Here is a 464,137-nt window from a genome sequence, read left to right on the forward strand (position 1 = left end):
GCAAGGGTGGGAATATGACTTGGCCACGTTGTGTACATGAACTTCATCCCCTTATAGGATTCTTTTGGGGGTACATCAGGATGTTGTGCAGTGCCAACAGTGGCTTCCACTTTGTTAGAATTGGCTACAGTCAACCCTGAATTCCTTGTTGTGAGGACTGACACGAAATGGAATACATCTCACGTGTACACCCAGAATATTTTGTTTTTGAATCTCATCCTTTACATGAGTCATTGAAGTAGCCGCCACCAAATTACATACTACGTGGTCACAGCAAAAGTCTACGACATTGCAACAATGAACACTGGAGCCCAGGCAAGTAAAGACAGCTGAGAACTCGATATGTAGCAAAACTAACAATGCCGTTCTGGTAACTTGGAGCTGTGAGCCAAAGAACATGAAGTATTTCCATGGCTTTGAAGCTTGAAGTTTGGTGATGGCTACACCATTTTTCTTTCTGTTTTTGGGTGTAACACGACACAGTGAGACACTTAAAGCAACTTTCATGCTGAGTCACATAAGGAAAGAAGTCTTTCGTTGCTCCGCACTGAACTTCAAGAAGAACTTCACAGTTTTCACGAAACTTCGAACCGAGTGCGAGTTCGTACACGAGTTAACGCTTCATTCCGTGTTTAAGGGTTACTCTGTAAGCAGCGACTATTCGGAATTCTTAAATATTCTTTGGACCATCTTCGGATTAAAAGAGCTACGAATTTTTTTCTATTGCTGTAGAAATTGAACTATTTACCATAAATGCAGACAGTATTTGGAGCACAACAACAACAATGTTTAACAATTGCATACCAATCCTCACGATGACACAGGAAATTACAAATAAAAATTCAATAGCCAATTACAGATACAGCACGCGAGACGAACACAACAATCAAGATGAAAAGGTTACAAAGAAAGAGATTATCAAACAACACACGAGTGCATAGGACGTTAATGCACAAATAAAAATGTTTGTAATAATAATTTAAATAAATCAAATAAAATAGAATTTCGTAAAATGTGATTACGGGAAGCCATCTTCCTTACAAACACGTGCACGCCCCAGCAAACAACATCAGCAGTTGATGAGCGTCCAGCAAAGGGACTATTTTTAATCGAAGGGCTGCAACTGATTCAGATTCCGAGCAGGAATGCGGAGACCGGCAGCTTCCAGAAGGGAAGAACGGCATTTAAAACCGCGGTAAACTTTCGTAAGAGACAGCGCGTCACTGCAATAACCCTTCTCACAATTGTAAATGATAACCTGTACAAGTAATGAGCAATAATATTAAAAAGGAAACCCTTGGCTCACCTTTGTGAATAGCAGGAGACCTCGATGTCCACAGGCAGCAAAGGTTGAATCATAATTTAAATATTAATCGAGCGAGTGCGAGACACTGTCACAAAATCGTTACTAAATCGTAGAACGTAAATCCACGAGTTATTCCGAAAGTTATTTGCTAACTAAGGCAACAAACGTATCTAAAAGCACTTAATCCAAAACCTCTTCGCAGCACAATTCGAACCAGAGTGACGAAAGCCAACCAACCAACCAAAAAGCTAACTGAGGGCGGAGGCCTGCGCAAGCGCAAGCATCGTCCCTACCTAGGTGAAACCATTCCTGCGCACAAGGCGCATTGCTGGAAATGGTAAACGGTCTTAATATAAAAAAACGGAAATTTTGCTAACGCTAACGGGGTTTCGTCGTGGCGGGAGCCTCGACCATTCAAACTGGGATCCGTTGCTGCTGATGGGAGGTTATCCCGTCAGGCAAGTTGTCCAAAGGAATTTGGTTGGTTGGATCTCTGGGGTTTGAACCCAGAGAGGGAGGGGCCGTTTCGGCTGAAGGCCTCTGCGGCGTGGGGGGAAGATCATTTCAGCTGATGGCCTCCATGATCGGGGGGGGGAGGGTGGCGGGCCGTGCCCCTATTAAGTTATACCCTGGCATTCGCCTTACAACTGAGGAAAAGCACGGAAAACCTCAGTCAGGGTAGCCGAGTAGTCTAACCACTCTTTGTGCTGACTTGGCCGTCTTTTGGGGACGGCCTCGGCTGGCCTGCTGAACATCGGTCGCCCTCGGTTGCTCTTGGGCGACCTCTGGCAGCCCTCATTCGGCACGAGTCCCACTGGACACAACCAAAAAGCTAACTGAGGGCGGAGGCCTGCGCAAGCGCAAGCATCGTCCCTACCTCTCTCCAGGCTGTGCCGGGGGGCTCCGGAGCCGGAACGACTCCGACTCCACTCGAGTCCGGCTGTCCACTCTCACTCCAATCCCTCTCTTAGTGACGAAAGCCGATTGTTGCCTGGTATTTATACCAACATAACCTGTGAGGCAACAGTCAGTAGAGGGAGTGCAATACGGTTCACTCATGCGTGCATAAGGACAGAGAAATGAACCTTATGGCATGCCAGCCGAGATTGTTGCACGTGTTCGGATTTTATAAAAACACCCGCGTTTCATATTTACACATTCTTTGTAGTTAAAGAAATACAAATTGGATTACTCCAAGTTATAATTTGTAAGAAATCAAAAGTTAATATTAAATATTTTCTGTGTAAAAGGAAATTAATTTAGAAGTAATGAAACGAGGCTTGAAGTAAATTTTGCAGTTTAATTTGCACTTGTTTAAAAATAACTTCGTGTTTTTTATACTTTTTTGATTTTAAAGACGGTTTTTGAGGGACCCGGGCGCTGTTGAAACCATCGCCCCTGCGACAGGGAAAATGTTTCCTTCCTTCGAATCCCGATTATTCATTTTGACCAGTGAGAGAACGCAGGAAGGTAAGAACTCTGGAAGAAGTGTCCTGAGTTCGATTTCCGTCAAGGGCGGTTCCTTTGGCTCCGAAACTAAGCGACACAGAAGAAGGGATCAGAGTTTTTTGCTTCGAAGAGGAGATTTCGGAAACGAAGGCCTCGACACTGAGTTCGAGACCCGACAAAGATGGTTTCTGTTGACGGGAAAGCACCCACGACAAGAAATCGACGCCAAGGCAAAATTCTTTCGTTTCGGAGAGGAAATTACGGGGTCTAAGGTCACAGACACGAAAACAGTCCTCGGTTCGAGTCTCTGTTAGGATTTTGGTTTCTGGGGTAATTTTACGGGTGTATTAAAGGACGCACGTTTAATGATGAGGACCATAAGCTACCGGGTGTTTCCGAATTAATCTGCTGATTCTGTGTGGTTATAGTAGACCATGCATTTTTATTTATTCATAGATTATTTAACGACGCACTTTCAGAAGCTCCAAGCATTAAATCCATTGATAAATCCTATTTTATTATTTGGAAACACAAAACTAGCTTCGTTCTGTATTACTGTCGACTAACACGGATGCCACAAGATGTCTCAAAAGTAAAGTGCTGTAAAATTTGTGGGGTTACCCAAATATCGGAAAAGTTTTTGTGGTAATATAATTTACCGCATTCGACCGTCGGATGAATAAAGCACGTAGTTTGGTGGATAAGAATAAAAAGTGTATGAAAATGCGCCCCACTGACAAGTTCTTGTGCACTCGAATGTTTTTGAAGCACTGGACTGACTACCAACTCCCGACAATTGGATTTTAGCCTCAAAATCGAGAAATTAGGCTATTCTCTGGAGTGACGTCAGAGCCCTGAAGCTGCTGGTCCAGGCGGAGATGAGGCCTACAGAGGGAGGACTTCGAAGTTTCCACCCCCACGGCCTCCTTGACTGCGGACATTGGCCACGAGGGCTGAGATACACGTAGTTTGATGGGTAAACCAGTTAGAAGGCGTTCACCACGACTTATAAGGTAGTGTTTATTCTTGTACCTTCAACGCTCTATCAACTGATAATGTTGCGTATCCATTATTTAAATATGACAGGATGGTTATGAATGATGGATCGCGGGAGTACATTCTGTGCCTGCTTTAAAGTAACTGAGAAGAACCAGGAAGCTGGGGTTAGCCGGTGCCAACATGTTAGTCTACTGCGATTGGATGAAGCCGATATTTTGGGCGTGTTTTAAGAGGGGACAGGAATTGAATCTATTTTTCCTTTTAGAATATGGAGCCACAGATTTTCATTAATCTGACAGGCGGCTTCAAATGGCGGATGATAAGTTTGTTATGAATTGTGAATGGGACAGGGCGAATGTGTAAATTTATTTTAGGAACTGCTGAGGAATTTGCCTTCGACAAGTTGGGAATTGTGTCTTTGAACGAGATTCGAACTGAAAATCGCTTGAATAACCTCTCAGCTTTGTCTTGAGTACTTCCTGGTTTTACTTTCGTTAAGTTAGAGAATTTTCTGGCGTTGAATCCGATTCTGCCTCAGATAATTCGTTGATGCGATAATTGTTCCTGTGCTCAAGCGTCTTCACGCTGCGGCCTGCTTTACCCTCGGTGGTCACGGGATACGAGGCTAGGTGGGCCCCAGAAACAGACTGAACGCAGAGAGAGGGCGGGAACTTCGCCCCGCAGCCCACACAAAACCAGCATCACGATCGACTATGGCCGCCAGATACGGAGTGTTTCGAAAAAGCATTCGCGGACAGCCGACAAGGGGTGATTTTCCGACCTTTAAGTTGTCGCGGGGCTAACAATTGCCGACCGTGAGAATAATAAACTGTTCCGACGTTTTGTGCGTGGCCTCTGACTGGGACGGAATATTTGCAACGACCTAAGCTGTACTAAGCGCACTCAAAGATAAAATACAAATGACTTGTTCTTATGCTCATTTGATCTTTAACGCGATGCATGCAAAATAAGCATATGTCTGTGTTGGCTAATATATGATAGGTGGGTATTATATTTCTCATATATGCCTACAATTTGGACTTGACAATTTTATAGTTGTATTTTGTGTCTTATATTAATCCACAGTTCGTTCCAGAATCTCTTCTCTTTTTTTGTCAATTTTAATAAAGAGAGTATTGTGAATTAGTACGCCGAATTCCGCTGGACTGACACAAATCTAATTACTTTTTAAAAAGGCTTCCAGTGCACTCTGTTCATGGCAGATTTAATGAAGAAAAGTTGGCTGATTTGGTTACCGGATCAGAGGGACAGGTTCGTATGCAGCTCGTAAAAGTAATGGGTAAAATAAATTTCACTGCCTCATTTCATTCGTGATCTTAAAATCTGTGTTCCCTACAGCGTTCTTTCACGCAGGCGAAACCTTTCGACTAAAATCAATATTATTGTGCGGTAGCGGATGCACTCTATGGAGTACTCTTGGTACTATGAACAGAGGCGGGTTCATACTCGTTGTGCCATCTCTCGGGGAAATAAAGAAGTTCAACCGGTTTTGGTAGCTCTATCAATAAAGTCAATCAGCATTATGACTACTTTACCTACAGTTTCCGAAATTTGACATTTTAGACTACCAGATTCTTTTGACCGTATAATCAGTGAAGTTTTGCCTAGAATTAGGACGTTTAATCTTGAAACGATATTTAGGGATATTATGTGCACGCTGATACTCCAGAGACCAAAGCAAGTTGCTTGTGCTTCTAAATGTCGTACAAGGGAATGGTCCAGTTGGTCAAGTCAAAAGGCACTTGTAAGGCTGTGAAGGACTTGATAAATCACACACCCAATAAATACTAAATAGGAACCAAGAAGCATAGGACGTAGATAAACCTAAGATGTTCCGCACTTCTGTGACAGTTATAGTGCACAGATTTGTAGGTAGTTTTATCAAATGCATTTTGTGAGCTGTTTGAGTTCTGATATATGAGCCTGTGTGCGTCAGATGTTTCTGAAGCCTTTCCCAGTCTTACCAACGTCTGGCCCACAGACTTCATTGGAATCCACCAGGAAATACGACAGTGCTGCTGTCATGTGTGTGTATGGTGGAATAATTTTGTACTGCACATTCCAATTTTGGACACATTTTGTGCAAATTTGTACAGTGTATTGGCAGCTCATATTTACCCATCAAACTACGTGTATCTCAGCCCTCGTGGCTAATGTCCGCAAATGCCTCAAAACAGTGAAGGAAGCTTTGGGGGTAAAAACTTGCGTCGTTAAATAAACCATGAATAAATAAAAGTGCATGGTCTAGTATAACCACACAAAATCAGCAGATTAATTCGGAAACACCCGGTAGCTTATGGGCCTCATCATTAAACGTGCGTCGTTTAATACGCCCGTAAAATTACCCCAGAAACCAACATCCTAACAGAGACTCGAACCGAGGACTGTGTATTCGTGTCCGTGATCTTAGACCCCGTAATTTCCTCTCCGAAAAGAAAGAATTTTGCCTTGGCGTCGATTTCTTCTCGTGGGTGCTTTCCCGTCAACAGAAATCATCTTTGTCGGGTCTCGAACTCAGTGTCGAGGCCTTCGTTTCCGAAATCTCCTCTTCGAAGCGAAAAACTCTGATCCTTTCTTCTGTCTCGCTTAGTTTCGGAGCCAAAGGAACCGCCCTTGAAGGAAATCGAACTCAGGACACTTCTTCCAGAGTTCTTACCTTCCTGCGTTCTCTCACTATTCAAAATGAATAATCGGGATTCGAAGGAAGGAAACATTTTCCCTGTCGCAGGGGCGATGGTTTCAACAGCGCCCGGGCCCCTCAAAAACCGTCTTTAAAATTAAAAAAGTATAAAAGAACACGAAGTTATTTTTAAACAAGTGCAAATTAAACTGCAAAATTTACTTCAAGCCTCGTTTCATTATTTTTAAATTAATTTCCTTTTACACAGAAAATATTTAATATTAATTGTTGATTTCTTACAAATTATAACTTGGAGTAATTCAATTTGTATTTCATTAACTACAAAGATTGTGTAAATATGAAACGCAGGTGATCTTATAAAAGACGAACACGTGCAACAATCTCGGCTGGCGTGTCATAAGGTTCATTTCTCCGTCCTTATGCACGAATGAGTGAACCTTATTGCACTTCCTCTACTGACTGTTGCGTCACAGGTTATGTTGGTATAAATAGCAGGCAACAATCGGCTTTCGCTGACGTCACGTATTGCGCAACAGTGAGAAAAGGCGCTCAATTCGGTTCATTCAGGCGTGCATAAGAAATGAAAAATGAACCTTATGGCCTGCCAATCGAGACTGTTGCACGTCTGCGTCGCAGGTGTGCTTTACGAATTCCAATCTTTCTCGCGCAGGTTTTCGTATTTTATAAAAACGACTGCGTTTCGTAATTACACATTATTTGTAGTTAAAGAAATACAAATTTTAATTACTACAAGTTATAATTTGGTTACACTCCATCCTAAATATACGAAGCCAATAATTAATATTAAATACTTTCTGTGTAAAAGGAAATAAATTTAAAGGTGATGAAAAGAGGCTTGAAGTAAATTTTGTAATTTAATTTGAACTTGTTTAAAATTATCGTCGTATTTTATTTTTTATTATTATTTAGTGTTCTGTCTGACGACAGGTCCATATGAACAGGATCCGTCCATCCTTTTCTCGGACTGGGACCTGTTCATATACGTTCTTGGCAGATGATCCAGAAGTTGTTTGCCATTGCCTTCTTCTGTGTGTGAATGGAGTAATTGTTGGGATGCCACGGAGAAACTTGTTTAATTTTAAAAACGATTTTTGAGGGGCCCGGGCACTGTTGTACCCATCGCCCCTGGGCGAGGAAAAGTGTTTCCTTGCTTCGAATCCCGATTATTCATTTTGACCAATGAGAGATCACAGGAAGGTCAGAACTCTGGGGAAAAGTGTCCTGGGTTCGATTTCCTTCAAGGGCGGTTCCTGTAGCTCCGAAACTAAGCGAGACAGAAGAAGGGCGCCAGGATTAGAGTTTTTTGTTTCGAATAAGATATTACGGAAAGGAAGGCCTCGACACTGAGTTCGAGTTCCGACAGGATGGTTTCTGTTCACTGGAACGCAACCGCGATAAAAGAATGACGCCAAGGCAAAATTCTTTCGTTTCGGAAAGGAAATTTCGGGGTCTAAGGTCACTGACACGGATACACAGTCCTCGATTCAAGTCTCTGTTAGGATGTTGCTTTCTGGGGTAATTTTACGCGCGTATTAAACGACGCACCTTTAATGATGAGGCCCATTAGCTACCTGGTGTTTCCAAATTAATCTCTTGATTTTGTGTGGTTGTAGTAGTCCATGTATTTTTATTTATTCGTGGTTTATTTAACGACGCATTTTAAGTAGCTCAGAGTTGCACACGATCATTAAATCCATTGATAAATCCTATTTTATTATTTGGAATCACAAAACTAGCTTCATTTTGAATTACTCTTGACTAACACGGATGCTACCAGATGTATCAAAAGTAAAGTGCTGTTCAATATCAGAAACGTTTTTGTGGTAATGTAATTTACCGCATTCGACCGGCGGCTGAATAACGCACGTGGTTTGGTGGATAAAAATAAATGATGTATGTAAATGTGCCCCATTGATAAGTTCTTGTACACACGAATGTTTTTAAAGCACTAGACTGACTACCAACTGCCGACAATTGGTTTTCACCTCAAGCGTGAGGCCGTGACCTCTGGAGTGATGTCAGAGCCTTGAACCTGAGGCAGCTGCTGGCCCAGGCGGAGATAAGGACTTCAGAGGGAGGACTTCGAAGTTTTACCCCCACGGCCTCCTTCACTGTTCTGAGGTAATTGCGGACATTGGCCACGAGAGCTGAGGTGTACGTAGTTTGATGGGTAAAGCAGTTATAAGGCGTTCACCACGACTTATAAGGTAGTGTTTATTCTTGTTCCTTCAACGCTCTATCAACTGATAATGTTGCGTATCCATTATTTAAATATGAAAGGATGGTTATGAATGATAAATCGCGAGAGTACATTCTGTGCTTGCTTGAAGGTAACTGAGAAGAACCAGGAAACTGGGGGTAGCTGATACCAACATGTTAGTTTAATGCGATTGGATAAAGCCGATATTTTGGGCGTGTTTTAAGGGGGGGCAGGAATTGGATCGATTTTTTTTAGATTATGGTGCCACAGACTTTAATTAATCTGACAGGCGGCTTTAAATGGCGGATGCTAAGTTTGTTATGGATTGTGAATGGGACAGGGTGAATGTGTAAATGGATCTTAGGAACTGCTAAGGAATTTGCCTTCGACAAGGTGGGGATAGTGTCTTTGAACGAGATTCGAACTGAAAATCGCATGGATACGAAAACCTGCGCGAGAAAGATTGGAATTCGTAAAGCACACCTGTGACGCAGACGTGCAACAGTCTCGATTGGCAGGCCATAAGGTTCATTTTTCATTTCTTATGCACGCCTGAATGAACCGAATTGAGCGCCTTTTCTCACTGTTGCGCAATACGTGACGTCAGGGTTGTATGGGTATAAATAGCAGTTGCCAACCGCTAACTGCAGTGAGAAATAGGACGAGGACTGCAGAGAGGACTGGTACAAACACTGCAGTGAGGTCTGGGCGAGGACTGCACTGAGAAATGGGACGAGGACTGCAGAGAGGACTGGTACAAACACTGCAGTGGGATCTGGGCGAGGACTGCAGTGAGGACTGGTACAAACACTGCAGTGGGATCTGGGCGAGGACTGCAGTGAGAAATGGGACGAGGACTGCAGATAGGACTGGTACAAACACTGCAGTGGGATCTGGGCGAGGACTGCAGTGAGAAATGGGACGAGGACTGCAGAGAGGACTGGTACAAACACTGCAGTGGGATCTGGGCGAGGACTGCAGTGAGGACTGGTACAAACACTGCAGTGGGATCTGGGCGAGGACTGCAGTGAGAAATGGGACGAGGACTGCAGAGAGGACTGGTACAAACACTGCAGTGGGATCTGGGCGAGGACTGCAGTGAGAAATGGGACGAGGACTGCAGTGAGAAATGGGACGAGGACTGCAGAGAGGACTGGTACAAACACTGCAGTGGGATCTGGGCGAGGACTGCAGTGAGAAATGGGACGAGGACTGCAGAGAGGACTGGTACAAACACTGCAGTGGGATCTGGGCGAGGACTGCAGTGAGGACTGGTACAAACACTGCAGTGGGATCTGGGCGAGGACTGCAGTGAGAAATGGGACGAGGACTGCAGAGAGGACTGGTACAAACACTGCAGTGGGATCTGGGCGAGGACTGCAGTGAGGACTGGTACAAACACTGCAGTGGGATCTGGGCGAGGACTGCAGTGAGAAATGAGACGAGGACTGCAGTGAGAAATGGGACGAGGACTGCAGTGAGGACTGGTACAAACACTGCAGTGGGATCTGGGCGAGGACTGCAGTGAGAAATGGGACGAGGACTGCAGAGAGGACTGGTACAAACACTGCAGTGAGGTCTGGGCGAGGACTGCAGTGAGAAATGGGACGAGGACTGCAGAGAGGACTGGTACAAACACTGCAGTGGTATCTGGGCGAGGACTGCAGTGAGAAATGGGACGAGGACTGCAGTGAGAAATGGGACGAGGACTGCAGTGAGAACTGGGACAAACACTGCAGTGGGATCTGGGCGAGGACTGCAGTGAGAAATGGGACGAGGACTGCAGTGAGAAATGGGACGAGGACTGCAGAGAGGACTGGTACAAACACTGCAGTGGGATCTGGGCGAGGACTGCAGTGAGGACTGGTACAAACACTGCAGTGGGATCTGGGCGAGGACTGCAGTGAGAAATGGGACGAGGACTGCAGTGAGAAATGGGACGAGGACTGCAGAGAGGACTGGTACAAACACTGCAGTGGGATCTGGGCGAGGACTGCAGTGAGGACTGGTACAAACACTGCAGTGGGATCTGGGCGAGGACTGCAGTGAGAAATGGGACGAGGACTGCAGTGAGAAATGGGACGAGGACTGCAGAGTGGACTGGTACAAACACTGCAGTGGGATCTGGGCGAGGATTGCAGTGAGGACTGGTACAAACACTGCAGTGGGATCTGGGCGAGGACTGCAGTGAGAAATGGGACGAGGACTGCAGTGAGAAATGGGACGAGGACTGCAGTGAGGACTGGTACAAACACTGCAGTGGGATCTGGGCGAGGACTGCAGTGAGAAATGGGCGAGGACTGCAGTGAGAAATGGGACGAGGACTGCAGAGAGGACTGGTACAAACACTACAGTGGGATCTGGGTGAGGACTGCAGTGAGAAATGGGACGAGCACTGCAGTGAGGACTGGAACGAGGACTGCAGTGAGGACTGGTACAAACACTGCAGTGGGATCTGGGCGAGGACTGCAGTGAGAAATGGGACGAGGACTGGAACGAGGACTGCAGTGAGGACTGGTACAAACACTGCAGTGGGGTCTGGGACGAGGACTGCAGTGAGAACTGGAACGAGGACTGCAGTGAGAAATGGGACAAGCACTGCAGTGAGGACTGGTACAAACACAGCAGTGTGATCTGGGCGAGGACTGCATTGAGAAATGGGACGAGGACTGCAGTGAGAAATGGGACGAGGACTGCAGTGAGAAATGGGACAAGCACTGCAGTGAGGACTGGTACAAACACTGCAGTGTGATCTGGGCGAGGACTGCAGTGAGAAATGGGACGAGGACTGCAGTGAGAAATGGGACGAGGACTGCAGAGAGGACTGGTACAAACACTGCAGTGGGATCTGGGCGAGGACTGCAGTGAGAAATGGGACGAGGACTGCAGTGAGAAATGGGACGAGGACTGCAGAGAGGACTGGTACAAACACTGCAGTGGGATCTGGGCGAGGACTGCAGTGAGAAATGGGACGAGGACTGGAACGAGGACTGCAGTGAGGACTGGTACAATCACTGCAGTGGGGTCTGGGACGAGGACTGCAGTGAGAAGTGGAACGAGGACTGCAGTGAGAACTGGGACAAGCACTGCAGTGAGGACTGGTACAAACACTACAGTGGGGTCTGGGCGAGGACTGCAGTGAGAACTGGGACGAGCACTGCAGTGAGAACTGGGACGAGCACTGCAGTGAGGACTGGTACAAACACTGCAGTGGGATCTGGGACGAGGACTGCAGTGAGAACTGGAACGAGGACTGCAGTGAGAACTGGGACGAGGACTGCAGTGAGGACTGGTACAAACACTGCAGTGGGATCTGGGCGAGGACTGCAGTGAGGACTGGTACAAACACTGCAGTGGGATCTGGGCGAGGACTGCAGTGAGAAATGGGACGAGGACTGCAGTGAGAAATGGGACGAGGACTGCAGAGAGGACTGGTACAAACACTGCAGTGGGATCTGGGACGAGGACTGCAGTGAGAACTGGGACGAGCACTGCAGTGAGAACTGGGACGAGCACTGCAGTGAGGACTGGTACAAACACTGCAGTGGGATCTGGGACGAGGACTGCAGTGAGAACTGGGACGAGGACTGCAGTGAGAAATGGGACGAGGACTGCAGTGAGGACTGGTACAAACACTGCAGTGGGATCTGGGACGAGGACTGCAGTGAGAACTGGGACGAGCACTGCAGTGAGAACTGGGACGAGCACTGCAGTGAGGACTGGTACAAACACTGCAGTGGGATCTGGGACGAGGACTGCAGTGAGAACTGGAACGAGGACTGCAGTGAGAAATGGGACGAGGATTGCAGTGAGGACTGGTACAAACACTGCAGTGGGATCTGGGCGAGGACTGCAGTGAGGACTGGTACAAACACTGCAGTGGGATCTGGGCGAGGACTGCAGTGAGAAATGGGACGAGGACTGCAGTGAGAAATGGGACGAGGACTGCAGAGAGGACTGGTACAAACTCTGCAGTGGGATCTGGGCGAGGACTGCAGTGAGAAATGGGACGAGGACTGCAGTGAGAAATGGGACGAGGACTGCAGAGAGGACTGGTACAAACACTGCAGTGGGATCTGTGCGAGGACTGCAGTGAGAAATGGGACGAGGACTGCAGTGAGAAATGGGACGAGGACTGCAGAGAGGACTGGTACAAACACTGCAGTGGGATCTGGGCGAGGACTGCAGTGAGAAATGGGACGAGGACTGCAGTGAGAAATGGGACGAGGACTGCAGTGAGAAATGGGACGAGGACTGCAGAGAGGACTGGTACAAACACTGCAGTGGGATCTGGGCGAGGACTGCAGTGAGAAATGGGACGAGGACTGCAGTGAGAAATGGGACGAGGACTGCAGAGAGGACTGGTACAAACACTGCAGTGGGATCTGGGCGAGGACTGCAGTGAGAAATGGGACGAGGACTGCAGTGAGAAATGGGACGAGGACTGCAGAGAGGACTGTGTTATTATTATATTGTAGTATACAAATTGTTATTTTATATAGAATTTATTGGAAAGTGTTGTTATTAATGTTTTCTAAAGTACACAACACTGTAACAACTGTGGTACATAATATGACATCAGTACTGCAGTATAAGGCAGACAATAGAAAAAGAATATGAGTCCAGCTAGAACATTATCAGAAATGTACTTACATAGGAAAAGTTAATAAAAGTAGTTTCTGATAAATTCTATATAAAAACACTTAAAGTACAACATACTGTTAACAATAAAGAGGTTTCACCTGTTTGAAATAAAATAAACAGTGATGTATTACAGATTTTAATAGTTTTATTGGCTATAAAAATTAATACACATGTTGCAATTAATTTTAATTTCTAAGAAATGGGCATACAGAAAAGCACACATTCCATTATATGTGTGAAAATAAATATGGACAATTATTGGTTGAACATGGAAAATATGATTATACATGGTTTGCCAAACATGTAATATCATACAAAAAATTCCACTGCTGTTTAAAATACAAAACATGGTTTAGCTTTTGTTTATGTGTTGGAGGCTGGAACTGTAAGGACTGCTACCCAGTTGGACAGTAAGTGTAAAAGTTTCTGTATAATAGTGGTTTTATTTAATAATAAAGAACTTTCAGTTTTAAACGTCTTCATGTTGATAGCCTCTAATCCCCTTTTCCAACATATTCTGTCCTATATTTCTCCGAGGAATTGTGTTAGTCATCCCTCAGTTCGCTGCATATACCTATTTTCTACTACTGAATTGTAATTTCAAACAGATGTTGCAAGAAAACAAAGAAGTCTCCTTACAGACTTGTCTCTTTTATAAAATTTCACACTCAGTGAGAAGGTGCAGCATGTAGCATGACCACACATTGGAAAACATGCACTGAGATAGAAGGTGACAGTGCTGACAAATTATAAGAGTTACCTGCACAGTAAAGCAGTGCAAACATTTTGTAGAGAACCAGATGTCTTCATTTGAATTTCCTGACTCCATACTGAAATGTGCAAGAACTTACTCTAATATACAGGTCTGGCCATTACATTATTATAATCACTATCTATGCTAAATCTTTAACGAATATTCTCATTAATTGATTTCTTATTATAGTGGCGACTGAAGTCTGCAACTGGTACAAAATCTTCACTCATTGGATAACGTTCTGCCCCAAGCTCCAGTACATTCATGCGCTGGTATTTATGAAAATTCAGTTTGCCTTCTTCATAGTGACCCATCTTATGCACCAGCTCAAGTTCCTTCACAATCTTTATGAAGCTCAGGACACAGAACCACTGGGAGAAGAGAAATACTGCAAACAAATGAAGTAACATGTACTGTGGGCACATTATTTCCCACTTGGACAATGCATTGTCACTTCGGCTCTGAATATGGAGACAGTATGCTTCTCCGAAACACTGGTATCTATCAGCCAGTCCACATGTACTAGAACCAAAAAGAACATCATCCTCGCCACAATGTGAAAACCTCAAATCTCACTTTCAAACACTGTCTGTGAGTCTGGAAACTGTTACATCATAACACCCAGGCATCTGCATGAACATGAAAATGTTACTGTCTAAATTAGCTACTTGTTATAGTTACTTTCTGCCAAAATAATTCAAATTAGAAGGGGTTAGAAGGACAAGAGATTAATTTGCAGTTTTTAGTGTTCATTTTGTGAATATACCTTAAATTAGAGAAGGAAAGGAGAACAGGATTGAATTAAACAAAACAGCAGATTTTTGTGTTTACTTCCACCTTAAGATTGCATCGAAGTTTGGGGGAAGATAAGACGAAGGAAATTCTTTCTTTATGCCCTTTTCAAATCAGCAGATTAATTCGGAAACACGCGGTAGCTTATGAGCCTCATCATTAAACGTGCGTCCTTTAATACGCCCGTAAAATTACCCCCAGAAACCGACAACCTAACAGAGACTCGAACCTAGGACTGTGTATCCGTGTCTGTGACCTTAGACCCCGAAATTTCCTCTCCGAAACTAAAGAATTATGCCTTCGCGTCGATTTTTTCTCGCGGTTGCGTTCCCGTCAACAGAAACCATCTTTGTCGGGTCTCGAACTCTGTGTCGAGGCCTTCGTTTCCGAAATCTCCTCTTCGAAGCAAAAAACTCTTCTTTTGTCTCGCTTAGTTTCGGAGCTACAGAAACCGCCCTTGAAGGAAATCGAACCCAGGACACTTTTCCCCAGAGTACTGACCTTCCTGTGATCTCTCATTGGTCAAAATGAATAATCGGGATTCGAAGCAAGGAAACACTTTTCCTCGCCCAGGGGCGATGGGTACAACAGTGCCCGGGCCCCTCAAAAATCGTCTTTAAAATTAAACAAGTTTCTCCGTGGCATCCCAACAATTACTCCATTGACACACAGAAGAAGGCAATGGCAAACCACTTCTGGATCATCTGCCAAGAACGTATATGAACAGGTCCCAGTCCGAGAAAAGGATGGACGGATCCTGTTCATATGGACCTGTCGTCAGACAGAACACTAAATAATAATAAAAAATAAAATACGACGTTATTTTTAAACTAGGGCAAATTCAATTACAAAATTTACTTCAAGCCTCTTTTCATCACCTTTAAATTTATTTCATTTACACAGAAAGTATTTAATATTAATTATTGACTTCGTATATTTAGGATGGAAAGTAACCAAATTATAACTTGTAGTAATTAAAATTTGTATTTCTTTAACTACAAATAATGTGTAAATACGAAATGCAGTCGTTTTTATAAAATACGAAAACCTGCAAGAGAAAGATTGGAATTCGTAAAGCACACCTGTGACGCAGACGTGCAACAGTCTCGATTGGCAGGCCATAAGGTTCATTTTTCATTTCTTATGCACGCCTGGATAAACCGAATTGAGCGCCTTTTCTCACTGTTGCGCAATACGTGACGTCAGCGAAAGCCGATTGTTGCCTGCTATTTATACCAACACAACAAAGCAGACGTAATTTATGACGCAACAGTCAGTAGAGGGAGTGCAATACGGTTCATTCAGGCGTGCATAAGGACTGAGAAATGAACCTTATGTCATGCCAGCCGAGATTGTTGCACGTGTTCGTTTTTTATAAGATCACCTGCGTTTCATATTTACACATTCTTTGTAGTTAAAGAAATACAAATTGGATTACTCCAAGTTATATATTTGTAAGAAATCAAAAATTAATATTAAATATTTTCTATGTAAAAGGAAATTAATTTAAAAGTAATGAAACGAGGCTTGAAGCAAATTTTGCAATTTAATTTGCACCTGTTTAAATATAACGTCGTGTTCTTTTATACTTTTTTAATTTTAAAGACGATTTTTGAGGGGCCCGGGCAATGTTGAGCCCATCGCACTTGGGCGAGGGAAAATGTTTTTCCCTTCGACTCCCGATTATTCATTTTGACCAATAAGAGAACGCAGGAAGGCAAGAACTCTGGAAGAAGTGTCCTGAATTCGATTTCCTTCAAGGGCGGTTCCTTTGGCTCCGAAACTAAGCGAGACAGAAGAAGGGATCAGAGTTTTTTGCTTCGAAGAGGAGATTTCGGAAACGAAGGCCTCGACACTGAGTTCGAGTCCCGACAAGGATGGTTTCTGTTGACGGGAAAGCACCCACGAGAAGAAATCGACGCCAAGGCAAAATTCTTTCTTTCGGAGAGGAAATTACGGGGTCTAAGGTCACGGACACGAATACACAGTCCTCGGTTCGAGTCTCTGTTAGGATGTTGGTTTCTGGGGTAATTTTACGGGCGTATTAAACGACGCACGTTTAATGATGAGGCCCATAAGCTACCGGGTGTTTCCGAATTAATCTGCTGATTTTGTGTGGTTATACTAGACCATGCACTTTTATTTATTCATGGTTTATTTAACGACGCAAGTTTTTACCCCCAAGGCTTCCTTCACTGTTTTGAGGTATTTGCGGACATTAGCCACGAGGGCTGAGATACACGTAGTTTGATGGGTAAATATGAGCTGCCAATACACTGTACAAATTTACACAAAATGTGTCCAAAATTGGAATGTGCAGTTCAAAATTATTCTACCATACACACACATGACAGCAGCACTGTCGTATTTCCTGGTGGATTCCAATGAAGTCTGTGGGCCAGACGTTGGTAAGACTGGGAAAGGCTTCAGAAACATCTGACGCACACAGGCTCATATATCAGAACTCAAACAGCTCACAAAATGCATTTGATAAAACTACCTACAAATCTGTGCACTGTAACTGTCACAGAAGTGCGGAACATCTTAGGTTTATCTAAGTCCTATGCTTCTTGGTTCCTATTTAGTATTTATTGGGTGTGTGATTTATCAAGTCCTTCACAGCCTTACAAGTGCCTTTTGACTTGACCAACTGGACCATTCCCTTGTACGACATTTAGAAGCACAAGCAACTTGCTTTGGTCTCTGGAGTATCAGCGTGCACATAATATCCCTAAATATCGTTTCAAGATTAAACGTCCTAATTCTAGGCAAAACTTCACTGATTATACGGTCAAAAGAATCTGGTAGTCTAAAATGTCAAATTTCGGAAACTGTAGGTAATGTAGTCATAATGCTGATTGACTTTATTGATAGAGCTACCAAAACCGGTTGAACTTCTCTATTTCCCCGAGAGATGGCACAACGAGTATGAACCCTCCTCTGTTCATAGTACCAAGAGTACTCCATAGAGTGCATCCGCTACCGCTCAATAATATTGATTTTAGTCGAAAGGTTTCGCCTGCGTGAAAGAACGCTGTAGGGAACACAGATTTTAAGATCACGAATGAAATGAGGCAGTGAAATTTATTTTACCCATTACTTTTACGAGCTGCATACGAACCTGTCCCTCTGATCCGGTAACCAAATCAGCCAACTTTTCTTCATTAAATCTGCCATGAACAGAGTGCACTGGAAGCCTTTTTAAAAAGTAATTAGATTTGTGTCAGTCCAGCGGAATTCGGCGTACTAATTCACAATACTCTCTTTATTAAAATTGACAAAAAAAGAGAAGAGATTCTGGAACGAACTGTGGATTAATATAAGACACAAAATACAACTATAAAATTGTCAAGTCCAAATTGTAGGCATATATGAGAAATATAATACCCACCTATCATATATTAGCCAACACAGACATATGCTTATTTTGCATGCATCGCGTTAAAGATCAAATGAGCATAAGAACAAGTCATTTGTATTTTATCTTTGAGTGCGCTTAGTACAGCTTAGGTCGTTGCAAATATTCCGTCCCAGTCAGAGGCCACGCCCAACATTTCGGAACAATTTCTTATTCTCACGGTCGGCCATTGTCAGCACCGCGACAACCCAAAGGTCGGAGAATCACCCCTTGTCGGCTGTCCGCGAATGCTTATCCGAAACACTCCGTATCTGGCGGCCATAGTCGATCGTGATCCTGGTTTTTTTGTGGGCTGCGGGGCGAAGTTCCCGCCCTCTCTCTCTGCGATCAGTCTGTTTCTGGGGCCCACCTAGCCTCGTATCCCGTGACCACCGATGGTAAAGCAGGCCGCAGCGTGAAGACGCTTGAGCACAGGAACAATTATCGCATCAACGAATTATCTCAGACAGAATTGGATTCAACCCCAGAAAATTCTCTAACTTAACGAAAGTAAAACCACGAAGTACTCAAGACAAAGCTGAGAGGTTATTCAAGCGATTTTCAGTTCGAATCTCGTTCAAAGACACAATTCCCAACTTGTCGAAGGCAAATTCCTCAGCAGTTCCTAAAATAAATTTACACATTCGCCCTGTCCCATTCACAATTCATAACAAACTTATCATCCGCCATTTGAAGCCGCCTGTCAGATTAATGAAAATCTGTGGCTCCATATTCTAAAAGGAAAAATAGATTCAATTCCTGTCCCCTCTTAAAACACGCCCAAAATATCGGCTTCATCCAATCGCAGTAGACTAACATGTTGGCACCGGCTAACCCCAGCTTCCTGGTTCTTCTCAGTTACTTTATAGCAAGCACAGAATGTACTCCCGCGATCCATCATTCATAACCATCCTGTCATATTTAAATAATGGATACGCAACATTATCAGTTGATAGAGCGTTGAAGGAACAAGAATAAACACTACCTTATAAGTCGTGGTGAACGCCTTCTAACTGGTTTACCCATCAAACTACGTGTATCTCAGCCCTCGTGGCCAATGTCCGCAGTCAAGGAGGCCGTGGGGGTGGAAACTTCGAAGTCCTCCCTCTGTAGGCCTCATCTCCGCCTGGACCAGCAGCTTCAGGGCTCTGACGTCACCCCAGAGAATAGCCTAATTTCTCGATTTTGAGGCTAAAATCCAATTGTCGGGAGTTGGTAGTCAGTCCAGTGCTTCAAAAACATTCGAGTGCACAAGAACTTGTCAGTGGGGCGCATTTTCATACACCTTTTATTCTTATCCACCAAACTACGTGCTTTATTCATCCGCCGGTCGAATGCGGTAAATTATATTACCACAAAAACCTTTCCGATATTTGGGTAACCCTACAAATTGTACGGCACTTTACTTTTGAGACATCTGGTGGCATCCGTGTTAGTCGACAGAACGAAGCTAGTTTTGTGTTTCCAAACAATAAAATAGGATTTATCAATGGATTTAATGCTCGGAGCTTCTGAAAGTGCGTCGTTAAATAAACTATGAATAAATAAAAAATCATAGTTCTCTATAACCACACAGAGTCAGCAGATTAATTCGGAAACACCCGGTAGCTTATGGTCCTCAACATTAAACGTGCATCCTTTAATACACCCGTGAAATTACGGGAATACATGTACAGTTTATGTAAAGTAAAACTTACGGAAGCCGATCTTATGGAATGGACCAACATAGACTGCTTTACCCAGGCTCTGTGCCCCTCTGGGAATGGCTCCACCTAATGAAACATCTCATGTGCAATAATTCTGGAAGCATTGGCAGTAGTTACATAATAAAGTACATTAACAGGCTTAGGAAGACACTGCAAAACTTGCTGGGAGGTCAGAATTTCAGAGTAAACCTCTCAGTACATGAGCAGACAACTTGAAACTTCCGTCCCAGCAAATGCGACATTGCAAAACACTTACAAAGAGCACAGTTTGTATTTACACAGAAGACTTCATTTCATGAACCTTGTACATGCTCGCTTGATAATTGAAGGGTCTTTTAAACTGAGGTGCTCTCGTGTCTGCTTTGCCAGGCTTCAGTCTGCAATAAGCACGCTGTTCCATACCATTAAAGCTTGTGATTTGTACTACAGCACACCACGTGGGATGACATCAGGTCAAAGGCGGTACTTCTGCCGTACTTCCTGCTTCTCGATGACAACATTGTCGATGATGATGATGAAGACCCTCAGTTACTAGGCACTCAGCCTCACTTTCAAGGTCAGTACAAAAATTTGCAACATTTAATTTGTGTTGCATGGGAATAATGTTTAATTTTTGACGTTCTATTACTTTTAGAAAAGGTGCTGAACCTGAGGGCCATGTTGCCTTCAAGTAACATAATAATATAAATGTCGCTGTTTTGATTAGGCCTTCGCTGATATTTGTGCACTGTAACTCTGGTATGGTTCAACATTCACACTGCCTTATTCTTTAACTTGCTTAATGCATATAAATGGCAGGTATTAGCAAAATAATGGTCATGACTGTGAACTGCAGACTGATATCAGTAACATAATGGGTTGTTAACTTCTTGAAGTACAGTCTCTTCTAGAAGCTGAGCATTTACTCAGCTAGTCCAGACATTAGCCATTTGTAACATTTTTTAACATACGAGAACTTTTCCAGTGAGGCGCTTCTAGCACCCCACCTGCCCTCCAATATATTTGCAGCTGTTTGATGTCTGGACATCCTTTCATTCCGCAGGGGATGGGCCACTTAGCATGTTGAAAATGTTTAAACGTACCTTTTAAGAAGGTGGCTGTCCTGTCGGTTGTAATGCTGTCATATTGTAGAAGATTACAGACGTTTCAGAGGTGCATGCTACCTCCATTATCAGGGAGATTATGATGCAGGCAGCAAGCACCTCTGAAATGTGGTTAAACTTCTGCCACATGATGGCATGACAGCCCACAAGAAACACATCTTCATATTCATGACTGTGAGGACCTGAAATTATACGTTAATAAATTTATGTTGAGTGAGGTCTGATGATGGACACTGAGATAGGCTGTATTGAACATTCAGAGTCAGACACAACACAGAGAGTTGTTTAATTTTCGTGAGCTTGGTCTTTGTTTTACATTGAAGGTACAATTTTATCATCATGTTTTCAGAGACATAACATTTGTGTTGTCTTATAAACACTGCAGTAAGGATATTTCGGTACATTTTAATTTGCCTGCTTTGATGTGACTTCTGTAATATGTATTGCAGTTTGTCATTTGTTTCACCTCCTCTGGACGAAATCCACGAGCAGCGCCCAACCACAGTGATAACAACCTCCATTGGATTTTAAGCTTGTATCTGATATATGCAGTGTAAATTATAAAGTTAGGTAATGATGCTTTTTATTATTGCCTCACACAATCAGTGATATTTTATTACATATGTTTGAAAAATTGACAAGAAACCAACAAACTGCTTAGAAGATAAATGGCTACAGGCTTCAACCAGTTTTAGGCTCTACCAAAAATTATTATTATGGAATGGATTTTGTGTTGTCTGTCACAATAATATACATCAGTGAACAAAATTATGTGATGTTAAATGTAATACATTACAATAAAATCCTCTCGGGCTATCAGCCACGTCAAGTGGTTAACCAGTTGACGTGGCTGATAGCCCGAGAGGATTTTATTGTACACAGTCGCCGTGAAAGCTGAAGAACATGCATATATTACATTACATTTACAGATTGAGATTAAAGATACACTTAGGTCATATTTGGAACGTTGAATTTATTCCCAAAAGTATAATTCCATCATGGCAGGCTGTATTCATCAACTGACCTTAGAAAAAGTCCACAGCTCATGTGGTTAGTTGCCGAGTTCTCAATGTGGGAGCCCGGGTTGAAACCCAAGACAGTCCATGTAGGATTCATGGTGGGCAAAATGACACTGAAGACTCTCCTCAGATATTTCGTTCACTCAGACACTAGATTAATTGTGTCCGTTGCTTCGCATTATTTGTGGGCTGTAAGATCAGGTTTCTATGGGACGCATTTCCAGACAGGCAGTTGCTTCCCTTCACGATAATAACAGTAATGCAGAACGTTGCAGTATTATAATAAAAACGATACAGAATTAAAATCAATAATTTAAAATATGGGATGGGCTGTGGATTGTATAAAATCTATTGTTGCTGTGTGAAATGTGGTTCTGATGTTTCTCCCTTATAATGCTAAAAGTAAACTTGGGACCAGCTTTACATGGAGCATTAAACATTTATTATTATGGGGTGGCCATTTATTATTTCTTATTGTAATATATGTTTAGTGTTTGCTTGTATACTGTTGTTCCACTGGCCCAGTGTGTGTTGTGATCATGAGCGGTGTACCGATGTTCTATTTCTGTGTTGACTACAGTGGTATTCTGTGATAATGGGCCAGTTCCTGGTTTCCTGACTCGTGTTCTACCTTAATCCTATAAAATTGTTGCAGTAATCATTTGACAGTGCCCATAACAGAAATATTAACCAGCCATGTGGAGGGTCACACCAGTGCACTGATAAATGTAATTCTGCAAACCCTCCCTCACTGGGAGAGCTCGCAGTTCGAAAGCAGCCAGGAAGAAGTTGAGCAGTTTGCCCAAAGTCTTATTAAGTGTTGTCAAAAACTACAGTGAACTAAGGGAGTGAATAAAAGACCAGGGAACAGCTGTGTTGCCACGTATATTTTGTTAGATGCTTGTTTTCCATTTTCTTTCTTGAAAGTCAGTTGTGATTGGTGTTTAGTATCTGGAGCAATTGAAACTGAACCAAATCAGGTCACACCGGACTTAGATCTTCCTGGTATACCACTGAACCAACTCTTGGTTGCTGAGTTCATCATTAAATTATATTCCAGATCGCTGTTTACACTGTAGAACTCTGAATTCTTTATTTTTAAAGCAGATTGTGTTTGTAGGTGTCACTAGGTCTGTTCCGTTTATGTGTTAGAGAGTTGCGTAATGATACTTCAATTAACAAAGTTAACGTGCTTTGTGTGTGTTACCTACTCAGCTATGAGTATATGTTCTTCGATACTGGGAGTGCCGTGAATAAAACACGTTAAAGAGACCTCTATCTAACATTCGACGAGCCTTTTAAATGAGGTGAATTATGCAGTGACAGTGCGTATTAATTTGATTTTGAGTATTCAAATAACTTGTGTCTTTGATGTCAGCACGGAATAATTAGTCTGTAGTGCCATGATGATACTGTATGTGTAAGTGAAATATTTATTAGTGTCGTGATTTTAGATCTTGTGATTCAAAGTGGCAAGCCAGATAATCATTATTTTATTACTGTCATTAAAGAGGACTAATTGTTTATATTTATAAACATGCAAGCCGACTCCAGTGAGAAGTTAGCAGTTAGTAGTTAGAAGTGAGCTAAGTTTTCATACTTGTATGATAAAATAAAAAACAAAAATTGCTTGCATCATCACAACCTCAAATCCTACATAGAACGAAAGATAACTGGTAATAAGACAAATGCAGAGGAGTGCGTTGTTAAACTGTGGGCCAAATTAAACATGTCTTACATAAGCGAAAAGTGATTGAAATTTTGAGATTTTGGGTAGTTTTGGATCTCCAATAAGAACACGTATTCAGAGTTTCAGTCATGTAGTGCAAGTAGCAGCGATCATCTGTTATCTTGAGAATGTTGAAATAAAAAATGTTTCCTTACACCAGACTATTTTTGCTAAATATTTCAGTACACACACTCGTGTATTTGCGATACCCAGTTAAAGTATTCTGTCTTTTTTTATTTACATTTATTCAGCATGCCCCATTACAAGATTGCAATATTACATGCATTAATATAAAACACTTCAATAGAGTATACAACTCTAATATCATGATCCATTGCCACCGTTTGCACCTATGTTCCTGTGCTAAACTGCATTATAATCAATGGATTCAATGAATTTATTAAAATGACCTAAAAATTTCTGAACAATTTCTTCATGCAACACTGGCCACGTGCCACCATTCCTGACTATTGCATCTATTAAGTTCCGCCTTGGTTGTTGTAGTTTTTCGCAGTCATAGATGAGGTGATCCACTGTTTGTGCTGCTTTCAGGCATGAGCATGTTGGGTCGTCAATGATTCCAAACCTGTGTAGATATGATTTGTTTTTGCCATGTCCAGTCGTCATTGCTGCCAGTTCAGGACTTATTACAATATTTAGCTTCATTGTTTGTCGCACTGACGGGAAGAATTTCTTGCACGCTGCTCCTTTATTGGTGGCGCTCCACTCATTTTGCCATTTTATAATCCCTTCCTCCTTTGTTTCTTTAATAATTGTACTTTTAGGCTTCTTTGCATGTACTACATTTCCACCATCTTCTGCTGCTGCCTTCGCTAATCTGTCCGCTATTTCATTACCGAAAATTCTGATGTGTGCTTTGATCCACCCAAAATGAATAGTCCAATTTTGATCTTTGAGATTCCTTAATCTCTTTCTTATCTCAGATATTACAAAGCCATGTTTGAAGTTGTTTTTTAGTAGATCGAGAGAAACTTGACTATCTGTGTATGCCGCTACTATTCTTTCCTCAATGCTGATTTCCCTTAAAGTTGTTACTGCATCCAAGGCCTCTAGAATTCCGATCTGCTCAGCTTGATTGTTTGAGCAGTGATCGGGTAACTTGTTTTTAAGCTATGAATTAGTTCTCCATTTTTGAAGATAACAGCGGCAGCGCTCACCTTTCCCTGGTGTTTACTTCCATCTGTATAGATTTCCACAGTGTGTTAATTGAAGTCTTTCACTTCATCAAGAGTTATTCTTTCCGCTGGATGAGACCATTCCTTCTTGTTTAATGGTGCTCCGTACTCGGTAGAGTCATCTTTCAGTCTGTGTATAGTTTTATATATCTGCACTGCTTCTTCGATAGTAATGCAGATAGGATATTCTGTCTTCCTGGTCTTTTCGAAGTGTGCATTTGTCAGTAGTGAGCGACCAGCCCACTGCCTCTGCACTATTTCTACTCAATCCTTATCTTTGTCTGCTATAGCCAACTAGTAGGAATCAGGAGAGACTTGTGTGAGAAATGGCCAGGGAGTTTTGCTTAGGAAACATGTCGTTCATTGTTTTTTGTGCCATAAATCTACGGCATGGGACCGCCGGCTTTAATTCCCTTCCGCAGGAAGTTGTTCTATGGATTTTTATCACCCCTTAAAATTCCATCAAACTCAGCAGTGTTTGAACTCGCGTACCTTGGGTCCAGTGGCGACGACATTAACCACTAGTGCACTGAGGACGACAAGTTCGTTGAAATATTACTTTGCTAAAATAATAACAGGAAAGTTTATGAACATGTTTTTTATTTAATATTCTTAAATATATTAATTAGAAACAATTCAGAAAACATTAAATAATTTAACTATTTAACAAAAAATAAACAATTGAACTATTTTACAAAGAACTAAACTATTTCACTATTTAAATACTGAAGTATTTAACAAAAAAACTAAATAATTTATTTATTTAACAAATGTGAACAATTCAGATATTTAACAAAAAAATGAACAGTCTAACTATTTAAATACTAAACTATTTAACAAAAAATAAACAATTGAACTATTTTACAAAGAACTAAACTATTTTACTATTTAAATACTGAAGTATTTAACAAAAAAACTAAATAATTTATTTATTTAAAAAATTTAAACAATTGAGATATTTGAACAGTCAAAGTATTTTACTATTTAAATACTGAAGTATTTAACAAAAAAACTAAATAATTTATTTATTTAAAAAATTTAAACAATTGAGATATTTGAACAGTCAAAGTATTTAACATCCATTCCTTGGAGCCCAGTTGCTTTGCCGGAGTTCGATGACGTAGTCGATCTTAAACTTTATTCTGCTAGAGAGCACTGCCTTCTTATTTATTAGTTCCTTCATTGTATGAAGGAACTCAGACAGATCCTGCAAGAAAACAAAAATTTAAAGTCACATTTCATGGGCATAATTAACTTCTTACGCTTATAAGCCGACACATAAAACTAGAAAATTCTGCCACTACTCATGTAGTTCACATAGAACTTGCTGTGTGGGAAGGCGCGTGTAAACTTAAATTGAGAGCTGAAGGTTGCTGTCTCGAACAAAACGTAAGTATGTGTCTCATCTAAACTAAGGCATAAACCGAGATTTTCGGTGGCTGAGCCTAGACATGACCCTTCGATCAGATTCCTGCTTTGTCCTGTCAGGACTGAGTGAATTCTGACATGATTCAGCAGAGGTGATGAGAGGAAAAGTAAAAGTCTAACCCAATACTGAGCAAGATTCCCGTCGCACTAGACGGGGACAAGTTGAAGCCACGGCATGAGGCGTCTTCATATGAAACGTGTAAGAGTGCAGAAGAGTATAAGGAAATTCAGAAGAACATGTCACGGTGATCATTTATCACACAGAAACACTATTCAGAATATTGTCAGCGAGCTCAGAAAGGTATTTCATATCAGAATAGATGCAACATCCTCACGCGTTCTTTACAATGTGCACTTTCAAGCATCGAATCCACCTTCTGTGACAGTTCCCAATTTCGCCACCACATGGACTGGAAAGACAGATGGACGAGAAGGTGCGACCAGCCCATAATGCCTTCTCACTATGATTTTGTGCAAAGAATGTATAACAATTAAGAAGACTTGCATGTTACAAAATGGAAGCCAGAAAGTCAGTGAGATCAAAGGGACACACTTACTGCTTTTTGCATTGTACCTTCCGTATAAACCTGTGGTCATCATAGAGCCCAAAGGAAGGCAATAAATTACACGGTAGGAGAACTGCAAAATTAAAACTGAAAGTATTCCAAAATGAAAACAAATATACTTGGCTCTTGCTCTCGAAATCCTTTCCGGCCGTCATCAGTAGTGTGCAGAGGCACTCCAAGGAATGCTCGTCTTCTTGGGAAAGGAGACGTTTAATGCAATGCTGCATGGTGCTTGTGGCGAGCATTTCTGCTTTATGCAGCTCGCCAATAAACCTGTAACATAGTGAAGAATATATCACTTGGGTTGAGTTAAGACAATAGTAAAAGTCCAAAGAACAGAAGAGAAATGAGGTTCTTTGCCTCTACAAGGTACAGAAAGATTTGTGCCTTAAAATAATGAGAACTTTTGTTTAAATAGATGGAATTTAATCAGTGTCTTGTGTGTGATATATATTTTTGAGGTGAAATATAATATTTCTGTACGTGGTCCTGTAAAAATCTGTATCTGTTTATAAATATACAACAGCTGAGACCGAATATTGAAAATTTCAAATTAAATAATTATTTTTATGTAATTTGCATTTGATTCTGTATGGAGGTAAGCCATCAGTGCCATTTCACGATGCAAATACCAAGAAGAAGAAATACCGAGGAAGTGGAGACTTTATGATAGTGTGTGATCATGTAAGCAGCAGCATTATGAAGCACATTTAGAAATTGGTCCTGGATTTTGTGGAACACTTGCATACTGGAGGGCAAGAACCCATTAACATTTCAAATTTCCTCTCAGTCTCTTGTCCTAATTCACAACGCTTAAGTTCACTACTTTCAGAGTCACTGATGAATCAAATGTAGAGCTTCAAAATCACAAAGAAAAATGTAAGTTACCTGATGTTTCCTATGGATTTCATTCGTATCCTTCGCAGTTCCTGCTGTAGTTCGGTTTTCTTTGCCTGCAGAAAAAATAAGTAGAAAAGATTAGAAATCGCCTTTTTTGATGGTATCTTGTAAGAGCCCTTCTTTAATGCACAGCTTTCAACATATGTAAGTTTGCATTTTAAAGTTTGTGTCCACGATACTCAGCCGGTCAAGAAGCCCCCTGCCTTTATGCCTCCAAAAGAACGCCATGACCTAATGAGAAATGTCGAGTGCAGCCGGAGTCCATTATTATGAGAGTTTACAACATTTGGAAAAAAATGAGTACATTAAGTGCTCATTATAGGAAGTTAAACTAACCTAAGAAGTTAGGAAAATGTTTTTTCATCTTGAGGTACCATTTATATCATAATAATTTAAATTAAGTTTATGTGCGTTCTACAGTCAGTCTTTATCAATTATGTCTCTTTCTTGTCTTTCAAGAAGTCTTAAAACCTGAACAACATATTGAATAATAATTTTTCAAATGATAGATATTCATCTTCAAGCAAAAAGGGAGGAGACATCTATTCCATTCGATCAAGCAGACGGAGCTATTCCCAATCTGTGGACAGAAGCGTAATAACACACGACCGTAGACAAAGACATTAGAGAAGAACTTACTGGGTCTGCTGTTTCCTCAATCTCTTTCTGTGTGGCTTCTTGATTTATGCCTGATTCAGAATTCTTTTCAAATTCGGCCCGGCATCGACCTAGCAGCAACTTCCTGAAGGTCACCTCTGGTTCGCCATTGTTCCCACGCTCTGCCGGAACTTTTATGCTGGAGAGAACCTTGCACATTCGTGCATAAATCTCTGTGAACTTTGGTTCATCAACAGCCTGCACATAAAAACACACAACATTATCACTTTGCTCTCATGTTATATTTATGAAAAACAACTCTGTTGAGCATACGTTACATAAACTAAATTTATGAAATGATGGCCACCTAAATGAAGCTTCAACAAAAGTAAATCTTTATCCCTTAAACCTGAGAAACTCAAAATCTCAGTCAGATGCAAGACACATTTCATGACAGCCTTAATTTTCTTGCATAAGATAAACATTTTTAGATGAGAGCAGATAAATTCTAAGCTTGGAGGTGAATTTAAAGAGAGAACAATCAGCTTACTGCTTTTTAAGATTATTATCATAGTGAACAGTAACAATTATAATTTTCACTTGCCCCTAGCGTCTCCAATACTACACTGAGGATAACTTCAATATTTAAGAAATTGAGCTGCAAAGTTACAAAAGAAGGGAATTTCTATCAATATGACGTCTCTGTCTGAATGTATCAGCTGCTAAAGACCGGTGCCTCACCTTTTCAAATATGAGGTCGATGACGCCCTTCAGGCGATCGCTGCTGTCAATTGGCAGAGCCTGGACCTGGGAAACAAGTTTGTCGAACTTGTCAGGCGTGAGTTTGTTGAGCAAACTGCGAGCCTTCTTTAACAGCTCCTGCAACATCAAGTTCCCTCTCATCATCTGACAGAACGCAAACACAGAAATAAAGCGAAACATGTTTTACTTCCTTAAAGCCTTCATAGAGATGATTAAAACCTAGAGCCAGTTGCTCTGTATGCGCCGTCCAGCCGCGTTTTGTCTACACCGAAGAAGAAGTCTGTTGTCATGAGAAGCCAATGTCTATTGAGAAATATAATTACAATGCATACTCATTATATGCAATTAAACACTTGGAAAGGTAAACATTGCTTCTAAAATCAAAAAGTAGGCAAAAAGAAAGTTTATTTTTTAGTGTGGCAAAGTTCCAATAAGAAGTGATGAGGAAATTAGGAGGAGACGAATTCCGGAAATGCTTGCAGCTTCTCAGATGGAAATGTCTGATCTTTAAGAGCATCAAGATTAAAATATAGACCTACAATTTTGCCTGTTCCTTAATTTGGTGATGAACCTTCAGTTTCAATAAGCCACCTAGTTAGTTAGAGTAGACTTAGAGCAGGACTGTTCCTTTCAGCCATCTTGCATTGGGGAAGATACAGCATTATTGACTGTTTCCAGGATCCTGTCCTTAAATGAATGCCAGGAACATACCTGACTCTGGGCAGCCTGCTCGTTGTTGGTCGCCGGCTTCCTTCGCCCAGGTCGCCAGGCGTTTTCAGCTCTCGACAGTTTTACCTCAGTGAGCTTGATTTCAATGATGTTCTTTGTTTCAGTGGCTGGCCTTGCTGCAGGCTGCTGTGAATGACACCAAAGCAACACAACATTAACCAAAAGTGTTCACTCTTAAATGTTGTTTTGATCACAGTTTTACGTACAATTTTTCCATTTTTTGGCTTTAATCATGCATTTAATACATTACTCGATGCTTCCTACAGCTCAGATAATAAGAGACCTGTATGTATAAAGCCCTAAACAGTACATGACTGAAATTAGGCTCCAGGTGTTGTGTTCATCACCTCTCACAAAAAATACAACACTTCTTCTGCTGCAGTTGACATAGAACTGTTCACTTTATTATTTTCTATCACAGTTTATATGTTCACAACTGCATCATCAGTGAAAGATGATACATCCAAATTATGCTATTTCATCTGTGAAAGCCTTGGGTACCCTCTCTTTTGACAGAGAGTACTCGTGTCCGACCCCATCGACATCGCGAGTCACCGAGTAACTGCCTTAAGCTATACTTCGTCCTACAAACTACACTCTGACAGCTACAGATGAAATCCTTCTCCTCCTCTTCAACAAATGATTCAGTCGGAAATGGATTTGACTTCTCACTTTTATTTACACGCCTTAGAAAGCACTTACCTCTTCATTTTTCCAATATCTGACAATTTTCAGTTACTGTTTAGTATTTATGATTTCAAGGAATCGTTCATTAATGCACAGAATAACTCTGAGCCATGCCCCACAATGCAACAGAAAGTTTAAACGTACCTGATTTTTGTCATCCTTGATTGCCTTCAGCTTCTCAATTAGTTGTGTTGCAGCAAAGTCTGTAACAATCGATAATTATTTTAGATAGTAAAATTCCTCTTTTGACTATATGTTAACAAACAAGAAAGTTTGTCTTTCGAAACTGTTACGAATGTAAAGATGGAAAAAGACGAGAGGGTTTTCCGAAGACCAGAAACCCATGTCTCATGCAGCGTAAAGAGTAGTCGGAGACTGTATTTATAAACTCCATCCTGAAATATGTTCATTCAGAACATGAAAATTTAAAGTCCTTATGTGACATTAAAACTGGCAAGATCTCATTACCACAGCCAATACACATCCACAATTAAGAACAGTGTTGCCAGTTAAGACGTAATTCCAATAGGATTTTGTAGTGTTTAGGACTCGCAGACTGCGCATTGGGAGACTCTTGTCTAAGTAATAAATTCATGTCAATACGAAGCCAGCGTCTGCTTCGGTGTTCACACAGAAGTTGAGGAATCTAATTGTGGGTACAATCAAACAAAGTTGCTCCTCATCACTAATGTCCGAAATACAAAGAATTTTGTGGTTTTTGAAAAGGGGACATGACCGTACCAAATCAGAACCACGGTCTAAAAAATAATAAGAGAAGATTAATGTGAGGAATGTTTGTAACCAAACAATTCAGTCTGCTGCTTTGCCCTTTCATCTGCTATATATAATTAAGGTTAAGTGACACAGAAATAATTATGGCTCTTTTAATGTAGTGGCGTACAATTTGTCTCACATTTTAAGTGCAGAACGCAGACACACATTGTTTTAGAACAAGATTGTGCGGGCCTTAGGTGTAAAGAGTGGCAGCTGATAATGTTGAAAATTATCCCACATTTCGACTAACAATGGAGTTGCCTTCTTCAGGTTAGAGATTGCAACCGAAATGTTTTGTGAAATGGATAATTTCAAACTTTAATGCCTTTCACCTCCTAAGGCTCGAGGTCAAAATATGAGAGCAAACTCTCTTCTTCTTTGGGTACATAAATTAGTCTGCAACTCAGGGCGAAGACAAAATATTGAAGGTAACTAGAACAAAATGAATATCTGGATATCTCATGAGACATGCAGGAACATGGTAATGAACAGAATTTCATACTGAGGCAATTTGCAGCCTGTAATCTTTGACTTAGTACTTAAATAGAAAGAGAACAAACATACTTTCTGCTTGCAGCTCCTTGATCTGCTCAGCCTGCAGATTTCTTTCCTTCCTTAGCTTTTCCTTCTCCTCTCTGACGGCTCGGAGACTGACTTTGTGTTTCTCCCCTTGCCGGCGCTCGAACAAGATTTGGTTTTTGAGCTCCGTGTCTGTAACAATTCACGACTGCATCAAATGGTCTGTTAAATTCCTCATGTGACGTTATTTCAAGAAACAGCGTCAGGAGTTAAGTATTACTACGAAAAGAAAAGAGTTTGTTTAGTTAAAAAAAATGAACTGTAATAAGAGTTTGTAATTTTGAAATTGCATTTTTCTTGCCCGTGATCAAAGTCCTAATTCAGTTTAAGAGTCACTTCCAGCTGAGGGAACCATTTGTTGGAAAAACCAGTGTCTCTTACGCAATGCATTACTGATTGCTATTTGCAGTGTTTAAAACTGGGATTTGCATGCTGGTCACCGGAAAACATTCTTCTTAACGAAGACGTCGTTAAACAGCTGGCTCTCATTGAGTCTTCCCGAAAGAGGGATGGGTGTCTACCCTGGGGGACCATCAGGCAGACCTCATCCTCGTCACTTGTGACTGAGGCGCAAGGTACAAGATGGCTTCTGACACGTGGACACAAAATTAATCTTGGTCTCAACTCTCAGAGAGCAAAGTAAACGTACATAATTCACTAGAAAATGATTCTTTGAAGTCCAGCAAATTTAAAATGTCTGAGAATGACTATTAAAAAAGCAAAATTGCAATGCATGTAACATTTCTTGGTTTTCCTTCTGACAAAATCACTTAAAATAATGAAGAGTTGCTGGAAGTCTGGGGGGCATATCTGAACATCTAGAAAGACGTACATAAACATCATACTGACTGTACTCCACAACTTACTGCATGCACGGAATTAAACGACACTTACTCTCTGCTGCCAGCATCCTGATCCTGTTCATCAAGAAGCAAGTGATCCTCGTGTCTTCTGTTTCAGCAGGGTTTACCTGAGGACAGACAAAAAATGAGTCATTTTATAGTCCAAGAATTCTCTGCAACTTCATGAGGTTAATATTTATTATGAAATTGTTGTCCCAGTGACACACAAATCGCATGTGCCTTTGCTGTTTGTGCTGCACTGCTATCGATTTTCGTTTCTGCCAGAAAATATTAAGAAGACCTCACTTATAGAAAGAGAAATTAAGGCTGTGTCAGATAACGAGGGCTTCCTTTTAATGAATGATTTACCTTTAAAATTAGCATGTTAGGAAACGTTTCAAAGCTTTAATTGCAATATACAAGTCAGTTTATGATTAATCTGTAATACAAGACAACGATCCTGAGAAATTAAGCTGTTCACTCAACAATAACTTTCCTCTAGACGAAAAAATTAAGACTGAAAACAACCTTTAACAATGTCTGAATGTGACAAGTGACCCAGTCATAGGTCCCTATCAGCTGTTTAGCTTAGCCGGAATTCAAGTAACTTTGTTGATGATGGCCAACGTGTGTTGCTGCTAGCATTTGAATTCTTAAGAATGACATAAAATCCCTCAAGATAACGAAATAATAATATTAATAATAAGTAGGAAACCCTTGACTCACCCATTGTGAAGAGCTGGAGACCTCCATGTCGCAGGCAGCAAGATTTGAATAACAAATTAAACAGGTTGTAGGAAAGATTTTCACTGCTCACACCAAAATACGTTTCACACTGAGGAGAGCCAACCAACCACTGAGTAGAGTAGTGCCAACCAAACCAACCAAAGAAGCTAACTGAGGGCAGAGGCCTGCGCAAGCGCAAGCATCGTCCCTACCTAGGTGAAACCATTCCTGCGCACAAGACGCATTGCTGGAAATGGTAAACGGTCGTAATATAAGAACGGAAATTTTGCTAACGCTAACGGGGTTTCGTCGTGGCGGGAGCCTCGACCATTCAAACTGGGATTTGTTGCTGCTGATGGGAGGTTATCCTGTCAGGCAAGTTGTCGAAGGAATTTGGTTGGTTGGGTCTCTGGGGTATGAACCCAGAGAGGGAGGGGCCGTTTCGGCTGAAGGCCTCTGCGGCATGGGGGGAAGATCACTTCAGCTGATGGCCTCCATGATCGGGGGGAAGGGTGGCGGGCCGTGCCCCTATTAAGTTATACCCTGGCATTCGCCTTACAACTGAGGAAAGCACGGAAAACCTCAGTCAGGGTAGCCGAGTAGTCTAACCACTCGTTGTGCTGACTTGGCCGTCTTTTGGGGATGGCTTCGGCTGGCCTGCTGAACATCAGTCGCCCTCGGTTGCCCTTGGGTGAACTCTGGCAGCCCTCATTCGGCACGAGTGTCTTCCGAGTTGCCGAACTAAGGGGTTCCCCACACCAGCTAACCTCGAGTCAAACCTCTCAGTTAGTGCTCTGATGTGGTCGGCAAAGAAAGGGACCCCCAGATCCTCATGTATTTGCCTGTTACTAACGTACCAGGGCGCGTTAGTAACAATTCGAAGACACTTGGATTGCAGAACTTGCAGCTTCTGGACGTGGCTGTGGGCAGCTGACCTCCAGATCGGGCATGCGTAATCCATTATGGGACGGATGAGCTGCTTATAGAGTAGTACACCGTTCCTGATTGACAGGCCACTTCTCCTATTGATAAGCGGGCCTAGCACACCTAATCGTTGCGCTGCCTTCTTTCCCACTTGGTTGACGTGCGCCGACCAAGTAAGCCCGGCGTCAAGGGTGACCCCCAGATACTGTGCTGTTTTGACCCATTGGATCGGCTGTCCGAGGAACTGCACTGCTCGGGGCTGTTGGATGTGTCTTCTCGCGGAAATGAAGAGAACCGCGGTGCTCTTCGAGACGTTGATAGCAATCCTCCAGGCCCTGAGCCAGAGCTCAAGTCTACTGAGGTAGGTCTCCAGATACCTGACGAGAAGCGTTGGGCTACGGGACGTGACTACTAGAGCCGTGTCGTCCGCGTATTGTGCTAACTCGACGTGGCGGGACGGTGTGGGTATGTCGTTGACATACAGACTGAAGAGCACAGGGGAGAGAATTCCGCCCTGCACAACTCCAGCCCGCATGGTACGACGTGTGGACATGGCCGACTGGAAGGATGTCTGGAATGTCCGGTCAGCGAGGTAGGAAGAGATGGTTTTTACCAAGTACGACGGGAAGTTGAGGACGGTCAGTTTGTATAGGAGGCCTTGGACCCAGACTGTGTCGAAGGCTTTGGCCACGTCCAGGAAAACCGCGCCGGTTAGCCGCTTCTCATCAAGGTTTCTGTTGACCCTTTCGACGAGGCGAGCCAGCTGTAACGATGTGCTGTGTCTGGGTCGAAACCCAAACTGCTCGTCGCGCAGCAGCCCGCGTTCACTGACCTCGTGTAGGACCCTCGTTAGTAGGATTTTCTCGCAGAGTTTGCCGACCGTGTCGAGAAGACTGATGGGTCTATAGGAAGAAGGTAGCGTGGGGTCCTTCCCCGGCTTCAGTATGGACACCACTCGAGCGTGTTTCCATGCCGAGGGGAAGTGTTGCCTGCGAAGGACCGCGTTGAACACTTTCGTGAGAAAGGTTACCGCGCGTCGTGGGAGATGTTTCAGGACCCTGTTCGGTATACCGTTGGGGCCCGGAGCCTTGCCAAGCTTGAGTCCCTTGATGGCCTGGGCGACCTCCGATGGACTGGTTAATTTTGGTTCATTTACAGGGGCATACTCGTATGCTCGCATCGCCTCGTTAACCATGTCAATTGTAGTCAGGTCCGACGGGTAGTCTACCGGCTGGAACTGGACCTCAAGGCTGTCGGCTAGGGCTTCTGCCTTCTCGGGGTTCGAGAGAGCCAGTCCTCCCATCACTAAGAAGGGGGGCGACGGAGTGGGGACTCGCATCACACGCTTGGTCATTTTCCAAAGCGACTGGTCCTCGCAGTCCAAGGATTCGAGCGTGTCGCTCCACTGTTCGTTCCGCCACTCGTTGAGACGATAGGTCACCGACCTCTGGAGTCGATTGACCTGGGTCTTAAGAGCGGGGTCTCTTGTGACCTGCCATCGCCTCCTCAGCCGGTTCTTCAGGCGTATTTCATCTCGAATACTAGCGGGTAGAAGCGGTCGCCTGTCAATGCGGGGTCGAAGCTTGGGAGCGGACGCTGCTGTGGCTTCCAGGATAGCACTGGTCAGCTCCTCGACGCACTTGTCAATTTCTTCCTCGTCGTTTACCACGGGGTTCCCCGGTAGTCTGCTTTCGAGGCAAGCCTGGAATGCAGCCCAGTCCATTCTCGCGAAGTCCGGGCGATCAGGCAGGTTTTGAAAGGACGATCGGCACGTGGTGTCGACGAGGACGGGCAGGTGATCTGAGCTGAGTGCGGGGCAGACAGTCAGGTGCACCGGTAGGACGAAGTCCTTGATGAGGACAATATCAAGGACGTCAGGTGTGGCGTTGTGTGTGTAGGGAGCCGTGGTTGGAGAATCCGGCCCGTAGATGAAGCAGGAATTTCTGTTGGCGTAATCACGCAGGAGCGAGCCCCTAGTAGAGATAAGGCTAGAATTCCAGTCCGTGTGTTTCGCGTTGAGGTCACCAGCCAAGAGGACCGGGAAACCCCCGCTCAAGCACTCGGTCAGGTCCGACTCTATCCATGGCCGGGTGGGTGCGAGGTATGCCGCCACTAGCTTGACTTTCCTGGTTGCCAGTACCAGGTGAATGGCGGTTGCTTCTAGTTGTTGTAGACCCGATACCGGCACAGGGTAATGATCAATGCCCCTGCGGACAAGGATCGCTGTGCCACCCCCTAGCGTCGGGCGGTCCGTACGGTGGCAAACGTAGTTCGCGAACCTCAAGGCCCGACCCGACGTGAGGTGCGTCTCGTTCAGGAGGCAAACATCGACTCCGTAGTCACCGAGGAACTGCTCCAGCTCCAGCTTCCTGTCGCGGACACCGTCGGCGTTCCAGTAAGCCAGCCGCAAGGCCTTGCTACCGTGTCCTCTAGGCCGTGCAGTCATTGTCGGCCATGAAGAGGAGAACGGTTTTGAGGAGGGCTCGCGGACGAGACCCCCCGGGGGGGAGTGAATGGATCGCGGCGAGGAGACGTCGTGTCAACTCAATGCAGACCCGTGGTGAGAGGGTTTCCAGGATATCTGAGATGTCCTGGAGCGGTGATTGACCCTTGGGTGGGGTGGGGTCAGTCTTCTTGAGAGCAGGTGCTGTGGGATTTGCCACCGGCGCCACAGGACGAGCGGGCTTGGCACGGCCGCCCTTGGGGATAGTCTGCCGCTCAGTCTGTACAATGGCTCCAGTTGGCGTTGGGGCGGGGTTCTTCATAGCCGCAGCCTTGACGACGCGGCCACCACGGACCACGTGGTTCCACCCAGGGCCCAAGTTCTCCTGCTCGAGGGAAGGCTTAGCTAGCGCCGATTTGGGCGCTGGCAGGCGCGTGGAGACGTCGTCCTTTCGGCCGCGATCCCCTTTCGCACGCTGTGCAGCGGCCGTCTTGGCTTCCTTCCACTTACTGCAACCTCTATAGTTCGCAGTGTGGTTGCCTCCGCAGCTGCAGCACTTAAGTTGTTGCTTGGGGGTGGCACACGACCCGGATGGGTGAGCGTCCCCGCAGGCCACGCACCTGGGTGCATAACCGCAGTTCCGCTGCGTGTGCCCGAAGCGTTGGCACCGTTTACACTGCATGGGCCCCTTTGGTGCAACATATGTTTCTACCTTGACCCGCAGACCGCAGATCTCAGTAAGGGAACGCACTTTCGCCACGTCGGGGCCTCGTGCTATCGACACTATAAAGTGTGGCGTAAGGGGACGGTCACCGTCCTGGTCCATGGCCCGGCGCCTCGATCGCAGTTGCATGACCCCCTGCACAGCAATGTGCATGGCGGCCAGCTCCTCGCGTACCTCGGCCTCAGGCATGCGCACTCCCAGGTTTTTAATCAGCAGGCGCACGCACCGATCCTCAGGGAGGGAGAATGTGTGAAAACTCACACCCTCGCCCTCATCGAGGGACCGCAGGACCCTGACGGTGGCCCGGAACCCGTCGGCGGTCTCAGGCACAAGAGCCAGAAGGTCTCCCTTCATCTGCGCCACGATCCCGCAGGCCAACTCCGCGCGAATCCTATGCAGGAAGCTGCGTACGTCCTTCACCCCAGAGACGTACACCGGGGTTTTGTTACGGCGCTCCCCCGGAGCCGTTTTGTCCACTTGAGCGTTGGAAGAAGAAGCGGCGTCAGATGACACACCAGTGAGCGGCCCGGACAGGTCCCCAGTCACCTCCATCGAGGAAGAGGGTCCCGGCTGGGAGCCGGGTCCCTTGGCTGAGGGCTGCACTGTCCTGCTCATGGAAGCGGTGGATGATGTTGCTGCTACCGACGGTCCATCGGGCCGATGAACTTTTGCCGGTGCCGGCAGAGAAGGTGACTGGGCTCCGGACAGTGGCCCGGGCGTCGGGCGCCTGGATGCGGGTTCCAACGAACCGCTCGAATTGGACAAGTCCAACTCTTTGGCTTTCCTCTTGCCAGTGTTGGCTCGAGTAGGCCCTCCGACCACGGTCGTAGCTGCTGTATTTAATGCTGCTGCCACTGCTGCCCGCTGTCTTTGCTTTTCCGCCGCGATGGCGTCCAGGATCTGCTTCTGGACCTGTTGGAACACTTCAGGGAGGTGGGCCTTCAGAAAGGCCAGCTCACCTCCTTCCATGTCTCTCAAACTTTGTTCAATTGTAAGAGACCACGACGTCCACGTCACAGATTTCTCAAACTTTGTTCAATTGTAAGAGACCACGACGTCCACGTCACAGATTTCTTAATAATTCTTATATAAGATAAGCACTTTCTATTTTCTAAAACGTTTTACCAGCACAAAAGCTCAACTCCACTGCTTTTATATGAACTCCTGCGTTCTATCGCCAACACACTCCTGTTTCCAACAATCGGCTTTTATACAAATCAGTAGAGTAGTGGGGGTGTGGACTGCTATTTATACCTACATAACCTGTGACGCAACAGTGAGTAGAGGGAGTAAAATACGGTTCATTCAGGCGTGCATAAGAATGAGAAATGAACCTTATGACACGCCAGCCGAGATTGTTGCGCGTGTTCGTATTTTATATGAGCACCTGCGTTTCATATTTACACATTCTTTGTAGTTAAAGAAATACAAATTGAATTACTCCAAGTTATAATTTTTTGACATTCCATCATAAATGTAAGAAGTCGATTATTGATATTAAATATTTTCTGTGTAAAAGGAAATTAATTTAAAAGTAATGAAATTTTGCAGTTTAATTTGCACTTGTTTAAAAATAACTTCGTGTTTTTTTATACTTGTTCAATTTCAAATTCGATTTTTGAGGGGCCCGGGCAATGTTGAGCCCATCGCCCCTGGGCGAGGGAAAATGTTTTTCCCTTCGACTCCCGATTATTCATTTTGACCAATAAGAGAACGCAGGAAGGCAAGAACTCTGGAAGAAGTGTCCTGAGTTCGATTTCCTTCAAGGGCGGTTCCTTTGGCTCCGAAACTAAGCGAGACAGAAGAAGGGATCAGAGTTTTTTGCTTCGAAGAGGAGATTTCGGAAACGAAGGCCTCGACACTGAGTTCGAGACCCGACAAAGATGGTTTCTGTTGACGGGAAAGCACCCACGAGAAGAAATCGAAGCCAAGGCAAAATTCTTTCGTTTCGGAGAGGAAATTACGGGGTCTAAGGTCACGGGCACGAAAACTGTCCTCGGTTCGAGTCTCTGTTACGATGTTGGTTTCTGGGGTCATTTTTACGGGCGTATTAAACGACGCACGTTTAATGATGAGGCCCATAAGCTACCGGGTGTCTCCAAATTAATCTGCTGATTCTGTGTGGTTATAGTAGTTAATGATTTTTCATTTATTAAACAACGCATTTTCAGTAGGCGTAGCACAGGAGCATTAAATCCATTGATAAATCCTAGCTTAATTCTGTATTACTGTCGACTAACACGGATGCCACCAGATGTCTCAAAAGTAAAGCGCTGTACAATTTGTAGGGTTACCCAAATATCGGAAAGATTTTTGTGGTAATATAATTTACCGCATTCGACCGGCGGATGAATAAAGCACGTGGTTTGGTGGGCAAACCCGTTAGAAGGCGTTCACTGTGACCTGTAAGGTAGTGTTTATTCTTGTTTCTTCAACGCTCTATCAACTGATAATGTTGCGTATCCATTATTTAAATATGACAGGATGGTTATGAATGATAAAGTAACTGAGAAGAACCAGGAAGCTGGGGTTAGCCGGTGCCAACATGTTAGTCTACTGCGATTGGATGAAGCCGATATTTTGGGCGTGTTTTAAGAGGGGACAGGAATTGGATCTATTTTTTTTTAGATTATGGTACCACAGAGTTTCAATAATCTCACAGGCATCTTCAAATGGCGGATGCTAAGTTTGTTATGAATTGTGAATGGGCCAGGGTAAATGTGAAAATGGATCTTAGGAACTGCTAAGGAATTTGCCTTCCACAAGGTGGGGATTGTGTCTTTGAACGAGATTCGGACTGAATATCGCTTGGATAACCTGTCAGCTTTGTCTTGAGTACTTCGTGGTTTTACTTTCGTTAAGTTAGAGAATTTTCTGGCGTTGACTCCGATTCTGCGTCTTATATTAATCCACAGTTCGTTCCAGAATCTCTTCTCTTTTTTGTAAAGTTTAATAAAGAACATTGTGAATTAGTACGCCGAATTCCGCTGGGCTGACACAAATCCAATTACTTTTTAAAAAGGCTTCCAGTGCACTCTGTTCATGGCAGATTTAATGAATAAATATGGCTGATTTGGTTACTGGATCAGAGGGACAGGTTCGTATGCAGCTCGTAAAAGTAACGTAAATGGTTTCACTGCCTCATTTCATTCGTGGTCTTAAAATCTGTGTTCCATAGAGCGTTCTTTCACGCAGGCAAAACCTTTCCAACTAAAATCAATATTACTGTGCGGTAGCGAATGCACTCTATGGAGTACTCTTGGTACTATGAACAGAAGAGGGGGTCCTTACTCGTTGAGCCATCTCTCGGGGAAATAAAGAAGTTCAACCGGTTTTGGTAGCTCTATCAATAAAGTGAACTGGCACTATGATCTACTTTACTTACAGTTTCCGAAATTTGACATTTTAGACTACCAGATTCTTTTGACCGTATAATCAGTGAAGTTTTGCCTAGAATTAGGACGTTTAATCTTGAAACGATATTTAGGGATATTATGTGCACGCTGATACTCCAGAGACCAAAGCAAGTTGCTTGTGCTTCTAAATGTCGTACAAGGGAATGGTCCAGTTGGTCAAGTCAAAAGGCACTTGTAAGGCTGTGAAGGACTTGATAAATCACACACCCAATAAATACTAAATAGGAACCAAGAAGCATAGGACTTATATCAACCTAAGATGTTCCGCACTTCTGTGACAGTTACAGTGCACAGATTTGTAGGTAGTTTTATCAAATGCATTTTGTGAGCTGTTTGAGTTCTGATATATGAGCCTGTGTGTGTCAGACGTTTCTGAAGTCTTTCAGAGTCTTACCAGCGTCTGGCCCACAGACTTCATTGGAATCTACCAGGAAAAACGACAGTGCTGCTGTCATGTGTGTGTATGGTGGAATAATTTTGTACTGCACATTCCAATTTTGGACACATTTTGTGCAAATTTGTACAGTGTATTGGCAGCTCATATTTACCCATCAAACTACGTGTATCTCAGCCCTCGTGGCTAATGTCCGTAAATACCTCAAAACAGTGAAGGAAGCTTTGGGGGTAAAAACTTGCGTCGTTAAATAAACCATGAATAAATAAAAGTGCATGGTCTAGTATAACCACACAAAATCAGCAGATAAATTCGGAAACACCCGGTAGCTTATGGGCCTCATCATTAAACGTGCGTCGTTTAATACGCCCGTAAAATTACCCCAGAAACCAACATCCTAACAGAGACTCGAACCGAGGACTGTGTATTCGTGTCCGTGACCTTAGACCCCGTAATTTCCTCTCCGAAACGAAAGAATTTTGCCTTGGCTTCGATTTCTTCTCGTGGATGCTTTCCCGTCAACAGAAACCATCTTTGTCGGGTCTCGAACTCAGTGTCGAGGCCTTCGTTTCCGAAATCTCCTCTTCGAAGCAAAAAACTCTGATCCCCTCTTCTGTCTCGCTTAGTTTCGGAGCCAAAGGAACCTCCCTTGAAGGAAATCGAACTCAGGACACTTCTTCCAGAGTTCTTACCTTCCTGCGTTCTCTCACTATTCAAAATGAATAATCGGGATTCGAAGGAAGGAAACATTTTCCCTGTCGCAGGGGCGATGGGTTCAACAGCGCCCGGGCCCCTCAAAAGCCGTCTTTAAAATTAAACAAGTATAAAATAACACGACGTTATATTTAAACAGGTGCAAATTAAATTGCAAAATTTGCTTCAAGCCTCGTTTCATTACTTCTAAATTAATTTCCTTTTACACAGGAAATATTTAATATTAATTTTTGATTTCTTACAAATTATAACTTGGAGTAATCCAATTTGTATTTCTTTAACTACAAGGAATGTCTAAATATGAAACGCTGGTGATCTTATAAAAAACGAACACGTGCAACAATCTCGGCTGGCATGCCATAAGGTTCATTTCTCTGTCCTTATGCATGCCTGAATAAACCGTATTGCACTCCCTCTACTGACTGTTGCGTCATAGGTTACGTCTGCTTTGTTGTGTTGGTATAAATAGCAGGCAACAATCGGCTTTCGCTGCGCAACAGTGAGAAAAGGCGCTCAATTCGGTTCATTCAGGCGTGCATAAGAAATGAAAAATGAACCTTATGGCATGCCAATCGAGACTTTTGCACGTCTGCGTCACAGGTGTGCTTTACGAATTCCAATCTTTCTCGCGCAGGTTTTCGTATTTTATAAAAACGACTGCATTTCATATTTACACATTATTTGTAGTTAAAGAAATACAAATTTTAATTACTACAAGTTATAATTTGGTTACATTCCATTCTAAATATACGAAGTCAATTATTAATATTAAATACTTTCTGTGTAAAAGGAAATAAATTTAAAGGTGATGAAAAGAGGCTTGAAATAAATTTTGTAATTTAATTTGAACTTGTTTAAAATTATCGTCGTATTTTATTTTTTATTATTATTTAGTGTTCTGTCTGACGACAGGTCCATATGAACAGGATCCTTCCATCCTTTTCTCGGACTGGGACCTGTTCATATACGTTCTTGGCAGATGATCCAGAAGTGGTTTGCCATTGCCTTCTTCTGTGTGTGAATGGAGTAATTGTTGGGATGCCACGGAGAAACTTGTTTAATTTTAAAGACGATTTTTGAGGGGCCCGGGCACTGTTGTACCCATCGCCCCTGGGCGAGGAAAAGTGTTTCCTTGCTTCGAATCCCGACTATTCATTTTGACCAATGAGAGATCACAGGAAGGTCAGAACTCTGGGGAAAAGTGTCCTGGGTTCGATTTCCTTCAAGGGCGGTTCCTGTAGCTCCGAAACTAAGCGAGACAAAAGAAGAGTTTTTTGCTTCGAAGAGGAGATTTCGGAAACGAAGGCCTCGACACAGAGTTCGAGACCCGACAAAGATGGTTTCTGTTGACGGGAACGCAACCGCGAGAAGAAATCGACGCGAAGGCAAAATTCTTTAGTTTCGGAGAGGAAATTTCGGGGTCTAAGGTCACAGACACGGATACACAGTCCTCGGTTCGAGTCTCTGTTAGGTTGTCGGTTTCTGGGAGTAATTTTACGGGCGTATTAAAGGACGCACGTTTAATGATGAGGCTCATAAGCTACCGCGTGTTTCCGAATTAATCTGCTGATTTGAAAAGGGCATAAAGAAAGAATTTCCTTCGTCTTATCTTCCCCCAAACTTCGATGCAATCTTAAGGTGGAAGTAAACACAAAAATCTGCTGTTTTGTTTAATTCAATCCTGTTCTCCTTTCCTTCTCTAATTTAAGGTATATTCACAAAATGAACACTAAAAACTACAAATTAATCTCTTGTCCTTCTAACCCCTTCTAATTTGAATTATTTTGGCAGAAAGTAACTATAACAAGTAGCTTATTTAGACAGTAACATTTTCATGTTCATGCAGATGCCTGGGTGTTATGATGTAACAGTGTCCAGACTCACAGACAGTGTTTGAAAGTGAGATTTGAGGTTTTCACATTGTGGCGAGGATGATGTTCTTTTTGGTTCTGGTGCCATGTGGACTGGCTGATAGATACCAGTGTTTCGGAGAAGCATACTGTCTCCATATTCAGAGCCGAAGTGACAATGCATTGTCCAAGTGGGGAATAATGTGCCCACAGTACATGTTACTTCATTTGTTTGCAGTATTTCTCTTCTACCAGTGGTCTGTGTCCTGAGCTTCATACAGATTGTGAAGGAACTTGAGCTGGTGCATAAGATGGGTCACTATGAAGAAGGCAAACTGAATTTTCATAAATACCAGTGCATGAATGTACTGGAGCTTGGGGCAGAACGTTATCCAATGAGTGAAGATTTTGTACCAGTTGCAGACTTCAGTCGCCACTATAATAAGAAATCAATTAATGAGAATATTCGTTCAAGATTTAGCATAGATAGTGATTATAATAATGTAATGGCCAGACCTGTATATTAGAGTAAGTCCTTGCACATTTCAGTATGGAGTCAGGAAATTCAAATGAAGACATCTGGTTCTCTACAAAATGTTTGCACTGCTTTACTGTGCAGGTAACTCTTATAATTTGTCAGCACTGTCACCTTCTATCTCAGTGCATGTTATCCAATGTGTGGTCATGCTACATGCTGCACCTTCTCACTGAGTGTGAAATTTTATAAAAGAGACAAGTCTGTGAGGAGACTTCTTTGTTTTCTTGCAACATCTGTTTGAAATTACAATTCAGTAGTAGAAAATAGGTATATGCAGCGAACTGAGGGATGACTAACACAATTCCTCAGAGAACTATATAGGACAGAATATGTTGGAAAAGGGGATTAGAGGCTATCAACATGAAGATGTTTAAAACTGAAAGTTCTTTATTATTAAATAAAACCACTATTATACAGAAACTTTTACACTCACTGTCCAACTGGGTAGCAGTCCTTACAGTTCCAGCCTCCAACACATAAACAAAAGCTAAACCATGTTTTGTATTTTAAACAGCAGTGGAATTTTTTGTATGATATTACATGTTTGGCAAACCATGTATAATCATATTTTCCATGTTCAACCAATAATTGTCCATATTTATTTTCACACATATAATGGAATGTGTTCTTTTCTGTATGCCCATTTGTTAGAAATTAAAATATAATTGCAACATGTGTCATCTTTCTATTCTTAGTATTAATTTTTATAGCCAGTAAAACTATTAAAATCTGTAATACATCACTGTTTATTTTATTTCAAACAGGTGAAACCTCTTTATTGTTAACAGTATGTTGTACTTTAAGTGTTTTTATATAGAATTTATCAGAAACTACTTTTATTAACTTTTCCTATGTAAGTACATTTCTGATAATGTTCTAGCTGGACTCATATTCTTTTTCTAATGTCTGCCTTATACTGCAGTACTGATGTCATATTATGTACCACAGTTGTTACAGTGTTGTGTACTTTAGAAAACATTAATAACAACACTTTCCAATAAATTCTATACAAAATAACACTTTGTATACTACAATATATTAATAACACAGTTCTCACTGCAGTGCTCGCCACAGTTCTCACTGCAGTCCTCGTCAGAGACCCCACTACAGTGTTTCTACCATTCCTCACTGCAGTGCTAGTCCCAGTTCTCACTTCAGTCCTCGTTCCAGTCCTCACTGCAGTCCTCGTCAGAGACCCCACTACAGTGTTTCTACCATTCCTCACTGCAGTGCTAGTCCCAATTCTCACTGCAGTCCTCGTTCCAGACCTCACTGCAGTCCTCGTCCCAGACCCCACTGCAGTGTTTAAACCAGTACTCACTGCAGTGCTCGTCCCAGTTCTCACTGCAGTCCTCGTACCAGTTCTCACTGTAGTCCTCGTCCCAGACCCGACTGCAGTGTTTGTACCAGTCCTCACTGCAGTGCTCGTCCCAGTTCTCACTGCAGTGCTCGTCCCAGTTCTCACTGCAGTGCTCGTCCCAGTTCTCTCTGCAGTCCTCGTCCCAGATCCCACTGCAGTGTTTGTACCAGTCCTCACTGCAGTCCTCGTCCCATTTCTCACTGTAGTCCTCGTTCCAGTTCTCACTGCAGTCCTCGCCCAGACCCCACTGCAGTGTTTAAACCAGTACTCACTGCAGTGCTCGTCCCAGTTCTCACTGCAGTCCTCGTACCAGTTCTCACTGTAGTCCTCGTCCCAGACCCGACTGCAGTGTTTGTACCAGTCCTCACTGCAGTGCTCGTCCCAGTCCTCACTGCAGTGCTCGTCCCAGTTCTCACTGCAGTGCTCGTCCCCGTTCTCACTGCAGTGCTCGTCGCAGTTCTCTCTGCAGTCCTCGTCCCAGATCCCACTGCAGTGTTTGTACCAGTCCTCACTGCAGTCCTCGTCCCAGTCATCACTGCAGTCCTCGTCCCATTTCGCACTGCAGTCCTCGTCCCATTTCTCTCTGCAGTCCTCGTCCTATTTCTCACTGCAGTTAGCGGTTGGCAACTGCTATTTATACCCATACAACGCTGACGTCACGTATTGCGCAACAGTGAGAAAAGGCGTTCTATTCGGTTCATTCAGGCGTGCATAAGAAATGAAAAATGAACCTTATGGCATGCCAATCGAGACTGTTGCACGTCTGCGTCACAGGTGTGCTTTACGAATTCCAATCTTTCTCGCGCAGGTTTTCGTATTTTATAAAAACGACTGCATTTCGTATTTACACATTATTTGTAGTTAAAGAAATTCAAATTTTAATTACTACAAGTTATAATTTGGTTACTTTCCATTCTAAATATACGAAGTCAATAATTAATATTAAATACTTTCTGTGTAAAAGGAAATAAATTTAAAGGTGATGAAAGGAGGCTTGAAGTAAATTTTGTAATTGAATTTGCCCTTGTTTAAAAATAACTTCGTATTTTATTTTTTATTATTATTTAGTGTTCAGTCTGACGACAGGTCCATATGAACAGGATCCTTCCATCCTTTTCTCGGACTGGGACCTGTTCATATACGTTCTTGGCAGATGATCCAGAAGTTGTTTGCCATTGCCTTCTTCTGTGTGTCAATGGAGTAATTGTTGGGATGCCACGGAGAAACTTGTTTAATTTTAAAGACGATTTTTGAGGTGCCCGGCACTGTTGTACCCATCGCCCCTGGGCGAGTTAAAGTGTTTCCTTGCTTCGAATCCCGATTATTCATTTTTACTAATGAGAGAACGCCAGAAGGTCAGAACTCTGGGGAATCGTGTCCTGGGTTCGATTTCCTTCAAGGGCGGTTCCTGTAGCTCGGAAACTAAGCGAGACAGAAGAAGGGCGCCGGGATCAGAGTTTTTTGTTTCGAATAGGAGATTACGGAAAGGAAGGCCTCGACACTGAGTTCGAGTCCCGACAGGATGGTTTCTGTTCACTGGAACGCAACCGCGATAAAAGAATGACGTCAATGAAAAGTTCTTTAGTTTCGGAGAGGAAATTTCGGGGTCTAAGGTCACAGACACGGATTCACAGTCCTCGGTTCGAGTCTCTATTAGGTCGTTGGTTTCCTTGATTTTTTATTTATTCGTGGTTTATTTAACGACGCAAGTTTTTACCCCCAAGGCTTCCTTCACTGTTTTGAGGTGTTGGCGGACATTAGCCACGAGGGCTGAGGTGTACGTAGTTTGATGGGTAAATATGAGCTGCCAATACACTATACAAGGGTGCACAAAATGTGTCCAAAATTGGAATGTGAAGTTCAAATTCACACACATGACGCCAGCACTGCAGTATTTCCAAAGAAGTCTGTGGGCCAGACGCTGGTAAGAATGTGAAAGACTTCAGAAATATCTGACGCACACACACAAGCTCATAAATATATCAGAAATCAAACAGCTCACAAAACGCATCTGATAAAACTATCTACAAATCTGTGCACAATAACTGTCACAGAAATTAGAAACATCAATACCAAGCTTGTCTTGTTACGTTGATCTGCGTCTTATGCTTCTTGGTTCACATTTAATGTATATATCGGGTGTGTGATTTATCAAGTCCTTCACAGCCTTACAAGTGCCTTTTGACCTGACCAACTGGACCATTCCCTTGTACGACATTTAGAAGCACAAGTTGCTTTGGTCTCTGGAGTATCAGCGTGCTCATTCTATCCATAAATACCGTTTCAAGATTACACATCCTAATTCTAGGCATAGCTTGCACTGATTACACGGCCACAGGAATTCCTTAGCAGTTCCTAAGATCCATTTACACATTCACCCTGTCCCATTCACAATCCATAACAAACTTAGCATCCGCCATTTAAAGCCGCCTGTCAGATTAATTAAAGTCTGTGGCACCATAATCTAAAAAAAATCGATCCAATTCCTGCCCCCCCTTAAAACACGCCCAAAATATCGGCTTTATCCAATCGCATTAAACTAACATGTTGGTATCGGCTACCCCCAGTTTCCTGGTTCTTCTCAGTTACCTTAAAGCAAGCACAGAATGTACTCTCGCGATTTATCATTCATAACCATCCTGTCATATTTAAATAATGGATACGCAACATTATCAGTTGATAGAGTGTTGAATGAACAAGAATGAAACACCATCTTCTCAGTCATGGTGAACGCCTTCTAACAGTAGCTGGCCTAAAAGCTTCAAGGCTCTGACATCACTCCAGAGATCACGGCCACCTGACAGCCTAATTTCTCGATTTTGCATGTACAGTTCACGCTTGAGGTGAAATCCAATTGTCGGCAGTTGGTAGTCAGTCTAGTGCTTTAAAAACATTCGTGTGTACAAGAACTTATCAATGGGGCACATTTACATACATCATTTATTTTTATCCACCAAACCACGTGCTTTATTCAGCCGCCGGTCGAATGCGGTAAATTACATTACCACAAAAACGTTTCTGATCTTGAACAGCACTTTACTTTTGAGACATCTGGTAGCATCCGTGCTAGTCAAGAGTAATTCAAAATGAAGCTAGTTTTGTGCTTCCAAATAATAAAATAAGATTTATCAATGGATTTAATGATCGTGAGCTACTCTGAGCTACTTAAAATGCGTCGTTAAATAAACCACGAATAAATAAAAATACATGGACTACTACAACCACACAAAATCAAGAGATTAATTTGGAAAACACCCGGTAGCTAATGGGCCTCATCATTAAACGTGCGTCGTTTAATACACCCATAAAATTACCCCAGAAACCAACATCCTAACAGAGACTCGAACCGAGGACTGTGTATCCGTGTCTGTGACCTTAGACCCCGAAATTTCCTCTCCGAAACTAAAGAACTTTTCATTGACGTCATTCTTTTATCGCGGTTGCGTTCCAGTGAACAGAAACCATCCTGTCGGGACTCTAACTCAGTGTCGAGGCCTTCCTTTCCGTAATCTCCTATTCGAAACAAAAAACTCTGATCCTGGCGCCCTTCTTCTGTCTCGCTTAGTTTCCTAGCTACAGGAACCGCCCTTGAAGGAAATCGAACCCAGGACACGATTCCCCAGAGTTCTGACCTTCTGGCGTTCTCTCATTAGTAAAAATGAATAATCGGGATTCGAAGCAAGGAAACACTTTTCCTCGCCCAGGGGCGATGGGTACAACAGTGCCCGGGCCCCTCAAAAATCGTCTTTAAAATTAAACAAGTTTCTCTGTGGCATCCCAACAATTACTCCATTCACACACAGAAGAAGGCAATGGCAAACCACTTCTGGATCATCTGCCAAGAACGTATATGAACAGGTCTGAGAAAAGGATGGAAGGATCCTGTTCATATGGACCTGTCGTCAGACAGAACACTAAATAATAATAAAAAATAAAATACGACGATAATTTTAAACAAGTTCAAATTAAATTACAAAATTTATTTCAAGCCTCTTTTCATCACCTTTAAATTTATTTCCTTTTACACAGAAAGTATTTAATATTAATTATTGACTTCGTATATTTAGAATGGAATGTAACCAAATTATAACTTGTAGTAATTAAAATTTGTATTTCTTTAACTACAAATAATGTGTAAATACGAAATGCAGTCGTTTTTATAAAATACGAAAATCTGCGCGAGAAAGATTGGAATTCGTAAAGCACACCTGTGACGCAGACGTGCAACAGTCTCGATTGGCATGCCATAAGGTTCATTTTTCATTTCTTATGCACGCCTGAATGAACCGAATTGAGCGCCATTTCACACTGTTGCGCAATACGTGACGTCAGCGTTGTATGGGTATAAATAGCAGTTGCCAACAGCAGCAACAAATCCCAGTTTGAATGGTCGAGGCTCCCGCCACGACGAAACCCCGTTAGCGTTAGCAAAATTTCCGTTCTTATATTACGACCGTTTACCATTTCCAGCAATGCGTCTTGTGCGCAGGAATGGTTTCACCTAGGTAGGGACGATGCTTGCGCTTGCGCAGGCCTCTGCCCTCAGTTAGCTTCTTTGGTTGGTTTGGTTGGTTTCCAACAGTATTGGGTTCTATATTACGACCGTTTACCATTTCCAGCAATGCGTCTTGTGCGCAGGAATGGTTTCACCTAGGTAGGGACGATGCTTGCGCTTGCGCAGGCCTCTGCCCTCAGTTAGCTTCTTTGGTTGGTTGGTTAGAGACAGGATTGGCCGAGGAAGACTGAGTGAGGAGTGGAGGATTGGGAGTGGACGAGATCCCCACCGGCACAGCCTGGAAAGAGGTAGGGACGATGCTTGCGCTTGCGCAGGCCTCCGCCCTCAGTTAGCTTTTTGGTTGTGTCCAGTGGGACTCGTGTCGAACGAGGGCTGCCAGAGGTCGCCCAAGGGCAACCGAGGGCGACCGATGTTCAGCAGGCCAGCCGAGGCCGTCCCCAAAAGACGGCCAAGTCGGCACAACGAGTGGTTAGACTACTCGGCTACCCTGACTGAGGTTTTCCGTGCTTTTCCTCAGTTGTAAGGCGAATGCCAGGGTATAACTTAATAGGGGCACGGCCCGCCACCCCCACCCCGATCACGGAGGCCATCAGCTGAAGTGATCTTCCCCCCATGCCGCAGAGGCCTTCAGCCGAAACGGCCCCTCCCTCTCTGGGTTCAAACCCCGGAGATCCAACCAACCAAATTCCTTTGGACAACTTGCCTGACGGGATGACCTCCCATCAGCAGCAACGGATCCCAGTTTGAATGGTCGAGGCTCCCGCCACGACGTAACCCTGTTAGCGATAGCAAAATTTCCGTTTCTTATATTAAGACTGTTTACCATTTCCAGCAATGCGCCTTGTGTGCAGGAATGGTTTCACCTAGGTAGGGACGATGCTTGCGCTTGCGCAGGCCTCCGCCCTCAGTTAGCTTTTTGGTTGGTTGGTTCCAACAGTATTGAGAGTCCCCCACCGGCACAGCCTGGAGAGAGGTAGGGACGATGCTTGCGCTTGCGCAGGCCTCCGCCCTCAGTTAGCTTTTTGGTTGTGTCCAGTGGGACTCGTGTCGAACGAGGGCTGCCAGAGGTCGCCGAAGGCCAACCGAGGGCGACCGATGTTCAGCAGGCCAGCCGAGGCCGTCCCCAAAAGACGGCCAAGTCGGCACAACGAGTGGTTAGACTACTCGGCTACCCTGACTGAGGTTTTCCGTGCTTTTCCTCAGTTGTAAGGCGAATGCCAGGGTATAACTTAATAGGGGCACGGCCCGCCACCCTCCCCCCGATCATGGAGGCCATCAGCTGAAGTGATCTTCCCCCCATGCCGCAGAGGCCTTCAGCCGAAACGGCCCCTCCCTCTCTGGGTTCAAACCCCGGAGATCCAACCAACCAAATTCCTTTGGACAACTTGCCTGACGGGATGACCTCCCATCAGCAGCAACGGATCCCAGTTTGAATGGTCGAGGCTCCCGCCACGACGTAACCCTGTTAGCGATAGCAAAATTTCCGTTTCTTATATTAAGACTGTTTACCATTTCCAGCAATGCGCCTTGTGCGCAGGAATGGTTTCACCTAGGTAGGGACGATGCTTGCGCTTGCGCAGGCCTCCGCCCTCAGTTAGCTTTTTGGTTGGTTGGTTTTTTCCAACAGTATTGGGCGAGGAGACGGAGTGAGTGGATGCGGCGACAACGGACGAGACCCCACCGGCACAGCCTGGAGAGAGGTAGGGACGATGCTTGCGCTTGCGCAGGCCTCCGCCCTCAGTTAGCTTTTTGGTTGGTTGTTGGTTGGTCCGTATTTACAGTGGGATTTACATTGAGTGAGAGAGTGAGAAAGCTTTTGTGCTGGTAAAACGTTTTAGAAAATAGAATGTGCTTATCTTATATAAGAATTATTAAGAAATCTGTGACGTGGACGTCGTGGTCTCTTACAATTGAACAAAGTTTGAGAAATGTGTGACGTGGACGTCGTGGTCTCTTACAATTGAACAAAGTTTGAGAGACATGGAAGGAGGTGAGCTGGCCTTTCTGAAGGCCCACCTCCCTGAAGTGTTCCAACAGGTCCAGAAGCAGATCCTGGACGCCATCGCGGCGGAAAAGCAAAGACAGCGGGCAGCAGTGGCAGCAGCATTAAATACAGCAGCTACGACCGTGGTCGGAGGGCCTACTCGAGCCAACACTGGCAAGAGGAAAGCCAAAGAGTTGGACTTGTCCAATTCGAGCGGTTCGTTGGAACCCGCATCCAGGCGCCCGACGCCCAGGCCACTGTCCGGAGCCCAGTCACCTTCTCTGCCGGCACCGGCAAAAGTTCATCGGCCCGATGGCCCGTCGGTAGCAGCAACATCATCCACCGCTTCCATGAGCAGGACAGTGCAGCCCTCAGCCAAGGGACCCGGCTCCCAGCCGGGACCCTCTTCCTCGATGGAGGTGACTGGGGACCTGTCCGGGCCGCTCAATGGTGTGTCATCTGACGCCGCTTCTTCTTCCAACGCTCAAGTGGAAAAAACGGCTCCGGGGGAGCGCCGTAACAAAACCCCGGTGTACGTCTCTGGGGTGAAGGACGTACGCAGCTTCCTGCATAGGATTCGCGCGGAGTTGGCCTGCGGGATCGTGGCGCAGATGAAGGGAGACCTTCTGGCTCTTGTGCCTGAGACCGCCGACGGGTTCCGGGCCACCGTCAGGGTCCTACGGTCCCTCGATGAGGGCGAGGGTGTGAGTTTTCACACATTCTCCCTCCCTGAGGATCGGTGCGTGCGCCTGCTGATTAAAAACCTGGGCGTGCGCATGCCCGAGGCCGAGGTACGCGAGGAGCTGGCCGCCATGCACATTGCTGTGCAGGGGGTCATGCAACTGCGATCGAGGCGCCGGGCCATGGACCAGGACGGTGACCGTCCCCTTACGCCACACTTTATAGTGTCGGTAGCACGAGGCCCCGACGTGGCGAAAGTGCGTTCCCTTACTGAGATCTGCGGTCTGCGGGTCAAGGTAGAAACATATGTTGCACCGAAGGGGCCCATGCAGTGTAAACGGTGCCAACGCTTCGGACACACGCAGCGGAATTGCGGTTATGCATCCAGGTGCGTGGCCTGCGGGGACGCTCACCCATCCGGGTCGTGTGCCACCCCCAAGCAACAACTTAAGTGCTGCAGCTGCGGAGGCAACCACACTGCGAACTATAGAGGTTGCAGTAAGTGGAAGGAAGCCAAGACGGCCGCTGCACAGCGTGCGAAAGGGGATCGCGGCCGAAAGGACGACGTCTCCACGCGCCTGCCAGCGCCCAAATCGGCGCTAGCTAAGCCTTCCCTCGAGCAGGAGAACTTGGGCCCTGGGTGGAACCACGTGGTCCGTGGTGGCCGCGTCGTCAAGGCTGCGGCTATGAAGAACCCCGCCCCAACACCAACTGGAGCCATTGTACAGACTGAGCGGCAGACTATCCCCAAGGGCGGCCGTGCCAAGCCCGCTTGTCCTGTGGCGCCGGTGGCAAATCCCACAGCACCTGCTCTCAAGAAGACTGACCCCACCCCACCCAAGGGTCAATCACCGCTCCAGGACATCTCAGATATCCTGGAAACCCTCTCACCACGGGTCTGCATTGAGTTGACACGACGTCTCCTCGCCGCGATCCATTCACTCCCCCCGGGGGGTCTCGTCCGCGAGCCCTCCTCAAAACCGTTCTCCTCTTCATGGCCGACAATGACTGCACGGCCTAGAGGACACGGTAGCAAGGCCTTGCGGCTGGCTTACTGGAACGCCGACGGTGTCCGCGACAGGAAGCTGGAGCTGGAGCAGTTCCTCGGTGACTACGGAGTCGATGTTTGCCTCCTGAACGAGACGCACCTCACGTCGGGTCGGGCCTTGAGGTTCGCGAACTACGTTTGCCACCGTACGGACCGCCCGACGCTAGGGGGTGGCACAGCGATCCTTGTCCGCAGGGGCATTGATCATTACCCTGTGCCGGTATCGGGTCTACAACAACTAGAAGCAACCGCCATTCACCTGGTACTGGCAACCAGGAAAGTCAAGCTAGTGGCGGCATACCTCGCACCCACCCGGCCATGGATAGAGTCGGACCTGACCGAGTGCTTGAGCGGGGGTTTCCCGGTCCTCTTGGCTGGTGACCTCAACGCGAAACACACGGACTGGAATTCTAGCCTTATCTCTACTAGGGGCTCGCTCCTGCGTGATTACGCCAACAGAAATTCCTGCTTCATCTACGGGCCGGATTCTCCAACCACGGCTCCCTACACACACAACGCCACACCTGACGTCCTTGATATTGTCCTCATCAAGGACTTCGTCCTACCGGTGCACCTGACTGTCTGCCCCGCACTCAGCTCAGATCACCTGCCCGTCCTCGTCGACACCACGTGCCGATCGTCCTTTCAAAACCTGCCTGATCGCCCGGACTTCGCGAGAATGGACTGGTCTGCATTCCAGGCTTGCCTCGAAAGCAGACTACCGGGGAACCCCGTGGTAAACGACGAGGAAGAAATTGACAAGTGCGTCGAGGAGCTGACCAGTGCTATCCTGGAAGCCACAGCAGCGTCCGCTCCCAAGCTTCGACCCCGCATTGACAGGCGACCGCTTCTACCCGCTAGTATTCGAGATGAAATACGCCTGAAGAACCGGCTGAGGAGGCGATGGCAGGTCACAAGAGACCCCGCTCTTAAGACCCAGGTCAATCGACTCCAGAGATCGGTGACCTATCGTCTCAACGAGTGGCGGAACGAACAGTGGAGCGACACGCTCGAATCCTTGGACTGCGAGGACCAGTCGCTTTGGAAAATGACCAAGCGTGTGATGCGAGTCCCCACTCCGTCGCCCCCCTTCTTAGTGATGGGAGGACTGGCTCTCTCGAACCTCGAGAAGGCAGAAGCCCTAGCCGACAGCCTTGAGGTCCAGTTCCAGCCGGTAGACTACCCGTCGGACCTGACTACAATTGACATGGTTAACGAGGCGATGCGAGCATACGAGTATACCCCTGTAAATGAACCAAAATTAACCAGTCCATCGGAGGTCGCCCAGGCCATCAAGGGACTCAAGCTTGGCAAGGCTCCGGGCCCCAACGGTATACCGAACAGGGTCCTGAAACATCTTCCACGACGCGCGGTAACCTTTCTCACGAAAGTGTTCAACGCGGTCCTTCGCAGGCAACACTTCCCCTCGGCATGGAAACACGCTCGAGTGGTGTCCATACTGAAGCCGGGGAAGGACCCCACGCTACCTTCTTCCTATAGACCCATCAGTCTTCTCGACACGGTCGGCAAACTCTGCGAGAAAATCCTACTAACGAGGGTCCTACACGAGGTCAGTGAACGCGGGCTGCTGCGCGACGAGCAGTTTGGGTTTCGACCCAGACACAGCACATCGTTACAGCTGGCTCGCCTCGTCGAAAGGGTCAACAGAAACCTTGATGAGAAGCGGCTAACCGGCGCGGTTTTCCTGGACGTGGCCAAAGCCTTCGACACAGTCTGGGTCCAAGGCCTCCTATACAAACTGACCGTCCTCAACTTCCCGTCGTACTTGGTAAAAACCATCTCTTCCTACCTCGCTGACCGGACATTCCAGACATCCTTCCAGTCGGCCACGTCCACACGTCGTACCATGCGGGCTGGAGTTGTGCAGGGCGGAATTCTCTCCCCTGTGCTCTTCAGTCTGTATGTCAACGACATACCCACACCGTCCCGCCACGTCGAGTTAGCACAATACGCGGACGACACGGCTCTAGTAGCCACGTCCCGTAGCCCAACGCTTCTCGTCAGGTATCTGGAGACCTACCTCAGTAGACTTGAGCTCTGGCTCAGGGCCTGGAGGATTGCTATCAACGTCTCGAAGAGCACCGCGGTTCTCTTCATCTCCGCGAGAAGACACATCCAACAGCCCCGAGCAGTGCAGTTCCTCGGACAGCCGATCCAATGGGTCAAAACAGCGCAGTATCTGGGGGTCACCCTTGACGCCGGGCTTACTTGGTCGGCGCACGTCAACCAAGTGGGAAAGAAGGCAGCGCAACGATTAGGTGTGCTAGGCCCGCTTATCAATAGGAGAAGTGGCCTGTCAATCAGGAACGGTGTACTACTCTATAAGCAGCTCATCCGTCCCATAATGGATTACGCATGCCCGATCTGGAGGTCAGCTGCCCACAGCCACGTCCAGAAGCTGCAAGTTCTGCAATCCAAGTGTCTTCGAATTGTTACTAACGCGCCCTGGTACGTTAGTAACAGGCAAATACATGAGGATCTGGGGGTCCCTTTCTTTGCCGACCACATCAGAGCACTAACTGAGAGGTTTGACTCGAGGTTAGCTGGTGTGGGGAACCCCTTAGTTCGGCAACTCGGAAGACACTCGTGCCGAATGAGGATTGCCAGAGTTCACCCAAGGGCAACCGAGGGCGACTGATGTTCAGCAGGCCAGAAGAAGCCATCCCCAAAAGACGGCCAAGTCAGCACAACGAGTGGTTAGACTACTCGGCTACCCTGACTGAGGTTTTCCGTGCTTTCCTCAGTTGTAAGGCGAATGCCAGGGTATAACTTAATAGGGGCACGGCCCGCCACCCTTCCCCCCGATCATGGAGGCCATCAGCTGAAGTGATCTTCCCCCCATGCCGCAGAGGCCTTCAGCCGAAACGGCCCCTCCCCCTCTGGGTTCATACCCCAGAGACCCAACCAACCAAATTCCTTCGACAACTTGCCTGACAGGATAACCTCCCATCAGCAGCAACAAATCCCAGTTTGAATGGTCGAGGCTCCCGCCACGACGAAACCCCGTTAGCGTTAGCAAAATTTCCGTTCTTATATTACGACCGTTTACCATTTCCAGCAATGCGTCTTGTGCGCAGGAATGGTTTCACCTAGGTAGGGACGATGCTTGCGCTTGCGCAGGCCTCTGCCCTCAGTTAGCTTCTTTGGTTGGTTTGGTTGGCTAACTGCAGTGAGAGGCCACAGAATCGGCTTTGAGAAGAGGTTGAGAGCGGAGCGAGGATTGGGAGTGGACGAGACCCCCACCGGCACAGCCTGGAGAGAGGTAGGGACGATGCTTGCGCTTGCGCAGGCCTCCGCCCTCAGTTAGCTTTTTGGTTGTGTCCAGTGGGACTCGTGTCGAACGAGGGCTGCCAGAGGTCGCCCAAGGGCAACCGAGGGCGACCGATGTTCAGCAGGCCAGCCGAGGCCGTCCCCAAAAGACGGCCAAGTCGGCACAACGAGTGGTTAGACTACTCGGCTACCCTGACTGAGGTTTTCCGTGCTTTTCCTCAGTTGTAAGGCGAATGCCAGGGTATAACTTAATAGGGGCACGGCCCGCCACCCCCACCCCGATCACGGAGGCCATCAGCTGAAGTGATCTTCCCCCCATGCCGCAGAGGCCTTCAGCCGAAACGGCCCCTCCCTCTCTGGGTTCAAACCCCGGAGATCCAACCAACCAAATTCCTTTGGACAACTTGCCTGACGGGATGACCTCCCATCAGCAGCAACGGATCCCAGTTTGAATGGTCGAGGCTCCCGCCACGACGTAACCCTGTTAGCGATAGCAAAATTTCCGTTTCTTATATTAAGACTGTTTACCATTTCCAGCAATGCGCCTTGTGCGCAGGAATGGTTTCACCTAGGTAGGGACGATGCTTGCGCTTGCGCAGGCCTCCGCCCTCAGTTAGCTTTTTTGGTTGGTTTGGTTGGTAACTGCAGTGAGGGTAGGAGGCCAGTTGAGTGGAGGATTGGGAGTGGACGAGATCCCCACCGGCACAGCCTGGAGAGAGGTAGGGACGATGCTTGCGCTTGCGCAGGCCTCCGCCCTCAGTTAGCTTTTTGGTTGTGTCCAGTGGGACTCGTGTCGAACGAGGGCTGCCAGAGGTCGCCCAAGGGCAACCGAGGGCGACCGATGTTCAGCAGGCCAGCCGAGGCCGTCCCCAAAAGACGGCCAAGTCGGCACAACGAGTGGTTAGACTACTCGGCTACCCTGACTGAGGTTTTCCGTGCTTTTCCTCAGTTGTAAGGCGAATGCCAGGGTATAACTTAATAGGGGCACGGCCCGCCACCCCCACCCCGATCACGGAGGCCATCAGCTGAAGTGATCTTCCCCCCATGCCGCAGAGGCCTTCAGCCGAAACGGCCCCTCCCTCTCTGGGTTCAAACCCCGGAGATCCAACCAACCAAATTCCTTTGGACAACTTGCCTGACGGGATGACCTCCCATCAGCAGCAACGGATCCCAGTTTGAATGGTCGAGACTCCCGCCACGACGTAACCCTGTTAGCGATAGCAAAATTTCCGTTTCTTATATTAAGACTGTTTACCATTTCCAGCAATGCGCCTTGTGTGCAGGAATGGTTTCACCTAGGTAGGGACGATGCTTGCGCTTGCGCAGGCCTCCGCCCTCAGTTAGCTTTTTGGTTGGTTGGTTGGTTTTAACTGCAGTGAGAAATGGGACGAGGACTGCAGAGAGAAATGGGACGAGGACTGCAGTGCGAAATGGGACGAGGACTGCAGTGCGAAATGGGACGAGGACTGCAGTGAGGACTGGTACAAACACTGCAGTGGGGTCTGGGCGAGGACTGCAGTGAGAACTGGAACGAGGACTACAGTGAGAAATGGGACGAGGACTGCAGTGAGGACTGGTACAAACACTGCAGTGGGATCTGGGACGAGGACTGCAGAGAGAACTGGGACGAGCACTGCAGTGGGGTCTGGGACGAGGACTGCAGTGAGAACTGGAACGAGGACTACAGTGAGAAATGGGACGAGGACTGCAGTGAGGACTGGTAAAAACACTGCAGTGGGGTCTGGGACGAGGACTGCAGTGAGAAGTGGAACGAGCACTGCAGTGAGGACTGGTACAAACACTGCAGTGGGGTCTGGGACGAGGACTGCAGTGAGAACTGGAACGACTACTGCAGTGAGAAATGGGACGAGCACTGCAGTGAGGACTGGTACAAACACTGCAGTGGGGTCTGGGACGAGGACTGCAGTGAGAACTGGAACGAGGACTGCAGTGAGAAATAGGACGAGCACTGCAGTGAGGACTGGTACAAACACTGCAGTGGGGTCTGGGCGAGGACTGCAGTGAGAACTGGGACGAGGACTGCAGAGAGGACTGGTACAAACACTGCAGTTGGGTCTGGGCGAGGACTGCAGTGAGAACTGGGACGAGGACTGCAGTGAGGACTGGGACGAGGACTGCAGTGAGGACTGGTACAAACACTGCAGTGTGATCTGGGACGAGGACTGCAGTGAGAACTGGGACGAGCACTGCAGTGAGAACTGGGACGAGCACTGCAGTGAGAACTGGGACGAGCACTGCAGTGAGGACTGGTACAAACACTGCAGTCGGGTCTGGGACGAGGACTACAGTGAGAACTGGTACGAGGACTGCAGTGAGAACTGGGACGAGCACTGCAGTGAGGACTGGTACAAACACTGCAGTGGGGTCTGGGACGAGGACTGCAGTGAGAAATGGTACGAGGACTGCACTGAGGACTGGTACAAACACTGCAGTGGGGTCTGGGACGAGGACTGCAGTGAGAATTGGGACGAGCACTGCAGTGAGGACTGGTACAAACACTGCAGTGGGGTCTGGGACGAGGACTGCAGTGAGAACTGGAACGAGGACTGCAGTGAGAAATGGGACGAGGACTGCAGTGAGTACTGGTACAAACACTGCAGTGGGGTCTGGGATGAGGACTGCAGTGAGAACTGGGACGAGGACTGCAGTGAGAAATGGGATGAGGACTGCAGTGAGGACTGGGACGAGGACTGCAGTGAGAAATGGGACGAGCACTGCAGTGAGAACTGGGACTAGCACTGCAGTGAGGAATGGTGGAAACACTGTAGTGGAGTCTGGGACGAGGACTGCAGTGAGAACTGTGGCGAGCACTGCAGTGAGAACTGTGTTATTATTATATTGTAGTATACAAAGTGTTATTTTATGTAGAATTTATTGGAAAGTGTTGTTATTAATGTTTTCTAAAGTACACAACACTGTAACAACTGTGGTACATAATATATACTGCAGTATAAGGCAGACATTAGAAAAAGAATATGAGTCCAGCTAGAACATTATCAGAAATGTACTTACATAGGAAAAGTTAATAAAAGTAGTTTCTGATAAATTCTATATAAAAACACTTAAAGTACAACATACTGTTAACAATAAAGAGGTTTCACCTGTTTGAAATAAAATAAGCAGTGATGTATTACAGATTTTAATAGTTTTATTTGCTATAAAAATTAATACTAAGAATAGAAAGATGTCACATGTTGCAATTATATTTTAATTTCTAACAAATGGGCATACAGAAAAGAACACATTCCATTATATGTGTGAAAATAAATATGGACAATTATTGGTTGAACATGGAAAATATGATTATACATGGTTTGCCAAACATGTAATATCATACAAAAAATTCCACTGCTGTTTAAAATACAAAACATGGTTTAGCTTTTGTTTATGTGTTGGAGGCTGGAACTGTAAGGACTGCTACCCAGTTGGACAGTGAGTGTAAAAGTTTCTGTATAATAGTGGTTTTATTTAATAATAAAGAACTTTCAGTTTTAAACATCTTCATGTTGATAGCCTCTAATCCCCTTTTCCAACATATTCTGTCCTATATAGTTCTCTGAGGAATTGTGTTAGTCATCCCTCAGTTCGCTGCATATACCTATTTTCTACTACTGAATTGTAATTTCAAACAGATGTTGCAAGAAAACAAAGAAGTCTCCTCACAGACTTGTCTCTTTTATAAAATTTCACACTCAGTGAGAAGGTGCAGCATGTAGCATGACCACACATTGGATAACATGCACTGAGATAGAAGGTGACAGTGCTGACAAATTATAAGAGTTACCTGCACAGTAAAGCAGTGCAAACATTTTGTAGAGAACCAGATGTCTTCATTTGAATTTCCTGACTCCATACTGAAATGTGCAAGGACTTACTCTAATATACAGGTCTGGCCATTACATTATTATAATCACTATCTATGCTAAATCTTGAACGAATATTCTCATTAATTGATTTCTTATTATAGTGGCGACTGAAGTCTGCAACTGGTACAAAATCTTCACTCATTGGATAACGTTCTGCCCCAAGCTCCAGTACATTCATGCACTGGTATTTATGAAAATTCAGTTTGCCTTCTTCATAGTGACCCATCTTATGCACCAGCTCAAGTTCCTTCACAATCTGTATGAAGCTCAGGACACAGACCACTGGTAGAAGAGAAATACTGCAAACAAATGAAGTAACATGTACTGTGGGCACATTATTCCCCACTTGGACAATGCATTGTCACTTCGGCTCTGAATATGGAGACAGTATGCTTCTCCGAAACACTGGTATCTATCAGCCAGTCCACATGGCACCAGAACCAAAAAGAACATCATCCTCGCCACAATGTGAAAACCTCAAATCTCACTTTCAAACACTGTCTGTGAGTCTGGACACTTTTACATCATAACACCCAGGCATCTGCATGAACATGAAAATGTTGCTGTCTAAATTAGCTACTTGTTATAGTTACTATCTGCCAAAATAATTCAAATTAGAAGGGGTTAGAAGGACAAGAGATTAATTTGTAGTTTTTAGTGTTCATTTTGTGAATATACCTTAAATTAGAGAAGGAAAGGAGAACAGGATTGAATTAAACAAAACAGCAGATTTTTGTGTTTACTTCCACCTTAAGATTGCATCGAAGTTTGGGGGAAGACAAGATGAAGGAAATTCTTTCTTTATGCCCTTTTCATTCCTATGTTGAGCATAGGGGCCTCCTTTCAGAGATTTATTGATCTATTTAGACATTTGATAGAACTCCTTGGATGAGTGATCAGTCCACCTGTACACAGAACAGAACATCACAGAAAGACATGGACAAACATCTACGCCTTGAGTGGGATTCGAACCCATGGCCCCAGTGTCTGAGAGCACAAAGCCCACGCCCCAGACTGTGTGGCCACTGTAACCGGCAAGAAGGAAATTAGTAGATAATTAACATTTTATTTAATTCCATATTTTTATTGCCAGGAAACCTTAAGTCCCAAAAAATGTAATATTCCTAATTTCAAGGCTTTGAAAGGAGTAATGTCTTTCTGTACATAGCAGACTGACCTGAATATCTGAAAACAAGATATTAGGCAAGATCTGCAGGTAAAAACTTAGTAACATTGTGAAAAGAATTAGTGAAGTGAAATGGAGTATAATGTGGTGGAGATGTACAATATGCACAGATGACAGCAGCATTCTTTGAGAGCACAAAAAATTAAGACTGTGAATACATGACTGGTGTGAAAACAAACTGATGAAATTATACAGTAAGAGAAATGAAAACGTTTTTATGAAAAAACATGGAAGAATGGAGAATACTTTATCATACGATAATTGAACCACGTGTAAATGTCAATGAATGATGATAATTTGACAATACCTCCACATATAGGTTTCAAGTTTTAATGCAAGAATAATAAAGATTGTAGGATTTGAGGTTTTCACTGCAGTAAGTCTGAAGCTGATTGTTAATCATTTTCTTGGTATACTGGGTCTTTACATCATAGCTTTAAGTGAGAGGCATATCAAAGAATATAAGATAGATTTTTTTATAAATAGAAATGAAATGTAGATATAATATTTAAAGGACTCTGATACCTATTTATTTTTGATTTAAACTTTTTGTAATTAAAACACTGAACTAAAAATTATGAGCAATATCAACATCATAAGGAGCACATCACATTAACCTATTATAAAAAACTGTACAACCACACTATATTGAATGAAATTCTTGTACGATGGATTTCTAGAACTTACATAAGACAAAGCCTCCTAAACAGCAGCCGCCAATAAGTAAACCAAGGTCTGCAATGTTCTCCTTTACCAGTAACATGGCAATAACAAAGCTGGTGGTCAAGAAGACTAGCCGAGCAATTTCCAGCACAAGAAATGGGTACACACACCACAGGGACACCTGAGTGTTAGAATAAGGACATTTTTTTATAATTTTTATATACACACAGTAACACATGTATACTGATACAAGCACACACACGAGGCAAAGTATCTACCATTCAGCGCTCTAGTTTCACTGAATAGAAAATTGTTTGTTTCAATATAAAATAAAATGCCCTCACTTGTGGGCATATAATTTGACAGTCTGTTTATCATTTAATTCTCTATTTAAAATTGTCACCCCATTATTAGGTAACTTTATAATAATGTCATATCACATGATTCATAACCATATCTTTTAACCTATATGTATGTGCCAGACCACTCACATGCTGTTATTTTACATTCCTGCTACCGCTGGATGTATAACTACTTCTGAGCAGTATCTTGCTTTTGTCTAGTAGACAAGGCACTGGTACTCAGGTAAGGGAGCTTCAATTTTTTCACCAATATATGCTATTATTATGTATTCTTCTGTTTTATGGGAAAGGAGGTATGAGTATGGTATACTGTTGCATACCATACTGACAGGAAAAGAACCCTGCCTCTAAATAATGTTTGAAAATAAAAAATGAACAGTAATTTGACTCAGCATTTGACTCCAGTCAGTTAACTTACACAGTTCTCTGACAGTGCCAGCCCATCTCTGAGGACCATGTCCCACAGAAATTTCATGCATTGATGTAAAAAAATGAGTTTGATTCATTTCTAATTTGTCTGCAATTAGTATAGCAGGAAAAGTTTTTTCAGATTTGGTGGTTAAGTTTCAAAATGTTCATGAACAAATTGTAGCTTTAATGCAGTTTTGCACTTATTATGGTATTCAGTAAATGTGCTGTGTAGTCTGTTCTGTTCTTGGATCTAACAAGATGCCTGTTCCTCCCTGATTTGTTTGAATCCTCCTTCCCAATTAGTATAAATTGTTCAGCTTCTGAATTCATAAAGAATGGCTGTATCACAGTTTCCATAAGTTGATGTGACTGTTGCAGTTATATTTGTGTTATGGTTGAAAGTTCATTAAGAACCTTGATTTTGCATATTAGGCAATCAAAAAAAGTTACACTTTAGAAACCCAATACTTTTCATCCTTAAGCCAACAAGACAAGAATTAACATTTTTTAAACAGTAGTGTGAAAAACCTGTCATTGATAATGCATGAAGAAACAAGTATACTTTTGTTTCTTTCCTTGTGTATTTTCTGGTAGTGAATTTGTATGAACTAAAATTAATGTACAGGCTTTAAAATTATCAGAACAACAAAGAACATGCTTGTTCCACAACAAGATTACTGTGAACTTAAAAATAATTCACACAAAAACGAACAGTGTATACAGCCTCCATCTAGGAACACTCACGCGACTTACATTTACGCAAACGAATCTGCAGAAACAATAAATATTTTAGACGTCGGTTACAAGTGTTACTCCATTCTGACATTTGCTAATATGAACAAGTGTTGTAGGATCATAATCTCTTTAAACCCAGAGCGAAGTCTTGATTAATAATGTTCCATAAAGTTTACCAGAGAACGTTTGTTTCTTCAAGATGTTTGCAAATAGCTCGGAATTTTGTTCTGACGAGCCTAAGGAAATCAAAATTTTCTGTGAATGATACCTTTCTCTTTCTGATGACCGATGATTGACATTGTTCTTGAATGTTATCTGCGAAATGTTGTTAGTGGAAATCGAGCCCCTACTAAAGGTAAAGGGCCAGTGGAGGGCGATAAAAATAAGATGGAACCCATATTCAGAACTGATCTGCTTCTTCCTTTGATGTAAATGATATTTTAATTTTCTGTTGTGATAACGCTCTACTAAAATATTTCACGATCACTGTTGATAAATGACTAAAACATGGCGATACTTATTGTACCTTTTTTCTTTTACATTATCAAGCTGAAAATTAGAAATTACTAAAAATGCTGTAGACCGTACGCTCTTGAACAACATTTCTTTATGGTTGATTATTGATTAAACAGCATTCATTGAAGGACTGCGAGAATTAACTTGTGTTTTCAAGTTGCAAATTAATCAGATTGTTGCATGGAATTGGTGTGACTGGGTCAGTGACCCTCCAAAGGAGATTCAAAGCATAAACATTATAGGAGTATGTGTTTAACAAAAATAATTCTGATTATATACATGCTTATACTTGCACTTATACATTACACTCTGTCATGATTGCAAGGAACACAAGCATTGAACAAAAAAGACTAAACTCTAACAACATGGTTTGAGCATGGGTGGAGAATGGTCAAGTTCTCCATCACATCAGCTTGAATTTATGTAGTTTCTCCTGTTGGGACATAATAAGTCAACTGAAACGTTATATGTCACTGTGATCAGATTTTTTCAGCAGGAAGTAATAAGAAAAATTAACAAAAAAAATAGGAATACTCATGAAGACAGAATCAGAAATCATTAAAACCAAACAAAGAACATAAGCCAGAAACATTGATGATTTGAACACTCAAATTGGCATGATTAGATAATACCTGCTCGTCATTAGTACCCACCCACAGAACATACAGAACCTTAAATAACCCATCATGGCCTGTTGGACTGCCCTGTAACTTGCAAATCTATTTGCTGATTGATTGTTCTCATAACTAGGTTGGCTGATCGAATTGGTCATACACACCATGTGTGCCAATGTCTTGTGTTTAATTTTCCTGCTGTTAGTTTTGATCTGCAAAATCCTAGCTTTATCCTAACCTGTCCACTGATCTTCATAAATATGTTGGACCAGTTTTGATTATTTGAGATAGTGTGCATGTTTTGAGAATTATACTGCTGTCTACCTGATTCACCAACATATCATCTTTCATATTCATAAGGAATGTTGCAAGTGTAATGTGGCATCTGTCACTTGAGGATGGAAGCAGATCCACCATCTGAAACATTCTCTTTGGAATACTAGACCATGGAAAAAGTCTGGAAACCCAGTACTAATAGTAACATACCACTACCAGAACTCTTTAGAATTAATTATACTTAAAGTTATAATTTAAAAGTAAGTTACTTCAATACTAGATATTTATACAGACAATAAAATAAAGACCAAATTTAATTCCAAGTTATCTGTATCTTCACCAATCAATCGTGGGTGTCCACTATCCCCAACTTTGTTCAGTGTATACTTGAATGAAATACAACATGTTTGGGAAACAGAAAAAATAAAAGGATTTCCAATCTCAAGAATACAAGCTTAAAAACAATCCTTTTTGCTATTGACCAAGTACTAATCTCAACTTCAGGAAAAGATTTACAAATATCAATTTATAAGATGAATAAGTTAATAAATAAATACAGGGTGACGATCTCAACAGAAAAGACAAAGACAATGGCATTCTGTGGCTGAGAACCAACAAGAAGTAAAATAGTAATAGACAACAAAATTATTGTACAAATAAACACTTTTAATTACCTTGGTTGTTCCCTATCATATGAAGCAGAAAAAGACATAGATATCAAACTTTCAGAATTCCTGAAAGTTACTGGCTTTATCAGCATGATTTTTAAACCATCAGAAGTCCAAAAACGAACTAGAATAAAAATATATAATACTTTGGCACTACCAACAATTTTATATGGCATTGAAAACTGGACAATGAAAAAGAGGACAAAAACAGAATTACAGCTGCTGACATGAAATTTATGAGATGCACTGCAAAGTACACTTGGATGGCCTATAAAAGAAATGAAGACACACTTAAAGAGTTAAAAACAAAACCCATTTTAGACAAGATTTTGAAATATAAAAACAATTGGCTTCAACATGTTAACAGAATGCAGAGAGACAGACTTCCCAAATTATTAAAAACTACACACACTGTGGACAAAGAAACCCTGGAAGACCACAGAAGAGGCTTTTAGACTATGAGATCAGAACAGGTCAATAAGACCAAACTCCTTGACTGTTTGATGATGATGAAATAGGTTACTTATGCTTAAAATAAAAATAAATATTACAGAATTATTAAAATTGTGATTTTAAGCTAGTTTTATGACCATTCAGGTACCACTTTGTATGTGTGGCTCTTTCCTAGACTTGCTTGATCCTCACATAAAAATGAAATAATGTTATAGTAGCTATGGGCTTCATTATCTACACTTTGTGGCAAGGAAACTGTGATAATATTATAACTTATCTCACGTTGAAGGCTGAGCCTGTCGCAGAAGCTGCCTGCAGAAGTATTGACTGTCTTTCTTCTCTTTCAGTGCTTGGAGTTATTGGGGTAATGCATATATTTGGCAGAAGAGGGAACCTCTATTACACTGGTGGCATAAATTGCGAGGTGGATCTGTGAAATAACTGTTGATTGTGTAAGGAAATAAATAATTTTGTACATTCAGTGTTCACTCAACTTCTGTGTAGTGATCCATCTCTTTAACATCTGCTATCTGTAAGCTGTGTTCAGCTGAACTTCCACCAACTTTGTCACAGGTGTATGTTTAGTGTTTCAAATCTGAACATTTGCCCATAGGGTTGCATAATGTATTGTGTATGTCAGAAATGAAGTATTTACAACCTTATTTCAGCTAGATTCCTTGTCAGTGGCATAATGATCAATAATAATGATAACATTCTCAGTATTTCTAAAAATGTAAACATAAATGTCATGTAAGGGCCACATTTCTTGAAATAAGCATGCTGTGTGCTGTCTGACAGTTCATCTTTCAATCATCGTTTGTTTGGTAATTTTATATTTAAAAATGGCCCAGATATTGAATTTGAAAGAGTAAATAACTTAAGGTTAAGCCATGTAACTGCTTACACTTAAGAGAAACTACTGCCTACATCATCAGCTTTGACAACGGTGGGAGTAAATGCTTCTTAGGAACTTTTGAATCCTAACAAGTTCTCACAGCATTTTCTGGCATCAACATATTCAAAATGCTGTTAGAACCTGAAATTTCAAGTACTTAAACTCTGTTCTTCTAATTTCTGTACATCATTTCACCTCTGTAGTGTTGCATAAAAGAAAAAGGGGGCGAAAGAAGATGCAAATAATTGTCGTCCAATTACGCTTGTTCCAACCCTTTCAAAGGTTCTGGAAAAGATAGTAGCTATTCAGCTAACTTCTTTCTTAGATAAACACAATATCCTTAATAAATCTCAGTTTGGATTTAGGAAAAATAAATCATCAAATGATGCAATTGCTGCAATCATTGAAAATCTGAATAATAAAATAAAGTGCAATTGTGTACTATTATATTTATCAAAAGCATTTGATCGTATTGAACATAACATCCTCATGGATAAATTATACCAATATGGAGTTTGGCATACCACATAAGCTAATTAAATCCTATCTCACAAACAGAACACACAACAAGTAAAAGTCTCACATGTAGCAAACAATCAAATGAAAGAATACTTGTCAAGTAGACTTCCAGTTAGATATGGAGTTCCTCAAGGTTCTGTCCTTGGTCCATTACTATTTATTTTATATGTAAATGATATCCCACATCTAACACAAGGCAGAGCATTAATGTATGCTGATGACACATTAATATTGAATATGGGTCGGGACATGAATGAACTCCAAAAGGTAACCTTATTCAATACAGACAATAGGCCCCTTACTTTTTAATATATTCATTAATGACATCTGCGACTCCATACATAATTCACAGTGCCTTTTATTTGCTGATGACTTAAAGATGTATCGGAGTATTAGCGATGTTGATGACTGCAAACTGTTGCAGGACGACATCCATTCAGTGCAAAATTGGTGTCTTGTGAATGGGATGCAACTTAATTTAAGTAAAACGACTGTTATATCATTCACCCAGAAGACAAACAGTATTTATTTTAATTACAAATTGTGTAACAACCAGGTGGCACGCTCCCATTGTGTTAAAGATCTCGGTGTTCTACTGGACTGTAAGCTCTATTTTCACCAGCATATCAACTATATATTATCACAGAGCTTGAAAATGCTAGGTTTGATTTGGTACATTACTTCTTCCTTCTCCACTGTTGATAGCCTTTTGGTCTTGTACAGTACCTTAGTCCGTTCCAAAATTGAGTATGCTTCCGTTGTTTGGAACTCTATTACTAATACTGATTCCTTTAAATTGGAAAGGATTCAAAGGAAATTTGTAGCCCTATGTTACGCTAGATTCTTTAATGGCGTTTGTGCCTATAATTATGACGATATATTAGTTAGATTAAATTTCTTATTGTTACATTCAAGGAGGAGGCTTTTGGATGCTCTATTCCTCGTGAATATTTTTAAAGGCAAAATTAGTTGCTCATCTGTTGTTGATACAGTTAGTCTCTGCATACCTACTAGGTCTATCAGAGACTATTCTACCTTTACTGTACAACGTAATTTCAAGGCCAGTCCCTCTGCCAGATGTGTTTCTGCTGCCAATGCAGTCTGTAGGAGCATCGACATCTTTAACAAAGATCGTGTTTTGCTTGCTGAGGTCAGTCAGTTTTTTAAACAATAATCATGGTTTTTTATTGTTTACTTAGTATGACATTTTATTGTGAATGTTTTTTGTCCAATATTAAACTGTTTTTAGTATAATTATTATTTTACTTATCTATAACATTTAGTTTTTTACTTATGAGTTATTTTGCAATAAATCAATATTGTACAGTTATGTTTTCAGTTCTTTGTTTGTTTGCTTTTGTATTGTAATGTCTGCTCACTGCTGTGAGAACCTCATATATGCAATTAATTCACTCCTTCACACTTTTATAAGCTCCTGTACTTAATCCTCCATTAGCATATGAATGCCCAAGTACTGAATCAATTGCACTCAAGCCGTGAGAACCTTAGATTTCATCAGCATGATGTATATACTACCAAAGGTAATAGCATTTTACAGTCCGTGAAATGGTGTCTATCATCCCGAGGTTGGTAGGTCTCTGTGGTTGGTATTAGTAATTGCATCATAACGGAAAACCAGTTGAATTCGTGTTTTATAAAGCTTCTGCTTTGATTTAACGTCTTCCTACCTTGACTCCTTTGAAGTTCTTGTTTTAAGAAGGGTTTTATGAATGTTATGTGTAGAGTAGATTTTTATATTTAAACGCAACGTTTTATATGTGAAGGACGCGGCAATACTGCTAATTCTGAAGAAATGTATTACGGTGTAAATATACCTAGTGACACTGTCTTGGAATCTGATGGTAAGTAAAGTAAAATATAAAGATAAATGAATATGCATTCGAAAGTTAGTTTTAAGATTTTGAATTGTAGATATAGTTTATTTACATTCCACGGATAATAATATAAGTACAGAACTTATATATGAACTTATGAATTTTAAATACAAGAACTAAACTACATAGATCAACAACCCAGACGACAGAAATCTTCATTCTCACCGCTGTGAAACCTCAAATCTTGCAACGAAACCTTGTTTACATATAGATATACCTAACGGTTAAGAATTGTCAACAGAGGTAAAATCATCTACAGAGTAGGAGTAAGTTAAGAGGTAATGCAGACTTGATTACTTTTATATCATGATTTAAACTCTTAATTGTATGTGGAAGACTATTGAATGACTTGATACCTGTATAATATACTCCTTCTTGATATGTAGTGAGGTTAGGATTTGGCATTTGAAGGTCATATTTACATCTTATGTTTAGATTGTGTACATCTTTATTTATTTGAAATTTGTCCAGGTTTTTCACCATAAATGATAGTAAGGAGAGTATTTATTCACTTGCAAATGAAAGTGTAGAAAATTTTCAAACTAATTCTCTACAAGAGCCTCTGCTTTTAATACCTGTCATTATTTTAATTATCTTCTTTTGGATGTAAAATAGTTAATTACTGTCTGTTGAATTTCCATACAGTATCCACTCATTTCCATTGACAGATTTATGCAGCATTTGTATATATAAACATTTTTGCTTTATTTTTCAGACACTCTGCATGTCTATAATGACAAATCAGAAGCACTGAAAATTATGAAGAAATACAAGGAAGCGAGGTTAAAATCGTTTAAGACAAGACAGGAGGCTGTGGATTTTGCAGTTCAAGCTCCTGAAATTGTAGTTCCCTTATCTGTGTTAACAGAAAATTTAGAAACCAGCAGTCCTGTAATAGGCGAAAAACCAAGTCCTTTCAGAGCACCAAAATCACAGGATTTGGTTTGGCTGAGGAAAGTGATAGAATGTGGTGACACTGATACATTCACAAATACCATCTGGTGTAATCCTCGTTACCTAGTGAGTAGTGGAGATACTCCAGCCATTCTTCAGGTATGCAGGTTGCTTTCTTGTAAATAGTTTTGAAATGTGTGTGTTAGTATTCTACATAAATCAGACTGCCCTACCAAAACATTCTGTGCAATAAAATGGTTTCACAACATTAAGAGTCAGCATCAGAAGCAGGGGATTTTGAAGTTAGGTGTTTCTTTTATTTTTATATGTGTAGTTGGGAGCCATCTATGAATGACTAAATGAAATCCAGGCTCTTGTATGGGTGATTATATACAGAAACCAAAGTTTGTTAAAAAATTTTAAGTCCATGGGTTAAGAAAGGGTTATGACAACTGGCATGAGTAATGTTTTTTTCTTTTTCCTCTGTTATTTGTGTGTTCAAGATACAGGGTTGTTGTTTTGTATTTGGATAATTATGTAAAAACCAATTTAGCTTATGTATATATCACAGAGAACTTAAAACAAAAATTATCTGGTGTTGATATTTCTCCAAGGTTTCGTTAATACATTCAAAAGTATAGGTTAGAATTGCATAAGAAAATAAAGAGAAGAAAAACTTGATTATACTATTGCAAGATTAGAGCATTTGTCAAGAAATCACTGGTATATCAAGTCTAGCAATATGATGTTTCAGTCTTCTTGGCAAGAACTGCTATAAAATTAATGAAACTTCGCCTTTTTCTGTAACAACCACGAGACCCAGCTATAATAATACATTTTTGCAACTGGTTTATCCAGACAATGAATGAAGATTCACTGACCCACAAGTATTGTTTTTTACTGACAAAGCCTGGTTTTACTTAATTGGACACATGAACACACAAAATAACTGATTCTGGTGCTCAAAATACCGTGGAGTCATTCATGATATTCTACTTCAACATCCAGAAGTTGGTGTTTGGTGTGGAATCAGTGTATGGTGAATAATTGTCTCTGTTTTTGTTTTATGGGTAGTCTTCACTCAGGAAGGTATGTTAATTAGATTTTGAAAAGGATTTTCCTTAAGGTAACAGAAAAAAAGGAGGTGTATGGTTACTTTTAGCAGGATTCAGTAAAGGTGAACACAACCGATAACTCTGTGGCCACAATAACTGACATGTTTGGTGAAAAATGTATTAATGAAAGTTTATGACCAAGTTGTTTCCCAGACCTCACACTGTGTGATTTTTATTTATGGGGTAGCTTGAAAGACAAAGTGCATAAAATAAATCAAAGAAAATATTGAGGAAGCAATATTCAAGATTTTCCCAGCAAGCAGCAGTGTGTGAACTGGAGTGTGCTTTGCAGTGCATTTTTATTAAAATAAAATTCAATGTTGTTCTTTGACATTTATCTTGAGATCCAAATGTAAAACAGAAAAACATTCACGTTCTTCTTTGATTTCAACTCTTATGGGGATTTACCATTTTTTCTGGGTACTTTCAACCTTAATTCCACTGGGAACTACACTAAGATGTGTCACAGTCTTTAATTTATATATTATTTATTTATTTTACGTTACCTGTAATTTACTCTATAAACTTATAAATCATTATGCTTTGTTGTGCCTGACGGTAAAAGTGAATAATCTATTCATTATCAATAATTACCTGCAACTATAGAATATCGCTAGCAGAGAATTGTACATAATTGTCAGTTATTATTCATAAGTGATGTTTAATCACTATTACTGCACATTTACATGACAGATGATCAAATTTAAATAATTTATTTACTGTTTCTTTGTCTTTTCCGGGTTTAGGAAGGCTCACGGTATAACGCAATGCATGTAGCAGCCAAGGCTTGTAACGCACAAATATGTGATCTAATTCTACAGACAGTGAGCAATGTTGCATTTATTCAGTTGCTGTATGGAGATGATGATGCTGCCAACTGTCAGGACCGAGCTCGTATCTTGTTGGATCTTTACCTGAATACTCCTGATAAGGCCCTCAATGAGACTCCGATACATTTTGCAGTTAAATTGGGAGCTCTTTCAGTTGTAGATGTATTGGTGTCTTATCCACAATGTGATAGACATGCGAGGAATAAATATGGACAAACACCAAGAGATGCAAGTAACATGTATTTTCATTATCATATATACATCACAGTATTCTTCAGGCGTGAGTACTTGGTATAAAATATTTATGTTATTCTTTGTGCTTCAACTAAGAAGAATGTGATTGGTTGGGAATGTAGTATGATGGGAGAATCAAGAAATATGTACAAAGTTTTGTTTGGGAAACCGTAAGACAAGAGGTCAAGGCATAGGTGGAAGTTGGTCAGAAGTATTATTTGAAAAAGTGATGGTGCATCAAATTCCATGAAATGAGGGAATTTTTTTGACTATTTGAATGACAGAAATTTTTAAGGAAAATTCCTCTACCTTGGAGTTAGTTGGTCCAAAATATTTCTCAGTTTGTTAAAAAAGTGATAATATAACCCAGAAATTTATTTCACAGCCAGTGTTATTGATTTTCATAAAAAATTAAATTAAGTATATCATAAAGTATTTAGCACATTGACATTTTAAAATATTGTTTGTAAGAATTTGTGAAGGCCTTTCTTTTAGAGTTTTACCAAGGATCTCGTTTATGTACTTATAAACTTTTTTTACGATCTACACTTTGCATAAAGTGTTTAGAGATGTCAGTGATAATGAAATTATTATATATATATATATATATATATACAGTATATGATTCCATTTTAAAGTTTAGAAATTTGATATAATTGAATGTGATGTGACGATAATTATGAATTGTGAATAGATAGGAATCTGTCATGGCTTATGTCAGTTCCATGAAATTGCCAGGAGAGACTCACAAACAGAAAAATGACAGTCCAGATAGTCATTAGACTGGTCAAGATTCAAACTAGCTAACCTCCCTAATACAAATGTGGAGTGCTGCCAGAGGACCAGTCTGCTTGCTGAGATGTAGCATTTTACATAGCTGAAACAATTAAAATAGTGTGGCTACTTCCTGTAACCCGTTATATGTACATAACGTTATTTCTATCTTACTTACCATACTCATGATTTCTCCTTCTTCTTTTTTTCCAGGTTATCTGCAGTCGTGTTTCCTCTCCAGATGAAAGTCTAAGGCAAAAACTGTCAAATTTACTGGATGACATGTTTTATGTTCCTGTACTTAGATCAGAGGATAATTCTGTACAGCCTACTGTTGGTGATCCATTCTCTCCTGCTTGCCCTCTGGTTGGTAATAAATTGTTTTTACACATGTATTCACTATGCAGGGTCCTGTCGAGAAATTTAAATTAGTCAGAGAATTCTCTCATATCAGAGAACGTAGTTGACAAAGTGTCAATTTCAAAGTGAAGCTGAGACAATTCAGGGTGTTCACAGGATGTCTGGAGATTCATTTCTAGCAGGAATGTTGACAGTTACTTCTGTTACCATGTTTAGACCCCACACACTGCTTATTTGATGGATGCTAGGAGGTTTATATGTTCTGTCTCATGTATTGTGTGTGTACTTCATATGTAACCAAAACTATCAAATATAACAGTTTGTAAAATCTTTTACTTAACGTGAAATGTTTTGTCACAATTTTTTTTTTCGTCATCATATTGCCTCACACCGAAGAGTACAGATTAAATGTGTTCCTCTCAAAACACCTTGATTAAAGCTTTTTTGAATTTTTTTGTAGATGTTCTGTTTTTATGTGCTTAATAGCTGTTTTCCATTATTTAATTGTATCTTGACTTTATTATATTTTAAATGCCTTCTGAATTTATTTCTTGTTATTTTTATTTGTCTTTGTGTTTCAGTTTTCAGTTCTATAGGAAATAATCTAGGGACTGTGTCCTTTTAGGTAGGGTGATCACCATACACCACCTACTGTTATCCCCTTGGTCCATTCTTGATCAAGGAGACTGGGCCCCATGAGCTGACAGTGCATATATATCTATACTACACCCACCCAATCACCAATCAAATCAACCTGTCAGTCTCTGGTGTTGGAGGCATACACAGTCTGTGAAATGCAGAAAATTAACTTCATACAAACATGGCTCATCACCAGAGGAGACGTCATTCTATTAATTTACTGTTTGTTCTAAAATGTTTATTCATCAGGAATTAAAAGCTGATCCACTTAATGGAAGAATGGAAATCCGGGCTTATGCAGGACCAATGAATCATGAAAAAGCAATCGTGTTCCGGAAGAAGTGGAAGACTCCTCCTCGGATGCCTCGGACTCCAAACCAGAATGCCTGCAGACAGGCATATACAGGAAGTCTGAGTTGTCATGCATTTAGACTGCTGGATGTTGAGAAAGGATTAGAAAGAGTTGGCAGGTGGGAGATACGGACGACTTCAAGCTTATGTTTCTTTCACTTTGCTTTAGTGAGACACTGTTTGCCCAAATCTAAGTGGTTCTTGAAGTCAGAGCTTCAAATATAGAAATTATTTTACTCAACAAACAGTTATATTCTTATGTATTATAAGATAAATGCACCATGACCTGAGAAAGGGCAAGAGTATTTGGTGCCCCATATGAACCTTTAGCCTTGCACGTCCCAGTTAACCTCTAAAACCGAATATTGTGCATATGTAATTTGAAATGAAGTTTAGATTATGAAGCAAAATGATATGTTACTGTTACTGAATGTATACATTTTAAAATTTAGAACCTCACGAGGCAGTCTGTTTGACAGGAAAATGCTGACTCCACTACTCACACATCAGCCAATCATAAGTAATATCAAGCATTGTTGATGGTAAATTACAAAGCCATTTATTCTTTCCTTCCATTTTATCTTTCTGTATTTAGATGCGTGTTTTATTCTACTTTATGCTGTTTCTCTGCCTCTTATTATTCATTCAGTTTTGTTGACAGTGTTCGTCAGTTTTTCCATATAAAAATAATGGGATGCAAGAAAATGTTTTTACTATTTTCACATGAAATAATATTAGTATGTTTGCTTTAGTAGTAGAATGGTGTCCTGCTCAAACAGTTTCAGTTAGTAGCTTGATGTTATTGGCCAAAGAAAATGTTGACCATGAAGCATAATGCAAAGGAAGAAAATATCTGCTTTACTTTGCCCGAAAGTATAATATATTTTGTGCCTGTGATTTCTTACAGGGACCTGGCTGAGGAATTCATGGTTGGTTGGAATGAATATTGGCCATTTCTTGATACATTTACAAATTTGGCCTCTGAGGATGGGCTTCAGAAACTTGAGGCTTATCTCAAGAACAGATTTGAGGAGGCTGCACAGAAACCATATTCAACCAAGGAGTGTTATGATAGTTCAGAATGTGTAGTGAATGGTTGTGTATCATCTTTAACAGAGTATAGTGAAAATCAGTCAGTTGATGATGAGATTAGTCCAGTGTCAAATCTGTGCCTTGCTTTTAAAGCGTGCAGTCTGTCTGACACCAGTCCAGTTAAACCACTAGTAGAGAATGCGTTTAAGACCAAATCAAATGTGTACAGTCATCGAAAAGTGGATGCAAATGCTGGCATGGAAGATGAAACTCTGTTGAATCCAGGTCTTAGCCCATTCTTATGTGTAGAAAAATCTTGTTGTGTGTTCGCTAAACGAATGTTTGATGGACTCGCGGTTGTTGGTCGTAGTGTACGGGTTAGTGATTCAGTGCCTGACATGCTTCATCCAGAAATTAGGCATCTCCAAGATCTTGTCAGCAGTTTTAAAGATGACGCCAGATTCGCATCTGTCGATTTTAATCTCGTTCACTCTCGAATCGCCGTAATCGTAGCAGCAAAGCTTATTGAGCTTACTAGTGATGAACTGGAATTTGTCGTGTCTGGTCTTCAATCTACAGTTTCCCCATTGTCATGTTCTTATTCAGATGAAGAGGATGATGTGAGCATATGTTACCGTGATGCACTTGCATATGCTGAACACCAAAGAAAAACCAATTGTGAACGTAATCAGGTAAAATGTATTGCCGAGTATATTCTTTGCGCCTTAGAAATACAAGAAAATGATAAAGACACAGACAAAACCAGTGGTGCTAAGAAAGATATCCATGTCCGAACAGAAGAAGAATGTATGAGGATTTGGTCTGATGCTTCACAGTGCTTATGCTTCAGACAAAATCATAATTTTATGAGAAATGCTAGGAAAGGTTTGTCCTTCAAGAGAAATCATGTGCGGTATACATCTGACAAAGCTAACACCCAATCTTCATCAGATGGAATTACAAGACGACTTACATTTGTAGGAGATAATGGTGAGTTTTTGACACATGCATATTTGTTACGTTGTTTGCATAAAATAAATGTCATGGTGTGTTGGTCTGTAGAATTTAATTTTATTTATTATTTGTAGAAATTATATTAGTTTATGTAAGGTACCTTTATTCCACCTTAAAAATGTAGTGATACTCGGGGATTAACAAAGCACTGAAAATAAATATATATGCATCACCATTTCAGTTCCATCTAGTGATAATTCTTCATTATTTGAACCTCTGAACTAAAGTAAGTAAATGCTGAATGTGACGAAAAATTGTTTATGTATGTATTTATTTATTTGTGGTTTATTTAATGATACTGTCAGTAGTTCAGATTACTTAGCATCAAATGATGAGATGAGTAATGAATAATGAATTTGAAAGGATATGGAAGAAGGTGGACATGGTCTGATCCCAGAATTTGCAGGGAAGACCTGAGTAAAACCATGAAAAACCTTAGGATAACTAGTCTCCAGGCTAAGATTTAAATCATATGCCCCAAATATGAAGCAGGAGAATTACAGATTTTTTGTTGGAATCAGTTCGTGTGATGTAGGTTGAAGTCTTTGACACTCCCAAATGTAACTGAGCGACCTTTGTAACAAATCAAATTTTTATCCATTCACGCCTATACTCGTTGCATATACTGGTCTCTTTCTTGAAAACGTAAGTCCTCCAAGTGTTAGGGTTTCCAGTGAGTGGAGTTTGTAGAATCAATTTGTTCTTGAAAAATCATACAAGTTTAGAATGTCTAAAAAGATATGTTTAGCAGTACCAATATATTACTTCTGTAAATGGTGCTGTGAATGCTGTAAATACCATTCCATTCTATTCTTCTTCTGTGACACTCAGGGGATTTTAGACAATGTAATTACTGTTACAATTGATCTCCTTCCTCATGTTCATTATTGTTGATCCTATTAGCATATTGTACATTATAATAAGTAATGAAACTAATTAATTATGTACTTTCCACTAGATTCTGACCAGCAGTGTGATAGTACAAGAATTAGTGAGATGGAAGGTTCCATTCATGAAACACACTGTAATCTGAAAGTGAGCAGCTTTAAAAAGAGACAGACATATAATTCAGAAACTAATAAGTTACATAAAGTGACATACATATTATCAGGTGGTGAGTTTTCAGAAGGTAAGATTTCTGATCCGTATTTTTGTGTAAATGTCATTTTAAAATGGAAATTTATGCTGGAGACTGAATATTGTATATTGCAGTGTTTCTCACCCTGTGGTATGCGAACTAAGTAAGAAAAGCAGAAGATAATATTAACATAAATAAGATTTCACTGAACGAATTTGGTTAGTGGTACATTTAGTGTGTTAAATTAGAATTAGTGGTATTCCAGCGATAAAGGGTGAGAACCCCTGATATAGTGGAATACGGGGCTAGTCTAAATGATGTTCACGATATGAAAGAAATAATAAGTTCAATGAAATTCAGATGCACAAAATTGGTACCAATGGAAAGAGAAACTCCAAGTTTTGTTTCAGTACATCAGAGGTGTTCAATGCGAGCCCCCTTGGTAACTCGGCACACATCCAGCCTGTAGTCGAGTTCCTCCCAGACACGTTGCAGCATATCATGATCGAATGCTGCAATGGCTGCTGGCAAGGTCTGTGGTGAGGGTGGCACGAAGACTATGTTTGATGAACTCCTACAGAAAAAAATCACAGGGAGTCAGGTCCGGTGAATGTGGATATCCAGGACACAAAAGGCTCCTCTGCCTTCGATGGCAGTAATTTTCTGTCATATCGCCCCTGGCGGCGAACAGTGTTACTATGTGGCCGCTAATTATACCAACATAAACTTGGAGAGTTTCTCTTTCCAGCTTTACAAATTTTGTGCATCTGAATTTCATTAAATGTGAGTAACATGTGTTTCAAATCGGGAACATCATTTAGACTATCCCTGTTTAAAGACCTGAAGGGACTAGTTGTAATGTACAGAATGTAGGGGTTCTGACAAACACGTAAAATCGATCCCCTAAATTTGGGAGGGAATTAATAATAGAAATCATGCACAGATCAGAAACATGTTCCATTAATTTTTGGTTTCCTCTAAAGCATGAGGCTTTAATTATAGAGAAGATTCATTTCTGTATTTAATAATGGAAATGTTATAAATCCTGTGCTGTGTTCTATATTTTAAATTTTATACATTGCAGCCGTGTTACAGATAAGGATTTGAACACATGGACAACCAGGAAAATTATCTCCATCTACAAAATTTATGACCAGAAAATTCTGAAATTTATTTGGAATTATAGTAGTGCAGTATCCTGAAAATAAAGAATATTTTTCATTTGGCACTGTTGAGTGATAACAAGAAATATTGCAAATATTTAATATAATAATTTCATAAAATTTGCCATGTTTGTTGATGTAATATGAAACTCAGTTTACACCGGTTCCTGTCCATACAATTTCAGATATATGTGGTGTCAATATTCTCAGAAAATTTGTGGTGGTCATTTTATAATAGTACAGAGAAACTAAGTGTCATTATTTTTCTCCCTGTCTATGCCCATGTGATGTAAAGCATGGATTATCAACCTTTGAAGACCCTGGAACTACATTTATCCTTTCTTATTGACTTCGGGGCTACATATTGTAACTGACAACAATTTTAACTTTCATGTTAGTTTATTGAAAATTATACTAACACCAACAGTTCCACATATTAAATAATTGTATTTATAAATTTGTTGATGTTGGTTTTCTTAATCACTTAAAATTAGTGAGATTTTATTTTGATATGGCAGTGAGTATGAAGATGCCTGTCTTCTGGGTTGTTGCACCATATATAGTCTGGTAGAAGTTTACAGGCGTTTCAGAAGTATTTGCTACCTCCATCATCGCACCTCTGAAATGTTAGTAAACTTCAACCAGACTACATGGAGCAACAACCCAGAAGACAGGAATCTTCACACAGGAAAAATTAATTTATCATGATACATTATTAAAAAATGTGGGCAGGGCACAGATACCAGTTTGGGAAAACGTGTTGTAGATCATCCAGAGTTTCTTAATAGATAGAATAGATTAAGGGGTATGGTGCTGAAGCAAGAAAGGCTCCTCCTCTGTGGATTTGGCAGGGGAGGAATAAGGAAGGCAGTGTGCTACATAATTAAATACTGTAACTGGATACAGTTCGAAGCGCAAAGGAAGTTCCTTGAAGATGTTAAACTGATGTGTGTTATTCGACAGTTTCCTTCATCTGTAAATTTAAAACACCCATGTTTCAGAAGCTAGCTCTGCTTCCATCATTAGGTGAAACTGTTAGGTTGTATATATCAAATCTAAAACTTCTTGACGATGGATAATATCCAAGGAAATTTTTATTCAATTGTTAGGTTGTATAGTTTTATAATTTTTTTCTAATTTATAGATGAAAGATAACGTACACTGTTGTGTCAGTTTAATGATGCATCTTCATCAAAAACCTTTAGACTTCTCTTGAATGTATTTCCATGTATTTATGATGATGAGCATGATCTTGTGTATTTGGTAACCTACATTTTTCATGATATATCATGCTCATAGCACCTCATACTTCAGAGGCCTGGGTTCATTTCCAGGGCATTGTCGCAAAGTAACAGTGAGACATGTTTTTCTCTGAGTTCTTTGGTGTACTCTGGCAATTACCTCTGACCCAGGACTTTACTGGACTCAGAAGTGAAGACATTACACTTTTAACTGGTCAGAATATTTATTTATTATGTAGGATTGGCTGATGAATGTATTTCTATTACTAGTTTGCAAATTTGAAGTAACTTGTAAGATTTGAGGTTTTCACAGCTGTGAGTATGAATCTTTCTGCCATGTGGGTTGTTCTGCTGTGTAGTCTGGTCGATGGATACCAACATTTGAGGTGATACTGCCTCCATCATCAGGGGATGACGGAGGCAGTATGACCTCTGAAACGTTGGTTAACATCGACCAGACTACACAGCGCAACAAGCCAGAAGACATAAATCTTCTTGAAGTAACTTATTTGCACACCAACATATTCATTCATGTGTAATTTCAAATGCTATGTGTTGATAAATTCTGTTTTAATATTAGTTCTTTGTGTGAATTTGGAAGATGATTATAGACCATAGACCATATAATTTTATGAAATATATAGATGGTAGCCTGTAACAGATCATGTCTGATGCATGTGAGTTTTCTTTGTATTCCAGATGATGATGATGATGAATATTTCACACCACCATCAACACCTGAAAAGCTCAGCAGAAATGAAGTACATTCATACTGCGATGATGATGATGATGATGGCGATGACGCTGAAATGTTAACACCAGTCGAATGGCCAGATGTTTTTATACAAGGGTAAATACTGAATGTCACATGAAGCAAAGAGTAGAATAATTTGTCTACCCACTACTGCTGCTACATTTATTTAACCAAAATGTTGGGGAAAGTTTTTTTGCCAGCTGCATAGAATTCATATTTGCCTGGTCAGCAGTTCGTCATTCATGAAATCTTTATCTGACAGTGAAGTACCCAAACACACTAATTGTTACCTAATTTTTGTAGACAGTAAAATTTTAATCACTTAAAGTGGCAATGATTGCTAGAAGCTGTATTTTGTTGTTTCCTCATCTTGTAATTTTCAAACGCCTGTGCTGGCATGTAGTCTTATATGTGGTTAGCAACATTTAGATCTAATGATGAAAAATCTGTAACCACCTTAAAGAGTGCCCAGAATCACAACCCAGAATACTAAGTATATGAGCACAAAATAGTCTTATTGAAATATAATTTTTTTTTCTAGTGACTCACCTACCAAGTTGGATGCCACTGTAATGCAGGCATTGGATGGCTTAAATATAGACCCTATAGAATATCCTAACATTTATAGATGGCGACATTTGGTTTTGCTGTACTCTGAAAGTGTGAGAGCCATGTAAGTAATGTGTCTAATGTAAATAAAATTAGTCAGTAATAAATCAAAATTACATTTACGATAATTCCAACTTTTATGGTTCCCAGAAAATTTTTACATTCAATTTTTGTATGTACTGCATTTTCCATGGACAATCCATAGTACTCTATGTTGTATGAAGTGTACAAGTTTAATTTGTTGTCCATTGTTTGTATTTGTATTATCTTTGTACACAATATTAATTAAATTAAAAAAGAATTATGAACACGTTCCTAGCCATCCATAGTATTTCATCTGTTTTCACTTTCAGACTAAATAGTAAATATCTTGTTTGGAATGTTCAATGTTCATGTGGAAATGGATTGTTAAATTGTGTAATTATGCTTACAAGATAATGGTTTTAGCTTTAATAATATTTCTGTTATGTTCCACTTTGAAGTTTGTGATTGTTAAATTGATTTAAGATTTTTCATGTATTTCGATAAACACAGAATGTTTTGTAAAACTCCTTTTTGTCAGAGTAGAGTTTCTAATATGTGCATATGGATAATAACAAGAAGACATGTATAAAGTGAAGCTTTCATGATAGACTCTCAGGTTACAAGCCATGTCAGGTGGCTGAATGGTGAATGAACCATATTTTCTGCCAACATTGTGAGAGAAATCTCTGTTCTCATCCTCAGGGCTCAGATTTGTTACGCAGCAGCCTTGAGGATGAGAGCAGGGGTTGTTTTTGAAACGTTGGCAGAAGATATGGTCTATTCACCATTCAGCCACCTGACGCGGCTTGTAACCCGAGTCTTTCATCAACAAGAAGACATGTTTTTCAAATTTTAAACTAAATGTCTATGGAAAATAAAGTTGAATTACAAAGAAGTGGAAATGGTGGACAGAATTTGTCAATGGACATTAAGAAGGTAAAACATTTTAATTATATGTCTTGTAACTTTCAGATGGTCCAGTCCTCTTCCTTCGAGGCCTAAAGAAAGAACTAGAATGCTTCAGGCACCTGTCGCAGATTCTTCACAATACCAAAAAGGTATGCAGTCTTCCACTCCTCCACAGGCATGGCACAGAATTACAGGATCATATTCACCATTAAGTCATCAGCGGTTGGAAAGAAAAATACTTATGGAATTATAATAGTCTATATTTTATAATTAGAAATATGTTTATCTATGGAATCAATTACCTCCAGGCGTGCTAGCGTCTTTCCCCTGTAAATTAGGCACCTTTAGAAAGAGGGTGAGAAAAGTAATTACAAGCAAGGGGTTATTAAGTGGGGATTAGATGGTGATATGGGAAGTGAAGTTTCTTAGTCTCCAAGTGATGAAGGGCTGTAGTTCTTTGGGATAAAATTTTCATGTACTGAGAGTGGTCTTTATATTCTAATCTAAGTATTGTGATTACAGTGAAACCTCGATGCATCGTTTTCGGCGGGGGTGGGAAATAAAAACGATGAATGCGGGAAAACGATAGATGCGGGAAAGCATTAAAAGTTTTAAAAAAAACAATGTTTCTCTTTCAAAGTTACTTCTTTTTACCAAAAAAGTCTTTAATGGACAACTGGTTTGTCGAAACTTTACGTTTTAGACCAAACAGAGCACTTTCCACGTTCAAAATGTTTTCCTCGTCACGTTCACTAATATTAAGCGCATAAAAGAACGACTTCACTTTCGCCAATGCAGCGTGTGCTTCGGCAAAGCTTCGGGCTCGCATTCTTCCTCACCACTCCAACCCCCTTTGTGGACAATAACAGGAAGAATGGAAATACTATTACTGCCGAATTCAACGAAACGTAGCTGTAGAAGACCCTGAACCGCTGGAAACAAGATGAACCAGAAGAATGAAAAGTGCCGCCAGCCTTTCCTTTGTACTTGTAATAAAAGCATTTGTAAAGAAATTCACACTGCACATGCCATCTGGCATCGCTGGAACGAAATATGAGTGCACCCTAATTAAAATCGTAAAATTTCTGACAATGAGCACCGCCATTCACTCCAACTATCACCCCTGCACCGCTGACCCCTCATTCCAAAGAATGTGCTGGTTGGGCGACACAACAGGTTACCGCTACTGCGTATTCCAAAAACATTGTGCGTCTTTCCGTATTAATTTATCTCAAAACCCAGCATTTTAAGTTCTCAGAAACGATCATTGCGGGAAAATTGTGGGCCGGGACTAAGATTTTTGAACGATCGATGCGATAAAACGATAGTTCGAGGAACGATAGAAGCGGGAAAATGTAACATTATTTTATATGGGATGTATTCGGGACCGAACAAAACGGACGATGCATCCGGGAAAACGATAGTTCCGGGAACGATGGATAGAGGTTTCACTGTAATTAGTGGATGTGTGTTTTTGTATTATGTGTCAGTTGTTTTATTTTGAGTGTGGTGTGTTGTTTTGTTGTGTCTTATTGTTTTGTATCTTATTGTAGGTCACTGCCACCGGGTATAAACCCATTTGCAGTCAATAATAAATAATAATAATAATAATAAATCTAGATGTAGTAAATTCTGATGTTTGTACTTTTAAAGAATGGGATTGTTAAATTTGTATTATCAGATATTAGAACATTTTAATGCAATGGATAGTTTATTATGTAGGAAGCACATATGGGATATTTTCACATGATGTTAAAATTTTATGCAGGTAAGGAATAAAAGATGTAAAGATCATATACAGTAGGGCACCGCTTATACGGCAGGTTAGGGACCAGACCCCCGCCGTAAAGCGAAAATCGCCGAAAAGCAGATCTTTGCCTTATTTCACTTGCAAATGCATATCAAAGCCTAATAAGATGTTACACTATCATATAGTAAGTGCACAATAGCGCTAGGCCTAAGAAAACGATATGAAAGTAAAATGAATATCAGTAATACACAGCTTATAGTGATTGGTGAATATAAATTTGAAAATTGATATGCTTATAGTAGGAAGGATGAAGGAGATGGCGCATCTTCATCATGTGACTCTTCAACGAATCCTATTCGTTTTGGTGATGGTTCGGAAGCCATAGACATGCCTTGTTCACTAAGTTTAATCATCTCTAACTTGGCATTTAAAGTAAGAGGCTTACGACTCCTCTTTTTATCGCTACTACCCTTAGACACCATTGTAATTACACTATAGTATACAAATATTATATAAATACAAGTCACGGTGGTCTAGCGGTTAGAACGCTGGCCTTGTAATCCTGGGGTCTCGGGTTCGATTCCCGGCGGTGCCCGAATTTATAACTTGTGTTGGGCAAGGCCGTGGTCTAGGCAACACGGAGTTTTCCTCCGGGGGCTTCCCCGGTTTCTCCGTGGCATCCCAACAATTACTCCATTCACACACAGAAGAAGGCAATGGCAAACCACTTCTGGATCATCTGCCAAGAACGTGTATGAACAGGTCCCAGTCCGAGAAAAGGATGGAAGGATCCTGTTCATATGGACCTGTCGTCAGACAGAACACTAAATAAAATACAGTTTGTAATAACTGAAAAATTGCCAGAAATACAGAGAGACGCGGAGCGCACAAAAGCTGTAAACAGACTGAATCAGCGACGAGAAAATGGCGCCGGACACACTTCTCTGACAGCTGTTGAGCGCTGTATTAGCGGATTGCCGAAAAGTGGGGCCCTACTGTAATTTTTTTAATTTTGATCTTGCTGTAATAACATCATTATTTATCCAAGGATAAGGCTATTCCCCGCGGGTATATCAGAAATTCAAAATTCCCTCACTGATTTTTGAGTGCTTTACGGTACTACATCTGGAATAAAGATTTCCTTTATGGACGTTTTAAAAAGAATAAGTCTGATTATTTTTATAGTAAATTTTCCTTCTATCGCAAGCTAGTGAAGGCTACAATCAAGTCTGACAGACATATTTGGTTGAAGTCAATTGACGACAATTTAAAGTCGCAACCCAAGCAATTTTGGAAATACGTGGCGTCACGTAGAAAAAGAAATTCCACCTGTATTCAGCTTGAGGTTAACGACACTCATTTGGCTGAACCCCATTCTGTTGCCGATGCATTTGCTAAGCATTTTCAGTCGGTCTACAGTACCTCTTTAGGCGTATCCCCTTCCCCTGTGGAGTCCTCTGACTTCTTGTCTTTAGCCCCTATCTCCGAATTGGACATTTGTAAAGCAATTCGTCTTCTGTGACCTTCCAAATCTGTCGGACTTGATGACATTCCTAGCTTTGTTATAAAGGGTTGTTCGGAGATCTTTGTTCCTGTTCTCAAGCACATCTTTAATATAAGTTTAACGCAGAATTATTTCCCTATTTTATGGAAACAGGCAGCAGTAGTTCCTGTTTTTAAAAACGGTAACTCTGCCACTGTTAGTAACTACAGACCCATTTCTATACTTAATACTCTTTCCAAATTATTTGAACTTGTTATTTATGATCATATCTCACATTACGTAAAGTGTAAATTAAATGCTTGTCAGCATGGTTTTACTAAATCTAAATCTACAGTTACTAATCTCGTAACCTATCTTGATTTTATTAATCCAATAGTTGGCTCCCAGGGTCAAGCTGATGCTGTTTATTTTGATCTTAGCAGTGCATTTGATCTTGTCCCTCATAATCTATTACTCAACAAGCTCAGTGCTTTTGGACTCTCTGATGGTTATGTACACTGGTTTCGTAGTTACTTAACCAACAGACAATCCCAGGTTTGCGTTTCTGGAACTCTTTCGTCTCCTTTTGTGGTCCTCGCTGGTGTTCCACAGGGATCTGTTTTGGGTCCTCTACTTTTCAACTTGTTTATTGATGACATATGCCAAGTAATTAATCATTCTAAATGCCTTCTTTTCGCTGATGATATCAAAATTTTTCGTGCCATTAAATCTCCCAACAACTGCAATGAACTTCAAACTGACATTGACTCGGTACAAGGTTGGTGCACTGCTAACTTCATGAAACTCAATATTAGTAAAACTAAAGTAATTTCCTTCTCCAGGAAAACCACTACTTTTATCTTTGATTACAAACTTTTTCAGTCCTCCATAACATGTACCGACACTATTAAAGACCTGGGAATATTTTTTGACTCCAAGCTCCGATTTCACAACCATGTTGACCACATATTTTCACATTGTATTAAGTTGCTGGGTCTTGTTCGCACATTAACCTTTTCATTCTCTTCTCTCGATTGCCTGTGTATGTTATATGTAACCTTAGTTAGATCCAAGCTCTAGTACGCCTCGGTCGTTTGGAATTCTATTACGACTACTGATGCCAACAAACTGGAATGTATCCAGCAGAAGTTTGCAGCCCTTTGCTACTATCGTTTCCTCCACCAAGTGCATTACAGCTATGCTGATGCTTTAGAGTATTTAAAACTCCATACCCTGCGTAAGAGAAGGCATTGCAGTGATGCACTGCTCCTTGCGCAAGTTTACCGCGGTTTTAAACACTGTCCTTCCCTTCTGGAAGCTGTCGGTCTCCGCATCCCTGCTCGGAATCTGAGAGATTTTTCTATGTTCAGTGTTAGCCCTTTGATCAAAAACAGTCCTTCTGCTAGATGCGCATCAGCTGCTAATGTTGTCTGCAGGGATTTGGACATATTCGAGACGAAAATTGTCACACTTCTTCACATTCTATAATAGTATAATTTACTTAATTGATTTAAATTATTTTTACAAATATCCTAATATATTTAATTGCAATTTTCTTGTGTATATATGTCCTCCGTAACAATGTATATTATATACTGCTTGTTTTATCTTTTATGCTTTTATTGTGTTCATGAGCTCATCTTTGTGCTGTATCTGTAATTGGCCATCTGGCTGTTGATACAGCACACAAATAATAAAGAATTGAATTGAATTAAATTGAACATTTAAAGCACTTACAATATTTCTTCTAACTTTTGGACAGGCTATATTAAAATAATAGTTAAAAATACTAGAGAAAGAATCCCATTTTTCTCTACATCATTATTCCAGAACACTTCAGTCCAAGTTTCGTTTCGTATTAAAGAGCAAAGGCCTAGTACATTGGCTTCTGATACATTCCTGCCCTCTCTATAGCATCTAATTTGTTGTGGTCTAGTCATATTAATAGGTATACATTGAGCATAGTGATCTGAAAGTAGGCTGTTTATTACATCAGTGGAATAGCAGTGTGAAGGCATGTTAGTAATTATTTGGTCTAAAATTGTTGCCGTACTTTCAGTTACTCGAGTGGGTATATTTATTGTCATAGTCAGATTAAATGCATTTATAACATCTAGTAACTGTTTGTGGTCACACCCATCTTCTTGAGTATTTATGTTAAAATCACCTACTATTATAATATAACAATCTTTCTGTACTAATTGCTCAAGAATACCTGTTGACTGTATGAAAAATTCATGTAATACACCACTTGGTGATTGATATAATGCAATAATTTTTTTTGACGTAAATATGTCTATAAGGAAGGGTCATTCGGCAAAAAAGTGTAACGAAAAGGTGCAACAATGGTCAAATTCTCCGGAACCGTGGTTCCACTGACAACTTTTTCTTTCACAAATTAGTTCTATACCAGCAACCTCAAAAGTTTATTCTATACTTTTTCCTGTAATCCATTTCACTGTTTTATAATGTAATATATTCTTAGAGATATAAATAGCTATCCCACCCCCTTTATTTTTTTTTCTACAGAAGTATGAAGCTACAGTGTAACCTTCTAATGTACATTGAATTATTTCATCATCTTTAAGGCCATGTTCGGTAATGGCCAAGATATCTGGTGCAGTAGTTTGGAGGAATGCTGTAAATAGCTCAGTTTTATTTCTGAGATAATGTGCATTTTGATGTATAATTTTAAATTGTTGCCTGGATTGAGTTCTTTTATTTTGTAATGACTGGAGCCATTGTGGTACAGTCTTTTTTATTAGTTTCCATGACTTAAAAAACCTAAGGCTATCACTTCAGAGGTGATTTCTCTATTATTACCTATTATTTTACTTATTTCTTGAGTGACATACTCTTTACCTACTCTATTTAAATGCTGTCCATGCCATGTATGATAACCTCTACTTATATTCCTTAAGTATAGCAGTTTGACATTTCTAAATCTTTTCCATAGCTTGTTTATGTCCATATTTGCTTTCCTAATTTCCTTATTGACTACTGATTCTTTTATTAAATCATGCCTAATTGGTATATTAAAAATATTGATAATGTATAATGTAGATTGACATATCCTATATCAATGTATTTTTGATATACAGGGAATAAAGTATTATTATTATTATGGACTGCAAGCTTTATTTTCACCAACATATTGATTACATATGTTCACAAGCCCTTAGAATGCTAGGTTTTATTAGGTATATTATGTCTTTTTTTTCTACTTTAGATAGCTTATTGGTTTTGTACAATAGTCTTGTTTGGTCTAAATTGGAGTATGGATCTGTTACTTGGAATTCTATTACTTCCACTGATTCTACCAAAGTTGAAAGAATTCAAAGGAAATTTGCTGCTTTATGTCACGCCAGATTTTTTAATGGCCTAAGTGACTATAATTATGAAGACGTTTCAGTTAGGATAAATTTTCTTTGACTGCACCTGCGGAGGAGCCATCTTGATGCTCTCTTTCTCATTAATATATTTAAAGGTAAAATTTGCTGCCCATCCGTTTTGGATTCAGTTTCTTTGCGCGTGCCCTCCAGATCCATTAGAGACTACTTCACGTTTTTTTGTTTATCGTAGTCTTAAAGCTAGTTCCTTGTTTAGGTGAGCTTCTGCTGCGAATGCAGTCTGTCAGCGCATCAACATTTTTAACAAGGAGAATATTTTTCTTAGGCATTTTATTTAGCCAATTTCCTTTTCTTTTCTTTTTTTTTACTAAATTTTCATTTTGTATGTATTATTTATATTTAACTGTTTTTAATTTAATTATTACATACTTAGGCATATTATTCAGCTCATTTGCTTGTTGATTATTTTGTAACAAATTAATGAATTGATATATTATCATTATTATATTGTACATCTATATATTTAGTTTATTGTTTGTTTGTTTTTGTATTGTTATGTTTATTGTTAGTGCTTGGCTGTTATTGGCCTCTTTTGGATGTTGCCAAGCACTCTAATAAATGAAATGAAATGAATTGAATTATTATTATTATTATTATTATTTACCAACAAATCCATACAGCATTAAAACCAAAGACCAACAATGCTGCTCACTGCTGTGAGAACCTCATATATGCAATTAATTCACTCCTTCACACTTTTATAAGCTCCTGTACTTAATCTTCCATTAGCATATCAATGCCCAAGTACTGAACCAATTGCACTCAAGCCGTGAGAACCTTAGATTTCATCAGGCATGATGTATATACTACCACAGATAATACTTACATTTTACAGTCCGTGAAATGGCGTCTATCATCCCGAGGTTGGTAGGTCTCTGTGGTTGGTATTAGTAATTGCGTCATAACTGAAAAACAGTTGAATTCCAGTTTTATTAAGCTTCTACTTTGATTTAACGTCTACCTACCTCGACGCCTTTGAAGTTCTTGTTTTAAGAAGGGTTTTATGAAAGTTATATGTACAGTAGGTTCTTATATTTAAACGCAACATTTTATATGTGAAGGACGAAGCAATTATGAAACAAACATTTTGTGATCCTGGTAATTCTGAAGAAATGTATTATGGTGTAAATATACCTAGTGACGCTGTCTTAGAATCTGATGCACTGAAAATTATGAAGAAATACAAGAAAGCGAGGTTTAAATCGTTTAAGACAAGACAGAAGGCTGTGGAATTTGCAGTTCAACGACCTGAAATTGTAGTTCCCATATCTGTGTTAACAGAGAATTCAGAAACCAGCAATCCTGTAATAGGAGAAAAATCAAGTCCTTTCAGAGCACCTAAATCACAGGATTTGGTTTGGCTCAGGAAACTGATAGAATGTGGTGACGCTCATACATTCAGAACTACCATCTGGGATAATCCTCGGTACCTAGTGAGCAGTGGAGATACTCCAGCCATTCTTCAGGTATGCAGGTTGCTTTCTTGTAAGTAGTTTTGAAGTTTGTGTGTTAATATTCTACGTAGAATTCTTAACTCGGTCATCTCTGATTTTAATGCTCTTTCATACACAAAAAATAAATCAGACTGCCCTACCAAAACATTCTGTGCAATAAAATGGTTTCACAACATTAAGAGTCAGCATCAGAAGCAGGGATTTTGAAGTTAGGTGTTTCTTTTATTTTTATATGTGTAGTTGGGAGCCATCTATGAATGACTAAATGAAATCCAGGCTCTTGTATGGGTGATTATATACAGAAACCAACGCTTGTTAAAAAATTTCAATGGGTTAAGATAGGGTTATGAAAACTGGCATGAGTAATGTTTTTTTCTTTTTCCTCTGTTATTTGTGTGTTCAAGATACGGGGTTGTTATTTTGTATTTGGATAATTATGTAAAAAACCAATTTAGCTTATGTATATATCACTGAGAACTTAAAACAAAAATTATCTGGTGTTGATATTTCTCCAAGGTTTCGTTAATACATTCAAAAGTATGGGTTAGAATTGCATAAGAAAATAAAGAGAAGAAAAACTTGATTATACTATTGCAAGATTAGAGCATTTGTCAAGAAATCACTGGTATATCAAGTCTAGCAATATGATGTTTCAGTCTTCTTGGCAAGAACTGCTATAATATTAATGAAACTTCACCTTTTTCTATAACAACCACGAGACCCAGCTATAATAATACATTTTTGCAACTGGTTTATCCAGACAATGAATGAAGATTCACTGACCCACAAGTATTGTTTTTTACTGACAAAGTTTGGTTTTACTTAATTGGACATATGAACACACAAAATAACTGATTCTGGTGCTCAAAATACCCTGGAGGTCTTCATTATATTCTGCTTCAAAATGCAGAAGTTGGTGTTTGGTGTGGAATCAATGTATGGTGAATAATTGTCTCAGTTTTTCTTTTATGGATAGTCTTCACTCAGGAAGTTATGTTAATTAGATTTTGAAAAGGATTTTCCTTAAGTTAACAGAAAAAAAGAAAGTGTATGGTTACTTTCAGCAGGATTCAGTAAAGGTGAACACAACCGATAACTCTGTGGCCACAGTAACTGACATATTTGTTGAAAAATGTATTAATGAAAGTTTATGACCAACTTGATTCCCAGACCTCACACTGTGTGATTTTTATTTATGGGGTAGCTTGAAAGACAAAGTGCATAAAATAAATCAAAGAAAATATTGAGGAAGCAATATTCAAGATTTTCCCAGCAAGCAGCAGTGTGTGAACTGGACTGTGCTTTGCTGTGCATTTTTATTAAAATAAAAGTCAATGTTGTTCTTTGACATTTATCTTGAGATCCAAATGTAAAACAGAGAAGAACATCCATGTTCTTCTTTGATTTCAACTCTTATGGGGATTTACCATTTTTTCTGGGTACTTTCAAACTTAATTCCACCAGGAACTACACTAAGATGTGTTTCCTCTCCAGATGAAAGTCTAAGGCAAAAACTGTCAAATTTACTGAATGACATGTTTTATGTTCCTGTACTTAGATCAGAGGATAATTCTGTACAGCCTATTGTTGGTGATCCATTCTCTCCTGCTTTCCCTCTGGTTGGTAATAAATTGTTTTTACACATGTATTCACTATGCAGGGTCCTGTCAAGAAATTTAAATTAGTCAGAGAATTCTCTCATATCAGAGCACGTAGTTGACAAAGTGTCAATTTCAAAGTGAAGCTGAGACAATTCAGGGTGTTCACAGGATGTCTGGAGATTAATTTCTAGCAGGAATGTTGACGGTTACTTCTGTTACCATGTTTAGACCCCACACACTGCTTATTTGATGGATGCTAGGAGGTTTATATGTTCTGTCTCATGTATTGTGTGTGTACTTCATATGTAACCAAAACTATCAAATATAACAGTTTGTAAAACGTGAAATGTTTTGTCACAATTTTTTTTTTCGTCATCATATTGCCTCGCACCGAAGAGTACAGATTAAATGTGTTCCTCTCAAAACACCTTGATTAAAGCTTTTTTGAATATTTTTGTAGATGTTCTGTTTTTATGTGCTTAATAGCTGTTTTCCATTATTTAATTGTATCTTGACTTTATTATATTTTGAATGCCTTCTGAATTTATTTCTTGTTATTTTTATTTGTCTTTGTGTTTCAGTTTTCAGTTCTATAGGAAATAATCTAGGGACTGTGTCCTTTTAGGTAGGGTGATCACCATACACCACCTACTATTATCCCCTTGGTCCATTCTTGATCAAGGAGATTGGGCTCCATGAGCGGACAGTGCATATATATCTATACTACACCCACCCAATCACCAATCAAATCAACCTGTCAGTCTCTGGTGTTGGAGGCAGACACAGTCTGTGAAATGCAGAAAATTAACTTCACACAAACATGGCTCATCACCAGAGGAGACGTCATTCTATTAATTTACTGTTTGTTCTAAAATGTTTCTAAAATGTTTATTCATCAGGAATTAAAAGCTGATCCACTTAATGGAAGAATGGAAATCCAGGCTTATGCAGGACCAATGAATCATGAAAAAGCAATCGTGTTCCGGAAGAAGTGGAAGACTCCTCCTCGGATGCCTCGGACTCCAAACCAGAATGCCTGCAGACAGGCATATACAGGAAGTCTGAGTTGTCATGCATTTAGACTGCTGGATGTTGAGAAAGGATTAGAAAGAGTTGGCAGGTGGGAGATACGGACGACTTCAAGCTTATGTTTCTTTCACTTTGCTTTAGTGAGACACTGTTTGCCCAAATCTAAGTGGTTCTTGAAGTCAGAGCTTCAAATATAGAAATTATTTTACTCAACAAACAGTTATATTCTTATGTATTATAAGATAAATGCACCATGACCTGAGAAAGGGCAAGAGTATTTGGTGCCCCATATGAACCTTTAGCCTTGCACGTCCCAGTTAACCTCTAAAACCGAATATTGTGCATATGTAATTTGAAATGAAGTTTAGATTATGAAGCAAAATGATATGTTACTGTTACTGAATGTATACATTTTAAAATTTAGAACCTCATGAGGCAGTCTGTTTGACAGGAAAATGCTGACTCCACTACTCACACATCAGCCAATCATAAGTAATATCAAGCATTGTTGATGGTAAATTACAAAGCCATTTATTCTTTCCTTCCATTTTATCTTTCTGTATTTAGATGCGTGTTTTATTCTACTTTATGCTGTTTCTCTGCCTCTTATTATTCATTCAGTTTTGTTGACAGTGTTCGTCAGTTTTTCCATATAAAAATAATGGGATGCAAGAAAATGTTTTTACTATTTTCACATGAAATAATATTAGTATGTTTGCTTTAGTAGTAGAATGGTGTCCTGCTCAAACAGTTTCAGTTAGTAGCTTGATGTTATTGGCCTAAGAAAATTTTGACCATAAAGATTTCTGATCCGTGTTTTTGTGTTATGTCTTTTTAAAATGGAAATTTATGCTAATATAAGTGCTGGAGACTGAATATTGTATGGTGCAGCGTTTCTCTACCTGTGGTACACGTACCACTTGTGGTATGCGAACTAAGTAAGAAAAGCAGAAGATAATATTAACATAAATAAGATTTCCCTGAACGAATTTGGTTAGTGGTACATTTAGTGTGTTAAATTATAATTAGTGGTATTCCAGCGATAAAGGGTGAGAACCCCTGGTTTAGTGGAATACAGGGCTAGTCTAAATGATGTTCGCGTAATGAACGAAATAATACGTTCAATGAAATTCAGATGCACAAAATTGGTACCAATGGAAAGAGAAACTCCCCAAGTTTTGTTTCAGTACATGAGAGGTGTTCAATGCGAGCCCCCTTGGTAACTCGGCACACATCCAGCCTGTAGTCGAGTTCCTCCCAGACACGTTGCAGCATATCATGATCGAATGCTGCAATGGCTGCTGGCAAGGTCTGTGGTGAGGGTGGCACGAAGACTATGTTTGATGAACTCCTACAGAAAAAAATCACAGGGAGTCAGGTCCGGTGAATGTGGATATCCAGGACACAAAAGGCTCCTCTGCCTTCGATGGCAGTAATTTTCTGTCATATCGCCCCTGGCGGCGAAAAGTGTTACTATGCGGCCGCGAAGTATACCAACATAAACTTGGAGAGTTTCTCTTTCCATCGGTACCAATTTTGTGCATCTGAATTTCATTAAATGTGAGTAACATGTGTTTCAAATCGGGAACATCATTTAGACTATTCCTGTTTAAAGACCTGAAGGGACTAGTTGTAATGTACAGAATGTAGGGGTTCTGACAAACACGTAAAATCGATCCCCTAAATTTGGGAGGGAATTAATAATAGAAATCATGCACATATCAGAAACATGTTCCATTAATTTTTGGTTTCCTCTAAAGCATGAGGCTTTAATTATAGAGAAGATTCATTTCTGTATTTAATAATGGAAATGTTATAAATCCAGTGCTGTGTTCTATGTTTTAAATTTTATACATTGCAGCCGTGTTACAGATAAGGATTTGAACAAATGGATAACCAGGAAAATTATCTCCATCTACAAAATTTATGACCAGAAAATTCTGAAATTTATTTGGAATTATAGTAGTGCAGTATCCTGAAAATAAAGAATATTTTTCATTTGGCACTGTTGAGTGATAACAAGAAATATTGCAAATATTTAATATAATAATTTCATAAAATTTGCCATGTTTGTTGATGTAATATGAAACTCAGTTTACACCTGTTACTGTCCATACAATTTCAGATATATGTGGTGTCAATATTCTCAGAAAATTTGTGGTGGTCATTTTATAATATCTGACAGTGAAGTACCCAAACACACTAATTGTTACCTAATTTTTGTAGACAGTAAAATTTTAATCACTTAAAGTGGTAATGATTGCTAGAAGCTGTATTTTGTTGTTTCCTCATCTTGTAATTTTCAAACGCCTGTGCTGCCATGTAGTCTTATATGTGGTTAGCAACATTTAGATCTAATGATGAAAAATCAAATTGAACTAACAAAACTATACCTTAAACAAAATAATAAAATAAAACAATTAAAAAATAATAAGGAAGAAAACAAACACAATAACATATCACAATCAAATGAAACACCACACCCCTTCGCAATTCGTATTAAAAACTTATCAAATATTCAATTCACACAAAATGAATATAACCTACTAAACAAAGGTTTAAAATATAATTTACACCATAAACAAAAAACATGGATTAGGGATTTAGCATTTGAAGCTGAAACTGCTATAAATTTCATTCCCATACAAAAACAAGATCATATACGACACGTAATAGCAAATAAAATTGAACAATTAATCAAACAAAACAAAAACAACCAATACAATAAAACACACATAAATGAATGGAAGACAATAAAAAGAATAAAACAAAAGTTAGAACAAAATAAATTAACAATTACACAAGCAGACAAAGGGAAGACCATCATAATACTATCCGTTGAACAATACCAACAATACATTACCCAATTTATAAATAAAAATTCGTTCACACAATTAACACAAAACCCAACCCAAAAATATCAAAAAGAAATACAAAAAATAACCCATAAATGCAATAACATTTTCAATCCGCCTAAAACACAATACTATAATCATAGCGCATCTTCACCTACAATTACAGGACAAATAAAATTACACAAAAACCCGTACTCCATTAGACCTTTAATAAACTGGACATCAGTCCCTGCATATAAAATAGCAATAAAAATAGCTAATATTTTAAAAGAATACTGTAATTTACCAAACACATTTAACATAAAAAATTCAACCGAATTTATACAAGAAATTCAGAAATTGAACTTTAATAATAATAAGGATATAAAAATTTGCTCTTTTGATATAAACAATATGTACACTAACATTCCAACAAATATGTTACAAGACATCGTAAATAATATTTTAGATAGACATAATATAAATAAAAACTCAATCAACGAAATCATAATTACAATCAATACCATTATCAATCAAAATTACTTTAAATTTAATGATAATCATTGGAAACAAGACACAGGCTTACCAATGGGAGCACCAACATCCAGTATACTATCTGAAATATTTTTACAATGGATTGAACATAATCACATTATAGACATATTAAACAAAAATCAAATCAAATATTATGGTAGATATGTAGATGATGTATTTATAATGTACGACACAAAAAAGACCAATATAAAATACGTTCTAAATGAATTTAATAATATAAACCAAAACATACAATTCACTATGGAAACAGAACAAGAAAATAAATTAAATTACTTAGATTTAACCATAATACGAAATAATAATAATTTTGAATTTGAAATATACAGAAAACCTACTAGTACAAGTACAATAATACATGCATCCTCATGCCACCCAAACGAACACAAAAAAACAGCTATAAACTACCTAATAAACAGAAAAAATACATATCCTATAACCATTAAAAATAAACAAACTGAATGCAATATAATAAAACAAATTCTAAAAGAAAACGGTTACAATAATTATGAACAAAAACCAAAAACCAAAATAAAAAATGAAAATGACAATAATAACGAAAACGATAATACTCAAAATAAATGGGCCACATTCACATATATAGGTAAAGAAACAAAATACATATCAAAAATATTCAAAAATAATAATATAAAAGTTGCATATAGAACAAAAAATACAATAAAAAACATACTAAAACAAAAACAACAACATGACACAGAAAAGCAATACGAACAACCTGGCGTATATAGATTGAAATGCATGGAATGTCCTTTAACCTACATAGGCCAGACAGGACGCACATTTAAACAAAGGCACAAAGAACATATTACAGCTATCAAACAGAATAAGGATCACTCCGCCTACGCAAAACACATATTAAACACAGGACACACATATGGGGCAATAGAACAAACTTTAGATATTATAAAAATAGTACAAAATAAACGCCATAGGGAAACCATTGAAAAATACCATATACAACGGACACATAAACAAAATATTGCTTTAAACGACACTAACCTATATTTGAACAACCCGATTTTTAACACAGTACAAATCATTGACCCAAGCACATGACCCCATCTACCTATATATACCACCCGCTCCTATACACGAAACCAGTACTTGAACAGACAGTCAACCCTGCAGACGTGATAAACCACACAACACGACTTATGGTATGTTATTGAGTTCTTACTATTACAATATAATTCATATTCCAAACTTATTTGCATATATAAAAATAAAAATAAAAATGAATAACTCCCATTTTATCACATTTGTTTACAGCATAATTCAAAACAAACATAAGATGGAAAAACGAGAAGACCAACGAAAAATTATTGAAAGGCATGCATTATAATATGGAATAGTTTTAAATAAAAAACAACACCTGAAGATGATGTATTACATCGAAACATGTTGTGAAATGAATGAAAGCGCTCAAATGTAACATCCTTATAGTGATGAATAGCGCTAATTTAAAATTTTAACATTTAAATTTTAAAGTTTTAAATTTTAACACCCAAATATAGTTTTGTGTATTGACCTGTATTTTATTATATATTTTAATCCAAAACACAAACATGACGCATGTAAACCTTAAAGATGAAAAATCTGTAACCACCTTAAAGAGTGCCCAGAATCACAACCCAGAATACGAAGTATATGAGCACAAAATAGTCTTATTGAAATATAATTTTTTTTTCTAGTGACTCACCTACCAAGTTGGATGCCACTGAAATGCAGGCATTGGATGGCTTAAATATAGACCCTATAGAATATCCTAACATTTATAGATGGCGACATTTGGTTTTGCTGTACTCTGAAAGTGTGAGAGCCATGTAAGTAATGTGTCTAATGTAAATAAAATTAGTCTGTAATAAATCAAAATTACATTTATGATAATTCCAACTTTTATTTTCTGACCATGGTTCCCAGGAAATTTAACATTCAATTTTTGTATGTACTGCATTTTCCATGGACAATCCATAGTACTCTATGTTGTATGAAGTGTACAAGTTCAATTTGTTGTCCATTGTTTGTATTTGTATTATCTTTGTACACAATATTAATTAAATTAAAAAAGAATTATGAACACGTTCCTAGCCATCTGTTTTCACTTTCAAACTAAATAGTAAATATTTTGTTTTTAATGTTCAATGTTCATGTGGAAATGGATTGTTAAATTGTGTAATTATGCTTACAAGATAATGGTTTTAGCTTTAATAATATTTCTGTTATGTTCCACTTTGAAGTTTGTGATTGTTAAATTGATTTAAGATTTCTCTTGTATTTCGATAAACACAGAAAGTTTTGTAAAACTCCTTTTTGTCAGAGTAGAGTTTCTAATATGTGCATATGGATAATAACAAGAAGACATGTATAAAGTGAAGCTTTCATGATAGACTCTCAGGTTACAAGCCGTGTCAGGTGGCTGAATGGTGAATGAACCATATTTTCTGCCAACATTGTGAGAAAAATCTGTTTTCTCATCCTCAGGGCTTAGATTTGTTACCCAGCAGCCTTGAGGATGAGAGCAGGGTTTGTTTTTGAAACGTTGGCAGAAGATATGGTCCATTCACCATTCAGCCACCTGACGCGGCTTGTAACCCGAGTCTTTCATCAACAAGAAGACATGTTTTTCAAATTTTGAACTAAATGTCTATGGAAAATAAAGTTGAATTACAAAGAAGTGGAAATGGTGGACAGAATTTGTCAATGGACATTAAGAAGGTAAAACATTTTAATTATATGTCTTGTAACTTTCAGATGGTCCAGTCCTCTTCCTTCGAGGCCTAAAGAAAGAACTAGAATGCTTCAGGCACCTGTCGCAGATTCTTCACAATACCAAAAAGGTATGCAGTCTTCCACTCCTCCACAGGCATGGCACAAAATTACAGGATCATATTCACCATTAAGTCATCAGGGGTTGAAAAGAAAAATACTTATGAAATTCTAATAGTCTATATTTTATAATTAGAAATATGTTTATCTATATCTAGATGTAGTAAATTCTGATGTTTGTACTTATAAAGAATGGGATTGTTAAATTTGTATTATCAGATATTAGAACATTTTAATGCAATGGATAGTTTATTATGTAGGAAGCACATATGGGATATTTTCACATGATGTTAAAATTTTATGCAGGTAAGGAATAAAAGATTCTTAAAAGAATAAGAAGAAGAATTGAGCAGTAAAGGAAGTCAGCAATAAGAGTATTTCTTAAAAAAATTTCTCAAATAGAGATAATTCCATATGTTCACAAATTAAACTTTAGGCTTCTTGGACGTAGGACCCAGTGATTCATTCACCTTTTTTGTCTCAGTTTACTGTATAATTTTTCTTGTCATTATATTATTATCAATAATGACCTGCAATTATAGAATATTGCTAGCAGAGAATTGTACATAATTGTCAGTTATTATTCATAAGTGATATTTAATCACCATTACTGCACATTTACATGACAAATGATCAAATTTAAATAATTTATTTACTCATTTACGTGCATATAAACCTTTTTTTCTCTACACTTTGCATAAAGTGTTTATAGAGGTCAGTGACAATGATATTATAAATACTGTACAGTATATGGTTCCATTTTAAAGTTTAGAAATTTTATATAATTAGGCATAGGTGGAAGTTGGTCAAAAGTATTATATGAAAAAGTGATGGCCCATGAAATGAGGGAATTTTTTGACTATTTGAATGACTCCATGGTATTTTGAGCACCTGAATCAGTTATTTTGTGTGTTCATATGTCCAATTAAGTAAAACCAGGCATTGTCAGTAAAGAACAATACTTGTGGGTCAGTGAATCTTCATTCATTGTCTGGATAAACCAGTTGCAAAAAAGTATTATTTTAGCTGGGTCTCGTGGTTGTTACAGAAAAAGGTGAAGTTTCATTAATTTTATAGCAGTTCTTGCCGAGAAGACTGAAACATCATATTGCTAGATTAGATATACCAGTGATTTCTGGACAAATGCTCTATCTTGCAATTGTATCATCAAGTTTTTCTTCTCTTTATTTTCTTATGCAATTCTAACCTATACTTTTGAATGTATTAACGAAACCTTGGAGAAATATCAACACCAGATAATTTTTGTTTTAAGTTCTCAGTGATATATACATAAGCTAAATTGGTTTTTTACATAATTATCCAAATACAAAATAACAACCCCGTATCTTGAACACACAAATAACAGAGGAAAAAGAAAAAACATTACTCATGCCAGTTTTCATAACCCTATCTTAACCCATGGACTTAAAATTTTTAACAAACTTTGGTTTCTGTATATAATCACCCATACAAGAGCCTGGATTTCATTTAGTCATTCATAGATGGCTCCCAACTACACATATAAAAATAAAAGAAACACCTAACTTCAAAATCCCTGCTTCTGATGCTGACTCTTAATGTTGTGAAACCATTTTATTGCACAGAATGTTTTGGTAGGGCAGTCTGATTTATTTTTTGTGTATGAAAAAGCATTAAAATCAGAGATGACCGAGTTAAGAATTCTATATAGAATATTAACACACACATTTCAAAACTACTTACAGGAAAGCAACCTGCATACCTGAAGAATGGCTGGAGTATCTCCACTGCTCACTAGGTACCGAGGATTATCCCAGATGGTAGTTCTGAATGTATGAGCGTCACCACATTCTATCAGTTTCCTGAGCCAAACCAAATCCTGTGATTTAGGTGCTCTGAAAGGACTTGATTTTTCTCCTATTACAGGATTGCTGGTTTCTGAATTCTCTGATAACACAGATACGGGAACTACAATTTCAGGTCGTTGAACTGCAAATTCCACAGCCTCCTGTCTTGTCTTAAACGATTTAAACCTTGCTTCCTTGTATTTCTTCACAATTTTCAGTGCATCAGATTCTAAGACAGCGTCACTAGGTATATTTACACCATAATACATTTCTTCAGAATTACCAGGATCACAAAATGTTTGTTTCATAATTGCTTCGTCCTTCACATATAAAATGTTGCGTTTAAATATAAGAACCTACTGTACATATAACTTTCATAAAACCCTTCTTAAAACAAGAACTTCAAAGGCGTCGAGGTAGGTAGACGTTAAATCAAAGCAGAAGCTTAATAAAACTCGAATTGTACTGTTTCTCAGTTATGACGCAATCATTAATACCAACCACAGAAACATTTCAAAACACACCATCACTCTTGAGGAGACAAAAGAGGTCCTGCAAATTGCTGGATCAGCTGTTTTTAATTTGAAAGACAAGTCAAATAAGAAACTAGCTACAGATAAGTTCTCCAATATTGAAGACATACAGAGAACACAATTAGAAAGTAAATGGTAGGCGAAATCAATGTCTCTGTTTCACCCTTACACATCAGTGTGATCCTGGAATCTCCAGGCCAGGCAACTAGCTCAGAACAAACCATGTATGGTGAAGTGAGGCCTAGTGCTAAGATAAAAAGTGTATTGAAGAACTGTTTAAGAGACTGTTCATCATTAGGCTCTCAGTACCATGTAGTAATTGTGGGAGGTGCCAATGACATTGCTAGAAATGAGACAAAGAATTGTATAAATACTATAGAGAGAACACTTGCTGCACTGACCAGTACGAATGTTGTGGTAGATGAATGTAATGTAAAGTTATGTATTTTAATGTAATGTAATGAAATATAATGTAACGTTTCCTAGGTAACAATAATGCTGAGTAAACAGATGAAAGAATACTTGTCAAGTAGCCTTCCAGTTAGATATGGAGTTCCTCAAGGTTCTGTCCTTGGTCCATTACTTTTTATTTTATATGTAAATGATATCCCACATCTAACACAAGGCAGAGCATTAATGTATGCTGATGACACATCAATATTGAATATGGGTCGGGACATGAATGAACTCCAAAAGGTAACCTTATTCAATACAGACTTGGTAAAGCAGTATTTTGAGATAAATAATTTATTTATAAACCCAACTAAAACACCTTACATTTTTTCCGGACAAAACAATGTAGGGAGGAAAGTAATCAAAAAATTTTATGAGATAGTATAGCTGCTTCATATTGTGATATTAATTAAAATAATTATTTTATTTGTTTACCGTCAAATCACAATAAAATAGTAAGATAAGATAATTAAAATGATTAAAATTTCATCTTATGTTCCATATCGAGCATTTTGATTTACATCGGAACATTCACAACATGTTTCGGTTTATCAAACCGTCATCAGGTGTAAATTATAAACTTTTAAACTCAAATTACAATTATTTATAGTTTTTATAATTTTATCATCTTTCTCAGTATATTTTATGGAAGTTGTGTCTAGATATTATTAATATAACATTATTGTTGAGGTGGTGTTATTGATGTTTATACCAGTCATATATTAAATAGCAATCAGTTCAGATGTGTTCAGAGGAGAGATCCAGAAGTTTTACCATCTCGGAACAAGGTTCGTTATTATTATTCAGTCAATAACGAGGGCAGGGTGAGGGCCAGTGTCCAGCATAGTCAGACTATGATGGTGAAAGGTATTACCTCTCCCCATTACCTTAACCCCTTATTCTTCTTATTATTATTATCCCATCTCTTCACAACTTTATGGGGTTTTTACTTCCATGTACCCGAGACAGACCTTGTCCCTAAGGTACATAGGGCAGCTGCTATTTCCGGGATCCATATTGTTTTCAGCAAGTTCCACATGTATTATGAAATGTTTTACAATACATGTGACACCAAACTACTTCCTTCATTTCTTCTCTTGTCCAAGCCACTCTTGTTTTTCTTGATTGATTTTCTTGTGAGTCTTGGGCTTGATGGCTGTGCGTGTCCATGGTTGGCCTGCGTTGAGTTGCTTCGTTGCCGTAACCAACCTCAGCCCTTGGAGTACCTAGGCGACCTGTACTCCAAATCTTTGTCTTTCCATTCTTCGGTAGTAGCTGCACGGTTGTCCACACTTTGAACTAAAGGATTATTTATCGAGGTTTACTCCTCTAGATCCGCTGTGTTCTGTTATATAACAGGGTCACCTCTAGTCGGATGTGGCTCTTCACAACACACGGACGGTCTTGAGCAAGGAGAGGCTCTTGGATGCCTAGCATCTTTATTGCGCTTCACTTACTCCTGGCTGGGTGAGGACCAGTGTCCAGCATAGTCAGACTATGATGGTGAAAGGTACTACCTCTCCCCATTACCTTAACCCCTTATTATTATTATTATTATTATGATAGTGCTTTTTAAAGGAATGGCTGAGGAACTTTCTCCAGTTTACATACTCTCATTTTTGAAAGCAAGTTCCTCTGTAGTACTGGGGACCAGGTTTGTAAAGGTTTTATCAAAGGTTCTCATAGTAGTGAGTATGAAGTTGACCGTCTTCTGGGATATTTCACTGTGTAGTCTGGTAGAAGTGGGTGCTTACTGCCCCTCTTATCAGGGCATCACCCTAAAATGGCAGTCAATCTCTACCAGACTACATGGTGCAACATCCTAAAAGACATTATCAGGTTTACTGTGTGGGGCACAGAGGAAGAGAGGTTGAGCAAGCTTGATGAAGTAGGATTTTAGGTCTTCATGGTGATGAATCTAAAGTTGGCTGTCTACTGTGCTGTAGCTCCGTGAGTCTGATAGAAGCTTACCAACGTTTCAGAGGTCATAGCTGCCTCTATCACGGCGATCGGTAAGATGAAGGTTAACTTTGTTATCGACTGAGGTCTTGGTAGTGGCTGCTACCTTGAATTAATATTAACTGTCACCGCCAGATAATGTAATAGTTTCAATATCGCTGAAAATAGATACACCGTAATATCTACTTGACGTCATTTTCCGCTAGTGTCGCCAACTTATAACAGGTGAGTTACCGATCTTGATGTTGGTATTGATCAATGTTCAAAAGTCTCTCAATGGCGCATGTAGTTTTTGGTGTGTGTGACCTTGACCACTGCCAATTCCAGGGCTTATAACCGTGTGTTCTCACAGGTGTTCTGTAGGAGAACAGAGACTTTTGAATGTTCCTGTGCTTCTTTTCTCTCTATTTACGTGGCGGGAGGGACCTGGGAATATTTTGGTAGTAGAACTCTCACCTTTGGGAGTATTGGTACATCACTTCCGTAGCGGTATTCAGTAACAGGACCCGTTTCTTCTTTTTGCTTGAGCATTAGCAGCCAGTGGAATTGTTTCTGTTACGGTTAAGTTGATGTAAGTTAAATTCCAAGACCACAGTTGGTCTCCACGCACGAATTGAAGTTCTCACCGAAGTGTAAAAAAACGTTAGAATATTCTGAAGCGACCAGCCACGATTCAAGTTAGGTGCTCTAATTAGAAAGGGTTTACCATGTTCAAATCAACGGACACTCTGAGCTTCCTTAAAATATATTCAAGAGACTTTCAGTTATCAACCAACTGACAGTCAAGACATTCCCCGTCTTTTTATGGGAACCAAAGCTTCTGTATCCATCTCACGAGAGCCCGCCACCAGTCCCTGTCCTAAGCCAGACAAACCCACTCCACACCCTCACATCCCATTTCTCTGAGATCCATTTTTATATTATCCCATATATCTCTAGTCGTTCCGAGTGGTATCTTTCCTTAAGGTTATGTAACGAAAGTTTTGCACGGATGTCTGATCGTGCGTGCTTCAAATTCCGCCTGTCTCGATTTTGTCATTCTAGTACACCTCCAATCAATTGTCAAAATCTTAGTGACTTCTGAAGTAGTTTACTGAAAGCCCGAGCTCTGAGTTCCTGGATGATATTTTATATGAAGTAGCGTGCAGTAGCGTTTAGTCCCGCCACACGTCATGTAGTCAGTGACTGCCCTCTCCTAACCCCACTTTCCACACCGTCATAATGAACAACTGTGACGTAACAATAAATTAGCTGCCGTCACAATCTTTCTTAGCGTGGCCTTTTTTCTGCTTTATTTGTAGATTCGTTGTACTAAAAGGTGCTGCTTAAAGCCGAATCAGATAAAAGGAGAAGATTGTCTGTGAACTGGCAAAGAAGCGATCTTGACTAACCACAAGGTACTATCCCGGTATTTGCTGGAAGACCTGAGAAGAATCACGTAAAACGTAATTAGGATAGTCGATGATCTGGCCGTGATTCAAATCAGCTACCTGAATCTGCGGTGACATAATTTTGTCCTACTTGCAATTTAGTGTGTTCAGATGTTTGCCTGGGTCGCACACCTACGCTACAAATAAAGACATTTCCTGCTCGCCCATGTCAGTGGCCTTGCGCTCCATATTGCAAGCGTACGCCTAGAAATCTCTGGCTTGAAACCAATAATGTTGGGTGCGTTGGGAGAATAACGTTTAATTCTGGCTGGTGAAACCTGTGTAGCACGTCTCGGTAAGTGGGAGCATAATGTTTACAAGCATGTGTACAGCATAACGGGACGAGAACTTGGGCGCGAGGTCAGTAGGGCTGTAGTCCAGTGACCCGCGGTCAAGCCCCCTCGAAAACAGTTCCGTTCTTTAAGTAATGGTGACAAAATAAAAATTGTATAAATTTGAGATGTTGATGGTTTTCTTCACTGACTCTGTTAACTTCTTACTATTAGAATGCGGATGTAATGATTTAAATTGTACAAATTTTACAGAAGTTGTCTTCATAAACCTATCTTATTAACGAACGTAAATATGATACCTTAAATGTGTTTAAGCTTGGACGACTAACATTGCTTTTGGGACGTAATTAAACTCAGTTATTTACGCGTTAAGGGCAATTCTATAGCACGAACATTCTTTCACTGTCTTTGTTGATAAAATTGGCATTGTTCTTCATCAAGCCAACAAGTCATGACGATATGTCTTTGTGCTTAATTAAACATCACACCGTGAAGATGATGGAACTGGAGGAAAAGACTTTATCTCAGAGAGTGGTCAGCTTCGCGCCCCAGCCCCAAGTACCCATGGGACAATTGGGCTGGACGCGGTGGCGAAGATAAAAATCCCTGCAAGGAATCGAATCCAGACCGTCCAGCTCGTAGCCTACTCACTGCACCAAGTAGGCTGTCCCTACTCCAAGTTTCTGTATATAATGCAGCAGAATGTTAGCAGAGATTTGCGTCTTCCTGTCGAACGTCGCCGTCGCGTGACTCTGCTTTGTATTTGGCCCACTGTCCGGCCTCAGGTTCTGTGTAGCTCGAACCTCCCTACAGGCAAATACTGGGATATTTCCAGTGCCTTAAAGAAACTATTGCCACTTCTTCCTGCATCATCCACAACCATTCTCTCATGCGTCTCGAAGGTCCAATAATACCGTTTTCGTGAGAGTACACCACTGGTTCATATCCTAGATCAGGTGAATCCACTTCGTACCCTCACACCATAATAGATTCAGTTTCATATTTGTATGTTTCTTCCATCTGTGCCTAGGTCTTTTCATTTAAGGTTTTCCTATTCATTCGTGCCCAGTCCACGTATTTAGTTCTTCTTGATCTCGCCGCCCAATTTTTTTGACGTAAATACGTCTATGAGGAAGGGTCATTCGGCAAGAAAGTGGAACGAAAAAGTGTAACAAGTGTACATAGGGAACGTCATCTGTTTACTCGGCATTGTTGTTACCTATAAAACATTACATTACATTTCATTACATTCAGCTACCACAGAGCCATCTTAAGCGTAACTAATTCAAGTTAAATAAGCAATGTCTTAATCAAACTTTACGCAATTGTAAAGCATGTATAAAGGAAATATTTAGAATAAAGCCAATATATAAACTTCCTTTCCGTATAGACGTATTTACGTCAAATTCTCCGGAACCGTGGTTCCACTGACAACTTTTTTAATCTGCAATAATGATTTATGAAACACAACGGCGGAGTAGAAATCTTAAATGCTGCTTAATTCGTGAGATCAAGTGAAGAGACGACGTGGTCTCTTAGTATGTAAGTGATTTGTTACAAGAGTGTAAATTCTCGTATAAGCGATGGCTACGTTAGTATAAAAACTAAACCTTGGGCTGTAAGAACCGAGTTCTTTACCCGACAAGGACAAATGTATTTCTTTCTATACTGGCCCTAGAAAGGGCCACAGAGGCCTTGATGACGTCTGCCAACATCCATTTACCTAATTGACCCTGTGGTGTTGGGAGTTTAGTCTAAAAATGTGGTGTGAGTAGTGTGGCAGCATTTGCTGTTTGAGTGAATTCTTGTAGGTCCCTAGAGTTTGCAGTCAATTAGTGGAGTTATACACTGGAACATTCCACGACCGTAACCACTGTTCACGAATTATTAAGGTCCCTGATCAGGGTATTCCAAATTGCATGCTTCAAGGTCACAGAAAAATTGTGTAACGTTTGCAGCACGGACAGCGGAGACCGGGCGAGCGAAGACAGCTCAGAACCCTCAGCGTAGCAAAGCTGACAACGCCATGCTGGTGGCTTTGAGCCTCGCAGAAAGGGGCGGGGTGGAGTTCTTTGCGTGATCTTGAAGCATGTGATTTGGTGACGGCTACTATTGTCTTACAACTAATTTTTCTCTCTTTTGATCTGCGAAGTATTTGAATCTAAAACGTAGCAGAGATTTAATGCGGAAGAAATTTTCATAATGATGATCATAACGTGTACTCATTAAATATTATGAAGGAGATCGAGGTGGGTGTCGTAAGCAACAATCACAGAACAAATAAGAAATGCACATATACAAAACATTCAGTGGCATCTGCAAGTAAAACCCATTTAACAGCCTGTAACTGTGTATTTTACGCACAGAATAATTTTATGAGCTAAACAGCCATTATTTATCAAAACAGCTTTAAGTGGATGATTCTTGCAACAGTAAAGTGCTGTTTTCTTTGCGGTACGGACTGAATATTTAGATGTTACTCGTATTTATTTCCACCGTCTCTTTTAACAAGTTCTCACTAATTATCACCCTAACGTCTTAACTCGTAATTTATCCTTACCAGAATGACGAGCGGGCATTGCCTGGGAACCTATTTTTCTAACAAAATCACTCTTTTCCCCCGCAGAAGTAGTGTCTCTCACTTCCTTGCCCTTTTGATTTGTTTCCTTTGTTCTTCTGTTCTACTTTCCTTCCTATTCTCTCTCGTCTTCGACTTCAGAGGGCTAATTTCTGCTGTGATGGTTTTTCTCAATCCCAATCTGATCTTCGGTAAACGGAATTTGCTGTGAGTTTTATCACCTAATCGGCGAGACGGATAATTGCCTCTTCCAGAAATCCCATTTAGAAGTTTGAAATTGTTCGCGTGATATAAGGCGAGCTAATGCCAGTGCAGTGATTGACTACGGGCGACCGGGGTTTGATCCCCGACAGGAGTAGATGAATTTTTATTCTAGCCTCTGCCTGCAGACCGAATCTTGGGTCAACACAGCCTCCTGTCCAATACGTACCCGGGTCCTTTCCCGGGGGTAAAGCGCGGCCGGGGCGTGACGCTGACTACTTCCCCCATCTAGTGTCGAGGATAAGAATTAGGAGTTAATATCTCCTTTTTCGCCCAAAGCGCCGACATGGTTTATAGCGGGACGGCTTTACTAATTGTAAAGTATTATGTTTTCTTTGCGGTACGGACTGAATATTAAATCTGAAGATTAAATTGGTGCTTCGAAGGATTAAGACACATGGTTTAAGGATCATGGGAGATGAGTGAACGAACTTGGAAAATCCGAGAGAAATAAAGAGATTTTCCAGAATCAGAATGTGGCTCTTCAAAGACAGACACAAATTTTGTATAAGCTCCTTTAGCGTTCGCTAGCTGTTACGTAGTTACAATTAACTTGCGCCGAATTCACAGAAGTAAATACTGCACTCCGATATCGATTAAAGGTCAAATTGCACGTGCAATTATGCCATAATGGCCGCCGGGAGTGAGAGAGGTGGCAGATGAAACAATCTCACGAAATAAGTCTTTGGGATCCAAATAATTAAACAGATATTATAATCAGAAACAAAAACGGAACTTGCCTCTTAATTGATGTAGCAAGACCAACTGACAGGAACGTAATTAAGAAGAAAGTGCGGAAGATCTTGAAATAGAAGGACCTTCTCATAGAAATACAGAGAATGTCGAAGGTTCAAGCAAAAGTAATCCCAATAATTATAGGAGCGACTGGAACTGTCTCCAGGTTGCTCAGGAAATATTTGGCCAACATCCCGGGCGAACACGACGTCAGGGAACTTCAGAAAACTGCAATTTTGGGAACTTCATACATCATCCGAAAGACTCTTTCATAAAATAAAATTATATAATACATGTAATACATATTAAAAACAAAATGTATCCCGGAAATAGCTGCTGCCCTATGTACCTTAGGGACAAGGTCTGTCTCGGGTACATGGAAGTACATACCCCATTAAGTGGTGAAGAGATGGGATGATGATAACAGTAGGAGAAAGCAATCACCAATAATAAAAATCATAACAATCCACACAACTTCAACAAGATAGCAAGAATCCATCTGACAAATTCATGTACCAAACAGAATCAACGACATATATTTTAATATTATCCTTCAATCTAAGTCTACGTCTTCCAAGTGGTTTCAGATTTTCCGACTGAAGTTTTGTGTCCCTTTCTTAACGTTTGCGTGCTATGTGCTCCGCCAATCTGGGAAACAGTTCTTCTTTCGATCACTTTAATAATATTTAGTGAAGAGTAAGGCTTTTCAACAGTAGCAGCAGTAACAACTTTAAGAGACGGACATTCTGGATTATGGGTTTTTACGTAACACTTAACTTCAAGTGCATTTCCAGACTTGGCTGTGGTCAAAACAGTGTCGGGGTGACCAGAGATGTTACTTCTAGCCTATGTGGCCTTTTCAATGTGGTAATGAACCTTCTGTTTCCATAATGAGTGGCAAATATCTAAAACAACTGAGCCATTATTAGCTTTCCAAGAAGGACTGTGACATGGTTAGTACTCCTGTTTCATATTAGGAAGGTCTCGGCTTCAGAACTTGACCCAGAGACCGGCTACGCTGACATTATTTCCTCAGTGTCTCCAGACAAATGCCAAAGTAAGAATTTAAATTAAGCCAAAATCCCTTCCTTCCAAAACTTACATCCCACCCATAAGATTATCTGAATAATAATAATAATAATAATAAGGGGCACAAATCGGATCAGCAGCCTCCTCGTGGCGTGCCCTGGACAGACTTTGTACTGACAGATGCTGCCGTCTGTGTGCCGGGCCAACCACCCGGCACGCAGTCTAAACTGGTTCCCAAAAAGAATCATAGTAAAGCCACTTCCAGCCGGCCTGTTTCGGATGTGGGCACTAGAGGCGCTGGGAGTAGCACAAACCGTGGGGCCGTTCGCATGTTGTGGACGGACGATCTATGGCGTGGCCTTCTTGCGTGTCACGCCACCAGTGATCCTTCGCGGAGAGGATACATGGCACGGATGCATTCCCTTTGGTGCGAGATGCATCCTGAAGACTCCGGTCTCTCGCAACAAAACCTGCGAGACTATGTGAACCATCTGCGAAGGAAAGGCTTTGACTTCAAGCCGCAAGATCCAGTTGCAGCTACGCCGCATAAAGCGGAAGAAATTAAAAATATCGCACCATGTCCCCCAGCTGCGACTGTTGATACCGACATTAAAACGCGGTTCTACCAACTGTTGAACTCCTGTGAATATCTGAAGGACAGGCAGCGAACAGTTCACCACAAGATATCGCTGCGGGCCAAACATCTGGCCGAAATGAACGAAATCTTAGATGAATTCCTAAAAGATGATTCTGATCTGCTTACTATCAATCGCGCCGTTTACGCTGCAGCTAGGTTATTAGTAACCCCAGCCCCGTTTAGGGTGGCAGAAAAAGCTGAGCAGCAAACAAAACGTCTGGACGCGAAGTTAAAGTTGGAAAGGCAACTGGTATCCAGAATTCACTGCGTGATTGAGTATGTAAACTCTGGTCGGAGATTTACCATCAAGCTGAGGCTTATCGCCCGCTCTCTCAAGGCCAAGTATCACACACTGAACAAGAATACGCTGCTGACCATCAAGCAGCACTCTCTGGACAAAATACGGGCACTAACCGCGGACAGGAAGGAGTTAGTGAAACGTTACAGGGCCGTAAAGGAGAACACCATCTTTCGTGTATGCCCTTCCCGTCTCTTCAGCAAGAACACTCCAGTCGTTCATACCCCACCAACAGCAACGCAGGTCGAGTCATTCTGGAAGAAACTCTACGAAACTAGATTTCCGTTAAACTCAGATTCTCCGGCCATTGGCCTCTTTAGGCAGTTCTGCGATCGCCATTTAGAGGATGATGATGTGCCCCTAGTGGTCACCGAACAAGATGTGAAACGTGCCTTTACTGGCAAAAAGAATTTTTCTGCTCCTGGAATAGATGCCATCAATAATTTTTGGTGGAAAACTTTCACGAGCACACACAAACATCTATCTCGTATCTTTACATCTTTTTTGTGTGGTACAGAGCCCATTCCACCTTGGTTAACAGAAGGGCGCACCGTTCTTATTCCGAAGAAAGGAGATTTGTCTAATCCGGAAAACTACCGACCTATTACCTGTCTTAATACTGTATACAAGGCGTTCACCTCCATCTTGAACCATATCGACCCTATCAGGAAAGAGGTATATGAGCAGCGGGGTTCGAAACGTGGCATTGCAGGTTGCAAGGACAATCTGTTGATTGACAGATGCATCTGTCAAGATGCGGTCCATTATAAGCGCAACCTGTCAATGGCCTGGGTGGACTACAAAAAAGCTTTTGACACAACTTCTCATGAGCTAATTGTCATCTTGCTCAAAGTGCTGAAAGTCCAACCTGACATAGTGAAATGCATTGAAAATCTACTACCGCTCTGGAAAACGCGCTTCATTCTAACATCTGGGAAGCGTGTAGTGTCAACCGAGTTGGTATGCTACCACCGCGGAATGTTTCAAGGTGACAGCTTGAGCCCTCTTCTTTTCTGCATCACGCTACTTCCTCTTTCCGTTGTGCTAAGACGTGAGCGTGGCTACATGTGCGGTGCACCGTCCATCCGTAGGCACAAAGTCACACACCTTTTTTATATGGATGACTTAAAACTTTATGCTTCCAGCGACAGTGGCATTCAAAGTGCACTGAACACCGTGCAAGTATACACTCAGGATATCGGCATGGAATTTGGATTGGACAAGTGTGCAGTTCTGCATTTGAAAAGGGGAAGAACTAGGGATTTCGGCGAAGACGTGCAACTCGTGGACGGAAGCATCATACACCATCTTGATGCCGAAGAGTCCTATATATATCTTGGTGTGAGTGAGAGTCACGTCCAAGATGTCTCCAAGGTCAAAGAGGCTCTGTGCAGCAAGTATAGACACACCCTACGACAGATTTGGAGTTCCGAGCTCTCTGGTAGAAACAGTCACTGCCACCAACATGCTTGCTGTTCCGATCCTGCTCTATACTTTTGGAGCAATGAAGTGGACAGTTAACGAGTTGAAAAACCTGGACAGGGCCACCAGAAAAATGATGACCATGCACCGAAGTCTTCACCCTAAATCTTCTGTCCAACGCATATACCTCCCGCGTCATCTTGGAGGTAGAGGTCTCTTGGGTCTGGAGAATCTTCACAACAGGATAGTTCTGGGCACAGCTCATTCCATCATTAATAGCTCTGACCCCCTTTTGACATTCGTATGTTCGCATGAGTCTGCGGGTGTAGGGGCGTTTATATTTCAGGCGGCAAAGAGAGCAGCAAATGACCTCGGACTTGACTTCGACACCAGTCAGTTGTACAGCGAAGACAGTTGCCCCTCTTGACACTGACGTCAGATCAATTCAAGGGCACTGTTAAGAAGGCTGAGCAAACTTTGTTGCTCAAACAACATGCAGATAAACCCATGCATGGGGCCTTCTTCAAAAATGTAGAAAAAATGGGCTTGTCGAAAGACCTGACGTTCGCCTTTCTACGGTCGGCTGGACTAAAATCTGAAACCGAGGGTTTCATCTTAGCGTGCCAAGATGGTGTGGTAAACACACTTGTGTACCGCCGAATGGTGATGGGTGTGGGGGTAGTGGATACTGTCTGCAGGGCATGCCGAATGCAACCAGAGACGTTGATGCATCTTTTGTCGGCATGTAAACATTATGCCAGCTGCGCCTACATTCATCGACATAACGCTGCTTTACGTATACTCTACTATCACCTGAGACACTTTTACGGCATAGATAAGACACCCGTTTTGCCTTACGCTCCTGGGGACATTGAGTCCGTCGTTGAGAACGACAAATGTAAAATTTATTGGAACTATTCGTTCCCCACTACCAGGCAGTTAACAGCCACTAAACCTGACATCGTTCTCATCGATACCTCTGGATGCACCATGTATGTCATCGAGTTTTCGGCCCCGGCTGAAACCAACATAGTTGTGAAGGAGGCTGAAAAACGGACCAAGTATCAAGACCTTGTGTTTGAGCTAAGACAGCTGTACCCAGGATTCACTGTCAAATTAATCGTCCTTATAATTGGAGTTCTTGGAGGAGTCAAATCGTCACTGCTGGCTAACATCAAGCTTATTCCGGCATGCCAGCTTAACGCTGAAGCACTACTCAGCCGGATGCAAAAGGCCGTGCTTCTTGGGTCGCTCCGACTACTGCGTGCGCACGACCCCAACTCACTGTAGCCGCCTATCTCGTGGTTCGAGCCGTGACTACAGTTTCATCTGGCCTGCAGGCATCCGAGTTATGACGGCAACACGCCTGAAGTTTTTGGCTGCTTGTGGACCAATTAAACAATTCATATAATAATAATAATAATAAAATGGGGAGAGGTAGTACCTTTCACTATCATAGTCTGACTATCCTGGTCCTCACCCACCCAGGAGTAAGTGAAGCGCATTACAGATGCTAGGCATCCAAGAGCCTCTCCTTGCTCAAGACCGTCCGTGCGTGGTGAAGACCCACATCCGACTAGAGGTGACCCTGTTATATAACAGAACACGGCGGATCTAGAGGAGTAAACCTCGATAAATAATCCCGTGCAGCTACTACCGAAGAATGGAAAGACAAAGATCTGGAGTACAGGTCGCCTAGGTACTCCAAGGGCTGAGGTTGGTTACGGCAACGAAGCAACTCAACGCAGGCCAACCATGGACACGCACAGCCATCAAGCCCAAGACTCACAAGAAAATCAATCAAGAAAAACAAGAGTGGCTTGGACAAGAGAAGAAATGAAGGAAGTAGTTTGGTGTCACATGTATTGTACTAGCTGGCACTTGCTAAAAACAATATGGATCCCGGAAATAGCTGCTGCCCTATGTACCTTAGGGACAAGGTCTGTCTCAGGTACATGGAAGTACATACCCCATTAAGTGGTGAAGAGATGGGATGATGATAATAATTTATTTACATTCCATGGATCCATAAGACAGTCAGATGACGATAGGATGTGGAAAAAGTCATAATAATAATAATAATACATATTATAAAGTACAATTCATACTATTATATAAATTACACATAATAAAAAACAAAGGGTTCACCTAAAGAAATGATAAGCTACAAATAGATCCACCCATTACACACAGAAGAAAATGTATCACTTTTTTGTAAATAACATAAATTCATTGACAGAGTAAAAGGATTGTGTAATTAAGTATCTTTTTAATGCTGCTTTAAATTGCTCCTTCTTATTTACAAGACTTGTGAGATTTGATGGTAGACTGTTGAAAATTTTGATCCCTGCATAATACGCACTCTTCTGAAAGCATGAGAGGTTGGCAATTGGTCTATGAAGCTGATTTTTATTCCTTGTGTTGACAGGGTGTACAGCAGAATTATTTTGAAAGAGTTCTTGGTTATTTACAATAAAGTTCATTAATGAGAATATGTATTCACATGGAAGAGGTAAGATTTCTAATCTCTTAAATAGACTTCTATATGAATTCCTAGGTTTTACACCAGCCAATAATCTAAAAATTTTCTTTTGTAAAGTGAATATCTTTTTGATGTTTGATGAATTTCCCCAAAAAATTATTCCATATTTCATTAAAGAGTGAAAATAGGCAAAATATACTGATCTGAGTGTGTCAGTGTTGCTGACATGCAACAGAGATCTAACTGCGTAACATGCGCCACTTAACTTAGGTATCAATTTATCAATATGATTAGTCCAATTTAGGTGATTATCAATTTGCAAACCCAAGAATTTTGTGTTTATTGACTCTTGTATATACTTCCCATCATAACCAATACTTAAAGCACATTGTGGAGAGTTATTTGACATAAATTATATTATATTCGTTTTGTTTAGATTTAGGGCCAGCTTGTTAGCAGCTAACCATTTACTCATATGAGACAGAACTATGTTTGATGTTGAACAGAAATCATCAACATTTTTATTTGAAATTATGACGCTTGTGTCATCAGCAAATGTTATGGGTTCTGTTAAAGTATTTATTGTTTTTATTGTTGGAGGAAGGTCATTTATGTATATTATAAAAAGCAAGGGCCCTAAAATTGACCCTTGGGGAACTCCATGTTTTATTGTTCCCCAGTTTGAGAAAAAATTTGTTTGTTTTTAGGTGCTTTTACTTCGACCTTTTGTTTTCTATCTGTTATCGCCAGGCGATAAGAGTGGCAACAACGATGTGAGGGAAAGTGATTTGTCTGAAGTTCTGTTATGATTTGCATAGCAACAAGATTTATTAGCAGTGCCAAATGTTGCACTATACCAACTATAACGCTTTTACGGTCTTAAAACGTAATGATGTTGTGTTTGTGCTAAGGCCTTGGCTAGTATTTGCGTGTGTGAATGTGTATTGTTTTATTGTAACTGACATCTTTACATTCCCAAAAGACATTCCTTGCTCTTGACATCCCGTCACTTTTAGTTTGGGTGGGTGGGGTGGATTGAATTCATGTGCTGAGGATAGGGTCCAGTGGCTGACTTACGAACAGAATGAAGAATTTTCAGGTTTCATAAAAGCAAAGCATTTTTATTAGCTGATCTAATATTAGTTTCTCAGGAAGGAGACTGTTCCACGGAGTTAGTTCATTATGGGCCAAAATAGAAACAAATATAAGTGCATATATTATTACCAATTTAGATCACAAAAATTGGTTAATACAGAATGAACCAAAATGTTTCAGTGGTTTGTGTCTGTGAATATAGTAAACTAAAGAAAGAAAGAAATTAAATTTCAAAACTTTATTTGACTCCTGTAACAACAAACACTGCAGAGTTAAGTGGGAAATTTTAACATGGAGTAGCAGGACATTGAGATAAATGACTCGCAATCATCTGCAGTGAACTGAAGTAAGGTAACTCAAAGAATTTTGAGATGTAGGTCTGTAAGTCAATTGTTCACAGAGTGAAAGTTGCTTCTGAATCACAGCATCCCAAAGACGTAATTTCTGCTTGATGACTATCAGAATACAAAATGAGATGAACAGAGCATGTACAAAATTAATTTTCATTGCCTTAAAATTTTTTGGTACACAGTCCCATTATCATAATCTCTTAATTAAGACATCTGTTTTTATTTAACACAATGGCAGGTGTCCTTTCTTTGTTTCTTTCTTGTTTCCTTCATCCCATGCCTTATTCTACACCCTGATTTTTGAAGGAGACAGCCTTGTTGCAGTGTTATTAGAAAGGCTGACTGTCAGCTAGCTCTTAGTGTGTTAATGCATCAGTGGCAGCACTGTATCTACGTACTAAGCGCTTGAAAGAAGAGCAGCGTTACTTTACTGTTTACATTTTATCATCTTCTTTTAATAAGACATACTTTATTATCTTATCAACATCATACTAGGTAAGTTCCAGTACATTTGAATTTACTTGCTAATTTTTTAATTTTGTTATTGGTATTGCAGGCATGCTCTTACATCAATCCAGGCTTGAAGGCTAATGGATCGCACTGAAGAAGAAATTCTCGGCAATTCTTAAGTTTTGGATGTGATGAGTGATATTTTGGCTCCTTCCGTTTATTGGAATTGAGCTTGTAACATAACCAATTTTATATTTATTTTAATTTTGTACAATAAATGATATTTACCATTGAAACACACACTTGAATATAAACAGATTATTGGATAAACAGCTACATGTTTAACCATTTTTATTCTTTGTAAGTTTTTCCAAAATATATTCTTATATCTGTGTGTATGTCATCAGTTGACTGTCGCAGTATTATGCAGCAATGAAGACAATTATGTGACATTACTAAATACATGTAGGAAAACTAACGCAGTTAGAACTCCATTCTTCACAGGCTGCATCCATCAGACTAAGACGCAAAACATTCAGAATCAGTTCCGTTGCAATTTTCAATCCACTCGAACTGTCAGCAAATTACTGTAGTTGAGGCAACATGCTTTATTTTCTATGGCACCGTGTTTTGGCTTCCTCAGGAACACAAAGGGAATGGGTGGAAAGCCTGGAAACAAAACTACAATGTTAAGGGAATCATTCTTTAAAAGGAATTGTTTCCAATATATCGTGGTATGAAGGATTATCAAGAGAGGCAAAAGTTGCGCCGATCACAAGTAGTGAAGGCAGAGGCAGACACATGATGGGTTGAATAACTGCAAAGAAACTGCTGCTGACACTCAGGAACATGCGAGTTAATACAAAAGAACACCTTACATAAAATGAATGCACTTCTCGTAATAAACAATGCTCGAGAAGCAAACAATACTTGCTGAAACAGAACACAGCAGAAATGTAATTAAGAGGGCAGTAGTTCCAGTAATCTTTTGTTGCTAAGTACTCACTTACCAGTCTGTCAGCAAATGACTTTCTGGGTTACCTCTTAGATGCTTTAAGTGAGCAGGTATTTTTTATATTAATATTGGTATACAGTAAATATCTCTCTGTATTCATTTTACCTTTACTTAAGTGTTGCAATTTTATAGTTCTTGGAAGGTATTGATGGCAGAAGCAGACCTCTGGATGGAGGAACTTGATATAACGATACTAAGTGTTTCGCTTTGTTCCCTCTACGAGGTGCGATCGGAAAGTTTCAAGACTTCGCCTATAAAAACCCGTACACTTATCTCAGGTATTAAATTCATCCATCACCTTCGAAGTAGTTCCCCTGGGAGTGAACACAACGATCCCAGCGCCGCTGCCAAGCCTGGAAGCATCCCTGGAAATCTTTCTTTGTCAGCCTGTCAAGCACCAACTGCGATTCTGCCTGAATCTCTTCTATCGTCTCAAATCTCCTTCCCTTTAGCTGAATTTTCATCTTTGGGAAGAGGAAGAAGTCACACGGCGAATAAGGAGGGTGCGGGATGACGGCCATGGTATTTGAGGCCAGAAACTGCCGAACTTTGAGGGCGGTGTGCGCTGGCGCGTTGTCATGATGTGTCGCATGTGGAGTTCTTCCTTTAGAATCAGCTGACAGGTCCCATAGCCTATCCAAACAATGTCGCACAAGTCGTTGATGGTACGACGTCGATCTTCGTGAATGGCCTGCCGAATCTTCGTAACATTTTCGGGCGTTGTGCTCGAAGATGGTCGTCCAGAACGCTCGTCATCATCGACAGAGGTTCGGCCATTTTTAAAACGTGAATGCCACACAAAAGTTTGTGCACGACCCATTGCGGACTCCCCAAATGCTTGCTTTAGCATTTCATAGGTTTCCGTAGCCGTTTTGGCGAGTCTTTGGCAAAATTTGATGCACACGCCTTTCCGAAATCGCAGGAGGGTCGGTGTAATGCACTACCAAAACGCCCGTAACTAAGAAACAAATGCTAATTCGATGATGCCGGCTGGCACACTGATTCACTATATATGTAGGCCGCACCCCCTAGCGGCAGAAGCTCGTACTACATCCGGTTCGCCCTCTATTGACACAGTCTTGAAACTTTCCGATCGCACCTCGTATGAATTGATTTTAACTACTTTAAATTTCGGAACACTCTATACTAGACGACGGCATGTCGATGCTTTATTTATTATTAATGTATTTAAGGGCAAAATAAATTGCAATTCCATCATGGACAATGTTGGTATTCGTGTGCCTTCAAGGCAAATAAGAGAACTTTCTACGTTTAGTGTGTGCAGTGCGTTTAGGCATAGTCCTTCAGCCAGGTGTGTCATTGCTGCAAATGATGTATGTAAATGTTTGGACGTGTTTGGCTTAAACATTGCTTCTTTTGAGGGCACTGTCTCAATAAGAGAAATGATTTAGAGAGTGGCCTTGATTGGATCTAGCTTGGTTATTTGTTTTAATTTGATTTGTGTTTTTATTTTGTTCCTTGTATTTTATTAGTGTTTACTTTTTACTTATTAATTATTTTGTAATAAATTAATTTTGTATATTTATATATTCAGTCTTTTGTTTGTTTGTATTTGTATTGTAAGGTTTGTATTTTGTTAGTGCTTGGCTGTTGTCAAGCACTTTAATAAATGAATTGACTTGAATAATAACATCCTATAAACTACTATGCACACTGCTCTTTACGCCATGATCAGGCCACGAGGCTGTAATTTTCTTCATGACATCGTGTCTGTAAAGATGAGAATAAGAATGTGCCGTGCTCCTCGCAGGCATGAGATCTGATTCATATGCCTTTGAGTCGAAATTGTGTTCTTTGGTAGAAACCGGACGTCTCTTCGAAGGCGACTGGTGCGTAAAAGGAGGAATTATAACCCCTCATTTGCGTGGCTGCGGTGGGTGGAGGGAATTCGAGTAGAAGGTATCGTTTCTTGTATTTTCTGCTCCAGAATACAGGATACGACATTGGCGTACGAAATTCCGAAGTTAATATGCTGCAGAAGATGTTTGTAGCCGTGTAAATGAGCGTCTAATTAACAAAATTTCAAGGGATCATTCCGAAGAGCCTGAGGACATCGTAGACGGGTTGTCGTAGTCAGGATCTAATTTAAATCATACGACGTTGGCATCGCAGTGAAAGAGCGACGCTTCTCCAGACTTCTGTGTGGCGCCTACCCCGAGCAAAATGAAGAACGTAGCCCACACCCTTAAACATGATTTATTAAGGTCGGTTTTAATATTGTCGTGCCATCAACGTGTAGGTTTGATAGACTGGCCTCTTCCCTTGTGGCTGTCCATCAAAATTCTATACGCATTTGTCATCCCGCAATGCGTGCTACATGACTCACCCATTTCACATTCGTAAATTTGATCATGATAAGTCAATGAATGCAGGCCCGATAGAGAAATATCTATTCCTATTTGACGGGGCGGATGTAATGCTATGCGTTGTTGTTTGCGGAAACCTGCATAAGAATTCGCCTAATAATTTAACATCCCTAGAAGAGACAAGCAAATTTTTGCTTTCATTCAATACTGTTCCGATTAATTAAGCGTGTGGAAGTTCTGCTTATGTAAATGCGTGCCTTCTGGTGGCAGGACGGGTGTTTGAAGCTATCAAGTTACAAGGTTTTGCATGCTAGTATTTACGTACTGGGAATGACCCTTTCTTCAAGTGCCTCCTGAGCACTGCGGGACCCAACTTTTCGTTGGCGTGATCTATGGACAATTTTATAGGACTCCTTGGACGAGGGATCGGCCCGTCGCAAGGCCTCGACCTGTACAACGCAGGAAAACGCGGACAAACATCCATGGCTAGAGTGGGATTCGAACCCACGGTCCCAGCGACCAAGCGGCACAAGGCCCACGCCTCAGACCGCGCGGCCACTGCGGACCCCAGTATTTATGGAGCTTCAAAAATCAATTTAAGGCTTCAGATGCAACTACAAGGAATGCTGAAATGTTCACATCACTATTTACGATCGCACAGAAGTCCAACTTCCAATTTCCTGTTATTACTTACTCGGTTCTGGCGAAATTGGTCCACATTTTAACTATTTAGTCCTGAGTCACTACGGGAGGATCGCTGGGTCTCAGAACGTTACTAATGTTTTGTGAAATTCCAGTGTCGATTTAGCGCCCCGCTTGCCCGTGCGTGATGTCGGCCATGTTTCTTGCAGTCAGCTACCACATGGTGAGTGATGAGTAGCGGTCGGTCAGTGCACAAACTTTCTCGCCCAACGCATGAGAATGAACGGACTAGCACCAAAATCCATGCAGCATTTGGATGGCGAAGAAGGAAGCTGGAAGGACGCCCTGATTTCGAAGTTGGTGTCTGTAAGACAATCGAAGGAGCAATTTCCAAGATGAACTCAAGCCAACTTTTGGCGTTGTCTAACATTCTTTTATTTAGAGAAATGAAAGTGGTTAAGACTCATGTTTGTGTAATCTGTGGTTAAATCCATCGCTAGGCCTGGTGACCACGATGTAGTTCAGGATTAGCTATACGTATTTGTTTCTGGCCTCGAAAGGGGAAGATGGCTGTCTTCTGTGTTTTCTCTGCTTCGTAATGTCGATTATAATAACATACCGATCAATTGCCTGAACTAGGCAGAACGCCGTCTTTTTTCCGTGCCCTTTCTTGAAATGAGTTTTACTTAAATGCTCAAATAAACAATGATAATTATCAGTGTTTATTTCCCGAAAGCTTACTTGTGCAATATTTCTCTTGTTGTTTAGACTACATATTTCGGCTATTACATAACCATCATCAGGTCGGTTCTTAAGTTACTGCATCATTTATTAGCAGCATAAAATGTTATAGTGGTTACTATTATTCAGTTTAATTTAAACATTTTGAAACACTTTTTTCAGTAAATATACAGGGTGAGTCAGAAGTATGTTTACAAACTTCGTGTGCGTGTTCGATTATCAAAAATAAGAAAAAATGTTCCTATGAACTTGGGGTCGCAAATGTCTCATTTTCGAAATAATAGCCTAAAATAAGTTTCAATGAATTGACTTTATATCAAAGTGAATCCAGCTTCCAGCAAAGATTTTCATTTAACGTTTGGGCAGTAACTCCTGGCGACATGTTTATTGGTCCATCACGTCTAAGAGGACCTTCATATCGGCGATTCTTAAGAAGACACTTGCCACGTCTCCTTCAAGATGTACCACTGAATACAAGAAGACAAATGAGGTTTATGCACGACGGAGCCTCAGCACACTTCTCCCATCGCGTCAGATGTCATCTCAATGAAAAGCACCCCCAGCGATGGATTGGGCGTGGTGGCCCAGTAGCATGGCCACCGAGGTCACCGGACCTGACTCCATTGGACTTTTATCTGTGGGGGTCACTTGAAGTTCGTCGTTTATGCAACACCCAAAAACAATGAAGACGACCTATGGGAACGTGTGCAGAATGCATGCCAGATGATTCGAGGACACCCTGGTGTGTACGGACGAATCCGCCAGTCGTGTGTACGTCGTGCTCGTGCATGTGTGGAGAAAGGAGGAGAAACTTTTGAGCATCTGTTAAAAAGAAATATCCCTGTACTTATACTTGACAATAAAGGCATACATTGAAAAATATTTTTGGTTATTATTTCGAAAATGAAACATTTGCGACCCGTTGTTCATAGGAACATTTGTTCTTATTTTTGATCCCGGAACACAAACACGAAGTTTGTAAACATACTTCTGACTCATCTTGTATATATAAAAGTAAGTAAGTAAGTAAGTAAAGTGTGTGAGTCTTGTGGAAATGTATGTGAATCAAATAGGAACGTAACAAGTCAGAACGAAATTATATGTTAAGATTTTGGGCTTTAAAAGCAAGAGCGATATAAGTCTCCATTGTGACATGGATTAGAACCAGAAAGATATATAAATTATGAATTTCATCTCAGTTACCTTGAAAAGAGAGATCAGCCAACTTCATAGGCGATTGCACTACCATTGTCTACGCCAGAACTGCGAAACATGCGTCCCGAGGACCGCATGTGGCCCCCGGACACATTTTCTCTGGCGCAGGGGTGATGGGGGTCAACAGCCAATGGGCCTTGAAAAATTATTTTTAAAATTAATCAAGTATAATAAAACCCGACGTTGGTTTTCAATAAGGGCAATTGAAATTGTAGTTTTCTTCCGAATATGACTGAATGTAATCTCTTCTTATATGAGCCGGGATAGCTCAGTCAGTATAGTGACTAGCTACGGGCTGGACGACCGGGATTCGATCCCCGACGGGGCAGAGGATATTTCCTCTAGCCTCTGCGTCCAGACCGACTCTGGGTTCCACCCAGCCTCCTCTACAATGGGTACCGGGGTCCTTTCCCGGGGGTAAAGCCGGCCGGGGCGTGATGCTGACCACTCACCCCCATCTAGTGCCGAGGTCAAGGAAGAGAGGAGCTATACCTCCACTCACCCCAAGCGCCTACATGGCGTATAGTGGGATAAACTTTACTTTACTTTATCTCTTCTTATAAGGAAAGTACTTAGTACTAATTATTGACTTCTTACATTTATGACTGAATGTAACCAAATTATAAGCTAGAGTAATTATCTTTGTTTTGTTTTTTAAACTACCAACAATGTGTAAAAATGGAAAACCAACCAACCAAAGAAGCTAACTGAGGGCAGAGGCCTGCGCAAGCGCAAGCATCGTCCCTACCTAGGTGAAACCATTCCTGCGCACAAGACGCATTGCTGGAAATGGTAAACGGTCGTAATATAAGAACGGAAATTTTGCTAACGCTAACGGGGTTTCGTCGTGGCGGGAGCCTCGACCATTCAAACTGGGATTTGTTGCTGCTGATGGGAGGTTATCCTGTCAGGCAAGTTGTCGAAGGAATTTGGTTGGTTGGGTCTCTGGGGTATGAACCCAGAGAGGGAGGGGCCGTTTCGGCTGAAGGCCTCTGCGGCATGGGGGGAAGATCACTTCAGCTGATGGCCTCCATGATCGGGGGGAAGGGTGGCGGGCCGTGCCCCTATTAAGTTATACCCTGGCATTCACCTTACAACTGAGGAAAGCACGGAAAACCTCAGTCAGGGTAGTCGAGTAGTCTAACCACTCGTTGTGCCGACTTGGCCGTCTTTTGGGGACGGCCTCGGCTGGCCTGCTGAACATCAGTCACCCTCGGTTGCCCTTGGGCGACCTCTGGCAGCCCTCGTTCGGCACGAGTGCCTCCCGAGTTGCCGAACTAAGGGGTTCCCCACACCAGCACCAACCAACCAACCAAAGAAGCTAACTGAGGGCAGAGGCCTGCGCAAGCGCAAGCATCGTCCCTACCTAGGTGAAACCATTCCTGCGCACAAGACGAAAAGCTGACCATTGTAAAAATGGATCAACCAACCAACCAAAGAAGCTAACTGAGGGCAGAGGCCTGCGCAAGCGCAAGCATCGTCCCTACCTAGGTGAAACCATTCCTGCGCACAAGACGCATTGCTGGAAATGGTAAACGGTCGTAATATAAGAACGGAAATTTTGCTAACGCTAACGGGGTTTCGTCGTGGCGGGAGCCTCGACCATTCAAACTGGGATTTGTTGCTGCTGATGGGAGGTTATCCTGTCAGGCAAGTTGTCGAAGGAATTTGGTTGGTTGGGTCTCTGGGGTATGAACCCAGAGAGGGAGGGGCCGTTTCGGCTGAAGGCCTCTGCGGCATGGGGGGAAGATCACTTCAGCTGATGGGCCTCCATGATCGGGGGGAAGGGTGGCGGGCCGTGCCCCTATTAAGTTATACCCTGGCATTCGCCTTACAACTGAGGAAAGCACGGAAAACCTCAGTCAGGGTAGCCGAGTAGTCTAACCACTCGTTGTGCTGACTTGGCCGTCTTTTGGGGATGGCTTCGGCTGGCCTGCTGAACATCAGTCGCCCTCGGTTGCCCTTGGGTAAACTCTGGCAGCCCTCATTCGGCACGAGTGTCTTCCGAGTTGCCGAACTAAGGGGTTGCCCACACCAGCTAACCTCGAGTCAAACCTCTCAGTTAGTGCTCTGATGTGGTCGGCAAAGAAAGGGACCCCCAGATCCTCATGTATTTGCCTGTTACTAACGTACCAGGGCGCGTTAGTAACAATTCGAAGACACTTGGATTGCAGAACTTGCAGCTTCTGGACGTGGCTGTGGGCAGCTGACCTCCAGATCGGGCATGCGTAATCCATTATGGGACGGATGAGCTGCTTATAGAGTAGTACACCGTTCCTGATTGACAGGCCACTTCTCCTATTGATAAGCGGGCCTAGCACACCTAATCGTTGCGCTGCCTTCTTTCCCACTTGGTTGACGTGCGCCGACCAAGTAAGCCCGGCGTCAAGGGTGACCCCCAGATACTGCGCTGTTTTGACCCATTGGATCGGCTGTCCGAGGAACTGCACTGCTCGGGGCTGTTGGATGTGTCTTCTCGCGGAAATGAAGAGAACCGCGGTGCTCTTCGAGACGTTGATAGCAATCCTCCAGGCCCTGAGCCAGAGCTCAAGTCTACTGAGGTAGGTCTCCAGATACCTGACGAGAAGCGTTGGGCTACGGGACGTGACTACTAGAGCCGTGTCGTCCGCGTAAATGGAAAAAACCAACCAAAAAGCTAACTGAGGGCAGAGGCCTGCTTAAGCGCAAGCATCGTCCCTACCTAGGTGAAACCATTCCTGCACACAAGGCGCATTGCTGGAAATGGTAAACGGTCTTAATATAAAAAAAACGGAAATTTTGCTAACGCTAACGGGGTTTCGTCGTGGCGGGAGCCTCGACCATTCAAACTGGGATCCGTTGCTGCTGATGGGAGGTTATCCCGTCAGGCAAGTTGTCCAAAGGAATTTGGTTGGTTGGATCTCTGGGGTTTGAACCCAGAGAGGGAGGGGCCGTTTCGGCTGAAGGCCTCTGCGGCATGGGGGGAAGATCACTTCAGCTGATGGCCTCCATGATCGGGGGGGAGGGAGGCGGGCCGTGCCCCTATTAAGTTATACCCTGGCATTCGCCTTACAACTGAGGAAAAGCACGGAAAACCTCAGTCAGGGTAGCCGAGTAGTCTAACCACTCGTTGTGCCGACTTGGCCGTCTTTTGGGGACGGCCTCGGCTGGCCTGCTGAACATCGGTCGCCCTCGGTTGCCCTTGGGCGACCTCTGTCCGTTCTCCACTCGCGTGGTCGGTTTTCATACCACTCTCCACTCGGTCCCACCGCGTCTGCCTGATCAGTCCTCCACCAATCAGTCCTCCACCTAACCAACCAACCAAAAAGCTAACTGAGGGCGGAGGCCTGCGCAAGCGCAAGCATCGTCCCTACCTAGGTGAAACCATTCCTGCACACAAGGCGCATTGCTGGAAATGGTAAACAGTCTTAATATAAGAAACGGAAATTTTGCTATCGCTAACAGGGTTACGTCGTGGCGGGAGCCTCGACCATTCAAACTGGGATCCGTTGCTGCTGATGGGAGGTCATCCCGTCAGGCAAGTTGTCCAAAGGAATTTGGTTGGTTGGATCTCCGGGGTTTGAACCCAGAGAGGGAGGGGCCGTTTCGGCTGAAGGCCTCTGCGGCATGGGGGGAAGATCACTTCAGCTGATGGCCTCCGTGATCGGGGTGGGGGTGGCGGGCCGTGCCCCTATTAAGTTATACCCTGGCATTCGCCTTACAACTGAGGAAAAGCACGGAAAACCTCAGTCAGGGTAGCCGAGTAGTCTAACCACTCGTTGTGCCGACATGGCCGTCTTTTGGGGACGGCCTCGGCTGGCCTGCTGAACATCGGTCGCCCTCGGTTGCCCTTGGGCGACCTCTGGCAGCCCTCGTTCGACACGAGTCCCACTGGACACAACCAAAAAGCTAACTGAGGGCGGAGGCCTGCGCAAGCGCAAGCATCGTCCCTACCTCTCTCCAGGCTGTGCCGGTGGGGATCTCCAGTCCTCCACCTCCGACAATGGTCAGCTTTTATACTATGAACACCTACGTGTATAACAATGCAAGAAAAAGCATTGGAATTTCTAACCAACACCTGCAACAATCTTGGCTGAGCATGCCGTAAGGTTCTTTTCTCATTTATTATGCATGCTGTATAATTGCCTGAATGAACCGTATTGCACTCCATTCCTTTACCTAAGAATCTAATTGTTACGCCATTGTGTACTCGGCATTGTTGTGTTTCATTATTGCCGTCAACAATCCGCTTTCGTTATTGCGGAAAGAGCTGAGCTGTGAACCGCTTGTAGAAGAAGTGCGTCGTAGACTAGACAAGTTTGTGCTGTTAAAAGCCTTTTAGAATATCACAAGTACTTTTCTTATATAAGAATTATTAAGAAATCCGCGATACTCTCCTCCAATCTCTCCAACTTATTTTTGATTAAATTGATCATCGTAGTCTCTTCCTATTGAACGAAGTTTGAGGTAAGTGATTTCTATTTATTATTGTTGTTATTAATCGCATTTACGTGATTTCTTCTGCATTCTTGAGAATTAGGCTTGTCTTCATTTTAGCACAACTTCAAGTAATATTAGATTGACTTCTGTTTGTTCACGGCAACTTCTGTGATAAAAGAATATTCCAGTAGGCAATTAATATTTTACAATTTTAAAGGAATAAAACGTGTTTCGTAGCCCAGGATCTTAATAAAAATATATGGTTGTTAAGAAGTGGGGTATATATTCTGAATAATAATTCTAAGAATTTACTTCTCTTGATACATCGACATTATTGAAGCGTTTAAGGGAACTGTGAAGAATTTTTATTTCGGTTTTACAAGCCAAATTATCGACGAATCTCCCTCTTATTTTCTCCCTACGACAGCAGATTGAATCCGGGGAATGCTTGATATTATTGAGTGCAAATTCTTATGTCCGCCCGTCTCATCCCAAAAGAAAATTAAGATTAAAATGAACCAAAGCGTAATTTTGTCAGTTGTGCCGTACGGGTGCAAAACGTGGTCTTTCACATTAAGGGAGGAACATGGACTGAGGGCCTCTGAGAACAGAGTGTTGAGAAAGATATTTGAACCCAAAACGGGAGTGGGACAGATAATAGAGAAAAGTGCATGACGAGTTCCACGGCCTGTGTTCCTCAACCGACGTTGTTAGGGTGAGGTGGGCAGTTATTGGTTGGGAGGCCTCAAGGGAGGAGACCTCTGGGAAGACCTCGGGAGGATAACATTAAAATGGACCTTAGGGAGATGGGGCTCGATGGAGCGAACTGGATGAAACTGGCTCAGGATAGACCCCGGAGGCGAGTTTTCTTTGAACACGATGATGAACCTTCTGGTTCTGTAAGGTGGGCAATTCTTTGAAAAGCCGAGTACCAGTCGACTTTGCATAGAACATCATGCACATTGCAGTGTGTGAGTAGCGTGATGTAGGCCTGATCTACGCATGCGTTAGAACAACGAACAGTTTTGTGATTGTTCCCAAATGTAATTCTCGCGTTCATTTGATAAATTTAAGTTATATTTTGTGCTTGTAGTGTATATAAAAGTGTAACTTAGGCAGGAAAGTCCTTAATGATGTAAGCTCTTAAGCACTTTTAGTTCTACAGAGAGAGAAGAACTCAAAAATTTTATGTTTATGAAAAGGCGTAGCCTTCTTTTTCCAGAATTTATTTGTTAACTGTCTCATTCTGCATCAAAGATCACGCAATTTCTATGATAATTTTGGTCGTATTTGTTTTAAATCAGTTCACCAGTATATAGGCATCTAAGACCTTATAGATTACATTGAAATTTTATAAGTAATATCTAAGTAGTTTACATATAAGAAGATTTAACTTTAGCGAATAATGAAAAAAAAACGCGGCATGACCTAAAATTGCCTATATCATTCACATAATCAGGGTGATTAAGCCAAGAATAGTGTGATGGGCGGGGCAAGAGGAGTGCATGGATGGGGCGAGAGGTGTGCACCGGGTATTTTTGGAAAGCCTGCGGAGAAGAGGCTACAGGGAAGACATGGAAGTAGATGGGAGGATAATATCAGGCGGGATCTAACGGAGATACGATTTGAAGGTACTCGTTTTTGTTGGCCCATGGCAGCGTCTGATGGAGGGTTTTGGTTAGTTTGGTTTTGAAACTTCGGGTTCCGTAAGCCGTCTAGGTAGTTAGTCAATTATATGTCACACTTCCAGCTTTGTCATATTGTGTTGGATCTCAACAGGCATTTCTATAACAAAGGAACAAACTGAGTCCATGGAGCCGAAGTCCTGCTTGAGAATCAAACAGTAGCCTAGGTAATCTAATGTCTCGCCTTTTATGAAACGTGAAGTTTCATGTCCGTATATACAATACCCCGCCTCTAAGCCACAAGCCACACCTTTATTCCCCACCTCTCCAAGATCCGTTTTAATATTATCCCAGCAACGCATAGGACTCTTCAGTGACCTTTTCGTTTCAGGTCTTCCGATTAAAAAGCTGCTCTTCTTGCCTCTGCCATTTGTTCTACATGCCCCGTCCATCTCATAACCCTTGATCTGACAGCCTACAATTTATTAATTAGTGAAGAGACCTATAAAGCTCCATATTATGCAGTTTTCCCCATTCCCTTGTCAGTAACTCTCTCGCAGGACCAGATATTCTTCTCAATACCGTGTTCCTTCTCAGTCACTCTCAGTAGATGTGCACACGCGTCAGTATGAAGAAAAACCTGTAACAGCGATGGACTGTGTTTCAGGAGATGGAGTCAAACCAAAGTCGCAGCTGTTTTCTTGTCGGCGGCAGGTGCAAGTGCACCGAAGTATTGGTCCCTCTGAACGAGGTGAGGGAGAAGAACGTCTTGTGTGACGCGGTGTTGAGTTTGGACGACGGCGGAGTCTTTCCAGTCCACAGATTGATTCTGACAATGCGCAGTGCATATTTCAGGTTTGTTTATTAACCGACGTGTTTAATTAACACGTGAAATAAGGACACAAGAGACGTCAATTCGTATGTGAAATGTTATATTCCCTTTGTTGCAGAAACTTGTATTTTTATATGGCTATTTGTCTTTTGTTATTTGTTCATTGTCATAAAATCTCACGGCGGTGAGGAAGAAGAAGAAGAATGTCTTTTGGACGTTGCGCCGTAGAAACTGAGTGGCATTTCAGGCGTGCTTACTGCCTTCTTTCCATGATGGTGGAGGCAGTAATATCCTCTGAAACGTCCGATAACTTCTACGAGACACCACGACGCAACATCCTAGAAGACGTACGTGATTTTTTGACGTAAGGAAGGGTCATTCGGCAAAAATGTGTTACGAAAAAGGGAAATGAAAAAGTGTAACAATGGTTACCTAGGGAACATCGTCTGTTTATTCGGCATTATTTTTACCTACGAAACGTCATCTGTTTACTCGGCATTTTTGTTACCTAGGAAACGTCATCTGTTTACTCGGCATTGTTGTTACCTATAAAACATCACATTACCTTACCTTACATTACATTACATTCATCTACCACAGACCCATCTGAAGGATAACTAATTCAAGTTAAATATGCAAAGTCTTAATCAAACTTATCTCAAATGTAAAGTATGTATAAAGGAAATATTTAGAATAAAGCCAATATATAAATTTCCTTTCCATATAGACGTATTTACGTCAAATTCTCCGGAACCGTGGTTCCACTGACAACTTTTGTACTAATTTTCAAGTATGTAATAAAAACTGAAAGTTTGTGCGCATGATTTGTAATTTTCTGCTCGCTGTTTCTCCAAATCGACGACTGCTTCGCGACGTTTCAGGACCCTCTTCACGACAAAACTGCACACCAGTGAGGAAACTGATGTTCTCCTCCACGGAATTAGCTCGGACGTGATGACTCGGATACTGGATTATATTTATTTTTGCGAGGTGGACATCCGCTCCGACAACGCGTGTCAGCTGCTCGTGGCGGCTGACTACTTGTGTATTCCGGACGTTCCTAAACTCTGCCGTGACTTCCTCAAGGTCAATATGGGCGCCGACAACTGTATCGGCATCATGCAGTTGGCAAGGTAATTGATGTTCATTTGTCATTTGCTGTGACGCCAGGCTTCGTCGCTGGAGCGAATCAGCTTTACTCAAGGCAGCAGCCGAGTGCCGGGTAGGAGATTAAAGCCTGTGACTGAGGACTGGACAAATTATAATGCGTTGGCGCGTTATTATTAACGTCTCTGTAATTTAAATGTTCTAATTTAAATGCTTATGTTTTGATCGTCATTATGACCAGCAGATGACTAATTTCGCCATGTAGAATGTTAACCACGACCTATTGCAGGGTCATACTTAAATCTGTCTTCCTCTCGAATTCCTATTCTTCTTTCTGTCTTTCTTTCTTTCTTTCTTTCTTTCTTTCTTTCTTTCTTTCTTTCTTTCTCTGCGGAATTCCTTGCTTCTTACATAATCCTCCCAATATCAAAATCAACATTCAGACACACATCTTTCTGCACACAGCAAAACCTCTGTCAACTGAGCCTCGATTATCCGATTCCCGCATTAAACGACTGAATTTCAACCACATCGGTTGCGATCGGTTTCCACCGCCGAGTGTGTTTAAAGCGATGTCCACGCGGTACAGTTCATTGATCTAACCTCACACCCACATTTTGCTGAGTATTATGATCACTTCTGGACATTTAGAGAATTGGTTATTATCGGGAAAAGACAAGAAACAACCCGCTGGTCCCCGTGGATGCTGAACCCTTACTCCTTCTTGTTCATTACAACATAGCAAGCAAATCAACCTCCAGTTCATGCGATGGACAGAATGACTGATATATTCACTATTTTAATACAGGGACTCCCATGAACATCGCTCACGAGTGACTTTTGCCGTCGGATTGTGCGTGCGAAACGCCCGCATCATCCGCCGACGAGGAAAATCTGTATTGAGTCTTTACTTATTTGTTCATATCCATGACCACGTTCCCCTTTCCCTCGCTCATTCGACCCGTGGTTCCCCCCATTTAGTCCGGTTACACGAGGTTTCACGGGATTAACACACGCAGTTACCAAAACGTCGTTTCGCCAAGCTTAATGCCAGAATACAAAATTCTACACTTGTCATCTCACTGCCTTCTTCACTTGCGTACACCGTGCCATTGTTTCAACCTATAACCTTATCACGCGGACGAGCGGGTATTGCCTGGGAACCTTCAGAGCCGAAAACTTTCTATTTTGCCACGGTTAAACGGAGCGTCTCTCATCGTTGCCTCTCCACGTGTCTGCACTCAGTCTCGCTCATTCGGGCTCCAAAGGGCTAAGGTAAAAACTTCAGGCGAAATACTGTGGTGTGGTAACACTTCAGACTTCAGTTCTTTCTGCAGTGGTTCAATGTGTCGGAGTTCGAAGAAGATCGATTCTGAGTCGGCTTTTACTCTCGCTGTCGCAGGTTACAGTTATGCGCCGAACTTGAGACTCCCGCTCGTCGCTTCGTTCTGTTTAACTTCGTGGAAGTGTCTCAGCAGAGCAAAGAACTGCTAGAACTGCCTGTAGAGGAGCTGCAAGCGATAATCGAGTCTGATGAACTGAACGTGAAGGACGAGAAAGTTGTGTGGGAGTGCATTCTCCGGTGGATCAACCACGACCAGGACAACAGGAAAGGCCAAATCGCGGGCCTTTTGAAGGGCGTCAGACTGGGACTTCTTGACGCAAAGTTTTTCAAGGAGAAGGTCAGTATGTCCCTGAAATCGTGGATGTTTATTGGAAGTAAAACCCGCATTTTCAATTCCATATTCACACGTGTTCATAACCAATTAATGCAAATCGTGAGCCTTTTTCTTCGTCACATGTAAGCCTGTCAGTCTGTCTGTCCGCAGTTCCAGCTCGAGAACGTCTAACCGGATGTTCATTAGATTTAATGCTGATGAGCTTTAACAGAATCTGTCGACACATTCCAATTCTGGTTAAAATCTTGCAATAACTAAGTGAAAATTACGCAATGTTTTCAATGCCTTATCCCGCGCAAAAGTTCCTGTGTAAGAAATCCACAGATTGCCTTAGTTTCCATGGTTACAATAACTACCTGTGGAATGCCGCTGGTAACACACTCGCATATGTGTGTGTATGTGCAAAACAAATATTTTATTCGTCCTTTTTATGTGATTGGAGTCTTTTATTCACCGTCTGCAAGTTTGACAGTCCGTCTGCGCCACAATCTTTTATTACTCTCTCAGCGTTTATTAAGATTGATTATGTGTTTCAGTTGAACAACAGCATTCCACATACAAACGTCCACTCAGCTTGAATAGGAAAATCCTCCAACTGATAAATCACGTCTTCTGACGTAGCATTCTACTTAGCCAAAGATCCTACTGCCATAAGAAGCGTGTCTTAGCTGCTATAATAATTTCACGTATCTACGACGAAGTATACAATCAACACGAGATAACTTCAGTATGATAATCCTCAGCTGATTGACCACATAGGGACAAAAGATAAACGAAACGTAAAGCAAGAAAGCTTCGTTCTCCATCCAAGAGTAAATTACCCGAGGGGCTTCAAACTCATAGACAGCTTTAACATTCTAATATTTTAGCAATCATCTCACTAAGCAGCCATACAACTTATGATATTCCTTCTTCATTTCATCAAGTGCTTTAACCCGAGAGAAAAATTGTTTCTATTCTAGGTCAAATGCCCTGTGATTTCAGCCACTCACCCCTTACGAATATTCGTGAAACAATCTCACGGATCCATGAATACGTTAACTGCTTCAAATGTCTTTACAACTTATCATTCGTATTTAGTAGTTTCGAACACTTAAAGGGAACGACCTGATGATGACCAATTAAGGTCGAAACGTGCAATGGATCTTAATATACATTAAGCCCATAATCACACGCTGTTGTGTTGACTGGCCTTCCACTCAACCGTCAACATGTAGCAGGTTGCCTCCCTTGACACTCGAAGCAACTAATTGTCATAACTTTCTTTAGATGCTACGTAATTTTGACGATTAATTAAAGTTATCGAATCAAAAAGAGTGTGGTGATCGCAGCGTGCATCTCGCACGGGAGAGACGAGAAATAAGTTACATTTTTCAATGTAACTTAAAATGCAAGCCTTACTGAAGTATTTAACTTTCGGTTGAAACACATTTCACTACATTTCTCTAAGATCGATTTAACTTTGATCTTGCTTCTCTCCTCAACCTGTGCATTTGCTAAGAGCGTCGTTACATAAATCAAAAAACATATTTTCCTGCATATACCATAGTCTATTTCGGTGAGTTCCCATCCAAATTAAGTGTGAATTTCTTGTCTCTTCTGCAATGATATATGCCATCCCTTCGTAAAAGTTGATAAGGTCCACATTGAACTGTTGAACAGGTATCAAATAATCCGTACGTGACGGAAACTGAGGAGTGCAAACCCGTGATCTCGGAGACGCTCGCGTTTCTGCACGACGTGGAAAGGTTGACGAAGGAAGACAAGAACTTCGTGACACCAAGAATTGCCCGCCCGCGAATCCCACAGGACATTATTTTTGCTATTGGTGGGCTTTATAAAAAATGGGTGACAGATGTGATCGAAGCGTACGACGCACGAGCAGACCGATGGAGTATGGTGAGTTGCTCAAAATTCGACTCTTAACGTGCCTTGTTAAATGACGCCTCCGAGAAAAACTACTTTTCCTGTTTTTTCCTTATTTTTTCTAAATAATTGTTTATTTAAGTTTAATCACAAGCACCTCGTTGCCTGTTTATTTCGTGTTCGTTTATTTCCATTGCGGTTAAACATTTTTTAAGAGAAGCTCCAAAAAATATGAATTAAAAATAATAAATAAATAATTTACACAGGTTTTAAGACTCGTGTACAATGTAAGTTCTAATAGGAATCGACGAAGGATTTGAAGTTTATAATGTAAGACTTGAGGTTCTCACAGCGATGAGTATGAAGATTTCTGTCTTCTGGGTTGTTGCGCCGTGTAGACTGGTCGATGTTAACCAACGTTTCAGAGGTCACACTGCCTCCATCATCAGGGCGGTGAGTATGAAGATTTCTGTCTTCTGGGTTGTTGCGCCGTGTAGACTGGTCGATGTTAACCAACGTTTCAGAGGTCACACTGCCTCCATCATCAGGGCGATGAGTATGAAGATTTCTGTCTTCTGGGTTGTTGCGCCGTGTAGACTGGTCGATGTTAACCAACGTTTCAGAGGTCATACTGCCTCCATCATCAGGGCGATGAGTATGAAGATTTCTGTCTTCTGGGTTGTTACGCCGTGTAGACTGGTCGATGTTAACCAACGTTTCGGAGCTCATACTGCCTCCATCATCAGGGCGATGAGTGTGAATATTTCTGTCTTCTGGGTTGTTGCGCTGTGTAGTCTGGTCGATGTTAACCAACGTTTCAGAGGTCATACTGCCTCCGTCATCATGGCGAAGATCTTATTGTAGTTTGCCTTAAATACGGTTTACAATAAGCGTCCTACATCAACTATCATGGCAACCTGTCTGCTGATTTTAGACATGAAACGAAGTCATCGTTGATCGTCAGTGGATTTCAACGGAATAAATACAGTAGTAATCAATGTCGTTGTTGGCCATCTGGGTGGTAACGCCTCGTGAATTAGAAGGCTGACACGCTGTTTGGGGTGGGGGACATAATGCCTCCATCTTTGCGTCGATGAAACCCAAAACACCAACATCTGTCTTTACCAAATTACGAACCTGTAATGTGAGCTGTTGATCAGAAATTAATTCTACATTTGTCTGTCGTACTTGACGAGAGCTTCTCTTCGGGTCTTCCTGTTTACTCCGGCTCTCATAATTCCACCTTTGCTCTAAGTTAATTTCTCACGGTCTTTGTCGTGTGCCACCCACCACGCTGTAACAATTTCGGTCCACTGTTGGGGGTTGCACCTCTGCTCCGGTGGTTGGTCGCTTGGACTCTAATGTAGAGACTTCATATCCGTAGACCAAATTACCCAAAGAAACATAAAGTCATAATCTGTCGTTCCTGCAGGTGGAGGGTGTCAAGTGTATCGGTCCGCGGGTCTGCCATGGCACGACAGTAGTCGGTTTCGACATTTACGTCATCGGTGGTACCGACGACGGATTTGGTGGTTTAAGCTCATGTTTCTGCTTTAACTCTGTTACGAAGACATGCCGCAATTTGGCGCCTATGTATGATTGCAGGTAAGATGCAGCTTGGTAGCTAAGGGACTCCTTGAAATAGTCCTTTTTCAAAAGCTGATAGTCGCTCCGTTAGTCAAGATATAAATGTGGGCAGGGGTTGCAAAATTCAGGCTGGGGGTTGGTCGCAAGGCTAAAAACCTTGCACCATAAAAAGGAAAATGTTTCGAAACCTCAATCAATCTCGGACAGACGGACCTAACAGAGGCAGCGGAGGATAGGGCCGAATGGAAGAGGAGAATTGATGAGGCCATGGACCGAATACGGACCGGAGGGCCATGGAAGAAGAAGAAGAAGAAGAAGAAGGGGATTCAAAATTGTACCACTCACATACGGGAGTATTGTGCAAAGTGTGAATAGCTTGAGGACTTTTGCGACAATGTTGGTTTTAAGAATACGATTTGCTTGGTAATACATTTGATTTATGATTTAACAATGACGAGCGAACAATTGCGTTCTGCGAGAGGAAATGCATCTGAATCATCAATAAATGAGCATAGCAGAGCGTGTACTTTTTTTTCGTTTCAGATCCGCTTTAATGGTGGCAGTTCTGCGAGGTGCAGTGTACGCCATCGGCGGTTGCGATGGACGTAGGTATCACAGCACGGTTGAAAGATACGACTGCAAGACGAACCAGTGGTCTTTGGTAGCTCCCATGAACAGAAGACGACGCGGTGCAAGTGCGGCTGTGCTGAATGGTAAGTAAATCCTCTTAAACAGTAGTGTATGAATTAGTGCAGAAGGCGAGGCATCTGTCTGTCTGTCTGTCTGTTTGTAACAACGCAAGAACGGTTGAAGGAATCGTAGGATTTTGGTTTCTCGCGGTGGTTAGTACGAAGATGGCTGTCGTTTGGCTTCTGCCGACGTTTCAGACGAAATTTATGACTTCATCATCAAGGCATATTCCTCTTCACTCTTAAACTTAGTGTCCCTCACTCCACTGTCCCATATCTTTTATTATCTCTTTCATTTATCCGTGATACGTACTACGTTATTTCTCAGACTGCAACGGCTTGAATTTCTGAGTGCGTGATGGTTTCTTCTGCTCTTGTAAGTTGTCGCTGTACATCGTCTTCTGCCTTTGTAGTGTACTCTAGGAGTGAGTACAAACAACAGTAACAGAAATGAATTACATACGTCATGAACTGATGCACTCACATTTCATCAGGACCTTCTCTTCACTTCACTACACTTACGAAGCCTTCCCATCCTCACCCTGATTTACCTCCCTTAATCTCACTTTCCTTCACTTTACCTCATTTATCACTTTTCTAACCTTCTTCCTAAAAGAACTTGGTTTACAGGAGAGAGTCCCTAAAACCTCAGCAGGTAGCCGGTTCCAGAGTTGGATGGTCCTATTTACAAAGGAATATTTTCCTATATCTGTCCTTTGCTTTCTGCTGCTAATTTTCCGAATATGATCGACCCTGCTCAGATAGTATGGCCTTTGCCTTCCATGCCCGTTCTCCCGTGTACGCTTTGAAGACAGCACATATACGTGCTATCTTTCTACGCTGTGCCAGGGTTCCCCAGTTCGAATCGCTCCTATGATATGCAAATTTACATGCTTTCTTTTGCACCCGTTCTAACGCATTTATCTGCCCCTCCCTGTATGGATCCCAGCACTCCGCCCCATATTCCAGAATCGGACGCACTAGTGATGTGTAGGCTAGACTTTTAGTGTTACCATTCCCCTTTTTGAGAACACGCATTGTAAAATGAAGTGCCTTCCAGGCTTTCGTCACCGTATAATTTACTTGATCAGCCCAGCTTAAATCGCTGCTTAAGAGAATTCCCAAGTATTTACAACTGCTCACTTCCGGAATTATTTGGTCCCGTAACAAATAGTTTAGTGGTTCCTTCACCCGACTTCTCGTGAAACTAACTGCCTTACTTTTACTTGGGTTAATTTTCACAGCATTTTCAGCCGCCCACTCCCCCAGACTGTTTAGATCCATCTGCATCTTTTCTATGTCTTTACTACGAGGGTGAGTCAAATGAAAACCGTAAAACTGAGATAAAAATTCGAAATATCGCGCCATTGTCCTATAAGTTGGCAGACATGTTACCAATGCTATAAAGAGTATCCTATAGGTGGTAGTATAATGCAGACAAACATATCGCCATCACAGTGCCAATTTGAAAATGGCTGCTCCACTAGTTACGTGCACGAAAGAAGAACAACGTTCTGTAATTCGTTTTTTGATCAGTGAAGAATCTTGAAGAATCATCTTCGACCTGCAGTCAGATCAAAGCGACGTGGACTTTTGACTAGAGGTGTCCTTGACATGACAATGCTCGGCCCCACTCTGCCCGTGCAACAGTTGCAACAATCAAAGACTTGCACTTTGAGTGTCTTCCACATCCGCCAAACTCACCAGACCTAGCCCCAAGTGATTACCACATGTTTGGGCCACTCAAAGAGGCGATGGGAGGAAAGAAGTTCCGTTCTGACGAAGAGATACAGCAGGCGGTGCATGAGTGGTTGCGCAGACAACCACAAGAATTTTTTTCTAGAGGAATCCATACACTTCGTAAACGCTGGAGGGCCTGTATTGAACGAAATGTAGACTATGTAGAAAAATGATGTAGTTGTGTATCGCTTTCACTCAATAAATTAAATTTAAAAAAAATTACGGTTTTCATTTGACTCACCCTCGTATTTATAATTTTCCTATATATTATACAGTCATCTGCAAAAAGTCTAATAGTCGATTCAATGTTTCTCCAAATATCATTTACGTACGCGAGGAACAAAAGCACTCCCTTGCGGTACACCTGACGTTACTCTGACCTCCTCTGATAATTGCCCTCCTACTCTAACTCTCTGCGTTCGGCCTAAAAGGAATTCCCTTACCCATACGACTACCCTCGAGTCCACGCCCGATGCCGCAATTTTCATAAGCAGCCGATCGTGAGGAACTAAATCGAAGGCCTTCGAAAAATCGATTATAATCGCGTCTAACCTTCCTCCGTTGTCCAATGTGTCTGCAATGTCCTGACAAACCGTGATTACTTGACTTTCACATGAATATCCCGGCCTGAACCCATGTTGACCCTCGAATAACCAATTCTTTTCCTCCCAGACTTTCCTCAGGTACGATGCTATAACGTTTTCCATTTGTTTGAAGACCACCGATGTTAAACTGACCGGTCTGTAATTTGTGATGTTTATATTAATTTTTATGACTGACGCTGATTGTCTGCATTCGAAACGATGAAACAGATGAACAGAGACAGCCGTGTCATTGCAGTTTCTGTGACACGGAGAGGGACATTAAATACAATATTATTAATAGATTTACAAATTTAAGTATGGATTGTCCCGTGTTTGTGCTCTGGACGGACCAGTTTAATACCTCTGTCTACACCAAATATGAGTACAGTTTGTCATATAATAATGATAATAATCCGTGGCGTAACAGCCCTCTGAGAGCCAAAGTCGACTAGCTGGCTGCTGGCCTCACGTTCACATGCCTAAGCAGAGGTGAACGATCATCCAACCAGATACAGGATGACGTGTGGTCAACACGACGAACCCCCAGCCATTGCTAGTTTTCCTGACCGGATTACGCTACCCATTGTAGCTCCCCAATTTCCTCACGATGCTGGGTTGGCACCGGTCCCATACACTGGTCGAAAGCTCGTGAGAAAATTTCTTCTCCTCCGAGACTCGAACCAGCGCGCATTCCGTATCGCAGGTCCGAAGCATGATGCCTCAGACCGCGCGGCTACGGCGCGGGACTTTGTGTCATATATCTAATTTCCTTTTACAGACAAAATATACGTCGCTGGTGGAAGTAATTTTAACGGTGTTCTACACTCGGTGGAAGTTTATGACCCGGACACCAACCGATGGACGTTCGTTACAAGAATGCTTTCTCAACGTGAGGATTTTTCTTGCGTCACGTTCCACGGCTGTCTATACGCCATAGGTGAGAATTCTGGACTGGTCTAGGCAACACGGAGTTTTCCTCCGGGGGCTTCCCCGGTTTCTCCGTGGCATCCCAACAATTACTCCATTCACACACAGAAGAAGGCAATGGCAAACCACTTCTGGATTATCTGCCAAGAACGTATATGAACAGGTCCCAGTCCGAGAAAAGGATGGAAGGATCCTGTTCATATGGACCTGTCGTCAGACAGAACACTAAATAATACAAAATGCCTTACATTACCTTACCTTACATTACATTACATTACCTTACCTTACATTACTTTACATTACATTCAGCTACCACAGACCCATCTTAAGCGTAACTAATTCAAGTTAAATAAGCATTGTCTTAATCAAACTTATCTCGATTGTAAAGCATGTATAAAGGAAATATTTAGAATAAAGCCAATAAATAAACTTCCTTTCCGTATAGACGTATTTACGTCAAATTCTCCGGAACCGTGGATCCACTGACAACCTTTTATATACTGTGACCTCTTACGGAATGTGTGTGTGTGTGCAGGAGGACACAACGGGCCATCATACGTGGCCAGCACCGAAAAGTATGACCCTGCAGAAGACACGTGGACTGAGATCCCTGACCTGGGCGTCTATTCTGTTTACTTGAGCGCAGAAGTGATCGACGACACGTTTTTTGTCTTCGGTGGACATTTTGTAGAGGACAACTTCTTCCCCCATAGCGCACGTTTCAATGACAAGGAAAATCGATGGTTTGTTACTTTGTTTATTTGTTTGATTGTTCAGGACTTTATTATCACAAACTGTTACTTTGGAAAAGCTCTAGGAAGTGAATCATTTCCAGTAGACATAACCGCGATCTTGTGGATGCAGCGCCGTGTAGTGACGTAGAAATTGACCGACGTTTCGGAGGTTTTTGCTACATACTTAGGGCCTTGAATACAACGCACGAGAAATTGGAGAGAGGAAGGGGGTAGGATGAAAGCAGGCATGGCGATGTTGCGGTCAAGCTGAATCTTTAAAGCAGAAGGCGAATGACTAGGTAATGCTAATCAGACGTAAACTGTAACTGCATTAATAAGAAGCTCTTAGAGGAAGTTTCTTTGATCAGTGGCACTCTCTTGGGCAGGACGTTTCTGGCGTTCAGCACATCAGCATCGCCATGATCTTCGGCTTTCATCAAAGCGTTAGGCCAGGTTCAGGTTTAACGACGACTATCCGTCGCATGGTTTTTTATATGGAAATGGCTATCTCTTGGCATGTTTGACCTTGCAGCCTCGTGCCATCTGTTGACGGAGTGAATAAGCGTCTCCAGAAATATGCCAGATAACAGAATTCTTCATACTTGTTTGTGCAAGAGCCAGAAATCCCACAGAAATTCATTCGATTTTGGTTTATGTCTGTTTTACGTCTAGCAGAACCTCTCCAGAACTATTTTTGGTGGGACAATTTTTTTTGAAAATATATTGCTAAAAGAGGGAAATATTGTCATGGGCGCAAGTCGCAAACAAAACACGCTTATCGTTCTAAAGAAAGAGTGCGATAAAATTTATTATTCTGACCGAAGGTAATGGCATAATGAAGTGTACGAAACAGAACACAAGTCATTATACAGCGTTTTAAAATAGGCATAACCTCTGCTTCCACTTTGATGTAATAAAATCTATTACGTTATAACAGCACGATGGCCGGTAACAAAAATTCCGAGTAAATAGATGTTTCCTAGGTAACCATTGTTGTTTATTTTTTGATAAATAGATGACGTTTCCTAGGTAACATAACAATGAAGTTACACTTTTTCGTAACACTTTTTCGTTACATTTTTGCCGAATGACACTGATAGACGTATTTACGTCAAAAGTATATATATTTCTAAGAAAATAGTCCATTTCTTTACATAAATGCACTGTCATTCAAATTTCACTTCTATTAAATTTATATTAAATAAATTAGTTACGGTAGAAGACGCATTCCTTTGTGAGTTACATCATCTCATGTTGAGCTACATATTTTCTATAACTGTGTCAGTGAAATGTGATAAAAATTGTCGAGAGTGTAGATAATACTGATGGATGATGAAAGAGGGTTGGTTTTCACTTATAATATTTTAAATTGCAGGTACAAGGTGACAAATATGAATGTTCGTAGATTCCGGATGTCGACTTGTGTCATCAAGAACCTACCGAATGCAAGCGATTACGCCTACAAACACAGAGACAAATTAATGGAGGAAAAACTTTAAAAAATGTTGGATTGTGAAAATCAGTAGTTTGCAGTTGTTTACAACCACGATGAACACACAAATTTTAATTACTTTCCTTACGAATATAATGAAGGCGACAATTGTCCTTAGCTGAGAGGATTACAACGGGAAGATCCGAGCCCTTCTGGAAGCCCCGAGGTATAGGTTATTGCCCAAGGACCTTAAGGAAGCCGTGGAAGGGAAGACCACCCTCCTCCTCAAGAAGTCAACACTTCCCGAGGTTATCCTACAGCTGCGGCCCCAGGGTTCGAGGCCTCCTAATCTGTAGGGGCTACCAAAGATCCACAAGGAAGGAGCTCCGCTCAGGACCATCATGAGCACCATCAGCGCCCCAGCCCACCGTCTTGCCCAGTATCTCGTGGGACTACCTGGTGGATAGGTGGGGCACTCTCCACGTCATGTGAAGAACTCCACCAAATTCATGAATACCATGAAGTCCCTCCGCGTGGGCCCTTGTGACATCATGTTCAGCTTCGATGTCGAGACTCTCTTCATCATGGTGCCCATTGGTTAGGCCCTACGTCTCCTGGAACGGCACTTGGATGGAGAAGTCTTGAGGGTCTTCCAGCTTGAACTAACATTATCCTTCTTTAAGTCTCTCGTAAAAGCGATAGTGAAACTTGGGTTATCGTAGAGGCTGGAAATTGACGATTTGAGACTGTATTAACATTGAAGGACTGTATTTCTCGGAATTGGATTTGGTTCGTCAAGTTCTGTTAATCACAATCTTCGGTGTGGTACAGATACAACGAATCTAAGACTAAAACGTCTGAGATATGCTGATTATGTTATGTAATAACGGCATTTATGGTCGTGACGTTGTCCGCAGGTTGCCCATACAGAATTTTAATAAATATTTCCATTCCTGTTTGATTGTGGTAAAATAGAGCGTCGGCATTCACGCCCTGTCGTGGAATTTTTCGGAAATGTGGAGCGTCTCCTGCTGGCCTAAAGAAAACATCCCTTAGCAAGTAAGAGGAAAGGGATATTTATTTCTTGCTGTCTGTAATGCAGTATAGAGGGCAGCTCTATTTCCTATTCAAGGTCACTGACATCTTTCGTGAATCCCTGCCCGAAGTTTGGTTTTCGTGTGGCTGCGTTAAGGGCCCACGCGTCTTGCAGTCTGCCTGGTCCCAGACGCTGTGATGGTTGAAGAGGGGAAGTCCTTTCAGGATGGAAAGAGGGGGAAAGCGAATGACCTTGACAGGACACAGGAATCACTTGCACTTGCACAAACTAGTTTCTCCATGCCCAATAAAATGAGTTGTGAATTAGGACACTGAGAGGAAATGTGAAATGTTAATGGGTTCTTGCCCTCCAGTATGCAAGTATTCCACAAAATCCAGGACTAATTTCTAAATGTGCTTCATAATGCTGCTGCTTACATGATCACACACTATCATAAAGTCTCCACTTCCTCGGTATTTCTTCTTCTTGGTATTTGCATCGTGAAATGGCACTGATGGCTTACCTCCATACAGAATCAAATGCAAATTACATAAAAATAATTATTTAATTTGAAATTTTCAATATTCGGTCTCAGCTGTTTTATATTTATAAACAGATACAGATTTTTACAGGACCACGTACAGAAATATTATATTTCACCTCAAAAATATATATCACACACAAGACACTGATTAAATTCCATCTATTTAAACAAAAGTTCTCATTATTTTAAGGCACAAATCTTTCTGTAACTTGTAGAGGCAAAGAACCTCATTTCTCTTCTGTTCTTTGGACTTTTACTATTGTCTTAACTCAACCCAAGTGATATATTCTTCACTATGTTACAGGTTTATTGGCGAACTGCATAAAGCAGGTATGCTCGCCACAAGCACCATGCAGCATTGCATTAAACGTCTCCTTTCCCAAGAAGACGAGCATTCCTTGGAGTGCCTCTGCACACTACTGATGACGGCCGGAAAGGATTTCGAGAGCAAGAGCCAAGTATATTTGTTTTCATTTTGGAATACTTTTAGTTTTAATTTGCAGTTCTCCTACCGTGTAATTTATTGCCTTCCTTTGGGCTCTATGATGACCACAGGTTTATACGGAAGGTACAATGCAAAAAGCAGTAAGTGTGTCCCTTTGATCTCACTGACTTTCTGGCTTCCATTTTGTAACATGCAAATCTTCTTAATTGTTATACATTCTTTGCACAAAATCATAGTGAGAAGGCATTATGGGCTGGTCGCACCTTCTCGTCCATCTGTCTTTCCAGTCCATTCAATTCGAGAACAAATGGACAGACTAGGATGAAATTTGATATGGAAGTTGTGCCATTCTGCACAATCCTATTTTGAATATCCTCCTAGGTAGAAAGTCAGGTGCTGCAATCTGGTGGCCAAATTGGGAACTGTCACAGACGGTGGATTCGATGCTTGAAAGTGCACATTGTAAAGAACGCGTGAGGATGTTGCATCTATTCTGATATGAAATACCTTTCTGAGCTCGCTGACAATATTCTGAATAGTGTTTCTGTGTGATAAATGATCACCGTGACATGTTCTTCTGAATTTCTTCATACTCTTCTACACTCTTACATGTTTCATATAAAGACGTCTCATGCCGTGGCTTCAACTTGTCCCCGTCTAGTGCGACGGGAATCGTGCTCAGTATTGGGTTAGACTTTTACGTTTCCTCTCATCACCTCTGCTGAATCATGTCAGAATTCACTCAGTCATGACAGGACAAAGCAGGAATCTGATCGAAGGGTCATGTCTAGGCTCAGCCACCGAAAATCTCGGTTTATGCCTTAGTTTAGATGAGACACATACTTACGTTTTGTTTGAGACAGCAACCTTCAGCTCTCAATTTAAATATACACGCGCCTTCCCACACAGCAAGTTCTATGTGAACTACATGAGTAGTGGCAGAATTTTCTAGTTTTATGTGTAGGCTTATAAGCGTAAGAAGTTAATTATGCCCATGAAACGTGACTTTAAATTTTTGTTTTCTTGCAGGATCTGTCTGAGTTCCTTCATACAATGAAGGAACTATTGAATAAGAAGGCGGTGCTCTCGAGCAGAATCAGGTTTATGATCGAGGGCGTCATCGACCTCCAGCAAAGCAACTGGGCTCCAAGGAATGGATGTTAGATGAGATTGGTTACTGCCACTAGTTTCAAATACTTTGACTGTTCATTTTTTTGTTAAATATCTGAAATGTTCACATTTGTTAAATAAATAAATTATTTAGTTTTTTTGTTAAATACTTCAGTATTTAAATAGTGAAATAGTTTAGTTCTTTGTAAAATAGTTCAATTGTTTAAGTAGTGAAATTGTTTATTTTTTGTTAAATAGTTTAGTATTTAAATAGTTAGACTGTTCATTTTTTGTTAAATATCTGAATTGTTCACATTTGTTAAATAAATAAATTATTTAGTTTTTTTGTTAAATACTTCAGTATTTAAATAGTGAAATAGTTTAGTTCTTTGTAAAATAGTTCAATTGTTTAAATAGTGAAATTGTTTATTTTTTGTTAAATAGTTAAATTATTTAATGTTTTGTGAATTGTTTCTAATTAATATATTTAAGAATATTAAATAAAAAACATGTTCATAAACTTTCCTGTTGTTATTTTGGCAAAGTAATATTTCAACGAACTTGTCGCCCTCATTGCACTAGTGGTTAATGTCGTCGCCACTGGACCCAAGGTACGCGAGTTCAAACACTGCTGAGGTTGATGGAATTTTAAGGGGTGATAAAAATCCATAGAACAACTTCCTTCGGAAGGGAACTAAAGCCGGCGGTCCCATGCCGTAGATTTATGGCACAAAAAACAATGAACGAGATGTTTCCTAAGCAAAACTCCCTGGCCATTTCTCACACAAGTCTTCCTGATTCCTACTAGTTGGCTATAGCAGACAAAAATAAGGATTGAGTAGAAATTGTGCAGAGGCAGTGGGCTGGTCGCTCACTACTGACAAATGCACACTTCGAAAAGACCAGGAAGACAGAATATCCTATCTGCATTACTATCGAAGAAGCAGTGCAGATATATAAAACTATACACAGACTGAAAGATGACTCTAACGAGTACGGAGCACCATTAAACAAGAAGGAATGGTCTCATCCAGCGGAGAGAATAACTCTTGATGAAGTGAAAGACTTCAATAAATACACTGTGGAAATCTATACAGATGGAAGTAAACACCAGGGAAAGGTGAGTGCTGCCGCTGTTATCTTCAAAAATGGAGAACTAATTCATAGCTTAAAAACCAAGTTACCCGATCACTGCTCAAACAATCAATCTGAGCAGATCGGAATTCTAGAGGCCTTGGATGCAGTAACAACTTTAAGGGAAATCAGCATTGAGGAAAGAATAGTAGCGGCATACACAGATAGTCAAGTTTCTCTCGATCTACTAAAAAACAACTTCAAACACGGCTTTGTAATATCTGAGATAAGAAAAAGATCAAGGAATCTCAACGATCAAAATTGGACTATTCATTTTGGGTGGATCAAAGCACACATCAGAATTTTCGGTAATGAAATAGCGGACAGATTAGCGAAGGCAGCAGCAGAAGATGGTGGAAATGTAGTACATGCAAAGAAGCCTAAAAGTACAATTATTAAAGAAACAAAGGAGGAAGGGATTATAAAATGGCAAAATGAGTGGAGCGCCACCAATAAAGGAGCAGCGTGCAAGAAATTCTTCCCATCAGTGCGACAAACAATGAAGCTAAATATTGTAATAAGTCCCGAACTGGCAGCAATGACGACTGGACATGGCAAAAACAAATCATATCTACACAGGTTTGGGATCATTGACGACCCAAGATGCTAATGACTGAAAGCAGCACAAACAGTGGATCACCTCATCTATGACTGCGAAAAACTACAACAACCAAGGCGGAACTTAATAGATGCAATAGTCAGGAATGGTGGCACGTGGCCAGTGTTGCATGAAGAAATTGTTCAGAAATTTTTAGGTCATTTTAATAAATTCATTAAATCCATTGATTATAATGCAGTTTAGCACAGGAACATAGGTGCAAACGGTGACAATGGATCATGATATTAGAGTTGTATACTCTATTGAAGTGTTTTATATTAATGCATGTAATATTGCAATCTTGTAATGGGGCATGCTGAATAAATGTAAATAAAAAAAGACAGAATACTTTAACTTGGTATCGCAAATACACGAGTGTGTGTACTGAAATATTTAGCAATAATATTCTGGTGTGGGGGAATATATGTTATTTCAACATTCTCAAGATAATAGATGATCGCTGCTACATGACTGAAACTCTGAATACATGCTCTTGTTGGAGATCCAAAACAACCCAAAAGGCTCAAAATTTTAATCACTTTTCGCTTATGTAAGACATGTTTAATTTGGCCCACAGTTTAACAACGCACTCCTCTGCATTTGTCTTATTACCAGTTATCTTTCGTTCTATGTAGGATTTGAGGTTGTGATGATGCAAGCAATTTTTGTTTTTTATTTTATCATACAGGTACGAAAACCTAGCTCTGTTCTGCTAACTTCTCACTGGAGTCGGCTTGCATGTTTATAAATATAAACAATTAGTCCTCTTTAATGACCGAAATAAAACAATAATTATCTGACTTGCCACTATGAAACACCAAGATCTAAAATTACAACACTAATAAATATTTCACTTACACTTACAGTATCATCATGGTACTACAGACTAATTATTCCATACTGACATTAAAGACAAGATATTCGAATACGCAAAATCAAATTAACACGCACTGTCACTGCATAATTTCTGCATAATAGTCACCTCATTTAAAAGACGCATCCAATGTTTGATAGAGGTTTGTTAACGTGTTTTGTTTACGGTACTCCCAGTATCGAAGAACATATACTCACAGCTGAGTAGTTAACACACACAAAGCACGTTAACTTTGTTAATTGAAGTATCATTAAGCCATGTAATGCAACTCTCTAACACATAAACGGAACAGACCTAGTGACACCTACAAACACAATCTGCTTTAAAAATAAACAATTCGGAGTTCTGCAGTGTGAACAGCGATTATTTACTTCAGAAACATTAACCCTTGTAATGGCTGAGTTGTCTTCTTTGATTTACCACTGAATGTTCAAATATTATTTAGGCGACTTTAAGCTATAAAAGGTGAATATCTTATTGATGCTGATGTGGCTACAAAACACTTGCACGAGAAAAATGCAAATAAAAATATTAAAAAATTGTGAATATAAGAAACGTATAAGAAAAAGAAAGGTCTTTACTATTCTTTTAAATAAAAAAATGGCTGACCTCAACATGAACTGAAGAAGAAGTGAATTGTACCAAAATCACCCACAAACTGCAATTTTCATAAACACAACTGCAGTGACGGTGGAAGACCATTTGAAGTTTGTGGAAACTAGATAAAAATTTTATTCAATGTTTTTTTCGAAAAACTATTGTCAAGAAGAAAATTCATGGAGAAACTAAAAACATTAAAACATGGGAGACATTACCAACCTATATAAAACCCTGAGAGTGAATATAAGGAAAACAAAATGTACACTGGGAACTTTTGTTTTGCAATATCATTTTACCCATGGTTAACAGCTTGTAACAATCTGAGAGAAACTGATTTGCTGGCAATGTTTGATTTTTAAAAAAAGTTGAAATGTTTTGAATTTCAGGGGCCTTTAACAAACTTATGACTTATGTGCTTCACGAAAAGAAAAGAAAAACACGAATCTTACGCAAAACATGTACAGTACACGTAGGTCAATCTTTATTTAAGTCTCCAAAGAAATTATTAGCTTCTGGAGATCCAACTTACATTTAGTAGTTCAGAATATAATAAAGGAGTTTATAAAAATTAAGAAATATTGAAATGGGTGACATGACTTGTCTGCTGCCAGATCAAGAACTACCATTTAGAGGTCATGAATCATCTGAGTTGCCCCTTGACAGAAGTAATTGTAAAGAATATTTCGAAACTGCTAGAACATTATGAACCTCTGCTGAATGACCTTTTGCTAAGGCACATCTCTGGCCATTGAAAATAATTTGTTAAAAGCCCTCCATGAAGTGTTGCTAGTTGACATTTCAAGACAAATTCAGGAACCGCCTAATATTGGATGAAACTTCTGACTCATTTTGTCATGAGGTACATTCATGATAGTAACAGGTCTTTCTGCTCAAACCCTTTCTTTCTGTGTTCACAAATTCTTACATTTTGGTTCATACAGGTCTGGGTATAGATTTTATTCACAAAATAAGAGAAATTAAAAGTCACGTGCAAAATGAACATGACACACTTCTCAATTTTCTAACAAAAACCAGGGAAATGAAGAAGGCAAAACCTGACACAGAAAATTCTGCAGAAGAGAAGTACAGAAAACTTTTCTACAAAATTACTGCTACTACATAAGTGAGAAATTTTACAGATATAAGTTTAAGGCTGCCTTTCCTGAACAGCATACACAAAAACTGCCCGTGTATTTTTTACATTCTATTCTTCATGAAAACCTTGAAACTAACAGTAGTCCGAGCTACTGATATTGTTGAAAATAAGCCATAGCACTGAATGAGGCAAACCAAAAAATTAAGCAGACATCACACAAAATATCATTGCTGGGTAAAAACTCAGAGCGCTGAGAAATAAACAGTCCATTCTTCTCTGTCATTCCAGCGCATGGCGCATGACGGCACAATCCTTGTGTTTTGAGTCACTAAATTCAGTAACTGATACTAAGACGAGAACAAAAATATGATCTGAGACTGTTGAAACCATAAGTATTGCAACTGTGTTTGTCGGCATAACTGTAAGTGGTTACACAGGCGGTTGAAATTAACGGATAATGAAAAATATTAAGAACTGATGGTTTCAACAGAATAAAACTAATGAAAAGACACAGACATTTTTAAGATAACTGGAACTGAAACAAATGAGGCCTCTGAAACAACCAAGACTGGAATAATGTTTACATATTTCTCAATGTGAGATTACAGACTGCAGTGCACTTTTATGCAACACTACAAAGGTGAAATGATGTACAGAAATTAGAGGAACAGAGTTTAAGTACGTGAAATTTGAGGTTCTAACAGCATTTTGAATATGTTGATGCCAGAAAATGCTGTGAGAACTTGTAGGGAGACAAAAGTTCCTATGAAGTCTTTACTCCCACCATTGTCAGGGCTGATGATGTAGGCAGTAGTTTCTCTTAAGTGTAAGCAGTTACATGGCTTAACAATCTAGAATACCAACATCGACACGGAGTTCCACTGTCAGGACACACATGAAATTGTAGAAATATTGGTTAACAGATGACGTAAGTATCTCACCTGGTCTTTGAATGGTGCAGCATGAGGTTCACGTTTGGGTGTAGAAGCAAATGGGTCACTTGATTCTTGCACCATTCAATTCACATTCTGTTCACAAAAAGAAGAAAAACAAAATAACACCAGCAGTCAGTTCCATGCAACAGTTTGTTCAACAAACACATTCACACTTCTTATGGAGTGTTCTCACTACGATAACTCAACTCAAGTTTGAAGCAACTGTTCTTGAACTTGGCATTTCACATTCAACTGAAATATCCACCTCTTTCAGGTTGTGTCACAACTAGAGTCTCTTTCGACTCACTGCTACTCACACCTGAGGCCATTTTACCTGCTTCAGTAGGAAAAGTCGATCTGGAATATAATTTAATGATGAACTCAGCAACCAAGAGTTGGTTCTGTGAGACTACCAGGAAGTTTCAAGTCTGGTGTGACCTGATTTGGTTCAGTTTCAATTGCTTCAGAGCGAACACTCCCCAGATACTAAACACCAATCACAACTGACTTTCAAGAAAGAAAATGCAAAACAAGCATCTAACAAAATATACGTGGCAACACAGCTGTTCCCTGGTCTTTTATTCACTCCCTTAGTTCACTGTAGTTTTTGACAACACTTAATAAGACTTTGGGTAAACTGCTCAACTTCTTCCTGGCTGCTTTCGAACTGCGAGCTCTCCCAGTGAGGGAGGGTTTGCAGAATTACATTTATCAGTGCACTGGTGTGACCCTCCACATGGCTGGTTAATATTTCTGTTATGGGCACTGTCAAATGATTACTGCAACAATTTTATAGGATTAAGGTAGAACACGAGTCAGGAAACCAGGAACTGGCCCATTATCACAGAATACCACTGTAGTCAACACAGAACTAGAACATCGGTACACCGCTGATGATCACAACACACACTGGGCCGGCGGAACAACAGTATACAAGCAAACACTAAACATATACAGTAAAACCTCTCTAACTTGGACACTTGCGGTTCCACGATAATGTGTCCAACTTACAGAGGTGTCCAAGATAGAGGGAAAGGGGAAAATCATCCTTTAAAATTGTCGTGTAATAACAATGTGGTAATTGTAAAGTATTATGAAGCCCTTCACAAAAAGGAAATTATTGATAAGAAAAATCAAAAGGGTAAATTAAATTTTTACAAATTTTGTTTTCACTAAATTAAACTTCCATGGATAAGCTCAAAGGGAAAGGCACCCATACTTTACGTTTACTGACAATGTATTCTATTTTACATAATCTAACTACTGTAGGCTTGCTCGAATTAAGAATTAATCACAGTAATAATAATATTTTGAAACCCACTCTCATGGTTGCACATTACACCCCAGCCTCAATGAAATTTTAAATGTTCAGAATGTATTTTTTTAATTGTACCGTGGTCTAGGCAACACAGAGTTTTCCTCCGGGGGCTTCCCCGGTTTCTCCGTGGCATCCCAATAATTATTCCATTCACACACAGAAAAAGGCAATGGCAAACCACTTCTGGATCATCTGCCAAGAACGTATATGAACAGGTCCCAGTCCGAGAAAAGGATGGAAGGATCCTGTTCATATGGACCTGTCATCAGACAGAACACTAAATAAATAAAATAAAACTTTAGGCATTAGCTCAACATATGATGTCACTTATTTCTTGTAAAAAAGTCTGTCACAAGACACTGCTTTTTTGCTTTTATCTTGGAATTTGCCATCCACTTTCTAATTTTCACCGCAATCCAAATAATGTTTCAACCACTCCCGGTTGATTATGAGCAAACGCATACCGTTCCAATTTCTGTTAACTCAGTTGCAAGCACAGTACTGACAAAGTTAAAACTCTAGTTAGGTGTTTAACAAAAGAATAACTATACACTTTCACTGCATTCCAGTGATATGCTCAATGTCACACACCCTCAACAATAACCAAATCCTCAGTCAGAAATTCAAAACAACAAAATACTAACTGTAAACGTTTCCCATAAAAGCATCGAAGTTAAGTGCATGAACCTGTCCAACTTACAACAAGAAGTGTGACCAAGTTCCAGGATAAAGGGGTTTCCAAGATACAGTAAAACCCCTCTAGTTGGACACCCCTATATCCTGGACACCCCTCTATATTGGACACTTTTAATTGTAACCGGCGAATATCCTATAATTTTACATGTCCACAACACCCTATATCTTGGACACCCCTTTATCCTGGAACTTGAACACCCCTTTTGTTGTAAGTTGGACAGGTTCATGCACTTAGCTTCAATGCTTTTATGGGAAACGTTTACAGTTAGTATTTTGTTGCTTTGAATTTATGACTTATGAATGCCTTCTACCTGAGGATTACCTTATGGTTGAAGGTGTGAGACTTTGAACACATCAATGGAATAATTATGTTGAACCCTTCACTGGACTACAGTAAGTATTACTGGTACAGTTTTAACTTTGTCAGTACTGAGCTTGCAACTGAGTTAAACAGTGTTAACAGAAATTGGAACGGTTTGCTTTCGCTCATAACCAACAAGGAATGGTTGAAACTTTATTCGAATTGCGGCAAAAATTAGAAAGAGGATGGACAAATTCAAAGATAAAAGCAAAAAAGCAGTGTCTTGTGACGGACTTTTTTACAAGAAATAAGTGACATCATATGTTGAGCTAATGCCTTAAGTACAATTAAAAAGAATACATTCTGAACATTTAAAACATCATTGAGGCTGGGGTGTAATGTGCAACCACGAGAGTGGGTTTCAAAAGATTATTATAATTAATAATTAAATTATTCTTAATTCGAGCAAGCCTACAGTAGTTAGATTATGTAAGCAAATAGATTGATTGCATTGTCGGTAAACGTAAAGTATTGGTGCCCTTCCCTATGAGCTTATCCATGCAAGTTTAATTTAGTGAAAACAAAATTTGTAAACATTTAAATTACCCTTTTGACTTTTCTTATCAATAATTTCCTTTTTGGGAAGGGCTCCATAATACTTAACAATTACCACATTGTTATTACACGACAATTTGAAAGGATGATTTTCCCCCTTTCGCTCTATCCTGGACACCTCTGTAAGTTGGACACATTATCGTGGAACCGCAAGTGTCCAAGTTAGAGAGGTTTTACTGTATAGGTTATTGTGAATATGTAAAATTATAGGATATTTGCCGGTTCCAATTAAAAGTGTCCAATATAGAGGGGTGTCCAGGATATAGGGGTGTCCAACTAGAGGGGTTTTACTGTATTACAATAAGAAATAATAAATGGCCACCCCATAATAATAAATGTTTAAAATCCGAAATCAATCTGTACGAAATCTGAATGTTTGTATTTGTTTTTATTGTAGCCTAAGTGTTACAGTCTTCAGGCTTACATTTTTTTGTTAGAAATCTTTATTACCCCACCTCACGTTGTCTGAAATTGTTTGTTAAAATATATGCTTCGACTTTAGTAATGCTTTATCAGGAACAGAAATTTGTCATGCAGGCAGCATGAGCACTGTGGCATGAAGGTTCGAGGAGCCACTGCACTCGATTTCGGAAGTTTCATGTCGTTTTATATCGATATTTTAAATGTGGTATAAACACAATTTTTAATTACGGTTTATTTCCAAACTGAAGTTCTTTACGGCAAATCGTTAATTTTATATTACGAACGACAAAGTGTGGATGAAGTGGCTGAAATATCGAATCTATATTATGTTTAATTAACTTTTAAATCCTACTGATAACAGTGTGCCCCACCTGCTCTTTCAATCGACAGTTCTAAATTTTACCTATGGGCTGTATTTATGGTTTCATGTGATTCTTTGAGCGGACGGCGATAATTCTTCTAAAGAGCATCAACAATGATTTTTGTAGTGGTTGTGGGTTGTGTTTTCTTTGAGATACGTGCTGGATGTTTAAATATTAAGATTAAGTTGAAATTCAGATGTTTAACAGTGGTATTTCTTAGTTCCGTCTGCTTGTCTGTTGTCTTTAAGTATGTCCTATGAATAAGCCTACTTGCACTCTTTTGCTTAGTTTGATTCTGCGAGTTTCTGCAAACGCATTTAGACCACGGCGCACGGAGGCATTCTGAGCTACTCATTGTGATTTCTTTTAGGTTCTCACGGCCAAGAGAATGTTGTTGTTGTTGTTCTGGGTTGTGACCTCGTGTAGACTCGTAGTTAGATATGAACGTTTCAGAGAAACATACTGTTTCATCTTCAAGGTTGGAGATCTCTCTCAATTCAAACAAATAACATCATCACCTTTATCTTTTTGTGAGATCTGCTATTTGTGTTCCAAGATTTGTTTTGTTTAAATATCTTATGGCAAATGACGAATAATCATCATCATCGTCACAACCTTCAACAGCGGTAGTAGCACTTTCTTGCTCCATGGAGCCGAGTCCTTCCTTAGAAGAAAAAGACCGCTCAGCCAATCATGAATTCCTCAACATTTTATGGAGTCCGAAGGTTTATTATCGATTTCACAAGAGCCCGCCACTGGTCACTATTCTGAGTCAGATGAATCCAGTCCATACCACCCCAACCTATTATCTAAGATCCATTTTAATATTATCGTCCCACGTACGCCCAGGTGTTCCAAATATTCCGTCCCAGTCCGAGGCCATGTGTAAAATCTCGTAACAATTTATTATTTTTACGGGGAGGAATTGTTAGCCCACGCCCAACCCCCAAGCTGGAGGCCCACTCCATGTCGGCTGCCCCGACTGCTTATTGAATATATTCGAAGTTGCCCACCATATCAGAAGGAGCGGTAGTAGTAGCAACGCAGGTATTAAAGAGAAACGAGATATTTTGTTTGTTGGGCCATGAATTCTGTTAGTGCTAGATGGTTCTCATTTCTAGAACTTTAATTACTCGAAGGTAAGTTAGTTGAGACTTGTATCGACCGAGCAGGTGTAGCACGCTGAAAAAGCTCACAGTACAGAAATGTTACCTTCAAATTTAGTGGACTCGTGAGAGGGAGGGGGAGGGGTGTGTGGTAGGGGGTGGTGTGAGGGAATCGCAATCAGAACTTAATTGCTCGACCAACTCCAATCACGTTCGCTGTTAGGACGACACCACCCCAATAGAAAACGTAAAATATTTATTATGTAACGTTTGTATTGCACTCGTCCACAGTTCTAATTGCTTGGCGTCAGTTTTTGTTAAAAGACGCGTTGTTGCTGGCCGGGATTGAAATGTCGACGATGTTTTCTGCTTAAAGGCTTGCAGATGTGTAGGCCCCAGCAGCGGCTTCTGTCTGATATTTTCATTGCCTGTCTTGCAGTCGGTCTTATCGTGCGAAAGATCACACCCAAGTTAAAATCCATGCAATAATATTTTAAAAACGTCGAATTAAAGGTTTAGTTGCACATTCCTCTAGTTCGCAAACTTGGCTTGTTCTGCGCAGACAGAACTGCGCTGGCGTTACAAAAGCTTGAGGTCGCAGATCAGCGTTTCGCGTGGCATACCACGAGTACCTGATCAAATTTCGAAATCGAGGAGATTAAAACTGATAATGTATAAAAGACTGCATTTCAGTACCTCTACTATGCGCAAACAACAATAGTTAAGCTTCTAGCTCCTCGGAGACTAATCTTTCACTGCCCTCTCAGCGCCTGTCCCACGCCCTCCACTGCAATGTACCGGTGAATGGCGCGCTGCTGTCACGCGCATGAGCTGTGGCGCAAATTTTAAATATGCATACCAACTTTGAGCAATATTTTCGTACCCTTGTACAGCGCATCAGCAGCTGAAAATTTCTGTACAATCGTTACTAGATGGGCTCTGTAGATGAGCAAAATTTCAGATGAGGTTTCGGCATGACCAACCTAACCATTCCCTTATCAGAAAGGACTCGGTTCCATGGAGCAAGAAAGTGCTACTACCGCTGTTGAAGGTTGTGACGATGATGATGATTATTCGTCATTTGCCATAAGATATTTAAACAAAACAAATCTTGGAACACAAATAGCAGATCTCACAAAAAGATAAAGGTGATGATGTTATTTGTTTGAATTGAGAGAGGTCTCCAACCTTGAAGATGAAACAGTATGTTTCTCTGAAACGTTCATATCTAACTACGAGTCTACACGAGGTCACAACAAAGAACAACAACACGGAAGATGACATCCAGTGATGTGTACAAAACTTCAGTCCGAAACCAAAACAGTGACGTTTACACTCACACATCATCTGTGACTTCATGATCTTAGCAATACAACCAACTGTTGTCTAGTGAAAAAATATTAGCATGTCTGAATGAACAAGAACAAGACTGAATGAAAACCAATAGCTGAATGACGAAATACGTTTTCAAATGTCACAAACTCACAGTTCGCTCTTGCGCACCAAACAGCGACAGTCAAATATTCCCCGTTGTTTGTTAAACAATAACCGTAACATGAACAAAACAATCAGTACATCGTGTGTAAAGTCTAACCACAAACACCGTCACAGCTGTCACAACCATTTGTGTTTCTGCTATTTTCAGTTAAACGACCACTCAAAAACAGTATTAATATTAGCAGATTACACATAATAGTTTGATGCAAATTAACTGTCTCTGACGTTTCTTGACATATTTTCGTTTGGTTGAATTTCGTCGGTAACCACGTGGATTTTGAAAACGGAGATGTTTAATGTGATGTATATTTGAAAAGAAAACAGGGCGGATAAAACTGAAAAATAACTCAAAGTGTCCATTTATTTCTTGACTATTTTTAAACTGTAAGTATGTTTCGTTGTAGTCGTCCAGGCAATTTACGAAGTGGCATGACGGGTAGTGAGGGATCAGCTGTTTCGCTTGACAGCTCGGAGTCAGTCAGTCTGTGAGATCGCACGCTTCCTGTAACAGAACACTTTTCCATTTGGTAGGGAGTTGTTTTCACCCCAAAGATTGCACAGAAGTGATTACGCGGGCGCACACATCAACATCCTTGAGGGAAAGCCCCCTAGAAATTCACAACCACTGACACTTTCATCAGTGTCTCATGTACGAGACATCTAGCGGTAGGAGTTTGCATCATCGCATCCGACATGCCATTGCTGACATTATACGCAAACACACACACATACGAGGTGCGATCGGAAAGTTTCAAGACTGTGTCAATAGAGGGCGAACCGGATGTAGTACGAGCTTCTGCCGCTAGGGGGTGCGGCCTACATTCATAGTGAATCAGTGTGCCAGCCGGCATCATCGAATTAGCATTTGTTTCTTAGTTACGGGCGTTTTGGTAGTGCATTACACCGACCCTCCTGCGATTGCGGATTTTCATGAACAAAGAGTGTGCATCAAATTTTGCCAAAGACTCGCCAAAACGGCTACGAAAACCTATGAAATGCTAAAGCAAGCATTTGGGGAGTCCGCAATGGGTCGTGCACAAACTTTTGTGTGGCATTCACGTTTTAAAAATGGCCGAACCTCTGTCGATGATGACGAGCGTTCTGGACGACCATCTTCGAGCACAACGCCCGAAAATGTTACGAAGATTCGGCAGGCCATTCACGAAGATCGACGTCGTACCATCAACGACTTGTGCGACATTGTTGGGATAGGCTATGGGACCTGTCAGCTGATTCTAAAGGAAGAACTCCACATGCGACGCATCCTGTCTGAGGACCAGAAGCAGAATCGACTTATCGTTTGTTAGGAGCTCAAAATCTTGCAAGAACTGACCCCAACTTCCTTTCTAAGCTCCGTGTGACTTCTTCCTCTTCCCAAAGATGAAAATTCAGCTAAAGGGAAGGAGATTTGAGACGATAGAAGAGATTCAGGCAGAATCGCAGATGGTGCTTGACAGGCTGACAAAGAAATATTTCCAGGGATGCTTCCAGGCTTGGCAGCGGCGCTGGGATCGTTGTGTTCACTCCCAGGGGAACTACTTCCAGGGTGATGGATGAATTTAATACCTGAGATAAGTGTACGGGTTTTTATAGGCGCAGTCTTGAAACTTTCCGATCGCACCTTGTATGTTGCCTCATCAAGTGCCACGCTGCTTCCTGGCTACTCATCTCGACGCTATTTAAGACACTCAAACTCACCTTCTTCAACAGTTCACAGTAGTCTTGGTCGGGGTAATCCTGTTGCAGCTGAATCATTTGTCTATGCAAGTTGCTTATGCCTCGGTTCGTCTTATTCACTTACTCCACAACATAGGAAGCACATGAATATTCTTCAAGTATGAATTGGAATTCAAGATTTCAGCAATCCACGGATTAACTTAGAAACTCTCCCTTGGACATAAGACAAATGTTTAATGGCCCTTCCATCCATTACGTCAGATCCGGACGGAATTAAAAGCTTAAACTCATTACAAATGCAAAGAACGGTTAGTTATTTAATTTAAATGTGTTTTAGTGTTTAATGACATTAGTGATCGCCCCTGCCCTAGAAATCCACTAGCCATTTTCTAATAACTAACTGAGTGGAGCGGAATCCTTCTTAAGAAGATAATTTTGCTCAACCAATCAATAAATTCTTCACCTTCTATGAAAGCCGAATTTCCATTAATGTGCTGCTTCATCTTATTCTAAGACAAATGAATTCCTTGCACATTATTTTAAAACCCGTTTTAATATTATCCTGCCATCTATGCCTACGTCAACATATTTCCCATTTTTCCTAGGTGCCGACCAGTCTGACTCACCTTTACTTGAAACCTCGTGGTTTGTACTTCAGAATCCGAAAATCTATCGAACCAGCGCATGTGCCACTCTTGCAGTAAGAAGTTATTGAGCGCTGCGCGGTAAGAATTTGACAAATAGTTAGAGAACCTCTGAATAACTTGTCCGTGTCAGCGATGCAGAGGGACCAGGAGGATCGAGGAGGTAGCGCGAGTTTCAGTTATTCATGGAACGTTCTATCAGTTACAGACTGCGTTAAAATGTTAAATTATATAGAATATTAAATTAGGAAATGGAACGTTGAATATAAATGATGATGTCTGGTCTCCGGAGCAGTTCGTATTATGCAGAATCTTACTTTGTCCTCGGACTTTGGCTGTGAAGACAGGACATTTGAAAGTTCTTTTCCCCCGATGATTGATGACTCTGATCGATTTGCTTCTATTTTCGCACGTGACTTAATGTTTATTCCATCTTTTATTCTTCAGGATTTGACACTGTTAAATTAGAAACCACCGCACATCCCTGTAAATGTTTTTGAGTGAGATGGTCCTACGCCCTCTTTCAGGTGATTGGCTTTTAATTATACTGGCATCTTTTTATAGTTTTCATTGAACTCAAATGTTTTTCTTGTTTTGTTACTAAATACCGACAGTAAAGACGCTATGTAATAGTTCTTAAAATAGCCCTGCTTCAAATTGTACCGATACTTTCAAAATCACAATCCAGGGAATGTTAAACTCGTAAGTGGTAAGAGAATGTAACCACGGGTAACTTTGGTGATTTGCAATATTCCAAATAGCATTAAAATAAAATGTGTTTGAAGAGCTAGAAGCAGATGGAAGGATAGCATGAACAGGAATCTCAGGGAAGTAAGGCATGTGCTTGGATTGAGCTGGCTGAGGTCTGTGTCCATTGCCGGATTTTGGTTCTTATCGGCATTGAACCTTTGAGTTCCCTTACCATAATATTAATACGAAGTGTAATTAATATTAATTAATTAATTTTAGAGAAGTGGCCATTAACTGAAAGGGTTAAGGCTACTGATCCATTTAAGTAGTCGACGTTTGTGGCTTTTGTTCGCATTTAGAAAGTAAGATATCGTTTTTGTCTATGAATAATTTCTAATACTCCTAAATGTATACTTTCTTAAGGCTTGAGGCTGCTGATAACATTTACGGACAACACAAAGTCGCTGCTGTGTCATTTTGTGTAGCCCAAGTCAGAGGCAAAAGCAGGTCCGACCACTTCTGCCAGTGTGAGTTATTTTTGTGTATCTTCTAGACCAGGGGTGCCAACCCGCGGCCCGCGGGCCGCATGTGGCCCGCCTTGAACATTTTTCCGGCCCGCGAGATTCATCACACTTTTACAAAATATATTTATTTTATAATGGCCAAAGTAGTGAAAACCAATGTATTAAAAAAATACATTATTTGTGCATCCATATAATTTTATATGTGGCCCGCGGAGATGATGCATTTCCAAAGTGGCCCGAAAGATCATTTGGGTTGGCCACCCCTGTTCTAGACACTCGCTTGTCTTCTCAGCGTTTCTATTCTTTAAGTGACACACAGACGAGCACTCTCAACTTCTCTCTCTTTACGCTTCAATAGACAGCCATCACAAATATTCCTAGAACACTTTTAGAGTCTTCGACGAAAACAGTGCTCACACGAATATGTGGATTTAAGAGTGCGGACTCAACAGGGCGGTGATAATTCGACGGAGGAATTATGACATGAGCGGGAAATGAAATTCAGCGTAAATTTTGATCGGAAAACCTAGGAAAAAGAGAATAGTTTACAGACCTAGTGTGCATGAAATGATAATATTAAAATTTCCACAAGCATTATCTTGTGTCACTCAGTCAGTTGTTAGTTATAAGATAAAAGGATGAATGTTTCAAGGCGCCACCTTTGCAGTTGCTTGGAGAACCATTAGAAAGTTCCTGGTGAGATTCGAACCTGGTATCTCCATCTTGTAAGCAAGCCGCGTCACCGCCGCTCGGCTTGTATGTCTCGGTCTGGCTTCGAACCATACACCTTTTGATTACGGGGCAAGACACAGATTTGGACTCCATGTTACTAGTTTTCTCAGTGGATCTACGCGTATGAAAGGAGGGCATTGCTTAACAGACGTAACGCGGAATTCGTAAAATCGTGTAAACTAAGTAGCTTTATGTAGCTGCTTGAGAAAACGGTAGTAGTCCGGCTTGTATAGATATTTCCCGCCGTCATGGAATCCATGGGTTCATTACAGTGTTCATAAGAGGCCCCCACGTACCCTGGCACGTGTCCAGTTGAGTTCAGTCCACACCCTCACACTTTTTCTTTGAGGACATTCCAGGGCTTTTACCCTCAGGTTGAGTGCAATCACGTATTCTTTATGTTGACGATCCAAATAAAGTTTTGTTAAAAGTACAATTATCAAGCCTCGGTCTTCCTCTGATTTCCTCAAACGCTGTCAATCTTTGTTCTTCGCTTAGGTCATATAATGTTTTGGTTAAACGGAACTCGCTGAATCGCATTTAAGGCCCCCATCAGTGCAGCTGCGTTCAAGCGTCATGCATGATTCGTTATGAATGCGTGGGGCAAAGTTGATCAGTTTATCGTTGACATATCCGATTATGTACTGAAGCTTTAGTAAATAAATAACTTACTGTCGATTTTGGTTAGTGAATCTTCACATATTAAAAATAATCTAGTCTGTGTGGAACTTCCATAGTTATTTGTTGTGTTGAGGAGGATATTTGGGCCTAGGAGAGAAGTGCATAATGACGAGCTTCAAAATCGAGAAGAATTAGATGGACAGGGCATGTAGCGCGCATGGATGGGACAAGAGGTGTGCACTGGGTATTAGTCGGGAAGCCTGAAGGGAAGAGACCGCTGGGGAGACCTAGACGTAGATGGGAGGATAATCTCAGGCGGGATCTATGGGAGATAGGAGTTGAAGGAGACTGGATTTGTTGGCCCAGGTCAGGGTCCGGTGGAGGGCTTTGGTTAATTCGGTGATGAACCTTCGGGTTAGGATTTTACATTGGTTACTTACTTATAGACCTCGTAAGAGCACTAATCACACTCCACGTAAACATGTTAATATGCAGGTTTTATTGTAGTATTGAATGTTGTCTTCACACAAATAAATTATTTAAATATTTGATAGGAGGAATTTGGAAGGTTGAAGAGTAGTTAACCTACTGACCTACTGTCACGTCATCGTTGTTTCTATTTGTAAGTCGTTCATAGGTTGCAGCACAATATGCACGGCGCTCTGATACCTATAATAAGAATTTGAGATTTGCTGGTTCTTTAGTCTGTGGTTGTTGTTGAGGAGTTTGATCTGTAGGTCAGAGTTTAAGTTCATACTTAAATTTTGCTTGTTTGTAATTGAATGTGTAATTGTGTTTCGTTCACACTATCGACCACAAACTTTGACTGAGAAAAAATAAGCTGTTTAGGTCACATGAATTCGTTCAGGTTAGGTACTGAGACATAGTGCATCATATTTAGTTTCCTGGTAAAAATGAACACTAACAGGATTTTTTACTTTTTGCTAATTTCATACCAGTGGTAAAAATATATATATATATATATATATATATATATATATATATATATATATATACACATATGTACTTTTTACCATTTTACAAGTAGCAAATTCTTTTGTTTTTCAATTTGCTTTTGATGAAAAAATACTCTCTGTTGAACATTACTACTTGTTCTCTTTCAGATCAGTATTGGAGAGATATCAACATTTGAGTTTACTGTTGATGTATTAGAATCTGCCATTACGGACCATGAACAAGAGGGAGGACAGTGAAGGCATTCTTGTGAACCCCAATAATCCTCTAGGGGAAGTTTATGTTCCTAAGTTGGTGCTGCAAGTAATGGAGGTGTGCCATAGGTCAGTATGAATTTGATTGGATTTTCTGTTTCTACAGACTCATTGCATGAGCAGGGTAGCTCAGTCAACATTTGACACCCTTGTATCTCTTCATTATGTAGCAGTGTGTTCAAAATGGTGGGGGTCTTTAGTTACCTTGTTTCATTAGTGGATAACAATAATGGGATCTAGTACTGTTCTTGGAAAATGTGTGACAGACATTCATGGACTGGCCCATAAAGTATATTTCACTCATACTAGTGCATGAAGAACATCTGAAAATCTATTTTGTTATCACTTGTGAGGCATCGTGAAATAAAAGGTTGAGTACTGCTGGAAATATGTTCTTATTCAGTACTATTATCTTATTTAGCTTTTTCTTGAAAAGAAACTGCATAATGATACCATATTACCTCATATATGTCAGTGGATGCAGCTGTTCAGCTTTGATACTATTTTCACAGTCCACCTAATTCCATACACATTGAAGGTAGCATCAAGACTTCTGATGAACATCTTATTACAAATTATATATTGTTGTTTTTATTTATGTACTTTCTAGATATGGACTACATTTTATCTCAGATGAAGCATATGCACTGTCAATTTATGAATCCCAAACAACATTCCAAAGTGTGCTGAGCCAACCATCTCTTCCAGACCCACAGAAGACGCATGTTATTAATCAAGATACGTAATTGCAGATCTTGATCACAGGGATTAAAATATTTACAATGTCTCATTACAGTGGAAGAAGTATGAACAAACTTACGGCACGTGGATGGCAGTTGCCGAATTATTCCTGACACTAGTCAGTCAGATGTACTTCGCAGCTGCCAAAGAGGATAGTGATAAGCTACGCGCTTTGGCATCCCTCGTGACCGTGTCGGTGTTTGTGCAGGTAAGTGACACGTAGGCTTAGGTTTCTGTGTTCATGATAAGTTACATTGCTTACATGCCTATTCTGCTCCTGCAGTGCGTCGCTTAATACAATTTGGGCTGACACTTTTGGTCTTGAAAGGAATGCCACGATCTGAAAGCCAGTCGATATATCGCCGTTTCGAGATGAAGGAAATAACCGAATTGGTTCGTACATTGTGGCAATTTGCGTTGTCCTCTACTAATACTGAATTCGGTGTTAAACTTTGGAATCAACTCTGGTGTGAGCCATTGTTTATAGTTATTAAAATAAATTGTGTGCCAATAATCTCCATGTATTGTCACCGATTTAAACATTAACAGAGCATTTGGAATGAAGCCATTTTCACTCCCAGCTTGTACAAAAATGACTCGCTGTCCTTTGGAGGCGGGTGGAAGTACACGCGTTCTTACCATGACTCCAGGCAAGATTTACTGTGTGGGTGGATTGAATGTAGATGATAGGGTGATCCTTGTTTCTGTAATGAAGGACCTGTATTTCTTAAATTTGCCATGTGAATACCATCCTTTTTTATTAGCGCTTTTGTATAATTTTCTTATTTCATCAACCTGAAGACTCTCTCACTAATTATTTTCCAAAGAGCCCACTTTCCGCCACTGAATTTGAACTTTTTCTTGAGTGTAAGTAGCAACGATTGTAAAGTAGGACACTCATCTCTTGCAGTTTAAAATCATTAATTCCTTACATTCACCGTGTTCACAAAATCCTGTCCCGAGTAAGACAAATCCATTCCTCAAATTGGCTCTTCCCTTCACGTGTTCTATGAAAATGTTACGTGTATGTACCTTTATATCTCCAATGGCTACTACATACTCCACTAATTCCCCTCATTTCTTAATTCTGACATAATACTTTGTGAGAAGTACTAATTAGGCAGTGGTCTGTTTCCTTCTGGTCTGCCCACCAAAACCATGTACGCATTTCTCTTCTCTCCCATCCTGGCTACATGCCCTGCCCATCTCATCCTCTTTGCCTTGATCTGACTAATTATATTTGTTGATGAGTACAACTTATGAAGCCCCTCATTATGCAACTTTCGCCAGTCTTTAACAGTTCATGTCTCCTAGGTGCAGATATTCTCCTCAGAATCCTGGTAGTTGCCCAAGAAGAGATTATTTTATTTAACAGTCATGGATACTTAAGACTACTGAAAATAAAACTGTAGTAGGTCTAATTTACATCCCTGTCTGACACACAGCGACACATGTGGCACCGCAAGTACACAGGCACAGCAATGGAAGTCCCCCGTTCGCTGTAAAGGACCCGGTTGCTTCAAAGTTGGCTCCTGTAGAATCGGCTACACAGTTAAGCGCTTGTCTCTGACATTCGATTGTCTCGTCTGTTCATGTTTTTTGTGTGGGCCTGAACCTATCCTGTATCGTCACCGAACATGTCTGTGCAATGGTTAACAGTCGTGCTTGTCCTTGAAGAGGTGGCCGGATCGAATCTCATGGCCCGGGAATCCTAAGAATCGACTCTGCGCAAACAGTGATTTGATACGGTGGTAGTAATCAGAGGTCATCATCGCTAATACCAAAGCCCGCCATAGAACAGCATTCTTTCCCATTGTCACAACATATTTCTAAAAAAAACGCTTTCATAATACATTCTCATTGCCGTCTTGTTTTGCCAAATGGCCGCTTTCCAAGTGTTTCCTCACAAAAATGTTGTATGCACGTTTTACTCATTGTACCTCTTGGAGGTGTGACGCAGCTGGCAAAATTAGGCGATGTACTGAATAATGCAGCTTTCGATTGTGCGATTGGCCTACCGTCTTCTTTTTGCCACGTTTTAGGCAAATGCTTATAATAAGTCACGACCACTTCCTTCGACATGGTTTCCTATCCATCAAATGCAGCTGTCTTTACATTCTGTAATAAGTACCTTGTTCAGTTGAGAAATCCTCTTTAAATAAACACAGGGAATGAACTAGGCTACGTTCTGAATATGGGAGTTGGTTAATGCATAATTATCTTCATGCCTTAATTACGATACTTAACTGCTTCGATGTGAAAAATATTTCCTTAATGTTCTTGGTAACCCAAACAAGTGACATTTTGCTTGCCGGAAGCGTTTGCAGCAAACTGAGCTACATCACACGGCTTTCTGAATTTGCAATTGGTAAATATTCTCCTGATTTGCTTGTCTGTCTTGAGGACGAGTTTATGAAGTACTTTGGGTACAAATGAGATATGAGATTTGTACGAGGCACTGCCATTGAAAATCGTTCTTAGAACAGGTGAGCAAGGCAAACTTCATTATTGAGGACCTTTCAGTGACGAAAAGGGCCGAGAGCAGGAAAAGTGGTTATTTCAGGGACACCTTGGTCGGGAAAAGGGGGACATTCTTCTCAAGCTTACAGCAGTGGTTGCATGTGCTTGAAGGCTCCAGCCATTACGGAATTTTATTATATTTAGGATTACGTCAGATCTTCTTGTACCAGAGTTAGATACAATTGCTAAACTTTTGGGTCAGAGCCCTTTCAAGCCACTACAGGAGGAGAGGCCTGCTTCTTTGTTGAGATTATTTTTAATTATTCAGTTTGTCTATCTTAAATATACTTTTCATTGTTCTTGTTTTTTAATTTCATGTTGGTTTTATTGCTTTAATTTTACTTATGATGTGTTCGTGTCTTTGATAAGAATCTCGGATTTGATTACATTTATAACAGCCACAATCAGAATTTTTGTTCCCTGTAATTCGAAGGTGTCGAGGTTTCATTTTGCCGGTCTATGGGTTGATTCTTTGTGTCACATAGCGCATTCTTATGGCACCATTATTTTCACTGCATAGCTCATGTTGTACACACCGTGTAATGCCAAACAAATTGATAGTACGTGTCTGTTCAGTTTCATAAATTGAGCTTGATATAATTTCATGAAGGAAACATTAATTTCTCATTTCCATCAAACAGTTCAGTCCATTTGCTTACCTGATCAGACAACTTAAATAGTCTGTCTGTCATAAAACCATGCAGAAGAGTCTTGCTGACAGGCCCAAACATTCCGTATTTATTATAAACTAAATGAACGTGTGCATTTTGTCAGTCTTCAAATATGGCTTTCATGTGGTTAGATCCTGGAGATCAAAGTATGTCTCCAAATCACATGCTCTTCCTATAATAGGGAAGCCCCCGATGTCTTTTTAAAACTGCTTGTAATAAATAGACTCCAGTTAACCATATTTAAGTATCACACCTGTTAAAATATGAGGACCGGACCAAGAGATCTTTATCTATTATACTTAGGCCTACCATTTTAAGCCGCTAAAATACGCATAATCAATGTTTGTAAATATCACTTTCTATTGATCTGTTTAGAAATTCATTTGCACATTCTGATACAATTAATTTGTAAGTACATTACCAGTAATATAAGAGGTATTAATTATATCTGCATTTAAAGTGTTTAAACGTCCAGTTTGAATATAATATGGATGAAATGTAATCAGACTTCACTTTGCTTAGTATTTCCCTTCTGTTTTTATTTTATTTTATGTTTCCTTCCTGTTATTATTTTAATTTATGGTTTCTTTCTGTTTTCTTCCGGGCCTCAGATTCTTCGGGGTTGCTTGTGGAAGACGCAGCAGGACAGACCAAGAAGCTCAGTAAGAATGAGAAACCTGTTCATGACAAAAATGTTTGGATACGCGTTACACATGATAATAACAAGTTAAATCATGTTTTATGCTAACATCGGTTAATTCTTTGAGATATGGGAGTCGGTGCATATACTTAATTTTTCACATCTCTTCTTTCCATTCTCTCATGCCCAGCTCCTACCATAGTTATTGACAAATATGGTTAAATATATGCACTGATGCGACTATATAAGAACACAAGCATGAACGTGTATATTCACAAAATTATGATGTTGAGCTAACCATGTCACCTGTGTTATGTTATGGGTACATAATATGTAAATACATAGATGAGAATACTTACATTATTCTGTTATTTCGTACCCCCTGTGTGAATCTGTCTGCTGGAAAACAAGTTATTGTTAAGTTTCCTTCTAAGGACAATTATTGAATTATGATGAAGTATTAGTTGTTTATGAAAATGTCTGTCTTTTGGCAGTAATAACACTACTGCCAGAGATGGAATTCAGTGATTGCAGGTTGCATGAAGGACTGAGATAATCCTGTCCATCCATTTTATTCATCTGTGAAATGGGATGAAACCACCAACACAAAATTTCAGTGGCAGGGCCAGCTCATGGAACATCAGTGTCTTCTGGGAACTACTGCTTTAGAATAATCATTGTCATCACCAGTATTTTAGAAAATTGTTACATTGTTATTATCTTCCTTCTCACTTACACTGAAAACTAATAGTTTATTCAGAAATTAATATTTTATTCCTGTGGGAACTGAAAGCAGTATGTAAGGGACTATGATTAAAATAAATGTAAATTACAGACAATGATGATCAGACTGGAAGGAAATGAGTGAAATAAGAATTACAGCATCAAATTCATTCTTTATTTATTTATTTTTTAAAGAGATTTATAAATGCTTGGAAAGTCATACTGACTCCAGATATGTATTATTCATGGATGGACACACGCATCCACACAAAGGATATTGTTATGGATGTACTGACCTATGAGGCTCACAGGTCATAAAGACAATGTATGTTGAATATAAGAGGAATTTAATTTTGGAGTAATGTCCGTTTAATGCCATGAACGGTTCTGAACAGACGTACATGGCAAAATTGGTTCTTAATTACATGCAGCAAGTATGAGGATAACGTTTCATCCCTAAAATCAAGCAAAGCAATTCCTATAAAGATTTGGCTGCAGTCACTTTGTAAGAAATAGTGGAATGCAGTATATAATCAAATGAGACATGTAATGCTGTAATTTATGCATACATTACATATTAGACTTCAACATAAGAGTGTTGTAATGTTTACAGATGGTTATAGTTTCCAGGTTGACAGCTCAGCTTGAACTTGCCAGAACCCTAGAGAAAGTGATTCTATATTTGCAGCCCCTAAAAGAGGCCAAAAGACGTAGCCAAGTCTACTTACAGTGTTGCAAGTTTTGAGTTACGCACAAGGAACGTTCATAGGGCCGAGTACACAACTTATGTCCCAGACAAGGAACGCTAGTAAGATAAAGGTTAATGTGGCAGTAAGTTGTAGTACTACTATTTTGCATTTCTGCCTTATAGCGCTTTAACTAAGATGTCATATATACTGTTATTGTTGTTTACCACAGAAAATAAAAAGTCATCAACTTCAAATACCTCATAAACTGTTAAAGTACTGCATCAGCAACATACACATCATTATATTACATGCATATATTTTTATTTAATTGCATGGATCTCTAAGTTAGTTGGATGGTGGTAGGATGTGTAATAAGTCAGAATAGTCATCGCCCTGATGACGGAGGCAGTATGACCTCTAGCAATAAAGTAGTAGTATTGCAAGATGACTTCACTAGACCACTACAAGTCTTTGAAAATAGTCTTGGAACATTTCTGAATTTTGTGTTCAAAGAAGTAGAACTAGGAGGAAAGTTAACCAAATTTTGGGATAGATTCTGTCCACAAATGCAGTCTCTTTCCATAAATAGTTGTGATATATCAGAAAAGACCTTTGTAGATATTTAGTTAAAGTGCTCACCTTTAGAAACTCTCAATGTGAGTGCTTGTCCTGATCTTTTAAAGCCAGGAAGGGTTCTGGAGCAGAAATCTGATGTTATTCTGCTTAGGAACACTCTTGGCAAACTTAAGGAGCTAAGTCATGCTTCAAATAAATATTTCTCAGATGCCCTTTTCAATAGATTTGTGGCAATTGCTTCCAATTTGGAAGATCTGTCATTGACAGGATGTCAGATCTGTTTCGATTTTGAGCTGTGTAAGAAATATTACCCTGGTGACATGTTAGAATCTGGCTACACAATGGCATCAGAAAGAGTTCTGACATTCATTAATATATTACAACACATTGTGTCACAAGCACGGAAGATTAGAAAGTTGAAATTTGCTGGAACGCGCTTTGATGGTGCAGCATTGTCACAACTTGCAGAAGTACCAGAACTACATCTTGAAAAACTTCATCTTCAGTCTTGCCAACAGCTGAACAATGTTGGCATACTCAGACTCACAGAGTACCAACTGAGTCTCACTGAATTGATTTAAGTAATTGTTCACGCATTGGTGATCCTTCTCTCATAGCTATCTGTCACAACCTAATGAACCTTTTGATGCTCAATATAGAGGAATGCTATGCCATAACAAACACAAGCATATCAGAACTTTGTCATCTCAAGAAATTAGTAAATTTAAACCTGTCAATATGTGATCAGATGAGGGCATTGAGAGGGGACTTTGCTCCTCTGTAAATCTGCATTTGCAATGACTTAATCTTGCTAGACTCTCCTTAGGTGAGAGAACTTTGTGTCTTATAGCAGAGAACCTTCCTAGGCTTATATATCTTGACCTTGGATGCTGTTTCAATGCAGTGACAGACATGTCTGTTCAGGCCATTTTCCAACACCAAGTGTGGCTTCGATCCCTGAAACTGACAATGTGTCAAAAAGTAACATGCTGGAATCACGGATGGGGTTGAGAAGAAGAGGGTCAGAACAAGCAAAAGAGTGGAAATGGAAAAAAGTTGTAATGCAGATGTGTGAAGACCAGGACACAGAAGAAGTTGAAAATGGCGCTGGATTCTTGAGCCAAAAATCCAGGGTTTAAGACTGGTTGGACCAAATGTAGCATTTTGACACGCCTTCCTATTTCTCATTTCTGACCAACTCCGTGAAACAGAGTCCTTACTGTAAAGCTTATTGTCATCCTGATAGTAAATTCCCTGTTTCTCACAGAACTCGAACATTCATTATTGTTTTCACAAGAGCCCATCAATGGACTGCATCTGGAACCAGATGTTCCCAGTCCATACTTTAACACCCTTAATCCAACCTCAAACAAAGTTTTGTAAATGTTGTAAAATCAAGAACTTTCATCATGAATCATTAAGCTGTAAGCCCTCTCTATTGGTCATTATCTTTGCCATCAACCTATCACTAGAAAAACATTTATATTTCACTGACAAATTTTCATTTTCACTAAATAAATGTGGTTACTAGTTTCAAAATAAAGAACAGAACTTCACTGGTGGAGGTTGAGGTACTAGATTCGTTCTTTTACACTAGATTTATTAAATTTCTTCAAAGCAGGTTCTGCCTGTGTAGTCCGTGCAGAGACTGCAGGCATAATTTCAAATGTTCTGACCCTTCTAGAGACATACCAGAGCAGTTGGTTGTATCCAGGTACTTCAGATTGCTACATTTCTGTCCAATTGCTGTAAGGCTTGTATCTGTCAGCTTGGAGCATCCCTGCGGAGGAGATCGTACCCATTATTTAGCACTTGCAACAGATAACAATCACACTGCTACATATCAATTATCCAGAGAAGTTTGAAGGAAATTGTAAACATATCATATGACAGTTGCTTGTGTACTGTCCACGATAAATAAAATGCCATCACTGAGCAGTAATGAAATGCAAAATTGTAATATTTCACAGAATAACAATTAATTACATATTGTCTTATGATAAACTCCTTCATTTGGAATTCAATGTCACTGGGGACTTCCCATATCACTTAATGGTAATTATTTTTAAATACTTTATTTTTGGCATATATATATATATATATATGGTTTTTATTTGGAAGATACGTTTATGGGGAGATTTGTAATGTATCACTGTGAAACTTTAATTTGATAACCCATTATGATCTATCACAAATTCTACTCTTAAATTGTTTTATTTATTTTATTTATTATGGTTGAAAATACTTTGTTTAGTTTCAGATCTGAAGGACTTCTCTATAAAACATATTTTATTAAAATAATTTGATAATCTGAAGTAATCATGAGGAACCACAGAAATACAATGCTGGGTTCTTGTTTATTAACTTTATCAGCATGTGTTATGTGCCAAGTTAACTTGCTTGATATAAAGAGACATATACCTGTAATCCAAGTTGTTTCAGTCTTGACAAATGCTTCACAAGTTCAATAATGTCACTGTCCGTGATTCTGTGACAATAGTTTATTGAAAGGGTTTCAATGCTTTGTTCTTTGAGGCCAGATCTGAGATGCCTGCATATGTTACCTGAAAGCAGAATGTAAAATGTACAAAGAAAAAATAGCATTGAAAGTTTTGTAAATTATTATTTTTAACAAGACCCTTGTTCTTCTGTACAACTTTATCAGAAGTGAAGGACTTGGTGTTTGAGAAGAAAAGGTAAGATATTAAGAAACCCAATTAGAAGCAATACATAATAGATTTCCTGATGAAACTAACCTGCTGGCAGAAACTCATATTTAAATGTCGAAGTTCAAGAAAACTAAAGGCATACTTAAGGCTGACATCTGTGATTCCCTGCAAATGTAGTTCTTGCAAACCTGAGGGGAAAAATAAAGAGATTGCAATGAATCATTTTATCTAATGATATCCTTAAATTATAATCAACAAGCAGTGACTAACCACAGTGATAACAACTTCCATTGGTTTTTAAGCTTGTATCTGATATATGCATTGCAAATCATAAAGTTAGAGATTGGTGCTTTTTATTTTTGCCTCACACAATCAGTGATATTTTATTACATATGTTTGAAAAATTGACAAGAAACTAACAAACTGCTTAGAAGATAAATGGCTACAGGCTTCAACCAGTTTTAGGCTCTACCAAAAATTATTATTATGGAATGGATTTTGTGTTGTCTGTCACAATAATATACGACACGTACTTCAGTGAACAAAATTATGTGATGTTTAATATATTGCATTACAATAAAATCCTCTCTGGCTGTCAGCCGCATCAAGTGGTTAAGAAATATGTAGGATTACTTATTGTTTGTCTCTTGTCCATCTCCACAGGAAGCAATTCCACTCAGGTGAATGGATTTTGAAGAGTCCTTTGGAAAATGGTGCCAGAAGACTGAATTTTGTTGCTCAGTGTTTATGAAATACCGTTTTAAATTTCTGTTGCATCAGTTTTAAAACATGTGAAATTAAACACTGACCAAACTGAGAAATATTTTAGACAAATATATCCCAAAATCTTGTATAATTTGTGGGCTTTGTATTCAAAATACTGTCTGCTATACAATTCACAGGAACTATGAATGTTTTAAGATTATCTTTTATTTCTTTTGTAACTTGATGCAAATTGTACCCATATTTTAGAACAGTGTTGTCATTGCTGTTAAGCATCAATAACTCTTTCCATATGGGAGCTAAAATTGAGTATGTAATAATAAACTTTGATGAGGAGATAAATTTGCAGCCATGGAGACTTTTAATTAAGGAACAAATTGTGTCATAACCTTTTTCTACTTTGTTTTTGACTTTGTTTCTGTAGACCCAAATATAAAATTTGGCAGGGAGGGAGGAATGTTAATGTGATACTCTGCTCAGTATTTCTGTCCAAAACATACAAAATGTAATTTCTTTATTGTGTGCACTTCATTGATAGTGTGTACATTTGACTATCGAATGAACCCCCGCAACTAAATTTGTTGTGACCATTGAATATGTCCTTTACTGTCTCATTACATAAACCAAACGATAAACAGCAACATGCAGATAAACCCATGCATGGGGCCTTCTTCAAAAATGTAGAAAAAATGGGCTTGTCAAAAGACCTGACGTTCGCCTTTCTACGGTCGGCTGGACTAAAGTCTGAAACCGAGGGTTTCATCTTAGCGTTGTAAATACACTTGTGTACCGCCGAATGGTGATGGGTGTGGGGGTAGCGGATACTGTCTGCAGGGCATGCCGAATGCAACCAGAGACGTTGATGCATCTTTTGTCGGCATGTAAACATTACGCAAGCTGCGCCTACATTTATCAACATAATGCTGCTTTACGTATACTCTACTACCACCTGAGACACTTTTATGGCATAGATAAGACACCTGTTTTGCCATACGCTCCTGGGGACATTGAGTCCGTCGTCCTGAAGTTTTTGGCTGCTTGTGGACCAATTAAACAATTGATCATAATAATATTAATAATAATAATACTAATAAGGACTCACAACCTTAAAACAATAATTCTTGTTTTAAAACCTGTTTGACATTGTGGTATGGACTTACCTCTTCCTAAGGTTAGCTAAAACAACCCATTACCCTGACAACCCACATCCCACCCATTAGCCCAGATATATGCGTGTCTTAATTCCTTCCAGAAAAGACAAGCAGCAACCAAAAAGACACCAGGAAAAGGGAAAAAATCAAAACAACCATCATCCCCTGAGCCACCAGAGGAACAACCAGCAACCCAACCCACTTCAGTTCCTGAACCATCCCAGCATCAGTCACCCGACATGGAAGTGGACCAAACTCACCCACACGGACAACCGCCCCACAATCCTCAACCAGGACCATCAGGCAGACCGCGTGGAGGACCCGGAGACCATGGTGGAGGTCCAGGAGGTTTTGGACCAGGCATCTTCACTTTTGGGCCCATTGACTTATCTCGTCGTTCTGCTCGGGGTTATATGGACACCCCTGAACGAATCCAGGAACTTGTGTTAGACAACCCTCTCACCATTGGGATGGTTTCTCAGGCCATGTTTTGTCATGCCTCTCAACTGGATGGGGTACAGCTAGAAAATAAGACTCTTCATTTAATGTCTTTAATGTTGTCATATGCCAAATGTCATCGGTTTGGGCGACGAGGGGAAGATCATGTTAAGCTCTGTTTAATTGGGGAACTTATGGCTCCATATATACCAGATGGTCTTCTGTCCACTAATGCAGATGTTTGTGTCGTTGAATGTGCAATGACATTGGCCAATGAGGAAACAGGATTATATGTACCTGAGGCCATTTTCTCATTAAATGGAACAGACACAGCAGTTCCTTCTGCCATCAATGTTGTAGATTTTGATGCGGCATTGGCCTTTCTCTATTATACACGGGTTCATGTTAAACCTGTGATCCTGACATACCTCCGAGACTGTATGATTGAGTTCTATTTTTGTGTATCCACTCGAGGTCAGGCGACAGATGCAAAAATTGAGCGTTTTTCCACCAACTATAAAGAACAATTTGGCTATATTCCCAGACTGTCCTCTACCAGGATGAGGTTGTATTACCAACATTATGGGAAGCACATAACACATACCAACATCCGTCCTCTTTTGGAAACTTGGGTTAAGGACTTCCCAGATACTGCCCTTGCTCTAAAGCTAATCTTAAAGCAAGCTGCCTTCAGTGGATTGACTCAGCTTCTCACTATAGGTCAAGCACTCTTAACTTTTCGTGACTTCCCATGGTCACGTCTCCATCGTTTGTTTCCTGGAGAGTTCGAGGCTTACCGGACAGCTATGCGCCTCGTAGACGGGAATCCGTATTTTGGTTACGTTCGGGACATGAAGGCAGCAGCATCCCGTCATTACCGCAATTTGGCATATGCTGCAAAAGAGCTCCTGATCCGTAGTGGAGGCCATGAAAGCTTAAAGGCATATCAGGGCTGGGCTAGATCTTGCAAGAGTCAGGCTGCAGTGCTGAACATGATAAACAGTTACTTGTCCAAGAGAACAGCAGAGGTTGGAGAGGGGGTGGAGCAAGTTCTGGCAGGGCCTGTGTCGGAGTCATTTGACGAGGTTGATAAGTATCGTCAGATGGTGATGGGAGAGACAGAAACCTCTGCTTAATTACATGTGTGGAGGATAATTCAAGTATAGCCAATAATCATACCCTTAACTAACCACCAACACATATTTCTGTATTAAAACAAAAAAAAAGGGGGGGGTTAAGGTAATGGGGAGAGGTAGTACCTTTCACCTGCTGTCTTTTTTCCCTTTTCTTTCTTTGTTTCTTTCTTTCTTTAACTTTGTTAGGGTGTGTATCACTGCAGTGGCATAGAACTGCCATTTCCATTAAGGACCATTAACAAGATAATTGATGACCCTCTAAATATGTAATATTACTTGATTTGTTATATGACTATGTCGGACATTGTTAAATTTCTGGAATATTATATTGCCTTGATTTTAAGACTCCATCAATGTAAGACACACTTGATTTAAGGGGGGAAATTGCTACATCGATTGTTAGACACCATCAAATGTAAAATGCATTGTCATTATTCTTGTCTTTTGGTAATTCGTTTTAGATTAGCGGAAGTTTGTATCGAATCAGGTCTTCTCCAGTAAACAGCACACTTAGGTTTAAGTGTGCGTTATTCATTACTAAAGGGAAAAGATAAGCTGAATCTTTGGATTACTGTCTGAAAGTTTTTCCTTCACATGATTCCTAATTAGGGTTAATACTGAATGATGAACAAATATACGTTGCTCAGGGCCACCTGAAACTTCAGATATAAGCTTTTATTAATTAAACTTGTTACCGTATCACTGTCAGGTGATTTTTATATGTAATTGTTTTGTATGGATGTCATACATGGTCTCTTACTCTGAGGGAGGAACACAGATTGCAGGTGTTTGAGGAGGATATTTGGGCCTAGGAGAGAAGACGATGGGGCATGGAGAAAGTTGCATAATAATGAGATTAGAAATTTGTACTCCTCCCCCAGTATTATCAGGGTGATTAAGTCATGAGATAGGTAGGGCATGTGGCTCACATGAAGCTGGAGTGGCATTTATAGTAGATAAAGCAATGAAAATAAATATTATGAACTTTGACCCAGTCAGTGTACTGTTCCTCAAAACTAAATTTTTCAATCTGTCCATTATCAATGCCTATGCTCCTATAGAGGATAAAGAGGAACTGATTAAAGATAGCTTTTATCAACAGCTAGAAAAGGTCTATGATAACACCCTTTCTAATGACATAAAGATGGTATTGGGGGATATCAATGCTTAGATAGGTAAGGAGGAATTATACCAGGGCACAATCGGACAGCACAGCTTACATGATGGTAGATAGGAATGAAATTCATATCTACATGTTCTTATAAGAAATGTGAAAGTCATTTGACCAACACTTGCATGACGAAAATCTTCAGAACCAGAAAAATACAAGATATTAATTCAGCTGTCATTTATAGGGCATATTTGCTGCAATTTACCTGTGTGATGCACTCCCACAATCTGGCTGCAAAATTGTAATAATTTATTTATTTGCAATGTCAGAAATAATTATTAAAGTTGTACAGATCTTTGTTATTTGTCACATGATGTTGGTGTACAGCCATGTGCTTCTGATTATTACAAGGTACATGTGCGTGTTAGTATCATGATGTTTCCCATGCTTGCTCCATAAATGTGGAGCTATTTATATATCCATTTTTTGCCCATAAATCTGCCTCTCTGGATAAAGATACACTATAGAAAGTTATATGGTACCTTAGAAGATAATAAGAGGTTCTGTTCAAGAGTGAAAAGTGTACCCCAATATTAAAAAATTGATAGTTTTTTGTGTGATTTTATTCAAATCCTTTGTTTTCTCTCTCTTAAATAGGATATGAGCCATTTTACAGCTATTCCTCGAATGCCTTCAAAATGTAATGATTTACACAGACAGAAGCTTTTGCTAAATCACAGTAAATTCCTCTAACCTGCATTTTTTTTTATTGTTAGTTTGTAGGCTGCGTCTTCAGTGGACGCACCTTTCCTGAAGCCAGATTTTTCTGGGACCAGTGTGCATGTGATGACATAACCTATTGTACATACCCTAACCTCACTTACTTCTGAAGAAGTAGTTAACATTTCAGGTAAATGTAGCTTTTCTCTTTCCCTTTTTATTATGTACCATGTTTTTTTTATTTTATTGCCAGATTTTGTTATTAGTCTACTGTAAAACTGCTTTTTAGCCTATTTTATAACATCATTCAGGATATTACAGTACTTCATATAGAATGCTGTTGTTTTTGGGTATTAACTCTTCCTGCTGTAGATATGAATCCTCCTACATTTGCAAGATATTTTTAATCCTTGCTTAATCCAATCTTTCTTTAATTTGCCCATATTATAATTTTTATTAGATAACTAGCTTCATAAATATTTAGAATATACAAAAATGAGTTACACTTTTTTTAATATTATTGTATTTTTAAGAGAGAAGTTGCCTACTACTGCAATATTATATTAATACGAACTATTACATTATACTATATTATTCATAAGCTACTGAATATTATGGTCCGATAGGTAATTTATTATTGGGGCAGTAGATGATGAACTGTACGTTATACTTGCATAATGCTTCCCTCCTAACTGAATCATAGGCTTTCCTGAAGGCTGGAAATAGCTAATATGTCTTCCATTGTACTCCTGATTTTTTCCCAGTACCTGAAAAATACAGAATATGTGCTCGGTGTTGACAGATTACATAAGAATCTTCAGTGATGGTCCCAAATAATTCCATGGATGTTATGAATTAACCTTGATGGAGAATATTGTATTTAGAATGAAATAGTTACCCCCACATCACGAGGTCTTCTCTTTAATCCACAGCCAGAATACATGCTGTGATGTAGTGACAGGGGACCCGCATAATATGGCCTTTTCCCTGATTTATTTTTGAGCAGATTTGAAAGTAAAGGCTACTGAAATGTACCTGTTAGCTTCGCTATACCTATTCATCTGTCCATTTGTAAGATCTTGAGGACAAACAGCTAATTGGATTTTCAAGATGTTTTATGTTAGGGATTTTTTCTATTTGAGGAGACACTTCAGTTTTGTTCAGTGTCATATTGGCCACATTTGGTACATTACATTAATGCCTACATTTGCTTTTGCTTGTGAAAGTGACTTCGTGGGAGTGGTAAAGAATCACTAGCTAGCTACACAACCTCACTGAGCAAATGTAAGTTATCATTCTTCATATTGACATCATCAGCCATCCAAACAGAGGCAAGGCACCCTACTTAAGTTAAGGTCACTTCCCCCAAACACCTCTGATGTCACTGGCATCATTCACAAAGGCCAAATTGCTGTGAGTGTGTCAGAATGGTTGCATTTGACACACTTGTCATCTTTTGAAGATTTCTGTCTTCTGGGTTATTGCGCTGTGTAGTCTGGTCGATGTTAACCAACGTTTCAGAGGTCATACTGCCTCCGTCATCAGGGCGATGATGACGGAGGCAGTATGACCTCTGAAACGTTGGTTAACATCGACCAGACTACACAGCGCAATAACCCAGAAGACAGAAATCTTCATATTCACCGCTGTGAGAACCTCAAGTCTTACTTGTCATCTTTTCTTCTTCTTCTTCTCCCCAAGCCGACTTGTTCAGTGTTTATGAAATTCTGTTCTCGGGATAAAGATATGCATGGGTTACAACAGGATAATAAGCATGTGATGGAAGTTCACTCATATTCAACTAAAATTATAATTAATTTAGTTGGATGTGAGTGAACTTGAGGATAAATTGTTCTAGATTCTCCTTTTACTCTTTTCTGTACTATAGATTGAACCCAGTTAATGGTTAACTACACTGTCTGATCAAGAGTATCCGGACACCCCTCTGTAAACGTAAACTCGAGCCTAGATATCACTACGACCGCCGCTGCTGCTAGAAAAGGAGGCAGAGGGCTCGATGTTGTTCAGTGCTACGCGATACCGACAGAATGGGTGGAGCAAGGGAGCTCAGTGACTTCGAACGTGGTATGGTTATTGGTTGCCACATCAGTAAGCAAGCCGCTTTCAGTGGTGTAAAGAGTGCCGCCACTGGGCTGTGGACGACAGGAGACGCGTGATTTGGTGTGATGAATCACGCTATACCGTGTGGCAGTCCGATGGGAGGGTTTGGGTGTTGCGAATGCAGGTGAACGCTACATGCCGGCCTGTATAGTGCCCACAGTGAAATTCGGCGGAAGTAGGGTGACAGTGTGGGGGTGTTTTTCATGGAAGGGACTTGGTCCTCTCGTAATACTACGGAGCACGTTAAAGGCGGAAGAATATAAGGGCATTTTGACCAGCTGCGTGTTGTCTACGGTAGAAGACCAATTCGGAGATGATAACTGTGTGTTTCAGCATGACAATGCTCCCTGCCATAAAGCAGGGTCTGTTCGTGAGTGGGTTGTGGACAAGGTTCCGGAAATGGACTGGCCAGTCTAGAGCCCCGATCTCAATCCTATTGAACACGTCTGGGATGAACTAGAAAGGCGATGCCTTTTGATGCTTTTGATATCAACAAATAGATTGGTTAACCTCTCCTTTTTCTCTCCACCAATTAGGCTAAGCAATGTGAGTAGGTTTTTCTAACAATAAATCTGGTTGGGTGAAGTAAACTTGAACTTGGACATTGTGTTATGGAATGTGAATATGTGGTTTGAATATGAATTTCTGCATGCTGTCAGTTGAGAGTTTGTTTCCTGTGTATAAAATTACATACAGTCTTGGCAAGTGAATTAACCTATTTGTCTCAGGTAGCCAGGAACGAAATGAAATAGGAAATATAATGCTATCCCACTGAGAAAATAAATCTGTTCTGAAAAGAACTAAACTCTTTTAATGCAATATTTATTGAGCTTACTTATATCTTCTTTTCAGTCTCATTCTTCTTCCTAATAAGATTTGTCATAATATTTTTTTTCAATTTGTATGCTAGTTTCCTGCGAAAGAACAGAACTTATTACAAGATGGCGAGCGTCCGTATTCCTGTGAAATGTGTCATAAATTTTTCACTCATCGAACTACACTGAAGAAACATCAACGCATTCACAATGGGGACCATCCATATTCCTGTAATGTGTGTAATAAGTCATTCAGCCGTAGAAGTAATTTGAAGAGATATAACCGTATACATAGTGGGGAGCGTCCATATTCCTGTGATGTATGTAACAAATCATTCAGTCATCAGGGTAGTCTGAAGAATCATCAGCATATGCACAGTGGAGATAGGCCGTATTCCTGTGATTTGTGTAATAGGTCATTCAGTCAGAGGTGCCATCTTAAGATACATCTACGAATCCACAGTGCGGAGCGGCCATAAATCTGTGATATGTGTAAAAAAATCATTCGTTCAGAAGGGTGCTTTGAAGACACATCAACTTATACATGGTAGACGGCAGCCACATTAATCTGATGTGTATCATAAATGATTTTCTTTAATGACTGATCTGTTTTTCAGTGACATTAACTCTACTCATTAATAGAATAATCCGATGAGTCAATACATGTGAGGGGTGCACATATTCTTGTGATATATGTAAGTCTTGCTATTATCAGAAGAGTCTGCAGAAGTATCATTGCATACCCAGATTAAAGTAACTATTGTCCCATCATGAATAAGACGTTTTCTGCTATCAGAATGCAAATGAATACTTACTCATACACATTTGTTTTGTACAGGAATAGTATCCAGGATAGGAATAGTAATTGTGCATTTGAGGCAAGGGGCAGTCACACTCTTGTGTAATACAATGATGAGCACCTCATGACGTATGACGTGAAGTTTCTCTGCGCCTAAATGCAATAAAATATTCTCGCATCTCCTGTTGCGTTATCTGTATAACATTCATTCTTCAAACAAGTAAAGCAGTGACTGTGAGGTCTTTTTGGTTTAACAATTTTATTCAGTTTGTTACTTCCAAAACATTTTATAACTGTTTCATTGGTATGGGGAATGTTAAGATGGATTTAGCATCTGTCATTGTTATTTTCAGTTGCATATAAATAATCATTCTAACCTTCAGTTTCTTGCAGGTGAAACAAGAGTGTAAGTTGTAATGGCTTTGTTATAAATAGTCCACCTTCGGAATGCTGTACTTGGAAATGTCACGAGCAGATCTCAGTGACTGGCGTATGTGCATTCAGATGCAGAAAACTATTTTTGTCAAAGATATTCCTACATAGTGCAGGAATATTTATTGTTCTTTCCACGTATATATTTGCTGCTAATCTACTCACTATTTGTTATCAAAAGGATAATATACTAACCTTGTCCAGGAAACTTCAGATGATACATGCTAGGAATTTGTGAGGTACATAAGTGTGTTTTGTTTCCAACAATTGTCTTGGTTGAGTTTGAGGGCTTGAATCTTATCACTCACCCCCATGTAGTACCAATTGTAAGAATGTAAAGAACTACAGTTCCATTTTGTCATATCTGATTAGTTAAAGCACATGGATATGTCCTCATACCTTAGTCACCAATAAAGTACACGAATAACTCCACCGTCTTTACCTTTTTCGTAAACTGAGCCACGGGTGGGACTTCAAAGATACAGGTAGATTCTCACAGTTAGGAAAAATCAGGGAAATGACAAATGCATGTAAGGAAAGTATTAAGTATTACTGTGTAGGCAGTGGCGGCCCATCCATAAGAGCTGCAGAGTTGAAATATTTATTTTGTGTTTATATAATTTGTAACACTTTATTTCCTCTATATCATTCTAATATTGCCTCTTACGTTGTCATTATCAACCAATCGGCTGAACTGACAGTAAGTCCGCGTTCAAGGATACGAAGCAGAACGGGGCTATCATCTGCTGCAAGGATTTAAGCGTGGCTGGCCGGTCCAAAGTTTTGAGCGCTGTGTGAGGTGGAGTGAGGGGCAGTTCACTGGTACAGCGCGCATCGGGGCTGCAGCCGGCTCATAGTAAACACGATTGCCCGTTACCACGCGTTTTAGCCTGGCTTCTGTATCGCAATCTGTTTCGTGGTTATTGTTAATGAGTGTTCAGTAATTCTGTGTGCTGACTATTTTTTGTTCTGATAATGACAATGAGCAAAGGAAGTGTATCATTTATACATGACATTACTTTTTCCAAATACTTTGAGTGAAAAAAGTGATGTAAAAAAACATGGCCGCCCTCTTCGGGACTTAGAAATAGCTAAAACATCGTCGATGTAAATTTACTTTTCATTTATTTATATTGTCATGTATTGAAAACCTATTCTGCGTTTCCCCCTTGCGCAGAACTGCCACTCCTCAGACTCACGAGCGGCCATTGGGTAGGCGAGCCAGGAAACTCACTTCATTTCGCATGGAAGCAGAGCACCGGGTGATCCATAAGAACTGAATACTATTCACCTGCATCTAATACAAGTATACTCTGTACAAAAATAAGTAGAAACACTACAATATGGCTGACACTTATCAAAAGGCCACGCTTCGCCACTGCATGCACGTACAATGGGAATTTAAGCTTGTGGTGGAATACATTCAAACTGACACAAGGAAATGCAATGTAAATCTTTGTAAATATCTTCGTCTCCGGGTCGTAGGCGAACACCCATGACTCATCACCAGTGACGATCTTTGTGAGGAACTTCGGGGCCTGCGTACTTTTCTCAAAGAGATCTCCAGCGACCATCGTGCGACATTCCATCTGATCCGTAGTCAGCTGCCTCGGAACGAACTTTGCACTGACGCATCTCATCTTCAAATCGTCGGACAGAATGGCATGAATGGATCTGTGAGAGATACCAACTTCATGCTCCAACTCCACGATGGCCATCCTGCGATCAGATAGAATCAGTTGTCGCACTTGTTCAATTGTTTCCACGGTTCTGGATGTCGAAGGCCTCCCGCTGCGCTGGTCACCCACCAACGTCTCCTGTCCAGTCTTAAACCGGGAAAACCAGTTCTAAACCGCGGATTTCTTTAGTGCGGTATCACCGTAAATTGCTGCAGGGCCGATAGCGTCTCTTCAGCAGATTTGCCCAATTTGCACATGATCTTGATGTTCGCACGCTGTTCGAACTGTGAAATTGCGCCGAATGACCTACACCCACGTCTAACTGAAACGGAACACTAACGACACCTGTTCAGACCTGTTGCCACGCTCAGTTGCCCACCACAACACTTGCGTGCGCTATCTTACCTCTCATTCTCTGTCTGCAGGGGAATTCCAAGAACTTTTTGACTGCCCTACGTATATATGTCATACAGAGCAAAGTGATCATGTGGTGTATTTTTATGTTTAGGCCGTTGATGAACCCAGCTTCTCCGAGGCGTACGCAAGAATGTGCAAAGTTCTGTCCGGCACGCAAGTTCCAGCAGAGTGCGGGAACAAGGATGAACCGGAGATTACCTTCAGGAAGCTGCTGCTAAACCAATGCCAGAATCAGTTTGAAAAGAATTCTGAGGTGGAGCTGGATCGAGAAGCAGCAGAGCCAGTGAGTACTTCTCAAACTGTCTTTGTCTACAGTCTAATGTTTTATGTTTCTGTCCACAGATTGGGAATAGCTCGGTCTGCTTGATCTGACAGAATATGTGTCTTCCCCCTTTATGCTTGTAGATGAAGATCCATCCTTCAAAGCGTAGTTATTTTTATAAGTTTCTAAAGTTTTTAAGAATCCTGAAGAAAACGAATGACAAGGAAAGTACTAAATCCCTCAAAGTATTTGCACAAGAACCCAACTACAAAGTGTGAGAGTCTAATGTGACAATTATGGCATATGACAAGTCTCTTTTTGCAGTTCTTCTCCACTAATGTAATTGTAATCTAATAACGTTATGTGTAGTTGTTCACGTATCTCAAGAGGGCATATAAATTGAATTAAAATTATTGTCATCTAATTGTACCTCAAGATGAAAAATCATTTTCTTAACTCCTTAAGCTAGTTTTACTTTTCTACATGTTTGAATACTTAATGCAATGATTTTTTCTGAACATCATGAACTCTCATAACAATGGACTTTTGCTGCACTTTTATCCTCCTTCCCTACCCCTGGCAATGTATTTCTCATTGGCTCATGATATGTTCGGGTAAATTCAGGGAACTCTTGACCATCTGAGTGTCACACAAAAACACTGATTCATGGACTCAGGTGATTGTTTATAATGATTCGCAAACGTCATAGCAAACTTTAAAATGGAAGATTACATATGTGAAAGGCGTTGCATGAAATGTCTCTTACTGGCGCCATCAAAATTAGCGATTCCTAATTAGCAGTGTTCTGAATCAACACTGAATTCAAACTAAAATCTTTTATATCTCTTTGTTCTGCAGGCAAAGAAAAAGGAACTACAATTCAATCTCGAAGAGGAGCTGCGAAGGATACGAAGGAAATCAGTGGGAAATATTAGGTAAGATACGTTTTTGTTTATAATATTTGCAGCTCTAAAGTTGATTCGTCAGTGGCACGTAAAAGTAGTGAACCTAGAGTAGTAGAAACTGGGAGGAAATTTGAAATGTTTATGGCTTTTACCTTCCAGTTTGTAAGTTGTGCCTTTTATTCTAAATTTTGTGCCAAAGTAGAATGGGACTGTTGGGTGCCAAGTCTTGGTACAGTAAAAGGTTAATGTTATATTTGATAATTCAAAGTTCTTTATAATTTTGAAATGATTCCTAATTCCAATCTGAGAATTTACAACTTCATTTATTTTGTAACCTTTAATAGTCAAATGGGACATGCTCTTTTACACCAGCCACTGTGGTAGGCTGAATGGTGCCATATTTTTTTTTTAAGTCAGGAGATTTTTAAGGGTCTTATACATTCAAAGAAACTCTGTCTTGTTTCTCTGAAATGTTTCTAAGGCTTCATAGTTTGTCAGAGATCCATTTGTAATTGAATCACTCTTACTCTTAGACTTCCCCGGCTTGGGTGACCCTACTAGGAGCCGAAGCCCGTGCCCGCATAGCCCTAAGGGTCATTTGAGTACGCAAGCCTCCTCACCAAGCAAAATGTATGGGCCTTTGACAAGGTGGTGATACCTTCGAGGGGGTTTTCTTTCTAATATTCCCCTGAAATTTGCGAAGAATTTATAATATTTAAAATAAATGTCTCCAAGAAGATGTTTTCTGTGTTGTTCCATAATGTGTCAAAATGAGGCAGAAATATCTACGTATGCTTCACAATTCTGCTGCTTATCTCGTCATAAAGTCCACACTTCGTCTTGTATGTGTCCTGCCAGGGCACTGATGGTTTAACTCTGTATATGATCAGAGGACTGAAGGTTAAAGTCCTGCTCCACTTAAAATATCCATAGGCTTTTAATATCGCATTTGGAACAGTTGAACAATCTCTTGTTTATTGCTTTCCCATACGTGTGATACAACATCTTGCTCTGCTGTGCTTGTTCACACAGTTCAGTCAGATCTCACCTTGCCCCTGTGTGGATTGCGCCCCATGTCAGTTACGGTTTCTTACCATGAAAACACTGTGACGTTCCCGCTCAATTAAATGTTTCACAGCACTACAACTCCGTATTTTTGCAGTATGTAAATTGTTACGTAAGTCCGGAGGGGAAAATAATTTGTACTCTGTAGAGTTTGTGACACCCTCGTTGTGTCAAGTTGTCATCGTTAACTTTAACGTCACGCAAGGAACCAGAAGAACGGAGGAAGCTAAAAACAAATTATATGTATTTTGTTAGGAACAAAACCTGTGGAAATTAACGGAACTGCAAAACATGTAAATTACATTGAAATGTGCGTTGCAGTAATGTAATTATTTAATTTGAAGTTTTTAATACTCTGTCTGAACTGTTTTAAACTGTTTTAACAGCTTTTTCCAGGGTCGCCTAGAGAAACCACGCAAAAGAAATTATATTTCACATCAAAAATATATATCACACACAAGAGATTGATTAAATTGAATTAATTTAAAAAAAGTTATTATTTTAAGGTACAAATGTTTCTGTATCTTGCAGAGACGAACTACTTCGCTCGTGTTCTTTTTTTGGATTTTCACTATTGTCTTAACTCAACCCATTGAAATATTTTTTGTACGTTACAGGTTTATTGGCGAGCTTTTCAAATTAGGGATGCTAACAGCGAGCATAATGCAGCGATGCATTAAGCGGCTTCTTGTGGAAGGAGACGAGCAGTCGGAGTGTCTGTGCACACTGCTCGCGACAGTGGGGGATGATTTAGAGAGAAAAAACCAAGTATGTTTGTGTTAATTCTCCAATAGTTTTAGTTTGCAGTTTTCTTACAGTTTAATTTATTGCTCTCCTTTGAGTTCTACGGAGACCCCAGGCGTATGTGTAAGGTATGACACAAAAAAGCAGTGTGTGGTAGTGTTTGTTCTCTTCCAGTTTCTGGTTTCTGTCTCGTAACATGCAAGTAGTTCGTAATTGTTACGTGTTCTTGGCACGAATTGTATAACGAGAAGGCATTATGGGCTGGTCATGTCTGTCCCGTCAATTTAACTTGACAGACTTGGATGAAATTTGATATGGAGTTTGTGCTATTTTGCACAACCTCACTCAGTCATATTTTGAATATCCTACTACAGGTGGTAAGATGGTGATGGACAAGCAGTTTTGTGAGTTAGAAAATTTGGTGTTGCAATCTGGTGGCCAACGTGGGAACTACTGCTGAAGTTGGATTTAATACTTGTAAATGCACATTATAAAGAATACGTAAAGATATTATGCGTATTCTGATATTAAATACCTTTCCGAGATTGCCGACGAGATTCTTAAAGTGTTTCTGTGTGATGAATGATCACCATGACATGTTCTTCTGCATTTCTTTGTACTCCTCCTACCTGGGTCACGCTCATAGGATTAAAATAAAATGGCTGATGCTGTAGTGTAAGCTTGTCCCTGTCTAGCGCAAAGGGAATCTTGCTCAGTATTGGGTTAGACTTGAATGTTTCCTCCCGTCACCTCTGCTGGCTCATGTCAGAATTCACTCACTGTCACAGCACGAGCAAGCAGTACCATGCCTAGGCTCAGCCACCAAAAATCTCTGTTTAAGTGTTCGTGTAGATGAGACGCACATTTCCATTTAGTTAGTGACGGTAACCTTCAGAGCTCCCTTTAAATTTACACGTGCCTTCCCGCACAGCATGTGCTATGTGGACTTGATGAGTTTTCTAGTTTTATGTGTCGGCTCTTAAGCGTAAGGAGTGAAATGTGACTTGAATTTTCTGTGTTCTTGCAGGATCTGTCCGAGTGCTTCAGCAAAATGAAGGAGCTTTCCCAGAAGAAGGGACTGCTATCAAGTCGGATCAGATTCATGCTGCAAGACGTCGTAGACCTCCGGAAGGGCAACTGGGTCCCGAGAAGGACTGCATCAACCCCCAAAACAATGGCCCAGATCCAGATTGAACAAGAGGAGGGAGATTAGATTACCAGTTTGAAACAAAATTTCCCTCCCAAAACCTCACACCTAAGAGAGGGCGTGGCTTTTAAAACACTTCGAATATTGATGCAGCCACACAGTGGTGAAACTTGAAAAATGAAATTGTCAATAAATGTTTGTGTTCAATAAAAGTGGTCGCTTGGTTTTATTATTGCTGTATGGAACTGCACGGTTTGAACGGTATTTGCAGAAGAGAAGACTTTGCACTCAAGTGGTTATTTTTTAAAAGTTCTTCTTCCTATTAGGCCCTGAGGCTCGTTAGTCTTGGATTTTCCCTCCATCTCTTCATCGGACGTCGTATCGATGTCTTCCCCTTTTTAAATGTTAAATGAATATGTAGTAGTTAACTGCTGATGTGTAGACAAGGCATTAGGGAGGTGGTCAGTGTCCAAAGTGGAATCCTCTCCAGAATGTGCGGAAATAAGAAAGTGGGCGTAAACTTACAGCAGCGTTGTCTTCATTAGATCCACCTCCGTACATTTGTAAAATTTAATGGAAAGTCTAATTTCTTGTTTTGTGATGCTGTGTCCAATACTAGGCGCATCTTTTCTAAATAAAATGTCCGTCTGCTTGGGATCGTTATTAGTGCACTGCCACAGACTCACAACGTCCTAGATCATAGAAATTTATGGGCTCAAGAAAGAAGTTTAGAAGGACAGAACAGAAGGGCAACTGGTTGAAAATAAACATATTTTGGCATGCTACTAATAATTTAATTTTTTGAGTTACATGATTGGCTGCTGGAATGTTCCACCATGAAGTCCGGTTTTACTTCAATGATGTTTCAGAGGTCCTTGCTGCCTCCATCGTCAGTAAACTTCTACCAGACTACATGGTACAACAACCCAGAAGACAGCCATCTTCTGAACAATTAAGACGTGAAGCTGTCGGAACAAACATGAAGAAAAATGGGGAATATCAGAAGAAACAAAACTGGTGAATGAAACAGAACAAACATGTTAGAGACCACTACATGGTTTAAATGAATTTAAGAAAGCTCACAAATGAAAGAGTAACTCGGTAAAAAGGTGAGAACGGTGCTCTACTTGCAGTCTCCCACAGTATTCTGAGAAGGTTTGTGAATTACACGACTTAAATCTTTTGAGCGCCCACGGGGTTAAAGATGTTAGATATGATCGCATGTGTTTTGATTTTGAGATTGCTATTAGAACATTGAAAAGAGATAAATTGCCTTTTACTGAAAAATTTGCAGCAGAACTGATTCAGCCAGGATTTAAAGCATTAAATTTGGTATCTGAAACCTTGTTAATCTTATTTGGGGTAAGTAGGCAAGAAATGCCTTGCTCCAATGGGCAGGCCACGTAGTGAAGATGGAAGAACATCGTATCCCCAAAAAAGTGCTAAGAGGATGTTTTGGGGAAGAAGACCAGTGGGGAAGCCTCGAAGCAGATGGGAAGATGCAGCCGAGTTACTACAAGCCCGAAACTTGAAAGCAGCAGCAGCAGATAGAGATGATTGGAGGAAGAAGATTGGGGATGTCATGGCCCGGAAACGGGCTGAAGCACCACAGATGATGAGGAACGAAGAAATGCCGGAGCATTGACCGCTGCAGTCCGGTCTGCTTCCTCTTTCATAACAATTCCCAACATCTTCACCAAACTATGGTTGATGCCACCTTAACTTGCAATGATGTAGACTCGGTGGCCATACACGCTCACAAGTCAGACTGTGGAGTTTGAAAATTTTCAATTAAACAGCACGGTTGGCCTGTAGCGTGTTAGAGGGTTTGTTGTCAAAATTACTTTTCTTCGTCAACTAATTTGTTACACTTACTTGCACTGCGTAAACTACGAGCCCTAATAACTGAAAAAATGTTGACTCTTGTAAAATTTGACTCACAAACTCGGCACATTAACTTCTATGCTAATTTGCTTTTAATTGCTGGATTATAAATCTATATTTGCGTTATTATAAATTGAACACATGATATATAGGACAGAAGTCTAATCTACAGTAGAAAAGTAGAATTTATGAGTTCGCCCGGAAGTGTCTTTAGTTGAATTGCTTTTAGTTCGCGTATTATATATTTAAGAATAAAAATAAAAAACATGTTCATAAACTTTCGCTGCATGTGTTTCCATACTTGTTACCCGTAATTCCAGTTCCTGTTCTGATTCAAATGTTTATTTCCTTTGTAGACTCCAGAAATGGATGACGTGGTGTTTGCATCGTTCATTCAAGACATCATGTATCTGCCAATTTAGTATAGTTTGAGCATTTTTAGTTGAAAAGTTAAATAGTTAAATTGTTTTAGTTAAATATTGTTTTTAATTAAATTGTTTTTAGTTTAATTGTCTAGTTTTTTGTTAATAGTTGAATTGTTCCAATTAAATATGAATTGTATATTAAAGAATATTAAATAAAAAGCATGTTTATAAACTTTCCATTTGTTATTTTAGCAAAGTAATATTTGAACGTGTCGCCATCCGTGGAATAGAGGATAATGTGTTCGCCACTGGACCCAAGGTACGCGGGTTCAAATCCGGCCGAGGTCGATAAAAATCCATAGCACAACTTCCTCCGGCGGTCCCGTGACGTAGATTTACGGCGCGTAAAAGAACCTTACGAGCACGAACGGGATGTTTCTTAAGCAAAATTCAGCCATTAACAATAATATTCTGGTGTCGGGGAACATTTTAAGTTTAAACATTCTCAAGATAACAAATGATCGGTGCTACTTGCACTACATAACTGAACATTCTGCCTCTGAATGCATGTCCTTGTAAGAGTTCCAAAACACGCTAAAAGCCTCAAAATTGTGGTTACATGCTTAATTTTGCCCACTGTTTAACAACACATTCCTTCATAATTCTCTTATTAACAATCATGTTTCGTTCTATGTAGGATTAGAGGTTTTGATGATACAAGCAATTCTATATGCACGCCTTGCGTGCTACATACCCAGCCCATCGGATCCTGATATATTTCACTACCCTCACTGTTCCAGGTGACCCGTACTCGTTATGCAGAATTCTAAATTCCAACTCACTTCGTCCCTCGCCAGCTGAGTCCGGTCCACATCCTTAAAGGTTAGACCTCAGACACGCGTTAGCATTATCCTACATTAATACCAACGTGTCGAAATTAATTTCCCGCTGCCCTTCTTAAAAAAGCTTCCTCTATTTGCTGTATGTAAGTAAACAGAACGTTTCTTGCTCCTTCTACACACGAAGTTACATTACCCTCTTTTAATATTCCTTAGTGTCTCCCTAGCGACTTACTCTCTTCAGGTTTCAAGACCTCAACTTCACACTAATTTCCCGCTGCTCGTACACGTACCAGAAGCCGCGTTTTATTAAGGATATGACAAGGTCCTGGGTAGCAATATCTTGACAAACTGTGACTACTTGACTTTCGCATGAGTACCCTGGTCTTAACCCCTGTTGACCACAACCACTCACTCCTTTCCCAGACTTGCCTTATACCCTGCTATAACGTGCTCCATTTGCTTGCAAAACACTAAGGTTAAACTGACCGGTCTATAGTTCCCAACTACCGATCGATCTGCCCCTTTATAAATAGGAACCACTATAGCCTTCTTCCAGTCCCCTGGTATAGAATTGTTGTTCATCGTTATCTCCAGCAGTCTCGCAAGGTATGGAATCATTGCTTCCCCACCTAACTTTAAAATTTCCCCGGGAATGCCATCTGGTCCGACGGATTTAATTCTCCCGATTGATGATAGTCACTTCCTTACGATGTTGTTACTAATGGTGAACGTTTTATCTGAGTCTGTTGATTGGATTCGCGGGTTATTTCGTTCGCAACTGAATACCGACGCGTAATAAGAGTTTAGGGAGTTGGCCTTTTCTATTGGATCTGTGATGAGGTTTCCATTATAGCCTTTGATTGCAGGAATAGTTTAACGTATTTGTAAAAAACTGTCCAGCTTCTACCTTCGCTTTGCAAGACCGAAGTTAAGAATGTCTCCTGAGCCTTCTTTTTTTGCTAACAGTAACTGCTTGGATAACAGTTTCAGCTCCGCTTGGTAATGCCCTCCAAATTATCTCTTATTATACACACTCCTCACCTTTACCTGGGGCCACACGACAGTACAAAGTACGTCCGTTATAACGTACATCGTGACGTCCGTCATAGAATTATGAAGGGGCATATAGGATACAACACACGAAGCATGCGCGCAGCTGTTGACGGACGCTAATTTTGATCTGCGCACGCACGTCGAGACATGACTATGGGCGTCACTGCTTTGTATAGCTTTGAGTGCAGGAGGCCGGATGAGCGTTCATTCAACGTCCGTCAGTTGTACCAACCCTACTTTTGTTCCAATTTCCATCTTTTCTACCTTTCCATAATATTAACAATATAATATAATATTATTATAGTATTAATAATATTTCAAGTAGTTATGGATGTCGAGTCGTTAATAAGTGCCGTACAGCAATATCCAGTTTTGTGGGATACCGCTGACAATGAATGGAGTTCCCCAAGGGTCAATTTTAGGGCCCTTGCTTTTTATAATATATGTAAATGACCTTCCTCCAACAATAAAAACAATAAATACTTTAACAGAACCCATAATATTTGCTGATGACACAAGCGTCATAATTTCAAATAAAAATTTTGATGATTTCTGTTCAACATCAAACATAGTTCTGTCTCATATGAGTAAATGGTTTACTGCTAACAAGCTGGCCCTAAATCTAAACAAAACGAATATAATATAATTTATAACAAATAACTCTCCACAATGTGCTTTAAGTATTGGTTATGATGGGAAGTATATACAAGAGTCAATGAACACAAAATTCTTGGGTTTGCAAATTGATAATCACCTAAATTGGACTAATCATATTGATAAATTGATACCTAAGTTAAGTGGCGCATGTTACGCAGTTAGATCTCTGTTGCATGTCAGCAACACTGACACACTCAGATCAGTATATTTTGCCTATTTTCACTCTTTAATGAAATATGGAATAATTTTTTGGGGAAATTTATCAAACATCAAAAAGATATTCACTTTACAAAAGAAAATTGTTAGATTATTGGCTGGTGTAAAACCTAGGAATTCATGTAGAAGTCTATATAAGAGATTAGAAATCTTACCTCTTCCATGTGAATACATATTCTCATTAATGAACTTTATTGTAAATAACCAAGAACTCTTTCAAACTAATTCTGCTATACACCGTGTCAACACAAGGAATAAAAATCAGCTTCATAGACCAATTGCCAACCTCTCATGCTTTCAGAAGAGTGCATATTATTCAGGGATTAAAATTTTCAACAGTCTACCATCAAATCTCGCAAGTCTTGTAAATAAAAAGGCACAATTTAAACCAGCATTGAAAAGATACTCAATTACACACTCCTTTTACTCTGTCGATGAATTCCTAATGTTTACAAGTAAGTCGTAATTTATCTATTGTATATAATGGGTGGATTTATTTGTAACTTATCTCTACTTCATGTGAACCCTTTCTTTGTATTTTTGTAACATTTATATGACTTGTATTTGTATAACATGTATTGTGTTATTATGACTTATTCTACATCCTATTGTCATCTGACTAACTTATGGATCCATGGAATGTAATAAAGATGTATGTATGTATGTAATACAAGGATAAGAATAAGAATCTCCTCAGGTGTTATGGCTGTCCTCATGCTTGTATCGGTCTTCCTTAGTTGGTCTTTTACAGAGGACAACAATTCGTCAAACGAGCTAACTGCCATTCTGAAATAGTTGAAAAACTACGACGGGTCTTCTCGTAGAGGTTGGTATACTGTGTGAAAATGGTTATGGCGGAATCTATCTGAGTTTATAGAATGAACCCACCACTTTTTTTTTAAAGTACAGGTAAGCAAGACAACAGAACGCAATGGCTTCTTCCGGCTCCATTGGGGTAACTGACGCATCACACTGCGCTCGTGTGGCCAGGATCTTAGCCGTTTCACTTCCTTAGTATAGTATTCTTCTCTACGCTACTACCATTTCTAGCCCATAATTTAAACTATTCCCAAAGAAAGGTTTGTAAACCTAAAACATTTGTTTTATGGTACACCGGGACTTATCTTTCTACCTGAGGTTCACAGCAATTTTCTTCCCATTCCACTTCTAATAATACCCCGCAGTGGTCACTGATCCCCTGTACAATGCTGCAAGAGGTGAACGAACTTTCAGGCCGGACGAGGTAAACATTCAGCAATGCATCCCCTTGGGTTGGATTATCTACTACAGTGGTATTCAACCTGGGGTACGTGAAATTTAATATATATATTATTTTATGATAAACACTGAATAATCAGTAATGTAATTTATTTAATTTATTTTAGATGTAATTATATACTATGTATGAAGTGGAACTAGCCATTGGGAAGTTGAAAAGTTATAAATCTCCAGGAATTGATCAGATTCCGGCCGAATTAATTAAAGCAGGTGGCAAAGGGTTGCATATGAGGATCCAATTTGGGATAAGGAAGAGATGCCACAACAATGGAAGGAATCCATAATTATTCCTATTCATAAGAAGGGAGACAAGACTGAGTGTGGTAATTACCGAGGAATATCGCTGCTATCAACCTCATACAAAATTCTATCCAACATTCTTTTGGCAAGATTAACCCCATATGCGAATGAAATTATTGGGGATCATCAGTGTGGGTTCAGACGAAACAGATCAACGATTGATCAGATCTTTTGCATTCGTCAGATACTAGAGAAAAAATGGGAGTTCGGTGGGACCGTACATCAGTTATTTATAGATTTCAAAAAAGCCTATGACTCTGTGAAGAGAGAAGTGCTATATAATATTCTTATTGAATTTGGTATACCAAAGAAGCTAGTGGGTCTAATAAAAATGTGCTTAAATGAAACCTGTAGCAAAATTCGAGTAGGTAAATATGTATCTGAGACATTCCTCATCAAGAACGGTCTAAAACAAGGAGATGCTTTGTCTCCCTTGCTCTTTAACTTTGCGCTAGAATACGCCATCAGGAAGGTCCAAGGTAGGCAGGAGGGTTTGCAATTGAATGGGACACATCAGCTATTGGCATATGCTGATGATATTAATTTATTGGGGGACGATATAAATACAATAAAGAGGAACGCAGAAGTTTTACTAGAGGCTGGTAGACAAGTGGGGCTGGAAGTAAATTCAGAAAAAACTAAGTACATGTTAGTATCTCGTCATCAGAAGACAGGCGGGCAAAATTATCTTAGGGTGGCTAATAAATCCTTTGAAAGGGTTACAAAGTTCAAATATTTGGGAACAACAATAACAAATCAAAATGATACTTGTGAGGAAGTTAGGAGGAGACTAAATTCCGGAAATGCTTGCTACTTCTCAGTCCAAAATATTTTGTCTTCCCGTCTGATTTCTAAGAACCTGAAAATTAAAGTATACAAAACAATAATCTTGCCTGTTGTTTTGTATGGGTGCGAAACATGGTCTCTCATTCAGAGGGAGGAACACAGATTGCAGGTGTTTGAGAATCGGGTGTTGAGGAGGATATTTGGGTCTAGGAGAGAAGACGATGGGGCGTGGAGAAAACTGCACAATGACGAGCTTAAAAATCTGTACTGCTCCCCCAGTATTGTGAGGGTGATTAAGTCGAGAAGAGTGAGATGGGCGGGACATGTAGCGCGCATGGATGGGACAAGAGGTGTGCACCGGGTACTGGTTGGAAAACCTGAAGGGAAGAGACCGCTGGGGAGACCTAGACGTAGATGGGAGGATAATCTCAGGCGGGATCTATGGGAGATAGGAGTTGAAGGAGACTGGATTTTGTTGGCCCAGGACAGGGTCCGGTGGAGGGCTTTGGTTAATTCGGTGATGAACCTTCGGGTTCGGTAAGCCATCTAGTTAGTTAGTTAGTTAGTTATATACTATGTATAACTTGAATTATACACCAACAACTTTGGGGGTACAAAGTAGAAGAGAAATTATATCTGGGGGTACGCGAACAAAAAAGTTGAATACCACTGATCCACTACATGCGTGTAACCATTTTCCCATATCAGTCTATTTATAAATGCCTGATTTCCGCTAGTACATTCCACGTTTCAATTCCAATCTGCATAGGACAGACCACAATCGGTTTCGTCAGTGTGGAAAGAATTGTCCTGTGAATCGGTTGTAGGTTCTTAGTGAAGAAGATAATTTTGTGTTGTTAAAACCTTTCACGCTGTATAATCAAGCATCTATAGTATCTGTGATATTTTACTTTGTTTTGACTTATCTATGACTAATGCTATTATCTGTGCATTTCGTATGTTGCAATTGGTAATATCTGTGTTGGTACATGTGGTTGTTGTGTTCATTGTGAGTTTGAGTACTTTTAGTGTTATTAGTAATCAGCCAGAGTTAAAAATGAGTAGCAATAATTCCAGATATGATAGGAAGTCGCCAGATGCAGGTTGTAGGAACAGAAAGAGAAAGCATTCCTCTTCACCTCATAATGAAGCAGGCAAAAGGAAGGAAGGGTATGGAAAGAGGGAGAGTAGTAGAGATTATAACAGCAGCAGAAATCAGAGAAGCAATAGGAATAAGAATTTAGATGAAGACAGAAATGGAAGAGAAAGAAGGTTTGGGAAAAGAGAAGATGGTGAGGACAGCAGTGAATTTTCAAGAAAATTATGTCACAAAAATGAAAATGAGGCTACTTATTCCAAAAGAAAGGACGGCAGACATGAGTATGAAAAGAATTTAAACAACGTGAGTGAGTGTGATCGATATTTGGGTAAGAATGACAGTGAATTCCACACTCAGCAAAGTGATGTTGACAGTGTACAGAAGAAACCTGTTGACTTGTTGATGTCCAGGACAGGTGGTGCATACATACCTCCTGCTAAGTTAAGAATGCTGCAAGCCAAAATTACAGATAAATCAAGTGCTGCTTATCAAAGGATAGCATGGGAAGCACTAAAAAAATCTATACATGGCCACATTAATAAAGTGAATACTGGAAATATTGCCATTATTGTGCGAGAGTTGCTGAAAGAAAATATTGTGAGAGGACGAGGCCTACTTTGCCGTTCAATAATCCAGGCTCAAGCAGCTTCACCAACTTTTACCCATGTATATGCAGCATTGGTAGCAGTTATTAACTCCAAGGTAAGGCATGTGTAACAGTTTATCTATGCAATATGAGCAGGATTTTAAACTGTTTTGCAAAATCTTGAATATCTTCACATATATGTAGTATATGTGAATTTAGCCCCATTGTCATTATTACAGAGGACATGAAATTCAGAATGTCATCTTAAGGTGAAAACATTCTTTTATTATGTGCCATCTTTGGAAATCTTGTACATTGTGGCTTTTACATTAAGATTTGATGGCTTTTGCCTTTTTAAAGGGGAAGAGCTCTATTTTGATAGTGGTAAACAACACAGGATATTAACATTTTTGGATTTTTTGTTAACTCACAAGCAGTGTGAATAATTGTGCAAGTATAATAATTTTAGCTTCATTGTAGGTAAATATCACCAGTATGACTTAAAGATAACTACTTGTAAATGTTTTGAATGCAGAATAATGATGTACAACCTGAAATGACTTGCTGTAAATAATAAATGAGTGACTCTGAAGATGACCTTGTAGGTAGAGGTTTGCATGGGCCCAGGCCTGTCCCACAGCCTGATCTGGCCCTGGCCAGGTAGCAGAGTTATTTGGGCCAAGTTCAAATTTTAGCAGTCTACAACATTCTGGAATTTTTTGAGCCATTCTTTTTTACAGTTTTTTTGTCTTTATTTTCTTTTTCCTCATGACAGTCACAAAATTAAGATCTATTGGGTTTGTAATGACTATAACACAGCAGTTTTTGTAATTTGATGATCATGTGTGAACAAAGTGAATTATATTACAGTAGTATACAGTGATGTAAAAATAGAATACATAGTATAGAATTTTCCCATGTCTGGAGGTCATCTTCTCCATCCTGAGTACACCCTATGCAGTTATGACAATCGACTGATTCAGTATGAATTGTATCCTTGCTTAATATTTTATTTTGGTTAGGTTATTTTAAAGCAGGATGTGTTTAATGTTTATACTGATCATTATTGAAGGTTATATAGTGTCTTTCTACCCACTTGAACATTTCATGCACTTCTTAACTATCACTTAAAGATAACCTGTTTTCAGCTGTACAAGTTGCTCTTGATAAAAGCCTACGAGACTATTCAAAATCTGTCTTACAACTTCTGTCGTTCGGATTACTACTTTCCAAGAAATTTACCCACCATTCTGTTTCCTGGTCCTCTTCCATCTTCACCTGCTTTTTTTTAATATCCTAACACTATTAAGAGAAATGTACAAATCCCAGAAAACCTCATCATTACTATCATTCTTTTTCTAATATGTATATATTTTCCACATCATTCAACAAATTTGTTGTTTTTCCTTGGTGTAGGAGACCCATATTGCAAAACAGCTGTCAAAGTATTGTACTTTTATATTAGTTTGATTCTAATTCCAGCTTGGGTTTTGGGAAAGGAATAATGGTGTGTCTAATAAATATTCATTGACATTTTATTTCTAAAGGTCCCACTTATTGTTTATATTTGTAGTACATTTCATGCTGTAAGTTCAGCAAAGTGTTGACCATGTTTAAACATGAATATGTATTCTATTCATTGTAATGAACCATCTAATGAGATGAACTCATGAGGAACTTAGGTGTGTATAAGAATGAAATATTCTCTCATACCTTCCTTCAGTATGGGTGCACCATTGTTCCACCATTATGGTGTTGTGATGTGAATTTGCAGGCCATAGTTTGCTAATTCAGTTTATGTTTAATATGTAGGTGCTATACTTTAATGCAGTTGTTTTATGTCAACAGTTTCCAAATATTGGAGAATTGCTGCTAAGACGACTTGTCATTCAATTTAGACGTGGCTTCAAGCGCAGTGATAAGACCATTTGCATTTCTGCTGCAACATTTGTTGCTCACCTTGTAAATCAGAGAGTGGTAAGTAGTTTTAGAAAATATTTTGTAAACTAAACTAAACTAATTAACTTGCAATATACTTATGTTCAGGTTTATTGGGTTTTTGGACTTTGTCCAAGGTTAAAATGTTCACGACATTTCAAAAACTGGTTCCGTTTTCATCTTCAGGTACCGTAGGGCACCACGTATACGGCAGGTTAGGGACCAGACCCTGCCGAATAGCGAAAATCGCCGAAAAGCAGATCTTTGCCTTTTTTCACTTGCAAATGCATATCAAAGTCTAATAAGATGTTTACACTATCATATAGTAAGTGCACAATAGTGCTAGGCCTAAGAAAACTATATGAAAGTAAAATGAATATCAGTAGTACACACATTGCGTACCTTAAAATATTTTCGTCTTCAGCTTATAGTGATTGGTGAATATAAATTTGAAAATTAATATGTTTATACTATGTAATAACTTTGAAAAATTGCCAGAAATACAGAGACACACGGAGCACACAAAAGCTGTAAACAGACTGAATCAGCGACGAGCAAATATTGCCGGACACACTTCTCTGACTCAGCTGTTGAGCGTGTGGGGCCGAAAAAGTGGGGCCCTTCTGTATATGTATGCAATTGAGAAGCGCCGTGTTAGCAGATCACTGCAAAGCGGGCGCCGAAAAGCGGGGCCCTGCTGTGTATGGGGCAGGGGCACCTACATCGTCAGAAACCTACAGAATCCATATATACATTTAATGAATCCAGTGAATTTGACAGACTATTCTATATGTTGTAACCGTTATCAGCAAAGTTTCAGATCAGTATTCCATTTAAGTTTTGTCATTTGTAAGTCAGTGATTTTGATGAATCATGTAGTTCTGTGTATTTTTCTTCAATTCTTTAAAGCCCAATGGTGACTATGTGTCTTACTTCAACAATAAATAACTCTTAATTTATGCATATCATATGGTTCTCATAGTAAACAGGGATTATTTCCTTAAACAGCGTTAATCAATTGTTCTTTGTAATGGTGAAGTATAGTGTTGTGTTTTGTTTGTGGTACAGACTGAGTTCTTAAATATTATTTAGACAAGCTTCAGCTTCATTGGGTTAATTACAGATTTAATAGTGAATGCCAGGCTGAAATGAAATGTATTTACAAAGTCCTTTTTCATTGATTCCATTTTCACAACAGTAATCATGCACATGTTTGCCAATCCTCACCATTGCTGAGAAAGGATTTTGAATTTAGCATGTGTATTTCTAAGGAGGTACATAGTCCAAAAATATAGATTGCCAGTCATTTAAAAATCAGGTGAAGTACATGAAAGTGTTCAGTGATTCACTTATTTCATTGTTAAACTATGAACCTGAATGAGAGCCATTCATAATTAATGCATTCTAGAGAGAAGGATTTAGTTGGGGAAAAAATCAACTTTTGGTTTTGTAATTTTAGTACAGTTAATTTTGGGTAGGATTTATTTTGAAATCTTTCCCATTAAAGCAAATTATTCATATTGCCCCAGGATTTCTCAGAGCAGGTTTGGGAATCACTTGTTCAAGTCATTAACTATATGAAGCAGAGTCTATCTTGAGAAAGTGGATAGTTAAGCAGTGGTCTGAATCAGAATTAACATTGAATTAAGTGTATGTATGAGTATGGTTCTGTTTCAGGCTCATGAAATTGTGGCCCTGGAAATTCTAACTCTTCTTATAGAAAGTCCAACAGATGATTCTGTGGAAGTAGCCATAGCATTTCTAAAGGAATGTGGCATGAAACTAATTGAGGTATCAAAGAAAGGAATGGACGCTATCTTTGAGATACTTCGACATATTTTACATGAAGGACAGCTGGATAAAAGGGTTAGTTTTCTTCAACTTGTATATTCAGCTAAAGGTCTCAGACATACTTTAATTTTACAGTCCCAATATTAAACAGTTTTTATATTTCATAGCCCTTGTCATGGACATTTTACATCCAAGGCAATTTTTTAAATGTAAACAGTGCTAGACAATGAAATAACGCTTTGGAGTCCATGATTGAGGTTGACTAAACAACACTTTTCATTTCACTAGGAGGAGACAATGAATTCAATTTGACAGATTGTCACATGATTTTTTGCTCAGATGTAAAGATTTCTGCCATCTGACCTGTTTACAACCAGTTTCTTTTTCTGTTACATTAGTGTGGACCAGACAATTGAACTTCAGTTCCCTTCTAAGATATCAGAATTCTATCACACAACATTTCTTTAGCACACTCAGTTTCTTATCGGTATATTCTGGGAAAACATCAAACTTAACATAGTGAGTGCATGGCTCTTTATTTCAACATTGTTATGGTGTTCTTCATGACTGTATTATATAATTTTACTTATTTTTACTGTGTATGTGTGTTAGGTACAATACATGATTGAAGTGATATTCCAAGTGAGAAAAGATGAATTTCGAGATCATGAAGCAGTTATGAATGAATTGGACCTTGTTGAAGAGCAGGATCAGTTTACTCATCTCATCACATTAGATGATGCTAAAGATTCAGAAGACATCCTGAGTAAGTTTCCCCAGCTTTTGATTCCTTACGTGTTATTGTACATTTAAATGATGGTTAAATATAGCATTTTCTTTTTTGTATGATAGAATTGATTTGTGGAAACATAACATTGTCAGTATGTTCTGCTATGTTGATGTTTAAGCAAAATTACTAAAATATAACCTCTGGGTTGAAGAAGTAAGAGATGGAGACAGGGTCAGTGGAAAGTTGAAGTACCAGATTCACTTTAATAACATTGGCTCTCGGCTATGATATTTTCCCCTTAATGAGCAATATTGGCATGTCTGCATTCACTTTATTCTTGACTTCAGCTTACTTGAAGGTACATACAGATTTTGAATCTGGTAAGGGCATTCACAATATTTGTTGGATAATATGGAAGATTTGCTATTGTTAAAATACCATAGCATTGTTATGTGATTGCTGGGGGATTTCATTAATAATGTGGCATTTGTGCATGACCTTGATTCCTAGACCAGAGTGGGTCATCAAGGCTTAAACCATTGGTTAGTAATTTTGTGTTGTCAGCATTGGCACAAAGTGAATTAGTGAATCTAATGTAGGTGTTCCAAATTAACATCAGTACCCCTTGACACAATTGACAGTGTTGAGCAACTGATTGGCAAGCAGCCACTAAAGTTGCTGCTGGGACGGCTCTAGATTCATCTTTTTGGGCCACCTGTATATCTTTTAAAGTATTAAAGTTACAGACCTTAAATTTTTAGGACTGTTAGGCATTGTTTTCTGTAATTAATATGCTTTTTTATGCATTATTGAACAACTGACATTCAGGAAAAATATTGTATGCCACTTAGTAAACCAACAGCAATTTGCTGATTTTATTTTTGACTGAGTAGTTTAGCCTTATCCCATTGTATGGTAGAAAATGCTATACATGTTTTGAAAGCAGTAATGTAGTGCTTTCTAGTTTTGTTTGGTATAAGTATTTACTCAATAGTATAAAATTTATAATCTCCAAAATAAGAGATGCGCGTGAATTTACTGAGATAATACTGACCCATCTTTGTTTATTTGAGTAAACTCTTCACAGCTTTTATGTTTCATTGTCATCGTTTTCATACTAATAGAGTAAATATTTGTGCTGAACAGAGTTTATTACCTTTTAATGGGATATGGCCGAACTACTTGTTGAGAAAGGACCCAGGAAGGTCACTAATTGGCTGAAAACAGATTGCCGGTGAAGTGCTATATCTTTAAACAAATGGATTAATATGCTAGAAAGACAAGATATATATTTGTGCATTGTTTTACTAATTCTTTTTAACAAAGTATGTGACTTAAATTATAAAATTAAATGTTACTTTATTAATATTTCAGATGTATTCAAGTTTGATGCAGAGTATGAGGCCAATGAGGATAAGTATAGTTCTCTCAGGAAAGAAATTCTTGATGAAGGTAGTAGCAATTCAGAAAGTGGCTCAGGATCAGAAGAAGAAAGTGATTCAGGAGAAGAAAGTGAAAATGGTAAGCATGCATGCTTGAATCAAACGAAGCTAGATTAAAAGTAAGAAAAAAGGAAATGATGGCCTGTCCTCACTTCTTTTCAATCCCATTCAAAATATTCACAGTTCAAAGAAACCTGTGTCAATGAAGCAGAGGCATTGGATGTACAGAGACATATCCTACAGATGTTGCTTTATTATGACATATATTTCAAAATTAGAGTCAATGATTATTATACACTAATGTCTCCAAGATAAGGAACCGGATAAATTGTATGTGAGTATGCCAGTAACCATAATGATTGCTTTGGAAATATATGAAATGAATTTGTAATTTTTGAGGTATACAATAGCATCCAGCATCAACAATCCAAAGTTGATGAAATTATTGGTATCAGGTTTGACTCTGATGAGCTGCAACACCTTCCAATAAGCCGCTTCCAGAAGTGGCGCTTCTAAACCTTGATCACACCTGGTCCATTAACTGCATTGCATAGCTGAGATAATTTTTGGAAGAAAACACATCAGACAAGTGTGCTGGGCAGCACAGTTGTCAGTGAACAACAGGATGTTCTTATTCTTCCCTACCATTTAGCATTTAATGTTTGCTGGAACAGTGCACTTCATCCATACTGTTTTGTTATGCCTGCATGGAAATGACTTAACTATGTGGTTTCTCTGGTTTACCTCCAATTTCCTTATTACATCAAGTTTCTTGCAGTCAGTGCTTTAAACTTAATTGGAAGGTCAGTCATATTTTGTTTTACCACATTATAACACCACTGTAACACAATAAATGCTGTCACTTTCTTTCACCAATTATAAAATTCTTAAATCTACCTCAGTGAACTAACTAACCGAAACAAATGTTATATACTACACTTAATTTACATTGCGTAATATCGATTCTTGCACCTAGGTCATGCATGTATGGAATGGTTCATGTTTTGGCAGGACTTCGAAAAACATGTACTATGACTAGTCCTCCACAATTTCTAAATTAGCTGTTCATCATCTCCCAAGCATCCAGCAATCTTGCTTCGAGTATATAAAACATCAAGTGAACAACGACAGATGGTTTACGAGGTCTGTTCAAAATGTATCGGACCTTGGTGGAGAGCGAACCACGTTCCGGTAGGCCCTCAACAAGCCGAAATGACGAGGTCCTTGTCCAAGTGTGGACTTTGGTTATGCAGGACCATCGTGTCACCATCCGAGAACATGCGGACGAGGTGGGGATAAGCATTGGTTCAGTACATTCCATTTTGAGCGAGGATTTTGACATGCGGAGAGTGTCCGCGAAATTCATGCCGAAGCTGCTAACGATGGAGCAGAAGCAACTCAGTCTGGAAGTCTCGCAGGACATGCTGGACTGCGCAAACTGCGACCCCGACTTCCTGAACACCGTGTTCATTGGTGATGAGTCGTGGGTATACGGGTACGACCCGGAAACCAAGGTGCAGTCGTCACAGTGGAGACATTCATTATCCCCGAGGCCAAAAGAAGCACGGCTGGTGCGCAGCAACGTCAAAGTCATGTTGACCATTTTCTTTGACTCCCGTGGGCTGGTGCATAACGAGTACGCACCACAAGGCCAAAACATTACCAAAGAGTACTATCTGGAGGTCATCTGTCGCCTTTGTGATGCTGTGCGGCGCAAACGACCAGACCTGTGGGCAGCAGGAACTTGGCACCTCCATCATGACAACGCACCCACCCATTCTTTGCATCTGATTCAGGCTTTCTTGGCCAAACACAATATTCCTCTGGTTTCTCAGGCTCCCTACTCTCCTGACATGGCTCCTTGTGATTTGTGGCTGTTCCCCAAGCTGAAAATGTCGCTGAAAGGGACCTGATTTGAGTCATGAGAAGACATTATGCGGAATGCGACGGCCCAGCTGTACTCCATTCCCAAAGAGGCCTTCCACAAATGCTTCCAACAATGGTGGGACCGCTGGGAGAAGTGTGTGCAGTCCCAAGGAGAGTACTTTGAAGGGGATTAGGGTTTAAGAGCTCCAGGTGAGTAATTGTATTTTTCCCGGCCAAAGGTCCGATACATTTTGAACAGACCTTGTATAGTATATCCATGATAAATTTTGAAGGGTTCTGACTATGGTATATTACAATTAGGTTTCTGATCTTGTCCATTATGTACTATTCCATACAGAATACAAGGTTTCAGAAACTGATCTGTTTCCATCTTCTGGTGAGAATGTGGCAGAGTACCTACTTACTCACTTGTGTCTGTTAAAAATTTTGTCATTGTTTCAGAGGAGAGCAGGGATGAGGCCATTATTGATAAGACCGAGACTAACCTCATGGCTCTGCGAAGAACGATCTATCTGACGATTCATTCAAGTTTGGATTTTGAAGAATGTGCCCACAAGCTGATGAGAATGGAGTTAAAGCCTGGACAGGAGATGGAACTCTGTCATATGTTTCTAGATTGCTGTGCAGAACAGAGGACCTACGAAAAGTTCTATGGCCTGTTGGCACAGGTAATGGCCATTTCTAGCACTGTACAAACATAAGTAAAGTAGAGCATCCCGCTACATACCTATGCAGGCACTTGGGGGGAGCGAAGGTATAGCTCCTACTCTTCCTTGACCTCAGCACCAGATGGGGGTGAGTGGTCAGCATCATGCCCTGGCCATACTTTACGTCCGGGAAAGGACCCCGGTACCCATTGGACAGGAAGCTGGGTGAGCCCCAAAGCCGGTCTGGACGCAGAGGCTAGAGGAAAAATCCTTTGCCCCCGTTGGGGATCGAACCCCGATCGCCCAGCCCGTAGCTAGTCACTATACTGACTGAGCTATCCCGGCTCAGGATATGGAGACATTAGTCAAAGTTTTGTGTGTATGAATCAGCAAATTGAAATCAAACACCTACATCTACATCATCATTTGTACTTGTTGACTTTGTATATTTAATGTCACTTCAAAGGACACTCTTTCTTGTTGGTGCTGTTGCAATTTAACTTGCCATCTGGGAATTATAAGGATGAATCTTACTCTGTTGGGGCACAGTTTATTTATTAAATGTATTTTGGATACAGGTGCATATAACAAGAGAAACTAATGGGCCTTTACCTCAACAAACAAACCCACAGCTCCTCCAAAAGTTCTTCACATGCTCAGCCTTGTGCGTGGCATCTTTTGTAACTTGTGCCAGTCTTGATCTTGTCTTGTTCTCATGTTATTTTAACTTCCGTCTTCTTTTCAGAGGTTCTGCCAGATGAATAAAATATTTATCCCTCCATTTCAACAAATCTTCAGAGATACATATGACACAATCCATCGCTTGGACACAAACAAGTTACGAAATGTGGCTAAATTTTTTGCGCATCTCCTCTTCACTGATGCCATTTCATGGGAGGTGTTGTCCTTCATCCACCTGAATGAGGACGAAACTACTAGTTCCAGTCGAATCTTCATTAAAATTCTCTTCCTTGAATTATCAGAGTACATGGGACTTAATAAGCTGAATGGAAGAATAAAGGATCCGTAAGTAAACATATGAATATATCATTTAAGTTACACAGTTTGGAAGGGTTCAAGCTAAGACTTGAACTTTGATCTCGAAATATATCTTAAAGCTGTAAAAGTGTTTAAAGTTATCTAAAAGAAATTAGAAGTGTGAAGTGAGTACATTTATAAAAGCGAAAAATACATTTTTATATGAGTGTCTTATAGCTTTTCTGTTTGACTTTCTATAAAAAGTAATTTTATTTTTCTTGTTTTAGTATAACTAATTATACAGCAAACATTCGCTACATCAAAGCTCAAGATACAAGTATCTCCTATAAAATGTGTGCAGCACACCTGCAGTTTAAATAACCACCCAATTCAGTGTTCCTGTTATGGATACAAACAATGATGGATTGGAATATATTGGCTAAGACATGCTGGATATGCAGTATGTGGGAATACCAGTGTTTTTTGGCGCATTTGAGAATCATTTGTTCGAAATCTGCATTATGGAGCAAACAAGCAACTTCATTTGCCTGTTCCTCAGTGGGTGGATTGGAGGGAGTTGGTGATTACCTAGAGTTCAGAAAGCTACTTAATTTTAAATTATGTCATATAAGAGCATCATAATTCCAAAGAGCAGCACAGTTACGCTTAGTTATTAAAAGCATCTGACAGTAGGTAGGTAGGATTTTCTCCCAGATATCAGTGAAGCTAAAAAGCACTGCATTCATGCAGTAAAAGGTATAGAGAGGTGTATTAGTGGATTGGGTGATTGAGCTTAAAATAATACTATACAATTCAGTTTTTCTATTATTTTATTATTTGCTGGTCATCCTGTTTATATATACACATTAAAGTAACCTTATATGGGAAATCTAATGCTGTATTGAGAACACATTTTGTTAAATTTTAATTTTTTATTTGCAGAACTATGCAAGTTGCATTTGAGGGTCTGTTTCCACGAGATGATCCCAAGAATACACGATTTTCCATCAATTTCTTTACATCTATAGGCTTGGGAGGACTGACGTAAGTTGATAAAAGTAGTACTGTCACATAGGTTTTGTTCAGACAGTTCCATCCTATGCAATATCTTAATTTATATTAAATAAAACCTTCACCTGAAGAACCTTTCTTTTACAGCAAGGATATCCTTATAACAAACCAGATACTGGTTCCAGAAAAATATTATGCTGTACAATAAACCCACACAAAACAAATTTCAAACGTGCTTGAATTTAAATTGCATTTAAATTTTGACTTGAATTCAAATGTGTTGGCTTGTCTTTTGGCCTCTGCCAATTTGACAAAAGTCAAGAATTCCTTATTATAATGTTGTCTAATGTAGAGGCTGTGGTTTTCTTTGTATTCATTGTCAGAAATGAATGACTGAGATGAAATGCAGAAAATCTGCACTTGTAACTGGTCTTGAAACTGAGACCCTGGGCATTTGAAGCCAGCTTGACCAATATATTTGGTGATGCTTGAAGTTAAATATGCAATATTGTGCTTATCATATTTCTTCATGTAAGGTGATTCTAATGTATACTAATGGATGGATTTGTTATTTGTAGTGATGAATTAAGAGAACATTTGAAGGCACAGCCAAAAGTTCCATTTGTGCCAAAGTTGCTCGTAAATCTTGCTAGAGATTGCAGTGATGACTCTAGTGACTCTGACTCCAGTTCAGATGCTTCTTCTTCTTCTGACACATCTTCAGACAGTAGCTCAGGTATGTGTACTCTTTAATCTTTGTTGTGTGGGATTTTTAAAATAATATTTTATGTTTTGTAATAGTTTGGAGAGGACATAGAGTTTTATATATCTTTACAATGATATATGTATTTATATTCTCAGTTCTTCAGTTCTGGAGTGTACGTGCATAACATGTAATGAATTTTATAAATTAAATTCAACAGAACCCTGTAGAGTAGGTTTTGGTAGGATCAGGACCTTTTATTAAAAAATATATTCCATGTCGTCTTGTTTTACTTGATACCTCTGTTGTCAGGGTTTTTGCCATCTCCATGCACAGACACTTTTAGCCATAGCTCTGCTAAGCTTTATAATATTGTGATTGTCTGTTGGCAGAATTATTCTTTTTTCATATTTTTACTTTTTATTCCTTTTTTAAGTCCTTATTTTTTAATGTGGGTGTTAGGTTCTGGTAAACACAGTATGACTGATAATATGTAATCTTCATATGTTTCCCTAATATTTTAACATGATTATGATCATATTCATTATGGTAGCTTAAACAACCATGTTATTGTTTGTGTATGTTTATGAAAACTTTGTCTTTCAGATTCTGATCATAGAGAAGTCATTCAGAAAATATCTAAAAGCTCAAAAAAAGCAAGAAAACAAAAATGCCGTACAAAACATAAGAAGATTAGAAAGTAAACTTGAAAATATGAAAAGGAAGAAGAGTGGGTGATCTGATAGAGAGAAGCATGGAAACCTTTGATTGTAAGAGTACAACAGAACACCCACCACCACAACAAGAAAAATAATAATATAACATTATAACTTTATATAACAAAATTAATGTTTTAAGTAACATGTTTTGTTTGTAGTAGCTCAACTTTTTTTCTGTGATTTAGATATGTGCCTCTGCATCCAGACCGGCTCTGGGGCCCACGCAGCCTCCTCTACAATGGGTACCGGGGGTCCTATCCCGGGGGTAAAGCCGGCCGGGGCATGATGCTGACCACTCACCCCCATCTAGTGCCGAGGTCAAGGAAGAGAGGAGCTATACCTCCACTCACCCCAAATGCCTACATGGCGTATAGTGGGACAAACTTTACTTTACCTTACTTTTATGGTCATGGAAATAAATGTTTTTAATATTAATGTTGTCAAGAAAGCTATGATTGTTTTCCTGTTTCTCTTTTAACAAGTACAGAGTTCATTATGAAGACTCCAGAATAAATGTGTTGCAACATGTTCAGCTACCATTTTATCCAGAATGTTACAGAAGGTGTGGACACACTTCCTGCTTTATCACACTGGTAGGTCTCATTTCAAATAGCATCAAACATTTAATCAGGTAACTTAACTCCAATGTACATGAAGATGTCTTTTTTCTTTGTCACATGGCTGAATGACAGACCCAGATCAGATTTTAACCAAACAGCTTCTGATTATGAAGCAGGAGTGTTATTCATTACAGTATATAATACCAGACAAGGAATTTAGAACATTCAGGTATCAATACAGGCAGGAGCTTGGCTTCCACGAATATTCATCCAGCCTTTACATACAGAATTCTTTCTCTCTTTTTGGGGTGTGAATGGAAAACTTTGTTTCCCAGTGTGACCTTGGTATTTTTGGTCTCATATATAGCACAAAAGCGTGTTCTGGATTGCTGGTAAAAGTGAAATTAATAATAAAAGCTGTAAAACTGCCTGCAGAGACAACAGTGATTCCTAAACTATGTCTGAGGGACTCCAAGATACTCCGTACACACTAACTTCTTCACGATCATCAGCCTGAATACAGTTTTCAACTAAAATATTGTTTGAAGTATGCTCCCACCATCAAATACTCCAGTAGCACCAGAAAACGTTTTAATCACTTCATCTGTCTATATAAGTACCAATAAGTGTACTTCAAGAACGTTTTTACTCATCTTATATAAGTGTATCATGTTCTGAGGGTCCACATGGCAGGTTACCATCAGATTTATATTTTGTCCAAAACAAAATATAAAACCCTGAAGCCTGTTTTATTTATGCAGCTCAGACTATGTAGCGTTTAATAGCAGAATGATTTGTAAATAATGAAAGAGGAAGGATTTTGGAAGAAGTGATTATGGCCAAATTTAAGGTACTGCCCTGTAACTTTACTGTAGGAACTGTGAAGAGCCATGCAAGTGTCAGAAGAACCTGTTGGTGGGCCAAGATTTGAACCCGGGATCCCAAACACGTAGCAAGAATGCTAATGACTCAGTGGCTTCACAACGTTCAGTGTCGTCCTTTGTGCATGAAAGAGATTTCACAATTGAAAACTGAAGATGACTAATCTGGAATGTTCTTACTGCCTCCATAAACAGGACATGATGGCGCAACATCCCAGAAGACAGACATTTTCTACTTGCCGCTGTAAGAACCTAAAATCTTACGAATTCAGTATTGTTTTACTGCAGTGTGGTACCATAAGTTGGTTTTTGTTTTGTTGTTCAGTTTAAGAAGTGTATTCAACAATCGAAAAGGACCTTGTACCATGACGGAATGAGGAACACTGTACCAGGCTACCCAAATGTGTTGCTATAGAAGATGGGATGGCAGGTGGCAGTCTTACATAATCTGCAATGCATCAGAAACAATAAGTCATGATTAGTAAACAGGCCTACTTTGTATGTGGTAGAATATGCGTACAGGATAGACGAGATGTGTGTGTGGACTCAGTGACCGTGAATCGTAATTTGCTGTCCTGGTTCAACAAAATCCAATTGCCTTCAACTCCTCTCTCCCACAGATACCACTTCATAAAATCCTCCCATTGACGTCTAAATCTCCCCAGCAGTCCCTTTCCTTCAGGCTTCCTGACCAATACCTGCTGCACACCTCTCTCCCCATCCATGCACGCCACATGCCACACCCATCTCATTCTTCTTGATTTCATCACCCTGACAATATTGGGGGAGGAATACAAATTTGTAAGTTTGTAATTATATAGTTTTCTCCATGCCCCATCCTCCTCTCCTAGGCCCAAATATCCTCAACACCCTGTTCTCAAATATCTGCAATCTGTGATCCTCCCTGAGAGTGAGAGACCATGTTTCACACCCATACAAAGTAACAGGCAAAATATCATTTTCACTAGTAACATGGTTCATATATTCTTGTGTCTGAGCTAAACATACTTAATAAAGATCACTTGTTCTTTTAATTTTCAGTCTGCAAAAGATATGCGCGAGGCTTTGACAGCAGAAGTAGCTGATAAACATGATCAAAATTTGGCTCTTTGCTGTGAAATACAACTTCTGGAAGAGAGATATTGTCAAGCAGACATGCAAACATATTTCAGAGATGTTATTATTAAAGAAATGAGAAAAGATTTAAAAGCTGCGAGGTTAATCTAATATATACAGTTTTAACTCAGTGTTAAATTTGGATTTTTGAGTGTGGGATTTTATACTGAATGTTTTGTTTCACAGCGTGCCTCCATTGACCTAGACCAGCAGCATCCTGTGGTTTGTAATGGTAAGCAATGCATGTCTTCCTTTCTCCCTTCTAATTGCCCCACTTGCCAGTCACAATTCTCATCTGTCCAACCTAACAGTGAGTAAGAACAACACTGTTTACTTAATGTAACCTGTCGTCTTTATAGCCATCCTCATGAACACCAGCAGGTTCAGTTTCCTGTTAACAAATCAAACCATGATTTACAAGGGCACACATCTCCTGATAAACCTCATAATTCATCTCTTCCATACCAGCATCTCTGCACTCCTGGAAAGATAATTAGACCTGTTAGTGATAAGTTATATAATGCTGAAAATACTGATGAAGCTCAAATTCCATCTGCCTGCAGATGTAGTCCATTTGCCATACCCCCCAGACATGTCATTTCAGCTGGGTGCTGAAGAAACATATTATGAAGTATGTCGACGTAATACTCAGCCTTCCATAGATGTGAAGTTATCTGCTGATAGAAAGGTTGTATCTAGTCCTAAAGTTGATACTGTACCTGTCCAGAATCATCCTAAACAGGTAGGATCTGGAGTAAAACATGTTCATCATAAATGTGCATGTGATGAAAAATATAATCCTACCTTGAGCCGATCTTGTGATTATCATCATCATCGCTATTCAACCATATCCTAACTTTCCTCTACATAAAGTTTAAATAATAGCACCAAGCATGATTTGATCAAACATGACTTGCATGTTATACATTATCACTCTTTATGGTGTCATCAAAACAGTGTTATGGCTCTCTGATTGTCATTGGCATTAGAGCCTACATTGTTTAACTGCTTTTAATAAATGTTTTGTTGTTTGTTAGCTACTCTTAATTTACAATGTGTTTATTATTTTGAAACATATAAAAAGAGATTTCCTGTGCTTTTCTGTAGCAAAGAGCAATGTATTTAATAAAAATTATGAATGTCATTAGTGAAATACTCTGTCTTGTGTACTTAAAAATTAAATGTTTAATTCCATGTTAAAATTATCACTGCAGTTTTTCTTTAACTTCATAATCCATAAGTTCACTTCATGTTACTGTTTTGTTCTTTCTGTAAAGAATATATCCTCATGAAGTTTTATTTGCTCTTACAGTTTTACTAGTATATACATGTGCAGCATATGCATCAACAGTTTTAATCAGAAAAGGAAATTAAAAATTTTGCCTTTAAATAGGGCCTAGTATTTTAGAAAGTGTTGTGGAATGAATCATGATTTTATGAAGAGTGCTCTAAATCATTGATTGTCTGTCTCCACAAAAATATTTGTAAATTCCTGTAGTCATTCACTCATTGTACTATATGTATTTCTGTATTGGACATGTTTTGAACTCATTGGTCCATCTTACAGTCCCTCGCTATTGTCACAAACCACTTTGTTATTGAAGTAATTGATTAAAAAACAATAACATATCAAATATATAAATCTACATATTTTATTACTGTGTTATGCAAAGAATGTTGTGTTAGTAAATATAGTTGGCTGAATTAAGTCATAGTTGAAGGTTAAAATAAGATAAAAACTTACATTGACAATCTTGGTTCTGTGTTGTGGCTGGATAGACGTCAGAATATTAGATGTGTAGAGTATGCATACAGTCACTTGTTCTGTTAGGTATTAAGTAAGTATATTAAGATTTAACTTCTGTGATCACAGTCTTGAATTGTGGTGCTGTATTATGGTGTGTCATCGAGTAAGTTTAATATCTTGCATGGAATTGAAATTATTACAGAATTTTACATTGGAAGGCCAGATATTATTTTTCTTTTAATCAGTAGAATGTTCCAATATCCATTGCATACCATAAATGGACATTGTTCTGCCTGATACCTTTTCTAAACACCCATATAATTTCTGTATTCACATGGGAAGTGAGATTTATAAGATGCATGATGCAAAGGTGCCATATCCTGATTACAGTGCATGATAGTCCATAACTTTTCATAAAGCACATTGTTTTCTGGTCTTAATTACTGATTTGAGTTGTAGTACAACAATGTGAATTCTGTGGTGAAAAATATTATATGCTGTAATTTATTTGTGACTGTATGTGTAACAATAAGTTTTTTTGAATAATGACAGTAAATTTGAACTTTTGACACAGTTAATGTTAAAAACATTTTAATAATTCTGAATTGACATTTCCATATCCAGAAAATTTATTTGCAGTGCATCTCAATCCTGTACACATTCAGTGAATGAAATAAATACAATTTAATAAACTAAAACATTACAGTCAGCATAAGCACTTGGTGAATTAGCAACTCCAGTGTAGGTGTTCAAAATGATCACTGATAGCTTTGTGGAATAGTTGACAGTGGTGAGCAGTTGACTGAAAAAAGCCATCAGAGTTGCTGCTGTGTATGGAACACTGTATAATTTTCTGTTTATATTCAGGGTCATGAGAATATTCTAAATAAGAGCAAGCAAGATGAGGCAGTTCTAGTGACATCAGAAGTACAGACTGAGCACTTTCTATCGCCAGAGGTAAAATGAAGTTGGAATGTTATTTTTCTGTGTTTTATACTTTAGTTTCTTTTGTGTTAAAATGAACTCTGGAGAAATGAAATGTCTCCTTGTTACTCAGTGCCATAGTATTAGTATCCTTCCAGGACAGGACTGTAAAATGGATCTCCTCCCCCATTGTTCTGAGTTCACATTTGATTTTGTATAACTCTGATATGGCATTGTTAATAAATTATTAGTAAATGGTGCCCTTGTGATTTCTGTTTGAAATCATTGTAAAAATGACCTTCAGCTAAAAGGATTTTGAATAATGTGTGCAGTAGTTTTTAAAATTGTATGTTGCATTGTGGCTTTATGAGGTTTTGCCCGGTTGTGTTAATCATAAAATTCTAGGACAATTTATTTTAAGAAAATTAGAAGTAATATATGCAAATCGAATGTGTGCCCTTCTTGTTGATCAAATACTATGATTATAACTGTCCTGTAACTTGTTGATGCATTTGGAGTATTTTTCTTCCTGATGTTCAGTTCCTTTGTCACATGTTCCTCTATAGTTAGGTTTGTGTGTGGGAATTAAAAGCTAATTAGGTGCTAGGTTGTTTTTAAGAATGCTGGACGCAGTAGCCACGAGGTCTGGGGCATGATCCTCGTGTGCCTGGCTGCTATGACCATGGGTTCGAGTCCCACTCGAGGCATGGATGTTTGTAAAAAGGGGGATGAAGTCAGTCGCCTACTCATGGTGCCCCCTGTTCGCTAAAAACGACTGACACTTGTCGCCTTGTAAATAGACTAATGACTGAGAGGCTCAAGTCTGGCGTAGGAAAAAAAGTTTTTAAGAATAAATGCATAGATATAAATTGTAAAGAATCATCCTGTTGAAGTTTATTATTAAACACTAATATTTTGGTCCATCAACATCATGCAACTTACAAACACTGTGTGTTGTTCTCAACACATTATTCATTGTTGTTAATAATAAATTGTTAATATTACAAGTATAATGATTGTTTACAGCATATTTTGGCTGATTTCGACCATCTTTAGGTAGCTTTAACTCCACTTGTCAATTATAACATTGATCATCTCTTCAGTTTTCAGGGGATCACGGTGGATGTATTGTACAATACCTGAATAAGGATGAGGATGAGTTCAGAACCTTGAATGATCTTACTGAACAGATAAATGAACTTTCTGATATTCTGAAAGCAAGAAAAAGTAAGGTATTATATTTTAAATAACCTGCAAGGTGTTAAAGTTGAATTTACAGCACTTTGTGTCTAAGTAATGCACCAGGTATTTTGAATATTAATATTGGTATATATAATATCTCTCTGTATTAATTTCAAATTTACTTAAGTGTTACAGTTTTATGTTTCTTAGAAGGCCTGGATGGAAGAACTTAATATGACGAAGTGTTACACATTGTTCCCTCTAGAAAGATCTGAAGATCTTCTGGTAATTAGATACTAAAATGCAGTGAAATCTATGACCGATATGCTGATGGTAATAATGAATGGACATTGGAAATGGCATCATAATGCTGTAGTGTTGTCTGTTATAGCATAATTAAACAAATTTTGATGAAATTAGAGTAGTTCCAGTACAGTCTACAGTCTCTTACAGCTAAGAGTTCTAACTCTGTGTTGCTGCTTCTCCAACTTTAACATGGCCTTTACAATTGTTCCCTCCTTGAGAGTTTGTCTTGATGCCAAGTTTTGTGTAGTCCAGATGCCTTCACATGCCACGTGATGAAATTAATTACGTGTCATGACATAATAATATGAAAAATAATTGCCTGACACCTTCTGCAATAGATAATATATAGGCAGGTGATTCTTAATTGCCTGCATTTCATTTAAGAATTGTGTTCTACTCCTAAAATCAATCCAAGATGAAGCTCCTATAATCAAATGGTCACAAGTTTCTTGTCAGTGGCTACAGCAATGAAGCATTAATTCAAAAGTAATATTTGGACAGGAATAACAGGTGATGTCCTCATATCACCTTATGAGTTAGTGTTTCAACTCTTAGGGCGTCTTATTTACAACATAAAGCAGCTTCTGGACTCTCATCACACATGCTGATGGATGAGATGAATCAAATTGACTTTGCGGCCTCTGGCCAGATTTTACATCTACCATCTCCTACTGTGGGGACATCTGAAGGGCATAATTTACTTGGAAAGAGTCAACATCCACGACTAGCTTTGGCATTTGATTCAACGGCTGCGACAACAGCAAATTTTCAGTGTACCAGTGCCACAGATCAGTTACGCATTCAAAGTAACAGACGACATTTTCAGAAACTTTTGCCAATACTTTAAGAACATTAAAATAATGTTAAGGTATTTTTAGGAACAAAACTGAATATGCTTCTAATAAGGTGTTTTACGTGTCTCATTTGATTTACTGATGCTGCCAGTTCTCATTAATGAAGAAGTTGCAACAGTATGTTTGTAGGAACTTTCTGGCTTTGTTTTAGTAATAGAACACAATCATGTTTGATGCATACGATTATGAAGTACCTACTATGTGGCTATTTGTAATTATCTGCATATATTATGTAAAACGCTGATCTTGAAAACATCCTATTATTATATTTCAGAAGAATTACATAATTGCTTTCTGTTACACTTCCCAGTTAATTCATGTCATAAATGTGTTTACTTTTTCTGCCATTCGTATGTTTTTACAGTACCGTTTTATGTACAGACTTTCACATGAAGTACCCTCCATGACTCTTATGCAGTCGTGGTATCTTGCATGAGGCATCATCGTGGATTAAAGCCTTTTAAAATACCACATTAATATATCCACTCAGCCAGTCAGGTGCTGGAGACTACAAGTTGCATTTGATGTTCTCCAATTGTGCAGACAATTAAAAAGCAAAATTCTGACATGCCTTTTTTGGTCACATGTACAGAGGGAAATGAGTGGAACCTGCAGCAAACATTCCAGGTGATGAGCAGTGAACCTTTTGTTGTTTTTGTATTGATGTTGATTTTTGATAAAAGATGTTTATAATAGGAAGAAACAATCAGCATTCTAATACACAGAGTTAAAACTCTGAGACTCTTCTGTCCCTCAATAACCTTAATATAACATTTCTACTGTCATGTTTTCTTCTGTACAACGGGAGCTCCGGAAATAAATTTGTAAGCTCAAAACCATATACAAGAAGATATTCTGATCTGTGTTGTCCAAAACTTCAATACATGATGGGAAAATTACATTTTTCTTTTTCTTGGTGACCCATTCCATTCAGGTAAAGGTGAATGTAAAATTGTCTCTTTGCATAAGAATCATGGTTTGAAGGTGTCTGGCAGAAGGGATGTAACACTCCATCCACCCTTTCTCAGCATTGGATGGAGGTGAGTAATCAGCTTTATGCTCCAGTTGTACTTGAAGCCCAACACAATTCTATCCTGGCTGGTACCTTGTAGCACACTTCAAGGGAGATATCGTGGTCGGCGCATGAAGCTGCCCTACTGTCTTGTTCAGGAGCTCAGATTACACTGTGTGTACTTTGTACATTGTAAGTAAATGTTATACGTGTTAAGAAAGATTCATTTCTGTTTTGTTACAGTATGCAACACCAATCAAGAATGAAGATGGGCTCAGTGGTGACACTTCTGTGACCTATTCTTTGTCACCACTTGGGCCAAAGAGCCACAAGATTTTGAGTTACAGTGAAAATATAACAAATACCCTTCAAGGTTAGTCATAGTTTGTATTAGTTTTTATCTCCTAAATTCCACAAATGAAATGGTCTTGGTCTCTGATGAAATCTGAGTTGGCTGATGAGGCTGTTTTGATTTCATGATCAGCTGTTCTGCCAAGACAAGCTACGAGACAATGATAGAGTGTGGATTATGAAATAGTTATAACATTCTTCTTCTTTATATGAAGCATTGGGAGTTTCATGTGCTGTACTTCATTATTTGTCCTGATTTATTGAAGTTTATTTCTTTTCTCTTGAAGGTGTTGAACGCCCCTGAGTTTCATTGAATTGTAGTTAATATATGACTTGAGAATTTGCATGTGAAGTTAAAGCAAAATAAGGTCCCTTTCATATAGAGCAACACAGGAATACAAAGGGCTGTGTTATTTGTCGTACTTGACTCCTTGTCAGAATCTCTCTTTCCTCAGGCCTGTTTCGTGCCCAGTAAGTCTGTGGACTTCTGTTCTGAATTCTGAAAGTTGCCAAAGTCCCCATTTTGACTTTTCTCAATTTTGGCCTCTTGTTTTTCCTGCAATTCTGCTTCTTGTCATCTTTCTTGTACACATGTTGAATCAGTGTCAACTGCTAACCCCATTTCTGTGCGTTCTTTCTGCTTTTCATTTTATGTTTTATATCCATGACAAGGGAAACATCTTGGTGTTTCTGAAGTTCACTGTTCTGTGCATTAATAGAAATCTGAAGAATTTGGATTTCTTGTTACAAACCTTCTGAGGAAGGTGGAGAAGAATTGTGTCCTCCGCCTGCCAAGTGAGGGAGACCAAGCCCAAAATTTTAGTAGTTTGTCTTTTAGAGATTTTTGTCCTGAGGTAGCCATATTTATTTCAGGATAAATGTATTTGTCTGTATAACTTTGGCTTGTGGGTGAGAGCCATGACAGTTGTTTAGTGTTAACAATAATTTTTGCAAACATTGCAGTAACACACATTCAAGGTGGGCGTTATTTATATAGGCTACTCCATCCATGAAGACCTGCAAAGCAAAATATATTTGTCTGTATTCTGATGTAATGTGATGTCATAATTTTATATAAATGAAATATTATGGCCATATTCTGCAACAGCTGTAGATAATAGGTAAGAATTTGCATACCAGGAAGTGTTACCGAACAGATAACACAACATATCACTCCTAACATAATATAGGACTGACTCTTGTTATTGGACACATTTATGACCTGGTGTTTTGTATTTGTAGGGAAATTTGGTAGCAATTGGCACACATCATGACTACATGCAAGTCTGGGAGGTTGCTGTAAATTCCCAATTAATGAGCTGCTGACCCATCCAGACAGAGTTGAATCGCTAGCTTGGAATGGTGATATTGTGTCGTCAGGAAGGACTGATCTTACAATGTGATGTGAGAACTCCTAGTCTTGTGACAGAGACAATGTTGGTTGGCCATCAACAAGAGGTTAATAGAAAATCTTAAGTATTAATAATTTTGTTATTACTGCAAAACAGTTATCATTGTTTTTCTGGGTTGTGACACCATGTGGACTCACATAGATACTAGAGTTTTGGAAGTACACGCAGTCTCCATCTTCAGCTCTGAAGATAAAGACAGTTCATCTCCACATCGCATCACGACCCAGAAGAACAGCATCAACATCTTCACCATAGTCAGAACTTCACATAAAATTTTGCTAACAGCTGAAAAATATGTTTTAAAATTATTGTCATCAATTTCAATTACTATAAGTATCTTTTGTTTAAAGGTTTGCGGCTTGAAGTGGTCTCCAGACAAGCAGAGCCTGGTCTCCAGTGGCAATGACAATCACCTCAATGTTTGGAATCTGCATTCGCTCTCACCTGTGCAGACTTACACTCAGTGAAAGGTACATTGTGTTTATCATATATAACTGATACAAGTTCATGGTTTCTCCGGCATGGTGCTCATATTCTTTGGATGTCTTTGATTTCACTGTTCTGCGCAGCATTTATAATTTGCAAAGTAAATTTCTTCACATTTCTCATCTCTGCCTCCTCCATTCACTTTCTTTATTTTAATATTCCATGCAGCATGATGTATCAAACTGATCATTTGGACACAATTCTTATTATACACAAATACATTTTATTTTACAGCTATTGCATGGTCCCCGCATCATCATGGACTCTTGGCTAGTGGTGGAGGCGGAGCTGATCAGTGTATTCGTTTCTGGAACACGCTCACAGGACAACCAAAGCAGTTTGTGGACACTGGATCTCAAGTCTGTAATCTTGCTTGGCTTAAACATTCCTCTGAACTGGTAAGTTTCTTGCATGTCGATGTGCTCTTCAGTTTGTACTTGGAACGATATCATTGATAGGGGAAGGAATTGTATTTTTAATTTGGTACAGGTAGTGAAGTGTTTGTAACCTATAGGATTAAATTGAAATTTATGTTGTGAATATTTTAACACCCCCAAACCTAATTTTGAAATTTCATTTGCTGCAGATATAATTTATAAAATTTCTGCATTTCTACTTGGATGAAAAACGCAATTAATGAAACATGAAATTGTAACTGTGAAGCCATCTGCATTCAGGGCAGTTCCTTACCTTTACTCAATTTTGGCAGTATAAAATATGTTTTCCTTAGGTCAATACTTGTTGTTTATGGAAAAATAACAGAATTTTCATTCATCCACATTTCTCAGATTCTTCTTGGTAACTGAAGTCTTCACATTTTCCAAAAATAAAACCTTGGGAAAATGAAGTATACCAGGCCCCTTATTGTGGTTCAGAGCACACATTAAATTGTAGGGCCCCTCTTAATCACACTTTTGGTTGGGGTAATGGAATCTGCTCTGTGGTTGGCCCAACCTGAATAGGAGAGTCTAGACATACCCAAAGTTGCCATGCGCCTTGAAAGATCATCCCTGGAGACATTAGCATGCTACGAGTTGTGAGGTAGCTGGATTAAGACCTACAGTGATGTCAATATCCGTAATTCTCTGCAGTAACTGATGATGTCATTACCTGTTGCGCTGTCATTGGCTGTGTCATCGTTTGCATAATTACTTGTTAAACGAGATTGGCTGACAAATTTTCATGGAATTTGGTGTGGATGCTATTCCAGATTGTTACTTTTCATTACATTTCTTATGGAAATTTGTTTATTTGTTGTAGGTTAGCACCAACGGTAACTCCCAAAACCAGATACGCATTTGGAAATATCCAAACCTGTCACATGTTTCAAATCGCACTGGCCATTATTCAAACAGAGTGCCGTATCTGTCGATATCTTCTGATGGAGAAGCCATCATAACCAGCGCTGGGGATGAGAGTCTTTGCTTTTGGAAAGTCTTCTGCAAAGCTCGTTCACAGAAAGTAAGTTTTTGAACTCATTCATTGTGGGAGGGAAACATGTATCTTGTAATATTAACAATTTTAAGGTTACATTTGTAGAAATTTATAAAACAAGTGTTGATGTAATTTTCATCTCTTGTTTCAGGAGAACAGATCAGTCCTAAGCATTTTCGCCGGCATCCGGTGAAGAATCTGCAGATGCTGTTTAATGCATTGTTCAGTTGTTTTTATTGTATTTTATTGTTTTGTTCTAATTATTTATTTTGTTATATATAATTGTATCATTCTAATTAATTGTTTTTGATGTTAATTTATTGGGGGACGATATGAATACAATAAAGAGGCTAGCAGACAGGTGGGGCTAGAAGTAAATTCACAAAAAACTAAGTACATGTTAGTATCTCGTCATCAGAAGACAGGCGGGCAAAATTACCTTAGGGTAGCTAATAAGTCCTTTGAAAGGTTTACAAAGTTCAAATATCTGGCAACAAAAATAACAAATCAAAATGATGCTCTTGAGGAAGTTAGGAGACTAAATTTGCAGAAATGCTTGCTACTTCCGAGTTCAAAATATTTTGTCTTCCTGTCTGATTTCTAAGAACCAGAAAATTAAAATATACAAAACAATAATCTTGCCTGTTGTTTTGTATGGGTGCGAAACATGGTCTCTCACTCAGAGGGAGGAACACAGATTGCAGGTGTTTGAGAACAGGGTGTTGAGGAGGATATTTGGGCCTAGGAGAGAAGACGATGGGACATGGAGAAAACTGCATAATGACGAGCTTAAAAATCTGTAAATCCTCCCCCAATATTGTCAGGGTGATTAAGTCGAAAGGAGTGAGATGGGCGGGCATGTAGCGCACATGGATGGGACAAAAGGTGTGCACCGGGTATTGGTTTGGAAGCCTGAGGGAAAGAGACTGCTGGGGAGACCAAGACGTAGAAGGGAGAATAATGTTAGGAGGGATCTATGGGAGATAAGAGTTGAGGGAGACTGGATTTTGCTGGTCCAGGACAGGGTCCGGTGGAGGGCTTTGGTTAATTCGGTGATGAACCTTTGGGTTCCCTAAGCCATGTTTTCAAATATATAGTTATATAGGTGACTCGTGTTTACTTTATAATGCCATGTACCCAGAAGTACATGGTTCATAAATCTCTTGATAAGTATCGGGTACTGAGCCTTTATATCCCCCCCCCCCCCAAAGGAAACAAACTGTACAGTAGAATATTTTTAATAGGACTCCGGTGGAACCAGGACGACATACTGATGGATATTGACATGGGATAGGGAACATTTAAATACAAACAAAAAGTATTGGATCTTAGAAAAAATTAAATTAAAATGGGTAATATTGTCTATAATGTTGAAAATCATACTTAAAGTAATAAAAAGTAAAAGTAAAGTTTGTCCCGCTACATGCCGTAAAGGCGCTTGGGGCGAGTGGAGGTATAGCTCCTCTCTTTCTTGACCTTGGCATCAGATGGGGTGAATGGTCAGCATCACGCCCCGGCCGGCTTTACCCCCGGGAAAGGACCCCGGTACCCATTGTAGAGGAGGCTGGGTGGGCCCCAGAGCCAGTCAGGACACAGAGGATAGAGGTCTAGCGGTTAGAACGCCGGCCTTGTAATCCTGGGGTCCCGGGATCGATTCCTGGCGGTGCCCGAATTTATAACTTGTGTTGGGCAAGGCCGTGGTCTAGGCAACTCGGGAGTTTTCCTTGTGTGTGTTTTTATGCTGAAAGTCAACATTATTATTATATTTCCTCGCTATAGTGAAGTTCACTTTTTTAGATCCAACAGGTCATTAATTACTGCAAAACAAATTAAACTTTTTATGCAAAATTTCAAAATTGCTTGGAACTTGTAAGCTACTAGATAATTGAAGGTGGATGTCTTCTGGGTTGTTGCGCTGTGTGGTATGGTAGATTTCCACCATTGTTTCAGAGGTCATACGCCTCTGTCATCATCACCCTGATGACGGAAGCAGTATGCCCTCTCAAACGTTGGTTAACATCGACCAGACTACACAGCGCAACAACCCAAAAGACAGAAATCTTCATACTCACCACTGCGAAAACCTCAAATCATACATACGAGATAATTATCGTACAGCAGTGTGTTCGAACAATGACCTTGATTGCCTACGTTAGCCAAAGGTGGGATGTCACGTCCCATTATGTGTGCAACAGTATGTTCCATCAATGACTGACTTTTGGCATACTGAAGCCATAAATGTGACACATGGGGCTACACCCAATTCACGGCAAATTATTACCCATTAATGTCAAAACTAAAACTTCCAGGCCTCGAAGGTCCTCGCACATGTGTCTTAACCACTTGGGTAGATGCCATGAAATGGTAGTATCTATCCCAGTACAACACTCCAAACACCACACAAAGTTACAATTTTGAAAATGAAACTAAAATAAATTCAGGTTAATGAATAATAAGAAATTAAACAGTATGATTAAGTCTACATCAGCAGAAGATGTAATTTGAACTGTTACACTACACTTCTTAAATGTGACTATTTTTAACAATGGCTTCTATGATGTTACCCAATCTCCCGCTGCGTGATTAGGTATTTAGTGTAGACAAATGAGATGATTAGATTAAGTGGACAACAGAGTGTAGGGGAATTTCGCCGTTTTTACAACTCCCTCAATATACATAAAACAAGGAAGTTACAATGGAATGGGTTTGCACCTCCGACGAGGGCACCAAGAAAAATGTGCAACTTCTGGAACTTCCAAAATACGAGTCTAGTTGTTAAGTTATTAAACGACGCTCGGTGATGAAGCAGGTGACGAGGTAGAGAGGCACTCTGTAGGTACTGAGGAAAACCGCTGAAAAGCTGTGATTATAGCCTGATGGTGGTTGGAATCCGCCAACTGCCGACCGTTATCACTGTACTGACCTGCTAAATGACTGTGGTGACGATGGCAGAATGATGTTAAGTACGTGTATTGGCGTAATAAGTGTGTGGATGAGGTTTTCTCTTTCTTTCAGCTTTAGTTGTACCATCTGTTATTGAACCTTGGAGTTCTGTTGTCACGCGGCGGAGCTGGTGTGCGACAGAGAGAGAGAGAGACAGAAGTACATGAATCCCTAGTAGATGGCAGAACGGGTGAAAGTGTATACTAGGATTAAGAACATTTACATAATTGATAGAAATAAGAAATTATTGAGTCGTATCCCTCTGACAAACGGTACAGTAGCCCCTTGCCTTGCGTTCCGTAACGTCAAAATGCCGGATGACAGCAAAAATGTTTTTGAAGTTACAAGTATATCTTGCAGTACCCGCGGACGCCATGCGTCAGATAATGTATTTCAGCGTCGCGACGCCTGATAAGGGCATCGCTTCTCGGCCTTTTGGCTAAGATCAAAGTGTAGTATCTGTTCTTATCAGCTTAATTTACCTTATTAATGTAGTTCCGTTTCTTATTTAGCGATAGGCGTATGGCCCCGTCGATCGAATAGGGTCCACAATGGACGTCTCGCTGCAGACCCCGGACGACAGCTACGAGGTGGAGGTGCCACTGCAGGAGGAGTTCCAGTGTCAGATTTGCTTCCCGGTGCCCAAGGTCTACAAAAGGCATGGCGACCTGTCGAAGCACGTCCGCCGCTACCACCTCCGCCACCTTGTATTCCGGTGCCGCGGCTGCAGGAGCGTCTTTGGCGCGCTCAAAGCGTGCAAGCACCATCAGGCGAAGACACCCGCCTGCGCTGGGCTCGCCGCACCGCCCGTCACCCGACCACCGACCGCCCCCGAGGGAGCCCGCCTGGTTCAACGGAGCCGAATGCCGCGACCAGCGCCATCCGCCGCGCCAGCCACCGCCACATTGCCGACGGTTCTGGACGCCCCCGAGGATGTTCCCCGCAGCCAGGGGCACCGATCACCCGCTGCGCCGACTACCACGCCGGACGCCTCCAGCGCTGCCCCCCAGGTTTGCAGCAGCCAGGGGCCGCGATCACCTACACCCGCCGCACCACCCAGCACCGCGCCGTCAGCCGCCTCGGAGCCGCCCAAGTCGGTCCCTCGTACTCGCCACAGCCCGGAGTCCGGACCACCCACGCCGGCCGTCACCAGCGCGCCGCCGGCCGCCCGGGACGCCTCCTGGAGTGTCCCTCGAGTCCGACGACGCCGCCAGGAACCGCGGCCAACAGCACCCACTACCGTGCCGGACACCCCCAGGGCTGTCCCCCGGGTCCGCCGCAGCCAGGGGCCGCGACCGCGACCGTCTCCACCCGCCACGCCAACCAGCACCATGCCGTCGGCCGCTCGGGAAGCCTCCAAGGCGGTCCCCCGTGTTCGTCACAGCCAGGAGAATGGATCGCCCGCACTTGCCGCGCCGGCTATCACCAGTGGTCCGCCTTTCGCCTGGGACGCCCCCGGGGGTGTCCCCCGAGCCCGACGCAGCCAGGAACCACGGCCAGCAGCGTCCAGCGCCACGTCGCACACCTCCAAGGCTGTCCCTCAGGTCTACCGCGTCCAGGGGCCGCGACCGCGACCGTCTCCACCCGTCGCATCAACCAACATCACGCCGTCAGTCGCTCTGGAAACCTCCAGGGCGGTCCCCCGTGGTCGTCGCAGCCAGGAGACTGGATCATCAGCACTTGCCGCGCCAGCCATCACCAGCGCGCCGCCGGCCGCCCGGGACGCCTCCTGGAGTGTCCCTCGAGTCCGACGACGCCGCCAGGAACCGCGGCCAACAGCACCCACTACCGCGCCGAACACCCCCAGGGCTGTCCCCTGGGTCCGCCGTAGCCAGGGGCCGCGACCGCGACCATCTCCACCCGCCGCATCAGCTAACACCACGCCGTCAGTCGCTCTGGAAACCTCCAGGGCGGTCCCCCGTGTTCGTCACAGCCAGGAGACTGGATCACCCGCACTTGCCGCGCCAGCTGCCACCAGCGCGCCGCCGGCTGCCCGGGACGCTCCCGGGGGTGTCTCCCATGTCCGACGCAGCCAGGAACCACGGCCAGCAGCGTCCAGCGCCACGTCGCACACTCCCAAGGCTGTCTACCGCGTCCAGAGGCCGCGACCGCGACCATCTCCACCCGCCGCGTCAACTAACACCACGCCGTCAGCCGCTCTGGAAACCTCCAGGGCGGTCCGTCGTGTCCGTCATAACCAGGTGACTGGATCACCCGTGCCAGCTGGCACTAGCGCGCCGCCGGCCGCCCGGTACTCCTCCGGGGATGCCCCCCGAGTCCGCCGCAACCAGGGACCGCGGCCGAGACCATCTCCACCCGCCGCACCAAACAGCACCACGCCGCCAGCTGCCTCGCCGACCTCCAGGGCGGGTGTTCGTCGTGGCCAGGGGTCTGGACGACCCGCACCTCCTACACCGGCCGTTACCAACGTGCCACCGGCCGTCCTGACCACCGCGGACGGCACAGACGTGGAGGGCACCCCACCGCCGGACCCAACAAGGGCAACGGCAAGGCAGCTGGAATGGGTCGCGTTCTTCAACAACGTCGAGAGCGCCGCCGAGCTGGACGACGCGCTCCTCCGCCTCGAGGAAGAGGCAAAGAATATAGGCCGAGTCACGGCCCCTCGTCAGCCGACCACTCGTTACCGCCAGCCGGCCCCTAATCCGGCACCCCGCAGCCGACGGCGACCCACGTACGATGCGGAGGCCGCCTCCCGCATCCAAAGACTCTACCGTAGATGCCGACCCCGTGCTTTCCGGGAGATTACAGAGGCTACCTCCCCCTTCTGCCAGATCCCGGCTGAGGACCTACACATGCACTTCTCCCGTGTCTACCGCCGGGGGCCTCAAAACATGGCAGATGTGCCTGAGGAGGTACCGCGCTACGACTCGCCGGCAGAAAACGACCGGAACCCGTTTGCGGACTCTTTCACCGCCTCGGAAGTATGGAAACGACTGCGCCGCTGCAAGAACACCGCGCCGGGCCCAGACGGAATTCGATACTCCGTCTGGAAGAAATTTGACGCGGGCGGCCACATCCTTGCAGCCGTCTTCAACGGCGTAACGCGGCTGGCTCACATTCCGCGGACGTGGACGACCTCGCAAACGATCCTCTTGTATAAAAAGGGGGACAAGACCGACATCACCAACTGGCGGCCGATCGCCCTAAGCAACACCAGCGCGAAGGTGTATGCATCAGTGTTGGCGGAGCGATTGGGCGCCTGGGCGGCCCGCAACCAGCGCATCAGTCCCAGTCAGAAGGGGTTCCTGCCGATGGACGGGTGTGCTGAACACAACTTCGTGTTGCAGTCGGTCGTCACGGATGCCCGCCAGAACCGCAAGCAGTGTTGCATTGCGTGGCTGGACCTGACCAATGCATTCAACTCAGTACCGCATGAGACCATCTTTACCGCCTTGCAGTGGGCCGGCCTGGACAGCGAGGCGATAGAGGTCGTTCGCAGGCTGTACGCCGGCAACACCACGACCATCCGCAGCTGTGCCGGCTACACACCGGCGGTGGACATCGGGGCAGGGGTGAAGCAGGGATGCCCGCTGAGCCCCATCATCTTCAACCTGGCCTTCGAGCCCATCCTTCGTGCCCTGTCCAACCTAAACACTGGATATCAGCTGCACCAGGAAGCGGTCCACTCACTCGCGTACGCGGACGACCTGGCACTCGTCGCCCGGACTCCCGTCGACCTGCAGCGGCTCCTCGACGTGGCCGGAGCGGTGGCCGACTGGGCGGGGCTACGGTTCAACGCCCGCAAGTGCGCCACCCTCCACATCGATGGTAAGAAGAAAGAGGCGGTCTCATCCACTTTCCGGATCCAGGGGGAAACGCCTGAGGTCCTGGCCGAGCCCGACCTCTATCAGCATCTCGGGGTCCCGACAGGGTACCACGTTGCCCCATCGGCGGAGGAGGCCATAGCGGAGATGAGGGACAACATCACGAAGGTGGACGCTTCACTCCTCGCCCCGTGGCAGAAGTTCGACGCCGTCAACACTTTCATCCTGCCCTGCCTCTCCTTCCATCTGAGAAACGGGGTGGTGAAGAAGAAGTCGCTCGCGGACCTGGACAAGCACCTCAAGGCCGTGGGGAAAAGGTGGCTGAACCTCCCGCAACGCGCGGGAGCTGAACCCCTCTACCTCAGCCACCAAATGGGAGGAGTCAACCTCCTTCCCACAAGTCTCCTCGCTGATGTGAGCCAGCTGGTCCACGGCTTCCGCCTGCTGCGGTCGGCCACGCTGCGGCCGCTCTGTGGCGCGATGCTGCGGGCCGTGGTGGGGCGGCGCGTGCGCCGTGCTGTGCAGCCATGCGACCTGGTGGACTACCTCAACGGCCGCCTGGACGGAGACTTCGCCAGTGAAAGTGTCGAGGTCACCAACGTCTGGACGCGCCTTCGAACCGCCACCAGGCGCATCAGGCCGAAGATGGCTGTAGGGTGGGCCCTCGACGCTGACCAGCACCCGCAGCTGCAGCTCAACGCCTCTGCCCTGCGAGTGAAGGATGCAGAGACCGCCCTGACGCATGCCATCAGGGGCCATTTCCGGCAGCGCCTGCTCAGCAAACCAGATCAGGGCAAGGTCTACGCGGTGACGAGTGCCTCGACGCCGCCAAACCATTTTATGCGGAGCGGGAATTTTACTCGCTTCGCGGAGTGGCGGTTCGTGCACCGAGCCCGCCTCGACTGTGTGCCCCTGAACGGGTCCCGGCGCTGGGGGAACGGGGTGAAGGCGTGCCGCAGGTGTGGGTATGAGAACGAGACCCTGCCGCACGTCCTGAACCACTGCAAGCCGCACTTCGCCACCATCACCCGCCGTCACAACGCGGTCCTTGGTCGGCTCGTCAAGGCGCTCAAGCCTTCGAGCGGGACCACGGTCCGCGTGAACCAGACCGTGCCAGGTTTCAACGACGGTCTTCGGCCCGACCTCTTTATTCTTAATGAGGCGGAGAAGACCGCCGCGATAATCGATGTGGCTACGCCGTTTGAAAATCGGTACGCCGCATTTGAAGCCGCGCGGAATGGCAAGAAGGTCAAATACGACCACATTGCGAGCCACCTGCGTCAGCAGGGCTACGATGTGGTCGTAGATGCCTTCCTTGTTGGGGCGCTGGGTGGATGGGATCCGGCGAACGAGCGGATCATCAGCCAGTTGCGCCTTGGGCACCGCTACTGCCATCTTATGCGGCGCCTAATGTGCACGGACGCTATCCGCTGGAGTAGGGACATCTATGTCGAGCACGTGACAGGGGTCAGGCAATACGCCGAAGGCCGAGCCATCCCTGACGGTGCGCACGATGTGGATGTGCACTTCTCTGGCGGGGAGCGGTAACCCCCCCCTTTTGTGTTTTACCAAGATTTACTATGTCAGTGACATATTGGGTGTTTCAACATATGTCCATGAACCAATGACCGCATCAATGTATGTGTGACAATTATGAGAGTCTAAAAACTGTGTAGAGTGTTAAGAGGTGGAGATATGTATACCACCTAATTCATGTTTTATATTACCGATTACTGTATTATTATTTTTAAGCATTCTCTAAATAAAGTTAATCTGTTCTTATCAGCTTAATATCTGATACGTCCTGCATCGCAGGACCAGAATATTAAACTGATTTTTGGAAAATGACGGAGTGCTAGGAGCTTGCTCCACCTCTGTCACGGGTTGGCCCGGTATTGCAGTACCTCCGGGATCGGCCCACCTTAAACTACTCATTATTAGCTTTATGTTTATCTGTCATTATCGTTTATCAACGATTTATGATAATTCTTCAGTTGCTGTTACTGTACTTTGCGGGAAATCACTTTTTCGCTAATTCCAGGTGGGTAATCAAATGTGCAAGTAATTAAGGTCCTGTAACTCATTATCAGGATATCAATTAGATATTACAACAGTTTTTAACGTTTCGTAGATTTCGTTTAACTATTTTCGTTTTCCGATACGCGGCGGAAGTTCCGGTACAATCAAGTGTACACGTAATTAAGCCCTGCAACTCGTAATTATCCACTGTAAGTGACAGTGTGAGGTAGTTAACAACCAGAAAATATAACAGTGGTTTGTACACTGGGTCCACCAATAGCACAGAGAACGAAGCTTTGATGCCAGAAATAGTCAATGCCAAAGACGACAAACAACATTTCTCTCCTAGTTGAAAATAGGCGAGATGCACTCGCTGAAGAACATGAAAAGGTAATTTATTCTTTCCGCGATAGACTACTACGATGCATTCGTTCGATATTTAAAATCAGTGAGCAAGAGATCAGAAACCTAAGAGACGGCAAATGTTACAAGCTCCTAGGGTTGCCAGTTCGATTCCAGATCACGAGGCAGAACACACATCGCAGTGGTAAGCAGGGTTAAGAGAGCAGCTGAAGGTAAGTTCACGATTGTGACTGTAAAGGGACATTTGAGGCCAGACTTGCGTAATAAAGCAATGATCATCGACGTCACAGTGCCATTTGAGAATAGATTATACGCCGTAAAAGAATTTAGACAGAGGAAAATAGAGCAATATCAGGATCTAGCGAGTGCCCTGTGTGGGCGATTTCAAGAAGCTAAAACTGACGCATTCGTTCCCGGTTCGTCGGGATCCTGGGACCCCGAGAACGATAAGGTTATGAAGACTGTGCTCGCGTAAATACTTGAAATTATTTAAGAAACTGTGTGACAGCATGTTCTGAGTTCAATTCCGGAAAGGCTACCTGAGATGGTCACGAACTGGACTTTAAGTTGTAAATCCGGTTTTGTGCTATGCGGACTGGTGTCTGGCAAGCGAAGTGCTTTTGACAATAGGAACCGCAGTGGCGGATGTATAATCCTTACCCCAAGCCAGAGGTGCGTTGGTTCACCTGGAACAACAATGGTTACAATCAAAGTATTTAATTGGAAGAGAAATTTTCTTCAAAATATCCCACCAGAAAAATGAGGCTGCCTAGAATTCAAGTAAATACGTATTGTATTTGTTTTGGTACTGCTGTTCTTGGTTACGGCTGTTACTTTGATGTAATTTCTTACCTTGTGAATAGCTAAACATCTAACAGATGAACAACAGTTTGGTGCCTGTGTCACTGTCCACTCAGAACCGAGGTAGCCGCTGTGAGGGTTCCGTATCCATAGCAACACGGCACAGTGTCACCATCACCATCCACAGACTGGATTTCCCTTCAGGACATGTCTCCAGAGATTCTCGCCTACAACACAACAGTAAATGCCTTGCTACTATTTCACTTTACGAAATGTTGTACTCTTCACCATGTACTGTTAGGACGATCAAATAAAGGATGATGAAGTGGGGGGAGGGAGTTACATAGCGCGTATGGGGGAGCTGAGAAATGCGTACAAAATTTTGGTTCAAAATGGTCCACTGGACTACGTTATAATAAAGGAGAAGGTGTGGAGGAACTAAATAAACAAAAGCAAAAACTGAAAATATGTACTGGTCAGTGTCTGTGTAGTGTATGTATGGGACATTATTCTTATTCTTACCAAAAATACATTAGATATGTACTGTGCAATGTTCTTTTTTTTTTTAGAAGTAAATACCTATGCCCTTACTAAACGGATATCTGATACGAATAAAAAATTATATATTTTGGAATTCCGTTATAAGTGACTTTCACTGTAATACTGAAAGCGATATACAGAGAAAGTCTGGAGCACTTCCCCCCCCCCCTCACAACCCTGAAAATTATGTCGTAACGGAAAACACCGAGGAACACTGAACAAAACGTGCATAAATTATTTAATGTCTTCAACAACGTCTGCAAAAACACAGACCTTTCTAGCTTCAAGGCAAAGGGTCTTCCTTGAAAACCTACCAGTCGCTGAGAAGGTCTAGACATTCCCCAATTTTGTGGAATCTGAATATTCGTAGTCTTCTTCGCAAAAGCCCGCATTCTTGTGTTAATCCTTTATCTAATCTTAATTAATCCGACTAATCAGTCCCTTTTATGTTTCCCAATCAAAATTCTTTATACATTTCTCATGTTTCTGTGCTTCGAACAACCCTGTCTTTTATAGCCACTAACAATATTAGCAGAAGCTAATTAAGGGTAATTTTCGGATGTTGTTTTTGTTTCTTCAGAATATTTTCATCGGAAATGTTTTGAAATACGTGTAATATACTGATGACAGATTCCTTTTCAAGAAAACACTCCAGCCGCGTGGATTTAGTTCACGCCATTTCAGATCACGTTCCTCAATGCGTCAAGGATCACGTACCCGCTAGGCATACTGTTACGAATTGTTTATTTAAACTGCTAACAGATGGCACTGTAGAAGTGCTACATTATCACCATCTGGTGGAAACAAATCACAAACACGATAATCGCATTCACGAAATTATGTTGCTGAATAAAGTTGAATTCATTCCATGAATGTGATGATAATTATAACGTCGTCAAATCAGTACGAGCTCTGACCACTTCTGCAGTACGTTCAGGCGTACCGAACCGATAATAGCGGGATGCAGCATCGAAAACATCGCGCGTGAACATAACATCAAGTTACAAATTACTGGTTGTCGCTGGGAGTGGTGGCGTACTCCTGTAATCCAGCTACTTGGAGGCTAGATGTTGAGGATGATTTGAGGTCGGGAGTTCTGGGTGCGCTGAATCTGTAGTTGGCTGGGCGTCCGCTCCAAGCTCGGCATCAATTTGGGCACCCCGGGTGAGCCCGGGGATCCCGGGGTTCGCCAGATTTGCCAAGGAGGGGCGCAACGGGCCATCGGAGATACATAGCAGCCATAAGTCCCACTAAATGGTGCAGTAGAGCGATCGCGAATAAAATCAGACACACATCTTTTTTCGATTATTTATCTAACTTTTTTTTTTGCAAGATATTTGCAAGGTTATGTTACATAATGGCTTACAAGATAAATGCGCACATGATAAAAGCCCACACGAAAATTCCGCACAGAAAAAAGCCCACTGTCGTAAATGCTCGCACGAAAAATAACCACACGGATAGAATCTTCTGGGGCAATCAGCCGCGTTAACTGGTTACCACATTAAACCGACGTTTCGGGAATATATTCAATACAATCTTCTCGGGCAATCAGCCGCGTAAGCTGGTTAGTAAACCGACGTTTCGGGAATGAATTCAATAGAATCTAGATTTCAATCACAGGCGAGGACCCAGTTGTATGAGGATCGTTTCGACAGAAATTCGAATGAAAGTATGTCGTCACACCTCTTAAAGTATTCGGTATTGGCCGGCAATTTATCGCCTAAGTTGACCGAGTTGGAATTAGTCGACGCAATAGTGGGGCACTTCCCGCTTTATGTCCAAGGGGCTCTTTTGTCGGCTGGTGTAAGAACTATACAAGAAGGGTTAAAAACAAGGGAGCAGACAGATTCAAGTAGAGGGGGGCAGAGCTCTGGTCCACCTCAGAACAGGCCCAACCAAGGTCATTCATCCGGTCAGAACCGATATGATGGTGGCAGAGACAAACGTAAGAATCATTACGTGAGGGGTGTACATTCTCCGATCAACCAGCGTTTCCGCGGAGACGAGAGTTACCAGAAGAACTACGCGCGCCGTGAACCACATTGAATTTCTCACTTGCGTGATTCACGTCAGGCACTCCCAAATTTTCATCTCCTAGCCTCGGACTCAGTTTCGGACCTGGGTTCCTACCCTCATTATTGGATAATGTTTGGCTCTCTACATCATCCTGCTGTCGTTTTCCGAATGATTTCGGCTGTTGTTTTGATCATTGTCCGGCCTCTGCCCTCCGCCGGGGTCGAAAGTGTGGTCATAATCCGACGAGACCTCGTACACTGCGGTGCACCGCTGCTTAGAACACGGATCACTAATCGCCTTTACCGCGATTGGTAACTTCAATGATTCTGGGACAGACTTCAAACGATAGTAATCGTCCAGCTCCTGCAAGAATTGCACTACGTTCTGTCTATGACAATCGAAAAATTTTGGCAACACAAAGTCGTTCAAAACGTGGTTGGGGCTCTGAGGATGGGTTAGCTCGGCAAGTTCACGCGGTCTGTGTGTCTCACCGTCAGCATTACCAATAGTGGCTGTCACAACAGGCACATGGTCACTACTGCTACAATGGTTGATTAACCTACAATCACATTCATCCATCATCCTCTCACTCACATTCTTATTTACGCTCTCTGTTACATCAGCTATTTTCTCGTTCTTTCTCTCAATTTGTTGCCGAGTATCTTGCCGCAGGGTAGCCACAGACTCCTTGAACTCACTGATTTCATCTCTCATCTTTGTAAGAAGCTGCTTGCTCGACCTATCTATTGCAGACCTGAACTGTTTCGACAACTGCTCTGTATTTTTAATGAGGTCCTCTCGCAGGTTGTTTAAACGTTCTTCTCTCCTTCTTTCACTTTCTAACCTACTTTTCTCGTTTTTCTGTGTGGCCTGCCAAATCATGCTCAATAAATCTGCCGGTGGGACCTGACTGATCGTTTGTTCCATGTTCCTACTGGGACCGGCTGTACTAGCAATTACAGTCACTTCTGAAGGATTTTCGCCTTCCTTTTACGCGCCTGGCGTCATCTCGTCCTCCTCTCCGAAATCCTCAGACAAATTTGTGTAAAGAAAGGGTTGGGCGCACTGCAAGTCTACACTTTCAATTTCACTCACTTCGCCGCAATCAGCCTGTCTTTTGCTTCGGAGGGAACGGCTCGCCATTTTAAAGGAATTTGCTACTAACCTTTTGCAGCAGGTCTCAAACCTTGCCGTAGCCTCGGTGTCCCGTCTGTGAGCCGAGTGTCCTACACGTCCAAGTGGATGGTCAATGCGGCGTCGCCACGCTTCTCGACGTCCGCAGTTCAGGCGTCGTTCACCGGATCGAAGATCTCGTCTCCTCCAATCGTACACGATCTAGATCCAGGCTTTCCGGTGGCGAATTCTCCTCGAAGTTCTGCGTTGCGGGTTGCTTACTCCCCCACGTGCCTTTCGCGATGTATTACTCCAGGTGATTTCACTTTAACTTTGAGGGTACGACGACATCGGATTCTCCATTCGTGTCCCACGTTTATGCGCCATTTGCTGCAATCGCCCTTCCGCAGACTGCTTTCTTCTCACTCTGGTTGCCACGGGATCAAGCCCAGTAGCGTGTCCGGTTTGCTCGCGGTTACAGCTTGATATAACTTCGGATAATGCGGAAGGATATAAGGAATAATTGATGTAGGATTCTGTCGGAAAGCAAGGTTCTCCGACTCTCGGGGATTATACGGGGACTGTGATAGTTGGAGCGGCCGTACGCCAAGGACGTGAAATCTGTGGGGATGATCAACTGCAGGCCACACCGAAGTCACCTTGGAGATGTTTCACCTTTTATTTCCTTTCGAGACACTGTAGTACAATAAGTTATTCTGATCGTAGGGCAGCGCGATGATTCGGCTGTTGTACTTATAATTGCTAGAATCGAGCCGAAACTGTCCGCTTGCCTTGAAGAAACAAACTGTTGTATTTTGTACTTGAAACTTGATGAATCGAGCCGAAACTGTCCGCTTGCCTTGAAGAACCGAACTTTTGTATTTTGTACTTGAAATTTGATGAATCGAGCCGAAACTGTCTGCTTGCCTTGAAGAAACAAACTGTTGTATTTTGTACTTGAAATTTGATGAATCGAGCCGAAACTGTCTGCTTGCCTTGAAGAAACAAACTGTTGTATTTTGTACTTGAAATTTGATGAATCGAGCCGATACTGTCCGCTTGCCTTGAAGAAACAAACTGTTGTATTTTGTACTTGAAACTTGATGAATCGAGCCGAAACTGTCCGCTTGCCTTGAAGAACCGAACTTTTTGAGAACGAGCGCCAACGCAATCTCTCTTTTTATATTCCCGCAACGTAACTGTTCTTGAATTTTGAATTGAATATGACAATCCGATTCGTCCCCCCGAAAGTCACTTATGACGTCGGAAACGTGCCGAACAGCCACATTCAAATTCCATTGGTCCGAGTCGTAGTGAAGCAGCGGTTATCTGGCAATCGTCACTCCACACCTTCTAGGGCGCCCCAAACCAACGGTCACTAGACAGAATGTCGGGGGAAGAGACTTTCACACGCCAGGATGGCGCCACTTTCTTTCCCAATGTGATACATTGGACAAAGCCAAAATTAACAAAATCACTCAAATTTTGATGAAGTGAGGTGTACCAAGTATCATCTAATCACAACTCCTTCGTTGTATAAACCAGATTAATATGCCAAAGCCTGGTTTACCCCTCAACTCAAGTTTCAGTCCGTTCGGGAATTGAACCACGGACCTGGACTGGCACAGTTCTTTACCCAAAAACCCGGAAAATTCAAACTCAAGTCACGAACCCAGAACCTATAGTGGGAAACAGTCTGAGCAGAAGTCAGAGCACAAATACCACATATTCAAAAGGATGGAATATTGGAGTTGTCAGATTCTAGCTATCTAAATCCTTTAACCATTGTTTTAAGCGTAGGGAAGTCTCTGCGGATTTGCGTAGACGCCAGGCATATTAACAAATGAATGACGCAAGACAGGACTCGACACAACGTGCTGTACAGTAACGATAGTGAGAGCTACCCTTACCGGAGACCAGTCTTGCCAACCGAACTAGAAACCCAAGTGATAAGATTCGTTCAAATGAGTTTGGAGCATTTAGGAACAGAAAAATTGCCAACACTTTTCATGCACGAAGTTTAGGAAGGAAGGTCCGGAAGCTGATATCCCGCTGTGATGTCTGTCAGAGGGTCAAACACCCCAACTGCAGCTACGCGACCGAGTGTCAGAGCCACTTGCCCGGTGACCTCTGCGCTACTGATTTGTATGGTCCGCTGAAAGTAGGAAGGGGCGGTGTCCTATAAATTTTGGTGCTTTTGGATGTTTTCGAAATTTGTGAAGTTATACCCTTTGCGGTCAGCGACCACGAGGGCCCGCCTGAATAAACTGACAGGGCACTACATGACTCTGGTTATAAAACCTCAGAGCGTGTTAAGTGACAATGGGACTCACTTTTGAAGACCGACTTGGCGAAAAAGGTTGGCCGAATTAGGTATGAATGTCAGATTTTCACCTGTACGACACCCGCAGGCAAACCCCAGCGAGCGTTGTATGAAGGAGATCGGTAAATTCTGTCGCATCTACTGCCAACAAAACCACAAAAGATGGCTGGAGCTTCCGAGTAAAATTGGAGGTTGGTTAAACGGCTCGGTATCGGACCCCACAGGGCACAGTCCCATAAGAGCCTATGCACGATAAGCCGATGCCAGGCTTATTTAGGAAATTCCTGACAAAGTTAGGCAAAAAGCCGAATGGGTGCGACTTGACAAGTTCACGAGAGAGGCTGATTAGGATATTGTATTTATGATTTCAACCTGATCGTTGTTTTTGTGTGTGTATTTGCGTGGTGTGAGTGATCAAAAATGTTCTAAGTCTGTAATTGCTGAGGTACTTGGTACAGTACAACCATCTTATATCATACCTTTAAAATCTCAATAAAACACGAGCTACACGACTGTTCCGGACCTTGCCGAAAGCCCAAATCCCTTGCTAGAGTGACGCACCTCCATAAAACACCCGTTACTTCCCTTTCTAACCATTGTTGTTGCAGGTGCACCAACGCACCTCTGACTTGGGGTAAGGATTATACATCCGCCACCTCAGTGGAAATTCCACTGCGGTTCCTATTGTCAAAAGCACTTCGCTTGCCAGACACCAGTCCGCATAGCACACAACCGGATTTACAACTTAAAGTCCAGTTCGTGACCATCTCAGGTAGCCTTTCCGGAATTGAACTCAGAACATGCTGTCACACAGTTTCTTAAATATAGTAAAACCCCTCTAGTTGGACACCCCTACATCCTGGACACTTTTAATTGGAACCGGCGAATATCCTATAATTTTACATGTCCACAATACCCTATATTTGGACACCCCTCTATATTGGACACTTTTAATTGGAACCGGCGAATATTATAAAATTTTACATGTCCACAATAACCTATATCTTGGACACCCCTTTATCCTGGAACTTGGTCACCGCTTTTGTTGTAAGTTGGACAGGTTCATGCACTTAGCTTCAAAGCTTTTATGGGAAACGTTTACAGTTAGTATTTTGTTATTTTGAATTTCTGACTGATGAATGCCTTCTACCTGAGGCTTTGCTTATGGTCGAGGATGTGAGACTTTGAACACATCATTGGAATGCAGTGAAAGTGTAAAGTTATTCCTTTGTTAAACCCTTCACTGGACTACAGTACGTATTGCTGATACAGTTTTAACTTTGTCAGTACAGTACAACCCCACTGTAACGCGGGTCAGGGACAAACCCGCTTTATTACGGGAGTGAGTCCGAAAAATCGGTACAAGTACTGGACGTACTGTACGGTACGTAAAGTATTGATAGACTATCGCCATTTAAGAGTATACATACTTATTTAACTATGCTACGATTGATTTTTACGGAAAAAGTAATAAATAATTAATTTGGCTTGAATTTTAATATAATTTTGAGTTCTGTGTGAAGGATAATTGAACTTTTTTTTTCTTTTTTGCTGCACTACGGGGGACATGAGGTACCCGCGTTAAAGAGGGGTTGTACTGTATTGTGCTTGCAACTGAGTTAACAGAAATTACAGTAGTTAGATTATGTAAGTAAATAGATTACGTTGTCGGTAAACGTAAAGTATCGGTGCCCTTCCCTTTCAGCTTATCCATGCAAGTTTAATTTAATGAAAACAAAATTTGTAAAAATTTAATTTACCCTTTCGACTTTTCTTATCAATAATTACTTGGACACTTGCGGTTCCACGATAGAGAGGTTTTACTGTAATTCCAAGTATTTACGCGAGCACAGTCTTCATAACCTTATCGTTCTCGGGGTCCCAGGATCCCGACGAACCGAGAACGAATGCGTCAGTTTTAGCTTCTTGAAATCGCCCACACAGGGCACTCGCTTGATCCTGATATTGCTCTATTTTCCTCTGTCTAAATTCTTTTACGGCGTGTAATCTATTCTCAAATGGCACTGTGACGTCGATGATCATTGCTTTATTACGCAAGTCTGGCCTCAAATGTCCCTGTACAGTCACAATCGTGAACTTACCTTCAGCTGCTCTCCTAACCCTGCTCACCACTGCGATGTGTCTTCTGCCTCGTGATCTGGAATCGAACTGGCAACCCTAGGAGCTTGTAACATTTGCCGTCTCTTAGGTTTCTGATCTCTTGCTCACTGATTTTAAATATCGAACGAATGCATCGTAGTAGTCTATCGCGGAAAGAATAAACTACCTAATATAATAATTCATTCACCGTCCATACACAAACTTAAAATGTTGTTAAAATTTTACTTAAAATTACAACATTTTTTAGAATTAGATCTTGATACATTTCACATTTGACAGTTGCAATCTACAGCCCCATAATATCGGACGTACAACGCATCACTTACAACCCGATATAAACATCCAAGCATTAAAAGGAAGAAATCAAAACAGTCAAACGTATCAATATACGCGGAGCAGGATGTACAACAGCTTTTAAAACAGTTTTTAAATTGATTGACCTGATGATGGTGTAATACACCGAAACATGTCGTCAAATGTGAAATGTATCAAGATCTAATTCTAAAAAATATTGTAATTTTAAGTAAAATTTTAACAACATTTTAAGTTTGTGTATGGACGGTGAATGAATTATTATATTGATTAAACACAAACATGACGCAGTTAAGATATATATATATATATATATATATATATATATATATAAAAAAAAATAAACTACCTTTTCATGTTCTTCAGCGAGTGCATCTCGCCTATTTTCAAATAGCAGAGAAATGTTTGTCGTCTTTGGCATTGACTAGTTCTGGCATCAAAGCTTCGTTCTCTGTGCTATTGGTGGACCCAGTGTACAAACCACTCTGTTATATTTTCTGGTTGTTAACTACCTCACACTGTCACTTACAGTGGATAATTACGAGTTGCAGGGCTTAATTACGTGTACACTTGATTGTACCGGAACTTCCGCCGCGTATCGGAAAACGAAAATAGTTAAACGAAATCTACGAAACGTTAAAAACTGTTGTAATATCTAATTGATATCCTGATAATGAGTTACAGGACCTTAATTACTTGCACATTTGATTACCCACCTGGAATTAGCGAAAAAGTGATTTCCCGCAAAGTACAGTAACAGCAACTGAAGAATTATCATAAATCGTTGATAAACGATAATGACAGATAAACATAAAGCTAATAATGAGTAGTTTAAGGTGGGCCGATCCCGGAGGTACTGCAATACCGGGCCAACCCGTGACAGAGGTGGAGCAAGCTCCTAGCACTCCGTCATTTTCCAAAAATCAGTTTAATATTCTGGTCCTGCGATGCAGGACGTATCAGATATTAAGCTGATAAGAACAGATTAACTTTATTTAGAGAATGCTTAAAAGAAATACAATAATCGGTAATATAAAACATCAATTAGGTGGTACATATCTCCACCTCTTAACACTCTACACAGTTTTTAGACTCTCATAATTGTCACACATACATTGATGCGGTCATTGGTTCATGGACATATGTCGAAACACCCAATATGTCACTGACATAGTAAGTCTTGGTAAAACACAAAGGGGGGCGGGGTTACCGCTCCCCGCCAGAGAAGTGCACATCCACATCGTGCGCACCGTCAGGGTTGGCTCGGCCTTCGGCGTATTGCCTGACCCGTCACGTGCTCGACGTAGATGTCCCTGCTCCAGCGGATAGCGTCCGTGCACATTAGGCGCCGCATCAGATGGCAGTAGCGGCGTCTAAGGCGCAACTGACTGATGAGCCGCTCATTCGCCGGGTCCCATCCACCCAGCGCCCCTACGAGGAATGCATCTACGACCACATCGTAGCCCTGCTGACGCAGGTGGCTCGCAATGTGGTCGTATTTGACCCTCTTGCCATTCCGCGCGGCTTCAAATGCGGCGTACCGATTCTCAAACGGCGTAGCCACATCGATAATCGCGGCGGTCTTCTCCGCCTCATTAAGAATAAAGAGGTCGGGCCGAAGACCGTCGTTGAAACCTGGCACGGTCTGGTTCACGCGGACCGTGGTCCCGCTCGAAGGCTTGAGCGCCTTGACGAGCCGACCAAGGACCGCGTTGTGACGGCGGGTGATGGTGGCGAAGTGCGGCTTGCAGTGATTCAAGACGTGCGGCAGGGTCTCGTTCTCGTACCCACACCTGCGGCATTCCCCCAGCGCCGGGACCCGTTCAGGGGCACACAGTCGAGGCGGGCTCGGTGCACGAACCGCCACTCCGCGAAGCGAGTAAAATTCCCGCTCCGCATAAAATGGTTTGGCGGCGTCGAGGCACTCGTCACCGCGTAGACCTTGCCCTGATCAGGTTTGTTGAGCAGGCGTTGCCGGAAATAGCCCCTGATGGCATGTGTCAGCGCGGCCTCCGCATCCTTTACTTGCAGGGCAGAGGCGTTGAGCTGCAGCTGCGGCTGTTGGTCGGCGTCGAGGGCCCACCCCACGGCCATCTTCGGCCTGATGCGCCTGGTGGCGGTCCGAAGGCGCGTCCAGACGTTGGTGACCTCGACACTTTCATTGGCGAAGTCTCCGTCCAGGCGGCCGTTGAGGTAGTCCACCAGGTCGCGTGGCTGCACGGCACGGCGCACGCGCTGCCTCACCACGGCCCGCAGCATCGCGCCACAGAGCGGCTGCAGCGTGGTCGACCGCAGCAGGCGGAAGCCGTGGACCAGCTGGCTCACCTCAGCGAGGAGACTCGTGGGCAGGAGGTTGACTCCTCCCAACCGCCAGCACCGATGCATACACCTTCGCGCTGGTGTTGCTTAGTTGGTGATGTCGGCCTTATCTCCCTTTTTGTATAGGAGGATTGTTTGCGAGGTCGTCTAAGTCCGCGGAATGTGAGCCAGCCGCGTCACACCGTTAAAGACGGCCGCAAGGATTGGGCCGCCAGCGTCAAACTTCTTCCAGACGGAGTAGCGATTCCGTCTGGGCCCGGCGCGGTGAAGTCGGTTGCAAACGGGTTCCGGTCGTTTTCGGCGTAGCGCGGTACTTCCACAGGCACATGTTTTGAAGCCCCCGGCGATGGACGCGGGAGAAGTGCGTGTGCAGGTCCTCAGCCGGGATCTGGCAGAATGGGGAAGCAGCCTCTGTTATCTCCCGGAAAGCACGGGGCCGGCATCCACGGTAAAGTTTTTGGCGGGCAGTCGGCTGACGAGGGGCCGTGACCTGGCCAAGATTCTTCACCTCTTCCTCGAGCCAGAGGAGAGCGTCGTCCAGCTCGGCGGCGCTCTGGATGTTGTTGAAGAGCGCGGCCCACTCCAGACATTCTTTCTCCTGAAGTCTTAAAACACAGAAAGCTTAGATTCATTTTTGAGCTAATAATAAAGCCTGTTCCAAAGTGCCCAGTTCTTTTTTCAGGCCCACAGGAACACAGAATAGTTCTTTTTATAAACCCTGACATGTCTACTCCACCTCACCTCCAGCAACTCTTCACCCACCTCCGTCACTTTTCCTGCCTGCGTCATGGTTCTAATATTCTGTGTGGCCAAGGTCAATGTCGCAGTTCGTTTCAGAGTCCGTGAACGTTTGCCAGGTCCTTTACCAAATGATTCATCCATCCGAGGCTCTTTTGAGAGTATCGTAACAATAATTGCTTTCCGGGGTGGGGTTGTTAGCCCCACGCCCAACCTGGAGGACCAGTGTATCACTCTTAGTCTGGCCCATCGCCTTAGACCTGTCTGGCTTGGGTGACCCTACCAGAAGCCGAAGCTTCGGCTGGCACAGCCCTAAGGGTCCTTTGAGCATGCAAGGCTCCTTTTACCCAGCAAAATTTATTTGCCTTCGACAAGGCGGTGATACCTTCGGGAGGATTTTTCCATGTTATCCACTACAAATGATAATAGGGAGAGCAAGAATTCGCTGGCTAGTGGAAGAATATTAAACTTCTTAAACAATTCCCTACAAGGGCTCTCCTTTTAGTGCCTTCCATTATTCTAATGATCCCCTTTTGAATGTAAAATACTTTTTTGCTGTCCGTTGACTTTCCCGAGAAAATGATTCCATATGACACGATGGAATGGAAGTAAACAAAATAAACTAATTTTAAAGTTTCTGTTTTCATGAGCGTCCTCATAGCAAAACATGCCGAGCTTAGTTTAGGGATAATATATTGAATATGTGTTTTCCAGTTTAATTTGTTGTCAATTTGTAGACCAAGAAATTTAGTTGTTTCCATTTCCTCGATTATTTTATCATCAGACTCTGTATTTACATTTACACAAGTTCTGTTGTTAGTACAAAATTTCATGAAATTTGTTTTGTCAAAATTTAATGTGAGTTAATTGGCTTTAATCCATCTGTTCAATCTAGCAAATACATAATTTATAAAATTTTGAAAACAGCCAATTTCTGGATGTGAAATAATAATATTAGTATCATCAGCAAAGAGTACAGGTTTAGATTTAGAGTTGGTGATTGGGGGCAGATCAATGATATATACGAGAAAAAGCAGAGTACGAAGCATTGAACCTTGAGGCACTCCAATTTGAGTAGGTGCTATCATTTGAATTTGATGTTTTTATTTCTACTTGTTGCTTTCTGTCATGAAGGTATGATTTAAACCACTTGCCAGCTGTATTTCGAATTCCATAAACATTTAGTTTTAACAGTAATAATTCATGATTTACACAATCGAATGCTTTAGCAAGATCACAAGATATTCCACCAACATGCACTTTATTGTTTAGTGCACTTAAGAAAATCTGTCAACTGATAAAGCTGACAGATTTTCCTAAATCCAAATTGTTCACCTGCAAGGACATTCAAATTTAAGAAATCGCTTACTTTCTTATACATAACTTTTTCAAATATTTGAGAGAATCCTGTTAGTAATGACTTGGTCTGTAATTAGACATGCAAGATTTTTCACCTTTTTCTTATATAGAGGTTTAACTTTTGAATTTTTGAGTCGTTCTGGGAAAGTTCCTGCTACCATTGATTGACTGCACAGATAACTTAGAGGATCACTAATCTGGTCTGTGCAACTTTTAAGTAGTGTTGTAGATATTTCATTATAACCACATTGATTTGAGAGAATTTATTATACTTTTAATTTCATTTGTTGTTGTGGGCATAAGACTTAAATTTGGAAAGGTTTTAGGGATTGCTTTAGCAAGGTTCTTTGTTGCGTCTTCTGTTGTTATGGTTGTAGTGTCATTGTTAATTCTTTCTATAATTGTTAAGAAGTAAGTACTGAAAGAATCTGCTATGAGTTTAGGATTCTTTATTATATTGTCATCTTTGTTGATGGGGTCACTTCTTCTGTAGAACCTGTCTCCTTTTTCACAATTTCCTAGACTGCTTTTACTTTGTTATCTGACTCTAATATCTGTTTACTGTAATGCATACGTTTAGCCTCTTTAATGACCTGAGTTAATATCTTGCAATATTTACTGTTGTGACTTTTCATTATTTGGTTGTCACCTGATCAGCAATTTAGGTAAAAATCTCGCTTATGTTGACAAGATATTTCAATACCTTTAGTAATAAATTCTTTATTTTCAAACACCTTATTCTCTGTTTTGATAGGGAAACTCGCTTCAAAATTTCTTAAGATATTTCAAAATGTGTTAAATTTTGAATCTACATCATGTCTGTTTAATACTGACTCCCAGTTTTCATTATGTGGGAGTGTTATAAATTCTTTAATAGCGTCATTATTTATAAGTCTGAATCATTTCCTGTAATTATGATAATTAGAGATCGATTCTATATTTCTTTATAACTAGAACTTAAGCATCATCATCAGAGAGCCCATTTGCCACCAATATGATCTTTCTTGGAACTTTATCAATGGCAGTCCTGGAGTAATTTTGAGTTCTTGTGGGGAACTTAACTATTGACATGAGATTAAGGGGGGTTCAGACATTGTTTGTGGTAGCTTTCAGTAAGATAATCAACATTGATATAACCACAAATGGCAAATTCTGCCTCAGGTTTACAAAGGTAATTTATAATGCTTTCTAACTTGTTTAAGAATATTTCAAAATCACCTGTGAGAGATCCGTATAAAGCTAGGACATGTATGTTGGAGAATTTAGTTTCCAATTGCACAACACAGATTTCTATGTCTTGTTCCTTGCAGTGATGAATTAAATCTAACTGACTGAATTTTAGATTCTTTTTGGCAAAAATACTCACTCCTCCTTCACTTCACTTGTAATTATTTGTTTAATTTTTAGGTTAGGGTTAATTTAGTTTGATATATCTGTAGTTTAAGATATATAATACAATAAATACAGTAAATAAAGCGAAATAACCAAAGAGAATTTATAACACAGTTATTATATAAATATGTTACAAGTAAATTGCAAATCACAGGTCTGTAAGTGTAAAACTGTTTGTGAGACAATATGGTGGATACCTACTTCCCCGAGTTGCAACGAAAATTCTTTTTTTCTAGTTATGAAAGTACCAAAATAATCTAAATAGAGTGTTTTAAAATATGAATAAAGTACTTATAATGATGGAGCAACTAATCACACTTGAAGACCTTTACAGACCACTTGTATGCCACCTTAAGAAGTACTGTGAATAAAGGTGCATTTGTAAGAATCTGATTTGAGATTTGAACAGGCTTCTAGGGTATACAAGTACAGTATTCTTATATTATATGGTGGCTACAAAAAGATCTTTTAAAGAAAGCCCAAATCATTATCTGCTGTGCTGACAAGGTCACCACTAATGTGGTCAATGCCATGTTCTTGCAAGTCTGGTACAGTACATTTTCATGAAGTCATTACATACTTTCTGAGCGAGTATTATGTACATTTACCTGCCCAAATAAAGTTCTCTGAAGTCAGCTGCAGATGATCACAACATGAATCCTCCCTCTACCTCCATCCGAAGCTGTTCCAGCCAGTTCATTGTGCAGGTCATCTTCCATTTCATGACCATCCCTGAGCCTGTGATGTCAATTAAGCAGTTTGTATTTGAACATATCCATTCACCATGCACAACACAGCATTTCCATCACCTGTGTTATCAGCACAAGGGACCATTTTCTGTTATTCCAGTTCTAATCTGTGGGGCCTAACTGAACAATTCCTGCAACTGTAAGAAGGTAGTTTACATGCCTTGGCTAGAGTAATCAGGCTCCAACCTAGTACCTAGCACATTATTACTCAAACAATTTACAATCTGCCTCTGTCCATGTTTTGGCACTCAGAACTTACAATCACAAGTCACACATATAAAGTGTATTGTTTCAATTACAGTCTGGATACTCTATTTGCATAAGAAATGCACTTTATTGCCAAAATAAGATATCTTGGGAATTTGGGGTGCTACTCAAGTCAATTAATGAACAATCTGATATATTGGTGATAAAAAGTGAGTGATGTGGCTAGTGTTAAATAATTCCATGGCTTTTGCAGGCAGAATATATATAGAACAGTAGTATGAAGATTTCTGTCTTCTGGGTTGTTGCGCTGTGTAGTCTGATCGATGTTTACCAACGTTTCAGAGGTCATACTGCCTCCGTCATCAGGGCAATCATTTGCTGGGAGCAGGCTACTCCAGTCATGGTCCAGCTCCTATAAACCTAGCCCCAACCACCCAAGTGGCACATTCATCGCCCTGATGATGGAGGCAGTATGACCTCTGAAACGTTGGTAAACATCGACCAGACTACACAGCGCAACAACCCAGAAGACAGAAATCTTCATACGCACTGCTGTGAAAACCTCAAATCTTACAGAACAGTAGTACGTTCACCATCTGCTGTTTGTTAAATTACTGCTCCAACATGTCTTATTTACATACATGCATGCATGCTGTTGGACCACATTTACAGAATCAATTGTTACCCGCAATCCCAACGCAGTTAAAGCAATATGCCTAATAGCTTCCCCGTGTCTCCTCATACACTGCACCATAACTGTTATGTGGAGTTTGATGGAATATGGCATAGAAAGAGTCAACAAAAGTTACCTACAATTTGCAATTACAGGTGCAATAGTAAAACAGTAACACACACTTAAAATGAAGACTTACTGTATGAGCAATCTCATATATATTGGTGACACACACTGATGTGGCCAGTGTTAAATAATTCCACGTAACCAAGTAGCACCCAACACACACATACATCAATTATATAGATGTTAAGCATCAGAATACAGAGCTTCTGTAAAATTTATTCAAGTCTCGTGGGCGTAAATAAGTTCCATGCTGTCTTCTACTGAAGGCAACAATTGAAACACACAAGATCACATGAACATAACCTAAAAAGTTTATATTGCTTGACCCCTCATCAGGCTCATGTTTCCACCCCTACATCAAGTAATCTACAGCACCATACTTCATATACATTCTTTTCATCTACACCAGCATGTAGTGAGCTGTTCAAATTATTTTACACAGAAGCACAATATCTAACCTGCAGTTTAATTTGGTTTGATGAGATCTTGTGCTCCTTGATAAAGTCTCCTAGGTTTCCTATAACTCTCACAAATATAATTTGTGCAGGTAAGGAGGAAAAAGAATCTCTGAGATTCCCACGGCAGGCTGGTCTTCTGGTTCGTAATGGCACATCACATGGTCCAGAATCATGATCTCCACCTTCAGCCCTGAAGATGGAGACAGTATGTTTTTCCATCTACTGACAGGCCCTTCGCTGTGCTTGATGAGACACTGTGTAGTTACAAAAATTATACAAACTTTTCAGTGCAACAAATTAGATGCAGTCAATTTCTGCAGAATTTATTTTTACTTACTTAATTAAAGAAAAATTACCTCTACATTCACATCGTATTAAGTTACCAGTAGAGACTGCTCAAGTGTTCAAACACACTGTTGAATTCTGAATCTGGGACAAGCTTCGTTATGGTATTATTCCTTAGAGAAGTTAATTTTTACAAGTGAAAATGTACACTTTCAAACTGGAATTCCTTATTTCTTAACTAACATCAGCACTTTCTTTCCAGTTCTCACTATAGGTTTCTACAGTAGGAGACTTCTGGAATCAAAGTGAATAGACGACAAAATATGTGTACTTCATCTCAAACATGTAACATGCAATATTTGTCACTGAAACTGTGTAAAAGCTATTTTTGAATGTCTCCTCACAAAATGTTCTACACACAAGAACAATATACAGCGTATCTGTAAATCACCTGCACATTCTCCTTTGAGTGTGTCACGACAATTGACTCGTATCCCACTTTCAGAGAACAGTTCTCCACTATGCCGCAAAACTTGTATTAAATATTACATCATTATTAATATGCAAATAATTTCTATACACTGACAACACAAATTACTCCTAATATTATCGTTCACCCACAGGAAAACCATTTTTATTTACATACAAACACAGAAATTCAGAACACCTACACTGTAGTTCATTTGATTAGCGACTGACAGGATGGCTAAAGGGATTATATTCATGAGTGCCAGTTGCTGTTGTGGTGGTTTGGAGAGAGCAGGCCAATTTTTATTGTTGCTATGTGCGTTCTTCTTCAGAGCACAAACATTCTACACAACACTCAAAACTGCTACCTACCATTTAACCTATACCTCAGCTCCCTAAAGGATACATTTAGAAAGGAGAGAAAACAAGAAAAATATATGTACATATATCAAGCGATGATTTTGACAACAAACCAACTGCAGAATTTAAGTTTATGGATCCAGGTTTTCAGTCTTGTCCATCAATGATGTCTTGCTTAATTTCACAGTCATAACAAAATTATCTCCTTAGAAAGCTGAGATTTATTTAAAAAAGCAGGTTGAGCTTTGAGGTTCCAGGTCAGACTGCAAGAATGGAATATTCTACAAAAAATTACCTAAGGAGCTTATGCTTCTAGGCATCACACACACCTGGAAAATTTTCCTTTTTGTGTCATGATTCAATATTTTTCAGTGAATTTATGACAAGGTTGGGTCTAGAACACAAACTGGACAAATGACGTCTATTCATACTTTCCCCAGGCCTAAGTTTAGTGCTTGTGCATAGTGGAAGCACTTTTCTGTCTATCCCATTCACATATGCTGTTCCTGTAAAATACTGCAATTGCATACAACAAAGCAGTGCTTATTTATTCACTACGATAACACTCACTGAATATCTGTAGCGCCGTTACAGTTACAGAACCTCATCTTAGGATGCAGCTACGCTATACGAGATACTGCTGCTCCTTGTGTAAGACAGGAATTTGTAGTTCAGCAATGCCACATTGTACAAAATCTAGTTACAAAGAGAAAAACAGTGACAAAATTCACAATTAAACTTCATACACCACCTAATACAACATTTTATTTGTAGCATGCTACAAAGAACCAGGTTTGTTACACAGCAGCCCTGAGGACGACAGCAGAGATTTATCTCGAAACGTTGGCAGAAGATGTGGTTTATTAGCCATTCATCAACCTGACACGGCTTGTAACCCGAGAGTCTTTCAGCAAAGGATAACTAAATTGCACAAGGAATAATATCCTGCACGCGCACACACGCAGGGACCAGGAACAGTAATCCAATGATAAAAGAATTCTACATTGTACATTGTAAACTAGTAGCAAAATCTGATAAAATAAAAATGGAACACATAAAAAAACGGAGACAGGGAAACTACATCTGATCAAACAGATGTCCTCTGTTCTTATAAATAATGAAGAAGTAAATACCCAGAAAAAGTTTCTGATCATTTCAGTAGGCATATTTTCTTCAATAACATACATTGCACCAGTATAATTGCAGTGAAAATCATTAATCACACATTTCAAACCTATTAACACGTTATATGCAAGCTTTCGAGACACATGTACGTACCTGTAAAATGATGGCTTCTTCTGCTGCCCATCATCTTTCCCTAACCAACCAAAAAAGCTAACTGAGGGCGGAAATTATCTTTCCCTTTGTTTCCTAACCATCCTTATACGATGTTAGTGCCATCTGTGATTCGTGCTTCTCAGGAATTCTGCCTCTCTCTCTCTCTTGTAAGTTCTATGAATATGTAATATGCTTCAAGTCGTTTATTTAACGATTACATCATCGTATTATGCACTTTCAACAGAAAGTATGCTTTATTTCGGTGGAGAAAAATAATATCAACTAGAAATTTACAAAATGTGGTTCATTATCGGTTACAGTAAATCTTGAGAACGATATTTCAGAATATGTCCTGCGATTGAAATGTAGTAGAGATATTTCAAATGGCGCCTAAAACACGATAAATGCATACTTACCTGGCGTAGGGGTTACCGTGATCCAGAAGGCGGTTCCCCCAGGGTGAGATCCTTCCATTGCACTACGGTTGGGTTGACCCCTGCGATTGCCCCTAATGTGGGTAACTCGGGCGCGTAATTTTTGATAGTCGGGACTGCGTTCGCGCCGTCCCGGTACTTTATATGTTCATGTTCTTTTATTGTTTATTACGTACCATATCCTATAAATAACAAGCAACTAGTGATGAGTTAAACTGCTCTTCTGTGAATTGACTGTGATTGCTCACTCTCAATCACAGTGATCGAGATGCGAGCATTCTGTCACGGCTGTGATTTAGCTCATTGGTAACATTGACTGTGGTGGTACACAGTGATGCTACTGCGAATATGATTGACTGTCTGTTTACGTGTGATTACAGTACAGCTGATGTTATGAATACTAAAATTACAGAAATTAACATGTCGAAAATTCAGAATGTGTAAGTTGTATTTGAAATAATGGTTATTTAAAAAGTAAAATAAAATTACTTTATTACAAGAATATTGTATTTAATACTTTGTATCTAAAATGAAAGTTAGGTTAGGTGTTCGCCTAACTTTATTTAAACTAATATTCTTTTCAAAATATAACATTTCCTATACAGTATTGTATGTTGCAAGCAATCAGCCATTTTGGAAACTGAACACAAGGTAAATACATTAGCATTGTATAATAATATTATTTAACGAAAGCGGATTGTTGACGGCAGTAATGTAACAAAACAATGCTGTATAAACAGATGACGTAACAATTAGTTTCTTAGGTAAAAACAATGCACGCAAGCTGACCATTTTTTTTTTACTTAATCATTCATTCAGAATGCCCCATTACAAGATTGCGATATTACATGCATTAATATATAGCACGTTAACAGATTACACAACTCTAATATCATGATCCATTGTCACCGTTTGCTCCTATGTTCCTGTGCTAAACTGCATTATAATCAATGGATTTAATGAATGTATTAAAATGACCTAAATATTTTTGAACAATTGCTTCATGCAACACTGGCCATGTGCCACCATTCTTGGCTATTGCATCTATTAATTTACGCCTTGGTTGTTGTAGTTTTTCGCAGTCATAGATGAGGTAATCCACTGTTTGTGCTGCTTTCAGACATTAGCATCTTGGGTCGTCAATGATCCCAAACCTGTGTAGATATGATTTGTTTTTGTCATGTCCAGTCATTATTGCTGTCAGTTTGGGACTTATTTCAATATTTAGCTTCATTCTTTGTCACACTGATGGGAAGAATTTCTTGCACACTGCTCCTTTATTGGTGGTGTTCCACTCATTTTGCCATTTTATAATCCCTTCTTCCTTTGTTTCTTTAATAACTGTACTTTTAGGCTTCTTTGCATATACTACATTTCCACCATCTTCTGCTGCTGCCTTCGCTAATCTGTCTGCTATTTCATTACCGAAAATTCCCATGGGTCTTTGATCCACCCAAAATGAATAGTCCAATTTTGATCTTTGAGATTCCTTAATCTATTTCTTATCTTAGATATTATGAAGCCGTGTTTGAAGTTGTTTTTTAGTAGATCGAGAGAAACTTGACTATCTGTGTACGCCGCTACTATTCTTTCTACAATGCTGATGTCCCTTAAAGTTGTTACTGCATCCAAGGCCTCTAGAATTCCGATCTGCTCAGCTTGATTGTTTGAGCAATGATCGGGTAACTTGGTTTTTAAGCTATGAATTAGTTCTCCATTTTTGAAGATAACAGCGGCAGCACTCACCTTTCCCTGGTGTTTACTTCCATCTGTATAGATTTCCACAGTGTGTTAATTGAAGTCTTTCACTTCATCAAGAGTTATTCTCTCCGCAGGATGAGGCCATTCCTTCTTGTTTAATGGTGCTTCGTACTCGGTAGAGTCATCTTTCAGTCCGTGTGTAGTTTTATATATCTGCACTGCTTCTTCGATAGTAATGCAGATAGGCTTAACCCCGGCAACGACACATGAGGCTTCATATGATAGTGTTCTGTAGGCTTTCGCTATTTTAATATTAATCAGCCTTTGTGCTCTCTGTAGTTTAAATATATTCTTCTTTTTCTGTAGGCCTTCTTCCCAATCAGAAGCTCCATATGTCAGCAAAGGTATAACAGCTCCTTTGTACATTGTTCTCAAAGCTTTATGACCTAAACCCCACTGTAGCTTTACTGCTATTGTCAGCATATGTATAAGTTGAATAGTCTTTTCTGTTATACTCTCTATATGTTTGTCAAAATTGAATTTGCTATTCAAATGTATTCCCAGGTATTTTATTTCTTTGACTTGTTTAATTCGTTTATAGTTTACGTAAATATTAATTTGTTTATTTGCAGATTTCCTTTTCTTTGTAATCAGCAAGGTCATAGACTTGCTATCATTAAATTGTACTTTGTTATTTTTTGCCCACATTTATATTCTTCTAACATCTGCATTGGCATAATTTTCTGCTTCCGTATCGCTCGTGCCATTTGATAGAATTATTAGATCATCAGAAAATGCAATGACCAGAGAGTGGTCTGAAAAGTTCAGGTTGAGGAGTGAGTTATACATTATGTTCCAGAAGCCAGGTCCGCTACAGGAGCCTTGCGGGCAGCTTTTGCCGACCTGTTTCATAACTTCGTATGTATTGACTGAGAATGTTGCAGATCTGTGGCTAAAATAATGTTGTGATAACTCATACAAATTCTATGGGCATCTAAGCTCTTTCAAATTAAGGAGGATACTTGGCCACCAGGCCGCGTCGAACACTCCTCTTACGTCAAGACTCACTAGGACAACACTGTTCTTTTTGTGTAATTTTTCTCAATGAAGTTTTTAACTGCCGAAACTGCGTCTATTGTTCCCACTTGAGGGGTAAACCCATATTGATTACTATTCAACAAATTATTTGCGTACATGTGGTGAAAGATTCTGTCAATAAGTAATTTCTCCAACACTTTGCCAGCAACATTTAGCAGACTAATCGGTCTGTATTTTGACATTTCCTTACTATTTTCTTTGCCTGGTTTAATGATGGGAATTATTATTGATTTTTTCCAAATTTTTGGAAAATATCCATTAGTCAAGCATGAATTATATAGTTCTATTACAAATAATGGGAGGTGTCCAAATACTTGCAGAAGTATGTCACTCGTTATCCCATCTTCTCCAGGTGACTTTTTAGGATTAAATTTTTTGAGCACGGCTAGTATTTCTTCTTGGGTGAATCCTTTATCATTTGGTTCTTCTGGCGGTTCCATCACTTGTTTTGTAATCTCTGAGTGGTATTCGCTATCAGTTTCTTCACTGTCCTCAGGTACAAAATAATCCATGATATGTTTTATTGTACTTTCCATATCCTTTGTGTTAGATCCATCTTGTGTCTGAAGTGTAGACAGGCTAGTTCTGTTTCTAATTTTGCCGGCTGCGATTTTATATACAGCATTCCATGGATTGAATCCATCAGTTATAGTACAGAATTTTCTCCATGATTTCATTTTCTCTTCTTGAAGTCTGGACTGATAGTGGCATTTCTCTTCTTGGTATTGGATTTTTCTTTGTTGTCGTAGATTTGCATTGTTCATCGTTCTTTGATACCTTCTTCTCATTGCATTTACCTTCTTATGTAGTATAGTCAACCTATTTGTCCACCAAGGGACCGTTCTTCCTTTGGTCACTTCCTTCGCCGATTTAAATCTAAATGCTGTATTGCATGCAGATTTGATGCAACTGAAAAAGTCTTGTATCATATCTTCAATATCATTTTCATTCCTAAGTTTTTCACATAGTTCTCTTTCTATAGCCCTAACCTCCATTGTTTCATTTATACAGTTAAATTTGGATTTCATATTCTTGACTTGATTTATATCAAATGCTGGAAAGTTTTGCTCCTTTACGATGTATCTTAGGCGTTGGTCCTGTTCTGGTTTCAAATCCCCATGTATTCTATTTGTAATATTGTCCTATGTAACGAATAAAAGAGGGAAAAAGTTGGAAGCTGACCATTGTTGGTATGGATCTTACACATCTTCGTTACGCTTTTTTGCCGAATGACCATTACGTATAGACGTATTTACGTCAATAACTCTGATACCCTGTTCTGCCCCGTTTCCCCATTCTGCCCTGGTCTCCCCTATTTGTCATTATCTGGATTATTATCTTCCCCACCATTCTTCCTTTCATATCCCAGTTTCGACATCAATTTTTCAAAGTGTTGAGACAGTCGTCGAAAATGTTCGGAAATCTTTAACCTGTGATTAAAGAATCAGTAAATTATTAAGGGTACTAGATTTGAAATTGGTTGTACTAATTGGTCACCACTACATTTCTTGCATTTTCTTATTGTTCATTTATTTTATTGTGTTCTGTACAAGCACACGCTGTTTGTTATTGTAAGAGGGAAATGCTGTGTTGTCAATGTTAAAACTTGGTTTAAATTTTATTTAAAATTATGTCCTTGTCAGATACAATAATGAGAATCTATAATCAGTCTGTGCAGATACAGTGGTAAGGAAGTTGAACTGTTGTTGAAAGTACTTTGGAGTCGAATCGAAATGAGTAGTGAGCGGAGCCTGTCAGATTCAAAGTCTCAAGGGTAAGTAGTCCTGGTTACTGTTGTCAGGATGCTGAAATCTACTGTCCACCGACCAGGATAAAATTCCTGGTAGGAATTTGATACATGTGCATGCGCAAGATTTCATGGTGAGTGACGACCCATCCTAAAAGCATTCGTTCCACAACCACTGAATGAACAACAGACAACAGATTTCATGTGTTCTAATGGGTACAGCTTTAAGATTACCTCACAGAGGCACAGAGATTTAATCTAGAATATTATCGCAACGCCCACAGAACACAGTACAGACGCACTCAATACACGCTACTCTCAACTGCTTGATGTTTTCAGTCTGTGTAGTAGCGTAAAACTCTGGCGTGTCACACTTCCCACCAATAGCAGCCCTCGAGTCCACTTGATAGTAAACATTCCCCCTGCACCACACCAGAAACGACTTCCCACCACAGGGATTTTATCCTGGCCGGTAGACAGTAGGATGTTATTGTGACCTGAAGATATAACTTAGAGGAGTCAAATGCATGCAAAATTTTCTTGTTGAAAACTTTTGGAAAGCAACAACTTTGAAGAATGAGAAGATGCAAGCCTAACATAAGATTGATCTTGAAGAGATTGGGTGTTGTGATGGGAGACCATAAGGAGTCGATAAGCATATTCATTGTGGGCTTTGGTGTTAGTTGTGTTGAACATTTTTATTCATTTTTGAGAATTTGGTACTTGTGGGTTATCGGGACACATCACTTTAAAAATAGGTTAGGTTAGGTTAATTGTCTTTTATTGAAATAAAATATATTAACTTTCAAGTATATGTCATTTATCCACACACATTGACCTAACCTAACTTATTTTGAAAGCGATGTGTCCCGATAACCCACAAGTATCGAGAATTTTCTTAGGTTTAAATAATTCAAGGTTGATTTTTATCATACACACCTTCACACTAGTGTAAACTGACCAAGTTGAACATTTCTGGATGCGTAGTTTAAACAAACTATCCTATGAAGATATCCGTCTTCTGGGTTGTTGCGCTGTGTAGTCCGGTTGATGTTAACCAACGTTTCAGAGGTCATACTGCCTCCGTCATCAGGGCGATGAATCGCACTGATGATGGTGCAACAACCCAGAAGACAGCAGTCTTTTTACTCACCGCTGTGAAAACCTCAAATCCTACATAACACATTTATATACACATCCACACATATGTACATGCCCATATATATATATATACAGACATAGAAACATACCTGTGTTCATTACGGTACACATATCATCCGAATGTATGTGGCAATAATAATGAAGAAGATAAATAAAACTGTAAACATCTCCATGGAGTACTGTAAAATAAAAAGGAAAAGCATAAAATAGCACTGTGTTTATGACGTTTTATCAGTATCATCTCATTAGAATCTGGTAACAACTTTATAAATCAGCATCAATTAGAAATCGTACCAAAACTGCAGAATAACAAAATTAGATATGCACTTACCCTGCAAAGCAAACTGGCGAATTCTCTTACACCGGCATATTTGAAAATCATGGGCCATGCGCAAGTGAACAGACAAACAACTCCAAAGTTGTAATATTCTTCATACCAATTATATGAGTCAAAGTTTGAAAACTTCTCCTCTGAAATATTTTGAATTATTTGTGGTTCAATAACCACATAGCTATAGATTCTGAAGCATATAATAGGATAGCCAAGCTGGGGAAGAAAGAACACAATCAAATTACAATCGCTGAAAGAATTAAGTGCATTAGACTTCATTCAAGCAGAAATGCCCATTGAAAAATTACCCTGTAGGTTATTTAATTGTTATTTAACTTATCCAAAAGCATGAGTAACTGAACAATGAACAGGATGAAAAGAAATTGGGTAGGAAGCAGCGCATGCCTATTTATTCTAAGTTTAATAACTAACTAACTAACTAGATGGCTTATGGAACCCGAAGGTTCACCACCGAATTAACCAAAGCCCTCCACCAGACACTGTCCTGGACCAACAAAATCCAGTCTCCTTCAACTCCTATCTCCCATAGATCCCGCCTGACGTTATCCTCCCATCTACGTCTAGGTCTCCCCAGCGGTCTCTTTCCCTTCAGGCTTCAAAACCAATACCCGGTGCACACCTCTTGTCCCATCCATGTGCGCTACATGCCCAGCACATCTCATTCTTCTCGACTTAATCACCCTGACAATATTATTAGAAATATACTTCTTATATCTTAAATATTAATGTCAATATGAACTGGTTCAAGGCAATACTACTTTTATTTAATCTATATTATCTCAAGTCAGAGTAGAGAATCTTACCATAAGAATAGCCAGACCAAAACCATCCCATACAGACTCCATGCATTTGCGTTTGAAGACCATAACATCCACTCTCTTTTTTGCGGTGAACAAAAATATGAACGCTACGAACATGAGTTCACAGACTGCGACAACGAAGTCATATGAGGTCACAAGTTGATGTAGCTTCACTATCTTGCAGTCATATGATGTTAAGAGTCCTCTTGGTGTGTTCTCAAAAACAAGCCTGTTAATAAAGACATAAGAAGTTCAGTAATCACCAATTGGTTAAGCTGTACTCTTGGGTGGCACTAACAAATAGTAATAGCTAGAGATGCTGCATCAAAGCTGATTGTCATTTGGAAGGGTCGCAATATAAGTAGACGCACTAAACTGAGACTGTTGAAGACTCTGGTGTTTCCAATTTTTCTGTCTGGTGCAGAAACATGGATAATTAAGTCAGTAGACAGAAGAAGAATTGATTTTTTTGAGATGTGGGCATACAGGAGGATGCTGAGAGTATCGTGGATGGAGAAAAGAACCAGTAACTCGATACTCAGCGAACTCAATGTACAGAAGAGACTGTCCTCCATATGCTATCAGCGAATCCTACAGTTCTTTGGGCATATTGTAAGGCGACAGGATGATAGCCTGGAAAAAATTATTGTCCAGGGAAAGGTTGAAGGGTAAAGATGGAGCGGAAGATCCCCAAGGCGATGGTGGACCAGGTGGAAGAGAAATTGAATCTGTCACTTGGCCTACTCAGAGAGGTAGAAGATCGGGACCGATGGAGACAGATTGTGGAACGTGTCTAATGATGGGTCATCAACTTTCAACATTGAAAGCCGGACTGATGATGATAATATGGGACTTAAAATAAATTAATGAATGAAAAATACACAGTGTTCCATAAATGGCAGGAAATTTCTTAAGTAGCTAAGCAACTATTAGCTTATCAAGAAAGACTTTGTTTCATGGGGCTGATTATTCTTAGTACCTCACTGGTATACCTCCACTCACCCCAAACGCCTACATGGCGTATAGTGGGACAAACTTTACTTTACTTTTACCTCACTGGTCTAGATGTTCATTCATTGGAGATCCATTGCAGGAAATTTCACACCACAGATGTCACATTATAGAGTCATAATTTGTTTTGCCTTGTTTTTAATTAAATATTTACTGTATTCAAAAATGTTTCAAATTAAAACAGAAGATCCGAATGAGATCTATATTTTATGTTCTGTATCATTATTTTCGTACGGTGAGCCATTTTTGGAAAACTGGTATAGCATTTGATATGATATTCATGGAAAACAGAAGTTACATCATATGATATAAATTTAAATTAAATTTGCCAGATATTTGGTTTTAATACGTGGATAGACATGATTGTCCTGTTATGCAGGTTATCGAAAGGATGCATAAAATGGTTAATATTAAAGATATTCAACATAATTATGACTGTGTTGCACATCTTCTTATGTGCTCAGTTTTATATGTATTTATATTGACTTGTAGACTAGTTTCTTGTTAGCCTGTAAACAGCCTATATGTATGTTATGTGTGTCATTTAACTCCGCTTATAGCAGACTTGGGTCCATGAGGGAGTAAGGTTAGTATGACATGCTTTTTGCGTACCCTGATAAGTTCTACTGTCCAAAATAACATTCCTCATTGATATATGCAGTGTAAGTACCATTCATGTGCAGCAATGGGGCAACAATATACTAGTCAAGAAGCATTTTGTGAATTGGGGCCATGTTAATTAACTAGATGGCTGACCGAACCAGAAGGTTCATCACCGAATTAACTAAAGCCCTCCACCGGACCCTGTCCTGGGCCAACAAAATGCAGTCTCCTTCAACTCCTATCTCCCACAGACCCCCCCCTGATATTATCCTCCCATCTACGTCTAGGTCTCCCCAGTGGTCTCTTCCCCTCAGACTTCCCAATATTAAGCTGAACCAAAATCACTTCTATTGAGAGCAGATGCCAAGTAAATTGATGCAGACAACACCTGATTTCAGATCATTCATTTCCAGCCCTACATGATTCTCCTCGACTCTCCTGGTGGTAAAATACATTACATAGAAAATATAAATATCTGTGATAAAGATAAGAATTTGAAAGTGAGAACTTACTTCACAATAAAGATTGTACTGATATTTGCACTATAGAGAGTTAAGTCAAGGAAAATGGCACATGTTCCTCTTGTAATCCACTGATTATTCCTCAAGGTAAGCAATTTCTCAATGGTTTCGCTACGGTTGAGTGACAGATCTTCATAATATCCTCCGCCACTATATGTTGAGAATCTTCCTCGATAACTGGAACCACGCAGTTCTTCTGCAGTGGAATAAGTCCACCTGTAGTCAGAAACAGTAAATTAGTCTGTTTGTTTTAATTCCAATATACAAACACAGAAATATTAGTTCTTTGTGTGTACGTCTGCGTTTAGAGGTTATTCAAAAAAGTAAGGAAGAATGGTTCATCCTTGCAAATGGATGAACCTCCAGTTAGTATAAACTTTGCCATCTGATACAAGCATATCAGGTGGCAGGAAGGTCAAAGGATAATTCTCTTGTGAATAACCATTTTTCAGCTTTAAATGTTTGTCTGCAAGCTTTAGAATTTTTGTGTGGATTAACTACATAATACACACACACTGTAGTATTACTTTCTTGGAGAAGTCCTAAAAGAAATCAGAAAACTATGTTGTACTACATGGACATTGATGGAGCGTCTTGTAAAATAAACCAAATTTATCTGCTGATAACAGTTACAAATCTCCAAGCACTTTCATAGAGGCAGCTGTGTGGTATTTGCCATATCTTTAATATGTTCTCCTATAAATATAAAGGGAATATTTTTATTTATATCAATAAAGTTGTCTGTTGAAAATGTTAATTGAAAACTTACGCTGTTCCGATTCCTGGCCCAAATGGTTCTTTATCTTCCTTCGCAGGTGAATATAAGTCATGACATGCTCGGTATGATCGTTGAAATGCTTCACGTACTATGCATGAACCATTTCTCCCTTTTACCTGTAGACAATAAAATTTTACTTGCATTCTAGTTACTCCAATACACACAAAGGTCCTATGCTTTAGAAACGTGACACCTATTCATTAGACATGCTGTATGATGAAACAGTTAATATGAACGTATATTGTCATTACTAAATTCTCTATAATGTTTTTATATTCACAATTAGAAAATTCAGATTGATTTATAAATCATAAATCATGTATTATCAATAGAATGCTAACTTTATTTCACTTTATTTTATTTTGTTATAAAGGAAAATGTACCTACCTGTCGTAAGCGAGGTGCTCCAACCAGCTTAATATCTTGCAACATACACCCAAATGCTTGATGCGTATCATCTTGGAAGTTCCGGTACATACTGTCGATCATTACAGTTTCTGCGAACTAAAAACAAAAATAATTAATCGCATGTAAACAGAAAGATCGTAAGTTATATATCGACTGTAAAATGCAGTGCATTCTGAAACCATTATCTAAATATGAATTATCAGTCACTAACTCTTTATGATACATATTATTCTTAGAGCAGTTGATATGCAGTTACTCAGATGATCAATGATCGTTTTTAAATAGGTATTGTCCTGCTGAGAAATGCCTGCCTGTTTCCAAGACCCATTTTAATAGTGTTCTTTTATATATGCCAGTGTTTTCCATGTGATCTCTTCCCTTGAGATTTTTCGATCAAAATTATGAACATATTTCTGTTTTTTGAACATTAGTTTTCTTCTCCATTTAGTCTTTCATGGTTTTCTCATGCACACAGTGCTGGGGGGTAAATAGTACAAATTTTCAGTCCCTAATAAAATGTGATATTTATTTCATCTTGAATATAGACAGCAGTTGTTAATATTTGTAATAATAAGCCACAGCCAAAAACTGAAGATTAAAATTTATACTATTTCTTTGCAGCAAGATAGAAATATTATAAAAATAGGAAGTGTTGCATAATGCTGTCAGGGTGATTAAATCTGGAAGACTGAGATTGGCAGGCCATACAAAAAGTATGCAGAAAGATGGAATTCATACAAAATTTTATTTGGAAGATTTGATGGAAAGAGACCAGTTCGGAGCACCAGGCTGGATTTAGTTGTATGGATACTGACTTGAAAGTGATGTTAATTAACCTTCTGGTGACATAATAGAAAATGTCTTGTACTGTTGGATAACTTTTTTTATAGTAATGTTGTCGACTGCTTAATCAGTTAATTACACGGTAGCAAGTGAGTTTTTTGAATTACTTCATTATCTCCACATTACAGCATTTATGTATATCCCAATCACATATTTATCTTAAATTCATACCTTCCAGAATTGAGTTATGGTTGATAAGTTTTTGAAGGTTCTTTCTTTAATACCATCTTGAAACTTAGTGTTCACAAACAAATCATCCAGATGTTCTCTGCACCAAAATGCCATGTTGGATGTACTCCCAAATATTCCTGAAAAAATAAAGTGATATTTCGAAGAAATATGAACAATTCGAATGGGTAGAATTTAGATCACAGGAAAAGACAGAGAAATTAAGAGAAGCGTGTTATTTAAACAATTACAGACTTTAATCATCGTTTAAATAAAATTATGACTTTCTCACTTTTTCAATTGGAATACATGCACTGAATCTTTTTCATAATTCCGGGCTGTGGCAAATACAACACATGGCATGTCTAAATGTTTACCAGGAAATCACATTTCTCAAAGAAGGCTTAGGGAAACTGGTGTAAAATATGTAACTCGTGAAGGTCTATAACTTTCATTTGGGAAATTATTTGTCTTATGTATTAATAGAAAAGAAAAACAGTGTAGGGTAAACCAACCAGTTATTGGCACTTAAAGCACGTTGATTGAGAAAACATATAAATTGTCCATTCATCTTTTATTGAACTTTTGGTTAAAATTACCAGAGTTATATGAGCAGTGAAACAATATATTCCACCAGTAACAGAGTGCAGAAATACATCTAGCTGGCTGGAAAGAAATTGTGAATAACACATAAGAAAATCTCAGATATTGGCACACTTTCTCCATTTATTGGCAGAGTCTGATTGTCTGTTTCTAATTTATGCGTCCTCATCCAAGCCATTGCCTTGCTTATTTGTTTCTTCTCGTCTCTGTTGATAATGCTCCCACAGTCTGTAGAGAACAAAGAAATCCTCCCCATGTTCTTCGCCTTCTACAATTTGTTTTATGATTTTAAATTTTTAAATTCGAGTTTCTCCCACAATTCCGCAGAAATCATCATATGGAAGTGGTTGTATCTTCAATGATGTGATGTTGACATTGACTTTTTGACCATTCTTCGCAATACACTTTGAGAAATCCACCGCATTGGCATTCATGCCAATAACTGGAAATTACAGTTTTATCAATACCAAACTGGCGCCTTAAAAATTGTGTCGATTGAGGTTAGGGGTTTCATATTTCATTATAGCACTCACTAGAGTATGCACATATTGAATATATATACATAAACAATGTAAGTTAATCGGTATATTAATAAACAACAATCAACTTAATTAAACCCCAATAATATGTGCAACACTTGACATTCTGGCAGACAGTCATTAAACAAATTACGACTCGCGGCTGAAACAACTGACTCATACTAAGCAAACGCTGCTCGTTCCCAATATCTGTGAAACAGAGTCGCCAACTGCTTACACTGCTTAATATCGCAGGCTCAATAACAGAGTGCCAATAACTGGAGGGGTGCCAATAATAGGGCGTTTTACTCTATTCCCTATAAATTTAACATCTGTACCATTGATTACCTTCATCAATTATGGAATTTATGATTCTGCAACATGTAGTATTTGTACCATTGTTTAGTTAATCAAGAGTTCATATGTATCTTAATTAAATGAATATCAAGATGAGTGAACAATCCAAATCACAGAGAATTTGTTTTAATGTTTATATATTCCAATATTTGGGGCTAGGAGAGAAGACGATGGGACATGGAGAAAACTGCATAATGACGAGCTTAAAAATTTGTACTCCTCCCCCAGTATTGTCAGGGTGATTAAGTCGAGAAGAATGAGATGGGCGGGGCATGTAGCACGCATGGATGGGACAAGAGATGTGCACCGGGTATTGGTTGGGAAGCCTGAGGGAAAGAGACCGCTGGGGAGACCTAGACGTAGATGGGAGGATAATATCAGGCGGGATCTATGGGAGATAGGAGTTGAAGGAGACTGGATTTTGTTGGCCAAGGACAGGGTCCGGTGGAGGGCTTTGGTTAATTCGGTGATGAACCTTCGAGTTCCGTAAGCCATCTGGTTGGTTGGGTCCACTATCTGGGAAGCCTGAGGGGAAGAGACCGCTGGGGAGACCTAGACGTAGATGGGAGGATAATGTCAGGCGGGATCTATGGGAGATAGGAGTTGAAGGAGATTGGATTTTGTTGGCCAAGGACAGGGTCCGGTGGAGGGCTTTGGTTAATTCGGTGATGAACCTTCGGGTTCCCTAAGCCATCTAGTTAGTTATGAATTCCAAATTTGACTACAGTTTTCCTTTCCTGTTAAATCCACATTCTGATAAAGCAGCGCTCACGAGGTGCTAATGTTACGTAATGAGAGTGGGTAAATGATCCTATTTGTACATAATAACATAAAAACGAAAATAGGACTTGACTTTGTAGGCAGTACAAGTACCTGTTTTATTAAACACTCTTGGTAGTAGCACCCTGTCTGAGTATCAGTTACACTGTACTGCTGGTAATATCATGTGAGTCAAAATTTACTTACCTATTATCACTACGAAGAGGAAGATAAAGTACATTTTGCATTCTGTGCGATTGGATATGAGCCCCTTGTTAGTTTTTATATATGGAATTAACTCCTGCTTCATTCCTTAAACACAAAGAACTTCGTATCAGTACTGAAAATTATTATAGGCATATTTATTGGGCTTTGTGCACTGTATCGGATAAAAAATCTATAAGACATGCCTTGATTTCATGTGTCTTTGGAATTTGGTATTAGCAAAACGTATGTTCTTGAGGTACCATATTAATCAGGGCTGTGGAGTCGGAACTAAAACCTCCGATTCCTTCATAAAACCTCAGTATGTATTAATAATGGTAAACCTACTAAAATGGTAAATGGTACCTTAAGAGATTTCATCACCACCACGTGAATCATCAGGCTACTTTTTAGACTTATAACCTATATTTAAATATACGTCTAATTGCTATCGCAGAAATCGGTTGATCTGTAGACAGTTTGTATTCTTAAGGTATCGGAGCCAAAGTTACAAAGGATTATTCCCACACCACGTGGCTCAATGCGTCGTTGAATCTCCCTAAGCGTGAGGTGTTATTAAGATTTATATCGAGGTCGGAGTCGGTACATTTTTACCAACTCCGACTCCATAGCCCTGATGTTAGTTACAATAATACATCATGACCAAATTCTGTTATAAATTTAATGCATCTTTATTTTAAGAATGGGTAAGTGGACTGAACTTACCAGTTTTATAGAATGTTGTTATATTCGGTTGATAGTATGAACATTAAATTGAGTTTAAGTAATTGATCTAATTCTGACTGAATACAAAGAATTTTCAACAATAAGCAATTGGAAATTAACTTTACCTTGCAAAGAACCCTTTTGTCTGTTTCCAGAAGATTCTGACGTGTGGCCTTCTGTACCGACAGAGTCTGGCGGGCTGCTCCCTTGGTCAACTGGAGATTTAATTTCACACATAACCATTGCAGAAAAACGCTCCATATCGTGCAATTGAATTCCATCAGCTGCAGGTTCTTGTTCTTTCACATTATAATTCGTTGTACTCGCAATCATTTTTCTATTAATCTAGACTTTGCACGTCTATGCTTCTTCTGACTGCAACAAAACAAATATTTGTCGTTTATTTATTATGCCTAGCAACGGGTCGCATTATCAACAATGGGGAAGTCCAACAATACGAGTTCGAGCTTGCCTCAGTGATTAGTTGATATTGTCACTGTGTTGAAATGCACGTGACCGTGAAAGAATTTCCTACAAGCTGTAAAACAAACTTAGGAGCATGATACGACATGTTTCGTAAGCAAAATTCAGCGGCCATTTCTCGCCCAAGTCTCTCCTGATTCATCACTAGATGGCTCTGGCAGTCAAATCGGGATTGAGTAGAAATTGTGCAGAGTCAGTGGGCTGGTTACTCACTACTTTAAGACCAAGAAACCTCCGAAAAGGAGGCGGCGAAAACCTACAACTGGATTGTAGAGTCGAGAAACTACAAGCTGTAATAACAAATAGACATATGAGGAAAGCCAGGAAGTAAATATATAGAAGGAATAAATAAGAATATTGCAGGCGATTCAGGTGCTGTCATCTGGTGGTCATAGTTGTATCTTTTTTATAAAGTTTCCACAGATTATATCTCAAGAACAACCGATGATAACGAAATGCAGTAATAATTCTTATAAAATGTGTGTATTGGATTATTTTCAAAGGTTTTAAACTGCACAAAAGTATCTTGTGTACGACGCACTTTTTCCAAAAGCGATTCCAAACCCATTTGTTTCCACAGTAACGAAAAGCGATTGTTGACGTCAATAAATATCAATAAAATATGACAATGTTGGCCAAAACTATGACGTAACAATTATTGTTTCTTCAGTAAAAAAATTGACAGTGAATCCACAGTTCCGGAGAATCTGACGCAAATACGTCTTTGTGTTTAAATTATATTTAGGCAATAAATATATTCCCTCAACATTTAAAGGTGACTCGGCGCTGGATCTTACACGTCTTCGTAACTAACGCTGTTTTTGCCGAATGACCCTTCCGTATAGACGTATTTACGTCAAAAGAAGACGAGCCTAATTCTCTTATACGAGTTCACAAATGCAGACGAAAACATTAAATGTAATTAACATTAATAATAAATAGGAATCCCTTACCTCAGACTTTGTTCACTTGTAAGAGACCACGATGTCCACCGCAATGACCAATTTAATCAAAACTAAAATGGAGAGAGTGGAAGGCAGTTTCACAGATTTCTTAATAATTCTTATATAAGATAAGTAATTGTGATATTCTAAAACGTTTTTACCAGCACAAAATTATCTTCTCTACGACGCACTTTTTCTACAAGCGATTGGCAGCTCAGCTCTTTCCGCAATAACGAAAGCGGATTCTTGACAGCAGTAATGAAAAATAACAATGCCGAATAAACAGATGACGCAACAATTAGTTTCTTATGTAAAGGAGTAAAGCATTGTTATGCACGCAGTTCTTATAAAAGCTGACCATTGATGGTCCATATTTACACATTTTTGGTATGGATCTTACACATTTTCCTAACGCTGTTTTGCCGAATGACCCTTCCGTATAGACGTATTTACGTCAAAATAAAATGTTAGAGAGTAAATTTAATTAATCTAACTCAAAATAGGATTTAATGGGTTTGGAAAACTCTTATCAACAAAGTAATGGATATCTGGGTTTTATACAGTACGAGGAATTTCTTTACCATGTAAGCAACTATCATCTACTCAATAAACACTACGAACTGTAAAGTGACTTAATTGAAGGCAAGAGAAATAAATTACATCATAATTTTTGTACACGTTGTTTATTGGTGTATGAACATTGCCTCATATTGATAGTTTAATTCAGGCGCCAAGGCGGAACGAACACATCTTTGATGAATGACGCGTACTTTTGCTACGAATATTACGTAGTTGCATTTGGATTCAGAAGATGGCTCTCTTCTGCGGTGTCGTGTCGTACAGTTGGTACATACCGACCGACAAACCACAGGTTCGTACTATCTCCACCTTTCAAATCGTGCTTCAAAACGATAATATGATACAAACGGAGAAATAACTAACAGAAATATACAATCCACATCTTGCACTAGGAAACAGGCGATATAATTAATACGTGTCACATAGCAAAATAACTTAGATATTTTGGATAGGAATATTTTCACGTCGAATTTTACAAAGATTTAATAATAATAATCCGTGGCGTAACAGCCCTCTGAGAGCCAAGCCGACTAGCTGGCTGCTGGCCTCACGTTCACATGCCTAAGCAGAGGTGAACGATCATCCAACCAGATACAGAGTGACGTGTGGTCAGCACGACGAACCCCCAGCCATTGCTAGTTTTCCTGACCGGATTACGCTACTCATTGTAGCTCCCCAATTTCCTCACGATGCTGGATTGGCACCGGTCGAAAATCTCATGAGATTTTACAAAGATTTAATAGGCGTATGTAGATTCTGATATTATTCTGCAGTCTGGCGACATAATACAAATATATTCTTAGTTTTGTCTTCATCCAATTCTAAACAAATCTCTTTACTATCGTATAATAACTATAAAACTTCCCTCATCGAAACAATTCTCCCATCTGAACAGAGCAATTTATATAAAAAAAAGTAAAGAGCTATGAGGAGACGGGATAGCTCAGTCAGTATAGTGACTAGCTACGGGCTAGACGACTGGGGTTCGATCCCCGACAGCGGCAGAGGATCTTTCCTCTAGCCTCTGCGTCCAGACCGGTTCTGGGGCCCACCCAGCCTCCTATCCATTGGGTACCGGGGTTCCTTCCCGGGGGTAAAGCCGGCCGGGACGTGATGATGACAACTCTACCCCATCTAGTGGAGAGGTCAAGAATGAGTAGGAGCTATGCCACCTCTCCCCACAAGCGCCTACATGGTGTATAGCGGGGCAGTTTTACTATTTATAAAGAGCTGTGATCGACATCACCAAATTGAAAGCTTCAAGGTCACAGCAAAATCATGAAACTTCTCAAAACGAACCTGCTGAAACATTTTCATTGTAACAAGATCAGTGAAACATAAATTATACTTCATTTCATTTTTAAAATCGCGATATCTTTATAATTAAATTGCTTTGGTATTTTACTACTTTAGGAAATGAAACATCTTTCCGTGTATTTGGAATTACTTTTCACAGCGAACGTAAAGATATATCTTGTCATAAATTTACGTTTTATGCATTCTGCTTCTGAAATGTAGCTAAAGATTAAAAACCACATCTTAGTCTATCTTGAACTTTACGTAAGTCCTTCAGTGACTTAGAGGCCTACATTTCCTTGTGTAGAAATCAATAATCACATATAAATAATTCACAAAACTTTATGACGTTATTATTTCATGGATACCTGACGACTGAATATTCGGATGATCAGTGTAATGCAGCTTCTGTCTGAAAATTTCAGCGTGTATCAATGTTTGTGCTTTAAAAAGCATGAATTAAACTAAACGACCAGTCCCACGGTAGAGTCCAGGAACGTGAAAAGCCAACTTTGTTTTTAATTAACCCTTTATTTCCATAAGAGACAAGGAGCGACTTTTAGCTTCTCAGTAAGGAATCTGCTCCGTGAAGTTAGAAAAGGATTTGCTGTTTACGATAAAAGCAAGAATCGTTCAGTGCCAAGCAGTTTGAAATATTTTCACACATTAAATTGCATTGCAAATGTGGATAGAACAGGGTGAGGGCAAAGGATGAGGAAAGCAGCTCAGGTTTGTACAGATCTCATTAGTCTGATTTAGCATAACTCATTGTTATTACAAATAACAGTCATTGATGTGTAACATTCGTTTCTTTCTCGCTTAGAAAGGCAGAAGGAAAGCAAGAAAGGATCAAATACTGTGACGTAGGCTGGTTCTTACGCCCTTTATTGTCAACCCTTGCTGTTTGGAGTCTGCTAACTTGGATACGATCCGACACTTTTACATGGGGATCCACACACTAATCACACGCTCAACGCTTCGCGGTCTTGCGGCCGCGGTGACCTCCAACTTACTACCTGCATGATACTTCACCGATCGGCCGCACCCAGGAATGCGACTTTATTTATACCCCCTCACAAGATGTTGAAAGATCCAGACCAGGCAGCCTGGAAGTCAGGCAACCCTTCCCCTCCAGCGCGCGGTCCCGGCACACACGGCGACTTAACCCAATCGACTCCAGCCGGCCGATCCGTCGTCCCTGGCTAAATCTGATGTTTTAATTACGAACAAGGCTCCCAGATGGCAGCACAAGATATCATAAACTTTAGTTCATATTATCTTCGACAGATACCTCCTATTGGCCATCAAAAAATGTTTTCTGAACAAATTAAATTCGTTGAGCTCACATGTTTACCTAGTGGTGTGTTAATGTGTTTTTTGATGTATTTTTTGCTAAGATAAGTTTATCTCCTTAATGTTTTTGTTATTAAGTTCTATAGTGCTTATTATACAGGGTGATTCAAAAGGTTAGGGCTAAACTGAAGGAGCGTATAGAGGGACTCTGAGAGAACTTTCAAATAGGAATCCATGTCCTCCGAAGTTATCCTGAGTCAGTCGAGACCATTGAAGGCAGGGAAGTCTGATAACTTATCGCTGAAATAATCGTTCTTTGCTATTCTCCTACTAGCTTAATTTTGAATCACACTATCCCAGGCGTTGGATAGGGATCGGAGGGCCGGTTGAATGGCCAGCCCGCTCCCCAAATTTGACACCTCTCGATTACTACTTTTGGGGGCATGTCAAGAGCATCGTTTACGAGACACCGGTGGACGACCCAGAACAACTTTTGGCCAGAATACTTGCTGTATCTGACGTGATCCGTGAGGCTCCTGGGGTATTTGTAGGGTGCGCCAGAGTTTCGTTCGCCGATGCAATGCCTGCATTGAATGTGGAGGACGCCACTTTGAACACGTGTTGTAAATTTAGTTTGTAAAATTGTTAATAATTAATAAAAAACAAAATTAGCAAGCATTTTCAGAATTTATTCTCATTTCCTTGGAAATATCATTTTGATCTGTTCCCAAATATTTGAACTTTGTCACACTTTCAAAGCATTTATTAGCCACCCTAATATGATTTTGAGACCTATCTGCTGATGAGGTACTAACATGAACTCAGTTTTTTTCAGGACTTAGCATCTAGTAAAACTATTTTGTTTCTCTTGAATTTAAATACAATATTGACTATATCTTAGACTGCTAGTTACGTAACACACAACAAAGCTACATGAAAATAAAGAGTACCGGGACAGCGCGAACGCAGTCCCGACTACCAAAAATTACGCGCCCGAGTTACCCACATTAGGGGCAATCGCAGGGGTCAACCCAACCGAAGTGCAATGGAAGGATCTCACCCTGGGGGAACCGCCTTCTGGATCACGGTAACCCCTACGCCAGGTAAGTATGCATTTATCGTGTTTTAGACGCCATTTGAAATATCGCTACTACATTTCAGTCGCAGGACATATTCTGAAATATCGTTCTAAAGATTTAATGTAACCGATAATGAACCATATTTTGTAAATTTCTAGTTGATATTATTTTTCTCCACCGAAATAAAGCATACTTTCTGTTGAAAGTGCATAATACGATGATGTAATCGTTAAATAAACGACTTGAAGCATATTACATATTCATAGAACTTACAAGAGAGAGAGAGGCAGAATTCCTGAGAAGCACGAATTACAGATGACACCAACATCGTATACGGATGGTTAGGCGAAATATTTTTGAGAAAGGAGAAGAGTAGAGAAGGATATAAGCAACAAGCAGCTGGGCAGAAGGAAACAAAGTGAAAAATGACGGGCAGTGGAAGAAGCCATCATTTTACAGGTACGTGCATATGTCTCGAAAGCTCTGCATATAACATGTCAATAGGTTTGAAATGTGTGATTAATGATTTTCACTGCAATTATACTGGTGCAATGTATGTTATTGAAGAAAATATGCCTACTGAAATGATCAGAAACTTTTTCTGGGTATTTACTTCTTCATTATTTATAAGAACAGAGGACATCTGTTTGATCAGATGTAGTTTTCCTGTCTCCGTTTTTTTATGTGTTCCATTTTTATTTTATAAGATTTTCCTATTAGTTTACAATGTACAATGTAGAATTCTTTTATCATTGGATTACTGTTCCTGGTCCCTGCCTCTGTGCGTGTGTGCGCGTGCAGGATATTATTCCTTGTGCAATTTAGTTATCCTTTGCTGAAAGACTCTCGGGTTACAAGCCGTGTCAGGTTGATGAATGGCTAATAAACCACATCTTCTGCCAACGTTTCGAGATAAATCTCTGCTGTCGTCCTCAGGGCTGCTGTGTAACAAACCTGGTTCTTTGTAGCATGCTACAAATAAAATGTTGTATTAGGTGGTGTATGAAGTTTAATTGTGAATTTTGTCACTGTTTTTCTCTTTGTAACTAGATTTTGTACAATGTGGCATTGCTGAACTACAAATTCCTGTCTTACACAAGGTGCAGCAGTATCTCGTATAGCGTAGCTGCATCCTAAGATGAGGTTCTGTAACTGTAACGGCGCTACAGATATTCAGTGAGTGTTATCATAGTGAATAAATAAGCACTGCTTTGTTGTATGCAATTGCAGTATTTTACAGGAACAGCATATGTGAATGGGATAGACAGAAAAGTGCTTCCACTATGCACAAGCACTAAACTTAGGCCTGGGGAAAGTATGAATAGACGTCATTTGTCCAGTTTGTGTTCTAGACCCAACCTTGTCATAAATTCACTGAAAAATATTGAATCATGACACAAAAAGGAAAATTTTCCAGGTGTGTGTGATGCCTAGAAGCATAAGCTCCTTAGGTAATTTTTTGTAGAATATTCCATTCTTGCAGTCTGACCTGGAACCTCATAGCTCAACCTGCTTTTTTAAATAAATCTCAGCTTTCTAAGGAGATAATTTTGTTATGACTGTGAAATTAAGCAAGACATCATTGATGGACAAGACTGAAAACCTGGATCCATAAACTTAAATTCTGCAGTTGGTTTGTTGTCAAAATCATCACTTGATATATGTACATATATTTTTCTTGTCAGTGTTGAAATAGATCTTGAAGAAATAGGGTTGGAGGCTGTGGACTGGTGAAGGACCAGTGATGGGCTTTTGTGAAAACAAGTGAACGTTTTTAGTCCATAAAAGGTAAGGAATTTCTTGACTACCTTGAGTGATAATGTCTTGAAGAGTGTTTGACTTGATGGTGTTAGTTGTGGGTTATGGTCTGTGCAATTTAAATTTTCAGTTTAGGTGCGCAGGTAGGTGAAATGATTGGGTGAGTGGACAGAGTTAGTAAACGCAGTGAAAACCTCAAATTCTATATAGTCTTTACATTACTTATGGGTGTATTTCATTTAGCAGTAGCACCAATCTTGAAAAAAGATATTAATAATTATATTTTATTGACTTGTGAAATTTAATCGGTGAGGTGTCAAGAGTAACAAAGCCCCCACTTTATTTGTTATGCTTTATATTTGTCCTTTTGTGCAATAGTGACTGTGGTATTTTGGCCCTTTTCTTTTGTTGTTGGCATATGAATTTTTTAAAATAAATTTAAAATGAGAAGAGTACTGAAATGTTGTAAATTCTTGCATTTATATTGCCTGTCCTTTTTGTTATTATTTTATAGCAGGGTATTTTTTTTAATCATGGGTCGAAATATAGATATGTTTTAAATCCGATACATCCTTGTAAATGCTACTGTCAAGGAAGATACTGAATTAATGTAAATTATTTTCTAATTTATTTCACTGCAGGAAGGCAAATACATAAGGTTATCAAATTCTATATAAAACAAAAAACCGTGAGTTTTTATTACTTTAGATGTTAATTTAAACAAACTTATATAGAACATTTAATTACAAGTCGTTTAAAGAAGATTCTCAGTCATTAATTTTCAACACAGAAGGTCTCATGCTAAATACACCATCATAACACAATTAACCACGCGTCCTAATGTTTGCAATTCTGGGCAACCAAATCAGTGATCACCTTAGACATTTGAAGAGCCCAAGTAATTGCTGCCTACGAGTAAGTGTTCACACTTCACTGTGCTTACAAGTCAGGCTCACTATAGGATATAATGGGTTAATTTCTTACATCATCTGATTTTGGAATAGGTACTTGACTGATAATATAGAAGTGCACTCGTTGTAGGTCTTCTTGTGCTAAAAGTTCTGATTCATGCTGTCATTGCAGTACTAGATATAATTAGCAGTACTGCCTTTCCTGTGGATGAGCCAGGATAGCTCAGTCAGTATAGTGACTAGCTACAAGCTGGACGACCGGGGTTCGATCCCCGACGGGGGCAGAGGATTTTTCCTCTAGCCTCTGCGTCCAGACCGGCTCTGGGGCCCACTCAGCCTCCTCTACAATGGGTACCGGGGTCCTTTCCCGGGGGTAAAGCCGGCCGGGTGCCGACCACCCACCCCCATCTAGTGCCGGGGTCAAGGAAGAGAGGAGCTATACCTCCTCTCACCCCAAGCGCCTGTATGGCACGTAGCAGGACAAACTTTACTTTACTGCCTTCCCTGTGTACCCTATGCTTTATTGGGTATGTGTAGTGTTTCTCAATGACCAGACCTCAGAGAAAACGAAAAGCATCATTACTTGAAATTAACTCACATTTTTAGAAGTTCTAGTAAACAAAAAACAATGCAGAGGTGAGACATGTAAAATAGTTTTAATGGTTATTAACATATTACATGAATTGCATGTATGATTTTTTTTTTTTTGTGATTTGTTTTATATATTATTTCTGACATATTAGTGTCATTCAGATTGTTCCATTAGTGGAAGTAAATTTAGAAATCCTTCAGGCATTCATATGACACAAAGAAATGAACAGAGTGGAGCAACAAGGAAATGGGGTAGAAGAAATAACAGATCTGCATATGTCATTGTTTTCTCTTGATACCAGAAAGATAAATGAAAAGCAAATTGTAAGATTTAATTTTGTTGACCTGTTGTTTTATTTCTAAGATAACCCCAAAACACTTCCCAAAAATATTATCACATAAACTCCTACTATACTGAACAATATATACAAACATTATTAATGCCAAAAGATCATATCATACAATTGACTAATTTGCAGGATAAGATTCATAAGATTATTTTGGTTGACAAATGTGCCATTTTAGTGTTCATGTGGACTAATGTAATTATCTGTATCCTTATGTCAACCTACAGTAGCATTATGCCCTTCTGATATGACATACATCCAAATTTTATATTGTCAGACTAAATATCTCCATTTATGTGAAGATGTTGATATGCCATCTGTCATGACGCCATCATTATGGTTAAAAACTACAGTTTCATTAAGAATTATTCTTTCAGATTTTTATGAATATTTGTTGTTTCTTGGCTCTACAACCCAGTTGTAGGTTTTCACCGCCTCCTTTTCGGAGATTTCTTGGTCTTGAAGTGTGCATTTATGTGTAGTGAGTGACCAGCCCACTGACTCTGCACAATTTCAACTCAATCCTGATTTGACTGCCAGAGCCATCTAGCAGTTAATCAGGAGACTTGGGTGAGAAATGGCTGCTGAATTTTGCTGACGAAACATCTCGTATCATGCTCATAAGTTTCTTTTACATGCCGTATATCTATGACATGAGACCGCCGGCTTTACTTCCCCTTCACCGGTATTGAACTCATGAACCTTGGGTCCAATGGCCAGCACGCTAACCACTAGTTCACAAACGGCGACAAAGATGTATGTATGATATATATTTCTGATGATGTTACTGTGTAAACCCATTGCCTGTCATGGAACAGTGAAATTTGGTTTAATTTTGTTGTATACAAAACCAACTCATTGATGAAACTGAAGCAGTAACGCGTTTGGTTCATTGGGTAATTTTTATTAAAGTATGCAATGAGTTACAAGAAATTGTCCCTCCACAAAATTAGCTATTCCTATAATGAAAGAAAGTGCAACAGCAAGTTGAGAACACAATACAAATACAATTAGAAATACAAATGCAAATTGGTTTCTTCTATTTTACATGATAGGTCATGAAACAATTCTTGTCTTTGGTTAGACAAAGAGCTTTGTCACACTTGTTGCATTTTAGCCTAGATGCAAAAGTTACACCTCTGTTTGTTTTCAATGTGGACAGGCCAGTGACCAACAATGTCATACCTCACATCGTCCACTGGCCTAGGTACAGTTGCTGCCCTCTTTGGTGCAACTTTAGATGATGATGGGCAATCATTTGCTGACCAACCTCTTTTCCTTATCGTTGTATTCCCTGCCCTGAATAGAGCATGAACTACTTTTGAGCATGAATGACTCTGCACAAATTCTACTCACTCCTGATTTGACTGCCAGAGCCATGTAGCAGTGAAGCAGTGAACTAGGTTTATTTTCTGTTGTTACGATTCACATGCCCCCTCCAAGTGTTCATCTGCTTACTGAAAGCCGCTCCCCCACTCTTGCTACCACCAGATAATGATCAGTGTCACAATCTGCTCCTCTGAATGACCTGACATCAATTACATTTGTCTGCCTTCTGTTATCTACTAAAACATGATCTATGTAATTCTGGGCTGCCATCCGGAGAAGTCCAAGTGTATTTATGAACATAACAGTGTGGAAATTTGGTATTTTTTACAATTAGATATTTTGATATAGTACCTTTGTCATTACTAAGTACATGCAGACTCTCGTTACCTATTGTGGGTTTGTAAATGTCCACCCTCCCTATTTTTGCATTGAAATCTCCTAGCAGAATTTTCATGTGATACTTGCCAAATGTATGAAATACTGATCCCAATTCTTCATAAAAGCTATCCTTGATATCATTGCTTTTGTCCTCAGTTGGGGCATGAACATTAAGGACAATTATGTCGCACCAACACCCTTCCACATTTATTTAACAGACTATGAGCTTCTGTCATAGAATTGCACACTCAACTGTGAATTCAATAGTCATGTCAAACTACGAATCAATTTAGAATAAACTATCACCAGCAGAAGGAATTTTTAAGAATATAGCAGAAGAATTTTATTCGATGTGGCAATTCCCTACTTGCAACTGAGCTATTGACAGGAAACATATTGAAATACAAGCACCACATAATTGTTGATCCCTTTTCTTCGACTACAAAAAGATATTTTCTGTGCTTCTGTTAGCATTACATGTAATAATTTGTGTTGGTCGATACGGTAAGTCTATTGATGGATGTCTTTTCTCCAGGTCTGTCAATGTAAAATCTCTGGAACCAAATGCAATCCCCAATCGTAAGCCACTGTGTGAGAATGAAAAACCTTTGTAATGGTTGGTGATGAAGCAGTTCCCTGAAGAGGTTTATGCTCCGAACTTACTCAGGAATTTTAGCACAAAATGATGAGAGCAAATATACATATAATTACAGACTGTCAAGAGTACGCCGAGTTGTTGAGAATGCTTTCGGTATTTTTATTCAAATAAAGAATATTTTATGGCCGAATGCAACTGAGTCCTGAAAACAGAAAAAGTTATCATGGTACCTGTGTCTTGCACAATTATCTCAGAAATGATCGCAGTGTGGAAGGTTTTGGAATTGATGACAATGATCTACAGTACAGACACATTATTTCATGACATTTCATAGCTTAGGAGAAAAACTGAGCGGCAAATGTACAAGTGTAATTATCGAGATTACTTTGAAAAAGTTGGGTCAGTCCCTTGCGAATTGGAAGCAATAAGAAGAAGAAGAAGAACAGCTTTTTGAAAATAAACATATTTTGTTATGCTTACAATAATTTTATTATTTTGATCATTATTTGCTTTGTACAATATGACGTAGAGATGGTTGTGGTCGTTACAAACTGTCATGCATCTTTGCTTACGTGCAAATAGGAAAACATTGGGAACCACTGAGTTAGATGACTGGTTGCTGGGATGCTGCACCATGAAGTCTGGCATTAGTTCACTGATGTTTCGTAGGTGCTTACTGTCTCTATCCACAGGATGCTAAATGGTTGAGTTATGGGAACAGGTTTGACAATGTAGAATCCTTTGCTTTGGGCAGGTAAATGCTGTGTTTAATGGTGGATCTTCAGAATTCCAAATGCAAATAGGTAAAGGTTGGGAACCACTAAGATGATTGGTTGCTGGGATGCTGCACCATGAAGTCTGGCCTTCTCATTTTCTCTGCACAGCTGTGGAAATGGCCATCAGTTATCTGTCAGACCTCCCCAGCCAAATCTTCCAGAAGTGAATTGCCAGCCTTCTACTCAGCAGTGTTAAGAAGGCTGTCAGATCTCTGCTGGAAGAAGCATCTTTGATGTCTAACAGAAAATGGAAAGATGAAGGCCTCCAGTGTGCTCAGCAGTGGTTCCTAGGCCAATGACAAGCACCATAAGGGCCCAAACCTATACATTGGACCAACATCCAGCCAGTTTGATCGAAGGACAGTTGGGGAAATCTCACTACCATTGAAGAATTCATTAAAATTCGTCCATACCATCAAGTCCCTCAATGCTGGTCATGAGAACAGCCTTGACCTGATCAACTAATTCCCGCATCTGAACCCAATTTTTCATCCACAGCTTACTTAACGCCCTGATCATGGCGGCAGTAAGCTGCACTGAGATATTACTATAAAATTATACAAACACAGATCACAACATTCTATAGATTTAAACATCCACTGGTCTTGGAAGTATCTGTGCCAACCCTGTTTGAACAGAAGTTACACCTGCGATTTATTAGCGACTAATTCACTGTCTGTTGAAGAGTGCTAGGAAACATTGTTCTTCCTTCTCCATATTTTCCACTTTCTAATCCTGAACACATCAGTCCAAAGTCTCTTCCTTTCTTTACCCACTGAGGATAAATCTCTGGTTTCATCCACTTCTGTTGGAACATCTTTCTGTGCCTTGAAAATGAATACAACTTGTGTAAGTATTCTGTATTTCGCGTTTTACATCGGCTCACACCTTAGAGAACAGCAAAAGTAATTAATACCAACAGCACCGAATATATTAAAACTCTGTACATGGAAAGTGTTTCAATTGGCCAATCTCATAATGTCGTAACTTGAGGCTTCAGGAGAGACTGGACACAAATCTGTTTTTGAGTAGCTAATCCAACATCCTGTCCAGTGGACACCTGGTGTTCTTTTCCTGGGGTAAAGTGACCAGTTTGTGGAAGGGACACCACATCTTCAGAAGGCATCAAATTTAAGAATGTGTAGAGCGTACAGCCTTTCAAACTTAAATGTCTTCATGGTGTGCTTCTTAGCCACACAAACAACTTCACACCTCTTTCGCTCTTTACATGAAAGTAAATAATGCTGCTATCACAAGACCTGCTTTTTTACGTCACTTAATGCAATAAATGTTACATGCATGCACACAGCGAAGGGATGTATGAAGAGTGTTTAAATTACTAATCTCGTGATATCACGCTACAGTAAATTTAAATGATGTGGTATAAGGGTTATGACTCAACTATGCTGTTTATTCAGGAATTTTAATTCACTTCATGAAATAAACTAAAGCTTTAAAATTAACTTGCCTGTAGGTCAACCAGACCCACTACCAAAACGAAGTGCTTAATGCTTAAGCAGTGTAGCCAAGCCTCTTGAACAAACTGAAATATTTCATAATTTTACCTGTACTTTTGTGTGGCTGTGAAATCTGGCTTCTTACTTCGTGAGAAGAGGACATTTTATAAGCGTTTTCAAATCAGATATATTGTGTGTGGCACAAAAAGGATTAGAATAATGTTGTTACCTCTTCCAAGCCCCTGTCCTTATCCTGCTTACTCTTCACTTCCTCTGTGATTGACTGCGGTTCCCCAGTCAGATTTATGTCCTGATTTCCAAGGAGGTTATGACCTGCAACATTGTTACATGCACAACAATAGTTTTAAGATTGCAGTCTTGTAGAAGGTGTGGTCCATAAAGAAAGAAAAATAAAGACGGAAAGAAAGGAGGAGATAAATGAAGAAATGAGGAAGGAAAGAAAGAAAGAAAGAAAGAAAGAGATCAAAAATGAGTGTAAGTAGAAGACATGAAACAAAGAAAAACTATTTATTTTTTGTATTCTTTCAATGATACTGTCAGTAATGCAGACTGTACAGCATCAAATTACATAATTATCAATGAACTGACGAGGAATGTGGCCTATTTTAAGGTACTATACTGGCATTCGCCTGGATGGACCCTGGCATATTTGATGACGCAAGAATGAAAGAAGAATGTGAGAAGGAAAGAAACAAGTTAGAAAGAAAGTAAAACATTGAACCACAGATAAAGACAAAGAAATAATGGAGGCTGCGGATTATGCTGGCTGAATTAGCAGGTTAGTGGATGACTCACTGCCTTTCTGACCAATAGACATAGTGACTCACTGACTCACCAGTTACTAATGCACAGTCATTTTGCAGGAAAACTGGCTGTTTTTTAACTCATTAAGTGACTGACTTCATAACTCAGCATGTGGCTGATTCATGACTGGTTCACTATGTAAATGATTACTGAAGAAAATTTAAAAAAAAATGGGGAACTCATTCAAGCAAGTCTACAGCTTGAAAATACTGTATCAAATACGAGGTTCGATCGGAAAGTTTCCAGACTGCGCCTATAAAAACCCGTACACTTATCTCAGGTATTAAATTCATCCATAACCCTCGAAACAGTTCCCCTGGGAGTGAACACAACGATCCCAGCGCCACTGCCAAGCCTGGAAGCATCCCTGGAAATCTTTCTTTGTCAGCCTGTCAAGCACCATCTGCGATTCTGCCTGAATCTCTTCTATCGTCTCAAATCTCCTTCCCTTTAGCTGAATTTTCATCTTTGGGAAGAGGAAGAAGTCACACGGCGAATAAGGAGGGTGCGGGATGACGGCCATGGTGTTTGAGGCCAAAAACTGCCGAACTTTGAGGGCGGTGTGCGCTGGCGCGTTGTCATGATGCGTCGCATGTGGAGTTCTTCCTTTAGAATCAGCTGACAGGTCCCATAGCCTATCCCAACAATGTCGCACAAGTCGTTGATGGTACGACGTCGATCTTCGTGAATGGCCTGCCGAATCTTCGTAACATTTTCGGGCGTTGTGCTCGAAGATGGTCGTCCAGAACGCTCGTCATCATCGACAGAGGTTCGGCCATTTTTAAAACGTGAATGCCACACAAAAGTTTGTGCACGACCCATTGCGGACTCCCCAAATGCTCGCTTTAGCATTTCATAGGTTTCCGTAGCCGTTTTGGCGAGTCTTTGGCAAAATTTGATTTGTTCATGAAAATCCGCCATTCCGAAATCGCAGGAGGGTCGGTGTAATGCACTACCAAAACGCCCGTAACTAAGAAACAAATGCTAATTCGATGATGCCGGCTGGCACACTGATTCACTATGAATGTAGGCCTATCCCCTAGCGGCAGAAGCTCGTACTACATCCGGTTCGCCCTCTATTGACACAGTCTGGAACATTTCCGATCGCACCTCGTATAATATTTATTCTCTGGAAAATGCCATGGAGAAATATCATGAAAGCTTTGGCTTACCCTTAATTGTGCTGACACCAGGATTCTAGTCGACTTCATCTTTTTTCTTGTTGTATTGTGTGTGGGAGAAGGCAACTATTTCAAGGTTGTCTACTTCTAAATCTGTTCCACCTAATTTCATTATCTGGTCATGCAGTTCAACAAGGCTTGTATGCAATTTTATGATTCTATCCTGAAATAAAACCATGCACAATGCTTTATTTTAGCACCATTTTGCATTTAAATTCTTTGCTGTGTTACATACCCCTGCTGGTTTTGGTGGTCATTTGCAGCAGTTACCAGCACTCTGTTGGAAAGATAAATGTACTACATGTGATCCTGCAGAGACCAGTTTTTTTCATTCCATTAAGTAGTCACAAACAACATAAAAAATGTTTGAAATAAAAGTTGTAGATGTCGATGAGACATTAATATAATTCACTAGTTTTCTGTGTGATTTGCTATTTTATTGGAAATGGGTAATATCTGATTTAAGAGTGATTTAAAATAAAACTTTATGCTATTTTAAAGGGTTCTGACGATGGTCAGTTACACTCAGGATTATTAATTTCTTGGTCTTTGTCCATTGCTTGGTATTCAAAAGAACAGAAACAGAAACTTCTAGTGCATTGTGTCACCCCCTACCCCCAAATACTATGTTTCATAAACATGAAACTTGTAGATGGAATATGGACACAGTGATTACCCGCAGGTCTGTCGTTTCATGCTCTTCATACAAGGAATGCATAATATAAATTATAAGCATTGACTTGGAGTTCCTCACCTGTCGATTAATAAAATTGGGTTTCATTGAGTCATATCGTTTCTTTAGTCTAAGGAACTCTGCTCGCATGTGATTCAGCTCATTCTCATCCAACCTCATGGAATGTTGTGTTCTTATTTTTGATGTTGAAGGAGAAGAATCAGTCCTGATTTTTTGTGTGTATGATGTTTTACTTCCCAGCCTTCCAGTTCTTTCCTGAAAGAAACAGGATTATAGGTTAGGGAGAACCACATTCCCTGTTATCCAAAGGGACCAGTGATTTTTTCTCTAATTCCATGTCAATTCCTTTTAACACCATTTCTAGATAAGTAAACATGAATCCACATGACCAACATAAGTTCATACCGCATATGTATGTACAACTTGTTTACTGAGAAATGCATTTATTTTATTTCAGTTTCTTTCTGGGAGTCTTCTGATTTGTGACAACTATTTTTTCCAGATAACTTGATGGAACTATAGCGTGAGCAGAAAATAATAACTAATCCAGTAGACTGTTCAATATTATGTCTTTGTCATTCATAATGTCACTGTTCTTTCCTTGGAAAAGGACACTTATCCTCTAAGGACATCTTCTGTTCATTGCAGTTTCCACCAGAGATGGATTTAATGGTATTTTGATTCAATGCTGATTGCACTAAAGTGTAATATGACAGTCAACATAAATTTCTGCCTAGTCCTGACGTTACTAAATGATACTGAATCAGGTGCGTATATTTAGAGGTAAGGAAACGAATGTGCTACAAATAATTAACATGCAATTACAATTTGGAAATATTTGACACTGTCTCAACCGCTGTTTAGCATCCTGTGGGCCTAAATCTACATTTTGCATTTCTTTTAAAATTCAAGAAAATATACAGGAAAATGCAATGAGCTTTGATGGTCTTAACCAGATTCTGCAATACAAAACACAGCTTACAACAAAAATCAGTTACGTGATCGTATCATTACAATCAGGACTCATTAAATATGACACATAAACGCTCTGATACCAAAAAGACAATTTACAAGAAAATATTCAAGTTCGCTCAGCTCTGAATTAGTCCGTGGAACAAGAGGAATAAGTACAGACACATTTGAAGCTCTGCAATATGAAGAACATAAAATGATGGAAATGTAATACAAGGAGCTTCACAGCATGAACTTGTGTTAATTTGATTTGAATTGGAAGTAAATTTCCTCCATAACTTTTGGGGTAGACTCCTATGCCTAAATTTAATAAAGGATCATTTAGCAGATATTACTGTCCCATTATGCATTAATTTTATGTGCTCTGGGAAAAGAAACGGTAAGATGATACAGTTTGTACTGAAATACAGAGTTCATCTTAACCACCTCAGCATTATGCTTGTACGCGTGTGTATGTACATAATGTATTGTAAGTTACGTGTTGAGATACGTTTCGATTAAATGAGTAAACTGTGTGAAGTGACTGCTCTGGTGACAGGGTCCCCAAATGAATACTTGGGCTAAAGACTCTGTTCAGGATATGCAAGCAAAGAAAATGTGATTAAATCAAGAAGGGTGAGATCGCAGCAAAATGCATGATTGGGGATAAACTGAAGGAACTTCGGAGAACTTTGAACAAGTGGGAAAGTAATATTGAAATGGCTCTTCAATGAATGGGGTGTGATGATGTGGAGTGGATTTATCCCGCTCAGTATAAGGTCCAGTGGTATGCTTTTGTGAACATGGTAATGAATTATCATCCTTTCAAACAGGAATCTACTCCAGGAAGTAAATTAAGTAAAGAAAGTTACCCTGGACGTTCCTCCAACTTCACCGTGGATTTTGCATGGCCTCGCATCAAACCTGGAAGTCTTCTGTTTATTATATGGGACTTGACGCTTTCCTTTGTTGTCCTTTGCCTCATACCTCGGAGAGGACGCAGAGACTAAAAAAGAATCCAAAATGCATTACAGATTACATTGTTTTAAAAATCAAATTGCACACACACGTACAGACTTTGTGGCAGATTTGTGCTCAGCGTTTTTATTCTTCAGTCAATGCTACAACATGATCAGTGAAGACGATGCTATTTTAATCGGTCTTGTTGTTACTTTAATGTTGAAAAATAAAAGAAAGTTGAAACGTTCTAAGTGGATCAGAAGTTGATTAGATGGATCAAAACATTCTCACATTAATTTGTTGAATGAAATTCGATTAGAGTCGACGGACTGGCATAACTACCTGCAAATGGGTGAGGACACATATTTAGAACTGTTAAACTTAGTTTCTCCAGTTATCGGGAAGGAAGATACCGTATAGAGAACAGGAATTTCTCCGCATGAACGGTTGTGCGCTATCCAAAGGTTTCTGGCCACTGGAAGATACTACGAGGATTTGAAGTTTTTGGTGGCTGGTTGAGATGTCTAAATGCTACAAGCCTTGTCTTTAACCTCGTCTCTGCCCACACACGTTACGACTTGTAAACATCCAGTAAACCTCGAGGCAAAAAATTAAGCGACTGCAGATTTATCGGAGGCTCGGTTTCCGGCCAAATTCAACACACGCTCCGGTTTGCAGGAAGGTTGGCCTTCACAGACGCAAGCCTTCCGATAAGCCGTAGCGTGTGTGGCCACCCTAAGATTCATCCTTCGTTTAGTTATAAGTTTTTTGAAGCTGCAGGTGTTATGAAAGGGCTTGCGTAAAGTATGAAATTCCTCATTGACACATTTGCGACAGAAAACAGATTTAGTACTACAATGAAACGCGGTAATATTTGATCTGTGTATGCATTAGTGTACTTACTCTTGCCTTGCGGAAATCTAGGAGCTTTAGACTTATACATCCTTCCTCACACCGCTCCTTCTACACTCTGTTTACCAACTGTTTCTCAACAATGAATAACTTACTAAAACGCTGTTTACCAGCTGTTGCTAGGCAACATAATACTCGGGTAATGCTGTTGTTTATTATTACGTCACACAACCTCTCTCCCCTGCCAAACCGTAAACACTCGTAATTTATAAATAACTGCAGTATGTCTGTCGAGAGGAATGACATGGGCGGGCATGTAGCGCGCATGGATAGGACAAGAGATGTGCACCGGGTATTGGTTGGGAAGCCTGAGGGAAAGAGACCGCTGGGGAGACCTAGACGTAGATGGGAGGATAATGTCAGGCGGGATCTATGGGAGATAGGAGTTGATGGAGACCGGATTTTGTTGGCCAAGGACAGGGTCAGGTGGAGGGCTTTGGTTAATTCGGTGATGAACCTTCGGGTTCGGTAAGCCATCTAGTTAGTTAGTTTAGTATGTATATGTGGGAAGAACCAACAAACTGCAAACCGGTTACGCGTGCACCACAGTGGATTAAAGTTAAATTAAAATTTCAAAGATAATCAAAAGGTGCAATGTTTGCCTTCGTGTGTGTATCTTGCATTCCTGAGCTCTTACGATACGTATCGTATAAGTTAACAGCCATTTGAAAAGCATTAAAACCATGTACTAAACATCGAATGGTCTATACCAGTGGTATTCAACCTGGGGTACGCGTACCCCAGGGGGTACGCGAAGACATCTTAAGGGGTTCGTGAAATTTAAAAAATATATTATTTTATGATAAACACTGTATAATCAGTAATGTAATTTATTTAATTTATTTTAGATGTAGATTATATACTATATATAACTTGAATTAAACACCAACAACTTTGGGGGTACAAAGTTGAAGAGAAATTATATCTGGGGGTACGCGAACAAAAAAGTTTGAATACCACTGGTCTATACAATACGTTTTATTATAATGTATTTATGCGTTATGCGAGAAAACATTCTACGCGGCGTTACATCTAAACCAACGTTTTTGTACTCCCTAGATTAGTTTTATTAACCAAGAACAGTTCAGTATAATTATCATATAATACTTTTCTGATAATTATTATAATAAATACATTTTTTAAAAGTTTATTTATTTAAATCTTACAATTATGTTCACTAAACGTTTGGCATTTCATTTTATAAGGAACTTTATCTATTGGCGACTTTAAGAAATTTTTAATGAATTGTTACGTTCTTTATAGCGAATGTTCGTAAACCGAGAGTTTCCTGTATATATTCGGAGTCCGTTCGGAGCGAGAATCAAAGAATTTGGAAAAAATTGTAGGCATCAGTTATAGCGCGGTTGTCCTATAACGGGGGTCAAAACCCGACCCCCCCCCCAAACCCCGCGGTATAACCGGGGATCGGTATATGCTATATTTTTATTTCTACTTTATTACTTGTGTAGGTATTATTTTGGTTTGATGTTCAGGGACTTTTAAATACTTGAGTGGACACTACAAGATTCTCTCGTGCAACATGTAATAACAAACATCTTTTGACCAGTATAATTCTAGTTGAGGGGTTAAGTTATCATAGAGAACATAACTGTACTGATCAGTAGAACTCTTACTTTAAGGACATGAGTATAGGTTGGTGAGGGTTCTAATACTGGTGCCAAAGAATGTGAAACTGGACCATATTTTACTATTTGTGGTGGGTTGGGCTACATTTAGATGTTGTAATTAGGTTATAGGAATTTTTTATGTATCTGGAGTTATAACCGTTATTGAATTACACTAGTATTAGAACACTCACCAAAATATTCAAAAACACGAATGTCAAAGTAGCCTACAAAGTCAATAACGCCATAAAATTCCGATGAAATTAAAAAAACAAGATAATATACAATAAAAGTGGTATATATATATATATATATATATATATATAAGTTAAAATGCGGTAGCTGCGAACAGGTTTGTATTGGTCAATTGGGAATTTAAAACCAAATTTAAAGAGCATGCCCACGACATTAGATTCAACGTAACAAAATTAAAATACGCCCAACATATTCTCGACCACTGACATTGATACGGTCCCATGGAAGATATGTTAAGAATAGCCTCGAAAGGTAAAATGCTTGACATTTTAGAAAAATTCCATATCTATAAAACCAGCAAAAAGCAGAACATCATAAATGAACAGAAAGCCCATGACTCCAAGTTGTTATTTGACCTGGCAATAAACAGAAGAAAAGTAAAATTTCTTATGCAATAGTTGGCCACACTGATATCAGAGTTAATATATACCCTGCACATTTTTAAAACTGACAGTAACGCCCACGCATCGTTGAAGTTCACAGGCACAGACGACGCAACCACGGCAATTAGGCCTGTGGACATAAAAGCTAAGTACACCAACTCCTGTGCCATCAACGTCCAGTGAGCTATTACATAAGTATGGTCTTGTAAATTACATACCTTTTATGCTCTGTAAAAGACCATAGTCTTTTTTGTATTATATGAATTAATTTGTTTTGCCACTGATGATGACCTCTTGAGGTCGAAACGCTTTTAGCTTTAGTGTCCTTCAAAGTGTAAACAGTTTTGTACGTATGCATGATTTATATTCCAATACACTAAACGGTATGCAAGGTTTTAAATCGTAGATTTCGTAGACTTTTCCCGTCTTCATGTTCCACTCGGTTCCTACGGTGATCCAAAGTTAGTACCAATAACCTCGTCGATTCTTTGCCATTACGGTTCTCATCCTTAACCACCAGAAGGCAGAATAAGAGATCTTTCTCGATGCCCTTCTCGTCGACACTTTCGATTTCCTGATTAAATGGATGTTTGTATGTCCTTCCGTCTACTTCGGAGTCGCGTCTAACTAAGCATTCTTCGTTGAAATCAATGAAGAATTTGTAAAAATGTAAGAAGTCGGCACCAAGAAGTGTCTGATTAGCTAATTGCGATGATATTGAGAAAACATGGTCGTATGATCAAAGCTTGCACTTTAATCCTGGTTGATTTGTTTTTGAAAGCACTGGTCAATATCAAACAAGTCGTAGGTAGCTCTTCGGTTAGATGTCCCTCTCCTGTTAAGTTCCGATAGAACTGTTCGGACATTAACGAAACCTGTGACCCTGAGCCAAGTAGAGCAGACGATAACGTTACCACAGTATAAGCTGAGAAGAGGGCATCTTCGTAAATTTTCACTACTAATCTGATAAGTGCAGGTGACGTCACTTCTGTGACAAAATTATGGCATTTCTTCTCCATCTTCTTTAAAAGACGTTTGATCAGTATTTTTAAATTTGGTAGATTGTTCGACTTTGCCAATGACATCACTTCGGCCTCTGTAACGTCACTTATTGGTTTTCCCAACGCTCAGCGTTCGAACGCACGTCGTTATGGTTTGCCTGCCTCGGAACGTACGATGAAGCCTGTCGATTCATGAGAGGTCTTTGGTTTGATCCTGGGTTGTTTCTAACTTCTCCATACGTAGTGCTTAGACCTTGTGAGTTAAAATCACGCAACGATTCCCGATAATGTTGTCGGCGAGGTTACCGTCTACGTCTGTAATCGCGTTCGTTGCAATGTACCTGTTATACACGCGGCGGACTCCTCCGTCTATTGTCCTGACCGTGGTTTCTGTTGAAACGAGGTCCTGGATTCGATGCTGCTGAAGAGTAGTTTGACGACGATTAGCTGTGATTTAATGTCTCCACCTCGTTTAGAAATGTGATCGCGTCTGGCATGCTTCTCGGTTGCCCAACTACCCATGATCTTTGCAGCTGAATCGGGAAGTGATGTCGAATTGCTTCTAAGATTTCAGTCTCGGTCATAGTATGATCTAAATCAGTGATATTTAACCATTTTTTGTTCGCGTACTCCCAGATATAATTTTTCTTCAACTTTGTACCCCCAAAGTTGTTGGTGTATAATTAAAGTTATACATAGTATATAATCTATATCTAAAATAAATTAAATAAATTACATTACTGATTATTTAGTGTTTATCATAAAATAATATATATTTTTTTAAATTTCACGTACCCCCCAAGATGTCTTCGCGTACCCCAGGTTGAATACCACTGATCTAAATATTTAGCCTTGACGATATATTTCATCAAATGGTCGGCGTAGCTCATTCGATTTTCCTTGTGGTACCGGTCTTCATAAATAGAAACACGGACCTTAGATTGGCATGTCACGTTCCAATATTGTAACAAAAGGGCGTCTTTGAATTCTACAAATTTCCATATGTTCCGAGACATACCAGAAGCCCACGTACTGACAAAAAGCCCTTTCAAAGATTTAACCAAGATAAATAATTGCAAATTAGTGGGAATGTTCTTTAATTTCATATAGTCAGTGAAGGATTCTAAATGGACCTTCGCATTCTGTCCCGGAAAATTTTCAAAAGTCGGCTACGCTAAATCGACAGAAAAGATATTAAAATTTTTACAACAGGCGCAGGACCGATCCACAGTTGGTAAGGCACTTGCATTATCGCCATCCTGACCATTCAGAGATACGTCATTAGCATGGTCACATGTTAAATCAACAGACCTGAATGGGTTTGTGAGAGAGTTGTCATCAGAGTGAGTAGGATTTATATGACGGCTCAGTCTCTCATTGTTTCTGTACTGCAACACTTCCATGCGCCCTTCAAGTTGATCCACTTTACATTTCAACTGTTCGACTTCATTGCTACTGTCTATGTTTGATAAACGTTTTTCTACACGAAGCTTTGCTTTCTTTACAATTTTCTATGGCGTTATTAATAAAGCATATTTCATTTTGTGTGGAGATTTGATTGCTTTGGAACAGTTCCTGTCTCTCCGCGACCTGGCATTGGAAATCGGCGACGTCATTACGTATGATATTTAAATTAGACTCACAGTGCTCCTGATTTGATTGAACAGTCTCAGTCGGGGTTCGAACCTGACTGTCGGGCCTTTGTGACAAGAATGATACGATTACTTAGGGATTGATACAAACCGTGAATAACGGGTTCCTCCACTCTCCTGATATGTAAATCGTGGCGTCTGCTTCACTCTGTAGCATCGTAGAGCGTCGGACATTCAAACCTTATTGTAAAGTGTAAGGTTTCAAGTTGTCAGATACAAGCTGATGCAGGAGAGATCTTAAAATAATAGATAACTCTACCAAGAGGAGATTCTTGGCCTTTGGGTCCAGTGTGAAAATTAATTTTGGCTCAAGGGAAGAAAACAGTTGGACCAATATGTTTTATAGCAATACATGTGGCATTTAGTGGAAGGTACTAGAATTTTAATATCAAGAAAGTGAATAAAATTCTTATATTATTAAAGTAATTTCTTCTCTCAAAGGGTTTTGACGACGGTAGTTTACACTTAAAATTATTCATTTTCAGAACTTTTTCCATTGTCTGATCTTTAAAATCACGACGTTTCGGAGGCTGGTTCTGTCTCCGTCTTCAGGTGAGAGGTACCTACTCTGTTGGGTCCCTTACTTAGAGCTAGTCTCTGTTGTGGTTTTAAAGAACATTTTATGGACCGTAAAGTTTCATTACCGTGTTCATAAAAGCCCACCTCTGGTACCTATCCTGAGCCAGACAATTCCAGTCCATACCAATCCATCCTATATCTCTATGATCCATTTTAATATTGTCGTCCTAGTGGTTTCTTTCCTTTTGGGTTCCCCACCAAAAAATCTGTTTGAATTCCTCTTCTCTCCCATGCGGGCTTCTGTCTTCGCGTGCAGCAGTAGATGTCGTCGGATTTGTTAAAAATGCCAACACTTCAGCTGGAAACCCGAGAGGAAGCTACCCACTTGCTAGAGCAAGGCATAGACTGATGAATGATTTCAATAAAGATGTCGATAAAAAGAGCGAGAGAGTGCTGATTGGATTAATTTGGCTTGGGATGGCGTCCAGTTGTGGTCTCCTTTAAACACGATAATTAGCCTAAGGGTTCCATTAAATTCGGAGGAATTATTTACCAGCTGAGCAACTATAATCTTTTCAAGAAAAATGTTCCATTCAATTAGTTACACAATTGCACTTGCCTTTTATTTAAAAATAGCTTTAAACTGAGAACCGGTGGAATGCACGAGATTTATAAGAAAGTAATCGATTTCAACGTGCGACAAAGAAACAATGTCAAGAACTAAACACACTTTTAAAAACGGCACCATTACAACTGTTACGGCACGCAGGTCGCAGTGAGTTCCTTGCTGCTATAGCGAGATTAGTAGACACGGTGGTCTAGCGGTTAGAACGCTGGCCTTGTAATCCTGGGGTCTCGGGTTCGATTCCCGGCGGTGCCCGAATTTATAACTTGTGCTGGGCAAGGCCGTGGTCTAGGCAACACGGAGTTTTCCTCCGGGGCTTCCCCGGTTTCTCCGTGGCATCCCAACAATTACTCCATTCACACACAGAAGAAGGCAATGGCAAACCACTTCTGGATCATCTGCCAAGAACGTATATGAAGAGGTCCCAGTCCGAGAAAAGGATGGAAGGATCCTGTTCATATGGACCTGTCGTCAGACAGAACACTAAATAATAAATACAGCGAGATTGCTTGTATCACATCTGAGATAGTGGTCACAAATCGTATGTATACAATACTGGCGTCCAGTGTATGACCCATGAGTCGAATGTTACACACGAAGTTCAGTGTGCTTCGTGGCGTTCAGATACAAGGCCAGTGTTCACTTAATTATTACACAATATATCATAATCGTAAGCAAACCGAGACAATTTAGGAAGTGCAAAATTTCGTATTCTATATCCTACTCGTATTTGGTCTTACGAATGTATTTTCGGCCGGGGCGTGACGCTAACCAACCACCCCTATCTAGAGCCGAGGTTAAGAATGAGTTGGAGCTGATAACTGTTTATTAGTTTTTGAAGTAGAGTTTTTCTCGTGAGGTCCAGTGGCCTGTTTTCGCTTCAAAATTTCCCCATTCGGCTTCCGAGTAAACATAACTGGACCGAAGGAATCCTTGTTCCTGAAAACATGGATGTTAGACGAACACAAACGTTACACCTGTTGATTATCTTTCAAATTTTAATTTGACTTTAATCCACTGTGGCGCTCGCTTAACCGGTTCCACAGATATACTGCAGTTTTTCGAATTGCGCTTGTATACGATTTGGCAGGGGAGGGAGGTTATGTAATATTCAACAGAATATCCCGAATATCACTGTTACAAAATCTTCCGTTGACTAGCAGCAGTTGATAAACAATGTGTTAGTAACTTTTTCATTGTTGAGAAACAGTACGTAAACAGAGTGTGAAAAGCGGTGTGAGGAAGAATGTGGTACTATGAGTGCGAAGTTCCTAGACTTCAGGCAGAAAGTAAGTACATTAATAAATATGTGTTCATTCTTAATCAAATATTACCGTGTTTCATTAGAGTACTATATCTGTTCACTGGTACGGCGCGTATCGGGGCTGCAGTCCCCGCAGCCGGCTTATACGAGGTGCGATCAGAAAGTTTCAAGACTGTGTCAATAGAGGGCGAACCGGATGTAGTACGAGCTTCTGCCTTTAGGGGGTGCGGCCTACATTCATAGTGAATCAGTGTGCCAGCCGGCATCATCGAATTAGCATTTGTTTCTTAGTTACGGGCGTTTTGGTAGTGCATTACACCGACCCTCCTGCGATTTCGGAATGGCGGATTTTCATGAACAAATCAAATTTTGCCAAAGACTCGCCAAAACGGCTACGGAAACCTATGAAATGCTAAAGCAAGCATTTGGGGAGTCCGCAATGGGTCGTGCACAAACTTTTGTGTGGCATTCACGTTTTAAAAATGGCCGAACCTCTGTCGATGATGACGAGCGTTCTGGACGACCATCTTCGAGCACAACGCCCGAAAATGTTACGAAGATTCGGCATCAACGACTTGTGCGACATTGTTGGGATAGGCTATGGGACCTGTCAGCTGATTCTAAAGGAAGAACTCCACATGCGACGCATCATGACAACGCGCCAGCGCACACCGCCCTCAAAGTTCGGCAGTTTTTGGCCTCAAACACCATGGCCGTCATCCCGCACCCTCCTTATTCGCCGTGTGACTTCTTCCTCTTCCCAAAGATGAAAATTCAGCTAAAGGGAAGGAGATTTGAGACGATAGAAGAGATTCAGGCAGAATCACAGATGGTGCTTGACAGGCTGACAAAGAAAAATTTCCAGGGATGCTTCCAGGCTTGGCAGCGGCGCTGGGATCGTTGTGTTCACTCCCAGGGGAACTACTTCGAGGGTGATAGATGAATTTAATACCTGAGATAAGTGTACGGGTTTTCTTTTTTAAATAGGCGCAGTCTTGAAACTTTCCGATCGAACCTCGTATAAAGACGTTTGCCCGTTACTACGTGTTTTAGACTGGTTTCTGTATCACAAACTGTTTCGTGGTTATTGTTAATGAGTGTAAAATAATTCTTTTGTTTTGATAATGACAATGAGCAAAGGAAGTGTATCATATTTACAGCAAATTACGTTTTATAAATTGTCTTTGAGTGAAAAAAGGTATGTAAAAAATTATGGCCGCCCTCTTTCGGACTTATAAATAGTTGAAGCATCGTCGAGCACGTATGGGTTTTCTCCTGATGTAAATTTACTTTTAATTTATTTTTATTGTACGGTAGCGTTGGCAAAGTCTGTGTCAGTTTCGCTCACCTTCCACAATCTAAATCTGTGTCCTTAAGACAAATATCCCTATCAGAATTTTTTATGCTGTTCGTGTGTCCTCATCTCAGGTACTTTATTGCACCTTTAATTCCCATGCCATGGAATCAAATACACCTCTAGTTCACCTTTTATTGATCATAAATTTTGTTCCTTGTTATACGAGGTGCGATCGGAAAGTTTCTAGACTGCGCCTATAAAAACCCGTACACTTATCTCAGGTATTAAATTCATCCATCACCCTCGAAGTAGTTCCCCTGGGAGTGAACACAACGATCCCAGCGCCGCTGCCAAGCCTGGAAGCATCCCTGGAAATCTTTCTTTGTCAGCCTGTCAAGCACCATCTGCGATTCTGCCTAAATCTCTTCTATCGTCTCAAATCTCCTTCCCTTTAGCTGAATTTTCATCTTTGGGAAGAGGAAGAAGTCACACGGCGAATAAGGAGGGTGCGGGATGACGGCCATGGTGTTTGAGGCCAAAAACTGCCGAACTTTGAGGGCGGTGTGCGCTGGCGCGTTGTCATGATGCGTCGCATGTGGAGTTCTTCCTTTAGAATCAGCTGACAGGTCCCATAGCCTATCCCAACAATGTCGCACAAGTCGTTGATGGTACGACGTCGATCTTCGTGAATGGCCTGCCGAATCTTCGTAACATTTTCGGGCGTTGTGCTCGAAGATGGTCGTCCAGAACGCTCGTCATCATCGACAGAGGTTCGGCCATTTTTAAAACGTGAATGCCACACAAAAGTTTGTGCACGACCCATTGCGGACTCCCCAAATGCTTGCTTTAGCATTTCATAGGTTTCCGTAGCCGTTTTGGCGAGTCTTTGGCAAAATTTGATTTGTTCATGAAAATCCGCCATTCCGAAATCGCACTACCAAAACGCCCGTAACTAAGAAACAAATGCTAATTTGATGATGCCGGCTGGCACACTGATTCACTATGAATGTAGGCCGCACCCCCTAGCGGCAGAAGCTCGTACTACATCCGGTTCGCCCTCTATTGACACAGTCTTGAAACTTTCCGATCGTACCTCGTATAATGACCTAAGTTGCTTGCTTGATGCCTCATAGGTTTAGATACATTCAGTCATTGTTCCCCTCTCAAAGATATAATTTTCAGCTTCCATATAAAGCCTGTGTTACTCATTTTAATTATGTTTCCTACATAATACGTGTGCAATTCTAAGTTTAATACAATGTAATGTATAATGCATTTTGGATTCTTCTTCAGGCTCTGCAATTACTCTGAGGTATGAGGCAAAGGACGACAACGGAGTGAACGGTCATGTCCCACATAATAAACGGACCACCTCTTTTTTTGGTGCCGGGAGACGCTGCAATGTCTGTAAAGATAAAAAATATGAGAAGGTAAATTTTTTATATAATTGACTTCCAAGAGCAGAATATAAATCTAGTCCACATCCTCACACCCCATTCATTGAAGAGCCATTTCAATATTACTTTCCCACTTGTTCAAAGTTCTCCAAAGTTCCTTCAGTTTATCCCCAATCATGCATTTTGCTGCGATCTCACCCTTCTTGATTTAATCACATTTTCTTTGCTTGCATATCCTGAACAGAGTCTTTAGCCCAAGTATTCATTTGGGGACTCTGTCACCAGAGCAGTCACTTCACACAGTTTACTCATTTAATCGAAACGTATCTCAACACGTAACTTACAATACATTATGTACATACACACGCGTACAAGCATAATGCTGAGGTGGTTAACATGAACTCTGTATTTCAGTACAAACTGCATCATCTTACCGTTTCTTTTCCCAGAGCACATAAAATTAATGCATAATGGGGCAGTAATATCTGCTAAATGATCCTTTATTAAATTTAGGCATAGGAGTCTACCCCAAAAGTTATGGAGGAAATTTACTTCCAATTCAAATCAATTTAACACAAGTTCATGCTGTGAAGCTCCTTGTATTACATTTCCATCATTTTATGTTACTTCATATTGCTTAAATTAAAATGTGTCTGTACTTATTCCTCTTGTTCCACGGACTAATTCAGAGCTGAGCGAACTTGAATATTTTCTTGTAAATTGTCTTTTTGGTATCAGAGCATTTATGTGTCATATTTAATGAGTCCTGGTTGTAACGATACGATCACGTAACTGATTTTTGTTGTAAGCTGTGTTTTGTATTGCATATTCTGGCAAAGACCTACAAACGTGGTTTTTAAAGAAAATATGATTGAAAAAGTCCTGATAATGAATAACTTTAAATGCAATCTACCTTTGTCAGAACCCTTTAGAACTGAATTAAGACCTACAAAACTGTCTTAACTACCATCAGCATACATTCATTGCTTTGTCCAGGATTTTCTCTTGAATTTGAAAACAAATGAAAATTGCAGATTTAGGCCCACAGGATGCTAAATTGTGTAACCAGCGATGAGGGAGAGGCTTCCAGTCATATAAACAAACACCATTAATAATATCATTCAGTAACAATCAAATATGTTTGGGGTGGGGGATAAATTGAAGAGAGTTGAGACTTTGATAACTAGCGTCCGGTCCAAACTTGTTCCTTTACACATTATATTTCTACAGTCTTTCGATTACAAAGAATTTTTAATGTACTCTCTGGGTACTATCCCTTTAGTCCTAGAATAAATGCGGAAACTGTGTTTGTATTGCATAGTCTGGTTAAGACTATCAAAGCTCATTGCATTTTCCTGTATATTTTCTTGAATTTGAAAAGAAATGCAAAATGTAGATTTAGGCCCACAGGATGCTAAACAGCGGTTGAGACAGTGTCAAATATTTCCAAATTGTAACTGCATGTCAATTATTTGTAGCACATTCGTTTCCTTACCTCTAAATATACGCACCTGATTCAGTATCATTTAATAACGTCAGAACTAGGCAGAAATTTAGGTTGACTGTCATATTACACTTTAGTGCAATCAGCATTGAATCAAAATACCATTAAATCCATCTCTGGTGGAAACTGCAATGAACAGAAGATGTCCTTAGAGGATAAGTGTCCTCTTCCAAGGGAAGAACAGTGACATTATGAATGACAAAGACATAATATTGAACAGTCTACTGGATTAATTATTATTTTCTGCTCACGCTATAGTTCCATCAAGTTATCTGGAAAAAATAGTTGTCACAAATCAGAAGACTCCCAGAAAGAAACTGAAATAAAATAAATGCATTTCTCAGTAAACAAGTTGTACATACATATGCGGTATGAACTTATGTTGGTCATGTGGATTCATGTTTACTTATCTAGAAATGGTGTTAAAAGGAATTGACATGGAATTGGAGAAAAAATCACTGGTCCCTTTGGATATCAGGGAATGTGGTTCTCCCTAACCTATAATCCTGTTTCTTTCAGGAAAGAAATAGAAGATGGCTGGAAAATATAACATGGAGTGGAATGATATCAGGTTCACGATTTGCACCTTATGTGTCACCATACGCACAAGTAGGCAGGAGGACTGCTCCTTCTGCTTCAAAATTAAGAACACAAATTTTCATGAAGGATTATAAGAATCGGCTGAATCACATGGAAACAGAGTTCCTAATCAAAAAGAAGCAGTTTTTTTCAATGAAAATCCAGTTTCTTATAAAACAGGTGAGAATCTCATATTACGCATTGCATGAATAACATGAAATGACAGAACTGCTGGTAATCACTGTGTCTATATTCTATCTACAAGTTGAAACTTAGTATTTGAGGGAAAGGGAGTGCGGAAATGCACTAAAAGTTTTTGGTCCAAACTATTTAACATAATTGACTACATCGGTGTTGACACACAGTTGCGCCACTGGTTAGTTTTACTTGGGGATAGAAACAGATCGAGGTTCTGAAACATTCTGTTCTTTTGAATACAGGCAGGATTCGGTTTACGCCAGGGTTAGGTTCCTGAGATTTCCGGCGTAAATTGAAGCAAAAATGTAATGGGAAAATATATCTAAATACATTAGGTTCGTTTCGAAGATTTTTAGTAATCAACATAAAATTCTTGAAAAATATCTTCTTTTATGAAATTCATGTATTGAAAATTGTATAATGTTTAAGAAAAGGAAAATTTACCGATTTAAAAACGTTAGAATAGATGTCTGTTTGGTTTTCTTCCTTTCTGATAATGAGTTATAGTATGGCTTTAGAACTGTATCAATTCCTCAATTAATGTAATTTGCTTTTCCTCGTCGCATTTTATATTCCATTTTTTGTTTAGTTATTTAAATTTTAGGTTTTAGTTTATCACTCAGTATTATAGTTTTATCACAATGTCGGGACCATCTGTGTCTAGGAAGTCGGGCAGAGTCATGACTCATCACCCACTCCAATCGTGATCTATGAGAGGCGTAAATTGAAGCGGCGTAAACTGAGTCCAACATGTACCAGATGATGGACAAAGTCCAAGAATTTAGTAATACCTAGTGTAAAAGACCATCGTCAGAACCCTTTAAAATAGCATAAAGTTTTATTTTAAATCACTCTTAAATCAGATATTACCCATTTCCAATAAAATAGCAAATCACACAGAAAACTAGTGAATTATATTAATCTCTCATCGACATCTACAACTTTTATTTCAAACATTTTTTATGTTGTTTGTGACTACTTAATGGAATGAAAAAACTAGTCTCTGCAGGATCACATGTAGTACATTTATCTTTCCAACAGAGTGCTGGTAACTGCTGCAAATGACCACCAAAACCAACAGGGGTATGTAACACAGCAAAGAATTTAAATGCAAAATGGTGCTAAAATAAAGCATTGTGCATGGTTTTATTTCAGAAAAAACTCATAAAATTGCATACAAGCCTTGTTGAACTGCATGACCAGATAATGAAATTAGGTGGAACAGATTTAGAAGTAGGCGATATTAAAATAGTTGCCTTCTCCCACACTCAACACAACAAGAAAACAGATGAAGTCAACCCGAATCCTGGTGTCAGCACAGTTAAGGGTAAGCCAAAGCCTTCATGATATTTCTTCATGGCATTTTCCAGAGAATAAATATTATATTTGATACAGTATTTTCAAGCTGTAGACTTGCTTGAATGAGTTCCCCATTTTTTGAAATTTTCTTCAGTAATCATTTACATAGTGAACCAGTCATGAATGAGCCACATGCTGAGTTATGAAGTCAGTCACTTAATGAGTTAAAAAACAGCCAGTTTTCCTGCAAAATGACTGTGCATTAGTAACTGGTGAGTCAGTGAGTCACTATGTCTATTGGTCAGAAAGGCAGTGAGTCATCCACTAACCTGCTAATTCAGCCAGCATAATCTGTAGCCTCAAGCTTCCTGCAAACCAACCATGAGAGAAGGTCAATTATTTCTTTGTCTTTATCTGTGGTTCAATGTTTTACTTTCTTTCTAACTTGTTTCTTTCCTTCTCACATTCTTCTTTCATTCTTGCGTCATCAAATATGCCAGGGTCCATCCAGGCGAATGCCAGTATAGTACCTTAAAATAGGCCACATTCCTCGTCAGTTCATTGATAATCATGTAATTTGATGCTGTATAGTCTGCATTACTGACAGTATCATTGAAAGAATACAAAAAATAAATAGTTTTTCTTTGTTTCATGTCTTCTACTTACACTCATTTTTGATTTGTTTCTCTTTCTTTCTTTCTTTTCTCCTTCTCATTTCTTCTTCCTTAATTGTTCCTCCTGTTTTCCTTGTCTCAATTTCTTTTTCCCCACTTTCTTTCAGTTTTATTACTTTTTTGTTTCTTTATATTTCCTCTTACTTTTATTTCTCACTTAAAGTTTTGTTGGTTTGCTTCTTTCTGTCTTTCTTTCCTTTCTCATTTCTTCATTTATCTCCTCCTTTTTTTTCGTCTTTATTTTTCTTTCTTTATGGACCACACCTTCTACAAGACTGAAATCTTAAAACTATTGTTGTGCATGTAACAATGTTGCAGGTCATAACCTCCTTGGAAATCAGGACATAAATCTGACTGGGGAACCGCAGTCAATCACAGAGGAACTGAAGAGTAAGCAGGATAAGGACAGGGACTTGGAAGAGGTAACAACATTATTCTAATCCTTTTTGTGCCACACACAATATATCTGATTTGAAAGCGCTGACGATTGCACTCCACAGTTCATTTGGAATTTTGCATCAGCAAGGAAACATATCCCATATTCTGTCAAAATTTAAATGTGTAAATGTGGCGTGAGAAAAGAAATGATATGCTATCACAGAAATAACAAAACTGGAATTATGTACACTACGAAGTACACTGAAGTCCCGAATTCGTATAGTGGGTAAAGACGTCCCTGTGCTAAAACACTATGTGCTTGGAATTATCTCCACACATTAACCGCAATTTCTTTTGGAGGTGTGATCAGCTTCTGTAATGCCAGTAATGCATCCTGAGGCCCTAATTTCCATTAAGAACATTATCAAACAGATTAATAATATGAAATTGACACCTACAATGACACAAGGTTCATTTAAACAATACAGATGAGATAATTAAGAAGAGATAATTCACATGCCTCTTATGGTCGATAGAAAATTTTATGCTGCTGTGCAGAGCTGAAATTCTATGTTTCATGGTTATCATTTTAGGATAAAATTCTGTGTGTTTGCCTTTTATGCCCAATATATATATAATTAACCTCCTTAATTTACCTCTAAATCTTCATTCTCACATACAGAAATATTATGTCCCAGACAATGTTATTTACTTGTCAGATTTATTTATTATTTATACTAAGTGTTGATCTTCAAGACATTTCTTCATTCTTTGCTTTATGGCCTATCACATTCTGCTCACTGAAACAACATAACCATTCAATGAGGTAGAATTTTAATTTAAATACAGTGACGTAGGCTTGATTTTACTCTTCTAATTCACAAATAGCAACGTTTTATTTATATTTAACATTTGAAGGGTTTAGAGAATGCGCACGAATTAAGTGAATCAGAGCAAAACTTGTCTGCAAGAAAATTGGAAATTGCACAGCTTCCATCTCAGGTCGAAGTACCAGAAGGACAACTAACAAATGAAAAAAATTCAAATCACCTCAAGGGAGAGGAAGAAGTGACAGAACTGAAGGAGGAAAACGAAAAATCTGAATTGAGGTTTGTTTTGCATTTAATACATTTCCTCTTTTATCCTGCTCTCCTTCTATATAACATTATCCAAACTTTAATTATCTTCTTCCAAACCTAATTCCATTGCACAGATTTTGTTGAAAAGTCACAAATCTTGAGATCAAAAAAATATGTGTTATCGTGCATTGAAAAGTATCGCCACTGTATTCATAAAAGCCATAATTTCATTTAATTCTGAAATAATTTATTTAAGTTTACATCTTCATGCCATTCCTCTGTAAGTTTATTTTAAAATTTGAATCCTACTAACACTTACATCTCCCAAGAATGATCTGCATGTTTGGATATACAGATTAAAATATTATATGCATTTCTTATTTGCTACATACTTCAAGGATTACTCAAATAGGATCCTACATCTGTCAAGTAAACTAACCCTAAATACCTATGTTTATGGAACTAGAATCAAAAGGTTCAACACTGATAATATCAGAAACAGCCAGTAGATAGAGTCTGAGCCAGTTTAATCCCACTTATCCATCCAGTGTTTTTCCCTATGATCTAAATATCTACCTCGCTGCTACCATTTTAATCCTGCCCTTCCATCTACCTCTTGATTTTGCAAGAGGCCATCTTCAAAGAGGTTTCCCCATCGAATATTGTGTGCATCGATTGTTTTTCCCATAACAGTCTCCTAAATTTCACTATATTTGCAATGGTACATGTAAAAGTTTCAATGTTCTGCATTATATTGGTTTAAATGATTTCCAGTTCAGGATATTATATAATATCTTAAATTACACACTTACTTGATCACTCGTAGGTGGTTAGCACTTTATTTTCAAATACTTTTAATTTATATTCTTCCCAGAAGGTATGAAACACCACCATAAACCGGCTGGTGAATCATTATTTCTTCCAGCTCAGAAAAGGTTTTATATCTATAGCAGGGATGCCAACTATTCCTATATTTCGTCCCTCTAAGGTCAGTTTTACTATCCTCTGTTGTATATGCCTAGGTCTCTGAGTTCATCTGTCAGACAGAGAATTTGTATGTATTTTGTTTTCCGTATGTGTGCAGCCAATTTCATAATGCTCTAAATGATGAGAAAGAGAAGCATTGCAGAAATAACTTCGTGGCCGACAACAGTGGTCTCCTTCAGCAGACGCAAGTCAGAGAGCTTCAGCAACAGGTATGCCACAACAAGAAGTGAATTTCACAAATTATCACTTGAACAGCCTCTACATTTCAAGTGTTCACTCACAGTTTCTGTGTTCTGTAACAATATTTATCACAGTCTTCTTTCTTTCACTCCCTTTCTATTTTGTCTTCACTTCTCTCTGCATCCCTCACGTTCATTTGGCTCTTCTGAAAGTGGGTGACGTTTATAAATTGAGAAGTTCCTTCCTATGTTACATATTCTATTCCATGGTTACTTTAACCCTCATAGGGTCAGGCGTTTTACTAGACACTTAGTACCTGACGCTTATGAAATGTCCTCTTCTCACGAAGTAAGAAGCCAGATTTCACAGCCACACAAAAGTACAGGTAAAATTATGAAATATTTCAGTTTGTTCAAGAGGTTTGGCTACACTGCTTAAGCATTAAGCACTTCGTTTTGGTAGTGGGTCTGGTTGACCTACAGGCAAGTTAATTTTAAAACTTTAGTTTATTTCATGAAGTGCACTGAAATTCCTGAATAAACAGCATAGTTGAGTCATAACCCTTATACCACATCATTTAAATTTACTGTAGCGTGATATCACGAGATTAGTAATTTAAACACTCTTCGTACATCCCTTCGCTGTGTGCATGCATGTAACATTTATTGCATTAAGTGATGTAAAAAGCAGATCTTGTGATAGCAGCATTATTTACTTTCATGTAAAGAGCGAAAGGGGTGTGAAGTTGTTTGTGTGGCTAAGAAGCACACCATGAAGACATTTAAGTTTGAAAGGCTGTACGCTCTACACATTCTTAAATTTGATGCCTTCTGAAGATGTGGTGTCCCTTCCACAAACTGGTCACTTTACCACAGGAAAAGAACACCAGGTGTCCACTGGACAGGATGTTGGATTAGCTACTCAAAAACAGATTTGTGTCCAGTCTCTCCTGAAGCCTCAAGTTACGACATTATGAGATTGGCCAATTGAAACACTTTCCATGTACAGAGTTTTAATATATTCGGTGCTGTTGGTATTAATTACTTTTGCTGTTCTCTAAGGTGTGAGCCGATGTAAAACGCGAAATACAGAATACTTACACAAGTTTTATTCATTTTCAAGGCACAGAAAGATGTTCCAACAGAAGTGGATGAAACCAGAGATTTATCCTCAGTGGGTAAAGAAAGGAAGAGACTTTGGACTGATGTGTTCAGGATTAGAAAGTGGAAAATATGGAGAAGGAAGAACAATGTTTCCTAGCACTCTTCAACAGACAGTGAATTAGTCGCTAATAAATCGCAGGTGTAACTTCTGTTCAAACAGGGTTGGCACAGATACTTCCAAGACCAGTGGATGTTTAAATCTATAGAATGTTGTGATCTGTGTTTGTATAATTTTATAGTAATATCTCAGTGCAGCTTACTGCCGCCATGATCAGGGCGTTAAGTAAGCTGTGGATGAAAAATTGGGTTCAGATGCGGGAATTAGTTGAGCAGGTCAAGGCTGTCCTCATGACCACATAGAGGGACTTGAAAGTAAGGACGAATTCTACTGAATTCTTCCACTGGTAGGTAACTGATGACCTTCTGCTCAGTAGTGTGTAGAAGGCTGTCAGTTCTCTGTCAGAAGCAGCAGCCCTTGTTGGAATTCTGAAGAGCCACCATTAAACACAGCATTTACGTGCCCAAAGCAAAGGATTCTACATTGTCAGACCTGTTCCCATAACTCAACCATTTAGCATCCTGTGGATAGAGACAGTAAGCACCTACGAAACATCAGTGAAGTAATGCCAGACTTCATGGTGCAGCATCCCAGCAACCAGTCATCTAACTCAGTGGTTCCCAATGTTTTCCTATTTGCACGTAAGCAAAGATGCATGACGGTTTGTAACAACCACAACCATCTCTACGTCATATTGTACAAAGCAAATAATGATCAAAATAATAAAATTATTGTAAGCGTAACAAAATATGTTTATTTTCAAAAAGCTGTTCTTCTTCTTTTTCTTATTGCTTCCAATTTGCAAGGAACTGACCCAACTTTTTCAAAGTAATCTCGATAATTACACTTGTAGATTCTTCACTCCGTTTTCTTCCTAAGCGACGAAATGTCGTGAAATAATGGGGCTCGATTGGAAGACTGCTTCTCCAGTATCGGATGATCAGTTTGTGCCTCAAAAGCATCGCCACTTTTGGCGCTGCGTTGTAGCGTTTTTTAACCAGTGAGTTGAGAGTTAGTCGTAAAAATGACACGACTTTTTAATTTCAAGTGTAATTTGGTTCACAAGTGCGTTAAGAGCAGTGAGATATTTTTATCCGAGATTCGTCATTTCGTTGGCCACTGTCATCATATCTTTGTTTGAGTGCAACTGCAATTATAAAAAAACTGGAGATTGTGACCACTTATGACTTATGTCCCTCGTATAGGACCAGAAATATTACTAAATTACTAGAAAATAGTAATAAGATGAAATATCATACCATAACTAATTAATTTTTTGAGTAATGTTATATTTATACTCAAGGAACAAGAACTATTTTGTGACAGGACTTAAAATGTGTTTGAGGAGTTTGCTGAAGTTACTTTTAGGGCATGAAATAGACTTAAATATAAAATTATAATTTTGCATACAGTTCTACAGACAGAAATGAAGGCTTATTTTATAATCATTAGAGGCACAAAAACCTTTCTAATTAATGGACAATATTTACAATATTATGTCATCGCTTTGTCCTACATGTGTCTGGTAATGAGTTTAAACAACAGTTGCTATTCCACACGCGATTATAACTTCCCACTCTTTTGTCCTGTCAATGAATTTGTGTTCTGTGACAACAGATAAACCATTATAACTTAATTGAATCTATTGTGAAGTTTTCTTTAGTCCAATTTCTACCTAGGCAAATACATCGCTATCCTTTTATACCAATATCGTAGATTTGTTTGGAAAGATGGCTGAAGAAATAGTCGTGGTGTATTTTGTGAACGAACATATAATACGTGAATAATAACAATTTATTTACCATATGTATGTGATATATATATGTATAAAAGTAAATATTTCGTACTGTGAAGGTGTTAAAACGTTTTGTAACGCACGTGAAATAATATTTCCTTGTTCTGTGTGAGTTTTAAGTGTCCTTGATACTTAGTCCATTGTTTCTTGCAGAAAAGTAATGAAATTACTTGTAATGATCGGTCGTTGCTTTGTTTTGCTGCGTTTAAATAAGTCAATGAACGCGTTGACCGAATTCTGGAACTGGACATCAACGCGGTTAAATTTCAATAGGAGCCATAGACATTCCAATCTCGTATGTTCCTGGTTTTTCTCAGCATTTCCAGAAGTTCCCAATAATATCTTCAAGTAGAACATCACCGCCTTCCCTATCCTTACCACGTAAGCGTACTTCTGTGTCTTTGTTTCTCGATAAGAAAGGCTTAATCGAATGAAAGTTGCTTTCGACTTGCGTCCTTCTTACTGAGCCTAGTTTTCGACTCTTACATCGAAATTTGATGGAACGCCTTATACAATTTTCGAGGGGGGCATCTTATTTTTCGCATGAAAAATTGTGATTTAAAGCACCAGATCAGACGGTGATTATAATTGATTTAGAAATGGATTATCCTCCCGCCTAATTTACGAAACTTTTAAAAATCAAGGTGAAATTTCAGGTTCTCGCGGCGGCCGTTATAACAATGACTGTCTGCTACTATCTTGCGCCGTGTTGTCTGGTACACGCTTACCAACGTTTCAAAAAATAAACATAACCATTCTGCCACTCAATTTGTGTCACTGTAAATAGTGGTTTTTTAACTTTGTGGGTAAATACATTAATTAAAAGCGTTTTAAAGGTCTTTCGAGTAAAATATTTGAATATGAGACGGAAATAAGTTGTAAATTCTGCACAAGACATTACATAACGATGGTTTTTGTTGTTTATATGGGCCACGTATTATCGTCGACGTAACTTTGTGAAAGAGGTTACGAATTTGTAACTTTGATCTGAGGGGCGAAGAAAGCTTACAAAATTTTGACAGTGAAATCTCTGGACAAGCGGACACTTGGAAAACGTAGTAGGAAATTGTAGGATAATTTGAAGATGGAAATGTTTTATTTTTTATAAATTAAACAGATGTAAATATATACATATAATAGTACAGACTAATCACACACAGAGAACATTGGATCCACAAAGCAGTTCCGGGAATCTTTATCGGGTCTCTGCCCCACTTTCTAAGCCAGGAAAAGACCCGCCTAATTTAGTCCGAACAAGAAATGGAACGGACGTTAAGCGTCCGACCACCGAGCAGACACTGGCTCACTCTGTCTAGGATTTGAGGTTTTCACGGCATCTCTTCTGGATTGTTGCCCAGTGGGTCTGGTAAAAATTTACCGATGTCTCAGAGGTTTCTCCTGCCTCCATCATCAGGGCGATGAATACCTTGATGATGGATACAGCAAAGACCTCTTGAACTTCGGTAAACTTCTACCAGATTACACGTTGCAACAACCCAGAAGACAGCCATCTTCTGGCTCTCACTGGTCCCCGCATAACATAGCAAAACAGAGAAAGACCAGGGCACACTGTGACGGGGAAAAGTTAAGATTAGAACAGATATATAAAATCTGATACCGTGATACTTATAATACGATTCATAGAGAATAAATCGTGGCAGACCTGAGCAGAGATTTGTTATAATTTATTAAATAATTATAAATCTTGTAGCCTGTAAAGATGGTAAAACATGAAACGTATGCATTCTGTAACTCAGCACCCCTATTTATTAATCTGTAGATTCTTGAGGTGGTAAAAATGTGTGTGTGAACGTCACAGTTACAACAAACATCAAGTGTCTGTAAACTTTAGGCCTGTAAATACAGGCAACTCTCGGTTTAAGAACGTTCGATTTACGAACATTCGCTATAACGAACGTCACAACTCATTCAAAATTTCTTAAAGTCGCCAATAGATAGAGATCCTTATAAAACGAAATGCTAAACGTATAGTGAACATAATTGTAAGATTTAAATAAATAAACTTTTAAAAATGTATTTATTACAATAATTATCATAAAATTATTATATGATAATAATACTGAACTGTTAATAAAACTAATTTAGTCAGTAAAAAATGTTGGTTTACATGCCACGCCGCGTAGAATGTTTTCTCGTGGGAAAGAAATCGGTGATTCCTCTTATTATAATATATAATAATATCGTAAAAGCTCAGGAATGCAAGATACACATAACGAACAACGTCTTGGAACGGAACTCGTTTGTAAACCGAGAGTTGCCCGTAGAACAATCTAAGTAATCACGTGATATTCTACGTAAGAAACGGAATTACTGTTGGGGCCCTTCTTTACCGTAGTTGGTACTTAAATCGCCAATGTTGGTACTGCCAGGATTGAAGTGTATCTGTATTTTTGTATTTTCTGGAGTGACGTTTTGATCAGGAGACGATTCGGAGTCCATGTCAGTACGTTCTCCTTCTATAGCTGCGATACAAAGATATTTAATCTGGTTTTCCATGTCTCTAAGAAGAACATCTTTCTCCAGCTCCCTCACGTTGGAATGATGAATATCGTTCTTCAACTTTCTTACACAATCCATGAGCTTCCCATACTCACTTTCCATTTCTGTAAACATCTCAACTTCCTCCGCCATCTGCTGTTTAGCTTTGTAACTATTATCATCATACTTCAAAGTTTTTATACAGTCTGTTAGCTCTTTATTTCGGCTCTGCATATCTTCCATAGCCTTATCCTGCTCCAGAAACTTCTCCTTAGCTTCAATAGCTTCATTCTCTAGTCTCCTGATGTATTCAGACAAATTTTTAATTTTTCCCTCCAGACGTGTTATAACCTCAATCTGCTCCTTCTCCGCCATCTTATTGTCTCTAATAACTCGTTCCAAGCTTCTGATACGTCGTAGTTGTCTCTTATGTTGACTGTCCGCATCCTTGATAATTTCGTCTTGATCCCTCTCCCTCTGTTGGTACTGAGTAATCTCTTCTTGTAACTTTGTTATATATTCCTGCATCGCCTCATTTTCGCACTTAATTTGTTTAATTATATCGTTCTGGTCCAACTGCTTCTGTTTATACTCGAAAAGCTGAAGTTTGTGAAGTCTCAAAATGCTTTCCTTCTTAACAAAGGCTTGACTACAATCGACGACTCGAGTCTGAAGTTGTATCTGCGAAACATTGCAACCAGTCAGAAACAAATTGTCGTATTAAAACAAAAATCAAACACTTTTCGTATTAAATAACTGGATGACAGAGAAAAAGATACACTAAAGCAATTTTTCAACAGTGATTCTCAACTGTCTGCTGCTTTAGGCGCTCGATAAAAATAATACGAGGGTCGCTCATTAAGTAATGCCCCACATTTTTTTCCTCAGAACATATTTATTCAAGATGACTCAAATTTAGTGACAATATAAATCAATGTTTCCTTTACACATACTATTTTTCCACATAGTCCCCATCAACTTGTACGGTTTTACGCCAGCGTGGAACAAGTGCATGCATGCCTTGCCGGTACCAGCTCTTGTCCTGTGCACGTAGCCATGTCCTCACTGCTTGAATAACGCTCTCGTCATCTTCAAACCTTGTTCCGCGGATAGCATCTTTAAGTGGCCCAAAGAGATGGAGTCGGAGGGTGGATGGGGCAGCACCGTTCAACCAAATTTGGTGATTTCTTCCCGGGTTCTCAGACTTGTGTGAGGGCGTGCATTGTCGTGCAGGAGCAAAATTTCTGCTGGATGCTTGTGAGGCCGAACTCGTCGAAAACGCTTCTTGAGGGTTTTCAGGGTCCTGATGTACGCGTCTGAATTGATGGTCGCACCTCTTGGCATCACATCCACAAGAATGACCCCATCACTGTCCCAAAAGACAGTCATCATGACTTTTCCGGCGGAGGGAGTTGTCTTGAATTTCTTCTTTCTCGGTGATTGAGGATGATGCCACTCCATTGACTGCCTTTTTGTCTCTGGCTCAAAGTGGTGTATCCAGGTTTCGTCACCTGTAATGATCCGGGACAGAAAGACCTCTCCCTCAGCATCAAAACGCTCCAACAATTCAGAAGAAATCGTTTTCCTTTGAATCCTGTGGTCTGCTGTGAGACTTCGTGGAACCCATCTTGCGCACACCTTCGAATATGCGAGAGCCTGGATAATTGCAATCACACTTCCATTGCTGACTGAAAGCTGTTGGGCCAATTGTCGAGTTGTGATGCGCCGATCCTCACGAATAATGGCATCCGCGCGGTTCAACATGTCTGGAGTGGTGGCTGTGGCAGGACGCCCAGAGCGCGGCAGATCACGGAGCTCGGTTTCTTCACTTCCTGAAGCTTTAACTCTCTTAGCCCAGCGACCAACGGTGCTCCTATCGACTGCACAGCTTCCATACACAGCACACAAACGTTTATGAATGTTCACCACCGTTTCTTTTTCAGCAACAAGGAATTCAATTACAGCTCGTTGCTTGTAACGAGAGTCGTTCACAGACGCCATTTTAACAGTTCACTACAGCTCCGCTATCGGTTGGAATCATTTGAAACTCCGTACACGAACGCGGGAAACATCAAATCTCAAGCATGTAAAAGTACACTTTTCTATCTTCATTATTGGCTGAGAAAAAAAATGTGGGGCATTACTTAATGAGCGACCCTCGTAATAATAATTATCATTGTTATTATCTGTGGCTCTACAGCCCGTCACGAGCCTTGGTCTTCTCCTATATGGGAGGTCACTTGATGTAGTTGTACATTTTGAGGGGCGAGTGATCAGCTCGTTGTTCGATGATTAGAATAGAGAACTAAAATATTTTAAGAGTACGCCTGTCTTTAAGCAGAGCCATTAATTGTATTAAATAGTAAAAATTTCCTTTAAAAAGACGAAGTTTTAATACAGATATGAATTCCAGATTAATAAATGCAGAAGTTTCCTTCCTTTTTGTAATTGTACCTCCCTCAGATTAGCGTAGACTTTATCGGACTTCACCTCTCTTCGTGTGTGGCGAAAAGAACGCCTAGACCAGTTCTTCAAATTTAAAATCAATATATTTTAGGTTTATAAAGTAGGCGATGTGAAGACTCGATGTGGGTTTATATGGTAATTCCCACTTAAGAGTGTACCATAAAAGAATCAACTTTTCTGGGAAGAGAGGAAAGCAAAACTGTATTATAGTTTACCATTACTTTATTGTTAATCCTTGAATTAACGGAATAAACTGGCTAAGAGAGTCTGGGCATTATGAGAGGGAAGATGGGATAGGTTGGTTCTTTTCTGAAGCTTGTTCATATATTTATGTCTGATTTCGATATTTTGTCAGACGAGTAAAAGCCGGTTGATCAGAGGGTACTACAAACATTTTCAAAATTTTGTAACTTTCAGGTTGGTGGTAATAAGCATACACGCCCAAAAATGTGCAGGATTAACTTACAAATGAATCTATGACAAGTAATGTTTCTGCAGTACTTAAACTCCGCCAAAGCTAACTTTCGTCATACGACGAAAAATTTCAAGTTTACACGTCGGTGAACATGACGTTGGCTGTTTTCTGGATCGTAGCGCCGTGTAGTCTGGTATAATTAAGTTTACCATCGTTCTTGAGGTAGTTTCAGAATCACTAGAAAGCTTCTACCATCCTACACGGTGTTACAACCCAGAAGACAACCGCCTTTCTTCCTATCTTACTCACTCCTTCATAATACAGACTTTATTTCTCCCTCAGGACTCCGTTAAATTCCTCTATTTACTGATACACGATCTGCAGATGATAGAATGAAGTGGCTTACCTGTGTGTCCTCAGACTTGGATGACGGCGAGATAAAAGGGTTCTTCAGTCGCTCTACAAGCATTTCCGTTTCCTCTGCTGCACCACGCAGATCATGCGTCGGCTGGCTAGCTATACTGACGTCCACGTAGGTCACTTGTTCACGCTGCGCCTTGATGACGTCCCTTTCTGCTGACAAGATGGCTACCTGCGTGCGCAACGCTAGCAAAGCTTCTTCAATACTTAAATCCTCACAGAATTCAGCTTGTATTCTGTTACGTTCAGATATCATTTCATCCATTTTTACTTTCATTGAATTGCACTCAATACTTAATACATCAGCTTCAACATCTCTGGCAGAGATTCTTTCGACTTCCTCCTTCAGGTCCTCGATTTCTGATAACAGCGACTCTATGGTTTTGTTCATCTCCAGCGACTGCCGCATTAGTCTACCATTTTCTTCAACAAAATCATCATGACTTAACTTCAAGACGTCCCTTTCAGCTGACAAAATAACCACCTCCTTGCGCATTGCGAGCAAAGATTCTTCGACACTTAAATCATCACAGAATTCAGCTTGTATTTTGTTACGTTCATTTAGCATTAAATCCAAGTTTACTCTTATTGAATTGCACTCATTTCTTAATGTATCAGCATCAAATTCTCTAGCAGAAGCACTTACGTATTCCTGCATAAGGACCTCAATCTCTGATAACAGCGACTCTACGGTTTTGTTCATTTCCAGCGAATGCCGTTTTAGTCTATCATTTTCTTCAACAATATCATCATGACTTGTCTTCAAGACGTCCTTTTCTGCTGAAATGATGGCTACTTTCTTCCGATTTGCGAGAAAAGTTTCATCGATACTTAAATCATCACAGAATTCAGATTGTATTTTGTTACGTTCAGTTACCATTTCATCCACTTCTCCTCTTATTGAATAGCACTCAATTCTTAATGTATTAGCATCAACTTCTCTGGCAGAAGATCTTTCGAATTCCTCCTTCAGGTCCTCAATCTCTGATAACAGCGACTCTACGGTTTTGTTCATTTCCAGCGACTGCCGTTTTAGTCTATCATTTTCTTCAACAATATCATCATGACTTGTCTTCAAGACGTCCCTTTCTGCTGAAATGATGGCAATTTTCTTCCGGTTTGCGAGAAAAGTTTCTTCGATACTTAAATCATCACAGAATTCAGATTGTATTGTGTTTCGTTCAGTTACCATCTCATCCATCTTTCCTTTTATTGAATGGCACTCAATTCTTAATGTATTAGCATCAACGTCTCTGGCAGAAGATCTTTCGAATTCCTCCTTCAGGTCCTCAATCTCTGATAACAGCGACTCTACGGTTTTGTTCATTTCCAGCGACTGCCGTTTTAGTCTATCATTTTCTTCAACAATATCATCATGACTTGTCTTCAAGACGTCCCTTTCTGCTGAAATGATGGCTATTTTCTTCCGATTTGCGAGAAAAGTTTCTTCTATACTTAAATCATCACAGAATTCAGATTGTATTTTGTTTCGTTCAGTTACCATCTCATCCATCTTTCCTCTTATTGAATAGCACTCATTTCTTAACGTATTAGCTTCAACTTCTCTGGCAGAAGATCTTTCGAATTCCTCCTTCAGGTCCTCAATCTCTGATAACAGCGACTCTACGGTTTTGTTCATTTCCAGCGACTGCCGTTTTAGTCTATAATTTTCTTCAACAATATCATCATGACTTGTCTTCAAGACGTCCCTTTCTGCTGAAATGATGGCTATTTTCTTCCGATTTGCGAGAAAAGTTTCTTCGATACTTAAATCATCACAGAATTCAGCTTGAATTCTGTTTCGTTCAGTTACCATCTCTTCCATCTTTCCTCTTATTGAATAGCACTCAGTTCTTAATGTATCAGCTTCAACTTCTCTGGCAGAAGATCTTTCGACTTCATGCTTTGGGTCCTCGATCTCTGATAACAGCGACTCTATGCTTTTGTTCATTTCCAGCGCCTGCCGTTTTAGTCTATCATTTTCTTCAACAATATCATCATGACTTGTCTTCAAGACGTCCCTTTCTGCTGAAATGATGGCTATTTTCTTCCGGTTTGCGAGAAAAGTTTCTTCGATACTTAAATCATCACAGAATTCAGCTTGAATTCTGTTTCGTTCAGTTACCATCTCTTCCATCTTTCCTCTTATTGAATGGCACTCAGTTCTTAATGTATCAGCTTCAACTTCTCTGGCCGAAGATCTTTCGACTTCCTCCTTTAGGTCCTCAATCTCTGATAACAGCGACTCTACGGTTTTGTTCATTTCCAGCGACTGCCGTTTTAGTCTATCATTTTCTGCAACAATATCATCATGACTTGTCTTCAAGACGTCCCTTTCTGCTGAAATGATGGCTAATGTATTGCGATTTGCGAGAAAAGTTTCTTCTATACTTAAATCATCACAGAATTCAGATTGTATTTTGTTTCGTTCAGTTACCATCTCATCCATCTTTCCTCTTATTGAATAGCACTCAGTTCTTAATGTATCAGCTTCAACGTCTCTGGCAGAATATCTTTCGACTTCCTCCTTTAGGTCCTCAATCTCTGATAACAGCGACCTTACGGTTTTGTTCATTTCCAGCGACTGCCGTTTTAGTCTATCATTTTCTTCAACAATATCATCATGACTTGTCTTCAAGACGTCCCTTTCTGCTGAAATGATGGCTAATTTATTGCGATTTGCGAGAAAAGTTTCTTCGATACTTAAATCATCACAGAATTCAGCTTGAATTCTGTTTCGTTCAGTTACCATCTCATCCATCTTTCCTCTTATTGAATGGCACTCAGTTCTTAATGTATCAGCTTCAACGTCTCTGGCAGAATATCTTTCGACTTCATGCTTTAGGTCCTCGATCTCTGATAACAGCGACTCTAAGCTTTTGTTCATTTCCAGCGACTGCTGTTTTAGTCTATAATTTTCTTCAGCCATATCATCATGACATTTCTTCAAGATGTCCCTTTCTGCTGAAATGATGGCTAATTTATTGCGATTTGCGAGAAAAGTTTCTTCGATACTTAAATCATCACAGAATTCAGCTTGAATTCTGTTTCGTTCAGTTACCATCTCATCCATCTTTCCTCTTATTGAATGGCACTCAGTTCTTAATGTATCAGCTTCAACGTCTCTGGCAGAATATCTTTCGACTTCCTCCTTTAGGTCCTCGATCTCTGATAACAGCGACTCTAAGCTTTTGTTCATTTCCAGCGACTGCTGTTTTAGTCTATCATTTTCTTCAGCCATATCATCATGACATTTCTTCAAGATGTCCCTTTCTGCTGAAATGATGGCTAATTTTTTGTGATTTGCGAGAAAAGTTTCTTCGATACTTAAATCATCACAGAATTCAGCTTGAATTCTGTTTCGTTCAGTTACCATCTCATCCATCTTTCTTCTTATTGAATAGCACTCAGTTCTTAATGTATCAGCTTCAACGTCTCTGGCAGAATATCTTTCGACTTCATGCTTTAGGTCCTCGATCTCTGATAACAGCGACTCTATGCTTTTGTTCATTTCCAGCGCCTGCCGTTTTAGTCTATAATTTTCTTCAACAATATCATCATGACTTGTCTTCAAGACGTCCCTTTCTGCTGAAATGATGGCTATTTTCTTCCGATTTGCGAGAAAAGTTTCTTCGATACTTAAATCATCACAGAATTCAGCTTGAATTCTGTTTCGTTCAGTTACCATCTCATCCATCTTTCTTCTTATTGAATGGCACTCAGTTCTTAATGTATCAGCTTCAACGTCTCTGGCAGAATATCTTTCGACTTCCTCCTTTAGGTCCTCGATCTCTGATAACAGCGACTCTAAGCTTTTGTTCATTTCCAGCGACTGCTGTTTTAGTCTATCATTTTCTTCAGCCATATCATCATGACATTTCTTCAAGATGTCCCTTTCTGCTGAAATGATGGCTAATTTTTTGTGATTTGCGAGAAAAGTTTCTTCGATACTTAAATCATCACAGAATTCAGCTTGAATTCTGTTTCGTTCAGTTACCATCTCATCCATCTTTCTTCTTATTGAATAGCACTCAGTTCTTAATGTATCAGCTTCAACGTCTCTGGCAGAATATCTTTCGACTTCATGCTTTAGGTCCTCGATCTCTGATAACAGCGACTCTACGCTTTTGTTCATTTCCAGCGACTGCCGTTTTAGTCTATCATTTTCTTCAGCCATATCATCATGACATTTCTTCAAGACGTCCCTTTCTGCTGAAATGATGGCTAATTTATTGCGATTTGCGAGAAAAGTTTCTTCGATACTTAAATCATCACAGAATTCAGCTTGAATTCTGTTTCGTTCAGTTACCATCTCATCCATCTTTCTTCTTATTGAATGGCACTCAGTTCTTAATGTATCAGCTTCAACGTCTCTGGCAGAATATCTTTCGACTTCCTCCTTTAGGTCCTCGATCTCTGATAACAGCGACTCTAAGCTTTTGTTCATTTCCAGCGACTGCTGTTTTAGTCTATCATTTTCTTCAGCCATATCATCATGACATTTCTTCAAGATGTCCCTTTCTGCTGAAATGATGGCTAATTTTTTGTGATTTGCGAGAAAAGTTTCTTCGATACTTAAATCATCACAGAATTCAGCTTGAATTCTGTTTCGTTCAGTTACCATCTCATCCATCTTTCCTCTTATTGAATGGCACTCAGTTCTTAATGTATCAGCTTCAACGTCTCTGGCAGAATATCTTTCGACTTCCTCCTTTAGGTCCTCGATCTCTGATAACAGCGACTCTAAGCTTTTGTTCATTTCCAGCGACTGCTGTTTTAGTCTATCATTTTCTTCAGCCATATCATCATGACATTTCTTCAAGATGTCCCTTTCTGCTGAAATGATGGCTAATTTTTTGTGATTTGCGAGAAAAGTTTCTTCGATACTTAAATCATCACAGAATTCAGCTTGAATTCTGTTTCGTTCAGTTACCATCTCATCCATCTTTCTTCTTATTGAATAGCACTCAGTTCTTAATGTATCAGCTTCAACGTCTCTGGCAGAATATCTTTCGACTTCATGCTTTAGGTCCTCGATCTCTGATAACAGCGACTCTACGCTTTTGTTCATTTCCAGCGACTGCCGTTTTAGTCTATCATTTTCTTCAGCCATATCATCATGACATTTCTTCAAGACGTCCCTTTCTGCTGAAATGATGGCTAATTTATTGCGATTTGCGAGAAAAGTTTCTTCGATACTTAAATCATCACAGAATTCAGCTTGAATTCTGTTTCGTTCAGTTACCATCTCATCCATCTTTCTTCTTATTGAATGGCACTCAGTTCTTAATGTATCAGCTTCAACGTCTCTGGCAGAATATCTTTCGACTTCCTCCTTTAGGTCCTCGATCTCTGATAACAGCGACTCTAAGCTTTTGTTCATTTCCAGCGACTGCTGTTTTAGTCTATCATTTTCTTCAGCCATATCATCATGACATTTCTTCAAGATGTCCCTTTCTGCTGAAATGATGGCTAATTTTTTGTGATTTGCGAGAAAAGTTTCTTCGATACTTAAATCATCACAGAATTCAGCTTGAATTCTGTTTCGTTCAGTTACCATCTCATCCATCTTTCCTCTTATTGAATGGCACTCAGTTCTTAATGTATCAGCTTCAACGTCTCTGGCAGAATATCTTTCGACTTCCTCCTTTAGGTCCTCGATCTCTGATAACAGCGACTCTAAGCTTTTGTTCATTTCCAGCGACTGCTGTTTTAGTCTATCATTTTCTTCAGCCATATCATCATGACATTTCTTCAAGATGTCCCTTTCTGCTGAAATGATGGCTAATTTTTTGTGATTTGCGAGAAAAGTTTCTTCGATACTTAAATCATCACAGAATTCAGCTTGAATTCTGTTTCGTTCAGTTACCATCTCATCCATCTTTCCTCTTATTGAATGGCACTCAGTTCTTAATGTATCAGCTTCAACGTCTCTGGCAGAATATCTTTCGACTTCCTCCTTTAGGTCCTCGATCTCTGATAACAGCGACTCTACGCTTTTGTTCATTTCCAGCGACTGCAGTTTTAGTCTATCATTTTCTTCAGCCATATCATCATGACATTTCTTCAAGATGTTCCTCTCTGCTGATAGCATAACCATTTCATTGCATCTCTCAAGCAATTCTTCTGATTTATCGCGTAAGCTGGCTCCCAATCTATCATTTTCTATCATATATTTATTTAATATATGTTTTATTGCTGCGTATTTATTTCTTGATTCACCTGCTTCCTCTTCAGCTTTCCGAAGTGTGTCAATATCATGTTTCTGGCCCTCAATTATATTTGTCATCCATTCTATCAATTCGTTTGAGAGATTTATTCCTTCTAACAAGACATCACTCTCGGCTGACACCGCAGCCAGTTTGGCATTTAACTTAGTTATACGCTGTTCCAACAGCGGGCAGATACCGCACTGGTTTATCAGGTCGTACTCGTCAGTACTGTCTTCTAGGTCAATAGCTCTTGAAAATTTTCTTTTATATGCTTCCAATATCACAAACCTGCATTAAAATAAGATTTGTCCAAGTAATTTATACTTTTACAATATATAGATGCTCTTTAAATTCACCAGGAAATCCAGAACATATCCAGTATAATTTCTTATTAATGCTTAAATTTACAAATCTAAAACTTTTGTCTTCTGTGGACAGATTATTTTGCTATTTTGTGAAAAAGCACTTACTTTTTAATGTTGATTGTTTTATATTATGAAATAATATACCAATTACGAACTAAATAATTAATTACATATTATAACGTCGTTAAATTAACAAGAGTTATAAGCAACTGATACAGAATTAAAAACGTCAAGTATTTGACAAATGAACGTTATTTACTGTACTCTAACAGAATTTTAAAGCATCGATTATGTTATAAATGCACATTTTTTAAAATCACTTCAATGAATAATCTTTCCGAGCTCGTCTCTTCACACAGGAGACATTTCTCCTTCGACGCACAAATTTTATGGACAACTCTGTGCGTAATTTATGAAACGGATTAATCTACGTAATTTTCGGTGTTGGGTTTCCAAATGTAGACTATTTTACGTCCTTACCACTTTTAGTACTGGTATAATAACATTCTGGGCACCCCTTCTCCTATATTTCTGAATATAAAGACGACAATAATTTTCTTGGAGTTGTATTTCCAAGTTCTTTTACGAAATATGGGAATAGTTGATATACGTTTTGTTGACAACCCGAGTATACATTTCCAATAAAATTCTCACGGTTTGTCTTTTCAGGGAATAACTTATTATTTTTTATGAAACGCCATTGTCTTACACACATCTATGACCAACCTCCCATAATGGAGAATTTTGTATTTCTTAAAGTTATGTCTCCAAGAGGAACTTTGTTTTTGTTTGCCATTTTTTCTACGACGCGCCATTTGGTATAAACATTCAATTGTGTAATTGTGAAATTCATTACATGTGAGTCATTGGGCTAATCAGTTGATGAACCTGTTATTTATAACCATTAATCTGGTGTTTAAAATAGTGAGGTTCACTCACTCACCTGGGATTGCTATCTTCGTGGTCCTCTCCGTAATACGTGATGGAATTCTGCAAAAACAGGAAGTATCATAAGCGCATGAAACACTGAAATATCGCAAGTCCATACTTACAGAGCGTTTTACGGTCTATAACATTGGAAAAATATGTATGACCAGTATTCTGTGACATTTATTTAAACACTGAATCATCACAGTGTACCAGAGAAATATTGAAACTCTGGTTCGTTAAGTACGAGGCGCGTCCCAAAAGTAAGTTTCCCACTCGTCCCACAGCTAGCAAACCTTATATTGCGCGAAGCGACTGTGCCTACGTGATAGAGCAATGACGTAGCATGGCGCATGCACTAACGGTACTTCCCGCGTTCTCACAGTAGCATCGTTGCAGCTGTTGAAGATGGAGGTTCTTATTCCAGCTCCGGCCGACTGTAAAGTGCGGTCAGTGATAACGCTAGGCCGCACACGGCTCGACGGACAGCAAGTCTCCTGCAGGAGTTCAGCTGGGAGGTGTTTAATCATCCACCCTACAGCCCGGACCTCGCTCCCAGTGATTTCCATCTTTTCCTACACCTCAAGAAATTCCTGTCCGGTCAGCGTCAGTGTTTTGAGAATGACAGAGAGGCTGAGATGGTTGTCACACAGTGGTTCCAATCCCAGGCGGCAGACTTCTACGACACAGGTATTCAAAAGTTGGTCCCACGGTATGACAAATGTCTCAATTCCGGTGGCGAATATGTTGAAAAATAGCTGGACACTTGCTGTATCTGTTGCAATAAATATTTCCATGAAATTGTGTTTTGTTTCTGTAAACGGCCCCAGGGAAACTTACTTTGTGGACGAGCCTCGTATATCTTATGTCAGATCCATTTTAATCTTACTACTTCTCATAAGTCGTCCCGAATGTCCTAAGCGTTTCCAAATTCCCCCATGCTTACTTAAACTGCACAACGGATCTTAAAACCTTGCATAACGTATAGTGTATTGGAATGTAAATCATGCATACGTACAAAACTGTTTACACTTTGAAGGACACTAATGCAAAACGCGTTTCGACCTCAAGAGGTCATCATCAGTGGAAAAATAAATTAATTTATATAATACAAATCAAAAACTATGGTGTTTTACCGAGAATAAAAGGTGTGTAATTTACAAGACCATACTTATGTAACACCTCACTGGACGTTGATGGCACAGGAGTTGGTGTACTTAGCTTTTATGTCCACAGACCTAATTGCCGTTGGTGGTCTACGATGAGCCACATCGTTCAACAGGCAATGTCTACGTTATAAAGTCTGTCCTAACGATGTCAAAATTAAAGTAACAACAAATGGCATAGTTGCCAAAAAAACAAACAAAAACATCTGTTGAAATTAAAATAAAACAAGAAATAAATAAAGAATTGTGTGCAACATGGCTACAGGCAAATACACACTGGGGTGTTTAATGGCCCGCGATCGAGGTGTTAATCAAAAATTAAAACAAGAACTAGATATAAAGTATAATATCCTGAACAAAAAATTAGATAACTTGACAAAAAAGACTACTCACATAAACTCAAATGCAACCAGCGTTTCTTCCGAAGAGTCAAAAACCTAACACAATTCACATTTAATCATAGAGAAATTGATCTCTTAAGCAAAGGACTGCAACACAACTTACAGTATACACACCCCTAACGAATTGCTAGAAAACCTTGTATTAAACAGATTGCACAAAATACCAATTGCCAAAGAAGAGTTTGATAAAGAAACTAAGCTTATCCAAGATATAGGACACAATAACGGTTATAACTCCAGAGACATAAAAATTCCTATAACCTAATTAAAACACCTAAACTCCCTATCAATGTAGCCCAACCCACCACAAATACTAAAATATGGTCCAGTTTCACATTCTTTGGTAATAGTATTAGAACACTTACCAAAATATTCAAAAACACGAATGTCAAAGTAGCCTACAAAGGGGTCTCCCAGATATGGAGTAAGCTGTTACAGATGTAAAGAGAATATCAACCATTACATTCGAACGTGTTATAAAAAAACAGAGAACACTAACATATACCGAAATGAGTGGAAGTATCAAAAGGTAAGGCCTTTCTAGTTTTACTAAAACTACAGTATATATTGCCAGCATAAGCTGTTCATCTTCAAAACCAGTTTTTAACACGTTTTTCTTTGCGAAAGAAAACTGAAGGCACCATGCACTGTCCGTGTACTTTATAACCGATTTGCAAGAAATATGATGTGAAAGCTTAGAATATAAACATACCAATAAATTCTGCATGTAATATTATTTCTCGGTAAAGCATGGATATGATGTTTACGTGGGCAAAATTCCTATCTGTCTTTGCTGATACGTTGTGTTGTATTGAAACAGGCAGTTTAAATAACTTAGGAATTCTTCTAAATGTACTGGTACGACAGATAGCTGCTCGTTAATTATTACTTACCCCAGTGAAGAAATTGCACAGAGATTTCCACAATCTGTATGGAACGTGATAAATGTTGGCTCGTTCTATAAATCCATTCATTTTGCGAACGTCGTTCTGCTTTAGCTCCTTTTGGTAGATTGAGGTGTTTCTATATAAACAAACTAGTTTACAGCCAACAATTGGTTAGAGGGAAACGTAGATTAAATGTATTGTTGATACACCGCTGTGCCCGGCGTAAGCTGGGCACAACAATCAATTGTTTAAAGACTCTTCAGATATTCCCCTCCATCTTTGTTTGTTTGTTTGTCATCAGTCTTTCGACTGGTTTGATGCGGTCATCCATTTTCGCCTATCTAGCGCCAATCTCTTCATTTCCACATATTTTTTTTACGTAAATACGTCTATACGGAAGGGTCATTCGGCAAAAAAGCGTACACATCTTCGTTGTGCTTTGGTTAATTCGCTGATGAACCTTCGGGATCGGTATGCCATCTAGTTAGTTAGTTGATACACCGATTAGACGCAATACTCGCGACATCTATCGGTCCCGAGTAGAGTTACTTGAACGAAGTAACACACTACTTCAAAACCTTCCTCGTTCGTCGGAACCAATTAGCTGCGTATTTTGAAATTGAGGTTAGAATTGTCTGTGATTCTGAACAAAGACTGTTAAATGATAAATGGTCGAAATGTTATATTCTCGTAATTCAAGAAAATTTAAAAGTAAGGTAAGTTTTGGTTTTATATATGATCTACTTTTGTGCACGGTGTTTTTTATTTTCATGATTGTGTTCTGATTCGTGCGTATTTAAGCATACATTCATGTTACAGATTTGGAGTTCTGCAAGTCTTGTTGCTGTCGCATTTAGATATTAAAAAAGTATTATTTAAAATTGCAATTGAATGTAGTTAAATTTCTTGGACGTAACCTCAAAACTCCACATCATTCCCGGTGCACACCTCTTGCCCTATCCATGCACGCACATGCCTCGCCCATCTCATTCTTCTCGACCCTGACAATATTGGGCGAGGAGCATACATTTTTAAGCTCATCATTATGCAGTTTTTTCCATACCCCATCATCTTCTGTCCTAGGCCCACCTGTAATCTGTATTCCTCACTCAGAGTGAGAGAACATGTTTTGAACCCACACAAAACAACAGGCAAAATTATTGTTTTATATATTTTAATCTTCAGGATCTTAGAAATCAGAAGGGAAGACAAAATATTTTGAACTGAAAAGTAGCAAGCATTTCTGGAATTTAGTATCCTCATGAATATAATTTTGATTTGTTATCTTGTTTCCAAGTATTTTAACTTTGTCACACTTTCAAAGGATTTATTAGCCACCCTAAGATAATTCTACCTTCCTGTCTACTGACAAGATACTAACATGTACTTAGTTTTTTTTTAATTTACTTCTAGCACCACCTTTCTACTAGCGTCTAGTAAAACTTATGATTTCCTCTTTCTCATATTTATATCTTCACCCAATAAATTAATTTCATCAGCAAATACCAACAGCTGATGTGTCTCATTCAATTGCAAACCATCCTGCCTATCTTGGACTTACCTGATGGCATATCATAACACAAAGTTACAAAACAATGGAGACAAAGTATCTCCCTGTTTCAGACAGTTCTTGGTGGAAAATGATTCAGATATATATTAACTTATACAAATTTTGCTACAGATTTCATTTGAGCACATTTTTATTAGACTCACTGGCTTCTTTGGTACATCAAATTCAATAAGAATATTGTATAACACTTCTCCCGTAAGAGAGTCATAGGTTTTTTTGAAATCTATAAACAGTTGATGTACAGTCCCATTGAACTCCCATTTTTATCTCTAGTATCTGATGGATTCAAAAGATCTGATCAATCGTTGACCTGTCTCGTCTGAACCCACGCTGATGATCCCCAATAATTTCATTCGCATATGGGGTTAATCTTGCCAAAAGAATGTTTGATAGAATTTTGTATGAGGTTGATAGCAGAGAAATTCCTCGGTAATTACCACACTGTCTTGTCCCAATTCTTATGAATAGGAATAATTATGGATTCCTTCCATTGTTGTGGCATCTCTTTCTTATCCCAAATTAACTGAATAAGCTTATGGATCCTCATATGCAACATCTTGATACCTGTTTTAATTAATTCTGCAGGAATTTGATGAATACCTGGAGATTTATAGCTTTTCAACTTTCCAATATATCTAACATCATCAGTCTCATGAACATTTAAGAGCTGGTTAAAGAAATGTTTCCACCTATTCAAAATTTTGATTGAATATGCTAGTAAATTGCTATTATCAATCTCTACCAAATTAGTCTGATGTTGATACCCTTTCTTAAAATCATCTATGCCTCTGTACAGATCTCTAATATTTTTGTCCTAATTATTTGTCTTAAGCCAAATCATTTTGCTTTTCTGATATTCCCTTTTATTATTTCTAAAGGTTCTACTAGCTTCACGTCTCACATTACATAGATTATCTGCATTTGTTTTGTTTGGGTCCTGCAACCATTGAAATTTTGTTTGCTTCCTTCGATCGATTAATTTTGAACACTCTTCATCAAACCACGGTTTATTTTGCTTTCTCCTGTAGTATCCTATTTTCTCTTTGGCTGAAATTTTGTTGCAGTTTCTGACGTTTTCCCACTCCCTGCAGATATCCACACTTTCATTATCTTTATCAGTCTCTAAAATTTGAAACCTATTCGAAATTTCAAATTGAACTGTTAGTGAAACTTGGTCTGGCACAAATCTAAAACTTCTTGACGATGGTGAAGAGTCAATTGAATAAAGATTTACTTGGATATTATCCATCGTCTAGTAATAAAACGTAAAAAACGTAAAACGACGTTTCGGAGATGGGGCTCTATCTCCGTCTTCAGGTTCCTACTCAGTTGGGCCCACTAGATAGAGCTAATCCCTACCTCCGGACCATAGAGCCCCATCTCCGAAACGTCGTTTTTTACGTTTTATTACTAGACGATGGATAATATCCAAGTAAATTTTTATTCAATTGGTCTGGCACATTCAAGAGAAAACAGAAGCTGAGTGTATTTGAGAGAGAAAATGAGAAAGGATGTTTGCATTTAGGAGAGATGAAATTACAGGGAGGGTTGACAAATGTGCGTGAAAATCTCCACAGTTGGTTCCCTTTTTCCAGTATTATCAGGATGTTCTAATCAAGGTCACATAGAATGCATAGAGGGGACATGATATGTGCTTACAAAATATTGGTTCTAAAGTTTTGAGACCCTTCATAACTTGGCAATATTAAAATATATTTTAGTTAATTAAAATGTGGATTGGTCTGATCTGGTGCAGGGCAGGGACTCGTCGTGAGCTATAGCAAAGTAGTTAACGAATCATTTCTATAAAGAGAAGAGAATACCTTGACGAACTGAGCATATGATCAGCTTCTCAATGACTCTGCCCTATGGAGTCCTTTACTTGTTAAACATACAAAAGTACATTTTTGTACTGTTTCCTCAGGAATAAAAAGCAATTTGGATTGATAATTCCTTGGTTGTGGTTGCCAGTTTGAATCCCATGTAACTGCAGTCTTCCACACCTTTAATATTACATGAGTAGGTTAGTTAGACTCTTCTGGTACTAGAGTCAGCGATGGACTTAAGCTATCTCAGGGTTGGATGTGGTGTTGATTAGTAGTAGAGATATCACCATGACCGACCACATATGAATTATAACCAGGTTTGTAATTAGAATGTCTCTTAAAACTGGATACACTTGCCTGCCTGTCACCACTAGAAGCCATACATTTCACCATACAAAACACTCACTCATTATTTATCAAGCATATAAATAAATGTTCATAATGTTTGATGAACTCCAGTTAACATGACTTAAATTTTACAGCACTTGCCTCAGTTTATGACTATGAAATATTTGTAACAGTTAATTTCTTAAAATTGGTTCTAAAATCCTTTTCTAGTCTTAAATTTGACTGATTTATGAAGACATTTCTTCTCTGTATAATATAGTCGGTGCAGGAGTTTTCGGCCGTTAGAGAAGCTAGCAGATGGGCCTACTCTGTGTACCTGAGGTGGCACGGTCAGTGCATTTCTTTTGTTTGGGCGTTCAGTCCGATAAGCTCCTCGGTGCAGTCCGCATTATACTATCGCAAAAGAGACTCGCTCCTAGCCTTCCCCTTGAAAATTCCACTGGCCAAAAACTACTGCACCGACTATAACTGGTAGGTGAACGTGTGCAAGTTTAAAAATCTTGGAGGATCACAGCTTCTGAGACACCCTTTTCAGTTTCTGATTTGATTTCTAATCCCCACAACTGACTGGCACATTTCAGTCAGTCCCTTCTAGTTATGAGGCCTCACCCCTGAGAACTTCTCTGATTGGCTGGCTTCTAAAAATGTAAACTTTGGTCAGTTGAAAGCAAGCAGTTCCCTGCACTTTTTTCCCCTCATCCATTCTTCCTTTGGGTATAGTTTAGCCAGTCTGTCATGGTTGAATCAAATGGCAGGTCCTGACCTGCATGTACCAAGCCTGAAACGGCACCCTAAAAGCTTTAGCTCTGGTAAATACAAAAATGACAAGAGTTTAATTTTTAAGCCAGTAAAAGCTAAATTATAAAACATGCAGGTTTCTAAATCCTATGGCTGTCTTTTCCATTCATTCAAGTAACTTTATGCTAACTATATATATATCCGGTTTAACAATGTTTATACATTTTTCTGGTACCCAAGGTTACATTCTAATTTTTCTTCTCCATTCTTGTCTGTCTGCCCACAAATTCTCTTCGATGTAACTAAATATAAAACTGAAATTGAGATATCAAACAATCTTGAATACTGATGAGTTCATAACTGTGTTCTCGACTGCTTGGACTGTGGAATGTATACGATTTATAAACCTGTATCATAGTATCCAATAACATCGCATAGAAATGTATAACAACAGAAAGAAGCAAGATCCTACAAGAATTTCTACTCTTTCATTCAATATACAAATTATAATGTAATAAGTATGTAGTATACCAAAGGGTACCAGAAGACAGAAATCTTGAACGGATTTTTAATGTGGATGAAACTGCATTATATTGGAAAAAGATGCCATCCAGGACTTACATTGCCAAAGAAGAGAATGCCTGGATTCAAAGCTGCAAAAGACAGGCTAACACTCTTGTTAGGGGCTAATGCAGCTGGTGATCCTAAGTTGAAGCCCATGCTCATTTACCACGCCGAGAATCCTAGGGCACTAAAGAATTATAGAAAAGCTAGCCTACCAGTTTGTTATAAATCCAATGCCAGAGCATGGATGACTGAAGCTTACTGCAAGGAAAAGAAGATTCCTTTCAAGATTTTACTTCTTTCTGATAATGACCCAGGACATCCTGGAGCTCTGATTGGCATGTGCAATCCTGAGATAAATGTTGTTTTCCTGCCTGCAAATACAACTTCATTACTGCAGCCTATGGACCAAGGTGTAATTGCTAACTTTAAAATGTATTATGAAAGGAGAACTTTCGCTAAGACTATAAATGCCTTCAACAGTGATACACAGCAGCATCAAAAGAAAATAAATTAAAAGCATTTTGGAAAGGTTTCGCCATTCTAGATGGTATAAAAACTATTAGAGATGCATGGGATGAAGTTAATGAAAGTCCTCTTAAAGAATCTAATTCCAGAACTTATGGACAATTTTGAAGGATTTGCAAATCCAGTGGAGGAAGTGACTTCAAATGTTGTGGAAATGGCAAGGGAGTTGGAGTTCGAAGTCGATCCTGAGGACGTGGCAGAATTGCTTAGGTCTCATGACCAGCCCTTATCTGATGAAGATCTTCTTCTGCTTGAAGATCAAAGGAGGATTTTTCGAGAAGAGGAGTCTCATCCTGATGAAAATTCTGATGTCCTGAGAGAAATGACAACCAAGGAATTGCAAGAATATATCAACCACATAGAAATTGGAATAGCAGGTTATGAGAGAATAGACCCAAATTTCGATAGAAATTCTAAAGTAAACCCCTGCTAGAGCTTCCGAACTATCACCGAAACAAATAAGATTCGTTGAAGAGTCAGATGATGAAGATGAGCCATCTCCTTCATCCTTCCTACTATAAACATATCAATTTTCAAATTTATATTCACCAATCACTATAAACTGAAGACGAAAATATTTTAAGGTACGCAATGTGTGTACTACTGATATTCATTTTACTTTCATATCATTTTCTTATTCCTAGCACTATTGTGCACTTACTATATGATAGTGTAAACATCTTATTAGGCTTTGATATGCATTTTCAAGTGAAAAAGGCAAAGATCCGCTGTTCGGCGGGGTCTGGTCCCTAACCCACCGTATGTGCAGTGCCCTACTGTATTCCGAAACTTGACGACTATTGTCAGAACATTTTCATTTGCTACACACCAATAAGTAAAAATATAGCAGTCCTTTGTAAACACATGATTTTATTACACATAAACACATTTTTATAAGCCTAAACAATATCAATGGACAAACATGCAAAATAAAGCTACAGACTAACATATCAAAATAAGTTCTTGCAAATTTAATTTTAGTAGTGTTCTGTAGTGTAATCAAAATTTTTAATCAAGAACATTTTGTCTTCACATTGAAATTCTCTCTGAAGAGATAAATGAATATTACTGCAGTAAGTTAATAAATAAATACATATAAAAATCTGCACTAAATCAGAATTAACTAGAGAATAATATTTTTAAATTTACTTTGGTAAAAGTTCCGTAATTACTTTGTATGCATACAAGGTGAGTCAGAAGTATGTTTACAAACTTTGTGTGCGTGTTCCAGGATCAAAAATAAGAAAAATGTCCCTATGAACATGTGGGCGCAAATGTTTCGTTTTCAAAATGATAGCCAAAAATAAGTTTCAATGAATGACTTTATTGCCAAGTACGAATAAGGACAAGGATGTTTCTTTACAACAGATGCTCAAATGTTGGTCCTCCATTTTCACACATGCCTGAGCACAACGTACACAAGACTGACGTATTCGTTCGTACACACCAGGGTTTCCTCGAATCATCTGGCATGCATTCTGCACACATTCCCATAAGTCGTCTTCATTGTTTTTGGGTGTTGCATAAACGACAGACTTCAAGGGACCATACAAATAAAAGTCCAATGGAGTCAGGTCCAGTGACCTCGATGGCCATGCCCCTGGGCCACCGTGTCCAATCTGTCGCTGAGGGGACTGTTCATTGAGATATCTGACGCGACGGGAGAACTGTGCTGGGGCTCCGTTGTGCATAAACCACATTTGTCTTCTTGTATTCAGTGGTACATCTTGAAGGAGACGTGGCAAGTGTCTTCTTAAGAATCACCGATATGAAAGTCCTCTTCGACGCAATGGAAGCATGTGTGGACCAATAAGCATGTCGCTAACAATTCCTGCCCAAACGTTAATTGAAAATCTTTGCTGGAAGCTGGATTCACTTTGATATAAAGTCAATTCATTGAAACTTATTTTTGGATATTATCTCGAAAATGAAATATTTGCGACCCCATGTTCATAGGAACATTTTTCTTATTTTTGATCCTGGAACACGCACACGAGGCTTGTAAATATATGTAATTGTGTATTGTAAGGACCACTGTCACCGGGTGCAAACCCAATTGCAGTAAATAAATTAATACTTCTGACTCACCCTGTATTTGTCATTATCTGGATTCTTATCTTCCCTGCCATTCTTCCTTTCATATTGCAGTTTTTATATCAATTTTTCAAAGTGTTGAGACCGCCGTCGAAAATTATCGGAAATCTTTAACCCGTGATTAAAGAAAGAATCAGTAAATTATTGAGGGTACTAGAATTGCAATTGGTTATACTAATTGGTCACCACTACATTTATTGTAATTTATTATTGTTTATTTTTTAAATTTTCTTTTGTGCAAGCACAAGCTGTTTGTTATTGTAAGAGTGAAATGATGTGTTGTCAATGTTAAAACTTGGTTTACGCTTTGGAGTCAAATCCTAATAAGTGGTCAGTGGAGCTTGGCAGATTCAAAGTCTCAGGGATAAGTAGTCCTAATTATTATTGTCAGGATGTTGAATCTACTGTCCACCGACCAGGATAAAATCCCTGCTAGTAATTTGATATACGCGCATGCGCAAGATTTCGCGGTGAGTGACGAGTTGCTACTAGCCATCTTAAAAGCATTCGTTCCACAACCACTGAACGAACAACAGACGACAGGCTTTCATGTGTTCTAATGTGTATAGCTTTAAGATTACCTCACAGAGGCATAGTGATTTAATCTAGAATATTATCACAACACCCACAGAACACATTAGAGGTGCACTCACTACACGCTACTCTCAACTGCTTGATGTTTTCAGTCTGTGTGTAATACTGTAAAACTCTGGCGTGTCACACTTCCCACCAATAGCAGCCCTCGAGTCCACATGATAGGAAACATGGCAGGGATTTTATCCTGGCCGGTAGACAGTAGGATGTTAGTGTGACCTGAAGATATAACTTAGAGGAGTCACATGCATGCAGAATTTGCTTGCATTTGTATAAATTTTTGACAATTTTCTTAGGGTTAAATAATTCAAGGTCAATTTTTCTCATACACACCTTCACACTAGTGTAAACTGTCGATGTTGAACATTTCTGGATACATAGTTTGTTTAATCAGATAAGATAGTATCCAATGAAGATTTCTGTCTTCTGGGTTGTTGCGCCGCGTAGTTTGGTAGATGTCCACCAATGTTTCAGAGGTCATGGTGCCTCCGTCAAAAGGGCAATTCATACTCACCGCTGTGAAAACCTCAAATCCTACATGACATCCTATCATTATACACATTTATACATAGAAACACACTTGTACTACAATACTGGGGTACTGGATACGCCCTGTTCTTCCAGTGCCTGAACACTGAGCACTGGGTGTCCCAACTTTTCGTTGGCTTGATCTTTAGACATTCGGTTGGAATCCTTGGACGACGGATCGGCCCGTCGCAAGGCCTCTACCTATACACACGACAACACAACACAAAAGAAACACAGACCAACATCAATGGCTTGAGTGGGATTTGAACCACGGTCCCAGCGCCCATGTGGCCACTATTTTTTATTTAGTGTTCTGTCTGACGACAGGTCCATATGAACAGGATCCTTCCATCCTTTTCTCGGACTGGGACCTGTTCATATACGTTCTTGGCAGATGATCCAGAAGTGGTTTGCCATTGCCTTCTCCTGTATGTGAATGGAGTAATTGTTGGGATGCCACGGAGAAACCCCCGGAGGAAAACTCTGTGTTGCCTAGACCATGGCCTTGCCCACTACTACAATGAAAGTAAAACAGTAAAGCATCCTGCTAAATGCCTATGCAGGCACTTGGAGGGAGCGGAGATATACCTCCTACTCTTTCTTGACCTCAGCACCAGATGGTGGTGAGTGGTCAGCATCACGCTCCGGCCGTGCTTTACCCCCAGGAAAGGATCCTGGTACCCATTCGACAGGAGGCTGGGTGGGTCCCAGAAGGGGGGTTGGTCAAGTGTTTTAACCCCCTTCCTTTCATTGTATGCCGAGTAAACAGATGACGAATCCTAGGTAACCATTGTTGTTTATTTGTTGATATTCAACTTACACATTCTTGTGACCTGTCTTCGTTACACTTTTTTGCCGAATGACCTTGATAGACGAAAGGAGCACTTTGCTCTAGTAATAACTACAATAATGGCAGTACATGATATGAAGGCATGTGGTAATAATAATGAGGACGACAACTGAAATTGTAGCAATCTCCTTCCAGCACTGTAAAATAAAAACAAAGGCATGAAATAGCATTATGTTTATGACGTTACATCAGTATCATCTCATTAGAATCTGGCAACAACTTTATAAATCAGCATCAATTATAAATGATACCGAAACTGCAGGATATCAAAATTAGATATACACTTACCTTGACAAGCGACGAGACGTATTCGGAATTGGTGTATTTGAAAAGTTGGGGCCAAGCTATAAGTAACAGAAAACTAGTTGAAACGTTGTAAATTCCTCGAAAAGAACGAGTTAAGTCAAAGTTTCCCAACTTCTCCTCTGAAATATTTTGAAGTATTTGTGGTTCAATAACCACGTAGCTACAGATTCTGAAGCATATAGCATAATAGCTAAAAACCTGGGGACAAAAAACACAAGGATAAAATTACAATCACTGAAAGAATTAAGTGCATTAGACTTCATTCAAGCAGAATTACCAATTAAAAAATTACCCTGTAGGTGCTTTAATTGTTATTTAACTTATCCAAAAGCATGAGTAACTGAACAATGAACAGGATGAAAAGAAATTGGGTAGGAAGCAGCAAAGTTTAATAACTAACTAACTAGCTAGATGGCTTATGGAACCCGAAGGTTCATCACCAAATTAACCAAAGCCCTCCACCGGACACTGTCCCGGACCAACAAAATCCATTCCCCTTCAACTCTTCCCCAATTACCTATTCTCAAACGCCTGTAATCTGTGTTATTCCATCAGAGTGAGAGACCATGGAAACAAAGTGACATCTATAATATCAGAACAGGTGTCTTACGTAGTTTGCAAATCACGTCTTTCAAACACCAATGACCGTCTTAGAAATATACTTCTTGTATCTTAACTATTAATGTGAATATGAAATGGTTCAAGGCAATACTACTTTTATTTAATCTATATTATCTCAAGTCAGAGTAGAGAATCTCACCAGAAGAATGGGCAGCAATATAACATCAAATGCACTATCCTCGTATTTTCCCTTTAAGACCACAAAATCCATTATCCATTTTATGGTGTAGAAAAATATGAATGCTACGAACATGCATTCACAGACTGTAACAAAGTAGTCATACACGGTCACAAGTCGATGGAGTTTCACTGGAAAGAGCAAGTATGCTGTTACAATTCCTTCTGTTGGTTCGTTCTCAAAAACAAGCCTGTTAATAAAGACATAAGAAGTTCAGTAATCACCAATTGGTTAAGCTGTACTCTTGGGTGGCACTAACAAGATATGTTTTAGTTATAATGCACATGCATGTATTCAGGCCCATATATAATAAGGGGCTTAAGATAATTTAATAAATGAAAAATACACAGTGTTCCAGAAATTCCAGGGAATTTCCTGACAAGCTAAGAAACTATTACTTTATCAAGAGAGACTTCGTTTCATGGGGCTGATTTTTTTTAGTAATATTGCAGGACCCCATTGGTCTTCATGTTCATTCACTGGAGACCAATGGCAGGAAATTTCACACCATATTTATTTATTGTCATAATTTGTTTTGCCTTGTTTTTAATTAAATATTTACTGTATTCAAAAATGTTTAAAATTAAAATTGTAGACCTGATTGAGATCTATATTTTATGTTCTGTATCATTATTTTCGTACGGTGAGCCATTTTTGGAAAACTGGTATAGCATTTGATATGATGTTCATGAAAAACAGAAGTTATGTCATGTGATACAAATCTCAAATTTAATTTGCCAGATTTTTGATGTTAATACGTGGATAGGCATGATCGTCCTGTTATGCGAGTTTATCGAAAGGATGCATAAAATGGTTAATATTAAAGATATTCAACATAATTGTGACTGTGTTGCACATTCTTTTATGAGCTGTTTTATATGTATTTATATTGACTTGTAAACTAGTTTCTTTGTTAGCCTGTAAACAGCCTATAAGAGATTCTTCATTGTATTTATACTCTCACTCAAATTAACATAATTCCAACTTACACTGTCTGTGTCATTTAACTTGGTTTATAGCAGATTTGGGTCCACGAGGGGGTAAAGTTAGTATGACATCCTTTTTCCATACCCTGATAAATGCTACGTCTCGCGCCATATCCGCGCGGTCTGAGGCATCATGCTTCAGACCGGTGATACGGAATGCTCGCTGGTTCGAGTCTCGGGGGAGAAGAAATTTTCCCATGAGCTTTCGACCAATATATGGGACCGGTGCCAACCCAACATCGTGAGGAAATTGGGGAGCTACAATGAGTAGCGTAATCCGGTCAGGAAAGCTAGCAATGGCTGGGGGTTCGTCGTGCTGACCACACGTCACCCTATATCTGGTTGGATGATCGTTCACCTCTGCTTAGGCATGTGAACATGAGGCCAGCAGTAAAGCTAGTCGACTTTGGCTCTCTGGAGCTGTTACGCCACGGATAATAATTATTATTTTTATTGATAAGTGCTACTGTCCAAAATAACATTCCTCATTGAAATAAGCAGTGTATGTACCACAGATATGTAGCAATGGGGCAACAATATACCAGTCAAGAAGCATTTTGTAAATTGGGGCCATGTTAATTAACTAGATGGCTGACTGAACCAGAAGGTTCATCACCGAATTAACTAAAGCCCTCCACCGGACCCTGTCCTGGGCCAACAAAATGCAGTCTCCTTCAACTCCTATCTCCCACAGACCCCCCCCCCCCCCCTGATATTATCCTCCCATCTACGTCTAGGTCTCCCCAGCAGTCTCTTCCCCTCAGGTTTCCCAATATCAAGCTGAACCAAAATCACTTCTATTGAGAGCAGATGCCAAGTAAATTGATGCAGACAACACCTGATTGCAGACCTAACATTTCCAGCCCCACTTGATTCTCCTGGACCCTCCTGATGGCAAAGTACATTACACAGAAAATATAAATATCTGTGATAAAGATAAGAATTTGAAAGTGAGAACTTACTTCACAATGAAGATTGCATCGACATTTGCATTATAGACCATTAGGTCAATGAAAATGGCTCTTGTTCTTCCTGTAACCCACTGATTATTCTTCAAGGTAAGCAATTTCTCAATGGTTTCGCTACGGTTGAGTGACAGATCTTCATAATATCCTCCGCCACTATACAAGGAAAATTTTCCCTGATGACTGGAACCACCCAGTTCTTCTGCAGTGGAATAAGTCCACCTGTAGTCAGAAACAGTAAATTAGTCTGCAAGTCGTCGAAGTGGCCGCGTTGTCTTAGGCGAGGATCTTGTGCAGCTTGGTCACTGGGACCGTGGGTTCAAATCCCACTCAAGCCATGGATGTTTGTCCGCGTTTTTCTGTGTTGTGCTGACCTGTGTACAGGTAGATTCCTTGCGACGGGCCGATCCCTAGACCAAGGAGTCCTACCGAATGTCCATAGATCAAAGCCAACGAAAAATTAGGACTCGCAGTGCTCAGGCACTTAAAGAATGGATCGTCAATGTATCAAACTAAAGTAAATTAGTCTGCTTGTTTTAATTCTAATATACAAACACAGAAATATGAGTTCTGGTTGTGTACATCTGCGTTTAGAGGTTATTCAAAAAAGTAAGGAAGAATGGTTTATCCTTGCAATACACACACACCATAATATTACTTTCTTGAAGAAGTCCTAAAGAAATCAGAAAACTATGTTGTACCACACGGACAAAATGTATCTGCTAATAACAGTACCAATTCCTCAAGCACTTTCGTAGAGGCAGCTGTGTGGTGTTTACCATATCTTTCATATGTTTTCCTATAAACATAAAGGGAATATTTTTATTTATATCAATAAAGTTGTCTGCTGAAATGTTAATTGAAAACTTACGCTGTCCCGTTTCCTGGCCCAAATGGTTTTGTATCTTCGTACCAACGTGAATATAATTCATAACATAATTCGATTGATCGATTCAATGCTCGACGTACTACGCACGAATCATTTCTCACTCTCACCTGTAGACATCAAAGTATTACTTTCATTATAGTTACTCCAATACACACAAAAGTCCTATGCCTTATTAACGTGACACCTATTCATTAGAAATGCTGTATGATGAAACAGTTCATATGAATGTATCTTTTAATTACTGAATTCTCTATAATGTTTCTTGTATTCGCAAATAAATAAATCAGATAACTTATAAATCATAAATTATCAATAGAATTCTAACTTTATTTCACTCAAAATGTTTTGTTATAAAGGAAAATTTACAAACCTGTCGTAGGCGAGGTGCTCCAACCAGCTTACTATCTTGCAACACAAATGCTTGATGTGTATCATTTTCGGATTTCCCGTATATACTGTCGATCATTACAGTTTCTGCGAACTAAAAACAAAAGTAATTAATCGCGTGTAAAAACAAAGATCATAAAAGTTAAATATAGACTGTAAAATGCAGTGCATTCGAAACCATTATCTAAATATGAACTATCAGTCACTAAATCTTTATGATACATAATATTCTTAGAGTAGTTAATTTGCAGTTACCCAGATAATCAATGATCTTTTTAAGTAAATGTTGTGATGCTGAGAAAAGCCTGCCTGTTTCCAAGACCCATTTTAATGCTGTTCTTTTATATCTGCCAATGTTTTCCAAGTGGGCTCTTTCCTTGAATTTTTCAATCAAAATTATGAACACGTTTCTTGAACATTATCTTTCCTATCCATTTCGCATTACATGGTTTCCTCATGCAAACAGTGCTGGGTGTTTAATATCAAAAAATTTCAATCCCTAATAAAATGTGCTATTTATTTCATCTTGAAGATAGACAGCAGTTGTTAATATTTGTAATAATAAGCCACAGACACTAAACAAGGGCGTTACCTTCATGACGTCTTCCCAAAAAATGAAGATTAAAATTTATACTATTTATTTGCAGCAAGATAGAAAAAGTATTCTAAAAATAGGAAGTGTTGCATAATGCTGTCAGGGAGATTAAATCTGGAAGACTGAGATTGGCAGGCCATACAAAAAGTATGCGGAAAGATGGAATTCATACACAATTTTATTTTGAAGATTTCATAGAAAGAGACCAGTTGGGAGCACCAGGTCAGATTTAGTTGTATGAATACTGACTTGAAAGTGATGTTAATTAACCTTCTCGTGCCATAATAGAAAACTTCTTTTACAGTTGGGTAACTTTTTTATATGAATGTTGTCGACTGCTTAATCACTTAATTAGCATATGAGTTTCTTAAATCATTTCATTATCTCCACATTACAGCATTTATGTATGTCCCAATCGCAAATTTATCTTAAATTCATACCTTCCAGAATTGAGTTATGGTTGATAAGTTTTTGAAGGTTCTTTCTGCAACACAATCACGAAACGTAGCATACATAAACGAATCATTAAGATGGTTTCTGCACCAATACCACATGTTGGGTGAAATCCCCAATGTTCCTGAAAAAATAAAGTGATATTTCGAAGAAATATAAACAATTCCAGTGGTAGAACTTAGATCACAGGTGATGACAGAGAAATTAAAAGAAGCGTGTTATTTAAAAAATTACAGACTTTAATCAAAGTTTAAATAAAATTATAACTTTCTCACTTTTTCAATTGGAATACATGCACTGAATCTTTTTCATAATTCCGGGCTGTGGCAAATACAACACATGGCATGTCTAAATGGTTACCAGGAAATCACATTTCTCAAAGAAGGCTTAGAGAAACTGGTGTAAAATATGTAACTCGTGAAGGTCTATAACTTTCATTTGGGAAATTATTTGTCTTATGTATTAATAGAAAAGAAAAACATCGTAATCCCTATAGAATTAACAACTGCACTATTAATTAACTTTATCGACAATGGAATTTATGATTCTGCAACATGTAGTATTTGTACCATTGTTTAGTTAAACAAGGGTTCATATGTATCTTAATTAAATGAATATCAAGATGAGTGAACTTTCCAAATCACAGAGAATTTGTTTTAATGTTTATATATTCCACTATTTGGGGCTAGGAGAGAAGACGATGGGACATGGAGAAAACTGCATAATGACGAGCTTAAAAATTTGTACTCCTCCAAAGCATTGTCAGGGTGATTAAGTCGAGAAGAATGAGATGGGCGGGGCATGTAGTGCCCATGGATGGGACAAGAGGTGTGCACCGGGTACTGGTTGGGAAGCCTGAGGGAAGAGACCTCTGGGGAGACCTAGACGTAGATGGGAGGATAATCTCAGGCGGGATCTATGGGAGATAGGAGTTGAAGGAGATTGGATTTTGTTGGCCCAGGACAGGGTCCGGTGGAGGGCTTTGGTTAATTCGGTGATGAACCTTCGAGTTCCGTAAGCCATCTGGTTGGTTGGGTCCACTATCTGGGAAGCCTGAGGGGAAGAGACCGCTGGGGAGACCTAGACGTAGATGGGAGGATAATCTCAGGCGGGATCTATGGGAGATAGGAGTTGAAGGAGATTGGATTTTGTTGGCCAAGGACAGGGTCCGGTGGAGGGCTTTGGTTAATTCGGTGATGAACCTTCGGGTTCCCTAAGCCATCTAGTTAGTTATGAATTCCAAATTTGACTACAGTTTTCCTTTCCTGTTAAATCCACATTCTGATAAAGCAGCGCTCACGAGGTGCTAATGTTACGTAATGAGAGTGGGTAAATGATCCTATTTGTACATAATAACATAAAAACGAAAATAGGACTTGACTTTGTAGGCAGTACAAGTACCTGTTTTATTAAACACTCTTGGTAGTAGCACCCTGTCTGAGTATCAGTTACACTGTACTCCTGGTAATATCATGTGAGTCAAAATTTACTTACCTATTATCATTATGAAGAGGAAGATAAAGGACAGGATGAATTTTATGTCACTGGATATGGTCCCTCTCTTGTTAGTCTTTATAAATGCAAGAAATTTCTGCTTCATTCCTAAAACACAAAGCACTTCGTATCAGTTCTGAGAATTATTATAGGCATATTTATTGGGCCTTGTGCACAGCATCGGATAAAAAATGTATAAGACATGCCTTGATTTCATTTGTCTTTGGAATTTGGTATTAGCAAAACGTATGTTCTTGAGGTACCATATTAATCAGGGCTGTGGAGTCAGAACTAAAACCTCCGATTCCTTAATAAAACCTCAGTATGTATTAATAATGGTAACCCTACTAAAATGGTAAATGGTACCATAAGATATTTAATCACCACCTCGTGAATCATCAGGCTACTTTTTGGCTCAACGCGTCATTGAATCTCCCTAAGCGTGAGGCCGTCGGCGTCTCAAATGTTAACGAATGTGGTATTAAGATTTTATTTCGATGTTCGAGTCGGAGTCGGTTCATTTTTACCGACTCCGACTGCACAGTCCTGATGTTAGTTACCATAAATACCCAGTTCAGGATCACGCTCCATACCGTGCAATTGAATTCCATCAGCTGCAGGTTCTTGTTCTTTCACATTATAATTCGTTGTACTCGCAATCATTTTTCTATTAATCTAGACTTTGCACGTCTATGCTTCTTCTGACTGCAGCAAAACAAATATTTGTCGTTTATTTATTATGCCTAGCAACGGGTCGCATTATCAACAATGGGGAAGTCCAACAATACGAGTTCGAGCTTGCCTCAATGATTAGTTGATATTGTCACTGTGTTGAAATGCACGTGACCGTGAAAGAATTTCCTACAAGCTGTAAAACAAACTTATGAGCATGATACGACATGTTTCGTAAGCAAAATTCAGCGGCCATTTCTCGCCCAAGTCTCTCCTGATTCATCACTAGATGGCTCTGGCAGTCAAATCGGGATTGAGTAGAAATTGTGCAGAGTCAGTGGGCTGGTTACTCACTACTTTAAGACCAAGAAACCTCCGAAAAGGAGGCGGCGAAAACCTACAACTGGATTGTAGAGCCAACAAACTACAAGCTGTAATAACAAATAGACATATGAGGAAAGCCAGGAAGTAAATATATAGAAGGAATAAATAAGAATATTGCAGGCGATTCAGGTGCTGTCATCTGGTGGCCATAGTTGTATCTATTTTTACAATGTATCCACATATTCTGACCAATTGTTTTTATGTGGAATACACAGTTCCTCTCGCGGTGAAGAGAGAAAAAATTATGGTGAAGTGCGTAATAACATTAAATATTCTGATATGACTATTATTGTTGTCAGATGTTGTTTTGGAGGGAACTTAGGGCGATGCCAATCGACAAATTTTAATGTGAGTTTTCATAACATTTTACGTATTGATCAGTGTTAACAGCGATAATAATTTAATTAAGAGAGAGTTAAAATATGTAAATTTATTAGAGCTTGTCGCCTCGTGGTTTTGAATAGACATTCGCTTTACCACCGGGAAAGCGTCTCGGCTACCCAGTGGATAGAACGGTGGATTGACTTCAGAGCCAATCTGCGCGCGGTGGCAAGGAGAGTCATCCAGTTTGTACACCGACGATGTACTCAGCTAGTTCCTGGAAGCATCACATAAGGGCGGGGGAGGACAGGTAGATCCTTACCGTACAAATTTACTAATTTCAAGCTTCAGCTTGATATATATATATATATATATATATATATATATATATATATAATTAATTACTTGATGTCCAAGAGGCCTGTCATTTAATAAAGGACGAGTCAGAAACCTCTGGACTTCGTCTTCTCCTCAGGTACGAGGTTCTCACTCAGCCTCAGAAACGAGCGACTCCTCGTCTCTGCGGACGAAAGGCCTAAGCAGAGACGAGGGGAAATTTTGCATCTTTCCGTATTTAACAGGAAATGCAATTTCGTTTGCAGTCTTGCGACGAAACTCAGACGCCGCTGGACAAAGAATTCGAACGAGCTATTCCCGAGGACTTTCCGGTGGCCATAAATACAAGCAAATCGCATTAAATTTCTGATACGACCAGGAAGATTTACTTCGTAGATCTGAAGATACTTTTCTACTTTTCGTTGATGTATAAGTAAGAAACAATCACAGGATGATGAAGTGATGTCATTGCATTAAACATCTCCACGCAGGAGATTCGCTCCTCCGAAGCTAACAGCTGTTAAATCAGTAAAAGAACTTCATCTTTAATAAAACCCGAACACTCAATACTGCGTTACATGAGGCGACGAAAATTGAACTTTTAGTGAGAATGTTACCAACATATTAAAAACATATTATTCCGTGCATTAAATTGCTTCAATTAAGGCCCAGAATAACAGAGTTTTAATATATTTTATTTTTGTTAGAATTGTCAGATGAAAAAAAGGAAGTGATTTACTGACTAATCAAGTTTCGAGGGGTCACCGCAGTGGCGCCATGAATCATGTTTCAAGAAGGCAAGATGGCGGCCCTTCGTGACTAACAAGCAAGCAGACAACCACAATCGAAACTTAACAAGCCTAGAACCCGAACGAAATCACGCGTTACGTCGTACGAGTTTTGTCTTGCTGGAAGTTCGTTGTTCGCAAATAATGGCATTTTAAGTTCACAATTCGGCGAGTCTAAAGACGGCTTTCTTCCGGGCTGTTGTGTGGTACACGCTTATCGACCTGTCAGAAGAGCAATCGCCCTGATGATGGAGGCAGGAAGCGCCTCTGAAACGTCGGTAAACTTCAACCAGACCGCATGGCACAAAAGCCCAGAAGACAGCCATCATTTGTACTTTGTTTCGGGGAACCACCATTGCACTTTATCGCCAGTATCTGGCTCAGACTTGTGTTCCATTCAAGATCGAGCTGAATGAGTTGTCGTATCCCTGGCAGGGAATCGTTGGGCCCTTGACTCCCCGCGTCAGGATACGAACTGTAGATCTGCCGGGCGGATGCAAACTTATCTGGTGGCCTTGGAGCTATTGAGTAGGGCAGCGTTTAATCTTCAATCGACTATATAAAGATTCTTTTATTACGTGATATTAAAATGAAGATGGTTATACAGCAATAGTAGTTGTGATGAGACGCTGGATCCTTGACTGCGACGACCAAATCGTGAAGACCGGTGACAGCGTGGACCCTCTTGTCATATATCGACCCTTCACACATGTAATTGTGTATGACCTCATGTATTGTTTGATACTTTTAGTTCTTATTATTAATATATACTTGTAATTGTCAACATATTGTAAGGGTCAGTGAGCTACAGGCCAGACTGTGGAGATAATGAATCATCAAAATGATAAGAAGATTGCTATACAAAAATCCGATTATACTAATACCCCGCGCGTCTCTAATTAAGTGTCACCCTACGGTAAACCCCGGCACCTGTTGATGAGTATTTGCCCCTCCGGCACAGGACGCACTTTTAATCCCCTTTATAACCCACTGTCTGTAAACACAACGCGGACTACACCGGAATTTACTACCGAACGTTGCGTTCTACTCTGCATCACGCCTAACACAGTCTTGCTCCATAGTTTACTGACTCGAGCTACTATAAACTGGTGTAATTTTATTTCAATAAACAACTATATATATCTCTACTGTGTTGCTACAAGTGGGCTTCAATATCAATTCTTAAGTGTCCATCGCACCCAATCAACAGACTTCCGCTCGGTCTGCGCTCGCGTATCCCATCACCATCCTTCGGGATACAACAGTATTTTAAAAGTCTGTAATCTACAAAGTTGCCTCATGAAAGATAACCCGACTACATGAAAGTCATTGAGGATACTTTATATGAAAGTTTGTACATAAGATGGTACTGTAAAAATATATGGAGGAAAAGGTAAGCTCTTTTACGACACGAATTATTTGGCAAGTGCATCATTCAGCAATTATGTAATTCTTCTGAAATATAACAATAGGATGTTTTCAAGATCAGCGTTTTACATAATATATGCAGACAATTACAAATAGCCACATAGTAGGTACTTCATAATCGTATGCATCAAACATGATTGTGTTCTATTCCTAAAACAAAGCCAGAAAGTTCCTATAAACATACTGTTGCAACCTCTTCATTAGTGAGAACTGGAAGAATCAGTAAATCAAATGAGACACGTAAAACACCTTATTAGAAGCATATTCAGTTTTGTTCCTAAAAATACCTTAACATTATTTTAATGTTCTTAAAGTATTGGCAAAAGTTTCTGAAAATGTCGTCTGTTACTTTGAATGCGTAACTGATCTGTGGTACTGGTACACTGAAAATCTGCTGTTGTCGCAGCCGTTGAATCAAATGCCAAAGCTAGTCGTGGATGTTGACTCTTTCCAAGTAAATTATGCCCTTCAGATGTCCCCACAGTAGGAGATGGTAGATGTAAAATCTGGCTACAGAGGCCGCAAAGTCAATTTGATTCATCTCATCCATCAGCATGTGTGATGAGAGTCCAGAAGCTGCTTTATGTTGTAAATAAGACGCCCTAAGAGTTGAAACACTAACTCATAAGGTGATATGAGGACATCACCTGTTATTCCTGTACAAATATTACTTTTGAATTAATGCTTCATTGCTGTAGCCACTGACAAGAAACTTGTGACCATTTCCAATTTCTATGTGGTTGATATATTCTTCCAATTCCTGGGTTGTCATTTCTCTCGGGACATCAGAATTTTCATCAGGATGAGACTCCTCTTCTCGAAAAATCCTCCTTTGCTCTTCAAGCAGAAGAAGATCTTCATCAGATAAGGGCTGGTCATGAGACCTAAGCAATTCTGCCACGTCCTCAGGATCGACTTCCAACTCCAACTCCCTTGCCATTTCCACAACATTTGAAGTCACTTCCTCCACTGGATTTGCAAATCCTTCAAAATTGTCCATAAGTTCTGGAATTAGATTCTTTAAGAGGACTTTCATTAACTTCATCCCATGCATCTCTAATAGTTTTTATACCATCTAGAATGGCGAAACCTTTCCAAAATGCTTTTAATTTATTTTCTTTTGATGCTGCTGTGTATCACTGTCGAAGGCATTTATAGCCTTAGCGAAAGTTCTCCTTTCATAATACATTTTAAAGTTAGCAATTACACCTTGGTCCATAGGCTGCAGTAATGAAGTTGTATTTGCAGGCAGGAAAACAACATTTATCTCAGGATTGCACATGCCAATCAGAGCTCCAGGATGTCCTGGGTCATTATCAGAAAGAAGTAAAATCTTGAAAGGAATCTTCTTTTCCTTGCAGTAAGCTTCAGTCATCCATGCTTTGGCATTGGATTTATAACAAACTGGTAGGCTAACTTTTCCATAATTCTTTAGTGCCCTAGGATTCTCGGCGTGGTAAATGAGCATGGGCTTCAACTTACGATCACCAGCTGCATTAGCCCCTATCAAGAGTGTTAGCCTGTCTTTTGCAGCTTTGAATCCAGGCATTGACTTCTCTTCTTTGGCAATGTAAGTCCTGGATGGCATCTTTTTCCAATATAATGCAGTTTCATCCACATTAAAAATCCGTTCAAGATTTCTGTCTTCTGGTACCCTTTGGTATACTACATACTTATTACATTATAATTTGTATATTGAATGAAAGAGTAGAAATTCTTGTAGGATCTTGCTTCTTTCTGTTGTTATACATTTCTATGCGATGTTATTGGATACTATGATACAGGTTTATAAATCGTATACATTCCACAGTCCAAGCAGTCGAGAACACAGTTATGAACTCATCAGTATTCAAGATTGTTTGATATCCCAATTTCAGTTTTATATTTAGTTACATCGAAGAGAATTTGTGGGCAGACAGACAAGAATGGAGAAGAAAAATTAGAATGTAACCTTGGGTACCAGAAAAATGTATAAACATTGTTAAACCGGATATATATATAGTTAGCAGAAAGTTACTTGAATGAATGGAAAAGACAGCCATAGGATTTAGAAACCTGCATGATTTATAATTTAGCTTTTACTGGCTTAAAAATTAAACTCTTGTCATTTTTGTATTTACCAGAGCTAAAGCTTTTAGGGTGCCGTTTCAGGCTTGGTACATGCAGGTCAGGACCTGCCATTTGATTCAACCATGACAGACTGGCTAAACTATACCCAAAGGAAGAATGGATGAGGGGAAAAAAGTGCAGGGAACTGCTTGCTTTCAACTGACCAAAGTTTACATTTTTAGAAGCCAGCCAATCAGAGAAGTTCTCAGGGGTGAGTCCTCATAACTAGAAGGGACTGACTGAAATGTGCCAGTCAGTTGTGGGGATTAGAAATCAAATCAGAAACTGAAAAGGGTGTTTCAGAAGCTGTGATCCTCCAAGATTTTTAAACTTGCACACGTTCACCTACCAGTTATAGTCGGTGCAGTAGTTTTTGGCCAGTGGAATTTTCAAGGGGAAGGCTAGGAGCGAGTCTCTTTTGCGATAGTACAATGCGGACTGCACCGAGGAGCTTATCGGACTGAACACCCAAACAAAAGAAATGCACTGACCGTGCCACCTCAGGTACACAGAGTAGGCCCATCCGCTAGCTTCTCTACCGGCCGAAAACTCCCGCACCGACTATATTATACAGAGAAGAAATGTCTTCATAAATCAGTCAAATTTAAGACTAGAAAAGGATTTTAGAACCAATTTTAAGAAATTAACTGTTACAAATATTTCATAGTCATAAACTGAGGCAAGTGCTGTAAAATTTAAGTCATGTTAACTGGAGTTCATCAAACATTATGAACATTTATTTATATGCTTGATAAATAATGAGTGAGTGTTTTGTATGGTGAAATGTATGGCTTCTAGTGGTGACAGGCAGGCAAGTGTATCCAGTTTTAAGAGACATTCTAATTACAAACCTGGTTATAATTCATATGTGGTCGGTCATGGTGATATCTCTACTACTAATCAACACCACATCCAACCCTGAGATAGCTTAAGTCCATCGCTGACTCTAGTACCAGAAGAGTCTAACTAACCTACTCATGTAATATTAAAGGTGTGGAAGACTGCAGTTACATGGGATTCAAACTGGCAACCACAACCAAGGAATTATCAATCCAAATTGCTTTTTATTCCTGAGGAAACAGTACAAAAATGTACTTTTGTATGTTTAACAAGTAAAGGACTCCATAGGGCAGAGTCACTGAGAAGCTGATCATATGCTCTGCTGGTCGAGGTATTCTCTTCTCTTTATGCAAATGATTCATTAACTATGTAAGACTTGAGGTTCTCACAGCGGTGAATATGAAGATTTCTGTCTTCTGGGTTATTGCGCTGTGTAGTCTGGTCGATGTTAACCAACGTTTCAGAGGTCATACTGCCTCCGTCATCAGGGCGATGATGACGGAGGCAGTATGACCTCTGAAACGTTGGTTAACATCGACCAGACTACACAGCGCAATAACCCAGAAGACAGAAATCTTCATTCATTAACTAATTTGCTATAGCTGACGACCAGTCCCAGTGCCTTGATCGCTCGGACATTGGGATCGTTGGTTCAAATCCCGCTCGAGGCAGGGTTTTTGACCTCGTATTTGTGTGTTGTGTTGTCCTGTTGATTCCACGCCCATGAATGGAGTCCTGCCATAAGTTGAAACAATCGTAATTTAAGGAGCAAACGTTACCCGGAACAGGTCAAAAGACGATGTCCATGAAAAAGATGAGAAGGTTTATTCGTTGTGATTGCAAATCAACATCGAAAACATTACGAACAATTTAAATTTAGTTAAATCCGTAAAGCATCAATCTCTTATAATTTTGGGGCTTCACAGTCCATACTCGGTAGTTTTCTTCTGTTTCGTTGGGGAAGAAAACGTTTTAGGCAGTGTTTGTGTTTTCTGTGTACTAGCTTTTTCTTTTATGTTCTCAAATATTTTGTCTCGTCCCTGTCTCTTTACAGACAACATTTGAGCTCGCAGACCATAAACATTTCAACCGACGTTGGTCTTCTCGGTGGTAAAGCCGCTGTGAACTTGCACGTTAATCCCGGCATCACAGTGCCTTAAGCCAGTGCCTACGCGTTCAGACGGCTCTACAACCTTGGCGACCAATACCGAACTCTTCACCGCCGTGAGATCCTCAGATCTTGTATAAACATTTCTGTTCGCCATTCCCAAAGATCGCCGAACTATGTAAGTATAATGTTGTATCCCATGCCCCAAAATTCGCGGGCCCCAAGATTGCTTCGGGTTTTCCTTTGTCGTTCTTCATTCCCTCCAAGGAGACATGCTGTCATATTCTACGATCTCTTGCCAAAGTTCTCTTTTAACATTGATGTTTGCATAATCTTTTAAATTTCTTGTCATAAAGAGCAGGGCGTCCTTCGACCTCTTCAATTAATTGTTCGATATTCTCTTCTTGCAACATTCCTGACTTCTGTACTCGGCGAGCATAGAGAGAAAAATGTGGAACAAAAGAGAACAAGAGAACGACTGTTTAGTCGTACGAATGCGGTAGCCCTTAAACAACCAACCAACCAAATACCTGCCTGATCTGTACCAAATCACTGCTCATTGGAGTATTAACTATCACCAGAAACTTAATGTGGGAGTTAAACCACAGAGCTAAATTATATATTGTGAACTTATCAACGAACCCGATGAAGCAATCTGTCTCGATAAGATGATAGTCGCTTAGCAGGTGAAGAAGTTCCCCCTTATAGTAAAATAATTATTTAGTAATATTATTTAAATTATTAATCGAGCAAGAACAGTAGAGGGTATGTTCATTCCCAATGAGATGTACTCTCATGTGTGGGCTAAAAGGTTTTTTTTTACATCAATGTTAAATCTAGATAAGCAACAAAGTCACAACTGTACTCTGTATATAATATGAAAATGTTTCAAAATGCGAGTATCTGGGAACAATAACGAATATAAAACAGATTCGTGATGAAATTAGAAAGAGAATATTAGTGTTGAGTTCGAAAATGTTATCATTCTGTCAGCTTTTCAAAAATTCGAATATCAGGATAAACAAGGGAATGATTAGGCCAGTTGCTTTGTATTGATGCGGAATTTTGAAGGAAAAACGCAAATTTAACTTTAAACTTAACCATATTTTGATATCTCACTTCCATTTCATTAGCTAATTAGAGTGTACTAACATCACTACAATTCTTTACAAAGTTTCTGACACGATTTGCCAAATTTCCTTTCATAACAAACAGACGGAAGATTTGTGATATTAATTACTATATGTTCCTTTTTATGACGTAATTAGACAAGAAACGGATCAGAGACGAAAGAGGTTAATCGATTTTTTCTTTCTTTCTCTCATCCTCTTTTACTCGTACGTGTCGAGGTTTATTTATTCATTTTCTTGATCTATTTGGACAACGGTAGGACTCCTTGGATAAGTGATCAGCCCGACGCAAGGCCTCTACCTATAAAAACACAGAAAGACGCGGACAAACATCCATGCCTTGAGTGGGACTCGAACCCACGGTCCCAGTGCCCAAGCGCACGAGGTCTATGCCTCAGACCGCGTGGCCACTGCGGCCGGCTAATCGATTTTAACATCACATAAATTTATATTTCAAACAATTAATAGTAATAATTCGATTTTGTGTGACATTTGAGGTTATGTCGATGTTAGTTCGTCGTGTTCCTGGTCGAGCGCATGAGAGTGTGTGCGTCGCCCTCAGAACCGCTCTTTGGCCTGCAAATTGCGTTGATTGTCCTTTCCGAGACCACAAGTCAATTTTATTTTCGTTTCAATAAACACAGGCCCACAATTTAACAAAAATAACTCAGGCATATTCCATGGCACTAACGTAGCTGCTCTGGCTCTAAAAACAAGATTTCTAAAGTGATTCACAAAAATGTATTTTATTTATGTATAGTTCATTTGACGACGCTTTTTTCAACAGATAGCGTTGAAGGAGAGGATAATAGTCAACTGAAAAGGAATGTGCGATTAAGCTGGCGTGACTTAATTTAAGGTACTGGCCTGGTATTTTCCTGGAGGGGCTGAGTAAGACTACGAAAACACCCGGTCAGGGTAGCTGATCTTCGGGCCGAGATTCGATTACGGGACATCAGGGAGTGTTAAACACTCCACCACGACTTTCGGTGGTTCACGAAAACAAATACTGTTTAATACGAAAGAAAGGTTATTTGCTGTCTGTCACGGAAGTCGGAATGGGATATGGACCTTCATGGTTTATCTTTCTAATGTGGGATGCAAAGCATATTCGCGGGCATAAGGCGACAGTTTCTGGAACTCACCCACGTACCACAAACTATCACAAAATCGCTCATGACGAAAAGCGAGTTAGAAACGAAAAATGTAATGGCATTCTATGCCCTTGTTACAAGAATATCACGGGAAGTGCTCAGCAGGACAAAGGACGATTTCCTTCTACGCGTTTAGACCTGTCAGATAACCCATTAGTGCTCCTATTGATAAACAAAAACAATTATAAGAAATTTTGGGGTCCGCAGTGGCCGCGCGGTCTGAGGCCGATCCCTCGTCCAAGGAGTCCTACCAAAATGTGTAATAGATCAAGTTGGGACCCGCAGTGCTCAGGCACTTGAAGAACGGGTCGTCCAAGTATCCAAGTAAGTATAAGAAATTTTAGGTTGACAGCGCATTACGTGGTGACGTCATAACACAAAATACGTGGAAACATTTTCAGTCATATCTGTTAGTTTCGAACACTTAAAGAGAACCACCTGAAGATGGCCAATGAAGGCCGAAACATGTAATGGATTCTTAATAAACATTGAAACTATAATAAGAATTGTTGTGCAGGCGGACTGTCAATCTAATTATCAACACACAACAGGATTAATCTCTTACAACTATAAGAACTTTGCTATAAGACATCGAATCTGTTTAACATAAAACCTGTTGCCTGGACGTTTGGTCTCCGAGGACCGAAGTAAACCACGGAAAACTTTGATCGACTTAGCCAGTCGCAAGCGCGTACTGAACTCTTGCCAGGGACAATAGTCAAGAATTCGGTCCGTACCGCAAAGTGAACATTTCACTTTACAATTACAGAGTTCAACTGGCAAAAATAGGAATTTTTAAGACTCCCGCATTAAAATGAAAATATTTCTGTTTCAATTAATGTATGTGAATTCCTTTGGACCCCTGTTTCATATTTTAATAACAGGTTCCAATGTAATGCATTAGAAATATTATTGATTTTATAATAAATTCATCTTGGGCTACCAGCCGCGTCAGGAGGTTGAATGGAAAAACCATTAGAAATGGAGAAAGTTATTTTCTCCATTTAAGTAAACGACACGGTCACCATGAAAGCTTGATATCATACGTTATTGATTTTAGTTGAGTAGCCTACCTGTTGCGCCTTTCGAGGTCTGTATCAGATTGTCTGTCTGTCTCCTACGTTATACCCAGTGCATCTACTGTCCTTCTGAAGAAACATCACTTGTTTGCCAATGCTACAGAAGTGCCAATATATAAAATGGGTAATAGGACGGACTGTAATAATTACCATTTACCTACAAAATGTTGCCCTCACAGTGGTCTGAGGCGTGGGCCTTGTGCCGCTCGGTCACTGGGACCGTGGGTTCGAATCCCACTCAAGCCATGGATGTTCGTCAGCATTTTTCTGTGTAGTGCTATCCTGTGTACAGGTAGAGGCCTTGCGACGGGCCGATCCCTCGTCCAAGGAGTCCTACCGAATGTCTATAGATCAAGTTGGGACCCGCAGATGCTCAAGGCACTGAAGAACGGGTCTAAAACACAAAATGTTATCCAACATTCTTCTTATGTCATTAAAATTATTGGGGCAATTGTTCCACAAGCCGAGTATAAAACCGACTTTCCAATGAATATCCTGCACCACAGAGTGAGCGAGTGAGAACGTAGCAGAGTCTACGTCATCCGTCACGTTTTCATCTTCGTTCACACGTGATACGCACCTTTTGCACAAACGACACGTGTAATTTCACCTACACGTAAATAACCGCAGAGTGTAAACAGCAGTCGGAGTTCCAGATTCAAGGTCAGTTTTAGAACTGAGTATCATTTAAAGTTTTCACGTCGGTGAGAACGAAGGTATAGCTGTGTTCCGGGTTCTAGCGCCGTGTAGTCTGGTAGATGTTTACCATGGAGAGAACTGGTACTTCTCAAAAGTTGTGTAAAAGTCTATCAGACTACACTACGCTACATCAGCCACCTCAGCGTTAAAACTGGATCGACTGCCTCGTAAGGACCATCTTAATATTACCGCAAATTTAGAAACTCCTTCATACCTGAAATCTAATCAAGAACGTAAGTTCCTAATGGTGTAATGTTTATATTCAATTTGATGAAAACAGATAAATTTGTTCCGGAATAATAATTAGACAACTTTTTCGTTGGCTTTGATCTGTAGACATTTTGGTAGGACTCCTTGGACGAGGAATGCAGAAGACAGTGTACGTGTCTTCGGACACCGAAGGGCTGGTCTCGGCACTACCTGAATTGGACGTGTCGAGACACAACCCCAAAGGCTGCTTCATTACCACAAATCACCAGCAGCAGCGAAACCATTTATTTGAATGTTTATTCATGATTTGTTGTACGTTTTAACGACACCTAGCACCACTCCATCAGCAGGTCAGTAAAGTGTTTATAAAAATTGTGTGTTAAGCATTTTAAGAAACAGAAGAGTAGAATTTGGTGACATTTCAATCCTTGAAGGCGGTCTAACCGACGGAATTAAGGCAGTGGGGAATTTCGGTTAGAAACTTCGAAAGCGAAGTAGCGATCAAGCAAAATGTCGGTTGGATACAAATTATCCATGACAGTATTTTGAGTTCGGCGAGCTTCGAAACTAAAATTAGATTCGTTACTTTCAATAAGAAAAAGGATTAACGAAGTCGACTTTTGTTTTGTGATGCCGACCACTCACCCCCATCTAGTGCCGAGGTCAAGAATGAGTAGGAGCTATACCTCCACTCCCCCCCAAGCGCCTAAATGGCGTATAGTCGGACAGCTTTGACCTATTTTAAGATCCAAATTTAACGATAAAGGATATTGAATGTCATCTGCTGTTATTGTAGATAGACCGACGTTACGCGAAATCAGGTTTACCCGTTCTGTCATAGAGTAGAACTTTACCAAATTGTGTGCAAATCCAACCATGGGCACCAGAGACGTTTCGCACTTGTTTTTATAGAGACGCTCAAACGCGATGGATATAAAACCTAAATTTTCTACCGACTTTTCTCAGGACCACAGTACATTATACCAGTGGTATTCAACCTGGGGTACGTGTACCCCCGGGGTTACGCGAAGACATCTTAGGGGGTACGTGAAATTAAAAATATATATATATATTATTTTATGATAAACACTGAATAACCAGTAATGTAATTTATTTAATTTATTTTAGATGTAGATTATATACTATGTATAACTTGAATTAAACACCAACAACTTTCGGGGTACAAAGTTGAAGAGAAATTATATCTGGGGGTACGCGAACAAAAAAGGTTAAATACCACTGCTTTAGAACAGTGGTTTCAACCTGGGGTACGCGAAGACATCTTAGGGGATACGTGAAATTTAAAAAATATATATTATTTTATGATAAACACTGAATAACCAGTAATGTAATTTATTTAATTTATTTTAGATGTAGATTATATACTATGTATAACTTGAATTATACACCAACGACTTTGGGGGTACAAAGTTGAAGAGAAATTATATCTGGGGGTACGCGAACAAAAAAGGTTGAATACCCCTGCATTATACTATTGATTTCTTGATTTAGTATTTGTCCTGTTGTAGTCCTAGCACATAAATGTGTTATTCAGTGCAATGTGCGATGTGATGTCACAGATGTATAAACATTGTTGCTTACATATTGTCTGTGTATAGATAAATCTTGGGTACTGACGGCTTTGTACACTGGGGGCCTAATCTTGAACCAAACCCGATACTCGGTATAATACAGCATTGTTACAGTGTTGACAACTGTTAAATAGCCTTAATTCAGGAGTGTGTTTCGCCTTCTATTTGTCATCTTCAGGCTTTTGATACTTCGTGCAGTTTGAAGGTGACAGACGTACGTTAAATCGAGTAATCTTTGTTAAAATAATAAAACGGAAATACAATCAACGATTGTGTAGATGGAAATAACTTGAAAAATATCACGTATGTCATGAAATTGATTTCATACTAAGCTGTACGTTTCCTTTTCTTTGCTACACGAGTTTATGAGTTTCTCGCGTTATTATACAGAAACCAATGCCGACAAGGACTCTTTTACCAACATGGCGATATTTATCACGATTGATTAGTCAAAGAACTTGAGCTGTGCCACGTTTTCTGTTTCGAAATGTGGGCAGACTGAGAGGACGTAAAGTTCCATACATAAAAATCAAAAGAAAAAAGATTTCTAGACTTACTGTGGCAATCCGGTATTCAATGCTACTCATCTGAAAAGCATAAAATGTAATTAATTTATTTTGAGTCTTCTTTATGTATAATTTATCAGCCAGGTAAATCAGTACCCTGACTGTATGTGGGCTGACGGTCGGGGTTCAAACTTGACAGGGACAGAAAAATTTTCTTCTACTCTGCGCCTGCTCTGTGGTCCACCCGAGTTCGTGTCCAATGGTGTTTTTTATCCCGGAGGTTGTAGCCCGGTAAAGGGGTGTTGCAACTCATTCACGTCCATCTAGTGCTGAAATTAAGATCGAAGAGTTATATATTCCTCATAAACCCCCCTGGAACGCTCATCGTGGGGTTGACAACCGGCTTGGGAGCTCATCAACGGAGAGAGAACTCAACCGAATGAATTTTCTGATACGTCGTAGTGATGTTTGATTCTGCGAGTACAGCGCTGTCGTGGTGTCAGGATTGCGTACTTGATGGGTGGTCAATGCTGTTCTGGGGTGTCTTCACTCTCAGCGATTTCTTGATAAGTATTGTCGGCAACTTTACAGTAGTGTGCATTACCATTGGTGAGTTGACTTAACATTTTCTCTTTACGTTAATCTCGTTCCCTTTTCTAACTCTTTGTCGATGGATTTACTTCATATCCTCGGGGCAATTCCCATTCTGCATGACTTCTCTCTTCATCGCATGACACTGTGCTCTGTTAAACACTCAAATCTGTAGTTTACGGACGCGAAACCAAGGCGGTTACGTAATGAATATTCAGTTTCGGTAATCGCCTTCGAACCCGTTTCCAAAATATAAGCACGAATACAAAATGCTTCAATCTTTGAATTAGCATGCACTTCATGAACTGTCACAGTAATAAGCCTCTTGTATTTCTTCGATTTTAATCTTGAAAAGTTATTTTTAAAGCATTCAGTCACTAATTGAATAAAATTTTTGGATATTATCCATCGTCTAGTAAATATAAAACGTAAAACGTCGTTTTACGTTTTATATTTACTAGACGATGGATAATATCCAAAAATTTTATTCAATTGACTCTTCACCATCGTCAAGAAGTTTTAGATTTGATATTCAGTCACTAGTTAATTTTATTTCGTTCTTTGTTTCATTTTTCAAGCGACAAATTGTAGTTCCCCACAATTAGGTTAAAAATTTCTTTATAATCACTGTCAAAGAATTTTAGAAAAGCCTTCGAATCCAGATTTCCGTGTGTTCGATTCTCCATCGTTTTCATAACGATTTTATCCGTCCTAGGAGGAACGAACTTACGACAGTTTAAAATTCGGAGGTACTTTATTTACATCCACCATAAAACCAAACCGACCTTTCAATTAAATCGATTTAAAGGGCTTGAAGGTAATAAAACATGTAAATCACCAATGCATAAATTATTCGTTTCTTTACTTACAGATATTCTTAAACGGTTAGAAAGCCTTGTTTTGAAGTTAACTTTCATGGTTTAAGTTATGTTAATGGTTAAAGAAACTATTAAATTAAAATTAATTAAACAGTTTAATACTTTTCATTAACTTTTTCTACTTTGCGAAGAAGTTCCTCTTGCTACTAGAGTAACGTAACACATTGTTTTGTCAAAATCTACAAACTTTTATGTATTTTTATTTCTTTTTTTGTCACAGTTATATTTTTGGTCCTTCTGGTGTTCATAACATACACAGGACAGTTATCTTCAAAACATGTTCTCTTTTTCGATGTATAACCCTTTTGAAAAATCTCTAAGCTTCGTAGATTCGTGGGATAAAATCTTTCTCGACATCCAAGTTCCACGATTCTTGAAGAAACACTTGCCCCCCCCCCCCAATTGTCGTGGTATAAAACTCAAAATGTCTACCAGAAACATGCGGAAAAAATAACACACGTGATTGATAATTTTATTCTTGAACCCGGGCGGTTAAATTTTGAAGATGCTTACATGTATTCAAAAAATCTAGATCAATTAAATTATCAAAGAATATAAGATTTTTTATTGTAATACAACATTTTCGAGAGACAATGAAAATATTAACCCAGCAGATAACACCCAAGATAATTCATTTGCTGTTTTTGATGAATTTGTACTCGAAAATCAAAACAACGTAAGGAACTATTTTACAAGAGGACGTCACAGAGGCTAAAAAGGTTTTCAAAGTTTCCTAAGCAATCCGTTAGGGATAAAGGAAACTTTTTCTGTTTATTCAGACAATAAATCACTAATTTGAGACAAGTTTATGAAGAATTTGTAGGAAAAAATTTGACATTTGAAGAACTAAAATCTATGTATAGTAAATGCTGGGAAGAAGACAGGTTTCTAATATTTGACATTACGAGAAAGAGAATAATATTGAAGTACGGAAACAAAATTAATTTTTTTATTTAAATAACTTTTATTTTTATGGATATTTATCCATAAAAATATATTTTTATATATACTTATACAAAAAGTAAAGCTGTCCCACTATAAGCCATGTAGGTGCTTATAGCTCCTACTCATTCTTAATTTTGGCACTAGATGGGGTGAGTGGTCGGCAACACGCCCCGGCCAGCTTTATCCCCGAGAAAGGACCCAGGTACCCATTGGATAAGAGGCTGGGTGGTCCCCAGAGCCGGTCTGGACGCAGAGGCTAGAGGAAGAATCCTTTGCCCCGGTCAGGTATCGAACCCCTGGTCGTCCAATTCGTATTAAATCACTGTACAGGAAACTTTCGGTTTACGAACGTTCGATTTAAAGGTGGCGACTGACTTGTAACATTTGCCTGTAATGTAAAGGTGGCGACTGACTTGTAACATTTGCCTGTAATGTAACGTGTTACAAATCGAGCATTACACAAGTGAAGACAGCGAACGGACCCGCTCGATGCGAGCCGCTCACGCTCGCGGGCGCTCCATCGTGTTGTCGGTTTTTTCGCGAATCCCTTTGAGTGTTACATTACAGTCAGTCAGTCAGTCGAGCGGCGTCGTAACGAGCATTCACGAGTTCTTTAGATAAGAGTAGCGTATTAAATGAAACAAAGATAACACAACCTCCATGTCCGACATATTGAATGAAATGAATGGAGCACACACGAGCACAGTCGAGCCGAGCGTTCAAAACGAGCATTCGATGCGCCTCACCAGTTGTGGTGTAATGTAACATGCTCGCCGCGAATGTTACATCACGAGTAAATGTTACAAGTCAGTCGCCACCTTAAGAACATTCGCTAAACCGAACGTCACAATTCATTCAAAATTTAATAAAGTCGCCAATAGACAGAGTTCCTTATAAAACGAAATGCCAAACGTTTAGTGAACATAATTGTAAGATTTAAATAAATAAACTTTAAAAAATGTATGTTTACAATAATTATCATAAAAATATTATATGATAATTATACTGAACTGTTCTTGGTTAATAAAACTAATCTAGAAAGTACAAAAACCTTGGTTTACATGTAACGCCGCATAGAATGTTTTCTCGCATAACGCATAAATACATTATAATAAAACGTATTGTATAGACCAGTGGTATTCAACCTTTTTTGTTCGCGTACCCCCAGATATAATTTCTCTTCAACTTTGTACCCCCAAAGTAGTTGGTGTATAATTCAAGTTATACATAGTATATAATCTACATCTAAAATAAATTAAATAAATTATATTACTGATTATTCAGTGTTTATTATAAAATAATATTTTTTTAAATTTCACGTACTCCCTAAGATGTCTTCGCGTACCCCAGGTTGAATACCACTGGTATAGACCATTCGATGTTTAGTACGTGGTTTTAATGCTTTAAAATGGCTGTTAATGTATCGTAAGAGCTCAGGAATGCAAGATACTCATAACGAACAACGTCTTAGAACGGAACTCGTTCGTAAACCGAGAGTTACCTGTACTGATAAAAGAAGACGAATAATATATTTGAAAATCAAATCGTCAAACCGCAGCTCAGCTTCGATAACATTGCAAGGGAAGAGGGGTCCGGGATTTTCGCTTGGAAGAAAGAAAGAAAGAAAGAAAGAAAGAAGAAAAAAGACGTACTGTAAAAATTAAACATAGAGATACATTTCATTGACCAGAGAAACAAAAAAAGGTAAAGGATCAGAAAGCATACTGCAAGCAAAAACCAGACAACGTGATAACCAAGATCACGAAAGGTTAATCTGATTAGGTTTGCTCAAAAGGCAACACAGAGACAGCGATCCCTCGCGGGTTATGATGAAAAGTGTTTTTCATAAAACCTGAAGATAAGCGCTTGAAACAGTCGTTACCTTTCTCCGTAATGTCCTTTATAAATATAAATTCTAAAGCATCAGTCAAAGTTCACAAAAGAGAAAATGCCTTCAAAGGAAAGTGATAAAATCACATTCCGCGGCTCGTGGACAGAATTACAAAGATAATAAAAATATCTGAAGAGAATGTAAAATTTCTCGCTGCTTTTGTGGTTAATGTAAAAATAGTACGGGACTATAACAAAAGAGATGACATGCAGAAATTGAACTTCGAGACTAAAAACGAGCCTGTACTGAAAGCGAGAGACCTTAATAAATAGACTGTAAAAATAACACGACAGCTTGAATCAAAGCGGAAATAATAAGGCAAAATGATAAGGTTTAAGCATTGGCAGCATAGGATATAAGAGTCGTGTGTCATTTATGCTGACTCTGTGTTTAACTACAAAAGTCAATATGTATTAACGTCACCCTGAAATTCCATATACATTCACTCCACGGCGCAGGAAATACTCGGCTAGTCACACAATAGCCCACATTCCTTATGGAACCCGAAGGTTCATCACCGTGCTCACAAAAGCCCGCCACCGGACTCTATCTTAATCTGCTACATCCAGTTCGCTCAATCGATTCCTGTCTCCCTCAGGTCCATCTTAATGTTATCCTCCCACCTACGCCGAGGTCTTTCCGGCGGTCTCCTCCCTTCAGGCCTCCCCTCCCTCATGCGTGCCACATGTCTCGCCCATCTCATCTTCCTCGATTTAATCCCTCTATCAGGCGATAAGTACAGGCCGTGAAGCTCATTATGCAAATTTCTCAATGATCCATCTCTTTTAGATCCAAGTATCATCTTTAACAATCTCTTCTCAAAGACTCTCAATTCATGTTCCACTGTCAAGGTGAGAGACCACGTTTTTAACCCATACAGCACAACTGGCAAAATTAGGATTCTGTGTGTTTAATCTTTAGTTTTTTATATGGGAGGGGAGGACAAAATATTTTGGACTGAATGACAGGAATCATTCCCTGAACTTATTCTGCTCTTGATTTCTTCATGAATGTCTAACACATTAAATTAATTAAATCCTTGTCATTCATTTCAAAATATTTTGTCCTCCCGTCTCATACAAAAAATCTACAGATTAAAATATAAAAATGGTGTAATTTTTCCAGTTGTGCTTTATGGGTGCGAAACTTGGTCTCTCACCTTGAGAATGGAATATAGATTCAGGGTCTTTGAGAACAGAGTGTTGAGGAGGATATTTGAACCTAAAAAGGAGAAATCTGCATAATGACGAGCTTCACGGCCTGTACTTATCACCTGATAGGGCGGTGCCCGAATTTATAACTTGTGTTGGGCAAGGCCGTGGTCTAGGCAACACGGAGTTTTCCTCCGGGGCTTCCCCGGTTTCTCCGTGGCATCCCAACAATTACTCCATTCACACACAGAAGAAGGCAATGGCAAACCACTTCTGGATCATCTGCCAAGAACGTATATGAACAGGTCCCAGTCCGAGAAAAGGATCGAAGGATCCTGTTCATATGGACCTGTCGTCAGACAGAACATTAATAATAATAATAATAAGGGCGATTAAATCGAGGATTAGGTGGGCGAGACATGTGGCACGCATGGGGGAGGGGAGATTGTTTACAGGGTGCTGGTTGGGAGGCCTGAAGGGAGGAGACTGCCGGAAAGACCTCGGCGTAGGTGGGAGGATAACATTAAGATGGACCTGAGGGAGATAGAAATTTATGGAACGAACTGGATGTTGCAGGATTAAGATAGAGTCCGGCGGCGGGCTTTTGTGAACACGGTGATGAACCTTCGGGTTCCATAAGGAATGTGGGATATTCTCGGAGAAGCCGAGTAACAATCGACTTTTAAGAGAATATCTTGCACCAGTGACAGAAATCATAACTCTCGTGACTTACGATATAAATTAAATTAATAAATATTAAAATAAATGAAGAGTTCATTTTATAGAAACTATAAGCCATACCAGGGACAGGAAAACACTGATATGGACTCAAACAATTATGAAGTATTGAAAAAAATAACTTGTAAAACATCAAACAATTACGTTTAATTCATGTATATCATAATAAAGCAGATTTACAAAGATTAATGGACAATATGTTTTATTTTTTCTTAAAGAACTCTGATATAATAAGCACTATGAGCACAAGATATTAATCTAAGCTGATTTGACTAACCAAGACCTGGATAATATAGGCCATTTAGATAGACGACTTTTACAGGACAAAACCAATTCCTGGATATAGATGGTATAAATTACATTAACACACAGTTCGTTTGTTTAATCTCTTGAAAGGGGGTCACTACCTTTGCAGTAAGGTTGATTTTTTGTTTTAAAAACCGCTGAAAGGCAAATCGATGTTACTACTTTACTTTTATTAACACGATTTTTAAATCGTTACGTTGGACGGAGTAAAAGAAAAGTGTATTCGCGATCGTAGAATAAAGCAAGTGAGACTTGCTTATTATCAGAAACATTAAAAAAGAATTTTTGTGATTGTTCTAATGGTTACAAAACATTAAAAATACTCAGAGAAAAATTTCCAACAACGGAAATGGAAAAGAATTATGGCTCAAATTAATGTTTGTTGCATAATTCTTATCCTCTTCTCTCTTGTTCATTATAATGAAGCCTTAAATCTCTAAAATGTTATAGTATCTGAATTAAACGTCGTTTAACCAGAACTCAAATTATAACTTGTATTTCAATCAGCCATGATTTCACTTCTAATTCTCCATTACGTGTTCGTCAAATTGGGCATCTTCTGTGCTTGTTTATTAATGTGATACAGTGCATTACCTTAACTTTATTTGCCGAATAATATGAGATTAAAATCAGTATAAATTAGGTTATTAATAAATGCTTGGTGAAAATATTTTTATGGCACCAACAACAGAGTTAAAAGTGCAGAAACCGCGGCCTTTCACTTCCGAAATGCGATTTTCTGTCACGTTTGTTTATCCACTGTTACCAACTCTTTTACCATCAACTTTCGTGTAACTGGGTTAAAGAGTTTTGTACCTGATAAGTTAGTACATTAATCATCGTTAAATTTATAACGCTTTCTGTACAATTTAGGTCACCATAGACTATAACAAGTTCCCAGTATGCTCGGTCAACCACTGTCAAATTAAATGTAACTGGATATACAGTCTTACATTTACGCAGTTCTGTTATAATTATTCATTCACGACAATTTGTTCTAAGAAGAAGCATATTTTAAAAGAACTACCTATAACACGTACACAGAGAATAATTATCTGCATGGAATAAATTCCTTCTTATGTATGATTTGAGGTTTTCACAGCGGTGAGTATGAAGATTTGTCTTCTGGGCAGTATGACCTCTGAAACGTTGGTAAACATCGACCAGACTACACAGCGCAACAACCCAGAAGACAGAAATCTTCAAATTCCTTCTCGAGAAACTGATAGTCAAGAAATCTCCCATTCTTAACTTATCTGAGGGCTCATTACCGTGATCACATGAAGTGGCGGAATTGGCCACATTCTGAACCATATCAATCCATTCTACGTCTTCCCACAATATTTAATATTACTTTTCATATAATTTACCTTCTATGTCTAGATCTTCCAAGTGGACACTTCCCTTAGGCTTTCGAATCACATTTCTCGAAGCATTTCTTACCTTCCACATCAAATTCTTCCTCAGATTATCATCCTAATATTGCTACGGTGATAATACGTCAACCTTTCTTGTGCTAAATGTCACGCAACATAACCTGTCTTTTCATCTGATGCCAATCATGTGCGTGGTTGCAAGTATTTTACGTAAGATCGCTTTGCTGAGACACCGAGTGATGATGTCAGTAGTTTCAGACAACGCCGTGTGACACTCTTTTGTTCTGTGTTCCAGGATGTGGCAAAATGTGGAACATAACAAACTATCTTGTTTTGAACATGTGCATTGCGCACATACCCTTAACTTTATTCAACAGCAGCTCCAGATTTTTGTATTTGTTTAACAGGTGAGTTGCTTGCTCCAGCACTGAATTCAGTTAAACTCCATAAAGTACAGGTTATTCATAATTCCCTGACACATTACAAAATATCGCTAGTCTTCAATGGTGCAATGGATGGTAATATAGGACATGCCGATAGAAAGAGAAACTCTACAAGTTTATTTTACATCCCTTATAAATGCTCAATAACCATGCACTGCTTCGTTGGCCACCCCGATCACCTGACTTCACGACATGAGATTTTTTTCTTATGGGGTACGTTAAGGACCAGGTCTTTCTACCGCCTCTGCCGCGGGATCTGCCTGAGCTGCCATCTCACAAATCGATCGTGACATGCTGCAGCGGGTATGGGCGGAAATGGATTATCGGCTTGGCGTCTGCCACGTCACAAAGGGCGAACACATAGAACATTTGTGAGGTATGTAAAATAAACTTGGGGAGTTTCTCTTTCTATTGGCATGTCCTATGTTACCATCCATTGCACCATTGAAGACTAGCGATATTTTGTAATGTGTCAGGGAATTATGAATAACCCTGTATATTGTTCAATTCCAGCCAGCGACATCGGCTGTACGGTCTGAGACCTTTCGGGTTCCATAAAAAACTGAGCGACTATTAGCTTCTCGATGTTGATTCTGCTTTGTGGAGTTAAAGAGTGCCATGAATGGCCGAGGTCGTAATATTTTAAAAAGGCAGCGGCTTCATTCGAACGCGGTGGAAAGAAGACGGACCAGCAAGACATTGAATTATGAACATGCCAGCGCAAAATTAAAGGAACAAAGTTCAAAGGGCATTGCGCCAGGATTCGTGTTCCTAATTCAGAAGTCCGAAAGAAAACGTATTAAGTAAAATGTCACTCTTATGGACATTTCTGCAACTGTTAAAAACAAAAACGAATCTCTATGACTAACTGGAGTTTATGTCGTGTCCGAATCCCAGGTTTTATCGCTAGCTACGGAGTTATGTAACAAGCATGAAATATTGCATTGTGGGATTTAAGAAATGTTCTTATAGCTTAATGGATTACGAAAAATATGTATAATATTAAAAGTACGTCAATTTGCCTACAGCTAACGCTAAAGAAAGACTTTCTATGTTTAGGGGTAGCAAAGTGTTTTAGTTCTGAATGGCTGAACCCAGGTGAACAGTTTTGTCTCGTATTTAAGTGGACATTTATAACGACATATCGTTGCTCAGCCAACCAACTTCATACATCCTCGTATCCGTTGTAAATAATTTCGTGAAACCGCGAAATCTTGACTTGTGTCCAGAAAATAAACTAAGGAAATATGGACACGTCTTCCGCGTATTTAAACTGGTAAATACTTCTAAGTATTTTTATTAAATTTCGTATGTGAGATTAATAAAAGGGGTCAGAAGTGGCCGCGCGGTCTGAGGCGTGGGCCTTGTACCGCTTGGTCGCTGGGACCGTGGGTTCGAATCCCACTCAAGCCATGGATGTTTTTCTGTGTTGTGCTGTCCTGTGTACAGGTAGAGGCCTTGCGACGGGCCGATCCCTCGTCCTACCGAATGTCTATAGATCAAGCCAACGAAAAGTTGGGACCCGCAGTGCTCAGGCATTTGAAGAACGGGTCGTTCCCAGTATCCCCAGAGATTAATAAATGAACTAAGTTATGAGCACGTAATTCTGATTGAAGTGAATCAATTAAATATTTCTGTGCTTCGTAGCAAAACAGCGCAACTCAGTAAACCAGAGGAACAGTTTAATTGGGTAACAGCTCACAAGAAACTCATTCTCCTTACTGCGGTAATGTTAAATTTCTCTTTTCAACGTAAATTTCCCAACACGAACAAATATAATCTCCCGTTACGTTACGGGCACTTTAATATGAGACCGTGGTGTAGGCGATCGCTCGAAACGCCATGGAAACAAACGAGTAAAACAGCGCTTAAAATTTCCATTAAATATATTTTACAATTTCAAATAAATTAATAACGACACTTTTTAAATATATTAATTTATAGCGTCGGATTATCATTATTGATGAATTTATTTGGAAGGATGCATTTTTAGTTTAATTTCAATGTCATTTTCCACCAATTTAATTGTCTGAAAACATGATTTATTAGTACCCTTCAGTCTCCATCTTGGTCCACCTCTTCTTGAACCACAAATTCTATGCAACTTCTATTCCAGACATTTGTTACGACCACCTTTATACTCTGTTTCAGCGACTGGTACATCGGCAAATGGTATTGCCACTTCAACAACTTCCTAGCCAACATGTCGGTGGCAGTCACTGCCATGACAATCAGCGCCATTTCCGTAGAGCGGTGAGTAGCCTACATAAGACGCCTCACTGAACCTCCTTCTTTTAGGTAACGCAAAGTTAAACAGACGAAGTTTACCAGTTGCATTAATTCTCCTTTACACTTCGTTTCCAGATATCTTCATATACTCACCGCTGTGAAAACCTCAAATCATACATCTTTAGCCAAATGTCACTTGATATTAGTATGGAATTAGACATGAACTTGCATAGAAGTACTGCAAAAGTATTATCTTGTCTGTTGACAAGTACCAGGCTTAGAAATATATATTTATTTAGTAAGATTTAGAGATTAACAACTGAGCACTCGGAGTGCGCGTAACCATGGAAACGTGACCGCTGGCGAGACGTAAACACGAACAGCTGTTGCAAATTTTCAGACCAACTTTAAAAGAGAAGTGAGGTATTTCCGGATTAATATGGAGTGTATATAAAATACATATACACACATACATAAACAGTCGTTCTCACTTAAAACGCCACGAAAGAGACTTGATGTATTTTCTAGTGTCGTTCTAACCGATTGGGCTGATTCTATCGTAACAACGAATAAATATGATTTCAGGATTAACGTGTAATGTACTGTGTTGTGATATTTAATTTCAGATACAAGTAAAACAACATTTCCTTCTCGAAGGTATCACCACCTTGTCGAAGGCAATCTGCCGGGTGAGGAGGCTTGCGTGCTCAAATGACCCTTAGGGCTATGCCGGCCTGAGCTTCGGCTCATGGTAGGGTCACCCAAGCCGGACAGGTCTAAGGAGATGCGCTAGACTAAGAGTGATACCCTGGTCCTCCAGGTTGGGGGTTGGGTGTAGGGCTAACAACCTTTCACCTTTAAAAAAAATATGTGTTACGAAAAAATCAACCAAGCCTCGGATCAGGACGGACTCTTTGGCACGACCACGGCAATTGAAAAAGGACATGAGATTTGGTACTTGGAACATTAGGAGCCTCTATAGGGCTGGGGCACTGAAATCAGTGTGTAGGGAATTAGGGAATTATAAGTTAGACTTAGTGGCAGTGCAGGAAGTGCGATGGGAGGGGGAGGGCATGATCCCAGTGGACAATTTTACATTTTTCTATGGAAAGGGGAATGACAATCATCAGCTAGGGACGGGTTTTTTTGTTCATAGCAGAATTAGGGCAGCAGTTAAGAGAGTAGAATTTGTTAGTGACAGGTTGTCTTACGTAATTTTGGAAGGACGTTGGTGCGACATCATTGTCCTTAATGTTCATGCCCCAACTGAAGACAAAAGCGATGATATCAAGGATAGCTTTTATGAAGAATTGGAATCAGTATTTGATACATTTGGCAAGTATCACATGAAAATTCTGCTAGGAGATTTCAATGCAAAAATTGGGAGGGAGGATATCTTCAAACCCACAATAGGCAGCGAGAGTCTCCATGCACTTAGTAATGATAACGGTCTTAGAGCAGTAACCTTCGCTACGTCAAAAGATTTAATTGTAAAAAGTACAAAATTTCCACACCGTGATGTTCATAAATACACTTGGACTTCTCCAGATGGCAGAACACACAATCAAATAGATCATGTTTTAGTAGATAAGAGAAGGCAGACAAATGTAATTGATGTGAGATCATTCAGAGGAGCAGATTGCGACACTGATCATTATCTGGTGGTAGCAAAAGTGAGGGAGCGGCTTTCAGTAAGTAGACGAACTAAACAAAATTTTGACACAGAAAGATTTGATTTGAAAAAATTAAGTGAGGGAGAGGCAAAGGAACAATATCAAGTTGAAATTTCGAATAGGTTTCAAATTTTAGAGGCAAATGAGGATAATGAAAGTGTGGACATCAACAGGGAGTGGGAAAATGTCAGAAACTGCATCAAAATTTCAGCAAAAGAGAAACTAGGATACTACAGGAGAAAGCAAAATAAACCGTGGTTTGATGAAGAATGTTCAAAATTAATAGATCGAAGGAAGCAAACAAAATTTCAATGGTTGCAGAACCCAAACAAAACAAATGCGGATAATCTATGTAACGTGAGACGTGAGGCTAGTAGAACCTTTAGGACTAAGAAAAGGGAATACCTGAAGGGCAAAATTGCTGAACTTGAGACAAATAATAAGGAAAAAAACATCAGAGACCTGTACAGAGGCATTAATAACTTTAAGAAAGGATATCAACCCCAGACCAATTTGGTAAAGGATGATAGTGGCAAGTTGCTTGCAGATCCAATAAAAATTGTGAATAGGTGGAAAAATTTCTTTAGCGAGCTCTTAAATGTTCATGATACTGGTGATATTAGACAGATTAAAATGCATACAGCTGAACTGTTGGTGCCAGAACCTAGCTTAGATGAAGTGGAACTAGCCATTGGGAAGTTGAAAAGTTATAAATCTCCAGGAATTGACCAGATTCCGGCCGAATTAATTAAAGCAGGTGGCAAAGGGTTGCATATGAGGATCCATAAGCTTATTCAGTTAATTTGGGATAAGGAAGAGATGCCACAACAGTGGAAGGAATCCATAATTATTCCTATTCATAAGAAGGGGGACAAGACTGAGTGTGGTAATTACCGAGGAATATCGCTGCTATCAACCTCATACAAAATTCTATCCAACATTCTTTTGGCAAGGTTAACCCCATATGCGAATGAAATTATTGGGGATCATCAGTGTGGGTTCAGACGAAACAGATCAACGATTGATCAGATCTTTTGCATTCGTCAGATACTAGAGAAAAAATGGGAGTTCGGTGGGACCGTACATCAGTTATTTATAGATTTCAAAAAAGCCTATGACTCTGTGAAGAGAGAAGTGCTATACAATATTCTTATTGAATTTGGTATACCAAAGAAGCTAGTGGGTCTAATAAAAATGTGCTTAAATGAAACCTGTAGCAAAATTCGAGTAGGTAAATATGTATCTGAGACATTCCTCATCAAGAACGGTCTAAAACAAGGAGATGCTTTGTCTCCCTTGCTCTTTAACTTTGCGCTAGAATACGCCATCAGGAAGGTCCAAGGTAGGCAGGAGGGTTTGCAATTGAATGGGACACATCAGCTATTGGCATATGCTGATGATGTTAATTTATTGGGGGACGATATAAATACAATAAAGAGGAACGCAGAAGTTTTACTAGAGGCTGGTAGACAAGTGGGGCTGGAAGTAAATTCAGAAAAAACTAAGTACATGTTAGTATCTCGTCATCAGAAGACAGGCGGGCAAAATTATCTTAGGGTGGCTAATAAATCCTTTGAAAGGGTTACAAAGTTCAAATATTTGGGAACAACAATAACAAATCAAAATGATACTTGTGAGGAAGTTAGGAGGAGACTAAATTCCGGAAATGCTTGCTACTTCTCAGTCCAAAATATTTTGTCTTCCCGTCTGATTTCTAAGAACCTGAAAATTAAAGTATACAAAACAATAATCTTGCCTGTTGTTTTGTATGGGTGCGAAACATGGTCTCTCACTCAGAGGGAGGAACACAGATTGCAGGTGTTTGAGAATCGGGTGTTGAGGAGGATATTTGGGCCTAAGAGGGAAGACGATGGGGCGTGGAGAAAACTGCACAATGACGAGCTTAAAAATCTGTACTGCTCCCCCAGTATTGTGAGGGTGATTAAGTCGAGAAGAGTGAGATGGGCGGGACATGTAGCGCGCATGGATGGGACAAGAGGTGTGCACCGGGTACTGGTTGGGAAACCTGAAGGGAAGAGACCGCTGGGGAGACCTAGACGTAGATGGGAGGATAATCTCAGGCGGGATCTATGGGAGATAGGAGTTGAAGGAAACTGGATTTTGTTGGCCCAGGACAGGGTCCGGTGGAGGGCTTTGGTTAATTCGGTGATGAACCTTCGGGTTCGGTAAGCCATCTAGTTAGTTAGTTAGTTAGTAAAACAACATTTATAAAGGACGATTAAAAAATTACATACTCTACATCTTCTAATTTAAATATAAGACAATTGGTACATTTGGGTTGTCCTACACCAGACACAGCAAAATCCAATAGAGTATGTTGGGTACCTGTATCTGTTAATCAAAACAAACAAGACCCTGATTTGATTTTATCTTGAGCGGTGTCGTCCCGGATAATGATTTTCTAAATACAATTCGATGTACATAATGTGACATAACATTCAGCTGTTTTCTACTGTAGCTTCGTACAAGTGATTTACTCTCCTAATCGCTTCAAGATCCTCACTCAAAGCCGGAATTGATAACTTTTTCTTCTCTCTTCATATCCTTTATCCGGTCCTTTTCCTTTCTTTCTATTCTTGATTTTCATTTTTCTGAAAATACTACGTCTCCTTGTGTCTCTGCACACACAAAACATTTCTTTTGTTTATTTATTACTGATAGCGAAGTTTTCCGTCAATCCCAGGAAGTCTATTAAAAGGATCAGGTCAGGATATTGCACGACAAAGAGAAGATGCCTTTAAGATTGTCGTTGTCCTGCCTGGGAGGGGGGTTTCCCCCAGAGACTTTGTTTGCGACGTTATGTGGGCTGGTATTTCTAGTTGTACTGTCATAACGACACGTTACTTAGAAACCATAATTGGAACCGATGAGAAGCTATGTCTTTCATTATAGACGAGTGTTATAACGTTGCAGGTGAGACATTAAAATACGTATCTTACATTGGATTTAATTGGTTTATTAGTAATTGTGGCGCATCAGCTAAGATGTCGCAGTAACAATGTTAGACACGCACTTATACAGAATTCCCCATAAAAAGATGTATACATACAAACATTACACAAGTCTATTTGTGAGATGGCGTTCGGATTAAGTGAATTAATAATCTAAGTCTTGGTTAACTTTGGATTTCAGGGTTGAGATTAATGGGATATTAAAAATTACCCAACGTTTCGGAAAACACGTCTAGTGATGGGCGTTTATGGAAGGCCGTACCAAATGACCGAAGTGGGCGCAAGGGCAGAAATGGATTTCCAAATCCCTGTTAGCCCTAGTGGGCGGGGCACAGAATAGAAATCCCGGATGCCAGAGCTCTAGAAACAGGAAGTTCAGGGGTCCAGGCCTCAACGAAGGGAAAGGACCCAGAGGATAAATACAAACGACGGTTAAGGTTAGATGTGGGGAGAATTAGCTCTTAATAAATTCCTCCGCCCGATTCAGCGGAACCTCGAAACTTTGCCGAAAGAACACATAACTCGAGAAGCGATTAAATATTGATCCAACCGATCTGAAACAACAGGATGAATGATCTTCACAAATTAAACGCTAATCCGTAGTGAACGTTACGAATGTAAACGTATGATACCATTAATTGAATTCATTTTAATATTATCCCCCCGTCTATGCCTAAGACTTTCAAGTGGCCTGTCGCTGTATGCACTTCTAATCTCTCCCATCCGTGCTACATACGCCTCCAATCTTATACTGATATCTGGCGGAAAGTACAAATTACGACGCTCCTAACAGCGCAATTTTTTTCTAACGTCCTGTTAATTCCTCACTCATCCGTCAAAATTTCCTCATCAGGACGTGTTCTCAGACAATTTATTTATCTATAAACTGATACAGTATTATTTGTCTCGATCCCTCGTCTATTAACTTAAAATTTTTTTAGATACACACGACGTTTCGGAAGCTGGCTTTGCTTTCGCCATCAGGTTGGATCATAAGACATAACCAATTACGTACTTTAAAAGTAGTTGGTCTCAATCCCGAAACCTTTAGGCAAACATCAGTGTTTATTCTTCATTGAAGGTAATTCAACTACATTTCGTAATAACTTTGCAATAGTTCCCGACCCGAAGTTACGAAGGTAAGACTTCGACAAGATCTTCCGTAATCGATATATTTCAGTAAAACTTGGCCAACGGAAATCATGATAAGACAGAATCACAGTAACGCGAAGATAACGGATCAGAACGTTAATTCAAATATGATAACGTAAATTCAAGACAAAGCCTGTAATGGAATTTACATAACGCTACATCACAAAACACAACATTCGCTTGCAACACTACCACCCAAAACTCAGTCGCCATCTTTGGTGTTATTATTCAGTGTTCTGTCTTACGACAGGTCCATTGCTCTTCCCAAAAAGAGCTCTCCAGTTGTCCCTATTCTCGGCTTCTCGCTTTAATTCCTGGAACGTCATCTTATTTCCTTGTTTAAGGTCGTCGGTTAGCTGTGTCAGTCTTCTTCCCAGTCCTCGCTTTCCCTCAACCTGGCCTTCGGTGATATCACTCATTAATCCATTCCTTCTCATAATATGTCCCAGCCAGTTAGCTTTCCTTCGTGTAATCGCTTGCAGAATGTTTCTTTGCTCGTTGACTCTCCTCAATACTTCTTCGTTGGTCACTCGATCCGTCCACCTGATCTCTATTCTTCTCCAACACCACATTTCAAAACTCTCCAGGCATTTCTGTTCCTTCTTCCTGAGTGTCCAAGTCTCTGCTCCATACGTAACACTTCACTAGTTTCTCCTTCATCTCCAAGCCCACCTTGCTAGTGAGAATTATCCTCTTCTTGACGAAAGCTGCCTTGGCCATGGCTATCCTTGCTTTTACCTCCTTGGTGCATAGGGCGTCCGTCGTGACTATGCTTCCCAAGTACTTCAAATGCTCCACATTCTCCATCTGTTGGTTTCCAATTACAACGTTCAATGGCTCTGCTCTCGGTGCTATCCTCATTATTCCGTTACCAGACAAGAACTGCCATAAATTTTGTGTACTCTTTTTAATTTCTCTTCAAATTCCTTTCATTTTAATCGACTTTAATCTTTTCAACAATTATTTATATTCGTTTCATCTGCTCCTTACAGGCCCATACATGAAACGTTTTAAAGTACGTGCGTGCACTTCCGTTGATATTTAAACTACATTTCTAGAAATAAATGCATGTATTACATGTGTAATCATTCGTTAAACAGAAACACACAAAATCATGCAGTATACAAAAATTGTACTCCCTGCACCACCAAATACTGCCACCTTCAGACACGCAACTATAAAAGAGGTGGAGGATTTGAGGTGTTCAGACCTCTCACTCTTTTATCTCTCCGTGTCTTTCTCTACCTCCCACGCAGAGACACGCCCCCCACGCTCCTATTGGTTCCTACGATCTGGACTGATTCTGACTCCAGTCCCCACTGGTTAGACTCAGTTTCCTGAAACTCGAACGTTTTCCTCTCGCAAGGTTTGTTTGGTTGGCACTACTTACTCTGTGACCGTTCCTTATTGCCAAGTGGGATCGGGTTCGATGAAGGGATTTATGAGACTCTTATGCTGGGTTCACGGGGTTTAATTTAAGATCGCCTCAACTGTGGCTTCAGGTATTTATTTTCAGTTGATTGCTGATTTAAATCTCCGCACGATATTGGTCAAAGTTAATGTAATACACTGCCACGTCCGTCAAACCTTTTCAACTTTCAACAACTGACGACTAATAACTTACAACTGGAACTCACGACTGTAGTAAAAGACGTTTCTCTCTCAAATATATTAATTTCACCCACTCATTCCGAAATCTAAAATTTAGTAACATCATTGGTTCGAGTTCCCGCTTTGTTTCGTGGTTGGTGGAATAATTTAAATTTAAGTCAGAATAACTTTTCTCTGATTGGTCGGTTCGATACCCGAGGCCAACTGTGACAGTTTACATCTCGTGGTGACGCTAGGTCACTTATGCTTAAACCCAATAATAGGGGTCCGACCTCCTAGGGGGTGAAATACTGCAACTGCCTGTCAAAGTATCCAGTTACAGGAGTTTTGAACTTCTTGAATGTGGATTTTTTCGAAAGGACAGCTGACAATGACAAATGTATGTCTATGTTCCGCTGAGCCTTCGTCACATGTCCGGGTGTGAATGTATTGAAAACGGAAACATTTCTTCATCCTTCATGGGTGGTCATAGTCCGAGCCCGAGCTCATGACTAGACGATTATAAATCATACTTTTAGAGCGACTGTAATGTATTTACCACGACGTGTGAAAATTTAATTTTGATATATAACATTTAACACACCATGAACACCTGATTTAACAGCTTAACCACATTCTTTAATGTTAAATAGCGATTACTTCCTTAAACAGCATCAACCAACTATTATTTACAATGGAGAGGTGATGTATTTTCTTTAAAACAACTGAATTTTAAATATATTTTCCCTAAGCTTCGAATGTTTAACCAAAAGCTGACCTATAAAACTAAACGGTAAACTATTTAACCGCACAAACTCGTGTTTAAAAAACAATTGTCCCGAATAAACCATTACTTGAAGTTTTCACGGCTACTAAACTCAATAAAATCCTCTCGAACAACAAATTCTTTTCCGTTCTGGAAAGAAGCCGAACGTTTCAGATGTACCTGATGATGGAGGCGGAGAAGGTATCCGAAACTTTGAGATCCTGTCCAGAACTATCACAGATTGTTGCCTGAGAGGGTTTTGTTGAATAGTTCTTTGTAAACCAATTAAGAAGATACGTACAAATCACTTTTTTTAAACTTTGCCGAAATTACAAAGCTACATTTTATTCGTCATATGCTTCAACTAATTAAGTAGCTGGCTTACCGAACCCGAAGGTTCATCACCGAATTAACCAAAGCCCTCCACCGGACCCTGTCCTGAGCCAACAAAATCCCATCTCCCATAGATCCCGCCTGAGATTATCCTCCCATCTACGTCTAGGTCTCCCCAGCAGTCTCTTCCCCTCAGGCTTCCCAACCAATATCGGGTGTACACCTCTTGTCCCATCCATGCGCGCTACATGCCCAGCCCATCTCATTCTCCTCGACTTAATCACCCTGACAATACTGGGGGAGGAGTACAGATTTTTAAGTTCGTCATTATGCAGTTTTCTCCACGCCCCATCGTCTTCTCTCCTAGGTCCAAATATCCTCCTCAACACCCGATTCTCAAACACCTGCAATCTGTGTTCCTCCCTCTGAGTGAGCGACCATGTTTCGCACCCATACAAAACAACAGGCAGAATTGTTGATGACATTGTATTACTGTACTCACCCTGTTGCAGGTACCTGGCGATTGTGTGGTCCTATACACCAAAGATGTCGATGAAAATCATTGTTATGATCATTCTCATCTGGGTCGCAGGCTTCGCCATAGGACTGCCCTCTGCAGACTACGATAATACCATCGCCCGCAGGTAGGCAACCCGGCCTGTAACCAAAGAACACGCGTTAGCGACATGTAAAGCGTGGAAGTTTTCAAAATGTCAGTCAGAACAAACCAGTGTATGCAATATTCTCGGCCTGCGGTGTGTCCTTATGTCAAACACACATGACGGCACACCACGAAATTTCGCATAATATCTACAAATCCGTTCCCTACAAAAACGCAGGCAAATAAAAATGAAACATAAAACATGTTTAATAAAACCACGACGTTTCGGAGATAGACTCCCATCGTCACAAACCTTCAGAATTGAACCAATATCTGTGTTGTGCATTAAAAGCTGTCCCACTATACACCATGTAGGCGCTTGTGGGGAGAGTTGTCAGCATCACGCTCCGGCCGCGCTTTGCCCCCGGGAAAGGACCCCGGTACCCACTGGACAGGAAGCTGGGTGGGCCCCAGAACCGGTCTGAACGCAGAGGCTAGAGATTCGAACCCCGGTCGTCCAGTCTGTAGCCAGTCACTATACAGACTGAGCTACGGCGGCTCATTGTGTGTTGTATATTAGTATAGGTAGGCCCCGATTTACGCCGGGGTTACGTCCCACCTCCTCAGGGTCGTTAGCTGAAGCGGCGTAAATCGAGGAAGAATTATAATGTATTTAAATGAGATAGGTTCCTTCACTATGAAAACTGAACCATAAGAGTTAATATAAGTGTTTTTGTATTAAATACTTGTGGTTATTTTATAATTATGAGATATAAATAATATTTACAGATAAAATATAAGTAATAAAATAAAAATTTAACTTAGTACTTCGTTCCTGTATAGCCATCTTTGGATGTAGTAACGCCACTGTCTGTCCCCTTATTGATGTTCTTTGACAGTGGCGTAATGGGATGGGCCTTCTAATTAGAGCGCCGGAGAACAGGAAGTCGAGTCTCCACAATGCCCCTCATAACACGTGGATTCTCTGAATGGTACACCAACATCGGCTTTAACTTCAAACTGCCTGATGCATTACCACCCAGAAGTAAATTAAGCCGATCTTTCGCAGCCTTAAGACCACGGACAGACCTCTCTTCACAGGCTACGAAAGACCTACAAGTGGTCTTCTTCCAATACATCCCCGTCTCATCAACATTAAAGACGAAGACTGGCGAACGAGGACACTATCGCCTCCTAGATACCCACTTCCTGTGTTGCGTTTCCATTTTTTTATTTTTCATTATTATTTTAAAAGGGCGTTAATGTGAAATGGCGTAAAATGAAGAGTCATAAAACGGGGCCTGTAATTGTAATATTGTCTTTTTCTGATTTTAACGCGTGAATATGGGATTTCTTAAAATAATTTTGCTGCACGTTGGTTGCGGAACACTGGAATAATCACACACGTCATTTAAATGGGTTTATTCAATTGAATGTTTGTAACTTAGAACGAGGGACGGCTCTTAACGTAAATATCAAAAAATCATATAATGCAGTATTTGTCTACACTAGATGAGTTGAGTAGATTCTATTCAGTATAATATAAAGTTGTCCAGCGCCGTAGCCGAGCGGTCTGAGGCATCATGCTTCGGACTGGCGATACGGAATGAGCGCTGGTTCGAGTCTCGGGGGAGAAGAAATTTTCTCATGAGCTTTCGACCAGTGTATGGGACCGGTGCCAACCCAGCATCGTGAGGAAATTGGGGAGCTACAATGAGTAGCGTAATCCGGTCATGAAAACTAGCAATGGCTGGGGGTTCGTCGTGCTGACCACATGTCGCCCTATATCTGGTTGGATGATCGTTCACCTCTGCTTAGGCATGTGAACGTGAGGCCAGCAGTCAAGCTAGTCGGCTTTGGCTCTCTGGAGCTGTTACGACACGGATTATTATTATATAGCAAAGTTTGATTTCCTCACTCAAACTGAGGGCTGTGGAGTCGGCACTAAAATTCCCGACTCCTTCATAAAAGCTCAATAAGTATTCATCATCATCAGGGATTAGGCATTAATGCCTGTTCCGACTTCAAATTCTTCTTCATGGCCGACCTCGATCTCTTTTCCCGATAGGTTTGCAGCTGAGCGCAGATATACGTTCTATTAATAATGGTAAACCTACTAAAATGGTAAATGGTACCTTAAGAGATTTCATCACCACCACGTGAATCATCAGGCTACTTTTTAGACTTATAACCTAAATTTAAATATACGTCTAATTGCTATCGCAGAAATCGGTTGATCTGTAGACAGTTTGTATTCTTAAGGTACCGTAGCCAAAGTTACAAAGGATTATTCCCACACCACGTGGCTCAATGCGTCGTTGAATCTCCCTAAGCGTGAGGTGTTATTAAGATTTATATCGAGGTCGGAGTCGGTACATTTTTACCAACTCCGACTCCACAGCCCTGCTCAAACTTCTATAAATATTATTATTTCATGACCATACCATTCATTCTATTAATGGACAGTGTAATTGTTTTGTCACAAATCCATCTTCCTCCTTTCTTTTGTTTTTTGATGCTGTATTACCGACCGTTAGACGAATCAAAACAACTGAGCAGAGCAAAGTTTTATGCGTTCATCCATCACATCCATTACTTCAACACTGGACAAAAAAATACATTAACGAAAGACCTGCCTATATTTTAACTGATCCGTATTCTGTTAAATCAAAATATATTAAATAATTTTGGTGAGAGGGTTCGCAGTATCGGACACTTTGGGAAAATCTCGGGTTGTAGTCGATGTCTATTATTGCGATGAATCGAACGTTGTCACACACATTTAGAGGCTTGCTTTTTTTGGCCTCATTATACGAGGTGCGATCGGAAAGTTTCAAGACTGCGCGTATAAAAACCCGTACACTTATCTCAGGTATTAAATTCATCCATCACCCTCGAAGTAGTTCCCCTGGGAGTGAACACAACGTTCCCAGCGCCGCTGCCAAGCCTGGAAGCATCCCTGGAAATCTTTCTTTGTCAGCCTGTCAAGCACCATCTGCGATTCTGCCTGAATCTCTTCTATCGTCTCAAATCTCCTTCCCTTTAGCTGAATTTTCATCTTTGGGAAGAGGAAGAAGTCACACGGCGAATAAGGAGGGTGCGGGATGACGGCCATGGTGTTTGAGGCCAAGAACTGCCGAACTTTGAGGGCGGTGTGCGCTGGCGCGTTGTCATGATGCGTCGCATGTGGAGTTCTTCCTTTAGAATCAGCTGACAGGTCCCATAGCCTATCCCAACAATGTCGCACAAGTCGTTGATGGTACGACGTCGATCTTCGTGAATGGCCTGCCGAATCGTCGTAACATTTTCGGATGTTGTACTCGAAGATGGTCGTCCAGAACGCTCGTCATCATCGACAGAGGTTCGGCCATTTTTAAAACGTGAATGCCACACAAAAGTTTGTGCACGACCCATTGCGGACTCCCCAAATGCTTGCTTTAGCATTTCATAGGTTTCCGTAGCCGTTTTGGCGAGTCTTTCGCAAAATTTGATGCACACGCCATTCCGAAATCGCAGGAGGGTCGGTGTAATGCACTACCAAAACGCTCGTAACTAAGAAACAAATGCTAATTCGATGATGCCGGCTGGCACACTGATTCACTATGAATGTAGGCCGCACCCCCTAGCGGCAGGAGCTCGTACTACATCCGGTTCGCCCTCTATTGACACAGTCTTGAAACTTTCCGATCGCACCTCGTATAGGATACTGGCAACTCTTTCGAAACGTCGTCGATATTAAAATATCGGGAGTGAAGTTTGAAATAGCAAATCATGAGCGTTCTGTATGAAAACAAGTACATGATCTTCTGGGTATTCTCGGAAATAAACAGTTTACCTCAGGTTTGATTCACGTAATTCCCTAACACGAAATAATCAGTTAATACGTACGCTTATCTATGTAATAAGGATCGATCCCACTCAAATGCAACAGAGATAAGCGGACAATTAACAATTTGAATGAGTTTCCACATGAATTCAGTTTACATCATCCCACACAATGACTTTTATCCATTTTAATAGTATCCAACCAATTACAATTATATCGTTGGAACAATAAAGCAGAAATTACCGAAAACATCTTTGAATGCTGTCTCAACTTAATTCAAAATAGAATCAAAAGTTTTTATCTGTTATAAGTTTCCTTATTTGTTGATTTGCGGCTTTAGTAAACTTAGATGACAGTTTGCATATTACCAACGCATGAGCAAGTATTAGGGAAAATATCAAGACCTCAACCAAGGAAAATCTATGATATTACACACTAAAACATAACAAACCATGGTTTCATGATGGGTAGTCAAAATTAATAGACAAACAAAAGCAGGCTAAATTACAACGGTTGCAAACCCCGAGCCAAATCAACGGAGTTAATTTTCAAAATTTAAGACGTGAAACCAGTAGAACATTTAGGAAGAAGAAAAGAGAATACCTGAAAGATAAAATTAATGAACGTAAGACTAATTACAGAAACAAAAATATCAGAGATTTAATCTCCTTCCTTGACTCTACAATCCAGTTGTGGGTCTTCGCCACCCCTTTTCGGAGGTTTTTTAGTCCTTTTTAAGCGTGAATTTGTGAGTAGTGAGTGACCAACCCACTGACTGCACAATTTCTACTCAGTCCCGATTTGACTGCCAGAGCCATCTAGCAGTGAATCAGGAGAGACTTGGGTGAGAAATGACCGCTGAATTTGGTTACGAAACATCCTAATTAAAAATTTATAAAGAGCCATAAATTAATTTTAGAAAGATTACCAACCTAGAGTTAATATTATAAAATAATGAGAATGGTTATACGCTCGCACATACTCACAGGGGTTTGAATAGGTGGATAAATTTCTTTATCCAGGTGTTATATGTTCATTCTGTTCATGATATTACGTAGATAGACATACATACGTCTGAACCATTAGTACCAGAATCTAGCCTTATCGGGATGGATGAAATTATTCGGGATCATCAGTGTGGAATCTGTCTTAATAGATCTATAACTGATCACATTTTGTACTAGAGAAAACGTGGGACGGTCCATCAACTATTTACAGACTTCAAGGAAGCCTATGACCCAGTTAAAGGAGAAAATCCTTACAATATTTTGCTTGAATCTGGTAGCTAGTGAGACTAATTAAAACGTGTTTAAGTCAAAAACCTAGCAAAATTCGTATGGTAAAACATTTGTCCGATACATTTCCTATTCAGAATGGCCTGAAACGGGGAGATGCTTTGTCGCCGCTGCTTTTAAATTTTGACTTAGAATATGCAATCAGGAAGAACCCTAGAAAATCAGGGTGGTTTGCAATTGAATGTAACACATTAGCTGTTGGTATGCGCTGATGATATGAATTTCTTGAGCGAAATTATAAATACTGTAAAAGCTAAAACAGAAACACTCTTAAGGACTAGTCGGGATGTTGGTCTTGAAATAAATGCAGAAAATACGAAGTATATGATCACGTCTCGGCATCAGAATTCAGAATATAAGAATGAAAATGTGATAAAATTCAAGTATTTGGGGACGACACTAACAAGTCAGAATAACATTCATGAAGAAATCAAGAGCAGATTAAGTTCAGGGAATGGTTCCTGTCATTCAGTCCAAAATCTTTTGTCCTCCCCTCCCATATAAAAAACTAAACATTAAACACACAGAATTCTAATTTTGCCAGTTGTGCTGTATGGGTTAAAAACTTGGTCTCTCACCTTGACGGTGGAACATAAATTGAGAGTCTTTGAGAAGAGATTGTTAAAGATGATACTTGGATCTAAAAGAGATGGATCATTGAGAAATTTGCATAATGAGCTTCACGGCCTGTACTTATCGCCTGATAGAGGGATTAAATCGAGGAAGATGAGATGGGCGAGACATGTGGCACGCATGAGGGAGGGGAGGCCTGAAGGGAGGAGACCGCCGGAAAGACCTCGGCGTAGGTGGGAGGATAACATTAAGATGGACCTGAGGGAGACAGGAATCGATTGAGCGAACTGGGTGCAGCTAGCTAATGTTAGATTTCTGTGAACACAGTGACGGACCATCGGGTTCCATAAAGAAAATGGGCGATTCTTTGACAAACCGAGTACACAATCGATTTTTCACAGAATTCCCTGCACTATAGAGTGTGTGAGTGAACAAACAGCTTGGAAGTGGAAAATGAAAATTCTTACAAAAGTTTGGCGTGAAATATAACGAAGAGTGATGTCTTGGAAGACCACGACGAGATACAGTAATAAATAACTCATTATATATCAGGTTTGTGTATTGAAGACTTGATTAAGTTGATTCAGAATCATATTCAGTGATAACACCTTATATTTGCTGTGTAAATATTTTGCTTATGGCACTATAGCCTTTATACACCCGATTTAACAGGTGTCTTATCATAACAAGACATCTACCTGTCACTGAAATTACTGGTAGCTTTAGTCTGTATTCAATGCAATGTGTTATGAAACAGAAGCATTGTATTAAAGTGATTTATCTCCAATGCAAAATTAGCAAGATACAACAAAGAATGTTTTGGAACAACAAAGGTTGAGTTATCCCTGGTACTTATCTAAGCACCGCGCAATGCAGACTCAAGGGCAATCCCACATAATCGTAACATAAAACTTAAACCTGAGGAAACAATCCTGATAACACATAGCCGTTCTGGACGTTGTTGTTACGATAAAATCATCCTATACCAGGAATCAAACCCCGGTCATCCACCCCGTAACCTGAGATACCCCCAGCATCCTGGTTTGCAACACACTCGTACGCAAACTCGTTGAATTTAGAAAAAAAAATCAGAGTTGGGCGTTATAGGATCTGCGTAATTAGGACATTCCACGCACAAATTAAATCCAGCATCGATTTCAGGATGGGGACTGGTTAGCTTGTAACTCGAATCAGCTTCTCACGTGACAACCCCGGACAGGAAAAATAATCCTTCATAGAAATGAGTTCCCTCTGGCGATGGGTGACATTTTTAGTGTGAGCCAATGATAACACGCTGGTTGGACGGTCCTGTCACGCATCCCATGGGCTTTGACAGACGAATATTGAACAGCTTGTCTCAGTATCATTTTGTCCACCACAGATTTGTAATGGACTTCCCTGGCATTGAGCCTTGACTTGAACAAGTGGTAAGTGGAAAGCGAATACGACGCAATTTATACAGAATCGTCTGTCTGTTGCAGGGACACCGGGAACACACGCACGGTTTGCGTCCTTAAGTGGCCAAACGGAGATATTTTTAATTCCACGCTGGACCACGGGTAAGTGGGGAAAGTCACAGAGACTGATATATCGATACTTTGTCTCCTGTATATCGACATTCCTGTCTATGTCCTCGCCTGTATCGATACTAGAACACGAAAGCTGTTGGTATAATTGGTTATACTGAATGAATGAGCCAGATTCCTAATTACTAAGAAAAAAGTTACAGATCTAAATATTTTAGTGGTGCTTAAAATTTAAAGGTACTGAGTAAAATTTAATATTTTCTAATGTATAAGTGTAATAATAATATTTTTCGTCTTTCGTTAAAGAACACGTTTTCTTATGCGTTGATATCCTGGGTAAATAAATATCGATGTTTCGTCAAAGATACTTACGTGCACTGATATATCAACGATAGAAATTCTGTTCATCGCTAAATCCATATTTGCTTGAAAAGAGAATCATGGTCACACATGTGCAGAGAGCCACAGTAGATGGCTTTCAGATTACATCGGTTGATACGTGATCTCTTATTAATCTTATGAACCGACGGATTTCGAACTACAATGTGTTCACAAGCCTCTGTCGCTTTTGATTTCCAAGAATTTCCTTTACCAAAAGAAAATTGTTACCATACAACTCAGTCGGCTCCACTACCTATCAAAAATGCTGAGGAGAGTGGTGTGGAATGCTAAAACACTGAACGAAAAATGTTCTCATAACCCCAATGTCCCCTGCCTTACACTCCGGGGTTTTTTTAGTGTTCTGTCCGACGACAGGTCCATATGAACAGGATCCTTCCATCCTTTTCTCGGATTGGGACCTGTTCATATGTTTTTTAGGCAGATGATCCAGAAGTGGTTTGCCATTGCCTTCTTCTGTGAATGGAGTAATTGTTGGGATGCCACGGAGAAACCCCCGGAGGAAAACTCCGTGATGCCTAGACCACGGCCTTGCCCAACACAAGTTATAAATCTGAGCACAACCGGGAATTGAACCCGGGACCCCAGGATTACAAGGCTAGCGTTCTGACCGCTAGACCACCGTGGCGGCTTCCCGGGGTACAGCACAATAATTTCAGAACCCCCAAAAGCACACCGAGTTTACAGCCGAAAAAATTAATCTCACCCCCGAGGGGATCAGGAAGTCAAATTCCTGGAGGAACGTAAGACACAACAGGAGGAAGAGGGGAAGATGGAAGGGGAAATTCCCAAAGATGACGTTACACTGGTCAGTAGGTATAAAAACCAAACTGGTATTTGTATTTGCAGGTACGATAAATTCCTGCTACAGGTGACGTACATATGGCCGATGTTTATCATGGGGATGTGCTACAGCACTACGGCGATGGAACTTTGGTGCTGCAGCTCGAATCCCGAGCGGGCCCCGCAAGAAATTCACACCAGGCATACCAAGAAGGTGAGATGTCTCCAAATCCAGTCCCTTTACACCTTATGTTCAGTCTGCCATTTTCCCAAGCCTTTTTTCAGGATCAGGCCAATTTCGGGTCAGTCACCGCAGTCATTGGGCATCCTGTCTGATGAGATGACTCGTCTGTTCGTGTCACACGCATTTACGTATTCTACACTTTCCCTCAGTATACAGAGTGATTCAAAAGGTTAGAACCAAACTGAAGGAGCGTGTAGAGGGACTCAGAGAGAACAACTTTCGAATAGGAATCCATGTCCTCCGAAGTTATCCTGAGTCAGTCGAGGCCATTGAAGGCAGGGAAGTCTGATAACATACCGCTGAAATACTTTGCTATTCTTCTATTAGCTTAATTTTTGTTTTTTATTAATGTACAAGGATACATTAGCAATCTTACAAACCAAATTATTTCAGCGGTATGTTATCAGACTTCCCTGCCTTCAATGGCCTCGACTGACTCAGGATAACTTCGGAGGACATGGATTCCTATTCGAAAGTTCTCTCAGAGTCCCTCTATACACTCCTTCAGTTTGGCTCTAACTTTTTGAATCACCCTGTATAAACCTACATTATAAACATGGTCTCTGCCAGATTACGCCTTATCTGAGTTACAAAAGCAACTTACTTATCGTAAGCTAAATTTCGAGAAATAGCTCCTGCATACGTGCGGGATGTCGAAAGCCACATGAAAATCACTAACCGGCGTGCGTCTTTGTGTGTGTTACAGGAAGCTACCATGTTCATCAGTATGATGGTCGTGTTTGCAGTATGCACACTCCCATTTCACGTACACAACATTTATGCGGAATACGATCTAGCTAATCAATACGGTGGACTTTCCAAGCACCTAGACCTAGCGGCAAATTGGTTGGCCGGGGCCAATGCCATGATTAACCCGTTGTTATTCATATTGATGAATTCCAGGTACTCCAGTTTACCTAAGTTTGAGTTGACTACAATTATTAGAGCTCTAGTGACTATAACGTGAACAATGACATTGTTCCATCAGTAGAATCGCACACTATCAATTTAAGAGTCTATTATAACGCTCACTATTAATTCAGGGATGAGTTACTGAGGTTAACGAAGATAGGCCCGGGGTGAGATTACGGCTTCAAATACGACTATTGTACCAAAAGTCTCGGAATAGGACGGATCGTATGGATTTACGACTCTGACAGTGTTTGAAGGACCTGAGAATTGGAACGTGGAACGTGAGGAGCCTATTTAAAACAGGGGCGTGGGATATATCAGCTATGGAAGTAGGGAAATATAGTTTGGATGCTGCAGGGGGCAGAGGATTTTTCCTCTAGCCTCTGCTTCCAGACCGGCTCTGGGGCCCACCCAGCCTCCTCTACAATGGGTACCGGGGTCCTTGCCCGGGGGTAAAGCCGGCCGGGGCGTGACGCTGACCACTCACCCCCATCTAGTGCCGAGGTCAAGGAAGAGAGGAGCTATACCTCCACTCCCCCCAAGCGCCTACATGGCGTATAGTGGGACAAACTTTACTTTACTTTTACCCTCCTGTCGGATCCCTTCCCAGTGCGCAATGGCCTAAAACAGGGGGATGCTTTATCTCAAATGATTTTTAATTTTGCTCTAGAACATGCCATCTGGAAGGGCTCAAATTGAATGGTCTGCACCAAGTACTTGCCTATTCTGATGACGTCAATTTGCTGGGGGATGGTGTGGGTTCCATAACCTAGAATGCAGAAACTCTCCTACAAGCTAACAAGGAAATGTGCCTAGAAGTAAATGTAGGCAAAACTAAATTCTTAGGCGTAATACGGGACCATCATCAGCAAAGACGGCGGAACATAATTATAAGTAACACATATTTTGAAAATGTATAAAAAAATTAATTTATCTGGGAACAACAATAACAAATATAAATGAGGTCCACGATGAAATTTGGAGTAGAATACATTCGAGGAAAGCTTGTTTTTATCCAATTCAAAAACTATTACCATCTCCTTTACTATCCAAAAACAATGAATATCAGGATATATAAAACAATAATTTTGCCTCTTGTCTTGTATGGTTGCGAAACATGGTCTTCTAGAGACCAAAATTCACCCATAGCAATAACAGCTTCTAACTCGAAAGTGTAAATCCGCGCAGTTAACTGACCATCCTCGACTATTTGTGCTTCTTAGGTTCCGTCAGTGCTTGATAGACGCCTGGAGACAGTGTCATTGTCCCTTCTGGAAGAGGTCCGTGCACCTGGAAGACACCGAGTTGACCATGTTTCATATGTGCATCTTTCGCCCTGAATCCACTTCAGGTGAGTTTTCACGCTGCATCTTTCAGGTTTACTTCCAAACAACTACAATACAGCACAAGTTTTCTTATTCCTTGTTAACTGATCATACGTGGAAGGTATAGAAGTAGAGTTACCATATTTCCGGTGGTACAGACCAGGACGCCCCCTTTTTAATACGAAAAGGAAGATGGGGCACAGTGTAGTTCACGTCTGAGTTTCATGTCAAGTCAAACTCTTTCTTTACGTACATATCACTGTCACTCTCCGTGTAATTAATACAAATTGATAATTACTGCCCTCGTACGTGTTAATCGTTTGCATTTGTCAACTAAGAAACAGGGTTCGTTACTGTCACAGAACGAGCACAGATATGTGTCCATTTCGTTTCACAAGAAACGGATTCCCTCCGAAATATTTCGTGAGTCTCCAAACGCATATCGGAATTTCTGAAACTACGAACAACTCTGATTCCTGATAATCTAGCTCGTGTTTCGGAGGGGTCCATCTCACACGATCAAAATCAGTCCTTTGTGCTCTGCCCCTAGCATGACCGCTGATTCAAAATACCCCTGCGTGCATGGAATCATTCTACTGAAACAGAATAAATCTGGGGAAATCGGAACAAAACTACGAAATAGCTTGGATAAACCAAAACAAGGACATTCGGTAATCCTAAATAGAAAGGTACATCAGAATTAGAATATAAATAAAAAAACTATTAATGTGATTTAAACATTTGCTTCTCCTCTAGCAATGCAAGTCGCAGTTGCGAGACCCACAACTCAGTCACTGAACGCACAGATCCAATATTGAAGTGTCAACATTCCTGCCACTGTCTTCCTCAGGGTATCCAATGTGTTCTCTTTAAAGTTTTCTAAACTGTGCATACGAGATGCGTTCTTGCATTCGGAGTGCACGTGTACGTCAAGAGCATTATATATTTTTTTTTATTTTGTGTTAAGTTACCACGTTGGCCTTCGCGATAACTTGTCGTACATCCAAAACTATTGTTCCAAAAACCGAATCACATTACATGTTTTAACACTGCAGCCATAAATGGCCTTCGTATTTCTCACGGACGAGTAGATACACATCATGCGTTCGTTTGAAGCGTTTAATGAATGCAAGTAAGGCAAAAAACGATGAACACAAAACTTCTCTGAGTCTTCGTGTTATCTAATATAAAATGTCCTCGATCTACCTACCACAGTTATCAACAGTACGGTTTGTTTAGTCGATTTTTTGTTTTCTATCCAATAGCGATCCTGACGCAAACATCGAGCGGAGAATTCGTCTCTAGCGACACCAGGTCATTGGTAGAGAGGAACTTGGACGTTCCTAACGTTTAAAAGGACAGTGTCTGTTTGTATCCTCGTCAACTGACGTTTATTTGTTAAATTAGTTAATGGGAGGCATTAATACGTTTATAAAAAGTATAGAAAATGTAATACAGGCAACTCTCGGTTTACGAACATCGCTATAACGAACGTCACAATTCATTCAAAATTTAATAAAATCGCCAATAGACAGAGTTCATTATAAAACGAAATGCCAAGCGTTTAGTGAACATAATTGTAAGATTTAAATAAAAAAATTTAAAAAATGTATTTATTGCAATAATTATCAGAAAAGTGTTATATGATAATTTTACTGAACTGTTCTTGGTTAATAAAACTAATCTATCCAGTACAAAAACGTTGGTTTACATTCAACGCCGCGTAGAATGTTTTCTCACATAACGCATAAATACATTATAATAAAACGTATTGTGGTATTCAACCTTTTTTGTTCGCGTACCCCCAGATATAATTTCTCTTCAACTTTGTACCCCAAAAGTTGTTGGTGTTTAATTCAAGTTATACATAGTATATAATCTACATCCAAAATAAATTAAATAAATTACATTACTGATTATTCAGTGTTTATCATAAAATAATATTTTTTTTAAATTTCACGTACTCCCTAAGATGTCTTCGCGTACCCAAGGTTGAATACCACTGATATAGACCATTCGATGTTTAGTACATGGTTTTAATGCTTTAAAATGGCTGTTAACGTATACGATTCGTATCGTAAGAACTCAGGAATGCAAGATACTCATAACGAACAACGTCTTGGAACGGACATCGTTCGTAAACAGAGAGTTGCCTGATTTTAACGTGTAACAAGATTTAATTTGAGTTTGAGCGGAACATCGAACCCCATGAGGCCGAAATGCGCCTGGTAAAATAAATTACAGTTAGTTGCACGGGCTGAAAATTCCCTGCCCAACATGCGACACAGAAGAAAAATAAATGATGGCACTATTTCTTGTGAATGCGCACCGAGTTGACATGTCAACCTTGACGACAGCCAACTTCGCCTAGTGGAAAAACCGACAATGATGCTGGTAATAAAATGTCTTTGCAGGACCAACTGATAACAGAAACAGGCCTCTCACGCGCAACCACCAGCCGAAAAACAGGGTCTTCATCGTTAGATTTTACAGAGAAACCTAAGTAAATCTGACCCTTGCATTGCAAGAGACGAGGAAGTATATAACTTTAAACACTCTCAGTTTCAGCACTAAATGGTAGTGAGTGATTCCATTCCTGTTAAAAGTATTTTACTGTATGCTTAAATTACAGAAAGACAATTTTCTAGGGAATATGAAAACAGTAACACCGTTACATTTCATGTGAATTTGGGTCATGGGTCCATCATCTAAAAACTTGTCTTTGTTGTGATAAACGAGGTTTGTTAAACAGTAATGTATAAATACTCTGTACACAAAATTATAAAAGTACGAACATCGGGATTAGAGAACAACTTTGTATGTTGTAATTTAATTTAAGAAATAAAACATTTCACTAACTGGCCCCTATCAGCGTCCTGGCCCCGTCGCCGACATCGGAGTTGCATGACTCCCTGCGCGAGCTCCACGTGGATCTCCACATCAGGCATGCGCGCGTCCTAATAAGAAGGCGCACGCATCGATGCTCGGGGAGGGAGACGTTGTGGAAGCTCACACCCTCGCCCTCATCGAGGGATCGCAGCCACCAGACAGTGGCCCGGAAGCCGTTCGGAGTCTCAGGCGTCAGTGTCAGGATTTCTCCCTTCATGTGTGCCGCCGTGCTCGCGTTTCTCACCCCTTAGTCGAGGAAGCGGGTCCGGGTCCCTTGACCGTGGGCTTGATCGTCCCACTTGGCGGGGTGAGAGCCCAAGCGTTCCCCTCTGGGGGACTTGGGTGGCCATACACGCTACGACTCGCCGGAAGGCCTGCATGTAAAACGTGTTACATGCATTAAACAGATTTCGGGTGAGGTATTATATATTTTACATGAGCGTCTTTCGAACGATGTATGATAATCCTAGAATGGCTGTTTTCTGAAGTTCCCTGATGTTGTGTTCGTCCGGGATGTTGGTCAAATATGTTTTGATTGACTTGGAGACAGTTCCAGTTGCTCCTATAATTATTGAAATTATTATTATTATTATTATTATTCCATCTATTCACCACTTAATGGGGTATGTACTTTCATGTACCCGAGACAGACCTTGTCCCTAAGGTACATAGGGCAGCAGCTATTTCCGGGATCCATATTGTTTTTAGCAAGTGCCACATGTATTATAAAATGTTTTACAATACATGCGACACCAAACTACTTCCTTCATTTGTTCTCTTGTCCAAGCCACTCTTGTTTTTCTTGATTGATTTTCTTGTGAGTCTTGGGCTTGTTGGCTGTGCGTGTCCATGGTTGGCCTGCGTTGAGTTGCTTCGTTGCCGTAACCAACCTCAGCCCTTGGAGTACCTAGGCGACCTGTACTCCAGATCTTTGTCTTTCCATTCTTCGGTAGTAGCTGCACGGGATTATTTATCGAGGTTTACTCCTCTAGATCCGCCGTGTTCTGTTATATAACAGGGTCACCTCTAGTCGGATGTGGGTCTTCACCACGCACGGACGGTCTTGAGCAAGGAGAGGCTCTTGGATGCCTAGCATCTGTAATGCGCTTCACTTACTCCTGGGTGGGTGAGGGCCAGTGTCCAGCATAGTCAGACTATAATGGTGAAAGGTACTACCTCTCCCCATTACCTTAACCCTTTATTATTATTATTATTATTATTATGAATTGTTTAATTGGTCCACAAGCAGCCAAAAACTTCAGGCATGTTGCCGTCATAACTCGGATGCTTGCAGGCCAGATGAAACTGTAGTCACGGCTCGAACCACGAGATAGGCGGCTACAGTGAGTTGGGGTCGTGCGCACGCAGTAGTCGGAGCGACCCAAGAAGCACGGCCTTTTGCATTATTATTATTATTATTATTATTCCATCTATTCACCACTTTACAGGGTATTTACTTCTATGTACTCGAGACAAACCTTGCCCCTGAGGTACATAGTGCAGCAGCTATTTCCGAAATACATTTTGTTTTTAATACGTGTTACATTTATTATATAGTTTTATTTTACGACAGCGTCTTTCGAATGATGTATGAAGATCCTAAAAAGGCAGTTTTCTGCAGTTCCTTAATGTCGTATTCGCCCGGAATGTTGGCCAAATATTTTTTTTAGTGACTTGGAGACAGTTCCAGTTGCTCCTATAATTATTGGAATTATTTTTGCTTTCACTTTCTACATTCGCTGTATTTCATTGAGAAGGTCCTTGTAATTCAAGATCTTCTCCGCTTCCTTCTTAATCACATTCCTTCTTCTTCTTTTTCCGGTTTAACAATGTTTGTACATTTTCCGGTACCCTTTACGGGTCCCCAACTTTTCGTTGGCTTCATCTATAGACATTCGGTAGGACTCCTTGGACGAGGGATAGGCCCGTCGCAAGGCCTCTACCTCAACACACGACAGCACAACACAGAAAAACATCCATGGCTTAAGTGGGATTCGAACCCACGGTCCCTGCGACCAAGCGGCACAACGCCCACACCTCAGACCGGGCGGACCCCTACAAATCACATTCCTGTCCGTCGGTATTGCTATATCAATGAAGAGACAAGTTCCATTTTTGTTTCGGATTATAATACCTGGTTTATTATTTATTATTATTATTGTCACCATCCTTTAACTGAACACCTCCACCGAGACTCGAACCCAAGACAGTTTTCTCGGGCCGTTTCTTCCGTAATCTCCTCATTAAACAAACAACTTTGGATGTGACCCCTTTCTTCTATATCTCTCGCTTAATTACCAAAGCTGCAAAGCGTAATCAAGACCTAAACATGTGCAGGCCATGGATAAGTGAACAGTCTTTCGTTTCAGTGCATTGTTTCCACAGAGCAGCATTTAAGAATTTAAATGAACTGATTCATGTGAAGCGTTTGCTGACATGCTTGAAATACAGCAATTATCACAGAAACATACATCGGTATAATCCAAAGCTCCGAAAATTCTGACCGGCCGTGATATTTAGACCTACACTAATCTCTTCTCAGGTCCCTTATTTATAAAACGATTTTCAGTGATAACAGAAATGTGATAACTAGGCAAGACGTAAGCTTTGTCCGCAGTTAATGAAGCTGGAATCACGTGGGCCACTCTTCAAGATGTAGTATCGAGACCTTGGTCTTGAAGAAAATATCCGGGTTCAGGGCAGTAAATTCCCCTGGCAAGGTAAGCAGCCGGCCACACCCCGTTTGTAAAAATAAGACCATTCGGTTGTAATACATACGTACTGAGCTTAACGACTGCTCTGGCCTTCGGAAACGTCACGATGCTCAGTCGCCAGGAAGAAATATGATTACACTGGGTGTGGTCAGCAATAATTCGGCTTCAAGAAACTAAACAACAGGTGGGACACATTCAGAACTGATGCCAAGAAATAAAAGTTTCATAACACAGGGAAGAAAAATTAACGAATAGTGGCGTAATGTACATCTAAAGCATTGAATCCAAGAATGTGTCGGAAACTCCATGCGTCTTGAAGCCTCTATCAGACTGAGTTAATTCAATCAACTTCGTTCCCTGGTGTAAAAATCCTCAGTGTCTGTACACGGAAGGAGTACAATTCTGCTGTCCACAGTGACGTCATTACATAAGCACGTTTATGACAGAGAAAACTACCTTTCTATGCTACTGTTTTACGCCCGGCAGAAGACGAGCCTTGTTCGGTGTTACAGAACAAAATAAAACCGATCCGATAAAAGGCATTCTTAGCCAGCTGGCTGAGGCTTATGGTCGCTGTTTGCGCAAGCGCAGTATGAAGAGACACGATATGTAAGCCACAGGCTTGCGGGGAGGACAATATTCCAAGCTCTTTGAGATGTTAACAGCGACTTGCATGCTGGCGATTGCATTATATTTTTCGTGATTTTAATTGCAAAACATTTGTTGTATGCCTGTACCATGTTGTGAATTATGCATCATGGAAGATGATGTTCATTTGCCAGTTTTCTTTACCACCTCCCACCCCCCCTAACACTTGAAAAATTCACGCTCCGTCAGTGTTGTGGCCTTGAAATTTTTACTGAAATCTTCGAATGAAAATCTATTCCGAACGTGGTTACGTAATCCAAGAGACGGACTCAAATGATGTTAAGACTGTAAAGACTGGAGCTAGATGAAAAAGTCTTATAATCGTGTCACATTGAATGGATTCCTATTACTGGGATCTATAACCAACAAGTTAGTGTTGCCAGGCCCAAACATCTAGTTCCTCACTTCAGTGATTTGTTCCGATGTTGCTAGAAAATACGCCCGAAGGCATTCATAATTGCCCTGTGCTCGAATGACCATGTCGTATGGGGAATACCACACAGGCCTTGACCCAACATTTCGAGAAGATAAAAAAACTGAAGTCTCATAATTCTGAACTACGAACGTTGAGGGAAGAAATTGTACGTTGCATATTTAATATTTTTTACGGTATTTCCTTATACCCCCCACCATCCAGCCTCAAAATAATGTAGCTAACACTGTACATTGCGATTTCAAATGAAACCAGTTAACTATAAATGTCGTAAAATTTTAGTCAGTAAATGAAAAATATTTTATAGATAAGACGTGCAGAGGCAAAGCTGGGCCCATGGCCTTCAAACAGTTTAAGACGGTCGGGTACACTGACACTTTTATTTAAGGCACCTAAATTAGACAATAAGGCATGTAACAATTAGTAGTAACATTCTAAGCTTAATATTCGGAGTATATAGAGTTAGAGTACGAGGTGCGATCGGAAAGTTTCAAGACTGTGTCAATAGAGGGCGAACCGGACGTAGTACGAGCTTCTGCCTTTAGGGGGTGCGGCCTACATTCATAGTGAATCAGTGTGCCAGCCGGCATCATCGAATTAGCATTTGTTTCTTAGTTACGGGCGTTTTGGTAGTGCATTACACCGACCCTCCTGCGATTTCGGAATGGCGTGTGCATCAAATTTTGCCAAAGACTCGCCAAAACGGCTACGGAAACCTATGAAATGCTAAAGCAAGCATTTGGGGAGTCCGCAATGGGTCGTGCACAAACTTTTGTGTGGCATTCACGTTTTAAAAATGGCCGAACCTCTGTCGATGATGACGAGCGTTCTGGACGACCATCTTCGAGCACAACGCCCGAAAATGTTACGAAGATTCGGCAGGCCATTCACGAAGATCGACGTCGTACCATCAACGACTTGTGCGACATTGTTGGGATAGGCTATGGGACCTGTCAGCTGATTCTAAAGGAGGAACTTTACATGCGACGCATCGCAGCCAAGTTTGTGCCAAGGCTCCTGTCTGAGGACCAGAAGCAGAATCAACTTCTCGTTTGTCAGGAGCTCAAAGATCTTGCAAGAACCGACCCCAACTTCCTTTCTAAGATTTCCTCTTCCCAAAGATGAAAATTCAGCTAAAGGGAAGGAGATTTGAGACGACAGAAGAGATTCAGGCAGAATCGCAGATGGTGCTTGACAGGCTGACAAAGAAAGATTTCCAGGGATGCTTCCAGGCTTGGCAGCGGCGCTGGGATCGTTGAGTTCACTCCCAGGGGAACTACTTCGAGGGTGATGGATGAATTTAATACCTGAGATAAGTGTACGGGTTTTTATACGCGCAGTCTTGAAACTTTCCGATCGCACCTCGTATATAAGGGAACTTCCAGGAACGTGGGAAATTCTCAAGATCTGGTAGGTTTAATGCTACACAACGTTCGTTGCGGGGAATACGACTTGTGGGCAAAACAGTGGATCACGAAAGCCAAAGTATTTGCCAAAAAACCCTTAATCATTGATTGTTTAATATGCACGAAGTTCATAGAAAGAATACATTATCGTCTCCGTCCGTATGTCAATTCGATTTAACTCGAGAACCACTGGACGGATTTCGATTAAATTTGTTGTGAATGTTTAGCTATTCTGCATGACTTCAAAAACGTATCTTGAATATCCTACGCGCAGTGATAACAAAATGACGGAATACTTTCCTAACTTGTTTTAAGGCAGATCGACATAACAAGCCTATATGAAAAATTTGTTGTTTTTTTTTCAGCGGACTGCAGTTGTAGTTAATTCGTTAATTAACTCAGATAAAAAATTATGTACCAAGCACCTTACAAAGATTTTGCTCTTTGCAGATGGAAGGAAATAAAGGAACACGTAAAGAGTATATTTTCAGTGTCATGGTGGGGCGGGGGGGAAAGACGGTTTGCGTGTTCTGAGTTTTTAAAGAAGGTGGTTCGTGGGGAGGGGGGGGATGTGTGGGCGCATGATGCTGCAACTACGCAGCAATTGTCAAGGTAAGGTTTGCAATGGACCTCAAGGTTATTTCTGGGGTGCCTATATAAGTTGCTGGTTTGTCCAGATAAGACAGTCGTCAACAAATCGCGGAAGATACCTCAACACCATGTTCAAACTGGTACGTATCAGGCAAGGACATATATATCCATCAAACGTAGAGGTTTTTTTTGGTAGCCCCAAAAAGAAGGACTCAACCATCCAATAAAATCTTGAATCATTTATGACTGACGTCCAGGGTTCAATAAGATTTCTGTCATCAGCCTCCTATCAAAAATATATTAACTGTAAGGACTAGCAATTTTCATAAAGTTCCGACTTTCAGAATTCTCGAAGGTAGCTAAATGTTCCAGCAAAACCCCTTCTTGCACTGATATTGTGCCCTGGCTACAGGAATAAATTTTACTCAGATAACTGCCCATATTTATCTAGTGCATAACAGAGCACAAACTGAAGAAATGAGTGTATCTGATCATGAAGGTGTACCCTGCCTCCTCACATTTATTAGCAGTACTTACAAGCTACATTATCTCATGTCCTTTAGTTAAAAGATACAATAGTCCCTTCATGCCCTTGTTTCGTTATACTGACAAAGAACTAATATCATGAACGCTAACAATTTGAGAGCAGACAGTCTTACAGTGTTTATGGGTATTATTTACAAATAAAATATACTCTGATCATAAAAGGTAAATTTTCAATATGCCTACACCATAAAGGCTGGAGACAGAACTCTTAAGTCATTCTACCTGGTACATAAAGGGGGTAAGTTATCAGCGACCTGTGGAGAGCATCTGGTATCTCTTATATGGAACAACTAGTTCAGATATGGTAGCAAAAACAAATTAAATGTCACGTTTTAAAACAAATGTAAATAATATTTAAGAAGTCAAATTTTACTTCACAGGAAACATTACATCTCCATCACAGAGATCACGTGGTTAATGCCGCTTAGAGAAAGAACTGCTGTCTCTCAAATCATATGAAACCCATGAAAACATTTTGTCGACAAAATACAGTTTTGTTGACTATCAAAACTGGTGGTACATATAATTATCATTTGGCTTTAAAGAGTTAGGCTGATTATTAAAGAAACGTGTCTCGAGACTAGAGATTTCTTGACCAGCCGAATGACTATTTATTACCATTTCCTGGAATTAGTAACCTAACCTCACATTTCTCAGTAGCATTACGTAAGCCATTACACAGCCTCAGTCACACCAGAATCTAGAGTGTAGAAATAAAGTTCATCACATGATATCTAAATTGTAGAGACCAGAAGAAATATTATTTTGGTGAAAGGACTTATTTGCCAAGGGATTTCAATGGCGTGTGTGTTTCAGTTTATTCTTCTTGTCGCCCTGTTGGCTGTTCTGGCCGCAGTGAGAGCAGCCCCTCAGATCCTTGCCGTTCCCTATGGCTACGGTTACTATGGCACCTACGGCTATCCCTACAGCTATGGCACTTACTTGTACCGTTAAGATCACGGTGAGTATATCTAGTCCTCTTTCCGTCTTCGTAAAATATACAATAAAAAGCAACTTAATACTACTCGGATTAATATTAAGACATAATTCCGTCATTTGACTCAGTTCTGAACCAGTTTAATCCGATCCACATTCGCATGACCGATTTATCAAAGCTCCATTTTAACTATCTCATTATTCCCTAACAAAATTCCGTGTTTCTTGTTTCCCTTAAGGTTAATCACAATGCAACCACTCACTACATATAATGCAGTAGGTCTTACTAAAATTCAGCGCCCCTTCCAGAATTTCAAAAAGTACAAGAAAATAAAATAAAGTTAAAAAGGGGGGGAATTGACTGGTCTAATACCATCAGAAAACATCAAATTTAAATAGTGTGACGTGGCGTTAAAAATTCTTTGCTTTTGAAACTAATTTTGAATATAATTTTAACATCACCACAATGCTTTCAATAATGAAGTACATAACATCTCATGCCTGCATGAGTGATCTAACTATAAATTCATGTTATTTTACCAGCATCTTTACTCTTTCCTGTCTTGAATACAGAATCACTTCACATGGCTTAAAAAATGTAAATTGATACAAAATTTTAAGAAATATTTCCATTACTGTTAGTGAAAGTTCTTTCAAAACACTTAAGATCTATCAAGTAAGTTGGCTCAAATGGTAAGCCTCTAACCTTTATTCAGAAAATGTCTGGTGTGTTAGAACACCTTACTAAGGCTGAGGTTTCGTGTGGTTTTCCTTAGTCCCTCCAGGCAAATGCCTCGAAAGTACTTTCAGGTTCACTATTCAATGGTTATGATATCATGTCATTGCTAATGTGAAATAATGTCTGTGATCAATACAGTATTGTTAAACAGTCTACGATCCAACCTAATAAAAACTTAAAGTCAATGTCTCCCAACCCTCTTTCCATGGAGGAACCCCCAAAATAATTGTTCATATCCTAAGGCAGTGGTATTCAACCTTTTTTGTTGGCATACCCCCAGATATAATTTCTCTTCAACTTTGTACCCCCAAAGTTGTTGGTGTATAATTTAAGTTATACATAGTATATAATCTACATCTAAAAATAAATTAAATAAATTACATTACTGATTATTCAGTGTTTATCATAAATAAATATATTTTTTTTAAATTTCACGTACCCCCTAAGATTCTTCGCGTACCCCCGGGGGTACGCGTACCCCAGGTTGAATACCACTGTCCTACGAAAATATTCCAGAAAGTGTTGATAGCTGGGAGCACAATTCAATTACTGCTAAATTATTGTCAAGAAATTTTATTTATTAAGAGTTGATATATTGAAGAAAAAATTTAAGCATTATTCCTACCTTTTTTTAATATCAACATATAAAATCAAAATTAATTTCACAGTCAATATAAGGTTTACTTTTGGTGTGACAATTGGGCTGCTTCTTTTTATACAAATGTCGAATTCTTGGGCGAATTTTAGACAAACACGATCACAGTTTTTCCTCGACAGACAACAGACGATTTGTCAGACATGAGAAAGCTTGTCAACAGAGGTTATTTACTTATCCCATGATTTCTCACGTAACCCCTGATGATGTTTTGTGGAACCCTGGTTGTTAAACACTACCATAAGTCATCAGAGTGAGTACAGCACAAAACACCACAGGAAGTTTATTCTCGCACCATATGTCCAAAGCCTACAACATTTTACAAACTGCTTTAAATTTTACTTCTGACATTCAGAGTTTGATACTAGAAACAGCTATTTCTCTAATCGGGAATCTCTTTTAAAGTAGGGTCAGATCTATTCTGGAGGGTCTGCACAAATGAGTGATATCATATGCATTTTTAAAGCACCAAATACAAGTTGTTCCAGTATTAAAAACAAACCCTAAAGAAGGGAGAAGCAGAAATGTTTTAGTAGGATTTTAGGTTTCCACGGCAGCGAGTCCAAAAGATGACTGTTTTCTCAGTTGTAGCTCCGTGTAATCTGTTAGTTTACCAATGTTCCAGAGGTCCTTGCTGCTTCCATCATCAGGGCAATGATGACATTTGCAGCACGAACATCTCAAACTTTGGTAAACTTCTACCAGAGAACATGGTGCTACAACCCAGAAGACAGCCTTCTTAGAAATGTTTTTATCTCAGAAGTTGAATATGGCAAAATAAGTAGGTGATAATGTGAAATTAGTCATCAGTACTTCTAATACAGTTAGATGCCTTTTTCCAAACATTGAAAATGGCCACAGTAATGTTTATAAATTCTACAATGAATAAGTAAAATTCCTCCAGACAGCCCCAAAGAACTCGGACCCCATCTATTAGCATCCGAGGGCCATATTATGCATTGTGACTAACTTATTTCCAGGTTGTTCGTTCACTACTCCTCTGGAATTTTGTCATGGTGGGTTTCACAACAAGTGAGACGCTTTAATAGCCAGAGAGTACTTGAACACCATGAATATGTATTACTTCAAACAAGTTACAAGGCCACTAAAATATACAAATATTACAAGTAGATGTGTCTGCAACATAACATGTGACTCAATGTATGATCTCCTTGAAACATTTTAGTGCAAATTAATTACACTACACAAATGTTTTAGTAGTTAAAAGAGGCAATCTGTAGAATTTTAATTGCCATCTACTGAGAAAAGTAATAAATTATTATATTATTAAATCCAGACCTACTCTGGGGCCCACCCATCCACCTATCTAATGGGTACCGGGGTTCTTTCTTGGGGGTAAAACGCAGCTGGAGCGTGATGCAGACCACTCACCCCCGTCTAGTGCCGAGGTCAAGAAATATTAGGAGCTACACCTCCTCTCCCCTGAAACCTACGTGGCATATAGCGGGGCAGCTTTACTTTATTCTTTATTGTAAGATGGCTGAACTATAAAACACTAGCAATGCAGGGACACTCCTTAATTTGCATGTGCTACTTCTACAGCCTAAATATAATAATTTCACATATAATAACATATAAATAAGGATTGGGTTATATCTCTGTATGTGCTTGGATTTAAGTTGCATCCCTTACAAAATTTCCAAATCTGTAGTTCATCTGTATGACAATAAGGAAACTATACACAATGTCATTTGATCCTTTACCCATGACTGCTTAATCAGTTATTTCTTACTAATTAGCATGATACACCGAAATGTAACTTACTGATCTTGTAGAATATATCTAGAATAAAGCAAATGTAAATTCTTATTGTTTGACTTATTTCAGTCTGAAAACAAACTAATATTAATTTTGTGCTCCATTACTGATTTCAGGTGAAAGCATCTGTTAATATTGCAGCTTTCAGACCATCTTCAACTAGCAGTGTACTACAGACTTCAAATATGGCAGCTATTATGAATTCTTCAACTGTTCATTAAACTTGCCTGTAATTTGTTTCCTATTTTGTTCTTTAAAATAAAATTATAAAGAAAACCAGCTTGTTCCTGACATGGAATTCTAAACATACAAAAACAAATTTTGAGCCCAAAATATTCTTTTTCATAATGCACCAAGCAGGGGAGGGGGATGGTGGTAGTGGTGAAATGTAAATACATAAGATTTATCTTATATTATTTTCTACTATTATAGCAACAATAAGTTCTTGGAGAAATTTATTACACTAATTTTCTTGAAATACTTCCATCTGATAAAAAGAATTAATATTTCATGTAATTATGTGGACAGTTTTATTAAAATTTCAAGCTTGTTTCTTCACAGTGTTTAAATTATAAAAACATGTAATGCACCAAATTTCACGCACATGCATACATACACTGTTTGTTGTTGATGACATGTTCTACATCCTTCGGTTTAGTCCTAAGAAGAATCTTTGGAATGCAAATAAACTCTACTCCACTTAGAGTATTTTGCAATTACAATGCTAGAATGTGAATAAGGTGAGAAAGAAACAAGCCAGCCAAACCAAGATATAGAAAAACATTCAAACAACCAACCAATGAGCTGATAAACATAAATGTACTTGGAAGGGAAATCTGTGATTAAGGCAGAAGAGAAGATGCAATCTATCATTTCTGTGGATAGCTGTTCTAAAATGAATGGATTCTATGCCTAAACTAGAAAGAATAAATTTGTGAACTTTAACTATATAATGACAATTAAGCATGATACCTCTGCAAATGTGTCACATAACCTCAATCTAACCAATTTCAGATTGACTGGACACCATTTGGTATTGCTAAATTTTTAATGGATACAAGGCATTAGCAAACATTTTCAATTGTAATGGACTTTATTCAGTTTTAATAGACAAAGTTTGCTAAAACTGAAAAATTCCACTAAATATCAATGGATGTTTTCTTAATTATATCTTTATACTGTAGTGTTTTAATTAATCTTGTGACATTGCAGGTATCCAGTTCATATCAGAAATCTACTTAACAGTATTCCTAATGAAGTATATGGGTTAAAAATGCATTAATAGCACCACAAAATATATTATGCAGTTTAATGGACAATAGGCATTATTAGACACCCCTTCACTCTATTAGTATTTTAATCATATATAAAATAATGTATAAAATATAACCTAAGGATAAAATCACAATTAAGTGACACAGGAACATCTCTGGCTACCAGAGCCCCTTACTACATGAGTAACTGTTATACAGTATAGATAGGAAGCAGAAATTTGGTAGATAAAACATAGCACCAACCTCTGTCACTGCATTGAACTCCAGAAAGCCACCGCCTCTCCACCAAGTCCAGATATATGGGCCACATGATCAGGAAGGCCAATGAGACTAAACTACACCGCAATAACATGAAAAGGGAGGATGACCTTCGCCTGAGACACTTTTTTATGACACGGTACACTTTCGTGCTCAGGTATAGTTCGTTAGGACTTGTCGGGGTTGTCAGATTAGGTTTGATTCCTCTAGATCAAATTGTTATGCGCCACTTTTCAAGTTCCATTCTTCTGCCCTAACCCTGACAATAGCAACTGAACTGCATAATTAATCTTTGAAAGATTTGTAACTCACGCACAAGTCACCCACTTCTTCGTCATTCACCTGAAGATCTGCAAAGAACATTTTTACAGGGTTACGTACATTCCGGCATTAATGTGGTCGAAGTTTCGGTGTTAAATTCACATATCATAATGGTGTGATTATATGCTTATACTGTATAAAAATTGAAGAATCCTGATCAGAAATTTCGGACTTAATTGTGAAAAACAAAACACTACATCCAAAATATCCACCACCACGTGTCACAACACACTACTATAAATTCAAGGCGAAAAACATGAGAGACTATTACTTTATACGAACGCTCGCGCGCGCACACACACAAACTCTTAACACAATTCAACTTAGATATTAAGTTATCTGTTTGTTTAAGTAGCACTACGTTGATAACAATCTGTGTTGTTGAAAGATTTCAAGGGCAAACATCACACATCACACACACACACACACACACACACGTACAATCACCGCAAAGAGATTGAAAAGTACAGATATACCAACATACGATTTGGAGACGGTTATTGCGATAACTTTCGATAAATCAAGAGTTTGTGAGTCGAACCATCACATTTTCCCAAGCAAAAACGTTTCACAGGAAAGATATGACACTTCTAATTGATAAGCGAACCCAACTAAAACACTAGCACATGGCGTCAAAACGAAATAGTAAACCTGTGACTGAGTAATCATCTGTGACCAGCCGTTGTTGTTTGTTGTGAGGTTCTGAAATTTACAAAACTGAATTACAGTTTATTGTTTTCAGTTTAGAAATGAATAGGAAATCGGATAAAGTCTCTCCAACCTCTGCAGAAGGCGAGGAAGAATTTTTTGTGGAGAAGGTTCTTGATCGTCGTGTAAGAAACGGCAAAGTAGAGTACTTTTTGAAATGGAAAGGTTATTCGAACGAAGACAATACATGGGAGCCTCAAGAGAATTTGGATTGTCCAGACCTAATTTCAGAATTTGAAGAAAATCGAAAGAAAAAGGAACAAGCAAAGAAAGAAGATAAGAAAAGGAAGTCTAGTAGTACCCCTGTAGAAGATAAAAAGCCAGCTAAGAAGAAACAAAATGACGAAGACAAGAAACCCCAAGGTTTTGAACGAGGTTTGGAGCCAGAACGTATTATAGGAGCTACAGACTCGAGTGGAGAACTCATGTTCCTGATGAAATGGAAAGGGACTGATGAAGCAGATTTAGTTCCAGCAAAGAAGGCAAACATTACTTGCCCCCAGATTGTCATCCAGTTTTATGAAGAACGCCTTACTTGGCACAGTTCTACTCATGATGAAGATGACAAAGGTGAAGAGTAAAGACAGTTCTCCAGTTGGTATGTGTCGATAGGCATTGCAAATGGTAGGATATAATTTAATTGATATTGACTAAACCTGAACAATACAACTGTTTGCAGTGGTATGTGAGGAATCATTTTGCAGAGTATAACATCATTGTTATAACATAATTATCATATTACCCATGAATTTATTTATGGTTAAATTTCAGATTCAGCAGCTATTCATATCATTGTGTGAGTATGTGAGATCACTATTATGATCTTAATATAATGATGTAGGTATCACCATTATTGTAACAAAATGTTCGCTATAAGTCAGATGTTCAGGTATTTTGATATCAAGCCAGGTGTGTAGTTCACGATTCACTCATAACTTGATGGCAAAAATTTAGAATATGTAGCTGAAGGTATGAAGGTCTTCTGGGTTTTGTGGCATGTAGTCTGGTAGAAGTTCACCAGCATTTTAGAGGTGTTTGCTGCCTCCAAAAACCCAGAAGACAGTCAACCTCATTCTCACCTCTGTAAGAACCTCAAATCTCTCTTAGCTATTGGTATTTATCTTCCATGCATCTTGATACTTATTAAATTAGGGGTTCTCTATCTTTTCCAGACTGAAGGCCAAACTCGCTCTCGCTTATCGACTTCTGGACTGCAGAGTTATAAATGAGGGTAATTGTTGAGACTTCATGGAAATTTATTAACAGTGTTACAAATTTACAATTATAAACAAGTTCATATATCACTGTAAAAAAATTTTGACAAAGGCATGTCATTATATTCTGGATATTTTCATTTACATATTAATTTAAAATTTAAAAATGTTTAAAATTTATGTTTCTAAAAGTGGGTATGCTGCCACCAGGTAAAACCATATAACCTAGTCAGTTAGTCATTGGATCTTGAGATTTTGATTAGCTCTTTCCTTTTAATCAGCTGACTGGGTTGTTTGGTTTTCCTATTGACACAAGTAGAGTAAACTTCTGAAACTATCACCCACTGATTTTCTTTATTAAAATCAATCAGTGGTGAAACATCTGATGCTGCTTTTGCTTGTGTAATATTTCAGTATCAAGTTTAATTTCTATTGCCGAGATTCACGTACATCGCTCCTAACATTCACCAATAAGACACGTCCTAGTTCTTGACACTTCATCTGTGTGAACATTTGCTCACAGTGACAGAGACTGACACATACTGATTAAATATTCTCTGATATCAGGGAAAATGTTTTTCATCATGCAGGTTAACAGGTTTTCCAAAAATGTACATGGGCTCCACAATACACATCATAGTGCTGCAAACAGCCCACAGGTTGAGAACCCCTGTAATGAAAACTGCTTATGCTGACAGGAGGGGGAGTTGGTAAACGATTGACAAGAGATGCACTAATTTAATAATTTTGCTTAGTGATTCATTGCATATTCTCATAGCGAAGTATCATGTAAGAGCATCAAATTAACTTTTTTTTATAATAAACATGTTTAAATGTTCTAGTAAAATGTATAGCTTCCTTACCTCTGTATTTACAAATTAACAGTTTCATAATATTTCAGCTTTCATCTGTGACAGATTTAAGATGTACACAGTTGCTGTTGACATTGTCATACCTGTTATAAGTAGACATGAGATAGTGTTAAGAGATAGCCCTCCTGTAGCAATCTTACTTTGACACTTGTTCAGCACCTTTGCACTGGTATACAAAAAAATTACATCATTATACACTGATTAATTGGTAAGTGTAAAAAGGTTTTGATATGTTCCCACAAAAATTTACTAATGTAGTTCTCAAAGTGTAAAAGTATTACTCAAGTTGTAAAAAAAGGTACTGTATTATGTTTCTAATGTGAATCTATAATTATTAGATTTTAAAATGTGAGAACCTAAAATATTCAGTGTGTTATATTATCATACTGAATTAATACAAGGTTAGTACTGATTTATTGTACCATCTAAAATAGTAAAGTACAGTAAATATTTTAATCATTCCATTGAATTTTGATTTCACTGTGTATTGCAATTTACCACTTCAACCAGAATGCTTCAGCTGTTCTAGTCATAAAGTAAATAGCCTGTATAGAGGTCGCGCGAGTAGTCGTGGCACCTAAATGTGCAATGTGCAACATGAGAGAGGGGAGTTCAATAGTAGTGGGGTCCACACAGCCTTAGCTGCGGTGATGCACACACACAGCTAGAGCTACAAACCAACTGAAGCTGACACCCCTCTAGCACGTGCTTCAGATGGATCCATCTCATACGACAAAAATCAGTCCTTTGTGCAAGTGCCAGCACTTCTCACTCAGCCTCTAGCATTTGCAAGCATTAGGACCAGCTCTCTTCATTTTCTTACATATTGCTTTCTCTTTGTAGGTTGAATGAATACAAATTTTAGTTGCAGGATAGGAAGGTCGAAGCGTTGGTCTTCTGGGTAGTAATGCCATGTTAACTTGTACGTATTTGCTGGAACATACCGCCTTAGTTCAACTCTAATGGAGGCAGTATGTTCCTACAGTGCATTGGCCTTATACCTACAAGTCCATGTAGTATTATTACCTGACCAACAGTGACATGTTCACCAGTAAGAAAACCTCAAATCTCACCATTCCATAATATTTTGTGTTTGATACATTTTTGCTTTGACATTTCGATACCAAGTACAAAAAAGAATGGTTACACATATCTAAATAGTACCAAAAAACCAATGTATTTTATGTTTTGTATTAATTATTTTCATGATGGAAATACATAAGATCAAATTTGAAAAGCTATCTCAGAAGTAATGTCTTTGTGTTGCTCCAAAAACAGCAAGTATCAAGCCAAGCACTGAAGAATGGTCTGAAGCTTTCACAGTGACTAAGTATAATGAATTCTTCTTGGGTACTTCTGTAGGGAAGAATTCATTATACCAAGAACTGAAAACCATCTAAACCTGCAACAGCAGAAATCTCAAAAATGCCCACCAGGGCAGTACTGGAGGAACAAGGATAGCTGGTACTGATGTGTATATTTAGCACCAGATGGCAAAAGGATTCAATATATGTGGGGCTCTTTCGACACATAGTTTTGCTACAGGTTTGGTAACATGAGGGTCAAACTTGGAATCCGACTGTCCCATTTCTGGCTGCTTGAATCAAGTGATGTTCTGTGTCCTGATAAAAATTTGGTTGTTGCAGTTAGTGTATCTCCTTAACTATTAAGCCACACATTATAGTTTCACGTAGTGCCTTTACTGTGTGTGTGTACAGACAAGAAATCAAGAATAACTGAAATCCTTAACAGCTAACAGTACTCCATGATTCACTGTTGTTTATGGATATTCTTTTCTAAAACCAAACTTTCTCTTAAACTGAATATCAATGGAATATAACTGATGCATTGCTCTTCGGTTCATAGTATTCTCAAGTGTCTTAGAAAACCATGTTACAAGAGAAATTGTTTTGTAATTTGATATGTTTGTCTTGTTTCTTATTTATATAGTGTTTTTATGATTAAGCACTTCAATTTATCTGGGAGAGTTTCAGTAGCTAATGAATGTGACTGATAAGGACTAACAGGAGTGAGTTGAAAGGATTTTGTTATTCAGTGAGATAATCATATCTGGATGAAGGTTTGCTTTTAACAGATTGGAAGATTCATACTTTGCTTGCGGAATAAGAAAGAAAACTATGCACGAACACATCGGTATTTTACAGATAAGTAATACAGAGGTGTGAATGAGTTGATGAATAAAAACAATCCACCTTCCTTCTAATGGCAGTTCCAACCAACTTATCAGTAACATGAAGATTTCTGGGTTGTTGTGCTGTGTAGTCTGGTTGATGTTTACCAACGTTTCAGAGGCCATACTGCCTCCGTCATCAGGGCAAATTGGCATATTCATTGCCCTGATGACGGAGGCAGTATGACCTCTGAAACGTTGGTAAACATCGACCAGACTACACAGCGCAACAACCCAGACGACAAAAATCTTCACTATCTGACTTTCTGAACAACCAAAATAATTAATTAGTAATCTGTCATCACTCACCTCAGACTTCAGGACACCCTTCCATCATCATGGTGACTCACTGCCCTGATGATGGAGGCAGCAAGGACCTCTGAAACAGTTGGTAAACTTATACCAGATGACAGGATGCTACAATCCAGAAAATAGCATCTTTGTACTCACCGTCATGAGAACATCAGACCCTATAGGGATATGATTGTCCCTTTACTTCATCCATGTTTTCATATATATTTTTATATCTGAAGTACAGGTACACATTTAAATACAACATAAATATTTAAAATTTCTTACCAGTAATATTAAAATAGTTAATGACTTGTTATAAAATTATAAGATAAAACATGAAACAAATATAATTTTCAGGAAGAAGAAAATGGATTATATGAAAGATAAAAAAAAATGGCTGTCTTTAGACAGCCATCTGCATACTCACTGCTGTAATAATCTAAAATCACATATTGTCTCCATTTGAAGAGGCTGAAGATGAAGACAGTAAGTCTCTCTAAAATGCTGGCATCTACCAGCATGTCTACATGGCACCAACACCCAGATCATCATCCTCTGCTGTGAAAACTTAAATTCTCATTCACAGTAAGATTTTTCAAATTTGAAGCTTACTTCCATTTATTATCAGACCTACCATGGAGGACTGTTGTATTCTTTGCATCTTTAAGCGGCAATTACAATTAATATTTCATACAAATACGCTGTGACATCCAGCCCAAGCTGCAGACACGTAGAAGGTAGAGGAAGTTTTGAAGAATACCTCTGCAATGAATGTACAAGATGAGATGTAATTGTATTATTTACAAGTAAAATGTCTAAGTTACACTGTGATCACATTTCCCTATCACCCAATGTACTTTCCACAATGACAACAGTAACCAGCACATTTAAACTTAACTAACATCTAGTGATGGTGTTTCTCTCCAGCACTGGTAAATCCCAGCAGAAAACAAACACATTGCACTGTTATCCAGACAAGTTTCTGCCAATTCCTATAAAAGGCAGCTTCTTCTATCCACAAATAAATTGATCTGTGCTAAAAGAACCCCATGGCCAAATACCAAAGCTACCAATGGACCCTATTGTGAGTTACTTGACCATAATTCCCATCCTCTAAACCTATTTCTTTAAAAAAAATTTAGAATAATTTCCATATTTTATTATTAACGCATAACATGGTCTCATGCTCACTGACACAGCTTAAGGCCTCAGAACGTCAAAGTCTGGCCTTGGATGGGAGGGTAATACCAAAATGAATCTGAAAGAAACAAGTTTTGAAGTTGTAAATTAACTCAGGGTCTGTAACAGAAAATCTTATCAGCTGAAAGACCATCAGCTGTTCAAGGAATAATACCGAGTCATAGCGTCAGTTACAAGTTACATCACAATAGTTTAAATTTTAGTGTTTATTAGAAACTGTCATGATGATCATTATCTACATCACCTATTTTTGCCTTGTTTTACAGAGACGACAGTAAGGCAGCATCCAAAACATTATAAATTCACTCAATCATGAAGCACCTCACAGTTCAAGAAAATGTTCCTGAAAAAACAAAAGCCATTGTTTAGTAGCTTTGATATTTAAGATTGTTTCACATTTTTGTATCAATAAGTATGTACGTACAGCAAACTCCATTTTCACCAATTAAAGAAAGTCAACTGACGTTGCAAAGTCAAAGTGAATTGACTTTTGCAAAGTCCTTCCAAATAATGCACTGCTTCTATTGCACATTCAAATTTTTATCATTTTCTATTCCTGAATGCTATGTATCTATTTCATGCTTGGATGAAGGAACATTCATGACACATAAAATAAATTATTCTCTCCCCACAAGAACTTGCCAATTCTGTAAAATTCTCCAGTATACACATATTAATTACAACTCTGGCACAAATCATTGCAACAAAAATATTTTAAAAAAGGAACCCCTCCATTGAAAATCACAAAACAGTGTAAAAGAGAAACACCTTTGTGGTCCACAGTACAAATACTGAAATCCTCTCAGTCTCAGAAATAATAAAGAAAAAATGAAGTCATAACATCTTTGGAATTTGATATATGGAAATATAACGTGTGACTCAAAGCTCCTGAAACAACAGTATTTAGACTTCATGGTCCTCTGTTCATCTTAGGTTCTCAGTATTCTACTTGTCTATTTATCATAAAATGAACACATAATAGGGAGGTCATATCCATCCATATGTTTCATCTCTGAAACAATTTGTCAGCTTTTAATGAAGTTTAGCATTTAATGTCTAACTCTAAACTTCAGTTCATACCAGTCCAACATAATATGTACTTTACCACAGGCACTCAAATTAACCTTATCAGTTTTCTTTAAAACATTCATATTATATATCTTATTAAGACTTTTACTGAAATATTCTTCAATATGATGGATATTTAACAAAATACAAAGAGACAATTTCTGATTTTCTTGAGTGTAATAATAGCCTTCAAACACTGACTTTGCATTTTCAATAATAGATTTGTGTCAAGGCCAATGAAGAATGCAGAATCACAAAGAACACATTTGCAAAATATTTCTTGTTAAGATTAAAGTTAAATTTTATTATGAAGTACATGCAGTTTTTCATGAATTACTTTGACAGCAAAATAAGATGTGATGCTGATAATGTGGCAATATGAGAAATATATGGAAAGTAGAAAAGGCAGATTTGTCAAAGTTAACAAATCTGTTCACTGTATTATGAAATAAAGAGTTTTGAGAAATCTTCAAGATCATAACTGGAATAGTTTGTTACAAACAATAAATGCCTCATATGTTACATGACATTTGTTTCTGTTTAGAAATAAAGCTAAACACTTCAGCTGTATGAACATCTTCTGTTTCTGGTACCATGAGTCACACACTGGTTTCCCCTTCTACACTTCTATCATGACTACACATAAGAGTAGTAATCTCATAATCACAATATCAATATTTGGTTTCAGCCAATGACAGTATTTTCTCTCAAAATAAGAAGCATATTAACAGTTACTATAAGAGGTGCAAATACCAATAAACAGACAAAACAACTCCACATCAATGCTACTTTCATGACAGTCAAAAATTCCGAATGTGATGCATGCATTTATGCTTTAACTTCATGTCACAACTGACAGATGGCTCTCACAATCCTCAGGTATAAATACATAACTACACAACACTAAAATAAAATCTCATTGACTATCAGTATTTCAACACAAATACAAAAATTTGTCCATTTTGACAAAATTACTGGGCTTCAGATGACACTCCGGTCAGTGGTGGCAGAACCAATCATGAGGCCCTGGGAAAGATTGATTAGCAAGGCCCCTACAGAAAAAAATTAGGTGATTCCAATTATTATAATTTTAATGATTTGAAAACTACCTCTGTAGAACTGACACCCGATTCATGTAAGTCTTCCATTTTTTCCAGCTGTAAATCCTAACATGGATAATTATTGACATATATGAATTGTGATAATGTGACTGAGCAGTACACAATCAATCTACTGTCAACAATAGCATTTTATGGAAGGCATTTATAAATTATTGGTTACTCTCTACAGGCTTTTATCAAAAACGTTATCAGTTCTTTCTTCAATGTTGTCAGACTCGGATAAAAGCACATGTATAAGACAAACTACAGTAACACTAGAAAGAGAAAAGGCAATTCCAATATATACAAGTGTGAGGCACGCGAGGCCCTGGGCCATTGCACACTTGGCCCACGCCATAAGCAGCCAATGACTTCAGTGTAATCAGGATGTGTTAAAAGAGTGGAATAATGTGGTACATCATTACTCATAAGAAATCATAATACATGTATCATACCACACTTAATGATCCTTAACTTTATATTATCATTTGAGTCAACACAGCAGCTACTAATGTTTGTAGCCATGATGCATTTAGAACACAGTGTTTTAAATTTAAGGACAAAACTGTTTTAAACTTACAAAGAAACCTATCATGTGACAGGTTACTTGATATTAAACTTAAAATTATCATAGGTAATAAACAATATGCTGTATCACATAATAACAGACAACCTATCAAATGCAGAGAAAAGAATAAATAAGGATCTCTCATGACACAAGGAATGCAGTGCTGAATCTAGTGGCTCAGGGGCATGTCACCTTGAAGTGTTCCTCTTGAACAAGTATGATAAAATTTGGTGAGATAACAGATTCTCATGGCAGCATGAAAATGGTTGTCTTCTGGGTTGTAGCACCATGTAGTCTAGTTGAAGTATACCAGTGTTTCAGAGGTCCTTTCTGCCTCCATCATCATGACAAGTGAGGAAACACTGGTATACTTCAGCCACATAACATGGTACAGGCACCTCTGAAATGATAATAAACTTCTATAAACTCTACTGTGCAGTACCCCAAAAGATAATCTTCATGAAAGAAAATTTTGTTCATGACATATACTAGAGTTTCTCATTATCAAACACATTGAACTGACACTGATATTAGAGCAGAGGTTGCCAATTGTAGCAAGTGGGGCAAGTACTCTTAATATGCATTCACTACCACTTTAATTAAAGGTCATTAAATATCAATTTAATCCCTAAAGGGAAATTATCATATGGCACATAAAAGTGAGTAATGGTTTATATACCATGCATTATATGCATTACTTATGAAGAATTATATATGTTACACATTTCCAAGCTATGAAAAATCCACATATATTTGATTCTAGTGTTATTATGAAGATTAACACAGCATCACTAGATGTCTGCATTACATAAATCAATGTGGAGGGGACAATATTTAAATTTACTGTAAGACCAACAGACCTTAACCCTTGGAATGGAACAGAATCCTCTATTTGTTTCTGCATCTTAAGCAATCTCTCATCTCCCCCTTTTCTTCCTATGAAATGAAAGTAATATAAAAAGTGGCATTAGTATGATAAGCTGAGATACAAGATTGTATCCTCATCACATCTTCCAATTTTACTATGCACAGCAACATTTTGCTTACTGTTACACAGTACAATTTCTTTCTTCTCTGCAAAAAAAATTGTTCACAATGTTAATGCACCATATCTTACATCAGCCACTCAGACACATTAATTATGCCAACAGTGTACCCTCAAACACACAGCTAGCAGAAGACATACAGTGCACTTAGCAGGGGGGAAGAGATTTTACTCAAAAGCATGGTTATCAGAGGAATCTCCACTTGTCATTCACATATTTTCTAGGGTTTTAGATCTGTTAGCTGTGCTGTGCAATGAATAAACTTATTTTCAATGAGTATTACACAGATGTGGAATACCAAGACACAGTAGTATTCTATGACTTTTAAGAAATGCTTAACTACAGACGCAAGAATTCCAATCCTCCCCCTCAGCCACTCAAGAGGAGGAAGGATACTTAGAGCTGACCTTTCAGGTTCTACTCAACATGCGACGTGACCCAGTTTTGAACTACAAATGACAGCTGTCATACCACATGCTTATCAGTGTTACATTCAAATTCTGGTACTCTTGTGGGTCAACAAAATTATACAAAATAAATACTATTTGGTTTACAAGTAAGTTTTGCAATAATGTGTGATCAGGTACTACCTCCGACATGTTCACTGGTTCTCAGTTATAAGGAATAACTCTGCTCTGGATGAACAGAAGTTTATGAAATTTGTTATTCAAAGTCTGTACTAAAATTTATCACTCAATCTGAACTCTGCTCCAAATTGCATAAATACCGCTTTATATGCAGGCAAGAATAAATTTACGCATGCGTATGTTTATATGCACTGAGTACAAAAGAAAATGTTTCAGACACAGTTATATCTCTTGATGACATAAACATTTAATGCTAAAAATTATTTCTTTGTGCGATGTACTGTTTTCTTGATAATGTGCATCAAACACGATTAGTAAACTTTTACATCACTGTTAACTCAAGAATAACTTTAGATAAAACAAAACGTCTTCACCATTATTGTTATGTAAATATGCTGATAGGTGAAATCGCAGATTAAATTTTTCAACTTTCAACATGTTACAGAAAGACATTAACCCTATTCCACATACTAAAGTTAATTATAGTCAGATTATAATGTGGGAATCCTACGTGGTTTACGAAAGTGTCCAAATTTGTTAAACCATAACAAAGAAGGAAACAAACTTGAGAATTGTGTCAGTAAAAATAATATTCCAAAATGTCAGAAATACTTGAAAACACTTCCAAGCAGCAAAGACAGGTTACCTTTCTTCTGGAGTTGCCTTAAATATTCTCAACCAGTGGAACTTCAATAGATGATGGTTTCTTGGACTTTGTCCATTGTCCTATATTCTATAAACAGATAATTATTTTAGGTAGATGGATGTGCAACTGTCTTCAGATTCCTACTCAGTTGGATCCATTACAGGGGGATAATCCACTGATTGGTGTTAATCCTCTCCAATAGACCTGTACCCTCACCTGAAGGCAGGAGCAAATCCAACTACTGACAAATTGTATTATATTTGTTGAACACAGGTGGATGGACAAAGTCAGAAAAAACTAACAATACCAACAATGTAAGTTTCTAACCTAACCATGCAAATTACCAACATTCACTTTGTACTATTATGACATTGATTCTCTACATAAAAATAAAGGTGCTTCTGTATGTAGCAACACACAATAAAGACATGGAGGTAAAATGGTCCAATTATAGACCTCAGCATTAGAATGAGGTGAGTAGCTTAATGCTTCTCCTGCCTTACCACAGCGTAAAAGCTTACAGTATCCACTGGGTAAGAGGTAGGCTCCAGATAATTTTGGATGTGATGCAAGAGAAAAATCAGTCCTTTGCTGTAAATCAAACCCTGGTCATCTAAAACACAGCCAGTCACTCTGATGAGCTTACAATTTAAGCGGCCAAAGAATACAGCTTACTCTGAGACAAATGACACATAATCTACATACCAGTAACTAATATCTGAGTAATGGTATATATAAAAATTAAGCCTGTGAATGATACATATTAACCTGTGCTTTTGGGGATATTTGAGCACACACTGAAACCAGTGAACTAAAATCTTTCTCTACAAAGCAGTCTTTTCACATGGTGATAAATATGAACATGCCTGTCTTGTGGGATGTTGCACTGTCTTTTCTGTAGATACTAACATTTCGGAGGAGTTTACTGCCGCCATCATCACAGCGGTGGACACGGTAAGCTCCTCCAAAAACCCAGTATCTACAGACAAGACAGTGCAACATCCCACAAGACAGCCATCTTCAAGCAGTCTTACGACCACTGGTAAGAACAAAATGATCTGTGTACAAACATCTTAAGAAAATCATTACAGACAATTCTAAGTGAATAACTGTTGCTGGTACCAGGGTGACACAATCACTTCTGAAGCAGACATACCAACTGAACAGAAGTTAGCACCCTGGCATTACCTTTTATCAAGAATATTTTGGCAAAGTCAAGTTGTCTGCTCACTTACCAAAAATGATGTGACTTAGATAATTTGATTACATGAAAAAGATTCTGTCTCCAAAGCCTGTGTTGTAACATTACATCTGGTCTTTCAAAGAACTATAAACATTCTTGTTATAAAAAACAATTTCTCAATTCTGTTCTCCTGCTGCATGACATACAATGGAAGAGACAGGTCTAAAACTAGGAACCCAAACCCACTGAAGACTTACTACAAGGATATTTCTCAAATATGTTTACAACAAGCAAGTCCATTACAATGAAAATATAGAACTACTAGTTACAGTATTAGAAATGTAATCTTTCCAAATAGTGGCATGCTTTTTTAAAAAATCTATCCATAGAATAAGTTCCTTCATATCTGCATGTTTAAAGTCTCATACAATTGAAATATTCATCAAGTTTAATTTCAACACATCACATAGGCAGTTTAGGGGCAGATATGCCCTCGCATGGTTATCAGTAAGATAACAAGGACTGACAGCTGTGGTAATATTCCAGCCCATTATCAACAAGAGTGGTAACTCCTTCTCCATAATGGAGTACATAGAACTTATAAATGCTTTCTTAATTGCGATCCAAAATATATATCGCAAACTTTCACTCTTTCATTAGGAATTATATCTGCTGCTATCCTGTGGCACTAAATGCTACTTTGTTTTAAACAAAATAAACAGGAGCAGACAATTTACACATCCTTATTTTAAAAATGATTCATAATACAAAAAATATATATACATAATAAAAATATTAATCTCATTAACCTTTATTGAACGTGTGTCACTCTGTGTAATAGCTTGTGCACAGTCCAGTTTTATGACTTGACACAGTAGTGTGTTGCTAAAATAGCTCTTTATTTTGAGCCGACGTATAGCAGCTATGGCACCAAAATTCTATCTGCCGCTATATAAAAACTTCCATTATGCTTTCCTGCTGCAAGTTACAACATCAACACTACTAAGCCCACCGTTGGCTAGAAAGGATCATGTTCTAGTCACAACTTTGTCAAGACACCACTCATAAACCTTCAAGTCATTTGTCAATTTTGAGATAGCTGTGCAGAAATTACCTATAATTTCATTTTACCAAATTTCAGAGTCTCTTATACATATTTTTGTCACAGTACAAAAAAATAATTTAGTAACTGAAACAAGAATGTGATTTAAAACCTGAGAATGATACATATTTGGAATTGTGAACAGTGTCTCACAAATGTGCATATTTACAACAACACATTCATACTAACAGATTTCTGTGACTAAAAATTCAGCTTACATAACAATGTCTACCATATGGTCACTTAAATAAGGGATGGTTTATGAGCTTAAATATATAAAAGTGGAATTTTCATCTTTATACGTTACCTCCAGTTATGGACTAAAATTACTAAAAATATAAACTGCTTTGAAAGTTTTAATGTAAGTATCCTATACCAAATTTCATAAACTTTCTGCAACCAGAGACGAGTTGTGTTATAAAGATATGTGAACCAGCTGAGGACGACATACACAACAGAACAAACACATCTAAACAATAACCCTTCAATGGGAGAACTTTTTAAATCAGACTGCCATTAAAAAGTATATAAAATAACTAATTTATCCTGATACTCATCATGACAATACATTTTCAGGTTGTGATTAGATGGAAATATCTAACATGTCACACACCGAGAACCCTTCCAGTATACAACAAAAAAATAATTTCTTCTTAATATAGGTTACAACAATAAATACTGCATGCACCACATTCATCAACAAAAATATACTTCAGTTATACAGTTGTTATGAACTGAGACTGACTCAAGGCTTACAAGGAAGTAGGCCAGTAGTAACTCAGCCCAATAATACTACCAAGTGGCTTTCAAGATAAATATAACTCACACAGTCTCATATTCACGTTAATCAAGAGAAGAAATCCATATAATTTTTTATACTTTTTAACAGAATTCAGTAAAACTGGGTTAATGGTGACCAATATATAATTAATATAACTGGGACCAGAACCATGCACACATAACATGTCCAGTAGTGCCAATTTACTACAAATGCCTGCCAGCTGTACAACACAACTTGTTGCATAAACCACATTCATTTGGAATGATAAAATGTCCTGTGATTGTTATTCTTCTAGAGATGAAAACACACATTTCTCAGCCTACTGAGATGAATGACAAAAGGAGATACTTCATTCTTCTTCCTACAACATGAACTATTATACCTTCCTTTGTCATACACCAGAAATACAAAAATTACCAGTTATTTAAATTGCTTTCCCACTTTAAAAACATGAGTTTTCCTTAAATTGTATAACAATGACAGAACTGACTGATGCAGAATAAATAAAGGCAAACCACACATTATGCATTCCTCTTAAGCCACAATTATGATCCACATCAGTATACATAGCCTGATAATCATTGATCCATTCTTTAAACTTGTGAGGTTTTTAACGCTTCAAGAAATACAAGCATTCAGTTTCCTGAAGGATAAAATCTGATCATTTAGGGATTGTGGAAGAAGATGTAGCTTTAAATTTACCAAATTTTTATGGTGAGAGTTCATGTCTTCAACTACTAAATTCACATAACTTATAAATAATCAGAAAAGTATTTTCCTTTATGACAAATGCAGACAAAAAGTTTCCAAAAATATTTAAATTACATTAAATTGTAAGCAAATTATTCTTAGTACATAAAAGACATACATTATACATGACTAACTGAAGGTATGTAATCAGGGCACAAATAAATCTATTTGAGAGAATGTCAAAATTATAACAAATTTTTCTCAAATTAATCTGAAGACATCCAGGACTGCTCCTGCATGAGACAAGTCTTGAATGTGGCCTGTGATACAAAGTAGGAAACAACAAGACGCACTTTGACGGACAGAAGGGAACCAATTTTCACAGTGAACATGGCTTTTGACATGATGAGTTCAAAATGATAGTTTTTGGATAAGGAACACAAATTTTATGCATTTTGTTTATTCTATGTTACATTTGTACTCAGTAATCTCTTAATAATATACAATGCCAGAACATTGCCACAGCACACAGCCAGTCTTATTGACATGTTAACACAACAGATATGTTGCTGTCACCTTACAACATTTATATGTTTGTGTTAACAAAGTTTCTGGTATCTGGTAATATGATAGTGGTTGAGTCACACAGTATTGAAGATTACATGTACCTGGCCATCAATAAACAATTGGTCCCTAACATTCATGTGTCCAGGCTCTGTGAACCACAGTGAACACAGATACAGTGACAAAAAACATAAATATAACAGATCAGATATACATCTCTCCAGCACTTCACTGACATAAGCCCATGGTGGTAACCTCTTTCAACCAGAACTCAGGATGGAAAGATAAAAGTAAGTTCCAATCTGAATTCTGGTTACCACATGACTCATACTATATACACATATATATACCACTTGAGTACATACAGTGTCTGCCACAGCTTCCACAACAATGTGCAGCGCAGAGGGAGGATACTGTGGCATTCATTCAATATCTTGTGAGTAGTTTCTTGTTCACTAGCCTACATCTAAGATGACGCTGTTATCACCTGAATAAAATAAAGCATTCAAATGAATACAGTGTACATTTATGAATGTGAAAAACAAAACCATTTCAGTATATGAGGTTTTCATGACGGTGATTCTAAAGATTTCTGTCTTCTGGGTTGTTGGGACGTGTAGTCTGATAGATGTCCGCCAACGTTTCGGAGGTCATGCTGCCTCCATGATTGCCCTGATGACAAAGGAAGCATGACCTCTGAAACGTTGGTGGACATCTATCAGACTACACGGTGCAACAACCCAGAAGACAGGAATCTTCAAAACCATTTCACATTATACAAGAACTTTGTCTATGTCAAACTATCAACTGGTTTTAAAAAACGTTGTGTGTACAATATACACAAACATGACACTATCCTTATGATGAGATCTAATATCTGTTGCAGGTTAAATTATGATGCAGGAAGTACAAAGGTTATGTAACACTCAACAAAATGAAAAGATGGTTATAAATTGGGGGGGTTAATGGCAGGATGTAGTAAGTAAAAATATTATCCAAGAACACCAAATAAAGCTACCGACTTGACAAGACTTGAACAGGAACCTCCTGAATACACATCAGATACATTACCTTTGTCCAATCGTTTGTTGGTCAATGTATACAAAGTTAAATCTTAATTCAATAAGGCATTCATTAAAGTTTAAGAATTATAATGTGTAGGTACAAAAGTTCCTTGACCTTAGTTATTCTGTTCTATAATTTCTATTAATCACCAACTTTAAAACAAATTAACAATGGAATTCAGCAAGCCACAGGAAAACTCACCCAAGACCAAACACTTCAGTTACAATATGTAACTTACGCTAGTTTCATTATATGCAATTGTTCTTGGAGTAAAATGATGCAGACAGAACATTGTACAACCAGCTAAGCAACATTATGCAGTTAATAAAGGCACCAACAAATGAAGAATGAATGTAGGGCAGGAATCTGAAAGCAGTTTATCGAGAACTTAAGGGACAGTACAACAATTATGATTATGGTCTGAAGACTGAAATTAATCAAAATTAGAATATCTGTACAATAAAATGTAGTTTTAAACTATGTCTAGAATATAAAATAGTAACAGAAGTACATAAATTAGAATGTTTAGGAAGTAAAGTGTAGATAGCAAAACTCATAATACCAAGATAAAGTGTAATTTGGAACAAAGATAATCTAAAAAGCGTAAAATTATATTTTAAACCCATTTTAACATTGCAGTGGAAACACACCTAAGGGAAAGCCAAGGACTACGGTAATTGATTATATAAAGTTAAAGATAACAATGAGGAAAATGGAGTACAGTATCACAAAAACATGTAACAATTTGAAAAAGAATTCAAATTAAAAAAAAGAGGGACAGGAAAGGGTGCTCACCTGCGAAGGTCACTTCTTGTTCTTTGTGAAGTCTTGAAATCATCGCGGACTCTTCCAGAACGAGAATGAAGTTTACGAAAGACCTGTGAGAGATTGTGCTGGGGAAACAAAGTTTCCAGTATGCCCTCCAGTAAGACATATAGCAGGCGGCGGTTCAAAACAGGGTGTTGGAACAGTTCAAAGACACATAAAAGTCCTCGTCTTGTCGTTTCACTCCCAATTATGTGCTTCAGTTCATCTGTAAAATATTCAAGGAAACAATGCAGAGTGCACAAAGTAAGCACACACATCCCTAAATTTATGAGCATAATTTGTTTGATGAAAACAGTAAGGTGAACATTCATAAATAAAAATTAAATTCTTATCTATTGTATGTATAATAATCATAAAGGATCAATGTTCTTAAATTGAAAAATACATATCAATTTGAATGATTCGTTGTAGCGAAAATTTGTTAATCAGAAGTTCACATATCAAGGGATTGGTTTAAGTGAGAAAGGTCGTAACACTACTGAGCTAGGGACAATAGACACACCTAATTCAGTAAAATCTTGTAATACATTAATAGAATGCAAGTTTTCCCACAATTTATAACATAATTTCTTAGTCCCATTAATTTTCCTACAATTTCAATGGTTTCTGTTTGTTTTTCGTCATTTCATTTGAATTTCCAGGATTTTACAACATTTTCCGTGACTACAACATTTCAGTTTACAAAATATAACTGTTTTAAGTTAGCAGCTATTATTATTTAACCTATTACCTATGTCTGCTGTGTGCATTGCAGTTCTTTCATTTCCAATTGCATAATTTCATAAGCTATCATCATAAAAGGAAAAAAAAACATTTCCTTCAGAAAAACTGAACATACTACAGGATGCTGACATGCACATAGCGACTTCATATTTCCTTAGTCAAACAACCTGGATTATCAGCATCAACTTTGAAAACAATAGTCAGAAAGCATCATGTCAATGAAGAAAACTGAAATCAATATGAAAGATATAAGATTTTTTGAAGATGTAAATATACTACTTATTCTGTGCAAATTCTTTCAAATCATTTGACAAATGATATTAACTTCCATCATGATAATGTATATTTTCAGTTTCTGGTAATTATATGTTGCAAAAATCTTCAAGCATCACTTAATAATTTAACTCCATAAAACAGAGCCCTCCTTAAGAAGCTGATAGTATGCTTAGCTAGTCTCAGAAATTCCCCATGTTTTCTCATGGAACCTGAAGGGTTGCTTACCGTTTTCACACAAGCCTGCACTGCTTCGTAAAATATACATTCCCACATTATTTACTGCGCATTCCAATAAAGCAGTCTGGTAAAGGTAAGTAAAAAAGTTTATGATTTCTTCAAGTCCTGTAACTCACACTTTCCCATAATTACCACACCTCTTCATCCACTGTGAACTTCGAAGACAGGCCAGTATACTGAGACATTAATAGGATACCATAAAATAACAATGCAGTACTCACCAGACAGGCTTGAAAGCAGGGCCACTTTAGCAGCGACCCGAGTCCGCATGCGAGTTGCTTCATCTCGGGGCAGGCGAGGCTCTGCCTTGCAGCCATTTGGCCAGAAGGATTGTCTACACAACAGGCAAACAACTATACACAGTGTACAATTTGACTTTCTCGCAGCAGTGAGTATGAGCCGGGATAGCTCAGTCAGTATAGTGACTAGCTACGGGCTGGGCGATCGGGGTTCGATCCCTGACGGGAGCAGAGGATTTTTCCTCTAGCCTCTGCTTCCAGACCGGCTCTGAGGCCCACCCAGCCTCCTATCTAATGGGTACTGGGGTCCTTTCCCAGGGGTAAAGCGCAGCCGAGGAATGGTGCTGACCACTCACCCCCATCTGGTGCCGAGGTCAAGAAAGAGTAGGAGCTATACCTCCGCTCCCCCCAAGTGCCTGCATAGGCGTGTAGCGGGACGCTTTACTTACTTTTTTACATTGCAGCAGTGAGTATGTGTTCTAGTCTGGTAAAAGTTTACTTATGTTTCAAAGGAGCTTACTGCCTCCATTATCAGGGAAATAAGTGCTGATGATGAAATCAGCAAGTACCTATGAAACATTGGTAAACTTCTACCAGAATACATGGTGCTACAACCAAGAAGACAACCATCTTCAACTATACACTGAATGCTGCAAGGTAGCAGATGCCATTACTGCTCTGTATTGGTACATGAGTCAGGGACCACCTAGCTAGACTGACAAGTTTTGTGGTTTACCTTAGTCCCTCCAGGGAAGTCCTGAGATAGAACTTGCAAGGTCACCTCACCCCAAACACATAACCTAACCATCTGTCTATAGTTGACACTACAGACTATACCTGGACGCATTAGGAACTTACTAATATGATAAGCAGTCATCTTTCATTTTCTTAGGGTCACTGGTTGGTTCAATTCAATAGCCAGATATCCTCAGATTTACATGCTCTCTCTCAATAATTTAAGGCAAATGTTGGAATAGTGCCTCAAAATAAATCAACACACTTCCTTCCAAATTAATCATTCGCAATTGCCCTCCCATTTGACGCTGAAAACCTAAGCAACTGAAAACATATCTTTAATTACTCACTGCAGTAAATCGGAGAAGCTTTCTCTTTGACCTTTCAAAATTGCTGTATATAATCACCCTCTCATGTCTTTCCATCTTACATAATCTCTGCAGCTGACTGAGCTTTGGTAAGATGTCAGGTTCTCATGGAAGTGAGTGTAAAGGTAACTGTCTTCTAGGATATTGTGCCATTCAGTCTGGTAGAAATTTACTGATGTTTCAGAGGTACTTCCTGCCTCCACCATCACACTGATGATAGAGGCAACAACCACCTCTGAAACATTCATAAATTTCTACCAGACTACATGGCACTGTATCCTAGTAGACAGCCATCTTGACTGAGCTTTGTTAAATTATCTGTGAATATCCTTGATTTATTCACCCTAACCCTACAAAGTGATGAGTACGAGACACAAATTCCTCTACCAACACATCTCTCTTACATCAAGTATTCTTCTCAGTAAATTGTTTTCAAATATCTTCAAGCTCAGCTTATCCCTCAGAGTACAAGAAGTTCTTGAGTCAAGAGAAGGAACTGTTTTGGAATAAAGACTGATAATTGATACCATGCCAAAATCTTACTCATTCAAAATGTTTCTGCCAATCATCTAACACAAAGATGAAGAAAACTTACTTGAATGCTCGAAGGTAGTCAGCAACCTGCTCAGGGCTGGTCATCAGGGACACATAATCCAATATCCTTCTATTCACAATGTCACCAAACATGGTACGTATAATCTGGCGCAACAGTGTCACTATACGTCTGCGAAGCCACTGGTTGCGAGACTTGAGATCAAATACTTCATCCATGAGCAGCAGCATGATTCGCAGAGGGATGTTATCATCAGTCTATAACAGACAGGTAACAATTAAGACAAGATTATCAACGCTTTCGTGACAGTGGATGACACAATCAAGTTGAATAACTTCAACGAAGATGTATGTGATATACAGGCAACTCTCGGTTTACGAACGAGTTCCGTTACAAGACATTGTTCATTATAAGTTTTTGTTCGTTATGTGTATCTTGTATTCCTGAGCTTTTATGATACGTATCATATACATTAAAATCCATTTTAAAGTATTAAAACCATGTAGTAATTATCATATAATAATTATCTGATAATTATTGTAATAAATACATTTTTTAAAAGTTTATTTATTTAAATCTTACAATTATGTTCACTATACATTTGGCACTTTGTTTTATAAGGAACTCTATCTATTGGCGATTTTAAGAAATTTTGAATGAATTGTGACGTTCATTATAGCGAATGTTTGTAAATCGAACGTTCGTAAACCAAGAGTTGCCTGTATACAAGAAGATGAAGATAACTGTCTTATGGGCTGTTGCACCATGTAGTCTGGTAGAAGTTTACTGACATTACAAAAGTACTTGCTGCCTCCATCATAAGGGTGATGAGTCATTACCCTGATGATAGGGGCAAGAAGCAACTCTCAAACATCGGTAAATTTCTATCAGACTATACAATAGAACAGCCCACAAGACATCATATTCACAACCATGAGAAAATGAAATGTCACAAAAAAAAGTTTCATCTCCTGGTATCAACTGACAAGATATCACACAGACAGCATTTATTTTTCCTGTGCCCTTTATTATTGCAGCAACAAGGACTGAACACAACACCATTTTAGGCTTCAAAGAAAAGTTAGGGGAAATTTGGAGATGTGATTGGTGGGAAATTGTAGCTTTTAATGAGATGACAATCCTAGCACAGATGGGGAACAAACCTCATGATGAGTACTCACATCAGAATATCTGAAGGTAAGGAAGTACAAAAGTAATTCTGGTTAGATCCTATAATCCCTGCATTCTCTCAGATGTTTCATGTCAATAAATAATACAGTAGCACAAGCAAATTACAGGTAAAAATTAGAAATCTACAAGACTATACGGCACAACAACCCAGAAGACAGCAATCTTCAGACTTACTACTGTGAAAACCTCAAATCCTACTTGTAAAAATTACACTGCACACATGCATGTGTGTGTATGAATTATCTATTTTTGTATGTAACTTCTCTCAGTAAAGGGAGCCAGGTAGGTCAGTACAGTAAGTGAATAACGACTGAACAACCGTGGTTCTATCCCTGACAGGGGCAGAGAATCTTTCCTCTAGTTTTTGTGTTCAGACTAGCTCTGAGGCCCCATGAGCCTCCTATCCAATGTGTACCAGGGTCCTCTCCCAGGGGTAAAGGGTGGCCTGAGTGTGACGCTGGCTACTCGCTCCTAGTGTCGAGGTTAAGAATGAGTAGGAGCTATACCTTCTCCCCCCCCCCCCCAAGTGCCTACATGGCGTGTAACGGGACAGCTGTACTTTCACTTTTTTGCTTTACTTTAATATCTCTTGGTACTAATTTCATATATCTAACCATACTATCAAACATAACTCAAATGTTTGTGCTGTCAACATGTTAGTCTGTTACAATAACCTAATAAGAACTTACATCAACATGAAGTGAAGCTCCAACCTTCATCGATTCATAGAAGCCAGGCGGCCGGATTGCCTTACCCTGGAACACCTTACTTATGCCGTCCATCACACCATCCACTGTACTCATAAGATTGTCAGGCATGGTGCGTACTGCCTGCCCCACAGTCCGCATCGAGCTCTTCAGAGGGTTTACTATTGTGTCCAGCTATAAAAACATGTCATATGTTGGAGTCAGCATCAATTAAGATGTTGAAGGAAAATTATAAAAGAATCAGTAGGGCTGTCCCCACTTAATGGTACCTGCACCTTGTCGTGGTGGTGGGGCTTGAGTACCTCAGTGACCCCAAGAGCTATGCTGGCGGTAGCATAGCTACTGGTAGGGCCTCCCTAGCCAGATTGGTTGAGGGGGATAGGTCAGACTAAGACAGGTACCCTGGTCCTCCAGGTTGGGGGTTGGTCGCAAGGCTAACAACCTTGCACAGTAAAAAGGAAGATGTTTCGAAACCTCAACCTCGGACAGACGGACCTAACAGAAGGACCGAATGGAAGAGGAGAATTGAGGAGGCCATGGACCGAATACGGACCGGAGAGCCATAGAAGAAGATCAGTAGGGCTGTAGAAGAATGAGTCATGACCTAGTGCTATCCCAGCATTTGTATGAGCAAATTAATAACCACGTTAACAAATTTCAAAGTCAAAACAAACAGGTATCTTCAAGAAGTGGCTCAAAAGTGAATTAACCATCTGTAGCCAAAGGCTGTCAAAGTAATAATTAAAAATTCAGTTCCTACCATAAACAAAACACAGTGTTTTACCATCAAAGGTCAGCAAGAAAGTGATGCTTAGGTAATCAATGTTTATTCTGAAAAATAATATAACAAACATAAATAATGCATTGTGGGCAAAGTTCAGAATTACTGAATCTTAAAGACAGAAGTGCATATATTTACCACAGGGCTTTAAAGGATCAGCATGCATGCGTATGAAGCACAAAATTCATTACTGAAATTTCATAACATTGAAACAGAGAATGTTGTACTAAATTTTGACCATAATGGTTTAGTAAAGCATTATCTGAACAATGTCATGTCACTTGTTGAAATGTTTCATTAATAAGATTTGCCACTGAAAAAATAACAATATTACACTGCACATAAAGGAGCTATGAATTTACAGTATGGAAGGGACATTCTGCGCATGTCTGAATTGGGAATAGAACAAAAGGGTAAAAGCGCTAAAGCTGCAAGGTTTATGAAAGTCTTGGATTCAAATTCAATGAAAGAGGAGATAACATAATTACAAATGCAGTTACAGAACTGTTTATGAAGACAAAGATAATAAGATATGGCTGGATGGAATGAGATGGAAATGATTCAATGTGGCAAGAAAGATAAAAGACAGAGTATGGTTATTTAGTGGCAACCTACACTAATATACAAATACCATGATGGTTTGAAAATTACTATAAGAGAGTGGACAGTATCCTACAATGTCAGTGAAATTGTTACCGTGCGAGCTATCTGTCCTCCAGTTACACCCTTGTCATAGTCTCCCTGCTCAAGAAATGCCAGCAGCATTCTCTGTAATCGTGGGTGTGTATCTATGACACCAGACTGCAGCAGGATCTGCATGTAATCGTTTAACATCTTCATCCTCTTCTCCAGTACAGTACGCTCCATGTTGTGGAAAGTCTTCTTGCCAGGAAACGTCAGCTTTCCAAGATCACCATACTAAAACACAGTATTGTGTTGAAAATATTCCTTCTGCCATCTAGATCCATTTTAGGGAATGTATTTGTTAGTAGTTAAAGATGGCTGTCTTCTGGGTTGTTGCGCCATGTAGTCTGGTAGAAATTTACCAACATTTCAGAGGTCCTTGCTGCCTCCAAAATCACGGCCTTGATGATGGAGGCAGCAAGGACCTCTGAAATGTCGGTAAACTTCTACCAGACTACAAGGAGCACAACCCATAAGACAGCCATCTTCACACTAACCACCATGAAAACCTTAAATTTCATTTTTTCTAACTCATTATCCATCAGACATCCTAAAAAAATTAAATCTGTGTCGTAACAGCTCCAGAGAGCCAAAGCCAACTAGCTTGACTGCTGACCTCACATTCACATGCCTAAGCAGAGGTGAACGATCATTCAACCAGATATAGAGTGACGTGTGGTCAGCATGACGAACCCCCACCCATTGCTAGCTTTCCTGACCGGATTACGCTACTCATTGTAGCTCCCCAATTTCCTCACGATGCTGGGTTGGCACCGGTCCCATACACCGGTCGAAATCTCATGAAAAAATTTCTTCTCCCCCAAGACTCGAACCAGCGCGCATTCTGTATAGCTGGTCCGAAGCATGATGCCTCAGATCCCGCGGCTAAGGCGCGGGACCCATCAGACATCCTATCATTCAATATTATACAGTCTAAGTTACTGAAAACATCATTAATGTAATAGCAAATATAAACAGAACTAGGCTGAACATTGTGATATGAACAACACTACTATTATGCAAAGAACAGTTACCTTGTCTTTAACTTTCTGGTGGAGATCGTGGAAGTCTGAGTATCTCCTATATACGTGCCATTTCTCTGTGTAGCCAGTTTCATAACACTTTGCCACTGACACTGCGTAGATGCCATATGTCTTCCCCCTGTCATTAACCACACCTGCAAATAGACAGTCTTTAGGCAGGACAGAACATACAACATTACTGTTAATCCAACTTATAACACAACAAAAGAAGTCTACAAACAGTTTCATAACATTAGATGTAAAATATTCTTGCTTTAATAATCACAATCATCCCATTATCACATATCTATATTCTTAATAAACTAAACTATTAAAGTACCAACCCTCTAAGCCAAGCAGTGGACCCAGCCTCGAACCCATTCTACCTAATCAACAAAGCAAAAATCCATCCATCTTGGTGTTCCAAGTGGCTACTAGAGACTTTTTATTCTGTGTATACTTCTTGGTTCTCGAAACTGAGTTACAAACCCAGTTCATAATAAACACTTCAAGGAGACGGGTTTATTTGATTTTGAACCTTGTCCATCATTCAAGGTTAAAATGTATATAACAGAGTAGGTGCCCTTGCCCCATATAGCTGAAGACAAAAATGGATGTGGTTTTCAAAACACTGTGCACATTTTAACCTTGAACGATGGACAAGGTTCAAAATCCATTAAACCTGGCTATATCACACCATCATCAGAACCCTACAGAATCCACTTCAAGAAGAGTGAATAACTCCAACTTATGAAATTTCTTCCAGATAATTTTTTATAGTAGCTTTCACCATGAGATTTCCCTCCCCACTACTGTGTGGCTGTAAGTCAGCAGAACAGCACTGCTAGATTTATTACACTGCAAGTTCTGAACTGTCTTCACTTTCGCCAACCAAATGTCATAATTGAGTGATTACCTCTCCTACTTTGTATTCAGGATGTCCCAGGTTCAATTCTTGGCCAGAGACTAACCTAACTGAGGTTTTTCCATGGCATTCCACAGGCCCTCCAAGAAAATGACAGCATAATACCTTAAATTAGATCATGACTGCTACCTTCCACATCTTTACAATCTACTACTTACTGTTATTACCTCATCTGATGGTACACAGTCTTTATACTGAAAGCAATGACAAATAAAATATAAAAAAATATTCCCTTGTCTAGTTCCTCTATTAGCGTTGCAATGTTGTACAATTTTGCTATGGCTACTACAGAACTTTGTTTCCAGATATTTTTAACGTATGTTTTCCCAAGGTTATGAACCACATCTCATGACCTGTCTCTTTTGAGTATGAAAACATAGCTTTTTCTCTAAATTAGGACCAGCTGAAAGACCTTACAAAAGAAGAATAAGTAACACACTATTATATCAAAGGCAACTAACTAACTAGATGGCTTACTGAACCCGAAGGTTCATCACCGAATTAACCAAAGCCCTCCACCGGACACTGTCCTGGGTCAACAAAATCCAGTCTCCTTCAACTCCTATCTCCCATAGATCCCTCCTGACGTTATCCTCCCATCTACATCTAGGTCTCCCCAGCAGTCTCTTCCCCTCGGTCTTCCCAACCAGTACCCAGTGCACACCTCTTGCCCCATCCATGTGCGCTACATGCCCCGCCCATCTCATTCTTCTCAACTTAATCACCAATATTGGGGGAGGAGTAGAAATTTTTAAGCTCGTCATTATGCAGTTTTCTCCGTGCCCCATCGTCTTCTCTCCTAGGCCCAAATATCCTCCTCAACACCCTATTCTCAGACACCTTCAATCTGTGTTCCTCCCTCTGAGTGAGAGACAATGTTTTGCATCCATACACAACAACAGGCAAAATTATTGTTTTATATACTTTAATTTTCAGGTTCTTAGAAATCAGACGGGAAGATAAAATATTTTGAACTGAGAAGTAGCAAGCATTTCCGGAATTCAGTCTCCCCCTAACTTCCTCATGAGTATTATTTTGATTTGTTATTGTTATCATAGGCAACAGCCTTCAGATATGTGGGTACCTGTTTCTATTATCTCAGCCTGTAAGTAGAAAGATCCCTGCTGCGGTTGCTGCTGCAGTCTGGCTGCATTGCTCTCACCACTCAAATTACTCATCATCATTGAATTATCTGGTACGTTATTTGATGATCCCAGTATACTACTGACAGGGATGTCAGTAGTAGCAGCTGAAAGCGACATATTGTGATTTAAAGTATTTCTAGGTGTTAAGATGCACAAAGGTTCTATTTATAAAAGCACAGGTGAAATTTAAAGTTAGATAATCACATTCATAAATTTTAATATGCAAAATCATGCTTCAGACATCTGTTTAAAACTTATCACATTACCAAATTTCACACTCTTATAAGAGGCACAAAAAAATGGATGAAAACAGAAACCAACAAGAAAAATAGACGAATGCAAAACACTGTTCCAGAACTACCATTATAAAAGTAAAAACAGTGTACATACAATTGATGCTCTGCCTTTTTAAACAGATGTGACCTCAACAAGATCTGCATATTTTTCAAACATCATATTGAAATGTTTCAGGATTCTGCACTTAAAGGTACCAATCTTACATGTATTTCATGAGTTTACACAGCTGTCATCTTGGTATTTGTAATGATATGGATTTATAAAATAAAAATATGCATTTCTCTAAAACTGCATAACATCCTATAATAACAAAAAACTTTACATTTGTTTTCTCACAGAGAGAATGGATAGTATTATTCTGGGGTGTATGGTTGCTTATTTACATTAAAATTGGTCAACTGGCTGAAAGGTTACTAGAGGAGACAGATAAGTACACAAACACGCATGATGATAACATATGTAAATAAAACATACCAATTAGGGTAGACACAGAAACAAAAATATTAAAATTATCATGGATACCAAGCAGCAATACCTGCAGTCCCTTCCATCAGTGTGAAGTCAGCATCAAATGAAGACAGACTTATATTGTCAGAAAGACTTATCTCATCTAGAGACTGACAGTCCTCTTCATCACTGCGAGAAGACGGATCCTTCAGTAAGTCTAGTTCTGCCAACAGCTTCACATAAGACACACTGCCTTGGAAACCTGGTAAGAAGTGTTCCTCATTCTGTACAGAACACGGATCCAGATTAAATATGATAAACATCTCCAGTTATCATGTTATCCCAGCTTCTACTCACTCAGTTAAAGGAATCCATTTCTGAGAAGAGAGCATTTTGAAGCAGGTATTCTGATAGGATGACACCAAGAGTGATGGGGCATGTAGCTTTACATTGGTTTTAAACTACAGATAGGTACCTAGCAACGAAAAAGGAGTGGATAGTGATTAGGTAGTGGGGGAAATATTTGATCTAGTCAGTCAAGAACCAATACTGCTAGCTTAAGAGGCCTAGATCAGTGGTATTCAACCTGGGGTACGTGAAATTTAAAAAATATATATATATTATTTTATGATAAACACCGAATAATCAGTAATGAAATTTATTTAATTTATTTTAGATGTAGATTATATACTATGTATAACTTGAATTATTCACCAACAGCTTTGGGGGTACAAAGTTGAAGAGAAATTATATCTGGGGGTAAAAAAAAGTAAAGTTTGTCCCACTATACGCCATGTAGGCGTTTGGGGTGAGTGGAGGTATAGCTCCTCTCTTCCTTGACCCCGGCACTAGATGGGAGTGAGTGGTCAGCATCACGCCCCGGCCGGCTTTACCCCCGGGAAAGGACCCCGGTACCCATTGTATAGGAGGCTGGGTGGGCCCCAGAGCCGGTCTGGACGCAGAGGCTAGAGGAAAAATCCTCTGCCCCCGTCGGGGATCGAACCCCGGTCGTCCAGCCCGTAGCTAGTCACTATACTGACTGAGCTATCCCGAACAAAAAAGGTTGAATACCACTGCCCTAGACCACCTGATAACTTGGCAACATATACCCCACTGAAAATGCAGAAATCCCACCATGATGACAACAAATAATTTTCAGTCGATTACAAGTACAAGGTCACACTGGTGAATTTAATTATCCAAAAATTCGGTTAAGAATCTCATAGGTCTACAGTTTAAACATTTATATTTATCTCTTGTTCATTTGCACTGACGGAAAAACCCATATTAACAGTGAGTACAAGTTACTTAGAACAATATTTGGACCTAAGAACAATGAACTGATGAGAAGATGGAGAAAACTGCATGTTCCATATGTTCTACACTTCACCAGATATTATTAGGATGATCAAATCAAGAATGATAAGATGGGAAAGGCATGTAGCATGCACAAGGAGTTGAGAATGTGTACTAAATTTTAACAAAAGCCTACAGGGAATATACCACTTATAAGACAGAGTAGTAGATAGGAGAATATTAAAATGGATCTTTGGGAAATTATAGAGAATGTGGATTGGATTCATCTAGCTCTGAACAGGGTTTGGTGGAGGCCTCTTGTGAATATGGTAATGAACTTTCAAGTTCAAAAAAGGCAGGAAATTTCTTGACTACCAGAGCATACTGTTAGCTTCACAGTAAGGACTCTGCTCCACAGAATTAGTCTTGTTCAGTTCCAGCAACAAACCTTTAACAGATCACATTGTACACAGCAAGTTCCAAAAGAAGCATAACAAATTCATGACATACCTGTAACTTCTCATACACGGCTGCCTGAATTTCATCAAACCATGTTTCATTGGGAACCTCACTACGTATTCTGAACAAAAGTTTCTTTACAATTGTCTCATCCAGTTTCAGTCTGGGAGATGCCTATAACAACAACAGAAATATGAGTACCCATATGCCGCAAAACTCTTTCCTCCACAACAATATAGCCCTGACAATGGATCTGAAATATCATCAGTTTCAGCAAATCAATGCGTCTCATATCTCAGAAAACAGTTCTTAGCAGCAAACAACATTTATGATTTATTGCCTGTAATCACAGATGATATGAGATGGGTGGGGCATGTAGCGCGCATGGATGGGACAAGAAGTGTGCACCAGGTATTAGTTGGGAAGCCTGAGGGGAAGAGACGGCTGGGGAGACCGAGACGTAGATGGGAGGATAATGTCAGACGGGATCTCTGCCTTTCCAATCCATGACATATAACACTATTTTCCATGTCTGCATTGTTTGCCCTATATTGTAATGCAACTGTTTACCTTCTCTGACAGGTACTGCTCATATATACTGTAGGCGGCTTCTTTCATGTTTTCCAATGTGAGATTGGGGAGCTGTCCCTTGACATGATGGTCGTCTCCTACAGTCTTTAGCTTCTGTAGCTCCATATCCGATATCTGCTGCTCAGCAGACACCCGCCATCCTGTAACGAATGTAAGAGAAACAAGACTTGTCTCTGCCTTGAGTTTATCTATGCTTTTGGTTTGTACCATCTGACAAAGAGTAAATTCATGCAGTTCTCAGATGAAACAGGCATAGAACAGACTAATATTCAGTTCCATTGACTGACAAACTCCATGTAGCAGAGTCCTTACTGAGAAGCTGATAGTCTATCAGCTAGTCAAGAAATACCTCATGTTTTATGGAACCTAAAGATCCATTCTTGTGCTCATAAGAGCATGCCACTGATCCTTATCTTGAGCCAGATCAATCCAGTCCAAACCTTTCTGCTGTAGTTCCTTAAGATCCACTTTAATATCATTCTCCTACCTAAACTGATAGCTTCTAAGTAATCTCTCCTCTTCAAACTTTCTAATCAAAATTGTGTATGTATTTCTTGTGTCCTACATGCAGTACTGTCCACGGATCACGAGAAAAACCCTGCAAGGGGAAGTCGTTTCTGGTCGGTGCGGGGGGAATGTTACTTATCAGCTGTACTAGAGGGCTGTTATTGGTGGGAAGTGTGACATGCCAGAGAGTTATGCTACTACACACAGACTGAAAACATCAAGCAGTTGAGATTAGCGTGTATTGAGTGTGTCTGTACTGTGTTCTGTGAGTGTTGTGATAATATTCTAGATTAAATCACAGTGCCACTGTGATATAATCTTAAAACTGTACCCATTAGAACACATGAAAGCCTGTCATCTGTTGTTCGTTCAGTGGTTGTGGAACGAATGCTTGTAGGATGGGTCGTCACTTACCGCGAAATATTGCACATGCTCGTATATCACATTCCTACCAGGGCTTTTCTCGTGATCTGTGGACTGTACATATCTCACCCAATATACAAACATAAATAGTGGGCACTCATATTCGTCATTTCTCAACCAATTGTTTCTCATATACGTCTATTATTTAACACCATTATTTTCATATCTGACAGTGGTTCTTGTATCTGCCATCAAGTTACCACCTACCTGACATGCATGTATGTCAGTTCAACCAAGAACACTCCCAGTGACAGATTCTCAAACCAGTTTTAAGTCAGTTTTGTAACTTTTGTTATTTCTGTAATACCTCAGTGTCAATGTTTCCAAAGTCAAATGAGAATGCTAACAGACTAGGAATATTCCCAACTTTGGAAACAAAACTCAAAAATACTGTTGCTTTTGAAGTTGGCAAACAAGCAGTTGATATTTCACATAAACATAGAATACCACCTAAAACAGTTCCAACAATTACAACTGACAAACAAAATAATAAAGATTCTGCTACATCAGCAGTGTCACACACATGAATGTTTGAGAATCAGAGATCATATTTACTGAAAATGGGGGAAATTATTATTTATTTGGATTTTTCATCAGCAACTTAAAAGAAAGCCATATGAATTCAACTCTGATAACACAGAAGGCTAAGAGGATTTTTGATACTCCAAAGACTAGTCTTTGGTGGTGTTTGTTTATTCTAAAAATTATATTAGCACTCAAGTTTATGACTTCCCTAAAATGAGTTAAGATCATAACATAAGAGTACAGGCAACCCTCGGTTTACGAACGAGTTCCATTCCCGAGCTTTTATGATATGTATCATATACATTAGCGGCCATTTTAAAGCATAAATTCATGTACTAAACATCGGATGGTCTATACAATACGTTTTATTATAATGTATGTATGCATTATGCAAGAAAACATTCTACGAGGCGTTGCATGTAAACCAAGGTTTTTTTACTGGCTAGATTAGTTTTATTAACCAAGAACAGTTCAGTATAATTATCATATACTAACTTTATGATGATTATTGTAATAAATACATTTTTTAAAGTTTATTTATTTAAATCTTACAATTATTTTCATTATACATTTGGCATTTCGTTTTATAAGGAACTTTATCTACTGGCGACTATATTAAATTTTGAATGAAATGTGACGTTTGTTATAGCAAATTTTCGTAAATCGAACATTCGTAAACTGAGAGTTTCCTGTATATTGCTCTGAATTCACTGTTTACTTATCCATCCCACTTATAAGGAATAAATTAATGACAGATACAGAGACCACACTGTAAAAGAATTAAAGACAAACAAATGACAATACACATGAAATTAAAATTACTCAATACAGCATTGAAAACAAAATAAAATGGCACTTTACCTTCCACATTGAGGTAGAAGAAGAGGTACGCCTGTGCTCCAACACTGGACATGTAGTCAATGAAGTAGGACAAGGCAATGTTGTTCTTCAGTACGACATCCAACGGAAGTGAAAAAAGCTTCGTACCTGGCGTCAGTAGTCGATTCCAATCAATGTGTGATGGCAGACCTGACAAAACAATGCCAGTTACTACATATCATAAGACTGGTATTTAACAAGGACATAATTAATTTCATTAGGTCACTAATTATTTAATAACATTGCAGAGGTTATTCAATCCTAGAAGGCAAGTAAAGATGAATGTATGAAAGTAAACAAGGAAGGATCAGGAAGGAGGCAATCATAGAATATTTATAGACAATTCTCTAAAATTTGTGAAAACTGTTTATTTAATGATGCTATCAGTATCTTACATTATACAGTGCTGAACAAGAGGATGACAGTGAATTGGAAAGGACATGGAAGGAGCTGGTCTTGACCTAATTGAAGGCACTATCCCAGCATATGCCTGGAGAAACTGGGGAAAATATTAAAAACCTCAGTCAAGACAGCCGGTTTCTGGGCCGAGATTTGGTCTTCTGGGTAGAAATAATGTGTGGACTCATAGGTAGATGAAAAGTTCTGAATGAATATACAGCCTCAATCTTGTCCTAAAGATTGGGGAAGTAAGCTTCTCTGAAATTTTGGTATCTGCCTGCAAGTCCAAATGGTGTTACTACACAGTAGACCACCACCGACATCTTCATCAATGTGAGAACCTCAAATCTCAAACACCACAGAATGTCTGCATGACAACAGTCACATGATAAAGAGAAAACTGTTGAAAAGGTGAAAAATGTAACATTCATCTGGTAAATCTGAAGATGAAATACTTTTCAGTAATGTAAGTGTTGATAAAGACTGCATACTGATACATGCATCAGTACTGTCAACAAAATAAAAAAAAGACAAATTTTCCATATAGAGAGAGAATATGAATAGACTGGTGATAAATAAGAGAGGAGGTTGTGGAATAGCAGAAGACAGCTGATACAGTGTTACCTAAAAGTGACAACACACAACAGTGTATGTAAATGTCCCCAAGCAATGATGAATGACCTTTGATGTAAAAGCAACACCGATAAATGATTACATAAGATACAAGACAGTAGCACAGAAAGATAGAAACACCACAGGCCACAGAGCAGCGTAAACATCACAAGACACACAACCGTATTTAACTGGTAGAACTTACCAACTGAGTCTGAGTCTGCCCCTTCCTTGAGACGCTGAAGCCGGTTTTCAATCACTTTACGCACATAAAGAAGGGAGCTGAGCTGCTGCTTCACAGCAGTATCGTCCTCTCTGCCCGAATCTCGGGATCTCTGCAACAGAATGCGGTCACAATACAACACATTTATATTAATTTGGTACTTCTGAAAATCAATAAATTATTCACATGTACTGCTCAAAAAATGTAATGTATGAGTGAAGGCATGAAGAAATACAAATCTAATTAAATACAGTGTTGGTTTTACCATCTTTCCCTATAAACTGTACAATGACGAAACTCGTACACACAAAGATAATGCACTTATCAATTTCATGTCATATTCCACGCTTAGAGTGACAGTGAAATGAGAGTATAACAGTGCACCTGACCATAACAGATTAATATAATCAAGAAACAGAGCTAAACTGTACATACCAAAACAGCAATAGTAATATCTGACTTATAATTCGTAACTTATCTTAATCAGTAACAGCAGGATAATAATTCGGTGCATATGTAGGTAAGTTCCTACAGCAGATTTATGATATGTAAAAGAACCTTACGAGCATGAACAAGAAATTTTGTGAGCAAAATTCAGTGGCTATTTATCACCCATGTCTCTCCTGGATGTATCTAGCAGAATAATAATAATAATAATAATAAAAAAAAACAGGAGTGAGTAGAAATTGTGCAGAGGCAGTGAGCTGGTCACTCAATACAGACAAATGCATGCTTCAAAGACACGAAAACCTCCAAAAGGAGGCAGCAAAGACCTACACTGGGTTGTAGAGCCAGGGAAGAAGAAAAAGCATATGTAGGTTTACATTACAATTTAACACGTATCACAATTCAACAAATAAGAAATTTAAAATTCAGATCTTATTACACATACTAACTTATGTTATGATATATATCACCAATTTTAACACTAACACATTACACATAATTATAGTTTTCAAAGATAAGTGAAGCCTGAGGATGGGCAGTTTTGGTCCAAAATATGTCACTGTCAGATTGTAACATCGCACAAAAGCAATAAGTATCTTTGCACATGAAACTGTTTGTTGAATACTGTAAAATATCAATATATTTTAAACAGCAACACAACACGATACCCCAATACAATAACATATCTGATTTTGTGTATGTATTTTACACATAACATCTCCATAGGGAATTCACTTCATGCCTCTAGATGACCCTCTAAAATGGATAAATTCACTTTGTGTCTCAATGGCACAGAGGTGTCTGAAGCGTAACATTCATAACTCAACTCAATATCAATATCAATATCAGAGAGCCTCTAGAAAGTCCTAGAATACTGGTAGTGTGGTCAAGAGAATGTGCCTCATAGGTTCTCTCACCTAAGAACTGATTCCTTTGCTGGTCAAGAAACTTGGTAATGACATTACTGTGCTGTTTGACAAGAAAGCTTGTTCAGCATTAGAGGGTGCAATTATAATTAATCTGAACTGGTTAAAAACATTAAATGGCAATAAAGATGGCTGTCTTCTAGGTTGTAGCACTGTTTAGTCTGGTAGAAGTTTAACAACATTTCAGAGATCCTTGCTGCCTCCACCATCAGGGTGACAACCCAGAGCACAGCCATCTTCGTACTCACTTGAGAACCTCAAATCCTAATTAAATGGTGGTGCTCTGATAACCCAAGTATTTTAAATTTCTGATTTGTAGGCTACAGGTCTTACCAACTGAGCTATTTCTCTGCTGATCATGTCCCGAGTTGCAATGAGCTCCTCTTGGTTGTCTGTGACTCGCAGTGCAGTGAGGAACACATCACTTGTCATAGGAATCTCCTTGCACTGCAATATTCACATCAGACATTTTGAAGAGCTATGGGGAAATAAGACATTAAAATTTGTTGGTAGACTAAATAATATATGCTTGTGTGTCTTCAAATATCTCCCTTATCTATGGCATCTCTGTCCATATGCATGAGAAAGGTCCACTAAAAATCGTAGATATCATGTAATAGCCAAGTTCAAGTTTACCTATCAATCACAATGGTTGAATGGACAACATAACCATTTTATATTAAGACTAAAATATGTTAATACATTTTCAGATATATTTAAATAAATATTTAAATTCAAAATGCTGTGTACTTGATGACCAGAGATTCATTCCTTGCAGGGACAAAGGTTTTTTCTGTCCCTGTATCCATACTGGCTCTAGGGATACCAAAAGCCTTTTCTCCATGGATAATCAGGGCCAGAGTGTGACGCTGATCACTCACCCACATCTAGCGCCAAGGTAAAGAGCGAGCAGGAACTATACCTTCTCCCCCCTCAAGCACCTCCAAGGCATGTAGCAAGACAGCATTACTTTTTACCAGAGAAAATATCAGTGGTGCCACCATAAATACAAAAGACAGCACTAATATACTATTCAGACCAATCAAATCATAGTACACATACACATAAATGCCTTTTACAGAGGACATGTTAAAAACCAGATTTTATGGAAAGCCAACACAACAATAAATTCAAGAGAAATGGGACACAGTGGAATAATATCCATTAATCCTTAACAACTTGATCACAACTAAACAACCATCAGTGTATTAAGACAACAACACAAATTAAATTTGAGAACATAATACAATAGTGGTCAATCAAAATAACCAGATGTTAGAGTACCCAAACTGCTTCCTACAGTGTAATAAATGATACATCCTATATCTACTGACAAGAATATATACCTCATAATATTGTGACAAATTTGTGTAATCAATCATAAATCTCTAGAGATATTATACATATAACAATAGTAATAAGATGATTTACAACTTTCTTAACATGTTATACCTAAATTATGAACAGCTTGTTATGTAATCATCTGTTGTTCTGTATATTTTATTCATACACATGATGTTACTATAAACTTATCTTTCATTACAAAATAAGAAATGTAAGATAAAAACTCAGTTCAGAAACGGGAAACTTAGGAGACTTACAAGCCATACGATGATCTGATTGATGTAGTCAGGGTCAGAGACAAGCCCAAATAGTGGTAAGACGACAGTGCTGACTAGAAGTTCCCTAAGCAGGAAGCGTAGTGGTTTGCAATGGAAGTCATCCACAGGGAGCAATAGGAAAAGCAGCACTTCACTCACATCCTGCAAGTACTCTGCAAGTCGTGCAATTTAAAATGAGTAGTGACAATCTTAATGGTGCAGATAGAAGGATATTTTCAATATGGTACATAAAAAAACAAACTGCAAAATTAGTAAAAGCCAAACCACATGTTCTCCTATTCTGAATTATAATACCAGAGAGTGTGAACAAGCCAGAGATGTTAGGATTTTAAGTGGGAAGAAGTGAAAGGTTACACATGAAATGTATACCAATTTACTGTAAAATTGCTCATGAACTAAAACGTAAAGGAATGAAAACTAAATCCGTATATATGATATGAGGTTTTCACAGCGGTGAGTATGAAGATTTCTGTCTTCTCGGTTGTTGCGCCGTGTAGTCTGGTCGATGTTTACCAACGTTTCGGAGGTCATACTGCCTCCGTCATTAGGGCGATGACCTCCGAAACGTTGGTAAACATATACCATACTACACGACGCAACAACCCAGAAGACAGAACTCTTCAAAACTAAATCCATTTGAGCAGGTTATATTATCAAGTTGCATGCCACACATTATTAAGCTAGTCAAGAGTAACTGTAGCCACTAAATCTCTTACCCTTCCAGCAAATTCTAGTAAAGTGGTAGCCAAAGGTGGCATGTACATAGCATCCTTCATGTACCCCCAAAACAAAGAAATCAAGGGGAGTAACATCAGATGAATGAGACGACCAAATTACAGGTCCACCCCTGCCAATCTATTTCTCTGCAAACTTATGTTTTAAAAAGTCTGTCACTTGCTTGTAGAAATGTAGAGGTGTTCCATCTTGTTGAAATGGCTTATCATCAGGACAATCTTCTTTCAAAATGGGTATGAAACACCATAACTGTGAGTATAGCACTTCAGGTAAAAAGATTTGAAAACTCAAGTGGCACAGATTATAAACTTGTTCATATAACCTGTTCAAATATATTTAGTTTCAATAAAATCTTCTGAGGCCATCAGCCGCATCAACTGATGTGATCTGATCAGAACCCTGATGATGGAGACAGAGTTGGTTCCCAAAACGTCGATTTACTACGATAACCGGTTGAAGCGGCTGACTGCCTCAGAAGATTTTATCGATTGTACTCACCACGAAAGTCTCAAATCCTATATTTAGTTTCCATTCCTCTGCCTTTCAGTTCATGAGCACTGTTACAGTAAAATGACACATATTTCATAATGTATATGATGCAGATGCAGCTTGTATTTATATTTTACAGATCCAATGCTCTAAATGGCTGTAGGAATATAAATACTCACGTCTCTCACTGTCCTTCTCTGTGCAGACTAGATCACGACACAACAGATTGTCCTCCATGGTGACTTCCAAGTCAAAGAATAATGTCTCTAAGTCAACAGAAGGCTTAGCTCCACTGGATGCATTATTTGTTCCTCCCATGCTTGTTTCACTAATAACAGATGCAGGCGACTCCACTTGTTTACCAGTTGAACTACCACGCTCTCCTCTTTTCGTATCTAAACCAACATGTAATATACACACTGAAATTAACAAGACACAAGATAAATGTATACTATATCTCAAACAGGTGGATTTGTGACAACAGTACAGTCATCTTCAAATACAGGGCAAGTCTAAATGATGTTCCCGATTTCAAACACACGTTACTCACGTTTAATGAAATTCAGATGGACAAAATTGGTACCGATTGAAAGAGAAACTCTCCAAGTTTATGTTGGTATACTTTGTGGCCGCATAGTAACACTGTTCGCTGCCAGGAGCGATATGAGAGAAAATGGCTGCCAACAAAGACAGGGGAGCCTTTCGTGTCCTGGATTTCCATGTTCACCGGACCTGACGCCCTGTGATTTTTTTTTGTGGGGGTTCGTCAAATATAGAGTATTCGTGCCACCCTTACCACAGACCTTGCTTGATCTGCGAGCGCGTATCACAGAAGCCATTGCAGCAATCGATCATGATATGCTGCAACTTGTCTGGGAGGAACTCGACTACAGGCTGGATGTGTGCCAAGTTACCAAGGGGGTTCACATTGAACACTTGTGATGTACTGAAACAAAACTTGGAGAGTTTCTCTTTCCATCGGTATCAATTTTGTGCATCTGAATTTCATTAAACGTGAGTAGCATGTCTTTCAAATCGGGAACATCATTTAGACTTGCCCTGTACTGGCAACACCAACATGCAGAAAATTTGCCTTCATACACTAGCAACAGTGATACAGTATGTTCACAATTGTTTTAGCAGCAATGATACAGCAATGCAACTCACAATTTAACATACATGACCACTTCAACACATTAACATTCTATACTGAATTTTACGTGAATCCAATAGTACAAGAATTGGAAAAATGTAATAGTGGAATTCTAAACTATGTAACCTCATTGATGGTCCATGTCTCAAAATCTAATATGTGACAACTTTTCATATAGTACTACTAGCTTTATTTGACTTTAATTTAGAAGCACTGAAGGAGGAGGACATTGTCTTTCTACAATATTTTGCAAACAAGAACATATGTACTTGTGAAAGGTAAACCCCTACTTTTTACCTTCATCTCAAAAATAAAAAGTGTGATCAATAACGACGTAACAGAAGCTCATTCCTTCATTAATAAGGCACATAAATCACAAAGAATGCATCTGGAAAATATATTTACTCTACTGAAGTACATATCTCCATTCTTGTTCCATCACTGTGATGAACACTTGGGGAATCCCTTCACCAGCTGAATACCTGGTACTGCCGAAAGAAAATCCTATACCATTACCTAGTTCCATAGCTCCTGGTATTGACATGGAGGTTCTGATCTCCACAGAGGGCTGTTGTTTATGTCTTGACCTCTGCTGTTTCATCTTAGCACGTGCTTGACGAAATAACCGCAGATGTGAGGCAGCATCATCAACCAATCGAGTCGTCAGATATGGAATCCAATCCACTTCCTTCATTCTGTCAATATATGTCACAAAAACTTCAAATTTCAGTATTACATACGGTACATTCCGGTTAATTGGGAAACATCGGGACTGAAACACTTTGTCCCAATTAAGCGGCTGCCCCAATTATACGAAGTTCCACGTAAAGAGTTAAAAACGTTTGTTCTTTAAGGTTTGCCCCAAATAAATGGCTTCCCAAATTAACCGGAATCTACTGTATTATAAATATATTAATTTAACTGTTCTGCCAGAAATTAATTGTGGCCAATGACACACTGTAGCCCATAACTCTATTAAATGAGCTACCATGGTTCTGTTATAGTTAGTGTGTATTACTTTAAAGCGCACTGGGAACCAAATTTCCCAGCTGCTTTAACAACCAGTACTTCCTCATTTTTTATTTATACTTCATATAATTCTCAGAATAAACAGCAATTACTTGCTCAAACACCATTAACCAGTTATCTTTGCAATCATTAAGTGTTGTGTTTTCTTTGTGGTACAGACTGAATTCTTAAATATAATTACTTATACAAGCTTCAGCTTCAAAGGGTAAATAAGATTTTAACCAGCTATAAAAAAATGTTTAATTACAAGAAGTATTTATATTTAATATGTATTACAAATTAAGCAAGAATGTTTATAAAAAAATTGTAATAATACTCAAGACTTTCATTACTTTTATTACTAGTATCAAGACAAAAACATGCTGAGATATTAACAACCATATAACTAACTCAATGGAGTGGCAAAAGACAAATATTTAGACCAAGGTATCCACCATAATTGAATACAATGATCATATTGCAACACCTAAGAATACAATTAATACCATGTGCAAAATATCAGGTCACAGTTAACTGACCATGTGAGACTGAAGCTTCATATAGAAAGAAGACTGTCATAGCATTTTAAAATTTTACATTTCCTGTTTATATTACCTTCCAGCAAAAGTGACAATAACCCTCTGGGCAGTCTGTCTAATCTCATGAGGAAATTCACTGTCAGCGCTAAGTCGATCATACCATGGGAAAACATAATCACGAAGCACATAACCAATTATCTCCCGAAGCGACTCATCAATTACTTGTGAGCCCGTGAGACGGCAATCAACCTTGTGTGATGGTGAGGGTGCCTCCATAAGATGTACAACCTGTAATCACACACCAATACTGTTAACCCACAAACCAAGAAAGTACAACTAACTAACTAGCTGGTTTGGGGAACACGAAGGTTCATCACTGAATTAAACAAAGCCCTCCACTGGCCCCTGTCCAGGGCAAGAAAGCATGACAAATACAAACTAAATATATAAATATAGGCTTGTGAGAATCATTCCTTCAGTTTGAAACAAGATTAAGATAGCAGTGAAAAATGTCAGTAATTTAAATAAGAACAAGATTCAACACAATACATTACAAATTAACTATGCATCAGATCTACAAGGGGAGAATTCCAACCCCAGAACAAGACAATTCTAACCTTACTAAGTCCAGGTTTGGAAGACTCTTGCCTGGAACGATATACAGCCGTGTAATATTTCTGTGAAGAATCCGCATTTTTCAGGTAAAGGAATGTGAGACCTCTGAAAACAAAATTATGGTTATAAAAGATAATAATAAAAGATACCAGCATAGAAAAAATAAAATACATAAAACACATCTTCTGAACTGGACATACACAAATTAAGACTGACACAGGAACTCCTTTTCCAAAATACAGTAAAACAAAGGTGTTACTTTAAATGTTCATAATTTGCTACTGATAACAAATTTCAATACTGTATGTTTATAGTTTTTTGCCAAAGAATTAAATGAAAACTAATATATTACAAACACAATATTCTTAGGTTAACATCACAGATAAAGATATGACTGCTTACAAATCCTTAAGCAGATCATAATTATGTTTATGCTTCCATAAATCAAAAGAATAAAAGCAAGCAGACATTTACCCAACCAAAAACACAGGAACTGACACAGACATGGTGATGCACCACCAGAGACCAAATGTTGTGAGACACAGTACAAGTACAAGGCTCACCCACGCAAGCAGCGACACATTCATCTGAAATGGAAATTGCACAGAATTTGACACATTCTATAATTTTAGCCTTCAGACCACTTCACTGCGGCACAACACACCTGTAGCTTTACATACTGGCAATTTACATGTACAACTATAAATATAACGCAATTCTTACAACATAATGCATCACCTACAAGAGATCAAAATCGTATAGATACACGATAATTCTTAATATATATGTGTGTGTGGTCAAAATGCAGACTAAGAAAAATTAAATTCAGCCCCAGTAATGTTAGGATATTATTAATATTATGGTCGTTCATAAATTTTTATGTCTTCATACAAAATACTGCACAGAAAGTATTGTATTAAAAATAATAAAAAATAAAAAGTTTCTGGAAATGCGGCTTTATGGATTATGGATAACAAAAAGTCAAGTGAAGACCCATCCAGATTTAGTTTAATGCACACAACACTCAGAACACCAATCAGAGTTTAGGACACTGCATCGAAACTCATTGTTATTAACAATTTTGTATATGTATAAAGTATATTCAGAGAGTGCAAAAAAATTACAGCAATTAAATATTTTTTAGAAATTACACAAAATCCTTAAACAGGATTAATTTATGTATGATTTGAGGTTTTCACAGCGGTGAGATGCCTCCATCATCAGGGCGCCCTGATGATGGAGGCAGTATGACTTCTGGAACGTTGGTAAACATCTACCAAACTACACAGGGCAACAACCCAGAAGACAGAAATCTTCAAGATTAATTTAGACACAATTTTGGTAATAATGCATATAAAAGTTTTCTAAAATAATTTGTAGAGCCTGTACATTTAAATCTTTATACTGACACAGCAACAGAAAAGAAACAAACTAATCTGAAAGCAACCATTATAAAAGCATTAATCCTGCAGCCAATTCACAATTACGACTGAATTTCATAAGACCTCTAAGAAATATAATTTGAATACATCTATTGTCTGTGTAGTTTTAGCACCACATCAACTTCTACAGCCATTTGCACCTGTATGAAATTCAGTTTCAAATTATATAATCTGATATATATTAGAATTAGAATAAACATGCAAGACTATAAAGAACCAGACTCACAGTGTGGGCAACACTTCAAAATTGTCATACAAGAACTGAACATTATAAAAATGTTTCATGGCTGTACCCAAACAACTATACACATCAATATTTTGGACTCTAACCTAGCAACAACACAAGGACCAGAAATAACATCACTTTAAGGGCAACTGCTGGCTTCAAGAAGACTCGCTGCATATAAATAGGTAAAAAGTAAAGCCATCCCATTACATGCCAATGTTGGCACATTGGGAAGAGGAGGTATAGCTCCAGCTCATTCTCATCCTTGGCACTAGATGCGGGTGAGCGATCAGCAGCATGCCTCAGCCACACTTTACCCCCAGGAAAGGATCCTGGTACCCACTGGACATGAGGATGGGTGGACCCACAGAGCTGATCTGGACACAGAGGCTAGAAGAATATCCCCTGCTTCTGTCAGGGATTGAACCCTGCTTGTCCAGCCTGTACGCAGTCACTATACTGAGTGAGTTACCCACAGGTAAATCACATACTTAAATATACTCAACAAAATACAGCCATCAAACAAATTGTTCACACAACAAGGTTTGTCATCTCCTATGTTGTGCCGCTGCATAGTCTTGTAGGGTGTTTCCAACACATTACTCTTATCTTTGGGGTAAACATAAAATACACAGAAGACACAAGTCAAACACAGCCCTTAAGACCATAATCTACATCTTGGCCACCATGATATCCTCAAATTTCAGTTGGTAATACTACGTGGGGAGGATACTGGATATGTATATTTCTTAGCTTGGATAAAAGGGAAACAACAGAAGAAGATCCATTAAGAAAGGAAAGATCTATTATGATTTATTTTATGGTCACAATGATAAAAATGCAGAAGGAGAATTCGGATATCCATAACCACTAATGTTCCCCTGCTCTGACATAGTATACTTACGCAAAGTATACCAGTAGATGAATGGAAACATTTTGTATCTTCCAGAAGGAATAAAAAACTTTACATTTAAGTGAAGATGTCTATCCCCTGGGTTGAAGCACAGTGTAGTCTGGTGCTACAATCCAGAAAACAGCCATCTTCATACTTACAGCCATGAGAACCTCAAATCATACTTCATGTTTAAAGTTTAAAGAGATTAAGATAAAAGATAATTTAAAGAGTCAGACCAGTTAAACTAATTTATATATTTCATGACTTTAAAACAGCAGCAGTTCCTTTATCGTGACCGCAGTTAACTTTGAAAGTCACAGATGTCAACATTATCTGATGTTTTCACATTCCATAAAATTGGTTTATACATAAAAAGAAAGGTATAATAACACAGTTCTGCTGGTTTGATCTAAATATGTAAACACATTGCATTTATTATAACTTAAGAGTGGATGCTGAAGGTCTGTAAATTGTCTACAACATAAGGGTTCAAAATTAAGTAGTACACACTAAAGTGGCGTTCGTGAAATACTGTCAAGAACTAGACTAACAAAAACATTAAAATCTCGTGTGAATCTTGCATAACCGATTATTATATTACTCATACTGGCAAGTTACACCTTCTGTCCTTCAAAATTTGGAATTATAACACATACGATTTTGTTGGGTACTGAATGAAGACTTCCATTCGTAGTTCATCAGATAATTTTTCACTAAGGCATTCTGTACTAAAGTTAAATTTATAATATATTACATTAAAGTGTTCTCTCGAACGATATGCAATTTTGAGTTTGTCACTCATCGAGAACAGACGTCTTTCTTGCAGAACAAAATTTATAACACTTGTTACCTAGACACTACATATCACACCACTTAGATGTCAATGTGCTTACGCCTGTTCCCATAATTTAGGGCTATTAAAAATATTAATAATCATATTATAAATAATAGACAATTTGGATATTTATTCACTTTCGTGATACACTTTGGATCACAAAACTCCTTTACGGATTTCTACGTCTCCTATTAGTTCCTTCACATTCGACAAGGTAGCGCATCAATGCGCATTAGTGCTGCGATCTCGTAACATTAACACAAACTTTGGTACAATGGTTTATGGAGACATTAATAAAATATCGAAACGGTCATTCCAAAGAACATGGCCAAAATACCAGTACTGGTCTCGTGAAGTTTTAACTCATTTAAGAGAAAGTCACCACCCTTTGCACAAAAAGGGAAGTAATTTACAATTAAATCACATAGTACAGGGGTTCGTAATCAGAAACCCACTGTCGTGTATTGTGCTACACACTTCGACCTAAATATCACCCCTAAAAATAGTTGTCACGTTTTATTTACGTGATTTTAAGCGACAATTAAAAATAAAGGCAAATCAACAGACTTATAAAGAAAGTAATTTATTGATGTATTAACATGTTTTCCTATCATTTTAATAAATTGCCATGGCTTTTCAATAAGTTATTCTCATTTATAACCTTCCGACCCGTGAATCGATTAAAGACGGTGAATGTGGTTCCAATCATCGAAAAGTCTGAGAACCCTTGCCTTATTAGATACGTGAAACATGACATTATGTGAAATTACAACCAAACATACAAATGACTGCGAGTTTAAAAGTACTAGTAGTTTAGAACTAATCATAAAGTTTGTACATAATTGAATTTATTTAACTTTTGCTACATCGGGCCTCGTCCGGTGTACTTGAGGAGGAGGGGGGGTGCCAAGAAGAAATATTACATCAAGTCATATTCGTCAAACTAAAAATGTATTCACCGCCTTAAAGCCCTCAGACCCAGAGATATGATGTGAACATATGTATTTAATAATTTCGTTGTCAAACTTTGACTACGAAATTATCAAATTTAAATGTATAATGGAGTGGGGTCCATTTTTGTCAGTCAATTTTTATAAACTAGGAAGTTGTTTACAAAAAAAATACTTGAAAGTACAGAAATGGAAACAATAAAACAATTATATAACATCAATAAAAGAATTCTCGGGGAATATTGTCTATAATCTTTAACATTAACTTGTAAAAAATGAGTATACATTCTGTTATAAAACATATGTAACATACTTAAAATAAAGTGTATATTTATATTTTCTTCATTAACTATTTTTTCTTGGATCCGACAAAAAAGATGGCTCTTATAAGCCAACCTGTTAGCTGAAATTAAAGGCTTGTCTCGACCAGCCTCAGATGCACCCCAAACCCCTGTGCATTACAAGTAAGCCTATTCCTGAAGTCAAAATACTGGAGGGGTTACATAATCCCCATAAATTTGGTTGAAATTAATTAAAACTATACCCAAAACACGACAGTTACACAATTCGCTCACAGATGTCCAGAAAAAGCATAAAAAAACAATTTTCTACCCTAAACCGTAATTTCAAACGATGATAAAACAGCGATAAGGACACGTGATAAACACCTGTTTATATTCGTACGAAAAACAAAAAATTAACACGTTTATAATTCAAGGGCACTATGTCACGTGTCGGGCCGAATCCTCCATGTTTCCTATTTTAGAGCAGGTTATGTGTTTATCATTGTTGTTCTGGGTTTACTTTGCACGTGATATGAAGTTGCAGGACAGTATTTCAATAAATTCCTTACCCCGTGGCAACAATTGAAGTATTAAAAACTTCATTTGTTTTGACGTTACGTACAGATTTGCGCAGGCGTATAAGTGTGTAGTCACTTAAAATGAAAAGGGGTGGGACCCCACTGGCTCAGTATACACCGGGTCACCGTGGGTGATTATGTGACGCGTGTTGAGGGATGAAATTTATCAGAAAACTTTAAATTTTTATATTGGTGTATATTAAGTTACAACGAAGCTACGTTTAGTGTTTTGGTGTCCCACTGACTTTTATGCATCTGTGAATTGAGGTAAGTACAAATGAATTTGTTGAGACTAAATTATGAACAAATGTATGTGTGGATAAATGAGAACATAACGCATGAATACATAAATATATGGAGTTCCTTTACGTCGCACAGTGTATAATTTATACAATCCAGCTGGACAAAATTATTAATCAATGGTAAAATATTATTATTATATTATATTGGATTATTTGTTTTTATTTATATTTCTTCATTTATTTTTTTGTGTATAAATTTGTTTCTTTTTTTGGGGCTTCCCTGTAATTGGCTGTTATATTCAATACTGTACATGTATAAGTTTAATTAATCTCTCTTTGTAATATTTTCTTTATTATTTCATTATTATTGTATATTTATCAGTGTTTGCCTGTTATTGGCTTCTTGCTGTTGGCAAACACGTAAATAAATTAATTGAATTGAATTGAATTCTTATTAGCTTAGATTTTTTTATTTAAATTGTAATATATTTTCGAACAAATACTTCTGTAATAAAATTTATATAAAAATAAATTCCTTGACGCCATCAATGTATCACTGTCATGATCTAGGCAACATTTTTTCACCCACGGCTTAACCTAATTTGTCGAAGATACATGACACACCACAAAATTTTGCCTCGTAAAAACGGGTACGAAATTATACCATAAAAGACGTTGAAACTATTGACATGCTGAGCAACTATTATAATATAAAGAAGATTTTTCTTCCATAAAATTAGTTACCTTTCCTATTTTGTATATCTTATTGGCCGCCATATTCTTTTACTTCAGATTTAAATATATTTTTACGAAGCTCAATATAATATAATTAGACCTATCACATTAAACAGTGAGAACTGCCCTGTTATTTAAAAATTGCATTAAACTGAGAACCGGTCGAATTTATAAGGAACTAATCAATTTCCACGTGCGACTGTAATAAATGTCAAGAACTGAACGCAGTGAAAACATTTCGAAGGAATATAGCCTATTGTCTCTAGCTTTTGGGTTGAAGACGTTCCTCCGAAAAGTTGGTATACAACCAAATAGAACCAGAAGACCTTGATCTAAACTGAGGCCGCCGTCATAACCTCAAATCCTACAGAGCATAATTTATTTTTTCTTTGCATATAGTTGTAGCAAATCTTAATATCTGTCAAACAAGAGTTGTGGGTCTTAATGAGATCTTTATTTTCAGTTGTGTCTATACTGTGACTCCGTTTTGAGAAATGTTTTTAAGCCCAATATGTGCATCGTGATAAACCGACAGACCTTATGCTCCAAGATCAACATCTCCCGATTGGACAACTTTTAGTCCTTATCTTAATGCCAAATTTCATAGAAATCTATCGACTAGTTCTACAAATGAAACATACAGACAGACAATACTTCCCGTTCTGCGTTCATTTGATGTTGTTTCTCGGCTCTACAACCCTGTTGTAGGTTTTCGCCGCCTCCTTTATGGAGGTTTCTTGGTCTTGAAGTGTGCATTTATGAGTAGTGAGTGACCAGCCCACTGACTCTGCACAATTTCTACTCAGTCCTTATTTGACTGCCAGAGCCATCTAGCAATTAATCAGGAGAGACTTGGGTGAGAAATGACCGCTGAATTTTGCTTACGAAACATCTCGTATCATGCACGTAAAGTTCATTTACACGCCTTAAAGAAAGTTGTGCTACGGACTTTTATCACCCTTAAAAATTCAACGACTTCGGCCGGGATTGAACCCGCGAACCTTGGGCGAGCACGCTAACCACTAGTCCACCGAGGGCGACGTTCATTTGATGTACTTCTTGTAATAAACACATACAGACACAAAACATTTTGGTAGACTAAGAGCGTTTTTACATTAAATGTAATATTTGTACCGTTTGGACTTCAGAGAAAACGGGGCTCACCATTAGGAGATGTTTTTGGCATGAAAGTTGCATTTCAGATGGCGAAGCTGGTAGCGACCTGCAAAGCCATTCTGACGCGTCTCGTATTCGGGACGCACGGCTTCATCGCCATCTGGCAAGTGACAAACTTCAAGAAGAATCCTTTCTATTGGTACTTGTCGGCACCCATCCTCCTGCTGGTCTTCGAAGGCGTCTTCACTCTAACCATCAAGGACAGTCAGGAGTGGAAATGGTGAGTAACGAAGACACTACACGCACGCTGGATACTGACACCTCAGCGCCTTACTGACAACACATAAACTACCTACAGACGTGTGCCATATGTATCGAACCTGTTTACCTTAAACGACATGAGTCCTAGACTCATGGGTATTTTTTTCTATCGTCTGTTTCCTATGAAAAAGACATAAGTCCTGTCATCTAAGTACCAGGTATTTGTCTAAATTTTTACCATAAAGAAACTACTGAAACCCGCAATGTATTAAAATGATAACCCCAATTATTATTGGGGAATAAATAAACAGTGTTTCATATAATGTTTTTTTTTTTGTTAATTTTCTCGAAGTGATGTTTGTGGATTCGTGCAATTATGCAAAAATCTGACTAAATTATTATGCCCTGATATATGTTTCCTTAATACGGTAATGGTATTCTTCCACGCAAGATGAAACGGTTCTAACCCCATGATCCAGTCACTAGAGCCGTCTTTATGCAAAGAAAATATGCCACAAATCGGGGAAGGTTTTACGCGCGGATCCTAGACCTTACAATCCACAACAAATTCGTTGACTTTGAAGACTTGTCGTGATGTGTGTATGAATAACATGAAGGCCAACACAATTATAAAATCCAGTCAAATCGGAGATAAAGTTAATATCAAAATCGATAATATCGTTTGCGTGAAGCAACCGGAACATAGCCCATTACGATATCACAATAGGAGTCAGCGTTTTCACACAAAAGGCAACTTAAATACAAGACTTCGATAGCTACTCTGAGACCCAGTTCGGGTGTATCGAGACTCATCCAATCGATCATCTTTATCGGGATCGATAAACGAAATCTGAGTGGTTTCATTGTTAGACTCAAGACTAGTTCACATTATTGAGTTTAGGCGGCGTAAACAGAGATACCTATATTGTGTCAACAAAAGAACGTTTATCTGTATTTATATTTTCGACGTGTACAACGAAGGTCATATCTGTTTAAGGCTACGAAAGTTTTATATATTTTAAAAATGCCTTAAAAAATTTCGTTCTGTATCTCATTACGAAGAGAGATTACTGCAAATTTCCTTGCTAATTCCCTTCAAGTCTACAATATTTGCAGGCCTCCAGCGATTGAAATCAATCCAGGTCGACAGATATTCTTGACCAACAAAATTCTATTTAATGCAGAATTCAAGGGCTTTATGCAAATTGGACGATGTTTGAAACATTCTTTTTATTCTTTATTTACATGTTTAATAATACTAATATGGCGACAGTTTTCAGCTTATTGCTAGTTTATGAATAACTTTTCACAAATTAACAATTTATAAGCTCATCAGAAAACCGATAAATAGAATAAAATATAATTCATTTCTAAAGGGTTCTGACGACGATATATTGCATTTTAAACAAAAAACAATGGAAAAAGTCCTGATAACAAATAATTTTAGAATAAAATATGCTTCAACAAATTGTCGTTGACAATATTGTGCCTAATTATTACACTACACAAAGCAAAATATAACATGTTTTTCGGTGAAACATCTTATGTTTTTCTAAAGCATGAGGCATTTACTTGAGACGTTCTTCAGCCTGCAATGATGAAGTTAGTCGGAACTTCGTAGTCGTGATTCCTAACCCTATCAATCACTGACAGACCCTTAAGGAAGGCATCCGATGTGCATTACATATGATGTCACTACAAACAAAGGACGAGCGATCGGTCGAATCCATAAAGCTTGGTAAGAAAGCCTGGACTGTACAGAAAAGTAAACTACAACCTAAGTACCGCAAACTTCCTTTGTCTTTTTCGCCAATAAGAACGAAGGATTCTTTCGCCAACATATGTATTTCTCTGGACCTTCAATAAATTATGAAGCAATTAGTTTATTTTAATGAAATTACTTCAGCAAGTTCTGTCACTGAAGGACACCCAAATAATAATCTAACATTAACATGGCCAGAGGCTGAAATACATTACAAGCATTCGATTGACTTTTAAAACGTCAAACTACGAAGACAGGGAGAAAAAATTTAAATTTTCGTTAAGGCTTTTCAAACGTTTCATGCTACAGGGCGTTAAGACCAAATTTCATCGATATAGTATTTAAAAATTCAGTTTTTAGCTCAAACAAAATACAACAGGTTTCTGTTGCAAGACAGAATTGGTCAACGCTGTTTAAAGAAGGAAAAAATCGATATTTAATCTGAGAATTACATAAAACCCACAACAGTACACAATGTGGAAAAAATGCAGTGTTATTGAATGTTAAAGCAGGTGGTACATATAGGTACCACTGCGCTTAGAAATGTTGAACAGAAGAGATTAAACAATGTTAGAATATGTAAGATTTGAGGTTTTCACAGCGGTGAGTATGAAGATTTCTGTCTTCTGGGTTGTTGCGCTGTGTAGTCTGGTCGATGTTAATCAACGTTTCTGAGGTCATACTGCCTCCGTCATCAGGGCGATGAGTTCATTCAGTGAGGCAGTATGACCTCTGAAACGTTGGTAAACATCTACCACACTACACAGCGCAACAACCCAGAAGACAGAAATCTTCATACTAAGAATCACCCTGATGACGGAGGCAGTGTGACCTCTGAAACGTTGGTAAACATCGACCAGACTACACAGCGCAACAACCCAGAAGACGGAAATCTTCATCGCCCTGATGACGGAGGCAGTATGACCTCTGAAACATTGGTTAACATCGACCAGACTACACAGCGCAACAACCCAGAAGACAGAAATCTTCATACTCATCGCCCTGATGATGGAGGCAGTATGACCTCTGAAACGTTGGTTAACATCGACCAGACTACACAGCGCAACAACCCAGAAGACAGAAATCTTCATACTCATCGCCCTGATGACGGAGGCAGTATGACCTCTGAAACGTTGGTTAACATCGACCAGACTACACAGCGCAACAACCCAGAAGACAGAAATCTTCATACTCATCGCCCTGATGACGGAGGCAGTATGACCTCTGAAACGTTGGTTAACATCGACCAGACTACACAGCGCAACAACCCAGAAGAGAGAAATCTTCATCGCCCTGATGACGGAGGCAGTATGACCTCTGAAACGTTGGTAAACATCGACCAGACTACACAGCGCAACAACCCAGAAGACAGAAATCTTCATACTCATCGCCCTGATGATGGAGGCAGTATGACCTCTGAAACGTTGGTTAACATCGACCAGACTACACAGCGCAACAACCCAGAAGACAGAAATCTTCATACTCATCGCCCTGATGATGGAGGCAGTATGACCTCCGAAACTTTGGTTAACATCGACCAGACTACACAGCGCAACAACCCAGAAGACAGAAATCTTCATACTCATCGCCCTGATGATGGAGGCAGTATGACCTCTGAAACGTTGGTTAACATCGACCAGACTACACAGCGCAACAACCCAGAAGACAGAAATCTTCATACTCATCGCCCTGATGACGGAGGCAGTATGACCTCTGAAACGTTGGTTAACATCGACCAGACTACACAGCGCAACAACCCAGAAGACAGAAATCTTCATACTCATCGCCCTGATGACGGAGATAGTATGACCTCTGAAACGTTGTATAACATCGACCAGACTACACAGCGCAACAACCCAGAAGACAGAAATCTTCATACTCATCGCCCTGATGACGGAGGCAGTATGACCTCTGAAACGTTGGTAAACATCTACCAGACTACACAGCGCAACAACCCAGAAGACAGAAATCTTCATACTCATCGCCCTGATGATGGAGGCAGTATGACCTCTGAAACGTTGGTTAACATCGACCAGACTACACAGCGCAACAACCCAGAAGAGAGAAATCTTCATCGCCCTGATGACGGAGGCAGTATGACCTCTGAAACGTTGGTAAACATCGACCAGACTACACAGCGCAAACAACCCAGAAGACAGAAATCTTCATCGCCCTGATGACGGAGGCAGTATGACCTCTGAAACGTTGGTAAACATCGACCAGACTACACAGCGCAACAACCCAGAAGACAGAAATCTTCATACTCATCGCCCTGATGATGGAGGCAGTATGACCTCTGAAACGTTGGTTAACATCGACCAGACTACACAGCGCAACAACCCAGAAGACAGAAATCTTAATGTTAGAATAATTAAAAACATTACACATTTGTTGCCTACAGCCCTGTCGAAGACAGAAACCTGGATAACCATTGAAAAGCCTACTAAACGCTTACAATGTCCAGGCTGAAATAGATAAATAGAAAAAGGTTTATAAAATAAAATACTATGCCCATGTAAAGTCAAAAAAAATTATAATTCGTCACGATGTTGTTTTTGGCGACGTTTATAGATTCGTCAGTAGTTGTCAATGTTTAGGTGAAATATGTTGTTTCGATGTTCAGAGTTGGAGACGATACATTTCTCCGAAACATTAGCATCTACCAATGAGTCAACAGATCGCTTAAGCCAAGAAATGGGGTGTGTATTGAAATCTGATATATAATAAAATTAATTTGTGCAAAAAAAAATCTACTCGTAAATTACTTGGAAATGAGTCGGTTATCCGTGGTAAGAATTTGGTATACGACGATATGTGGACAAATGCGTTATTCTCTTTGTAATAATAAGCTGGAAACAAATTACATTGTTATGTACACCCCTGTCATAAACCCAAATTTCCACGTCATACAATTGAATAGTATAAATGATTGTCAGCCATATTTTCCTTCACTTTGCATAAAATAAGGGGCTTGTCCTTCAACTTCATATATACTCTTGTCGATTATCCAATTATATTAAACAAGCGTTTGGAGAAAACTCTCTCTGGTGGTCATAAAGATCCCCTCGACGCCAAGGGTCAGAGCCCACCTGTCACCGCGGTGACCATCCCAAACACAGACAGCATTTCCACGTGGTACATGGTCTTTCAGAATAACTCAAAAATACAGTTGTCGCAAGATATCTTCGAGATTCGTTGACCGTCATAAATACGCTAGTAAAATGATAGCACATAAGGCGTCTTATTCTCCCCTTGCCCTTATTATCCTCCCTATCCCTCTTACTATGACATAGCTCAGGTTCCCAGATATTTTGCGTCAAGATAACCTCCCGTTTATAGCTGTAATTGCCATAAAAGTACGAAATTGGAACAAAGGTAGTTTCAAAGATTTTAGATGTCGTCTATTGCATTAATTTTTATAGGAGTAAATACAACATACGCGTTGGCACATTCGTTATGAATAATTTAAATTTCAAAAGAATTATAAACAATCTTGAAGCCATCTTACCACGATAGTTCCCATCCTTCAACATTCATTCGTGTGTCTGTGTTTCTTTTTCTCCAGATTTCTATGATTGATATTTCCAATGTGTGCTGACAACATTTTTATTATATTTCCAGTTAATTTTGCCATAAAACAGAAGGAAGTCCTCTGAGATTCGGGGCCTGAGTTCCCCCTCCTTCCAGCACGCCATAGCGCATTTCGCTTGTTTCTTTATTGGCTCGCAACGTGCTTCGTCTGTTACTCGAAGTGTCAATCGATTATTATAAGTCGCAATCATTATGATGTTATAACAATCGTTTTGAAACACGTACGGAAACGAATAATTCTCTTATTATCTCTGTTCTGCATTTTATTATATCCAGCTTCTGTTGTTGAGGTTAATAGTGACAAGTCCACACACAGAACGTCTTATTTTATTGTCGTAATGTTGTATTCGTTCTGCTGTGTTTGTAACAGGTTCATAAGATGAACTGCCAATCTGATGTATTCGTCTGTTTGAGACAGGTTCTGTCCCAGCGTCTTCCTATATTTGTCCAGTGTCGTTCCTGCCATCTGGTTGCTGGAGTTGGACAAGGTCGATCGAAGACTCCGAGCCCGAGAAGAGGCCAAAAACATCACCGCCTTCTCGATCGACGACCTGAGGGGCCTCGACAAGATCATGGGGGTCAGTGCATATAGTACTGAAGTGGTTAAGATACTTTTAACATTCCGTTGGTGTTACTGAATGATCTTTGCAGGGTCACCTGCTACCTCACGATCTTCAGATCGACACGGAAACGTGGGTCACCGTCATCGAACAGTTTCTCATGTTAATCCTCATCATAGGACGCTGGATGCTACCTAAAGGTGATTCCTTTATAATACGCAAATTATAACGGATTAGTCAAATAAACAGATAATCTAATGTTGTTCTTCTTGGTTTTGAAGCCGTGTAGACTCGTCGGTAGTGCCAACGTTTCAGGTCTGAAGATGTAGACAGTATGTTTCTCCGAAAAGATGACATCTACTAATGAGTCTACACAAAACTCCTGAAGAATATAATCATCATCATTATCATCCTCGCCGCCTTGGAAGTCTCAGATCTTAAAACCAGATAATCTAATCAGTACAATCTTTACATGCATCTGAAATCAGTTTTCTGCAAATCCGTGAAATGTTTCCTCAGGGGACCTGACGAGAGACCAACTGTCCCAGCTACTGCTAGTGTACATCGGCACCGCCGCCGACATAATCGAGTTCTTCGACTCTTTCAAGGACGAGAAAATAGCGCAGGAGCCGATCCTGGTGTTGTTGACGCTGGCCATCTGGTCCTGGAGCCTATTGCAGTTCACTGTAGTGCTGACGGCTACCAAGAGTCGCAAGGGGAGGCTCTCCACGACCACAAACATTTCGTGAGTCCGGCGGTCAAGAAATTACGTTTCATTTCGTCGTAGGATTCTGGATTTCCAAACACAACAAAAGCGAATTTTCAATGTTTTTAGTTTTCTGAAGTTCATCCATCCTTCAGTATTCTGAAATAAGACCACTACGTTTCGGGGCCTGGCTGTGCTTCTGTCTTCAGAAAAAATACCTTTCCTGCTGGAATATGATAAGCTACCGAAACCAAATTATGTCATAAAGAGGTTATAATAAGACATGAAGTAAATATTACGGTGTAATACAGTCGTGGGGGTCAGAAGTGGCCGCGCGGTCTGAGACGTGGGCCTTGTGCCGCTTGGTCGCTGGGACCGTGGGTTCGAATCCCACTCAAGCCATGGATGTTTGCCTGCGTTTTTCTGTGTTGTGCTATCCTGTGTACAGGTAGAGACCTTGCGAAGGGCCGATCCCTCATCCAAGGAGTCCAACCGAATGTCTATAGATCAAAATCAACGATAAAGTTGGGACCCGCAGTGCTCAGGCACTTGAAGAACGGGTCGTTCCCAGTATCCAGTAATACAGTGGTTCTCATCCTTTTGGTGCCTGATTGGATTTTTTTTGCACATTAGAATTAGAACATAGAATTAACGTTTATAATAAGAGTACACCTATTTTTTGCTGTCAGGTTTTTGTTGTAACAAATGTTAATTTTCAGGGGCACAACTTTTAATAATTATTTTTTAAAAGGAAATTATTTCCAACAACGATCACTACACTCAACACAACATGTATCTGAACTGAGCGACACAGAACCTTTGTACACAAACGTAAATATTTACGCTCTGTGGTTGATCCTGTTAGCAGAGTCCTTACGAATTCATTTGCGACCAGGAGTTGGGTGAGGAATCTTCATGGCTATTGTAACACCGCCAACAGTAACTACTACCACCATTGCCACTAATATTCATTTCCAGGTCTCAAATAAAAGTTTATTGTTATGCCTTAACTAATTACTAAAATATACACAATTTTAAGTAATAATTCCTCCATTCGAAACCTCGCGGCACAGGTTGAGAACCATTGGTCTACGGCAAATTTAATCACAAAAGACAGGAATAAAGGAACTGCCTGGGGTGGGAGACGCACTCCTGACTGAGCTACCCGGCTACCACATGCCTTTGCGATGATAAATTCTACAAAAATACTTCACTATACTGTAAATTATCAAAATTTCACTGTTATTAGGGACTGGACCCTTTCCAAGTGATACGCAATAGTACGCAAAACTTTTTATTCTTACGCCTTGAGGTGGGTTTCGAACCCGCGATTCCAGTATGTAAAAGGTCCAGACCTGCATCGCCGCGGCCTCTCAAAACATATTTTGAATAATTATGAAAAACTTTCGAAGTAGTCCTTGCACCGTCGTTTCTAAAACCCTTTCCAGACGGAAAAGAAAGACTTTGGTTAAAATAAATATAGATTCATAACGATCAATAAAATCTTCTCGGGAAATCAGCCGCGTCAACTGGTTACTGTAGTAAACCGACGTTTCGGGAACAAACTCTGTCCCCATCATCAGAACATTGTACTCGCCGCGAAAGTCTCAAATCCTATAGATTCATAACGGTTTATCCTTCAGAACACCAAAATCCACGAAACGTAATTCCTGACAGTTCCTTTTTTAAAAAAGAAGTTTGTTTTCATTAAATTTTCGATGCTTCTTAATCAGCTGTTGATGTCCCTTCAAAAAGGTGTTCGGTAAAACTTCCAAACTGAACGTTTCAGTTCCATCATAATCATTTTGTTTCTTAAAACCTTGCATACCGTCCATTGTATTGATATATAAAATCATGCACACAAACAAAAGTGTTTACACATAAAGTAACACTGTGCCAAACGCGTTTCGACCTCAAGAGGTCATCATCAGTGGCAAAAACATTAATTCATTAATCTGTCTATTAAAATCATGAAACGATGGTTTTCGGAGACACATAGTGTAATTAAACAATCATACAATAAACCATTAATTAGGTCGTTCGTCTGCTGTTACGACTTATCACACCAGTTTTTACCTACTGGATAAAATGGTTCATCCGCCATGTTGTTTATGACAATGTTCAATAACATGCACAGTTTTCAGGGCGTTCACTGATAAAGATGAACGTAACTGTCACTCTGAGGGTACTGGCTAGAACTGCATGACTTACAGACAAGAGCTACAAGGTTTTCCCGATAATGGCCAACTATTAGGAAAACCTTGTCACAGTTTCTGCCGGGAGCCGAGAATTGACAGTGCGTTCAACTTTATCAGTGAACGTTCTGTATATATAAACCAGCGTGGTCCAACTGGCGGCCCGCGAAAATATTTGTTAATTTGTTACTAGTTAGCACAAACCAATTTATTTTATTTTCTCTTACGGATTTGGAAAAAAAAATTGTGATTCTCATCTCGTCTGCTGCTTTACGTACAAATGCCACATGTCGGTACGCGTTAGATCAACCCTTCGTTTAGTAAAAACAAAAATAGAAGTTGATATTCCGTCACTGGTAAAAGAACATTCTGCTCAGTGCTCTCACCTAAAGCCATTGACTTTAAAAGCATAAGATGTACGTTCTACTTTTACAAATTATTACTGTATCAGACACCACCTGTTGCAGGAGCAAATTTAAAATAACATACAACTCCATAGTAGTTTGTGCACATTTAAATAACATTTATATTTCGGAATATGCAATGGTAATTTGTCATCTCTGAAGAAGTATTATTAAATATAACGACAATGCCAAAAACTGACAGTAGGGGTTTCTTGGCCCTTGGGTCCAAGAGGAAAACTATTCTGGCTTGAGAAAGGAAAAAAGTTGGACCACCCTGATCTAAACAATTATCTAGTGTCACAATCCAATGTTTTTCTCCGCTACAACACACTCCTGCATTTGAATCCCATTATTCATCACTAACAATGAATTTTATATTATTATTCCTTACATTTTCGGTATTCCAATAAGTTTATCCACCAAATTTCGATACTCATTTCTTGTTTTTCTTATACAGTGCAACGTAACCGTTATGATTTAACAACACGATAAAAGACTAGGCATACAGTTGACGAATTTTCTCGATATGTAATTGTTTCATCCCCTGCATAATCCAATTCACTTTAGTCCAAATATTTTATTTGACGCTTTTTAAAGTGTTGAATTTTATGTCGATGTTGGTATCCCCGGTATAAATGCTAATCTTCGTCACCGTGAAAACTTCAAATCTAAGCAATTACGTTCCTACCTAGTTTCATGAAAATCGACCTTGCAGGGACGGGGCTGGCCAGCACTGCTGCGCTGGTTGCTGCTCCATCGACGTGTGGGGCATCGTCCTCAACATCTTATTGCAGGACGCCCCATTTCTGGGGTTCCGCCTGCTACTCATTGTACACTACCGCATCATCAGCTACATGAACGTGTTCTTCACCTGCAAGAACACACTCGTCATTGTTCTGCAGCTCTACAGGTCAGCCAACTAATTTTAGGAATGACAACAGCTGAAGGTTCAACGTCTCTCTCGCGCAACATCGATGTTTTATACGAACCATCCCAAACGAACAAACGTAGTTCTATATAAGCCTATGATATAAAGTTAACAACACATTTTGCCAACGTCTTTAGCATTGTTAGCCCAGCCAGCACTTTTAAAAAGTAAAAAATGAAGTCTTACGTCATATTTCAGTGTCTCAGTAGTACATTGGAACACAGCAACACGGCAGCACCTATCAGATAAAATGCACAGCCAGCTAGTAGAGGCTTACGCTCGCCAGGAGCGGGCAGGGCACACAAGAAAACTCCGCTACGGAGTCTCACTGCTACCATTTCAGTAGCTTTGGTGATAACGCATAATATTAATTTAACTTCAGTAACCTTCTGTTAAGTGGAGACACACTGCTCACTGAACTCGGTTCGAAATTTTTGCAGGCTGTACGTGGTGCATTCAGAAACCAGGAAGCAGAAAAGAGTGGAGAAAAAGAAAAAGGCGAGAGTTACTACCCGAAAAAGGGATGAAACACAAGGCATCTCCGTGATATCTCTGTCCGAGGTGTACCCCGTCCCAGAGCGCTACAAGGTTAGTGCCTTTACACGGGAATTTTGCAACAGTTGACAAATTTCAATGAACAATCAGTTAACTCTGCAGTTTATATTTATTGTTTTATATGATTCTCAGAATAAACAGCGATTATTTACCTTAACTGTATCAACCGACTTACCTTTGTAATGCTGAAGTATGGTGTTTTACTTGCGGAACGGACTAAATTCTTAAATATTACTTAAAAGATCTTCGGCTTTAAAGGGTTAAACGCGGAATGGATGTCGTCTCTGCATTTTATAGAAAACCACACTAAACCAGGATAGCCGGTGTCCGGACCGATATCTGAAATCGGGACACTCCGGATACGAAGCACGATTGGTAACTACTTGTCCGAATCTTTGGTGCAGTCCGTTATATCAAACAGCTAATGATTAAAACTGTGGCGTGTATTGCCGTATTAAAACGCAAATTTTCTTTCATGTCGTTAAGTGTACGGAGCTGACCTGTGGAACTTGTTCCAGCTTGGCAGGCGAGCGGATCAAGAAGAATTTTATGATGATGATGACGATGATAATGACACGAGCAGGAGTGAAACTGTACCTGAACCGTCTGAGGAAGAGCTGGAACTCAAGGTTCAAGAAGTCCGAAATGCGAAACGAAAGCAACGAGCCAGGTAAATCTTCCATAGACACAATTCGTATCTCAATACATTTCGATATTAGTGACAATACACGCACGATATTCAAGATTACAGGTTCACCAACTCATAGCCTCAAAACTAGATATAGACAAGTTATTAGTTTCACATTTTGGCTGACTTTATTGCTTCCCCACTGCCCAAAAGGGCTGGCAATGATGTAGTCTATAAAAAAAACAGTATATTTAAGTTTCTTAAAACAAATTAGATTATGATGTATTAAAACAAAAGACGTCTATTTCACTTGACACGTTTATGCATTCCTCACAAAAGAAAAAAAAGGATCTTATTGGATTATGAGCAAGAAATATGATAACATCAAGCCATGATAACAGAACAAAATTTAAAAAACTAAAATAAGAAATAAGTACAAAAACGTACTTTTGCAAACGCAAAACTTATCAAAATAACATAAACACGAACCAACCGATTGTCAGAAACAATGATTAACAAGAAACTGCCAACATATAAAACTAAAATTCCCATTATTCTTCCCTCCTATAATGACTCTGTGTCTAGATACACCTTCTTCTACTCAGTGAAATACAAAGTGAGCACAAAGAACATTACACTTTAAAAATTATACAAAAAACAAATTCAGCATACTTAGAGACACTCAATATGTGCTCCACAAGTCACACAATAGATGTGGAGACAATAATCTAACTTGTCCCAAACTTTGAGTAGAATGTCCTGCCACGGCTTTTGCCTTTGCAAAAGCACCCTTCCTTATCGAATCTCTTGTACGAGGAATAAATGGATACTCGACTGTTTGGTTTCATGTGAAATTGTGTGAGAAATGCATGTTGCACAGCTGTTAGAGCCTCTTTCTTAATTAACTGCAGAACACACCAATTCCTGTGTTGTAGGATAGCCATTATCAAAACTAGTGGCTTCTAGCAGAGGTGAGAAACAACAATCACCTGGTCATTTGAAACAAAACTTGAGAGTTTTTCTGTTGAGTGGTGAGGGTGTCAAGTACATCATATTTGTTTTCTGTAAAGTTCTTTTGTGCTCACTCTGTACTTTTTAGTAAATACCTAGATCTTATGTATCAGCACTAAATGGCCCATAAAAGTGGCATTCAAATTCAGTTACAAGATCTTAGTTGTCGTCTGAACACAAAATTTTGTATATATACAGAGTTCCAGACAAGAAAAGCAGTGGGAGAAGGTGCCGACAGGACACAGGCTATTCCACCGCATCCAGTTCACATGGCTCCATGAAGGAGGACATCAGAAAGCAGCGAACTCGGGCCACGATGACCAGCAGGTGTGGTCTGGTTTGATTACACTGGCCGTTTAATGATATAAACAAATTAAAAAGACAAAATGTAAAATAGCGGATGAAATCATTTTCTTTCATCTTGAGCTGAACACACGGCAGAAATGAGTGATAAAAGTTGTACTGTAGGAAAACATTTCAGACTTAAGATTTCGGAAACTGATAAACTTTAAGACAGCAAGTAGGATTTGAGGTTCTCATGGCAACGAGTAGTAGTGATCTGTACTCTGGTAGAAGTTTACCAACGTTTCAGAGGCCTTTGCCATCTCCAGAATACGTGATGCTACGACCTAGAAGACAACCATCTACTTAAACAGCAATGTTGTCTAATGTAGAAGAGACATAAAAATATTAAAATTTCTTATTTACTTTTATGTTCATCAGATGCTTCACTCTTGAAACTGAAATAAATGCTAAATATTGACCTGTTGTTGAGATTTCTAATTGAATTTCACTAAATATAAACTGTCAATATATTTCACATTAAAGTTTTAAAACTTTATAAAATGTGCATTTTATGTCATGCAAAAACTGTTTGTTTGACAGCCTTTTATGAGAAAATTTATACATATATATTTAAGTTCCATGATGCGGACAAATATAAAAAAGAAATAACATTTTCTGAACAACTTTTAGTGTAGACCCTCTGCACCAAACTTTGCCAATATCTGTGCAGTTCTTCTGGTGATTAAATATGCAGGACATACAAACCTTATCATGATGTATTCATCCTATGAATTTTATATAAAGAAAAGAAAGTGGCTAAATTTATATGTCACAAACAACTTAACGCAGTAAAATGGTTACTTTATAACAGCCTGGATGTCAAAACCTCATTTGTAAAAATAAGATGCATCACAAGAAGATGAGATTGGTATTACAATACAAGACCCTATGTCAGTGGTCCCCAACGCGGCGCCCGCCAAGTCTTTTCTTGGGTGCCCGCGTTGTTACGGAAAGAGGTTATACTGAATAATGAAGGCCGTTCAACCGTGAACATTATAAAATCATAGCGCAGATCTCGACTTACTGACGCCCATCTTGACGATTGTTTGCGAGCAGCAACATCATCCTACACTCCCAAATTTGAAAAACTGACCGATAAAATGCAGCACACTAACTTCCCACTTGAGTAATAATAATTGTACTTATGAAACTACGTATTTTTGATTGCATGGTTTCCTGTATCATTAAACGTCGTGTTGTTTTGCATATTATTTGGTGTCCATATCTTATTTGTCAAGAGAAAAGAAAATTTGGCTTTGTTAATTGGTTGGTGCCCACCACGATCTCATAAACTCTCAAATGTGCCCGTAGGCACAAAAAGGTTGGGGACCACTGCCCTATATTATGCAGCTTGCTTCTTACATTTCGTTAAACTATTAAGACCAGATCTCAAACATTTGCCTAATTTTCTTCAGGATTGATTTGCGACCAGCACACACAAACCGCCATGAAAATCGTGAGAGATCACATGACAGGCATCATCACACATCACCACACACACAGCGAAAATTCAGACGAGAAGGGAAGGGTGAAAACGCTTCCAGAGAAAATGACAGGATCAGGTATGAGATGGAGTTGTTTGCATGTTTAAAATTACTTCATTTTCCTCCGCACAAATATTTCATTGTGAATATGTGTTATGGCTGATTATGACATGTCCTCGATTTTAATACCAGTTTATTCTGTAAACAAATATGTTTTTGCTTTTTATAATTAAATTTGTAGACTATTATTTGTGCTGTATAATGTGAAATAGGTAAGGAACTAGTCCTTGGAAAGCCCACTGCTCTATTATAAATTCACGAGTCATTAAAGGGAAGAAACCGCTGATGTAGTGGATGATAGTAATATCAGACTCTTAATATTAGAATAGCAAAAATTTTTGTAGATATTGAAAATCTGATATTAGTAGCATTTTTTTATTGTGACAAAATATGTTCATGGTCAATTAATTTCTTGAACAGTCATTAGAAATATTAACCTCTCACTATATAGGAATAGATGATTTGAATCACCATACTATTGGGCTGCCAACCAGACTTTATTTCCGGTCTTTTCATTGCTGTCTCTCCGGACTAAATCCATCATTTACTATATTAAAATGAGCCCAGTGTTCAATTTTTAATGGTACGCTACAGAAAAACTAAACCTACAAGATGACACACATGGCCAATAAAAATTAACTGAGTGCCACCTTAAGTTTATAGATTTATTAAAATATGAAGACAATATATTTCTGTCGGTTACATGACTGAAATATTTCAGATATAAAGAAGAGGATGAGATAGTCTGACAACGCAGGGCCGCCATTAGTGTGGTGTTCTTCCTATTTATACTAATTCTTGCACTGTGCATGCTCCTGATCCATGGAGGGATATCACCAGATGGTGTGGTGATTGCAAGGAGTAAGCCCCCATCACATCCACCTTACATCACTCATCCTTAGTAATTCATTACAAGTTACTGCTACCTGATTTATCCCTCACAAACAGCAGACAGATGTTCTTTCTAACAAAATCAAATTTATTACAGTGGTTTGTTATCCCTCAAAATATGATGATAAAATACGTATCATTTAAGTTCCTTAACTTTGTCCTGTACAATTTTTTTTTATTTTTTAGCAAATTTAACGAGATAAAAATGTTATATTAAGAAAATAGGACACAGTTTTTTTTATTTCTGTAACTATGACTTAACTTGTCTGCGAAATTCTGAACATTAATTCTCACATTCATGACTATAAAGAGTCTAATAATTTTTCTGTTAAATTGTTTTACTGATATACTACACATCCATAGCAAGTGACATATTCAAAGGCACATGCAGGTTATTCACCTTATTCTGAGGAAATATTTTCCAGTTTTTATGTGTTTATGTGATCACTTCCAATAATTTCATAAAATATTAAAAGAATCCATGCCAATCGAGGTTGTACTGCTAGTGAATTATGTTACTGTATACCTCTAACAGTATTAGTATGTTATTGTCACATATGAAATGAACAGTAATGCCCTTCAGTTTATGGTCATGACAGGTCTTGCTAAACAATCTAGAACCATGCAAATTTTATTCATTACTCAGTTTCATCAACACCACAGCAGTGCGTACCTTATGGCAATTCGTACATGTTGTAAGACGTCAACATGCTTATATCACGTACCTTTGAGGTTACACCTGAAAACTTCCAGGTATTGAGGTTATATAGAATTGAAAAGATGCTCATGAATGGTGAGTGAGTTTTGAATTGAAAAGATGTGATTATGACCTATTTCTATCCTAGCATCATCATGGAAAGTCTGAGGAAAATCATGGAAAACGTCAGTCAGAACACCGTGTAACCAGACAGACTTGAACTGAGAACTGTCCAAACATAAGTTGTTAGCGTTATGCTATGATAAACTAGTAGCTGATTCCGTACAAATATAGATTATTAAGTATTTTAATTTTAACTTTATATGTTTGGATAGTGTATCTACATTTTAAGAAAATTAGGAATTATATTTGCCAGCTTTGAAAACGTTTGTAAGATATACTACAAGGCTCATGAGAGTTTCTTGTTACTTTGATACAATGAATAGTCTTACTGATGTTTTGCTATGCAAATGCTATTAATACTTAAAAGTCATATTAATTCTAATAAACTTTAGCTTATTACACTTGTAGTAGTGCCTTCACTCCTAAACTAAGCGAGAGACTTGCGGCACGCCAAACAAATTGTATGGCATGTGGATCTAAAACCCTCGGAGGGGTCAAGGTTCTTGTTTTGTTTTTCAGCTTAGACAATCTATCTCCCACCCTTCTCAAAATATAAAATGACATTATTGTTTGGGTAAGCTGAGTTACCAGATTATAATCACACTGGATCATATGATGGTTTTACAATGTACTGAAAAATTGTAACATTTCTATCTTCTTCTTCTTCTATGGCTCTCCGGTCCGTATTCGGTCCATGGCCTCCTCAATTCTCCTCTTCCATTCGGTCCTCTGTTAGGTCCGTCTATCCGAGACTTTGATTGAGGTTTTGAAACATCTTCCTTTTTATGGTGCAAGGTTGTTAGCCTTGCGACCAACCCCCAACCTGGAGGACGGTAACATTTCTATGTCCATGGTCAATATTTTTCTTTGACACGTTAATACACAATTTTACATCTAAGTCACTAAATCGTGTTGCTTTCAACAGCAGTGGAACTGCAAAGTGACAGCCAACACAAGATAATGAGCATGACTTAGCAGAAGATTCTTTCCAAAATCACAGGCCGAAATGAAATCTCCATTTGTAGTTCATATATTTCACAGGATTTTAGATCCATTATCTACAGTGTAGTTATGCATAACTGTTGAGTTCACTCAATTCTGAAGGTTTGTGACAATGTTGCGTTGTTGAAGCAAACTATTCTTTGGACATCATTTGCCATTCCAGATTAAATAAAACATGACGTTTTGGAGATTCGAGTCTGTCTCTGTCTTCAGGTAAGAAACAAGTGATAGAGCTAATCCCTATCTCCGGACTTAGCAGAAGTGAAACTTGTGGTCGTGTTTTATGTAATCTGGGACGATGGATAATGTCCAGAAAATAGTTTGTAGAGTTCACATTCATGTGTTTCCAAGTCTAGAAGTTCAGTAGGGAGAAATGAGTGGTCAAATTTTGTAAATGAGAATCCCCCCCCCCTTGATTTATCTTCAACAATTCTATGAGACACACTGTCCTATAAAGTTAAGTTTGTCCCGCTACGTGTGTCGTAAAGGCGCTTGGGGTGAGCGGAGGTATAGCTCCTCTCTTCCTTGACCTCGGCACTAGATGGGGGTGAGTGGTCAGCATCACGCCCCGGCCGGCTTTACCCCCGGGAAAGGACCCCAGTACCCATTGTAGAGGAGGCTGGGTGGGCCCCA

At 39.6% G+C, this 464,137-nt stretch overlaps 18 protein-coding genes, 2 long non-coding RNA genes, 5 other non-coding genes and 1 pseudogene across 76 annotated transcripts; 15 read left to right on the forward strand and 11 right to left on the reverse strand.

The window, feature by feature from the left end:
- Window positions 1-25,953: 25,953 nt before the first annotated feature.
- Window positions 25,954-33,691, reverse strand: LOC147874405 (eukaryotic translation initiation factor 4 gamma 3-like). The gene is made up of 9 exons (XM_087345816.1): window positions 33,568-33,691; window positions 32,894-32,969; window positions 31,985-32,131; window positions 30,791-30,849; window positions 29,942-30,085; window positions 29,210-29,347; window positions 28,511-28,726; window positions 27,860-27,924; window positions 25,954-27,244 (listed from the first exon to the last, which is right to left on the reverse strand). Exons 1-9 carry the CDS (start codon window positions 33,592-33,594, stop codon window positions 26,959-26,961), a joined length of 1,158 nt encoding a protein of 385 aa, XP_087201942.1. The 5' UTR covers window positions 33,595-33,691; the 3' UTR covers window positions 25,954-26,958.
- Window positions 33,692-60,663: 26,972 nt separating this feature from the next.
- Window positions 60,664-63,441, reverse strand: LOC147874406 (uncharacterized). Its single transcript, XR_015534340.1, has 2 exons — window positions 63,211-63,441; window positions 60,664-61,636 (listed from the first exon to the last, which is right to left on the reverse strand). It is a non-coding gene; the product is annotated as an uncharacterized LOC147874406 (long non-coding RNA).
- Window positions 63,442-70,220: 6,779 nt separating this feature from the next.
- LOC147874407 (ankyrin repeat and LEM domain-containing protein 2 homolog) lies at window positions 70,221-90,767 on the forward strand. Its single transcript, XM_087345817.1, has 10 exons — window positions 70,221-70,497; window positions 71,246-71,583; window positions 73,286-73,597; window positions 74,591-74,743; window positions 75,626-75,846; window positions 76,635-77,749; window positions 78,732-78,902; window positions 81,955-82,105; window positions 82,551-82,682; window positions 83,615-90,767. Exons 1-10 carry the CDS (start codon window positions 70,449-70,451, stop codon window positions 83,802-83,804), a joined length of 2,832 nt encoding a protein of 943 aa, XP_087201943.1. The 5' UTR covers window positions 70,221-70,448; the 3' UTR covers window positions 83,805-90,767.
- Window positions 90,768-91,091: 324 nt separating this feature from the next.
- LOC147874408 (uncharacterized) lies at window positions 91,092-107,534 on the forward strand. Of its 3 annotated transcripts, XM_087345819.1 has the most exons (6): window positions 91,092-91,660; window positions 94,149-94,369; window positions 99,377-99,508; window positions 100,437-100,522; window positions 104,683-104,833; window positions 106,584-107,534. In XM_087345819.1, the coding sequence occupies exons 1-5, from the start codon at window positions 91,268-91,270 to the stop codon at window positions 104,811-104,813; spliced, it is 963 nt and encodes a 320-aa protein (XP_087201945.1). In that variant the 5' UTR covers window positions 91,092-91,267; the 3' UTR covers window positions 104,814-104,833; window positions 106,584-107,534. The 3 variants fall into 3 exon arrangements, with proteins under 3 accessions (XP_087201945.1, XP_087201944.1, XP_087201946.1); XM_087345818.1 differs by lacking the exon at window positions 106,584-107,534 and having other exon boundaries at window positions 104,683-106,577; XM_087345820.1 differs by lacking the exons at window positions 104,683-104,833; window positions 106,584-107,534 and adding an exon at window positions 102,236-103,391.
- Window positions 107,535-128,474: 20,940 nt separating this feature from the next.
- LOC110839134 (kelch-like protein 10) lies at window positions 128,475-146,707 on the forward strand. 3 transcript variants are annotated; one of them, XM_087345822.1, is made up of 12 exons: window positions 128,475-128,728; window positions 130,994-131,181; window positions 132,040-132,291; window positions 133,668-133,947; window positions 135,607-135,843; window positions 137,243-137,415; window positions 137,941-138,110; window positions 141,189-141,347; window positions 141,873-142,080; window positions 143,447-144,562; window positions 145,388-145,541; window positions 146,558-146,707. In XM_087345822.1, the coding sequence occupies exons 2-10, from the start codon at window positions 130,997-130,999 to the stop codon at window positions 143,568-143,570; spliced, it is 1,788 nt and encodes a 595-aa protein (XP_087201948.1). In that variant the 5' UTR covers window positions 128,475-128,728; window positions 130,994-130,996; the 3' UTR covers window positions 143,571-144,562; window positions 145,388-145,541; window positions 146,558-146,707. The 3 variants fall into 3 exon arrangements, with proteins under 3 accessions (XP_087201948.1, XP_087201949.1, XP_087201947.1); XM_087345823.1 differs by having other exon boundaries at window positions 143,447-143,970; XM_087345821.1 differs by having other exon boundaries at window positions 143,447-145,541.
- A 17,017-nt stretch (window positions 146,708-163,724) lies between these two features.
- LOC110834534 (uncharacterized) lies at window positions 163,725-178,708 on the forward strand. Of its 8 annotated transcripts, none has more exons than XM_087345830.1 (5): window positions 163,725-163,814; window positions 164,206-164,379; window positions 165,107-165,259; window positions 168,854-168,904; window positions 175,515-178,708. In XM_087345830.1, the coding sequence occupies exons 3-5, from the start codon at window positions 165,140-165,142 to the stop codon at window positions 176,985-176,987; spliced, it is 1,644 nt and encodes a 547-aa protein (XP_087201956.1). In that variant the 5' UTR covers window positions 163,725-163,814; window positions 164,206-164,379; window positions 165,107-165,139; the 3' UTR covers window positions 176,988-178,708. The 8 variants fall into 8 exon arrangements, with proteins under 8 accessions (XP_087201956.1, XP_087201954.1, XP_087201952.1 ...); XM_087345828.1 differs by having other exon boundaries at window positions 163,744-163,818; XM_087345826.1 differs by having other exon boundaries at window positions 163,764-163,989.
- A 4,966-nt stretch (window positions 178,709-183,674) lies between these two features.
- LOC147874409 (eukaryotic translation initiation factor 4 gamma 1-like) lies at window positions 183,675-189,532 on the forward strand. The gene is made up of 4 exons (XM_087345833.1): window positions 183,675-185,364; window positions 186,202-186,278; window positions 187,931-188,081; window positions 189,085-189,532. Exons 1-4 carry the CDS (start codon window positions 185,212-185,214, stop codon window positions 189,268-189,270), a joined length of 567 nt encoding a protein of 188 aa, XP_087201959.1. The 5' UTR covers window positions 183,675-185,211; the 3' UTR covers window positions 189,271-189,532.
- Window positions 189,533-197,517: 7,985 nt separating this feature from the next.
- LOC110834529 (pre-mRNA-splicing factor CWC22 homolog) lies at window positions 197,518-210,644 on the forward strand. Its single transcript, XM_022073773.2, has 11 exons — window positions 197,518-198,386; window positions 200,119-200,247; window positions 201,886-202,074; window positions 202,612-202,765; window positions 204,104-204,250; window positions 206,500-206,726; window positions 207,451-207,731; window positions 208,626-208,727; window positions 209,273-209,430; window positions 210,004-210,167; window positions 210,302-210,644. The coding sequence occupies exons 1-10, from the start codon at window positions 197,544-197,546 to the stop codon at window positions 210,099-210,101; spliced, it is 2,328 nt and encodes a 775-aa protein (XP_021929465.2). The 5' UTR covers window positions 197,518-197,543; the 3' UTR covers window positions 210,102-210,167; window positions 210,302-210,644.
- Window positions 210,645-224,910: 14,266 nt separating this feature from the next.
- Window positions 224,911-231,036, forward strand: LOC147874410 (uncharacterized). Its single transcript, XM_087345835.1, has one exon. It carries the CDS (start codon window positions 225,876-225,878, stop codon window positions 230,655-230,657), a length of 4,782 nt encoding a protein of 1,593 aa, XP_087201961.1. The 5' UTR covers window positions 224,911-225,875; the 3' UTR covers window positions 230,658-231,036.
- LOC147874411 (U2 spliceosomal RNA) lies at window positions 225,744-225,841 on the forward strand (annotated as a pseudogene).
- On the forward strand, window positions 230,850-231,035 carry LOC147874412 (U2 spliceosomal RNA). The gene has a single exon (XR_015534376.1). It is a non-coding gene; the product is annotated as a U2 spliceosomal RNA (small nuclear RNA).
- A 2,816-nt stretch (window positions 231,037-233,852) lies between the features above and the next one.
- On the forward strand, window positions 233,853-234,156 carry LOC147874413 (signal recognition particle RNA). Its single transcript, XR_015534378.1, has one exon.
- A 7,394-nt stretch (window positions 234,157-241,550) lies between these two features.
- LOC110829142 (uncharacterized) lies at window positions 241,551-251,559 on the reverse strand. 3 transcript variants are annotated; one of them, XM_087345841.1, is made up of 5 exons: window positions 251,133-251,559; window positions 250,425-250,550; window positions 248,742-248,995; window positions 247,137-247,266; window positions 241,551-243,644 (listed from the first exon to the last, which is right to left on the reverse strand). In XM_087345841.1, the coding sequence occupies exon 5, from the start codon at window positions 243,103-243,105 to the stop codon at window positions 242,476-242,478; it is 630 nt and encodes a 209-aa protein (XP_087201967.1). In that variant the 5' UTR covers window positions 243,106-243,644; window positions 247,137-247,266; window positions 248,742-248,995; window positions 250,425-250,550; window positions 251,133-251,559; the 3' UTR covers window positions 241,551-242,475. The 3 variants fall into 3 exon arrangements, with proteins under 3 accessions (XP_087201967.1, XP_087201968.1, XP_087201969.1); XM_087345842.1 differs by lacking the exon at window positions 251,133-251,559 and adding an exon at window positions 250,988-251,126; XM_087345843.1 differs by lacking the exon at window positions 250,425-250,550.
- Window positions 241,552-241,737, reverse strand: LOC147874414 (U2 spliceosomal RNA). The gene has a single exon (XR_015534375.1). It is a non-coding gene; the product is annotated as a U2 spliceosomal RNA (small nuclear RNA).
- On the forward strand, window positions 251,541-251,703 carry LOC147874415 (U1 spliceosomal RNA). Its single transcript, XR_015534377.1, has one exon. It is a non-coding gene; the product is annotated as a U1 spliceosomal RNA (small nuclear RNA).
- Window positions 251,704-252,041: 338 nt separating this feature from the next.
- Window positions 252,042-267,592, reverse strand: LOC110829140 (polycystin-2-like protein 1). Of its 5 annotated transcripts, none has more exons than XM_087345838.1 (11): window positions 267,361-267,592; window positions 266,050-266,299; window positions 265,202-265,306; window positions 262,761-262,897; window positions 261,726-261,842; window positions 261,330-261,454; window positions 260,552-260,776; window positions 258,429-258,654; window positions 257,605-257,820; window positions 257,363-257,452; window positions 252,042-255,795 (listed from the first exon to the last, which is right to left on the reverse strand). In XM_087345838.1, exons 2-10 carry the CDS (start codon window positions 266,255-266,257, stop codon window positions 257,372-257,374), a joined length of 1,440 nt encoding a protein of 479 aa, XP_087201964.1. In that variant the 5' UTR covers window positions 266,258-266,299; window positions 267,361-267,592; the 3' UTR covers window positions 252,042-255,795; window positions 257,363-257,371. The 5 variants fall into 5 exon arrangements, with proteins under 5 accessions (XP_087201964.1, XP_087201963.1, XP_087201962.1 ...); XM_087345837.1 differs by lacking the exon at window positions 252,042-255,795 and adding an exon at window positions 256,485-256,609; XM_087345836.1 differs by lacking the exon at window positions 252,042-255,795 and having other exon boundaries at window positions 256,792-257,452; window positions 267,361-267,422; window positions 267,513-267,584.
- Window positions 267,593-271,467: 3,875 nt separating this feature from the next.
- On the reverse strand, window positions 271,468-271,630 carry LOC147874416 (U1 spliceosomal RNA). Its single transcript, XR_015534367.1, has one exon. It is a non-coding gene; the product is annotated as a U1 spliceosomal RNA (small nuclear RNA).
- Window positions 271,631-277,975: 6,345 nt separating this feature from the next.
- On the reverse strand, window positions 277,976-285,334 carry LOC110838324 (uncharacterized). Of its 4 annotated transcripts, none has more exons than XM_087345844.1 (6): window positions 285,258-285,334; window positions 284,267-284,400; window positions 282,504-282,698; window positions 281,741-281,912; window positions 279,973-280,076; window positions 277,976-279,113 (listed from the first exon to the last, which is right to left on the reverse strand). In XM_087345844.1, exons 1-4 carry the CDS (start codon window positions 285,295-285,297, stop codon window positions 281,766-281,768), a joined length of 516 nt encoding a protein of 171 aa, XP_087201970.1. In that variant the 5' UTR covers window positions 285,298-285,334; the 3' UTR covers window positions 277,976-279,113; window positions 279,973-280,076; window positions 281,741-281,765. The 4 variants fall into 4 exon arrangements, with proteins under 4 accessions (XP_087201970.1, XP_087201971.1, XP_087201972.1 ...); XM_087345845.1 differs by having other exon boundaries at window positions 277,976-279,174; XM_087345846.1 differs by lacking the exon at window positions 277,976-279,113 and adding an exon at window positions 279,207-279,508.
- Window positions 285,335-292,535: 7,201 nt separating this feature from the next.
- On the forward strand, window positions 292,536-303,636 carry LOC110838322 (uncharacterized). 2 transcript variants are annotated; one of them, XR_002546062.2, is made up of 9 exons: window positions 292,536-292,615; window positions 295,181-295,317; window positions 297,308-297,547; window positions 298,721-298,892; window positions 299,857-299,960; window positions 300,835-301,025; window positions 302,080-302,191; window positions 302,450-302,547; window positions 303,285-303,508. XR_002546062.2 is itself a non-coding variant. In XM_022081429.2 (8 exons), the coding sequence occupies exons 1-8, from the start codon at window positions 292,573-292,575 to the stop codon at window positions 303,420-303,422; spliced, it is 1,137 nt and encodes a 378-aa protein (XP_021937121.1). In that variant the 5' UTR covers window positions 292,536-292,572; the 3' UTR covers window positions 303,423-303,636. The 2 variants fall into 2 exon arrangements, 1 of the variants encoding a protein (XP_021937121.1); XM_022081429.2 differs by lacking the exon at window positions 302,450-302,547 and having other exon boundaries at window positions 303,285-303,636.
- On the reverse strand, window positions 295,071-302,068 carry LOC110838323 (uncharacterized). Its single transcript, XR_015534345.1, has 3 exons — window positions 301,808-302,068; window positions 296,796-296,914; window positions 295,071-295,292 (listed from the first exon to the last, which is right to left on the reverse strand). It is a non-coding gene; the product is annotated as an uncharacterized LOC110838323 (long non-coding RNA).
- A 2,391-nt stretch (window positions 303,637-306,027) lies between the features above and the next one.
- On the reverse strand, window positions 306,028-321,061 carry LOC110838330 (uncharacterized). 2 transcript variants are annotated; one of them, XM_087345848.1, is made up of 4 exons: window positions 320,943-321,061; window positions 318,499-318,545; window positions 310,965-317,478; window positions 306,028-308,358 (listed from the first exon to the last, which is right to left on the reverse strand). In XM_087345848.1, the coding sequence occupies exons 1-4, from the start codon at window positions 321,021-321,023 to the stop codon at window positions 307,507-307,509; spliced, it is 7,494 nt and encodes a 2,497-aa protein (XP_087201974.1). In that variant the 5' UTR covers window positions 321,024-321,061; the 3' UTR covers window positions 306,028-307,506. The 2 variants fall into 2 exon arrangements, with proteins under 2 accessions (XP_087201974.1, XP_087201975.1); XM_087345849.1 differs by lacking the exon at window positions 306,028-308,358 and adding an exon at window positions 310,136-310,320.
- Window positions 321,062-321,496: 435 nt separating this feature from the next.
- LOC110838315 (tachykinin-like peptides receptor 86C) lies at window positions 321,497-385,185 on the forward strand. Of its 10 annotated transcripts, none has more exons than XM_022081413.2 (10): window positions 321,497-321,652; window positions 345,383-345,614; window positions 359,978-360,089; window positions 362,277-362,378; window positions 371,353-371,484; window positions 378,617-378,694; window positions 379,910-380,057; window positions 380,794-380,990; window positions 382,223-382,350; window positions 383,590-385,185. In XM_022081413.2, exons 3-10 carry the CDS (start codon window positions 359,989-359,991, stop codon window positions 383,676-383,678), a joined length of 975 nt encoding a protein of 324 aa, XP_021937105.1. In that variant the 5' UTR covers window positions 321,497-321,652; window positions 345,383-345,614; window positions 359,978-359,988; the 3' UTR covers window positions 383,679-385,185. The 10 variants fall into 10 exon arrangements, with proteins under 10 accessions (XP_021937105.1, XP_021937113.1, XP_021937109.1 ...); XM_022081412.2 differs by lacking the exons at window positions 321,497-321,652; window positions 345,383-345,614 and adding exons at window positions 349,357-349,731; window positions 349,835-350,058 and having other exon boundaries at window positions 383,081-385,185; XM_022081410.2 differs by lacking the exons at window positions 321,497-321,652; window positions 345,383-345,614 and adding exons at window positions 349,360-349,731; window positions 349,835-350,058.
- LOC110838329 (polycystin-2-like protein 1) lies at window positions 330,504-371,483 on the reverse strand. Of its 4 annotated transcripts, none has more exons than XM_087345852.1 (10): window positions 371,343-371,472; window positions 338,044-338,155; window positions 337,451-337,558; window positions 335,944-336,080; window positions 334,892-335,002; window positions 334,504-334,628; window positions 333,630-333,854; window positions 331,643-331,871; window positions 330,865-331,080; window positions 330,504-330,713 (listed from the first exon to the last, which is right to left on the reverse strand). In XM_087345852.1, the coding sequence occupies exons 2-10, from the start codon at window positions 338,111-338,113 to the stop codon at window positions 330,618-330,620; spliced, it is 1,317 nt and encodes a 438-aa protein (XP_087201978.1). In that variant the 5' UTR covers window positions 338,114-338,155; window positions 371,343-371,472; the 3' UTR covers window positions 330,504-330,617. The 4 variants fall into 4 exon arrangements, with proteins under 4 accessions (XP_087201978.1, XP_021937129.2, XP_087201979.1 ...); XM_022081437.2 differs by having other exon boundaries at window positions 338,011-338,155; XM_087345853.1 differs by lacking the exon at window positions 338,044-338,155 and having other exon boundaries at window positions 371,343-371,480.
- Window positions 385,186-398,114: 12,929 nt separating the features above from the next.
- Window positions 398,115-403,623, forward strand: LOC110838316 (chromobox protein homolog 1). Of its 12 annotated transcripts, XR_015534351.1 has the most exons (4): window positions 398,115-398,845; window positions 398,993-399,017; window positions 399,394-399,452; window positions 399,850-400,769. XR_015534351.1 is itself a non-coding variant. In XM_022081425.2 (3 exons), the coding sequence occupies exon 1, from the start codon at window positions 398,263-398,265 to the stop codon at window positions 398,800-398,802; it is 540 nt and encodes a 179-aa protein (XP_021937117.1). In that variant the 5' UTR covers window positions 398,115-398,262; the 3' UTR covers window positions 398,803-398,819; window positions 398,993-399,017; window positions 399,394-400,769. The 12 variants fall into 12 exon arrangements, 4 of the variants coding, with proteins under 4 accessions (XP_021937117.1, XP_021937116.1, XP_021937118.1 ...); XR_015534348.1 differs by having other exon boundaries at window positions 399,394-400,769; XM_022081425.2 differs by having other exon boundaries at window positions 398,115-398,819; window positions 399,394-400,769.
- On the reverse strand, window positions 403,574-442,607 carry LOC110838313 (sorting nexin-13). Of its 7 annotated transcripts, none has more exons than XM_087345850.1 (21): window positions 442,316-442,588; window positions 439,473-439,585; window positions 439,001-439,103; window positions 438,460-438,671; window positions 437,353-437,531; window positions 435,863-436,078; window positions 434,439-434,611; window positions 433,171-433,284; window positions 431,447-431,576; window positions 430,213-430,380; window positions 427,876-428,036; window positions 427,357-427,479; window positions 425,639-425,834; window positions 424,746-424,910; window positions 422,749-422,891; window positions 421,727-421,948; window positions 420,232-420,423; window positions 418,394-418,608; window positions 416,678-416,790; window positions 415,188-415,425; window positions 403,574-413,814 (listed from the first exon to the last, which is right to left on the reverse strand). In XM_087345850.1, the coding sequence occupies exons 1-21, from the start codon at window positions 442,361-442,363 to the stop codon at window positions 413,811-413,813; spliced, it is 3,228 nt and encodes a 1,075-aa protein (XP_087201976.1). In that variant the 5' UTR covers window positions 442,364-442,588; the 3' UTR covers window positions 403,574-413,810. The 7 variants fall into 7 exon arrangements, with proteins under 7 accessions (XP_087201976.1, XP_021937098.1, XP_021937099.1 ...); XM_022081406.2 differs by lacking the exon at window positions 403,574-413,814 and adding an exon at window positions 414,021-414,758 and having other exon boundaries at window positions 442,534-442,607; XM_022081407.2 differs by lacking the exon at window positions 403,574-413,814 and adding an exon at window positions 414,021-414,758 and having other exon boundaries at window positions 442,412-442,588.
- A 3,780-nt stretch (window positions 442,608-446,387) lies between these two features.
- LOC110838314 (transmembrane protein 26) lies at window positions 446,388-462,064 on the forward strand. Its single transcript, XM_087345980.1, has 10 exons — window positions 446,388-446,581; window positions 452,334-452,493; window positions 452,567-452,675; window positions 452,995-453,220; window positions 456,496-456,690; window positions 457,149-457,296; window positions 457,782-457,933; window positions 459,101-459,229; window positions 460,663-460,809; window positions 461,513-462,064. The coding sequence occupies exons 1-10, from the start codon at window positions 446,388-446,390 to the stop codon at window positions 461,538-461,540; spliced, it is 1,488 nt and encodes a 495-aa protein (XP_087202106.1). The 3' UTR covers window positions 461,541-462,064.
- Window positions 462,065-464,137: the final 2,073 nt, after the last annotated feature.

The sequence above is a fragment of the Zootermopsis nevadensis genome, unplaced genomic scaffold (assembly GCF_977971745.1).
Source record: "Zootermopsis nevadensis isolate Lab colony 2312 unplaced genomic scaffold, Znev_1.0 Znev_ptg000009l, whole genome shotgun sequence".
Lineage (NCBI taxonomy): Eukaryota > Metazoa > Arthropoda > Insecta > Blattodea > Termopsidae > Zootermopsis > Zootermopsis nevadensis.

What these genes read in the sequence shown, in the direction of transcription:
- LOC110838313 (XM_022081402.2), bottom strand. Translation starts at nt 442,363, where the DNA reads ATGAGTGACAAACTCAAAATTGCATATCGTTCGAGAGAACACTTTAAT. An exon ending in CCGTGTATGAGAAGTTACAG is followed by an intron (nt 425,835 to 427,356) that starts GTATGTCATGAA and finishes TGTTCTGTACAG; the next exon opens with AATGAGGAACACTTCTTACC. An exon ending in ACAAGAAGTGACCTTCGCAG is followed by an intron (nt 414,759 to 415,187) that starts GTGAGCACCCTT and finishes AACTGCTTTCAG; the next exon opens with ATTCCTGCCCTACATTCATT.
- LOC110834534 (XM_087345830.1), top strand. Translation starts at nt 165,140, where the DNA reads ATGGCAGTTGCCGAATTATTCCTGACACTAGTCAGTCAGATGTACTTC. An exon ending in CCGTGTCGGTGTTTGTGCAG is followed by an intron (nt 165,260 to 168,853) that starts GTAAGTGACACG and finishes TCCGGGCCTCAG; the next exon opens with ATTCTTCGGGGTTGCTTGTG. An exon ending in AGGACAGACCAAGAAGCTCA is followed by an intron (nt 168,905 to 175,514) that starts GTAAGAATGAGA and finishes AATTCCTTCCAG; the next exon opens with AAAAGACAAGCAGCAACCAA.
- LOC110838316 (XM_022081425.2), top strand. Translation starts at nt 398,263, where the DNA reads ATGAATAGGAAATCGGATAAAGTCTCTCCAACCTCTGCAGAAGGCGAG.
- LOC147874405 (XM_087345816.1), bottom strand. Translation starts at nt 33,594, where the DNA reads ATGGAGGTCTCCAGCTCTTCACAATGG. An exon ending in TCAAGGATGACAAAAATCAG is followed by an intron (nt 30,086 to 30,790) that starts GTACGTTTAAAC and finishes TGTCATTCACAG; the next exon opens with CAGCCTGCAGCAAGGCCAGC. An exon ending in AGCAGGCTGCCCAGAGTCAG is followed by an intron (nt 29,348 to 29,941) that starts GTATGTTCCTGG and finishes TTGATGTTGCAG; the next exon opens with GAGCTGTTAAAGAAGGCTCG.
- LOC110838322 (XM_022081429.2), top strand. Translation starts at nt 292,573, where the DNA reads ATGTGGTACTATGAGTGCGAAGTTCCTAGACTTCAGGCAGAAA. An exon ending in AGGACAGGGACTTGGAAGAG is followed by an intron (nt 299,961 to 300,834) that starts GTAACAACATTA and finishes TAACATTTGAAG; the next exon opens with GGTTTAGAGAATGCGCACGA. An exon ending in AACGAAAAATCTGAATTGAG is followed by an intron (nt 301,026 to 302,079) that starts GTTTGTTTTGCA and finishes GTATGTGTGCAG; the next exon opens with CCAATTTCATAATGCTCTAA.
- LOC110838315 (XM_022081410.2), top strand. Translation starts at nt 350,001, where the DNA reads ATGTTTATTCATGATTTGTTGTACGTTTTAACGACACCTAGCACCACT. An exon ending in ACACCAGGCATACCAAGAAG is followed by an intron (nt 380,058 to 380,793) that starts GTGAGATGTCTC and finishes TGTGTGTTACAG; the next exon opens with GAAGCTACCATGTTCATCAG. An exon ending in TCGCCCTGAATCCACTTCAG is followed by an intron (nt 382,351 to 383,589) that starts GTGAGTTTTCAC and finishes TCTATCCAATAG; the next exon opens with CGATCCTGACGCAAACATCG.
- LOC110834529 (XM_022073773.2), top strand. Translation starts at nt 197,544, where the DNA reads ATGTTGCAATTGGTAATATCTGTGTTGGTACATGTGGTTGTTGTGTTC. An exon ending in AATGGAAGAATAAAGGATCC is followed by an intron (nt 207,732 to 208,625) that starts GTAAGTAAACAT and finishes TTTTATTTGCAG; the next exon opens with AACTATGCAAGTTGCATTTG. An exon ending in ATAGGCTTGGGAGGACTGAC is followed by an intron (nt 208,728 to 209,272) that starts GTAAGTTGATAA and finishes TGTTATTTGTAG; the next exon opens with TGATGAATTAAGAGAACATT.
- LOC110838330 (XM_087345848.1), bottom strand. Translation starts at nt 321,023, where the DNA reads ATGAATGGATTTATAGAACGAGCCAACATTTATCACGTTCCATACAGA. An exon ending in TGTGCAATTTCTTCACTGGG is followed by an intron (nt 318,546 to 320,942) that starts GTAAGTAATAAT and finishes CTGTTTTTGCAG; the next exon opens with AATTCCATCACGTATTACGG. An exon ending in CCAAGTCTGAGGACACACAG is followed by an intron (nt 308,359 to 310,964) that starts GTAAGCCACTTC and finishes AATGTTTCGCAG; the next exon opens with ATACAACTTCAGACTCGAGT.
- LOC110829140 (XM_087345838.1), bottom strand. Translation starts at nt 266,257, where the DNA reads ATGATTGCGAGTACAACGAATTATAATGTGAAAGAACAAGAACCTGCA. An exon ending in CCATAACTCAATTCTGGAAG is followed by an intron (nt 261,843 to 262,760) that starts GTATGAATTTAA and finishes TTTTGTTTTTAG; the next exon opens with TTCGCAGAAACTGTAATGAT. An exon ending in GAGCACCTCGCTTACGACAG is followed by an intron (nt 261,455 to 261,725) that starts GTAGGTACATTT and finishes TATTGTCTACAG; the next exon opens with GTAAAAGGGAGAAATGGTTC.
- LOC110838324 (XM_087345844.1), bottom strand. Translation starts at nt 285,297, where the DNA reads ATGTATAAGTCTAAAGCTCCTAGATTTCCGCAAGGCAAGA. An exon ending in AAGTTGGAGGAACGTCCAGG is followed by an intron (nt 282,699 to 284,266) that starts GTAACTTTCTTT and finishes TGTTTCTTTCAG; the next exon opens with GAAAGAACTGGAAGGCTGGG. An exon ending in CCAATTTTATTAATCGACAG is followed by an intron (nt 281,913 to 282,503) that starts GTGAGGAACTCC and finishes GTTTTATTTCAG; the next exon opens with GATAGAATCATAAAATTGCA.
- LOC147874407 (XM_087345817.1), top strand. Translation starts at nt 70,449, where the DNA reads ATGTATTACGGTGTAAATATACCTAGTGACACTGTCTTGGAATCTGAT. An exon ending in GGATTAGAAAGAGTTGGCAG is followed by an intron (nt 75,847 to 76,634) that starts GTGGGAGATACG and finishes GATTTCTTACAG; the next exon opens with GGACCTGGCTGAGGAATTCA. An exon ending in AGGTGGTGAGTTTTCAGAAG is followed by an intron (nt 78,903 to 81,954) that starts GTAAGATTTCTG and finishes TTTGTATTCCAG; the next exon opens with ATGATGATGATGATGAATAT.
- LOC110838329 (XM_022081437.2), bottom strand. Translation starts at nt 338,113, where the DNA reads ATGATTGCGAGTACAACGAATTATAATGTGAAAGAACAAGAACCTGCA. An exon ending in CCATAACTCAATTCTGGAAG is followed by an intron (nt 335,003 to 335,943) that starts GTATGAATTTAA and finishes TTTTGTTTTTAG; the next exon opens with TTCGCAGAAACTGTAATGAT. An exon ending in GATGCAATCTTCATTGTGAA is followed by an intron (nt 331,872 to 333,629) that starts GTAAGTTCTCAC and finishes CTTTATTAACAG; the next exon opens with GCTTGTTTTTGAGAACGAAC.
- LOC147874409 (XM_087345833.1), top strand. Translation starts at nt 185,212, where the DNA reads ATGTGCAAAGTTCTGTCCGGCACGCAAGTTCCAGCAGAGTGCGGGAAC. An exon ending in ATCGAGAAGCAGCAGAGCCA is followed by an intron (nt 185,365 to 186,201) that starts GTGAGTACTTCT and finishes TTTGTTCTGCAG; the next exon opens with GCAAAGAAAAAGGAACTACA. An exon ending in AAATCAGTGGGAAATATTAG is followed by an intron (nt 186,279 to 187,930) that starts GTAAGATACGTT and finishes TGTACGTTACAG; the next exon opens with GTTTATTGGCGAGCTTTTCA.
- LOC110839134 (XM_087345821.1), top strand. Translation starts at nt 130,997, where the DNA reads ATGGAGTCAAACCAAAGTCGCAGCTGTTTTCTTGTCGGCGGCAGGTGC. An exon ending in ATGCGCAGTGCATATTTCAG is followed by an intron (nt 131,182 to 132,039) that starts GTTTGTTTATTA and finishes GCGACGTTTCAG; the next exon opens with GACCCTCTTCACGACAAAAC. An exon ending in AAGTGCGGCTGTGCTGAATG is followed by an intron (nt 138,111 to 141,188) that starts GTAAGTAAATCC and finishes TTCCTTTTACAG; the next exon opens with ACAAAATATACGTCGCTGGT.
- LOC110838314 (XM_087345980.1), top strand. Translation starts at nt 446,388, where the DNA reads ATGGCGAAGCTGGTAGCGACCTGCAAAGCCATTCTGACGCGTCTCGTA. An exon ending in ACGCTGGATGCTACCTAAAG is followed by an intron (nt 452,676 to 452,994) that starts GTGATTCCTTTA and finishes ATGTTTCCTCAG; the next exon opens with GGGACCTGACGAGAGACCAA. An exon ending in TCCACGACCACAAACATTTC is followed by an intron (nt 453,221 to 456,495) that starts GTGAGTCCGGCG and finishes TCGACCTTGCAG; the next exon opens with GGACGGGGCTGGCCAGCACT.
- LOC110829142 (XM_087345843.1), bottom strand. Translation starts at nt 243,105, where the DNA reads ATGCATCGGTGCTGGCGGTTGGGAGGAGTCAACCTCCTGCCCACGAGT.
- LOC147874408 (XM_087345819.1), top strand. Translation starts at nt 91,268, where the DNA reads ATGAAACAAACATTTTGTGATCCTGGTAATTCTGAAGAAATGTATTAT. An exon ending in GGATTAGAAAGAGTTGGCAG is followed by an intron (nt 94,370 to 99,376) that starts GTGGGAGATACG and finishes TTTTTTTTCTAG; the next exon opens with TGACTCACCTACCAAGTTGG. An exon ending in TCTGAAAGTGTGAGAGCCAT is followed by an intron (nt 99,509 to 100,436) that starts GTAAGTAATGTG and finishes TGTAACTTTCAG; the next exon opens with ATGGTCCAGTCCTCTTCCTT.
- LOC147874410 (XM_087345835.1), top strand. Translation starts at nt 225,876, where the DNA reads ATGGACGTCTCGCTGCAGACCCCGGACGACAGCTACGAGGTGGAGGTG.